This window comes from Thamnophis elegans, chromosome 11 (assembly GCF_009769535.1).
Source record: "Thamnophis elegans isolate rThaEle1 chromosome 11, rThaEle1.pri, whole genome shotgun sequence".
Classification (NCBI taxonomy): domain Eukaryota; kingdom Metazoa; phylum Chordata; class Lepidosauria; order Squamata; family Colubridae; genus Thamnophis; species Thamnophis elegans.
In genome coordinates, this window is record NC_045551.1 from 15,336,595 (window position 1) to 15,908,386 (window position 571,792).

A 571,792-nucleotide genomic window follows, 5' to 3' on the forward strand; every position below is an offset into this window, starting at 1 on the left:
CATAATTAAGGTAAGTTCTAAAGTAAAACTGCATGAAAATCATATTGAAAGCAAGCCCCAATGTCCAAAGCCTTCCCTCCAGAAGTATAGTCCAATCAGGTCCTGTTCCAGTGTTTTGGGATCCTGGTGCTGTGGTAAATTCTTTTTCCTGGGCCACCATCCTTGAAGGCAGGAAGATAGCTTGGTTTGGGACTTCTAATTCCTGTCAGTGTCCATACTCCCCAATTTCCCACAGCATTCTTTCACACCTCCAGCACTCTTCCCCTCCCAAATGCCCCTTCCCCTCTGGTTATGGCAGTTGCTAGCAAGCTTCAAAGAAAGCGAAGATAGGCAGCTGGTATTTAGCCTTCCTTTTCAAAGGTGTTAGCTCTGGGAAAGAAAGAGAAAATTTCAAGTAGGCAATTAAATGGCTTTGGACCCCTCTGAAGGGGGGCTTTGGGGGACTTCCTGCGGTGATGTCATCGTGCTGGGGTTGAGGAATGGCAGCTCCCATAACCTGTAACTCAAACATCTTCGATTGGGCTGATTTTTGAGCACTGTGGAACCTGAAGTGATCGGCAGATTCAGGGGGAAACTCTTAAGGCAAACCCCACCCCCATGGAGAGCTGCTGCCTCAACTAGCCCTGCCCCAAGGCAGGACCCTGTGAGACACCATTGGGCTGCAAGCCCACCTGCAGGGATGACTAAGTGGCTGCCACCCCAGCTGGGGTGGCCCAGTGTGCCCAGCCATGGCCCTACCTGCCTGGGCCTGACTAGTTTTCTGGATACTGAGGGCCTCCACCTGCGGATTCTCTGCCAATAAAGGCCACATTTGACGGGAGCCTGGACAAACTGTTGTTCTTTCTGGACCAGTTATGGGCCCAACCTGGGCTAGTATGCCTATCACAATGAGGTGACAATGGTGAATGCCGTGACTGCTAACCTCGAAGGGAAGTGACAGATGATGGTCCTCCATGATGAAGAGGCACCGGACCTGGGAAAATTGATGACTTCCTAGAGGAGTTTAAAGCCAATTTTGAAGATGACCGGAAGCCAAATCAAGAGATACAGGCTCTTAGACAAGGGAACTGACTGGTGGTGGAATACATCCAGGAGTTCTAAAGAGTCACAGGCAAGTTAAGGCTGGAGCAGCTACTGGTCTACCATTTCAGAGATGGCTTGAATCAAGAGCTATTCCATACCTGCCTGTCCCAGGGAATACCCAACCGGTTCCATGACTGTTACCAGATGGCAATGGTGGTGGATCTCAACATAAAGAGAACACAAGAAGCATAGTGCCCTTGGAACAAAATTGAAGAGGAACCAAGAAAGATCCCTACTGGGATGGAGGTCAGCATCTGCCAGGCAGCTACCTCCCCAGCCATCCCAGACTCAAGGCCATCCTGTCTTCCAGTGTGGCCAACAGGGCCATAGGATGGCTGAGTGCCTGACACCCACTCCCCAGCCAGTGGTAAGGGTCCCCACCAAGCCAAAGAAGCCACAGCAGAAAGGGTGAGACAAGTCAAATATGGCACACCAGGTTGTAGAGATCTCCTCCCTAGCAGCAAGGGGAGGGAACCCTGACTGAGGACAACCAGCAGCTGACTGTCTACGAGAGTGAGGATGAAGGGGAGAACAACCTGATGGTAAGTAGAGCCATCAGCCCGTTTTCAATCCTAGTGAAGATCATAGTGCCAAAGTTGGGAGCCCGGGGAGAGATAAGGGCACTCATAGACTCGGGCTGCATTCTGTGTTTAATGGAATATTCAAATGGTGCTGAAAAGGGATATGAGTGAAAAAGCTGTCCCAATCGATGAAATTCAAGCAGATGGATGGCTTGCTGATAGGGAGTTTCCCAGCAGCACACCCGACAGAATCCATGCAGCTAGAGATATGCTTGTGAGGCCTGCAGCCGGTTCCTTTCAGGGTCTGGCCTGCCACACACACACTTATTTTACTATGCTGTTTCATTACTGGGGAAATGGGAGGGGGAATAGTAAGGAGTAGAATGTGTTGTTGTCAAAATAAAAAAATTCCTTTCTAGAAACCAAGGTCATCTTTTGTTCTCTACACCTCTGAGCCTCACTGGAACTTGATGGATGGAACTGCCAGCGTGGCAGTAGAAGATTGGACCATGTGATGGACTTGTGGATGTGGGGGCAAGATCATGAACTTTCAACTGGGAGGGAAACCCCTGGAAGCTTTCAGATTCGGGTTTCCCCAGATGTGCCAACATGTCTCTCTTAATAAATTGGAACTTAGAGCAATACTTTGCCTTGGACTCTGATTTAATTTTGGATGATATTTGGAATGCTGACAATGCCAGCATTAAGAAGCCATCTGAAGATGATAGAAGCAGTAATACTAGGGTTCTCCTGGTTAGATAAGTAGGTCCTTACCATATGGTGGTGAAAGGGAGAGAGGTGCATGAAGCTGGGGAACACCCCCCTCTCAACAAGAAAACCTGGTGGAGAGACAGAGTGGCAAATAGTCAAGGGAGAGATTGAACACTTGAAAACTGTTTCTGAGCAGCCGCCAGGCACTTTGCCCATCCCTAAAGAACACAGAGACATGGGTGAGGTGTTCAGCAATAAGGAATGCGATGTCCTATCCCCCACCCCCACCCCACTGACTATGCTATTGAAATCCTGCCGGGAGCGAAACTCCCCAAGTCAAAGATGTATACTATGACCCCAAAGGAGATGGAGGAACTGAGGAGTTACATTGACAAAAATGTAGCTTGGGGTTTCATTCAACTGGCCAAATCCCATGTGATGGCCCCAGTACTGTTTAAGAAGGATGGGTCATTGTGACTCTGCGAGGACTTTAGGGGAATAAATGGGGGGGGGTGTTTAAAACATGGACCCACTTCCCCTAATGAACGACATGTTGGCCACTTCGTGAAGGGGATCTTCACAAAACTAGATTTGAGGGAGGCATATTACAGAGTAAGGATCAAAGAGGACAACGAATGGAAAACACACTTCAGCTGCCCATTAGGAAGTGATGTATTCATCATAGTATTCATGCAGCTAATTAACAAGGTGCTGCATGACCACCTGTTCAAAGAGGTCACAGTGTACCTGGATGACATCCTCATTTACAGAGAGACAATGGAGAAGCACATAAAATTAGTGCGCCCGGTCCTCAAAAAACTCTTGGAGGCAAACTTGTATGCCGAACTATCCAAATGTGAGTTCCACAAGACTTGCCTAGACTACCTTGGCTACCGAGTGCCATACAATCTGATAGAGCTGGACCTGGGAAAAGTAAAAGCCATATTAGAATAGCAAGCCCCTTGAACCTGCAAGCAGCAGCAGAGCTTCCTGAGGTTTGCAAACTTTTACAAGCAATTTATCCTTTCCTTCTTGAAAATCACCCTGCCATTCACCAAATTATTAAAAATGGGAGGAAAGGGAGGAAAACCCCAACTGAGTCAGCTACTAAACCAGATAAAGGAGTGCCAAGGGGCTTTCGAGGAATTGAAAAGACTGTTTGCAGAGGAGCTGGTCTTAAAACACCCCAACCATGAGGAATCCTTCATCATCCAAGCTGATGCCAATGACGTAGCTGTGGGGGCAGTGGTCCTCCAGAAAAAACAAGAGGGTAAATTGCAACCATGCACTTACACCTCCTGAAAACTTAACGAGACTGAGAGTTGCTTGGCAGTGTGAGAAAAGAAAGCTTTTGCTGTGAGATGGGCATCACTAACTTGGCACCAGTTCCATGAGAGGAGCAAAGTGCCTTTTAAAGTGTGGATTGATCATCAGAACTTGGAGGCACTGAGACCCCCCCTTGAAAACTCTCCCTGAAACAAGTTCAGTGGGCACAATACTTCAATTGATTCGACTTTGAGCTGAAATATATCCCGGTGAGGGAGAACTTTTTAACTGACATCTTGTCCCCCATGCCACAGTACAAGAGCAACTGAGAAGAAGTTATTCCCCCCATACAATGAGCAGCACAGGTGACCACAAGGCAGCAGGTGAGAAAGCAAGCATAGGACCCCAGTGGTGAGCTGACCCAGCAACTAAAAAGGAAGTCACAATTGATTCATGGTTCAGGGCCCATGCGGGGAAGCTGACGTCGAGAGAAGGACTGGCATGGAAGGGGGACAAACTGTATGTCCCTAGTGCCCTGTGAGTCCATATCTTGCAACAGAGTCACGACACCAAGCACTTCAGGTTTACCAGATATGAAATTACATTTTGATGCATGCTGCTTGACCTGGGCAAAAGAATGTCTGAGTCTCCAGAACAAGCGGTTACTTGAATTAGAGGACCATAAATTATGGTTTGGATGCATGGCTACTTATGGTATGACAAAAATAAAGTTAATGTTGATTTCAATAACCATTTTGTTAGACATGCCATACTAAGAGTTTGGAGTAAATATAAAACAAAGTTCTCTATCAAGTTTCCCCTTTGGGTGTAACCATAGGAAGCCTTTTTAGAAAGGAAATAATGGCAAAGTCAGATTGGCTGACGTATGGCAAAATTTTATTTTTCAATTCTGGTGACCCAATACTAAAGATGAGGGAAGAACTTGAATCCCAAGCTTACGTTTGCCATTGGTTTACTTATCAGCAGTTGTAAGAAAGGTTGAAATTGGATAAAAAGTGGTATGGATTTGTTAAAAATGAATTGGAAACTTTGCTATGTGGGAATGATGAACATATTATCGCTAAGATTTATAAAATGCTACTGAAATTGAATTTGGAAAATGAACATTATATGATTCAGTGGGCAAGGAACTATTTGGATGTAATGTGTTGCTTGAATGATGGGAAAACGTAGACAAGGGGTCTAAAATTTACATTAAATTATAATCTAAAATAGTTTTTACAAGATGATGTATCGTTGGTATTTAACATCAGATAATTTATCTAAGCTATATAAAGCAAATGTATGTTGGAAGTGTAAAAACAAGGGACCTTTTATCATCTATGGTGGGCATGCAATAAAGCCAAAACATTTTGGACTGATTCATATTTTAATAGAGAAAATCCTGAAAATGGAGATAAATACGAAACCAGAAATTTTCATCTTGGTTCTAATGGAAAAAGAATTGTAGAAAAAAATTGGAATTTTGTTACTATATATGTTGACAGCAGCAAGACTATTGTATGGGCAAAAATGGAAGGACACTTGGATTCCTACTATAGAAGAATGGTTGCAGAAGCTGATGGAGTTGGCTGAAATGGCAAAATTGACTACTCTGCTCAAAGAAAAGAACATAAATACTTTTGCTTCTACATGGATACCACTTTGGGTTTCACAGATTGATTGATAGACATTTGTAGAAATGACTGGTTCATACTATTATGGCAAAACACTTGTGATTTGTTGTTATTACCTTATTCTACTGTAAAAGATGGAGTCAGAAGTCAATGTTTCTTTTTCTTTCCCTACCCTTTCTCACTTTTCTTTCCCCTTTTCCCTCCCCCTTTACTGTCCTCCTATGTCCTTTTGTATTTTGTATGTTATAATACTTTATTACCTAATAAAAATGTATTTGAGAATATACAAGAGGTTTTAACCTAATGACCACATCGGTTGTCTTTATATGACACACCAAACCACTTGAGATTGGTGTAGTCAATCTCATTTTAGCTCTACCAGTCCCTGCAGTTACTTATAATGCATCACACAAATCTAACCAAACTGAGTAAACAATTATTAGGTCAACAAGAAGATCAGTGGTGGGATTCAATTTTTTTTACTACCAGTTCTGTGGGAGTGGCTTGGTGGGCATGGCATTGCTTAGTGGGTGTGACAGGGGAAGGATACTGTAAAATTTCCATTTCCACCCCACTCCAGAGGAAGGTTACTGCAAAATCCCTATTTCCTGCCAATCAGCCGGGACTTGGGAGGCAGAGAATAGATGGGGATGGGGCCAGTCAGGGATGATATTACCGGTTCTCCAAACTACTTAAGATTTCCACTACCAGTTCTCCAGAACTAGACAAAACCTGCTGAATACCATCTCTGCAGAAGATGTGTAGCCTGCTGATTATAACCACTGTATTCTGTCTAAAATATGAAACATGGCTTTTTCCATCCAATGGTCTAGTCCACTTTTAATGCAATGGAAATCTCAAGTGAAACTTAAAATACACCCACCACTTCTTGTAGTTAGTATGAATCCACTGAAACTGCACAAAAGTAGATTGATGAGTCTTCTTCACCAGCTTGTTATTTATGCAACTAACTATCAAGGTGATACTGCCCCAGGACCCAGGAACTATTCTGTCATCACATATCATCAGAACCCTGGGAGCCCATGTGTCTTGCCCACTTACTCATTCAAGTTTCCATAAGAATATTGTGGCAGGCTGTTAAAATCTAATTTCCTTTTGATTATCATCCAAAATCTATGAACAAAAGTAATTCAGTTAAATAGTTCATACAACTGCCCTTATGACGTGGGTACTGTACTGAATTTTTGGTATATGTAGAATTGTTAAAATTAAGCTGCATGTAAAGTTCCTTCTGGTCCTTTGTGTTACAAATCTCCCTACAATTGGCAACCTTACTCCACATAATTCTTGGAAGGCTCACAATAAGTAGAGTTATGAAAATTTGGTGGGACCAGATGAACAAAAAAATTATATTAAGTTTATTTTAGGGGTAATACCTCTTGAGGGTGGTTTTGAGGCAACTTCAAAGCACCTCCTTGTGCACGCGATTATCTAGCATCACAACGGTGGGCGGAAGCTGTGTGAGGTTTTCAGCAGTCAACCCCAAGTTTTTTCAGCTTTGGGTGCAGTTGCTGAGTGGAGATACAGTGCAGGAAGAGAGCATTCTGATGACATGGTATCTAAAATTATCTGAGCAGCAGTGAAAAAGGAATCCAGAGACTCAATTTATGCATCTTTCAGTCATGCAACACAATCAGTATTGTGGTTATCCCCAGATCTTCTGGACAAATAACAGCTCAGACTGTGCTCCTCAAACAGGACTGTACCATTCCAGTGGAATTGTGGCAGATCAGGACATTTGCTTACCATTGCCTGTACCAGCGAGGAAAAGGCATAGGCAGAATCACAGAGATGGTACACGCCTTTGTTTCCTGGTGGTATTTTTGCTGATTCTACTTGCCATCACGGGGATCGGGCTGGCAATGTTTCAGATCTTCCACCTGCAAAAGCAACTTCAAAAGGTAACATCTCAATTTCAAGTAGAGGGAAAATGCATAAGATATTTTTTCAAGTTGGGAGCATGGGTCTGGAAGTTATAGTAGCTTACCTAGGTATATAAATTTTGTAGGGTGGTTTTTCTTTATACCTGTATGTTTCTTACTTTCACAGTTTTCCAGCTCTGGCTGTGTCCCTCCATCTCCTGATATGCTGAAAGGTGAGAACTCCTGTGTTTCCTATTCAAAGATTGTATTTCCTGGTGATATTATACCTGAATTTCACTCCTTACTTTGCACATGTTATTATCAATCCATTATTTCCTTGAAATAATGGAGTGAGTCCTGGTTAGGAAATAAATAACTGATGCAGACTTGGAGTGTAGGCAAAATGGAGAATAAAACAATAAGTCAAGTCCAAAGACTTTAAGAAACAGTTTTATAAAGTACTACAGTACAGAACAGGGCTTTTCCTCTTTATGCAAACTCCTTGTTGCCTAATTTTCAGAGCCAATTTGTAACATAAAATCCCACTCTTAGTCCCACAAACTCAGCAATAAGAATCAGGGACATCTGTGGAGGGAATCATTAAAATGGCAGAGGTGATCAAAGCCCCACCCCTTTCAATAACTTTTGCATATTTAAAAGGGGAAGGTTTTAGTTGCTCTGTTATATCCATCATGCTTTTTGAAAAAAATAATATTTTTATTCATTAATTCACTCACTCATTTAGTATCTATAGCAATTTTATAACGTTGTTGATGTTCTTGACTCCTGCTGCACTTGTCCTTGATAGCAACTGCTCTTAAACCGCACAGTGTCTTTCTGCCATACTGTTATCCTCATGAGAATGGCTCCTGTTCCCTGCTCCTTAATACATCTACTGTATATACTCGAGTATAAGCCTAGTTTTTCAGCCCACTTTTTGGGCTGAAAAAAGCCGCCTCGGCTTATACTCGAGTCAGTGAAAAATTTGCCCGAAATGGAGGAGAAAAAGGGGCGGGGCCATGCCGCTGGGTGACACTCGTGAATGGCCCAGTGCCCCTGTGAGTTTCCCCTCCCTCTGTGTCAGTTTGCCGCACAGCGCGCACCGCACCATCCCCCCTCCTCATGTTCTAATGTAATGCAGGGCTGTCTTACGATTCCCCTTCCTCCCCCTCCTGCCGCTCTGCAACGATGTCCCACCTCCTCCTTGTTATGGCAAGCAGCCACATAGCGATGTCCCACCTCCTCTGGTACAGTGATCCAATGATAGGAATCACTGTGCCGTGTGTCATAGGAGGCGGGACATCGCTCCCGCGGCTGCACGGGACATCATCATCACAGCGGGACATCAGCATCATGAGGTGAGTGAAGTATTTCATTGAATACACCGCTAGTTTACTGTTTTTCTTTGAAATAAATATTCAAAAACATTATTGGTATCTATTTTATTTTTGAAATTTACCGGTAGCTGCTGCATTTCCCACCCTAGGCTTATACTCGAGTCAATAACTTTTCCAGTTTTTTGTGGTAAAATTAGGTGCCTCGGCTTATATTCGGGTCGGCCTATACTCGAGTATATACGGTAAAATCATTCTAAATGATTACTGTGTCTGGCTCGCCTTTTCCTGATGAGATAAGTCACCTGGATAAGTAAAGATAAAAAATACTACTCTGAATTTATATAAAACAACTTAAAGTCTTGGTACATCATCCTTCATTTCTTTTGGTCCAGGCAACAATTAACATTTGCAGTATTTTCTTTGAAAAAAATATTTCTTTTGTTCTAAATGAAATCCTTTGTTACTCATCCATCTGGAGCAGGTTTCTGTAAAAAGCATCCATACTAATGTCACAGATTTTCAGATGTGAATCTGAAAGTCTGGGATGACTTTTTAAAAATTCGTGTTTATTTGTCATTCTCTAAGGCAGTGTTTCTCAACCTTGGCAACTTGAAGATGTCCGGACTTCAACTCCCAGAATTCCCCAGCCAGCATTCGCTGGCTGGGGAATTCTGGGAGTTGAAGTCCAGACATCTTCAAGTTGCCAAGGTTGAGAAACACTGCTCTAAGGTAATGCAACCTTCTCTAAGTAGATATGATATGATATCTTAAAAATATAAATGTACATATTTTCATAACTAGAGGATGACTTGTTGGCAAATTTCACTGGCGTTTGTGCTGTTATGAAGTTGGTTTTGGCAGAACATGCCAATTTAATTTTACTGGAATGTATAACATTTCCTAGCCTAGACCAGAGGTTCCCAAACTTGGCAACTTTAAGACTTGTGGACTTCAACTCCCAGAATTCTCCAGGCAGCTCTGCTGGCTGGAGAATTCTGGGAGTTGGAGTCCACAAGTCTTAAAGTTGCCAAGTTTGGGAACCACTGCCCTAGACCAATCCAGATTTCCTTATACAGTATATCAAGTTATTTGAGGCAATCAGTGCTGCTTCTTTGGGAAATTGAGTTTTGGCTTCTTTAGGAGACTCCTTTGTGATGAGACAGAATCCAATTAGGTTCCATCTTGAGGTTTCTACTTTTCCTCTATTCGTATTCTGAATCACCCTCCTGATGGCACCAAACAGCCACAAACTACTTTTTTTCTCTTCTGCTGCAATGTAGGAGCTCTGAACAGAACAGAAGAAAAGAAAGTCAAGAGGAGTGCACATTTAACAGGTAAGCATCAAAAACACATATTGTTGATGCTTCTAATTATCTTCCCCTGCTTCCCCAACATACCCCCAGAGTGCTTTCTTCCCTTTGTTGGTTTGAAACCTTGCCCTTGGCTTGTGGTCAAATTGTTAGCTTGGCCATCAGGTCAGCAAAGCTCAAGAGGCAAAGACCTTTCAACATTATACAGCATAAACAGTTTCAGTTTCAGTTTCAGTTTATTAAACTTGTATGCCGCCCTATTCCCAAAGGGACTCAGGGCGGCTAACAAACCAATAGGGAATGGGGACAATACAAAGAAAACAGACAAAAAACAAAATACAGAAAACAGGTTAAAAAAACTCGACACTTTCGCCCACAGTCCGGTGGAGACTCTGGTTGCTGCGTGGCACTCGGCAGCATCGGAGACCCTCGACCGGATTGCGCCACTGCGGCCCCTCCGAGGCGGCGGATCCCGGAGACCTCCTTGGTTCACCGAGGAACTCCGGGAGATGAAGCGCCGGAGGAGATGCCTAGAGCACCGTTGGAGGTCCGATAAGTCCGAAGCGAACCGAGCAATGGTAACCACCTGCACCAAGGAATACACCAGGGCACTTAGGGCTGCAAAAAGATCCCATATAGCCACCTTGGTTGCGTCCGCTGAGTCCCGCCCGGCCGCCCTGTTTAGGATAACCCGCTCCCTACTGAACAAAAGGGAAGCGGGGGAACCCTTGCAGGGCAGAGCCGAAGAGTATGCCCAATTCTTAGCGGACAAAATTGCTCGGTTTCGGTCGGACTTGGACTCCACCCCTGCAGCTCCAGCCGAGGCACAGGAGGATCAATTTGAACAACTCTGGGTTGAGTTTCAAGACGTTACCCCCGGGGATGTGGACAAGGCCATGAGGGCTGTAAGTACCTCCACCTGTGTACTGGATCCGTGTCCCTCATGGTTAGTTACTAACTGCAGTGAGGTGACACGAGGCTGGATCCAGGCGGTTGTCACCGCCTCACTTCGGGAGGGGAACTTCCCCGCCGCACTGAAAGCGGCGGTGGTGAGACCCCTCCTGAAGAAGCCATCTTTGGATCCAGCTATCCTTAATAATTATCGTCCAGACTTCAGCTTGTCCAGAATGCAGCCGCGCAAGCTATTGTGGGTGCACCCCGGTACACCCACGTTACACCTATCCTCCGCGAGCTGCACTGGCTGCCTATTGGAGTCCGGACGCGCTTCAAGGTGCTAGTCGTTACTTTTAAAGCCCTACATGGTATCGGACCTGGGTACTTGAGAGACCGCCTCCTGCCAATTACCTCCCTACGACCAATTAGATCCCACAGATTAGGCCTCCTCCTCCATCAGCTAGCCAATGTCGACTGTCGACCACCCGGGGGAGGGCCTTCTCTGTGGCTGCTCCGGCCCTCTGGAACGATCTCCCCGTGGAGATTCGGACCCTCACCACCCTTCAGGCTTTCCGCACAGCCTTGAAGAACTGGCTCGCCCGTCAGGCCTGGGGACAAGGATAATTCCCCTCCCGAATGATGAATGTATGTTGTTTATTATTTTATTATATGTCTTATCTTAATGTCTGTATCTCCCCTTCCCCTATTTTATGTGAGCCGCCCTGAGTCCCCTCAGGGAAAAGGGCGGCCTACAAATATTAATAAATCTCTAAAATCTCTAAATCTCGTCAACAGCCACAACAATTCGAGTGGGGCTGGGAACTCATCAGCCCCAGGCCTGCCGGAACAGCCAGGTCTTGGCAGCTTTGCGGAAAGCCTGAAGGGTGGTGAGGGTCCGAATCTCCACGGGGAGATCGTTCCAGAGGGCCGGAGCAGCCACAGAGAAGGCCCTCCCCCGGGTGGTCGACAGTCGACATTGGCTAGCTGATGGAGGAGGAGGCCTAATCTGTGGGATCTAATTGGTCGTAGGGAGGTAATTGGCAGGAGGCGGTCTCTCAAGTACCCAGGTCCGATACCATGTAGGGCTTTAAAAGTAACGACTAGCACCTTGAAGCGCGTCCGGACTCCAATAGGCAGCCAGTGCAGCTCGCGGAGGATAGGTGTAACGTGGGTGTACCGGGGTGCACCCACAATAGCTTGCGCGGCTGCATTCTGGACAAGCTGAAGTCTCCGAATGCTCTTCAAGGGCTGCCCCATGTAGAGTGCATTACAGTAGTAAACAGTAGTAGTAAACATTGCCATTTTCCATGTTTAATTTTTAACATAATATAATTCACCAAGGAGCAATTCCAAACCTGGAGTAGTTTTCCTGGAAACAGATTTGACAAAAGTATGGGCTTTTTAAATCTGCAATCTTCTGCATGTTTGCCAAGGAAGGTGAGAAGCTTCCACCTCAGAGGAACAGGATGTTGCCTAACATTCTTATCTTGACCACACTTGGAATACTGCATCCAGTTCTGGTCACAATATAAAAACAAATTTGAGATTCTAGAAATAATACAGAGAAGAGCAATAATGATAATTGGGCGACTAGAGGTTAAACTGAATGATGAGTAGTTGCGGGAACTAGGCATGTCCAGTCTGATAAGGAGAAGGACTGGGGTGACATGAAACAGTCTTCCAGTATTTGAGAGGCTGCTACAAAAAGAGTGGGGGTCAACCTGTTTTCCAAAGTACCAGAAGGCAACACAAGAAGCAATGGATGGAAACTAATCAAGAAGGGAAGCAACCTAGGAGAAATTTCCTAACAGTGAGAACAATTAACCAGTGGGATGGGTTGCCTTCAGAAGTTGTGGATGTTCAATCACTAGACACTTTTAAGAAGAGACTGGACAGGTTGAGCAGGGATTGGACTAGAAGACCTCTAATGTCCCTGCCAACTCTGTTATTCTGTTATTAATTACTTGAAGGGCTGTCATAGAGATCAGGGGGGCAATGGATCAGTGGTTAAAGACTGAGCTTGTCAGCTGGAGAGCTGAAAGCCCAGGTTCGAGATCTCAGCTTCCATACAACAGGATGAGCTCCCATTACTTGTCTCAACTCCTACCCACCTAATACTTTGAAAACATGGAAATGCAAGTAGATTAATAGATACCATTTCAGTGGGAAGGTAACAGAATTCCATGTGCATTTGGCATATAGCCTTGCTGGCCATATGACCACAGAAAATGTCTTCAGACGATGCTGGCTCTCTTGGCCAAAAAAAGGATATGAGCACCGTACCCTAGAAGCAGGTACAACTGACAAGGAAACCTTTACCTTTACACAGAGAACATACTCTATTCTCTATTCTCCAAACATCTGAGGGCAGGACAACAGTGATCCAACCTGAGAATTAAGGAGAAATTTCCTAACAGTGAGAACAATTAATCATTGGAATGGCTTGCTTCCAGAACTTATGGGTGGTTCATGACTAGAGGTTTTTAAAAAGAGAACGGACAGTCATTTGCCCAGAATAGTGTAGGGTCTCCTGGTCGAGCAGGGAGTTGGACTAAAAGACCTCCAGGGTCCCTTTCAACTCTATTATTCTGTATTCTATTCTTACTATTACAGATAGCATTTGACAAGGTTAACTTGCACATGGGGTAGTACTAATTTATAAATAAGATGACCCATGCCAACCAATAGAAGAACAAACTATTTTTGTTGCCTTTTAACATTCCACGTCCTTTTAAAAAAGCTTGCAACAAATTGTCCTAGAAAGAAAGGACAAGGTTTAATGGTGGTGCAGTGGTTAGAGTGCAGTACAGCAGGCTACTTCTGCTGACTGTCAGCTGCCTGCAATTTGGCAGTTCGAATCTCACTAGGCTTAAGGTTGACTCAGCCTTCCATCCTTCCGAGGTGGGTAACTGAGGACCCAGATTGTTGGAGGGAATATGCTGATTCTGTAAACCGCTTAGAGAGGGCTGTAAAAAATAAGTCTAAGTGCTATTGCTAGTACTAAGTTCTATCAAAGCTATACGGACACTTTACTCCACATGCAGAAGATCAATCTTTGTACTCTATTGAAAAAAGGCAATTTGAGAGTGTTAACACCATATTTTCCTCCTCATCCTGTTCCCATCCCACAAATGGCCTGTACTGGGGTCAGCTGAATGTTGCAAGGACCCGAGGTGGCGCAGTGGTTAAATGCAGCACTGCAGGCTACTTCAGCTGACTGCAGTTCGGCTGTTCAAATCTCACCGGCTCAGGGTTGACTCACCCTTCCATCCTTCCGAGGTGGGTAAAATGAGGACCCGGATTGTTGTTGTGGGCAATATGCTGACTCTGTAAACCGCTTAGAGAGGGCTGAAAGCCCTATGAAGCGGTATATAAGTCTAACTGCTATTGCTATTGCTATTGCAATAAGCGACCCATTCTACATATGAAGATTCTATCAACTATGGGTAAGCAAAAGGATTCCTTTCTGAATATTGTCTAAGCGCTGGGGTACTAAATTGACAGCCACAGGCCACCCCCACTCACAAATGGGGAAAATGTCATGAAATGTCACATGATGGGGCGAGTTTGACACTCATGGTCTAAAGAATCATGGCATGGCAATAACCTAGTATGCAGTGGATTGCTATTTGCAGCATTTCAACTGAGGTCAGTTGAAATGCTACAGCAAGTTGCTGTGGAAGCTGTGAGATGCAGGTAATATGCTTATAACAAGAGTTAAGCATAATAACCAAAGTGAATGGCGACATCTGAAACAAGAAACAAAGCAGCCAGGAGAAGGCTCCACTTGGGAGTAACTGTGAAATTCCAGCCAGTTGGCTGGAATTACAAGATTTATTTGACCTGAAGAAAGGAAGAAACATGCAAATATTTTGGCAGCTAGGCTGGTAGGGGAATGGGGTCCCAGAGCAAATGCTACTGATTGCATGAAATCACTCCCATTTTCATCATGATATTTCATGTTTCTCTAGGCAAAGCAATTCAGCAATCTCATCCCCTGGAATGGGAGACTACCCATGGACATGCCTTCCTCTCTGGAATCCAGTACAAGAACAGAGGTCTAGTGATTAATGAAACTGGGCTCTATTTTATTTACTCCAAAGTGTTCTTCCGAGGCCACACCTGCACTTCCCAACCACTTGACCACATGGTTTTCAAGAGAAATCCATCTTATCCTGACAACCAAGTCCTGATGGAGAACAGAAAAATGAACTATTGTGTGACAAGGCACATGTGGGGCAAAAGTAGCTATTTGGGGGCCTTATTCAATCTTTCCAGGCAGGACAGTGTGTATGTGAGTGTCTCTGAACCCACACTTGTACATTATGAAGAGTCAAAAACCTTTTTTGGCTTATATATGCTTTAAAAAAACAGTCAGTAGCACTTTCATCAAGCTATTCATAGGGGTCTTCTGAGCAGCATGTGGAACAGCTGAATTGGAACTACTATGGACTTCCCATTTGTATCAATTTAAAGAAAATATGATTTTTCCCCTCCTGCTGGATTGCTTCAAAGCTATATACTGATTGGCAAGACCAACAGGAAATCTTCAACTCCAAATACTGTCCAAGACTGACATAGGAAGTTTTGCATGGATTGTGGAGCTAAGTTGTAAAATGAAAGATTTTCTTTGGGTCATTTGCACCCTGAATCAGTTACAATTCAGCAACTATTCTTTTCTAATGTTATTTTTTATGCTGCTTACTTTCTCGTGCATCATTTTTGATGTGAAAATATATTGTACTTAATTTCTTGAAGGGAAAGAAAGATTTGTTGACTTCCAGATTTTTTGAGGACTCACAATCCCAATACTAAATACAACTTTAAAAGTTATAATTATATTCTCAATATTTGTGTCAGCTTTTAACTTTCCCTCTCCCCTATCTCTGACAAGCATTAACCTGGTGCTTTAAAAGATTCCGTGCATAAGGTTTGCAATAGACAACGAATGGTAGTTTAAAAGAGCAACACCTTTTAAATCACCCTGCTTTCAGCCTACCTCTACCAAGCTCCTATGCACTTTCTTTTCTTCCCACAGATCTCTCAGTTAGGGCTACAAGCCTAGAACAGCAAAATTTCAGGTGATCACTAAGTAATAGGAAAAACCTAAGATTTTTTTTTTTGAATATCTTGCAGTCCAGATCTGGTGGCCTTACCTGCAAAGGCTATTCAGACATATCTTGTCTTTGCTTCTATGTCCACCAAGGAGAATTAAACATCCCATTTGTGTATATGGGAACATAGGTCCAGAAAATAGAGAAGCATTAACTCCCTCTTAAAAACCACTAACACACACACAACATAGTTGGAGCAGTTCAGACTGCTATGTTAATAGAATATAAGAGGAAGTGCTTTACAATTCAGTAGCAAGGAACATTGAGCATACATTGAGTTCCCATACATCTGTACATGTAAATTCCCATGTTTCTAAGTATGTGTAAATTTGTTTTAATTACTAAGGGATTAATGGTTGTGTTAAAACTTTGGTATATAAATATTATTATGGTACTTTGTTTGGATTTCAATAGTCTAACAGCTGCAGGTGGAGGATTAAGCATTCCCTTTTATTCAGATAATGCCAATTTCATATCACAAACTCTGCCCAACTTTTGACCAGGTGCATTTTGAAATGGGAAAGGGGCAATTAAGCCTTGGTTTTTGAATGACTAAATGTGAAATATGTCAATTTATCCATTTCTGGGATGTGGATTTCTTTGAAGGGCAGCATGAGGGCCAGTTTGAGGCCATGGCTTTACATTGTTTTCCATTGCTCTAGTTTTCAGGGCAGAAAACCTGAGCTTCATTTCTTAATAAAAGCAGGCTCCATTTGCAAAATTCTTCTCTCAAAAGTCTTCTCTTGCAAAATTGTTATCCATTTTACTGTATGTAGCAATAGTATCAGTGGTGGGTTTCAAAAATTGTCGGAACCAAGCAAGCAAGCATCTTGCTTGATAAAGAACGATGCCGGGAATGGGATCTGGGAAGTTGGAAGGGGGTCAGGGAGGGGGGTTCAGGGGGTGGGTGGGGGGGAGGGTGGAAATATAGACTCAATTTTCAGAACAATGAATGCACTTGGATACTGTTGCTTTTTTTTCCTTTTTTTTTCTTTTCTTCTTTCTTCTCCTTTTATTTTTCTTTTGTTTTAGTACAAAACAAATAGACCAATGAATACTAGAAATACACCGAAGCGAGGTGTAGAGGGAAAGAAGAGGGAGGAATTAAGAGGGAGTGAGAAGGGAATGTAAGGAGGGTGAGATGGTGGGAAGGGGAGAAAGGAATGGCTGAGGGGGAGGGGAAGTAGAAGAGGGGATTGTTGGAAGGGAGAAATGAAAGTTGGAGGGGTAGAAGGAAGGGTGTATGTAGGATAGAAGTGTTAGGAGTTGTTTATTGCTTCTTTTTTTTTAACTGCACAGTATTTAAGTGATTGTATAAAGGAAAATGAAAATGTAATAAAAGAAAATTAGATTGCCGGGAAAAAAAAATTGTCAGAACCTACACTGTGGGTGTGGCCTTCTTTGTGGAAGTGGCTTGCCACCCATGTGACCGGATGGGAGTGGCTTGCCGCCCATGTGACCAGATATGAAATTATCAATTAGTACTTAGGTCGGTCCAAGTAGCTATTCAGAAGTTAGTGGTTAGAAGCAATCGTGAAGCATGATATGGAATTACAACCAGAAATATTTTGTTGGCTATTTGAAAGGGAGTATAATATATATTTAATTTTACACATGGTAGCAGCTGCTGGAATTGTGTTTGCACAACAGTGGAAAAACAGAGACATGTAAATGAATAAATATTACAATGTGCAGGAATAAATAAATTGACAATTAAAATCAAGAAGGCTTTGAATACTTTTTCATGTGGGATTGGTTTTAGCAATTGCCAACTAACGGAAACAGAAATTAGAAATCCAAAAGTATGAAAGAAAACACCAATTATGTAAGGAAAGGTCCCTAAAATGTATAAGGAAATATTACTAGATCACTATTAATGCGTAGATAACTGCGGGACATTACACACCCACCAGTGGTGGGTTTCAAAATTTTTTGGAACCTCTTCTGTAGGTGTGGCCTGCTTTCCAGGTCCACTGGTGGAACCTCTTCTAACTGGTTCGGTAGATTTGACGAACCAGTACTACCAAATAGGTGCGAACTGGTCGGAACCCACCTCTGAATAGCACGTAGAATTATATACCACTTCACAGTGCTTTTACAGCCCTCTCTAAGCAGTTTACAGAGTAGTCAGCATACTGCCCCAAACAATTTGAGTCCTGATTTTATCAGCCTCGGAAGGCTGAGAAAACCTTAAACCTGGTGAGATTCGAACTGCCAAATTGCAATCAGCAGAAGTAGCCTGCAGTACTGCATTCTAACCATTGCATCACTGGAGCTCTTGCCATGTAGACATCTTAATATAGATTAAGCTATATAGCAAAAGGAAATCCAACTTAACCAGCTTTCTCAAAAAGAGCCATAGCAAGATTCCCTCCTTTACTCTAAGCTGGTTTTAAAACAGCATCTAATGTCTGAACTGCAAATTTTGATCATATGTGTATTAGGAGAAGTATTAGCTAGAAATATTACTGAAAATGGGGTATGTCCTTCCCAGATTGAACAGTTCTAAATTACTTTTTGATGTGGCATCTTTAGATGTGGCAAACTGACATAATATCAAGCCAGCCTCCCTCAGTAACCAAGAAAGGAAGGCTGACACATAATGCAAACTTTAAAAACTTAAGAATTAGGTGACAAAAGGATTTCCTGTTATCAAAGCTAGCTAAAATGACCCACTTGGAGAAGAGCAAAGAGCACTTTCAACTTGCATCACATGAAATTAAGTGTATCCAGTCTGTATGTGAACTCTTTTCCATCTCTGGACACTGTACATGCACACAGGTCATATGTTTAATGATCTTTTTGCTTGTGTTTAAGAGTAGACATTTTTCCGCCAGTTGGAATGTGAGCAGTGGAAAAACAAGTTGGCTAAAACTCACTTCCTAAAATAGCATTACTTTAATTTCCAGAAAAAAACAAATGCATATCACTTCATAAAGGATCAAGAACTTATGTAAATTTTAAAAATTTCTGAACTTTTTTTAAAAAATGTTTTTTTTTAATTTTCATTTCTTTAATTTTTTTTCAATTTTTAAACTTTTTTTTCAACTTTCAAATTTCTTTTTTCAATTTTAGGGTTTTTTTCCCCAATGTTTAAATCTCTTTCAATTTTCAAAGTCTAATACTAATACAACCCTTGATTATATAACCAAAAGCATAGAATCAAAATCATGTGAAGTATTATTTATAAAACCTTAGTAAGACCACAGCTGGAATACTGCATCCAGTTTTGGTCGCAATACAAAAAAGATGTTGAGAGTTTGGAAAAAATGCAGAGAAGAGCAACTAAGATGATTAAAGGCCTGAAGACTAAAACAGATGAAGAACAGTTTCAGAATTTGGGTATGTTTTTTCTCTAGACTTAGAGAAAAGAAGGGGTGGCATGATAGCAGGATTTTCTACTTGCATTTTTACATGCTTTCGAATTGCTAGGTTGGCAGAAGTTGGGACAAGTAACGGGAGCTCACTCCGTTACACGGTGCTAGGGATTCGAACCACCAAACTGCCGACCTTTCTGATCGACAAGCTCAGCATCTTAGCACCTGAGCCACCGCATCACCTTGATTTTACATTTAGTAACAATAAAAAAGAAAAACGTTTGTAATATCATTTCTCTTTTCCTCCCTCCCTCTCTCTCTCTCTCTCATTTTTTTTCTCTCTTTCCCTCTCCCCCTCTCTGTTTCTCTCTCTCTCTCCCCCACCTGTGGGGGGGAGAAGGAATCCCTGAACAGGTGCTGGGTGGTGGGAATGACATCTGAAGGCTGCCAAGCCCAGGAGCAATATGCCCATGCTCAGCTGTCTGACGGGAAGGCGGGGCATCCTAACACAGGCAGCTCTGCAGGAAAAGAAACTGCTTTTTTTTTGCCGAGCTGACACAGGGTTCACATTGTGGCTTTGTGTTGTAATGGGCTTCAGTAGGAAGGGACCCCATCTCCCCCATTGTGAAGCATGCAAGTGAAAAAGTTCATTCAATCAATTCCAACTTTGCCAGATCTTTTTTTGCGCAAGAAGTTGGATTTGAATGAATGAAACGCGATGGAGAAATGCAATTGGAGCTGTGTCTGTGCCCACAGAGAGGGTTTTGTGTGCCACATCTGGCACACATCCCATACGTTCACCATCACGGTTATCGGGTCATCTGCTTAAGCAGGGGGTGGGGGTTGAACTAGAAGATCTCCAAGGTAAATTCCAACTCTATTCTGAATTGAATTGAATTATGCAAAACAACCTGTGCCACAATGGGTCATTGTTTGAGAAACATTTTCTTACCTAAATAGAAATAGAATGACTATGAATGGGGGGGAAAAGTTGCTACCCCAGTCAGGGATGGTGCTGTTGTGGCCCATTGGCTGCCAGCAGTGATAGCTGCAGAGTCAGGCAAGATGGAAGGAGAGCCTGGGCTAGCTTCAGAGCCTTTAGAAGGCTCTGATAAGAATGAAAATTATAAATTGACAATGGCAGTAGCCTACAAGGAAAATATGTATAAAATGTTCTATAGATGGCACCTTCCACCAGCGAGACTGGCTAAAATGTACCCAAACACATCACCGGACTGTTAGAAATGTAGATAAAATCAGGGAACATATTACCACACGTGGTGGTTATGCCCAAAAGCTAAACAATATTGGAATAGAATAAGAAAATGGCTTGAAGAAATAACTAAACAGCAAATAAACATTATTTTTATTGGAAATACCTACAAGGAAATAGGATTTAAAAAATACAATATTTAATTGTACACATCATAATGGCAGCGAGAATAATATATGTACAAAACTGGAAGAACAATAATAATATACCAACAGAGGAAAATGTGATAAGGAAAGTTTTAGAGTGTGCAGAAATGGACAGTCTCACAAAAGAAATAAAAGATAAGGAGGAAACAGAATATTATATGGTATGGAACGAGTGGTACGAATGGTTAGAGGACAGGTTTAAAGCTTAAGGAAAGATGCAGAAGTTAGAAATTAGCAATGTATATGTAGAGATGAATAAACATGTATAAATGGAAATGATACACAATGAAGGATTGTAATTTACGGAATGTATATATTAGGGTTCCACCACAAAACCGCGGTAGACAAAAGCGCGCTCGACGAAAGCGCGTACGTGACGTCATCACAGCGCGACGAAAACATCATGCTGTGATCGATAAATGTAAAAATAAAGCGGAAACCTTACCCTAACCCCCCCAAACCTAACCCTAAACCTAACCCTTAACCTAACCCTAAATCTAACCCTAAACCTAACCGTTAACCTAACGCTAAACCTAACGCTAACCCTTAACCTAACGCTAAATGTAACCCTAACGCTCTAAACCTAACCCTAACCCTTAACCTAACCCTAACCCTAACCCTAAACCTAACCCTTACCTTTATGTGAATCGGCTTGCTTTAATTTTATTTTTATTTCAATTTTTAATTTTTTTCGTCGTGCTGTGATGACGTCAAATGCGCGCTTTTGTCGAGCGCACTTTTGTGGACCGCGGTTTTGACGGGCCACGATATATTAGTATCAAACAGTATGTATAGACAAAGAGAAATTGAAATAAGGGAGGAGAAATGCATACACAATGGATATATACCAATGTGAAAGTGTTGTACAGGAGGAAATTGTAAACAAAAATTATTTTTAAAATTTTTTAATAAAAATGTTTTTTTTTAAAAAAAGGCTCTGATAAGGAAACATCATCAGAGGCAGGGCCTTATGTCCTCCCCCAGGTGGAGAGGCAGCTGTCTTTGGGGCCTGAGCTGAGTGAGGGTAAGGAACAGATGGGGCCCATTCCAGATGCGCCTATGACCAGAGAAGAAAAGAGAGGAGAGCAAAAGAAAGCAGTAAGTTAGTTCTCAGGGAGGGGCAGACGTAGACAATAGTCAGCCCCGGTTCCACCACAAATCCGCGAAGCCCTTATCCACGGAGACATAAGCGCGAAGACTAATTCGCGCTGTTCGTCAGCCCCTCCCTGTCTGGGAAATAAATAGGAGGGGTTTGGGCGTGGCCAATTGACACAGACAACTCTTTGTTTCTAGTATACAGCAAGCCATGTGGATTTCTTGGATAAACCCAGGTTTGTTGGGACTAATTACATTTGATTTTTTTATTTATCCCTGTGACCAAAAAACTGTTACTGCCCTGTTATAAAAAGGGGGTTGTTTTACTCGCAAGTAAATGTCTTATCACTACTTGCGAAAGCTCGGTCAGAACAGGTGCATAGGGGTGGTGTGGGTTAGGAAGTTTGCCTGGAGATGCTTGGGAATGTGCAAAAAGTGCCTTGGAGGTAAGGGATAGTGCCCTTACTTGCAGTACTGTGCAGGTCAGGAAATTGGTAAAGATTATGGGAGCCTGATGGGTGTGGCATGGACTGGGAAGATCATGTGGGGGGGGGGTTCTTCCCTTTCCAACAAGCAGGTAAATGGCTGCTGCTGGGGAAGCAAGGGGTTACAAGATGGGCTAGGAAACTATCACAAAATGTTGAAAATAAAGATTATATAACTGTAGCAGCAGCCCAGCAATGCAGCAGTAACAAGTAGCACTGAAAAAGCCACATTTCCCCTAAACTTCATTCCCTTGGAGCCAGGTACCAGATTCATGAGGAAGACATTCTGTAAGTTAGCCTATGTGAGAGATCTTGTACTCAAAAATTGTTGCCTTGTGATGCACTGTTTCATCCAATTAAAGATCACGACAATGAGAGTTTTAGTACGTAGATGATATTATTTGCAGGCAATTTTATTGAGAAACACCAACAAAAGGTATCTCACTTCTACAGTATGAACTAGTATTCTTTTATTTCATTTGACCTTTTCAAACCAGATCAAGACGAAACCAAAGCATTTTGTTTCTACAAACAATAGACAAAATTCTCCCTCACTAGTTTTATACTGATGGAACTGTTTCCTAAATCTTCCATCAATATTGACAAAAGAAAACCAAATTCCACTAGTGGAGAATAGACGGTCATTTAGCCTGCCCAGTTCTGTCTTCTAATAGAGAAGAATATCCTGGGAACGATGAAGAAGGAATAGCAGACAGCTGCTCTTATCTCCTCACACATTCTTTCCTTGGCTATCATCCTCACACACAATATCTGAAGTAGACCTTAGGACAGTGTTTCTCAACCTTGGAGACTTGAAGTCCTATGGATTTCAACTCCCAGAATCCCCCAGCCAGCACCAATTATCAATTGCCTGAATGGTTCCTTAAATTGCAAGCACAATGGGCCAATTTGCATCCAGCCACTGTTAGGAGAAAGTGGGAGCTATGATTCCATCTCCTCTTGCTTCAGATTTGATATGGATTAAGAGCTTCCTCTGTAGCCATTTTACATGATGTTACAAACTTTTTGCACCATTTCACAACTATGTTCACACCATTGCTAATTGCACAGTCACCATCAAGATTTATTTTGTTCCTTCATTTCAGTGGGAAAGTCTTAAGACCGAAGCCCTCTAAGCAATTTGTCACACAAAAAACTCTTGGTGTCACAGTGCTTGCTCTGAGGAGATGTTTTAATCAGCCACAGGAGTGCTGTAATTCCCTTTATAGAAAATATGTCTCATAACTTGGAGAAATGAAATCATAGACTGTGCAGCAACAAGGGAAGCAAGAAGGCTTGTGGTTTGGTGACACATTTCACACTTATTGATAGGAAACTCTGCCACATCAAACAGATTCTGTTGTGCTCAACAATAAAGGAAAATGTCTCAGCTTGCTTTCATATCTGTGGTCTCAAAAAATTAGCAGAAAAGCTGTCAGAAATAGAATTAAGATATTATATATGTACTGAGACCAAGTTGTTTCTTTTTTATGTGACTGGATGATGACATTTCTTGCTCTGGGAGTCCAAATATCCTGATTTTGAGAAACATCTTAATGCACTCTTTAAGAAAAGAAGGCAGCAATATGAAAGTGTCCATTTCTCACATACTATTGATAGTTTGGGATACTCAGCAATATGAACTGATATTGTTCTTATAAGTACAGGTTTTGTATAAAGTGGCCAAATAGATAGCTAAAACCCACCTATAATGAAAACACTGAGTGTTACCTTCTATGGGTGATGTTCTAAGTGTCTCATTGTTAGTGACATTTTCAGATGTTAAAACCCCTGTTGCATCAGCCTGATGTTCTTAGTTAGTTCAGCCCATCTACATATTTTAAAAGCAATTATAGAATGCAGGAATACCTGATCCAGGTATTAAACTTGCAACTTTTAGGAAGAAAGCAATTGTATTTTTTCTATCAGAAGTTAGTTGAGGGAGGAAAACAAACTTGACAAAGTTGCTACATATACAATATCCTTGAAATCTAATGGAATTCCCAGTGACTACAGTATTTCAGTATTTAAATGCGGGGTGGGGGGAATGCAATCACAGTATGTAAGCCAATGCCATTTCTCCAATGTAAGCCAATGCCATTTCTCCAAATACCAATGCCATTTCTCCAATGATAAATTTCTTTAATTTAAAATCTAAAACAAAATAATTATATTTTAAAATCTAAGAAAACATATCAAGTAAAATAGCTCACCTTTTAATACTTTAGCCCAAGGGTAGTCAACCTTTTTATACCTACTGCCCACTTATGTATCTCTGTTAGTAGTAAAATTTTCTAACCGCCCACCGGTTCCACAATAATGGTGGTTTATAAAGTAGGGAAGTAACTTTATAAAATTTATAAAGCAGAGTTACAGCAAACCCCTACCGCCCACCATGAAAGCTGGAATGCCCACTAGTGGGCGGTAGGGAGCAGGTTGACGGCCACTGCTTTAGCCCCTCATTCCAACTTTTCTTCCTGAGAATTTTGTTTTTGTGTTGAACTACAACAGAACGTGTGTTTGTGTGTATATATGTTTATTAGGAGTTAACTTATCTTGCAGCTTAAGAGATGGTGCCAGTGACAGAACTTTGGATTTCTGGACCATGGTTTACATTATCTGCAGATTGGGCCTATGGCAAGAGATGGATTATACTTCTAAGGATTGGGAAGAATGTATTTGGAGAACATTTGGCTTGGTTCAAAGGGCTTTAAACTAAAACTAGAGGAGGAGGAAGGTCAATTTTTAGGACAAAACCCAAGCATAAATCCCAAGACAACAAATCAGACAACAAAGAAGGAAGTATGGAGAAGGACGAGGTACTCAAGTATACAACAGAAGATGGAGAAAACAAATGCAGGTTTAGTCATGAAAGGCTCAAATGCTTCTACAGTAATGCTCAAAGTATAAGGAACAAACAGGGAAGTCCTACTATACAATGGCAGGTATGATATCATTGCATTACTGAAACTTGGTGGGATGGAAACCAAGATCGGAACATATTACTAGAAGGATATAATTTGTTCAAAAGAAGCAAACCCAACAAAAGAGAGGAGGAATTGCATTGTATGTACAGAATTATTACACCGCTACTGAAATGTACAATGAAAGCCTTCTTGAAAGTATTTGTGTCAATGTTAGAGGAAAAACAAATAGCATTGCTATAACTATGTACTACAGGCGACCCAAAGAATAAATAGATGAACTTTTTGCAAATCAGTTAGCTGAGCTGTGCAGGAAACACACCATTGTAGTAATGGGGGATTTTAACTACCCTGACATCAATTGGGGGACAAATTGCAGCAACTGAGAGAATGAACAGGTCCCTGACCTGCCTAGCTGACAACTTTATTATCAAAAAGATGGAGGAGGAAACTAGAGGGTCAGCTATACTGGGCTTAATTTTTAGTAATAGCAATGAAATGATGGAGGAAGTGGAAGCTGTAGGAACTCCGGGGGACAGTGACCATGTCAAACTAGAATTCACCATAATGCAGGCCCAAATAACTGAATAAAATAAGACTGGTGTTTTAGATTTTAAAAGAGCTGACTTCAATAAACTAAGAGAGACAATAGGAAGGATTCCATGGATGAAAACGCTAAAGGGGAAAAACAATTCAGGATAGTTGGTAAACTCAAAAAATGAGATAATAAAGGCTCAAACAAAAAGAATATCACAGAGAAAGAAAAACAAGAGACCCAGATGAAACCAGCATGCACAAAGAGCTCTCTGGCGAACTGATGGCCAAAAAGGACAAGTATAAAAATAGAAAGAGAGGCATATAACTAGAACAGAATGCCAGCAAATAGCTCAGACCTGCAAGGAAGGAACTAGAACTAGCAACAAATGATAAAAATAACAAAAAAAAGTTTATTTAATAATTAAAGAATAAGAAGAAAGTGAAAGAAATGGCCAGTCAACTAATGAGAGAAGATGGCAAGTAAGGGACAGGCAGTAGGGAGAAAGCAGAACTACTTAATTCCTTCTCTGCATTTGTCTTTACACAAAAGGAAAAAAATAATCCAACCTTTCAAAAGCAGTACCATAAAAAAAAAGAATAGGAATGCATGGCAAAATAGGCAAGGAATACCAACTGTTTTGGACAAGTTCAAATCTCCATGATCAGATGGTTTATATCCCAGTGAAGGGGAACAGTAATAAGGATACAAACTTGTTGATTAGTAGAAATATTTGTTTTCTGTAACACACATATATTATGCCTTCCATTTGTGACATATATGCTTGCAAGCTTTTTGTTCCCTGCAACTGACTTCCTGTGGCACTGTTATTAGGGTCTGTAGAATATCTGGCAAATGTCAAAATGTGTGATCCTTGCCATTTGAACTCTTATCAATCTGCAATCAATGGGCATAGAACTTATCCCGGAATGAAGCTGTAAAGAGCTGTAAAACTGGCACCTTTGATATGTCCCCCTTCTGCCTGACATCTTTGATCTGTGCCTTTCACAACAGGGGGCCAAATGGCTAATCCTAGGAACAGAGGAAAGAGATAATGCTGATAAGGCTAGTGAGGAGTATCATAAAGCCAGGTTGTTATTCTATGATGTCTCTAACTGTATAAAATCATCTACACCTTCTCTGAAGGGTAGTTCTTCCCTGCATATCCTTGGGGTATGTTGGGAACAATTGACCACCATGTCTTTAAACTTTGATCAAAGATTAAATGCTGATTGTTATTCAAGCCTCCGTTTAAGTCTCGTGTTTGGCTCATTGTGTCTTGGATGTGTTCTCAAACTTCTATGGGTCTCAACGTATTCTCAAACCTTACATTTGGCGCCCAACGTGATGGAACTTGAAGGCTCCATTTTCCTTCAAGGTAGCCACATCTGGCTTCCCATAGAGCTGAACTCCTTTGAGGTTCAGCAGGCCTTCAACATGGTGGACTGGAGAAACTGGTGTGGGCCACAGACGATGTCGAAGAGCGCTCCCGGTGAGTTTGGACCGATGACATGGGCTTGGGTGGACACCAACAGATCCTGATTCTATCCGGACCTGAATGCCAAAGAGCTTGAATTAGGTAGTAGGGAAGATTGTACTCTGCAAGGTGAGTAGATATTTTATTTTCTTTTGTGGGGGAGGAGGGGAGTGTTGCCTCGTGTCTGCGTGTATGAGAGGAGGGAAATTCCTACTAGAGGCTTGCCCTCCAAGTGATTGTGGAGATCCAATTTGCATTTCTGATTATTCGCGAGAAGATCAGCCAGAAAGAATCATGTTGAAAGGTGTGTGACTGTTGGAATAAACATAAAGCTCTGAATTGCAAGGGAGGGATTTGACCAAACTCTGAGTCGGCAGGGGTGGCCCGAATAATCCTTTTGAAAAAAGGGGAGTTTGTCAGTTCCGAGCTTAGAGTAGCACGAGAAACCCCCCCAACTGATAAATCCCCAGAGAAACTCAGGGGAGGGTTTTAACCAACTCAAACCCTACTGACAAAGCCGGAGAAATTCTTTAGCAAAAAGAAGGGTCTTTGGCAAGCCTTGAGCTGACAAAGCCCAAGAAATTCTTTAGCAAAAAGAAGGGCCTTTTGTCATGCCTTGAGCTTGAGTGAGGAAAATCCCTCAGAAAAAACCTCTTTAAAAGAGTGGAGCCGTGTTCCTCTTTGGGCTGTGTGCCAGCCCACAGGGATACTCTAGAGGCTGCTGCAACAATGAGGAACCATAGTGGCAGCCTGTTTGCAACAAGTAACTTTGTAAGAAAATCAGAGCCGTATTCACCTCTGGACTGCATGCCCCCATTGGGACACAGTAAAAATGTAAGATTCTGAGATGGCAGGACCGAGGCTCGGACAGCTGAGGTAACAGGCAGAACGATTTATTAATATCAACAAGGTAAACGACAACTATATACAGATTCAGCACCTTGCCCTGCTTGACAGCTATTTATACAGGAGCTGTCAAGCAGGGCAGCCAATTGGAACACAGCAAACAGCCTGCGCTCAGCCAGGCATGCCTTAGCCAATAGGTGCACCTCAGCAGTTGCCGGTTGTCATTCATATGTTGAGGACTTGCGGCCAGTCACAAGTCAAGGACATAACACTCCTCCCCCCCCCTAGCAGAGATGCATGAGCAGTGGTGGTGCATGCATAATTGCTTAAGTAGGCGAGGTGGCACCGGACCTGCCCAGAATGTCTCAGTTGTGGCTCAGCGGCCAGCAAGGCAGGGAGTGGAGCTCTGGGTGACATCATCGTGGCCCACCCCTGCAGGCTGAAGAGAGGAGCCAGGTATGTTGAGAAGCGCTGGCATGGCATTTGAGTGGGGGTATGGTCAGGCTGCCGGAAGGCAGTGGCGGAGCAGGGAAGGCCTGACTGGGGGAAGGCCTCGGTCAGTAGGCGGTGCCTCAGTTGATCCATGTGGTGCCACCATTTGCTGCCATTTGGAAGTCCTATCCTGTAAGAACAGGGGCCGGTTTCTTTAGTGATGGTGGCAGGCACCCACCTAGGGTCCCTGGTGAAACTCCTGGAGTAAACCAGGTCCCCCTCCCCAAATTGGCACAGTGGAACCATCAGGTTGCAAGGCGGCGGAGTGTTGTAAGACAGGTGCAACCTGTTCAAAGTGGTCCGCAGGCGTTTGCCTATCAGCAGCTCTGCGGGGCTTTTATTAGACAGGGGAGAGGGGGTGGAGTGTTGGCCGAAGATGTAAGCCACCACCTTGTCCAGACAACCACCCCTGTCCAGCTGCCCCAAGGCTTCCTTGGCTGAGTGGACAGCACGCTCCACCCTGCCATTACAAGCGGGGTGGTAGGGGCAGTAGTGGCATGGCAGATTCCCAATCTGGCCAGAAATTCCTGAAAGGCAGTGGCAGCAAATTGGGACCTGTTGTCGGTCACTATGGTGTCCAACAGTCCATGGGGGTCAAACAGGCACCGCAATCCCCGGACAGTAGCAGGAACTCCACCCACCAAGAGTAGGTGTCCACCACCACCAGGAAAGTCTGTCCATGAAAGGGGCCCGCGAAGTCCATGTGGACCCTTGACCAAGGGCCCCGCAGTACTTCCCAGTCTCTACTGGGCACTGCCGGAAGAGCCGGCCGGGATTCTTGACAGGGGGCGCAGCAGCTGACCCAAGTCGCAATGGCCTCATCCATATTGGGCCACCAAGCTATGCCAGGGTGGCCCAGGTGGGGGCAGTCTAGGACATGGGTGTGAAGGGGGGGAGGAATGATCACCCTGTCCCCCCAGAGCAAACACCCACCATGAAGGGAGCGCTCCAGTTGGCGGGACTTGAAGGGGTGGAATTCTTCAGCCCCCTTGCCCAAAGGCCACCCCCTCTGTACCCGTGAAAACCTGGGATAGGATGGGGTCTGCCAAGGAATGGGCCACCACATCTAAGGACGAGAGAGGTAGGCCCAGGGAGGCAATTGAGAGGACCAAAGAAGAGTGGATGGGGTCAGGATCAATGACGGGCAGGGAGCAGCGGCTGAGGACATCAGCATGCCCCAGCTGCTTTCTTGGATGGTATTGCTGAGTATACTAATACTCTGCAAGGAACTCCATCCAGCGGGACATTCGAAGACAGAGAATGGGTGGGGCAGGACGATCACTGGCCAGAAGCCCAAGGAGAGGCTTGTGGTCAGTGAGCAATGAAAAATGCCATCCATATAGATAATCGTGGAACTTTTTAATCCTGGACACTGCAGCCAGAGCCTCCATGTCAATCTGGCAGTAGTTCCTCTCAGCGAAGGAGAGTAAAAAGCTATAGGGGCTTCAGAGCCATTGGGGAGGACATGGCTCAAGACAACCCCAACACCAAAGGGGGAGGCATCACATGCCAAAGTCAGCAGCAACCTGCCACTATACTGGACTAGGACAGCTGCTGATGTAAGCATGGCTTTGACAGCAGTGAACGCATGCGCTTCGTGGCTGCCTCAGTGCCAGACTGTCAATTGGTCGAGCAACCAATGGAATGGCTCGGCTAGTGATGCCTTGTGAGGTAAAAATGGCACGTAAAAATTCAAGAGGCCGAGGAATGCCTGCAGCTCCTCCTTGGAGGCAGGAGTGGGGGCATTCTTAACAGCTTCAAGTTTGAAAGGGGTGGAGTGGATGCCCTGGACATCCACAAGGAAGCCCAGGAATTCCACCTGTGGCACAGCAAAGGAGCATTTGCTGCTGTTTAATTTTAAGCCTACGTCCCTAAAATGGTGGAGAACCTTCCATAGGACTTCGATGAGCCCTGATCGACTGTGGACAGTGATCAGGATGTCATTGAAGTAGGGAACAATGCCAGGGACCCCATTGAGCAATCGCACCATGAGGCTCTAAAAGATCCCCGGGGCAACAGAAACTCCAAATTGCAAACGGCGGCAGCGGAAAGCCCTTTGGTAGGTGATGATGGTCTGGGCAGCCGCAGCCTCGTCATCCACTGGGAGCTGCTGGTGGGCCTGGGCCATATCCAGTTTCGCAAAGATACAGCCCTGCCTCAAAGAATCGAGCAGGTGCTACACCACTGGAACCGGATATGGGTTTGCCTGGAGGCCCCTATTGATTGTTGACTTATAGTCAGTGCAGATCCTGATGGACCCATTGGCCTTAATGGGGACCACTATGGGTGTGTCCCATTTGGAGTGGTAGATGGGATCCAGGACTCCCTGCACCAACAGTTTGTCAAGTTCGGCGTCAACCTTGGGCCTCAAGGCAAACGGCACTCTGCAGGCCTTGAACCGGATAGGAGCAACCTGGGGGGGTCTAAATTAAGGGAAATGGGGGAGCCCTTGTATTTACTGAACATGCCATCGAAAACATCAGCAAATTCAGCAATGACATCTTCGACAGAGGAAACCTCGGCAGAAGTCTGATGGACACCTTTGAGGGACAGCCCAAGCGGAGGAAACAAATCAAGGCCCGAGGGCTGGCAGGGGCTTCCCTATGACTAAAATGGGAAGCCTGCCATGAAAATGGCCATAGTCTACCCATACAGATAGGCTTCCCAGGGTAGGGATTTCAGTCCCCTGGTAGTCCTTGAGAGTGGTGTCCTCAGGGGCAAGCTGGTGTTGGGTCATGGTTGGGCAGAGGCGGATCAGGGTGCTCCAGGTGAGCAGGGATCTGAAGGATCCGGAGTCCACCTCCATTGAACAGGGAGCCCCTTCGATGTGGAGGGAGACAATAACCTTCTTGGCATCAGCCAAAGCTTTGCTGACCAAAGCCTAGGTAAGATGTTGCTTCCAAGTGACCGCGAAACATTCATCCCTGGCTTGTTGGGAGAAGTGTTGCGGGCAGCCCCCAGTAGTACAGTAGTCTGTGGGAGCTGGCAGTGGCACGTTGGCGTGGCAGACGTGGGCCAGATGCCCCTCCTTATTGCAGCGGTGGCAAACTGCTGCTTTGAAAGGGCAGGTTGTGCAGGTATGGTTGCCACCACAGCCCAGGCATTGTCCAGCAGGTTGTCTGGTAGGAGTTTGGGAAGTCATCTATCTGGGCTGTGCCCTGAGACAATCAACTTGGTCCTCCTCAAGGTCATCTAGAGGGGCCAGTTCATTGATAAGGCAGGTGCGCGTCTGAGGGGTGACCAACTGCTGACATCATTGTATTTTGGCAGTGGACCATTCAGAAAGCTCCAAAGCTCTGGCTTTGCCCACTGCTGACTGCAGAGTGATGTCCGACTGGACCAGCAACTTCCGCTTGAGGCAGATGTCTCGGACCCCACATACGAATTGTTCCACTAGCGAGTCATCCAGGTCATGGAACTCACATTAGATTGCCGCTGAATGTAAAGATTGCAAAAATTGGCTGATGTCTCTGTTTCTTTTTGTATGCATTGTCTGAATGCATAGCGGCAGGCAATGTGCGATGGGGCATAATGATTTTTAAGCTTTGCTATTAAGGTGTCCCACAACAAGGCATGAACTGCCAATGGGGAAGTGAGAGCTCTTGCAATGTTAAACATCTCTGGCCTGCAATAGCTGAGTAATAACCCACAGCTGGTGATAGTTGTTGGCTATCAGGAAACATTCAAAACATTCGAGAAAACCGACCCACAACTCAGTAACAGAGCCGAATGGCATGAAGTGAGGGGAAAAGAGCCGAGGTGGCGCAGTGGTTAGGGTGCAGTACTGCAGGCCACTTCAGCTGACTGTTATCTGCAGTTCAGCAGTTCAAATCTCACTGGCTCAAGGTTGACTCAGCCTTCCATCCTTCCGAGGTGGGTGAAATGAGGACCCAGACTGTGGGGGCTATATGCTGACTCTGTAAACCGCTTAGAGAGGGCTGAAAGCCCTATGAAGCGGTATATAAGTCTAACTGCTATTGCTATTGCTAAGTGCGGTAGAGAAGCCATAGCCAAACCAGCTGAGAAAAATTTACTTCAGAAAATGAGGGAAAGTTTTTTTCGCAACTGTCAAGCATGTCGCCTCTAAGATCCCACCCTCCTCGCCAGTGTAAGATTCTGAGATGGCAGGAGAGAGGCTCGGACAGCTGAGGTAACAGGCAGAACGATTTATTAACATCAACAAGGTAAACAACAACTATATACAGATTCAGCACCTTGCCCTGCTTGACTGCCCTTGACAGGGCAGCCAATTGGAACACAGCAAACAGCCGGTGCTCAGCCAGGCATGCCTTAGCCAATATGTGCACCTCAGCAGTTGCTGTAATTTGTATGTCAAAGACTTGCAGCTGGTCATAAGTCGAGGACTTAGGACCAGTCGCAAGTCGAGGACATAACAAAAACCTATTGCAGAACCTATTGTTCTTACAAAAAGGAAACTAAAAACCCTCTGCACATCTATCTGGCCAACCTACTCTATTGGTTCTAAGGTAGGAACCTGGCCTCCAGAGGGGCAGCTTTGATTTAGATTTTGTCAACAAATTTGCTGATTTTCTGGTCACCATTGGACAAACTGAAGAGGAGCTCTCCCTGAGTTTCCTCTCCAATCTTCTTTGTTGACCAGACAATCAGAACTACAGAATTAACTCCCAGACCCTCTTCTAAAATTTGCTACCTTGTCACTTTAAAAAAAAAAAAGGAAAAAGTCCCCCAAATTGACTGACTGAGGAGTCCACAGGGATACCTTAAAAAGCTGTTGCAGCAGTAATAATTGTCTTTAAAAAAGAAAAGTAGAGCTCAAGAGCCCCATCCAGATGCAAACGATGAAAGTCTCCATACATCTTGATCTTTAAAAATATGCCAGCGATTGCTGGGAGATCTAAGATAGATATAGAAAAGTTTGGATCTTTAAAAATGAGTCGGCACCTGCTGGGAGATCCAACCTAGAAAGGGAAAATGCAGAACACCCCAGGGCAGAGACAGGTATTAATAATCTAGTGCTTAAGGAGATAGAACAATGGCTGTAAACTTTGAGCAAAAGTAAGAAAATTTAGCAGATAATAAAAAGGTAAAGCCTGTCTGAATGGGAAGACCTATAAATTGGACTTGATTAATTTGATATGAAGATTTAGATAATTTGACCTGATTGAATTGATGTAATTTCTGTTAAAATTCTTAGGTGTGCATCTATACTAATAGCATGTAGAATTGTGTGCATCTATGCTAATAGCAGGTAGAATTGAATGGGATTGAATTGATTGTGATATGTTTGACCAGCTGGCAAAATAAGTAAGCTTCTCATCTTGGGCTTGAAGTTGTGGGGAACGGGAGAGTAGTTAGGATTTAAATTGCTCTCTGTTTTTTCCCACTGCTTCGAGAACAAGCTACAGGTTACTCAAGAAAAAAAAAATTGAAGATTTAAAGGGATTGAACCTCCCCCAGATCTGAAAATGTTGTTCCATGGTATGTGTGTGTATGTGTATGTGTGTTATCATTTCCAGACCTGGAGGGAAATTGGGATACTTTAATAATAGAAAATGGAGCTCATTGGCTTATGAACAGCTCCTTGAAATAATTGTAATAATTGCTTTGCATGAAGAAAGAATGAAATGGGATTTTTGTATGTGAAATTGGTTTACACAAGCAGTCTGATTGCATTGCAAATGTGAGTATGTTGATGGTAAAAATTGATGTGAATGTACTTTGATTCCCTTTCGTATAAAGAAACAATAAGTTGCAAGATTGTGTTGGAAAAAATCTCCTTCTGGGTTCAGTTCCAAGTGGGGAAAAAAACACTGGAAACATGGAGGCTGCTTAGAAAGATGGTTTAATGGTGGACAGGACCACATGGCTTGAGGTCCTGTGGAAAAAGGTGATCACATGCTTCCAGGTGTTGGGTAAAGAAGAAGAAGGGTCGAGGGAGGGGCTTGCAGAGCTTTTTATAATCTGTTCGGCCCCACCTATCTGTTTCCTGTTCCTGTGTAAGAAATGTATTCTGATTGGCCGTCAGACTCACATGGGGCCATACAGGGGCAACTCACTAGGCTGAGTCCAGGTTTGGTTGAATTCTCAGATACCATGTGGTCAGTTGGGTAAAGGGCTTATACTAGCATGCCTTGATTCCATCACCCTGGAGTTGATGGGGTGGAGTCTTTGTTATGTGAATAGACTGGCTTGGCATCTTAATGGCCCACTGACAAAAAGGGGGGGGGGTGTAGGTAGGAAGCTGCAGAAATTAAAACATGTTTCTCCCTTTTTACATCTAGGGAAGTATAATATACTGACTTTTCAATATTTCCTAGGATATTTCATTTTTCTAGGAGAGGGATTTTAACTTCCTACAATGGTTTTAGATATTTTATTTTCTACACCTTAATGAAGTCTGAGTGTGATGTCTTTCTTTCTGCCAAAGACAGAAGGAATATAGTTAAGATTAACTGCTGGATAGCAGATTCAAGGTAATGTAAATTTCATTTTGCATTTGAAACTGTATCTAAGTAGGAAAGGGGGCGTGCATCTTCTGTTCCTTTTCACTACATTTTTCTGCTTAACCCTTTTGCCTGTGAAAGGAGGGGCACAGCAGCATCCAATCTCTTGTTACACACACACACACACACACACACATATACACACTCACACAAGTGCTACAAGACAGAGCACTGAGCAATAGCTGGAAACTACTCAAGGAGAGAACTAACTTAGAACTAAGGAAGATTTCCCAATTGTGAGACTAATTCATCAATGGGATGATTATCTCCAGGAGCTGTAATGGCTCCTCTCCTAACTTGAGAAAGTAAAGACTCTTGAAATGGATTATTTCAAAAGGAACCTTTAATCAGTCAGGATGGAAGCTATTAAAAGCAAAGCAGCATCTGAAACCCTTTAGGCAATGCAAATGGGATTAAGCTGATAATGACCCCTCCCCTTTGTCCAAATGCAGATTCTAACCAATATAGAAGTGTGAAGATGTTTCCTTAACCTTTTTGCCCTGAGAGTCAATAAAACACAAGTTCCCATGGCTATCTCTAGTTAGACATTAAAGGAAGTTATCCCACATGGCTCTCATAAACATCCCTCCAGAGATGCTGAGACCTTCAGTCTTCCAGTGACAGGATACCAGTTGTAAAACTCCGTTGTTACAGATATGCTAGTGATTTTACTCCGAGGCTCCCCTCCTCCCACTTGAATGGCAGTATCAATTTTAGGGATCTGACAGGGTGCTTCATTACCTGGAAGTTTTAAAGAGGATATTGAACAACCTTTTTTACCGAAGGGGATTGAATTAAAAAAACAAAAACCCTGTAAGGTCCCATTCAACTCTGGTATTCTGTTTTTGGTATTGTATGTGAGTTTGTAAACTTTAAGTGATTTTCCTTTGCATTTTTGTTTGAATATATCCTACATAATGCATTGGAGGGCATTCTTGTCAAAGGAACAATCCTATGACATTTTATTTACAGCATTTATTTACTCCCTGCTACTGCAGATGGTTAATTACTGCATACTCTGTGTGCTTAATTTGTTTTCCTTTTCCTTGGAGTCAAGGGGGGGGAGGGAAACCTCTAAAGAGAACCAATTTGGTCTCATGTTTATGGCCATAAGCTACAGAGCTGGAGAACTGTGAATTCCAATCCTGCTTTAGCCATGTTAGCCGGCTGGATGATTTTGGGCTGGTTGTTTTTTTCCCTTTCCACCCAGGAGGGAGGCATTGGGAAACCATGTCTGTATCTGTTGCCAAAGAAAAACTGTTGGCCCCACCTAGGCCTGTGTTTGCACCATGCTTTCCCTAGTATAAGTTGCAACAGAGGAGTAACCCAACATTTAATTTTTCAGGAAAATGTTATTGCAATTTTCCTCCTGTTTTCTGCTTTGAACACTGTTCTAGTCCCCTACAACCAAATTTTTGTATGGGGAACTGGGGGTGGGGCAATCTTTTGTTTTCCTAGCTATCTTCTTGTTTTCTTGCTATGCTGCCCCCAAAGGTGATTTGTATATCATCTGCCTGAGACAACAGGCATTCAAAACATGGCTCACTGCTGGTCAGTAAAGCATGTGAGCTTTATCTCTTAAAATCCTGAAATGTGTCAAGTTTCTTGAGTTACATTTTCCCCTTCACATGGCATCTAATCAGAGTGAAAAGGGGGTGGAGGAAATAAAACTTTGACAATCGTTGATAGAGCCTCCATGGAAAAGTATAGATTATCTAACTCAGGACCAATGATCTTTTTCTTTCTTTCTTCAACCTTTAGCTATAGCAACAGCAGTTAGACTTATATACCGCTTCATAGGGCTTTCAGCCCTCTCTAAGCGGTTTACAGCATATTGCCCCTAACAACAATCCAGGTCCTCATTTTACCCACCTCGGAAGGATGGAAGGCTGAGTCAACCCTGAGCCAGTGAGATTTGAACAGCCGAACTGCAGTCAGTTGAAGTAGCCTGCAGTGCTGCATTTAACCACTGTGCCACCTCGGCCACCTAGCTGTGGAGGCAATCCAGAAAATGTTGAATACATTCTCATTTAGCTTTCCCATTTTGTAGGACCTTACTCTGGGTATTATCAAGAATATGGAAAGTATTAAATATTTTTGCTTAATATTTAATTTTAAATATTAAGTAATGTTGGGTCCCAGTCTTGCCTTTGGCTATAAGTTGATGCATATAGTCCTATCACTGTACAGGGCGGGGCATAACCTTTTCCTAGGGGGTCACAGCAACACTTGTAATAACAACACAAATAATTCATACACCATTCGAAAGCCCATCAAAAACTGAGTTTATTGACACGATTTAATAGTCAGTATGACCACCATTAGCCCTTCGAACAGCATTCAAACGAGGTGGATAAGAACACAACAAATCTTCAAACAGTTCCGTTTGATTTTCCAGATTTTTCAACACAGTTTCCAAATTCATTCTCAAAGTTTCAACCGAATATCGATTTTGACCTTGCTCCTGAATCATCAGAGCTTCCACTTCATCCTTAATTATGGCCCCAATGTTCTCTGCCGGATTGAGATCTGGCGAATTGAGATCTGGCTCCAGCATCGCGAGCCTCTCGAAAGGCAATGCATTTTATTCTGTCAATGATCCTTTGTTCTTCCGAATCGAATTTTCCAGCCATTCTTAAAGCAAATTTAACATTTAATAGCTCATTCAATTCAGTTTTTTATGGGCTTTAAAATGAGGTGTCGCGGAAGTTGTAAACTGCTGTCGATCTTGCTGTGACCCCCTAGGAAAAGGTTATGCCCCGCCCTGTATGGGAGCATGCTCTGTAGTTATGCTGATATGCTGGTCTCTTCTGATTTATCTTTCTAAGCAAAGAGGAAAAGTGTGCCTAACAGCTTTCTTTTACATTGCATGATTATATACTTACACCTATCAAGATTCAAGAGCCAACCATGGCTAGTTATATTCAACTAAGATTTCCCCCCCATCTTTAACATTGTGAATTAATCTGTTTGGACTTTGACATGGAACCATTTAAAGGTATTTTATCAAGAAGATCATCGGAGTCTGTGGAATTGTGCCAACATGATGGTGAACATTGATTCCTCTGGCACCTGTGGCAAAAGGCTGACGTTCAGGTGTCTTATCAGATTTCGAGGCTGGAAACAGCCCAAGCCAGTTATGGTATTTATGACTTTTATTGAGGTTTTCTACAGTTGATTTGTTTCCTGTCTGATCATGGGTCATGCAAGCAAGGGAAGCTGCACATCTCACCTAGTCTACACAAGTGAACCTCCAGTGGAGAAGCTTTGCATATCCCAAATGTGAAAAGAAGAACCTGTTTTCCTGCTGGTGGACATAACTGAGAGCTATAGCAACAGAACAGCAAATCCTTGATAACATCAATATGGAACCTGAGTGGAAATATTACTAGATGTGTGGTGAGTGCTAATAGAACCCTGGCTTCCTGGAACGAATGACTAGTGATTGTCTTTTAATCCGGTAGATTTTGGTAAGAACATGCGTAGAGACACTACAGCCATTTGGGGAAGAATTCTCCACATTACTGAGAACTGCACAACAACGAACTTGGTTACACCTTTCCTGCTCATCCCTACAGATGCTGCACGACCTGATCACCATCTAACATATTACACAACTGGCATTGCTGAACTGCCATGTGACTGATTGCTTTTGTCCTAGGACTGATGCTATATTAGCTTAATAGGACATTAGGATGGTGAACATTTGGACATTGGTTTGCATGTATGTAATTATTTGTATGCTTTTATTATGTGTATTTCTTGTTCATGTTCCATGTAAATGTATTTGTATGCTACCTATGCCTTGGAAAAAACCCATCTGGTGAGCCTTCAGGGAATACTTGTGGAAGGTGCGATGTAGCAGTTTGTGGGGATAGTAACTTATGGGGATATCTGACCTTGTATTTACATTTTCTTTTTATAAAAGGCTTTCATGCTCAATAACGCAGAGACGGCATAGCATGGAATATGCTAAAAAAGTTGGCCAGTATTACAACTAGGACTTTGAAGGGTATTTTTCTCTCTCTCTTCAAATGTCCTCTACCTTGCTGTAAGTTTAGAGCTAGCCGATTTCTGGGTATGTATACCACTATGGAGGGCATTCCTTTTTATTGGAAGCTCTTTAACTCTTCATTTTTTTTAATAGATGCATCTTATTTCTTAGTCTCTAGGATGATACAGGTTGATGTATACTTCCTGCATATTTGCGCATCCCTCCACACAAGGATCATTTTTGTTGGGAATATTACATACTGAATTTGGACTTTTAATGTCTCTGCTGCATTGCAACACCATGATACATCCAAAGGATGGTTATTCTTGGATATTTGGGTCTACTGTGCGTGATTGAGGCCACATTTGGAATACTGCAACCAGTTCTGGCTGCCATGATACAAAAAAATATAAAGTCCTAGAGCAGGGGTGTCAAACTCAAGACCTGTGGGCTGGATCCTGCCCACAATGTGGTCAGATCTGGCCTGCACCGCCGTCCTGGAAACTGCAAGGAGTCAGCCCACAATGCCTCAGCCCAGCCCAACCTGTCCTGGCAGGCATGTGCACAGGAGGTGGAAAGTACACGAAGACTGGCCGTGCTCATTGGCCTCACCCCGCTTGGCCTCTGCGTCCGGCATGGCCTCTTCGCTCAGCCTTGCCTGGCCTTGCCTCATCCTGCAGTAGCACCAGGAACAGCCTTGAGGAGGAGGTAAGTGTGGCCAGGCATCGCCTCAAAGAAGCGGGGCTAGGAAGGGTGCCTGGGGAGGTGGCAGGCAAAGTTTGCTTGTGCATGACTGTTTCTGATGCCTGGGGCGAGAGATGGAAGGACATTGGACCCACAGTTGACTTTTGACCACCAGCTGTCAGCTGTGACCAGGGGGGCATTTGCCCAGGTTCGCCTGGTCCGCCAGTTGCGGCCCTACCTAGACCGGGAGGCTCTCACAACAGTCACTCGAGCCCTTGTGATCTCTAGGCTGGAATACTGCAATGGGCTCTACATGGGGTTGCCCTTGAAGTGCATCCGGCGACTACAGTTAGTCCAGAATGCAGCCGCGCGAGTGATAGTGGGCGCACCGCGGTTCGCCCACGTTACACCCGTCCTCCGCGAGCTGCACTGGCTACCTGTTGGTCTCCGGGTGCGCTTCAGGGTACTGATGACCACCTTTAAAGCACTCCATGGTAGTGGATCTGGGTACTTGAGAGACCGCCTTCTGCCGATTACCTCCCTTCGACCAATTAGATCGCACAGACTGGGCCTCCTCCGAATCCCATCTGCCAGTCAATGCCGACTGGCGACCACACGGAGGAGAGCCTTTTCTGTTGCAGCTCCGACCCTGTGGAACGATCTCCCCGTTGAGATCCGTACCCTCACCACCATCCAGACCTTCCGCGCAGCCCTCAAGATCTGGCTCTCCCAGCAGGCCTGGGGATAGGTTCCCAATTCACCCGCCCGAGTGTTTGATTGCTGAACGAAAGTTGTGTTTTATTATTTTTCTTTGTTCACATTTTGTTTTGTTTTTTGATACTGCACCCCCCTCCCTTGTGATTGTAAGCCGCCCTGAGTCCCCTCAGGGAAAAGGGCGGCCTATAAATTTTAAAAATAAAATAAATAAAAAAAATTGGTGCTTGCGTGCAGCTGGGGAGGGTGAGCAGGAGGTTGAACATTGCTGGGGCATTGTGGGAGCGGCATGCAAACTGCATGAACTACAATGGGGAGAGGGAGTGGAAATAGGAAATTGCCACGGTCAATGGGCAGGCAGCAGTGGGCTAGTGCCCTCTATTTGACCTCTCCCCAATGTCATTGACTTTCTACCTGGATTCCAGCCTAATACCAAATGGACCCCCCCCCCCCTGCGATCAAATACTGTACAGGGGGAGTGCGGGATTCTGCAGACAAACAGCAAGGCTGGCACAACTTCTGGCATTTTTGGAGAGCTGGGTCATGCTGGTGAGCAGCAAGGCTGACGTGGCATCTGGCATTTTGGGGGGCTGGGTATATTTCCAACACGACTGGAACAGCTATTTACAGAAGGGTTGGCATAGCCATAGAAGAAATGGCTGAGAGGCAGGATGCAAGCTTGGTACTCTCTCTGATTTTTTTACTACCTTTCTCGAGGCATGTGATCTTTCCTTAAATCTGGATATCTTGTGTGGTGAGTGAAACCAGCTGATATGTTTAAGTGGTGCAAATGGATCTTATGATTGCTTTTCCTGGGTGGAAAACTCTGTCAGATCACTGAGCACAGGAGTCTCTTGTCTATGGGGATTTTTCAGTCATCATAGTTGTCCCAAAGGTGCTTTTTCAAGAGGCAATTGGACTTTCTTGGTTTCCAGAAAGTCCAGTTGCCTCTTGAAAAAGCACCTTTGGGACAAGAGTCTCTTGCATTGCTTCGGAGTGGGCAAGGCACATGATTGCTCACTGATAATAAGTGGATCCTCCTTCCAATTTGTTTTAGTTTTCTCTCATGATAATATGCCAGTAACATGGCACCAATTGTAGAAAGTTAACACCCATCCGTCTCCCAGAAGAATAAAATATTTTGAGAAATATTAAAAGGGAAGAAAATATTTTCCTGAATGAGAAATGGAGAGACGTGTTTTCTTAGAGGGAGAAAGCAGCCCCCACCTTCCTTAATAGCCCACACAAGATGTCAGCGCGTGCTTGGCGGCAGCTGAACTGCCTATTAGGTGTCAGGCCAGAATGGTAATGGTGAGGCTTCCCCAAGCCGCACACCACCTCCATTTGCCTGCTTGCGTAGTCCCCCAGGCATCCTGCTCGTAATGCCAGAAGCTGCAACAACCTTTTTGGTCAACTATGTGACCCCCCCCCCCCACCAATATGACAAGGCTCCTCTAATGGATGAGGCTTTGGCTCACCCTGGTATCTCCTTCCTCCGCTGGAGACCTTCGGAACCCCCCTCCTAACCTTGTCTGGCCCCTCAATGTGAGTGACATCAAGCCGGCCAAATTGGCCATCCCCCCCCCCAAGTCACCCAGACATTCCTATTCAGCCATGCCCACCTGGCCCTTTGAGGGCAATCATAATGCTGATCCGGCCATCAATGAAATTGAGTTTGACACCCCTGCCCTAGAAAGAACGCAGAGAAGAGCAACAAAGATGATAAGCGGTCTAGAGCAGTGGTGAAATTCAAATATTTTCCCTACTGGTTCTGTGGGTGTGGCTTGGTGGGGGTGGCTTGGTAGTCATATGACCAGGCAGAGGTGGCTTGGTGATCATGTGACCTGGTGGGCGTGGCTGCACAATTGACTCACACACAAAGTAAAAGCCACTGGACTTCACACAAAATGTCCCCTGCAACAAGCAGGAACCTCACAGATAATTGCACAGCTGATTGTCAGAACTTTTTAAAAACATTTTTAAGCATTTTTTTACTAATGTTTTGGGCAAATAGGTAGTAAAAATGCTTTAAAAGTAAAAAAAAAAAACCCAGTTCCGATGATTGTGTGGCACAGCTGATTGTTACACAGTTGATCCTTGGAACGTTTTTTAACTTTTTAAAGCATTTTTTTTATTACCGGTTTGAGTGAACGATAGCATTTTTTACTACTGGTTCAGGCGAACCAGGGCAAACCGGTAGCATTTCATCCCTGGTCTGGAGACTAAATTGTTTGATTAATAGTTAAGGGAATTAAGTATGTTTAGCCTAAGAAAAAGAAGACTTAGGGAAGTCACGAAAGCAATCTTCAGGTACTTGTGGGGCTGTCAGAGGGAATTGATTGTTTCTCCCTAGCAGTTGAGTGTAGGAGAAGAAGCAATGGGGAAAGCTTACGAGAGGGAGATCCAACCTGGAAATAGGGAGGAATTTACTTACAGTGAGAACGATTAATCAGTGGAATAGCTTTGTCTCCTGGAGTTGTGGGTGGTCTAATGCTGGAGATTTTCAGGAAATGTTTGGACAACCATTTGTGTGGGTTGGACTAGAAGATGACAAAAGACTTCCAGTCCTATGATTCTATGATTTGTACGCCAATCTCATCTAAGCCATTCTGAACCCCTCACAACAGCTACAAATAATGGAAAACAACTTATGAACTGATATACAAATGTATAAAATTATCTGTAATATTTTTTTTATAAACTTAAAATTGCACTTAGCAACGGAATTCATTCTCTATCAGGTCAATACAGCCATTCTAAGAGTTCCCCACCATTTCCAGATACTCCAGCTTGGTGGAAGAGCTGGTGGCAAATTCCACCTGTAAAACATTTTATAAAGATTTTCCTTATATGTAGTAGCCATTGTCGATTTGTAATTTCTATCCCAAAGTTTTTGCCATTTGTCTAGTTCTATAATATAGCAAAAGTTTTCTGCCCATACTATCACTGTTTCTTTTACTTGTTCATCTTCTATTTCAAAACTTAGTAGGTAATTATATATTTTTCTTATCAGTTTTTCAACTGTCCCTAATAATATCTTATCAAGTGCTGTTAGTTTTTATAGAAACCCCATGTTTTTGCATCTTTCTCATATCTTGATTGTATTTACAAGTGTGGTCACCATGCTTGGTTTTATAATTCCTGTCTGGTTTTAAGTTCCCCTTTCTGGTTTAAAATGTCTTTATAGGATACAATTTTTTTCAAGCTAGGGTTGAAATTGCCTTTTAGCCAGGTGAAGGGTTTTTACAAACCCTAAGTGTAAAGTTGGTTTTATGGCGAGGGCTCCTTTGTAAGATTTGGGTCCACTGGCTGGCTGGAACATAAAGCTTGCCTCCTTTCCATGCCAAGTCATCCCACCCAACAGTTGAAGGAGGAGAGGAGTGACCAAGCATCCTGCCAGCTACTTTCATTGGACAATGAAAGGGAAAATTTGCTCTTTTTAATTAGGGAAAATCCATGGGACCTTTTAGAGTAGGTTTTCACTAGCTGTGCCAATATGATGTATCCAATAAACATGATGTTTGAGGAATCTACCTGCCTCGAAGTTCTGCTTTTGGTTGACGTGTTACTCGGAATGTTGACATAAACAATGTGATCAGACAGGGGTGGGGTTTTTTTGGGTTCACTAATTGGACAGTTGACATTAAACCAACTCTCCTAACTCAACTCACACTATTCGGTTAACCCTAAGAAAGCTGTGACCTAATGATGTTTGGAATGGAATGAAAAGCTGATGCCACAGCAAAGCCTGCATTGCTCCCTCCTCAGGAAGAACCAGCAATGAGGTTGCTAGTTCTTCCTGAGGAGTGGGGAAGTGGGGAAGACAGCCGAGTTGGAGTTCCCCTTGGTTCTGCCTGGAGTTGACGTGTTCAAGAGAGCAAATGGAAATAGCAATAGCAATAGCAGTTAGACTTATATACCACTTCATAGGGCTTTCAGCCCTCTCTAAGCGGTTTACAGAGTCAGCATATTGCCCCCACAGTCTGGGTCCTCATTTCACCCACCTCGGAAGGATGGAAGGCTGAGTCAACCTTGAGCCGGTGAGATTTGAACCGCCGAACTGCAGATAGCAGTCAGCTGAAGTGGCCTGCAGTACTGCACTCTAACCACTGCACCATCTCGGCTCTTGGAAAGCTCAGAGAACTGGAGACTGGGAAGAGCCAGGGGAGTGGAAATTCTTGACAGGATGCCATAGTCCAGAGGTGTCAAGCTAAAGGCCCATGCACCAGGTCCGGCTCACAAGGTGGTTAGATCTGGTCCATGGAGCCACCCAAGAAACAGCAAAGGACTGGCCCTCAAAGCCTTGGCCAGGCCCAGGCTGACCGGGTGCTGATCTATAACCTAATGGCGGCCAAGAGGCAGAGATAGTGTGGGGGCCTGGTATCCCTGGTGACTGCATTGTGAGCATTTCCTTTTCACCCAGGATGCCAGCCCTCGTGCACTCTGTGCACACCCAGGGCCCGGGGCTGAGGTGCGGTGTGAATCTAAGGCTGGCTGCAGTCCAGCGCAAATGGCTGCCACCAGGTTGCAGATCAGCACTGTTCCTGCACCTGCATCTCCCTGCCCTGCTCGCCGGCCTTTCGCTGGGACCAACCTGGCCCCATTTGGGAAAGCCACGCTGCCAATCTCTCACCCTCCCCACATCTATTCCTGAGCATGGAGGAAGGAAGGAGATGGAATGGGAACTTTAGGCCATGGGGTTTCTGGTTGGCAGTGGTGGGTTTCAAAAATTGTTCGAACCTATTCTGTGGGTGTGGCCTACTTTGTGGGAGTGGCTTGCTGCCCATGTGACTGGATGGGAGTGGCTTGCCACCCATGTGACCGGATATGAAGATGCCGACGACACTTGTCAGAAGCACCTTAAATTACCTCACACACAGCACTGGCACTCATAAGAATATGATGTAAACTTGTTTTTTAAAAGGCATCTTTGGTTTGCGTTAAAACAACTTCAACACACGCAATGTTCTGATTGCACCACAAACGCAGTAGTCATCCTTACCTTTCACAGAGGCACTGAGTTTTATAAATATGAGCATGATAGTGTAGAATAATCATATCCAAGGAAAATTTTGGAACCTCTTCTGTAGGTGTGGCCTGCTTTCCGGGTCCACTGGTGGAACCTCTTCTAACCAGTTTGGTAGATTTGACGAACCGGTTCTACCGAATAGGTGCGAACTGGTAGGAACCCACCTCTGGCGATAGGTGATCACAGGGGCTGTGGGAGGGACATGACAGGTGAGCGGCAGTGGTGTGCAGCTTCTGGCATTGTGGGAGGAGGCTGTGGAAGCAGAACTGCACTATCAGCATTAGGTGTAGAGTCAGTCCAGGCGCAGAGGGGAAGGTGGACAAAAAGGGTAGCTGCTGCTCTGCAGGGTTTTTTTTAACCTGCCAGAGGCTCCAGACTGAGGCTTCCCATTTTGATCCCTCCCCCATCGTTGCCTCTGCATGGCTTTCTGCTCACATCTCCCAGACCCGCACAGGTGGTTGGTTGGTTGCGTGTGTGTGTGTGTGTGTATGCATACGTGCCCACTGCAACTACCAGGCTGGCCTTCCAAGTAGCAGGTGTGGTGTTGGTGGCTGCAGCAGGTAGAGTCAGGGAAGGAGGTACATGATGAGGACCCGCAGACACGCTTCCTCCATCCCAGCGCATCTAGCAGGCCGGATCACATGTGCCTCCCCTGCATCTCTTCCTCTGGCTACTGCAACCACTACAGACTAGCACCACAAGGTGAGGCAGGGAGTGGGGCAGTGCTGCCAGACACCATCAGCCCGCCTACTCTGTCCCATCTTTTTTTTGCTTTCGGTTGGAGAGCAGGTCATTGCTGGTCATCTCCTCAGCCCCTCACAAATCTTGCCCTTGGCCCACATGTAGCATGTTCCCCTCAGCATCGAATGCATCTCAGCACCACTATGGGCCACTGCTACCACCGAGGCCACCAGCAGCTCATGCAGGTCCATTACTGGCTGCTGTTGCCACCCGGAGCGCCAGGCCCACCCAGCATGAAGGAGGCAAAGTGCATAAACAACACATACCCACAGCAGTGGGGGGAAAAAATCAAAACAAAAAAGAACAAAAAACAAAACAGAGAGAAAAAAAACAAAAAAACACAACAAGTATATGTTATAAAAAAGTATATCAGCTGGTTACAACAAGTTTTTGTGCATCTCTTCCATTAATTCATATTAATTCAAATATCTTAACTCAAATGTTTACCATATTAACATCATCATACCTCCATTTTTAGTTGACTACAGTTGTTTAAACATCCTTCATCCTTAACTATACCAAAGATTTAATCCATAACCACATGCTGGCATTTCATTTACTTGTTTATAAAATCCTCCATTAACATCAAATCCTCATATCCTGTTTTAGCTAAACATCCATAATATTTAATACCAAAAATTCCATCCTCCATGTATATAATTTATTATCATTCTCCTTTCTTTATTTAATTATATCGTATATCATAGCATTTTCCCCATATTAGTTAAGATTTAACTGTATATAGTTTTATTTTATTTTTTATAATAATAATTATTGTGATTAATAACCTTTATATATAGTCCAAGGATATTTCTAACCTTCCCTTCTCATATCCAATTATTATTTGTCATAGCAACTCAACATTATATACATTACTATCATTATCAATTATTATTCAACTATATCTATTACAAATGAATTTAACTAGGTTTAGCTAGTTTTAAATTGTACTCTTCCATCTATCAGCCTGTGTCTCTCCAGTAACAGAACCGCCTTAATCCTGTTGCCATTCGTGGGTCAAATTCTCCAAACATCTTTATGAGCAAGTCCATACAAAAAAATCTTTGCACCTTTTTGCTTATGGTGCCTTTCATATAATGCTGCCGTCCTCCGTTTATTTCCTTTATCAGCTTGCCTTAAATTCTCAGTGGTGGTATCAAAAGTTTTGCAGATGATATTTCATAAAGTATAAATTCTTTAATGCTTCTCACTCCTCCTGCACCCTGTCTTTCGAAGTAAATCTTCTGTGTGGCTGCTCCCCCTTCAGACATTCCATCTTTTTCTCCCTCAGAGGTAAACCAGTTGCCCCGAATATCAGCAAGTTGAAAATCTTTATCTCTGACATCCTTAGTTTGTATTTGAAGAACATTCAAACGTTCAACGTTCTCATTTTTCCCCTCATATTTTGTTGCTAGAAACAGCAGATAATCCAGTTTCCTCTCAATTCTATCATGTGTGGCAGATAATTTTTGTAGTGCCAAAGAAATCATTTGAATAGAGGCTTGAATAGATGCCATATTTGTACGCAGTTAGTATTTTTCTTTCTTTGAGAACTCTGAGGTATTTGCAAGTAAAAACAAACTGGGAACTGTACAATCTTATCTGATCTTAGACCAATCCAGCCAAGCAATAAAAGTGTCAAGTTGTAAGGAGCCAAATTATAGTGAATTGGTTTACAGCCCACTTGCAGAGGATCAGAGGAGATGTTGGAGTAATCTATCCTTTGTCCGTGTAAATAGTATTTAAAACATTTAAAAAATAGGATAACCACTGTCCATAAAGCAATAAAGAGATCGAAATCGCTGCTAGATTCTTCTGTTCTTTAATTTAAATTAGCTTGAATTTTTAGGCGGACTGTCTTTCTCTGAGTAATAAAATCACCTTACCAGCTGAAAACACTTTCGCCATTCTTTGGAGCTATCTGCAGTTTCAGTTAGCCTTATGGCTAATCCGGAAGTCACTGGCAAAGGAGGTTAAATTCCAAGCCCCCAGAAACTTTGCGAATGTCTCTGGGGCCACTGGATCTCCTCCTACCTTTCATTGTCTCTCCGGGACAGCTTGGGTCCAAAAAGGGACCGTCCAAGTGCTTCGGAATAGGGGAATTTCAGGAATAGCCTGAAAATCTGTCTTCTCACTGCTAAGCCCCGCCTTCTTCCCCAAGTGGCCACCTCTGAGTAGAGGTGAGCCAGGATCATGTGCCTCCCCTCATGTCTCTGCTGGACCTGTGGAACAATGGAGCTGATGGGTATCTGGCTTTCTTCGCTCACAGTGGCTGCCTTTTACTTGCTGGTCCTGGGTGTGCTCTACCATCTCTTCTCAGCCTTTCTAGCTGCCTGCTTCACCTCCTTTGGGCTGAGCGGGTTTACCGAGGAGCAGCAGCACAGCCTGAGGTGGGACCGAGGTGCATTGGGTATGTGAGGGGAACATGCTCCACATGCAGGCCAAGGGCAAGACCCGTGAAAGGACCAAGGAGAAGATGACCAGTGGTGACTTGCTCTCCAAGCATAACAGACAGTGGGATGGAGTAAGTGGGTCCAGTGGTCTGCATCACATGCCTCCCCCCGCCTCTGCCTACTGCTGATGCTGCTGTGCAGCCTGTTTGGACGACCAGCCTGGTGGTGCAGCGGGTTCCGGAGCCACAGAGTGCACCAGCTGAGGGGCTGGCAGGCTGCTGCTGCTGCAGTAAACCATCAGCCAAAAGGGCAGTGAGTGCATGGTGGCCAATAGTTTCTGACAGCAGTCACTCCACCTCACGTCATGTCACAGCAGCAACACCTCCTGTCTTGCTGTTTTGATTTAATCTTGAATTCACATTGATAGTTCTTCTAGTAATCAACCATTTTCTTTGCCTGCCATTTCTCTTCTGTGTAATGCTTCTTTATTGAGGTCCATAGAAGTGGTTTTTTTTCAATTTTAACTTTATTGTATAATGTACCCATGCCATCCAAACTTCAGGTCATGATCTAACTCTAAAAGTCTCTTGCTTCTCAATAGGACCTGTTCTTTCATCCAGACCAAACAACAAGCTGCAAAATACCATTTCAAATCTTCTCTTTTCTTTGCATCTTATAACTTTTTGCCATTTTTAAATCAGTTTTTATTGTTAAATCATTGTTTAAATCAGTTGTCATAGCAGGTATCCTACGAAATAAAAATACCATACTAGGCAAAACTTATTACAAATCCATATTTGTCACAGTAATACCAACACATTTTACTTTTTTTCTCAATCTTAATGAATATTTTCCATTAGTTCTGTTTGAATGTCTACTCACTGCCTCAAGAACTAAAATGAACAAAAGTGGAGAGAGCAAACATCCTTATCTTTGTCATTTCTGGAATCTCCAGAGTGTTGTTAGTTCTCCTTTAACAATTATGTGTGCTCTCTGTGAAGTATAAATTCACATTTAATAAAATGTTATTTATCATTATTTGTTTATTATTCAGTTACAAAAAAGATGCTGAGGTCCTAGAAAGAGCAAGAGAAGAGAACTGAAATGGTAAAGCGTCTGGAGGCTAAATCATATGATGGGGGAGCTAGAGATGTCTGTGCCCATCAAAAAAAGTATTAGGGGAACAAGATAGTAGTCTTCCAGTACTTGAGGGGCTGCTATAGAGAAGAAAGGATTGTCTTCTTATCTAGGGCAAAAGAAGGCAGGACAAGGAAAGGGTGGAAGTTTGCTAACCACCCTTTCCAGGATCCCCTTTAACCCCATTTTGGCTCCCAGCAGGCTTCAGGCAAGCCTGCTAGGCGCAAAATAGAGTGTGGGGGGCCGCACCCATTTTGGTTCCCAGCAGGCTTCAGGCAGGCTTGCTAGGCCCAGAATAGGGCGTGGGGGGCCCGTACCCATTTTGGTTCCCAGCAGGTTTCAGGCAGGCCTGCTAGATGCAAAATAGAGTGTGGGGCCCCCGCACCCATTTTGGCTTCCAGCAGGCTTTAGGCAGGCCTGCTAGGCCCAAAATAGGACATGGAGGTGCCTAGTGTTACGTCCTGGCATAGTTGCTGGCAAGCTAAGAAGATCCCTATTGGCTGAGGTGTGCCTGCTGGCTGGCAGGAAAATAACAAGCACCTGATTGGCTGCCTGTCTGACAGCTAACAGTATAAATAGCTGTCAGACAGGGAGCGTTTTTCTTGTTGTGTGGTTAACTAGTTCTGTTAATAAAGCTTTGATCGTCACACAAGGCTCCTCTCATTCCTCAGTAGCTTCGAATAAAGCACTGGTGACGAGGATGGGATCGGGTTTCTAAAACACCCACCCACAGAGAGCTTAGATATACTGAGGAGTTTAACAAGGAAAAGGAAAAGAAAGAAAAAAGAAATTTTTTTTCCTCACAACGCCATCATGTCAGCGATTCCCCCTTTTGCCGCTTTTATTCCGGACAAGGAATCTTGGGAAGCATTTCTTGAGAGATTTGAATGCTTTCTCAAGGCAAACGATTTTACTGACATTTCCTCAGACAGGAAACAAGGCTATTTTTTAAGTTAGTGTGGCCCGGAGATGTTTTCCATGGCTAGGGCTCTCGCAGCGCCTGTTCCTGTGCACTCGCTACCATGGGAAGTCTTAATTAACAAGTTAAGAGCCCATTATGCTCCAGCCCCGTCTTGCAAACCCGGATGCATTCTTTCCGAAAATGTTTCCAGAGTGAAGGCGAGATTGTGAGTCAGTTCATGGCTACTGTGCGAAATTCAGCCATACATTGCGAATTCCAGAATCTTGATGAGGCTCTTTTAGAGCAATTAGTATGTGGAGTAAAGGACTTGCCTCTCTAAAGACGTTTATTACCCCGTTCTGAGCTTACTTTACAAATCGCTATGGATGAGGCTAGAGCGGCAGAACAGTCTGACAGATCTGCCGCTGGAATTCAGAGGTACCAGGCTGCCCGCAACCAAGCCTTTTCTTTGGAGGCAGTCAATCACCAGCATGATGGGGACGATGATATCAGTCGCCTCAGAGCAATCCAAGGGGATAAGTAGAAGGCAAAGCCGAGAGGTTCCCGGTCTGGCTGCCTAAGCTGTGGCGGTAATCACTTGCATTCAAATTGCAAATTCAAGACGGCCACCTGCAGACGCTGTGGGAAGACAGGTCACCTACCATACGTGTGCCGTGCCACACTACCCTCCACTGAGATGGCATCACTGCGATCTAGCAATCAACAGAATGGCAGACGACCCAGCAAACCCAGTGAGAAGTGTCATGTTATCAACCGTGCTGCTGACTCTGAGAAGCAATCGAGACTTAAAAAAATGTATCTTACAGTACTGCTTGAAGGCACCCCATGTAAAATGGAAACCGGGTCTGCTCGGTCCATTATATCATGGGGTAACCTCAAGCGGTTAATGCCTTCTATTAGCAGTCAGAATTTGAACTCGTGTCCCTGCAAATTAAGAGATTATCAGGGCAATTACATCCAAATATTGGGTTGTGGGGTTTTTGAAATTGAATATGGGTCTTTTAAAGGGCGCCTGCCACTTATTGTAGTGGCTGACCTCCTGGCTTCCTTATTGGGGCTTGACTGGTTTGATTCTTTAGGTCTTTCTGTTGCAGGGGTCCATGCCACGAATTCAGAGGATGACTACACCACCCTGACCAGGGAGTTCGAGGATGTGTTTAGTGACACACTTGGTAAATATACCGGGTCACCAATCTCCTTTAACTTAGACCTTACCATTGCCCCAATCCGATTAAAAGCTCGTTGTGTTCCTTTTGCCTTGAAAGCTAAGGTGGATGCTGAAATCGATAAATTGTTAGCTCAAGGGATATTAGAGCCTGTAGATTATGCCCGTTGGGAAACCCCCATTGTGATTCCTCTTAAGTCAGACGTATCCATTAGGATCTGCGCTGACTATAAGACGACCATAAATAGAGCCCTTCAGGCTAACCCCTACCCTGTTCCAGTAGTGCAGCATTTGCTGCACTCCTTGGGACAGGGTAAGCTGTTTACCAAACTTGACCTAGCCCAGGCATATCAACAACTGACAGTTGGTGATGTGATGGCTGATGCCCAAACTATAGTAACTCACCGTGGGGCTTTCCTGTGCAGACATCTCCAGTTTGGAGTATGTGTGGCTCTGGGCATTTTTCAGAGTATAATGGAGCGAGTGCTCCAAGATCTGTCGGGGGTAATACCCTACTTTGATGACGTTTTAATTGTGGCAGATAATCGTCAGGAATTATTATTTAAATTATGGAGTGTCCTTCAGCATTTTCGCATCACTGGCCTAAAATTGAAAAAAAAACACAAATGTTTCATTGGGGTAGAATCCATTGAATTCCTAGGGTTTCTGATTGGTGCCTGAGGAATTCACCCAACTCTGTCCAAAATTGAGGCCATAAAAAATGCCCCTATGAATAAGGCTGAACTGCAAGCCTTTTTAGCACTCTTAAATTTTTACGCAATGTTTCTGCCGCATAAGGCTACAGTTGCAGAGCCATTGCACAGGCTGCTTGACTGTTCAGCTGCCTGGAAATGGGGAAGCCACGAAGCGCATGCATTCTCGACTGTCAAATTGCAGCTTACGTCATCCACTGTCCTTATGCAGTACAATGATAAATTGCCCCTCATTCTGGCTTGCAATGCATCCCCTTATGGTATCTGGGCTGTTTTGAGCCACCGATGCCCTAATGGGACAGAGGCACCAATTCCTTATTTCTCTCGAACCTTGTCCAAGGCTGAGAGAAATTATAGTCACTTAGATAAAGAGGCTTTGGCAGCCGTATTTGGAATCAAGCAATTCCATAACTACCTCTATGGCCGCCACTTTTTGCTCCTTACTGACAACAAACCCTTGTTATGGATTCTCTACTCCGGCCATCCTTTCCCCACGCATGTCATGGTGGACTGTTTTTTGGGCGGCTAATTCTTACCAACTTGAATACAGTCCTGGTAAGAACATGGGGCATGCGGATGCCCTCATCATGTTCTTTCAAGTACTCTAGACCAGGGGTGTCAAACTCAAGTCCTGGGGGCTGGATTTGGCCTGCAGAGTTGATCTGGCCCATGGGGGTGCCTGAAAACAGTGAAGGATCGGCCCATGGTGCCTCTGCCAGTGAAAACGGAGCTCATTTTTTGCTGACAGAGGGTTTCAGGAGGCCATCACAGCCAGAAACAGAGCTTGGGAGCTGCTTTTTTGCTGGCAGAGTGCTTGGGTCAGCACAGGTGACCCCAACATGAGTGATGTCAAACTGGACATGCCCACCTTGGCCACGCCCCTCCCCCCAAGGTCATACACAACCCTGATGCGGCCCTCAATGAAATCGAGTTTGACACTCTTGCTCTAGACTACCCAAAACATTTCTAATATTATGCTGTAATTTTAGGTAAAAGCCTTCATTGATCTTGAAATTTGTAATTTAATAAAATTTGTATGCCGCCCACTCCCACGGGACTCTGGGCAGCTTACAGACAAGATAAAAAGCATTTAAAAATTAAAGTTAAAAAATACAGTTGTTAAAATTGCACACCATCCATTCTGTCTAAGTGGGGGATGGACATTGATCAACAGCCCCAGGCCTGCCACAACAGCCAGGTCTTGGTGGCTTTTTGGAAGGCCAGGAGAGTGATAAGGGTCCGGATCTCTACGGGTAGATCGTTCCACAGGGCCAGCGCAGCTACAGAGAAGGCTCTCCCCCGAGGGGCCGCCAGCCAGCATTGTCCGGCCAACGACACCCGGAGGAGGCCCAACCTGTGAGGTCTTGTTGGTCGTTGGGAGGTATGTGGCAAGAGGCAGTCTCTCAGGTAGCCAGGTCCTAAACCACATAGGGCTTTAAAAGTAATGACTAGCACCTTGAAGCACGTTCGGAGACCAATAGGGAGCCAGTGCAGCTCGCGGAGGATGGGTGCAACATGGGTGTATCTAGGTACACCCAGTATCGCTTGCGCAGCTGCATTCTGGACCAACTGTAGCCTTCGAACACTCTTCAGGGGCAGCCCCATGTAGAGCGCGTTACAGTAATCCAGTCTTGAGGTGACGAGGGCATGAGTGACCATGAGCGATCTTCATAAATAATGTAATGTAAAATTATCTTCCACCTTTCAGCCAAATTTGGCTAAATGACTATTATAGCAACAATTTATAGTCATTATACAATAAAGATATTGGCTGATAATTTCTTGTTAAATCTTGTGGCTTTTTCAGTATTAATGATATATTTTACTCGTTCCAGCTATCAGAATATTTCCATTCTGCAAAATAGTATTGTTTACTGTAAAGGTTGTAAAAACTCCTTCCAACATTTGTAACAAAAGGTGTGTAATCCCTCTGGTGGTTTTCCTGTTTTAGTCTTCATACAGTTCCATTGTTGTTAAAGGTCCATTCAATTTTTTTCTCTCTGATAGTCTGTAATTTGGTGTAAATTCTATTTATGTAAATATAGATCTTTTTTTTTTTCAAGAAAATTTCTTGATCTTTATATAATGTAGTATAATACAGGTAGTCCTCAACTTACAATCACGACTGAGCCCAAAATTTTTGTTCCTAAGTGAAACATTTGTTAAATGAATTTTATGACCTTTTGTGCCACAGTTGTTAAGTGAATCTGGCGTCCCCATTGACTTTGCTTGTAAGAAAGAGCCGAGGTGGCGCAGTGGTTAAATGCAGCACTGCAGGCTACTTCAGCTGACTGCAGTTCTGCAGTTCGGCTGTTCAAATCTCACCGGCTCAGGGTTGACTCAGCCTTCCATCCTTCCGAGGTGGGTAAAATGAGGACCCGGATTGTTGTTGGGGGCAATATGCTGACTCTGTAAACCGCTTAGAGAGGGCTGAAAGCCCTATGAAGCAGTATATAAGTCTAACTGCTATTGCTATTGCTATAAAGATACAAAAGATGATCATATGGCTCCAGGACACTGCAAAAATTATAAATATGAGTCAGTTGCCAAGCATCCAGATTTTGATTATGAGGATATTGCAACAGTCGTAGGTGTGAAAAACAGTCATGTCACTTTTTTCAGTGTCATCGTAACTTTGAACAATCGCTAAATTAACTGTTCTAAGTCAAGGACTACCTGTACTGATGAAAACTTTTCATGTATTTGCATTACCTATTATCACAGTATTTCCTTCTTGTAACTTTAATATCATGTTATTTCTTTTTCTTTTCACAACATATATGCCAATCATTTCCCCAGTTTATTTGCCAGTTCAAAATTTCTTTGTTCTGCACAGTCCATCTTTTCCCCATCTCTCTCATTGTTAACATAGTTAATTGCATCTATAAATGCTTAATTTGGTGAGTAATAGTTGTCATTCCAGGATCTAGTACATCTTCATATTCTTGCTTTAGAAGAATCAATTTTTCAGCCACGCATGGTGGGAAATTAGTAACTCTTAGGACACACCTCTTGCACTTATCTCTGTTCAAGATGCAATCTTTTAAAACTCCTACCTTCAATTGAGCATAGTCTATGACAGTGATGGCGAACCTATGACACGCGTGTCAGTGCTGACACGCGTAGCCATTTCGGGTGACACGCACATGCTCCCCAAACTTGTTTCAGCGGCAGCTCTCAGCCTGGGCGGCAGCGTCACACAGGCTGTGGAAGGAGGAGGAGGAGGAGGAGGAGGAGGAGGAGGGAACCAACCAAAGAGAGGCTTTTACTGGGTCTGCGCCCCACAGCCAGGATCGTCCTTGCGCCTCAAGCCGCGTTTCTTCCTGCAAAGCCCTTCGGGCATCCCGAGAGTTCCGCTTGACGCCAGAAGGGCTTTGCAGGAAGAAACGCGGCTTGAGGCGCCAGGACGGTCCTGGCTGTGGGGCGCAGACTCGGTAAAAGCCTCTCTTTGGTTGGTTCCCTCCTCCTCCTCCTCCTCCTCCTCCTTCCACAGCCTGTGTGATGCTGCCGCCCAGGCTGAGAGCTGCCGCTGCCGCTGCTGCACAACTGAGGGAGGGAGAGGGAAAGCAGAGGTAGCCTCAAATTCCACCGTTGGGACAGGGGAAAGGGCTTGTCCCTCAAGAGTGGGGGGGGATAGAGGTGGGAAGAAGGGGCCCGGCCTGTCCCCAGCGCCCCCCACAGACGGATTACGGATCGAACGCTTCTCTCTCTGCAGCCTTTTTCTGCAAGTCCCAGCTACTCAGCAGGGCGTAATCATTTCCGGGGGGTTGCAGTTTTCCAGCTCAGATATCAGGATCCGCCGGGATTAAGTGGGAGAAAACGCCGCTGGCCGAGCGGAACAAACACATCCAAAGGTTAATCTTATTTTACGAAAACACAACTTCCAAAAGTCGATCGTGGCCTCCGTCAAGAAGCTCTTCCCCCACCCCCCACCCATTCTGGGGTCTTGGTGTCCCTCGGCTAAGATCCACCCCGGAAAGCAGAACGGGGGCAGCCCTCCTGTAATTCTGGCTGGGTTAAAGAGCAGGGATGGAGGAGCCATATCACACCTTCATTCAAAGGGTGGGGAGGGGGAGGCCCGATAAAGTCCCTCCCTTGGGGTGTCTGAAGTCCCAGCTGAAGCAGCCGAAGGAAAAAGGATAAGCATCCGTCGCTGCCCAATGGCGCTTGGGGTAACCCCACTGGGCAGAGCCAGTCAAGGCTCATCCTGCAAATGAGGGTTTCCTTTGGGGAGGGCCAGGTGGTTTCAAGCACCCCAAACAGCCAATCTCTCTCTCTCCATCCCCCTTCCTTTGCTCCTGGGGCTGCAGAACTTTCCATGGGCTCAACAGTAATTGAATAAAATTCTAAGCCACTGCAGTAGCTGCTTTTTGGTTTTATTTTTTTTAATATTTATCAGTCTCTCTTTTAGTTGAAGAGTTGAAGTCCACAAGGCTTAAAGCTGTCAGGTTTGAAGACCCCTGGGGTTTTTTTCCTAAAGGGTTAGGGGTGCAAGGTTCTTGTAACTTGACAGCTTTAAGACTTGCACGCTTCAATGCCAGAGTTTCTGAGCCAACATTTTGGTTGCTAAGCAGGACCGTTGGTAAGTGATACTGATAATAATATCAAGGGCAACATACGAAATCGACTGATGAACAAAGAAGTTACTAAGCAGCTATGTTAATTTGTTTTTGGTTTATTAAATACAATTATATTGCAATTATATATTTTTGTAGTTTAAACTATAAATTGCGCAAAATTATGTTTTTGTCGAAGTGACACACAACGCGAGTTATGCTCGATTTTTTGCCGATTTTTGACACACCACGCCAAAAAGGTTGCCCATCACTGGTCTATGAGGACATACAACTTCATAGTGACTTCCCTTTTCCTTTCTCTTATTGTACACAAGTAATGAATTCCTTTTAACTTTATCTGTTTGCTAAAAACCCAGTAAGTTTGTGTTCAAAACATTTAAATAATTCTTGGGCTTCCCTCTTTGTTCATTTCACAGTCCTGATAAATAAATCAGACAGCCTTCCTGCGAGCATTTGAGTAATAACTTGAAGATGAAGGATCCAGATAAAACCATTCGCAAACTTGATGTGATGAAAGAGGCATGGGTAGGAGAATGGAATCCCCCACTCCTCTGAACTGAAGAAAACGTAGCCATACATGTGAAATAGAGTGGGAGGATAAGAGTTTAGGTTATCACTATCATCATCATTATACCACTTAAATATATATCATAACAATAGTTCTATAAGCCTCTATCAAATGAATCACATATTTTATTCTACCTACTCAAAAAGAGTTTGAGATCCTGTCACTTTCATGGGTGAACAATTTTCTCAGACATTATAGCAGAATGTTCGAAACTGTAGGAGGTTTTTTTTAATGTATGACGTTCTTTTCATTAATAGTCTGCAATCAAATACGTTTATAATGTGCATTTAAGCCTATAAACTGAGTATATTGTTAGAGTCAAAAAGTATGTAATTATCACACCAGCTTTAAACTATGTTTGCTTATTGTGGCACTCATGCTCTCGTGCTCATTCTGGAGTTCATCAGACTCAAGATTCAGAAGGACCTTGATGACTTGAGCATTGGGTCCTATCCAATAAGTTGAAGTTCAATGGTGAGAAAAGTAATGTCCTACATTTAGGCAGGAAAAACCAAATACACAAGTTTCTACTGTTTAGTACCTGGCTCAACAGTAGAAACTGGAGAGGAATCTAGGCGTCCTAGTGGATCACCACTTAAGAATGAGCCAGCAGTATTCTGCAGCTACCCAAAAAGTCAGTGCAATCTGAATAGAACAGAACAGGAAGGGACTTTGAAGGTTTTCTACTCCAGTTCCCTGCTCAAGCAGGAGAATCTATACCATTTCAGTTAAGTGACTAGCCTGGGTTTTGGCAACCCATGGCTCCAGAGCCGTATGCGGCTCTTTCATCACCTTACTGTGGCTCCCTGTTGGCTGAACCCACCACTGTCTGGCCCCTCCCCCTCCCCTCCCAGTCACTCTTCTCTTGACCTTAAGGAGGTAAGGGCAATGACGGGGATGGAGACTTGCTCCAATTCCAGAGCAGGAGCAAAGCACCTCTATACTTGCCTCATATCATGGGCAATGTTCCCTCTAATTTTTTTTCAGTGTGAGCGGAAAAGTGTACTGTTTGAGCAGCACATTTTCATGCCTGAGCACCTGAATTTTTTTCATAGATGTCACCCAAGACAACGAAATCAGTGTTATTTGAAACTCAATTCTACCATGTAAATATCCATTAAGTAAAGAAATCTCCCTATACAGGTAGTCCTCAATCTACGACCATAATTGAGCCCAAAGTTTCTATTGCTAAGTGAGACATTTGTTGAGTTTTGCCCCATTTTACAACCTTTCTTGTTACAGTTAAGTGAATCACTGCGGTTAAATCAGTAACCTGGTTGTTAAGTCAATCTGACTTTCCTGCTGACTTTGCTTGGCAGAAGGTGGCAAAAAGGTGAGTCCAGGAGTCCTGCAACCCTCATAAATATGAGGCAGTTGCCAAAGATCCAAATTTTGATCATGTGGCCATGGGGATGCTGCAATAATCATAAGTGTGAAGAACAGCTGTAATTCACTTTTTTCAGTGCTGATGTAGCTTTAGTCATTAAGTGAACTGTTGTAAGTTGAGGACTATACTTTCCCCCTTACTATCCCATAGTCTGCAGTGATATTAGCAAGTTATGAATAAATTACCAACTGATGTAGATTAGCAATTGGGGCACTTAAAGAAAAAACAAAGAGGGGAGAGGAGGGAAGGGAGGAAGGAAGGAAGGAAGGAAGGAAGGAAGGGAGGGAGGGAGGGAGGGAGGGAGGGAGAGGGAGAGAGAGACAGAGGCAGAGAGAGAAAAAAAGGAAAGAGGAGAAAGAGAAAAAGAAAGAAGAGGGCAGGAGGATAAGAAAAAGAGGCAGAAAAAAGAAAGAGAGAGAAAGAGAAAAGGAAGAAAGAAGGAAGGAAGGAAAGAAAAAGGAAAGAAAGAAAAGAGGAGGGAAGAGAAGGAATAGAGGCCAAAAAGCAAACAAGGAAAAGTAGGGAAAAAACTTTCACTGGAAAACACTATTTTTCCATCAGCGCAAAACTTTCCTAAACAAGGTTAATTTTCTGGATTTTGACTTTCCGGTCCAGGCAGACCAAGAAGCCTTTATTTTCTTTTTCTTTTCGAGAAATAAAATCAAATAAAATCTGCGGAGCACCAGCTCGACTCCCCCTTCCTGCGAAAAAAACCTCGAGCCCCAATGCTCCGAACGCAGAGGCTGGATTCAGACAACATGTGCACACCCAGCGTGGGTTTCCACTTGCTTGCGTGGTGAGCGCCTCCCAGACACCTGCATCTCGGAAGCGGAGCCAACTACGGGGAGCCCAGCCAGCCATGGGAGCTTAGCTGACAAACCGCGACGGAAGCCTGCTCTGCATGTCCCATGGAGAGTTGGCTGCTGCCGTTGCTGCTGCCACCGCTTCCCTCCTCAGTAACTTTGATCCAGGAGGGAATGGCCTCCCTGTCAATCAGCCACATGCTGGCGGAGGGAGCCCAATCGTAACCCTAGGCGGCCACATTTCTGTTGGCCAAAGGCCCGCCCTCCTCTGGGTGTGTCCAGGCACTATAATATCCCGGCCCAGTTGACAGAAGCCTCCTAGCCATCTGCAGATTAAAGTCCACCATGCTAAAGATCAATGCGCAGCAGTTGGAAACTGCTGCGCTGTGTTTTGTTGCCCCCTGCACGGCCGTGCACCCGCGCACCTTAGAGGGAACAGTGATCATGGGTGCTTCTTCCAGCCCTGGTTGGTGCTGCGCACACCTCAGTCACTCGGGGAGATGCACAACTTGCTCTCTGCCCCAAGACATTGGCCCAGCCTGGCTGTGGCCGACACTGCTGCTATTGCCACCTCCGTGGTCTGCTTGCAGCTCAGCACAGTTAAATTTAGCACACTTCGCATTGGGGAAATGGCATCCCCTCCTCCTCCTGGAGCCCATTATGATGCAGAGCATTGGCTGCAGCAAGTTGCAGACAAAGATCAAGTTGCATGTCTCCCTGAGCGATTGAGGTATGTGCAGCACCAACAAGGGCCAGAAGAAGCTTAACTTTATCATGCCATAAATAGACATACCACCCAAATCTCAAATCTCTCATGTTCATTCTAAATCAAATAACATTCTATTTTTCAGCCAAATTAAATAATAAACTGTCAAGTACAGTATCAAATGTTGCAACACTTTATATTTAACTCTTGTCTTTTTTTACCTTACCACACAAATTTGTTCTTTTCTTTTTTAAGGTTACCCACCCACCAATTTTTCTAGCAACTTGTAGAAAATTGAAAAACCATTAGTAATAATGTAATAAAAACAGTTAATAAAAAATAGCCACATCAAGGAAAAGTAAACTTCAATTTCAGTTTAATTATTTTGAATCCACTGTGAATTAATTTGAATCTGAAATTCATGCACTTTCACACATAGTGCCTGGGTGAAGGCCCAAGTCTTTAAGACTCTTTTAAATGGTAATTGAGTCCAGGACATGTGGACATCAGGAGGAAGATTGTTTCAAAGGCCAGTTTTGGCTAAAAAAACTGCCTCCAGCATACCATAAGGTGGCAATGTTTAACAGATGGGATCTGAAGCATGCCAACCCTGTCAGATCTTACAGGATCAGCTGAAACAATTGGAGAAGCATGATTTTGCAAATATCCAAGTCTTGTGCCTTCTAGGGATTTATCAATGACCATAAGCACTTTGGATTGCACTCAAAAGCCAACTCATAATCAGTATAGCTCAAGTACAAGAGTCTTTCCTTCCTTCCTTCTTTCTTCCTTTTCTCTTTCTCTCTCTTTCTTTTTTCTGCCTCTTTTTCTTATCCTCCTGCCCTCCTCTCTCCTTTCTTTTTCTCTTTCTCCTCTTTCCTTTTTTTCTCTCTCTGCCTCTGCCTCTCTCTCCCTCTCCCTCCCTTCCTTCCTTCCTTCCTTCCTTCCTTCCTTCCTTCCTTCCTTCCTTCCTCCCTTCCGTCCTCTCCCCTCTTTGTTTTTTCTTTAAGTGCCCCAATTGCTAATCTAATTACTATACCTTAGTACATTCCTGTAACCAGATGTAGCCTCTGAGTGATCTTTAAGGGGAACTCTATCAGTGACGTGCGGTGAGGATTACGGTTGGTGAGGCAAGAACCCGGCAGCGGCAAGAACGTCCCTGCCGCTGCCGCGCTCCCCCCTCGCCCCCCGCCTCCTCCTCTTTTCTTCAACTCCTGCCAACCTCCCTGCCTTCCTGCGTCTCCATTTGCATATGAATCGCGCCCGCATGAAGCGATCCCGCTGCTGACAAAGCCATAAAGAAGCTGGAAAACGGCAGCCTCCATTCAGGGCTCAGCCAGTTGCAGGAAAGCCCCCACCACACACCCTCTCCCCATGAAACCCGCTCAGGGCGCCCTCGGTGCCAACGAAGAGCCAACCCAATTAATTCCCCTTCGCCTCCATAGCCCATTAAAACCTCGGTCGGTCTGGCATTTCCCCCTGCCACGTCGCTCTCCGCTTGGCAATGCCATCCTTTATTTTAAAAAAAAAGTAAAAAGGGGGAAACCGGTTGGAAGTGGGAGGTTTTTTTTGGGGGGGGGGTTGGGAGGCGGAGAAGGGTGCCTCAAAAAGAAAAGCAGAGGTTGAATCATGCCATGGCTGGCGGGGGCCCGATTCTTCTTTAGCGGCCATTTATGAAATGGCTTGGGGGAGGGAACACCCGCAGCGGACGGGGATGGAGGAGGTGGGGGGTTGAGGGGGGGGAACACGGCAGTGGTGGGGACGTCCCCGCCTCTGTGTCCGCCAGGCGTCTCACGTTTATGCCCGCCATAAACGCGAGATGCCTAGTGGACACAGCAGTGCGGGTGCTGCTTCTCGCCGCTGCTGCGCTCTGCCGCCTCGCCCCCACCTCCTCTGTCCCCCCTCTGTGTCTGCCAGGTGTCTCGCATTTATGGCGGGCATAAACGCGAGATGCCTGGCGGACACAGTGGCGGGGGTGCTGCTTCTCGCCACTGCCGCACTCTGCCACCTTGCCCCCCGCCTCCTCCGTCCCCGCCTCTTACGCCAGGCGTCTCATGTTTATGCCCGCCATAAACGCGAGATGCCTAGAGGACACAGCGGCGGGGGTGCTGCTTCTCGCCGCTGCTGCACTCTGCCGCCTTGCCCCCCACCTCCTCTGTCCCCCCCTCTGTGTCTGCCAGGTGTCTCGCGTTTATGGCGGGCATAAACGCGAGATGCCTGGTGGACACAGCGGCAGGGGTGCTGCTTCTCACCACTGCCGCACTCTGCTGCCTTGCCCCCCGCCTCCTCCATCCCCGCCTCTGTGTCCACCAGGCATCTCGCATTTATGGCGGACATAAACACGAGATGCCTGTTGGACACAGCGGCAGGGATGGAGGAGGCGGGGCGAGGTGGCAGCCAGCGAAGAAAGGGGAGAAGGGAGCAGGATGGGGCTCCCGGTGGGGGGGGGAAGGGCTGCCCCTCTCTTCTCAAACAAGGCTGCCCTCCCTGCCTCTGCCCCTTCCTTCTCTTCTCAAACAAACTCTCTCTCAAATTGAGAGAGAGTTTGTTTGAGTGAAGGGAAGAAAGGAACACACACACACACACACACACACAAATTACTCACAATAAAACATTACTTACAAATTAAAATAAATTTGAATTCCTCTCCCCTGCCCCCTCCCTCTGCTCTGAACCACATACCTTCCAGCTGCATCAAAAATGCAAGATTTGGTCTAGCCAGGGCCAGGCAGGCTAGGATAGTTGCTGCTAGAGTCACCATGTGGATGACTCTGCTTAAATGTTTTAAAAAATCCTCTAAGCCCTCTGCAGGAGGAGGCGAGAGAATCATGTGCCTCATTTGCATAAGAAATTTTTTGCTTTTTAACCCTTGCTTAACTCTTAAAAGGCGAAAAATTCCTTATGCAAAGGAGGCCCATAGTTCTCTAGCCTCCCCCTACAGTTAACACTAAGCAGACTCAAAGTCACTGTGACTTGGAGTCTGGCAGCAACTACCTTGGCCTTTTTAATTATTTTAAAAAATTCTTTCCTTTTCTTCCTAAGACTGGTGAGACCCCGCCTCCCCTGCCTCCAGTGACTGCACGTCCCTGGTGGGGAGGGGAGTTATGTATTAAATGTATCTAATTATGCTAGAGGGGATTAACTTTTAGATGACCCTGACTGTTAGATTGTGCAACAGTGAAACTAACTTTTACATGACTCCAACTGTTGGAAGGAAGTTCAAAATAATTATATGGGGGTGGGTTTTTTTCTAGTTTATGATTGGTTAATGTGGGCCTAGAGCAGTGAATATAAATAACAGGCATTAGTCTGCAATTCCTCAGTTCCATTTTTGAGTCAATAAAAACAATTGCAGCTATGCTAGTCTTGTTCTTTCCGACTGAAGCCCACTACACCAGTGGTCCCCAACCTTTTTATCGCCGCGGACCAGTCAGCCTTTGATAATTTTACCGTGGCCCGCTGAGCGCGCGCAGGAGTGGGGGAGCATCTCTTCCCTGGAGCCTTTGCGCACGGCCCAGGAGCTACCATTATAACTTTCAGGCAGGCCTTCCATAAAAATAACATAGAGGTTAGTCTTTCTTCATCTTTTTTATGTCTATTAAATTTTAATAATTAAAACACTATCAGGATCTAAAGCAGGGGTGTCAAACTCGATATCATTGAGGACCATATCAGGATTGTGTTTGACCCTGTGGGGCTGGGTTGGGCGTGGTCAATTTGACATCACTCGTGTTGTGGCCTGAGTGCTCTGGTTCTCCAGGAAGAGGACGGACACCCTGAACGCCATCACCGCAAAGAGCTGCAATTTAGGCGGCAACATAATCCGGAGCAGCCCCATCGGTGGCTGCAGCAGCAGCAGCAGCAGCCGCCGTCACCGCCACCTCCCTGGTCCCACACGTCCGCCCGGAGATCACGACATGATGCGGGGCACTGACAGGGGAGGCCGGGTTGTTGGTGGTGGTGGTGGTGGTTCAGTGAACAGCCTCTGCGGGAGACAAAAACGGCAGCCGCAGACGAGCAGGGGAAAGCCCGGCGCCGGCGAGAGCTCGCGGGGAAGAGGGGGGGAGGAAACAACCACCTGGGCTTCTCACATTCCTCGCAGCGAAACCTCGTGATGGCACACCCCCACCAACCGCCTCTGAGAGAGGCTCAGTCCGGTGGCCCCACTCCGCACACCGTCCCAGGCACGCGCCCGGCCACCCCAGCCACCAATTTGCGTGCGCTGCTCAGCAACTGAACGCCCGGCCTTAATTCACGCCCCTTTAGCTTACCTCCCCTACCTCGCCGACCAGCCAGAATACTGATTGGACGACGTTGTCCCGTAGGCCTAGCGACTTTCCCTTAGGCCCCCGGCCGCTGCGCGGCCCGGTGCCAGGTACTCCACGGCCCGGCACCGGTCCGCGGACCGGGGGTTGGGGACCACTGCACTACACAATAAGGCAGGACTCCCAATTTAGTATATCATAGAATAGAAGCTGTGAATCCAAAAATCCCACAAACTGTTTACTTGTTCTATCCAAGCAAGCGTAATCCCATCCAAATCTAAAAAAGAGAAATCTCTAGAACTTGGATCATCCATGAATGTAAGGCTACTTTGTCTTGCTTGAATTGCATTTAAAGCCTATTCCTCTCTTGAGGCTCCTTTTACCTCTTCTAGCCACTGCAACAGAGTGTCAAAACTTGAAGAATTCTACAAACTAGAGATTTCAAGCTTGATCTCTTCCCCTCTACTAACCATGACATGAACTAATCACAGAGAAAGGAGGAAAACCATCCCATTGCTGTGTTTCCCCCCCAAAGTCCACAGGACGAATCCCAAAGTGTAAGCCATTCAAGGTAAATAAAGGAACCAAAGTCACGCATGCTAATATTACTTTAAAAATTATTAAAATATTTTACATATATATATATGTAATAAGAAATGAATCCAAATAAAAATATAGTAAATGGGAAAAAAGATAAAAGGAAGAAATAAAGAAAAAAGGAGATAGAAAAAGAAAAAGAAAAGAATGAAAAACATGAAAAAGTATGAAAAAGTGACCTGATCTTCCTCTCAACAGTTACACATGCAACTGTAATTGAACTTCTCTAAGAATACATATAATTCCATTCTTTCTATATAATACTATTTCTAATCATCAAAACTATTATAGTGAAAAGAATAGCAATAGCAATAGCAATAGCAGTTATACTTATGAGTTATGAAAGTTTATTTATATGCCGCCCTTTTCCCTGGGGGGACTCAGGGCGGCTTACAACTCAAGGGGGGGGGAACAGACATTTAACACGTGAGAACAATACATAATTAAAAAAACACAACATTCATACCATTCGGGTGGGTTACAGTCTTTAGCCCCAGGCCTGACGGGATAGCCAGATTTTAAGGGCTGTGCGGAAGGTCTGGAGGGTGGTGAGGGTACGAATCTCCATGGGGAGATCGTTCCAAAGGGTCGGAGCTACTACCGAGAAGGCTCTCCTCCGCGTGGTTGCCAGTCGACACTGACCGGCAGATGGAACCCAGAGGAGGCCTAATCTATGTGATCTAATTGGTCGCGTGGAGGTGATTGGCAGTAGGCGGTCTCTCAAGTACCCAGATCCACTACCATGAAGGGCTTTATGGGTGACAAGTAGCACCTTGAAGCGTACCCGGAGATCGACAGGTAGCCAGTGCAGCTCGTGGAGGATAGGTGTTATGTGGGTGAAGCGAGGTGCACCCACAATCGCTCGCGCGGCCGCATTCTGGACTAGCTGAAGTCGCCGGATACTCTTCAATATACCGCTTCATAGGGCTTTCAGCCCTCTCTAAGCAGTTTTACAGAGTCAGCATATTGCCCCAACAACAATCCGGGTCCTCATTTTACCCACCTCGGAAAGATGGAAGGCTGAGTCAACCCTGAGCCGGTGAGATTTGAACAGCCAAACTGCAGAACTGCAGTCAGCTGAAGTGGCCTGCAGTGCTGCATTTTAACCACTGCGCCACCTCGAAGGACTAGAGGTGACATGACAGCAGTGTTCCAATATTTGAGGGGCTGCCACAAAGAAGAGAAGAATCAACCTATTTTCCAAAGCCCCAGAAGGAAAGACAACAACCAATGGTTGGTAATTAATTGTACATCTAAGTAGGAAATACTCTATATGAACAGGATTTATGAAACCTATTTATTTATTAAATTTGTATAGCTGCCCATATCACAAGTCTGACTTTGGAGCTTGTAATAATGAAAAAACAACAAAATAGTAAAATATAAATAAACACAAGATCACACTGTACAATTATCTTTAAAGCAGTGTTTCTCAACCTTGGCAACTTGAAGATGTCCGGACTTCAACTCCCAGAATTCCCCAGCCAGCATTTGCTGGCTGGGGAATTCTGGGAGTTGCAGTCCGGACATCTTCAAGTTGCCAAGGTTGAGAAACACTGCTTTAAACCATGATTAATTTTTTTTAAAAAAAAAACAGCCAATCCAAGTTTCTGGGAAATATATTCCTTGCAGCAATGTTTCTGCCTACAACTAACTACTGGGAAGATTCAAAGAATAAAAAGAATTTAAAAAAAACAAAAGAAAAAAGCCTCTAGCATCCTGGTGGTGAACCTGTGGCAGATGTGCCAGAGATGGTATGCAGAGCCCACTCTGTGGGTACACGTCCTGTTGCCCCAACACAGACTGGGACCCCAGGAGAAGTGGAAGCTAGCACAGACAATTCTACAAGCCATCAGGAAATCTACAAGGAGTTTTCTAGCACTGTAGCAGTTGCAAAGGTAAATTTTAGTAACAGATTTTTACAGTTCCATAGGATGGAGACAACTCTTATTTTCTTGCTTCTCCAGATAAAGTCAAATTGAAGAACTTGATCTTCCCTGCTTATTATACTGGTTAGATTTAGGAAATCTGGAAATGGAATTATTGGAATTTCAAGAAAACTCTATCTGGGAAAATAAATTCTATGACCTGTGTGAAACACTTGAGAAGATAGAAGGGATGACAAAGGACAGCAGAGTTAATTCTGAAAAGGAAATCTTTAAACTGTGGAATTCTCTGCCAAATAATTTTAAGTCAATGAAAGCACTTAGGATTACTTTCCTTACTTTATTTGGATCGGCTTATGCTTGTGAGCAGCTGTTTTCAGCTTTGAATTATATCAAATCTGAAACCAGAAACAGACTAACAGATGACCTGAGTGCTACATGTGTTGCTCTCAAACTTATAAAGTATGAGCCAAAGTTAGACAAATTATCAGCAAGTATACAACAGCAAAAGTCACATTAATCAAAAGCATGCCAAGTGCAAACTTTTACCTGTCAGATCCCTAAAAGTGATACTGCCATTCAATTGGGAGGAGGGGGGCCTTGGGGCCGATTTATTAGCAGTGTGTCAGCATTCCAAATATCATCCAGAAATAAATCGGACTCCAAGGCAGAACTATCCTTAAACTTCCAATTTAATAAGAGAGACATGTTGGTACATCTGTGGCAATCCCGAATCTGAAAGCTTCCTGGGTTACCACCCAGTTTAAAGTTCAAAACCTTGCCCGCATTTCCCTCCTCCGAGGTCTCTCCCTTGGTAGGACTCTTCGTCACCTTAGATTGGGGATTCTCTTCCAGAGGTTGTTGGCCCAAATGACTCTTTTCTGGTGGCATCTGGGGCCTTCTCTTTACTGCCGTAGTGGTTGGTGTGCATGTTTGTGGCATTGGGGCTGGAGCCAAGCACTCTGATGCTCTGTGGCCAGGTTGACAGCAACGGTGGCATTTGTATTGGCCCCCATGAGGGAAGGAACCTAGTTACATCTCTAAACTTAGAAACCTCCTCATCACATTGTCCCGCTATCCATCCTGTAGCTTCCCCATCATTCATCCCTTCTATCATTGAGAACTCGTCTCTGTAGGAAGATGGGGTAAGAACCTGTTGGAGCATTGCAGGTGGGACTGGACTCAGTGGAGGGGTCAATCCCTGGGTTGGCCACTGTCCAGTTATCTGCCATGATGCCATCTGCTGAGGGAGAGCAGGTGCCCACTGGCATCTCTGACCTAGGAAGGAAACCCATTCTGGATTTGCTTGATTGACAGGTTGCAGGCCAACCATCAGTTGCTGGTTAGGGGAAGAAATGGCCCATGTTGATGGCCAAGCTGGTGCCCACTGGCATCTGTCCCATCCATGACCTGTGAAGAAAGCCCAACCTGGTGGTGTTTGATTCACAGGCTGCAGCCCAAACATCGTTTGCTGGCTAGGGGGAGATATTGGCCAAAATCCTTCCTGCTGGTTGGTTTGAATTCCCCATTTTCACTGGGAATCTGTCTTCAACTCAGTTGCAGGATAATGGGTCATTTCATTTATTGCTGTTTGGAAGGAGTCAAAATCTCCATTCCAGTTTTTTTCCCCGAGCCTTGGCTGGGGAAGGAGTGGGAGCATCACTCACGTTTAGCTGCTCAAGTTGATCTGGGACTTTCATTCTCCAGCTGTGCAGTGAATTCGTTTTCCCAGCCCCCTCCAGCTGCATCTTTCCAGATGTTATTTATCTGAAAATTTCCTCTCCCACAAATTCCTTTGCTGCTTGGGAGATATGTAGAGAAGGGTCTCATCTCAGCTTCTTATCTGAAAAGGCTTTCTCTTAATTGTTCACTGATATTTTACGCTGACCCGGCGTTGGGAGTCAGCACCCCTCACCAGCCCTGTGCCGGGGTTACTGGTGATTTATTTTTTTTAGGGAGATTCGGGATAATGTCAGTGTTCCAAATATGATCCAGAAATAAATCAGAGTCCAAAGCAGAACTATCCTTAAATTTCCAATTTAATAAGAAAGACATGTTGGTACATCTGTGGCAATCCCGAATCTGAAAGCTTCCTGGGTTACCACCCAGTTTAAAGTTCAAGACCTTGCCCCCACACTCACAAGTCCATCACATGGTCCAATCTTCTTCTGCCAAGCTGGCATTTCCACCCATCTAGTTCCGGTCAGGTGCAGAGGTGCAGAGACAAAAGATGACCTTGGGCTTCTAAAAAGGAATGACAACAACACATTCTACAATTCTACTCCTTACTATTCCCCCTCTCAATTACTACACTAATGAAACGGCATAGAAAAATAATAGAGAGTGTGGCAGGGTTATCAACCCAGTAACAGTAGAATTACTCCTTCCAAAGTCACTCAGGCAAGTCCACCCAGTATTTCACATTAGTTTACTCAAACGAGAAGTAATCTCACAACTCAGACCACCTGCACTTACACCACCTGTTCCTGTCATGATAGAAGGTGAACAACATTTTGAAATTAAGGAAATCCTGCACTCTAGGGCCCACAGGGGGAAAACCCAATACTTAATTGCTTGGAAGCATTTACCTTCATCCCAAAATGAATGGGTAGCTAAACACCATGTTATGGCCCCTATCCTATTGAAAAAATTTCACTCCCAATACCCTGACAAAACCTGTTAAAATACTATGATGGAATTTCTGTTTCTATCTTTTCACAGGTGGATCACTCCTTTTTCTAAAGAACAGCAGCATGTCAGATCCCTAAAAGTGATACTGCTATTCAATTGGGAGGAGGGGGGCCTTGGAGTCAATTTATTGGCAGTGCCTGTGACAACTGATATTTAGCAACTGGTTTCCTGGCACCAAAATGCCTGTGATCCCATCACCTCTTCGTGGGGGATGTTTATGATGGCCATGTAGGACATTTCACTTTAATGCCTAATGGAAGATAGCCATGGGAATGTATGTTTATTCGGCTCTCAGGGCACTTGATAAAGGAAACATCTTCACACTTGTGTATTGGTTAGAATTTGCATTCTAACAAATGGGAGGGGTCACTACTGCTTTAATTCTACTTGCATTGCCTAAGGGGATTCAGATGTCGCTTTGGATTTAATGGCTTCCATTCTTCTTAATAAAAGGTTTCTTTTGAAATACTCCATTTCAAGAGTCTTCACTTTCTTAATTTAGGAGAGGAGTCCTTACATTATCTTTCAATAAAAAGTTGTTTGCATCATTGCAAGATTTGTTTTTGTGGGTTTTTTTTTTAAGACAAAAGATGTTAATCACTTATGAGTTGTTTTTTCTAAACTAAAACCTCAGTATTCAGGTTAAATTGCTGTGTTGGCACTTTGCAATAAATAAGTGGGTTTTGGGTTCCAGTTTGGGCACTTGGTCTCTAAAAGATTCACCATCACTGCTCTAACAGTGATTCCTCTTCTATTTAATTTCAATGGGAAGAGTGAGAGATGCATTTTCTCAGAGATTTGAAGTAGATTGTTCCATCTATGTTTCCTACAGAAGAAAGTGGAATGCACTTCTGTATGCTTTCTCATCAGATAAATGTTTCTTAGAAGTTATCTTACTTTAGAAGTGTTCATAATATTTAAAGAATGGCTGGTGCCATTTATATCAGTCTTTCTGATTTTGAGAAGGTTCATTTTAATAACTTATTTTGAAATGATTTGTTCTGAAAGAGAACTTTTAGTCATAATGAAAATGAAACTTTCTCCCTTTTAATGCAGAGAGGATTGCTTGTTGTATCTGGGTTGAGGTTTTAAAAAACCATCAGTTTGAAATCTATTCTGTGAAATAATATGTCATTTTGAGGACAACAATATTTTTATCTCATAAAGTTAAATGCAGGAATCAGATAAGAATAATTATGTTAAAAGCAGATGCTAAAAGTCCCAAGACCGTAGAGCACCATGATTCTATGAGTGTAATATGCTTACTAAGTATTAAGTGTTAAGCACCAAATATTAACATCAACATTACACTTTATAAAATTATAATATTATAAATATTAATAGTAAGTAAACATTATCACTACAAGTATGAATGTTATTAAGATTATTAATAATATTACTGTGGTAGTAATCAGTGAAATAGAAACAGGGGGATTGATACAAGCTTTATGGTTGTTTCCAATAGTGACCTAAAATTGTAATATTTAACCTCATTATACCTGCTATAGCCTCATATAAGAGATAATTCTTTATATTTTATAATTGTCTATATATGACAACAAAATAGAATATTAATAGCCTATTACAGCTGGAGAGGTTGAGGTCTATATTGGTGGGAAGAAAAAGTGTGAGAACTTGATAAAAGGTGATTTTGTGAAGAGGTTGTTAAAAATGACGAGTGTTACAAACTTAACAAAGATAGAGACAGGAACAAGGTACTCAATTAACAGGGGCAGCCTTGAGTCCATCAGGCCAACAATATAGGGAAGAAATGGTTCAGAGGGAGAGGTCAAATTTGTTCAAAGATCTACAAGTCAAGTTACAAGGTATGCAAGAGACAATGAAATGAAATCATGAGGAGGAATGAGAAAAGAGATTGGAGATGTAAGAAATTATACAGGAGAACTAAAGGAGACAATACAGATGATGGATGAGAAATCCTTTTAACAACAAATCATGAAAAATGAGCAAAAATTACAAGAAATGGAAGTGAGGATGGAGAAAAAAGAAAAAAGAATGGATGAAATTAGCGAAAAATTAATTCAGGAAAACAGGGAGCTGGAAAATATGGTCATATTTCTAGAATCTGAAAAATCAGCTCATTATCTATGCTTCCAGAACGTAAGAGAGGAAAATTGCCAGAGTTTGCAAAGGTCATAGGGGGGGGGGGCGCTTAAGAGCCTCACATGAACCCTGACTGACAAACCATCTCTGAGATACTTTTTGGATCAGAAACCCCTGGAGGGGGGGCAAAGAAAGGCAGTGTCTCATCAGACCCAGAGGGAGGCAACAGGTCCCTCGCAGGTTGGAGATTTGCCCTATGAATCAGAGTCAGGGCAGCAGTCTGCAATATGGCTGACAAGATGCTGGCTTCTTGTCAAAGCAAATGTACAGGAGGGTGTGGAATAGATGAAAGACCAGTAAGAAAATTTATCTAACCCATAGCCATAAATCAAACCCGGAAAAAGACGAAAAAATCTTGAGAACATAAATAATATTGAATTTGCCTTTAATGGTTTTAATCTTTCTTAATTAAAGATTCCTTTTGAAATACTCCAAGAGTCTTCACTTTCTTAAGTTAGGAGAGGAGCCCTTACATAAAGCAACATCTCTGCAAATCAGTCAACCAGAAGAGACAACATTTGCTCTACCGAGGGGACCCTACAAACCATGTCCAAGCACAACAGCAAACAAGGGAAAGCTAAATGTTGGAGAGAGACATCAACACACACACACACCCGGCAAACCGGAGACTTGCTCCATGTACCCTGTCGGAGAGGATGAAGTGAACCTGGAGGACTCCAAAATGCCCTGCTGGTCAATTGGCATTGGGACGAAAGATGGCTGGAATGGGAGGACCAGAGGAGTCACTCTTACCCGTGGTAATCAAAAACCAGGGTGGAAATTGGAATTAGAATACAGGAGGAGCTAAATGACGCCTCCCTGAGATAGGATTGTCTGAAGAGACATGTAACCCAGTTGGTGATGGAGATTTTAGAAAATCTCAACAATGTCAACCTACGAAACCTGGCCAAAGTGGGAAGGAAACGGCCCTGAGGAGCAGGGAGATCATAGAATCTCCACCTCTCCCCTCTTTGAGGAGGAAACCCTGGCTTCTCAGCAGGAGGAACCATACTCATTAGGAAGCGATCCAGAGGTTGAACCACTGGTAAGCAAAGCAATTAAACCACTTACCCCCCCCCCAAGGCTGTTTATCCCCAACTGGGAGAGGAGGATAAAAATCTCTGCTTTAGTAGTCTCAGGGTGTCCCCTTTGTTTGATCAACCCAATCCTGGTAAGAAAGTTGAGAATTAATGTAAGGAAGCTGAAAAGCCCCATAGCTTTTTGCCAACTAGATGGATCAATAGCAGGGGGCGGGGTGGAGCCAGCTTCATTTGCCACTGAGCCTCTACAGATTGGCATCAGAAGCCACGAAGAAATACTTACATTTATAGTGGTGCCTGGCATGGAATTGCCAGTAGTTTTGGGTCTTGCATGGCTGAAAAAATGGAACCCCAAAATTAATTGGAAGCAAGGCACCATAAGAGTTCAGATGCACGTGACTTTTGCTGAGAATCCACACAAAGAAACTGAGGAGACAGAGCACCAAGAAACAGCAATGCCAGCTTACATTATGCCAACCCAGGGCATACCCAAAGAATACAAAGACTTGGCTGAGTCTGGGCGGTTCTGAACAAACTTCACTCTGCCAAACTTTATGCTAAACTCTCTAAATGTGAGTTCCACCAAGAAAAAATTGATTACTTAGGGTACCACATTTCACACCAGGGCATAGAAATGGATCCTTTAAAAGTGTAGGCCAGTGATGGGCAACCTTTTTGGCGTGGTGTGTCAAAAATCGGCAAAAAATCGAGCATAACTCGCGTTGTGTGTCACTTCGACAAAAACATAATTTTGCGCAATTTATAGTTTACACAACAAAAATGTATAATTGCAATATATAATTGTATTTAATAAACCAAAAACAAATTATTTAACATACCTGCTTAGTAACTTCTTTGTTCATCAGTCGATTTCGTATGTTGCCCTTGATATTATTGAACTTGTTTGGGGTGCCGTGAACCAGGGCTGTGGAGTCGGCTGCTTCCAGCTCCACGTCCTCATCAACATGCCGCTCCAGCCCGCCCCTGCTATGAATATTCCTAGTGACGCGAGGGCTGCTAATGGCGCTCACAGTTCCCGTTGGCACTCCGCTGTTCCATGCTGTGGTGCGGTCGTAACCGACAGTCCCAGTACAGGAGTAGACTCTCTGTGCCGGCCTGACTGGAGAGAGGCGCGCACTGTTCTAATCACTGTTCCCGCGCTCCTCTCCTGCGGGTCCTCCCTCGCCACGCTGATGACGTGTGTGCGCACGGCACGCACGCCTTACCAGCAGCCCCTGCGCTCAGAAAGGGGCGGCGGCGATACAGTAAGTGAGTGTGGGCGGGGGAGATCACACGTCTCGCCCCCCCCGTTCCTCCAGTACAGATTCTTTCATCCTCGGCGGCCGTGCAGGAGCCGAGGATGAATCGCATGAAATCCTGTGCGTGTCACCCCAAATGGCTACGCGTGTCAGCACTGACACGCGTGTCATAGGTTCGCCATCACTGGTGTAGGCAGTACTTGACTGGGAACCACCCAGAACACGTAAACAGTTACAAAGCTTCCTGGGATTTGCCAACTTTTACTGCCAATTTATCCCCACTTTCACCCAGATTGCTCTCCCCATCACCAAGCTTTTAAAAATGAAGGGGGAAGGTAACCTGAAACTGAAGCAGCCTTTGAAGTGGAAAATGGAGTGCCAAGCTGCATTTGAAAAACTTAAATGGCTGTTTTCAGCAGAGCCAATTCTAAAGCCCCCGAAACAGAGAAACCATTCGTCATACAAGCAGATTCAAGCAATGTCGCGATAGGAACGGTCCTACTTCAGAAAAATGAGCAAGACCAATTACAACCATGCGCTTACACATGAAAAAAATTGAATGAATCTGAGCAAAGGTGGGCCGTTTGGGAGAAAGAGGCTTATGCAGTTCGATGAGCTCTTTTAACCTGGAGGCATTTCCTAGAGGGGAGTGAGATCCCTTTTGAAGTCTGGATAGAGCATAAAAATTTAGAAGCCCTAAAGATCCCAAGGAAACTCTCCCCAAAACAAGTATGATGGGCTCAGTACTTTAAATGGTTTGAATTTATGCTCAGATATCTCATGGAGGGGGAAATTTCCTGGCAGATGCACTATCCAGAAAACTGCAATATATTAGTATGAAGCCAGACGTAATCAAACCCATGATACAAAACAATCAACTAGCCGCTAAAGTAACCACCAGATCCCAGGCAAAACAAGAAACTTTGATGGACAATGACACCGTCCAAACTTTTAAACAAACTTTAGCCACCAATGAATGGTTTTTGAGCCACAAATCCAGCTGCCTGATGAAAGATAACTTAGCTTAGGTGGGAGGGAAGTTGTATGTTCAAACTAGTCAAAGACTGCACTTAATGGAAAGATGCCACGACTCCAAACTAGAAGGACACTTTGGTTTTGTGAAAACTTTACACCTAATTAAAAGGCAATTTTGGTGGCCATCACTAAAAAAGGACATAGAGAGCTATGTAGTTAGCTGCCCTATTTGTGCGGCAACTAGATGACGCTAAGGGAAAACCCCAGGGCTGTTACAGACGGTAGCTGAACCTTCAGTACCCTGGAAAGAGATTGCTATGGACTTTATTGTTGAACTACCAGAAAGTGCAGGGAATACTGTTATTTGGGTCGTAACAGACCTGTTTTCAAAACAGGCACATTTTTTACCTTGCCAAACAATCCCAACTGCCAAAAGTCTAGCCAATTCCTGATACATCGCCTTCATGGAGCCCCGCAGAGAATCATCTCTGACAGAGGGGTCCAATTCAGCTCAAAATTTCGGAGGGCATTTTTAACTTTACTTGGCACTACCCAAGGATTGAGCTCGAGTCAGGCTTCCCTGAAGGCTCCGGAGGGCTAAAACCAGCCCTACGAGCAAACTGGAAGTCTGTTTCTGAACTTCCGGTTTGCCCATAGGACCATTTTTTCGCCTCCGGTGGGGCCTCCATCAAGGCAGGGGAGGCTGTTTTTGCCCTCCCCAGACTCCTGTAAAGCCTCTGGAACCTGGGGAGGGTGAAAAAAAGCACACCTAAAATGGGGGCAGCACTGGTCGTGCGCACATGCATACTGGGGTTGTGTGTATAGCATTATTGGTGTGGCACGCCCGTGCACAACCCCCACCCCCTGTGCTCCCCCCACTTTTGGCACATGAGCCACAAAACATTCACCATCACTGATATATAAATATTATATATAATTGTAACTTAATTGTTTAAATTCTATTTATCATAACCTACAAAATTTTCTCATGTATATCTTCCAATAAGTATTTCACTGAACTATTAACACAGTCAATTCATTCAACACCTTTTTTTTTACTTTTTTTAAGTTCTTGATTAAATTACTTTTCTGTTCAGTCTTTGAAAAATTGTCCATGCTCTTCTGCTCTAAGGAGCTCTAGGTAGTTTCGGCACAGCTGTTGCATCAGCCTCCTTTTCTTAAATTGATTAAAATTAGTTAATTTATGGCAGAGTTTAACCTTTTGGAGTTAATTCTGCAGTAATACTTACTTTCGTTTATCACATGGCCACTGTTGACATTTCTTAACTTTTTTTATACTGCTGCTATACTCAGTTGTTACTGTTGCCTGGATCAGTTGCTTCCTGTGTCTGCTGTTGCCTGGTCAACTGGGTCTGCCAGATTGCATTCAGCCTGCTTGCCCCTCCACTACTGTATGGTCATCTGGGGCTGCTGTTCCCTGGGCTTGCCACTGTGGCTAGGTCTGTTAGGTTGCACTGGATCTGCTGATGCCTGCTTTTGTCGTTGCACCACTATCCCGTTGCTCTGCGTGCTTTCCTGTCACCTGGGTTCTTGCTTACCCTCTGGTCACCTGGGTTCTCATTTGATTATTTCTCTGGTGACTTCTCTGGATGCTAGATCACAGAATCCCACCACTTGTCCCTATCCTCGCTCTACATGGGGCAGCCCTTGAAGAGCATTCGGAGACTTCAGCTCGTCCAGAATGCAGCCGCGCGAGCGATTGTGGGTGCACCTCGGTACACCCACGTTACACCTATCCTCCGCGAGCTGCACTGGTTACCGATTGGTCTCCGGATACGCTTCAAGGTGCTAGTTGTCACTTATAAAGCCCTTCATGGTATTGGACCTGGGTACTTGAGAGATCGCCTGCTGCCAATTACCTCCCTACGACCCATTAGATCACACAGAGTAGGCCTCCTCCGGGTTCCATCTACCAGCCAATGTCATCTGGCCACTACCCGGGGGAGGGCCTTCTCTGTGGTAGCTCCGGCCCTTTGGAACGAACTCCACGCAGAGATTCGGACCCTCTCTCCAGGCCTTCCAAAAAGCCGTTAAAACCTGGCTGTGTCGGCAGGCCTGGGGTCGATGAGTTCCCTTCCCCTCTCGAATCATGTGGCTGTTGGTTGTTTTTTAAATGCCCTGTACTTTGTAGTTTTGTGTTTTTCCCTTCCCCTCCTTCGGGTTTGTGCGCCGCCCTGAGTCCCGTAGGGAATAGGGCGGCATATAAATAAAATGAAACTCAAACTCAAACTCAAACTCCTTTGTCCTTACTCATCAGGCACTCAGTCTCTTGATTTTGCACTGCTCATCCCTCTCTTATCTTCTTCACTTCTGCCACTGCCTGTCTCCCTCTCCTTCTGCTCCCCCTTACTCTCTTCATCTCCTTCCCCTCCTTCTTTACTTAGTTGGATATCCTTTTCTCCCCATGATGCAGCTCTGCCTCCACCATTGTTACCATCATATGTAGACTTCCAAGTAAGCAACAAGTAGAAAAAAAGACCATTGCACCTGCTTCTGTTTATTAATAGCTAACATCACATTTTTTAGGCCTGGGAACCATGTTTCTGAAATGCATCAAATGAAAACCAATTTTGAATACAAGTAATACAAAACTGGCCAAGATCCTAATGAGCTTTTTATTACTTTCTACTTTTCAGGATAACAATATGAACGAGGAGTTAACATTATAAGATTTAATATTAGGTCATGTTTAGAGGTTCCAATGTCTTCATTAGGTCCATTGTATGTGTATGTCAAATACACTTCATCTTTAGAACGAAATTCATGCACAAAGATTTCTTGTACTTCAGTCTTCTGGTTGCTGCAATTTATCTTCAGAAAGGGCAGGCTAGGCTGATGATAAACTAGGAGACTTAATGGAACCTTATTTTTTTGCAAGGTGATTGTCCCTTTCAAGAAGAACAGATAAAGACCATCACAATGGATTGGAATTGAGTGATTCACAAGATTGACTTCCATTGTCCCATCTTTCTTCTTAATGCCAATTGGTTTCTGGTATGTAATGGAGAGATCTGCAAGAAATTTCAGAAAAAGTAATGTAGCGTAAGGGAACCACAAGAAGACTGGAAAAGAATTGATGTGATTCCAATTTACAAAAAATGGAACAAAATGGATCCAGGAAACTATAGTTCAATCAGCTTGCCATCAATGCTTGGAAAAATCCTGGAAAAGTTAACCAAGTAGTAGATTTGTGAGCATGTAAAAATGAATAAGACGATTACTAGAAGCCAGCATGGGTTTGTGAAAAAAAGATGACGCCAAAGAAACCTTACTGCCTTCTTAGATAAAGCGACAAAATTAGTGGATTAGGGAAATGCGGTGGATATCGTATACTTGGTCTTAAGACATTTGACAAAATAGACTAAAATCTACTGATTGATAAGACAGATGTGGGACAGAACCATACCACCAATAGATGGATTTGCAGTTGGCTGACTAATTGCACTGAGTGTATAACATTCAGAAGAACTACGTTAGAGAATAAAGCAAAGGTTCTATCTTGGGCTCTTCAACATTTTCATAAATGACCTAGATCAGGGGTGTCAAACTGGATTTCTTTGAGAGCCAGATCAGGATTATATTTCTCTGTGGGCCAGGGGGGAGTGGGGGGAGATGGGACGGATGCCTCCTGCAGCACCCTACCAGCCCAAATGGAGCGCGTGGGGCAACACACAGCCCCCTCTGCCCCATTTTTGTCTGAACAGTCTCCTGCAGCACTTTACCACCTGAAACTGAAGACGGAGGGGGGGGGGCATGTATTTCCCCCCTTGCCTCATTTTCGGCCTCCCCAACGTCCTCTAGCACTCTGCCTGCCAAAAATGGGCAGCATGGAGGTCTCAGGAGGCCTCCATGTGGCCTGTTTTTGGCCGGCAGAATACTAGAGGAAGCTGGGAAGGCCGAAAATGAGCCACCAGGGAGTCGCCTGCAGTCCATTTTGGCTGGCAGAGGCACCATAAGCTGATCCTTTGGTATTTTCAGGCTGTCTGCACAGGCCAGATTTAAGCATTTCTGATCTAGATGAAGGGATTAAAGGGGAACTTATCAAATTTGCAGACGATACCAAGCTGAGAAGAAATGCTAACACTTTGGATGATAGCAGGATCAAATCTAAGTTGGTCACTATCAAACTTTTATTCTTTCAAACTTTGGATGGTAGATTCAGACAGAATATAATGAAGGATCTTGACAGATGATCATAGACATTGGGTCCTATCCAGCAAGATGCAGTTCAGTGGTGAGAAAAGTAAGGTCCTTTACTTAGGCGAGAAAAATCAAATGCCTAGGTATAGACTAGGTGGCATCTGGCTCAACAGTAGTACTTATGAGAGGAATGTAGATGTCCTAGTGGACAATTACTTTGGTATGAGCCAGCAGTGTGCTGCATGCCAAAAAAAAAGCCAATACAGTCCTAGGCTGTATCAACAGAGGGATACTATCAAGGCCACAAGGACTTTGAAGTTTAGCTTGTTGCTGGGTTACCTGTTAACTGCTTTCTTAGATAGATGGTAGGTCAAATTCATTGATAGATAAATAGGGCTATGATAAATGGGCCACTTCGGTGATGAATGGGCTGTGGCAGCAGTGAACAGGCCGCAGAGGCAGAGGCAGATTTTTTTCTTGTTTTGCTCCTCTAAAGCTATTGTGTCTTATAGTCTGGAGCATCTTATAGTCTGAAAAATATGGTAGTTACACCATCCCCTGCTCCTCCACAGCTTTGGCACTTTAATACATACATTATGTTGTTGGTTTGTGCTCCGAGCTTGCCAATTTGGTTGCAAACATTTCATCCCCATTTGAGGAGACATCTTCAGTGCATTTTGGATTGTGCTTTTCTGGGGGAGCACAAGCTACAGATGGTACTTAAAAACAAGGGCTATGACTCAACAACTACAGCCAGCCAATCACACAACCTGAAATCAGACCAAGACTCAGAAAGTTATTTAAAGGCCAGTGCTCCCTAAAACAAGCACAATCCAAAGTGCACTGAAGATGTCTCCTCGAATGGAGATGAAATGTTTGCAACTAAATCGCCAAGCTCGGAGCATAACTGCCAACTTGAGCAACTAATATTCAAAGACATTTCATATATACATTATATCCAACAACCCATCCATTGGCACAGGCATGCTGAACCCCTTGGGGCTTTTGAATGTGCCCAATGGTATACAGTTTTAAGAAGTTAGTTAGTTAGTTAGTTAGTTTATTAGACTTGTATGCCACCCTATTCCCAGGGGGACTCAGGGCGGCTAACAAACTAAAGGGGATAGGGGTAGTACAAAAAAGACAAACAAGACAAAAAGCAAAATAAAGAAACAGATTAAAAACTACTCAACAGCCACAACAATTCAAGTGGGGTTGGGAACTCATCAGCCCCAGACCTGCCGGAACAGCCAGGTCTTAACGGCTTTGCGGAAAGCCTGAAGGGTGGTGAGGGTCCGAATCTCCACGGGGAGATCGTTCCAGAGGGCCGGAGCAGCCACAGAGAAAGCCCTCCCCCAGGTGGTCGACAGTCGACACTGGCTAGCTGATGGAACCCGGAGGAGGCCTAATCTGTGGGATCTAATTGGTTGCAGGGAGGTAATTGGCAGGAGGCGGTCTCTCAAGTACCCAGGTCCGATACCACGCAGGGCTTTAAAAGTAACAGCTAACACGTTGAAGCGCATCTGGAGTCCAATAGGCAACCAGTGCAGCTCGCGGAGGATAGGTGTAACGTGGGTGTACCGGGATGCACCCACAATCGCTCGCGCAGCTGCATTCTGGATAAGCTGAAGTCTCCGAATGCTCTTCAAGGGCTGCCCCATGTAGAGCGAGTTACAGGAACATACCACGCCTGCAGTATATTTGCTAAATTGCATGTAAGCAGTCCCCTGTGTCAACGTGTCTTGGGTGATGTACCTATTGACTACTGGACATCGGCATAAAGTCATCTCCTGTAAGGACTGCAGCAATTAAAGCCTGAAGCTGTAAGCCTGCTGTTAAAGCCTTTAAAGCCTGCTCAGCTGTACAAAGGGGACACACCTTCTTCAAATCACTCGGCTGTGACAGAGTGGGCCTTACATGGGAAAAAGAGGGTCCTGCTGCTCCTGCCCTACATGCAGAGCAGGAATTAAGGAAAGACGAAGCAGAGGTGAATGGGTTTTCTGATGCCAGAAGAATATTTGCTTCCTGTTTCTCTTTTCCCTGGCAAGAGGAAAGTTTTTTCAGTGGCAGAAGAACTGGCACTCAAAACTTCTGTAAAAGATAGCTAAGATGATCAGAGCACTCACACTGCAAGGAATTATGGACAGAGCTTGGCTCCTTTTGCAGTAGGTGATATTTATGTTTTTGCCCACAAAAACTCACTGTAGGGGTTACCTTCACATTGGAACAGGAACAGAGCAGAACAAAATAACAGAGTTGGAGAGGACTTAGGGGATCTTCTAGTCCAACCTCCTGTTCAAGTAGGAGACCATATACTATTCCAGACAAATGGAGCACCTATAACTTCTGAGGGCAAGCCATTCCATTGGTTAATTGTTCTCACTAGTATTTAGTATTTTAGTATTTATTGGGATTTATAGGCCGCCCTTTCCCCTGAGGGGACTCAGGGCGGCTTACATTCGTAGGGAAAGGGGAAGTGCAATATAAAACAAAAACAGTATGTGAGTAAAATAAACAGCTATTAGGAAGTTTTTCCTTAGTTTTAGGTTGCTTATCTCCTTGATTAGTTTCCATCTATTGTTTCTTGTCTTGATTTCTGGTGCTTTGGAAAACAGGTTGACTCCCTCATTTTTGTGGCAGCCCCTGAAATACTGGAACACTGCTAGAAGTGTTCCGATACACTTTTTAATGTGCATAAGCATTAAGGCTCTTTAATGCACAAAATACTGCAAGAAGACTGACCTATCTTCAGTCTTGTTTGAAATATAAGCAAAGGGCCAGGGTGCCAGTCATGGCTCCTGATTCCATGTTGAAGCTTTGCCTAAGTATAAGAATTTTTGTTTTAAACTAAGAGAGAGGAAGATCTTAGATCAAGCTGCTATGCAGAGGTGGGTTCCTGCCAGTTCTAACCTCTTCTATAGAAGAGGTTCCACAAATCTACCATGCCATTTAGAACCAGTTCCAGCTCCCTTCCTGTGCCCATCTGTACCACGCTTGCCCCGCCCACCACTCACTGATTGGCTGGCTCACCAATCGCCCCACCTGCCTCTGAGAGTCCTATCTAAACCTTAAAGTCTTAAAGCTGTCAAGTTTGAACATCCCTGGGTTTTTTTCCCACTGCGCCACCTCGGCTCTATTGTTTTGAAGACAGCAAAGTCCACATTCTGGAAAGAGAGAACTGCTGGTTTGAAAGAATGGTCAAAGAGGCCATCTACATTAAGATTGAACAGCCCTCTTTCAACAGAGGAGGAGGGATACGACACCACCTATCTTTTATTTTCAGCAGTTCCAAGGAAATCCCACCCCCCCACCCCCGTTGACTCTATTCAGGTGACCCTGAGGACACAGAAAAATCTCCAAGTGACCTCAACAATTCTCAGAGTGTTAACAACCAGATGATTATGAGGAATATAAATCCTTCCATCCTCCACCATTCAGTCAAAACTGAAGTAGTTTCTTGGATGAGAAGTGAAATGTCTTCAAATAAAAACGAAGTCCAATTGCCTTTTGAAAAAAAGTTCCTTTGGGACTCTCTAAACTGTTTCTGACCAATTTGGATTAGAGAAACATTATGGCTTGTGGTATCAAAATGTCAACTGGAGGAGTTAGAAGGCAGGCTATAATAGTTATGAGTAACTCAAAAATAATAGTTATGAGTAAAACAAGAGGGTCATGATTGGTGAAATCAAATCAGGACGATAGCTGGCATATAGACTGTAGAATGAAAGAGAAAAAAGGAAATGATATGAAACAAAAATGGGTTTGTGGAAATACCATCCCCAAGAAAACATAAACTGGGATTTGAAAGAGACACCTATAACAATAGAAAAAGAAAGGGAGGGAAGAAGGAAGGAAAGGAGGGGAGGAAGGAAGTAGAGAATGGAGGGACGAAGGAATGGAAAGGAGTGGAGGGTGGAAGAGAGAGAAAGAGAAGGAGAGATAGTAGGAAAGGAAGAAGTGTGGAGGAGAGGTAGGGGAAGAAGAAAGAGGTAAGGAGAGGTGGGTGGAAGGGAGAGAAAGAGAAGGAGAGGAGGGAGGAAGAGAGAGAAAGAGAAGGAGAGAGGGTAGGAAGGAGAAGAAAGAGGGTAGGAGTAGGGGAGAGGTAAGGGAAGGAAGAATGGGAAGGAGAGGAAGAAGGAAGGAAGTAGAGAAAGAAGAGAGGGAGAAAAGAAAAGAAAGAGAAAATAAGATGGTGTCACAGCAGGTGCTAAGGAACAAAGCAATCCAAACTATACCTTATAACCTTTTAAATGGAATAATAATAGTATAAGAATGACAAAGAAAAAGAATAACTATGTGAATGTATACCTATAACTGTATGTAAGAGAATAAATGACAGTAAAAATATAAAGCACAATATAGGTAAATAATATTTGGTCATAAATAGCTAAGTATAAATAAATAAAGAATTGTACATAAAAATGGATAATCAATAAGGAGATTATGAATGCAAGATAGAAATGTATAGAAGGGAAAACACTAACTGCAAAGAAACCCATACGGAACTGCTGTATGATATACGATGGAACTTATTGTTCCCATGTTGTTTTAAGTCATGTGTTTGTTTCTGTTGATGTGTTTATGTGTTTAAAATAAAAATTTATAAAAATTAGAAGGCAGGCTATCTGAAGCTCTGGCATGAACAGAACACAGATTTGAAAAGAGAAACAGGAAACAAATACCGCTAACTTACTGCTAGGCTTCACGTAGATCCACTGGGCCTGGGAACCCGGGCTCTAAAAACATAAAGGAACAAAACAGAACAAAAGAGTATAATATGAAAAATATGTACAAACTCAAGGTGAAAATATAGGTCACATACTCCATATAAATTAAAAAAGCATAGTAGGAATCATATGAAATCTTAATTATAATCACTGGATGCAGCTATTTTTTGCAAATCATATACGAACATAAGAACAGCTCTGCTGGATTAGGTCAAAGCTCATCTTAACCCAGCATTTACTCTCAGTAGCCAACATATTTAAGATTTAAGATTTAAGATTTAATTTATTTGTATGCCGCCCTTCTTCGGGAGGGACTCAGGGTGGCGAACAACTCAAAAGGGGAAAGGGGATACAAACACAATACACGTAATTAAAATACACAAGAGTCATACAGCCATACAAGTCGAGAGGGGAGGGGAACTCATCAACCCCAGGCCTGCCGGCACAGCCAGGTTTTGGTGGCTTTCCGGAAGGCCTGGAGAGGGGTGAGGGTCCGAATCTCCATGGGGAGCTTGTTCCAGAGGGCCGGAGCAGCCACAGAGAAGGGCCTCCTCTGGGTGGTAGCCAATCGGCATTGGCCAATGGATGGAATTCGGAGGAGGCCTAATCTGTGGGATCTAATCGGTCTGTTGGAGGTAATTGGCAGCAGGCGGTCTCTCAAGTACCCAGGTCCAATACCATGAAGGGCTTTATAAGTGACGACTAGCACCTTGAAGCGTATCCGAAGACCAATAGGCAGCCAGTGCAACTCGCGGAGGATAGGTGTGACGTGGGTGTACCGAGGTGCACCCACGATCGCTTGCGCGGCTGCATTCTGGACAAGCTGAAGTCTCCGAATGTTCTTCAAGGGCTGCCCCATGTAGAGCATGTTGCAGTAGTCCAGTCAAAATGGACTACTGTCCATTTGTGTGGAGGGATGCGCAAATATGCAGGAAGTAAAGATCAACCTGTATCATCCTAGAGATTAAGAAATAAGATGATCTAGAAAAAAAAATGAAGAGTTAAAGAGCTTCCAATAAAAAGGAATGCCCTCCACTGTTCCCTCTAAGGTGCGCACTTGCGCGGCCGCTCGCATGGCTGCAATACCCCGCGCAGTAGTTTCTAATTGCCGCGCAGAGGCACGTGAGGCACGTTAGGTATCTGAACACGAACTACAGAGCGATCACAATCAAAACCTCCTCCAGCTAAACCTTTTCTACTGCAGTACATTGCCGCCCGACTTCAGGATTCTCTAATCAGTGTAGGTTGAAAAGAAAAAAGGGAAAGGGGATTTTGAAAGCACTTTGAAGCGTATCCGGAGACCGATCGGTAACCAGTGCAGCTCGCGGAGGATAGGTGTAATGTGGGTGTACCGAGGTGCACCCACAATCGCTCGCGCGGCTGCATTCTGGACGAGTTGTAGTCTCCGAATACTCTTCAAAGGCTGCCCCATGTAGAGCGCACATATGCCTTTAGGATACTCACAAGCAGAAGTTGAGACATTCACCTTTCTCACCATTGTTTCCTGAAACTGGTACAGTATTTGGAGGCATGTTTCCTCCAGTTCAAGGATAATATAACTCTTCCAAAGAAATACTGTAACAATCAATGGACCTATCCTTCATGATTTACTCAGTTGGGTTTTAAAGCTGCCAAACTAAACCACAATCCAGAAAGTCTTACTAGCCTTATTGTACTTATTAATATTAATATATTGGTTGTTTGTTTGTTTGATTGTTATAAATGTTTTGAAAATGAACTTCTTCAGACACTAAAGGATATAAAGAATGATATATTGCAAGGAGAAAAGGTAACTCAAACGTGGAAAGAAGCCAATATTGTGTTGCTACCAAAGGAAGGTCAAGATGCTGTTGCAGAAAATGACAGGGCTTAGACGTCTCGGGATTCAAGGAGAAGTTTATTGGCAGCCAGGTTCAGAAAACTAGTCAAAGGCAAGTATTGCAAGGTCTGAACAACCTTCATCATTGAAGCACACATTCTTATACATTCGCAAAAGCAGCGCAACACGGAAAACACTTAACTCATTTCTTATTGGTTATCTTAAGGAAAGAAGCCTTATAAGTAGATATTGTCTTACTTCTCCTTTTGTCTTGGGCCATAGGTACTGACTATGCGTCTCTGTATGAACTTTAGCTGAACTCTCTGGTTTTGGGCTTTTGACATTTTCCTGGTTTTGTACATGTCTTACAAGCAGGCTTTTATCTCTCCCTTCTGCCACGTCTTACTCTTATATTTTAATTCACATTTTTATCCTGCTTTAATGCTACGAAGATAAAGAATTACAGACCAATCTAATTAACAATGACTATAAACTCTTTGCTGCTCGGCCAATCACCATTCAGTATTTTCCCGCCGGATTAGAAGACCTTGGTGGACCCTACCATACTGGCTGTCACTCCTCCCCTCTTAGATGAGCTGATCTTGCTGGTAATATAATCACACAGGTAGGCAGGTCTTTTAGAGACTCTCTCTGACCTGCGCAATTCAGTTGGTGCTGGTACTTCAATCAGGTCAGTTGGACCTGTTGCCTCTCTGGCTTTGTCTGGTGGAAGCTCCTGGAACTTCTCCCCGGGCATAGCTGGAGTTTCTTGAGCCGGTTCGCTCGGAACTTGCTGTGGATCCGCAACCTTTTCAGATAAGTACTCCAGTATCTTCAGGCTTGAGTGGTAGGGTTTTGGCTAACTCATGCAGGAGTTACCTCTGGTTGCCTAAGGTTGGAGTGGTCTAGGTGGCCTTGGAGTTGGTCAATGTGCTGCCTCCAAATTTTCCTGTTCTTGATCTCCAATTTGTAAGAGCGAGGTCCGGTGATCTCTGCAATCATGGCAGGAATCCAGAGGGTCCCCTCAGCATAGTTGTGGGCATAAACTCGATCCCCTATGCTAAATGTCCTTATGCTGCTGGTCGAATCAGAGGGTGGTTCGGCAGAATAATTGGGGTGCAGCCAGTCTAAGGGAGACCTTAGCTGGCAACCCATTAAAAGTTCTGCAGGGCTTCTGCCAGTGGTGGCACTTGTTGTGATGTGTTGGTAAGGGAGAAACTGATCTGCCTGGGTTTGCCAATCACCCAGCCCCATCCTGGATAGGGCTTCTTTTGCAGATCACACCATTCTCTCCACTCGGCCATTGCTAGCCAGATGGAAGGGTACAACCAAGGCATGCCTGATTCCCTGCTTTGCTAAATAAGTCTCAAATTGGATGGCCATGAATTGGGGCCTGTTGTCCTACTTCTAGCCACTTTGAGTAGGCATCCACAACTACCATAAATACTTGGCCATGCACAGGGCCAGCAAAGTCAATGTGCACCCTGGACCAGGGTGCCTGAACCTGTTCCCATTCGCGAGCAGGCGCGTCTGGAGGAGCTGGTCTGGATTCCTGGCACAGAGTAAAGGTTGCCACCCACTCTTCTATCTCCCCATCCATGCTAGGCCACCACACATTATCCTTGCCAAAGATTTCATCCAGACAATTCCCAGATGCCCTATGTGCAAGGCCTCTAATACTGCAACTCGCAGTTTGGGTGGAACAATTATCCACACACCCCCCACATACTTGCCAAGACCATTGCTGAAGACGTCCTCAAACTCTCTCAGCAGGTCTTTGGTGCTGTCATCATGTACAGCGTTGATGCTGGTCACCCCCATGCTCAAGCACTCAAACCAGTCCAAGCCAAGGAGGATTGGCAAGGACCCACTGACAACTGTCACCAGAAGCAGCCTGTCAAAAAATTTAAATTGGACATGGTTCCCGTGGTAGTCGCTGAAGTGCAGCTTGTGCCTCAGCTTGTGCTTCTGGATGCTTGCATTGGCCTTTTTCAATGTGGCCCAGGAAATGATGGTTAGAGATGACCATGTGTCAATCTCCATGCTGCACAGCGACCCTTCAATGAGGATGGTGACCCACAGCTTCTTGTTCCATGGAGTGCTGGCTTGCCCAATCTTTGTCTGGAATGCGTCATTGTAGCCTGACTTTTTGTTCCTTCGCTGGGGCTTCCATGCTTCTCATCTGGGTGGTTTTGGTCTCACATTCTGGCTGGCCAACAGTTTCAGTGGTGGTGAAGCCGGGAATTTGCTTCTGCAGACCCTGGTGATGTGTCCCCTCCGATCACAGCATTGGCATATAGTGTCTCGGAAATGGCAGACAGATCTCTGATGGTTACCCCCACAGCTGGCGCAAGGTGGGAAACGGCTTTCAAAATCTCACGCCATTTTTCCCTCTCCATGCACTTGCGAGAAACCTCGTCCTCGCTGTCAGATAGCTCTTGCTCGATAGTCTCGCGATGTATGTCAGCAGTTCTGGGTGCACTTTTCGGGCTGTCATTCCTTTGCAGTGCTTCCGTCGACTTGGTCGAGGACTGTAGCCCTGGTTTCATCCAACGTGATTTGCAAAGTGAGATTTGTTTTCACTAGCAATCTCCTTTGCAAGTTGATGTCTCGCACTCCGCAAATTATTCTGTCCAGTAATTCATCTAAATCACAAAGCTTTGCTGGGATAAGACGGGGGGCGGGGGATGCACTTCTTTCCTGGACTGTGATCTTCTTTCCCCCATTTGAACCTTTTAAAGAGCCATCGGCTCTGTTAAGAACAGGAGAAAGTGGCACGGAGGAGGGGCTTTCTTTTCAAGAGAAAGCACAATATGCTGCTGCTTTTAGAAGCACAGCAACGTATTGGTTTATGCTCTCCCCTTCTTTCTGGTTTCGGAGGTTGAATTCATGGCTCCACACAAATTTGGAAGGTTTGGTTGCATAGTGTGTTCTCAGTGTGTGTTGCAGCACTGAGCAGGTGACAGTCTGAACTATCATTGGCTTGGATAGGGCTTTGGTGGTGTCGAAGACCTCTGGCCCACAGTAGCTCAGTAATATGGCTCTCTTGCAGTTGTCGGAGAGCCCCAGGAGGTCTTTCACTTCTATGAAGCATTCAAACCTCATCATGTAAGAATTGAATTGAATTTGAATTGAATTGAATTTATTAGGTTTCTATGCCACCCAATCCCGAAGGACTCCGGGCGGCTTACAGAATAAAAAGAAATTAAAAGAACTTAAAAACAATAGGACACACAAAGTTTAAAAAGAATGCAACAAACACCAATCAGAAGGCCTGCCGGAAAAGCCAGGTTTTAATGGCTTTGTGAAAGGCCATGAGAGTGGGGATGGCCCGGATCTCTGGGGGCAGCTCATTCCATATGGCTGGAGCAGCAACAGAGAAGGCCCTACTCCTAGGCGCCGCCAGCCAGCATTGTCCTGCTGAAGACACCCGGAGAAGGCCCATCCTGTGTGATCTTATTGGTCTAAGGGAGGTATGTGGCAGGAGATGGTCTCGTAGGTACCCAGGTCCTAGGCCATGTAGGGCTTTAAAGGTAATAAAGATAATCCCAGTGCTCGGTTGCTGGGTCGAAACGAGTTGGTGGGGCTTGCATTGTCATCTTGTTCAGTCAAGGCGGAATTCAAATTTGCCACTTAAAGATGGCTGCTCGATGCCACGTTCGCTCCAGCTGGATTGTTTTTCTGGATTATCTTGTCAGCTCTTTTTGGTGCCTAGTTGCCTTCCGATCCCATCCTCATCACCAGTGTTAGATCGTGTGAATAGATGAGGCAGACTCAGGCATAGAAGCAAACAGCAGCTCTTTATTAGAATGAACTATGTACAATCCAGCGCTGCTCTGTTTGACAGCATCCCTTTTATAGGGAGCTGTCAAACGGCTCGGCCAATCACCAGTATTTTCCTGCCAGATCAGAGGATCTTGGTGGAACCTACCACACTGGCTGTCGGTATGTAACAATAACAATCATTCTCATAGTAATAAAGATGTAAAAAAAACTGATTTAGAATAAATGTGATAGGAAACTATCATATACTTTGTTAAAGTATAGCTTTCTTGTAAAAGGAGACGCTCTATTCTAGCTTGGCAAAGGCAAACAAAAAAGATGTTTCTCCCTTACTTGAAGTTATTTATTATTATTTACTTAGATTCAGTAGAGAAACCCAGCAGGTTTCTGAACAGCCTAGGCAAGATGTGTCTCACAAGAACTTCTATAAACTCTATTCCTTAAATACTATCTTACTAAGATTTATTTGTTTATCATATTTGTATAGCAAACCATCTCACAAAAAAGTGATTCTTTCATAACAGTTCTAATATTGGAGACACAAGCCAGTAATGACAGCCAAGTAATAGCCATGCTGATTTTAATCTTCCAGTTTATACCCAAATTAGCAGATATTTTGCTAGTTTGTTTCATTCTATATTCTTCATTATATATTCACTCCATCCTTTCCCCCCTAAAGTGAAATATGAAAAAAGATTGACTGATTATAATAATCCGTAATTTCATGATTCATGTCACTGAGGGTTTTGTTTATCTTAATGATGGAAATGGATTAAAGAATCTCCTTTAGTCTTTTCCCCCTGAACCCAGTAAGGGGAAATAAAAATAAGTCTATTCTTCTAGTATTTCTGTTTATTTTAAAATAATAGTTTATTTAAAATACTCCAGTGAAGCCATGAAAAGGAGCTTGTGAGTTCTAGAGTTCGAGGGGAAGATTCCTACAATCCATGAGCAAACTTTGCTTTTGCTCTTCACTGATATGGGAAGCCCCCCCAGCCACCAGAAGAATGAAATATTTTGGGAAATATTAAAAAAGGCAGAATATTATATTTCCCTAAAGGAGAAATGGAGAAACATATTTTTAGAGGCAGAAAGCAGCTCCCAATCTTTCTTAATAGCCCACAGCTGATGCCAGCACTTAAGGAGATAAAGAGCTTATTGAAAGAGAAAGCCAACTATCTTGATGGCTCTTTTCATAAGCAAAGCAAATACTGCAGGCAGAAATCCATTCAAACCAAGATATTTCAAAACTCCTTGCAGCAACATTTGACAGCTAACAAAAGCAGAATGGTAGGATTAGTACAGTAGCCCCTTACACAAGATCCAGTACAGAACAAAAGCCATTAGCCACAATAGGAATTCCCCAACACCCTTCCAGAACACAACCCCTTCATTGCCCAACCACCACCTCCCACGCCCAGAAGCATTTCAGGACCTGTATTAAAAACCTGGCACTCATGTAGCTAATTGTTCAGCTGACCCAGAACTGCATGTTGTCTTTATATGTGTCTGTTTATCAATAAACTTTCTTTCCAATCAGCCTCCGTGTTGTTTCCAGTATCTTTCTCCAAGCTTGGAACTGAACCAGATGGATTCTCCTTCCAACATTGAGCAATCCCCTCCCTCTCCTCCCTTTTCCTTTTCTTTTGTTTCCTTCTTCCTTTTCCTCTTCAGAAGTATCAAATGTTTCAACTGAATCCAAGCTAGCAGACAAGGCAATTCTTGTATCTTGCAAGATGGTAGCAAGATCTTTGCTATTTTTTAAAAATGGCATATCCTCAGAATGTCAATTTTGTTTCAACTTCAGTCTGACATATTGAATCAACAGACAAATAATGAATAAGCCTTTTCCAATATTCAAATCACAAAGTAGCCACCACCTGATTATGATTCCATCAGTAACCAATTACCTAAGAAGCACTATCCTGAATCTCTGAAATCTCTGGGTCTAATTAGGATATTCTAATTATTTCTACAACTTCTAATCAGCATCTCAGGAGTTGTGAATAATAAGGAATTATAAGGAATTTATAATCCTTGCCTCTTTAAGCAAGGAAAGGAAAAGAGAACCAGGTTGTCCTCAGCAGAGGAAAATATGTAAATGTAACAAAGGTTAGAGGGGAGGGAAGGAGGACAGTAGGGAAGTCAGGATGGAGAGGAGAAAGGAGAGGAACAGGAAAGGCAGAAGAAGGGGGGAAGGATAAAGAGGAGGAAGAGAAAGAAGAGAAGGGAAAGGAGGTGGGAAGAAAGAAGGAGAGAAGAAAGAGAAGAAACTGGGGGAGGAAGGAGGGAGGGAAGAGGAGAGGGTAGTAAAGAGGGAAAGAGGGAGGGAAAGAAAGAGAGAAGGAGAGTTGAAAGGAAGAGAAAAGGAAGGAGGAGGGAAAGAGGAAGGGAAGGAGGGAAGGTATGTGAGAAGGAGGGGGGGATCGAGGGAGGGAAAGGAGGGGGAAGGAGGAGAAAAGAAAGGAGGGAAGGCAGGGGAGAAGGAAGTAAGGGGGGAGGGAAGAAAAGGATATGGAAAAGAAGAAACGAGGGAAGAGAAGAGGGAGGGAAGGAATAAGATACCTAACCTTTGATGTTTATAATGATTTGATAGTATGGGAATATCTCGAAATGTAGTTGTATTGCTTTTTACAAGTTATGGATGTTGTATTTTCTTTTTACCAATAAAATCTTTTTTTTAAATTAAAAAAAAAAAAAAGGAAGATGATGGTGATGGAGGTAGGTAAGCTCCATTGTCAAAGCAACAAGGGATAAAACATTTGAAGTCCACAATGGCTAGATAACATTCAACAGTGACTCAGGCAGATACCTCCCTAATTCACTGAACTATAAGAAAAGAGAGGAGGAACAGCAGAATAAGACTTGCAACATTTGGTTATGATAGTCAATCCAATAAAAGTAGCATTAACCAGGGGTGGGATTCAATTTTTTTTACTACTGGTTTTGTGGGCTTGGTGGACATGGCTTGGCATGGGGTCATGTCAGTGAGTGGGTGTGGCCAACTCAATGTGAGTGATGTCAAGTTGGCCATGCCCACTCAGTCACATGACCCACACCCACAAAGCCACGCCCAGAGAAATGGCAACTCCTCCAGTCTGTCCCTTTATGGTCCCCCCTCCCCCTGCATTGAAGTACCTTAAAAGGACATCACAGTCCAGCTGCCTTCCAAGCAACTATGCTGCGATGCCATCCCTCTGGCACAGCAGGCCATTCTCCTGGACAGGTCTGGCAATGGAGTGCAACCATGCATATGAGCATGTGCCAGTGGTGGGTTTCAAAAAAGTTTGGAACCTACTCTGTGGGTGTGGCCTCCTTTGTGGGAGTGGCTTGCCGGCCATGTGACCTGGTGGGAGTGGCTTGCCGGCCATGTGTTTTCTCTCTCCCTCCCTCTCTCTCTCTCTCTCTCTCCTTCTGTCTCTCTGTCCCTTTTTTCTTTTTTTCTTTCATCTCTCTCTCACTCTTTTTCTTTTTCTCTTTCTTTCTTTCTTTCTTTCATTCTCTCTCTCCTTCCTTCTGTGTCTCTGTCCCTTTTTTCTTTCATCTCTCTCTCACTCTTTTTCTTTCTTTTTTCTTTCTTCCTTTCTTCCTTTCTTTCTCTTTCTCTCTCTCTGTGTGTCAGTGTGTGTGTGTGTGTGTGTGTGTGTGTGTGTGTGTGTGTGTGGCAGTGGTGGGTTTCAAAAATTTTTGGAACCTCTTCTGTAGGTGTGGCCTGCTTTCCGGGTCCACTGGTGGAACCTCTTCTAACCGGTTCGGTAGATTTTGACGAACTGGTTCTACCGAATAGGTGCGAACTGGTAGGAACCCACCTCTGGCATGTGCAGCCAGTGCGAAGAACAGGGAGGTGACAGGGCAATGAGACTTCAGGCCTATTTTTTGGGCTGTAGTTTTGGTAGTTTTCACTTTCGGTGCAAAAGGCCTGCAGCTGGCCCCTCTTTGCCAACCGGAATCGAGCTGGCAGCAGTGGCTGGCAGCTACTTGTGCTGAAAAAGAGGCAGTGGCTGCAGCCTTCTTGCGCTGAAAACTACCAAAAACTACATGCCAAAAAAGAGGCCTGAAGTCCTGTTGCTACCATTGCTGCCCTCTTCTTCGCATTGGCCACACACATGGACCCCATTGCCTGCCAGTGCTTGGCTGCACCCCAGTGTCAGACCTGGCCCGCTGCTCCAGAGGGACATCATCACAGCGGAGCTCCCCTGAAGGCAGCCAAAAACTACCGGTGGCTGGAGGCTTGTCATGAAAGGTGGCTGAGCCTCTCCATGGCCCTCCACTAAGGCGCAGACAAAAGTGAGCAAGGCAGAGCATGAGTGGACTGCATTCAGGTGGAGGCCCTGGGAAAGGCCAGAGCGGGGGAACAGTGTGTTCCCTGACCCAATCGAGGTGAATAGTGAGCAGGCGGAGGATTCGGGCCCTCAGGGAATGGCACCTCCCTGGGCCGAGTCTGACCCAAGGCAAAGGGCGAGCAGGTGGCATGCTTATCTTTGGTGAGCAGAGGAGGCAAAGCTTGGAGGCGAGGCAATTAGCTGGGCTGTGTGGCGAAGGGAACATATATAGGGTGGAGTTGGGCACAGCGAGCGTGTGGGCGGAGTAAGCAGCAAGTAGGCAGGTGGAGCGAGCAGGTGAGCAGGCGGCAATGGTGCGTTGCCAGCTGTATGCCCCGGTACGGGTGTATTAGCAGTAACTGTGAGAAGGATCTTGGAGTCTTAGTGGAAAAGCAGTTATATATTAGCCAATAGTGTGCAGTGGCAGCCAAAAAATGCAATGCAATCCTAAGAGGGATACAATCAAGATCAAGTGAGGTACTAATACCACTCTATAAAGCCTTAGTAAGACCACACCTAGAATACTGCATCAGTTTTGGTCACCACACTATAAAAAAAGATATTGAGACTCTAGAAAAAGAACAGAGGAGAGCAACCAGAATGATTAGGGGACTGGAGACTAAAACATATGAAGAATGGTTACAGCAGTGGTTCTCAATCTGTTAGTCAGGACCCCTTTGGGGGTCGAACGACCCTTTCACAGGGGACACCTAAGACCACCGGAAAACACATATTTTCAAAAAAATATGGAAAACATAAAATAATTTTATGTTTGGGGGTCACCACAACATGAGGAACTGTATTAAAGGGTCGCGGCATTAGGAAGATTGAGACCCACTGGGTTACAGGAACTGGGCATGGTTAGTTTAGTGAAGAAAAGGATCAACGTAAAAATTGATAGCAGTGTTCCAATATTTGAGGGACTGCCACAGAGGTGGGTTCCTACCAGTTTGCACCTGTTCGGTAGAACCGGTTTGTCAAATCTACCGAACCGGTTAGAAGAGGTTCCACCAATGGACCCGGAAAGCAGGCCACACCTACAGAAGAGGTTCCAAAAATTTTTGAAACTCACCACTGGTCCTTGGATATGATTATTCTACACTATCATGCTCATATTTATAAAACTCAGTGCCTCTGTGAAAGGTAAGGATGACTACTGCGTTTGTGGTGCAATCAGAACATTGTTTGTGTTGAAGTTGTTTTAACGCAAACCAAAGATGCCTTTTAAAAAACAAGTTTACATCATATTCTTATGCATGCCAGTGCTGTGTGTGAGGTAATTTAAGGTGGTTCTGACATATCTTCATATCTGGTCACATGGGCGGCAAGCCACTCCCATCCAGTCACATGGGCGGCAAGCCACTCCCACAAAGGAGGCCACACCCACAGAGTAGGATCGAACAATTTTTGAAACCCACCACTGGACTGCCACAAAGAAGGAGGGGTCAAGCTATTTTCCAAGGCCCCTGAGGGCCAGACAAGGAATAATGGATGGAAACTGATCAAGGAGAAATTCAACCTAGAAACAAGGAGAATTTTTCTGACAGTGAGAACAATCAACTAATGGAACAGCTTGCCTTCGGAAGTTGTGGGAGCTTCATCACCGGAGGCTTTCAAGAAGAGATTGGACGCCATTTGTCAGAAATGGTGTAGGGTTTCCTGCTTGGGCAGGAGGTTGGACTAGATGACCTACAAGGCCCCTTCCAACTCTGTTAATCTAATCTTATCTGATCATTCCATAATTGGCATCTCTGGGCCCAGTTTCCCAAGGTCATTCCTGCAGATCATCACATTACCATAATGTCATCCTTGTAAGAAAAAAATGTCTTTCTTCTTGATACCAGAATAGGTAATTATTTTAACAGTTTATCTAACAGCACTAATGTTGGAAAATAAGCTTCTAAGGGCTTTATTCACTAGTCCTTAAACTAAAACCTTAACTGCCAATTACAATCAATGGATTCAGTACCCAGTTATGCCTGCCTATGGCAATGCCATCTGGTGAGACCAAAGCCAGCTGGTGGGACCACGTTGATGTCCCAGATAAATATCAGAAATATAAAGCATATGAGTTACTCTCTTAATATCCCTTCCACTGGACTGCACTCTTGTAATCTATGGTCAGAACTGGAGTTTTCTATTCATTTTAGTCAGAAAACACTAGACATGTAGTAGATTGAAGAGTCTGACTGAAGTAAACGTGTGGAACCTGCAAGTCTAGAGATTCTGGCCTTGAGACAAGGCCTGAGACTTGGAGTAAAATCCTAGAGCAGTTTGTGAAAACATAGACCTCGCAACAAGAATGGCGAGCTTTCACAGGGCTCTGTGTTAAGCCGCTGTATTCTACCTTGGGTCCAATTGGACCCAAGCCATCTTGTAGAGGTGGCGGAGGCAGAGGGGGGAGTTTCGTCGATCCAGGGAGTCTGCAAACTCACTGTTTGATCCCAGAAAACCTCTCATCCTGACCGGGGGGGGGGGAGACCACCTACTGCCAATTACCTCAACTAGACCGATACGATCGCATAGATTAGGCCTCCTCCGAATTCCATCATCCAGCCAGTGTAGACTGGCAACTACCCGGAGGAGAGCCTTCTCGGTGGCTGCTCCGACCCTTTGGAACGAACTCCCCGTGGAGATCCGGATCCTCACCACCCTCCAGTCCTTCCACGCCGCTCTAAAGATCTGGCTGTCCCGGCTGGCCTGGGGTTAAGATTCTAACCCCACTCGAATTGTGTGACTGTTGTGTTTTCTTTTTAATATGTTGTATTGTCTTCATGTTGGAAAATTGTTTGTCCTCCCCCCCCTTTTTTTTGAACTGTGAGCTGCCCTGAGTCCCCCCAGGGAAAAGGGCGGCATACAAATAAAGGGAAAATGAAAAAAATGAATTAAGCTGGCCGGACCAAGCCTGTGACAGCTCTGATGAAAGAGCAACAAAGGAGACAAGCGGAAAACAGCATGTGTGATCTGGGTGAGCTACTCTTAATTTCCAACTCCTTTTGAGGAATTTACCCCAGAAGTTAACATCTTTCTGAGAATGAGACTTTAAAAGAGAGGAGGTGGTCTGTATTCGCCTCTCTGGAATGGCAGCGATTAAATACATGAGCTGCTGACAGACCCGAGCAAAGGAGAAGAAAGAGCTTGGTAAAAATAGATAATTAATGGGTTGGTGTTCCAGGTGGCTTGCTTGTGGATATCTTGCTAGTTTTTTGGATAATTAAGATACTTTTTGATACTTAGTATATATTGTAATTCAAAAGAACTTCATTGAAGTGATGTTTGAAGTAGATTCCGGTGCAAGTGGAGAAAGAGGGTAAGGATGCCATCTGCTGGTGGAACCAGTCAAGCACAGGGAGAAGATCTTGAACAGTCTGATGCGATACAAAAGGCTTTGGTTTCTTGGAACTGAAAAAACTAATTGAGTGTTGCCCTGTGAAATTAACATCTGCAAACTGCTTTCACTGGATATTTAGAAACAGATGGGAAAGACATAGAAACTTGTCCTCGAGATCATATGACTCTTTGTGGATTATAAACACATGTGGATTTAACTTGAACCTAACTGGAGACTTTTTGAGCTGCTGAACAGAGGAGATGTGCAACTACTGGGTTTTTTTTTTTCTTTTTTTGTGGGCCTTGCGGATTACAAATATCATTTCCTAAAACAAGAATAAGTGATTCAAGAGGGAGATTGAAGAGACTATTTGGACATTTTAGACATAATCTGTGTGGAATTTAGAGTTAAAACTAAAGTTAAAAGATAGTGAACAGTTGAGGATTGAAAGGGAGAGAAAAATTATGGGGGGAAGAGCATTACTAGTTAATATCAAAAAGGGCATGAAGGAAGAGTGGAGAATCTGGGTGAAATTTGAAGTGTGGTGGGGCACTTTATATAAAGTTGCTAATACATCGATAAAGTTCAAAATGTCAAATTCAAGCCTATCTAAATTAGGGGGGAAACTGGATCAGCAACATCATCTGCCCCATCATCAGCAACACCAAGCCCTTCTAGTGAAAGGTCAATAGAAAGCTTAATTCAACAGGAAAAAAAATGAATATGATTCAAAAAGAGAGGCAAACATTGTTCCAATCATTACAAGAAGTCATAACCAAGAAACGTACTGAAATAAGAACTGAGATAGGTGACGAGAAGTGAGATGGGAGAGATCAAGTGAAAAATGCAAAGTATGGATGAAAAACTGGGGACTTTTCAACAAATATTAACCAAAATGAAGAAAAGATTACAATAATTAAAGAAATATCAGAACAAGCAGAAAAAAAACCTGCAGGAAATGAATCAGAGACTAACACAGGCCAATAAAGAACTCGAAGGGACAGTAATCCAGTTGCAAATGGAAAAGGCGGAACATTTCTTGAGATTTCAAAATATTGAGGAAGGAAAAGAAGAAAACATAGCTGAGTTGGTGGTAGACCTCTTGGCTTATTTGGTTACAAATAACAATATATGAGATGAGGGTGGAGATAGACAAAGTGTTCAGAATCCCCACTAGCTATGCTAAAAAGAACAAACTCCCAAGGGAGGTACACGTAAGATTTATGAAAAAAAAGTGAGCAGAAATTCTTTAAAAAATAAAAGAGAAAACCATGAAATATAAAGGAAGAGAGATTGTGTTGCTAAAACAAGTACATAGAAGAGTTAGAGATCTGCAGAAGCAGTATCAGTTTCTGACAGGACAGTTGATCAAACACCAAGTAAATTTTAGATGGTTGATACCTGGGGGAATTTTGATTACCTGGAATTATAAAAGAGACAGACTGGACTCCCTAGTTAGTGCATATGAATTCTACAACTATTACTTTACACCATAGGAGCAACAAACAAGAAGAGAGGAAGTAGAAAATAGAGGACAAGAGGAATTAATGACAGATGAAACTATGACTAAGCAACAAGAAGGAAGAGAAATTGAACAAAAGAGATGAGCAGAATGAGAAGGAACAAGAATAAAGGAGCAGAGAGAAACAAGAGCAACTAGAATGGCAAAATTTATTTATGTTACACAATGAAAGAAGAAACAAAATTATTATCAATTAACAATGGACTAAATTCTCCCATGAAAAGAAGACTTTTTACAAAATTGCAAAAAGTGAACTTACAAGAAATATATATTAAAAGACAATACAATAAGCTCTTAGAGTACCCCAAACTGGGAAACTATACTTCTCTCTGGCACAACAAAAGAAAAGGGTTGGTGGTGTCCTTACACATCAAAGAAACAATAAAAGCCAAAACTATATACGCAAATGAAGAAGGGAGAATATTAATGATGGAAGTAACAATAAACCACAAACAGGTACTTTTGACAGTAATTTATGCACCAAACAACAACCAAGGAGATCTTTGCGGGAAACTCCAGGAGAAAATTGCAGAATTGGACTATGGAAACATTGGCTTAATAGGATACTTTAATGCAATCACAGATGTAAAGCTAGATTACAGAAGCAGTAAAATAAATAAAAAGCAAAGAAAATTTTACCAAAATCTTTCTTTAAACTGGTGGAAGAAATGGACATTAAAGATATATGGAGAGAAAGAAACCCGGAGAAAAATCAATATACATATTCGAATAGCCATCAATCCTGGTCAAGGATAGATATGACATGGATGACACCAGAACTAAGTACCAATATACAGGAAATAGAAATAGAGCCAAATATATGGGCAGACCACAATTCAGTCAGGATTACATGGAAATGATACAAGAAAAAGGTGAGGTGGATTTTGGATCAATTCAGATTAAAAGACAAGGAATTCATACAAACAATAGAAAAGGAAATGATATTCTTCACTACAAAATGTATGGGATACAGTGAAGGCATACTTCCGAGGGATAGCTATTTCTTATACAGGAAGGAAAAATAAAGAAAAGAAACAACATCAAAAAACACTGGAGGAGAATACAACAGATTGGAATTGCAATTGCAGGAAAAAACCACAGGAAAAGAAGTTCAAAAATCAAATGGAAATAATAAAACACAAATTGACCCTACTCGAATAAGAATTAGCTTGCAAAATTAAGAGTAAAAAACAAAACCTTTTCAAAAATGCCAGGAACATGGTTGGCATATAAATTTTAAAAAGGAAAAGGAAAAGGAAAATACAAAACTTGATAGACAACAAAGGTACATTGCAACATCAAAATGACAGCAAAAACATAATAATCCAAAGCTACTAGGAAAATCTGTATTGATGAAGAGGAACTATCAGAGGATAAAATAAAAATATCTAGAAGAGGCTGGGTTACTTAAAGTCCCTGAACAAATAAGATCTACACTAAATGAAACAATAATAATGTTTGAATTAACAGAGACAATTAAGAGATAGAAGAATAATAAAACTCCAGGACCTGCTGGCTTACTGGCAGAATTCTATAAATAATTACAAGACCCCCTAGAACTGGTACTACTAGAAGTTTACAATGAAGTCTTAGTAAAAGCCAAGATATCAAAATCCTGGATGAAAGCAAATATCATCCTCGTACCAAAAGAAGATGCAGATTTATCGCAGATTAAAAACTATAGATCCATCTCACTTTTAAATGTGGACTATAAAATTTATACATCAATAATAGTTGAAAGATTGATTCCTGAATGAATTTATACATTCAGACCAGAATGGTTTCCTGCCAAATAGACCAATCAAAAATAACATGAAAATAATTCTGAACACGTTGGACTATTATGAAGCACACCCAGAGAAACAAATGGTGCTGATGTTTCTTGATGTGCAGAAAGCATTCGATAATATAAACTGGCGACTCATGAGACTGCAGCTAAAATCTATGGAATTTGGGGGGAAGTTCACCAATATGATCAAGGCAATGTACACAAAACTGACTGCAAAAATGTTTGTGAATGGGGACATAACTGAGAATATTATTAAAAGAGGCACAAGATATGCCCATTATCTCCCTTATTATTTATTCTGACTCTGGAAGTATTAAATGGAAACACCCACCAAGATATAGAAATAAAAGGCATGGAAATTTTAAAAAGACCAATACAAACTACAAGCTTTTGCAGATGATTTAGTATTTATTATAGAAGAACTGCAAGAAATGGGACCCAAACTATTAAAGAAAATAGAAAACTATGGTGATGTTTCAGGATTGAACATAAACAAAGAAAAAACTAAAATCTTAGTTAAATTTTTTACAAAGGAACAGAAAAAAGATTTAATGGAAAAGATAGATATTCAAGTAGTTTAAAAGTAAAATATTTGGGAATACATCTATCAGGGTGATGTATAACTATGAAAGAAGAAAATTACTTAAAATTAACACAGCAAATTAAATTGGATCTGGAAAAGTGGGAAAACATGCAATTATCACTGTTAGGGAAAATAGTTACCATCAAAATGAATATCTTACTGAGACTGTTGTACCTGTTCCAAACAATTCCAATAAAGCTAGAAAGGAAATATTTCAAGGAATTAAATAGAATGGTAACCAAATTTATACGGCAAGGCAGAAAGGCAAGAATTAGGTTGAAATTAATGCAAGACTCTATCAATAGAGTTGATAGGTTTTGGGTTGCCAAACTGGGAACTATACTATCAAGCAGCTGCGCTTACCTGGCTAAAAGAATGGATAACCCTGAAACCAGGGGTGAAATCCTACTGGTTCGGGAGAACCAGTAGTGGACATTGGGTCTGGATCCCCAAACTGATTGCAGCTCACCCACCCCGCCCTGCCCAGTCTCTGCTTTCCACCATCCCAGCCAGCCTCCCCTACTCCCTTCCCCACAGCCTGCAGCCCTGCCATCCTTGCCTGGCTTCAACGTGGCCTTCCCTGTGGCCAGCTTGCAAAGGCAGGCAAGCATGTTGGGGCCAGCTGGCCATGGGGAAGGGAGCTAGCAGCCTACTCCCTTCCCCACAGTCCTGCCATGCTTGCCTGCCTTCCATGCAGCCTTCCCGGTAGTCCCCCATGCCTGCTTGCCTTCCAAGGTAGGTATCCAGCTTGGCTTGGCCAGCGGGTGGGTGGGCAGCTGTTGGTGGAGATGCAGCTACTGCTTTGGGGCAGCAGCAGTGGCAGTGGTGCTCGGGAGGGCAGGCACCCGGCGGATGTCTCGGGGCTGCTGTACATGTGCACCACCTGCCCTCCCATAGCACCGCCACCACCAGATGCAGGGAGGAGAGCTCCAGTTCTTCTCTGCTGTGCAGGGCCCTCCTTGTGCAGGGCTCTTCTGCGCTGCACAGGAGAGCTGGATCTCTCCTCTCTGCATCTGGTGGTGGCTGCTGCTGCTCCCCATTGCCCTCCTTCCTGAGACAACAAGAAGGGGACCAAGGAGACTGAGGAGTGTCTTGTGCAGCAGGGGTCTCCTGTGCTGCATAGTCAGCTAGTCACCGCACAGTGGCAGCAGTGGTAGGCGGAATTGCCACCTGCACTGCCATGATCCTGGCCCAGGAAGGTATTTTTCTGGCATGCACACATATGCGTGAAAGAGATGAGAGCATGAAGGGGGAAGAAAAAGAGAGAAAGATAGAGAAATGAGAAAATGATGGAGAGAGAATGAGAGAGAGGGAAAAGAGAGGGAAACAAAGCAGAGAGAAAAGGGAAGAGAGAGGGGGGAGAGAAATGAAAGAGAGCTGAAGGGAGAGAATGAGAGAGGGAAAAGAGAGGGAAACAAATCAGAGAGACAGAAGGGAGAGAGAAATGAAAGAGCTGGAGGGAGAGAATGAGAGAGGGGGAAATAGAGGGAAACAAATCAGAGAGAGAGAATGAGAGAGAAAGGAAGGAAGAGAAAGAAAGAAAAAGGGAGAAAGAAAAAGAAAGGAAGGAAAAAAGGGGGAGAGAGAAAAGAAAAGAGAGAGACAAAGAAAGAGACAAAGAAAGAAAGAGACAAAGAAAGAGAAAGAGAAAGAGAAAGAAAGAGAAAGCAAGCAAGAAAGAGGAATTTTGATTAGTATTACTAATTAATATGTAATAATGTTATGGGGAAAAGCACTGTTATTATGAAATTACCAGAAGAGGATACTATTATTGTGATTATGATGAATATTACTCCAACTGTAACCAGGCAACACATTGTATATATGGATTTTGAACACATTGCTCTTTTTTATCTATATTATTTGAAAAAAACATTAAAAAAGAGGAAAGAGCATGAGTTAAAGGCTTTCTTTGCCAGGAAAGTATTATATATAAAAGCATAAAAAATAAAAATAAAAATCAGACAAAATTACAATTAGTGGTATTGTCAGGGTTCCGGGTACCCCAAAGCAATCAAAACTTTGCAGCCTAGAGTTTCCTCAAAGCATAATTTTATTTGGAATATCATATCGGCACAGCTGTTGAAAACCCGACAGAAGGATCCAGGATTTTTCCTACCCAGAGGTCTTGCCCTCCAGGTCACATGTCCATCACATGGTCCAATCAGGTCGTAGTTCCAACTCCATCTGGCTTTGATCCATATCCTTCCAACTCCTGGTAGAGTGTCCTTGTTCCCACGAGACAGAATGTTATTTTAGCTACACATCAGTGGTGGGTTGTTCCTCGTTCGGTCTGGTTTAACCGGTAGTAACAGTGGCGGGAGGCCCCGCCCATCCGCCTGGATGCTTCTGCGTCCAGTAGTAAAAATATTTGCAGCCCACGAGTGCTACACATCCCCCAACTATCTCTACCTCCCCCCTTATGTTCCCATAGCTCCATCTGGCCTCACTGTGGCAGTCCTGAAGATGCTCTCAAAATGGTGGGCATGGCCATGGTGGGTGTTTGACACAGGATCAAGATGCATTATTTCTCCTTCTCTTCCTTCTTTCCACAGTTCTTTACTATAACCATTTTCCTAGCTCCTCTACCAGATATTACTGGTAAACATTTATTACTTATTTTTCATATTCCATTAAACTTTTTATTTCTAAATTTATACCCTATTGTTTAATAGTAAATTGCTTTTCCAGGCAGAAAAGCTATTTATGCTATTGTATTTTTTATTATTCAACTAATAATAAAAATACAATGGCATAAATAACATGATAATACAAGATTAAATAGCGGAGGTAAATTTCAAGGAGAGCAAATTGAAATGGCTGTCAATTATAGATTGTTGATTTTAGATTAAATGGACTTATAGTATGTAAAATCTGGCATTAAACTGTAGTATTAACAGAGGATGTTGCTTGTTTTCTATCCAGATCAGGCACTTACTTGAGGCCACATAATTGTAGTACAGTCCAATTCGGTCCTCCTGCAGTACTCTGCCGGCCGAAAACAGGTCACGTGGAGATCTGTTTTTGACCTCCCCGCCTCTTGCAGCATTCTGCCGGCCGAAAGGGGGCTGAACGAGGGCCTTGTGTTTTGACCAGCAGAGACTGCAGGCTGGTCTTTTGATATTTCCAGGCTGGCCCTATGGGCCAGATTTAAGCACCCCGTGGGCTAGAACCGGCACGTGGGCCTTGAGTTTGACACCCCAGCTGTAGACTCTTAAGTGTTCGATACTATTAGGTCAAAAATTGCATATACCTTAATTAAAAATACTTTCTTAATAAAAATATTAATAATTTGAGCTTTCAATGAGTTTTAATCTTTTTGCTCATGTTGTAAAAAAAAAACCACAAAATCTTTTTAGCACAATACAGTGCATTCTAAAACTGACATTGGAAAATGTGTTGATTGCAAACTAAGTACAGTAATCCTTGACTTACAACGTTTAACGAGCATTTGAAGTTACAACCGCACTGAAAAAAGTGACATGACTGTTTTTCACACTTACAACTGTTTTCACACTTACAATCATACAAATCCCTATGATCATGTGATCAAAATATGGATCCTTGGAAACCTGGTTGTATTTATGATGGGTTATAATGTCTTCGGGTTATGCGATCACCTTTTGAGACCTTCAGAAAATCAAAGTCAATGGGGAAGCCAGATTTACTTAACAACCATGCTACTAACTTAACAAATGCAATGATTCACTTAACAACTGTGGCAAGAAAGGTCATTAAATGGGGCAAAATTCACTTAACAATTATGTTGCTTAGCAATGGAAATTTGGGGCTTAAGTGTGGTTGTAAATCGAGGTCTACCTGTATGAACCTGTATGTCTATAAACAGACTAAATGCAACAGAAGCACAATTTTCAAATCACAGGAAATAATCATTCCATTCTATTATGTACTGATTCAACCCAATTTTGAGCATAGTGTCCGGTGCTCTGAGAAATTGGAACAAGCTCAGAAAAGAGAAGCAAAGATCATCAGGTAAATAAAAACTATAACTCAATGAAGAGAAGCTGAACCTTGATAAAAGTGCTAAGCATTTATTAAATACCTGAAAGGGCATCTTTCAGGTCCTATCTCTCATGTTCTATGGTGAAGGACATAATGATGAATTTAAATTACAGTGCAGTACAGGACAGTAGCATGTTAGAAAGAAAAACCCCATCAAAAGAATCAGTTCAATAGTGAAAGCAATAGTCAGTTTCGATTTTGAATCTGCAATTTATTTTATTTATTTATTTATCATATTTAGGGACCACCCATCTCTCTCATAGAGCAACTCTGGGCAATTTTATTTTAGACTTGAAGCCTTAAATGACTCCTTCCAACTCTATAGCAATATGTGATAATTTTAGAATATAATTAATATTTCTTAATGTTGCACATGCTATCACCACAGACTTAATACTCTACCTTCTTTGAGTCACTTAAGTAAATGTTCTTGCATTGTTGAACCTTCAGCAAACAGTGACAATCAACTCTAAATTCTGGCAAAGATTTCAAACATTATGATTGTTAGAAACTGTTAGAAATTATCTGAATCCAAACCAAAGAAATAGGGGCAGCCATGAAATGCCAGGGCAAAAATTGCATCCTCTGATGGTGCTTAAAGCCATGCAACATTGAATTAATTTTTTTTAAAGCAAAAATAATACACCACATTTCAGAGTTTCTGAGATGAGATTATCCGCATTGTCGGAAGACATTTCAGTGCTCAAATGGCCAGCATGACTATATGCCATGGTGCAGTGGTGGGATTCAATATTTTTTTACTACCGGTTCTGTGGGCGTGGCTTGGTGGGCGTGGTTTGGTGGGCATGGCAGCGGAAGGATACTGTAAAATCTTCATTCCCTCCCCACTCCAGGGGAAAGATACTGTAAAATGTCCATTTCCTCCCGATTAGCTGGGACTCAGGAGGCAGATAGATAGGGATGGGGCCAGTCAGAGGTGGTATTTACTGGTTCTCCGAACTACTCAAAATTTCCGCTACCAGTTCTCCAGAATTGGTCAGAACCTGCTGAATCCCACCTCTGCCAAGGTGCCACTTATTTATCTACTTGCATTTGCATGATTTTGAAATGCTAGGTTTGCAGGAACTGGGGCAAGTAACAGCAGCTCACCCTCAGCATCTTTAACCACTTTTAATTTGGCCAGAGCCAACACAATCTTTTTAGTTTTAAAAAAAAGGTAATTATATTGCTCTTGGGAGTAAAGTGCATAACCCATATTTTGGTTCACATTTAATGGTGAAAACCCCCATCTTAGATGGCTAATGAATTAAACCAACTTGTTTAATTTTTTGAATCATCCCACAACTAAGCATTAGATAAGCAGCTAAATTCCTCTTGAAAAGTGAAAAACAATACATGCCTGGGCCTGTAGATACAGAAATACTTTTAGAACATGCTATTTTATTTGTTTCTCATATCTCACCAGACATCAGTTAAAGGTGGGTGGATTTTACCACAAAGAAACTGAAGTGAGCAAATGTAGTTTATCTTTGGTTGTCTCCGAATATTTTTTCTGTGTATTCTTTGGTCCATAGCTGTCATTTTGAAACCATTTATATTACGCAGTGTGCTATTGTATCTACAATAGCTTCCACTTGGATGGATGACATTATAAAAGTACATAGGATATGAGAAAGAACTGTGGTGATTTGACTGTACATCTAATGTATTTCAATTTATGTTCACTGTTACAAAATAATATGTCTCATGTTGATACAATTGTAACAGTTTAATGGTATCTTGAGGTAAATGTCTTTTTTTGTTTATAAATCACCCGATTTTATTTTTATAGAATATAAGTAATTATATTGGTAAATGTTGCTTTATAAAGCCAATATATCTCTTGTGATTCTATGATCAGCAGATGATAAGATCTTTATATACTTCCTCCCTACCTACTCCTTTTTCTTTCTTTTCTTTTCTCATTAGTAAACTTCCAGTTATGGGATGTGCTGCATACATTAGCTCTTCTCCAATATAGAAAAGCTATATTCCAAATTTACCTTGCTTATAGAGTTTGTCAAAGTACAAATATGGGGATTAATTTTGTCACTTTGGCACCAGCTTACCTAGCTAAATATTTAGTGCTAACCTTAAAAATGAGGCTGACATTACATCTTTTTATTGAAAATAATAATTGTTATTTAAAGGTACATTGTAGAAGTATTTTTCCTTGTTTTAGAAATGCGTCAATATAACTCAATGAATCAGATCATTTTAAATAAATGTTAGCAAGAAGAATGAATTTACATTACGATGTCTCAAGATTAAAAAAATTGAGATTATCACTCGATCCAAACATTATTGTATCTTAAATGTTGTTTTTGACATTTACCAGTGGTCTTTGGCAAGATATATTTGTCAGTAAATAGGAAAAAACTAAAATTGAATTAACTGGTGATAGGTGGTTCTCGAGATATATGTAAAACTAAATGTTAGAGAGAGAGAGAGAGAGAGAGAGAGAGAGAGAGAGAGAGAGAGAGAGAGAGAGAAGAAAAAAACAAAGTTGTGAAAAGGCTGTAATATTTTTTTAAAACATGTCAAGAAACCCATCAAAATATTATTCATTGCTGAATAGTCTTGTAATAACTGAAGGAATATCACAGATTTGTTTTGTCTCAAGAGCTTACACTGCAAGTAAGATTCTAATAGCTGTTTAAAGATGTTTCATATAGCTAAACCACATAATAATCCATTGTTTTTTGTATACCTGTTGTTTCATGGCAATGTCCCTTTATCTCATATTGCACATATGGATACATGGATAAAGGGGCAATTTCTAGCCATTTTAAGAGCAAGCTTTGAAGCTTTCAAGAAACAGTGTGACTGAAGAATAGTTCTATAATTTGAAAAATATGTTAATTTACCTGCAGAGCATCATTCCTTAAAAAGACAAACAAAGTAAAACCAACTTGATTTCTGCCAGGAAAAACCTTAAGTCCTATATGAATCTATCGTGAGCCATAGCACTGGAAGGCTTTTGTGTAGACTTACCCCAAAATGGAACAAACCAAAGAGGATCAAGCAGACAAGTAAGACTATCCAATGTACAATCATGGTCCCAACATACACTGAGATTCGTTTCTTTTTCTTCCCACTCTCACTCTCTGCAGGTAATTTTTTCATTTTTATGTCCTCCATCTCCAGTTGTTCCTCCATATAACTGCTTTCAAATTGCTGACTTCCAATAGGAAATCAACCTCTGCCCAAGAAAAATAATCACTACTGAAGCCAAAAATCTGTGAAGACAGTTATTAAATACTATTAGGAGTGTTTAAACATAATATGTAGACAGAGATAGGGGACTTCTTGTGACTAATCTGAAATTTCCCTTTGTCTTTTCTTTCTTCCTGTGAGTGATTATGATAGCTGATATTCAATTTATCCGAACTCAATTTAATGAAGATATTTCAACTGACCCTTATTAAATTATCAAAAACAAAGTTATTAGAATTACCTAGGAATTTCCTTCACTTGGACTACCTCTGGGAAAATCCCTCATAAAGTAACATCAGGATTTAGAGGTTTCACTTTTTTTTCAATAGCCTGGAATCAAAAATATTGTAAGTTTCAGGCAGTACAAAATTTTATCCTGATGAATACTATACAAATGGTGGATTCTAAAATAATGCTTTCTAAATTCTGATTCATTCAAGTCACAGATTCCATTAGCAACATTATTCAACTAGTTGCATCTAATCAATAGTTTATGGGATTTGTCTACATAACTATAATCCATTTCCCAAAGCTATATACCAGTGTATATTCAAGCATTTTTATAACCATGCACAAGTATAACCAAAGCATTAGGATATCTCATCCCTAAGCACAGCAAGCCTCTCATAAAGCATATCATACCATCCATATCTATATATGTTGTATTTGTGCTGATAAATAAATAAAGGGAGATTAGTATAGATCTATTTCAAGCTATTTAACTCTCATCAGCTAGCCATACCCTTACTGGGATTAGAACCTGTGCTCTATTGCATCTTAGGCAGATGTGTTAACCATTAAGCTACAAGGTTCATCTCCTTATCAGCTGAGCCAGGGAAATAGGTATGTATTTAAAGTCACAACCCCTGATATGCCCAAATATGGGAGGAAGTTTACTGCTTCCATTCTATACACATATACACATATACACATATACACATATACACATATACACATATACACATATACACATATACACATATACACATATACACATATACACATATACACATATACACATATACACATATACACATATACACATATACACATATACATACATACATGCCAGGGGTGGGTTCCTCCCGGTTCGCACGAACCGGTTCGTCGGTGAACCCGGAAGCAATTAACTTCTGGGAACGCTGGTACCGGTCCTGGCCCCTGTCGCTGCAAAGAACCATTTTGCCGGCGCGTCGCAGCTCGCTCTTTGGATTGTTTGAAAAGAAAGCTCTTGTGTCTCTTCTCTATTCTGAAATGTTTTGGTTTGCAACAGTGCTTTGTAACTGCAGTTAGAGATTTATGATTGCAATAAATGCCCTGATTTGTATCAGAAGCCAGGCTGTGTGTGTGATTGGCAGCAGAGATTGGCAGCAGGGTCTTGTAGTTACTCTTTGAGAGCCTCAGTGGGAGGAACCCCAGCGAGACACACAACTGCATTCCATTCATCAAGGTGCCTTGATACCTTTGCTGCTGTCCTTGGGGATGCCAAGGCCGAGCAACCTCTGATGTAGGGGCTCCATGGCCTGGATCTTCTTGGATATGTTAGATGGGCCGTGAGGCCTGTGATCAGCTCAGGCCTCAGCTGTAGTTGGTGCATCAATTATACTCCTACCTAGAACAAGAGGGCTTTGTGTCCATTCCTTCTGTCATTATTGATCACCTGGACTATTTCGATGCACTCTGAATGGGTCTGTCTTTGAAGGTCCTTCAAAGGTCCGGAGTTTCTGGCCACAGTTCTTAAGTGAATAACTGCAGCTGATAAGTTAGTAACATAAGTGAATCTGGTTTCCCCATTTGACTTTGTCAAAAGGTCACAAAAGGCAATTACATGACCCCAGGACACTGAAACCATCATAAATACGAATCTGTTGCCAAACATCAAAATTTTGATCACGTGACCATGAGGATGCTGCAACGGTCGCTAAGTGTGAAAAATGGTCGTCACTGTTTTCAATGCCATTGTATGTATCCTAGAAAATCAGATTTAGTGTGTTTCACCCTCATTGTTTAGGTAATTCTGAGGTGGTTGATGGTTCTGTGAACGCCTGTCCTTTATAATTGCCCGCAATGCCTTGATGGTTTTTATTCCAGTGGCTTTGTCTTTGCTGTCCTTAGGCTTAGGGAAAAAAAACTGGTTTCATGGGGGGGGGGGGATTCTTATTTTTTGGTGTTTTCCATCATAGTTTGTGTGTGTGTGTGTGTGTGTGTGTGTGTGTGTGTGTGTGTGTGTGTGTGTAATGTCCCGCAGTTACCTACGCATTAATAATTATCTAGTAATATTTCCTTATACATTTTAGGGACCTTTCCTTACATAATTGGTGTTTTCTTTCATACTTTTGGCTTTCTAATTCCTGTTTCTGTTAGTTGGCAATAGCTAAAACCAATCCCACGTGAAAAAGTATTCAAAGCCTTCTTGATTTTAATTGTCAATTTATTATTTCCTGCACATTGTAATATTTATTCATTTACATCTCTCTGTTTTTCCACTGTTGTGCAAACACATCCCACGTAATCTTCCTTTATGATTGCTTCTAACCACTAACTTCTGAATAGCTTCTTGGACCGACCTAAGTACTAATTCATAATTTCATATGCATTCATATATTCCTGTCTTTTGGAACTGAAAACTAAATTTCAGAAAAAGGAAATCTGTATTGCTCTGGGAATATGACATTCATTCTTGAACTATCTTCTTGGATGAAAGACTATATCTTTCCTGTTTGTTTATATCTTTCCTGTTTCTCATCCTTCCTGAAAAGACTGTACATTGTTGGTTGAAAGCAGAGGTCCCTTCTTGTTACCTACAGAGTCCTCAACTTACAACCACAATTGAGTCCAATATTGTTTTATTTCTTTGGCAGCAGTTAGATCTACTTAGCACAATGAAGAAGAGGCAACAGAGTATGACCGCTTTCTTCTCCAAAAAAGCCAAGAGTTGAGGAATCAGCTGATCCAAAGCAGTCACCAGCACCACCAGCCGCACCAGCACCGCCAGCCGCACCAGCACCACCAGCCGCACCAGCACCGCCAGCCGCACCAGCACCACCAGCCGCACCAGCACCGCCAGCCGCACCAGCACCGCCAGCCGCACCAGCACCGCCAGCCGCACCAGCACCGCCAGCCGCACCAGCACCGCCAGCCGCACCAGCACCACCAGCACCTCCAGCACAACCACTACCACCAGTTGAGGTCGGAGAAAGCAGCCAGTCCATCGACTCCACTGCAGTTTCACAACTTCCTGACTGCTGGAATTTGCAGCAATACAAACACTTCAAGGACAGGTTTGATGGACTGGAAGTATCCAACAAGAAGGTGGGTTGTGGGTACTGTGCAAAACCCATGTTCGCGTTGGAGAAAGGTATTCATGTTTCCAAAGAGTGGAAACATTTCCAGGTGTCACCAGCAGGGAAAAGCAAGGATGTACAACAAGCATTGCTGAGAAAAAAATTAAGGGAACATTTTCAGTCAAAGGCACACCTTATTTGCGTGGAGACCAGTAAGCAACAGGAGCAGGAAACTTTCACCAAATCCCTGGATAAGTCAACTGAGAAACATTTATCCAGTACTTGCACAATATTTTCCACCGTTTACGATCTGGCGCAGAGATGTAATCCATTCTCAGACATCGAAGCGCAAGTAAATTTGCTGAATACGCTTGGAGTGGATGTTGGAGTTGGCTTGCATTCACGAAGATCTGCAGTAAAAATTGTTGACTTCATTGCAAAACATATCAAGAGCATGGTGTTTTCAACGATTATTGCAAATAATCGAAAGGTGTGCCTAATAATTGATGAAGCCTCAACACTTTCAATGAGAGCAGTGCTGATAGTTTTTGTTAGAGTTGAGGATCCAGAATGCCCAGCAACCATCTTCGTTGAGCTTCTGGAATTACAGAGACAAGATGCGGAGACCATATATTCCGCAGCAATGGAAAGCTTGCACAAAGTTGGATTCACCACCGAATATCTACGGAAGAACTTAATCGCTTTCTGCTCCGATGGCGCCAACGTTATGCTTGGAAGAAAATCTGGAGTCAGCGCTAGAATAACTCAAGAATTCCCAAACATCATCATCTGGCACTGCTTGAACCACCACCTGCAACTTGTGCTGGATGATGCAATAAGAGAAGTGAAGCAGGTCAACCACTTCAAGATCTTCCTGGATAAAGTGCACACCATCTTCCACAAATCCTGCAAGAGCCAGAATGACCTCTTCCAAATTTCTGCGCAATTGGGCATCGAAATAGTGAAGATTGGCAGAGTTTTGGGACCAAGATGGGCTGCCTGTAGTTTAAGGGCAACCATGGCTGTGTGGCGCGCTTATCCAGCGCTATATCAGTTTTTTCAAGGCAACGAAAGGTTCCCAGACATGGCTTCCCGCTTTCAAAATTTAAATTTTTTGCAGGATTTGGCCCTGATGATTGACATCCTACGTCAGATTGCTGCCCTGTCAGATGCCCTACAGGGGAGAGCGACAAATATCATCGTGGCCGAAAAGCTAGTGTTGCGAACAATCGGTGGTGTTGAAGTGCTACTACAGAGAAAGGGCACATATGAGAAAGAACTTGCGGAATTGCTAAAAACACAAGCCTTCCAAAACATGAATTTAGCTCCAAATCAACGGTTTGTTGCCCTTCCCTGTGAAAAACTTTTGGAAAGCATCATCACCAATTTAAAGAAAAGGCTGATGGATTGCAACCATCTAAGAACAGGTAGCCTATTGCCAGCAGCACAAAAGTTACACTTTATCACCTATTTGGAGCCAGATTGCTGGGACATGAAAGATGTAGTCGTTCCATGGGCTGATGGAGAGGAAGCATTGGTTGAATTTGGCCGTATTTTTAATTATGAAATTGATTTGAACGACTACAGGGATTTTTTGGAAAATGTGCTGAAAAATCCAAAGAACTACAAAATTCCTGACACTGTCAGAAAAGCTAGAGACATTGTCAGGACAATTGCTGTTAGTTCAGCAGAGGCGGAAAGGGGGTTCTCAAAAATGAACCTCATATGTTCAGAGCAAAGAACAAGCCTAATCATTCCAAACATCAGTAACCTGATGGTGATAAGTGTTGTTGGCATACCTGTTGAGAGATGGGACCCAATTCCTACAGTGAAAGTTTGGCTCAGAGCGCACCACCACACGGCTGATGATCCATGCATAAAGACGAAGAAAGCTGCAAGAGAGGAATCGGGAAGCCTAAGAACAGTATGGAGATATCAATCACCAGAAAAGCAATAAGTATTTGAGTGTATCTCTTTCATTGTGTTATTCTTATGTAAGGTGTAAGTGCCAGCAATTAAGGCATTTCTTTCTGTGTCTCTCCTTTGTGCAGGTTTTCTGAGCCAAGCAAAGCCAATCAACCTCAACCTAAATGTAATACGGTGGTGTGCAGAAGACCAGCAAGCCAGCGATGCTTTCCCTGTAAGTACCTGTCTTTATTGCTGGGTGTGGTGTGCTCTGTGTTGTGTTCCTCCTTGAGATAGTGAAGTGCCAGCAATTAAGGCGTTTCTTTCTGTGTCGCTCCTTTGTGCAGGTTTTTGGAGCAAGATGGTGAGGCGGTGGTGCAGAAGACGCAAAAAAGGAGAGTAATTTTCCTTTTCTATTATTTTGTGTGCTGGTTTCATCCCAATGCAATGGGATGCAATTAAAGTCTTGCTTTCTGTGTCTCTTCTTTGTGCAGCCCATTCATTGGAGTCCGTGATTCTGAAGACTGGCAAGAACAGGCATCTTCCATCTTAAGTAGCTCTTTTATTGTTTTTGTACTTATTTTAATCATATTGTAGTTCATTCATTAGGGGAAAGAATTCAGTGACATCGTCTTGGACACTCCCATCCGGTCACATGGGCGGCAAGCCACTCCCATCTGGTCACATGGGTGGCAAGCCACTCCCATCCGGTCACATGGGTGGCAAGCCACTCCCATCCGGTCACATGGGTAGCAAGCCACTCCCATCCGGTCACATGGGTGGCAAGCCACTCCCATCCAGTCACACGGGTAGCAAGCCACTCCCACAAAGGAGGCCACGCCCACAGAGTAGGTTCAAACAATTTTTGAAACCCACCCCTGATATTATGACATTTGAAACATCTGCCTCAAAATATGTAGTTTACTTAATAGCCTGCGGCTTGGCCTTTCACATCTGTTTGGGGTTCATCCACTAACAATTCTTATAGTGAGAAGTTCTTCTTGCTACTCCTGTTGATAAGGACATTGTTCTGGTAGCTTTGTCTCCCAGCAATTTGCTTCTTAGCTTTGAGCGCTGACAGCCTTACCCATGACATATATATAATCACCACAAAAAGTCAAGCTCTGAGCTGTTTGATCTTTTTGAGATTGATTGTCTGTTTCCAAGCAGGCTAATCTTGTCAAGTCTGTTTCAACTCCTGATGGGAATATGGACAAAGTGGACAGTCCACTTCAGACCTCAAACCTTACTTGCAGAGCTTTAATGTTACCTTTAAACTGTAGGAAATCCTGTTAATGACTTGGAATGAATGACACGAGAGGATAGATAATCTACAACTCCCTTGATGCATGTAGCTCCCGAGATCCCTTTTTGTAGCCCTGAAACCTGCCCATTTTCAATCTGTGACACAACAATCCTGATATATTTTATAGAGCTGCTCAAAACTGCCAACTTTATATATTTGATCATTCAAAACGTTTTGTGGCTTTTAAGTTTTTCTTTTCAAATGGCAAATTTTCTAACAGCCCAACATCCCCCATGAAGCTGATGGCCTTTTGAGAGCAATGTTCCATAAAATATGCTGTTTTATAAATATGGAAAATGTTTGTGTGTGCGTGTGTGTGTATGTATGTGTGTGTGTACTCAATATTTTATACCTGGACATTAATATAGAATGATTTTTAAATTACCTATTGTTCTACATAAGCACACCAGTAATTAAAAGATAGAAAAGTAAAGGAAGCTTAAAGAAGATTAATGCATACATCAATTTGTGTGTTTATCATAAAAAGGCAATGGATAAAGCAATTGTCATAAAACATGTCCACAAACAAAACATTAGTATTATATAGAACAGCAGTGAAATTATTTAAGAGTAAAAACATTCAACCAGAACACTTGATGAAATTAAGCTATATGTCAACTAGTTGAGTGTGAAGATAAGTTGTGAATATTGATTTTAAATATCTTCAATAGATATTTGCCTTCTATAGACATGGTTTTGTTCTATGAAATTGTTCATAAAGCCAATTGTTCCTGGCTTTGATAACATTGATTTGCCATATGCTAAATAAATAAATAACATTGATTAATAACTGCTATATAGTGATTTCCCCCCAGTTTCATAACATATCCAGCTTTCTAGTTAAAAAAAAGCAACACTTATTAGTTACTTTCTTTCACTCAAATAATCTTAACAAAATATACTTTTTAATAGTAAGATGTATCCATTTAAGATGCTAATTGCTCGTGATAAATGGATTTCAACTGTACATTCACATCCAACATACCTTTGGAATATATCAGCTGGTTTAAACTTTCAGCCTACTGTATATCAACATGCTTCTTTAAATTTGCTTTTTTAGCAAAATATATAAATATTTATTTTTATTTTTATGGAGCTAGTCTTCCTAGATTATCAGTTCTGTTACATCAGGTATTTTCTGGAAGGGAGAGGGATTTCCCTAATAATTGGAATAGGAAAGATTCAGATTGCTACCAAAATTTTCTCCTGATTAATTTATTGCTACTAAATTATTATTATTTTTTAGTTTATACTAATGAGTGAAAGAAAGCCTTGGAGTAAGAGATGTGAGGACAGGAGGATTGGGAAGCTAAATCATTGCTCATTCTGTAGAATCCCCATAGTATGGATTGTATCTATATTCACATGCTTAATTCTCCACTTTATTTACAGAACATCAAACTGGATATTCTCCTATTGTACAGATTGAATTCACTATTTATTTATTTGGATTATTCCAATCATTCACTGACATAAGATTGCTCAGAAGTACTTTTTCATTTTGCTTGTTCATATATCAAATTTCTATACCTCCCATCACACTTGTGTGCCTCTGGGAAGTTTCATAAATGTTAATCCAACTCAAGGTCAATCTTGTTTGCATGATTCACTCTGTGCCACATTAAGTGAGAATTTGCTTTCAGGAATAACCCTTCAGAGATCAAGTACCACAGAAGCACTTTTCACACCATTTCAGTTAAATTAAACAAAATTAGTTCAAACTCTCAGATTCAAAGCAAGCATTATCTAAATGTTAGCCATGTTTGTGTAAGACTTGAAATTTTGGGCTTAGACAACTTAGAACTATGCTGCTTTCAATCTGACCTAAGTGTAGTACATAAAATTATCTACTACAATGTCCTACCTGTCAATGACTACTTCAGCTTCAACTGCAACAATTCACGAGCGCACAATAGATACAAACTTAAGGCAAACTGTACCAAACTCAATTGCAGAAAATACGACTTCAGCAACATAATGGCCAATGCCTGGAATGCGTTACCTGACTCAGTGGTTTCTTCCCCAAACCCCCAAAACTTTAACCTTAGACTGTCTACTGTAAACCTCACCCCATTCCTAAGAGGTCTGTAATGATTTCAGCCTCCATCTTCCATTCTGATGGAAATTTTTCATCCACAATCTCAAACTATTTAGAGGTATCACAGTGAGCAGCAGCAGTTTACACCCTGGGGTGGTGTAGGGGCCGTTATAGTTGGGGTCAATAGTCAATAAGTAGGGCTGGGGCTCTTTTATGGAGCATGTTATGCTGCTAGTGGTTATTTGTATTGTAATCATACACTACTGATTTTTTTTCCAGTTTTTCTGGATTTTGCAGCGTTGAATCAAGTTTAGGTAATGAAATATGATCTCCTTTGTTGAATGGCAAGCAAGGTTAACTGCCTGAATAGCTTTCCATAGAGCCAAAGGGTTACAGGACATCCATTTTTAATGACTTTTTTGTTTTTTTAAAGGAGTTTTTAATATTATCTAAATATTTTATATATATATATATATATATATATATATATATATATGTATGTATGTATGTATGTATGTATGTATGTATGTATGTATGTATATGTATATGTATATGTATATGTATATGTATATGTATATGTATATGTATATGTATATGTATATGTATATGTATATGTGTATATATATATATATATATATATATATATATATATATATATATATATATATATATATATATATATATATGTTATATTTATGCTGATAAATAAATAAAGGGAGACTAGTATAGATCTATTTCAAGCTATTTAGCTCTCATCAGCTAGCCATACCCATGTTTGGGAATCGAACCTGTGCTCCATTGCCTCCCAGGCAGGGAGTTAACCATTTGAGCTACAGAGAACGACTCCTTATCAGCCAGCCAGGGTGGGAGGTATATACTTAAAGTCACAACCCCTGGTATGCCCAAGTATGGGAGGAAGGTCACACTTCCACTCTCTGTCATTAGGCTCGTCACAAGAGCCTAATGACAGAGAGTGGAAGTGTGACCTTCCTCCCATACTTGGGCATACCAGGGGTTGTGACTTTAAATATATATATATATATATATATATATATATATATATATATATATATATATATATATATATATATATATATATATATATATATATATATATATATATATATATATATATTTTCTGAGGTTTTCGCGGGTGTTAGTATGTAGGTCTCTAGTTGTTCGGGTTTTCTCCCGCGTAGAATTGGAGATGTCTTGGCGACGTTTCGACGAAGTCACATTCGTCATCTTCAGGCTGCTTCCGACTAGTAGTCGGAAGCAGCCTGAAGATGACGAATGTGACTTCGTCGAAACGTCGCCAAGACATCTCCAATTCTACGCGGGAGAAAACCCGAACAACTAGAGAGACACAGACACAGACACAGACACACACACACACACACACACACACACACACACACACACACACACACACACACACACACATATATATATATATATATATATATATATATATATATATATATATATATATATATATATATATATATAGTGTTACAACCCCTGGTAAGCCCCAATTATGGGAGGAAGCTAACTGCTTCCATCATCTGTCAATCGGCTCGTCACAAGAGTCCATCACGACAGAAACCCAATATTTTTACTGTTGCCTTTGTTATATTTGTGTTTTATTTGTGCTGATAAATAAATATATAAATATATATATATATATATATATATATATATATATATATATATATATGTGTGTGTGTGTGTGTGTGTGTGTGTGTGTGTGTGTGTGTGTATGATAAGGAGTCTCCCTTTATTTATTTATCAGCACAAATACAACATATGTGTATGTGTGTGTGTGTGTTTGTGTGTGTTGTATCTGTCATGATGGACTCTTATCTGTATATCTGTCGTGATATATATTTAAAGTCACAACCCCTGGTATGCCCCAATTATGGGAGGAAGCTAACTGCTTCCATTCTTTGTCAATCGGCTCGTCACAAGAGTCCATCATGACAGAAACTCAATATTTTTACTGTTGCCTTTGTTATATTTGTGTTTTATTTGTGCTGATAAATAAATAAAGGGAGACTAGTATAGATCTATTTCAAGCTATTTAGCTCTCATCAGCTAGCCATACCCAGGTTCGAATCCCAGTAAGGGTATGGCTAGCTGATGAGAGCTAAATAGCTTGAAATAGATCTATACTAGTCTCCCTTTATTTATTTATCAGCACAAATAAAACGTGCGCGCGCGCACACACACACATATAATTTTAAAGAGCGCAGAGAAGAGCAACAAAGATGATTAGGGGACTGGCGGCTAAAACAAATGAGGAACGGTTGCAGGAACTGGGTATGTCTAGTTTAATGAAAAGAAGGACCAAGGGAGACATGATAGCAGTGTTCCAATATCTCAGGGATTTCCACAAAGATGAAGAAATCAAGCTATTCTCCAAAGCACCTGAGAGTAGAACAAGAAGCAATGGGTGGAAACTAATCAAGGAGAGAAGCAACTTAGAACTGAGGAGAAATTTCCTGGCAGTTAGAACAATTAATCAGTGGAACAATTTGCCTCCAGACGTTGTGAGTGCTCCAACACTGGAAGTTTTTAAGAAGATGTTGGATAGCCATTTGTCTGAAACAGTATAGGATTTCCTGCCTAGGCAGGAGATTGGACTAAAAGACCTCCAAGGTCCCTTCCAACTCTGCTATTGTATTGTATTGTATTGTATTGTATTGTATTGTATTGTATTGTATTGTATTGTATTGCATTGCATTGTATTGTATTGTATTTATTCATCTTTTCTTGAATATACATAAGTGCTTAATATACAGTGTATTATCTGGGTCAATTTGCTTATAGTAAAATGGTACTATAGTAATCATAGTAAATCATACTAAAATGGTACTATAGTAATCATAATTAAATAGTATTAATCACAATAATATGATTAATAATTATAATTATTAATAATTATTTGTTACTAAAATTTACTATACTTTACTATAACAATCTTTCATCATTCATTTATACATCTGTAGTAATCTTTTCCCTTCTATTTTTAGCTAGCCATAATAGAACAAATCCCATGTTGAAAAGTATTATTTCTTCCTTGTCTTTTATTTTTCGTGTCAATCTGTCCATCTCCACAGTCTAATATTTTTTTATTATATGTTTCTTGATTGAAAAAAATGTTGATTATATTTTTCCAATATTGTGCAAATACAATTCAAATATATTTCTAAAGTGAGTGTATAATAGGATAGACTAAACCTTCCATACTCGTTCCTAGTATTCTGGTATCTTCCGTGGGATCTTAATAGCACTGGGTGGGTTTTTTCCTCTTAAATGATCACTTCTTTTATAAAGATCACCTGTTTATTACATTTTACTTCTCCATCTTGGTCAAGATTTTCAGTGTTTCTTTAAAAATGTATGACTTAAAAGCCAGTCTGTGTGTGTAAGGTCTGATGATATGGACATGTATTCATTTGTGTTCAGTTTTCCTAATTAAAAAAAAACCTATGTGGTTTTAGAGGAAGAAAGCTGAATGTGGGACTGAGGAATGTGTTGACTGGATGTTAAAAATGTTGTCTGCTATGTTTTTAGCAATCCCAATTAAATTTATTTTAATTCTCATAGTTCTTCTGATCAAAGGACCAAATGTGGATAGCTGTGTGATCCTTGGAAAATATACCACTGCTGTTGAAATATGTGTTTATTTATTAAAATTTTGTTCAAGAGCTCAAGACATTGTGCAAAATACTTCCTCCTTCCATTTTACCCTATAACAATAACTTCTTGATTCAGGTTAGGCTGATAGTCAATGACTGACCCAGGGTCCTATGCTAAACTTCTATGGTTGAGGGTGAATCTGAACCTGGGACTTCTAAGTAGTTTATACAGCTATGAAGAGATGATGCAGAAGTACTTCTGAGCATGCTGTAGCATCTTTGAATCTAAATGGCTACATGGTCCTATTATAAAGGGAAATCATTAATCATGTCTGCTTTAATATATTTCATTCTCTTTCAATATTAATGGGTGACATGTATACCTAGAGTGAGGGAAAGGAAAGTTATTACATCTCATGGCATTTCAATGGCAACCATGTTGTGACAGCAATCAAAACATATTCTCAAAATCCCAATGTTTTCTTTGTCTAGAAAGACAATTTCTGTATCTATGTCAATCAGTCTTTGAATCACCCATTAACTTTACAGATAGTGTGTGATTATTCTTTTGTTAAAATATTTTCTTTAAAAAAATCCAACATGTGTTGTTCCCTGAAGTTTCACAGAGTTTGTGAAGAAGAACCTGTTGGAATATGAGTATTTTTCAAAAAAGAAATATGTTAACATCTCAGATTTTAAATCTTTTAGAAGGCATCTAGGGACATGCTAGGGGAAAAAAGAGAGGGGAAAAAAGTGAAAGAAATCACTAAGGATATTATAAAAACATTTCAATTTAATGAGGCAAAACAATTCAATAATTCAATATAATGATATATACTGACACAACCAGGTATGATGTGTCACACATGAGGAACCTTTGTAAAGATGCATCATTTTACACAACTCCTAAAAATTCTTGGAATACATGAAAAGTCATACTAATTAATCATACTGATTTTGAATTATCTGGTGTGTTAACTGTAAAGTGGAGAATCAAGACTGCATGTCCAAACTCTCAATGGTTTACTTGCAATAATAATTAAACACTGTCTCACACACAAACCTGCCATAAAATGGCCCATGCACATTGATTGAACAATTTGAGAATGACTTTGAAATGAACTTAACTCTTCACTGATAGAAATATTATCTCAAATACACATACACACAAACAAACAGACCGACACACAAACAAACCCATTATATGTAAGAAAAGGTAATAAGGCAAGGGTAAAGGTTCTCCTCGCACATATGTGCTAGCCATTCCTGACTCTAGGGGGCAATGCTCATCTCCATTTCAAAGCTGTAGAGCCAGTGCTGTCCGAAAACATCTCCATGGTCATGTGGCCGGCATGAATAAACACCGAAGACACACAGAACACTGCTATCTTCCCATCAAAGGTGGTCCCTATTTTTCTACTTGCATTTTTACATGCTTTCGAACTGCTAGGTTGGCAGAAACTGGGACAAGTAACGGGAGCTCACTCTGTTACTTATACTTATAAAGATTGATATTATCCCTTTTTCATACTATATACCTGCATATGTCAAAGGTCTTGCAAACACAGTCCAGGTTATTGAACTGATAAATTAAATTCTTATGACTGATGGACCTATACAATAAACCAGGATTCACCATCCATACTTCTTGACTGTGACATAAAGTTCAGTATGATTTTGCTTGCTATGCTTCACTCTGAGGAAACTCAATCTAACTAGGGACCCAGATCAAATTTTCAGTTCCTCTGTGATTTAATAGCAAGGAATATAATACTTAATGGTAGTACATCTACATCGCGGGAAGTAAGCAGTGGGTTACCCCAAGGTTCTGTCTTAAGCCCAGTACTCTTCAATATCTTCATAAATGACTTAGATGAGGGAATAGAAGGGGAACTCATCAAATTTGCAGATGACATCAAGGTGGCAGGAATAGCCAACACCCCAGAAGTTAGGCTGAAAATCAGAAAGATATTGAGAGATGTGAACACTGAGCCTTATTTAGCAAAATGAAATTCAGTGGTGACAAAAATAAGGTTTTTGTCCACTTAGGCAAGAAAACCAAATATATATGTATAGAATTGGTGGGAACTGGCTCAATAGTAGCAACTGCGAGAGGGATCTAGGAGTCTTGGTAGACAATTATTTAACTATGAGCCAGCAGCATGCTGCAGCTATCAAAAAAGCCAATGCAACATCACCTTCAAATCCTTATGAAAACAGATTCTCAGAGGGGAAAAAAAACCCTGAATTTTACCTTTTCTGGAGATTATTACTACTAAATGTATCCATCATTTAAATTTATTTTCCAGTGGGGCTTTGGTCTGTAGGTGGCAGCAAGTTGCTACAATAGTAGCCTGTAGATTCCTTCTCAGAAAAGTGGGGAATTTTTAAGATTTGGATTAGAGCTGCCATGAATTATTCATAGTGATCCATTGATAGACTTTTGCAGAGCTAATTGTAAAATATTTCACCCTCCATTGGCCTGAAGGGACTAAAGAGAGCTATAATGTAGAGGTTAAAACAGAAATTTCACTATTAAGAATTACACAAATGCCCTGCAAACTAACGACTGAAGGCTCCAGAGCAGGATTTAGAAGCACACTTTAAAATAGCATATTTAAAAGCATAAAGTCAGATTATGAAATACCTGTGTACCACCTAGCCATTCCGCTTGTTCTATTTTATTCAAGGCTTCCATCATTTCTGACAATCGATTTTAAGGAAGTAAGCAACGTCCAAAGGTGTTTTTTTTTTTTCTTCAAAAGACAACCGGACTTTCTTTGTTTTTCCATGAAGATATTTTGCTTCTCATCCAAAGAGTTCTTGGATGAGAAGTGAAAACATCTTCAAGGAAAAATAAAGTCCAGTTGACTTTTGAAAAAGCACTTTTCGGGCAACCATGACCTGGATGACTGAGAATCTTCACACACAAGTAAGTAATTCCCCCCACCCCCCAAAAAAATTGATTGCAACCAATGGTGTCTTACATGCAGTTTGCTTGGCATGATAAAGTATACAGAAGTGGTTTGTCATTGCCTTCTGAGGTGTTTTTTTCCTTCTTCTTCTCATAGTCAGGCTTGGATTTCTCATGTATACCTCTCTGTGTATTAACCGGAGCTGATCCAGCTTAGCTTCTGATGTCAGTTACCAGGACTTAAACTTTCACCTGAAAGATATTTTATTTCTTAACACTGAGCTGGGTCTTAAGAAAGAATAAACATTTTCATGAGGTTTCTGTCCAAAGAGACATTTACAAGACTGCTTTAAAACATATAAGAATAATAAATAGAGACTAAAGTTCAATGACACGACCAAAAACATTTATCTTAATGCTGCAGAGATAAAACCTAATGGCAAATTGATGCAGCTTCATTCCTGCAAGCACAGAGCTGAGGCTTCTGAAACTGAAGGAATTATAATTATTATTTTTTAACTCTGAATGGTTTGTATTTCAGGAAGGGTTCTCCATATTCACAGTTCCTACTCCCAAATTATTCAAAAGCAGTTTGAAATGCATTTGCTAATCATCCAAATTCCTGCCAATCTCAATATGCTAAGGACACATGAGAATGTAAAGAGCCACTCAGTATTGTTCCTCCAACTGATTTCATAAAACTCTGCCAAACAAAATAAAAATCTAAATGAGTAATTAAATCAGTTTTATTGCTGGAGGAATGTATGTATGTATGTATGTATGTATGTATGTATGTATGTATGTGTATATGTGTGTATGTGTGTGTGTGTATACACACACACACACACACACACACACACCAGTGGTGGGTTTCAAAATTGTTCGAACCTACTCTATGGGTGTGGCCTCCTTTGTGGGAGTGGCTTGCTGCCCATGTGACTGGATGGGAGTGGCTTGCCACCCATGTGACCGGATATGAAGATGCCGATGACACTTGTCAAAACCACCTTAAATTACCTCACATACAGCACTGGAATGCATAAGAATATGATGTAAACTTGTTTTTTAAAAGGCATCTTTGGTTTGCGTTAAAACATCTTCAACACACGCAATGTTCTGATTGCACCACAAACGCAGTAGTCATCCTTACCTTTCACAGAGGCACTGAGTTTTATAAATATGACCATGCTAGTGTAGAATAATCATATCCAAGGACCGGTGGTGGGTTTCAAAAAATTTTGGAACCTCTTCTGTAGGTGTGGCCTGCTTTCCGGGTCCACTGGTGGAACCTCTACCGAAACCTCGGTAGATTTGACGAACCGGTTCTACCGAATAGGTGCGAACTGGTAGGAACCCATCTCTGACACACAAACACACAACACATATCTGTACATATTATATGATTATAGAGTTCTACATGAGTTGCTTTTCAACTGGTATGGCATCTTATGTAGTCTAACTTCCTACCAACAAGAAACATGAAAAGGAGTTAAGAAACTAAGGCAAATGCAAACTTGTCTCACTATTTTCTTATCACATTTTAGACTGAGAAGTTGAAGATGAAATGCAGTAGGAAAATGTAGTGAATAAGGAAAAAGAAAATGTTACCATTCTTGTCTTTGAACTTTCAACCACAAACTTGAATCTAGAAAATCTTCCAGAGGAATGTGAACATTTTAGTATGTTCACATGTAGTACCTAGATGATACTTTATTAATTACTTTGTATTTTACTATTATAACTAATGTCTCTGGATAAACAGTTACACTAGAAAATAACTACCGAAGGCAGTAGTATTGGTAAAATGATATTTTAAAAATTGATACGACTGAACTTCAAAAAAAAAAAAAAAGCTTATATGTAGGAAAAGTAACTTACAAGTATTCATATAGGTAGTATGCTTGTTAAAATGATTGAAAATGATTTATTTGAAATTCACCAGTATTTTTTAATAAAAAGAAAGAAATGATTACCTCTCTCATTACTACTGCCAATGAGAGAGATATAATGCAGACAATCTTATGTCCAGTCGTTCTCTACCATTGTATGGCACATTAAACAATTCTTTTTTAATAAAATATGATAATAATTTTGACCAGAGGATATCCTGCATTCAGAGAAATATGACCTTGGAAGAAACGTGGCTTGAATAGACAGTGTGAAAACTGCATTTCAGACCCAACCACTTCATCATTCTCCCTGAATTTATTTTTGCACCGTTGGTCTGTAAAGCCCCTGAAATAAATTTTACACAATTTGTACAGTGGAGTTGTTCTGATGTATTCACATCTTTCTGAAAATATTTTCCTTTTCCTATCTGAAAAAAAAAAATCTTCAACAGCTCTCTAACTTCTGAATTTAGATCACATTAGCATATCTGTTAAAAGCAAAACAACTGGCTAACTTTCAAATGTTGCTGCTATATGCAAGTGCTAACTTAAGCAGGTTTGTGTATGTGGTGTGTGTGTGTGTGTGTGTGTGTGTGTGTGTGTGTGTGTGTGTTTGATCCTTTTGGAAAGCCTGTGCTACAAATATTCTGTGGCGAGTTTAACCATCTTGTTAAATTAACATGAGTAACATGGGAGATTATAATAGAATCTTTAAATCTTAAAAGAGAGGGAGATAAATATTTCTGCATTATGGTTTGAAATATTTTGTATGGTGTAAAATCAACCTGTTAGAAGATGAGTCTCTCTAAATCTAAAGAAGGGGGAAACGCTGGAGGCAAATTTTAGTTTGTCATGAGACAGGATTAATCCATGTGATAGTTTCATGTGTTCAGATAATGGGCTTTTCAAAATTAGTTTTAGAAACTACATTCAAATTCCTGAGGCATTTGGCCTGCGAGATAAAGCCGAACCCTTAACATTGCTATAGTCTCAATAAATCATATTTCCCAAAACAATGCTTATTAGTATTGGAATGAAAGTGTTAGTTACCAGTGGAGTCTTCCTTCCTTCTGTAAAGAATGGCAGAAAGGAAGGAAAGTGGTGCTTATTGCCATGGCAACATTAACTTCCCACTGTTTGTGGCTCCCAGTTGATGCTGTGGCTTCTCCAGAAGTGTGTTGCATAATACAAATGTGCCTATCAAAACCTTTTATAGAAGCATGTACAGTATAACTGCAAACTACCAAGGTATATTATAATAACCCATATTCACTATGGGGCGTCTTGAAAAATTAGGCTTTCTACCTATTATGATTTTTAAAAAGGAAAAAAAGTCGGAGAAGCCCATAATTAGGAAAAAGTCATACTGAACCCAGTGGAAATAGTTTTCAGAAAGGAAGTAAAGAACTGAAGGCTAGATCAATAACAGTTGTTACACCAGTATGAAAATTGCCTTGTAGTCTTCCCAGTCTAAATGATATACAACTCCCAGATTTCTCAAGTTAATACAGCCACTGCTGAAAATTCTGGGAACTATACTTGATAGAACAAAGAACATGGAATAGTAGGGTTGGAAGGTCTTTTACCCCTACTCAAGCAGGAGACCCTATATGGCTGTTGAGGTCTCTTCTTGAAAACCTCCAGTGATGGAGCACCCATAATTTCCAGAGATAAGCTGTTCCACAGATTAATTTCTCAGTCTCAGGAAATTTGATCTCTTTTTAATCAATATCTACCCATTGCTTCTTGTCCTGCCTTCAGGTGCTTTGGAGAATAGGTTGACCCATTTCCATCAGGTATTGGAAGACCTGTCTCAGAACTTCCCTAAGCCTTTTCTGTTAATCTAAACATATCTATCACCCTTATCTCTCCATTGTGCAATTTACCGTATTTTTCGGAGTATAAGATGGACCTTTTCCCCTCAAAATACAGCATTTTTGGTCTCCTGAAACCCCGCTCCTTCACCAAAATGTCCGTGCATAGCCTTTAGGGGGCTTTCAGAATGCTCCTGGGGGCTGGGGAGGGCAGAAGAGCAAAAACAGGCCATTTTTCCTCAAGTTCCTTCCTCCCAACCCTCAGGAGCACTCTATAAGCCTCCTAAAGGCTATGAATGCCCATTTTTGATTTTTTTAAAAAGGGCCTGCTTTCATGAAAAACAGACCCGTTTTTGCTCATTTCGAGCCCCCCCCCCCCCGGAGCACTCTACAAGCCTCCTAAAGGCTATTCCTGTCCTTTAAAAAAGGGGTGGACTGTTTTTGCAAAAAACAGGCTATTTTTGGGAGGTCTGCAGAGTGCAAAACCTTTTTTTAAAAAAATTTGCCCCTTCAAAATCTTGGTGCATCTTACACTCCGGGGTGTCTTATACTGCAAAAAATATGGTAGCTACTAGACCCTTTATCATCTTTGTTCACTGGACTCTTTCTGGGGTCTCGGCATCTGTTTTGTATCATGGTGACCAGCACTGGGTGCATTTTTCCAAGTGTGGGATTCATATCTAGAAAGAGCTCAATCTTTGATAAACTTGGTTAATATAAGCTAACTGCAGCAGCAACAGAAGATAGGATTGCTGCCCTGATGGCCTTATAGTTTGATTTCTAGCATTGGGTTTAAAACAGGCCTTTTTTTAGCCATAGCCAAAATTTAAGAGCTTAAAAGTGTTTAGAAAATGGGGCTGATCATGATGTTCTTATTGCTAGCTGGGAAATTCTGGGAATTGCAGTCCAGTCATCTTAAAGTTGCTGCAGATAAGAAAATGCACTAATGTAATCAAAACTTTTTATATCCTGGGGTGAATTGGTTCTAGGGAGAAAAGGTAGTATTACATTAAAGCAGCTAAATTTACTTCCTAATCTTATAAATATTTCCTTCCCATAAACATATGAAGAATAGTTGCAGGAATAGGGTATGTCTAGTTTTATAAAAAGAAAGAATAGGGGTGATATGATAGGAGTGTTCCAATATCTAACGGGCTGCCAGAAAAAAAAGAGGGGGTCAATCTATTTTCCAAAGCACCGGAAGATAGGACAAGAAGCGATGGATGGAAACTAATCAAGGAAAGAAGCAAACTAGAGCTAAGGAGAAATTTCTTAACACTGAGAATAATCAGTGGAATGGCTTCCCTCCAGAAATTCTGGATACTCCATCGTTGGAGTTTTTTAAGGAGAGATTGAAAAGTCATTTTTTTGGAGTGGTATAGGGTCTCCTGCTTGTGCAGGAGGTTGGACTAGAAGATCTCCAAGGACACTTCCAGCTCTGTTATTCTGTTATTCTCTGTCAAAAGAATATCAGCTTTTCTATCAGATTCACTTTTGTATGCATCAAGGGTGGGTTTCAACCGGTTCGCGGCGGTCCCTGCGAACCGGTTGGTCGCCGAACACGGAAGTAAGTAACTTCCGGGAACGGCGAAGGGCGCGCCCACCCGCCCGCGGTCCTTACCCGGTTTTGACGAGTTCTGCACTTCCACACATGCGCAGGACGCATACAGCGCCTGCGCGATCGTCCAGGAGCAGCTGGAGCATCGCGCAGATGCTAGTACGCATGCGTGCACCGCGCGCGTGCACGAGGACGCCGCCGGCCCCGTTCCAACCGAACTGGTTGGAACGGGGCAAGAAACCCACCCCTGGTATGCATGTGTGCGTGCTTGCATTACTGGATGTGTATGCATTTCTTGAGTGATCTTATGGCACTTGTGACATGTTAACTTTATTGTGATTTTTATTTATTTATATTATAAAATTTATAAATAAACATTTTAAAGTAAATGAATTATCATACTTTATTCATTAAAGATGAAACTCAGCCAACTGAACATTCAAAAATGCATCAGAAATACCATTGACTGGTGCTAATGGTTGATACGGGTTGCTGCCAGCATCCTAGGTGTCAACAAAGTACTTTCTTAAAATATTCAATGTTCCTAGGAGCGCAGTTTTTTGCAGTTCCACTGGTGTTATTTCAGGAAGCTGCAATTTGTTGATGTATCTTATAAAATTCTTGGACATGGTACCAAGTGCCCCAATGACAATGGGTATCACATTATTATTATTATTATTATTATACAATTGTATCACAGCGGCCAGTTGTTTCGCCGGATTTGGCATTGGTTACTAGTCGGGCCCCACCCAGGGGCCTAGGACGTCGTAACGTATTTTCGCAATATGCGTGCAGATCCAAGCAGTGCGGCTTTTTGCATTTGACTGATGGTGATTTTGTCAATTTTTAACTGTTTTAAATGTAATTCCAGTGCTTTTGGAATAGCACCCAGTGTGCCAATTACCACTGGAATTACCACTGCTGGTTTGTGCCATAGTCGTTGAATTTCGATTTTTAAGTCCTGGTATCTTGCGATTTTTTCATGTTCCTTCTCGGCGACCCTGCTATCACCTGGTATTGCGATGTCTATGATTGTGACCCTATTTTTCTCAACCAGTGTGATGTCTGGTGTATTATGCGCCAGTATTTTGTCGGTTTGTATACGGAAATCCCACAAGATCTTGACCATCTGATTTTCTGTGACTCTTTCAGGCTGATGTTCCCACCAGTTTGTTGCTGTTTTAATATTATAATTTTTGCACAAATTCCAATGGATCATTTGTGCTACTGAATTGTGCCGCAATTTATAATCAGTCTGCGCGATTTTTTTACAGCAGCTGAGTATGTGATCAACAGTTTCGTCAGCTTCTTTGCAAAGTCTGCATTTGGCATCATCAGAGGATTTTTCGATTTTGGCCTTAATGGCATTTGTGCGGATAGCTTGTTCTTGCGCAGCCAGGATTAGTGACTCTGTTTCTTTCTTTAATGTACCTGTTTTTAACCATAACCAAGTTTGTTCCCTGTCCACTTTATCTTTTATTTTTTCCAGAAATTGACCATGCAGTGCTTTGTTCTGCCAACTCTCCATTCTTGATTTTATCACATCTTTTCTGTATTCTTGTTTTGTCTGTTGGGCCTTCAGTAGATTTTTGTTCTTTACTTCGATTAATAGATGTTCTTGACTTTCTTTTAAATAATCAGCCAGTGCATGTTTTTCTTCTTCAACTGTTTGCTTCACTTGTAATAATCCTCTGCCACCTGATTTTCGTGGCAGGTATAGTCTATCAGTATCACCACGTGGATGTAAACTGTAGTGCATTGTCATTAGTTTCCTGGTTTTTCGGTCCAAAAGGTCCAAATCAGCTTGTGTCCAGTTAACTATGCCAGCTGTGTATCTTATAACTGGTATTGCCCAGGTATTTATGGCCTTGATTGTATTTCCACCATTCAATTTAGATTTCAAAATTTTCCTAACTCTGTTGGTGTACTCTCGTCTGACAATAGTTTTTACTTCTCCATGCTTGATGTTATCCAACTGCAGAATGCCTAAGTATTTGTAGGCTTCATTTTCTTTGCATTTAATTAGTTGGCCATTGGGCATTTCAATTCCCTCAGATGCAGTGATTTTGCCCCTTTTTATGGATACAGTGGCGCATTTTTCCATGCCAAACTGCATTGAAATATCGGTGCTGAATACTCGGACTGTATTTGTCAATGATTGGATTTCTATTTCTGACTTTCCATAGAGTTTCAAATCATCCATATATAGTAAATGCGAAATTTTTTCAGCTTTTTTGGCTGTTTGGTAGCCTAATTTCATTTTTTTAAAGATTACTGATAGTGGGATCATTGCGATGATGAAGAGAAGAGGTGAAAGTGAATCACCCTGGAAAATTCCTCGCTTGATATTAACCATTCCGTAGCTCTCATTCCCTACTGCCAACTCAGTTCTCCATTGTTTCATTGCCTTTTCAGTAAAGGATGTAATATTTTTGCTAATGCCAGTTGTTTCTAAGCATTTTATGATCCAACTATGTGGCAGTGAGTCAAATGCCTTTTTGTAATCAATCCAGACCATATTCAAGTTCGTTTTTCTGTTCTTACAATTTTCTAATATCATTTTATCAATTAGAAGCTGATCTTTTGTGCCCCTGCTCCTTCTTTTGTTGCCTTTTTGCTCTACTGGCAAGATGTTGTTTGTTTCCAAATAATCCATCATGTTATCTGCAATAATGCCTGTGAGTAATTTGAAGGTTGTTGGTAAGCATGTTATTGGTCTATAGTTTTCAGGTGTTGTTCCTTTAGTTGGATCTTTCTGAATCAAGTATGTTTTTCCAGTTGTCAACCATTCATCAATTTGGCCCTTTTGTAAAATTTCATTCAGTTGCCTGGCCAATATTGCATGTAAACTGGTCAGATATTTGAGCCAGAAACCATGTAATTGGTCCTTTCCAGGTGATGTCCAATTCTTTACCTTTTTAACTCGATTTTTGACCATCTCAGTTGTTATTTCTAATACTTGCATTTGTTTGTTGCCAATGCTTTTCTCAAAGTCATGTATCCACTTTGCTTCCTTGTTGTAGTCCTTTGCATTTTCCCACAATTCTTTCCAGAATTCAACTGTGGCCTGTTTTTCTGGTTTTTCACTTTTGGTGTCACCATTTACATTAAGACTTTGATAAAAACGCCGTTGGTCTGATCGAAATTGCTGATTTTGTTTATATTGGATGATTCGTGCCTCATATCTTTCAATTTTTCTAGCTGTTGCTGTTATCTGCTGTTTTACAATCTCTACAGCTTCATTGATGTTTCTTATATCCAATCTATATCTCCTGATTAGCCGATCTATGATTTTGTTGTTTTTAAGCCGTTGCTCATGCATGTTCTTTAAGTTACTAGCATCTGCCCTTAATTTTTTTATTTTTTGTTCTAAACGGATTTTCCACTTTGGCTTTGATGCTTTTTCTGTTGTATGACTAGATACTTTAATTTTAATGCCTAGTTCATTAGTGACTATTACAGCTGCGCTGTACATTAACTGGTTTGTTTCCAAGATGGATCCTGGTTCAATTGTTGAAAACACTGCATTAACCATTTTCATGATAGGGGCCAAAATTTTCTTTGGCACAGTTTTTAGTGATGGTAAACGTTGCCTTTCCTCATTAAGCAGAAAATGCTCCATGATCTTATCCTTCAATTCTTTTTGTTTTTGAGTTAGTTCATCAGTTGGTTCAGTGATAACTGGTTCTAGTGGTGGTGATATTATTTCCTCCCCAAGAGCTTCTTCTGGGAGTTCTACTATAATGTCTTTAGTTGTGTCATTATTATTATTATTATTATTATTATTATTATTATTATTATTATTATTATTATTATTATTATACAATTGTATCACAGCGGCCAGTTGTTTCGCCGGATTTGGCATTGGTTACTAGTCGGGCCCCACCCAGGGGCCTAGGATGTCGTACCGTATTTTCGTAATATGCATGCAGATCCAAGCAGTGCGGCTTTTTGCATTTGACTGGTGGTGGTTTTGTCAATTTTTAACTGTTTTAAATGTAATTCCAGTGCTTTTGGAATAGCACCCAGTGTGCCAATTACCACTGGAATTACCACTGCTGGTTTGTGCCATTATTATTATTATTATCATCATTATCATCATCATCATCATCATCATCATCATCATCATCATCACCACCATCATCTCCATCTCTTTATTAGCCACCTTGGCTCCCTTTTTGCAATAGAAATAGCCATTTAAAATGTTCAGATAAACTAATATGGTTTAAGTCTGTGGGTGTGCCATAAGCTGTAAATGCAGACAAGATGGATTCTTCAGCTGGGAATCAGGTTCAGTGTATATGTGAACCAAGGGTGGGTTCCTGCCAGTTCTAATCTCTTCTATAGAAGAGGTTTCACAAATCTACAGTGCCATTTAGTACCGGTTCCAGCTCCCTTCCCCCGCCCGTCTGCACATCATCAGGATGAAGAGCGAGAGGAGGAATTCTGGAATTTGAAGTCCACAAGTCTTAAAGCTGTCAAGTTTGAACATCCCAGGGGGAGTGGGGTTTCTAAAGGGTTAGGGGTGCAAGAGTCTTGTAACTTGACAGCTTTAAGACTTGCGTGCTTCAAATGCCAGTGTTTCTGAGCCAACATTTTGGTTGCTAAGCAAGAGCATTGTTAAGTGAGTTTCACCACATTTTACAAGTTGGCCATGCCCACACAGTCACATGGCTGGTAAGACACGCCCACCTGGTCACATGGCCAGCAAGTCACTCCCACCCAGTCACATGGCCGACAAGCCACTCCCACAAAGCAGGCCACACCTACAGAAGCGGTTCTAAAAAAATTTGAAACCCATCACTGGTGTGAACCCCTCTGGGTAGTCAGTGATCTGGGGGTAGCTTGGTCTTCCCTGCCAATCACAGACCTGTCTGCCTCCTCCCCTCCCTCCATTATGACATCAAAGAAGAGATGACCTAACACAGCTCACTTGCATAAGCATGAGGGGGGGGCAGACTCCCTTTTCAGGGAGCTTGTTGATAGGTCATGCTGAGCTGCTTAGCCAGTTGCGAGAAATGGGCACACACAATCTCTCTAAATGGAAGACAATTTCATTTAAAGGTCAAGGTAGTAAGCTAGAGATAAGGAGTTCTAGTCCTGAAATAGGAAGAAGAGCCAAAGATTGAGAAATCCCAGCAACCACCTGCAACCCCAAAGGAGTGAATAAGGGATGTTCCATACCAGGGGGGTGGGAGAAGCAAACAGCTCCCAGAGGGGGAAAAGTGGATGCACCTCCAGCCAAAGGGTGCTACTTTTCCTGTGAAAAGGAGGGGCACTGAGCTGCCAAGGGTCTTGCATGGCAATCGATGATGGCTCTCCAGCCTCTGAATCAACCAAAGAAGAAAATATTTCCACTGAAATCAAGAGAGACAACTCATGCAGGGCAGCATGTTGTAGTGTTCTCCCCTCCATCCATGAGAGGGAGGGAACTCTGACCTTTGCCAAGATGGAACCAGTCTTCTATGAGGGTAACTGTGAAGGAGAAGATGACCTGATGGTAAGTGACATCATCATCATTCCTATGACTGCTAGGGTGGAGATTTTGGGGTCTTCCTCAAGGGTAAAGGGGACTCTTATGGCCCTGTAGGGATACACCAGATACCTTCCTTAGCCCCCAAGTGATAGCAAAGGTAGGGATGAGGCAAGAAAGCACATACAGCATTTTCCCAGCTAGAAGGTTTGATAACAGGTAGAGTGCCAGCAATCTGCCTAACCAAGCCTGCAATCTGCCTAACCAAGCCTGTGAACCTGAAAGCTGGGACCCACACAGAGACTATTTGATTTATTGTGGCCTTTGGAATGACAGAGGCCATGGTCCTAGGCCTGGCGTGATGGAAAAATTGGGGGCCATCTGTCAATTGGGATAGAGATAGGTGGTGGATGCGATGGAAAGTATCAAACTGGCAAGAGTTAGGGAAAGTGTTAAGAAGTCATCTTGCGCCTGTGGTTAAGAAAGCGAAAGTGGATTCCGCCAATAAACTAGAGAGAAGTGATGGCTCAGAGCCATTGATTCTTAAAGAGTATCATGACCTGGCATGGTTTTTAGCAAAAAGGAGTCCGACACACTTCCACCACACTGTCCACAGACTGTGCAATTGAGATCATGTCTGGGGTCAAGTTACCAAAGCTACATTCAGTGGCGCCCACAGAGATGGAGGTACTCCGCACTTCATAGGCAAACATTTGGCCAAGGGCTAAATTCAACTAGTCAAATCAAGGATGGCAGTCCCTGTGTTTTTTAAAGAAAATAAGGATGGGTTCCTTAGTCTGTGTGTCAACTACAGAGGGCTAAACTATACTGTATATGTGTGGAAAATATGTATCCATTCCCATTGATGAAAGACATGTTAGGGCACCTCACAGAGGGGAGAATTAAAGAAGGGGATGAATGGAAAGCAGCGTTCAACTGCCCTGGGTATTAGTGTACCAATATCTCAGGGGTTGCCACAAAGAAGAGGGAGTCAAACTATTCTCCAAAGCACCTGAGGGTAGAACAAGAAGCAATGGGTGGAAATTAATCAAGGAGAGAAGCAACTCAGAACTGAGGAGACATATCCTGACAGTTAGAACAATTAATCATTGGAACGGCTTGCCTCCAGTGAATGCCCCAAGACTGGAAGTCTTCAAGAAGATGTTAGATAGCCATTTGTCTGAAATGGTATAGGGTTTCCTGCCTAGACAGGGGGTTGGACTAGAAGACCTTTAGGTCCCTTCCAACTCTGTTATTGTATTGTATTGTATTGTATTGTATTGTATTGGGTTGCAACCAGTTCGGGTTGATGCCATTTAGACTACTGGGGGGCCCAGCCATGTTCATGTAGCTAATAAATGAAACCCTGCATAAATACCTGTACAAAGGAGTTCTGATCTATCTGGATGTTATATTAATCTATACCAAAACCAAGGAGGAGCATATGAAATTGGTCAGACTGGTGCTTGAGAAACTGCAGAAGGCTCAACTTTATGCAAAGTTATCCAAGTGTGATTTCCATAAGACCAGCATAGATTATCTAGAGTACAAGGTCTTGAAAGTTAGCATAGAGAAGAATCCAGGAATGTCTGAATAATATTAGAGTGACAGACCCCTTGAACGAGGAAATAGTTGTAATTTTTTCTAGGCTTTGCAAACTTCTATCACCACTTCATCTCCACATTCACTCAGAAAGCCCTAAAGGTAAATGTGAAGGTTCCCCTTGTACATATGTGCTAGTCGTTCCTAATTCTAGAGGGTAGTGCTCACCTCCATTTCAAATCCAAAAAGCTAATGCTCTCAAGATGTCTCCATGGTCATGTGGCTGGCATGACTAAATGCTGAAGACGCACAGAACGCTGTTACCTTCCCACCAAGGTGGTCCCTATTTTTCTACTTGCATTTTTACATGCTTTTGAAATGTCTGGTTGGCAGAAGCAGGGATAACTAATGGGAGCTCAATCTGTTATGCATCACTTGGGATTCGAACCACAAAACTGCTGACCTTTCTGATTAACAAGCTCAGCATTTTAACCACTGAGCCACTGCTCCCCCTTCAGAAAGCTGTACAGATCCCAAATTTGTTGAAGACAAGGGGAGAGACCAAACCCAAGCCCAGACAACTCCTGAACTGGTCACTCAAATGCCAAACTCTATTCAAGAAGCTAAAGCATCTTTTCATTGCTGAACTGGTCTTGAAGCACCTTGACCCAGACAAACCCGTTGTAATACAGACAGATGCCAGTGATGTGACCATGGAGTGCTGCTTCTCCAGAACAATGAAAAAGTTTAACCATCATGCCTACACATCCCTCAAGCTATCTGAGACTGAGAGGTCAGAGGTGGGTTTCTACCAGTTCAGACCAGTTTGGCTGAATTGGTAGTGGTTTGGCGCATGGGTTGCTGGAACCGGCAGCAACCCAGGCCTGCCATGCCCCCAAACCGGTTCTCCTGGCGGTACCATAAGCAGTGCCATCTTGGGATTTGTTTCTGTGAAATAGGCATGATGATTTCTATACCTAAGGTAAGCATGATTGGAGGAATTGTGACTAGGGAAATCAACAGGTAAGTTCTACAATACTCAGAAAAGATCTCATAATGACTTTATACAAATCACAAGGAAAAGATGAATTTTGCTCTTGGGGTACGGGACGGTACTTTTTTTCATTCTTTTCGCCAAATAAGCAATATATTTTTTATCTCTTCCTGGACTAGGCATGATGATGACTTTGTACAAATCACAAGGAAAAGTGAGTTTTGCTCTTGGGATATGGAGGGTAATTGGTTGAGTTCCTTTCGCCCAATAACCAATAGATATTTGTTCTCTTCCTCCAGTAGGTATGATGAGTTCTATCCATAAGGTAAGCATGAATGGAGAATTCGTGAAGAGGTAAATCACCAGGAGCAGGTATTCTAGAATGCACAGGACAGCTGCCTGAATGACTTTGTACACATCACAAGGAAAAGGTAAATTTCACTCCTGGGGTATGGACAGTAGTTGGTTTATTGACTTTGGACCTATAACCAAGAGAATTTTATTTCTAATTCTCAGGTAGGCATTATTATTGTATACTTACCGGTTAACCATGACTGGAGGATTCGTGAACAAGAGTGTATTAACAGGAGAACTTGAGTTATTTTCTACAATACTCAGGAAAGCCTGAATGATTTTGTCCAAATCACAAGGAAAAGGTGACTTTTGCTCCTGGGGTATGGACGGGAGTTGGTTGAGTTCCTTTTGCTCAATAACCAGTGGGTTTTTGTTCTCTTCCTGCAGTAGGCATGATGATTACTATACCTAAGTTAAGCATGACTGAAGGATAAAATGAAATCAAGAGGAAAAGGTGAGTTCTATTCTAAAATATTCAGAAAACATTTCATAATGACTTTGTAGAAATCACAAGGAAAAAGTGAGTTTAGCACCTGGGGTATGGACGATACTTGGTTGAGTTCCGTTGGCTCTATAACCAATTGATTTTTGTCATCATCCAGCAGGAGGTATGATGATTTCAATATCTACGATAAGCATGACAGGAGGCTTCGTGAATAGGGAAATCAAAAGGAGCAGGTAAGTTCTATTCAACAGTTTTACTCCGGGTTATGGACATTAGTTGGTTGAGTTCCTTTGGCCCAATAACCAATAAATTTTTGTTCTCTTTCTGGAGTAGGCATGATGATGGCTTGGTACAAATTACAAGGAAAAGGTGAGTTTCGCTCCTTTGGTACGGTTGTGAGTTGGTTGAGTTCCTTTGCCTCTATAACCAATTGATATTTGTTGTCTTCCTGCAGGAGGTATGATGATTTAAATTGCTAGGTCATGCATGAATGGAGGATTCATGAGCAGGGAAATCAACAGGAACAGGTAAGTTCTATTCTACAATACTCAGAATAGATGTCGTAATGACTATCTTAAAACACAAGAAAAAGGTGAGTTTTACTCCTCGGCTATGAATGTTAGTTGGTTGAGTTCCATTGGCCCAATCACCAATAAATTTTTGTTCTCTTCCTGGATTAGGCACGATGATGGCTTGGTACAAATTAGAAGGAAAATGTGAGTTTAGCACCTGGGTATGGACGGTACTTGTTTGAGTTCCGTTGGCTATATAACCAATTGATTTTTGTCATCTTCCTGCAGGAGGTATGATGATTTCAAAATCTATGGTAAGCGTGACTGGAGGATTCGTGAATAGGGAAATCAACAGGATAATGTAAGTTCGATTCTACAATACTCAGAAAAGATGTCATAATGACTATGTTCAAATCACAAGGAAAAGGTGAGTTTTGCTCCTGGGGTATGGTTGGGAGTTGGCTTGGCCAATTAATCAATATATATTTGTTTATTTCCTGCAGTAGGCATGATGACGACTTTGTACAAATCACAAGGAAAAGGTGAGTTTGGCTCCTGGGGTTCGAAAGTGACTTGTTTGAGTTCCGTTGGCTCAATAACCAATAAAGTTTTGTTGTCTTCCTGCATCTAGGCATGATGATTTCAATATCTACAGTAAGCATGACTGGAGGATTCGTGAATAGGGAAATCAACAGGAGGAGGTAAGTTCAATTCTACAATACTCAGAAAAGATGTTCTAATGACTATGTTCAAAACATAAGAAAAAGGTGAGTTTTACTCCTGGGCTAGGGACGTTAATTGGTTGAGTTCCATTGACCCAATCATCAATAAATTTTTGTTCTCTTCCTGGATTAGGCACGATGATGGCTTGGTACAAATTTGAAGGAAAACGTGAGTTTAGCACCTGGGTACAGACGATACTTGTTTGAGTTCCGTTGGCTCGATAACCAATTGATTTTTGTCATCTTCCTGCAGGAGGTATGATGATTTCAATGTCTACGTTAAGCATGATTGGAGGATTCGTGAATAGGGAAATCAACAGGAGCATGTAAGTTCTATTCTACAATACTTAGAAAAGATGTCATAATGACTATGTTCAAAACACAAGGAAAAGGTGAGTTTTGCTCCTGGGGTATAGTTGGGAGTTGGTTTATTTCCTTTGGCCCAATAACCAATATATTTTTTATCTCTTCCTGGACTAGGCATGATGATGACTTTGTAGAAATCACAAGGAAAAGTGAGTTTTGCTCTTGGGATATGGAGTGTAATTGATTGAGTTTCTTCCGCCCAATAACCAATAGATATTTGTTCTCTTCCTCCAGTAGGTATGATAAGTTCCATCCATAAGATATGCATGAATGGAGAATTCGTGAAGAGGTAAATCACCAGGAGCAGGTATTCTAGAATGCACAGGACAGCTGCCTGAATGACTTTGTACACATCACAAGGAAAAGGTAAATTTCACTCCTGGGGTATGGACAGTAGTTGGCTTATTGACTTGGGACCTATAACCAAGAGAATTGTATTTCTAATTCTCAGGTAGGCATTATTATTGTATACTTACCGATTAACCATGACTGGAGGATTCGTGAACAAGAGTGTATTAACAGGAGAAATTGAGTTATTTTCTACAATACTCAGGAAAGCCTGAATGATTTTGTCCAAATCACAAGGAAAAGGTGACTTTTGCTCCTGGGGTATGGACGGGAGTTGGTTGAGTTCCTTTTGCTCAATAACCAATGGATTTTTGTTCTCTTCCTGCAGTAGGCATGATGATTACTATACCTAAGTTAAGCATGACTGAAGGATAAAATGAAATCAAGAGGAAAAGGTGAGTTCTATTCTAAAATATTCAGAAAACATTTCATAATGACTTTGTAGAAATCACAAGGAAAAAGTGAGTTTAGCACCTGGAGTATGGACGATACTTGGTTGAGTTCCGTTGGCTCTATAACCAATTGATTTTTGTCATCTTCCTGCAGGAGGTATGATGATTTCAATAACTACCGTAAGCATGACTGGAGGATTCGTGAATAGGGAAATCAACAGGAGCAGGTAAGTTCTATTCAACAGTTTTACTCCTGGGTTATAGATGTTAGTTGGTTGAGTTCCTTTGGCCCAATAACCAATAAATTTTTGTTCTCTTTCTGGAGTAGGCATGATGATAGCTTGGTACAAATTACAAGGAAAAGGTGAGTTTCGCTCCTTTGGTACGGTTGTGAGTTGGTTGAGTTCCTTTGTCTCTATAACCAATTGATATTTGTTGTCTTCCTGCAGGAGGCATGATGATTTAAATTGCTAGGTCATGCATGAATGGAGGATTCATGAGCAGGGAAATCAACAGGAACAGGTAAGTTCTATTCTACAATACTCAGAAAATATGTCGGAATGACTTTGTAGAAATTTGCGTGGCTAATTAATCAATATTTTTTTTATTTCCTGCAGTAGGCATGATCACGACTTTGTACAAATCACAAGAAAAAGGTGAGTTTGGCTCCTGGGGTACGAAAGTGACTTCTTTGAGTTCTGTTGGCTCTATAACCAATTGATTTTTGTCATCTTCCTGCAGGAGTTATGATGATTTCAATAACTACGGTAAGCATGACTGGAGGATTCGTGAATAGGGAAATCAACAGGAGCAGGTAAGTTTTATTCTACAATAATCACAAAAGATGTCATAATAGAAGGTGAGTTTTGCTCCTGGGGTATGGTTGGGAGTTGGCTTGGCTAATTAATCAATATATATTTGTTTATTTCCTAGAGGAGGCATGATGATGACTTTGTACCGATCACAAGAAAAAGGTGAGTTTGGCTCCTGGGGTACGAAAGTGACTTGTTTGAGTTCCGTTGGCTCGATAACCAATTGATTTTTGTCATCTTCCTGCAGGAGGTATGATGATTTCAATAACTACGGTAAGCATGACTGGAGGATTCGTGAATAGGGAAATCAACAGGAGCAGGTAAGTTTTATTCTACAATAATCACAAAAGATGTCATAATAGAAGGTGAGTTTTGCTCCTGGGGTATGGTTGGGAGTTGGCTTGGCCAATTAATCAATATACATTTGTTTAATTCCTGCAGTAGGCATGATGATGACTTTGTACAGATCACAAGAAAAAGGTGAGTTTGGCTCCTGGGGTAAGAAAGTGACTTGTTTGAGTTCCGTTGGCTTTATAACCAATTGATTTTTGTCATCTTCCTGCAGGAGGTATGATGATTTCAATAACTACGGTAAGCATGACTGGAGGATTCGTGAATAGGGAAATCAACAGGAGCAGGTAAGTTTTATTCTACAATAATCACAAAAGATGTCATAATAGAAGGTGAGTTTTGCTCCTGGGGTATGGTTGGGAGTTGGCTTGGCCAATTAATCAATATACATTTGTTTAATTCCTGCAGTAGGCATGATGATGACTTTGTACAGATCACAAGAAAAAGGTGAGTTTGGCTCCTGGGGTAAGAAAGTGACTTGTTTGAGTTCCGTTGGCTCGATAACCAATTGATTTTTGTCATCTTCCTGCAGGAGGTATGATGATTTCAATAACTACGGTAAGCATGACTGGAGGATTCGTGAATAGGGAAATCAACAGGAGCAGGTAAGTTTTATTCTACAATAATCACAAAAGATGTCATAATAGAAGGTGAGTTTTGCTCCTGGGGTATGGTTGGGAGTTGGCTTGGCCAATTAATCAATATACATTTGTTTAATTCCTGCAGTAGGCATGATGATGACTTTGTACAGATTACAAGAAAAAGGTGAGTTTGGCTCCTGGGGTAAGAAAGTGACTTGTTTGAGTTCCGTTGGCTTTATAACCAATTGATTTTTGTCATCTTCCTGCAGGAGGTATGATGATTTCAATAACTACGGTAAGCATGACTGGAGGATTCGTGAATAGGGAAATCAACAGGAGCAGGTAAGTTCTATTCTACAATACTCAGAAAAGATGTCATAAAAAAAGGTGAGTTTTGCTCCAGGGGTATGGTTGGGAGTTGGCTTGGCCAATTAAGCAAGATGTATTTCTTTATTTCCTGCAGTAGGCATGATGATGACTTTGTACAGATCACAAGAAAAAGGTGCGTTTGGCTCCTGGGGTACGAAAGTGACTTGTTTGAGTTCCGTTGGCTCTATAACCAATTGATTTTTGTCATCTTCCTGCAGGAGGTATGATGATTTCAATAGCTACGATAAGCACGACAGGAGGCTTCGTGAATAGGGAAATCAAAAGGAGCAGGTAAGTTCTATTCAACAGTTTTACTCCTGGGTTATAGATGTTAGTTGGTTGAGTTCCTTTGGCCCAATAACCAATAAATTTTTGTTCTCTTCCTGGAGTAGGCATGATGATGGCTTGGTACAAATTACAAGGAAAAGGTGAGTTTCGCTCCTTTGGTACGGTTGTGAGTTGGTTGAGTTCCTTTGTCTCTATAACCAATTGATATTTGTTGTCTTCCTGCAGGAGGCATGATGATTTAAATTGCTAGGTCATGCATGAATGGAGGATTCATGAGCAGGGAAATCAACAGGAACAGGTAAGTTCTATTCTACAATACTCAGAAAATATGTCGGAATGACTTTGTAGAAATCACATGGAAAAGGTGAGTTTTGCTCGTGGGGTATGGTTGGGAGTTTGCTTGGCTAATTAATCAATTTTTTTTTTATTTCCTGCAGTAGGCATGATGATGACTTTGTACAGATCACAAGAAAAAGGTGAGTTTGGCTCCTGGGGTACGAAAGTGACTTGTTTGAGTTCCGTTGGCTCTATAACCAATTGATTTTTGTCATCTTCCTGCAGGAGGTATGATGATTTCAATAACTACGGTAAGCATGACAGGAGGATTCGTGAATAGGGAAATCAACAGGAGCAGGTAAGTTCTATTCTACAATACTCAGAAAAGATGTCATAACAGAAGGTGAGCTTTGCTCCTGGAATATGGTTGGGAGTTGGCTTGGCTAATTAATCAATATATATATTTTTATTTCGTGCAGTAGGCATGATCACGACTTTGTACAAATCACAAGGAAAAGGTGAGTTTGGCTCCTGGGGTACGAAAGTGACTTGTTTGAGTTCCGTTGGCTCTATAACCAATTGATTTTTGTCATCTTCCTGCAGGAGGTATGATGATTTCAATAACTACGGTAAGCATGACTGGCGGATTCATGAATAGGGAAATCAACAGGAGCAGGTAAGTTCTATTCTACAATAAGCAGAATAGATGTCATAACAAAAAGTGAGTTTTGCTCCTGGAGGATGGTTGGGAGTTGGCTTGGCCAATTAATCAATATATATTTGTTTATTTCCTGCAGTAGGCATGATGATGACTTTGTACAGATCACAAGAAAAAGGTGAGTTTGGCTACTGGGGTACGAAAGTGACTTGTTTGAGTTCCGTTGGCTCTATAACCAATTGATTTTTGTCATCTTCCTGCAGGAGGTATGATGATTTCAATAACTACGGTAAGGATGACTGGAGGATTCGTGAATAGGGAAATCAACAGGAGCAGGTAAGTTCTATTCTACAAGAATCAGAAAAGATGTCATAACAGAAGGTGAGTTTTGCTCCTGGGGTATGGTTGGGAGTTGGCTTGGCTAATTAATCAATATATATTTTTTTATTTCTTGCAGTAGGCATGGTCATGACTTTGTACAAATCACAAGGAAATGGTGAGTTTGGCTCCTGGGGTACGAAAGTGACTTTTTTGAGTTCCGTTGGCTCTATAACCAATTGATTTTTGTCATCTTCCTGCAGGAGGTATGATGATTTCAATAACTACGGTAAGCATGACTGGAGGATTCGTGAATAGGGAAATCAACAGGAGCAGGTAAGTTTTATTCTACAATAATCAGAAAAGATGTCATAACAGAAGGTGAGTTTTGCTCCTGGGGTATGGTTGGGAGTTGGCTTGGCTAATTAATCAATATATATTTTTTTATTTCTTGCAGTAGGCACGGTCATGACTTTGTACAAATCACAAGGAAATGGTGAGTTTGGCTCCTGGGGTACGAAAGTGACTTTTTTGAGTTCCGTTGGCTCTATAACCAATTGATTTTTGTCATCTTCCTGCAGGAGGTATGATGATTTCAATAACTACGGTAAGCATGACTGGAGGATTCGTGAATAGGGAAATCAACAGGAGCAGGTAAGTTCTATTCTACAATACTCAGAAAAGATGTCATAAAAAAAGGTGAGTTTTGCTCCAGGGGTATGGTTGGGAGTTGGCTTGGCCAATTAAGCAAGATGTATTTCTTTATTTCCTGCAGTAGGCATGATGATGACTTTGTACAGATCACAAGAAAAAGGTGCGTTTGGCTCCTGGGGTACGAAAGTGACTTGTTTGAGTTCCGTTGGCTCTATAACCAATTGATTTTTGTCATCTTCCTGCAGGAGGTATGATGATTTCAATAGCTACGATAAGCACGACAGGAGGCTTCGTGAATAGGGAAATCAAAAGGAGCAGGTAAGTTCTATTCAACAGTTTTACTCCTGGGTTATAGATGTTAGTTGGTTGAGTTCCTTTGGCCCAATAACCAATAAATTTTTGTTCTCTTCCTGGAGTAGGCATGATGATGGCTTGGTACAAATTACAAGGAAAAGGTGAGTTTCGCTCCTTTGGTACGGTTGTGAGTTGGTTGAGTTCCTTTGTCTCTATAACCAATTGATATTTGTTGTCTTCCTGCAGGAGGCATGATGATTTAAATTGCTAGGTCATGCATGAATGGAGGATTCATGAGCAGGGAAATCAACAGGAACAGGTAAGTTCTATTCTACAATACTCAGAAAATATGTCGGAATGACTTTGTAGAAATCACATGGAAAAGGTGAGTTTTGCTCGTGGGGTATGGTTGGGAGTTTGCTTGGCTAATTAATCAATTTTTTTTTTATTTCCTGCAGTAGGCATGATGATGACTTTGTACAGATCACAAGAAAAAGGTGAGTTTGGCTCCTGGGGTACGAAAGTGACTTGTTTGAGTTCCGTTGGCTCTATAACCAATTGATTTTTGTCATCTTCCTGCAGGAGGTATGATGATTTCAATAACTACGGTAAGCATGACTGGAGGATTCGTGAATAGGGAAATCAACAGGAGCAGGTAAGTTCTATTCTACAATACTCAGAAAAGATGTCATAACAAAAGGTGAGTTTTGCTCCTGGGGTATGGTTGGGAGTTGGCTTGGCCAATTAATCAATATATATTTGTTTATTTCCTGCAGTAGGCATGATGATGACTTTGTACAGATCACAAGAAAAAGGTGAGTTTGGCTCCTGGGGTACGAAAGTGACTTGTTTGAGTTCCGTTGGCTCTATAACCAATTGATTTTTGTCATCTTCCTGCAGGAGGTATGATGATTTCAATAACTACGGTAAGCATGACAGGAGGATTCGTGAATAGGGAAATCAACAGGAGCAGGTAAGTTCTATTCTACAATACTCAGAAAAGATGTCATAACAGAAGGTGAGCTTTGCTCCTGGAATATGGTTGGGAGTTGGCTTGGCTAATTAATCAATATATATTTTTTATTTCGTGCAGTAGGCATGATCACGACTTTGTACAAATCACAAGGAAAAGGTGAGTTTGGCTCCTGGGGTACGAAAGTGACTTGTTTGAGTTCCGTTGGCTCTATAACCAATTGATTTTTGTCATCTTCCTGCAGGAGGTATGATGATTTCAATAACTACGGTAAGCATGACTGGCGGATTCATGAATAGGGAAATCAACAGGAGCAGGTAAGTTCTATTCTACAATAAGCAGAATAGATGTCATAACAAAAGTGAGTTTTGCTCCTGGAGGATGGTTGGGAGTTGGCTTGGCCAATTAATCAATATATATTTGTTTATTTCCTGCAGTAGGCATGATGATGACTTTGTACAGATCACAAGAAAAAGGTGAGTTTGGCTACTGGGGTACGAAAGTGACTTGTTTGAGTTCCGTTGGCTCTATAACCAATTGATTTTTGTCATCTTCCTGCAGGAGGTATGATGATTTCAATAACTACGGTAAGGATGACTGGAGGATTCGTGAATAGGGAAATCAACAGGAGCAGGTAAGTTCTATTCTACAAGAATCAGAAAAGATGTCATAACAGAAGGTGAGTTTTGCTCCTGGGGTATGGTTGGGAGTTGGCTTGGCTAATTAATCAATATATATTTTTTTATTTCTTGCAGTAGGCATGGTCATGACTTTGTACAAATCACAAGGAAATGGTGAGTTTGGCTCCTGGGGTACGAAAGTGACTTTTTTGAGTTCCGTTGGCTCTATAACCAATTGATTTTTGTCATCTTCCTGCAGGAGGTATGATGATTTCAATAACTACGGTAAGCATGACTGGAGGATTCGTGAATAGGGAAATCAACAGGAGCAGGTAAGTTTTATTCTACAATAATCAGAAAAGATGTCATAACAGAAGGTGGGTTTTGCTCCTGGGGTATGTTTGGGAGTTGGCTTGGCTAATTAATCAATATTTATTTGTTTATTTCCTAGAGGAGGCATGATGATGACTTTGTACCGATCACAAGAAAAAGGTGAGTTTGGCTCCTGGGGTACGAAAGTGACTTGTTTGAGTTCCGTTGGCTCTATAACCAATTGATTTTTGTCATCTTCCTGCAGGAGGTATGATGATTTCAATAACTACGGTAAGCATTACTGGAGGATTCGTGAATAGGGAAATCAACAGGAGCAGGTAAGTTTTATTCTACAATACTCAGAAAAGATGTCATAACAGAAGGTGAGTTTTGCTCCTGGGGTATGGTTGGGAGTTGGCTTGGCTAATTAAGCAAGATATATTTCTTTATTTCCCGCATTAGGCATAATGATGACTTTGTACAGATCACAAGAAAAAGGTGAGTTTGGCTCCTGGGGTACGAAAGTGACTTGTTTGAGTTCTGTTGGCTCTATAACCAATTGATTTTTGTCATCTTCCTGCAGGAGGTATGATGATTTCAATAACTACGGTAAGCATGACTGGAGGATTCGTGAATAGGGAAATCAACAGGAGCAGGTAAGTTTTATTCTACAATAATCAGAAAAGATGTCATAACAGAAGGTGGGTTTTGCTCCTGGGGTATGTTTGGGAGTTGGCTTGGCTAATTAATCAATATTTATTTGTTTATTTCCTAGAGGAGGCATGATGATGACTTTGTACAGATCACAAGAAAAAGGTGAGTTTGGCTCCTGGGGTACGAAAGTGACTTGTTTGAGTTCCGTTGGCTCTATAACCAATTGATTTTTGTCATCTTCCTGCAGGAGGTATGATGATTTCAATAACTACGGTAAGCATGACTGGAGGATTCGTGAATAGGGAAATCAACAGGAGCAGGTAAGTTTTATTCTACAATAATCACAAAAGATGTCATAACAGAATGTGAGTTTTGCTCCTGGGGTATGGTTGGGAGTTGGCTTGGCTAATTAAGCAAGATATATTTCTTTATTTCCTGCAGTAGGCATAATGATGACTTTGTACAGATCACAAGAAAAAGGTGAGTTTGGCTCCTGGGGTACGAAAGTGACTTGTTTGAGTTCTGTTGGCTCTATAACCAATTGATTTTTGTAATCTTCCTGCAGGAGGTATCATGATTTCAATAACTACGGTAAGCATGACTGGAGGATTTGTGAATAGGGAAATCAACAGGAGCAGGTAAGTTTTATTCTACAATACTCAGAAAAGATGTCATAACACAAGGTGAGTTTTGCTCCTGGGGTATGGTTGGGAGTTGGCTTGGCTAATTAATCAATATATATTTTTTTATTTCTTGCAGTAGGCATGGTCATGACTTTGTACAAATCACAAGGAAATGGTGAGTTTGGCTCCTGGGGTACGAAAGTGACTTTTTTGAGTTCCGTTGGCTCTATAACCAATTGATTTTTGTCATCTTCCTGCAGGAGGTATGATGATTTCAATAACTACGGTAAGCATGACTGGAGGATTCGTGAATAGGGAAATCAACAGGAGCAGGTAAGTTTTATTCTACAATAATCAGAAAAGATGTCATAACAGAAGGTGGGTTTTGCTCCTGGGGTATGTTTGGGAGTTGGCTTGGCTAATTAAGCAAGATATATTTCTTTATTTCCCGCAGTAGGCATAATGATGACTTTGTACAGATCACAATAAAAAGGTGAGTTTGGCTCCTGGGGTACCAATGTGACTTGTTTGAGTTCTGTTGGCTCTATAACCAATTGATTTTTGTAATCTTCCTGCAGGAGGTATCATGATTTCAATAACTACGGTAAGCATGACTGGAGGATTTGTGAATAGGGAAATCAACAGGAGCAGGTAAGTTTTATTCTACAATACTCAGAAAAGATGTCATAACACAAGGTGAGTTTTGCTCCTGGGGTATGGTTGGGAGTTGGCTTGGCCAATTAATCAATATACATTTGTTTATTTCCTGCAGTAGGCATGATGATAACTTTGTACAGATCACAAGAAAAAGGTGAGTTTGGCTCCTGGGGCACGAAAGTGACTTGTTTGAGTTCCGTTGGCTCTATAACCAATTGATTTTTGTCATCTTCTTGCAGGAGGTATGATGATTTCAATAACTACGGTAAGCATGACTGGAGGATTCGTGAATAGGGAAATCAACAGGAGCAGGTAAGTTCTATTCTACAATATTCAGAAAAGATGTCATAACAGAAGGTGAGTTTTGCTCCTGGGGTATGGTTGGGAGTTGGCTTGGCTAATTAATCAATATATATTTGTTTATGTCCTAGAGGAGGCATGATGATGACTTTGTACCGATCACAAGAAAAAGGTGAGTTTGGCTCCTGGGGTACGAAAGTGACTTGTTTGAGTTCCGTTGGCTCGATAACCAATTGATTTTTGTCATCTTCCTGCAGGAGGTATGATGATTTCAATAACTACGGTAAGCATGACTGGAGGATTCGTGAATAGGGAAATCAACAGGAGCAGATAAGTTTTATTCTACAATACTCAGAAAAGATGTCATAACAGAAGGTGAGTTTTGCTCCTGGGGTATGGTTGGGAGTTGGCTTGGCTAATTAAGCAAGATATATTTCTTTATTTCCTGCAGTAGGCATAATGATGACTTTGTACAGATCACAAGAAAAAGGTGAGTTTGGCTCCTGGGGTACGAAAGTGACTTGTTTGAGTTCTGTTGGCTCTATAACCAATTGATTTTTGTAATCTTCCTGCAGGAGGTATCATGATTTCAATAACTACGGTAAGCATGACTGGAGGATTCGTGAATAGGGAAATCAACAGGAGCAGGTAAGTTTTATTCTACAATACTCAGAAAAGATGTCATAACAGAAGGTGAGTTTTGCTCCTGGGGTATGGTTGGGAGTTGGCTTGGCCAATTAATCAATATACATTTGTTTATTTCCTGCAGTAGGCATGATGATAACTTTGTACAGATCACAAGAAAAAGGTGAGTTTGGCTCCTGGGGTACGAAAGTGACTTGTTTGAGTTCTGTTGGCTCTATAACCAATTGATTTTTGTCATCTTCCTGCAGGAGGTATGATGATTTCAATAACTACGGTAAGCATGACTGGAGGATTCGTAAATAGGGAAATCAACAGGAGCAGGTAAGTTCTATTCTACAATATTCAGAAAAGATGTCATAACAGAAGGTGAGTTTTGCTCCTGGGGTATGGTTGGGAGTTGGCTTGGCTAATTAATCAATATATTTTTTTTTATTTCCTGCAGTAGGCATGGTCATGACTTTGTACAAATCACAAGGAAATGGTGCGTTTGGCTCCTGGGGTACGAAAGTGACTTGTTTGAGTTCTGTTGGCTCTATAACCAATTGATTTTTGTCATCTTCCTGCAGGAGTTATGATGATTTCAATAACTACGGTAAGCATGACTGGAGGATTCGTGAATAGGGAAATCAACAGGAGCAGGTAAGTTTTATTCTACAATACTCAGAAAAGATGTCATAACAGAAGGTGAGTTTTGCTCCTGGGGTATGGTTGGGAGTTGGCTTGGCTAATTAATCAATATATATTTTTTTATTTCTTGCAGTAGGCATGGTCATGACTTTGTACAAATCACAAGGAAATGGTGAGTTTGGCTCCTGGGGTACGAAAGTGACTTTTTTGAGTTCCGTTGGCTCTATAACCAATTGATTTTTGTCATCTTCCTGCAGGAGGTATGATGATTTCAATAACTACGGTAAGCATGACTGGAGGATTCGTGAATAGGGAAATCAACAGGAGCAGGTAAGTTTTATTCTACAATAATCAGAAAAGATGTCATAACAGAAGGTGGGTTTTGCTCCTGGGGTATGTTTGGGAGTTGGCTTGGCTAATTAATCAATATTTATTTGTTTATTTCCTAGAGGAGGCATGATGATGACTTTGTACCGATCACAAGAAAAAGGTGAGTTTGGCTCCTGGGGTACGAAAGTCACTTGTTTGAGTTCCGTTGGCTCTATAACCAATTGATTTTTGTCATCTTCCTGCAGGAGGTATGATGATTTCAATAACTACGGTAAGCATGACTGGAGGATTCGTGAATAGGGAAATCAACAGGAGCAGGTAAGTTTTATTCTACAATAATCACAAAAGATGTCATAACAGAAGGTGAGTTTTGCTCCTGGGGTATGGTTGGGAGTTGGCTTGGCTAATTAAGCAAGATATATTTCTTTATTTCCCGCAGTAGGCATAATGATGACTTTGTACAGATCACAACAAAAAGGTGAGTTTGGCTCCTGGGGTACCAATGTGACTTGTTTGAGTTCTGTTGGCTCTATAACCAATTGATTTTTGTAATCTTCCTGCAGGAGGTATCATGATTTCAATAACTACGGTAAGCATGACTGGAGGATTTGTGAATAGGGAAATCAACAGGAGCAGGTAAGTTTTATTCTACAATACTCAGAAAAGATGTCATAACACAAGGTGAGTTTTGCTCCTGGGGTATGGTTGGGAGTTGGCTTGGCCAATTAATCAATATACATTTGTTTATTTCCTGCAGTAGGCATGATGATAACTTTGTACAGATCACAAGAAAAAGGTGAGTTTGGCTCCTGGGGTACGAAAGTGACTTGTTTGAGTTCCGTTGGCTCTATAACCAATTGATTTTTGTCATCTTCCTGCAGGAGGTATGATGACTTCAATAACTACGGTAAGCATGACTGGAGGATTCGTGAATAGGGAAATCAACAGGAGCAGGTAAGTTCTATTCTACAATATTCAGAAAAGATGTCATAACAGAAGGTGAGTTTTGCTCCTGGGGTATGGTTGGGAGTTGGCTTGGCTAATTAATCAATATATATATATTTATTTCTTGCAGTAGGCATGGTCATGACTTTGTACAAATCACAAGGAAGTGGTGAGTTTGGCTCCTGGGGTACGAAAGTGACTTTTTTGAGTTCCGTTGGCTCTATAACCAATTGATTTTTGTCATCTTCCTGCAGGAGGTATGATGATTTCAATAACTACGGTAAGCATGACTGGAGGATTCGTGAATAGGGAAATCAACAGGAGGAGGTAAGTTCTATTCTACAATATTCAGAAAAGATGTCATAACAGAAGGTGAGTTTTGCTCCTGGGGTATGGTTGGGAGTTGGCTTGGCTAATTAATCAATATATATTTTTTTATTTCTTGCAGTAGGCATGGTCATGACTTTGTACAAATCACAAGGAAATGGTGAGTTTGGCTCCTGGGGTACGAAAGTGACTTGTTTGAGTTCCGTTGGCTCTATAACCAATTGATTTTTGTCATCTTCCTGCAGGAGGTATGATGATTTCAATAACTACGGTAAGCATGACTGGAGGATTCGTGAATAGGGAAATCAACAGGAGCAGGTAAGTTTTATTCTACAATAATCAGAAAAGATGTCATAACAGAAGGTGGGTTTTGCTCCTGGGGTATGTTTGGGTGTTGGCTTGGCTAATTAATCAATATTTATTTGTTTATTTCCTAGAGGAGGCATGATGATGACTTTGTACTGATCACAAGAAAAAGGTGAGTTTGGATCCTGGGGTACGAAAGTGACTTGTTTGAGTTCCGTTGGCTCTATAACCAATTGATTTTTGTCATCTTCCTGCAGGAGGTATCATGATTTCAATAACTACGGTAAGCATGACTGGAGGATTTGTGAATAGGGAAATCAACAGGAGCAGGTAAGTTTTATTCTACAATACTCAGAAAAGATGTCATAACAAAAGGTGAGTTTTGCTCCTGGGGTATGGTTGGGAGTTGGCTTGGCCAATTAATCAATATATATTTGTTTATTTCCTGCAGTAGGCATGATGATGACTTTGTACAGATCACAAGAAAAAGGTGAGTTTGGCTCCTGGGGTACGAAAGTGACTTGTTTGAGTTCCGTTGGCTCTATAACCAATTGATTTTTGTCATCTTCCTGCAGGAGGTATGATGATTTCAATAACTACGGTAAGCATGACAGGAGGATTCGTGAATAGGGAAATCAACAGGAGCAGGTAAGTTCTATTCTACAATACTCAGAAAAGATGTCATAACAGAAGGTGAGCTTTGCTCCTGGGATATGGTTGGGAGTTGGCTTGGCCAATTAATCAATATATATATTTTTATTTCGTGCAGTAGGCATGATCACGACTTTGTACAAATCACAAGGAAAAGGTGAGTTTGGCTCCTGGGGTACGAAAGTGACTTGTTTGAGTTCCGTTGGCTCTATAACCAATTGATTTTTGTCATCTTCCTGCAGGAGGTATGATGATTTCAATAACTACGGTAAGCATGACTGGCGGATTCATGAATAGGGAAATCAACAGGAGCAGGTAAGTTTTATTCTACAATAATCACAAAAGATGTCATAATAGAAGGTGAGTTTTGCTCCTGGGGTATGGTTGGGAGTTGGCTTGGCTAATTAATCAATATATATTTGTTTATGTCCTAGAGGAGGCATGATGATGACTTTGTACAGATCACAAGAAAAAGGTGAGTTTGGCTCCTGGGGTACGAAAGTGACTTGTTTGAGTTCCGTTGGCTCGATAACCAATTGATTTTTGTCATCTTCCTGCAGGAGGTATGATGATTTCAATAACTACGGTAAGCATGACTGGAGGATTCGTGAATAGGGAAATCAACAGGAGCAGATAAGTTCTATTCTACAATACTCAGAAAAGATGTCATAACAAAAGGTGAGTTTTGCTCCTGGGGTATGGTTGGGAGTTGGCTTGGCCAATTAATCAATATACATTTGTTTATTTCCTGCAGTAGGCATGATGATGACTTTGTACAGATCACAAGAAAAAGGTGAGTTTGGCTCCTGGGGTACGAAAGTGACTTTTTTGAGTTCCGTTGGCTCTATAACCAAATGATTTTTGTCATCTTCCTGCAGGAGGTATGATGATTTCAATAACTACGGTAAGCATGACTGGAGGATTCGTGAATAGGGAAATCAACAGGAGCAGGTAAGTTCTATTCTACAAGAATCAGAAAAGATGTCATAACAGAAGGTGAGTTTTGCTCCTAGGGTATGGTTGGGAGTTGGCTTGGCTAATTAAGCAAGATATATTTCTTTATTTCCTGCAGTAGGCATAATGATGACTTTGTACAGATCACAAGAAAAAGGTGAGTTTGGCTCCTGGGGTACGAAAGTGACTTGTTTGAGTTCTGTTGGCTCTATAACCAATTGATTTTTGTAATCTTCCTGCAGGAGGTATCATGATTTCAATAACTACGGTAAGCATGACTGGAGGATTCGTGAATAGGGAAATCAACAGGAGCAGGTAAGTTTTATTCTACAATACTCAGAAAAGATGTCATAACAGAAGGTGAGTTTTGCTCCTGGGGTATGGTTGGGAGTTGGCTTGGCCAATTAATCAATATACATTTGTTTATTTCCTGCAGTAGGCATGATGATAACTTTGTACAGATCACAAGAAAAAGGTGAGTTTGGCTCCTGGGGTACGAAAGTGACTTGTTTGAGTTCTGTTGGCTCTATAACCAATTGATTTTTGTCATCTTCCTGCAGGAGGTATGATGATTTCAATAACTACGGTAAGCATGACTGGAGGATTCGTAAATAGGGAAATCAACAGGAGCAGGTAAGTTCTATTCTACAATATTCAGAAAAGATGTCATAACAGAAGGTGAGTTTTGCTCCTGGGGTATGGTTGGGAGTTGGCTTGGCTAATTAATCAATATATATTTTTTTATTTCCTGCAGTAGGCATGGTCATGACTTTGTACAAATCACAAGGAAATGGTGCGTTTGGCTCCTGGGGTACGAAAGTGACTTGTTTGAGTTCTGTTGGCTCTATAACCAATTGATTTTTGTCATCTTCCTGCAGGAGTTATGATGATTTCAATAACTACGGTAAGCATGACTGGAGGATTCGTGAATAGGGAAATCAACAGGAGCAGGTAAGTTTTATTCTACAATAATCACAAAAGATGTCATAACAGAAGGTGAGTTTGCTCCTGGGGTATGGTTGAGAGTTGGCTTGGCTAATTAATCAATATATATTTGTTTATTTCCTAGAGGAGTCATGATGATGACTTTGTACCGATCACAAGAAAAAGGTGAGTTTGGCTCCTGGGGTACGAAAGTGACTTGTTTGAGTTCCGTTGGCTCTATAACCAATTGATTTTTGTCATCTTCCTGCAGGAGGTATGATGATTTCAATAACTACGGTAAGCATGACTGGAGGATTCGTGAATAGGGAAATCAACAGGAGCTGGTAAGTTTTATTCTACAAGAATCAGAAAAGATGTCATAACAGAAGGTGAGTTGTGCTCCTGGGGTATGGTTGGGAGTTGGCTTGGCTAATTAAGCAAGATATATTTCTTTATTTCCTGCAGTAGGCATAATGATGACTTTGTACAGATCACAAGAAAAAGGTGAGTTTGGCTCCTGGGGTACGAAAGTGACTTGTTTGAGTTCTGTTGGCTCTATAACCAATTGATTTTTGTCATCTTCCTGCAGGAGGTATGATGATTTCAATAACTACGGTAAGCATGAGTGGAGGATAGGTGAATAGGGAAATCAACAGGAGCAGGTAAGTTTTATTCTACAAGAATCAGAAAAGATGTCATAACAGAAGGTGAGTTTTGCTCCTGGGGTATGGTTGGGAGTTGGCTTGGCTAATTAAGCAAGATATATTTGTTTATTTCCTAGAGGAGGCATGATGATGACTTTGTACAGATCACAAGAAAAAGGTGAGTTTGGCTCCTGGGGTACGAAAGTGACTTGTTTGAGTTCCGTTGGCTCTATAACCAATTGATTTTTGTCATCTTCCTGCAGGAGGTATGATGATTTCAATAACTACGGTAAGCATGACTGGAGGATTCGTGAATAGGGAAATCAACAGGAGCAGGTAAGTTTTATTCTACAATAATCACAAAAGATGTCATAACAGAATGTGAGTTTTGCTCCTGGGGTATGGTTGGGAGTTGGCTTGGCTAATTAAGCAAGATATATTTCTTTATTTCCTGCAGTAGGCATAATGATGACTTTGTACAGATCACAAGAAAAAGGTGAGTTTGGCTCCTGGGGTACGAAAGTGACTTGTTTGAGTTCTGTTGGCTCTATAACCAATTGATTTTTGTAATCTTCCTGCAGGAGGTATCATGATTTCAATAACTACGGTAAGCATGACTGGAGGATTCGTGAATAGGGAAATCAACAGGAGCAGGTAAGTTTTATTCTACAATACTCAGAAAAGATGTCATAACAGAAGGTGAGTTTTGCTCCTGGGGTATGGTTGGGAGTTGGCTTGGCCAATTAATCAATATACATTTGTTTATTTCCTGCAGTAGCCATGATGATAACTTTGTACAGATCACAAGAAAAAGGTGAGTTTGGCTCCTGGGGTACGAAAGTGACTTTTTTGAGTTCCGTTGGCTCTATAACCAATTGATTTTTCTCATCTTCCTGCAGGAGGTATGATGATTTCAATAACTACGGTAAGCATGACTGGAGGATTCGTGAATAGGGAAATCAACAGGAGCAGGTAAGTTCTATTCTACAATATTCAGAAAAGATGTCATAACAGAAGGTGAGTTTTGCTCCTGGGGTATGGTTGGGAGTTGGCTTGGCTAATTAATCAATATATATTTTTTTATTTCTTGCAGTAGGCATGGTCATGACTTTGTACAAATCACAAGGAAATGGTGAGTTTGGCTCCTGGGGTACGAAAGTGACTTTTTTGAGTTCCGTTGGCTCTATAACCAATTGATTTTTGTCATCTTCCTGCAGGAGGTATGATGATTTCAATAACTACGGTAAGCATGACTGGAGGATTCGTGAATAGGGAAATCAACAGGAGCAGGTAAGTTTTATTCTACAATACTCAGAAAAGATGTCATAACACAAGGTGAGTTTTGCTCCTGGGGTATGGTTGGGAGTTGGCTTGGCCAATTAATCAATATACATTTGTTTATTTCCTGCAGTAGGCATGATGATAACTTTGTACAGATCACAAGAAAAAGGTGAGTTTGGCTCCTGGGGTACGAAAGTGACTTGTTTGAGTTCCGTTGGCTCTATAACCAATTGATTTTTGTCATCTTCCTGCAGGAGGTATGATGATTTCAATAACTACGGTAAGCATGACTGGAGGATTCGTAAATAGGGAAATCAACAGGAGCAGGTAAGTTCTATTCTACAATATTCAGAAAAGATGTCATAACAGAAGGTGAGTTTTGCTCCTGGGGTATGGTTGGGAGTTGGCTTGGCTAATTAATCAATATATATTTTTTTATTTCCTGCAGTAGGCATGGTCATGACTTTGTACAAATCACAAGGAAATGGTGCGTTTGGCTCCTGGGGTACGAAAGTGACTTGTTTGAGTTCTGTTGGCTCTATAACCAATTGATTTTTGTCATCTTCCTGCAGGAGTTATGATGATTTCAATAACTACGGTAAGCATGACTGGAGGATTCGTGAATAGGGAAATCAACAGGAGCAGGTAAGTTTTATTCTACAATAATCACAAAAGATGTCATAACAGAAGGTGAGTTTGCTCCTGGGGTATGGTTGAGAGTTGGCTTGGCTAATTAATCAATATATATTTGTTTATTTCCTAGAGGAGTCATGATGATGACTTTGTACCGATCACAAGAAAAAGGTGAGTTTGGCTCCTGGGGTACGAAAGTGACTTGTTTGAGTTCCGTTGGCTCTATAACCAATTGATTTTTGTCATCTTCCTGCAGGAGGTATGATGATTTCAATAACTACGGTAAGCATGACTGGAGGATTCGTGAATAGGGAAATCAACAGGAGCTGGTAAGTTTTATTCTACAAGAATCAGAAAAGATGTCATAACAGAAGGTGAGTTTTGCTCCTGGGGTATGGTTGGGAGTTGGCTTGGCTAATTAAGCAAGATATATTTCTTTATTTCCTGCAGTAGGCATAATGATGACTTTGTACAGATCACAAGAAAAAGGTGAGTTTGGCTCCTGGGGTACGAAAGTGACTTGTTTGAGTTCTGTTGGCTCTATAACCAATTGATTTTTGTCATCTTCCTGCAGGAGGTATGATGATTTCAATAACTACGGTAAGCATGAGTGGAGGATAGGTGAATAGGGAAATCAACAGGAGCAGGTAAGTTTTATTCTACAAGAATCAGAAAAGATGTCATAACAGAAGGTGAGTTTTGCTCCTGGGGTATGGTTGGGAGTTGGCTTGGCTAATTAAGCAAGATATATTTGTTTATTTCCTAGAGGAGGCATGATGATGACTTTGTACAGATCACAAGAAAAAGGTGAGTTTGGCTCCTGGGGTACGAAAGTGACTTGTTTGAGTTCCGTTGGCTCTATAACCAATTGATTTTTGTCATCTTCCTGCAGGAGGTATGATGATTTCAATAACTACGGTAAGCATGACTGGAGGATTCGTGAATAGGGAAATCAACAGGAGCAGGTAAGTTTTATTCTACAATACTCAGAAAAGATGTCATAACAGAAGGTGAGTTTTGCTCCTGGGGTATGGTTGGGAGTTGGCTTGGCCAATTAATCAATATACATTTGTTTATTTCCTGCAGTAGCCATGATGATAACTTTGTACAGATCACAAGAAAAAGGTGAGTTTGGCTCCTGGGGTACGAAAGTGACTTGTTTGAGTTCCGTTGGCTCTATAACCAATTGATTTTTCTCATCTTCCTGCAGGAGGTATGATGATTTCAATAACTACGGTAAGCATGACTGGAGGATTCGTGAATAGGGAAATCAACAGGAGCAGGTAAGTTCTATTCTACAATATTCAGAAAAGATGTCATAACAGAAGGTGAGTTTTGCTCCTGGGGTATGGTTGGGAGTTGGCTTGGCTAATTAATCAATATATATTTTTTATTTCTTGCAGTAGGCATGGTCATGACTTTGTACAAATCACAAGGAAATGGTGAGTTTGGCTCCTGGGGTACGAAAGTGACTTTTTTGAGTTCCGTTGGCTCTATAACCAATTGATTTTTGTCATCTTCCTGCAGGAGGTATGATGATTTCAATAACTACGGTAAGCATGACTGGAGGATTCGTGAATAGGGAAATCAACAGGAGCAGGTAAGTTCTATTCTACAATATTCAGAAAAGATGTCATAACAGAAGGTGAGTTTTGCTCCTGGGGTATGGTTGGGAGTTGGCTTGGCTAATTAATCAATATATATTTTTTATTTCTTGCAGTAGGCATGGTCATGACTTTGTACAAATCACAAGGAAATGGTGAGTTTGGCTCCTGGGGTACGAAAGTGACTTTTTTGAGTTCCGTTGGCTCTATAACCAATTGATTTTTGTCATCTTCCTGCAGGAGGTATGATGATTTCAATAACTACGGTAAGCATGACTGGAGGATTCGTGAATAGGGAAATCAACAGGAGCAGGTAAGTTTTATTCTACAATACTCAGAAAAGATGTCATAACAGAAGGTGAGTTTTGCTCCTGGGGTATGGTTGGGAGTTGGCTTGGCCAATTAATCAATATACATTTGTTTATTTCCTGCAGTAGGCATGATGATAACTTTGTACAGATCACAAGAAAAAGGTGAGTTTGGCTCCTGGGGTACGAAAGTGACTTGTTTGAGTTCCGTTGGCTCTATAACCAATTGATTTTTGTCATCTTCCTGCAGGAGGTATGATGATTTCAATAACTACGGTAAGCATGACTGGAGGATTCGTGAATAGGGAAATCAACAGGAGCAGGTAAGTTCTATTCTACAATATTCAGAAAAGATGTCATAACAGAAGGTGAGTTTTGCTCCTGGGGTATGGTTGGGAGTTGGCTTGGCTAATTAATCAATATATATTTTTTTATTTCTTGCAGTAGGCATGGTCATGACTTTGTACAAATCACAAGGAAGTGGTGAGTTTGGCTCCTGGGGTACGAAAGTGACTTTTTTGAGTTCCGTTGGCTCTATAACCAATTGATTTTTGTCATCTTCCTGCAGGAGGTATGATGATTTCAATAACTACGGTAAGCATGACTGGAGGATTCGTGAATAGGGAAATCAACAGGAGCAGGTAAGTTTTATTCTACAATAATCACAAAAGATGTAATAACAGAAGGTGAGTTTTGCTCCTGGGGTATGGTTGGGAGTTGGCTTGGCTAATTAATCAATATATATTTGTTTATTTCCTAGAGGAGGCATGATGATGACTTTGTACAGATCACAAGAAAAAGGTGAGTTTGGCTCCTGGGGTACGAAAGTGACTTGTTTGAGTTCCGTTGGCTCTATAACCAATTGATTTTTGTCATCTTCCTGCAGGAGGTATGATGATTTCAATAACTACGGTAAGCATGACTGGAGGATTCGTGAATAGGGAAATCAACAGGAGCAGGTAAGTTTTATTCTACAATAATCACAAAAGATGTCATAACAGAATGTGAGTTTTGCTCCTGGGGTATGGTTGGGAGTTGGCTTGGCTAATTAAGCAAGATATATTTCTTTATTTCCTGCAGTAGGCATAATGATGACTTTGTACAGATCACAAGAAAAAGGTGAGTTTGGCTCCTGGGGTACGAAAGTGACTTGTTTGAGTTCTGTTGGCTCTATAACCAATTGATTTTTGTAATCTTCCTGCAGGAGGTATCATGATTTCAATAACTACGGTAAGCATGACTGGAGGATTCGTGAATAGGGAAATCAACAGGAGCAGGTAAGTTTTATTCTACAATACTCAGAAAAGATGTCATAACAGAAGGTGAGTTTTGCTCCTGGGGTATGGTTGGGAGTTGGCTTGGCCAATTAATCAATATACATTTGTTTATTTCCTGCAGTAGCCATGATGATAACTTTGTACAGATCACAAGAAAAAGGTGAGTTTGGCTCCTGGGGTACGAAAGTGACTTGTTTGAGTTCCGTTGGCTCTATAACCAATTGATTTTTCTCATCTTCCTGCAGGAGGTATGATGATTTCAATAACTACGGTAAGCATGACTGGAGGATTCGTGAATAGGGAAATCAACAGGAGCAGGTAAGTTCTATTCTACAATATTCAGAAAAGATGTCATAACAGAAGGTGAGTTTTGCTCCTGGGGTATGGTTGGGAGTTGGCTTGGCTAATTAATCAATATATATTTTTTTATTTCTTGCAGTAGGCATGGTCATGACTTTGTACAAATCACAAGGAAATGGTGAGTTTGGCTCCTGGGGTACGAAAGTGACTTTTTTGAGTTCCGTTGGCTCTATAACCAATTGATTTTTGTCATCTTCCTGCAGGAGGTATGATGATTTCAATAACTACGGTAAGCATGACTGGAGGATTCGTGAATAGGGAAATCAACAGGAGCAGGTAAGTTCTATTCTACAATATTCAGAAAAGATGTCATAACAGAAGGTGAGTTTTGCTCCTGGGGTATGGTTGGGAGTTGGCTTGGCTAATTAATCAATATATATTTTTTTATTTCTTGCAGTAGGCATGGTCATGACTTTGTACAAATCACAAGGAAATGGTGAGTTTGGCTCCTGGGGTACGAAAGTGACTTTTTTGAGTTCCGTTGGCTCTATAACCAATTGATTTTTGTCATCTTCCTGCAGGAGGTATGATGATTTCAATAACTACGGTAAGCATGACTGGAGGATTCGTGAATAGGGAAATCAACAGGAGCAGGTAAGTTTTATTCTACAATAATCAGAAAAGATGTCATAACAGAAGGTGGGTTTTGCTCCTGGGGTATGTTTGGGAGTTGGCTTGGCTAATTAATCAATATTTATTTGTTTATTTCCTAGAGGAGGCATGATGATGACTTTGTACCGATCACAAGAAAAAGGTGAGTTTGGCTCCTGGGGTACGAAAGTCACTTGTTTGAGTTCCGTTGGCTCTATAACCAATTGATTTTTGTCATCTTCCTGCAGGAGGTATGATGATTTCAATAACTACGGTAAGCATGACTGGAGGATTCGTGAATAGGGAAATCAACAGGAGCAGGTAAGTTTTATTCTACAATACTCAGAAAAGATGTCATAACACAAGGTGAGTTTTGCTCCTGGGGTATGGTTGGGAGTTGGCTTGGCCAATTAATCAATATACATTTGTTTATTTCCTGCAGTAGGCATGATGATAACTTTGTACAGATCACAAGAAAAAGGTGAGTTTGGCTCCTGGGGTACGAAAGTGACTTGTTTGAGTTCCGTTGGCTCTATAACCAATTGATTTTTGTCATCTTCCTGCAGGAGGTATGATGATTTCAATAACTACGGTAAGCATGACTGGAGGATTCGTGAATAGGGAAATCAACAGGAGCAGGTAAGTTCTATTCTACAATATTCAGAAAAGATGTCATAACAGAAGGTGAGTTTTGCTCCTGGGGTATGGTTGGGAGTTGGCTTGGCTAATTAATCAATATATATTTTTTTATTTCTTGCAGTAGGCATGGTCATGACTTTGTACAAATCACAAGGAAGTGGTGAGTTTGGCTCCTGGGGTACGAAAGTGACTTTTTTGAGTTCCGTTGGCTCTATAACCAATTGATTTTTGTCATCTTCCTGCAGGAGGTATGATGATTTCAATAACTACGGTAAGCATGACTGGAGGATTCGTGAATAGGGAAATCAACAGGAGCAGGTAAGTTCTATTCTACAATATTCAGAAAAGATGTCATAACAGAAGGTGAGTTTTGCTCCTGGGGTATGGTTGGGAGTTGGCTTGGCTAATTAATCAATATATATTTGTTTATTTCCTAGAGGAGGCATGATGATGACTTTGTACAGATCACAAGAAAAAGGTGAGTTTGGCTCCTGGGGTACGAAAGTGACTTGTTTGAGTTCCGTTGGCTCTATAACCAATTGATTTTTGTCATCTTCCTGCAGGAGGTATGATGATTTCAATAACTACGGTAAGCATGACTGGAGGATTCGTGAATAGGGAAATCAACAGGAGCAGGTAAGTTTTATTCTACAATAATCACAAAAGATGTCATAACAGAATGTGAGTTTTGCTCCTGGGGTATGGTTGGGAGTTGGCTTGGCTAATTAAGCAAGATATATTTCTTTATTTCCTGCAGTAGGCATAATGATGACTTTGTACAGATCACAAGAAAAAGGTGAGTTTGGCTCCTGGGGTACGAAAGTGACTTGTTTGAGTTCTGTTGGCTCTATAACCAATTGATTTTTGTAATCTTCCTGCAGGAGGTATCATGATTTCAATAACTACGGTAAGCATGACTGGAGGATTCGTGAATAGGGAAATCAACAGGAGCAGGTAAGTTTTATTCTACAATACTCAGAAAAGATGTCATAACAGAGGGTGAGTTTTGCTCCTGGGGTATGGTTGGGAGTTGGCTTGGCCAATTAATCAATATACATTTGTTTATTTCCTGCAGTAGGCATGATGATAACTTTGTACAGATCACAAGAAAAAGGTGAGTTTGGCTCCTGGGGTACGAAAGTGACTTGTTTGAGTTCCGTTGGCTCTATAACCAATTGATTTTTCTCATCTTCCTGCAGGAGGTATGATGATTTCAATAACTACGGTAAGCATGACTGGAGGATTCGTGAATAGGGAAATCAACAGGAGCAGGTAAGTTCTATTCTACAATATTCAGAAAAGATGTCATAACAGAAGGTGAGTTTTGCTCCTGGGGTATGGTTGGGAGTTGGCTTGGCTAATTAATCAATATATATTTTTTATTTCTTGCAGTAGGCATGGTCATGACTTTGTACAAATCACAAGGAAATGGTGAGTTTGGCTCCTGGGGTACGAAAGTGACTTTTTTGAGTTCCGTTGGCTCTATAACCAATTGATTTTTGTCATCTTCCTGCAGGAGGTATGATGATTTCAATAACTACGGTAAGCATGACTGGAGGATTCGTGAATAGGGAAATCAACAGGAGCAGGTAAGTTCTATTCTACAATATTCAGAAAAGATGTCATAACAGAAGGTGAGTTTTGCTCCTGGGGTATGGTTGGGAGTTGGCTTGGCTAATTAATCAATATATATTTTTTTATTTCTTGCAGTAGGCATGGTCATGACTTTGTACAAATCACAAGGAAATGGTGAGTTTGGCTCCTGGGGTACGAAAGTGACTTTTTTGAGTTCCGTTGGCTCTATAACCAATTGATTTTTGTCATCTTCCTGCAGGAGGTATGATGATTTCAATAACTACGGTAAGCATGACTGGAGGATTCGTGAATAGGGAAATCAACAGGAGCAGGTAAGTTTTATTCTACAATAATCAGAAAAGATGTCATAACAGAAGGTGGGTTTTGCTCCTGGGGTATGTTTGGGAGTTGGCTTGGCTAATTAATCAATATTTATTTGTTTATTTCCTAGAGGAGGCATGATGATGACTTTGTACCGATCACAAGAAAAAGGTGAGTTTGGCTCCTGGGGTACGAAAGTCACTTGTTTGAGTTCCGTTGGCTCTATAACCAATTGATTTTTGTCATCTTCCTGCAGGAGGTATGATGATTTCAATAACTACGGTAAGCATGACTGGAGGATTCGTGAATAGGGAAATCAACAGGAGCAGGTAAGTTTTATTCTACAATAATCAGAAAAGATGTCATAACAGAAGGTGAGTTTTGCTCCTGGGGTATGGTTGGGAGTTGGCTTGGCTAATTAAGCAAGATATATTTCTTTATTTCCTGCAGTAGGCATAATGATGAGTTTGTATAGATCACAAGAAAAAGGTGAGTTTGGCTCCTGGGGTACGAAAGTGACTTGTTTGAGTTCGGTTGGCTCTATAACCAATTGATTTTTGTCATCTTCCTGCAGGAGGTATGATGATTTCAATAACTACGGTAAGCATGACTGGAGGATTCGTTAATAGGGAAATCAACAGGAGCAGGTAAGTTCTATTCTACAATACTCAGAAAAGATGTCATAACAAAAGGTGAGTTTTGCTCCTGGGGTATGGTTGGGAGTTGGCTTGGCCAATTAATCAATATATATTTGTTTATTTTCTAGAGGAGGCATGATGATGACTTTGTACCGATCACAAGAAAAAGGTGAGTTTGGCTCCTGGGGTACGAAAGTGACTTGTTTGAGTTCCGTTGGCTCTATAACCAATTGATTTTTGTCATCTTCCTGCAGGAGGTATGATGATTTCAATAACTACGGTAAGCATGACTGGAGGATTCGTGAATAGGGAAATCAACAGGAGCAGGTAAGTTTTATTCTACAATAATCAGAAAAGATGTCATAACAGAAGGTGAGTTTTGCTCCTGGGGTATGGTTGGGAGTTGGCTTGGCTAATTAATCAATATATATATTTTTATTTCCTGCAGTAGGCATGATCACGACTTTGTACAGATCACAAGAAAAAGGTGCGTTTGGCTCCTGGGGTACGAAAGTGACTTGTTTGAGTTCTGTTGGCTCTATAACCAATTGATTTTTGTCATCTTCCTGCAGGAGTTATGATGATTTCAATAACTACGGTAAGGATGACTGGAGGATTCGTGAATAGGGAAATCAACAGGAGCAGGTAAGTTTTATTCTACAATAATCACAAAAGATGTCATAACAGAAGGTGAGTTTTGCTCCTGGGGTATGGTTGGGAGATGGATTGGCTAATTAATCAATATATATTTGTTTATTTCCTAGAGGAGGCATGATGATGACTTTGTACCGATCACAAGAAAAAGGTGAGTTTGGCTCCTGGGGTACGAAAGTGACTTGTTTGAGTTCCGTTGGCTCGATAACCAATTGATTTTTGTCATCTTCCTGCAGGAGGTATGATGATTTCAATAACTACGGTAAGCATGACTGGAGGATTCGTGAATAGGGAAATCAACAGGAGCAGGTAAGTTCTATTCTACAATACTCAGAAAAGATGTCATAACAAAAGGTGAGTTTTGCTCCTGGGGTATGGTTGGGAGTTGGCTTGGCCAATTAATCAATATACATTTCTTTATTTCCTGCAGTAGGCATGATGATGACTTTGTACCGATCACAAGAAAAAGGTGAGTTTGGCTCCTGGGGTACGAAAGTGACTTGTTTGAGTTCTGTTGGCTCTATAACCAATTGATTTTTGTCATCTTCCTGCAGGAGGTATCATGATTTCAATAACTACGGTAAGCATGACTGGAGGATTCGTGAATAGGGAAATCAACAGGAGCAGGTAAGTTTTATTCTACAATAATCAGAAAAGATGTCATAACACAAGGTGAGTTTTGCTCCTGGGGTATGGTTGGGAGTTGGCTTGGCCAATTAATCAATATACATTTGTTTATTTCCTGCAGTAGGCATGATGATAACTTTGTACAGATCACAAGAAAAAGGTGAGTTTGGCTCCTGGGGTACGAAAGTGACTTGTTTGAGTTCCGTTGGCTCTATAACCAATTGATTTTTCTCATCTTCCTGCAGGAGGTATGATGATTTCAATAACTACGGTAAGCATGACTGGAGGATTCGTGAATAGGGAAATCAACAGGAGCTGGTAAGTTCTATTCTACAATATTCAGAAAAGATGTCATAACAGAAGGTGAGTTTTGCTCCTGGGGTATGGTTGGGAGTTGGCTTGGCTAATTAATCAATATATATTTTTTTATTTCTTGCAGTAGGCATGGTCATGACTTTGTACAAATCACAAGGAAGTGGTGAGTTTGGCTCCTGGGGTACGAAAGTGACTTTTTTGAGTTCCGTTGGCTCTATAACCAATTGATTTTTGTCATCTTCCTGCAGGAGGTATGATGATTTCAATAACTACGGTAAGCATGACTGGAGGATTCGTGAATAGGGAAATCAACAGGAGCAGGTAAGTTCTATTCTACAATATTCAGAAAAGATGTCATAACAGAAGGTGAGTTTTGCTCCTGGGGTGTGGTTGGGAGTTGGCTTGGCTAATTAATCAATATATATTTTTTTATTTCTTGCAGTAGGCATGGTCATGACTTTGTACAAATCACAAGGAAATGGTGAGTTTGGCTCCTGGGGTACGAAAGTGACTTTTTTGAGTTCCGTTGGCTCTATAACCAATTGATTTTTGTCATCTTCCTGCAGGAGGTATGATGATTTCAATAACTACGGTAAGCATGACTGGAGGATTCGTGAATAGGGAAATCAACAGGAGCAGGTAAGTTTTATTCTACAATAATCAGAAAAGATGTCATAACAGAAGGTGGGTTTTGCTCCTGGGGTATGTTTGGGAGTTGGCTTGGCTAATTAATCAATATTTATTTGTTTATTTCCTAGAGGAGGCATGATGATGACTTTGTACCGATCACAAGAAAAAGGTGAGTTTGGCTCCTGGGGTACGAAAGTGACTTGTTTGAGTTCCGTTGGCTCTATAACCAATTGATTTTTGTCATCTTCCTGCAGGAGGTATCATGATTTCAATAACTACGGTAAGCATGACTGGAGGATTCGTGAATAGGGAAATCAACAGGAGCAGGTAAGTTTTATTCTACAATAATCAGAAAAGATGTCATAACAGAAGGTGAGTTTTGCTCCTGGGGTATGGTTGGGAGTTGGCTTGGCTAATTAAGCAAGATATATTTCTTTATTTCCTGCAGTAGGCATAATGATGAGTTTGTACAGATCACAAGAAAAAGGTGAGTTTGGCTCCTGGGGTACGAAAGTGACTTGTTTGAGTTCGGTTGGCTCTATAACCAATTGATTTTTGTCATCTTCCTGCAGGAGGTATGATGATTTCAATAACTACGGTAAGCATGACTGGAGGATTCGTTAATAGGGAAATCAACAGGAGCAGGTAAGTTCTATTCTACAATACTCAGAAAAGATGTCATAACAAAAGGTGAGTTTTGCTCCTGGGGTATGGTTGGGAGTTGGCTTGGCCAATTAATCAATATATATTTGTTTATTTTCTAGAGGAGGCATGATGATGACTTTGTACCGATCACAAGAAAAAGGTGAGTTTGGCTCCTGGGGTACGAAAGTGACTTGTTTGAGTTCCGTTGGCTCTATAACCAATTGATTTTTGTCATCTTCCTGCAGGAGGTATGATGATTTCAATAACTACGGTAAGCATGACTGGAGGATTCGTGAATAGGGAAATCAACAGGAGCAGGTAAGTTTTATTCTACAATAATCAGAAAAGATGTCATAACAGAAGGTGAGTTTTGCTCCTGGGGTATGGTTGGGAGTTGGCTTGGCTAATTAATCAATATATATATTTTTATTTCCTGCAGTAGGCATGATCACGACTTTGTACAGATCACAAGAAAAAGGTGCGTTTGGCTCCTGGGGTACGAAAGTGACTTGTTTGAGTTCTGTTGGCTCTATAACCAATTGATTTTTGTCATCTTCCTGCAGGAGTTATGATGATTTCAATAACTACGGTAAGGATGACTGGAGGATTCGTGAATAGGGAAATCAACAGGAGCAGGTAAGTTTTATTCTACAATAATCACAAAAGATGTCATAACAGAAGGTGAGTTTTGCTCCTGGGGTATGGTTGGGAGATGGATTGGCTAATTAATCAATATATATTTGTTTATTTCCTAGAGGAGGCATGATGATGACTTTGTACCGATCACAAGAAAAAGGTGAGTTTGGCTCCTGGGGTACGAAAGTGACTTGTTTGAGTTCCGTTGGCTCGATAACCAATTGATTTTTGTCATCTTCCTGCAGGAGGTATGATGATTTCAATAACTACGGTAAGCATGACTGGAGGATTCGTGAATAGGGAAATCAACAGGAGCAGGTAAGTTCTATTCTACAATACTCAGAAAAGATGTCATAACAAAAGGTGAGTTTTGCTCCTGGGGTATGGTTGGGAGTTGGCTTGGCCAATTAATCAATATACATTTCTTTATTTCCTGCAGTAGGCATGATGATGACTTTGTACCGATCACAAGAAAAAGGTGAGTTTGGCTCCTGGGGTACGAAAGTGACTTGTTTGAGTTCTGTTGGCTCTATAACCAATTGATTTTTGTCATCTTCCTGCAGGAGGTATGATGATTTCAATAACTACGGTAAGCATGACTGGAGGATTCGTGAATAGGGAAATCAACAGGAGCAGGTAAGTTTTATTCTACAAGAATCAGAAAAGATGTCATAACAGAAGGTGAGTTTTGCTCCTGGGGTATGGTTGGGAGTTGGCTTGGCTAATTAATCAATTTTTATTTTTATTTCCTGCAGTAGGCATGATCACCACTTTGTACAAATCACAAGGAAAAGGTGAGTTTGGCTCCTGGGGTACGAAAGTGACTTGTTTGAGTTCCGTTGGCTCTATAACCAATTGATTTTTGTCATCTTCCTGCAGGAGGTATGATGATTTCAATAACTACGGTAAGCATGACTGGAGGATTCGTGAATAGGGAAATCAACAGGAGCAGGTAAGTTTTATTCTACAATACTCAGAAAAGATGTCATAACAGAAGGTGAGTTTTGCTCCTGGGGTATGGTTGGGAGTTGGCTTGGCTAATTAATATTTTTTTTTAATTTCCTGCAGTAGGCATGGTCATGACTTTGTACAAATCACAAGGAAATGGTGAGTTTGGCTCCTGGGGTACGAAAGTGACTTTTTTGAGTTCCGTTGGCTCTATAACCAATTGATTTTTGTCATCTTCCTGCAGGAGGTATGATGATTTCAATAACTACGGTAAGCATGACTGGAGGATTTGTGAATAGGGAAATCAACAGGAGCAGGTAAGTTCTATTCTACAATAATCTTAAAAGATGTCATAACAAAAGGTGAGTTTTGCTCCTGGGGTATGGTTGGGAGTTGGCTTGGCTAATTAAGCAAGATATATTTCTTTATTTCCTGCAGTAGGCATAATGATGACTTTGTACAGATCACAAGAAAAAGGTGAGTTTGGCTCCTGGGGTACGAAAGTGACTTGTTTGAGTTCCGTTGGCTCGATAACCAATTGATTTTTGTCATCTTCCTGCAGGAGGTATGATGATTTCAATAACTACGGTAAGCATGACTGGAGGATTCGTGAATAGGGAAATCAACAGGAGCAGGTAAGTTCTATTCTACAATAATCAGAAAAGATGTCATAACAGAAGGTGAGTTTTGCTCCTGGGGTATGGTTGGGAGTTGGCTGGCTAATTAATCAATATATATATTTTTATTTCCTGCAGTAGGCATGATCACGACTTTGTACAGATCACAAGAAAAAGGTGCGTTTGGCTCCTGGGGTACGAAAGTGACTTGTTTGAGTTCTGTTGGCTCTATAACCAATTGATTTTTGTCATCTTCCTGCAGGAGTTATGATGATTTCAATAACTACGGTAAGCATGACTGGAGGATTCGTGAATAGGGAATTCAACAGGAGCAGGTAAGTTTTATTCTACAATAATCACAAAAGATGTCATAACAGAAGGTGAGTTTTGCTCCTGGGGTATGGTTGGGAGTTGGCTTGGCTAATTAATCAATATATATTTGTTTATTTCCTAGAGGAGGCATGATGATGACTTTGTACCGATCACAAGAAAAAGGTGCGTTTGGCTCCTGGGGTACGAAAGTGACTTGTTTGAGTTCCGTTGGCTCTATAACCAATTGATTTTTGTCATCTTCTTGCAGTAGCTATGATGATTTCCATAACTACGGTAAGCATGACTGGAGGATTCGTGAATAGGGAAATCAACAAGAGCAGGTAAGTTCTATTCTACAATACTCAGAAAAGATCTCATAACAAAAGGTGAGTTTTGCTCCTGGGGTATGGATGGGAGTTGACGTGGCAAATTAATCAATATATATTTGTTTATTTCCTGCAGTAGGCATGATGATGACTTTGTACAGATCACAAGAAAAAGGTGCGTTTGGCTCCTGGGGTACGAAAGTGACTTGTTTGAGTTCCGTTGGCTCTATAACCAATTGATTTTTGTCATCTTCTTGCAGTAGCTATGATGATTTCCATAAGTACAGTAAGCATGACTGGAGGATTCGTGAATAGGGAAATCAACAAGAGCAGGTAAGTTCTATTCTACAATACTCAGAGAAGATGTCATAACAAAAGGTGAGTTTTGCTCCTGGGGTATGGATGGGAGTTGGCTTGGCCAATTAATCAATTTTTATTTTTATTTCCTGCAGTAGGCATGATCACCACTTTGTACAAATCACAAGGAAAAGGTGAGTTTGGCTCCTGGGGTACGAAAGTGACTTGTTTGAGTTCCGTTGGCTCTATAACCAATTGATTTTTGTCATCTTCCTGCAGGAGGTATGATGATTTCAATAACTACGGTAAGCATGACTGGAGGATTCGTGAATAGGGAAATCAACAGGAGCAGGTAAGTTCTATTCTACAATACTCAGAAAAGATGTCATAACAAAAGCTGAGTTTTGCTTCTGGGGTATGGTTGGGAGTTGGCTTGGCCAATTAATCAATATACATTTGTTTATTTCTTGCAGTAGGCATGATGATGACTTTGTACAGATCACAAGAAAAAGGTGAGTTTGGCTCCTGGCGTACGAAAGTGACTTGTTTGAGTTCTGTTGGCTCTATAACCAATTGATTTTTGTCATCTTCTTGCAGGAGGTATGATGATTTCAATAACTACGGTAAGCATGACTGGAGGATTCGTGAATAGGGAAATCAACAAGAGCAGGTAAGTTCTATTCTACAATACTCAGAAAAGATGTCATTACAAAAGGTGAGTTTTGCTCCTGGGGTATGGATGGGAGTTGGCTTGGCCAATTAATCAATATATATTTGTTTATTTCCTGCAGTAGGCATGATGATGACTTTGTACAGATCACAAGAAAAAGGTGAGTTTGGCTCCTGGAGTACGAAAGTGACTTGTTTGAGTTCTGTTGGCTCTATAACCAATTGATTTTTGTCATCTTCCTGCAGGAGGTATGATGATTTCGATGTCTACATTAAGCATGACTGGAGGATTCGTGAATAGGGAAATCAACAGGAGCAGGTAAGTTCGATTCTACAATACTCAGTAAAAGTGTCATAATGACTATGTTCAAATCACAAGGAAAAGGTGAGTTTTGTTCCTGGGTTATAGATGTTAGTTGGTTGAGTTCCTTTGGCCCAATAACCAATAAATTTTTGTTCTCTTCCTGCAGTAGGCATGATGATGACTTTGTAGAAATCACAAGGAAAAGGTGAGTTTGGCTCCTTGGGTACGAAAGTGACTTGGTTGAGTTCTTTTGCTCAATAACCAATAAATTTTTGTTGTCTTCCTGCATCTAGGCATGATGATTTCAATGTCTACGTTAAGCATGATTGGAGGATTCGTGAATAGGGAAATCAACAGGAGCAGGTAAGTTCTATTCTACAATACTCAGAAAAGATGTCGTAATGACTATGTTCAAAACACAAGAAAAAGGTGAGTTTTGCTCCTGGGGTATGGTTGGGAGTTGGTTTGGCCAAATAATCAATATATATTTGTTTTCTTCCTGCAGTAGGCATGATAATGACTTGTACGAATCACAAGGAAAAGGTGAGTTTGGCTCCTGGGGTATGGTTGGGAGTTGGTTTTGTTTTGTTTCATCCCTGTTGAGACATGGGACCCAATTCCTACATGAAAGTTTGGCTCAGAGCGCACCACCACATGGCTGATGATCCACGCGTAAAGACGAAGAAAGCTGCAACAGAGTAATCGGGAAGCCTAAGAACAGTATGGAGATATCAACAACCAGAAAAACAATAATACAAGTAAGTGCTTGAGTGTATCTCTTTTATTGTGTTATTCTTATGTAAGGTGTAAGTGCCAGCAATTAAGGCGTTTGTTTCTGTGTCTCTCCTTTGTGCAGGTTTTCTGAGCCAAGCAAGGCCAATCGACCTCAACCTAAATGTAATACGGTGGTGTGCAGAAGACTGACAAGCCAGCGATGCTTCCCCTGTAAGTACCTGTCTTTATTGCTGGGTGTGGTGTGTTGTGTGTTGTGTTCCTCCTTGAGATAGTGAAGTGGCAGTAATTAAGGCGTTTCTTTCTGTGTCTCTCCTTTGTGCAGGTTTTGGAGCAAGATGGTGAAGTGGTGGTGCAGAAGACGCAAAAAAGGAGAGTTATTTTCCTTTTCTATTATTTTGTGTGCTGGTTTCATCCCAATGCAGTGCATGCAATTAAAGTCTTGCTTTCTGTGTCTCCTTTGTGCAGGTTTTCGGAGCAAGATGGTGAAGCGGTGGTGCAGAAGACGCAAAAAAGGAGAGTAACTTTCCTTTTCTATTATTTTGTGTGCTGGTTTCATCCCAATGCAGTTCATGCAATTAAAGTCTTGCTTTCTGTGTCTCTCATTTGTGCAGGTTTTTGGAGCAAGATTGTGAAGCGGTGGTGCAAAAGACGCAAAAAAGGAGAGTAATTTTCCTTTTCTATTATTTTGTGTGCTGGTTTCATCCCAATGCAGTACATGCAATTAAAGTCTTGCTTTCTGTGTCTCTCCTTTGTGCAGGTTTTTGGAGCAAGATGGTGAAGCGGTGGTGCAAAAGACGCAAAAAAGGAGAGTAATTTTCCTTTTCCATTATTTTGTGTGCTGGTTTCATCCCAATGCAGTACATGCAATTAAAGTCTTGCTTACTGTGTCTCTTCTTTGTGCAGCCCATTCATTGGAGTCCGTGATTCTGAAGACTGGCAAGAACAGGCATCTTCCATCTGTAAGTAGCTCTTTTATTGTTTTTGTACTTATTTTAATCTTATTGTAGTTCATCCATTGGGGGAAAGAATTCAGTGACATCGTCTTGGCCACTCCCATCTGGTCACATGGGTGGCAAGCCACTCCGATCCAGTCACATGGGTGGCAAGCCACTCCTATCTGGTCACATGGGCAGCAAGCCACTCCCATCCAGTCACATGGGCGGCAAGCCACTCCCATCTGGTCACATGGGCAGCAAGCCACTCCCATCCGGTCACATGGGTGGCAAGCCACTCCCATCTGGTCACATGGGTGGCAAGCCACTCCCATCTGGTCACATGGATAGCAAGCCACTACCATAAAGGCGGCCACACCCACAGAGTAGGTTCGAACAATTTTTGGAACCCACTTTTGATACATACATACATACATACATACATACATACATACATACATACATACATTTTCACGGGTATAGGTATGCAGGTCTTGGCATATTTGGGTCTTTTCCCATGTAAGATTGACAGTATCTTGGTGACGTTTCAACAAGGTCACATTTGTCATCTTTAGGCTGGTGCCTTTGGCTTCGTCCTTGTGCGAGCAAAGTGTGATTGGAGCTGCCATTTTTCTATAAATATAGGTGGGGTGTGTGAATTGTATTTTGGGGTGTAGGCTATTGAGATGTGTGAGGAAGTTGTCCAGTTTTTCTTTCCCATGTGGCCAAATCACGAAAGTGTCATCAACGTATCTAAGCCAGAGTTTGGGTTTGTATTCAGATTTATCTAAGGCGTTGGTTTCAAAATGTTCCATGCATAATGATGACAGGTGAGAGGGTGATCCCATGGGTGCTCCTTCTATCTGTTTGTATCTTTGTCCATTATGGATGAAGTATGTGTTGGTTAGGCAGTGGTTGGTCAGGTCCAGGATGTGTTTAGGGGGGTTGTGTTTGTTCTGGATAGCTGTCGAGGCTTCTTTTATAGACACTTGGGTGAAGAGGGATATGACATCGAAACTCACGAGTAGGTCGCTGGGTTGTAGGTTTGTTTCTTTATTGTTTCTATGAAGTGGAGTGAGTTTTGTATGTGTGAGATGATGGATTCTGTGTAGGGTTGGAGTTTTTTGGCGAGGAATTTGGCAAGATTCTGTAGAGGTGAGCCTATGGAGTTAACTATGGGTCTGAGTGGTGTTCCTTCTTTGTGTATCTTGGGGAGGCCATAGAGTTTGGGGCATCAGGAAGATTTCTCTCTGGGAATGATTTGCTGGATCTCTTCACTGATGGGAGAGGCTTTTATTTTGGATTTGGTGATTTTTTCCAGGTAGGTAAAGGTTTGTAAGTGGGGTCTTGGAGTAGGTTGGATAGTTTAGCTTGGTAGTCAGACGTGTTCATCACCACTGTGGTGTTACCTTTGTCTGCTGGGAGAATGATTAATTTGTTGTCTTTCCTCAGGTTGGTGAGTGCTTTTTCTTCTTGTTGTTGTAAGTTGCTTCTGGGTGGATTACTGGAGCAAAGGATGTTGGTGACAGCAAGTCTGATTTTATTGGCTTCATCTGGGTTGATTTTGGTGAGTGTAGCTTCAACTCTGCATATGATATCATCAGTGGGGATGCGTTTAGGGGCAACTGCAAAGTTGAATCCTCTGGAAAGGACATTGATTTGAGCTGTGGTGAGGGTCCTGTCTGATATGTTGTGTACTGTTTAGTTCATGAGTTGCTGTGGAGAGGGGTTGGGCTTCTGTTATTTTCCTAGTCTGTGGAGTTTGTTGGTATGTTTGTCTGTCTTGTAGGAGGTTTCTGTTTTGGCTCTCCAGAGGGCTAGTTGTTTAGATTTGTCCCAGAGTGCTGGGTGGATTTTGTTGCTGAGTTTGAGGTGAAGAGTGAGTAGGTCTCAGTTGGTTTGATCTAGTAGGAATCTTTTCCTGTAAAGTTCGTTTCTGATTAGAGCTAATTCAGTTCTTTTTCAGGATCTTTTCAGTGGCTGAGGTTTTTGAATGGAATTTTAGTTGGAAGCAGGTGGGGATCAGGCTTTTGTCTCAGCAGTTGCGTAGGACTGTGAGGTCGCATAAAATGGTGGCTCTTTGGATTTCAAGTTTCTCATAGGATCTGGTGAGCAGGAAGGTTTCCTCCCCATAGAGGTAAGATATTTGTTTTCGTAGATTTTCACAGGTGTAGGTATGCTGGTCTTGTTGCATTCAGGTCTTTTCCCATGTAAGATTGAGATTGTCTTGGCAACATTTCAGCGAGGTCTCACTCGCCATCTTCAGGCTGGGTTTGGGGTTTAAAGTGTGATCGGAGCTGCCGTCTTTCTATAAATCTTGGTGGGGGTGTATGGAATGCTGGCCTTGTTTCAGTAAGTGGAACGATTGGTTGTGTCATGATTGGTAGCCCAAACCCCCGCCTGAAGATGGCGAGTGAGACCTCGCTGAAACGTTGCCAAGACTGTACATATGTGTGTGTGTGTGTATGTGTATGTATGTATGTATGTATGTATGTATGTATGTATGTATGTATATATATATATATATATATATATATATATATATACATATACACATACATACATACACATACATACACACATACACACATACACACATGTATACATATACATATACATATACATATACATATACATATACATATACATATACATATACATATAAATATACATATACATATACATATACATATACATATATGCGTGTGTGTATGTGTATGTATGTATGTGTATGTATGTATGTATGCATGTATGTGTGTATATATATACATACATACACATACACACACACACACACACATATACATGTATACATATACATGTGTGTGTGTGTGTTTGTAGATTTTCATGGGTGCAGGTATGCTGGTCTTGTTGCTGGTCTTGTTGTATGCTGGGTTTTGGGCTTAAAGAGTGGTCGGAGCTGCCGTCTTTCTATAAATCTTGGTGGGGTGTGTGTGGAGTGCTTGCTTTATTTCAGTAAGTGAAATGATTGGTCGTGTGGTTGTATCATGATTGGTTGATTGGTGCTGATTGGTGCTGGTGTGTGTCCGTTGTTGTTTCGTGTTGTAATCACCTGGATGGTGGGTGGGGCTCGTTTGTTGACTAGGGCTAGTTTCCAGATGTCTGGTAGGCAGGAGGGTAATTTTAATTTTAATTTTCAAAACAAACATCCTTCTTTACATGCTGTAGAAAGTGTATCAGTTGGTTACAAAAAGACTTTTGTGCATCTCTTCCACAGTCAACAAACATAATTCATATTAACTCAAGTATTTTAACTCAGATATTTATACATATTACCATCATCATATCTCCATTTTCATTTGACTATAATTATTTAAATGTCCTTCATCATAAAATATACCAAGATTTAATACATAACCATATACTGGCCTTTCATTTACTATTTCTAAAATCCTCCATTGACACTGAATCCTTATGTCCTATTCTAGCTAAACATCCATAATATTTAATAACAAAATTTTCTAATCCTCCTTTCCAAATCACTGTTTACAATTTACATCCAGTTTCTTTAGTTATACCCATATCTATATGTACTTTGATATCCCTATCCCTCCTTTATTTAACTATATCCTGTATCATAACATTTTCTCCCTAATAATCAAAACTTTAACTGTAACTAACTTTGTTCTTTTTTCATTAAACTTTATATATAATCCAAAGGGATTTCTAATCTTCTTTTCATGGGTACCATTCAATATTCATATCCAATTATTACTCATCATGCTTTATCTGATTCTGGGATACCCTCTTCTCCTCCAGGGGGCATGGCAGACCGAATGCGCAACCAACCATTTCTCCAATTTATGCATGGGTTCCATTTACGGAGCCAGGGGAGTCCCAATATAAGGGGCCGGTCCATTCCCGGGGCTACAATGAAACTTATCATTTCTTGCTGACTTCCTGGGTGGGACTTACTGATGGCAGCAGCTAAACACAGCTGCTCCAGTATTACCAGTGGCGTTATCTGTTAAGATGATCATCCATCAGACATCTGACAGACACCTTCCTCTTCGGGAAAAGAAGGGAAAGGAGAGAAGTTTTGTCAAGCAAATGCCTTTCTGATCTTTGCAGCTTTTGTGTCTGTGAAGAGAAGGGGGGGCCAGCTGAAGGCAGAACTGCTCCGCGCTGGAAATCTCCGGCTGCCTGGCAGCCCCAAGTAAGATTCCCTCCCACTCAGTTCAAAGATTGATTTATCTGATTCCAAAATGAGCAGAATTCGTATGCGAGATCATTAATTTTCTATTTAAATCTAGCTTCTTTGCTACAAAATCCTCTTCCGTTACTTTACCTACTTAAAGAAGTGTCTAAAATGGCGACGAGCCAGTTGAATTGCTGACTAATATTGTTTATCTAATTAAATGGAGTCTCAAAACTTCAAAGAAAGGGAGGGAATTTCGCTTCACAGTCGGCCAACAGATCTTTACTAATTAGTTTCACTTTCAAAGTTTTAAAAGACTCTTTGCTAATATAGAGACATTCCAAACAGAGGTGAATATGCTGAACTGTTTCGTTACAATGCTAACTTTTTGAAACCTTCTGCAAACTTTCTGCAAAAAGGGAGGAACAGTCGGCTAGCAGTATTTTATTAATTAGTTTCACTTCTCTGAAGAGTTTACAAGACTTTCCTCTTATCAACTTTGCTAATATATATTTCTGATATAGAGAAGTCCAAAATGGCGCTGAATATGCCAAGCTGCTTTGTTACAATGCCCTTTTCTGAAACCTTTTGAAAGATCCTCAAGAACAAACAAAGGGGTGACTTAATACTTTTTTTCTCGTAAGCTGCACAGCGGGCCAGTAGAGTTTGATTAATTGCTTGAAGATAAGACATAATGGCATCAAAATTAAATCCTGGGCCGAAACTTCCTCCTAGAAGCACATCCCCCATACCTGGCACAAAGTTGCAGCTTCCACCCTCTATGCCCCCCACTGGAGATTTGCTAACGAAAGAACTTTTTTTGGAAACTTTTAGAGAATTTAGAGAGAAGAATTTAGAAACTTTCAGAGAATTCAGAGAGGAGATAAAGAATGAGATAAAAGAGTTTAAGGCGGACTTATATGATAAGCTTGATACTAGGATTGCCAAAATAAATGATGATATGCTGGGACTTGTAACTGTATTGACAGAACATGTTTCTGGAATGGAAGATAATCTAGAGGTTCTTAATGAAGCTAACACCAATTTGACATCCAAAACTGAAGTGGTGCAACAAAAAGTTGAAAACGCTGAAAAACAAATTATTATGATACAGTACAGACAGATGGAGCTTGCATTAAGAGTCAGGGGGCTGCGCGAAGACAAACAGGAGAACTTGAAACAGATTTTTTTCAGAGGCTTTTGACCGTCTGGTGGGAAGACCTGGCTCCAACTTTGACTGGCAGATCGAAAAAATTTATCACGTTAATTCTTGGGCGGCAAAACAGAAGCAACTCCCCCGAGATGTAGTTATATACTTCGCCACAAGAGAGTTCAGAAACATGATACTACAAGAGTCCTATAACACCAGGCTTCAAATTGGCGGACAGGATTTGATTGTCTTGAAAGAAATACCACCTCAAATGCTAAGAGCCAGGAGAGATTATGCTTTTCTAGTGGAAGAACTCAGAAACCGTCAGATACAGTATAGATGGGATGTGCCATTTGATATTATAATTACATTTGAAAAGCAAAGATATCATCTCAACTCTGTATGGAAAGCTCGAGATTTCTATCACAATATTCTGAAGGCGGGACACCCTGCACCATCTGGATCCAGAGAAAGACCACATGAAGGACAAGATAGACAGCAAACTACACAACTACCAGACAAGATGCACCACCTTCCCTTCCTGGAAGGGCAAGGTGTCATGGAACAAAGACCTAGCCGTATGATTACCAGACGAATGGAAAAACAAGCCACAATGCAACAACCTCAACAATCACCGGCCATTGATCAAGGAGTCACAGCAACAAGCTCAGAAGCCATGGGAGGAGCTAGGCCAAAGGTTAAACAGGCCATGCAGGAGGCTCTAAAAAAGCTTCAGGCAACCAGAGATGACAACTAAGATTTTGACATGGAATGTCAATGGACTGAATTCTCCCAGAAGAGAAAGAAAATATTCCACTATCTTAAACAGTTCAAGAATGATATAATTTGTCTGCAAGAAATTCATATCATATCAACTGATCAAAAATATTTGTTTAACCCCAAACTTGGTCAACATTTTGTGACCTCTGCTACGGAAAAGAAAAATGGTATAGTTGTATACTTAAGAAAAGACATTAAGGCTGAACTAATTGAAGCAGATCCCTTTGGAAGATATATCGCGCTAGATCTAATCTTAGAAGGGAAAAAGACATTACTTTTGGGAATTTATGCTCCTAATCAACAGCAAGACGGATTCTATAGAAATCTTCATGCTAAATTACTACAGTGGGACTATAAGTCTTGTATACTATTGGGTGACTGGAACGGCGTGATTGACACTAAAAGAGATAAGAAGACCTCTCGCCCAAATACTAAAATGCGAGCTAAGTTACCCAAACCTTTTTTTGACATGATGGACGACTTTGAATTGAGAGATATTTGGCGAGAAAGAAACGCAGAGGAATATGATTTCACCTTTTCCGATAGACATCAATCCTTTTCGAAGATTGACTTTATATTAATCACTAATGATTTACTTTCTAGGGTGAAGAAGACAAAGATTGCGGCGAGGGTACTTTCGGATCATAACCCAGTTTGGATGGAATTGGGAAGGACAGTGCTGGCAAGAAGGTCTTGGAGGCTGAATGAAAACTTATTCAGATATGAAAAGTACATTAATGATTGTAAAAAATTGTTATCTGAATACTTTGTTTTGAATATGAATAAGGGTACACCTATGGAATTTGTATGGGATGCAAGCAAAGCGTATATGAGAGGAGTACTGATGAATATAAACAAAATGCATAGACATAAACAAGGGCTAAAATGAAAAGAATTGGAAGAGGAAATTAAAGGGAAAGAGTTGGAGTTAACATTAAATCCAGGCGATACAAAGGTTAAGGAAGCAATTACCATATTAAAATCCCAATTTGATATGCTGATCTCTGACCAGGTAGCCACTAGTTTATTATATGCAAAACACAACACTTTTTGTAACGCAAATAAACCAGGCAGATCGTTAGCTTATCAGATTAGGAAAAAAGGAAAATTCGAAATGTAACCAAATTGATTTATAGAGGGAAGGAGATGTTTCAAGAGGAGGAGATTCAAAAGGCATTTCGGGAATTTTTTACAGAATTGTATAAAGGGGATAAAATTAAGGGTTTAGATATAGACAAATAGATAAAGGGAAAATACCCCTAGTTAGAGAAGAGTACAGGCAAAAGTTGAACCAACCAATAACCTCAGGGGAAATCTTGCAGGTAATTAAGCAACTAAAGTTAGGGAAAGCGCCAGGCACAGATGGCTTGACAGCAGTTTACTATAAAAATTTACAGTTAGAAATGGTAGAACCTCTTAGAGAACTATTTAATAAAATTCAAACAGAAGGTAAAGTGCCCCCATCTTGGAAGACAGCATTTATATCTTTGATACCCAAAGAAGATCAAGATACTACCCAGCCAAAAAATTATAGACCTATCTCATTACTTAATGTAAATTATAAAATTTTTACTAAAATACTAGCAAATAGGTTAATGGTGGTTATTCAACAATTGATACATACCGACCAAACAGGTTTTATACAGGGGAGACAGATGAAGAGTAATGTTAGATTAATTATTAATGCTTTAGAATATTTGGGAAAGAATAATCAAATTCCTGCTGCGTTCATATTTCTGGATGCTGAGAAGGCCTTTGATCGAGTTAACTGGCAATATCTGTTGAAAATATTGCAAAAAATGCAGATAGGAGATAGCTTTTTACGGTCAATTAAAGCAATATATCAACAGCAAACAGCCCAAATCATAGTCAATGGAAGTTTAACAGACTCCTTTCAAATCGAAAAAGGTACAAGACAGGGCTGTCCTTTGTCGCCACTATTGTTCATTATAACTTTGGAAGTATTATTGAATAAAATACGGGGCTTGGATGGTTTAAAAGGGATCAAGATTAGACAGCAAGAATATAGAGTCTGCGCCTTTGCGGATGATTTGGTCATAATATTGGAACAACCGCAGGATTCCAGTACTGTCTTAATGAATACGATTAATCAATATGGTCAAGTCTCTGGCTTTAAAATAAATCTAGGAAAAACTAAAATATTAGCCATAAATATGAATACTAAACAAAAGGAAGAATTAGGAGTGATGCTAGGATGTGAGGTAGTTAAAAAAGTCAAATATCTTGGAGTTAATATTTTAACTTCAAATGGGAAATTATATAAGCATAATTATGAACCACTTTGGCATAGTATACAGACGGAGATGAATAAATGGGAGAAATTGCACTTATTTTTGCTGGGTAGGATAGCGGCAGTGAAAATGAACATCTTACCAAAATTTTTATTCCTTTTTCAAATGCTACCTATACTTAAAAAAGATGCGAATCTTTTAGAATGGCAGAAGGGTATCAACAAATTTGTATGGGCAGGAAAGAAGCCGAGGGTAAAGATGAAAATAATGCAAGATGTACGCGAGAGAGGAGGCTTGAAATTACCTAACCTAAAATTATATTATGATGCAGTGGTGCTATCCGCAGTTAGTGATTGGACCCATTTAACCAACGATAGAATACTGAATATCGAGGGACACGATCTGGTATATGGTTGGCATGCTTACTTGTTATTCAACAAAAAACTGGATAAGAATTTTAAAAGTCATATCTTAAGAAATGCTTTACTGCGGGTTTGGAAAAAATATCAATATAAACTAAATGACAAATTACCGATGTGGGCAATTCCTAGACATGCAATTGAAAATATGAATATAGCACAAAAGCAGGATAGAACCACCTACAGACAACTTCTCACTTTGGAAAGGGGGGTTTTACAACTAAAATCTTTAGAGGTATTGAAAGAGGAGAAGGTAGTTCAAACATGGTTCCAGTATGGCCAATTACAGGCCAGGTGGAAAATAGACCAAAAAACTGGTTTTATCCAAGTTGAGGATAATTTGTTTAAACAAATAAGAGATCAAAGTTTAATGCATATAAAGAGGATATATAATGTATTAATACAGATGGATTCGGAAACAGAACTAGTTAAAGATTGTATGATAAAGTGGGCTCAAAATATTGAAGAACCAATAATGTTGGATACATGGGAAAGAATATGGGTAAGAAATGTGAAGTTCACACAAGCACAAAATCTGAGAGAAAATTTTTATAAGATGTTTTATAGATGGCATTTAGATCCTAAAAAGCTGGCTTCTATGTACCCGAATGTACAGCCTAAATGTTGGAGATGTGGTTCTCTCGATGCTACATATTTTCATATATGGTGGACTTGTCAAAAGGTTAAGGCATTTTGGATAAAAATGTGGTGGATTATGCAAAATATTTTTAAAAGAAGGATAAAGTTTACTCCTCAGTTATTTTTATTAGGTATATGTACTGAATTTACAGTGGTAGAGACTAATTTGGTTCTGCACTTAATAACGGCAGCAAGACTGTTGGTGGTGCAATACTGGAAGAAGGAAGACTTGCCTACAACTCAAGAGTGGACATTGAAAGTCACAAACCTAGCCGAGATGGCTAAAATATCGGCATATCTTAAAGATCATTCAAATGAGAGATACAAACGAGACTGGAAAAAATGGATTGACTATATACAAAACAAATACGGGACTAAGAAATTACAGATAGCCTATGCTTAAGATTAGGAATAATCTAAACTGCTTAAAGTTAGTGCAACAGGAAGAAGCTGAGTTTAATGCAGGGATGTTATTAACTTCTTTTTTTTATTTTCTTTGTCTTAATATATTTTAGACTGTATTTGTTAAAAACCCATACCGTGTACGGGCTCTGGGAAGTCGAGGGGGGGAAGGGAGGTGGGGTGTTAGGGGGGAGGGGGGAGGGGGATATATAGTATGTGTTAGATTTTATAGTAACGCGATTGCACTTGTATACTGTTGCTCTTTAATTTCACTTAAAAATAGGACAAGCTGAATATATTAATAGATAGTAGAAATGCACCGAAGGGAGGAGTAGAGGGTTAGAAGAAAGAGGGGTAGAGAGGGTGGGAAAGAGGACGGGAGGGAGGGTGAGAAGGAAAGGAGGGAGTGTACTAGGAGAGAGGAGTGATAGAGGGGGAGGGGAAGTAGGGTAGAGGGGAATGTTGGAGGGAAGAAGGAAAGTTGGAGGGGGGCGAAATAAAGGGTGTATGGAGGGTTGAAGTGGTACATTGGGTTTGTATTTTGGGGGGTATTGTTGACAAGAGGAATGGCTGTGTTTATTGTTTAATGTTATATGGCCCCGGTTATGCACAGTATATATGTGACTGTACGAAATGAAAATGGAAAAATAAAAACACATTTACAGAAACTTATCATTTCTTGATGGGTCCCCATCCACATTTCAATAGGTACAATAGCAAAATGAGCAGGGCTTCCCCCCGCAATAGAGCCATCTAATTGGCAAAATGCAATTGGGATTTTCAAAGTTTTTAGTTTTAACCCCATTTTCTCAACTATTTCTGGGCTTATAATGCAACGTGAGCAACCGGAATCCAAAAGAGCAAGAAGTTTCTCTTGCGTGCCAGAAGAGGGCACTCTAAGTTCAACTCGGACAAGCATGGGCCCCGAACGGGAACTTACCCAGCGTTCAATCTCATCAGAATCACTGTCATAAGATGAGCTGGGGCTTCCCTTCCCTCCTTCCTCCGGGTTGATGCGTCGAGAAGTCTCCTCCCCCATCAAAGCTGGTTCCTTCCTTCTGCTGGGAGGTTTCTCTAGTTGTTTCTCCTTCTGAGGGGGTGGGGCGGTGTGGCTGATCTCGACTCGGCAGTTTACAGCACGGTGCCCCTCCTTCCCACAGTGGAAGCACACGGGAGGCTTGGGTTTGCCTGTAAATCCTCTCCTTCCCCCTTTTTGCAACTTTGGGAGGGGTTTTTTGGTGGGAGGTGGGGATTCCTCATTTTCTCCTTCTCCTTTGTAATAAAGCCTAGCTAAATCCATTTCGACATCCACGGCTGCCTCATACCAGGGCTGCAATCGGGGGGGGGGGGGTGTCTGTTCACACATTGCTGGTAAACCTCTTTGTTTAAGCCATCAGCAAAACGGTCTAGCAAGGCTTCTTCAGACCAACCCCTCATATAAGCGGACACTCCTGAAATTCTTGCACATACTCAGCCACAGATCTTTTCCCCTGTCTAAGGGTTGTAAATTTAATTCTAGTCCTGCGCTCGATGAGAGGGTCATCAAAGCACTTCCTCAAAGCTGCCATAAATCCGTTAAAGCTTCTTAAGAGAGGGGAATCATTATTATGTAGTCCGACCATCCAGTGAGCTGCTTTTTTTTGCAGGGTCATTAACACAATTCTTACTTTAGCTTCATCTGAACCCAGGTCTGGTCCATACATTTGCATATAATTCCAGACCTGAATTAAAAATAGCCCGAGTTCTTTAGGGTCTCCAGCGTATTTCACACTTAGAGGAGGAACCTTAGCCATCCGGCATCGGCGAGCCCCCCCCCCCCCGTTCTTGGAATGTCTCTAGCCGCAGGGAGTGGGGTCGGCGCTGAGTCATCTTGTGCGCATCCCCCTTCGCCCCCCCAGCCTCTCTCAAACTAGGCAATGTGTACCTTTTTGGGGGTTCCTCCTCAGGTCCCTTGTCCACTCCACTGTCTCGAGTCCGGTGCTTTTCCCAAGCTTCTTCGAGAAGTTTCATGGCTTGGGTCATCATGAAATCTTCCTCTTCAGGAATGATAGGGGAGAATTCTGTTGGGTAAGCCTGAGGCAAAGAAGGGGAGAGGAGAGGCCGATCGTAACTATTCATAAATTTTCAAGCTGCGTTGATTTATCAAGCCTGACCACATAATTTTGTAGCTGAGCACGGGTATTCAGCTAGTAAGTAACATAATACAATACAATAGCAGAGTTGGAAGGGACCTTGGAGGTCTTCTAGTCCAACCCTCTGCCTAGGCAGGAAACCCTATACCATTTCAGACAAATGGCTATCCAACATCTTCTTAAAGACTTCCAGTGTTGGGGCATTCACAACTTCTGGAGGCAAGCTGTTCCACTGATTAATTGTTCTGTAGTTTCCACCCATTGCTTCTTGTTCTACACTCAGGTGCCTTGGAGAATAGTTTGACTCCCTCTTCTTTGTGGCAACCCCTGAGATATTGGAACACTCCTATCATGTCTCCCATAATCCTTCTTTTCATTAAACTAGACATACCCAGTTCCTGCAAACGTTCTTTATATCTTTTAGTCTCCAGCCCCTAATCATCTTTGTTGCTCTTCTCTGCACTCTTTCTAGAATCTCCATATCTTTTCTACATCGTGGTGAACAAAACTGGATGCCGTATTCCAAGTGTGGTCTTACCAAAGCATTATAAAGTGGTATTAACACTTCATGTGATCTTGATTCTATCCCTCTGTTTATGTAGCCTAGAACTGTATTGGCTTTTTGGCAGCTGCTGCACACTCCTGGCTCATATTTAAATGGTTGTCCACTAGGATTCCAAGATTGCTCTCACAGTTACTACTGTTGAGCAAGGTATCACCTATACTGCACCTGTGCATTTTTTTTCTTGCCTAAATGTAGAACCTTACTCTTTTCACTATTGGATTACATTTTATTAGATAGTGCCCAATGTTCAAGTTTGTCAAGATCCTTCTGTATCTTAAGCCTATCTTCTGGAGTGTTGGCTATTCCTGCCAGCTTGGTGTCATCTGCAAATTTGATGAGTTCCTCATTTATTCCCTCATCCAAATCATTGATGAAGATGTTGAGGAGTACTGGGCCTAAAACAGAGCCTTGGGGTATTCCACTGCATACTTCCCTCCATGTAGATGCAGTTCCATTGAGGACTACACACTGAGTGCGGTTGGTCTGCCAGTTATGGATCCATCTGGTGGTGATGCTGTCCAACCCACATTCTTCTACTTTATCTAGTAGTAGGTTATGGTCTACCTTATCAAATGCCTTACTAAAGTCCAAGTAAACCATATTGACAGCATTCCTCTGGTCCACTAATTTTGTCACTTTGTCAAAGAATGCAATAAGATTAGTCTGGCATTATCTGTTTTTTTTTAATTAAAAGGTTTTTTTTATTTTAAATTTTCAAAACAAACACAACACAAAGAATCCTCCTTCTTTACATACTGTAGAAATTGTATCAGTTGGTTACAAAAAGCTTCTGTGCGTCTCTTCCACTGTTGTCACAAAATTCATATTAACTCAAGTATTTTAAATTATATATTTTTATATATATTACCATCCTCATACCTCCATTTTCATTTGACTATAATTGTTTAAATGTCCTTCATCATAAAATGTACCAAGATTTAAAACCTGACCTGACCACATACTGGCATTTCATTTGCTATTTCTAATATCCTCCAACTATATCCTTATGGCCTATTCTGGCTAAACATCAATAATATTTAGTAACAATAATTTCTAATCCTCCTTTCCAAACCACTGTTTCCAATTTGCATCAAATTTCCTTATCTTGTACCCATGCATATATATACATTGTTATAATTATCCCTCCTTCATTTAACTCTATCCATTATCATTTCCGCCCCCAAATAATCAAAATTTAGCTAAATTCAACTTAGTTCTTTTTTATTAACCTTTATATATAACCAAATAATTTCTAATCTTCCTTTCATAGGTACCATTCAATATTCATATCCAATTACAACTTGTCATACCAATGCATATGTATACATTATTATCATTATCAGTTGTTTAACCATATCCATTGTCACTAAATTGCACTAAATTTAACTAGTTTTAGATTATACACTTTCATCTATCAACCTGTATCTTTCCAGTAGCAAAACAATCTCATGTCTTCTGCCTTTGTGGTATCAGTCCTCTAATCATCTCCTTAATCAAATTTGCATGGACTCCTCTTTGCAACTCATTGCTTATTGAGTCTCTCATGTAATTTTGATGCCCTTCTTCTGTTTCCTTGATCAGCTTATCTTTAATTGTCAGTGGTGTTATCAATGATGTTGCTAATAAAATTTCTCTCTTTAAATTCATAAATTCTTTTGGTTTTTCTTCTTCTGTATCTTGCCATCTGGGGTTCCCTCCATTTAATTCCTCTTTCCGTATTCCACTCTTTCCATTTCCAGACACAAACCAATCACCATAGATATACTTTTTTATTTTCATTTTCATAACATACAATCACATGTATACTATTACATAGCCAGTATCCTATTGTATTAAATAGCAATTACATCAGTTCCTCTTGTCATCAACACCCAAAAATATAAAAACCCATTATTAGCTCTTCTGCTCTCCACGGTGGTTCTCCTCTTACCTCTCGGACAGGTCGCAGTCAGTGTTGGTTGGAGGACAGAGGTCGACCCCTACGCCCCTTAAATAAGGGGTGCCGCAGGGCTCGGTCCTGTCCCCCCTCCTATTTAACATCTACATGAAGCCGCTGGGTGAGATCATTCGCTGGCACGGGATCAAATACCACCAATATGCAGACGATACCCAGTTGTATCTGTCTGCCCCGTGCCAACTCAGCGAAGCGGTAGAAGTGATGTGCCAGTGCCTGGAGGCTGTCAGGGTCTGGATGGGAGTAAACAAGCTGGCACTCAATCCAGACAAGACCGAGTGGCTATTGATGTTGCCCCCCAAGGATAGTCCAGATATTCCATCCCTTAGCCTGGGGGGTGAAAATTTACACCCCTCAGAGAGGGTCTGCAACTTGGGCGTCCTCCTGGATTCGCAGCTGACATTAGAACATCATCTGTTGGCTGTGACCAGGGGGGCTTTTGCCCAGGTTTGCCTGGTGCACTAACTATGGCCCGACCTGGACTGGAAGGCACTTCAAACGGTCACTCATGCCCTCGTCACCTCAAGGCTCGATTACTGCAATGCGCTCTACATGAGATTGCCCCTGAAGAGTGTTCGGAGACTACAGTTGGTCCAGAATGCAGCCGCGTGAGCGATATCGGGTGTACCTAGATACACCCATGTTACACCTATCCTCCGCGAGCTGCACTGGCTTCCTATCGGTCTCCAGACGTGCTTCAAGGTGCTGGTTATTACCTTTAAAGCCCTACATGGCCTAGGACCTGGCTATCTGCGAGACAGCCTCCTACCACATACCTTCCAACGGCCGATAAGATCTTATAGGCTGGGCCTCCTCCGGGTACCATCGACCGGGCAATGCTGGCTGGCGACCCCCCGGGGGAGGACCTTCTCTGTAGCTGCTCCAGCCATGTGGAATAATCTACCCGCAGAGATCCGGACCCTTCCCACTCTCTCAGCCTTCCGAAAAGCCACTAATACCTGGCTGTTCCAGCAGGCCTGGGGCTGTTGACCCCATAAATGAGGTCCAGCCCCATCTAGGTTTGAGTGCATGGTGTGTTGTTTTTAAATCTGTTTTTCTCTTTTCCCTATATTTTAGTTTTTTATTTTATTCTTGTATTTGTAAGCTGCCCAGAGTCCTACGGGATTGGGCGGCATATAAATTTATTAAATTACAATTACAACCACCTACTGTCATACATTCGCAATCTCAGTTAATCTCCCATAACTTTACACCTTTATAAGATAATCTAAGACAAAGTCAATTAGTAGGATATCTAAGCATTCCCTCCCCTTCCCCCCACAACTCACAAATTAAAGCTTATGTCCAATTTGCTTTTACTGATACAACACACATGCATATATCATTAAGTATTATCCATTAACATTTCCTTGTTATTATTGTAATTAACTAAAAATTATTTGCTATTTATCTCACCTCTCCTCTCCTCAGGCCCAAAAGAGATTATACCCTTGTAACAAGCTCTAAACAAAAATTTGTTAATAAGATTTATAGGTCTTTTCCCTAGATCCCAAATTACAATTTATATCCATTTTTCTAATTAAGGTTGTCATTTCATTATTATTATCATAGTTAATTATATGTTAACAGAATAAACATTTAAAATCGAAAGCAATCTAAAAAAAGCTAACATTCCTACTTATTAATCACCAAAAGTATCAGTTAACATTTCCTTATTATTATTATAGTTAACAATAAATTGTTTACTATTTGTATCACATCTCCTCTCTTCTGACCCAAATTAATTATACCTTCATAACAAGATCTAAGCAAAAATTTATTAATCAGATTTATGGGTCTTTTCGCCAAATCCCAATTACAATTTATAGCCAGGTTATTTATCCTAATTAAGGTTATATCATAGTAAATTGTATGTTAATGAATAAACATTCAATGATAATCTAAAACAGTCTACAAAATACTAAAATCCCTACTTATTAATCACCAAAGGTTAGCTAGCTTTTTATCATCAACTATCATTATCAACCTGCATCTTTCCAGTAGCAAAACGGTCTTATCTCTCTTGCCAGTTGTTGTGTCAATTCTCTTTTCAGCTCCTTTTCAAAGTTAAAAACTTCTCTCCGCACTTTATTGCTTAGAAGATCTCTCATGTAGTCTCATTGCCCTTGAATTGTTATTAACATTGGCTTATCTTTGGTTGTCAAACTTATTTCTGAATAGATTTGTCTCGTTAACTCCATCCTTTTTTCTCTTTTTTTCTCTCCTGTATCTTGAAATTTGGGATAAAGCTCCAAATTGTCAAATTCATTTTTCCATCTTCCCTTCTCTCCGCTTTCACCCACATTTGCTCCATTAATAAGTTCATCTGTTGTCTTTTCTTTATTTTCTGTATTTTCATTCTCTTCTTTAATTTTGGGGGCTTCAACACCATCATCTTTTGTTGTGATACCCAATAGTCTGTCCAATTTCTTCTCAAATCTCTCAAATCTTTCTAAAATATTTTGTATTCCAACCAGGATGTTTTGAAATTTTAAGTTTTCCGCATCTGAATATTGATCCATTTTTCCAAAAAAAAAAAAAGAAAAAGAAAAAAAGGAGTCTAATAATCACTGCCACTCTAGCCTGCCAAAAATTTTTATGAATATATCTGTATTTATTTTGAGTCTTAAGCACAAGTTCTTTTGTACTTTTCAAAGTAGAAGGGTTCTTATCTTTTTGTTTCCTTTTCCTTCTCTTGACAAAATATTTTCCAAAAGCACCTGCAAAACACAAATCGTGCCCTTGAGTCTTTATCAGGTTTTATAAACAAGTTCCAAACCCTTCCATTGCAAAGTCAGTGAAATCAAATAAGAGTGAACAAAGGATACATTGTTTCAAAGGGGGAAAAAACTTCAGACTCAGGCTTCTGAATGGCAGATTCAACCTTTTTATAATTTCTCTCAATTTTATGGAAAACAAAAATCTTTAGGTATCTTTAATATAATTTTATAGCAAATAGAAGAAGGAATTTGTTAAAATAAAAAAAAAGTTTTAATTTAAGCCGAAAAAAATAAGGTGGTAAAAAATAGAAGAAACAATCAGTCCATTCACTTCAAGCGGAGAAACAGGAAACATTACAATCACTTCAATCAACAAAACATCATTGCAAACAAGAACGAAAATTTTCTAAGGCAGTCCAATAAGGATTAAATTTGCCACTTTATTCTTTATTTAGAGGGCTAATTTATCTTTTTTAAAAGGTTTCTTTGGGCAATCTTTCTCAAAGTAAAAAAAACCCTCACCCAATGGACTCACTTTCACTTCTTTCCTTTCTGAGCCATTTCCAATTTCATCAGCCTGGGGGATGCCTGTTTGCCGTCAGTTGGAAGCGCTTCCCTTGGGTCAATCAGGGACTTTGCAGTGTCCCTGAGACCAGCAAGGCTTTGACTTCCTGGTCACCATCTCTCCAGGATGGTTTAGGTCCTGCTGGACCGTCCAGGGGCAAAAGTGTCATCGGCGGACTCGGACAATCGAGCCCGCATGATGTATCGTTGCGACATTGGCTCCTCCTCCAGTCCAGTGGTTCTGAGATCTCAGCTGCCACTTCCTTCAGAACCCTGGGGTGTAATCCATCCGGTCCTGGTGATTTGAACTCGTCTAGGGAAGACAGGTGCTCACTTACCATTTTCTTCCCTAATCTGATTTTTGTGGTGCTGTTTTTGGTAGGTTGGACTGTTTTTTTCCCTTTGTGTAAAGAGAGATGCAAAAAATGAGTTAAATAGCTCTGCTTTCTCCCTCTTGCTTGTCACCTTCTTGCCACTTTCTCCCAGCAATGGACCAATTGTTTCCTTAACTTTTTTCTTGTTTTTAACATGTTGGAAGAAGCTTTTTTGTGATTTTTTACTTTTGTGGCAAGCCTTTCTTCATTGTGAGCCTTAGCTTTCCTCACTTCATCTTTACATGCTCGGGCTATTTGCTGATATTCTGCCTTAGTTATGTCCCCCTCTTTCTACTTTTTATACTTATCTTTTTTGTCTTTCAATTTGTCAGAGAGTTTTTTAGGCAGCCATGCTGGTTTCTTTGGGGAGCTGTTATTTTTTTTCTTCATTAGTCTTGTGCTAGACTGGGCTTTTGTAATCTCATTTTTCAAAATTTTCCAAGCTTCTTGAGTTATTTTCCCCTTGAGGATTCTCATCCATGGAATTCTTCCCAAGCTCTAAGTTTATTGAAATTAGCCCTCTTAAAATCCTAGACTCTAGTTTGATTTTGTTCTACTACTTGTGTTTGCATAATGTTGAATTCCAATATTGCATGGTCACTTGTCCCCAGCGTTCCTATGGCTTCAACACCCTCTATCATTTCCTCTTTGTTAGTGAGAATTAAGTCTAATATGGCCGATCCCCTTGTTCCCTTCTCTACTTTTTGGGAAACAAAGTTGTCTGCTAGGTTTGTTAGGAACCTGTTGGATCTTCCACTTGGTGCAGAGTTTGTTTCCCAGTTGATGTCAGGGTATTTAAAATCCCCCATTACTATTATGGTGTGCTTCCTACATACCTTAGTTAGCTGACTAGCAAAAAGTTCATCTACTTCCTCTGCTTGGTTGGGTGGTCTGTAGTATAGACGTATGGCAATGTCGTTTCCCCCCCAACCTTTAATATTGACCCAAATGCATTCAAGATAGTTCTCATCGTTGTTGTGCTCTAGTTCTGTAGAGATGTAGTTATTTCTTATATATAGTACAACTCCACCTCCTCTTTTATTTGGTCTATTTCTTTTAAATAATTTAAATCCTTCTAGCTGTATGTTCCATTTGTGGGTTTCATCCCACCAAGTTTCTGTAATGGCAACAATATCGTATCTGCCCTCATTTACTTGAATTTCTAATTCACCCTGTTTATTCCTCATACTCTGTGCATTGGTGTATAGACATTTGGGTCCATTTTGATTGACCCTATGTTTACTGTCTACATAACCTGTGTTATGCCTGACTGCCCCTATTTTCTTGCTACTTGCATGTGGTATGGCACTCACTATTAAATGCTTGGTTTTGCTTGACAGCAGGAGTGATAATCTTACCCGCACAAACATCTTAGGTTTAGATTAGGTTTAGGTTTATTGGATTTATATGCCGCCCTTCTCCCAAGGACTCAGGGCAGCGTACAACATAAAAGAAAACACATATTACAAAAATTAAAAGGGACATTAAATAAAGTATCCAAAAAACCCCAATTCATATTTACAATAAAAATTTAAAAATTAAATTAAAATTAACAACCAAATTAATCCTATATTTTATTCTAGTCAGGCCAGGCTGGCTTGCTGGAAAAGCCAACTTTTTAGGGCGCATTGGCAGGACCGGAGGTTGGGGATTATGCAAAGCTCCAGGGACAGCTCATTCCAGAGGGAACGTGCTCCCACAGAGAAGGCTCTCCCCCTGGGGATCGCTAGCCGACACTATCTGGCCGACGGCATCCTGAGGAGGCCAACTCTGTGGGATCGCACTGGATGGTTCAAGGCAGTCATGTGACTGGGTGGGAGTTGCTTGGCAATCATGTGACCGGGTAGGAGTGGCTGTCAATGTCACTGAATTCAATGCCCCAATGAATGACCTACAAAAGAAGATAAAAAAAGTAAATTTATTATTTTGTGCACTTACTACTTAAATAAGAATAAACACACAAACAGCTACTTACAGAGGAAATATGATTGTCTTGCCAGTCTTCAACACCACCAACTGACCCCCTTGCTCCAATGAATGGCCTGCACAAAGAAGAGACACAAAAAGGAACTCTTCAATTGCATGCATTACATTAGGATGAAACCAGCATACAAAACAATAAAACAGCTACTTACAGAGAAAAGATGATTGTCCTGTTGGACTTCAACACCACCAACTGACCACCTTGCTCCAATGACCTGAACAAAGAAGAGACATAGAAAGGAAGGCTTTAATTGCATGCACTTACACCTTACATAAGAATAACACAATGAAAGAGATACACTCAAGTACTTATTTGTGTTATTGGTTTTGTGGTGGAAGATGTTTCCACATTGTTCTTTTGTTTCCGGCCTTCTCAGTTGCACTTCCCTTGCGCTTCACTCGTGGATCATCAGCCATGTGATGATGTGCTCTGAGCCACTTTTTGACTGAAGTAATTGGGTCCCATCTTTTTACAGGCATGCCAATAACATTGTCAGGCCTGCAGTTATATTCCTTTTGGGATTTTTGGCCTGCCACACACTCTATTATTTTCCTATGCTGTTTCATTAGTGTAGTAATTAGGAGGGGGAATAGAAAGGAGTAGAATCGTGGAATGTGTTGTTGTCATTCCTTTCTAGAAGCCCAAGGTCATCTTTTGTCTCCGCACCTCTGCACCTGACCGGAACCAGCTGGGTGGAGATGCCAGCGTGGCCGAAGAAGATTGGACCATGTGATTGATTTATGGGTGTGGGGATAAAATCATGAACTTTCAACAGGGTGGAATCCCAGGAAGTTTTCAGAATTGGGATTTCCACAGATGTGCCAACATGTCTGTCTTATTAAATTGGAACTTTAAGGATAGCTCTGCCTTGGACTCTGATTTAATTCTGCATGATATTTGGAACCCTGACAAACACTTGTTGTCATCAAATTACTAATGTTTGGAACAGTTAGGTGGATTCTTTGTTCTGAACATATAAGGTTCATTTTTGAGAACCCCTTTTCTGCCTCTGCTAAACTAACAGCAGTTGTCCTGACAATATCTCTAGCTTTTTTGATACTGTTAGGAATTGTGTAGTTCTTTGGATCTTTGAGTACATTTTCCAAAAAATCTCTGTAGTCATTCAAATTAATTTCATAATTAAACATTTCACCAAATTCAATCAATCCTTCCTCTGCTTCTGCCCATGGAATGACTACATCCTCAATGTTCTGTAATCCAGCTCCAAATATGTGAGAAATTGTAATTTGTTTGTATCTGGCAATTGCTACCTGTTTTTAGATGTTCACAATCCATCAGCCTTTTCTTCAAATTGGTGATGATACTTTCCAAAAGATTTTCATGAGGAAGTGCAACAAATCATTTTATATTTTGGAAGGCTTCTGAAGCTATCATTCTGTCAATAGTTTTTTCATATGGACCGTTTCCCCGTCTAAGCATTTCAAATGCTTTAATTAATCACAATACCAATTTTTCGGCCTTGATGATATCTGTGTTTCTCCCCTGTAGGGCATTTGACAGAAGAGAATTCTCATTTATTATATCAATCATGAGTTGAAAAATAGATTTTCAAAATGGACAGCCATGCCTGGGAATTTTTCATTGCCCAGAAAAAACTGATGCAGCGCTGGATAAGCATGCCACACACTATGGTTGACCTTAAACTACAGGCAGCCTATCTTGGTCCCAAAACTCTGCCAATCTTCACAATTTCAATGCCCAGTTGTTCAGAGATTTGAAAAAGTTTCGTCTGGCTCTTGCAGATATATGGAAAATGGTGTGCATCTTGTCAAGGAATATTTTGAAGTGGTTAAGTTGTTTGTTGTCTTTTATGGAGTCATCCAGCACAAGTTGGAGGTGATGGTTCAAGCAGTGCCAGATTACAATGTTTGGGAACTCTTCAGCTATTTTGGTGCTGACTTCAGATTTTCTCCCAAGCATAACACTGGCACCATCAAAGAAGAATGCTATTAAATGCTTCCACAGATATTTGGTGGTAAACCCAACTTTATGTAAGCTTCCCATCACTGCAGAACATATGGTCTCCGCATCTTGTTTCTCCAATTCCACCAACTCAACGAAAATGGTTGTTGGGCCTTCTGAATCCTCATCTTTAACAAAAACTATCACAACTACTTTCATTGATAGCATTGAGGCTTCATCAATGATCAAACACTCTTTCAGATTCTTTGCAATAATGCTGGCAAACATGATTATTTTAATTTCATTTGCAATGAATTCAACTATTTTAACTGCGGATCTCCATGAATGCAAGCCTACTCCCAGATCACTCCAATTGAAGTTAGCAAATTTACCTGCTCTTCGATGTCTGAGAATGGTTTACATCTTTGTGCCAAATTGTAAACTGTAAAAAATATTGTGCTATTAGTGGATAAATGTTTTCCAGTTGACTTATCTACGATTTTTAAAGCATCCTGCTCCAATTGTTTAATGTTCTCTCTGCAAATGTGTGATTTTGATTTAAAATGTTCCTTCATTTTTTTCTGAGGGATGCTTGCTAATTCTCTTTATTTGTCCCTGCTGCCTCAGCCTCGAATTTTTTTCCATTATCTGGAAACATGAACATCTTTCTCTAATGAGAACCCGTGTTTCTCACAGTACTCACGATCTAACATTTTGTTGGACACTGCCAGTCCATCATACTTCTCCTTGAAGTTTCTGTATTGCTGCAAATTCCAGCAGTCAGGAAGTTTTGGAAGACTTTCAGTAGAAGAGATGGACTTGCTGCTTTCTCTGACTTCAAATGGTGGAAGTGGTGGTTCTTGTGGTGGTGCTGGTGGTGGTGCTGGTCCACTTGCTGGTGCTGGTGGTGCTGGTACTGGTGCTGCTGGTGCTGGTCCACCTGCTGGTGCTGGTGGATCAGCTGATTGCTCCTGTCTTGGTTTTTTGGTGAAGAAAGAGGTCATACTCTGTTGCCTCTTCTTCATCCTGTTAATACTAACTGCAAAAGAAATAAAACAATGTGCTTTGGACTCTATTGTGATTATAAGCTGACGACTACAGGTAACAGAAGGGATCTCTGTTTTCACCCATATTTTCAACAATATTTTGTTGGGTATTTCAAAGAGAATACAATACATATTTAATTTTACACATGTTCACAGCTGCTGGAATTGTGTTTGCACAACGGTGGAAAAACAAAGATATGAAAATGAATAAATATTAGAATGTGCAGGGATAAATAAATTAATTAAAATCAAGAAGGCTTCAAATACTTTTTCACATGGGATTTGTTTTATCAATGGCTAACTAACAGAAACAGAAGTTAGAAATCTAAAAGTATGAAAGAAAACACCAATTATGTAAGTAAAGTTCACTAAAATGTATAATCAAATATTATTAGTATTTGATCATTATTAACTGTGGGACATTACACCCCCTCCCCAAACTATGACAGCACCAGGAAAACACCAAAAGAATAACTGTTTCCCCCAAAAAGACTGCAGATGAAACCAGTTTTTCCCCTAACCCTAAGGACAGGAAAGACAAAGCCACTGGAATAAAAACCATTAAGGCATTGTGGGAAGCATTAGCATAAAGGACAGTGTCAGAAACCTCACAGAACCAGAAACCACAGAAAACAGTGCCAAGGAACTCAAGCCAGCCCTTCCCCCTTTAAGAAAATCCCAGGCAAAAACATCAGGTGAAAGGAAGATTTAAATTCTTAAGTACACCCATTAAGACAAAGGGAATCAGCAGGCTCAAAATAGCACGCCTGAAACTGCCCTTTTCCTGTTTCCTGGCAGAACTAACCCCCAGGATAGGAAAGACAAAAGACCTGGGACTAAGATTAACCCAGGAAAAGAGAAAAACAAAAGCAGGGCAATCAGAAACCATCAAAACCCATCAAGCTGCAGGAGCTCACAAAGCAGCACACAGTTCAACATATAAAAGCAGCCATGGAGGACATAAAAGGTGATTGCTGCAAGAAGCAACCACCTCAAAATTACCTCAAAAACCAGTTATCACACAGAAACACACAAAATCTCGCAAAGCTGCCTTGCACCAACCTGCACATATAAAAAGCAGCCATTTTGAGGCACATGAAATTTTATGTGCCTCAAAATGGCTGCTTTTATATGTGCAAGTTAGTGCAAGGCAGCTTTGCAAGATTTTGTGCGTTTATTTCTGTAGTGATTCACTCACTACAGAAACACACAAGATCTCACAAACCATGCACCAACCTGCACACTTAAAAACAACATATTGCATCACAAATAAAACATTCCTAAAGCAGTAAAATTTCTTTAATAAACATTTTCCGAAAACAATAAATTAAATAAACACATTTCCTGAAAACAATAAATTTCTGTAAAAAAATTCCTAAAAACAATAATTTAAAAAAATCCTCAAAACAATAAATTTCTTTTAATTTTTTTCCTCAAACAATAAAATTTCTGTAAAAAAATATTTCCTAAAAACAATATTTAAAAAAAACATTTCCTCAAAACAACCAAATTTCCTGAAAAAATTAACAATAAAATATTCTTTTAAAAAACCTTTAAAGCATAAAGAAAAAAGAAACCCAGCCACTTACCAGCAGGCAGAATCAGCTGCTCTCCAATGTGACCGATGCTGGAATGGATGTAGGCACCAGGCAACCAGCCAGATGCTCCGGCTGAAGGTAAGCTAGACTGGAGGCACACAGGGACAACCCAGTCAGCTAGGCCCGCCTGGCATGGAGCCAAGGTGGTTTAGCCAGTCAGGGAAGGCTGGGTACGGTAGCAACAAAGGCCTCAGCTGAGCACTGGTGGGCCTTGGCCTATGTGAGCCCGGGGACTGGCTGAGGCCTTCCTTGCTGCCTCTCCCCGGACTCATGTAGATCACGATGCCCACCTGTGCTCTTGGTAGTTTTTTGTTGCCTACAGGTGCACCCGCGAAGTCGCCTTACAAGCTGGCGGGCTTCATGGTCTACACGAGCCCGGAGAGTGCCGGCAAGGAAGGCCTCAGCCACTCTCTGGGCTCGCGTAGACCGCAAATCCCACCAGTGCTCTCAGTAGCTTCTCAACGTCCCTGGTGTGTCCCGCAAAGTCGCCCTCTGAGCATTGGCGGGCTTTGCTGTCTACCCAAGCCTTGGGAGTGGCAGAAAGGAAGGCCTCAGCCACTCCCTGGGCTCGCGTAGACCGCAAATCCCACCAGTGCTCTCAGTAGCTTCTCAACGTCCCTGGTGTGTCCCGCAAAGTCGCCCTCTGAGCATTGGCGGGCTTTGCTGTCTACCCAAGCCTGGGGAGTGGCAGAAAGGAAGGCCTCAGCCAGTCCCTGGGCTCGTGTAGACCGCAAAGCCGGTTGGCACTCTTGGTAGCTTTTTGTCGCCCCCTACCATCTGCGACCCGTGAAGTCGCAGCCGTAAGCTTACTTACATTTAGGCAGCCACAGGAGAAGGCAGCAGTAATGCAGCAGGGCAGGAAGGCAGGCAGGGAAGTCAGCGAGGATCAGGAACTCAGCGAGGATCAGGAAGTCAAGAAGGGATGTTGTGAGAGCCAGGCCAGTAAAGGAACCCACCTCTGGTATCCACTAGTATTCCTAGATCCATCTTGTAGTTACTGCTGTTGAGCTATTCTGTATCTGTGCATTTGGTTTGTCTTTCCTAAGTGGAAAATCTTATTCTTTTCAACACTGAATTTCATTTTCAGATTACTTTCAGATTAATAGAGTTGGAAGGAACTTTGTAGGTCATCTAGTCCAACCTCCCACCCAAGTAACAGACCCTACACCATTTCTGACAGATGCAATCCAGCCTCTTCTTGAAAGCTTCCAGTGATAAAGCTCCCATAGAGGGGTGGGTTCCTGCCAGTTCTAACCTCTTCTATAGAGGTTCCACAAATTTACAGTGCCGGTTTAGAACCGGTTCCAGCTCCCTCCCCCCCCCACCCTTCCGCACATCATTAAGATGAAGAGCGAGAGGAGGAATTCTGGGAGCTGAAGTCCACAACTCTTAAAGCTGTCAAGTTTGAACACCCCTGGGTTTTTCTTTCTAAAGGGTTAGGGGTTCAGGGTCTTGTAACTTGACAGCTTTAAGACTTGCGTGCTTCAAATGCCAGAATTTCTGAGCCAACATTTTGGTTGCTAAGCAAGAGCATTGTTAAGTGAGTTTCGCCACATTTTACAAGTTGGCTACGCCCACTCGGTCACATGGCTGGCAAGCCACTCCCACAAAGCAGGCCACACCTACAGAAGAGGTTCTAGAAAATTTTGAAACCCACCACTGGTTGATTGTTCTCACCGTCAAAAAATTTCTTATTTCTAGGTTAAATCTTTTCTTGAAACCTATGCTGACTTCTACTTATTACTTTACTCATTTCTAGATGTTGGTAGATCTGTTTTTTTTTTTAATTATCTTTTCCTATATCCTCCCAGGTGTTGATGGTAGGCTGATTCATCTGTAATTTCCTGGATCTATTTTCTTTCTTCCTTTTTTGAAGATGGGAATCACAACAGCATTTTTCCAGTCCTCTGGTGCTCCAGGATTTTTGAAAGACGTCGTACAGTGGTTCTGAAATGACATCTGCCAGGTCCTTTAGAACTCTGGAATGTAATCCATCAAGTCCTGGTGATTTGTATTCATCAAGATCAGACAGGTGTTCTCTTACCATTTTTTAAAATTATTTTAACTTGTATTTTTACTCTGTCTTTTACAGTTATGTTTTTTATAGGTTGGACTATAGTTCCTTTTGGATGAAGACCGATGCAAAGAATGAGTTAAGCAACTCTGCCTTCCCTGCTGTCTTCTCTCTTTAGTGGACCCACTTTTTCCTTGATTTTTTTATTGTTATTTATATGTTGGAAGAAGTTTTTTAAAAATGATCTTTGACTTTTGTTGCAAGTCTTTGTTCACTCTGAGCCTTTTCTTTCCTGACTTCATCTTTGCAAATTCTGGCTATGGTAATATTCTGCCTTAGTTATGTGTCCTTCTTTCCATTTTTTGTACTTGTCCTTTTTGGTAGATAGGACCAAGCATTCTAATCTATTGAAATCCTTCCAGATCTTCACCCTATTTTCTGGGGTGTTGGCTATTCCCGTCAGCTTGTTATTGTCTGAAAATTTGATGAGTTGTTCTTCTACCCCCCTCATCTAAATTGTTTATGAAGATATTGCAAAGTACTACAGCAACAAAGATGATTAGGGGACTGGAAGCTAAAACATATAAAGAACGGTTGCAGGAACTGGGTATGTCTAGTTTAATGAAAAGAAGGACATGATAGTAGTGTTCCAATATCTCAGGGGTTGCCACAAACAAGAGTGAGTCAAGCTATTCTCCAAAGCACCTGAGGGCAGGACAAGATGCAATGGGTGGAAACTAATCAAGGAGAGAAGCAACATAGAAATAAGGAGAAATTTCCTGACAGAACAATTAAACAGTGAATCAATTTGCCTTCAGAAGTTGTGAATGCTCCAACACTGGAAGTTTTTAAGAAAGTATTAGACAACTATTTGTCTGAAATGGTATAGGGTTTCCTGCCTAAGTAGAGGTTTGGATTGGAAAGATCTCCAAGGTCCCTTTCACTCTGCTATGCTATTGAGATTAAAAACCCAATTATTAAATCCTCACAACACAGAGACAAGTCTGGTTCACATTCAAAAAGGTTTATTTACAGAAAAATAAAAAGCGTTTGCAAAGGCGGCCTCCAAGTCTCCTCCCAAGTGGATCGAGTACAAGGAGAGCAACGAATAGCATTCAAACATACATTTTATAGACTCTCCTCGTAAGAAACTATGGCGGATGAAACGCCAGGACGGGTCCACACCGTCCGTGTTTGATATACTTATTTGTTAAATAATAATAATATATTTACAAAATGAAAAAACCACACGTAATTGATTAGAGTTGTATTAGGAGTAAAATACTACTGAACTCTGAGCTTCTGTCTAACCAAATATGCCTTTGATTCAGCAGCATGTCTCCCACTCGCAACTAAATTAAAACCACATAATTTGGGTTTCAATGGAAACTACTGTAAATTTTAGTCAGCTTAGAAACTGAATTAGTAATTGAGTCAGAGAACTCATCATCTTTAACTTTGCTCTTAACTTATTTATTTAAATACGTATGCCCTTGGCGTCAATCTCGATTTTTCTCGCCATTTGGTTCAACCACATCGTGCTTTATCAATGTATAGATGTGTTTTTCGACTTCCCCGGGAAATCGGCTACAAACCGCAAAACAATTTCAAGAGCTTAAGTAAACCGAAGCTGTTCAGACCCGTGGTAGGTGGCGAGGACATTGTCTGAAAATGGAGCACTATGTTGCTATTTTACTCCCCATCTGCTACTATTGATCGTGTCCTGTAGTGAAAAACAGACGGCCGAAGAAGAAAGTACCAAACGAGAACTCTACAGTTTAGATCGACCGGCTTTCATGAGAAACTATGCATCCCTTGCATTCCTCATTAAATAAAAGCCATCCCGAGATGCATTGCGTGCGGAAGTGACGTGAGGTCAGAACGTGTTCTGGGATATCGGGTCGGTGATGGACACGGCAGTGGTTACTGAAGGGGGCCACCGCGTGGGATCGCGAGCTCGGCGGAAACTTTCTTACGGCGGAAGAAGCGGACACTGTTTGAACTTGTGCAGGCTGCAGGTAGCGGCATTGACCCGGAAGTGTTTAAGTGAGTGATCGGAAGCTGAGGACTTGGAAGTTTGTGGCCATTGCATTATTAGGAACTATAGGGGTATTATTTCACCCACTTTTCTTCCCCTCCAGAAGGAGGTTAGAGGGAAGATAGCAACGGGAGACCTTTTCGTCCAATTAATTTGTAGTTACTAAAGCATTTAATTTGTGGTGTTCTCGATAGATAACATTCTATCGAATCCTCCTGAAGAGGTGTGTCAACCGGTCACTCTGACCATTTTAAGTTTTGCCTGCAATTATAACCCTAGCCTGTATAATAAAATGCCTTGGAATTCCTATTTCTTAGACTACAATTTAATATATAGTTTGGGGATAATAAAAACTGATGAAGAGTTGTATAGGGCCCAGCCAGTAATATGATGGTGTTATCAGTGAACTGAAGGTGAAGATCAATTAGGTTAACAGAATAACAGAATTTGAAGGGACTTTGGAAGTCGACTAGTCCAACCTGCTCAAGTAGGAGACCCTATAGTATAGGGTCTGTACCATTGCAGACAAATGGTTGTCCAGTCTATTTATTTTTTTAAAATATTTTTTTATTTAAAACAAATACAGCATCCTTCTTTACATGCTATAGAAAGTATCAGTTGGTTACAAAAAGACTTTTGTGCATCTCTTCCACAGTCAACAAACACAATTCATATTAACTTAAGTATTTTAACTCAAATATTTATACATGTCACCATCATCATATCTCCATTTTAATTTGACTATAATTGTTTAAGCATCCTTCATCATAAAATATACCAACATTTAATACATAACCACATACTGGCCTTTCAATTATTATTTCTAAAATCCTCCACTAACACTAAATCCTTATGTCTTATTCTAGCTAAACATCCATAATTAATAACAAAGTTTTCTAATCCTCCTTTCCAAATCACTGTTTAAAATTTACATCGTTTCCTTATGTATACCCATATCTCTATATATGTTGTTATTCTTATCCTCCTTTATTTGATCATATCCTGTATCAACAATTTCCCCCTAATAATCAAAACTTTAATTGTATCTAACATAGTTAGTGACCTCTGATTTAGTATGTAGCAGGAAATATATAGGAAGTGATTGTGAAGAGTGGAACCTCATAGTACCTCAGCCAATGGGGAGTTAGGAGGGATATGGCGGCCGGGACAGGGTTGTATAGAGAAGAAAATATTTTGTGTTGGAACTTTGGAAAGAACCAACCTTTGATAAGCTTCTCTCCCCGTTTATTGCAATAAATGAAACAAAAGGCCTTCACTGTGTCTTGGCTCTAGTTATTGGTCAGGCGAGCTTGCCTCTGATTACAAAGGAATGTAGCCAGAAGTACATAACAGCTTCTATCCAGTATTTCTTATCCAGCCTTCAGCTGCTTCGGAAAATAGGTTGAGTCTCTCTTCTTTGTAGCAGTCCCTCAAATATTGGAACACTGCTATCATGTCACCCCTTAGTCCTTCTTTTCAATGGACTGGACTGCACTAGAATTGAATTCTTTATTGGCCAAGTGTGATTGGACACACAAGAAATTCGTCGTTGGTGCATAAGCTCTCAGTGTAAAAAAACATTCATCAAGAATCATAAGATACAACACTTAGGATACTAAATGAACAACCAAATCATATTAGGAAACTTAATAATATAAATAGTAAAGATACAAGCAGCAAGTAGGAGGAGATAGGTAATGAGAAGGATATGAAGAATAAAGTAATACAGTGTTAGTAAATAGTTTGACCTTATTGTGGAATTTAGCAGAGTGTTAATCCAGCCTGGGATTACAGAGGGAGACGTTGCTGCTGCCGAGATTGGCTACCCCTCCTCACCAGCCACCCATCTGACTGCCCCCCGGCAGACCAAATCTGGGCCTTCTACCCCAGCCAGGGATGGGTGCAATGCCTGTGGATGCCAGCCTTGGTCCCGCTTGCCCGGCTCCGCAGCCAGCACCATCAGCTGCCCCCTCCCCGCGGTTCAGGGTGACTTTCAATGGGACCCCAGGAAGCTGGCTTATTTCCTGAACCGGATGTGGTCCCATCTTGACCACTATGGGGGATCAATACCAAACAGATCGAGGACATTGTCTCAGCAGATTGCTGCCAGTATGATGGAAGGAGAAGCAGCAGAATGGATAGTCCAATTACACGAGAAGGGAGCCCGAGAACTAGAGGACGCAGATGAATTCGTGCAACTACTTCGGGTCCGATTCAAAGATACAGCCCACAGAGGAAGAAGCAGAGGTAGAAACCTGAAGCAATGGGCAGACCCCCAAAGGAATTCATCTGGGAATTCCGAAGATTGGCCGGAAAGTTGAGAGACTGGCCAGAATGCCTCTTCGTTCACGACTTCAAAGAGTCTCTAGATCAGGACCTCAGGCAAGCTTGTGTCTTCCGAGTGGTCTCTGACCACATACCACACTGGTACCGAATGGCAGTGGCCATGGACCTGGAGATCTATCCTAACTGGAAGCCCACCCCGGAAAAACCTATTAAGAGAGTCCTAGGCCGCTGAGCCCTTGCAAAACCGGTTGAAGCACCAAAACCAACACCCACAACCACAATCAAGTACTTCAGGTGCGGCCAACTTCTGAGTGCCTTGTACCAGCTCCCATCCCTCAACTCCATATGGCAGCAACCTCTCAGGGTGAAGAAAACCCCACGGAGACTGCTAGACAAAGGGAAGCTCTCCCGGCAAGCTGTTGAGGTTCCTTCCCCACCACTAAGCAGGGGAGAAACTCCAGCTCCGGAACCCTTTCCAGGCATCAGCAATGAGAGCAGTGATGCCATTGAAGGGGATCCGATGGTAAGTGAAACCATCTACTCCTTCTCCATTAAGTCCCGAATATTGGTGCCCAGGACTTGGGCCTAAGGGGACATAGATGCCATCATAGGCACCTGGTGCCTAATTAGCTTTCCAGCAGTCCAGAAGCTAGGGAAAGACATGAAACCCCTGGGTTCCCCATACACTTTGAGCAAGTTGGTGGGACACTAGTGGGTGAAGCCCCAAGCACTCTAGTCATGGAGCTCATTAGACTGGAGATGGGGAGCCACTGGAACTCATATGCTTCATGGTAGTCCTAAAGATGACCGAGTCACTCATTCTGGGGCTTGCTTGACTAGACAAATGGGGTCCAGCCATTACATGGGAAGATGGCTACCAAAAGCTAAAAATAGGCATCACCCCACTGTGGCACCCCCTCAGGCCGAAGCTCAACAGGTTCCACCCCCTAGCAAATCTGGCAGGGAGAGGACACCGCTACCATTGTGGAGGGCCCGCCAGGATGCCCCCACATGCCCAAAGTGTATAGAGATCTGGCAGACGTGAGCACAAATGTAATTTCTTCCCCCCCACACACCCCAATTGACTACGCAATATAATTCATGCCAGGAGCCAAGCTGCCAAAGCCCAACATGTATTTCATGACCCCTAAAAGAGATGGACGAATTAAGGAAGTACATTGAGGCTTCATCCAACCCGCCAATCCAAAGTAGTAGCCCTGGTGTTATTCAAAGAAAAGAAAGATGGGGGGGGGATGAGGCCTTGCATGGATTTCCGTGGAATTAATTTTGTGTACATTGAGACCACCTACCCCTAATGAAGGACATGCTAAACCACCTTGCCAAGGGTAAAGTATTCACCAAACTAGACCTAAGAGAAGAGTATTTGTAAGGTCTTGCCTCTCCAATCTTCCCAAGAAAGCAGGGCTCTTGAAACTGCATTGGTTCCAAAAGGAGCTTTTATTGGAAGGTTTGTGATAACAAGAGATCTCATTTTTAAATGAGAAAAGTTTCTCATTTAAAACCAGCTATTTAAAGCAATGCTAACCAAATCCCTCCCACACTACATCATTGCAGGGAAACAGAGACTTCATATAGAGATTAACACAGTAACTCAATAAACAGAAACAGAAACTTTATAAACAGACCACTCCATTCCTTCCCCCCCCCCTCCTCCCACCAAAATGCCAAAATGCTCTGTTGAAATATCTGGGACTTGACAGTATTACTGGGTATGGATCAAAGTGGGAGATGATTGGAAGTCTGCATTTAACTGCCCGTTAAGCAGCTTCCAGTTTAAAGTCATGCTGTTTGGGCTGCAGGGCGCCCCTGCCATGTTCATACAGCTAATCAATGAAGTGCTACATGAGCACCTGTACAAGGGTGTCCTAGTTTACCTGAATGACATTCTTATAGTTAGTGAGACACTAGAACAGTGGTTCTCAACCTATGGGTCGGGACCCCTTTGAGGGTTGAATGACCCTTTCACAGGGATTGCCTAAGACCATTGGAAAACACATATTTTCTATGGTCTTAGGAAACATTCGGATGCATTATGGGTGTGGATATGCACTATCGCACACACACACGCCATTTTGGCACCCAAGAAGAAAAATGTCTGTCATCACTGTTGTATGTGAAGCTGTCAAAATGCAAATGGTGTTAACATACAAACATCATCATTATATGATGTTTATAATATTATATAGTATATATATATAATACAAATATGTTAATGTATAAACAAATGTGTGATAATCATCACAATTATGACAAATCACGGCTTGAACTATCTTGCTTTGCATGTAATGAGTCTTATCTCATATATTAGTTTCACCTTTTAAGTTGCATTTCTGAAACTTTTGCCAAAAGCACCAAAAACTGGTTCAATGGCCGTGGGATTACTGTGCTTAATTGGCCTCTCCATTCTTCCTCCATACTCTGGGTTCTTGGTTTCCAAATGAGATGCAAAAGTTGCTCTTATCAGAAAAGAGGACTTTGGACCACTGAGCAACAGAACTTTGGACCACTGTGCTTCATTAAGACCAGGGTCAATGCAGCAGTCTACCAGGAGATTTTGGAGCACTTCATGCCTCCTTCTGCAGACAAAATTTATGGGGATGCTGACTTCATTTTCCAGCTGCCCACACTGCCAAAAGCACCAAAACCTGGTTCAATGACAGTTGGATTACTATGCTTGATTAGCCAGCAAACTCGCCTGACCTGAACCCCATAGAGAATCTATGGGGCATTGCCAAGAAAAAGATGAGAGACATGAGACCGAACAATGCAGAAGAGCTGAAGACCGCTATTGAAGCATCCTGGTCTTCCATAACACCTCAGCAGTGCCACAGGCTGATAGCTTCCATGCCACACCGCATTGAGGCAGTAATTGCTGCAAAAGAGGCCCAAACTAAGTACTGAGTACATATGCATGCTTATATTTTTCAGAGGTCCGATATTGTTCTATGTACAAACCTTGTTTTATTGTAATATTCTAATTGTGAATATTGTAATATTCTAATTTTCTGAGATGGTGGATTTGGGGTTTTCATGAGCTGTACGCCATAATCATCACAATTATGACAAATCATGGCTTGAACTATCTTGCTTTGCATGTAATGAGTCTTATCTCATATATTAGTTTCACCTTTTTAATTTGCATTACTGAAATAAATGAACTTTTGCATGATATTCTAATTTTTCGAGTTTCATCTGTATATAGGAAAGAAGGGTAAAAAGGTCTAAAGGAGTATACCCTCCCCCCCCTTTCCCTGAAGAATGGCAGATTCATGGATCTGACACTCTTGTTTCTATATTCTTGGGGTAGGATTACCAAACGTGTATATATTTGAATTGTGTCCATCATTTCTTTTAGACACTTTTTAATTTTACTTGACAAGCGAGAAACAATTGGTTTCAAATACTGTAATCAAGAAAGTATTACATTTTTATTTTCTCTCCTTAGGATTCTGCTGGACCTTCTACGCATGAATGTGTCACCTTTGGCTGTCTTTCAGATGTTGCGTTCCATGTGTGCTGGGCAGAGATTAATTAGTACTGAGGCTCCTTCTGATGCAGCACGAGGTCAGTGGTGCCCCCCATTTGTTGAGAGGCATGTATTAGGATGCCTCAGTCAGGGTTTGGTCTAAGGGAAGGAACAGCAGCAGTGACATGAGTACTTTGGATCATTGGAAGATTATCTATATAATAGTTTGGTAATTTTCTATGTGACGAACCATTCTGAAGACACAACAGAGTTATACTAATTTTTAATGTCCTCATATTCTTGATCCGAGACAACATTCTAGCATTAATAAGTGTTGTACTGTTAATGTCTGTGTTTTTCAAACAATCCACTTTATTTGTATTTAAAATTTCCAAAAAATGTTGCTTTTCTTTTCTTTTCTTTTTCAATCTCTTCTGTTATCTACCCACAATATAAGTTGCATTCATTTCTTGAAAAATCATACATCAAAATTTATGTTTTTTAAAACAGGTTAAACCCCAGTCTCAGTTTATTGCATTTCTAAGTTCCAGATAGTATTCTTTTTCCAGGTAGCTTATCATTATAAACATGTAGAACAGCCATATGTTGTATCAGATCATAAAACTATCCATCTGATTGCTTCAATTCTGGCAGAATTTGGACCTAATATTTTATGGGCCAAATCTGGGATTGTTCCTTCTAACTATGTACAAAGTACCATATTTTTCAGAGTACAAGAAGCACCTTTTTTCCTCAAAAAAGAGGCTGAAAATCTGGGTGCGTCTTATACACCGAATACAGCATTTTTTGCCCCCCGAAGCTTTCCTTTTGGAAAGCTCTTTAACTGATTGATAAGAATTAGATTGCTCAAGTACTGTGCGAATAGAAACACCTACCTATCTACTGTATTTCTCTCTATCTCAATTTCTCTCTCTCTCTCTCTATATATATATATATATCCCTTTATCTACCTACCTACCTATTCTCTCTCTCTCCTACCTATCTACTGTATTTCTCTCTCTCTCTCTCTCTCTCTCTCTCTACCTACCTACCTACTTACCTATACACACTCACTCCCTACTTACCTACTGCATTTCTCTCTATTTCTCTCTTTCTCTCTATCCCTTTATTTACCTACCTACTTACCCTCTCTCTTCCTACATTTCTACTGTATTTCTCTCTCTATTTCTCTCTCTCTATCCCTCTACCTACCAACCTACCTACTCTCTCTCTTTCTCCCCCCTACCCATCTATTGTATTTCTCTCTATCTCTATTTCTTTCTCTCTATCCCTCTACCTACCTTCTCTCTCTCTCTCTCTCCCTCTCTCTCTCTCTCCCCCTTTATCTACCTACCTACCTAACTACTCTGTCTCTCTACCTACCTACCTACCTACCAACCTACCTACTATATTTCTCTCTATTTTTCTCCCTGTCTATCCCTCTATCTACCTACCTACTTTTTTTTAAATTTGCCTCTTCAAAACCTTGGTGCGTCTTATACTCCAGTGCGTCTTATACTCTGAAAAATATGGTATATATTACTAAGCAATCATTGACTGCATGTTTTCAATTAAATATAACAATAGAAGTAGTGCAATGTTATAGTTTTAGGTTACTTTCACTTTACAAATTGATCGGGCTTTCTGGAGTAAGCCTTTCCAATGTAATAGTTATTTCATTAATATGCAGCCACAAACCTCTGTTGCATTATAGACTGTTCTTTGTGAGTATAACTCAGGGCAACATCTTAAATGATTGTAACAAGCACATATTTATTCTTCTTGAAACTTAAATCAAATCTTTATTGCATAATCCTCATTGTTACAAAGCATGAAAAGTAACAACATAATCCTGCTACTGTTTCTTTGCAGTTCACTCTGTTCTGTTCAGCAATGAAAATGCATGTTTCATTTTAGAATGATAGTTGCTAACTATCATGAGTGTAAATAAAAAAGCACATTTGAATATTTAATTAATATCAAGGTTATCTTGATTGTTAACCTAAGCTCCTTCAGAGTATTTATTTATTTATTTATTTATTTATTTATTTATTTTTATTTAATTGCTCTTGACACTGCATAATATCACCAATACTTTTGTAGTTTCTGACTTAGTGTCATTCACTAGAAGAGCAGTAATGCAACGTGATCAAATGTGAGGTTTTAAACAGCAAAACCCTAACTTAATGCTAGAAACTGTATGGCTCTAGGGTGAATTTTTCATACATTAAACCTAAACTGGAGAAAGTATGAACATCAATTTGATCAATGGGGAATTAGCTTGCAAGAATGAAAGTCGATGAAAAAATAGGCTATATTGTGTGTTGTGTTCTCTTTCAATGGCTCTTCTCAGTTACATTATGAACATTTGTGTTAGTCCTTATGTGGAATTCTAGATGGTCCAGGACCTTTTTTTTTATTGCTTGCGGTAGTTTCATTATTCAACAAGCATTAGTTGACTAATGAAATATTTGCAAGCAAAGAACCAAGCTCAGAGAGCACTGCGAATTCCCCTGAGCTACAAATATTATAGCAATAGCACAGGTTTACAGCCCTCTCTAAGCAGTTTACAGAGTCAGCATATTGCCCCCAACAATTTGGCTCCTTGTTTTACCCGCCTCAGAAGGATGGAAGGCTGAGTCAACCTTGAGTCTGGTAAGATTCAATCAGCCAAACTGCTGGCAGCCAGTGATCTGCAGAAGTAGCCTGCAGTATTGTACTCTAACCACTGCACCATCGTGGCTCTTATCTATTATCTTCCATTAGTCTTTGTATCTTAACTTTTCTGGCATTTATCGCTATAAACTGCAACATGAAATTATCTCCCTGAGTGTCATAATTCTCAGTAAAGTTTTACATAAGACTGTTGAATTTATTTACTTAGGGGAATTTATTTTCCTCTAATACCATGAAATATCTGATGTCACAAATATGAGACTAACTATATAATATTAAATACTAATATTAATTCAATATTAAAATTGAATTTTAACCATATGTCATACTGATCACCTCATTCCTATATAACCCTCCTCACTTCCCACTCCAGTCCTATTTTTTTCAAGTTAGCAATAGCAATAGCAGTTAGACTTATATACCGCTTCATAGGGCTTTAAGCCCTCTCTAAGCGGTTTACAGAGTCAGCATATCGCCCCCACAGTCTGGGCCCACATTTCACCCACCTCGGAAGGATGGAAGACCTTGAAGGTCTTCTAGTCCAACCCCCTGCTCAAGCAGGAGATCCTGTACCATTTTGGATAAATGGCTGCTAGTCTCTTCATGAAAACCTCCAGTGATGGAGCATCCAGAACTTCTGGAGGCAAGCTGTACCAGTGATTAATTGTTCTCTGTCAGGAAATTTCTGTTTAGGTCTAAGTTAGATCTCTCTTTAATATCTTCAACTCATTACTTCTTGTCCTTCCCCCAGATGCTTTGGAGAATAGGTCAAGACTGCTATCATATCATCCCTAGTCCTCTTCATAAGACTAGACATACCTAGTTTCCTCAACCAATAATCATATGATTTAGCCTCCAGACCTCTTATCATCTTTGTTGCTCTTCTCTGTCCTCTTTCTAGAATCTCAACATCTTTTTTGTATCATGGTAACCAGATGCAGCATTCCAAGTAAGGTCTCACCAGTGCACTATAAAGTGGTACTAAAACTTCAAGTGATCTTCTATCCCTCTGTTGATGTAACTAGGGCTGCATTAGTGTATTAGCTGTTTTGGCAGTAGCAGCAGACTGCTGGCTCATACTTATGTGTGTTGACTAGGACACCTAGATCTCTCTTACAATTGCTACTATTGAGCCAGGTACCACCTACTATATTTGTGCATTCGGTTTTCCTTACCTATGTGTAGGAACTTACTTTTCTCACCACTGAATTGCATTTTGTTGGATAGAACCCAATGTTCAAGTCTGCCAAGATCCTTCTGAATCCTGAGTCCATCATCTAAAGTATTAGCTATTCCCCACAGCTTGGTATTGTCTGTAAATTTGATGAGTTCCCCTTCTATCTTTTCATCATTTATGAAGATGTTGAAGAGTACAGCCCTAAGACAGTACCTTATAGTACCCCCCCCCCCCAGTCATACTTCCCTTCATGTAGCTGTAGTTCCATTGAAGACTATCTGCTGAGTGCTACATGGAAGTATTGTAAGACAATGCATTAGATTTCATTCAGTCTTAGAAAATTCTGGAAAAACTGGATTGCTATCAGAAAGTGGAAACAACTGCTAATAAATATATGGATTTTTGAAATTACACTTGAAAGATAGTTAAGCTAGTGGATATTGTCACATCTTACGATAATAAAGTTCATTACCGTAATTAGTTATGTGTATTAAAATATAAAATAATAGGGTTGGCCGCGATCTGGAGGTCTTCAAGTCCAACTCTTTGCTCGAGCAAGAGAGCGTATACCCAGGATGGCAAACCTATGGCATGCGCGCCACAGGTGGCATGCGGAGCCATTTGTCAGGGCACGCGAGGCGTTGCCCTGTCAGCTGGCCAGCGTGCATGCGCGCACTGGCCAGCTGAGTTCAGCCTTGTTTAAAGCCATTTTTCGCCCTCCCCAGACTCCAGAGGCTTTATAGGAGCCTGGGGAGGATGAAAAGAGCCTCCCCCACAGAGGCCCTCCGGAGGCTTCAGGAGCTTCCCTGAAGCCTCTGGAGCACAAAAAACTATGGGCAAATCAGAAATTTGGGAATGGAGTTCCAATTTGCTCGTATGGTCAGTTTAAGCCCTCTGGAGGCTTCAGGAACCTTCAGGAGGCTTCCCTGAAGCCTCCGGAGGACTAAAAACAGCCCTATGAGCAAACCGGAAGCCACTTAGTTTAAGCTCTCCGGAGGCTTCAGGGAAGCCTCCTGAAGGTCCCTGAAGCGTCCGGGGGGGGGGGGGGAGGCTGTTTTCGCCCTCCCCAGGCTCCTATAAAGCCTCTGGAGCCTGGGGAGGGCAAAAAAAGCATGCAAAAAATGTGGGGGAGTGCCTCTCATGTGCGCATACGCACTGGGGGGGCGCACGTTGCATTATGGGTGCGGCATGCCCACGCATGACCCCTCTGCACTCCCCCCACTTATGGCATGCGAACCAAAAAAGGTTTGCCATCGCTGGCCTATACCATATTGGAGAAATGATTGTCCAATTTCTTTAAAGCCTCCAGTGATGGAATAAGCTGGTTGCATTTGAACAAAACACTTTCTTAGAGTTTATTGTATTACAGTTGTAAGTTTAGTTCTGCAACCTATAACATCAATTGAGTTTTTAATCATGTAGGATACTAATTAAACCCAGTTTGGCATAGTGGTTCAGGCATCAGTCTGCAATTCAGGGAACCATGGAGTTCTAATCCCATTTTAGCCATAAAGCCAGCTGGGTGACCTTGGGCCACACTGAACAAGTGCAATTCTTGTTTGCTTGCTTGCTTATTTCAGTAGATGTAGCAATAGCAATAGCAATAGCAGTTAGACTTATATACCGCTTCATAGGGCTTTCAGCCCTCTCTAAGCGGTTTACAGAGTCAGCATATTGCCCCCAACAACAATCCGTGTCCTCATTTTACCCACCTCGGAAGGATGGAAGGCTGAGTCAACCCTGAGCCGGTGAGATTTGAACAGCCGAACTGCAGAACTGCAGTCAGCTGAAGTAGCCTGCAGTGCTGCATTTAACCACTGCGCCACCTCTTCTGATAGGTATTTCAGAAGAACAGAATCAAGAAGAAAAGTATAAAAGATAAATAAGAGGAAAAATTAAAAGCAATCTAAAATAGAGTTTTTTTTTTTTAAAAAAAGAACATTTATTTAGTGCTGCAGACTTCAGAAAAATATTGAAATGCTTCATATAAACCAAGAGTTTGGGATTGTGGCAGCATTGAAATATAGTAAATAAATTCAAGCAAATATTGAATAATTAAAAATAATAGGCAGTATAATATGAATCATGTAAGAATAAAAAATAGCAAATGTTTATTTGCATTCTAAATTCTATCCTTATTGAACAAATCAAATAAAAGCTATTATTATAAAGCCTCCTGCTAAGAGAAACCTCATATCTGTATGTAGAACTGTAATCTGTGAATGGTTTCTAAACTGAATTAAATTCCACATCAGACTTGATTCTCAAATGTAAGATTATTTTTGACATTGAAGTATACTTCCATCTTTTAGGTTGCACCCTTCATAGAGGCATTCATATATAATTTTGCAAGGACACTTTCTGTTGCTTTCTTTTTTGCAACTGGTTATATCCAAATATATAAGAGAGAAGTTTTCAAGTTATGCATGCAAGTGTTAGTATAAGAATCTTTTCCACTGATCAGAACCAGTAAAATAAAATAATTGGTTGCAACTGTTGCTGCTACAAAAGACTAATAGTTCCATTCAGAACACGTGTGTTCCAAAGCTTTTTGGAATTTCATTAATTCATTTATTAATTTTATTGTACAGCATGTACTGTGAATTTATCTAAGAAGTAAATGAGCTAGTTTGAAGGGATAAGTTTTAATTAAGCTTTCGTTACTTTCATGTTATAATTATTAAAATATCTTTTTGCAGGGGGAATGTTATTTTACACTACTGCATTGAGTACAAAGTATAGAGATACCTAAATTGCTGTACTACTTAGAGTTGTAATGTGTTCTTTTTTTTAAAGTTAGCACTAAGTGTTCTGAGGCTCTGTTAGATTTGGAATGGATTAGACTGTACTAAAATTGCAGAAACGGAATCAGGGCCTTTCCTTTCCCTGAGCTGTAGCCTAAATTCTAGCTTCCTTGCATATATTATAGAGTAGAGCTTTACAGATAATGCTCTTATTGTATAATATATCATTAAAGATAACTGAAATACATACATTGCAGATATGTTTTACAAAAATTAATATCACGCAGTGTCTTATTTGTGGCATTCCAAAATTATTTTGAAAATGAAACAAATAAACCTGAGAGAGCAGCTAGCTAGCTCCTATTTTTTTCCTAAATACTTCAAATTGTTTAGAACATCATATTCTTGTATATGGATGCTTAGCTTTTGACTGTAGGAACTGTATGTATGTAAAACAACAAACCCCAAAAAACAGTAGTACTACTGATGTAACAGCATTTAAAATATGTAAATATATTGGTTAGTTTGTTTTTGTGTCTATAGCTATGCGGTGTTTCTAATTTGTTTCTGTGTCTCTCTTTGAATTAGAGCCCCCAATTGTGTCTGCCAAGGCCAGTAAAATCCCTGCACCACTCTCATTTTCCTCTGTCCTTCGACCTCCACGAATAAGGGTCCCTAAGGCTGTGGGCTACAGTCCTGCTGCAGGTCGCTCGCCTCTCTCTCAAGGTCCCCCTGGCTCTTTCCAGTTTTCTTGCTGCCTGTTCTCTCCTTTTGCAGGTTGTTATCTACTGGGTTTTAGGGCAGTGTTGAGAAAGGAAAGTGATCCTCTTGCCTTCAGATTTGAAAAAATTCTTACTTGGACTAAGAACTCTTGATTACAGTAGAATTTGCTTCCAAATAAATGTTCTCATTGTTTTAAGTTACACATTCTGAACACTCTGCAAATAATACTCATTTCATGTTAGTGATTTTTTTTTTAATGCTGGATATTATGGTTGAATGAAAAGGTTTGGGAACCCATTATATTTTTATGAAGTGTATAGTGAATATGCATAAAGTTTCAAATTGAAAATAGCTTTTTAGAGTTTAAAGCAGGTTATTTTGAATTTATGAATTCAGAATAGTACCAAAGTTCTGGTAAGGTTGGAACAGTCTTGGAATGCTTTTGATAAGTTGGAAATAGCTGTTGAGAATTTCAGCTCCAAGATGGGGATTCTTTTAGCTCAAAACATTTTAAATTTAAAATGTTTGTACATCATTAGCACATGCCTCTAAATGTAGCATATTTGCAGCACTGCAACCTTGAGAATTATGACTGAATTTCCTTGTGTTTTCTGAAAGGAGTTTTACAACCACTCATATCTGTAGCACCAAGTAGGAAATGGCATACAGATTGAGCATTGCTAATTCGAATCATGCTGTTGCCATTGCATCCTATAGGTCAAGTACAGAATATTTTTATCTATCTGGCACTGTAAATCCCTCCAGTCATTTGAAAATGTTTAAATACATGTTGTATTACACTTTTTGTTGAAGAATGTATTTCACCTAGTAAATTAGATTGCAAGATATGATGTTTTTGTGGCTGATTGATTTTTCTGAGATATTTGTACTTTGTCTCTTCTATCAACGTTGAACCTTCATAAAGTTTTTTGCATTAAGATTATGTTGATACTTGGCATTCAGAATTCTGACTTGTAAGCTTTGTGATCCCTGAATGGGATGCTCTTGATCCATTTCCATTTCCATTTTCATTTATTGAATTTATAGGCCGCCCAATCCCGGAGGACTCCGGGCGACTTACAGAAATAAGAAATATTAAGAAAAAATTAAAACAAATAAGACACAGCAAATTAAAAGAAACACAATCAATTGATTGTCTCAATTGATCAATTGAGACACATTTTGCAACACACATTTTGTGAAATACCATATTTTAAGTATAAATATATGGTGTTGGCTTTTTATTCCCAAAATATTAGTTTATACTTTTCTGAGAAACATTCTCTACGCTATCTCATTCTGTCATTGTTCCACCAACTACTACAGTTAGCAAATTGTGGGAGCTTCTAAGTTTCTTCTGCATGCAGAAGACAATGTAGCAACTTTTACAAATGATAAATATCTGGGACAGAAAATGCTTTTTGAGGAATCAGACCAGTATGGACTATTCTTTCCAAAACTCCATGGAGAATACGGATTTAAATATGATTATGATCATTATGCTATGATAATTATATTTGAGGAAAGTTTTGTTTGCATCTGAGGACAGTGCAAAGTTTCTTTGAGCTTTTACTTCATTCGTTTTTGGTAAGGTATGTGGCAATTTTGTATGTGTACGGAAGAGAATGGTGATAAAGAGGCCTGAATCCAGTGAATGATTATGTAATTTCTCTGATTTAGTGGATCATATGAAAGGTGTGAGATATCTGGAAGAAGTCTGAAAAGAAATTATTTTTTCAAAATGTTGATTCTTGCTTGGAAAGGATCAGTCCTTATTGTGAGAGTTAGATTTGTCGGACTAGATTTTAACAAATTTAACAGAAGAGGTTCAAATAACATGTCCAAGATTATTAAAATTCTTGGTGAAATTGAACATTTTTCTCTCATACATGACAGAAATGATCTCAAAAGCTCTAACTTACATTAGAGAGAGTGTGTGAAAAAAGGTATTATTTCTGTCCATAACCTGACTTTCAAAGCTGGAAGCCAGAATTGGCTTGTAAAACTCTGCTATTTTCTGTTACATTCTTCCATTTCTTGGTGTTAGTGCCGCTAACCATCTATGGTCCTAGTTCCATAGCTACATTAGATATATATCAAGGACAGATACTTACAAAGATGCATTGAACAATATTAATCTGGCTTAAAATTAATTAATGGAATAATTCAAATATATTTGGATGCCAGAAAGCTCTGTTATACTATTTAAGAATATCATTTTTGTTAGAGTGCTTTGAGTACAGATTCATTAAATATTATAAAAGCTAAGGGCTTTGAACATCTCTATGTCACTGACAGAAAGAAACACCATCTTTTTTCTTTTACTCTTAATTCTTACTTTGGAAATCAGGAGTCTAAACCATGAACTATTGCAAGTGTGAACAATCCAAACCATTACTAGAACACCATTTAAGCTTAACAAAATATTAGTTTTGTGACTTGTATGGAAAAACATCAATTAAAGTTGGATCTACAAGGAGAAATTGGCACATTTATCAAAAGGGTACTTGTACTCATTAATAATTAAAATGTACCTTAAAGTCTTTGACTAAAGATGTTCTGATTATAAACTTATTTAAATGGGTTAAAGCTAGAGTCTTCTTTACATCAACTAGAAGATTTTGGAATTTGGGTAGCAGAATTATTTTACAAAGTTGAAAAAAGAACCTCTGTTGTATAATTGTACTACATGCTGCTCTTAGCAAAATAGTTTGGTTATGGAGCAGTCATGTGATGTTACTCTGCTGAAATACATAATTCATTTTTATTTCAAGAATGAAAAGCAAATTTTATGAGTGGTGAAAAATTCATTAGAGGTCTTCAAAGAGAGAGTGAGATGCTTTAGTGGAGCCTGCCCTGAGTAGGTTATTGGACTGCAGTAATGATTTCTGTGCTCTCTTCCAATTCCGTGATTCTGCAGATTTATAAGAGAAGAATAGAATTTGGAAAAGGCTGAAAGAACTTCTGTTCATTTTCATATTGCTCAACAGTTGCAGGGAATATTGATGATCTAAGAGTACAGAAGAATATATTTGATTATATTAGCTATTTCTTATTTTCAGCAGTGAGTCTGAGGAAGACAGATCAGACAATCAGTGATTTGGATAATTCAGTTACTGTTTTCTGGTTTAGCATGTTTTTAGTGTTATATATTGTGATCTTATAGCTTGTTAGATTTATATCCCAGATACATTTCAAAATTGTTTAAAATACTCCAGCAATCCTAACAATTGATAGGTTGGTCATAATAAACATCTTTCTTTTCTTCCAGGGAGAGCAAGAACCATTTCTACAGCAGCTGGCAATCAACCTGTGTCAGATCATAGCAACCGAGAAGGATCTGGTCAACGAGTACCACGGCAGCCAAGTGCCAGCAGGCTGCCGAAGACTGGGTGTCCTGTGAAAAATCCATAGATATTTAGAAAATGGCTAAACATTATTCTCATGTTCCAGGAAAGCCAATGACTAGAATGCTATGTAAAGTTTTAACTATTAAATAACATAATGAACTTGTTCAAATTAATTTGTTGTTCAGTTTAAATATCAGGCAGTACAGAATATGTTGTTTCTGTATTTCTTGTATTACTGTTTACGATTACATGTAGCTTTGTTACCTGTTGATTTCTATTGGGGGACATTTCTTTTTTGAAATTAAGTTATACAAATCTTTTAACTTGTCTCCTATGGAATCCATGTGCTTATTCACAGAACATTTTGACAGTGCATCCTTGACTTGCAACCACAATTAAGCCCATAATTTCTGTTGCTAAGAAAAACATTTGTTAAGTGAATTTTGCCTTCTTCATAAATGAACAAATGAAAATCTTTCTTTCTGCAGTCAAGCCTATGGCTCTGTGATTCTCCGATGGTCTTTCATGAAAATGCTAATCAGATCTGATCTTGCATGATCTTGTTTTTCCAAGACCAGCCAAAGCTGGGTGGATACTCCTACTCAACTTCGTTGTAAAACATGCATGGCAGCCAACCCTAAATCCTGAATTCTATGCAAATGTTTTCGGGAATAAATTCAGTAAGAATTAGGGTTATTTCAGCCTGCTACTGCATTCCTGAAACAAATTTATTAACAAAGAACAAAGATGCAAATGATATTCCAAGCTGATTTAGCCTCTTAAACATGCTTAAGGATCATTTTTGAAGCACTAATTAGAGAGAAAATAATTTTGTAGTTTAAGTATTCTTCAAGAAATGTAGTGATTGCAGGTTCAGAACAAAATATGACTGGCAATGAGTTTATGCTATCCTTAATATAGACCTGCATGAATTCGAACTGCATTTGCTGAGGAACAACAGCAGGAGTGTCCTATACTGTAGATGTTTATCATAATTGTATAACTGGTGTGATTTCTCTAGTATTATGTCTGTCCCTCACATAGCTCACCAACTATTAGTTTTCCATTTTTGATCTAAGTGTGCAGTTCTTACGTAATTTTTCTATTCCACGAAAAATCTTTCCCTTCAGTCCTTGCCTCTGATGTTTATGTGACCAGGGAAAGTTTAAGTTTGGCTACATTATGATAGGCATTTGGAGAACTAAGATGATTATGAATCCTTCATAAGGATTGCAGAAAAAAGTATAAGAGATAGTGTAACAAAAAAAATCAATTTATGGCATATTTTGAACTATTGCCTACATTCCTTACCATCATCTGTGGGAAGAACTGCTTCCCTGTATTTTTCAGTAATGTGTAACCCTATTTTTAATACAGATAGTCCTTGACTTATGATATTAATGGAGCCTGCCCATTCATGTCAGAAGTAGAGGACCACATTAAATGAAGCATCTAACAACATCCCTGTCCCTGTTTTCCCCAATGCATTTGTTAAACTAATGCACAGGTGATTAGGTAGAGCATGGGTGACTCAGGGATGGGAGAAACCAAAGGAGGCCTAGTGCAGGTGTAGGCACTTCCAGGAGGCCTCTCCCACCCTCTATGGTATTCCATGCTCTGCCTCCTGCCCCTTGGTTTCCCCAAAGCCCTATGGTCCTCCTCCATACCCCACCATTTGTTTACTTACATTTTGATGAGCTCAGAAAGTCAGAGTAGAGAAGGCCGCTCTCTCACTGGGCCACGTGGCACAATCAAAAATATGAAATTAGGTCACTTTTGCTTCCATGCCGCCAGCTCTAGCTTTACACTAGTCTTACACAGGTGGCGCTAAGAAATCATAGTGATTTAGGCTAATTGGAGAGGAACCAGAATAGGCATAATTTATTCATAGCACTGCCAGTGCTACCTTTACGCTAGTCTTATGGTGGTAGAGCAAAGAAGAAATATTATCTCTTGCTTCCATGGCAATTCTTTTCTCCCCAGCCAGGGTAAATCACTACCGATTTATACTGGCTGGCGGGAAAGGATTGCCAAGGAAACAAGAGAGATCAGATTTCTTCTTGATTATGCCACGTGGCCCAGCAAAGGAGCAGCCTTCTCTACGTAAGATAGTTGGTAAGTACTTACTCTCTACTTAAGTAATTAGGTAAGTAGGTAGGTAAGTGACAGGGAAGTGGGGGGTGGGGACGAATGCATAGAACTCAGTATCTTGGCAAAGCAGACCAATATACTGGATTCTAGGGGCATTTGAGGACCTGGCCAGGCAAAATGGGAGGGAAATTGGGTGGGTGGGTGTGCTGCAGTGTCTCTGCAGTCAGTCATAAGGGCGAATGATCATGGGGGTGCTGCAGAATTTGTAACTTTGAAACATTTGTATTTAGCTTTTGGGGTATGCATTGTAACTTCAAGCATTTGTTGAATGGCCTGTCATACCTCAAAGATTACCTGTATCTTGAACCATCTTGTTTCCCCAGCAGCTTCAGCTGTATTTTATCTGCTGCTCTGACCTCTCCCCTGCATTTCCTCTGTAACCTTTCACCTAAATTTAAAGTAGTATCTGTTGGCACATTAAATCTGGGAGGCAGTTCCTTACCGCAATTGTCCCCTCTTGGACTACTATTTTGTAAGTTTATGTTATACACTTAAAGTAATAAAATGAACTATTTTTTTTACTTTGAATGCCTCTTTACACTAGCTGACAGCGGTACTAAATCAGTGTTCTTTGTCTGGAGATATAAGCATTTTAAATAAAAATAACTCTTTGCTCATAGAAATAACATAAATAATTTGATGTTAGACTTTTACATGCATACAGGGCAGTATTTCAGTTCACTTTGTGGCAGCCTTAGATATTATTTTGGTGCCCAGAATTTTGTTTGTCATTTTATCAACATAAATGATTATCAACTAAAGTTGAAGGTAGTTGATTGAGAAATGTACAACTTGCTTATTTAATTATGACAAAATAGATCAGTGGTTCCCAAAGTGGGTGGTACAACCCCCTGGGGGGGGTGATGTAGGGGGGCGCTAAGAGGCAGGGGGGGTGCTAAGAGGCAACGGGGGCAGCAGGGGGGCGCTAAGAGGCAAGGGAGGTGGTAGAGAAGTGCTGGAGGTGGCCCCCCGCAGGGCGCAATTCTGCCTGGGGCTCTGTTGATCATGTAGGTAGGACAAATTATGGGCAGTTCGGAGAACCGATAAAATGCACCACTGACTGGGTCCGCCCTCACCTCCCGACCCTCCTACTCTTCGTATCTCACCTGCTTAGAGGCACAGGTGCTGCTGCTGCTGCTGCTCCCTGGTTCCCTAGCTTATCTCAACCACACAACCCACCAGATCTCTGCTGGTGAGTCTTCCTTTGCTTCTATTCTAGCTACCTCCCCCACGCCCCAGCCAAGGTACCTTCTTTTCCCAAGATATTTCCTTCTGTCTAGGCTCTCCCTTGCAGAGCTGAGCCTAGCATTCAGTTTAAAATACAGGACAGGGGAGGGGGGCAACAGAGTAGCCAGGAGGAGAGAAAAGGTTTTTTTCTTTTTTGCCAAGCTATTTCTTTTTTCAGAAGGAGGGAGGGAGGGAGGGGGGAGGGAGGAAGGAAGGAAGGCAGAGGGGGAGGGAGAGAAAGAGAAGGAGAGAGGGAGGAACTCAGAGAGAGAGGAAGAAAAGGAAGGAAGTGAGAGGAAAAGAGGAAAGAAATGAGAGAAGGGAGGAGGGAGAAAGAAAGTGAGAAGGAGAAAGATGGAGAGAGGAGAGTAAGGAGAGTGAGAAGGAGATAGGAAGAGAAAGGGGGAAGGAGGGAAGAAGAGGAGAGGAAGAGAAGAAAGGAGAAAGGGAGAGAGAAGGGGAAGAGAGGAGGAAGAGGTGAGAGAGACAACTGAACTTTACTTATGAAAAGGTGTTAATTATGTCAATAGAAGAGATAGGAAACTGCATTAGATATATACAGGTGAAACTTGTAAAATTAGAATATTGTGCAAAAGTTCATTTATTTCAGTAATGCAACTTAAAAGGTGAAACTAATATATGAGATAGACTCATTACATGCAAAACAAGATAGTTCAAGCTGTGATTTGTCATAATTGTGATGATTATGGCGTACAGCTCATGAAAACCCCAAATCCACCATCTTTTCCTCTTTTCTGATGAGAGCAACTTTTGCCAAAAGCACCAAAAAGTGGTTCATGGACCGTGAGATTACTGTGCTTGTGGCCTCTCCATTCTTCCTCCATACTCTGGGTCCTTGGTTTCCAAATGAGATGCAAAAGTTGCTCTCATCAGAAAAGAGGACTTTGGACCACTGTGCTTTATTAAGACCAGGGTCAACACAGCCGTCTACCAGGAGCACTTCATGCTTCCTTCTGCAGACGAGATTTATGGGGATGCTGACTTCATTTTCCAGCTGCCCACACTGCCAAAAGCACCAAAACCTGGTTCAATGACTGTTGGATTACTGTTCTTGATTCGCCAGCAAACTTGCCTGACTTGAACCCCATAGAGAATCTATGGGGCATTGCCAAGAGAAAGATGAGAGACATGAGAGCGAACAATGCAGAAGAGCTAAAGGCCGCTATTGAAGCATCCTGGTCTTCCATAACACCTCAGTAGTGCCACAGCTGATAGTTTCCATGCCACGCCGCATTGAGGCAGTAATTGCTGCAAAAGGGGCCCAAACCAAGTACTGAGTACATATGCATGCTTATACTTTTCAGAGGTCCGATATTGCTCTATGTACAATCCTTGTTCTATTGATTGCATGTAATATTCTAATTTTCTGAGATGGTGCATTTGGGGTTTTCATGAGCTGTACGCCATAATCATCACAATTATGACAAATCATGGCTTGAACTATCTTGCTTTGCATGTAATGAGTCTATCTCATATATTAGTTTCACCTTTTAAGTTGCATTACTGAAATAAATGAATTTTTGCACGATATTCTAATTTAAGAGTTTCACCTGAATATGTCAATGCGTTGATTTGTACTAAAAATGTTTAGCTTAAAAGTGTGGAAAATGTAATGTATGTGTGGATGACTCTTTGCATGAGTTGTATTGAGGGAAAAATAAGAAAATGATTCCCCAAAGAGGTAAAAGGCTACATTTTGCTAGAGTTATTCTTTGCTTCCAATCTGTTGAGGAAGGGGATTGGACTTCATTGTCTATATTTCCCTTTCCATCCCCATGGTTCTTTAGTGAAAATTATCCCTGGGGCTAAAGAATCGTTGCCCCTATCTCGAATGGTATGATTGTTGCGCTTTTTAACTACGTATTGTTTTGTGTTGTTGTTAAACTGTCTGTATCCCCCTTCCCTTGTTTGAGTTGTGAGCCGCCCTGAGTCCCCTTAGGGAAAAGGGCGGCATACAAATGAAATAAAACTCTAAACTCTAAACTCTAACCCAAGAGCATATAGATCTGTTAAAATGTTCCCATTCTCACTTTCCATATTGGGAATCCCAATAATCTCATCAAATTCAAGCAAATGTTGGTGCTTTCTTAATTACACCAATGCAAACAATGTGCCCACAATGACTTTGTAAAATGAAACTTTATTTAATTGGTCATCTCATCATGCTTCAGAATCCCAAAGGTGCTTTTTCAAGAGGCAAGTGGACTTTCTGGTTTTTCTTTGAAGACACTTCTTGGATGAGAAGCGAAACATCTTCAAAGAAAAACTAGAAAGTCCAGTTGCCTCTTGAAAAGGCACCTTTGGGACAACCATGACCTAGATGACTGAGAATCTCCCTATAGACATCAAACTCTAGAATCCTTGCTTTGCTGCAAAATAAAGAGCAACATCCTGGTTTATTTGCACAGAGAAGGCAGGCAGGGAGTTGGTAGGGTTTATTTATTCACTTAGCAAAGCCTTAAGCCAGATGTGAACACACACATATTGTAAGTATTCTGATTTTCAGAGCAGAAATGGCAGAAGCAGAAAAATCAAAGAAGAAATGTAGACAATATAATCCAGATTACTGAACGTGGTGATTTAAGACTCCTGCTAAGTGACTTAAAACCAGACATTGGGAAACTGGTATCACTTCATAAAGCCCATCCATCACATTAAGAATTTACTGAGCAGTGAAGTAGTTACTAAATTTTACTGAGTTTACTAAGTTACTAGTTACTAAGGTTCTTGATCAATGACTATCAGAATTTGAAAACCTGGTATCACTGGATCATGTTCAACAATTTTATTGAATTAACATTAACTAAAAAGGTTTTTAAATTGGATTTTGAATAAATGTGCAATTAATTGTTACAGTTTTGAATTTTACTGTTACTATCTTCCTTCCATCGTGCAAACCGCCCAGTCACATGACCCCCCCAGCCACGCCCACAGAACCAGTAGTAAAAAAAATTGAATTCCACCACTGGGTGGGGGGCACGGAGGATCAGTTTGTAGCACCAAAGGGGTGGTGGACTGAAAAAGTTTGGGAACCACTGGTATAGATAGTCCTCAACTTACAACCATTTGTTTAGTGCTTTCAATGTTACAACAGCACTGAAGATGACTTATGACCAGTTTTCATAGGTCCGTCCATTGGAGCATCCCCATGGTCACATCATCAAAATTTAGACACTTGGCAACAACTGGCATATATTCATGACAGTTGCAGAGTCTTGGAGTCGTGTAATATTCCCAATTGGCTTCCAGCAAACAAAGTCAATGTAGGAAGCCAGATTCACTAAACAATTGCAATGATTTGCTTAACTGTGGCAAAAATAAAATGGTGCATAACTCACTTAACAACTGTCTTGCTTAGAAACAGAATTGTTGGCGTCAATTGTGGCCATAAATTGAGGACTATCTGTAGTTTCTAAATACATAGTTGAGAGGCTGATGGCAGTATTACTGTTATGGTTATTATTTTTTCCTCCTTCAAGGTAGACATAAATAATAATTTAGTGTTACTGCAGTAGGTGGTTATCCACAAATCTTGTGGTGGAACATACAGAAAATACAATATTAAGATGATCAGCATTAGAAGAGGAAATACTAGAGTTTAATTTAATTTGGATGTTTTATAAACTGATTTAGGAAGATTTGACTTTAAAGGATGGCATGTTGTTTCAAAAATAAAATATTAAGCACATTAAATAAAAGGAAGAACATTATAATTTTGTATATATATATGCTTATATGAATGCCAAAACTATACTAAATCCCAAATACTAAACATGGGAAATTTGTTTATTTTTCAGTTCAAGCCACTTTTGTGAAAGAGGAAGGTTTTTTTCCAGATTATATACTACCTCTTGGTACTCTTTGTTTTACAGGGCAATACAGGAAAATACAGACTTAATATTAGAACTTGGATGTGGAAGAGGAGACGGACCGAAAAAACCCCTACCATTCATGGAGAGAAATGTTTAGAGTGATTCTAGTCAGGACAAAATATGATTTTGATTAAAGGTGGCCAGGAATTTAGGAACCCCCAGAACTGAAGGTTGATGCCACAAAAAATTACAAAACCCTAGTTAGATCAGCTTGTGTACTATGAATATACTATTGGCTGTCATGATAAGAACAGGGAGGGACTTACCTGAGCTCTGTGTACCCTTGGTGTATCTTTTAAAAAGCTGGGGAGGCAGTTAGTTTGAAACTTAGTTGGACTGTTCGACCAAACTGGAAAATGTTTCGGCTTTTCAAACACACTAAGCAGCTGTGCTGCTTTCAGATGAAACGAGCATTGCAGAAACCACTTTGGCCTCTCACTTCTTCATCACTGGTGAAGCAGAACAGGTAAGTGAAGAAAAAATAGCACTAAAAATGTTGACATCTTCAGGCTCTGTAATCAGAGTTTTACTTTTACACAAACTTTTCCAGCGGTAATCTATTAGAAAATTTGATAAGAAAATTCTGCTTTAATCCTAATGAGTATTAGAAAAATAGATTAATAAAAGTCAGGGTGTTTTAAAATATTAGGATCACCAGCTACAAATCTGCAAATGAAAAAAAAATACTTTTGAAACTCTTTTCTCTATGAAAAGCATGCACAAGTGTTTTCAACTTTCAACTTCTATCTTGTCTTTAATTTCAATATAACTGGATATTTCTTACAATCTCTTCTCTTTGTGAAAGATCATTTGTGAATGTTTATGTTAAATGTTAAATTTTCTAAAGGAACCCAGAGAATCTGATCCATGAGAATGCACGTGAGAAAAACCTTTTTCCAAATTATGCAGATTTTGAATAGTAAGCCCTTTAATTAATTGGTAATGCAGAAGGAGTTCGGGCCAATATGAACATTGATGGCAAAAAGGGCCACAATTAGCTCAGGCATCTTATAATTTATAAAACAAATATGAGAAAGTCTGTGGTTATCTATTTCCCAGTTTTCACAGCAAGCATAGTTTCTATTCCAGTTCATTAAACGTATATTTTTACTTTCTTCCTACTTAACAAATATTTTCACTGTGTTGTACTTTCCATTTTTCAGATCTCAGTTAGATAGTTCCAACGGTCTCACATATTTTCCATGAATACACAATGAAATAATAAGCCCAAAAGTCAACTGTCAATGCAAAATTCAAAGCTGGGACACTTATTAGTATACTGATGTAGACTTAGTTGCTTGTAGCCTGATAAACTATTCCTTTAAATAAGAAAATACTCTTTATTTACTTTGATATTCCACCTTTATTTTAATAAAAGAGCTAATTTTATATTTATAATAATCTAATCCAAATTAAAATTAGCAATACAGGGAGTCCTTCACTTACAACAGTTCATTTAGTGATCATTTAAAATTACAACAGCACTGAAAAAAGTGACATGACCATTTTTCACAACTACAACATTTGAAACATCTCCATGATCATCTGATCAAAATTGAGATACTTGGATACTGGTTCATACTATGAGGAAGCCAGATTCATTTAACAATCAGGTCACTAACTTCACAACTGCAGTGATTCACATAACAACTGTGGCAAGAAAGGTCGTAAAATAGGACAAAACTCACTTAACAAATATCTCACTTAGCAAGAGAAATTTTGGTTTCAATTGTGGTTGTAAGTTGAGGACTACCTGTATCTCTATGACAATAGGAAGAAAAACTCAAATAAAAGCAAGGAGACTGAATTTTTAGAATACGCTTTTTGTAGGGTCTTTAAGGAGCAATAACTTAAGTAATATATGCACATACCCTTTGGACCTGACCTCTAATGCTGTCCAGCAGTGTTGATCTTGTGCAAATGTAACCAAAGGTCTTTGTATTAAACATTAACCTCTTTGATAACAATATGTTATGGTTAGGATGAGCAAGTATCATTTAGGCTATTGGAATGCATCTTTTTTTAAGATGCTGTAGATCTAAACACAGTAAAAGTCTTGATTCCACAATTCACCCAAATGCTAAAAGTGCAAAGAAAACTTAGATACTATTCAAATAATATATCTCAAGTCTTTATCCATATTTAAAATAAATGTTTCTATTTTGCTCTTCATACGAACTTGCAAAAAACTAAAATCTATAAAGCCAAATTTATAAAAGTATTGCTACAACAATACAATCAGTGACAATATAACAAAACAGAAATTATAGAAATCATTCTCACCAGTTCCCAAAGCTTTTTTTAAAAGGATGAAAATATAACGCTAGAAAATAAAAAGAGGCTATTTCAAGAAGAGTACCATAGTGAATACAAAATATTTGGTTTTTGGCAGAGACTTACCTAATTTCTTTCAGTGACAGAAAAATTGAAATAATTTTTCAATAAAAATTGAAAAATTGGAACTCAAAATTTAGAAGCAAATCCTCACTTCCATAAATAGGACTTTTTTTATTTATTTGTTTATACAAATCACATTTGTTTATACAGATCTCAAAGAACTGGGGATGTCTGTAATACATCTATCATTGAATGAGCCCCCTCTAGCACTAGGAATGTCCACATTCATTTAAAAAGCATTCATTCATTTCATTTCATTTCATTTATTGAGCTTGTATGCCGCCCACTCCCGAAGGACTCCGGGCGGCTTACAATAAAACAAGGGAGGGGGATAATACACAAGACAACATATTAAAATGTACAACAGTCACAATTTCCGAGGGGCTGGATATTTCGAAAGCCCCCCGACCTGGTGGAACAGCCAGGACTTAACGGCTTTGCGGAAGGCCGGGAGGGTAGTGAGGGTACGTATCTCCACGGGGAGATCGTTCCAGAGGGCTGGAGCTGCAACAGAGAAGGCTCTCCCCCAGGGGGTCGCCAGCCGACACTGGCTGGCAGATGGGATCCGGAGAAGGCCTAACCTGTGTGATCTAATCGGTCTATGGGAGGTAATCGGCAGGAGGCGGTCTCTCAGGTACCCAGGTCCGATGCCATGAAGAGCTTTATGGGTAACGACCAGCGCCTTGAAGCGGATCCGGAGACTAATGGGTAACCAGTGCAGCTCGCGGAGGATAGGTGTGAAGTGGGTGTACCTGGGTGCACCCACGATCGCTCGCGCGGCTGCGTTCTGGACCAGCTGGAGTCTTCGAACACTCTTCAAGGGCAGCCCCATGTAGAGCGCGTTACAATAAGCAGTAAGCCTTGAATGCAGCAGTAGTCTTATCTGAAGGCTGCCATTGCAACTCCAAGCACCTTTGTGTCATTGTTGATTGTAAGGTACTTCTCTTTTCCATAATCTTCACATGAATATTGGAGATGGAGTGAGAAAATGAGCACTGCATTAATTTGCGCCTCAGATTGTACGGCAATGCCTAAATGTGGAGCAACAGTTATTTACACAGTGCGGTTTAATTATAGTAAATTTACCTAGTAAACAAGATTGTGAATATTCCTTTTCTTTAATCCCGGAGCATAAATACACCTGCTCTTGTTATTTGCTTGTGGGATATTCATGAGGCAAGATCCTTGGCTGCATCAGTCCGAGACATGTTTGTATTGTAAGGTATTCTTCGTAATAATGTATAAGTCAGAATTATATCTAAGTGTGTATTGTGAAAAACCTTCCCTCTTTACTTGTCTTGCAGTTTCTCCACAGATTCTGTACAATCACCCCATACAATCTCTCCATGGCCTAAGGATGTGGGTATCCTTGCTCTGGAGGTTTATTTCCCATTCCAATATGTAGACCAAAGTGAGCTAGAGAAATATGACGGCGTAGATTCAGGGAAATACACCACAGGCCTAGGCCAGAAGCAGATGGGTTTCTGTGCTGCACATGAAGACATCAATTCCTTGTGCTTGACCGTTGTACAACATTTGGTAGAGCGAAACAATCTCGGCTGGGATTCTATTGGCCGCCTGGAAGTTGGAACAGAAACTATTATTGACAAATCCAAAGCTGTTAAGACTGTTCTGATGCAGCTCTTTCAGGATTCAGGAAACACAGACATTGAGGGCATTGACACAACCAATGCCTGCTATGGAGGTACAGCTTCTCTATTCAACTCTGCTAATTGGGTGGAATCCAGCTCCTGGGATGGTAAGTGTTCACAGACTTTAGTTTAGTTCTTTTAGTGGTAGAACCAGTGGTGGGATTCAGCCGATTTGGGCTGGTTTGGGCAAACTGGTTGTTAAAATTCTGCCCCACCCCGCCCAGTCACTCCTCATCTTGTCTGCTCCCCTGGCATAGCTGCTGCTGCTGCTCCCCATCTGGCTCCCTCACTTGCCTCAACCACACAGTCTCTGAGGGTCAGGCAGCTTGCCTGCCTTCAGCTGCATCCCATGTGGCACTCTGCATGGCTGAGTTGCTCTGCCGTGATTTGCCTGGCAGTCTGGGTGAGCCTGCAAGTAGCAAGGCCCAAATCCCAGCCTAGCTGGCTCCCATGTGGCCCAGCCAGCTTGCCTGCCTCTGCGCCTCAACTGCTTGCCTGCCTTCATCGTGGCCTACCATGCTGGCCATGCAGCCCCGCTGATCTTTGTGCCTTACCCACTCTGCTCACAATGGCTGCCCACAAAGATAAGATACTTGGCCAAAGGACCACTTTGGGGTGGACATGGCGAGGCTTGGCTGCCTTTTGTGCCTGGCTCTCACCATCCTTTCACCCTCATGCCGCCCGCTCGCCCTTCGCCTCAGGTCAGGGGACATGCCAGATCCTGGCTCTGGCCATTCCTGGGGCCTCCGTCCGCATGCTGCCCGCTTGCCCTTTGCCTCGGATCGGTGGATGTGCCAGCCCTTGGCTCTGGCCTTTCCTGGGGCCTCTACCCGCATGCCACCCACTCATCCTACACCATCCCCTCCCAGCGCCCCGCTTGCTCCTGCAAGTATCACCCTTTGCCAAATTGGCTTGCTTACCTCTGCCCCGTTTCCTCTCCTTCAGAGGCCCCTTACTCATTCTCCCTGCTTCTTTCCCTTGACTGCCTCTTTCTTTGCCCTGTGACCTTACCTTCCTCCTGCAGCTGGTGGCAGAGAGGAAGGTGAACCGGGGCTGAGCTGTCACTGCTTGGGTCCCCACCAGCCTGCATGTCACCCCTGACCTGGATTCTCCACAGCTGCTAAGAGCCAAGGTGGCGCAGTGGTTAGGGTACAGTACTGCAGGCCACTTCAGCTGACTGTTATCTGCAGTTCAGCGGTTCTAATCTCACCAGCTCAAGGTTGACTCCGCCTTCCATCCTTCCAAGGTGGGTGAAATGAGGATCCAGACTGTGAGGGCGATATGCTGACTCTGTAAACCGCTTAGAGAGGGCTGAAAGCCCTATGAAGCGGTATATAAGTCTAACTGCTATTGCTATTGCTATTGCTGGGCCTTGCCTGCCGGGAGGGCGGGGGTGACCAGAGAGCATGATGCTACACTGCCCGCATTGCCCCTCTGCCTGCCGCCACTCCCTCTCTCACCCACCAGCCTGTGCGCTTTGGTTAAGTGTGGGCCACCACTGTGGGAATGGTGCAAGCCCCAAGGTAATGCTGATGGCGGGAAAGGAAGATCCGCTCTGGGCTTGCACTCAGCTAAAGGGCTGCCTCAGGGGACAGAACATTCTTTTTAAAAAGCCTGGACTTTAGTCTCTGTGAGACACTAATTTTGTGGCCTTTGGAAAACCAGGATCTCTCCATTTCAACCAAGCTGGGAAGAATAGTTCTAACACTGCTGCGATAGAGTTCAGAGAGTAAGCTTGGGAGGTTTGGGACTCTCCAGTGACTTTAAAGTAGTCATTTTGTCCTTGCTTAGACACTTGGCCTCCACCCAGAGTTCTGTGGTGGAACCATTGGACTGTAGATAGAGAGAGGGAAATAAAGGATATGGCTACCTCCTTCCACAGGGCTGCCAGGAATATTACTAGGAGATGGCTACTTTTTGTTAAAGGAGCCACAATTTCAGAATGTGTCATTTTGTGCCACCCTAATATTGAGTTGGGGGATGTTCCTTGAGGTCTTAAGCACAAACTGTAGCCATACAAGCTATATCTACCTTAAAAGAACTATATGATTTTTCTTCTTTCCACCCTTGTTATGAGTTTTATGACTGATGTTGCTGCTATGACTTCCCTCATAGCTCTTTCCACCAACAGAGAGTGGTTGAAAAGTCTTCCTTCCCCACCAAGGTTTCTCAAATCAGACAATTTTGAGGGGGAGAAAACCCTAACATATTATCACATGCATTTTTTATCTAGGTCCTTTCTTTCAAACGTCTCTACTGTGCATCTATTCATTAAAGCTTAATTCTTACCATATGTAAACTAAATAAAGCTATGTTTCATCTGTCTTGAAACATTTTGCTTACCTTTTCTGTGCTTCTATTGGCTCTTTGATGTCAAAAGAGAAGTCCTTGGGATAGGGGCCTCTCTTTTTTTGGCTTAGGCCAGTGTTTCAGCAAATTTAAGATGGGTGGACTTCAATTCCCAGAATCCCAGAGCTGAACACATCTTAAAGTGAGTACTATTCAAAAACATTGGCTTAGGTAAAGTGTTATGGTCTTGAATAGATAACAGCTACTGGATCAGGAGTTGAAGTTACAAAAGAACCTTAGTCCATTTTATGATTGTTTTTCTCTTCATCAGTGTTGACACTTTGGTGATGCTCTTGTCATGCTAGGACGCTATGCCTTGGTGGTTTGTGGTGATATTGCTGTGTATGCTACTGGAAATGCAAGACCAACAGGTGGAGCTGGAGCTGTAGCTATGCTGGTTGGACCAAATGCTCCTCTGACTTTAGAGAGAGGTCAGTAAAAACATTTCTCACACACAAAACGTCTGCAGTGAGCTGTTTCTGATTTCTCTGTAATGCACCCTCATCCTCTGAGAATCCACTTCCTTAGTACATTCTATCACAATCTCACTGAGACCATTATTTATTCCAGATGGTGGAATTATCTGATTCAATACAAGACAGGTTTATATGGAAGAAATAGCAGCAGATATTCTGTATTTGTCAGTTTGTAAAAATGGATAAAGTTTCCTGGGAACCTGGACCTTGGAAAGGGAAGCATCTGGGAAATGATACAGCCAAAGGTGGGTTTCTACCTATTCAGTCCGGTTTGGCCGAATAGGTAGTAACTCCAGTGGACAGGTGACCATACCCGTTCTATCCTACATGGCACCATCTTGGTTTTTGGTTTTGCACATGAACAGAAACAATCTTCATTGAAAAAATGTATTTCTCCCCTTTTTAATGCTGTGTGCATGTGCAGACCGTTTTAAGTGCAAATACCCCATCCACCCACCCCACCCAGTCACTCCTCACCTCCCTGGTGGCTTCCCTGCCTAAGCTGCCACGTGGTGCCTACCCTGCGCCCCAACTGAGAGGCCTCCTCCTCCTGCCTACAGGTAAGTCTCACTACCCCCCCCCTGGAGTTTTCTGTGCCATCCCCACCTGGCTTGCAACTTTCCTTCACTCGCCTCTTCCAGGATCCTCATGAGCCCCATTTTGGCTCCCAGCAAGCTTCAGGCAGGCCTGCTAGGCCCAAAATAGGGTGGGGGCAGCCTTCTGCACCCATTTTAGCTCCCAGCAGGCTTTAGGCAGGCCTGCTAGGCCCAAAATAGGACATGGAGGTGCCTAGCAAGCCTCCCACCAGCCCCTTGGGAGCAAAAAAACGAGATAGAAAGAAATCGTCACCGTTTTGGGATCCCAACTGCATGGAGCAGAGGTATGCAAACTTGGCAACCTTAAGACTTGTGGACTTCAACTCCCAGAATTCAGCTCTGCTGGCTGGAGAATTCTGGAAATGCAAGTCCACAAGTCTTAAAGTTGCTAAGTTTGAAGACCTCTGCTAGCTGCTATCCTTAGGCTCAGGCTAAGCTAATCAATAGTGAAGCTCTAAGAATGCCAGATGATCAATGGGCATGTTCTCAGTTAGGGGCCCTAAAATGGTGTTTAGCTACCCATTCATTTTGGGACAAAGATATATGCTTCCAACCAACTAAGTATTGGGTTTTCCCCCTGTGGATTCTAGAGTCAAGGATTTCCTTAATTTCAAAGTATTGTTCACCTTCTATCATGATAGGAACAGGTGGTGTGGGTGCAGTGGTAAGATTACTTCTCGTTTGAATAAACTAATGTGAAATGTGGGTGGATGTCCCTGAGTGTATTTGGAAGGAGTAGTTCTACTGTTACTGGGTTGACGACTCTAGTGATAGGGAAAGGTCCAATGAAATTTGGCCCTAATTTCTTTGATGGCTGCAATGATTTCAGGAATTTTGTAGATAAGTATACCCTATCTACAACATAGAAAGGTTTGGGTTCCACCCTTTTCTTGTCAGCTTGAATTTTAAAAGCCGCTTTAACTTCCTCTAAAGCTAATCTAACTACTGGCCATGTTTTTATAACGTGTCTATCCACTCCTTAAGTGAAAGGATAGTGGGTTCTTCTGTGGGTAGTTCAGGCATAGGGCTGAAATCTTGGCCTGTTGCTACTCTAAAAGGGTGGAACCAGTGCTTGAGTGTACAGCATTATTGAATGCTACTTCCACAAAAGGTAAAAGTTCAGTTATCCTGTTGAAAATGAATAAAACATCTTAGATATTGTTCTAGGACTGAGTTAAGTTTTTCAGTTTGCCCATTAGTTTGGGCGTGATGTGATGAGCTCAATCCAAGTAAAGTTAAAAATGCCCTCCAAAATTTTGAGGTGAATTGGACCCCTCTGTTGGAGAGGATTCTCTGTAGAGCACCATGAAGACAACAAATGTGTATCAGGAATAACTTGGCTAGACTTGTGGCAGTTGGGGTTGTTTGGCAAGGTATAAAATGTGCCTGTTTTGAAAACAGGTCTGTTACAACCCAAATGGCAGTATTCCCTGCACTTTCTGGTAGTTCTACAAACAAGTCCATAGCAATTTCTTTCCAGAGTGCTGAAGGTTCAGCTACCTTCTGTAATATTCCTGGGATTTTCCCTTGATGTCTTTTAGCTTCTGGCGCATCAGCATTATGTAGGGTCACCATCCATCTGGCAGTGGCTCCTTCCAGGGCTAGTGTAACGACTCCCACTCTGGATTCTTGGGTTTGAAAATTCTGTATTCTTGCATGTAGGTGAGCACATGTGCCACAAAGAATCCCAATTTTTTTTGGGTTCCCATCAAACTTCACCCCAAGGGAAGGAGTTTTTCTTTCTAATTGCAGGTTTCGGGGTTGGTTGGGAGTGGGCCACAATCCACGTACCAACTGGGAGGAGGGTTTGCTGGTCCCCTGCTGTTGCTGTTGTGCCATCTGCTTGATCAGCAAAGCCTAGAGAGGGGTTAGCACCCGTGGCATCATCTGTGGCTGCTGCCCTTCCAATGCTTCTTGGTTGCCATTCTGGCTCCCCCCGGATGTTGAGATTTTCCAAAATCTCCATCACCAACTGGGTTACATGCCTCTTCAGACGATCCTCTCTCAGTGATGCTTCATTTAGCTCCTCCTGGTCAGAGGGGGCTTCTAACTCTAATTTCCACCCAGTTTTCAGTTACCATGGGTGAGGGTGACTCCTCTGGTCCTCCCATCCCAGCCTCTTTCATCCCTATGCTGATTGACCAGCAGAAGTTTTTGGGGTCCTCCAGGTTCACTTCATCCTCTCCGACAGGGTGCATGGAGCAGGCCTCTGGTTGGGGGGGGAAGGTTGACATCTCCCTCCAGCATTCAGCTTCCCCTTGTTCATTGTTGTGCTCAGACATGGTTTGCAGGGTCCCCTTGGTAGAGCAAATATTGCTTCTCCGGGTTGACCGTTTTGCAGGTGTTGCTTTATGTAAGGGCTCCTCTCCTAACTTAAGAAAGTGGAGTATTTGAAATGGAGTATTTCAAAAGGAACCTTTTATTAAGTAGAATGGCAGCCATTGAATTCAAAGCAACATCTGAATCCCCTTAGGCAATGCAAGTAGAATTAAAAGCAGTAAAGACCCCACCCATTAGTTAGAACGCAGATTTTAGCCAATACACAAGTGTGAAGATGTTTCCTTTATCAACTGCCTTGAGAGCTGAATAAGCATACATTCCCATGGCTATCTTCTGTTAGACATTAAAGTAGTAGTAGTTGGGAAGTAGTTTGGTTTATTTGTATGCCGCCCTTCTCCAGGAGGGACTCAGGGCGGCGAACAACTCAAAGGGGAAAGGGAACATAAACAACAGTACACATAATTAAAAAACACGAAAATCACACAGCCATACCAGTCGAGAGGGGAGGGGAACTCATCAACCCCAGGCCTGCCGGCACAGCCAGGTTTTGACGGCTTTCCAGAAGGCCTGGAGAGAGGTGAGGGTCCGGATCTCCGTGGGGAGTTCATTCCAAAGGGCCGGAGCTGCTACAGAGAAGGCCCTCCCCCGGGTAGTAGCCAGATGGCATTGGCTGGTGGACAGAACCCGGAGGAGTTCATCCTCCCACATTCACCCAAAAGATGAGGGGATCTCAAGGCACTTTGGCACCAGGAAACTAGTTGTAAAATATCAGTTGTCACAGGCACTGCTAATAAATTGACTCCAAGCCCCCCCTCCTTCCAACTGAATGGCAGTATCACTTTTAGGAATCTGACAGTCTGGCTTTTCTTCCTCCTACCGAAGACCACCTGGTGTTCTTCAAAGGAAGGAAGGAAGGAAGGAAGGAAGGAGAGGGAGGGAGGGAGGGAAAAAGGAGAGGAAGGAAGGACCACAAACCTGGCACTTCAGAGGATGCTTTGAAACAGCACAGCAATCCTGGGCTGGAAGGGACCACAGAGGTCATCTAGTCCAACCCCCTGCTCTAGCAGGAGACCTTATATCATCTTTGTTACTTTAGTGCCTCTAATACAGAGGAGAAATCCCCAGAAATCCCCAGGCATTACCAATCTCTCCCCCCAGTAAATAAAAACCTAGAGCAAAAACTTCATGCAGTATTAAAAAGAATAGAAATGGGGGCTGCTGTGTATTGCTTAATGGACTGCTAAAGTGGCAAAATCGATAGCTAAATTGGCCATGCCCACCCAGTCACATGACCACCAAGCCACTCCCACGTGGTCACATGACTTCCAACCCACGCCCACAAAATAACCACGCTCACAGAACCGGTAGTAAAAAAAAATTTGAAACTCACCACTGGATACAACACATTCCTCATGAGGACCTTAGGGAAGGAGGCATCTGAAATTAAGTAAGATTGAGATATAAAACAGTGTGGTCCATTTATTGCATTAATTGTTATAAATATTCACATTGAATACGTCATTCATATTGGAGGGACTCTCCAATTTTATAAGCAAGAGAAATCAGAATCTCCTTGGCAGAATCATATGCTTAGTGGAAATTGCTCGGTGAGATGACTGGCCATATAAATCACTCAATAAATTACTGAATGTCTGTCACAACTTCAATTGTCATAGTGCAGGGGTGTCAAACTCAGGGCCTGCAGAGTGCTTAAATCTGGCCCACAGAGGCAGCCTGGAAATATCAAAGGACCAGCCTGCAGTGCCTCTGACAGCCAAAACCAGGCCTCCACGTGGCCCATTTTCAGGCAGCAGAGTGCTGCAGGACGACTAGATTGAACTGGATTACAATTATGTGGCCTCAAGTAAGTGCCTGATCTGGATAGAAAACAAGCAACATGCTATGTTAATACTACAGTTTAATGCCAGGTTTACATACTATAAATCCATTTAATCTACAATCAACAATCTATAATTGACAGCCATTTCAATTTGCTATCCTGGAAGTTTACCTCTGCTATTATATCTTGTATTACCATGTTATTTATGCTATTGTATTTTTAGTATTAATTGTGAAGGAAATTAGCACCCACCCCTCTCCTAGAAGAATGAAGTATCCTAGGAAATATTAAAAAGACAGAATATTATATTTCCCTGGATAAGAAAAGGGAGAAACATGTTTTTAAAGAGAAAGTAGCTCCCTGCAGCTTCCTGTCCCCCACCCCCCACTCTGTCAATGGGCAATTAAGGCCTGAGCCAGTCTATTCTACATAACAAAGGTGGGATTAGCCATCTATCCATTTCACCGCATGGCACTTGGGAAGGTTACATCAGCAGCAAGGCAAACAAGCTTGGGTCTCGGGACAGCCTACAAAGTTAACTAAAAAAACCCGCCCCTGGGAGTCTGATAACCAATCAGATTACATTTCTTACACAGGGATAGGAACAGGAAGTGGGGCCCAGGAGAGGGCATAAAACCCAGGGACTCTCAGCATCTCGGCCCTTTTTTCTTCTTCAACATCTTCAAGGCATGTGATCCCGCTTTCCCCTAGGACCTCAAACCATGTGGTCCATTAAAACCTTCTTTCCAAGCAACTTCCACGAATCCAATCTTTTTCCCCACTTGGAACTGAAATGCCCCAGAAGGACATTTGTTCCAACAGTTGAATAATAAAAATACAATAGTATAAATAGCTTTTCTACCTGGAAAAGCAATTTACTGTTAAACAATGGAGTATAAATTTAGAAATAAAAAGTTTAGTGGAGTATGAAGAATAAATAATAAATGTTTGCCAGTAATATCTGATAAGAGGAGATAGAAAAATGGTTATAGTAAAGATCTGTGGAAAATGGCCATTATGGCCATGCCCACCCCTGGCCACACACCACCACACACACACACCAGCCCTCCAAAGTCAAACACAACCCTGATGTGACTGTCAATGAAATTGAGTTTGGCAGCCCTGTCATAGTGTAAAGAAAATCATGTTTCTTATGACAGATTGTTAAGTCTATGGCATTATCTTCCTATTCAGGTCTCCGAGGAACCCACATGGAACATGTCTATGACTTCTATAAGCCGGACCTGGCTTCAGAGTATCCTATGGTAGATGGACCACTTTCCATTGAGTGCTATTTCCATGCTCTTGATCAGTGCTATGCCACATATCGAAAGAAAATTGAAAGCCAGTGGCAGAAAGGTCTGTATGTTTGGAAAGCTAAGTTTTCCTCTGTTTTTTTTTCTCATCCTCTTATATGCTGATCTCTTTATGCAAGTATGGTTTGGTATAGAGCGCCACCCATGGAAAGTTGTACTTAAGATGTGAAAAGGAAATAGGAAATAAAGTAATAGGAAATAAAAGAGAAATAGTCCACATCTTGTGGAGCCCTATTGAAAAGGGCCATGATCTTAAAACTAACTAATCTGTGTTTTAGATTAATGTTTTGGGCAGTGGAAAAGGAGAAGGCAGAATCTTGAACACATAGCTCTGCTCAGCAATGGAATCTATTTTTTTCTTTTTTCTTTTCTTTTTGCATATTAAGTTTTTTATTTTTCCATTTTCATAACATATAATCACATGTATACTATTACATCATCAACATCATATTGTATTATTAAATGTTTACATCAATTCACCTTACCATCAACTCCCAAAAACAATTATTGGCTCTTCTGCTCTCCATACACCATATTTGTACTTTATCCATCACTTTCTTCTCCCTCTCTCCTCCCCCTCCTTACCTCCTTTCTTCCCTCTGTCATCCTTCTCTTCTCTACTTCCCCTTCCTCTCTCCTTCTCCTCTCTCCCCTTTCCATTCCTCCTTTCTCTCCTCTTCTTCCCCCCACCCTCTCTCCTATCACTCTCTTCTTCCCTTACCTCTCTCCTCTACTTCACACTCTTCATCTCATTTACTTGGTGTTTTTCAGCTTTTGAGCAAGCTCCATTATGTTGATGGCATTTATAATTCCTTTTCAGTATACATTTTTAATTTGACATGTAGCTTCTTCCTTCTTTTTTTTAAAAAAAAATGTTTGTGTGTGTGTGTGTGTATGTATACATACATACATACATACATACATACATACATACAGTCATTGTGCTTTTAAACCCCCTCCCCCTCCCCAGCTATTTTTGGCCGAGATGTAGACCTGGTTACAATTCCGAACGATTCTCATCATTATATTTATATAATTATACATCGTTACATGTCCCCAATTTGTGATTCTGTCTTTAAATCTCAACAGTTTCCCATTGCAAGTATATTTCATGTTCCCTCTCCATTTTTCCATATCTTGGATTAGATTACCCTTAATTGTCTATAAATAGCAACCTTTGCTATTCAATGTTCATTACAATTCCCTTAGTCTACTGTTTAGAATAACAAATGGTACACATCTCACTTTATTCATCATCTTAAAGGTTCTATATATATATCCATGTTTCATATATTTTAACACATGCTTAATTGTTCTTCTATTGTCATATTCAATCAATTAGCAACTCAGTTTAGTTATCATGTAAAAAAGTGAATCATAAACCTCTGCTTTACAATCTCCCCATATCAGTTTCATATTTATCCATATTCCATGTCTTTTGACCTTTATTTAATTATCTTTCCATTATCATAATCAATCTGTTAGCAACTCCATTTTATTGTCATATTTAGGAATAAACCCCTTATCTTAACTTTATCTGAAGTAAGGAATATACTCCTTCTCCTTATTTCAGAGCCTTTCCTCTGACTGAATTACTGAATATTGCCTTGACTTGGGAGAAAGCAATATTTACGTGAACATTCACTGTCCCAGTTGTCAATTCTTTTCTGACCTCAGTTGTCTCTGTTTCAAGCTGATTTCCATTATAAGATAATACAAGTGATACAGCCAGAGATTTTACTTATCTTAATAAGGGCATAGATTTAGAATAACGGAGTTGGAAGGGATGTTGTAGTACAACCCCCTGCTCAAGCAGGAGACCCTATACCTGTGATGGTGAACCTCTGGCACACCTGCCACAGGTGGCACTCAGAGCCATTTGTCAGGGCGGGTCTAGGACTGTTCTCCTCGTACCCTTCACCACCCCATTTTTGCCCCCAGGTTTCCGCTCCCAGCCATTAACCTCTACCATTTCGCTGTTAGGACCCTAGCTGTTCGTGGCAGCCAATGGGACCCAGCATCTTTAGTCCCAGGCCCTTACTCATGGGCTTTTGGGAGAAACACTGTTCACCCTGGGTTTTTGGGCTCAGGTGACATTTCACCACCAGCCAATCAGAGGAAGGGAAGGGAGAAAGAGAGAGGGGGGGGGGAGAAAGTGTTCCATGTGGAGTTTCCTCTCCGGGGGGCTTGTTTCTCCACCCAGTTGCCTTGGGTCCGAGCTAGAAATCCTTTACATCCCCCCCTCCAAGTACACAATGGCACAGGAAAGTTAAAATCTACTTGTCACAATTCCTCGGACTCCTTCTCTTACTTTTATGCCAAAGCTCTTAATATTATAATTACTTTAGTCATATAATCTAACTACATTGTAAAACTCAGTCATATACCCTAACATAGACAGATTCTTTTCTGGCAGCGTTTATCTTTTGTTATTCCTGATTGGCCTATTAACAGCACAAAAGGTGTGAGGATTTCTCTGATAGTTTGCCAATTCCTGGAGGGAATGGGGTTGGCATTTAAAAGGACCCATGAAGGATCCAGATCCCAATGCAGGAAGGATACAACTGACTGCAGGCACATGCTTTCACAGAGGCACATGTGCCACAAATGCCCATCAACCAAATGCTCAAAAGGAAAACACATTTATTATTTGTTTGTTTGTTTGTTTATTTAAAGCTTGTATATGCCGCCCAATCCCAAAGGACTCCGACCTTTACAGCAGCACAACACATATACATATTACAATAGAACAAATTCCTATAACATAGCAAGTTTCTACTTCATGTGATAATACTTATTACTTTTTATTTATTACCATTTCCTTCATTTTTCTCCTTTTTTCTCAAACAATAGAATTCTTTCTATCATTATGAATGAGGAGTGCATATTTAGCAGGGTTTGGAGGACCATGATATTTGCAGGCTTATTATGAGGGGTGGCAGGCACGGAGGATGCAATGACTGCCATCCCAAAAGGCCAGCAACTTATGTTGCAAACAAAGAAACAAACAAACAAAGTATCAGTGGGGCACCTTAACTCATAAGCATTTAAAAATGCACTCAGGTGTAGAGGAGGGAGGGAAGAAGAACAGTTTCAAAAAATAAAACAAGCAATCCAAAAAGAGGCACTTTGAGTCAACATTCCAAAATATCAGATTCCATTCAGATGGAAGCAAATTCTCCAAAGGCAGCTATCAGAGACAAAGAAACAAACAGTGACATAGGATGGAGCACTTTGACTCCAACATCAAAGAGGTAGGTAGGAAGGAAATGGTAATAAATAAAAAGTGACTTCCGGTTTGTCCATAGGGACAATTTTCTATCTCCAGAGGCTTCAGGGGCCTTCAAAAGGCTTCCCTGGAGGCTCTGGAGGGCAAAAACCGGCCCTATGAGCGAACTGGAAGTCCGTTCCCGAACTTCCGGTTTGCCTGTACGGGTGGTTTTTCATGCTTTGAAGGTTTCAGGGACACCTACAGAGGGCAAAAAACGGCCTCAAAAGAAGGCTGAAGTCACCTACGGGGAACCCGGAAGTTTGGGAATAGTGACGTTCGGTTTGTCCATAGGGCCGATTTTTGACCTCCGGGCCTTCAGGAGGCTTCCCTGAAGGCTCCAGAGGGTAAAAACCAGTCCTACGCGCAAACTGGAAGTGACTTCCGGTTTGACTGTAGGTCCGTTTTTCGATCTCCAGAGCCCCAGGGAAGCCTCCTGAAGGCTCCGGAGGTCGGAAATCGGCCCTATGGACAAACTGGAAGTCACCATTCTGAAATTCCAGGTTCCCTGTAGGTCCATTTTTTGCCCTCCGGAGACTTCAGGGAAGCTCCTGAGGCCTCCGGAGGGCATCTGGGGGTTGGTGGGTCAGGGGAGGCTGTTTTTGCCCTCCTCAGACTCCTAGAATGGAGCCTGGGGAAGGCAAAAAAAAGTGGCAAAAGTGGAGTGGAGGATGTTGCTGATTGTACTCATGCGCGCGTGCTGGAGGGTTGCACACATAGCATTATGGGTGTGGCACACCAGTGCACGACCCCCTGTGCTCCCCCCGCTTTTGGCACGGCAGCCAAAAAAGGTTTGCCATCAGTGCCCTATACCATTTCTGACAAGTAGCTGTCTGGTGTCTTCTTGAAAGCCTCCAGTGATGAAGCACCCACAACCTTTGAAGACAAACTGTTCCATTGGTTAATTGTTCTCACTGTCATAAAAAAATTCCTTATTTCTAGGTTAAATCACTCCTTGATCAGTTTCCATCCATTATTCCTTGTCTGGTCTTTGGATGCTTCGGAAAATAGGTTGTCTTCTCTGTGACAGCCCCTCAAATATTGGAACACTGCTGTCATGTCACCCCAGGTCCTTCTCTTCACTAGACTAGCCATGGCCAGTTCTTCTAACTGTTCTTCATGTTTTAGCCTTCAGGCCTCTAATCATCTTTGTTGTTCTTCTCTGCATCCTTTCTAGTGTCTTAACATCTTTTTTATAGCATGGTCATCAAACCTGGATGCAGTATTCTAGGTGTGGCTTTGCTAAGGCTTTACTACTTACTAGTATCTCACGTGATCTTGATTCAATCCCTCTGTTAATGCAATTTAGGATTGCATTGGCTTTTTTTTGTCTGCTGCTGCATACTGCTGGCTCATATTTCCTTGATTATCCGGTAGAAATCCAAGATTCATCTCACAGTTAGTGCTATTAAGCCAGGTTCTACCTAATCTGTACATGTGCTTTTGGTTTATCTTGCCTAAGTGCAAGACTTTACTTTTCTCTACATTGAATTTCATTTTGTTAGATAGGGCCCAATGTTCAAGTCTGTTGAGATCCAACTGGATCTTGGTGTTTATCATCTAGGATGTTGGCTATTCCTGCCAGCTTAGTGTCATCTGAAAATTTGATGAGTTCCCCTTCTAAGTCATATATAAAGATATTGAACAGTACTGGGCCCAAGACAGAGCCGAGGTGGCGCAGTGGTTAAATGCAGCACTGCAGGCTACTTCAGCTGACTGCAGTTCAGCAGTTCGGCTGTTCAAATCTCACCGGTTCAGGGTTGACTCAGCCTTCCATCCTTCCGAGGTGGGTAAAATGAGGACCCGGATTGTTGTTGGAGGCAATATGCTGACTCTGTAAACTGCTTAGAGAAGGCTGAAAGCCCTATGAAGCAGTATATAAGTCTAACTGCTATTAAGACAGAACCTTGTGGTACCCCACTGCCTACTTCCCTCAGGTAGATGTTGCACCATTAAGGACTACTTCTTGAGTATAGTTTGTCAGCCAGTTACAAATCCATCTACATGGGGCTGCCCTTGAAGAGCATCCGGCGACTTTAGCTAGTCCAGAACGCAGCCGCGCGAGCGATCGTGGGTACACCTCGGTTCACCCACATAACACCTATCCTCCGCGAGCTGCGCTGGCTACCTGTCGATCTCCGGGTGTGCTTCAAGGTGCTACTTGTCACCCATAAAGCCCTCCATGGTAGTGGATCTGCGTACTTGAGAGACCGCCTTCTGCCAATTACCTCCCTGCGACCAATTAGATCTCATAGATTAGGCCTCCTCCGAGTTCCATCTGCCAGCCAGTGCCGGCTGGCAACTACAAAGAGGAGAGCCTTCTCAGTAGTAGCTCCGACCCTTTGGAACGATCTCCCCGTGGAGATTCGTACCCTCACCACCGTCCAGGCCTTCCGCACAGCCCTTAAGACCTGGCTAGCCCGTCAGGCCTGGGGACAAAGATAATTGCCCCCACCCGAATGATGTATGAATGTTGCTCATTATTTTATTCTATGTTGTCTGTGTTATTGTTTGTATATCCCTCCCTTGATTTTATGTAAGCCGCCCTGAGTCCCCTCAGGGAAAAGGGCGGCCTATAAGTGTTAATAAAACCTCTAAAAAACCTCTAAAAACCATCTGGTGGTGATGCGATCTATCCCACATTTTCTACCTTACTAAGAAGTAGATTATAGTCTACTTTGTTGAATGCCTTACAGAAGACTAAGTATACTATTTCTACAACATTTCACTGGTCTACTAATTTAGTCACTTTGTCAAAGTATGAAATAAGATTAGTTTGACATGATCTGTTTTTAACCAACCCACACTGGCTTCTAGTTATAACTCTATTTGTTTCTAGATGTTTGCAGATCTATCTTTTCTAGTATCTTCCCAAGTATACACGTTAGGCTGATTGGTTTGCAGTTTCCTGGTCTTTATTCTCCCCACCCCTTTTTCAAAATGGGACCCACATAACATCTTTTCCAATCCTCAGATAGTTCCCCAGTGCACCAGGATTTTTGAAAGATAGGGTACAATTGTTCTGAGATAACATCTGCCAACTCCTTCAGAACTCTGGGATGTAATCTGTCAGCTCCTATGATTTATATTCATCAAGGTCAGACAGGTGTTCTCATAATATTTTCTTGCTTATTTTAATTTAAATTTTTAGTCTGTCTTTTAGAGGTATGTTTTTGGTAGGTTGGGCAATAATTTTTGCATGAAAACTGATGTATAGAATGGGTAAACAGTTCTGCTTTCTCTGTACTGTCTGTTACTTGCTTGCCATCTTCTCTCTTTAGTGGACCAATTGTTTCCTTGACTTTTTTGTTATTTATATGTTGAAAGTAACTTTTTAAAATTATATTTGACTTTTGTTGCAAGCCTTCGTTCATTTTGAGCCTTTGCTTTCCTGACTTCATCTTTGCATGTTCTGGCTATCTGCTGATAATCAGACTTAGTTGTGTGTCCCTCTTTCCATTTTTTATACCTGTCCTTTTTGTCTTTCAGTGTGTCAGAGACATCTTTGTGCAGCTATGCTGCTTTCATCTTGAATTTATTGTTTTCCTTTTTCAGTGGTATTGTGCTGGACAGGGCTTTTATGATCATATTTTTCAGTGTCTCCCAGACACTGCAAAATTTCTCAAGCTTCTTGAGTTGTATTGCCCTTTAGGATTTTCATCCAAGGAACTTTCCCAAGCTCTGAGTTTATTAAAATCAGCTCTTTTATAATCTAATATAATTATGTTCTATTATGTATATTATGTTCTGGTATGATTATGTTCCATTGCTTGTGTTTACATTGTTGAATTCCAATATGACATGGTCCCTCTCATCCAAGGTTCCTGTAATTTCAACTCATTCGATCATTTCTTCTGTGTTAGTAATAATTATGGCTGTCTCTCTAGTTTCTTCCTTTACCTTTTGGACAACAAAGGTTAGGTTGGACAGGAACCTGTGCAATCTCTTAGTTGGTGCAGAATTAGTCTTCCAGTTGATGTCAGGGTAATTAAAGAGCCCCATTACTACATATATTTGTTAGTGGGTTAGCAAAAAGTAATCTATTTTTTCTGCTTGGTTGGGTGGCAGAAGGATTAATTTATTTGTTACAAAAAAATGAAGTAAGCCTGCCTTATGAAATGAGAGCTATCACAGAATTACAGAACTATACAATTGGTGGAGATCCCAAGTACAATTGTCTTAGTTAGAATAGAGATGCTAAGTTGCCATATGACTCAGCTGCTTTACTGCAATAAATTGACCTTTCCAGAATTAAGATTGTTTGGCCTTACTTATACTTTACTCATGTTTTCTTTTAAAAGCAATTCTCTCTCTCCATTTCTTTTATCTTCTCTTATGACTCTCATTTTTCCCCCTCTTCCTCAAACTCTAAATACTTTGCACATAAGTTTCAGCTCTCAGAAATAAAACCCAAAATGCTAGTGAAGTGGTTTGGATTTATGTAATAATGAATTTGCTACTGTCTTATGTCTAGAAAATTTAAATATTCTAGAAGTGAGAAGGAGTCAATTTGGAGAATTGTCTCAAAGCTGCAGGCCCTAACACCCCTTCTTAATTAGTGGCTCCAGAGGAAGGATGAAGGATTTATTTATGCTAAATAAATCAATTTTTGTATTATACATAATGTCAGGAAACTGTGGTTGTGCAGCAGAGAATGAGCTATAGAAGTACAGGCTTCTTACAGAGTGGAACATGGGTTACTGAAATTTGAAGACCTGATGGGGAGGATCCAGAAAACAGAGATTATCTGTCTTATAAAACACCCTTCTCTTTGGGTGAATTTGCCAAGTTATTTCTATTATTATTATTATTATTATTATTATTATTATTATTATTATTATTGTACAATTGTATCACAGCGGCCAGTTGTTTCGCCGGATTTGGCATTGGTTACTAGTCGGGCCCCACCCAGGGGCCTAGGACGTCGTAACGTATTTTCGTAATATGCGTGCAGATCCAAGCAGTGCGGCTTTTTGCATTTGACTGATGGTGATTTTGTCAATTTTTAACTGTTTTAAATGTAATTCCAGTGCTTTTGGAATAGCACCCAGTGTGCCAATTACCACTGGAATTACCACTGCTGGTTTGTGCCATAGTCGTTGAATTTCGATTTTTAAGTCCTGGTATCTTGCGATTTTTTCATGTTCCTTCTCGGCGACCCTGCTATCACCTGGTATTGCGATGTCTATGATTGTGACCTTATTTTTCTCAACCAGTGTGATGTCTGGTGTATTATGCGCCAGTATTTTGTCGGTTTGTATACGGAAATCCCACAAGATCTTGAGCATCTCATTTTCGGTGACTTTTTCAGGCTGATGTTCCCACCAGTTTGTTGCTGTTTTAATATTATAATTTTTGCACAAATTCCAATGGATCATTTGTGCTACTGAATTGTGCCGCAATTTATAATCAGTCTGCGTGATTTTTTTACAGCAGCTGAGTATGTGATCAACAGTTTCATCAGCTTCTTTGCAAAGTCTGCATTTGGCATCATCAGAGGATTTTTCGATTTTGGCCTTAATGGCATTTGTGCGGATAGCTTGTTCTTGCGCAGCCAGGATTAGTGACTGTGTTTCTTTCTTTAATGTACCTGTTTTTAACCATAACCAAGTTTGTTCACTGTCCACTTTATCTTTTATTTTTTCCAGAAATTGACCATGCAGTGCTTTGTTCTGCCAACTCTCCATTCTTGATTTTATCACGTCTTTTCTGTATTCTTGTTTTGTCTGTTGGGCCTTCAGTAGATTTTTGTTCTTTACTTCGATTAATAGATTATTATTATTATTATTATTATTATTATTATTATTATTATTATTTTACTTGAGCAGCTGGGATAAGCAAACTCTGTACTCTGGAAGATTTCCAGTTCATGATCTTCCACACACCATTCTGTAAGCTGGTGCAGAAGTCTTTTGCACGGATCTTGTTGAATGACTTCCTTGCATCCCGCAAACCAGACACAGACAGTGGAATCTACAAAGGGCTCAAGGATTTCAGGTCAGTGAAAGCTATAAGAATTACTTCTCCAATTCTATATATTAAAAAAAGAAATCCCCAAGCCTTTTAATGAAAGGTGCTTTTTAATGGGAGGTTTTTTTTGTTATTTTGGTGGTGGTGGTGGTGGTGGGGAGAGACAGTGAATTACAACTGAGAATTTAATAGCTACTTTAGGATTCAGACAGCAGATTTATGGGAAAGGATCACTACCTGGGTGATTACTACAGAGAAATAGATTATTAGATAAGCGTAAATTTGGGAATCTTAAAATAATCAACTATACTTATTCCTTTGTAATTCCCCTTAAATTCATAGAGTTGGTTGCCCATTTAAGTTTCCTGTAGCAGAGCTATTTAGTATGAACAAATCCAGTCTGTCTATAAGCTGGGCCATTCAGAAGCCTGTCCTATTACAGTGTTTAGACCAGTGATGGCTAACTTTTTCTGGACTGAGTGCCCAAAGCATGTGCGTGCACAAATGCTCACACTGAACCGCCAATGCAATGCATGCACAAACACCCTGTGCATGTGCCCCAGGCCCTGTGCATGTGTCCCCTGAACACCCCTGCCTGTGCATGCACAGCAGAGCCCTGATGACCAGCTGGCCAGCAGGAGGCAAGCGCAAATGCACGGTGGAACTAAGGCAATGGCTCGCAGAGAGAATACTGTGTGCCACCTGCAGCCACAGGTTCGCCATCACAGGTTTAGACTGTCCACTGTCTAAAGCAGAGATCCCCAACTTTTAGTATGGAGACCACTATCAGTCTGCGGCCTGTTGGAAACTAGGCCACGCAAGTAGTGGTTGAGCACACAAAGCTCCATTTGTGCTCTAAAGGACAGATTACTTCATTTGAGAGGATAGGGAAAAGAATAAATAGAATAAATAATATTTTTTTAAATATTTATTTGGTGAGAGGTTATTTTTTCAAAACATTGACATATTATCTAATACTCATGACAATCCAAAAATCAGAAAGTGGGATATCAGTGTACAAGTCCTTAATTTTCTCTCATGACACATTGAACATATGAGGGATCACAGTTGTACTGCCCTGTTGACATTTATCATCTACAGATTTAAAAACATTATTAAGAAAATCATAGACTAGGAGTTCCAATTAAATTCTAATGCTTACATTTGTAGAAACAACAATGAAATAAGTTAGTAACAAAAATTATACTATCGAGCAACTTCACAAGTAGCTGAGGAGTTCATTGCAGTTTTGGAAGAACCTGATATTAACATTCACTATTATGGTTTAAATATAAACCTCTCAACACAACTGAAAGAAGAACGTTGAGGAAAAAAGACAAAATTGGGACTTTTTCTTTAAGGGTATTAACAAGGTTGAGGATTTCATGATAAAAAGAAAGGCCTATAACTCCTTGATAAAACTTCCAGAGAAGAAAAAGAATTTACTCCATGAAGATAAACTGAAAGGAGTCACTTAAACTTAATGAATTAACTAAAATTAGGACGGATTTTCCTTTGTTTGATATGTGTAACTTAAAGAAAGGTTTAATCCAAAACTTGAAAACGTAATACACACATGCACGCGTGCACGCACACACACACACACCATTTATTTATTTATTTATTTATTTATTTATTTATTCCCCCCAAATAAGACCCACCCCAAAAACAAGCCCTAGCAAATCGCTCCATTCGAAAGTACCCCATAAGCAACCAAACACTTTTCACCCGGATGGAAAAATGACAGAGACTCAAAGCTTCATGTGCTTGCAAAGGGGATGGTTTGAAATGGAGCAATTAGCTGGACCAGCAAGCAGGGCAGGTGGAGGCCAGGGCATATCCATTGCTGCTGCAGGCAAGTAGACAGTGGGACAGAGGGTGGGGCCAACGGTAGCTGCGCTCCCACTCCTGTAGGACTCTGCGCTCACCGCCTCCTGCACTTTAAAAAAATAAGCCTAAATACTTATATGCACTCAAGCTTGCATGGTAGCTTGTATGGTAAGAAGTCAAAGATGCATTAGAAAATTTTGACCTAAAAAAAGGGTTTAAAAAAGTTTAGCACTTTTTTAAAAAGGGTGAAAAAAAGGGGGTTTTCTTTCTTCTCTAAGGTCGAAGAATTTGAAAGAATACAATGAATTTTGTTAACAAAAATGGTGACAGTTCACAAAGATTTTAGGTGCAAATAGAAATACATATTTCTGAAGAAGAAAAGCTGTCGGTGCTGCTGAAGCACCAATTAACAGATCATTAACATCATGCTCTGAAGCTAGGTGAGACTACTTTCTTCTCTATCTCCTTGATCTATATTTCCTGGAACAGATAAACCCCTTTTAAAAGAAAAATCCCCCGACATGACTGGAGGAAGGGGGAACTAACTAACCAGAACTAACAAAAAAAAATTATATGGCAAGTATTGATGACTGCTAAAGCTTTTGAGGCACAGATGGGTCAGAATAACTAATTAAAGAACTTTATTTGTGTTACTGATCTTTAAAGATTTGATTGAGGGAAAGTGACACCCAGTGGCAAAGAGGAGAAAGTTTTTGACTATATGTAAACAGAATATGTGGCTTGAAGCCTAGACATAAATATCTGACTGGAACTTCTGGTGTCCTTGAAGCTGGGCAAGGTATAACTGGCAAAAGAGAAAGCAAGATACTTTGCTGTTTATTATTTGGTGAGATTTATTGTTGAGACTAGTTAAAACTGACAGGTTATTGTGGATTATAAATACCAATGGACTTGGATTTATTAATTGGACAAGACAAGCTGGCAATTGTGGACTTGGATTTTGGATTACAAACATTAGTTGAACTGCAGCTCTGACAGAGACAGTTGGATTATAAATTTTATTTTGCTCTAGTGGATTTAATCATTGGAACTTGCTGGATTATAAAGTTTATAGATACATGAAAGATTATAAAAGCTGTAAATCTTAAGGTGTAATTTAAATTGTCTATTGATAAGTTGAATAAGTTTGGCTAATAGACAACGCTAATAATTACTCGTTTGAGAATTGAATATTCGATAGGTGGGAATAAAAATTAGTGCTCCAAACCTTACCAAAATTGGTAAAAAGCCTTCCTCTTCAGCACCCTCTTCTGTAGCTCCTAGTCTTGTACACCAAAGATCTATAGACTTAATGCTCCAATAAAAAAAAATCTAACAACTTCCACAAAGAAATGCAGGCAACGTTACAGATTATTCAAGCAACAATTTTGTCACGGAAAGAAGATACAAATAAGAATCATGATGAGATAAAAGGTAACTGCAAGTTGATCGTGGGGAACAGATGAGGAGCCAGATTCCAGCAATACTGTTTATTCAAGATAAGAACACACTATAAACCAACATGCAGCTTCTGGCTGACAGCCCCTTTTATGGGAAGCTGTCAGCCATTAACCAATAACGTTAAAATATGCCCCACGCTTGTGCAGCAGTAGGAAAAGCCTCTGCTCGTGCCTGCGAGATAACACTCATGGGATGTTCCATTAACTTTGTACTACACAAACATAATTGTCCAGATACATTGGTCTACGATGGCTTTCTGTCAATTTGCGGCTCTCCTGTATTTCCATTGGGCTCCCACCCATCGACTGCATCCTCAATGTTTCTTCAACTACACCAGATGGATTGCTAATGCTCTTTGGGGCCTCCAAATGGCCATATCCCTCAGCCGGAGACAAAGAAGAGTGAGATGGATTCTGCGGCAGTGGACCATCAATAACAGGTGTTTCATTCTGCACTGGACGCGGCCCTTTCAGTACCATTTCACTTTTTCCAGCTCCCTAGTAATCGTCCATCCTCAAGCTCCACCCGATACAAACGGTGACCCATGACTTCTGTGACATGTGTTGGCACCCATAGGAGTTGACCAGTATAATTTCGAGCATATACTCGGAGACCTTGCTCAAATGTTCTGACTATATTTTCCCAGTTTGAAAGGGTTAGGACACTGTCAGAGGAAATTAACTTCTTCACCCCCCCACAAATGCAACCACTTCTCTGTGCCCCCAAACCCACAGTGCCTTTTTCTAACAGCCAGTGTAGTGGTTTGGTGACATATGCCTTCTGTCACAAAAACATACTATAGAAATTGAGGAGTCCCAAGAAAGCCTGGGGTTCCATCTTATTCTTTGGTGTTGGCACAGCATGTATTGCTTGTACTTTCTCTTTGGTGGGGGGCAATCCAGATGTATCATATAGGTACCCCAGAAACTCAACTTGATTTACTGCTACTTTACACTTTTCTTCCTTCACCTTTAGCCCGGCCTCTTGGAATCTGTGTAATGCTAATCGTAGTCGTTCAAATAGTTTGCTGGCAGCAGATATGAACACATCATCAAAACAGGGGACAACCCCAGGGGTGTCGTGTAACAAACATTCCATCAGGCTCTGGAACAAACCTGGGGCCACACGTACCTCAAACTGTAGGTGACAACAATGGAATGCCTCCCGATGCTTTATAATGGTTTGGGCTTTGGCAGTGGCATCATTCACAGGAAGCTGTTGGTAAGCTTGGGCAACAACCTCCCCCTCTCTCAAGAAAAAGGTGCTGCCATTGGTAACAGGTTTGCATTCTGTTGAAGAGCTCTATTCAGAGTACATTTATAATCTGCAAAAATCCGGCCCGGCCCCTCTGGTTTCATTGGCATCACAATAGGGGTTTCCCACTTGGCGTGGTCCACCGGTCCACTGGTTCCAGTACACTTTGTGGAATCAATTTATCTAGTTGTTCGTCAACCTTGGGCTTCAATGTAGATGATTTCATTCTTATTGGTGCCACTTAAAGGTCCAAACTGAAGGATACCAGGGTACCCCTATATTCTCCCAACTTCAGGTCAAACACATCAGCAAACTCTTTAGTCAACTCTCTGATGGTCTCCCCCAGGATTTTGTGAACCTCAGTAATCCCTAACCCCAAAGCCACAAACCAATCCAGTCCCAGGAGGTTAGGCAACCAATGACAACCAATTTAAGTGGCCTGAGGAAGCCTTTATATTCTACATGGAACATTCCACTTCCCTTGAAGGGGATGTAATTTCCCTGATAATCTCTCAAAGGGATACCTTCGCATAAGCTTCCACTTGGCTCCTTGTGGCACCAAACTCTGTAGGGTCTGCCAGGATACATTTTTTGCCAATCCCATATCCACTTCCATCTGACAGGGCGATCCTGTAGTACAGATGGTAATGTAAATTTTACTACTTCCCAGAATCCCAGTTTGATTGTTCACCCTCTCTAAACAACGAGTGTCTGTATTAATAGTAAAAGACACATCCTCTGAGGTTCTCAGTTTTGGCAGGCCCCACTTCCCCCCAACGTTACGAATTGGAGTCTGTCCTGTTGGGGTGGCAGAAAATGCAGCACGGCAAACTTGTGCTAGATGACCCTTCTTCCCACACTATCTGCAAATGGTATTTTTATGGTGGCACATAACTTTCGGGTGGTTTCTGCCGCAACTTATGCACAAGGAGGACAGCTTCCGCTCCTCAGTCAATCTGCGATCCTTGTTGTCTGCCATCAACCGTTGGATGTCATCATGATTATCTTCCTCATCTTCAGTGTCCCCCTGCAATTCTGCCTCTCCCTGATGGACAGTTGTTTCCCTTCTAGCCTCCTGGGGGCTGCCTGACTTCTGCATTTCTTTCATTGATCTATTTGATGATTCAGCGGCTTGTGTCTCTTTTACTGCTGTCTATAGCATTAATGTTGGTTTTGCCAGTAATCGTCTCTGTAACCCCAAACCCCACAGATCAATCTGTCTTGAAGGAGATCATCTAGGTTGCTAAATTCGCAGTAGATAGCTGCCTTCTGGGGGCCACTATATAACAGCTAATAGAGTCACTCTCCGCCTGGTCTCTATGGTAAAAAGCATGTCTTCTAGCAATGCAAGATGGTCAGGGAGCATAGTGTTCCCACAATTTACCCAACGATATCTCCCAAGGAACCATCTGAAGGGGTTGGGGGCGCAATGAGGGCCCTCACCATCTCAAACACTTCTTTTCCACAAATTATCCAGAAAAGCGCTCTTACATTGTCTGTGATATTTGTATAGTCATTAGCTCCCAATATACAGTCAGAAAGGATTAAGTATGAATCCCATGTCTGTGTTTCAGGATCAAATGGTGCAAACTGTGGTGAGTTAGCCATTGTATTTCCAAAACAACACAGTTTCCACTCAAACCTGCCTCTTAATCTCTGCAACCTCTAAATTAGAAGTTCTCAGCATTGGCTCCGAGTCCAGGAATTCCACCTTTGTTGCCAATGCAATGTTGAGCATGGGGAACAGATGAGAAGCCAATAGCAATAATAGCAATAGCAGTAGACTTATATACCGCTTCATAGGCCTTTCAGGCCTCTCTAAGCGGTTTACAGAGAGTCAGCATATTGCCCCCAACAATCTGGGTCCTCATTTTACCCACCTCGGAAGGATGGAAGGCTGAGTCAACCCTGAGCCGGTGAGATTTGAACCGCTGACCTGCTGATCTAGCAGTAGCCTGCAGTGCTGCATTTAACCACTGCGCCACCTTGGCTCAGATTCCAGCAATACTGTTTATTCAAGATAAGGACACACTATAAATCAACATGCAGCTTCTGGCTGACAGCACCTTTTATGGGAAGCTGTCAGCCGTTAACCAATTAAATACGTCCCGCACTTGTGCGGCAGAAGAAAAAACCTCTGCTCATACCTGCGCAGACATAACAGTAACCAACACAAAATGGAAGAAAAAATGGACAAGTTAAATGAGCAGGTTCTTAATATAAATTCCCAGCTAGAAAATTTAGAAAACAAAGGATTACAAAGAATGAACAAAGAATTCACAAAACAGAAGATAAAAGAGAAGAAATGTGTCAGCCGGATCTCTAGCATGGATTCTTCCCTTTGATGTTTGCTTGCTATCTGCTGCCATAGTAACGAGGAGGGGGGACATGGCATTGGGGTTTGAGGAGAGAGCTGGTGTGAAGATGGCCCATGTAAATAAAAAAGGAGGTTTGCTCTCACAAATTACTGTGCTGCTGAATGGAGTTGTGTACATCCAGTCGAGGCCAAGTGTTGTGGCCAGCAGGAGCCATTGGAGCTGCAAACAGACTCCAACAGCGAGGGGCCTTATGAGTCGTCTCTGGAAGATGTGGAGGACCCTGGACAGGGTTCTGATTCCAAGCAGGGATCAGAGAGGCTGGTTGGCCACCAGGAGGCGCCTGAGGCATGGAGCAACAGTGAAAGCCAAAGGGAGCTGGTCCCTGAGGTCAGGGCTTGGAGCAGTGGTGAGGACGTCAGGCCCTTGAGCGGTGAGGAGATGCAGAGGGATAAACGCCGAGAGCAACTACGCAGATACAGAAGATAATTGGACCCAAGTGGTTGTAATTAGGCTCCTCCCAAGAGAGTACATAAGGAGGCTGTTTGCAGGATTCAACTGATATACCAACGCTGGAGAAGCTCTCGGGTGTATTTCTTATCTTGGAAGTCTGGATTGCTGCCCAGGTCTTGTCAGTGTGTTAATTTATTGTGAATAAATTGTCTAGCAGTAATCTTGTCTTGGAGTGCCTCGGCGTACGGAGGGGGGCGGGTCAGAACAGCCAACCATCCTGGAACTCCAGATGGACGAAAACACCTGAAGATGTGCCCCAGATGGCACTATGTGGGACGAGGGTTGGACATTGAGCCTGGGTCCCTGGAGAGGGATTTGAGGAAACCTTCAATATGTAACTTTCATACCTTTTGGCTCAGATCTTGCTTTTCTTTCGCTGCTATCATTTCAAACTCAGTAAAAATATCTCTTCTGTACTTCAATGGAGTTGGGGGTGTAAGCAAGATCTGCTTTATCAGCCAACCCGGAGACCTAGTCTACCGCAGGGGCTGAGCACACAATGTCAACCCACAGGAGTAACCAGGAAGACTGTGGAGCTGTGGGGTTGACCTCCCCCCAGCCACACGGCTGCAGGGAGGAGACAGAGTGGCTGGAGGAGCTGCAGCTCGAGCAGAAACTGGTCCAAGCTGGGTCACTGAACGTAGGACGTATGGAGGTCCTGGAGGAGCACCCCCCCCAGGGGTAACTGTCACCAGATGCAAGCGGGGAGATCATGCCTTGCAACAAGCCGACAAAGAGGACCTCCTGCTGACACATGCCCTGCAACTTCTGCACGAAGCTCTCAAGAGTCGGTGAGTTCAGGGGCCCCTTGCAGAGAAACATGCCCTGCCTGAGTGTGAAGAAGATGGAGAGGCAGCAGGGGGAGCTCTCTACCACACCAGTTGTGATTCCTGCAGCTCAGCAGGGGCTGTTCCGGCCAAGGCTTCCTGAGAAAGTACAAATCACAATCTTAGTCCCAAAAAACCTATTTTATTTATATGGCTGTGAGTTATAGCATTCACAGCCCACAAGGCTTTACAAACAGTCTGTGAAGATTCTGCTCGAGTTGCCACAGTCTTTCAGGAGAATGTTGATAAGCATCCACATTATCTCCCTTGAAATGCTGTCAGAGACTTAATTGTCAAACTTAGTGCAGAGTCAAACAGAACTTCTCAAAGCTTGAACTGACCAGATGAACTAATTGCTTCCTGCAAAGGCTCATGTCCTATTCGCTCCCCTTTCATGCCTTATGGGAGGGGCCAGTCATCTCCAAGCCTTACTGCCAAGTCGACCCTGTTTTCTTAATTGTTCTTGCCTTCTGGCAGCTCTGAGCATGTGCATGCGCACACTGGGAACAGGCTCCCACTGTTTTTCTGCTTCACTGATGTCAGACTCCAGAGGCAGCACATAACTACCAGATGGCCTTGGCCACCTCTCTGCCTCTGATGCAGAGCCCTTGTCCGAGCCTTCCCCAGACTTCAGGACCAACCTTCTCACTGTCCAACTCTGCTGCTAGCTCTGTAGCTGCAACAAGGACCCCCATTTCTGGCACTACTATCCAGGCCTTGATAGTGAAAGAGTGGATGGCTTCACTTACCATTGGGTTGCCATCACTACTACTCCCTTCAGCAGAGCCTAGAGGGATTCTCTGGCTGGGGTTCTCCACTTCAATTGGAAGGAGCAGAAATTCAACAGCCCGTCTGGCAATCTTCTCTTTGTCTGGTGGCTTCTGCGGGGTCCTTCTTACCTGGGGTGTCACTAGAGTCCAGGTTTGGGGGACCGGGGCTGGAGCCAGACATTCAGATGCTCTGTGCCTGTGTTGACCACACTGGTAATATTTGATAGTCCCAGAGAGTGTGGGCTGCGGCTTCTTGGGCAGTTTGGCAGAGGTTCAGCTACCCAGGGGCTTTCTTGTTGGTATTTCCACATTCAGTTTCCTATAGGGGTGGATCTCCAGATCCATGGCCACTGCTATGCTATACCAAGCTTGTAATGTGTTCTGATGTCACATGCTTGTCATAGGTCTGGATCAAGGTCCTCCTTGAAATGATGGACAAGGAGCCGCTCCAGCCAGTCCCTCAGTTTCCTGGCCAGTCTTTGGAACTCCCATACTAACTCCTTGGGAGGTTGACCTGCTTGCTTCAACGCCTTGATCTGGCCCTCAGCTTCAACTCGATATTCAAACCAACCTTGGAGCATGTTGGAGAAATTCATCTGCATTGTCTAGCTCAGGGGCTTCCTCATCATGTAGTTCAGCTATCCACTCCGTTGTCTCTCCCTCATTCATGCTATCCTCAATCGCTGAAATTAAGTCCTGATTAGTTGGGTATTGATGCCCATAGTGATTGATGTGGGCCCAGACTCAGTTGAGGAAGTAAGCCAGTTTCCCTGGGCTCCCATTAAACATTGCTCTGAATTGCGGAGGACGAGGCTTGTTACACACCCACCTGTTGGCCTGGCGCGGGCTGCTGGGCCGGCACTTGTGGCGGAGCCACAGCTGGGGGTTTCACTTGAATTAGTTGCTGGACTGGCACTGGTGGTGGAGCCATGGCTGGTGGCTAGACTTGCACCGGTGGCTGGACTGGTACCAGCTGTGGGGCCATGACCGGTGGCTGGAACTGCATTGGTTACAAGGGTAGCAAGGATTGTAGAATTGGAGCTGGCATCCATTGGTATTGCACCCACCCCTGAACAGCGAAGAATGCCCATCCAGGTGGGATCTGGTTGGCTGGAGGCAGCATGAGGACTGGCTTCTGGGGAAATGTTCTAGGACCTAGCAACCCTATTTGTGGTCCCTGTAGCATCAAGCTGGGTTATTGTGCCAACCTGATGGCAGTAAAGACTGCCCCCTTGTTGGATCGGGCCTGGCGTGAGGCTGTGGCACAATTGGTTTTGTGCTGAGTAGGTAGACTTTCCACCCAGTGGTGGTGCTGCTGCCATGCCCAGGAAGGTGAATGTGGGCTGAGTCAGAGTCCATCTGGGTTGCCCAGTTCCCAGGGGCTGAGCCCATGTTGAGTTGGTTGAACTGTTCCAGGAAGCCCGCCAATGACTGGCTGCATGACGATGGCAGGAAACCCCATTCTTGGAAGTGCCTGTGGACTGCTGGTCCCAATGCCCCCCATTCCAGGGCTTGGGTCTGCTCTACTCTGCTCTGTTCAATCTCATCCACTGATTCGACAGCATCACCCTGTCCATCATCTCCTGGGATAGCATGGCTCTCATGGCTTCGCCCCTTAAATCGAGATGTCGCTGTGCAGCTTGCTTGGGCACCGGGCACCCAGCTTTAAGCTGGGCATCCAGCTGGCATTCTGCTTCTGTGGCTATCTCTGCTTCCACCGTGGCTTGGGAAGGGGAGTAGATGGTCTTGACATAAATCACTGAGCCAGCTCCTGTGGCTCCTCCATGGGGCTGCCCCTGAAGAGTGTTTGAAGACTTCAGTTAGTCCAGAACGCAGCCGCGCGAGCGATTGTGGGTGCACCTAGGTACACCCACGTTACACCTATCCTCCACGAGCTGCACTGGCTGCCCATTGGTCTCCGGACACGCTTCAAGGTGCTAGTCGTTACTTTTAAAGCCCTGCATGGCATCGGATCTGGTTACCTGAGAGACCGCCTCCTGCCAATTACCTCCCAAAGACCGACTCGATCGCACAGACTAGGCCTTCTCCGGATTCCATCTGCCAGCCAATGCCGGCTGGCGACCCACCGGGGGAGGGCCTTCTCTGTTGCAGCTCTGGCCCTCTGGAACGACCTCCCCGTTGAGATCCGGACCCTTACTACCCTCCCGGCCTTCCGTAAAGCTACTAAGTCCTGGCTGTTCCGGCAGGCCTGGGGCTGTTGAAGTATCCAGCCCCACTTTAATTGTGAATGTTGTTGTATTTTAAATTGTTGTATTGTCTTATTTATCCCCCTTCCCTTTTTATTGTAAGCCGCCCGGAGTCCTTCGGGAGTGGGCGGCATACAAAACTAATAAACTAAACTAAACTAAACTTTGTCTTCCTCCATCTTCCCTGAATCTTCACGCCGCCCAGTGCCAGGTCAATTTTCGGGGCCCAGGACCCCAGACAGTATCCCAATGCTTCGGGGTGCTAGTTGGAGTTTTAAAGGAGATTCAGATTAATGTCAGGGTTCCAAGTAACATCCCCAATGAAATAAGAATCTGAGGCTTGAAGTTCCTCAAATTTCCATTTTATTAGAGGTGTCATATTGGCACACCTGGAAAAACCTGAATCTGAAAGCTTCCAGGTTTTCCCCACCCAAATGAAAGTCCAAGTCCCTGTCCAGCACCCACATGTCTGTCCCATGTCCCAATCAGGCACTAGCCCAACTGGAGAGGCCTCCTAGTCATACCCCTCTAGGTGCAGGGCAAGATGTCCTTGGCTCTCTAAGAAAGGAATGTTATTATGACTATTTATCTACCATAGTCCATACAACTCCCCCTCCCATTTTCCCACAGCACTAAATGTGGTAGGCCTGAAGGCCCAATGCAAAATATGGCTTCCAGGCCTGACAGGAGATGTAGATGGGGATCACCGAGAGACATTGAGTTTCATCATAGCGCCTGGAATGGAACAATCCCTCTTGCTTGGATTACCTTGGCTCCCAAAATGGAAACCCCATGTGAATTGCAGGAAGGGGCTTTTACAAATCTGTTCCATCCAGACAGGAAGATGGGGAGGGGAAACCCAGAGCCAATGCCACGAGGAAGCTAGGAGCTGTAGCAAGCAAGCGCCTAGACGGTGAGGAGAAAATCCCAAAAGAATACTGGGACCTCAAGGATGCATTCAACGAGAGGGGCTTGGATGTGCTCCCACCCCATCGCCTCATGGACTGCAGCATAGAAATCCTCCCTGGGGTGAAACTCATTAAGCAAAAGATCTACTCGATGACCCCACAAGCTGGGGGAACTGTGGGCCTTTATTGACAAAAAAGGCTTCATCTAATCAGCTAGGGATTCATCCAATCAGCTAGGCTGTGGATGGCTGCCCCAGTGTTGTTTCATGAGGAAAGCGATGGCTCTCTTCACTTATGCATTCATTATAAAAGTCTCAATGCAGTGTGTGTGGAAAATGTTTACCCGCTATCCTTAATGTTACCTCATCTAGCCAAAGGAAAAATCTTTACTAAGGTGGACTTGAGTGATGCTTATTACAGAGTCTGCATTAAGGAGGGAGATGAGTGGAAAACCTCTTTCAATTGCCCTTGCTTCCAGTTCAAGATGCTCCCGTTTGGATTAAAAGGGGCACCTGCTGTGTTCATGTAATTGATCAATGAGGTGGTGCATGACCATTTGTGCAAGGGAATCCTGGTTTACCTAGATGACATTCTTTTTTAAAAAAAGTTTCTTTATTGTTTTAATTGAACAAAATACCTAGATGACATTCTTAATTACACTGAAACTATGGAGGAACATGTAAAGTTAGTGTGCTCAAGTCCTGAAAAAACTCAGGGCTACTGAAATGTATGCCAAATTGTCAAACTGCGAATTTCATCAGGATAAAATTGACTATTTGGGTTACCGCATATCCCATTTGGGCATAGAAATGGCCCTGAGAAGGTGCAGGCGGTCATGGAGTGGGTGCCCATTGTACCAGAAAGCATTTGCAAAGCTTTCTGGGTTTTGCAAAATGTTATCGACTATTCATCCCCACCTTTGCTAAATCTATGTTACCCATTATCAACCTCCTAAAGACAAAGGGAGAAGTTAAGCCAAAGCCTAGCTGTCCCCTCAAATAGACAATGGAATGCCAAGCAGCCTTTGATAAACTTAAGCAGCTATTTGCAGCTGAACCCGTCCTTAAACATCCTGACATGGATGTCCCCTTTGTAGTCCGGGGCCATGTTATTGCAGGCAAATGCTGCTGGGGCCTTACAACCCTGTGCTTACACACTAACTGAAACTGAAAGGAGATGGGCAATATGGGAGAAGGAAGCATTTGCTGTCCAATGGGCCCTATTAACTTGAAGACATTTCATTGAACGGGCAAAACACCCTTTTGAGTGTGGACGGACCATTAAAAATGCCCTGAAAACTGTTACCCAAGCAAATTCGTTGTGTGCAACACTTTAACTGTTTTAATTTGTCCTTGCCCTACCTTCCTGGGGGGAAGAACTTTATGGCAGCTGCTTTATCTAGATTGCCCGAGTACAATAGTGCTCGGCCACAAGTAATCCACCAGTTATCCCCTCCTCACAACTGGCTGCCCTGGTGGTCACCAGAGCCCAGTAGAAAGCAGACCTCAGCCTTCCCAGTGACTTAAGCGAGGAGCTGAAAGGAGCACTGAAAAGTGATGACTGGTTCCTGTCCCACTCAAACGAGTGCACTATGTGAGGTGGCCTAGCATGGATGGTGCTAAACTGTATATTCCCGCCAGTCATAGGGGAACTGTGCTGCAATGGGCCCATGATTCGAAAGCTTCACTTTGGCTTTGTAAAAACTTCACACCTAGTCAAATGGCAGTTCTGGTAGCGCTCGTTGAAAAAGGACATAGAAATGTATGTGGCCAGTTGTCCTGTGTGTGCTTCTGCTATGAGGCCCCCTGGGAAGTCTGCTGGTCTCCTCCAGAGTGTTGCCAGTCCTAGTACCCAATGGAAGGAAATATCCATGGACCAGGGGTGAAATGCTACAGGTTTGGGCCAGTTTGCCCGAACCAGTAGTAAAACTGCTATGGGTTTGCCTGAACCGGTAGTAAAAAAAATGCTTTAAAAAGTGGGGGAAAAAACGTTCCGACGATCGCGAGGCACAGTTGATCATCAGAACATTGTAAAAACCTTTTAAAGAATTTTTTGCTACCTATTTGCTCAAACCAGTAGTAAAAAATGCTTTAAAAAGTAAAAAGGTTTCTGCAATCATGTGGCACAGCTGATTGTCACAGCTGATCATGTGTGAAATTGTGTGTGAATCAATTGTGTAGCTTTTGTGTTATTTTTGTGTAAAGTGTGATAGTTTGTTTTTGAGCTCTCTGTTGCAGGGGCCATTTTGTGTGAAGTCCAGCTGCTTTTGCATTGTGTGCGAATCAGTTGTATAGCTTTTGTGTTATTTTTATATATTTTTATATAAAGTAATTTGGGTGATCCCAGACCTATTTTCCAAGCAGGTGCACTTTGTACTATTCCACAAAAACACTCACCAAACTATTTATTCAACATGTGTGTAGGTTGAACAGGGTTCCTGACCGCATCATTTCGCATAGTGGGTACAATTTACCTCCCACTTCTGGAGGGAGTTCCTGAAGTTGTTAGGCTCCACCCAGAGTCTAAGCTCCACCCATCACCCTCAAACTAATGGGGCCTGTGAATGTATGAACTTGGTTCTGGAACAGAACCTCAGGTGCTGTGTAAACTACCAGCAGGACAATTGGGCCGACTTGCTGCCTTTTGCAGAGGTCGCTTACAATAACTCAATCCACAGTAGCACCAACCTGTTTAAAGTAGCTTCTGGTCAGGATTTTGTACCCATTCCAGAACTGCCCCAGGGGAAACCCCAGATCCCATCCTAAGTGGACTGGAATGAACAGCTTCAATGTATTTGGCCCATCACCTGTAAGGTGCTGGATGGAAAAAAGATGGAAGAAATAAAAGAAGAAAACCAAATATTGGCACAAGCAAATAAAAATCTGGAAGCTGCAGTGGCAACATTGGACATGGAGAAAGCCTCATATATATTAAGACTTCAGAATATACCCAAAGACAATGAGGAAGATTTAATGGAACTGGTTTCAAACCTGCTGGCGGAAGCACTGCAAACTGAGGAAGACATAATAGAAGAAGAGATTAGTCAAATTTACAGACTCAACTCAAACTATACAAGAAGACACAAAGAGCTCAGGGGGATTAGATTTGTGAAGAGAACAATAAGTAATAAAATATTGAAAAAAGTGAGAGAACAACCACTGCAATACAGAAACAAGGAGATCATGGTGCTGAAACAGATTCCTTGGAAGATAAGATATCTAAGAACACGATATCAATTCTTGACTACGAAACTAAATGAAAAAGGAATACATTTAAGATGGCTGGTTCCAGGGAGATCCTAATTAATTGGAACTCCAGAAGATACAGATTGGACGCTACCTTTAAGGCAGCAGATTTTTATGAGACATGCAAGCATTTTTAGAGGGAAAACACAAGGCCCACAAGAACATAAGGAATTTTAAAAAGAATATGGAGAAATAATGACAGAAGAGATAGTGATACAAAGTGAAGAAGAAGAAAAAGAGAAATAAAATACAAACCAAGAAGAAGAGGGACCAGTAAAAGAACAAAGACAGAAAAGAACCACTAGGAAACCAAACCCTAAATATAAGCAAGTTGGAGAAAGGAAACGGGATCCTCTCAATGAATATAAATGGACTAAACTATTCTTCTAAAATAAGTTTTTTTTACACAATTATGAAAATTGGACACAGAAATAATTTGCCTGAAAAAAAGATGCATAAACAAACAACACTATAAACTCATAGAATGCCCCAAAATTGGGAAACTATATTAAGGAACAAGACAAAGATGCTCGCTATCGCTTTTACTATTTATATTGACTTTGGAAGTCTTGAACAGGAATATTAGACAAAATCCAGAAATTAAAGGAATGCAGATTGGAGAGGAAAGATATAAATTACAAGTGTTTTCAGATTATTTTTCATTATAGAAGAACCATTAGAGACAATTCCTAAACTATTAAAAAAAGACAGAAGAGTTTGGAGAATTAGCAGGGCTGAAAATAAACAGAGAAAAAACTAAAGTTATAGTAAAAAACCTTATATATAACTATTTAAGCAAATAAAAGTAGATTTGGAAAAATGGAAAAATCTCCATCTATCAATGTTGGGAATGATTACTATTGTAAAAATGAATATCCTACCAAAATTGCTTTTCATGTTCCAAACAGTTCCTATAAAAATTGAAAAGAAATTCGTTGATGGTTTGAATAAACTGATCTTGAAATTTATCTGGCAAGGGAAAAAAGCGAGAATTAAATAGAATACATTACAAGAATCTAAAGAAAATGGAGGGTTTGAGTTACCAGACTGGTGCTTATACTACCAAGCATGTGTGATAACATGGATAAAAGAATGGATAACCCTCAGGCACAAGAGACTGCTATATTTAGAAGGATATGATTTAAAACTGGGATGGCGCACTCTCTTATGGTATGAGAAGAATAAAATTCACAGATACTTTCAAAATCACTACATAAGAAACTCACTATTATCTGTATGGAAAAAAATAAAACCTAAGATATATTTGAAAATACCAGAATGGCTCTCAACGATGGAAGACTTTACATACCCAAATCTGGTGAAGTTAGAAAAAATTGTGACATTTAAAGACATCTTGGACATTGAAGGGGAATTAAAATATAAGCAAGAGCTTGGAGATCAGGGTATTATACCAGTGGTGGGTTCCTACTGGTTCAGACCGGTTCTCCTGAAATGGTAATGCTGCCTTCAAACAGAGAGCAAACTGGTTCTCTGTTCCCTTGAAAGTGGGCTTGCCCACCCACCCCTGCGTTATACTTACCTTTATTTCAGCTTCTGAAGCCCAGCTGATCTGGGGCGGCAGCTTGAATTGCCACTCCTCAGCTGTTTTCCTTTTTTTCTCAGTATTTTTCATTCAATTGCACATCCGTGCACAGTGTGTGTCTGGCATGCGCGCGAGCGAAGCATGCACTCACAGAACCAGTAGTAACACCAATAGGAACCCACCACTTTTTTATACTATCATGGTGGTCTCAATTGCAAATACAATATAGTTATGATAAAGATATGAAAAAGTATAGCTTCTATAAAGGACAAACACCCTTTGATCAGATACTCTTGAACTCTGATGAAAAATTAATTAAGGAAATCTATAAGTTCTTACTAAACTGGAAAATAGAGGATGGACAAGTAAAAGACACAATGGTCTAATGGGAAAAAAAACTTTGGCTTTAACATAGAATTAGAGAAATGGCAAAACTTATGGGAAAGGAACTATAAATTAACAATGGCAATTTCTGATAAAGAAAATTTCTATAAAATGTTTTATAGATGGCATTTGCCACCTGCTAGGTTAGCTAAAATGTTTAAAAATATGTCCAGCAAATGTTGGAAATGTAACCAAAAAAGGAGGGCATTTTAGCATATGTGGTGGACTTACCGTATTTTTCGGAGTATAAGACGCACCAGAATATAAGATGCACTAAGGTTTTGAAGAGGCAATTTTTTTTAAAAAAGTAGGTAGGTAGATAGAGGGATAGACAGGGAGAGAAAGAGAGAGAAATACAGTAGGTAGGTAGGGAGAGAGAGAGTAGTTAGGTAGGTAGATAAAGGGATGGAGAGAAATAGAGATAGAGAGAGTGTAGGTAGGTAGGTAGGTAGGTAGAGGGATAGAGAGAGAGAAATAGAAAGAGAGAGAAACACAGTAGATAGATAGGGAGAGAGAGAGAGTAGTTAGGTAGATAAAGGAATAGAGAGAAAGAGAGAGAGAGTGAAATACAGTAGGTAGGGAGAGAGAGAGTGTGTGTGTAGGTAGGTAGGTAGGTAGAAAGATAGAGGGAAATAGAGAGAGAGAAATAGAGAGAGAGAAAGAGAGAGAGAGAAAGAGAGAAAGAGAGAGAGAAATACAGTAGATAGGTAGGTGTTTCTGTTGGCACAGCACTTGATCAATGTAATTCTCATCAATCATTTAAAGAGCTTTCCAAAGGGCAAAGGGGGGGGAGTTTTTGCACTCTGCAAACCTCCCAAAAACGGCCCGTTTTTCAGGAAAATGGCCCCATTTTTGTCAAAATTTTTTTTGCATGCATAGCCTTATGGAGTTTATAGATTGTTGCTGGGGGCTGGGGGCCAAAAAACAGCCAATTTTTTGCTCATTTCTGCCCTCCCCAGCCCCCAGGAATTCTCTGAAAGCCTCCATAAGAGTATGCACAGCCATTTTGCTGAAGGGGTGGGGCTTCGGGAGGCAAAAAATGCTGTATTCGGTGTATAGCAATAGCAATAGCAGTAGACTTATATACCGCTTCATAGGCCTTTCAGGCCTCTCTAAGCGGTTTTACAGAGAGTCAGCATATTGCCCCCAACAATCTGGGTCCTCATTTTACCCACCTCGGAAGGATGGAAGGCTGAGTCAACCCTGAGCCGGTGAGATTTGAACCGCTGACCTGCTGATCTAGCAGTAGCCTGCAGTGCTGCATTTAACCACTGCATTTAACCACTGCGCCACCTTGGCAGCCAGATTTTCAGCCTCTTTTTTGAGGGAAAAAGGTGCATCTTATACTCCAAAAAATACGGTATGTAAAAGCAAAAAACAATTGGGCACAAATACATAGGTGGATAGAAAATATGATAGGGAAACATACAGATTTTAAACCTTAACTGTTTTTATTAGGCATAATACCAGAAAAAAATGATAAGCAAAGTATATATTTAATATTGCATATTTTAACAGCAGCAAAGATTATATTTGCACAATATTGGAAAAATGAAGAAACACCGTGAGATGAAGAGATAATTAGGTAGATACTAGATTGTGCAAAATTGGGTGGACTTACATTGAAAATTAAACAGAAAGAAGATACAGAATATTATCAAACATAGAACTTATTTTACCAGTGTTTGGAAAAAAGAGGTGGAGATTAAAGGTGTTATCTGTATTGTTAAGCAAATTATATATTAAGAAAACACTATGTTTATTAAGCACTAATAAATGTAAACAATAGAAAAGTAATAAAATTAATAAAAAAGATAAAGCAGGAATGGTTAAACTGATTATTTTATTCAAAGAGGAAAAATATTCTCATTTGGATTTTGTGCTTGTGATGAAACTTTGACTTTGGTTTTGTTTATCAGAAATATTTTTCCTTATAGAATATTAATGTGTAAAAACAGAAAATTGAGGTTGGAGTGTTTTTATCTTGTACTCTGCTAAGAAGAGTCAGAAGTCAATGCCTTTTTTCTTTTCCCCCCTTGTATCTCCCTCCCCATTTTTTCCACTCTTTTTTCTTCCTTTAATTTCCTTTTTTTTGTATTTTATATAATAGAACAAATAAAAAATTATAAAAAACAATAATCATGGCACATAATTCTTTATTGGGATAAAATATTTTTCCTTTTTAACAAAAAATATCCGTATCTGATATAATGGGAAATTTTGTTCATTGTTGTAACTTATGTTAGAACTGTATATCTATCTATATAGTCCAACTTACCTGTAAGGAACTCGATGTCCTTTCTCTCTTTCAGTAATGTGAAATTGGAAGAAACCTATTCCAGTAGGGAGGTGGACAAAGCTTTTCAGAAGGCCAGCCAGGAGCTGTTCAAGCAGAAAACGCAGCCCTCGCTTTTCCTTTCTGCCCACAATGGCAACATGTATACTCCATCAGTCTATGGTTGCCTGGCATCTCTTTTGGCACAGTAAGTTATAGGCCTGATCTCACACTCCAAGAGTCAATGAAAACATATGATTCCCTTCTATTCTTCAAAATGCTGTATTAAGGGTAGTATATTAAATTTTTATAAAAGTTAGGTAACAATTCAATGGCTTTCTTGCTTCTTAAAATATGTAGAAATGAATTCTTCTAAATAAGTATTAGGGCTAATGCATCCAGATATGTTGGTGGTCCCCAATATTCTTACAATATGAAGTAATTTTTATCTAAACAATACATTTATATTTTTATAGATTTATATCCAACTTTTATTTTTTCCTTTTTAACAAAAATCACAGCAATGTCAGATATTTAGATTTAGCTGTTCATTGCTCTCTGTTTAGAAATGGGTAGCTTAATGTTTTGCTTGAAATTGAGTTATAGTAGCCATTTATCCTTTCCATATTGACATTCTATATGTATTTTATGCATTATTTTGTTCTTTCTAGAGAACCAAATACATTTAAGTGTAATTAGAAGGTCAATAACCGGATCATGGCCTCAAGATTTCCAGACATTTTTGCATCCCATCTATATCAGCATGAATTAGCACAATTTATATTTTTCATCTTCAGAAAAGAATAGTTTTATAGGGACACAATATGCAGATTAAACAAGTTACTGGAGAAAAAATATGGTCTTTCCCCTGGGATTTTATTTACTCTACATTTTTGCAGGTATTCTGCCAAGCAGCTGGCTGGATCCAGAATTGGAGTTTTCTCCTATGGCTCAGGATTGTCTGCAAGCATGTTTTCCCTGAAAGTATCTCAGAACTCTGCTCCAGGTAAATCTTTCAGGGTGTATAAGGAAATCTTTTTCATGTCTTCCCAAACATTTGGTCTACTGGAATGGGCTTCTGAACTAAGCTATTTAAAGATTGTGTTTCAAGATAATATTTTATGTACATTATTATCTTATTTTCTTTGTTCTTATGACAATGGAATAAAAACTACTGTATTTTTTGGACTAAGCACTTTCCCCCTCCCTTAAAAGAAGGTGAAAATTTGAGTCATCTTATACACCGAATGTAGCCCCACCCACCTGCCGGCCCCCACCCTTCAGTCATTTTCAACCTCTGCGCATTGTGTTTTAGACCTGGCCCAGTTTGCAGGGTTTGCTACAGACTATCACTGCATCCATGCCTCACGTTTTTGGCCTCTGTGCCTCATGTTTTCAGCCTCCAAATGCTCCATTTTAGACCCGTTGAAGGCTGCGGGAATCACCAGAGCACATCATCGCTGTCTGGAACCACCTGAAAATGCAACTTAGTTGCTATGCCTATTCATTGGCTGACCCTGTTACCACGTCTCTGCCAGTCAGGAACTCTCACACACACACTGACAGGACACTAGCCAGATGAAGATGGATGCTGGTAGGCAGAGGCAGATTTTTAATTTTTTTTCCTCACCTAAAACTAAGGTGGGTCTTATACTCCAGAGCATCTTATACTCTGAAAAATATGATATATAAAGTTCATATTTGGATTTAGGGTTACTAACTAAAGTGAGAGAATTACCATATTTTCTGGAGTATAAGACACACCTTTTTCCCTCATAAAAGAGGATGAAAATCTGGGTGCATCTTATACACTGAATACAGCATTTTTGGCCTCCCAAAACCCCGCCCCTGCTCATTTTTGCTCGCCCCCAGGAGCACTCTATAAGCCTCCTAAAGGCTATGCATGCCCTTTCCTTTGACAAAAAACAGGCCTGTTTTCGTGAAAAAATTTCAGAGTATAAGATGCTCCGGCGTATAAGACACACTGTCTCTGCCTACCAGCATCCATCCATCCATATTCATCTGACTAGTGTCTTGTCAGTGTGTGAGAGAGTTCCTGAGTGGCAGAGATGTGGTAAGAAGGTCAGCCAATGAATAGGCAGAGCAATTAAGTCAGCCAATTAGGGTTGTTTGGAAACTGAAACAGTATTTACTGTATGAGTAACAAGGAGACAACAAGGAGCCTTGGTGTGACTTAGGTTAACTTCTGTACAAAAGCTGCAAACTAGTCTGCAGCTCTGAAACTGAAACTAAAATTCCTCTCCTCTGCTTGTGTTTTGCTTGTATTTACTACCACATTAAAAAACCTCCTTTTGGTATTGTACTTTATGTGTTATATTATATATAAAGACACGTTATTGAATCCTGCTGAATCAGTTACTTATGTGTTCTTTCTGGATGTGATCTCTGCTGCAAACTCTGACCTGTCCTTGCAGCAAATAGTGAATAGCTAGGTCAGCTTCAGCATATTATTGCAGCTTGATTCAGCATGAGCAGCTGATTGGCAGGTGAATCGGCCTCCTGGAACACCCCCAAATCAATTGTTCCAGTTGTAGGGATTGCCACAGACCATCGCTGCCTCCGTGCCTCGCATTTGTGGCCTCTGCAAGTTGCATTTTCGTGTGGTTCCAGGCAGCAGCTATGTGCTCTGGTGATTCTCGCCGCGCTGGTCTAAAATGGAGCATTTGCAGGCTGAAAACACGAGGCACAGAGGCCAAAAAACGTGAGGCATAGAAGCAGCGATGGTCTGTGGCAATCCCTACAGCTGGAACATTTGATTTGGGGGTATTCCAGGAGGCCGATCCACCTGCCAATCAGCTGCTCATGCTGAATCAAGCTGCAATAATATGCTGAAGCTAACCTGGCTGTTCACTATTTGCTGCAAGGACGGGTTAGAGTTTGCAGGAGCAATCACATCCAGAAAGAACACACAAGTAACCCCTAGTAGCCTTCTAGCCCTAAATTGCTGTGCTGTTTTTCTTTCTTTCTGCTAACAAAGAAACCTGCCTGAGGCTCATTCCACATGCCTGCCAGACAGAGATAATGAGATAATGACCCTAGAGAAAGTTTGGCTCATATTAACACAAACTTGTCAATTCACACTCTGTGCATCAGCATTTCTCAACCTCAGCAATTTTAAGATGAGTGAACTTCAACTCCAGCTGAGGAATTCTGGGTCCCGAAATTCAACCATCTTAAAGTTGACGAAGTTGAAAAACACTGAGTTAGAGGGTGTAACACTGTCCTACCAGAGCATGAAGCTATTGTGTCTCAAGATAGCACCAGCTTTCTGACTTAAAGGTATATGACTTTTTATTTCAGGCTCTCCTCTGGAGAAACTGGTATCCAGTCTTTCAGATTTAGAGACTCGTTTAAGCTCCCGGAAATGTGTTTCTCCTGAAAAGTTCAATGAGATCCTGAAAGTCAGGGAGGATACTCATAATTCAGGTGAGCTCAAGAAAATATAGTCTTTAGTTTTACCTTGTGTATACCAATGTCATCTGTCCACTCTCAAAATATTTATGAAAAAAGTGGCAATCTGTGGAGACTGCCTCCCTCCCCTAATGGTTGGCTTTCAAAATTTGGGGGCATTTTTGAAAGTGAGGAGAGTGAAGGGCAAAATGGTACCTTAATACTTAAAGATGCTTAAGGAATTCATTCAATCATTATTATTCTTGTAATAGCATCACAAAAATGGTTCTTGACCTTCCTACTTTCATTAACTATTGACCATTTGAGGTAGACCAGTCCTGAAAGAAACTAAAACTCAGTTGAATCTTGAAAGCCTGAGGGAGATTCTTTCTGCCCTTCATATACTAAAGGAAATCCAGGTCAGGGTGGAGGAATCTTGGAGATTTTTTTTCTTATATCCTCATGTCTATTAAAGTGGATGCTGATATAATAGTTACTGAAATTATTTTTCGAGGACATCGGTGCCTCAGTGATGAAATTCAAAAATTTTCCCTACCGGTTCTGTGGGCATGGCTTGGGGTGTGTGTGTGTCATATGACTGGGTAGGTGTGGCTTGGTGGTCATGTGACCAGGTGGGCGTGGCTGCACAACTGACTCATACACAATGCAAAAACAGCTGGATTTCATACAAAAAGACCCCCTGCAACTAGCAGGAACCTCTCAGAGTCACAGAGAGCTCAAAAACAAACATCACACTTTACACAAAAACAACACAAAAGCTGCACAACGGGCTCACACACAATGCAAAAGCAGCTGGACTTCACACAAAATGGCCACTGCAACAAGCAGGAACCTCACAGACAATCAGACACAGCTGATTGTCGCACAGCTGAGGTAGTCAAAAAATGCTTAAAAACTTTTTAAAAAGTTTCCATGATCACCCGGCACAGCTGATTGTCACACAGTTGATTGTCAGAACTTTAAAAAACTTTTTAAAGCATTTTTTACTACTAGTTTGGGTGAACGGTAGCATTTCACCCCTGCTCTGCCTGTACAAGAACCCTACACTGCATGATCATTTGGGGATTGCCCTGATCTTGTTGATTTCCCATGTCATAACATCCTATGCCCATGCCATGAGGTGCAAACACTTCTACTCTTCCTTGTTTCTTAGCCACTGACCCTACTATTGCTAAGTGGGCCCAGAATAAAGACTACACATCCCTGAGCTGAATACATAGGAATCTCTTCTGGACGTTTGAAGTGAAATAATAATTTTGATAATGTTTTCCTGTCTCCTGAATGCATTGTAAATGCACATAGGAAGACAAGTGAGCATTGCTTTGAGAAAAAGTGTAGGTATCAATGCTAACTCTTTATATTGATTCTTACTGATTCATATTGGCTCATGTTGCTCTATCTTCCCATAGTTGACCACATTCCCCATGGATCCGAGGATGACCTGTTCCCAGGAACCTGGTACTTGGAGCAAGTGGATGAGAAAAACCGCAGGAAATATGCACGGAAACTAGTTTAGGAGTATAGAGTTGTCATTAATGAGATTTCTTTCTGGTAAATCAGAACCCTAGGTCTAAGAACTCTTAAGAGAAAGGAGATATGCAGATTGAAGGCTCAGTTGCCATTTATTAGGCAAAAAGGAAAAATGAAAATACTTACGAAAATGAGAATTTTGTTATAGTTTGGTAACTGCCTGTCTACCTATCCTGCTGTGCAGAAACATTTAAAATAAAGCACATAATTGTTAGACTTTTGTAGCTGGAAGAGAAATATGCCAATATTGTTCTTTCAAGCTGGTGTGTGCGTGTGTGTGTGTGTGTGTGTTGTTCAGTTGGGCAGCAAAATACAGCAGGCTGATAAACAAAGGTTGAATGGTTCATTATTCATAGACATGTGCAATAAAGAATAATATCAAATCAGAAAATTCCCACATGGCCTGTATAAAATTCCCTTCTATCCTGCCTGATATCAAAACAAAAGATGAAGAAAAATATTGTAAATACAGGTAGTCCTCAACTTATGTCCACAATTGAGTCCAAATTTCTGTGGCTAAGCAGGACATTTATTAAGTGAGTTTCCCCCCATTTTACAACATTTCTTGGCACAGTTAAGTGAATCACTGCAGTTGTTAAGTTAGTAGTTAAGTGAATCTGGCTTCCTCAGTGATCAGGTTGCAAAAGGTGATCACATGATCTTGGGACTCTGTAATTGTCATAAATGCATGCCAATTGCCAAGCATTTGATCACATGACCATGGGGATGCTGCAATGATGATGTGAAAAATGGTCATAAGTTACTGTTTTCAGGGTTGTTATAACTTTGAAGTCACTAAATGAATGGTTGTAAGTTAAGGACTAGCTGTAGTTGAGTATCTTTGAAAGTGTTTCTACAAATAGCTTCATTATAGACAAAAATTGCCATTATAGGGGAGGGGGGAATTAAATATTGAGAAAAATAGATTGCATCAGCTATCGCAAGAACTTAAGAATGACTCCCTAACTCGATTTAATTCAAACTCTTTTTAATTGAGGGCCGCATCAGTGTTGTGTTTGTCCTTGCAGGGAGGGGGTGTGGCAAGGGGAATGGCTAGCTTGATGTCACTCATGTCGGGGGCACCTGAGGTTGGGGGGGGGAATCCATTGTCTCCAGCAGAAGGCGGGCCAAACCTTGAACTCTAGAGGAGCCTCACCATCCCACATAGGCCACATGGAGGATCCCCCTAGACAGTGGCACAGGCTGTCCAGAGCCCTAGGCAATGGAGGGCAAGCATCCAGCCTGGTCCTCGAGCTCACAGGGCACCGGGGCCCCACAGCCCAGCCCAGCCCAGCCCAACCCCCGCTTCCCTAAGGGTATGGTATGCCCAACTGCACTTACCTCAAGGCTGCTGATGCTGCTCTCGCTATCTTTGGCTAGGTTGCTCATGGTGTGCAAGAGGGCAAAGTGTGTGAGTCAGAGAGAAGCCCACTCACTCTCCATGCAAGGTGACCTGGCTTTGTAATCAAAGCATCCTCAGTGATAGAATGGGAGACCGTCAGGAGACCAAGGGGATGGCAATGCACATTACTACTGCAATGCGCTCTACATGGGGCAGCCCTTGAAGAGTATTCGGAGACTTCAACTCATCCAGAACGCAGCCGCGCAAGCGATTGTGGGTGCACCTCGGTACACCCACGTTACACCTATCCTCCGCGAGCTGCACTGGTTACCGATCAGTCTCCGGATACGCTTCAAGGTGCTAGTCGTAACTTATAAAGCCCTTCATGGTATTGGATCTGGGTACTTGAGAGACCGCCTGCTGCCAATTACCTCCCACAGACCCATTAGATCTCACAGGGTTGGCCTCCTCCGGGTGCCATCTACCAGCCAATGCCATCTGGCTATTACCCGGGGGAGGGCCTTCTCTGCGGCAGCTCCGGCCCTCTGGAATGAACTCCCCGCAGGGATTCGGACCCTCACCTCTCTCCAGGCCTTCCGAAAAGCCGTCAAAACCTGGCTTTGTCGGCAGGCCTGGGGGTGATGAGTTCCCTCCCCTCTCGACATGTATGGTTGTGCGACTGTTGTCTACTTTTATTATTTGTATTTTGTCTTTTTATGTTCCCCCTTTTTTCCCCCCTTGGATTGTTCGCCGCCCTGAGTCCTCCCGGAGAAGGGCGGCATACAAATAATAAAATACAAATACAAATGGCGAAAGGCAGCAAAGTTGCGGGTAGTCAACTGCTAAGGCAGGATTTCCCTCAGACCCACCCTCCCTCCCATTATAATGCTCCTTCCTTCCCTTTTTTCCTTCCCTCTTCATTGTCCTTTCTTCTTCCTTCCCATTTCCTTCTTTTTCCTTCCTTGCTCTCTTCGCGTGGCTCCCCGAGCTCCATTTTTGCTGGCAGAGGGGTGCTGCACTTTCATTGTTTCCAGGGTGGTCTCACAAGCTAGATTTAAGCACCCATGGGCCGAATCCAGACTGCAGGCCTTGAGTTTGACACTTCTGCCTTAACATATTTGCAGGCATCTTTGATTCTAAGCCTACTCTCCAGCTCATTCATACCAATAGAAAATATATTGTACACGTTGTTTTAAAGAAAATGTATAATAAATAGGCTTGAAATAGAAATGGTGTGAATATGGAATCAAAGTAGGTAATTGCAAAGGAAAATATGACAGATATCTTGCTTGTATCACATATTAAGAACAAACTGCCCTTTCTATAAGCAGATATTCATCATTTCCAATTCTGATTCGCTAATCTCTGAATGGTCCACTTTTTTTTTTCTATACTTTCATGTTGGTCATATCCATTATCCAGCAGAATAGATCACATTCATTCAGGAAATTACATTTTTCTCAAATTCATTTTTGCTTCTTTCATTTTTACCAATGACTGGAACAAACCTATCATCACCCTAAAGTTTCCAATTTTCAAATACACCTCCAACAACCTAGATGGTACCAATTTATATTTTGTGGTACACATTTTAATTCATTAGTAATTTTTACTTTCATTTCCCTGCATATATTTTATCAAATTTACTTCAAAAATTAAATGTTCTTCATTTAGGTTTATTACATAGTTCCCACTTTCATTTAACATTTATGATTTATTTTATTCATTAGCTTATATTATTTACTCTATTTACATTTCAATATTTTGTATATTCCAGTCTTTAACGAAGAACCTCTGGTATCCATTGCTTGGTCAATATAGGCTTTCATATATTTCTATTAAGCCTTAATCCTACCTGTGCCAAATTCAGTATTCCCACTTACAATACTAATATGCATTTAGGATAGATGAAAGCATGGTAACAACAACAAAAAAATCCTTGCTTTTATTTCTATTTAGAATCTTTCATCCCCCATGGTCAAATTGCTTAACAGGAAAGAAGGGTAATCCAAGCTTTTGAGGACTGCTGGATTTCTATTGTACTGTAGAGTCTCATTGCTTATTCATGCTTGCTGTCAATATTCCAATTTACCCCTGTATTTGTATCCTTAGGCTATATGTGGGGCAGATTTCAACTCTTATATTTTGTGATTGTTGAGTTGCCATCGTTGCCTGACACATCTTAATACCGTATCTGCCTCAATTGTCATTTAATGCTGAGTTTTGAGATGGGGAAGAACAATAGTACATATATAACAATATCATGAAGCATCTGTCATGCCATATATTTCCATCAGATTGTGGGTCACAAGTAGGTAATAATGCCTTGGCTCGGTGGTACTATAGCAGATGCATTGGTTTGGCATCCCCACAATTTGTTGTGGATACTTCTGAATTTATGACTGATTTAAAGGGAGTATTTTTATTTTGTTAGGAATCAAAGTAGAGGAAACACAATATACTTTTGTATGCTGAAATGATTACTTTATCTGCAACCTGGGTTTAATTCAGCACCCAGATTTTCCAATGTATCAATTTGATACCAAGGCCCATGCCTCAGTTTTACAGTTTTATTCTTTTAATTTTTTTGAAATATTGGAAAATTAGCATGCTTCAAAGGAAAGCATCAGTCTCAAACTATCATACTTATTACTGGGTAGCTCTCACAAAAATATTTTTACACTGTGTTGATCAGCCGAGAGTTGCTCTTGCTTGAGGTACAAATGACCAGGCTCAAATTATCCTACTCTGGACACATTATGTGAAGAAGGCAGCTTTGGAGAAGGCTGGGAAAGACAGAAGGAAAGAGAAGAATAGGAAGAGCAGAAGTGAGGTGGGTGGATTCAGTTACAGTGGCAATGAATGCATCATTGGGAGACCTGAAAGAATAAGTTAGGAATAGATCGTCATGGAAGGTTCCACCACAAAACCGCGGACAACAAAATCGTACTCGACGAAAGCACGTATGTGACGTCATCACAGCGTGACGAAAACATCGCGCTGTGATCGATAAATGTAAAAATAAAGCGAAAACCTTACCCTAACCCCCCCAAACCTAACCCTAAACCTAACCCTAACCCTAAATCTAACCCTTAACCTAACGCTAAACCTAACGCTAAGCCTTAACCTAACGCTAAACGTAACCCTAACGCTCATAACCTAACCCTAACCCTTAACCTAACCCTAACCCTAACCCTTACCTTTATGTGAATCGGCTTGCTTTAATTTTATTTTTATTTCAATTTTTAATTTTTTTCGTCGTGCTGTGATGACGTCAAATGCGCGCTTTCGTCGAGCGCGCTTTTGTGGACCGCGGTTTTGACGGGTCACGGTCATGGAACACATGTATCTATGTGACTAGGAGTCAAAAATGACTTGATGGACATAAATCAAATCAATGTGCTAAATGCCATTGTTACCTTAAAAATTGTCTATATTAAAACTTTCAGAATTACACATTAGCTTTTCAAAAGGATCACCCAGCTCTAAAAGGCATTACTATAAGAAATTCAAGCATTTAATTATTTTTTAAAAAATGCAATTTTAAAAAACTATTGAAGAATAATGTATTTTAAGCAACTAGTCCCTGATTTAAAGAGGTGGATGTTGGGGATTTATTGACATTATAACCAGATACTTGAGGCAGGACTGTGGGGGAACTTAAGGGATTAGGGAAGCGGCATGTATGTAATAGGACTGAGATGGGAAATTCTGAATCTCCAATTAATCTTAGAATTGCTGTTTAAGGGAGCCGATATTAGTTGCAAGAATTCAGGAACCAGGATAGAATTCAAAAGTATTAGATGATTACCTATGCACAAGAATCTGATCTACTAACAGTCAAGGCAAATTGGCACCAGATAAGAGTCAATGGACTTCAAGAGGGACTGGACTTAGGTCATAAGGGCATAGAGACTGCAAACTGATTGATGCATCTGACCCTACCATCAGGCTCAGCCTGGCCATCTCCTACATCGGAATTAGATAGACAATGGTTACATTATAGAAAACATTGTTTGACAGCACTCAATATACCAATGCATTTTTCCATTTCTAAAAATATTTAGGTCCTTGGCTGTAAAAAGATTCAGAGGAGTGAGCATTTTTATGTACTAATAAATAAATTAGTGAAAAAGAGAGGGAGTGAGTTAAAAACAAAGAAAAGAAAATGGAAGTTCCATATAAGAGCTCCAAGTCTGCAGAGGATGTTGGTTTCCTGAAAAAATTGTTTCAGATATTGAAGGTGGTAACTGGATCACCTAAGACACAGATCCTCTGAAGAATTGAGGTACAATTTTCCCAAGTGTGAAATGTGCTGTGTCCTTTGTAAAGTTCTGTCCTTCAAACTAATATCTGAAAAAGCACTGTAGAAATAATACTAAAATAAATGTTATTTGCAAACAAAAGTAAGAAATGTATGATTTCTGAATAATAAAGCTACATCTTCTGTTTTCTTCAGAACTAAGAGCCATCTTGAATGATTTATATCAGTAAGTAGTCAAAAAAACCATTTCAGTTCTCACACCGAAATACGTTTTTATCTGAGAGCTCTCAAGGACAACAACTGTATTATACACAAAGCGATGATGCATAATATCATTTTTGCATTATTTTTAATTAGATATATAAGATTCACATTACAGAAACTGGTGGGCCCTGTCAGGTTCTTCACCAGAATTTAAAGTACCACCTGGAACACTTCTGTCAGATGTGGCTTCAGTTCCTGCAGGTTTTGTAGAGCAGAAGATAGACTCAGGACATTCCACTCCTGTCCACTATCATCGGTACTGGAATGATGGTAGCACAGCATCTCTATTTTGGTCTTCCTTAGCAGATCTGAAATCAGAACAATGCTCATTCCAGAAATCTGACTATGCATTTGCAGACCAGTAATCTTATATGACTACACTGCTAATTTTTGGTGCCAAATTGTGGTGAAATTTGTTAAAAAATAAAATGCACAAAATAGATCTATATTTTAATTTTGAAACATTTCCTACACCCCCTTAATAAAGGAAAAAGATCAAAAGTTATGTCACTCTCCACACTGTTGTCACACTGTTTATCTCTCTCCCTTATACACATCCTTATAAAAGGATTGGGGTTTTTTTTTTAAAAAAAAAAACTACTTCATAATGACTGCCTGTCATATAGCACATATTGTGAGTTCATTACAAATTGTAATTTGTAATAAACTCATGTCTGGAACTTCCAGAATAATTTTTCAATTTTCTCTTCATTAACCATGTCATTTATTTCCATATATCACAGAAGTGCTTTCCCTACAGGTAATCCTTGCTTAGCAATTCTAATCAGGGCAAGAATTTCTGTTACAAAGCAGTCATTACATGAAACGTGATCATACCACTTAACAACAGCAGTTCTGGTAGAGACCCAGCTGCAGTTGTTAGAGCCAATAGCTTCCACAGCTTACCACACATCATCAACAGCATGAGGGGGAAGATGCAGGAGGATGGCAAAACACAGCTGGAGGTGGTGAAGGATGGCAAAAATAGGTGATGGCAGTGAAGTGCAGGATGACTAAAAGGGCAGATATGGGGGGGGGGAGTTGAAGCACACACTGCGAAAGTAAATGTGGCTGGGCTTCTTGGTGCCTGAAATTTGATCACATAACTACAGGACTGCAGTAACCATAATTTTGAGAACCAGTTATAACTACAGTTTGTTCAGTGCTGCTCTAACTTCAAATAGTCAATGAATGAATAGCCATTAAGTAAGGACAACCCATATTTCCCTCCACCCCAAATCCCATAAGCAGATGGTTATAGCAATTATATACCAATACAGATCATATTATTCATTAGATCATGGTTTAAAGCATCTTTATAGAACTATTAAATTTTTCACCTGTTCTTTATCATGCCTTGGAGCACTTACCATAAATGTTCTTCTAAAATCCAATGTTATTCATAGATACACCAAAGGTAGTTATATTCATGACTCATCCTTGTCTATGGTTTTAGTCTTTGGAGCACAAATTGGAGGGAACTTGATTCTAAACAAAATTCTTACTAAAAATCAGTGAAGGGGATGAGAAATGCTTTGTCTTACCAATAATTGTTGGTAACACACTGACACTGGAGGTCTTGGATTTGTAGAACAGTAGAGGACCATTGAGGGGAACCAGCTGCTTGAACTTTGCTCCGTTGAGTTCTAGCAAGCATGGAATGGTGCCTTGCACAGAGCCAACAAGCACATGAGGGCTATTGGGTGCAGTTAGTTTCAATTGTCCATTATTGCCCAGTGCTCCGTCAGTATGAGTAGTGGTGATCTAGGAATCAGAAAGAGGGAAATTAGTACACTGCTTTCCCTGAAAGAAGAATTTTGTTCCAGATATGCATAGCTGCAGAAAGGTGAGTTCTTGTCTATCACGAAAACAGAAGTGTAGGGTTATTATATACAGCCATAACTGTCCTGGGAAAGATGCATACCTTGAATTTCAACCTGTTTTATAATTATGGAAATATTCAGAAAGAAATAGCAGCATTTCTTAAGGGATAATAACTTTGCACATCTCCTTAATGATCCTGCAGTTGTCTCAAAGGCCTGCAATAAACTAGCCCTTGGATCAGAGGATAAAGGGAGTTATGTACCTTCAACCCAGCCTCTTGAGCCAGAAGCAGTCCATTCACAAGGTTCACATTCTTCTGTGTAGTTTCTTGAAGAAGCCCCATTGCCACTGCAGGAATCAAGTAGTTGCTGGACTTCTGCAAGGCTGAACCTAGTGAAAATTACAGGCATGATTGAATCATCAGAAGGCACTTAATATTATCTCTCCTCAGAAGATGTAACTGAGGAGCAAAGTCCAGGGTTTCAAACAGAAGCCATCCCTGTACGCAAAATTGCAAGTTTCCATTTGTCTCTTGTTAGAGACTACAACAGGTACGGTAAGTCTTTTCCTGATAGATGATCCTCTCACCAGCTTCACTCCTTCAGAGAAGGAAAAGGCCCTTTGTCTCTCACCCTAGCCAGGAGCAACCCAGCATCCATACATTTAATAGACAGATTGGTTCTGATATGGAAAATAAACAAAATATTGATAAGGAAGCTAACTAAAGACTCCCCCCTCCCCCATAAACATCGTATTTGCTGAGAATACCATATTATAGAAAACAACAGAGCAAAAGCTAATGGAGCAAGATGCTTTTGAAAGTGAACATGTGTAAATAAAGTAGAGGCTAGGAAAGATAATGGTGGTGATAGATAGGATAGGTAAAAAGAGAGAGAGATGATAGAGTTTGAAAAATCAAGGTGAGTGGAGAATCTTGATGGATAGAACAGTTCTCAGTTGCAAACACTGATACTCTCCATCTGGTGGAGTATGAGAGCAGAATGTGATTCACTTATTGAATATATAGAATTGAAAGAGCCACTGCACTCTTGGCTCTTTCAAAGCTTTGGGACTTTGAAGGAAGAATAAGTTGCCTAGCTTTCTGTAGCTTTGCAGCTCAGAACAAAAGCTTCTATGGCATATTTTTATATTTCAAGTAGGAAGGGGTCAAGCTCAACAGCTTAAGAATCATCTTACATGGATTAAACTGGGAAAAATAGATCCACCCCAGCACTTACTTGCAAATAAGAATCATTACTCAAATTGGAATACAAAGTCGACATGCACAGAATTAATTTTATTAAATGATCATTAATTCAGATGGAGAGTGTTGTCTTCCCCTAACCCATTTTGGAAAGGTAGCCTTCTGGCTATTATATAGATGTGTATATCTACATACATACACATACACACACACACACCCCACACACAAACACATATGGATCTCATGCATCCTTTTGTTGCAGAAGAAATTCCCACAATTAGTTTAAGTGAGAATAAGCAATCCTAGAGAAGGACATGATTAATCTAATCTAATCTAACATCTAACAATTTCTGAAACATGTTTTCTTAAAACTTTGAGAAGAAAGCAGAAGTCAAAACAAAGAAGGAAACATAAGACATCCCAGAGAGGGTGAAAGCTATTGACTCTCTTTAAAAAGATGAAATCTCACACAAGAGAAATTATCTAGGCTGAAAACTAAAGCTTTTCGGTTTAGTTAAGTAGGAAGATGAGAGAACAAAAGCAAAGGAGTGAAAAGATTTTGGTAAAAAGCCAATATTTGAAGGCCAAGTACTATGCCTGGCTCTCTCATCTCACCCTCGGTAATAAGCTGCACACTTCCATTCAATTGGTGGCTCAGTGCATGTAGCACACTTCCTAAAGCTCTAGCCAGTGCAATCCATGGCTTGGTATGGGATGCATATGCACTGCTAAGAGCCTGTCCATTTACCTGAGAGAGGGAAGAACAGAAATGTAAAACTGCCTATTGGACTAGACTTCCAACCCACAACCCTTTCCCCAGTTATACAGGGACAATATTTTCACATCAAAATGCATTAAGTACCAAATTTGATGAGTTTCATAGCAGCTGAATACCAACATATCTTATTATCTTCTTTGAGAATCTATCCCCTTGGGGTATTTAGCCTGAGGTCTGCTTTCAATTTTAGAACTGAATATCTTTCCACTGTGTCAACCAGTTCTATTTTTATTATCATTTGTAAAAAGTAATACTGGCAGTCACACAATGAAAGTTAGCACTTTTAAGCTCGATAGGTCAGTACAAGCACTGGCTGAACTTTAGGTTTAATTTAATACTGTGTGTTTTAGCCTGTATTCAAGTCAGTTATGTTTATCACATCTCAAATGGGTTGTGTGATGCTGTGATTTTGCTTACAATTCAACTCTTTCTGAAAAAAAAATGAAATGTGCTAGAATATGTGCTGGTCTTTGACCATAATAAATATTTGATGATGATAAGTTTAAAATTAAAATTAGTTACATGAATTTTAAAAATGATATGCAAATCGTGACTAGCTGAGGATTGAATGTGGGACTCACAGTGCCAACCAGTGCCTTGCCCTGGGCCAAGTCTACAAGCTGCATGGCAATATCTCTTCCACAGCGGCTCTGCGCTTCTCTGGTACTGGCACCCAGGTGGGGACAGCTGATTACATTGGGATGGTTAACCAAGGCTTTATTCTTGGGTGGCTCCTAAAAAGGAAAAATGATTTGTTTAGTTATAAAAGGCTAAGCCCAGGCTTAGCTGATTTAGAAACAAATTATTATCCTTAATAATGCAGACACTGTAAGACTCCAACTACTTTTGCAGTGAAACAATAAGGAGCAGCATTTTCACATATTTAGCTCTAGAACATTAGTAGATAACTATGTATTTTTCATCCTAAAGTGCACAATTCAATTCAATTCAATTTATTGAACTTGTATGCCGCCCTATTCCCGGAGGGACTCAGGGCCATACAAAACACACAGGACAAAAACAGAAAACAGAGACAATTTAAAACTACTCAACAGACGCAGCAATTCAAGTGGGACCGGGAACTCATCAGCCCCAGACCTGCCGGAACAGCCAGGTCTTGGCGGCTTTGCGGAAAGCCTGAAGGGTGGTGAGGGTCCGAATCTCCACGGGGAGATCGTTCCAGAGGGCCGGAGCAGCCACAGAAAAGGCCCTCCCCCAGGGGGTCGCCAGTCGACACTGGCTAGTTGATGGCATCCGGAGGAGGCCTAATCTGTGGGATCTAATTGGTCGTAGGGAGGTAATTGGCAGGAGGCGGTCTCTCAAGTAAGAAAGAACACTTTCCCCAATCACAGTACATGACCAAAAATATGGCCTTTTACTTCCAGAGTTCCTCAGCCAGTTTGGCTGTCACAGGAAATGGCTGTAGAACAAGTAGTTCCACCTGCATCAAAACTTTGCCCAGCAGAACTGAACTGCTAAAAGCAAAGCAAGATGTCACAAAGCCTCACCTCTGTGAAAACATCTAAAGCTGCGCCTCCACAGCGGCCAGACTGCAGAGCCCGCAAAAGGGCACCTTCATCCACAATACCTCCTCGAGCACAGTTGATCACCTGGACCCCATGGCGGCACTGACCAAATGTAACGTCATTGAGAAGCCCTAGAAAAAAAGCAGCAGCAAAAGCAGAGAACTTGAGTGAAAGCCCAATGTATTATTCTTCTTGTATTTCCCCTTGTTAGAAATTTGCAACACAATTATATCACATGCCAAGTGAACTGACTGCCTTTCCATTTAGCTTGAATACTATCTTTTCCTGTAGGAAAATTCAAAGCTGTGAACAAAGCAATAAACCAGTTTAGAAAGAATTATTCAAGCAAGTTACCATAGTAAAACATGGGCTTCTCTCATGGTTTCCACAATTACAGCTGCAGAATTTTAATACAAAGACACATAACAGCTCCTCCCCCATTATCCAGAATTCTTCACCGTTTACAATGTAGTAATCCTTGTCTGCACCATTAGGGTTTTCTAACATACATCCATATTCTGACTTCTCCATTCCTTATCCCCAAAGAATTCCTTTTCCTCATTCAAGATGCCTGCTTACCACATATAACTTCTCATGGTCAATCATTCCAATTTTCCATCCTTACTGTCAGCTCACTAGCTAGAACAGACCAGGAAATCAACTCCAGATAGGCTAAAACTACTTTTATTGAGATTGGTTATATTAAAAGAATCATGCAAGTCTGATTGTACAATACTACCTCCTCCTCCTCCTCCTCCTCCTCCTCCTCCTCCTCCTCCTCCTCCTCCTCCTCCTATTTCAATGAATTATGGAAGTGTCTGCTTCAGCCACTTTCTTATTTTATTTAAAAATGCTTCAGCTCCTTTTGCTTAGGCAATGAATCCTGCATATCTCTGTCAAAATTTCTTCCTTACTCCTTACGTTGCCTCCTTTCTCACTCAGTTTTATTTGCATAAATTGTGGTTATATAATCTGTTCCTAATAAGCAGCAAATGTGAGCATGCATAACTCAGTTCTACACATGGATCCCCCCAAAACAAGGGGCCTCAAACCTAGCACTTTACCTGTGGTGGAAGGCAGGAGTGGGGTGTGCACTGTGATGAAGTCACACAATGGCCAGATCTGTTCCAATGACAATTGTTCAACACCAAAGGTAGCTGACTCCTCAGGTGTGATTATGGGGTCATAGCCTATGGTCTACACAAATAGAGAAGAAAGAAAAGTTTTCTGAATGGCTGAGATTTCCATATATCACCACCACTAGGAAATAGGAGCACTGGCTATAGCAATAGCAATAGCAGTTAGACTTATATACTGCTTCATAGGGCTTTCAGCCCTCTCTAAGCGGTTTACAGAGTCAGCATATTGCCCCCAACAATCTGGGTCCTCACTTTACCCACCTCGGAAGGATGGAAGGCTGAGTCAACCTTGAGCCGGTGAGATTTGAACAGCCAAACTGCAGAACTGCAGTCAGCTGAAGTAGCCTGCAGTGCTGCATTTAACCACTGCGCCACCTCGGCTCTCCGCAGCCTTTTTGAGAAGAGGAGGTCCAAGGCAGCTGAGGGGGAGATCACTCTTACCTTCATGCCAAAGGACTGCATCCGAATGGCTACCTCTCGGCCAATCCTGCCAAGGCCTAGAATGCCTAGGGTCTTCCCTTGAAGTTCCATCCCCATAAACTGCAGCAGAAAGACACATTGGTTTGAAACAATTTCTAATCTTTCTATAAATATATGAATGTCCTATCTGACATTCCCACAGAATCAGCTTACCTTTTTACGGTCCCACTTTCCCTCTTTCATTGAGGCTGCAGCTTGTGGAATTTGCCTGAAATAACAATTTGTTGCAAACAGTCTCTAATAATAACTTTTAAAAATCCCCAGGCTTTTTTAATCAGGGTGGCACTGTTATTCCTTATTATTCTGTTTTTATTTGATGAGTTCTGAATTGCTGAATTTTGATTTCAAGCTGTTTGGTTACTACCAATTATATGCATACCATGCACCTTCATATTAAGACTTACTTTACTTAAATTGATATCCCATATTTAGGAATACAAAATACAAACATAAGTCAGTCAGTTAGTCTAACGAAATAACTAGAACTAGTACAATACCAGAGGTGGGTTCCTACCAGTTCGCACCTATTCGGTAGAACCGGTTCATCAAATCTACCAAACCGGTTAGAAAAGGTTCCACCAGTGGACCCGGAAAGCAGGCCACACCTACAGAAGAGGTTCCAAAAAATTTTGAAACCCACCACTGCTACACAGAGAGAGAGAGAGAGAGAGAGAGAGAGACAGACAGACAGACAGACTGACACAGAGAGAGAAAGAGAAAGAAAGGAAGAAATAAATAAAGAAAAAAGAAAGAAAAAGAGGGAGATGAAAGAAAAAAAGAAAAAAGGGACAGAGAGACAAAAGGAAGGAAAGAAAGAGAGAGAGAAAGAAAGAAAACACATGGCCGGCAAGCCACTCCCACAAAGGAGGCCACACCCACAGAGTAGGTTCCAAAAAATTTTGAAACCCACCACTGTACAATATCCTCTCAACTCCTTATGAGATTTTAACTCTTTTCTTTGTTTGTTTAATATTTAATTTCTTGCAAGATACAGAAGTCCATTCTTTCCCAGAAATGATATTACTTACCTGGCCAGACTCATGATCATACCACATGTTAGCTCTGCTGCACTGAGACTATTGCCAGTGGGAGTACTATGGGACAAAGCAATAAATAAGAAATATAGTGTTAACAGTTCCTAGTCACTTGGGAGAGCAATCAACATAGGCTTCTATGCACTCATTTCATAGACATTGTTTTCCCAGAACTAAAGTAGCATTCCAAATAGACACTACACACAGGCTGTTGAATGAAAAAGACACAAATGATGTTTAGGAAGTTCTAAAAGATAGTGCCCCATAATTGAAATTGTGTTTTCAATTCTTTGTAGCTGAAAAGAAGAATCTTGGGAAGAAAAGACCTTTCATGCCGTGTCTCAAAACTTCAAAAAGTATCCACCAGCAATTAATCTGTTCTCTTCAACTAAAAAAGACTAAATGAAATCCTACTACCATAGTTAGTTCATGTCTGAATTAAACAATTAAAATTCATCTGTGTATCTGAGAGGTATTTCCAATGATCAGAGTGCATTTAAATGAACTATGAAAAAATAAGCAATAAATGAAGAATCAACACAGCACATAAGTGACTTATAGATGAAGGCAAAAAGACACCATATAAACTTAAAAGCAACCTGAAATATTTTCAAAGGCAAAAAACAAGTAGATTTTCTCCTGTAGAGTTAATAGGAATTACTATTCTTAAGGAGTTGTAATTTTGGCAATAATGGGGAATATTTTTTTTTAATTCCACTTGCTTGGTTTTTTTTCCTTCAAGCTGAGCTGCATGGATTGAGTTGAATACAGGTAGTCATCGGCAACAGGTAGTTATGACAATTCAGTACAAAATTTATGTTAAGTGAAACTTTTGTAAAGCGAGTCTTGCCCTATTTAACACCTTTTCTTACCACAGATGCTAAGTGAATCATTGCAGTTAACAAGTTAGTAACTTGGTTATTAAGTGAATCTGGCTTCCCCATTGACTTTGCTTGTCAGAAAGTTTCAAAAAGTAGTCACATGACCTTGGGACACAGCAACGATCATATAAGTATGAACCAGTTGCCAAGCATCTGAATTTTGGTCACATGAGCATGGAGACGCTTCAAAGGTCATAACTGAAAAATGGTTATAAGTCACTTTCTCAGTGCCATTGTAACTGAACGGTCACTAAATGAACTGTTGTTACGTCGAGGACTACCTGTAGTTGTCCCTAGGATGAGTAGGAAGACAGTGTTTATTCAATTTCTCTTTTCCTGAGCCTATGCAGGGATGATTGTAAAAGGGAGATGATTCTCTTCCTATGAGAAAAAAAGAGGCTAAAGATCTTAAGAAGTTTACCACAGGCAAGGAAATAGCATGCTCAGTTTCGCAGTTAAGGAAAGTCTTCAGAAGATATAAAGTTATGCTAAGCATTCACTTCTCCAACAAGGGTCACCCAGAAACTCAGAGCTGAGAAAGGGATTGTTGCAGGGACGTGCAGTCAGGAGGGGCAGAGCCTCACCACCGTCATCATGAAAAGAAAAAAAATGTAAAAGGCAAAAGGCAAGAGCTGAGGTCAGGCTGAGCTAGTTGCTGCCAGTCACCATGGATGACTCTGCTTAGTGCTTAACTGTTTAAAAAGGCCTCTAAAAAAGCGCCCTCTACAGGAGGAGGCAGGAGAACATCGTGCCTCATCTAGTCTGACTTTAGGCGTTTTATGATCACTCGAGCAGAGCTAAGCAAGGATTAAAAGCCTAAAATTTCCTGACGTAGGTGAGGCACGTCGTTCTCAAACTTCATCCTCAAGTGTAGATCCCTCCCCAAGTGTAGTTTGATTGCAGGCAGAGCCATGTTGCCTTTTCACACACACACACACACACACACACGGATAAAACTATATAAGCCCAGCTTCACTGATTACAAGTTTGAAAAGGCAATGTTGCTCTGCTTGCAATCAAAGGCTTGGATCGGCTCCCCTCCAGCTTCTCTACCTCTTCTCTCACCCCAGCCTGAAAGCAGGAGGTGAGTGGGTGGGTGGGCTTTCTTGCATTTCAGGCATTTCCCACCCAGACAGCAGGCTGCATTTGCAATGGTGGAGGAAGGCAGCAGGGGAATGGGAGAGGGGGTATGGCAGAGCAGCTGCTTTCAAGCCATTGGAAAATATATCCAATCCAACTTCTGTGTTTGTGTCTGTTTGAGAGAGGGAGGAAGGAGCGGGAGGGAGAAGAAAAAGAATGAAGGAAACTTTTTCGCAAAGGAGAAAAACAAATGCAGTCGCTTTAAATCGGAACTAAGCATGCTTGGCTGTGGAATTCTGGGAGTTGAAGTCCACAAGTCTAAAAAAATATGAAACCCACCACTGTGTCAGTGCCTCACCAGTCATAAACCTCACCGCACGTCACTGGATTGTTGCTACCGAATCCTAGTATCATATGTGCTCATCCTTTCAGCAAATGTCTTTCAGAAAGAAGCCTGCCGATTCATTGCTCCTAAACTTTTGCTCCTCTGCTTTATTAACAAATCCAGGAGTTGAAGATCAGACAAGATAAGCCTGCTTTGGAATTAGGTGCCTGGTGATCTCTGCATTCCCTTCCATGTAAAAGCAGAGAATGCTTTTGCTCTCTGGCAATCTCTTGCTGACTTACTTCATGACTAGGATTCCTTTCCTTGTAGCAGCCTCCACATCTACATTGTCAACTCCGGTTCCGGCTCTTCCAATGATCTGCAACTTTTCCGCTGCATTGATGATCTCTGCAGTCACTTTGGTTGCTGAGCGTACAATGAGCCCATCAACATCCTGAAGAAATCAAAATCCAATCAGCAATTGGATAAGGGAACACAAAGCTGCCCAGAGAACTACAATCAAAGCTTAGAAATGTGCCCTCTATTCCTGTTCCTAGACCAGACAGGTATCAGGAAACTATAAGGAGGGCTGAAAGCTGCATCAGTTATAGATAACACACCAATTCATAGATCACCTCTACAGACACTCTGCAGAAAAGAAGTAATTTTAAACAAAGAACCTGAGAAAGGCTAAAATGCCTAACCCACCTCCTCCATCCCTAGCTCTGTTCCTCTTGTAAGAGAACAGGGGTGTCAAACTCAAGGCCTATGGGCCAGATCCGGCCCTGGATGTGCTTGGCTCCGGCCTGCACTGCGGTTCTAGAAATTGTAAGAGGCTGGCCCCCGTCACTTCAACCCAGTACATACTATCCTGGCATGTGTGCTTGTTTGGAGGTGGTGGGTGCATGCATGCACAGGCCCAGCTCATCCCATTCCGGCATGCGCACAGGTGGCGGGCCAGCATTATCTTGTCCATCGCTCGCCCCTCTGTCACCACCGCTGCCTCCTCTGGACACTGCCGCAACTGCCATTCACAGTCTGCTCCCCCCTGGAGGAGGCCTGGCAGCCGCCCCCTCCTCATCACCCCTCACTGTGCCAGCCCTCCACCTGGGTGGCCAGCCTGCCTCTCTGGCTGTTTCCCTGTGATTCTCGTGCTCCCCAGCCTGCTCTGCGGCCAGCGGCATTCCCCCCACTTGGGGAGAGGGTGAGGTGGGAAGTACTGCGGTAGCACTGAGGCAGGGGAGTGTGAGGAGGAGGGCTGGCACGATGTGGGTGATGAAAAGGGGGTAGCTGCTGGGGTTTTCCTTTCTCTCAGTAAAAGTTCTTTTGAAAATGGATTCAGGAGTCTTGCTTTCTTGAGGGGGCCAACTGGGGCAGGTCTGACACATTCTTCCAAAACCAATTCTCTATTCCCTTGTCCATTTCATTGAAGGCAAAAGGGGGAGAGGTAGAAATTCCATATATGTGTATTGCCTTTGCATGAAAAAAACCTAACATATAGTATATGGTTGTTGAAAGAAATGTCCTTTTGGGTTCAGCTCCAAGTGGGGAAGAAGACACTGGAGACATGGAGGCTGCTAGGAAAGATGGTTTATTGTTGGACAGGGCCACATGGCTTGAGCCCTGTACAGAAAAGGGGATCACGTGTTTCAATGTTGATGGAGAAGAAGAGAAGGGCCGAGGAAGGGGCTTGCTAGGCTTTTTATACCCTGTTTAGTCCCACCTCTCTGTTTCCTGTTCCTGTGTAAGAAATGTATTCTGACTGGTTGTCAGACTCCCATGGTGCCATGCAGGGGCTACTCTTTAGGCTGTGATGAGTTCTCAGTTGCCTTGTGGTCAGTTGAGTAATATCCCTTCCCCCTACAGCTGCAGTGAGGAGAAGTCTTTATTATGTAAAGTGGGCTAGCCTGGCCATCTTAATGGCCCATTAGCTGAGGATGGGCAGAAAGCTATAGGCAACTATTCTGTCTTTTAAAACATGTTTCTTTTCACATCCAGAGAAATATTCTGCCTTTTCAATATTTCCTAGGATATTTCATTTTTCTGGGAGAGGGCTGGATGATAACTTCCCACATGGTGATGTATCACAAAGGAGGAAAAAATAAGATATTACCCACATGAAATATAGGCCCTGCACTCATCACTTTATCCCCAGGATCCTCCCTGGACCCACAGAGTGTCCCCCAGTTGATTTTTCTGGACCAGGTTCAAACTGCAGCAACCAAGAATTCCCTTTTTAAAGAATCTATTTGTAGAAACGCATACTGTATACAGGCCACCTTCCTTTTTTAAAGCTCTCAGTCTAGAAATATATTGTGTACTGTACAAAGTTTAACATAACTTCCTCGTTAGAAGGGGGGGAGGTTTTTCTGGCTATTATTATTGATCACTGGAAAGCAGCACATGATCAGTTTCACCCTGCATAGGACTCATCGGGATGCAAATCTTTTTACTCCCTTATGTCTAATAGGCACAGCATGAGGAACATTAAGTCAATTGTCTACTTTTAGCTTTCTTTGGTGGTTAGACAGGTGCAGGCAAGTTCCTTTCCAGTTCCAGAAGCTTAATATGTAGCCAAGCAAATTTTATCTCTCCCCCTCCTTTCCTCCAAACAGGGGTGTGTGGAAACAAGGACATAATTTTTTTCAACAGAATCCCACCAACTTCCTCTTTGTAATTGGCAAAATGTTCCTGGGATTGGCAACAGCCATTGGAAACAACCCAATTTCTCAGGACTAGAGCCAAGGATAAATTGGGCCAGTTCACAACCAGCTTTTAGTTCTACAATCTTCCAACATAATTGGAGGCAAGGAATGAGGCGGTGTTATGCAAATTATTGCGGACTCGGGTTACCGCTGGAGCTGTGTCTCCCACTGAGTTTAAAGGAAAAATTGTTCTCCAAGAAACAAATCAATGGAGTGAGGTTGAATCTAATCACCCCAATTCTTCAGATTCATTCTTCAATTTTCCCATCATCCGCAAATATAGCTTTTAAAGAAAAACTGGAAAGTTAAGACTTGGGCCATTAGCACGTTCGATTTACAAATTCAGCAACCTTTATTCGAGCAAACTATTCTGGAACCTCTTATTTTCTCCACTACCAAGCCAGAGGAACAGTTGCACTTTATGCACCCGCTTTCTATCCTGCAATACTTGTATTATTTTTTTCATTCTATTTATTGTAATCACCCGCTCCAGCGGACTCTTGGCGGCTTACAAAATATAACACATTAAAACAAGTGAAAACTAAAAAGAGCCATTAAAGAAAAGTATGACGGGGGGGGGGGGGAGGGATTGAATTAGGAACTCTCGAGCTTGAACATGCGATCTATCTCGCATTGCTTGTTACACAAGTTTCCACTATTGAATCACGAGAGTCTATAGAGCAGTGTTTTTCAACCTTGGCAACTTGAAGATGTCTGGACTTCAACTCCCAGAATTCCCCAGCCAGCTGGCTGGGGAATTCTGGGAGTTGAAGTCCAGACATCTTCAAGTTGCCAAGGTTGAAAAACACTGCTATAGAGGGATGGGAAGACTAAAATAGCGAAGTTCTCCTTATCCCCAATCGTTAAAACGAATATTCTAACTTTAGTCCCTGCATTCTTTACAATACAGATATGAATTCATGAACACAGCTGGAAGTGGAGGGAGAAAGTGGGACACAGCTCATCACCTTATCTTGCCTAGCTTAACGTTTTGTCCCCTGTCCGTCCCCCCCCCCTTCCGGCATGGAAACTTATCCGGGGGATTATTTGACGCCTTAGAGGGGTGAAGCGAAGTAACCTCAGGTTCTTTTGGTCTTACCTTGATCTCGGCCTGCAACTGTTCTTTGCTGAGATTAGATTTCTCTAGGACTTGGATTCCGGCCGCCTCCAGGATCTGCTTACAGCAGGGATCCAGGCTATCACTGATCAACACTTTAGCCAGGGGGAGCGTTCCTGCAGCTGCTGCCGGGGCCATTCTAGCTTCGCGGTAGGGCTGTAAGCTACTCGTTTCCTAAGCTCTTGAAGGCGAAAAGAGGGAGACGGCTGGTTCGCAGCGCGTGATAAAGACTCGCTCGCCCTTCGCTCGATTGGAGCGGAGTGTCAAGGTCCCACCTCCCTCCCCTTTTTCCTCAGCCACCATAACCTCCGCCCCTGGAATTTTCCCTTGCACCAGCACAAATACCTTGGCTTCGGTCTGCCACTGTTGAATTACTTGTTGACAAAAGCGAAGCGGGCCCAAAGGTTCTCTCTCGCCTCGCTTCTCTCTCGCCACTCTTCAGTTTGCCTCTTCCTTGCCTTGAGCTGACCTGAGTGCATTTGCGGAGACACTTCGGTTGCCCCGAGGCGTGCTTGGAGTGGAAAGTAATGCAGCTGGAAAAAAAGGGCACAAGGCGGACTCTGTTACGAAGGGCCCGTACTTGGCGCTCATTCTCGGGTTTAAGGCACACTGAACCACACAAACGAGACTTGGCATCCATCCGAAGGGAACAGCACAAATCTGCGTTGCACCAGCAAAAATCAGTAACTACCACGTCAGCAAAAAAAATCCGCCGATGCTTTTTGCTGCCTGGAAGTCTATCAGGTTCAAACCACTCACGCCTCTGCACGCTACACGTGTGATCTTCGCTCGTACCTCTGAAATTGTACAAAAGCTGTGGCTGTACGAATTTCTCCGGCAGATATATGCTTCAACTGGTGATATAAAAATACAAAACGGATCAGGAACGTTGCCAAAGTCGTTAGCCTGAAGCAGAATATAAATGCAGACATCACTAACCACAAATATTACTTTGAGTAGGAATCTACTCAGCCAATATTCACTTGCTTGCGCTCTCTATCTCTCACACACATGTACAGAACTTTACAAGGAGCAATACAATATCTGATTTCTTAAAAGTGAAGTTTAAAACAGTTATGGACTGCTTACTTTAAAATCTAGTTAAAATGCCCAAGTTCTTTTAAAGATTCTCCTAACATATTGACTAGGTTTGTACCAGATACTAAGTTCAGACAAGTACTTGTAAATATGCTGTGTAAATCAATTGGTGGGTAAATTTAGATTAAGCTACATGCATTTGGGGTGTCTGTTCCAGTGAGCAGAAAAATCAGGACTTTGGGTCTCTGTCATTTACAGCCATCCAGGTAAATAATGGTAATGCTGGAAATAACCACACTAGAATAGCATATCAATTAGCAATAGCAATATAGCAATAGCAGTGGACTTATATACCGCTTCATAGGCCTTTCAGGCCTCTCTAAGCGGTTTACAGAGAGTCAGCATATTGCCCCCAACAATCTGGGTCCTCATTTTACCCACCTCGGAAGGATGGAAGGCTGAGTCAACCCTGAGCCGGTGAGATTTGAACCGCTGACCTGCTGATCTAGCAGTAGCCTGCAGTGCTGCATTTAACCACTGCGCCACCTTGATGCAACATCAAGATTATTCACCCAAATGTTCCCCTAACAGACTTGATTTCCTGACAGTTTCCTTTGTGAATGAGAAGTACTGGTACATATAATTGTTATAATTAAGCCAAACAACTTGTAGGAAGTTAACACCCACTCGTCTCCTAGAAAAATGAAATATTTTAGGAAATATTAAAAGGGCAGAATATTTCCCCTAAAAGGGAGGCAGAAACTCATCCCCCCACAATCTTTGTCAATGGACCATTAAGGCCTGGGCCAGTCTATTCTACATAACGAAGATCTACCTCCTTCAGGCAGAACCATTATAGGAATCCCAAAGCCCTTTCGTTACATCATCGCCAGTGGTGGGTTGCCAATTTTTTACTATTGGTTTGGGCGTACTCGCACACATGCGTGACGCTTCTGCGGAATAATCTGGGTGGGTGGGCAGAGCTGCCCACTGCCGCCACTACTGGTTCGCCTGATTCGGGACCGGGCTTCCAAACTAGGAGCAACCAGTGCCGGATTTTCCTATAGGCTAACTAGGCTTCAGCCTAGGGCCTCAAGATCAAGAGGGGCCTACATTCAAATTGTTAGCAAAATTAAAATTACACTATTCTAAAAACAGTGAACACTAAAACACTGAACTGAAAATAAGGAGAAATTCTACGCATATGACTAATAAACAAACATAAAAATGTATTGGTTAAGATCGTTCCAGCACCGCGGCAGTTGGGGAGCCCGCCCACGTTCCCGGCACCGGCGGTCGGGCGAGAGGCGCGGCCGCTCCCAGTAGCCGCCCCGTCGACGCGGAGCCCACCAGTGGCCAGCAGGTGAGGGCGAGGGGGCCGAGCCGGGCAGCTGAGCGCAGCAGGGGAGGCAGCTGGCCTCGCTGCCTTTGCCGCAGAGCAGAGTCGCCCTCCGTCGGGAGGCCAGCTATATATATTGATATATATTGATATATATCACAGTAATGATGGAGGTGAAAGGGCCTCATAAGTGGAATAGCCTAGGGCCTCTTTTCATCTAAATCCGGCCCTGGGAGCAACCCATCTCTGATCATCCCTCAGCAAGGCTCAATCAACCTTAGGACTAAGGACAGTCTACAGAGTGCCCCTGCATGGCCCCATTGGAGTCTGACAACCAATCAGAATACAAGCTCAAATTCAAAAGCCCAGAGAGGGTATAAAACCCAGGCATTCCCAGCATCTCCTCCGTTTTTTCCCAGCATCTCAAGCCATGTGAACCTATTCATCAATAAACCTTCTTTCCAAGCAACTTCCATGAATCCAGTATCTTTTCCCCACTTGGAACCAGAGGTGGTATTCAGCCGGTTCGCACTGGTTCGCCTGAATCAGTGGCAGAAATTTTGTCCGGTTCGGCAAACTGGTAGTGATGGCTGGCTGGCCATGCCCCTAAACCAGTCCCCTGGTTGATGGTTGCTCACTCCACCCACCCGGTCGCCACTCACTCACCCTGACCCTTTGCTGAAGGATGACCTAGGAAAATCAATTTGGCTAAATAAAGGTACTTAAAAGAAAGGGGGAAAGGAAAGGAAAGGGAAAGGTAAGGAAGATGGAAGGGAGAGAAAAGGAAGGAGAGAGGGTAGGAAGGGAAAGAGGAGAGGTAAGGGAAGAAGGAAGGGGAAGGAGAGGAGGAAGGAAGAAAGTAGAGAAGGGAGAGAGGGTGAAAAGAAAGAGGTAAGGAGAGGAGGATGGAAAGGAGAGAAAGAGGAGGAGAGAGGGTAGGATGGGGAAGAGGAAGAGCAGGAGTAGGAGAAAGGTACAGGAAGAAGGAAGGGAAAGGAGAGGAGGAAGGAAGGAAGTAGAGGAGGGAGAAAAGAAAGGGAAAATAAGGTGGTGTTATAACAGGAGGAAGGGATGGTAAACAAAGCAACCCAAACTGTATATTATAACCTATTAAATGAAATAATAAATGTATAAGAATGATAAATGTTAAAACACTTGTAACCAAATGACGTGCTGTATGTGATGAGGGGTGGTGGTGGTTGTGTGTTTTTTTCTGTTTTTTTTTATTGTTGTGGGTATGTGTTGTCTATGTAACAAAAATAAAAAAAATATTTAAAAAAAAGAAAGAAAGGGGGAAATGGTGGGGTTTTTTCTTCTTCTTATCTGTCTCTTTTTCTATCTTCTATGAAACCACGTGGTTTGTTTGTTAAGATTTGTGCCTTCCCTAATTTAACACAGATTCATGGTGGGAATGATTATGTGTTTCTGAAACTCAAGAGTTTTGTTATCCCCTCTTTGTCTGTCTGTCTGTCTGTCCAAGTCTTTGTTTGCCCTCAAGGTAATTGAAACTGTAAAATGTCTCTCACCCTCCACCCCACTCACCCCCCAAAAAGAGCCTTTAGTCTGTATGTTTGGCCAACACAGAGAGTAAAGAGAAATATATATGCTTTCTTCCTTCTCTCTCTCAGTACCTTAAAGTAACAAACCAGGGAATCTTTTAAGTTCATTTACAAGAAAAGTTTTCATCCTTGGATTTATTGTGTGTTTAAATGATTTTACCTGTTCATCTCTTTCCTGAAGCATGTGAGTCTAGCTCCCTTTTCTCATCTGTGATATCCCCATATTGTTACCAGTTTATCTGTTTAGTAACTGCAATACTCATATTTTTTCCCCTCAAACTCTGCCTGCAAGCTATCTACCCCCCTCACCCCCCTCCTTGCCTCCAATCTTCCAAGGATGCAAAAGAGGATCACATGACCCTGGAACACTGCAACCATCATAAATATGAATCTGTGACCAAGCTGCTGAATTTTGATCATGGGACCAAGGGAATGCTGCAATGGTCATGTGAAAAATAGTCATAAATCACTCTTTTCAGTGCCGTTGTAACTTCGAATGGTCACTAAATGAAGTTGAGGACTACCTGTATAGCATATATGAATTGGAATTATTATCAGCTGACTTATCATCTAGTGCAGTGTTTTTCAACCTTGGCAACTTGAAGATGTCCGGACTTCAACTCCCAGAATTCCCCAGCCAGCGAATGCTGGCTGGGGAATTCTGGGAGTTGAAGTCCAGACATCTTCAAGTTGCCAAGGTTGAAAAACACTGATCTAGTGATTTGGAAAGGGTTTTTTTTTAGTCATTGACCAGCACAAGAGAATTGATATTCAAACATTTTAAAAAACCCTAAAATTAAATTAACATTAGGATAGTTAAGAAATGTACGTACAGACAAAAAAATAAAATGACTAAAAGACATTAAATCAAATAAGTCAAAGAACTTGGTCAGTCTACATATATGCAACAAGGAGAAAAGAAATTAAAAATAGCAATTTGGATAATATAAACTTTGAAACAGTATAAAATGCATATCAGGCCTACAGTTATATTTCTTTTAGGATCTTTGGCCTGCCACACACTCTATTATTTTACTATGCTGTTTCATTCGTGTAGTAATTTGGAGAGGGGATAGTAAGGAGTAGAATTGTAGAATGTGGTGTTGTCATAATAGAACATTCCTTTCTAGAAGCCCACGATCATTCTTTGTCTCCGCACCTCTGCACCTGACCGGAACTAGATGGATGGAAATGCCAGTGTGGCAGAGGAAGATTGGACCATGTGATGGACTTGTGGGTGTGGGGACAGGGTCACGAACTTTCAACTGGGTGGAAACCAGATTTGGTTTCCACCCAGTTTCAGATTCGGGATTGCCACAGATGTACCAACATGTCTCTCTTATTAAATTGGAAGTTTAAGGAGAGTTCTGCCTTGGACTCTGATTTATTTCTGGGTGATATTTGGAACACTGTCATTATCCTGAATCTCCCTAAAAAATAAATCACCAGAAACCCCGGCACGGGGGTGGTGAGGTGTGCTGACTCCCAACGATGACCGGGTCAGTGTAAAATATCAGTGAACAATTAAGAGAAAGCCTTTTGAGATAAGAAGCTGAGATGAGACCCTTCTCTACATATCTCCCAAGCAGGAATTTGTAGGAGAGGAAATTTTCAGATAAATAGCATCTGGAAATATGCAGCTGGAGGGGGCTGGGAAAACTAATTCACTGCACGGCTGGAGCCCAAATCAACTTGAGCAGCTAAACGTGAGTGATGCTCCCACTCCTTCCCCAGCCAAGGCTCGGAGAGATTTTGACTCCTTCCAAACAGCAATAAATGAAATGACCCATTACCCTGCAACTGAGTTGAAGCCAGATTCCCAGTTAAAATGGGGAATTCAAACCAGCCAGCAGGAAGGATTTTGGCCAACATCTTCCTCTAGCCAGCAAACAATATTTGGGCTGCAGCCTGTGAATCAAGCACCACCAGGTTAGGCTTTCTTCCCAGATCATGGATGGGACAGATGACAGTGGGCACCAGCTTGGCCATCAACATGGGCCATTTCTTCCCCTAACCTGTCAATCAAGCAACCCCAAAATGGATTTCCTTCCCAGGTCATGAATGGGAGAGATGACAGTGGGGACCTGCTCTCCCTCAGCAGATGGGACCATGGCAGATAACAGGGCAGTGGCCAACCCAGGGATTCACACCACCACCCCTGAGTCCAGTCTCACTTGCAATGCCCCAACAGGTTCTTACCCCACCTTCCTACAGAGAAGAGGTCTCGACAATGGAAGAAGGGATGAATGAGGGGGAAGCTGCAGGATGGATAGCGGAACAATGTGATAAGGTGGTTCCTAAATTTAGAGATGTAACTAGGTTCCTTCCCTCGTGGGGGCCAATAAAATTCCACCATTGCTGTCAACTTGGCCACAGAGCATCAGAGTGCTTGGCTCCAGCCCCAATGCCACAAACATGCATACCAACTGCCACAGCGGTAAAGAGAAGGCCCCAGATGCCACCAGAAAAGAGTCATCTGGGCCAACAACCTCTGGAAGAGGATCCCCAACCTAAGGTGATGAAGATTCCTACCAATGGGGAGGCCTCGGAGGAGGAAAATGCCGAAGATGACCCAATGGTGAGTGCACCCATCCGTCCCTTCGCCTTCCAAGCCAACCTCCAATTACCTGAGACGGGGGTGGAAGGGGAAGTTGAAGCAGTTGTGGACACCGGTTGCACTCGATGCTTAATCAGCATGTCGATTGTAAAGCAACTGGGCATACGCACAAGGCCTCTAGCCTGTCCCATTCGGGTTGAGCAGGTAGATGGAATGCTAATTGGAGGGGCCTCAGCCACGCTAATAACTGAACTGGTGAAGTTACAAGTGGGCCGCCACTATGAGCTTCTCAGATGCATTGTGGCTCCAGAGATGCCGGAATCAATTATCTTGGAGTTTGCATGGCTTGACAAGTGGAAGCCTATGATAAAATGGGAAGATGGTGGTAGGAAACTGATGATAGTGTTTGGGCCGCTACCATCAGTGGAGGAAAAGGGCAACCCAGGGATGATTGAACCCAAGAGCCCAGAACCCGCAGCACCTGCAGCAGAGACAAAAAAACCCAGAGGTCCAACAAGTACCAAAATACGTATTGGGCAGTGGTGGGTTTCAAATTTTTTTGGAACCTACTCTGTGGGTGTGGCCTCTTTTGTGGGAGTGGCTTGTTGGCCATGTGACCTGGTGGGAGTGGCTTGCCAGCCATGTGTTTTCTTTCTTTCTTTCTTTCTTTCTTTCTTTCTTTCTTTCTTTCTTTCTTTCTCTCTCTCTCTCTTTTCTTCCTTTTGTGTCTCTTTTTCTTTCTATTTTCTTTTTTCTTTTTTTCTTTTTTTCTTTATTTATTTCTTCCTTTCTTCTCTCTCTCTCTCTCTCTCTCAGTCTGTCTCTCTCTCTGTGTGTGGGGGCAGTGATGGGTTTCAAAAAATTTTGGAACCTCTTCTGTAGGTGTGGCCTGCTTTCCGGGTCCACTGGTGGAACCTCTTCTAACCGGTTCGGTAGATTTGATGAACCGGTTCTACCGAATAGGTGCGAACTGGTAGGAGCCCACTTCTGGTATTGGGGGATGTTTTGTCGAGAAAACTGCAGTATGACAGTAAGAAGGGAGAAGTTGTTCACCCCATCATTTCTTCCTCCCACCAAAAGACAGCCCAAGTAACTAACCAAAACCAGGATAAGCTGATGACAGCTATGAAATTGGCACTCCCAACAGACCCGTGGCTCAACAATAATCAGGATATCCTAACAATGGAAGATGGATTAGCCTGGAAGGGGTCAAAACTGTATGTCCCCGCGGGGTTGAGGCTGGAAGTTCTACAGAGAAGCCATGAGGCGGAACTAGGAGGCCACTTTGAATTCCTAAAAACGTTCCACCTCACCAGGCATCAATTTTGGTGGCCAAAGGTGAAATCGGAGGTGGAAAATTATGTAAAAAGCTGTCCTACGTGCGCAACAATGAAACCACTGCCGGAGAAGTCACCTGGACTACTACAATGAGTGGCCAGCCCTAACCAACCATGGGAAGAGGTCGCAATGGACTTCATCGTCGAACTCCCAGACGGAAGTGGGAACAGAGTAATTTGGACAGTTATTGATTTGTTTTCCAAGCAGGTGCACTTCATCGCTTGCTATGGGTTGCTGTCTGCAAAGAAATTAGTGAAAATGTTTGTGAAACACATTTATCCCCTGCACGGAGTGCCCAAGAGGATCATTTCAGTCCAGTTCACAGCCAAGTTCTGGAGAGAGGTTTTGAGGTCCATTGAGTCCACACAAGAACTGAGCTCAGAGGTTCATCCCAGCATAAACTGCGCAGCAGAGAGGGCCAATGCGGTGGTGGAACAATACATCCAGTGTTATGTGGACTATCAGCAAGACAACTGTTCGGACTTGCTACCCTTTGCCAAAGTGGCGTACAGTGACGCGGTCCACAGCAGCACTGAATTAACTCCTTTCCAGATTACCAGTGGCATGGAATTTGTTGCCATGCCTGAGTTGCTGAGAATATCATTTGAGAGAAAGACTTATTTACTGATTCATGAACGAAGCACTAATAGAGCTCAGTTGCATTCCTTAACTAGCTTCCATCTTACCCAGCCTCTTTGGAAAGAAGATAGTCCAGGATTATTATTAGAGTGAGCAAATAGAAAAACAAATAGGAACAAAGAAATTTAGGGGGGGGGGTGTCTGTTAAAGAGCTCCAATAATGTCAATCTCTCTAGAAAATGGAAGAGATTCTCAATTATCCAGAAATTAATAAAATCAAGTTATTCTTTGAGGAGGAGGGAAAGACTGTAATTGTGCAAGACTGATTGTCACAAGAGCCAGGAGCAGTACAATGGTGTATGGCCTGGATAAGCTATCACAATGAAGCCTTCTGTCTTCCTGATGCACATCTAGGATGTGGTACAAAATGTATCCTGACACATCACCCGAAAGCAAGAGTTGAGCCAAAGCTAATTCCTTTCCATCCAAACCATTCCATTGGGACAGCATCACTTGGATGGTCAGAGGTAGAGATATATAACTGGGATTGTGTCACACCCTGTAGGAGTCTGACTCTGAAGCTGAAGACGAGCTGGAACAAGAACTGACAGCGAGTGAGAGGGCAGCTTCATTGGCCTTGGAGGAAACTGGGGAAGGGAAGAGTCAGTCCAGGCAAGGCTGTTCAGAAGGGAAGGTTTAAGATTGGATGAAAGTTATCTAACACTATTGGGTGCAAGGACAGCCTTTTAAAGAAAGGTCCATACCACTGCCTCTTTCAGTGAAGGCAGCACCATCCCCTTCATCAAAGAGACATTAATTATCTCTTGGATCTAATCACATGCCATCTCCTATGAAGCCTTAGCCAACCAGGTGGGGGACAGATGATAGAGCACCAAGGACCTTGTCCATTTCCTTGGAAGTAATTGTGTCAAATTCTTTCTGTCATTTCTTCAGTGACTTCCATAATCATTTCCATAGGATCTGACCATCTGGCATCCATGTCCAAATGAAATCAAACAATTTTATCTAACAGATGCTGAGAATATTCCTTGAAGCATCCCTGCAAAGGTTCCCCTGGTTGTAATCATCCTGAGCATCTGGTTATCTCTGGATACAATAAGAGCAGAGAAGTAAGTATGCTCTTATCACCACAATTTAAGCCCTAGATTTTATCTTTGCTCAGTTGGCTTCACCGCCCCCCATCTCATCCTCCCTCTGTGTATGTTTGTGCTAAAGTGAGTGAGTGAGTGACAGCAGAAAACCAAATCAAAGTTGAAGGATGAGGGAGAAAATATATTAAAGCTTTTCTGCAGAAATAAATGATGTGTGATATAGAATTATATAGGATTATATAGTGATGTGATATAGGATCATGCAAACTCTGTAAATTTGTTATTTTATGGGGGCATTAAGAACAGTGGTGGGATTCAGCCAGCCTGCATCACTTTGGGAGAACCAGTTGTTAACTTTCTGAGCAGTTTGGGGAACTGGTTGTTGGAAGAAATCATTAGGGCAGAGAACCCGTTGCTAAATTATTTGAATCCCATCACTGATCCATTAAATTAAATCATTAAATTATTCAATATGAAATGATAATTTGTTAAATTATGTAATCATTAAAGGTGATGGCATGTTTCATGATTTGGGAGAGGGGCAGATAGAATCTGTTAATCAGCAAACATTTATATTGGTACACACGAGTGCAGTGACATCATAGGAGAAAGTTCAAGGCACACTGCAAACAGACAAAGGAACAGATTACAAGACTTATCTCAAACAGATTTGCTTCAATTTGACTTTATTTCTATGTAGGCATATACAGTATATACATGAGCGTACAGTACATAGATATGAACAATTCTTCACTATAATCTCCAGCCTCTCTTCACAAACTGCAGGAGCAATCTGGCTGGCTGTAATTCTTCACAATGTTTTTCCCTCCAGCTGACCAACGAGAAGCACTAAGAAAGGCAGCTAGCAGTGTCCTGCTACCTTCTCTGTACTTTAAAACTGCTTTCTAGAATGCTGAAAAAAATAAATCATAATCATAAATATAATTATGGTGTACCATGCAGGTGTATAGTAAAACCACCTTTCAAAAGAACCAGAAAGCAGCAATATTAGTATTAGTATTTATTTGGTTTGTATGCCGCCCAATCTCGGAAGACTCAGGGCGGCTTACAGGTAAAAAGGGAAAGGGAGGACATACAGAAAATATAAACAACATTAAAATTCGACAACATTCATGATTTAAGATGGGGCTGGAAAAATCAACAGCCCCAGGCCTGCCGGAACAGCCAGGTCTTTGTCGCTTTGCGGAAGGCCGGAAGGGTAGTGAGGGTCCGGATCTCAACGGGGAGATCGTTCCATAGGGCCGGAGCAGCCACAGAGAAGGCCCTCCCCCAGGGGGGGGGTTGCCAGCCGACATTGACCAACAGATGGAATCCGGAGGAGGCCTAATCTGTGGGATCTAATAGGTCTCTGGGAGGTAACTGGCAGGAGGCAGTCTCTCAAGTAACCAGGTCCGATACCATGTAGGGCTTTAAAAGTAACTACTAGCACCTTGAAGCGTGTCCGGAGACCAATAGGAAGCCAGTGCAGCTCACGGAGAATAGGTGTAACGTGGGTGTACCTAGGCACACCCACAATTGCTCGCGCAGCTGCATTCTGGACTAACTGAAGTCTTTGAGCAGAGGAACAGTGGCAAAACATCAGAGTGCCTTGACTCTGCAGGGTGAGCAGGAAGTTCTTGATGAAGACTGCATCATCTCTTTCCTAATCTTTGCCTATATTGATCGCTAAGGGAATGGTGAAAAACCTGGCGCTAACCTTTTCTTGCTTAAATGGATCTCTGGTTTTAAGGGAAGGTTCTCCCTCACTCCAAGTTGTAATTTGGATAGAACTGATGATTTCCCATTCCCATATACAGGTAGTCCTCAACTTACAATCACAATTGAGCCCAAAATTTCTGAGCTAAGACAAGGGTTAACTAAATTTTGCCCCATTTTATGACCTTTTTTGCTGCAGTTGTTAAGTTAGCGACATGGTTGTTCCCCATTAACTTTGCTTGTCAAGTCAAAAATGTGATCACATGACACCAAGACATTGCAACCATTATAAATATGACTCAGTTCCCAAGTGTCCAAATTTTGATCATGTGATTATAGGGATGCTGCAATGGTTGTAAGTGTGAAGAACGATCATAAGTCACTTTTTTTAGTGCCGTTGTACCTTGGAGCAATCACTGAACAAATTGTTGTAAGTCAAGGATTACCTGTATTTTTGAATAAATCGACCCCCAAAACATAATGAAGGTCTGTTACAGAGGTGGGTTCCTACCAGTTCGCATCTATTTGGTAGAACCGGTTCGTCAAATATACCGAACTGGTTAGAAGAGGTTCCACCAGTGGACCCGGAAAGCAGGCCACAGCTACAGAAGAGGTTCCAAAAATTTTTGAAACCCACCACTGGTCCTTGGATATGATTATTCTACATTATGTTGCTCATATTTATAAAACTCAGTGCCTCTGTGAAAGGTAAGGATGACTACTGCGTTTGTGGTGCAATCAGAACATTGCGTGTGTTGAAGTTGTTTTAACGCAAACCAAAGATGCCTTTTAAAAAACAAGTTTACATCATATTCTTATGCATGCCAGTCCTGTGTGTGAGGTAATTTAAGGTGGTTCTGACAAGTGTCATTGGCATCTTCATATCCGGTCACATGGGCAGCAAGCCACTCCCATCCGGTCACATGGGCAGCAAGCCACTCCCACAAAGGAGGCCACACCCACAGAGTAGGTTCAAACAGTTTTTGAAACCCACCACTGGTCTGTTAGTATTCATTACTAGGCTAAGCCAATATCTGCATCCAGGACAACCATATTGTATCTATCTATAAATAAATGCTGAGTCTGCTACTTAATTACTCTGGTAAAAGGATTTACTGTTGCAGTATTCAAAATGAAAAATTCTGTGTTGTTGCTTAAAACCTACCTGCAGATTGGCAAGAGAAAAAGTAACAATTCCAACATTTTTTTCGATAACTTCATTACTACTGGGATATTCAAGTTACATTAAAATATTATCTTCTCTGCCAATGATCTGAATATGCATAATAATGGGAGAAAACTCTTGAAAAGGTGGTTCTTAAGGATCCTTTCCTCTTGTTTTATCTTTAGATGGTTCCTTGTTTTATCAAGAAGCTAAAGGTTTCCAAGTTGCAAAATAAAGGTTTATGAAAGGTGATGGAAAGTCTAAGTCCTAATGAACAACTTGAAACTCTTTTTGCTCTGCCATCCTGACGTGCTCTGATTGCATCACAAAAGCCAAGTTGCAAGATGCTGTAAGAATTTATGAAATCTATATATTATTGTGAAATACAGATTACCTATTGCAATGAAATGTCATCAGTTCAATGATGACATGCAACTGTTTCCCAAACCTCCAACGTTTTAAGCAGTGGTGTCTTAATGCGAGCTGATCTCTTAGAATGGTCTACATGAGGCAAAGAGGGTCAGTCATTGTGAAGTGATTATTTGTTCTTAAAGAAACAAGTCAATCACCTGGAAATTTTTCAGATTTTTCTGGATTGGGATATGATACTTTCTTCACTGTTACTTCCAAAACTGGATCACGTTTACTACCTCTAAAGACTAACACTGCTGGAAACCAGAGGCCAGCGAACCTGGCCCAAAACAGTAATTGTGAGAGGGACCTTGGAGCAGAGTTGGTATTCAGCCGGTTTGGACTAGTTTGCGCATATCGGTAGTGGACATTTTAACTGGTTCGCTGAACTGGTAAATATGACCTCTGGATGGTCCCACCCCCACCTACCCGCTCGCCTGCTTGTCACTCACCACATCCACCTGGTCACCACTCTCTCCACCCTCTCACTCACTCCACCCCACCCAGTCACTCCTCACCTCCGGGGGCAGCATAGCACACTGTGTGGCACTCGCTTGCACATGTGCACAGTCTCTACTCTGCGGCCTGCCTGCCTAAGCTGCCTTCCCATGCGGTGCCTGCCCTGCACCCCAACTGAGCTGCCTCCTCCTGCCTACAGATAAGCCTGTGAGTCGTGCTAGCCCCCTGTCCCCGGAGCTTGCTGTGTCATCCCCCCCCCCCAAAATCCCCACTGGGCTTGCGTGGCTGGCTAAGCTGCCATGGCCCAGTGTGCCTCCATTCCAGGTCATGCTACCTGCAGACTAGCTTGCTGCAGGCCCCCCACCTTCCCCATCAGGCTCACGACCTGACCGTCCTCCTGCAGCTGGTGGCAGTGGGGTAGGTAAGTGCCCATGAGGAACTGAGGCTTGGAGCAATTTTGGACCTTGTTAAGGAGGACCGCTCCTCAGCCCAAGCCATGTGTTTTCAAGCCCGGGCAATTGCAATAGCTTTTCACATCAAGCAGCCTGGGCTTGCAAATGCATGGCTGGGGTGGAGAAGCGGTCTTCCTTAACAAGCTCCAAAACTGCTCCAAGCCTGGGCTCCTCGTGGACACTGAAAGTACTGGCCTTCTACCTGGATGTTTCTGTGTGCCTGGCTTTCCAGATGGGTCCCTAAAGCTCTATGCTGTTAAAGATGCTTTGTCAGTTGCTGCTTCACTTAGTAATCAAGAAAGAAACCACCCAACTCCATTTTGCAGAATTAAGAGTACTTTTACTTTACAACCTAACATCTATAAGAGATGTCCATGATGCAGCCTATATTAAATTGTAAATACCAAAATTATATTAGATATAATAACATCTAAATTACAACAAAATGTTAATATCTAAAATTTAAATGAATTATAGCTGCATAGAATGCTCTGTAGAAGATTAGCTCATCAGCGTCCAATAGATCTTCTGTGCTGCTGCAGAAAACCTAGCAATATGCACTGTAACAAGGGGTATTTTATCTATGAGCACCAATTTGAGCATAGACTGAATCTGGGCGATCAGGATATCAACTAATCAAAGACAGTATGGATCTGGTTCTGATGTCTCCATAAAAGGGGCAATGAAGAGCAGTTATATAGTTTCCACTTCTCCAGAATCACAGGGGAAGAGCATTTCAACCAAATGTACTTTTTTAATATTTACCATCCAATACTGCAGAGGGCAGCACAAGGCAGAGAAAGAGAACAATCAACCAATGGAACAGAAGTTGCCTTCAGAAGTTGTGGGAGCTGTCAAATATGGGGTCTGCTGGCAGAAAACCTTTCTTTCCTCATCATTGTATTTTATTTTGTTAGATAGGACCAGGGGTGGGTTTCAACCGGTTCGCGGCGGTCCCTGCGAACCGGTTGGTCGGCGAACACGTCAAAGGGCGCGCCCGCGCGCCCGTGGTCCTTACCCGGTTTTGACGAGTTCTGCGCTTCTATGCATGCGCAGGACACATACAGCGCCTGTGCGATCCTCCAGGAGCAGCTGGAGCGTCGCGCAGACGCTAGTATGCATGCGTGCACCGCGCACGTGCACAAGGACGCCGCCGGCCCCGTTCCAACCAAACCGGTTGGAACGGGACGAGAAACCCACCCCTGGATAGGACCCAGTGTTCGAGATTCTTCAGGGTCTTGAGCCTATACAGGTAGTCCTTGGCTTACAACAGTTCATTTAGTGACCATTTGAAGTAACAACAACACTGAAAAAAGTGACTTATGACTGTTTTTCACATGACTGTTGCAGCATCCCCATGGTCATGTGATCAAAATTCGGATGTTCAATAACTGGTTCATATTTATGACCGTTGCTGCGTCCCAAGGTGATGTGATAAACAAGAAATGTCAGTGGGGACACCAGATTCGCTTAACAATCAGGTTACTAACGTATCAACTACAGCGATTCACATAACAATTGAGGCAAGAAAAGTGATAAAATGGGGCAAAATTCACTTAACAAATGTCTGACTTAAGTGGTCGTAAGTTGAGGACTACCTGTATTCTGGAGTTTTGGCTATTCCTGCCAGCTTGGTGTCTCTGCAAATTTGATGAGTTCCCCTTCCATTCTCTTAATAGTTTATGAAGGGATTGAAGAGTACTGGGCCTAAGACAGAACCTTGGGGTACTCGTTTATGTATATGTGCCTAATTTCTTTTAATGAATTTTTGGGGCAGCAAAATCCCTTGCTTCAAGCCTCCCATCAGCTTGTAAACGCTCCTCACGCCAAGACTGGAATGGTGCGAAAGTCATTTGCAAGCCGATGGGAGGTTTCAAACAAGGTAATTTCACTGCCCCAAAGTCTCGTTGATTTGTAAGTGCTATTTGCGCCAAGACTGGGATGGCACAAAAAACATTTGCAAGCCGATGAGACTTGGGGCAGTGAAACCCCTTCCTTCAAGCCTCCCATTGGCTTGCATACATCTTGTGCACCATCCCAATCTTGGCGTGAAGCGTATTTACAAGACAACGAGCAGATCCAGCTGAAGAGCGCATTGACAAGACTTTGGGGCAGCGAAATTGCCTTGCTTCAAGGCTCCCATCAGCTTGTAAATGCTCTTTGCACCGAGACTGGAATGGTGTGAAAGGCATTTGCAAGTCAATGGGAGGCTTGAAGGAAGAGAATTCCGCTGCCCCAAAGCCTTGTCAATGCGCTCTTCAGCTGGATCTGCTACAGGCCTTGGTTCACAGAGAACAGAGGCTTAAACTACTGTAGTGTGAGAGTAGTGCAAGATCTGACGCTGCTGATCTCGTGTGATCTTACACTACAGTACTTTAGGCCTCTGTTCTCTACAAACTGAGGCCTCCACAAGATCAGCTGCAAAACATTTTGCAAATGAAGAGGCCTTCCTTCTGTTTGCAAAGCCTTAGATCTCATGCAGGCCTCAGTTTGCAAACACATGCCTAAAGTACTGTAAGATCACACAAAATTAGTAGTGTCAGATTTCGTGCTAGTGATCTCATGCGATCTCTCACTACTTCAGGCCTTTTCTGCAAATGCACCGAAGCAGACAAAGGAACTGACGCCTCACTAGATCATGGCAAGGTAAGTGAGTCTCCACAAGCCGAATAACTGTAGACCCTGGGCATCACAGTCAGAAGGATTCCAAATAATGTAAAGTTGGTTCAGTGGAAGGCTACAACGATGTTCAGGAGATTAGACAGATAAAATAAATTGAATGAATGTTTAGCATTGAGAAAAGATGACTGAGTAAAGTTATGATTACATTTGTCAGGCACTTAAGGAGGAGCATATGGTCCTTGAATAAAATTGAATAAATTTTAGTGATAAGAAGGCAGATTCCAACTGAGTATTCTAAGTCAGTAAGAATAATTTAATAGGAAAACAGATTATGCAGTGAAGTTGTGGATTTAACTGGAAGTGTTTAGGTAGAATCCAGCTATCTGAAATACTTCAATTTGGCTACTTCCATTTAGTAGGGCAGGAATGTCAAATTCAATTTCACTGAGGGCCAGATCAGCATTATGGTCATCCTCAAAGGGTCTGGTGGGTGTGGTTAGGGAGTTACGTGGCATGGCCAACTCGACCTTGCCTCAATGTTGCTCATGTTGAGGGGCACCTGTGATGGACCAGACAAGGCTGGGAGGTGTGATCCAGCGCCAAAAGCTGGGGGGGGAGGGGAAGCTGAGCATCGATGCTTGAGCATAGCTGGGGAAGATGCCTGGTAGGGATCAAAAGGTGCTGGTGCATGGCAGCAGCCAAACTGCCCATTTGGTTTTAGGCTGGAGTCCAGGTGCAGAAGCAAGAGCAGTAGGGAAAGGTGAAAATTGAATTGAATTGAATTTATTATATTTCTATGCCGCCCTTTTCCCCGAGGGGACTCAGGGCGGCTCACAACCCAAGTCAAGCGGGGCGGGGGGGTACAAGTAAGAAAAAGAACGCAAACAAAACAATACCACAATTTAAAACACTCAACAACCATACCATTCGAGGGGGGACAAAAAAACTCATTAGCCCCAGGCCTGTCGGAACAGTCAGGTTTTAAGGGCTTTGAGGAAGGCCTGGAGGGTGGTGAGGGTCCGAATCTCCACGGGGAGCTCGTTCCAAAGGGCTGGAGCAGCCACAGAGAAGGCCCTCCTCCAGGTGGTCACCAGTCGGCATTGGCCAGTGGATGGAATTCGGAGGAGGCCTAATCTGTGGGATCTAATCGGTCTATTGGAGGTAATTGGCAGCAGGCGGTCTCTCAAGTACCCAGGTCCAATACCATGAAGGGCTTTATAAGTGACGACTAGCGCCTTGAAGCGTATCCGAAGACCAATAGGCAGCCAGTGCAGCTCGCGGAGGATAGGTGTAACGTGGGTGTACCGAGGTGCACCCACAATTGCTCGCGCGGCTGCATTCTGGACAAGCTGAAGTCTCCGAATGCTCTTCAAGGGCTGCCCCATGTAGAGCACATTGCAGTAGTCCAGTCTTGAGGTCACAAGGGCACGAGTGACTGTTGTGAGGGCCTCCCGGTTCAGGTAGGGACGCAACTGGGAAGCCCCTGCCACTGCTGCCTGCCCTTTGCCCATGGTGCTCCCATTTTCACACACCCCCATTGCAGTCTGTGCCCAAGACTGTTTCGTTTGAGCCCTAGGCACCCTCCTCAGTTGCGTACAAGCACTGATGTCCTGTAGTTCATATAGTACTGTAGTGCAAGATCACAGGAGATCAGTAGCGTGGCATCTCGCACTACTGATCTCCCACTACAGTAGTTTATGCCTCTGTTCTCTGCGAACTGAGGCTTGTACCAGATCCAGCCAAAAGAGCTTTTGCAAGATGATGAGATTTTGGGGTGGTCAAATAGTCTTGCTTGAAGGCTCCCATCAACTTGAAAACACCTTTCGTACCATTCCAATCTCAGCATGAAGAGTATTTACAAGCCTACTGTATGGAAGGTTTTAAGCAAGGCGATTTCTTTGCCACAAAGTCTTTCTCATAGGTCTGAGGCTGGACCTGGGCCAAACCAAGCAAGGCTAAGCAAACATGCTCAGAAACCATCAACCCAGCAATTGATTTATTCAGGCCAGAGCATCGGTACACAATTAGTCCAGAATTGGTGTAAAGTCAGTGCTGGGAGCGTCCGTCTCCCAGCCCGCTTTATTGGTGTCGGCCCATGCCCTCCAGCTGGCTGTGCACACCCACTTCGGAGAAAGGTAACCTGTATTGGAACAATATTTAAGATGTTTTATTAATTATCAACAGGATAGACCTGCCTTTTCTTATTTCATTTCATTTCAGTTCTTATTTCCTATTTCTATCATCTAAGTGTTATAGCCTCGTAAGTCCGAGGACTTACGAATGACAGCTCGGCAGCAGCCAGGCTCACCTTAGCCAATCAGGTGTGCCTGCGAGTTGCCGGGCTGTCATATGCGAGGCTATTGGCTCATCCGTCTGACAGCTCCATATAAAAAGCTGTCAGACGGAGGAGAGGTGCCGGTCTACCATCTGTATTCGTTCTTGCCTGTAATAAAGAGTTGGTTAAGGTTACCTCAGACGCCTCTGCTTTTTCCTTCCGCAGATCTATCACTAACCACTTATACCATTTTCCCCAAATTAAATAGTACTCTCTTTCCTCCTTTCCTTGAATTTCCTTGGTCAATTTATCCATCTCAGTGCATTCTAAGATCTTCTGTATCATCTCATCTTAACTCAGTATTGTGTTGTTCTTCCATTTCTGCGCATATACTATTCTGGCCGCTGTAGTAATATGCAGAATTAGATATAAAATCTCTTTATTATATTTTGTTGTGGTTAAGCCTAATAAAAATGTCTCTGGTTTCCAGTCTATGTGATCTTCTGTTATGGTTTCCAACCAGTTTTTGATTTTAACCCAGAATTTTTTGGCCGCCTCTCATGTGTGATAGTACATCCCATATGATTTCTCACCTTTCCAACACATTGGGGATAAGTTTGAAGATATTTTTGCAAGTCTCACTGGCGGCAGGTGTCATCTATAAAACATTTTATAATGGTTTTCCTTGTATGTCACAGATGTGGTCAATTTCAAATTTATTCCCCAGAATTTTTCCCATCTTTCTAATTCAATGTTATAGCCAAAATTTGGTGCCCATCTTACCGTAGTTTCCTTGACATCCTCCTCCTCCATTTTGTATTTCAGCAGAAATTTGTATACTCTCCCAATCATTTTCTTCTCCATATTTTGAATTATCTTACCTAGTCCCTGTTGTTCCAGTTGTAGTTCGTATGTTACTATTGTATCTGGATTTGATTTGCATGTATGTAAGCGAATCTACCTTTATGCCTTGATCTGTCAATTCTTGTATTGTTTTCAAATTCCCCTGCTCACTTATTAGATCTTTATATCTTATTAATTTATCTATGTCAGTAAAGTTTGGGTGCTTTATTGTTTCTATCGGAGAGAACCAATTTGGGATTTTAATATAGTGGGCTTTTAAAATTTATTGCCAATTTTGTAGCAGCACATTAAGTATCTTTGAAAATACTTGTGCGTTTTATTTTTCCCATCCCACAAGAATGTGTGCCATCCCGCGGGCAGGTCATGCCCTTCTAATACCAGAATTCTCTTGTTTCTCAGTTCAATCCACTCCCTCAACCATGTTAGTGATGCTGCCTGGAAATATAATTCCCAATTTGGGAGCGCTAGGCCTCCCCTTTCCTTTCTATCCTACAATGGTTTCAATTTAATCCTTGGCTTTTTTTCTTTGCCATATAAATTTGGACGTTAATTTATTTAATTCTTGAAAGAATAATTTGCCTGGATTTATTGGTGTTACTTGGAATAAAAATAAAATTCTTGGGAGTATATTCATTTTTATCATAGCAATGCGCCCCATGAGCAACAATTGTATGTTTTTGCAGTTCTCTAAATCCTTTTTTATTTGTATTATTAATTTATTATAATTGTCCTCCTTAATTAAAGAGCACTTTGCCGATACCCAGATCCCCAAATATTTAACTTTCTTAGTTATTTGCATTTTAGTCGCACTCTTTTCTTTTTTCATCATGTTTTTGTTATTATTTTTGTTTTGTTTTTGTTGATTTTTAAACCTGCCACCTCTCCAAATTCCTCTAATTTTTTAATTAATTTAGGGCCAGATTCCAGAGGGTCTTCCAAAATGAACACTAAGTCATCATCAAAGCCTTGATTTTTGTATTCTTCCTTTTCAATTTTTAGTCCTGGTATCTCCTGATCCTTTCTGACTTTATTTAGGAGTGTTTTTAATGTTAGTATGAACAGGAATGGAGAAAGGGGGCATCCTTGTCTTACTCCTTTCATTATCTCATTTTTTCCTGTTAGATCCCTATTTAAGAGAACTTTGGGTGTTATATACTTTCCTATCATTTTTACAAATTTGTCTCCAAATTTCATATTTTCTAATTGTAGTATAAATTTCCAAATTACATTGTCAAAAGCTTTCTGGGCATCAAGGAAAACCAGTACAGACTGTTTCCCCAGGTATGTTTCATAGTATTCTAAAATGTCCAATATAATTCTCGTATTATTTTTAATTTGTCTATTAATTAATTTGTCTGGAAACCATTTTGGTCTGAGTGAGTTTGTTCAATTAGTATCTGTTTAATCCTTTCTGACATAATTGTGGCGAATACTTTATAATCCAAATTCAATAACAAAATGGGCCTGTAATTTTGGATTTTTTGAGGGTCGGATTCATCTTTTGGGATAAGAGATATTATTGCTTCTGTCCAAGAGGCTGGTATTTTGGCTTCTTCTAGCACTTCGTTAAAAACTTCTAAGATCAGTTCTTTCTGTGTTTCTTGGGTATTTTTATATAATTCCACTGGGATTCCATCTGGGCCTGGAGTTTTGTTATTTTTCTGTTTCTTCAAAACCATTCCTAATTCTGATATTGTAATTTATCTATTTATCATTTCTCTCTGTTCATCTAAATTGGGTTCATGGTTTCTGAGTTCAGATGTTGTTTGATTTTATCTTCTGGGATATTATCATGTGAATAAAGTTTTGTAAAATATCTTTGTATTATTTTCCTTTTCTGGCCTATGTTGCATGACCCAGTCTTCGTCCTGTAACTGATATATCATCCTTTTTTCTTTTTCATTTTTCAATTTGTATGCTAGCCAACGTCCTGGTTTGTTAGCATGTTCAAAATAGCTTTGTTTGGCCAATCTGATTTTCTGGGCTCATTCTTTCTGCACTATTAAATTGTGCTTGTGTTTTATTATTTCCCTTTTTTCTTTTTTAGACCTATTTTGTGGGTCTTTCTGCAATTCTGCTTTTGCTTCCCTTCTGCAGTGTTTCTTGCTGTGCCCTTTGTTTCTTATTTTTCCTTGCTATATAGGCAATTATTAACCCCCTAATATATGCTTTTGTGGTGTCCCAAAGATTTTGTAATGATGTATCTTCTTTTTTGTTCATCATAAAGAACTGTTTCAATTCTTTAACTAATATTTGTACGTATTCTTTCTCTTTTACCAAATTTTGGTTCATCATCTATCTTTTTTTCTTTTTCTGGCCTTTCCACCTTAATTTAATTGGATTATGATCGACCCAGTCATTAGTCGCTATTTCTACTTCATCTAATTCATTTCGTAGACCAGGTGTCACCCATGCCATGTCAATTCTTGACCAAGATTGATGGGGATTCAAATAATATGTGTATTGACTATATGTCTCATGTGTTTCTCCATATATCATATAATTTAAGCTCTGCTGTCATTTCAAAAAAAGATTTCAGTAAGATATTTTTCTTGGTTTTGTTCTTTCTAATGCTTTTATAATCTCCCTTATTGTTCACAATTGCATTATAATTGCCAATTATACAGATGTCTTCATAGTCCATTTCTGTTATTTTATTGTGTATTTTTGTAGAATTCATATTGGTTATGGTTTGGAGCATATATTACTATCAGAAGGGCTGGTTATTGTGCTATTTCTTAGTCAATCGTTAAAATTCGGTTCCACCACAAATCCGCGAAGCCCTTCTGCGCGGAGACATAAGTGCGAAGACAAATTCGCGCTGTTCTAAGCGCTAAGGAAAAACGCGACCCTACCGCGATGACATAATCACGGAGGGCAAAATCACGCATTCCCAAGCACTTACTACCCTAACCCTAACCCTAAACCTAAACCTAACCCTAAACCTAACCCTAAACCTAACCCTAAACCTAACCCTAAACCTAACCCTAATGCTAAACCTAAGCCTAAACCTAACCTTAACCTTAACCCTAAACCTAACCCTAACCCTAAAACAAACCCCTAAACCTAATCCTAACGCTTACCTTAAATGAAGTCGGCTTTCTGCCGCGGCGCTGTTTTAAAGCGCCCTTATGTTGCCACGCTGTTGTCGTGGCGGTGATGACGCGTGGTGATGACATCGCGGCTTTAGCGCCGCGATTTTATCACCGCGATTTTGACCAGCGCGGTTTTGTCATGCCACGTAAAATTCTACCATCCTCATTGGCAAAGATTAGTTTAGATCTTATTCTTTCTTTAATGTATGTTGCAATTCCTCTTTTTTTAATTTGCTAAGGATGTATATAGTTTTCCCAATTTGGGATTTTTGAGTAGATTGTTGTGATCCTTCTTAATATGCACTTCCTGTAGGCATATTACATCTGTATCCAATTTCCAGAGTTTTGCAAAGGTTTGCATTCTTTTTCTTGGTGCATTCAGTCTGTTTATGTTTATTGAAATAATTGTTGTTTCCTGTTCCATTTTTAGATGTGTTGTTTCCTAGAGCTTCTAGTTTGTATTTGGACTTTTCCTCTTGCACCTTCCCATTCCACTTGTTCCCTTTCTTGTTTCCTTTTCTCTGGTTTTTGCTCTTTCTTCTATTGTCTCTTGACTTCTGCTTTCTGCTTCTTCCTTGCTTTCTTGTTGTTCTTCTGTCACAAAGTATCGTTCAAAAAATTCTTGAGCTTTTTCTACAGTGTCTATTTTGTATTTCTTTTCTTGCCATGTTACAAGTATGCCTTCTGGTATTAGCCATCTATACATCACAAACTTCCAGCTTCTCCACTTTCTTCTCCATCTTCTTTCATGTATCTCCTCCGCATTTCACTTTCTCTTATATGCTCATGCGCTGTCACTCTCCTCCATTCGCTTCCACTCTTTCTATTATCATCGCCACCAGCTTTAGACTGCAAGAAGTCTTCTCACAGGAGACTCTCTCCTTCCACTTCACCGTGGAACTACTCCTACCCAAAACACTTAGGCAGGTTCACCCCGTTTTTTCATTGTAGCCTATTGAAACTGGAGGTGACTTTCACCCTCAGACCACCAGCACCCACACCCCCAATCTCCATTATAATAGAAGGCGAACAACACTTTAAAATCAAAGAAATTCTTGATTCATGTATACACCATGGGTCCACCCTGTACCTAGTGGCATGGAAACACCTCCCACCCTCCCAAAATGAATGGATTCAGATTCAGATTCAGATTTAGTTTATTTGTATGCCGCCCTTCTCCGGGAGGGACTCAGGGCGGCGAACAACTCAAAAGGGGGAAGGGAACATAGAACACAATACACAATACACAAGATTAAAATAAACAAGAATCATACAGCAATACAGGTCGAGAGGGGAGGGGAACTCATCAACCCCAGGCCTGCCAGCACAGCCAGGTTTTGACGGCTTTCCAGAAGGCCTGGAGAGAGGTGAGGGTCCGAATCTCTGTGGGGAGTTCGTTCCAAAGGGCCGGAGCTGCCACAGAGAAGGCCCTCCCCCGGGTGGTAGCCAGGTGGCATTGGCTGGTGGACGGAACCCGGAGGAGGCCGATCCTATGTGATCTAACGGGTCTTTGGGAGGTAATTGGCAGCAGGCGGTCTCTCAAGTACCCAGGTCCAATGGGTGGCTAAAAGACATGTTAAGGCCCCTACACTGTTAAGGAAATTCCACCTGAAATACCCATCTAAACCCTCCTAATTATTCATTGTGTTTTCTATTTTCCAGGTGGATTATCTCCTTTTCTAAGGAGAGGGATAGATCAGATCTGTGAATCTGCCATTCTTCAAGAGAAGAGGAGGGGCTCTATACTTCCTCTAGACTTTTCTATCCTTCTTTCCTATATATCCTGTACCATGTAATTAATTGCTTTATAACTTCTACCATGGTGCATAGAGGACTGGCACTTTCTCACTTTTTGGGGAATGGGTGGGGAGGGCGGGGCACATGAACAGCATTGCTCAGGAAGCACATCTGAGAAAATCTTCTTATCACTTTCCCAGAGCATCCCTTACAAAAAACATCTTCACACGTGTGGATCGGCCAAATCCACATTGGACGATTGGGAGGGGATTCTAACTTCTTTTATTCCTATTGTATTGCCTTAAGGACCACAGATCCTGCTTTGCTTTCACTCAGTTATCACTTCTTTTTCAATAAAAGAACCCTTTTGAAATGCAAAGTTTCAAGAGTCTTTATTTCCTTGATTAAGAGGGAGAGGGGAGATTAAGGGGGAGCCTTACACCCAAGGTCATTGGTAAAGGACTGTACTCTCATTGATAATGTTTATGACAGATTAGAGTGAAAGTTGAATGATAAAGAAAATGTTTTTACTCTATACTGGATGCTTAACTCTTCAGAAACATAACTTGAAATCAATTATGTTAAGGGAGGAATTTTTACTTTAGATCATATTAATGTCAAAGCCAGAAAGCTGTTCAATGACCATAATTTCACTTGAGTTGAGAATTATGTTTCCCTCAAAATAGTGTCTCTATTCTTTTTTTCTACTTTTATTTTGAATTAGTAGCCTTGTCCATTAACTTAATTTTGGGGGGAAATGCTGTCTCCTTCCTAGCAATCCAAGCAGACAATTCAGAAGAGAGAATGGAGCCTCAGAGCTGTATCATATTCTGGGTTTTGCTTCTATTATTTGTCGACCACCACTTGTAGGGTTGCCAACCCAAATCACAGGCTTATTTGGAAATAAGTTTTTTCTGTTTTCTATAATGCTTATTAGTCCACAGAAATGAATTTTTAGGACTTCTTCCTATTCTTCCTGTCCTCTGTCATGGTGCTGTACTTTGTCTTACCCTCCTAACACCTGCTGCAGTCATTATCTGCCTATAGTCCTGAATGGAAAGATTAATTGCCAAATTAACTATTTCTCTCAGACTTATTAATCTCCTGCAGTTGGTGTGGGATGGATATGAAGTATCAGCAGAGTTACAGAGCAATCCTTATCTCAAATTACACCACTTGAACATGTGTCTGTTTGTCCATGCGAGTCTCTGCCAGGAATTTCTTAAATACTTCCCCGAGATAAAAAAAGCAAATGATTCTTAGGCTCCTTGTGTGTTGAGCAGGGCTTTTAGTTCCACAGTGCAGCTGATTTTGAAAGGTTGAGTTCACTTTTGTGATAAACTTCCACTACACAAGTATAGCCATTTTCTTGCTTCACAATATTATTGGAGTGAAAAGGATGTGAGAAGACTTTCACCCCATGGATTCCCAAACATGTCTAATGGATATCGTACACTGTCTCAGCACCTCAATGACTTGAAGAAGGAGAACTTCAGCCTTAAGTTGCGCATCTACTTCTTGGAGGAGCGCATACAGCAAAAGTATGAAGACAATAGAGAGGATGTCTACAGACAGGTGAGTTGGTAGTTGGTTATTTATTTATTTATTCATCAAACAAAAATTACAAATTTGAATGAACAAAAGGAAATAACTAAAATATGATAGGGATGATAGTGCAGGTCTCATGCCCACTTAGAGACCTCTTAAATATGGGATGAACTCCACAGAAGTTACGTTGGAATTAAAAGCGTGAAAGTTAATATCTGAGACAACAGAATAGGGTAAGATATTTCAGACTTTGACAACTCTGTTACAAAACTAATTTTTTTTTACAATTAAGATTAAACTGGTTTATATTACATTTAAAGTGATAGTTCGCATGCATTACATTATGATTAAAACAAGAGAAATCATTTATAGGTGAGATGTTACGATGTACAATTTTGTATGCAATATCTAAATCTGATTTCAAGCATCACAGTTCTAAACTATGCAAACCAAGAATTTCAAGTTTAGTAGCATTAAGGTATTCTATTATGGGCAGAAGAGTGAAAGACTTCTTGTAAAGTACTTCTGAACTTGCTCAGAAGTATTAACATCTGATACATGGTAAGGTTTCCAAACAGTTGAACCATATTCTACGATTAGCCTAAAGTATGTTTTGTAAGCTCTAGTGAGCAGTACAGTGTTTCCAGGAAAAAAAACTTTGTAGAATTAAATTCACAAGTTTTAGTGCTTTTTTAGCAATGCTGTTAAAATGAATTTTAGAACATAAATTGTAATGAGTACACCCAGGTCCTATTGGGACTGGAGGATGGGGTGATGATGCCACAGTTGAACTTTTATGAATCTTTAGGAAGGGTTTAGATTTATTTTTATACTATGTTAAAACAAGTCATTGTAGGAAACTAACAATATTTCAACATGCTTAAAAAATGGTTTTGTCACTGAAAGTTAGACTCCTGGTAAACTTGGCTTTCAGTCAGGACCAAACAACTATTTCACTAAAGAAGGAAACAGGATCTGATCTGACTACTTCTGCTTTTATCAACTTTTATGCATAATTTCTTAAGGAAAATTATTGATGTCTAATCTCCAAAAATTCTGAAAGAATATTATGATATATCAAATGCCTATATGAATTTATGTTCAGAGAACTGGGCACAAACCTAAGGTGAAAAGTTTCAATATCTGGGTCTATGTATGATTTTAGTTGTAAAAAATAAAGTTGGGACATAATTTTAATAAATAAATGTAATGGCATGTGGCTAAAGATACAAACCCTCTCATTATTAAATATGCCTAAAACTACTTTCACCTATAGCATGAAAATCATCAGTATAATCTGCCTAGCTGGTCATTAAATCAAGCAACATGAATAATTTATGTTAACTTTGAATCTGGAAAGTGATATCATTTAATAGTGTGTCAACAGTAAAATATAAAATACAATATCATATTTGGGCAAATAAAACATTTTTGAAGATGACTTCTTAATTACCCTGCTTCCCTGAAAATAAGACCTCCCTGGATAATTAGCCTAATCGGTCTTAGAGTTCATATGCTAAAATAAGCTGTCTCCTGAAACTAAGCCCTCCCCCAAAATATTGCAACACAACAGCAGCCATGAGATGACCACAATCACCGCCACCTGCACCTGAAAAATAATAAGACGCCCCTGAAAATAAAGCCAAGTGCTTTTTTCGTGAGTGAAAAGAAAATAAGACTCTGTCTTATTTTTGGGGAAACACGGTAGCAGTTTACTGATGGAAAGTGACGCTTTAATGTACAGCTGATGAATACACCTGGGTGCTCACTGAAAGAAACTGTTAGGTAGTTCAGATGTATTACTTGGCAGACAATATTTCTGCATTAATAGATTTCATAGCATTTTTGCTCTTCTACCTTTTTTCAACAAATTAACTATAAAAGGATGCATCTAAAACACTCTACTGCTTAAAATACTTGAGATTCCACCTCAGTATTTCAAATGCTGAAATAATACCTTTTAAGCTGTGGTAAGAAATCCTGATGTTCCTTAGATGATTATCTGGTAGTTTCTACATAAAGGTCAGAAATGGAAGAAAAGCTTTCTTGAAAGACAGCTTGTCTGTCACTGTTGATTTTCTTGGCAATGTGCAGCTGTTACAAGTGATCAGACTTGTTTGGGGGCACATTCTCTATTCATTCGGTGGTAGAATGAAGGACAGACAGACTTCAAGTTTGTGTGGTCTATTTTGATCATTTACTAGAATACTGACTGCCAACTAGAGCTAAAAACTATATACGGCAATTCAGCAGTTTGAATCCCTAATGCCGCATAACGGAGTGAGCTCCCGTTACTTGTCCCAGCTTCTGCCAACCTAGCAGTTTGGAAGCAGAAAAAAAATGCAAGTAGAAAAATAGGGATCACTTTGGTGGGAAGGTAACAGTGTTCCGTGAGCCTTTGGCATTTAGTCATGCCGGCCACGTGACCACGGAGATCTCTTCGGACAATGCTGGCTCTTCGTCTTGGAAACGGAGATGAGCACTGCCCCTTAGAGTCGGAAACAACTAGCACATATGTGCAAGGGAAACCTTTGCACACACACACACGCACACACACACACACACACACACACACACACACCTTTTTCTGAAAGACTAATGTAGTCTAATGTAGCTGTCGGACTCAGTTTGCATAATACAGATACCCATTGTCGACCATAATATAACAGTGTACCACAAACCCAACACAGAGGTGTGTTCTCACCAAAACGAATTAAAACAAAGTTGGCTCATTTGGAATTCAATATGCCATGAAAAGCAAACGTTAAAACTATATACAAAGCTGAAAAAAGTCTAAAATATACAATTAATACTTATTTTACAAATGAGGAACACTTAGAGATAATGCATTGCCTCAAGATCAGTTATCCTACTCTTAAAATATCTAAAATCAAAAACTGTTAGAGATCTATTACAAATTACAAAGAAATCTATGTAAGTGTGCGTGTGCATGTGTGTGTGTGTGTGTATGTATGCATGTATGTATAGCATACATACATGAAGGAAGTTAGCACCCACCCCTCTCTTAGAAAAATGAAATATCCTAGGAAAGAAGTGGAGAAACATGTTTTTTTAGGCAGGAAGCAAACTCATTCTTATAGCCCCTACCTTCCTGAATAGCCCACAGCAGATGTCCTTAAGAGGTAAAGAGATAGCTAGGTCTATTCATAGGGAAATGCCTTCACCCAAGATTCAACAAAGGTAGGGTTAGCCTTCTTTCCATCTCACCATGTGGCACCTGGGAAGATTACATCAGCCAGCAATGGCTGAAGCAAACCTGGGACACAGACAGCCTACAAAGTTAGCTAAGACCCCCGCATCCTGGGAGTCAGACAACCAATCAGAATAAATTTCTTACACAGGAACAGGAAACTCTTAAGGTAGGGCCCAACAACAGAGGGCATAAAATCCAGGGACTCTCAGCACTCCCTTCCCTTCCCTTTTCAGCCAGGAGCTTCAAGGCATTAAACCATCTTTCCAAGCAGTCTCCATGTTTCCAGTGTCTTTCTTCCCATTTGGAACTGAACCCAGATGGACATTTCTTACACACACACACACACACACACACACACACACACACACACAAGTTTGTGTGTGTATGTGTGTGTGTATACACACACACACACACACACACACACACACAGGGATTTGAACTTGGGCTGTTTTTACATGTTAGGCAGTTATAATAGCCTCTAAGCCACAAGCTCTCCTTACCTTATCAGCTGAACCAGAGGAATGCTTAAGTGTTTTGTCAAAGCACCTGGTATGTCCAAATATGGGAGGGAGCATACTGCTTCCCTTTTGCCTTTCAGCCACACTCCGGGGGTCTTCCAGGCAGAAAAACCATTTTGTGTTGCATTTTTGCTGATAAATAGCTGATGAGAGCTAAATAGCTTGAAATAGATCTATACTAGTCTCCCTTCATTTATTTATCGGCAAAAATGCAACACAAAATGGTTTTTTTTGCCTGGAAGACTCCTGGAGTGGGGCTGAAAGGCAAAAGGGAAGCAGTATGCTCTCTCCCATATTAGGGCATAACAGGTGCTTTGAGAAAACATGCATGCATGCATGCATGCATGCATGCATGTATGTATCCAAGCTTAAATGACATGGTGGGGTAGTTTTTAAAAAGAAAATAGGGAAGAAAGGATTAATGTTCTTTCCTTTTGATCCCTCCTTAGTATTGCCTATTACTATATCAATATTAGGTTTTGGGCACTTCCACGCAGCATTTTCATTTCCTCCACAGAATTTTGCAGCAAACTATATTATTACCTTTATCCTTTTCAGACCTTAAAAGGCTGTTTCCCCAGATTATTAATAAAAGAGTGCAAATATAACATTTAGTCAATACTCTGTCCTCTGAGATATAAACGTTCCTGGAGTGATAAATGTTCTTTTTCCAAAGAGAAAAGGGGAAGTTCCCCAGATATTCAACAGTGTTCCTAGTACATGAAAATTTTCCTGACATTTTTATGACCAATGACCAATCTGATTATGGAGAGCAGAAACAAAACAAATGGTTAACATGAACTGGATTTCATGTTTTTCTGAGGAAATCTAGGCAGAAAACGAGGCTAGACTGCAAATGTTGAAAGATTGCTTTGAAATTCATTGCTTTGAAATGTGTGGTTTCTACCACTCCCTCAATTCATTATGAAAACAAACTTTTAAGAGTGGTCAAGAATGTATTGCCTTCTGTTCTTTTGGGGGGCATGGTGGTTCAGAAAGTAGTATTTGTGTACTTGCAGGCATTCTGGAAGGAGGTTATTTCAGTGCTCTTGTGAGGCCTGCAGCTGGTTCCTTTTAGGATCTTTGGCCTGCCACACTCTCTATTATTTTACTATGCTTTTTCATTAGTGGGGAATTGGGAGGGGGAATAGTAAGGAGTAGAATGTGTTGTTGTCAAAATAAAAAATTCCTTTCTAAAAGCCCAAGGTCGTCTTTTGTCTCTACACCTCTGAGCCTGACCGGAACTAGATGGGTGGAACTGCCAGCGTGGCAGTGGAAGATTGGACCATGTGATGGACTTGCGAGTGTGAGGGCAAGATCATGAACTTTCAACTGGGTGGGAAACCCAGGAAGTTTTCAGATTCAGGTTTTCCACAGATGTGCCAAAATAAATTGGAAGTTTGAGGGAAGTTTTGCCTTGGACTCTGATTTAATTTTGGATGATATTTGGAATGCTGACAGCTCTTTAGTCTGAGCTACATTTTGTTCTTGGATGGGGGAAAATACTGGTAGCAATGTTTCACTTTATCCTTTGGGAGCATGGCACAAAGAATTTTACTACTACTGCTACTACCTATCTCATCAGACATTTTTGATACAGTTGGTAAATGTGACCCTGTGGCAAACACAGTTGTGTACTCCTTTTATAGAGAATAAAATTTGGAGTATCAACTAGGACAATACCTGTCTTGCTATATATTTTTGAATTTTTAAAAAGTATCAACAGCTATAGAAATGTGCGATCTAACACGATCAACCTTCTCAACCTGATTTCTTCATAATATATTTAAAAGTAACTTTTGTAATCCCTGGTCTCCTTGATATTGACTAATGGTAATTTGAGACAGCAGAAATTATAATTGGACACACTAGGAAGGCACCAAGTTTAGAAAAAGGCCAAGGTCATACAATATATAAATAACTAAAAAGTTTGGACAAATGTCTCCATAAACATTTTCTGAGAAAGTGTGTTTATCAAGGTTAAGTGATAAATTAGGACATAGCAGGGAGCAATATATGGAGAATTTTTACAGTATAAAAATTAATACCAGTGGGGAAGGATGAAAAGTCTTTTACTATCCAAGAACGCGGAAGACCAAAATCATAAGACAGCCACCACCCATCAAAACAGACTCTTGTTGATTCAATAGATAAGTAGTAACTAGGTATCATACAGCTTCACATCTTGATAACAAGAGCTTATACCAAGAGTTTGTAATCATATTTTGCTAGAGAAAGGTTACCATGGTGTTGACAGTTGCTGTTGAGAAAGCAAGAGCAGCTGCTATGGTACTGAGCTGCCAGCCAATGGCTTGTTGTTCTCAAATAGAGAAATTATAAATAACTGGGTTACTTAATCAGATGTTTATGATGGAGGCATGGGACTTATCAGTTTTTAGGAAAAGCAGTATCACATATAGTGGCTATGTCTCAGGAAAATAGTGACGCTGCTGCTTTTAGCAATATTTGCTAATTATTTACTAAGAGCTCTAACACATTATGGATACATAAACAGCTCAAAGAAAAAGGGGAAAAAGAAAAAAAAATGAAGGAGATGAATTTTTTGATTCTCTTTTTTTCTGATTTCTCATCAGCTGTTGGGAGCATAAACCAAAATATCCTTTTGGAAGGGCTATTTGAATATTGGACAAACAATTTTTCAATGATTTTAGAGAGCAGTGCAAAGATGTCGCTTGATCTTCTATGGTAGTAGTTCTACTTTGTTGTCAGGCAAATGTGCTGTTTAGCATTTCCATGATACCATTAAAGTTGGCTAGAAATGTGATGTTTGTCATCAATGTTACATGATATCAGATTTCTCTCTCACACTTTGTCCTTCTAAGTTTCTTAAATTTAGACAAGACTGCAGATATTCCATATCAGTACTTGAAAGTGACAGCGAACTGGATTAGAACTAATAAACTGAGGATACTTTCATACATCCGTGATCTTATGGCATTAACCCTTATAGAAAGTCAGTTTATTTTCTTCTTACTTAGCTGCAGTGATTTCTACGCAGAGATGTCTTAAGTTTGTGTATACGTCATCTCTTAAAATGTTTTCATTGGTACCAAGAAATACTTGATGCTACACTTAATACCAAGTGATTAATTAAAGGGATGGAAATGAAGAAAGGGTTTATAATCCTTCTTCATTCTCTGTAATCTATAGAAAATCACTACCTCTCAAGTCGATTGTTAAATTTAAAAGAAAAGTTTTTCTTTAATTATAGATTGGATCTATTTAATCTTCCACCTATTGTTTCTTGTCCTGCCCTCAGGTGCTTTGGACAATAAGTCAACCCCCTCCTCTCTATGACAGCCCCTGAAAGACTGCTATGAGGTCATCTCTAATCATTCTCTTTTTAAAGTAGATATACCTAATTCTCTTAACAGTTCAACATCTGGTTTGGCTTCTTATCATTATTGTTGCTCTTCTCTGCAACTTTCTGTGTCTCAGCATTTATTTATCTTTTGTAACATGGTGACTAGAACTGGAAGAAGTATTCTAATTGTGGCCTCACTAATGCATATACAGTGGTACTATCCAGTGGTGCGATTCAAATAATTTAACAACTGGTTCTCTGCCCTAATGACCAGCTGGGTAGGCATGGCTGGTTGATCATGCGACTGGGTGGGTGTGGCCAATTCAACGTCACCTACATCGAGGAGTGCTTCTCCTTGTCTGGCTCGTGACTGTGGGGATACTGCAATGGTCATAAGTATGAAAAATGGTCATAGCTCACTTTTTTCAGTGCCATTGTAACTTTGAATGGTCACTAAATGAACTGTTGTAAATCAAGGATTACCTGTACAAAAATACAAAAAGCTTCTTTGCTTGCAAAAAGCTGCCCTAAATACCAACCATTAGATTAAAAAAAACCTGCAAGCCAGAGTTACAAATCAGGCAGGGTGCCAGAGCACCTTGAGGAATTAAAATAGTTAAAATGCAATGATAACTATCAGCAACCAACTCTTGCTCATAAAGTGAAACCCTTTAGCAGAGAGGTCATTTAAGCTCTCCAGAAAGAGTACACCCAGGAGAAGCAATACTTAGATCCATTTGCACCACTTAAAGATACTATCTGGTCTCACTCACCACACAAGATATCCTAAGGAAATTATCCAGATTTAAGGAACGATCACAAGAAAGGCAGTAAAAATATCAGTGCCAAGCTTGCATCCTGCCTCTTGGAAGTATACCCCAAAAGGACAGTGCCAGGAACCACTAAAGCAGTGAAGGAAAACTCCCTCCCCAGATAGAAAAAGAAACCATGAGGCAGGAAAAAATTCAAACACAATACAAATAATTAAATCACAACAGTTTAAATCCTTTTAAAACTAAAACACAAGCCTTGTCTGGGTCATTGCCAGAGCTCACACCCCAGGCAAGCTCAATTGTAAACAAAGAAAACAACTAGGGCTAGAATGTAGCAAAAGAGTAAACATAGTAGCTGTTGCTTGTTAAACCAATTACCGGAACAAATAGACACAGGAACTAGCCAGATTTCTCAACCCAGTTTCTTTTCAGGGACAGAGACTAACTTTTTTCCTTCCAAACAAAGCTGAATAGACAAAATTATCCCATCAATAAACACAGGATTAAATGTCACCAAGCATAGAATTAAACTTCACCAAAAACCAGCTTTAGACCAAAACTCAGAAAGGGTATGTAAACTCACATTTGAATGTCAGTCTTTCTAGCTAGCCAAGAAGACTTGCTAAATGTCACTCATCTTGGTTCCTTGTCATTAAAAGCTTCTTTCCGGCAGCTCTGCTTCATTATTCAATTATTTCTTCAAAGTGCTGATCATTGCATCCCGGCTGGAAAGAACTCCAACAGAGGAGCATTTCCACCCAAAAGCAGTGTAAAAAGCTTAAAACACTTTCCCCTTTAAGAAAGTCAAGCCCCAGCAAAGTACCAGCAAAGAAAAAAAAAACCCCGGAGAAGCTCTGGAGGCAACAGTAAGTCTAGCATACTGCCAAGAATGTAATAAGGGTTAACAGGAGAGTCGGTTTCTGTCAGGGCAATAAAGATTAGGCTAGAAACAACACCAGAATGTTTCCTTCTTGCCTTCTTTACAGGATTAGTCCTGTAAAGTGGAAAAAAACAAAAGGAGATTTCCTCCAACCACCAGTTCTTTGAACTGCTTAGAAAGTTAACAACAAGTTCTAGTGAATAGATGCGAACAGGTAGAATCCAACCCCTGGTACTATCATTTCTCATGATCTTTATATTATTTGTCTGTAGATGCAGCCTAGGATTGGATTGGTTTTTTTGGCAGCTGCAGCACTTTTTACACAAGTGCATGTGTTTGCATAGTGCACATGCACACACATATACAGTATATATGATGAATGTTTTGCTAATCAGTTAGCTAAAGTACACAGGAAACACAGCACTGTAATAATGGGGGATTTTATTTACACTGACATCTACTGGGAGACAAACTTTGCAGCAACTGGGATATCAAACAGGTTCCTGACTAACCTAGCAAACAACTTGGTCTCCCAAAAGGTAGTGGAGAGAACTAGAGAGACATAATTCTTACTAACAGAGATGAAATGATAGAGGGGGGGGGTGAGTTGCAGAAACTTTGGGGGAGAGTGACCATTTCACATTCCATTCAATATAATGAAGACAGAAGCAATAGAACCAAATAAAACTCATGTCTTATATTTTACCATGTTTTCCCAAAAATATGACATGTCCTGAAAATAAGGCCATGGCAGATTTATGAGGTGGGCAAAAATATACACCCTCCCCTGAAAATAAGCTCCCCCTCTCTCACACAGACAGGTCCCTCACACCCCCCAAACCTCCCAAGGCAATCACATCCCTGTGAACTCCTGTGCCCCCCGCCTCTTCCGCCCCCCCATTGGCGCAGCACCAACAGTAAACCTTGAGCACCCATTCCTGCGCTAAGGCATTGGCTCACCTGCTCTTGCCCCCCCACCCAGGCCCTGGGACTTTCTGGCCTGGTCTCTGTCTCATCTGGTGACTCCCAAGGCAGAGGCGATTCCTGGGCTTGCCAGCGGGCATTCCGGTTGGTCAGCGCTTGTGTGTGGGGACCATGGGGCGATCGGAGAGGAGTAGGGGAGGAATGAGAGGCCTCTGGTGGCTGTCACTATAGAGTGGCTGCTGCCCTGGCTGGCAGCTGCAGAGGAGGAGTTTGGGGAGAAAAAGAAAGACTTCTGTTGCTTCCGCCTTTGGCTGCATGCAAGGAAAGCAGCCGAAGCAGCATATATCGACATGGTGAGGCCTGGGAGGTGTGCAAGCATGGTGTGTGTGTGTGGGGAAAACAGGTGCTCACACGGCTTGGTGCCTTTGGGCCACTCGCATTACACACACACACACCCTGAAGGAGGGGAGGGGCTTGATGGCAGCGCATGGATTTGGATTTGGATTTAGTGCATTTATATGCCGCCCTATTCCCTGAGGGACTCAGGGCGGCTCACAAATCAAAGGAAGGGAATACAGACAGGGGGGAAACAACAAGCAAGCAGCTACAAAAGAATTTAAAAGCAATCAACAACCACACAGTTCGAGCGGCAACGGGAACCCCAGGGAGGGAGCTTCTCTCTACCAAACTCCCAGCTCCCAGCTGTAAGTGCGCAGGCCGCCCAGCTTCTCTCTACCAAACTCCCAAACTCCCAGCTGTAAGTGCGCAGGCTGCCCAGGGCTTCCTGCACTCCCAAAATAATAAGACCTCCCCGATAATAAGGACAAGGCCATATTTTGGTGTTCAAAAGAAAATAAAACCCTTTCTTGTTTTCAGGGAAACACAGTAAGTGAACTAATTCCAATAGATTTAGAGAGACCTTGGGAAGGATTCTATGGATGAAAAACTTAGAAGAAAAGAATTTAATCAGTTTGGAAAACTCTGAAAAGGTTATTATAAAAGCCTAGTACAGCACAATACCATGGGGGGCGGAGAGAAACTAGCATGGTTGCATAAAGAATTATCTGATAAAATGAAAGACAAAAAGTATTAAAAAAATGGAACGAGGGACACATAACTAAGACACATAACTAAGACACATAACTAAGACGATTCCAGCCGAGGAAGCGAGAGGCCTGGATGCCCCCCTTTTTTTCCCAACTTCTGGCCTCCGTGTCATCATAGCCTCCTCCAGGCATTACTCCTTTGTCTCCCTCCCCAGCCATCAGGAAGCCTTTACCATCTCCCTAGCCGCTCTGTCTCTTCTCTACCTGGCCTGTGTCCAATGTCCTGCCTGTAACATCTGCTTTCCCCCGCCCGTCTGCCCCCTGCCACTGCTCTGTTTAGTTAGATAGGTTTAGATAAGAGATAGATATAGTTTGTTATAGGCATAGGTATAGTTAGATAGTTAGATATAGTTTAGAAATAGTTACGAGGGCAACGGCTGGTTGCACCCGGGGGTGCGGGAGGGACTGAATGGCAGGGATTAGGGCTAGGGTCAGGGCTTGAGATGGAGTTAGGGCTGGGCTAGGGCTGGGTTAATGTAGGATTAGTATTAGATTAGGCTGGTGTTGAGCTAAGATTGGGTGGGGTTAGGGTGTAGGTTAGTGTTAGGTTAGTGTTAGATTAGTTTAGATTAGTGATTAGGTTTAGGAGTAGGGTTGGGGGTGGGTTGAGATTAGGAGCGATAGAGGATGGCGGCTGCAAGGGCGAGGACTTGGTTTCGGAAAGATCAGCGCTCTCTCCCCCCCCCCCTGCCTAGAGCGGCTCAGGCCAGTTTCAGACTTTGGCCCCCCAGACTTAATATCAGGAAAGAAACTTTTGTGCATACGGTGCGCTGACCTTCTTTTGGACTCTAAGAGGGGTGAGACTGACCGGTTGCTACTTGTGAACATCAGACTTTCATGCCTTACCCTTTCCCACGTACGGCTACCCTGTACACTATCGACTTTTAGTCTGGTAGCCGTGGACGTCTTTCCGGGACATAGATGAGAGAGAAGAGCGGAGCAGTTCTCTCTCCACTTTTACATCATTGTTTGCTATCGCACTATCGCAGTGCTCCGTGCATTTTAACGTATGGTGAGTGCGTGAGGTGTGACTATGATGTATGTATGTACCCACTTTTATCATATAGCTGTATTTGTGTTTTTTAAATTGTCGTGGGGGAGTGTTTGTTGGATGAGTGAGTACGTTTGAGAAGGCTGGGACTACAACCGGGTATCTCCTACACTGAGTGCTTTGCAGAAGTGTTAGGGGGGCCTGGTTTAATCCCCAGCCTTAGAATGTATGGTTCGAAGGGCTTGCCAGGGATGTCGATAGCCCTGGGGGAGGGTGGGGGGGCCTATGGACACGGGAGTGGGCCGGAGCATTACGGTCTTAACTGGGAGGGGCAGATATGGCGGGGACTTTAGGGCTGGCCATTACTGGGGAAGGAGGGTTCGCTATATTACAGAGATCCCTCCTTCCAGCCCTATTAGTCCCACTCCAAGGCCAGATGGCGCGAGTAGTCAGGGCCCTGATCTCAGGCTGCTGTTGCCAGGTCTGTGGTTCACAAGGCTCCCCTCGTCCGGGACTTAATTTTAGACGAGGGGGCAGACCTGGCATGTATTACTGAAACCTGGCTGGACCCGGAGGGAGGAGTCCCCCTCACCGAGATGTGCCCAGAGGGTTTTCAGGTGCTTCACCAGCCGTGACCCCAGTAAAGGGGTGGGGGAGTGGCCGTGGTTATCTGAGAGTCTTTAGTTACTCGTAGGATCCCTACTCCGGAGCTTGTCGGGTGTGAGTCCTTGCTGGTGAGGTTGGACCCTGGGGGTCAAGTGGGCTTGCTGCTAACGTACCTGCCTCCCAACAGCGTTGCAGCAGCTCTCCCCTCGCTTCTCAAGTCAGTAGCCGAGCTGGCAGTTGAGTTCCCCAGGCTTATGGTGCTGGGGGATTTCAACTTGCCTTCGCTCGGCGAGCACTCTGATGGGGCGCAGGAGTTCATGGCTTCCATGACAGCCATGGGCTTGACCCAAGTAATTCAGGATCCAACTCACTCGGCGGGTCACACACTTGACCTCGTATTCCTCTCGGAGCAGTGGAATTGCGATCTTGGTCTGAAGGGTATTGAGATCTTGCCCCTGTCGTGGTCGGACCACTGCCTACTGAGGCTTGACTTTTGGAGGCCGATCCCCTACTGTAGGGAGGAGGAACCGATTAGGTGGTTCCACCCCAGGTGTCTTATGGACCCTATGGGCTTTCAGATGGTGCTTGGTGTTATACCTGATACTCTCACCCGCAATTCGGTTGGGACGCTGGTCGCTGCTTGGAACTCAGCGGCGGCAGGGGCCCTTAACCAGATTGCGCCTTTACGGCCAATCCGAGGCAGTGGATCCAGGAGGGCTCCTTGGTTTACTGAGGAACTCCAGGAGATGAAGCGCCAAAAGAGATGCCTAGAGTGCCACTGGAGATCCAGTAAGTCCAAGTCAGACTGAGCACTATTAAAATCCTGCATCAGAGCCTACCTCCAGGCAATTCGGACGTCAAAAAGAACTCATATTACCGCTCTGATAGCTTCCGCTGAGTCACGCCCAGCCGCCTTGTTTAGGATAGCCCGTTCCCTTCTTAAAGGGAGGGATTCAGGCACTCCTTTACAAGGTAAGGCTGAGGAGTTCGTCCAATTTCTCGCGGATAAAGTGGCTCGGCTTCAGGCAAACCTGGACTCCAATTGCGCAGAGCCAGCTGAGGTACCGGGGGAGGGTCTTGAGCGACATCGTTGGATTGATTTCCAGTCTGTTACTCCTGAGGAAGTGGACAAGGCCATAGGAGCATTGAGTGCCTCCACATGTGTACTGGACCCGTGTCCCTCCTGGCTGGTCGCGAACAGCAGGGAGGTGACACGGGGCTGGATCCAGGCGATAGTGACCGTGTCTCTCTGGGAAGGGTCCTTTCCCCCCCGGTTAAAGGAGGCGGTGGTGAGACCCCTACTGAAGAGACCGTCCTTGGATCCAGCCGTTTTAAATAACTACCGTCCAGTCTCCAACCTCCCCTTTGTTGGGAAGGTTGTTGAGAAAGTGGTGGCCTCTCAGCTCCGGCGGTCCTTGGAAGAAGCCGATTATCTAGACGCCTTCCAATCTGGTTTCAGGCCTGGCTACAGCACGGAAACTGCTTTGGTCGCACTGACCGATGATCTCTGGAGAGCCAGAGACGGGGGCCAGGCCTCCATTCTGGTGCTCCTGGACCTCTCAGTGGCCTTCGATACCATCGACCATGGTATCCTTCTGCAGCAGTTGTGAGAGTTGGGGGTGGGAGGCACCATTTTTCAGTGGTTCTCCTCCTACCTCTCGGGCAGGTTGCAGTCTGTGTTGGTTGGAGGACAGAGCTCGACCCCTAGGCCCCTTAACTATGGGGTGCCGCAGGGGTTGGTCCTGTTCCCCCTCCTCTTCAACATTTACATGAAGCCGCTGGGAGAGATCATCCGACGGCACGGGATAAAATACCACCAGTATGTGGACGATACTCAATTGTATCTGTCTGCCCCGTGCCAGCTCAGTGATGTGTCAGTGCCTGGAGGATGTGAGGGTCTGGATGGGAGTTAACAAGCTGGCTCTCAATCCTGACAAGACCAAGTGGCTTGTTTTTTTTTCCTCCCACAAATTGGCAAGGTATTCCATCTCTCAGGCTGGGGGGTGAAATTATACGCCCCTCAGACAGGATTCGCAATTTGGGAGTCCTCCTGGACCCACAGCTGACCTTAGATCACCATTTGTCAGCTGTGACCAGGGGGGCATTTGCCCAGGTTCGCCTGGTGCACCAATTGCGTCCCTACCTGAACCAGGAGGATCTTACAACAGTCACTCATGCCCTTGTGACCTCAAGACTGGACTACTGCAATGCGCTCTACATGGGGCAGCCCTTGAAGAGTGTTCGGAGACTTCAGCTGGTCCAGAATGCAGCCGCGCGAGCGATTGTGGGTGCGCCATGGTACACCCACGTCACATCTATCCTCCGCGAGCTGCACTGGTTGCCTATTGGTCTCCGGATATGCTTCAAGGTGCTAGTTATTACTTATAAAGCCCTACATGATATTCGACCTGGGTACTTGAGAGACCGCCTCCTGCCAATTATCTCCCATAGACGCATTAGATCCCACAGATTAGGCCTCCTCCGAATTCCATCTGCCGGCCAATGCCGGCTGTCGACCACCCGGAGGAGGGCCGTCTCTGTAGCTGCTCCGGCCCTTTGGAATGAGCTCCCCGTGGAGATTTGGACCCTCGCCACCCTTTAGGTCTTCCGGACAGCCGTTAAGGCCTGGCTGTCCCAGCAAGCCTGGGGTTGAGTCCCCCCACCCTACTCGAATTTGCTGTGCTTGCTGTGCTTTTTTAAACTGTTGTATCACTGTCCTGTTTGTCTTACTTTCTGTATTTGTTTTTCCCCTTCCCCTGGTTTTAGTTTAGCCGCCCTGAGTACCTTCGGGGAATAGGGCGGCTTAGAAATCGAATAAATACCAATACCAATACCAATACAAAATACTAGCATATAGCCCAAATCTGCAAAGATGAAGTCAGGAAGGCTAAGGCTCAGAATGAACCAATGTTGCAATAAATGTCAAAAATAATTTTATTATAAAAAGTTTCTTTCAACATGTAAAAAACAAGAAAAAAAGTCAAAGAAACAATCAGTCCACTAATGGAAGACAATGGCAAGGAAATGAAAGGTGGCAAAGAGAAAGCAGTGCTCCTTAATTCATTTTTTGCATATGTTTCACACAAAAGGAAAAAGTCAAGCCTACCAAAAGCAGAAGTGAAAAAGACAGGCTAGGAATACCAATTAAAATAGGCAAGAAAATGGTGAGAGAACATCTCTCCACCTTAGATGAGTTCAGATCACCAGATGAATTGCGTGCTAGAGTTCTCAAGGACCTGGCAGATGTGATCTCAGAACTACTGAACCACATCTTTCAAAGATCCTGGAGCACAGAATGGGACAATTAACAATGGGCACATGTCTTTGCCTACTCTACTGTAGCTGACCCATCCTGGGCATTTATTGTAGCCGGCCCTCTGCCAGCACTTCTCCCCTGCCAGTGGTCCACTGACATTCCTCCAACACACCCACCTCCTACGCAATTTGCTGAAAGATACTTGTCCCTGGCCAATCCATAGCGCAGGACAAGTAATCTCTGCCTTTCCATTGGATGCAGTCTCTTTTCAACTCAGTTTCTGAAGTGGAAACTGGAAAGGTTGGGGAGGCAAACCTGCTGTGCCTTGTGTGCCTGCAGGGAACTGGGATGGTGAAGCTGCTTTCTTACTGTTACAGGAAGTGCCTTAGCTGAATACTACAGATTCATGGCAAAGCAGCAAAAGAAACAAACTGTAAGGACCTGCCTCACCCCACCTTCAAAAAAGTGGAAGCCTTGTATTTCAAAAGGAATCTTTTTTATTTGAAAGGAGGTGGAAGCAAATCAACATTTGAAACAGACTCTAAGACTCTCAGGCTATACAATCCATGATAAAGGAAATTAGGAACACCTCCTAACGTGGATTCCCACCAATCTGCAGGTGTGAAATGTTTTTGTACCGGCCTCTCTGAGAATCAGATAAGCAGGGATTCTCAGATCATCTTCCGGAGTTGCAATCTACATGGCTCCCCCACTGCAACCCCTAAGAGGTGAGGATTTTCCAAACCTCTGAAGCCTCAGACAATGGTTATAAGCTGGGCTTGTGGCTCAAAAACCATTAATCAGTTGCCAATGCTTGTTTAAAAGTTTGGGTGGTGTCATCGTCTGTCAATCTGTCTTGTTTTTCCTGGGATCTGGTGATTACTTTAGCGGCCAATTGATTGTTTTGTACTATGGGTTTTATTACATCGGCTTCGTACTATTGTATTGCAGTTTTCTGGATAGTGCATCTGACAGAAACCCTCCCCCCGTGGGGAGATATTTGACAAAAAATCAAATCATTTAAAGTACTGAGCCCATCATACTTGTTTTGGGGAGAGTTTCCTTGAGGTCTTCAGGGCTTCTAATTTTTTGTGATCAGTCCAGACTTTGAAAGGGATCTTACTCCCCTCTAGGAAATGGCTCCAGGTTAAAAGCACCCACCGAACTTCATATGCCTGTCTCCCAAATGGCCTACCTTTGCTCAGTTTCATTCAACTTTTTGGATGTGTAAGTGCATGGTTGTAGTTGATCTTGCTCATTTTTCTGAAGCAGGACTGCCCCTACTGTCACATCGCAAGCATCTGCTTGTATGATGAATGGTTTCTCTGTGTCCAGGTGCTTTAGAATTGGCTCTGTTGAGAACAGCTGTTTAAGTTTTTCAAATGCAGCTTGGCATTCTAGTTCAAAGGCTGCTTTGGTTTTGGGTTGCCCTTTCCCCTTCATTTTTAAGAGGTTGGTAATGAGAAGGACAATCTGAGTGAAAGCTGGAATAAACTGGTGGTAACAATTGGTGAATCCCAGAAAGTTTTGTAACTGTTTACGTGCACAGGGTGTTTCCCAATCGAGTACAATCTGCACTTTTTGAGAGTCCATTTGTATGTCCTGGTGTGAAATGCAGAAATAGTCAAATTTTTCTTGGTGGAATTCACATTTAGAGAGTTTAACATAAAGTTTGGCAGAGTGGAGTTTGTTTAACACAGCCCAGACTAGTTTTACATGTTCTGCTTTGGTATCGGAATATAATGAAATGTCATCCAAATAAACCAGGACTCCCTTATACAAATGCTCATGTAGTACTTCATTTATTAATTTCATAAACACTGTGGGGGCTCCTTATAGACCAAATGGGAGTACTTTGAATTGGTAGCATCCAAGGACGGTGTTAAATGTCATTTTCCACTTGTCCTCCTCCTTAATTCTGATGCAGTAGTAAGCCTCCGTTAAGTCCAGCTTTGAGAAAATTTCCCTTTAGCGAAGTGGGCTAGTATATCTTTCATAAGGGGGAGAGGGTACATGTTCTCCACACTGTAGAAGCTCAGTGGCAAAATAAACTGTCTCCCCTCCCTGTCCTAGTTGGGGATAAACAGTCTTAAGGGGAGGGTAAGTGGTTTAATTGGTTTGCTTACCAGTGGTTCATCCTTTGGATTGCTCCCAAATGATTTTGGTTCCTTCTGCTGAGATGCCAGAGTTTTTTCCCCAAAGAGGGAAGGAGATGGAAACCTTACAGTCTCCCTGCTCCTCAGGGCAGTCTCCTTCCCACACTGGCCAGGTTTCACAGGTTCCCCCCTTGACGGGTCTTCTGGTTTCCAAGTGGGTGTTTGAGAATGACATTCTACAGCTCGGTGCCCAGCCTTTCCACACTTGAAACAGTCTAAGGGTTTTAGAGAAAAGGCAATTTGTGGTTTGAGGGGCTCTTGCTTCCATTGGGGTGGGGATTTCTTCCACGCTCATCCCGCTCGGTACTGGTTTCTGGCCATATCAATCTCAGCTTCTTCGGCAGTGAGATACCACTCATGTTGGTGCACCTTGGACCACACAGGCATTGTAGAGGTCATCACTCAGCCCATCCTTGAAATAGTTTACCAGGATATCTGCTGGCCAGTTCACACAACATGCAAGATCTTGGAATTCTTCAATATACTCTACCACTGACTGCTGTCCCTGATTTACAACTTTAATGCGGTCATGTGCCTTGCGATTTGTGAGGGGGACCTCGAAATATCATCACAAGGCCATCATGAAATGGTTGAAGTCCCGCAGTTGAGGCATTGGCGTTATGTAGGGTCACCATCCATCTGGCAGCAGCTCCCTCCAGGGCTAGGGTAACAACTCATACTTGGGATCCTTGGGTTTGGAACTCATGCCCTTGCTCTTGCATGTAGGTGAGCACATGTGCCACAAAAAAAATCCAATTCGAAGTAAAACAACCCAGATGGCCATCCCTCCTATACATACCCCAAGAGGTGAGAAGATCCCAGGGCACTCAGTGCCAGGATAGAAGTTATAAAATACCAGTTGTCACAGACAATACTAATGAATCGAATCCAAGGCTTCCCTTCTCTCAATTGAATGGCAGTATCACTTTTAGGGATTTGACACTGAGTGCATGTAAGAAGTGTGTGAGAATGTGAAAGGGATGAACCTTCTCTATTACAGCTGGATCCCACCTTCTCTGTGCCTTTCTTAGCTGCACCCAGATTCACTGCGAGTCCCACCAGGCTGTGAACAGTGAATTCTGGAAAGCAAAAGGGTTTGGCCAGAGTATGGACCTTCTGTCAGGGGAAGGAAAAATCATGTGAAAGAAGGACAAGGTGTATATGTCAGTTTGCATTTGGGCAACTGATCAAAATCTCTGACCAATGTTCCACTCTTCTAGGAGGAACCCCCATCCTCTGCAAAAAAAAGTCAGAGTCCTCCCACACCCCTTTGTGATCTGAAACTGGGGCACAAGGCCAAGGGTGGCTTAAAAGGGTTGCCTTACCAAAGACAAAGGCTGAAAGACTGCCTTACCAGGGACAATGGTTGAAAGATTTGCCTTGTGAAGGGCAGAGGACTCCAGAGAGTCCTGGAGTTTGAAGACTCGGGAGAGTCACGGAAGGAATCTTACTGCATATAACAGGAACAAGGGTCAGAGTCAGAGTCTTGTCTGAAAATATGTGTAGCTTTTATTCCAAGGTCCTGCCGATGTCTCCTTTACGGAGACTGCTAAAAGCCTGGGATCAAAAGAAGTTACCTGTCCAGGCAGGAATGAAAAGTAAGCGCATGCACAAATTGTGTGAAGAGTGGTCTTTGCTCAAAATTGAGGCAGGGAGGGAGAGACTGGAAGTATCTCAGTGAGACAGACAGAAAAAACATGGGCTCTGAAGAGCCTCATGTAAATTCTGGCTGACAAACCAATGCTGGGGATCTTTGAATCAGAACCTTCCTGAAGGTAAGTGAAGAAGGAGCTGCATCTCATCAGACCTAGAGGAATGCAACTGGTTCCTTGCAGGTCAGAGATTAGCTCTCTGAATTGGCATCGGGGGAGGCGGCATTGTAAAATGGCCACTACAAAGCTGAAGCTTCTGGACTAAGCATTGGGCAGGAGCAGTGTTTGGAAGGAATGTTGCGACCTGGCGAAAAGATTTAAATAACCAACTGACACAAATCAGAATTTGGAAAAGGCAAAGAATCTTGTGAGTACAGAATAACATTGATGGACAGATTGGGATTTGGGCAGAAAGGAAAGAAAGAAGAGGGGGAAATTGCAGTTTAAATTGTTAAGCCCAAAGAGAACTGCTTCCTCTAAACAACTTGGAGACAGAAATGAGAATTGGCTAACCCATTGAAATACAAACTTTGAATTAGGATCTGAAAAGATTGTGTCTTTAAAAGAGATTAATTGACAATTGGGAAACTCACGGGAAAAGAAGGAGGGGGAACGAAAGCTAAAATACTGATACTAAGGAGACTTGCTTTGTTGTAGCTTGTTCTAATTTACACATCTTAAGCAACCCTAATTAATGAGAGGTGGAAAATAGCAAGAGGAAAAATCAAGAAAAAGTGTTGTTTCTTCATAATTTTATCTTTCCTGGATTTAAAACTACTAAGCTGTATCACTGAAAATCATCGAGTTGAAAGAATACGGAGCCATTTGCCAGAGGGAAGAACAAAGAAAGTGAAGCGTTTAAGGAGGTCATATAGTTTTCATGTTAACATAAAATATTTTAACCAACCTTTAAAATAAATCCATAAATAAATAAAATAAATAAATATTTTAAACAAAATAAAATAAAATTTATGACACTCCTGCTTTTCCTTTCAACCAAAGATTTGTAGAGTATATTGTTTTTGCTTGTGTGTTTGAATGTTTCTGATTGCTACGATGAACAAGAGAAAACACTTGTAGGTTTTGCAATGTACTTTTGTATTGTCTATTTCCATCGTGCCAAGAAAAATCAGAGGAAGGCTTTCTGTAGCCTGTCAATAAATGAATATTTGCATTTAGGAAGCATCTCTCTCTGTGTTAGTAATGCTTTGATGAATAGCATTAGAAAGATATTTTTACTTACACAGTAAACTATAATATAAATTAAGTTGCACCAGTATGGGTTTGGATGAATTCTTCATAAATATGTTTGAAATAAAAAGCACTCACTTTGGAATTTGAATTTCTAGAGCAGAAAACCCAGCAGTACAGTTGATTATGTTGATTCTTCACTGTTTTTTTTTTTTTTAGAACATTGAGCTAAAAGTGGAAGTGGAGAGCCTGAAGCAAGAGCTCCAGGAGAAGCAGCAAAGTTTAGAAAAAGCATGGTAAGCAAAATATATCATGTAGATTAACATTTTAATCTACATGAAGCCGCTGGGTGAGATCATTCGACGGCACGGGATAAAATACCATCAGTATGCGGACGATACACAGTTGTATCTGTCCGCCCCGTGCCAACTCAGTGAAGCGGTGGACGTGATGTGTCAGTGCCTCGAGGCTGTTAGGGTCTGGATGGGGGTTAACAAGCTTGCACTCAATCCGGATAAGACCGAGTGGCTGGTGTGTTTCTCTCTCACTAATTGGCCAAGTTTTCCATCTCTCAGGCTGGGGGGGGTCAAACAGTACGCCCCTCAGACAGGGTTCACAATTTGGGAGTCCTCCTGGACCCACAGCTGACTTTTGAACACCACTTGTCGGCTGTGACCAGGGGGGCATTTGTCCAGGTTCGCCTGGTGCACCAGTTGCGTTCCTACCTGAACTGGGAGGCCCTCACAACAGTCACTCGTGCCCTTGTGACCTCAAGACTGGACTACTGCAACGTGCTCTACATGGGGCAGCCCTTGAAGAGCATTCGGAGACTTCAGCTTGTCCAGAATGCAGCCGCGCGAGCGATTGTGGGTGCACCTCGGTACACCCACGTTACACCTATCCTCCGTGAGCTGCACTGGCTGCCTATTGGTCTTCGGATACGCTTCAAGGCGCTAGTCGTCACTTATAAAGCCCTTCATGGTATTGGACCTGGGTACTTGAGAGACCGCCTGCTGCCAATTACCTACAATAGACCGATTAGATCCCACAGATTAGGCCTCCTCCGAATTCCATCCACTGGCCAATGCCGATTGGCGACCACCCGGAGGAGGGCCTTCTCTTTGGCTGCTCCAGCCCTCTGGAACGAGCTCCCCGTGGAGATTCGAACCCTCACCACCCTCCAGGCCTTCCGCAAAGCCCTTAAAACCTGGCTGTTCCGACAGGCCTGGGGCTAATGAGCTTTTGTCCCCTCTCGAATGGTATGATTGCTGTGTGCTTTTAAATTGTGGTACTGTTTTGTTTTGTGCTTTTTTCTTTCCCTTATTTGTACCCCCCCCCCTTGATTTGGATTGTAAGCCACCCTGAGTCCCCTCCGGGGAAAAGGGCGGCATAGAAATATAATCAATCAATCAATCAATCAATCAATTTTATGAACATGGACCATGATCAATAGGAGTCATAAATGTAAAATGCTACATCAAGGAGCACACAACTTTTTCTATAAAATATCAAACCCTGCCTCTCCTCCACCTCTGTGTCACTGAAGTTCTGAAGGCCAAGGAGTGTGGCAGCCATTGAATAGCACTGGTCTGCTGGCAAGGAGGCATATTTTTCATTCTTTGACCATCATCTGAAACTATGAATTTCAGGACAGAAGCCGAGAATCAGAGCAATAAAGATGAAGCTGAGATCTGTCGTCTACCAAAGAATAAGCATGTCTATGAGACCCTGGGGAAAAAAATCCAGGCACTACATGAGGTAAGAAAAATACTGACTATTTTGCTTGACTCCATCAAACCATACTATTGTATAATTCACTGATGTGGCTATAGACAAGTTCGGGAAGCCTCACAGAAAAAAATCCTTCAAACTAAAGCAAATCTTATTTTAAAGCACAAAAATGAACATTTGTTGTTGCATTATTCCAGTATCCTAGTTTTGTGGATATTCTGTGGATATTCTGGATTCCATTATTCTATTGCAGCTGAAAGTGGTGTTTCCACTCAGGTGAATTATTATTTTTTATTTCATTGAAAGAAAACATTAGGGAGCCACATGGTTGCAAAGGCTAGTAACGGGCATGATTTGGAAGCGTGTCTAAAAGGACTGAAGTGCATTTAGAAATTATTTTAGAGAATTTGGAAGAAATGTTCATGTTTCATTGCCCCATCGGAGCCAAGTTCTGAGGGGGAGGGGTGGGTGGGGCTGGGGCTGATGGAGGAAAAGGCTGCAGCCTCTCTGGCCCAGGAGGAACAACTGGAAGAGCAGGACAAGGTAGTTCCAGATCCCTTGGGTCTCAAAAGGGTCACCAGAGGGGAAGAAAGGGCACAGGATGACCGAGTAAGGGGAGAGGAGATGGAAAGGGGAGGCAGCAGAGCAGAAGAGCAGAGGAGGTCTGGAGATGAGCAACTGCCTCCCTTGCCCAATCTATGAGCACGGAGAATGGAGAGGAGGTAGAGTCAGAGCAGGGTAACCCAACTACACAGGAGGAAGGCATCCTAACCCTCTGCACAAGGCTCACCTGGAGAATGGGATTTAAGGAGATGCTGGGAGGTGGGGCTTTTGTCAGGAATAAGTGTTGTACTTGCCAGCAACACTTGCCATTATTCAAGAAGCCTTGTTATTGATGACTTGCTGCTTTGTTTTGCTTTGCCTTGCTCGGCCTTGTTCGCCTTGCCTTGCCTCACCTTGTCCAGCCTTGCCATGTGTGGGATGCAGCAACCCAGCTCACCTCTGGTTTGTGCCACAGCTCTGGCAAACTCTCTGTGTGATGACAATGCACATAACCAAGTGTCCTGAACTGTTTTTCTTCTCAGAACTGTGCTGCTCTCTCTCACTACTCACTTCAAGGAACTGCTTGAGGTGTGTGCACATAGAGCCTTGTTCTCGGGCTTACAGTGAGCTGTGGGAATTTTGGGGATGGTTGGTTCAATAAAAGGGGATTCCATCCTTTGCATTACCAGTGTTGCTTTCATGCCCCACCCGGGTCATAACAGACTGTTAATGTTAAATATTCTTGCATTTATTTAGTTACAAGAAAATGATCAATTGGTGCATGTGAATAGCCACCCGACTTCACCAAACAATCATTTTCCAGGAGCCCACAGCCATTAACTTTAATCTTTAACATATAAATATGAATTAACATGATTTTCAACCCCCCTGGTCTTTGATTTAGATATAGTAACAGCCACCATGATAAGTTATGCATCTTCCTATTCCAGTGCAATACAGTACAATATTCAATTGTCTAAGTCTTCTGGGATGTAAATATTATGTCTGATGTCATCCTGGGTTCTCTCTCCAGGAGGTGCAATCTGCAAAGACCAAAGCAGAGAAGATGGCAACCTTAGCTGAAATTGAAAAGAAACACAGTCTGGAACTCAACAAGCAGCTGATGGATCTTTCTAAGAAGCAAGATGAAATTAAAAAAAGCCAGACACTTCTTATAGCAAAGAAGGACAAGTGCGTATATGTGGCTTTTGTATTATTACATCTATGTATTCCACCCATGAGAAGAAAATATTTTGTGATGTTCAAGAAAAGTGTTTTGCTTTTCATTTTAAATCCTTCTGAATAGAGGCCTACAAACTTAGTTTTCTCTTTCTGATGTGTGTTATATGTTTAATTTTGAGTCCTACTGATATATGATGGAACGAAGCTTGAATTGCAGCTTCAGAGTTCTTTCAAAAGTTGCACTAATAATTTTATATTAATTTCATAGTAGAAAAATATCCATATAGTAAATAATATTAGCTAAACAATTTAATTTTTAATTCAATTTAAATCAAATCAAATTTAGTTCTTTTTTGCCTCGTCCCTTACCAAAAAATAAATATTTATATCAGTCGTAATATTGATTGTAATAGCAGTTCTTGTTGTGGTGTTATCATCATCATCAATTTTACTCTCAAAAACATTAAATGGTTGATTATAAATGCTTGGTATGGACCAACTCCCATTCAAAAAGCAGTCATGTCCAAGAACCAACTATCAAGTGTTTCTCTTCTAAATTAATCAATCCATTTCTCCTCTATAGGAAGATTAATGAGCTGATAAAGAATATGAAAGGGAAGGAACAACTCCTTGCATTACAATCCACAAAGGAACTGAATCTGTCACTAAGTCTGGAGAAACCTGAACAAACTAAAGTGCAGGTAATAATACAACTTTTCTACATGTGGTTTTACAGAACTAGGTTAATGGATCTATGAGATGATTTTAGAAAGAAAGTTAACTAGGATGTTTGAATAGATAACAGAACTGGTTAGTCCCGTCCCCCCCAAACTAGTGCAGCTGGTGCTTGGGAGGAAAGGATTATGAGGGAAGCAAAACCAGCAGGATTTCTTCCCCTTGATTGTGCCACATGGCTCAGTAATGGCTCAGCAAGGGAGCTACCTTTCCTACCCTGACCTCCTGAGCTTTGGATATCTTTGAAAGGTAAGTAACTGGATGATCACAGGGGAGGTGGGGAGGAGTGAATGGAACTTGGTGGGGGTTAGGTAGCAAAGCAGGCCCAGTGCCTCTGGGGACCTGGCAAGACAGGATGGGAGGGAAATAGGTGGGTAAATACTGCAGCATCTCTGTAGTCAGTCATAAAGGTGAATGGGTGTGGGGATGCTGTAGGTTGTAACTTTGAAATTGATATTTACCTTTTGGGTGGGGGCGTAACTTCAAATGTTTATTAAATGGCCTGTCATTCTTCAAGGACTACTTGTATAAAAGGAAAAAATGAATGACATTGACATAGGCATAGACTACAGATCTTCCAAACAATCAGGGGAAATAAATACAAACTGTATCATACAAATAATGAATAACACAATCTGTCAGCTCCAGCTGCATTCGTGAGGGCCAGCTGGGCCAGCTGCCAAGACTTGTGCTTACCAAATGGAGATTTCCCTCCTCCACAAGCAGTCCAGCTGAGAACACTACAAAGCTCTTCATGATTGACTGCCAGGAGGTTTCCACTGAGAACATTCCAGAACTGATAACTGACTGTGAACAAGCCATGATTGATTGCTGGGTGGTTTTCACTCTGGGTCACAAGTGATGGGTGTGTGCAGGGGGGCGGGGTTAGCCTAATTACCAAGTAACTATAAAAGGTGGTGGGGAGCACTGGGTGTCAGCTCTGACAATTTATTCATTGCCTTAGTGCTTTGCTGGTCAGTTCATGCTGGAGGAAGAAGATAAACTGCATTTTCAAACCATCTCCATGTTTGGCTGTTTTCATTACCCTTTGGAACCTGACACAATCTATATCAAGGGGGCAACATCAACATTAGCCACAGGAAGGACCAAAAAGGAGAAGTTAGAAGTCTTAGAACTAAGGTGAAATTTCCTGACAGTGTAAACCAGGCATCTTCAAACAATGGCCCATAGGCCAGATATGGCCCACTAATGCAAAATATTTGGTCCATGGAGTGGTGGGATGAAAAGCAGCTGCCAGCTTAAAGTAATGCTTTAAAAGTCTTTAAAATGCTTTTAAAAACAGCCTTCCAGATGTTTTTCACAGCCATGTGATCCAGGGTCGGTGGGTGAGTAGGAGAGGGGCTGATTTTAAAATAGCACTTTAAAAGTGGGTGGGTGGGGGACATGTCTCCATGTCTCCTAGCTTTTTCAAAGTCAGCTGAAGTTGGCTAACACTAATTCAAATGCAACCAATGTCAGCGTTCCAGATAGCATCCAAAATTAAATCAGAGTCCAAGGCAAAGTGCTGCTCAAAGTTCCAATTTATTAAGAGAGCCATGCTAGCACATCTGGGAAAACCCGAATCTGAAGCTTCTCAGTTTTCCCCATCCAAGTTAAAGTTCATGATCTTGCCCTCACACCCACAAATCCATCACATGGTCCAATCTTCCATTGCCATGCTGGCAGTTCCACCCATCCAGTTCCAGTCAGGTACAGATGTACCAAGACAAAGAATGACCTTGGCAATCTAGAAAGGAATTTTATTTTGGCTACATAACATTATATTCCATACTATCCCTCCTCCCTATTCCCCACTATAGAAAACAACATAATAGAATAGAAGTGTGGCAGGCCAAAGATCCAAAAGGAACATGGCTGCAGGCCTGACAGGTGGCCTCTCCTCAGATGAAAACAGTTTCCTGAAAAGAGAATAATGTAGGGGTTAACAGAAAAGAACTATTCACCTCCCCCCCCCCCCCCCCGGGACCTTTTGACTTATTGGGAAACTTATCATGGAATTGTTTTACTACCTAATCAGCTTTTAGGTTCCAACTTTTCACCCAAGTAGCTTCGGACAAAGAGTACCCTTTCCAATGCCCTAAATATTGTAAGCGACCTCTATACAGCCTGGAGTCTAATATTTTATTCACCTCATAATGTGTTTCCCTTTCTATCACTACAAGAGGAGGGGGAAGCTGGGTGGATGGTCTTATGCTAGACCCAATTACTGGCTTTAATAAGCTACAATGAGTTGCACTGTAACTGGGTTAATTATCTTCACTATTGGGAATGGACCTTGAAATTTTGAGCCATATTTCTTGCTAGGCATTCTTAATCCTATGTATTTGGTAGATAAGAAAATGTTGTCCCCCACATGAAAGGGGGGTTGGAGCAAACAGTGTTTATCAGCTTGCTTCTGCTGCTTCCACTAGATATTTTTTTCATATTTTTCCACCCTTTCTTTAGTGTGTCCACCATTCAGCCAGAGACATGGAAGAGGGAGGTTCCCTGGGCAGTTCAGGCATGGGAACAAATTGCATGCCACTGGTAATTTTAAAAGGAGTTAATTCAGTGCTGCTGTGGACTGTGTTGTTGTATGTCACTTCGGTGAATTGTAGCAAGTCTGACCAGTTGTCTTGTTGATAGTCCACATAATACTGGATGTATTGCTCCACCATCGCATTTGTCCTTTCCGCTGCTCTGTTTGTGCTTGGATGAAATGCTGACCATTGGTACCTTGTGTGGAACCAATGGACCTCAGGAACTCTCTCCAGAACTTGGCAATGAACTGAACTCCATGGTCTGAAATGATCCTCTGAGGCATTCCGTGCAGGCAGTAAATATGCTTAACAAACATTTTTGCTAACTTCTTTGCGAATGGTAATCCTGAGCAAGCAATGAAATCGGCCTGCTTGGAAAACAGATCAATAAGTGTCCAGATTACACTATTCCCTCTGCTGTCTGGGAGCTCGACAATGAAGTCCATTGCTGTCTTTTCCCATGATCAGCTAGAGCTGGCCACCCATTGTAGTAGTCCAGAGGACTTCCCTGGCCGTATTTTCATGATTGCACAAGTGGCACAGCTTTTTACCTAATCTTAAACTTCCGTTTTCATTTTTGGCCACAAAAATTGATGCCTGGTGAGATGGAGCATTGTTAGGAATCCAAAGTGGCCTCCTAGTTTCACATCATGGCTTTGCTGTAGAACTTCCAGCCTCAAACATGCAGGAATGTACAGTGTGGATCCCTTCCAGGCTAAGCCATCTTTCATCATCAGTATGTCCTTGTTGTTGTTGAGCTATGGGTCTGCTGACAGCATGGATTTCATCACTGTCGTCAGCTTATCCTGGCTTCTGGTGGTGACTTGAGCCACCTTTTGGTGGGAAGAAGAAAGGATGGGGTGAACCACTTCTTCCTTCTTACTGTCGCACTGCAGTTTTCTTGACAAGGCATTTGCCAACAAGTTCTTCTCTGCAGGGATGTGTTTTAGTTCAAATTTGAACCTTCAGAAGTATTGTGCCCAGCGAACTTGTTTTGGGGACAGTCTTCGGGGGCTTTTGAGAGCTTCGAGCTTTTTATGGTTGGTCCAGACCTCGAACAGCACACGTTCCCTTCCAGAAAATGTCTCTAAGTGAGCAGGGCCCACCTGACTGCATACACTTCTTTCTCCTAAATGACGCATCTCCTTTCAGTAGCGTTGAGTTTTTTAGAGATGTAAGTGCATGGCAAGAGGTGCCCTTCTTTATTCTTTTGCAGTAGCACTGCCACTACAGTTACATTGCTGGTATCTGTCTGGATTATGAATTGCTGTTCTGGGTCGGAGTGTTGCAGTATGGGCTCTTGGGCAAAGAGCTGCTTTAATTTCTCGAATGCTTTCTGACAGTCCATTGTCCACTTAAGGGGTTGGTTTGCTTCTGGCTTTGTCAGGGAAGGCCCCGTTTTTAACAGTTCCGTAAATGGGAAGGCAATCTCCACAAAAGCTGAAATGAATTACCTGTAGAAATTGGCAAATCCAAGAAAGCTTTGTAGCTGTCTGCGAGTACTTGGAGGTTTCCAGTCTAACACAGCTTTCACTTTTCCTGGATTCATCTCTATCCCTGCATTGGAGATGTGATAGCCAAGGTAATCTAGTGAGGTTTTGTGGAACTCGCACTTCAACAACTTTGTGTACAGCTTGGCAGCTAGAGGTTTTTCCAGGATGTGTCATACCAGCTTCACGTGCTCTTCTCTTTCAGAAAAACCAAGGTGTCATCAAGGTAAACAAGCACAGGTGCTCATGTAGCACCTCATTTATGTATTGCATAAAGACTGCAGGGACCCCTTGTAGTCCAAATGGCATAACTTTGAATTGAAAACTGCCAAGGGGGCAGTTAAAAGCGGTCTTCCATTCATCTCCCTCTCTGATGCGTATGCGGTAATACATATGCCTTTCTCAAGTCCAGTTTGGTGAACACCTTGCCTTTAGCCAAGTGGTTCAACATATCTTTCATGAGGGGTAAAGGATAGGTGTTCTTTACATATACAGCATTCAAACCCCACAGATCAATACAGAGATGAACTCCACCATCTTTCTTCTCTTTGAAGAGTACTGGGGCCGCTACTTCTGACATAGCTGGTACAATAAAGTTCCACTTCAAATTTATGTCAATGTACTTCCTCAATTCTACCATCTCTTTGGGAGTCATGGAGTACATTTTCGGCTTCAGTAGGGTAGCCCCAGGTATGAATTCTATTGTGCAATCGGTGGGCCAATGACGGGGAAGATAGTTGCAATCGTCCTCACTGAAAACCCTGCCAGGTCCCAGTACTTTTTTGGCACTTGTTGGATCCCTGAAGTTTTGCATCTGCGGCAGGGGCTGCAGGCTCTGGGTGGTCTGCTTTATTGGATTTGATTGTCCCAGGGTGGCCCCCTGGCTTCACCGGTGATAGCAGCCCAAAGCTGATCATCAATTTCCAAATGCTGTCCTCCCACTTTATAGTAGGTGTCCACTTGTCCAGCCAGGCAAGCCCCAAGATAATTGATTCATGCATTTTTGGTGCTACAATGAATCTGAGGAACTGATTGTGGCGGCTTATCTGCAACTTTACCAATTCAGTAATTAGCTTGCCTGCGGCCCCACCAATTAGTGTTCCATCTACCAGTTCAAACTGAATGGAGGGGTTAAGGGTCTTGTGCATATGCCTAGCTGTTCCATGATAAGACATGCTGATTAAGCATTGGGTACAGCCGGTGTACACTACTACCCCAACTTACCCTTCTACCCCCGTCTCAGGCACTGTTAGCGTGGCTTTGATGGCAAAGGGGTGGATGGGTACATTTATCATTGGGTCATCTTCACTGGTTTTCTCCTCCCCATTGGTTTCCACATCTGTTAGATTCTCCATATCTTCCGGTGGGGGGTCAGGGTTTTTGTGTTGTTGGGCCAGATGACTTTTTGAGCGTAGCTTTGGGGCCCTTCTTTTTGTCCCACTGGCGGTTGATGTGCATGCTTGTGGGATTGGGGCTGGAGCCAGGCACTCCGAGGCTGTGTGCCCAGGTTGACCACATTGGTAGCATCTTATTAACATCCACCCCGAGGGAAGTGGGGAGGTTTCTCAGCTTGTAACATCAGCGGTCGGTGACCCAAAGGACTTCTAGCAGGGTTTTCTGCCATGAGCTTTTGAGGTTGGCCAAGGGCCTGGGAGGGGCATTACAGCTGGGAGCGGCCCCTGTGGCATTGGTGGGGGGGTCAGGCTCTAGTGCCTAGTTATCTGAAATGGTGGCATCTGCTGCGGAGGGGTAAGTGTCCATTGGTATTGCACCCATCTATGGCCCGGGAAGAAAGCGCACCCCGGGAGTGCTTGATTCACAGGCTGCAGCCCAAACCTAGATGGTGAATTCCCCCAGCCCTCTTGCTGCTGGCTGGCTGGCCTTCCCCATCCTGGTTGAGGGTCCATCTGTGCCACAGGGAGGAGGGACGCTGACCTGCTTGTTGCTGTGTGGAAGAAGCAAAGATCTCCACTCCAGCGCGTTGCAGAGTTTTTACTAGGGAAGGAGAACATGGGCTGGGCCAGGGTCCACCTAGATGGTCCTGAGCTAAATCGGGGTTGATTCCACTCACGTTTAGCTGTCCAATTTTGTTCTGGGAGGCTCCAATCATTGGATCGGCTAGTCAGCATTTGCTTTGGTCTCCTCCAGTTGTGTGTCAAAGCTCACACAACCCTCACACCCCCCTGCGGCTCCGACTGAAACTCTGTAGATGCCATAAATCTTGAGGCTTTATCTGGCAGAGCTAGTTCTGATTACAAGGGAGGCCTAGGCCTTGCTCCCAGCTGGTGTTCTCCCTCTGCAGCCTCCCCTGTGGCTTTGGAAGGCATGCAGATGGTCTCAGCATAGAGAGGCGATCCATCATCCGCTGATTTCCCTGTGGCTTTCTTTTCCTCCTCCATCTTCACTGAGATTTTGCACTGCCCAAGGTTGGGTCAGTGCTGGAACCCCGCACAGTGCCCCAATTCTGGGGTAGCTGGTGAAGTATTTTAATGGAGATTCAGGTTAATGTCAGTGTTCCAGATTGCAAAATTAAATCAGAGTCCGAGGCAAAGTACTGCTCAAAGTTCCTCTTATTCATTTAAGAGTCTCTTCATTCTTTCTGCCATTATCGATGCAAAAATTTTGTAATCCATATTTAATAGTGAAATGGTAATTCTTTACTTGTTATAGGCAGTGACATGCAGTGAGGTTCATGGCTGGTGAGGCAAAAAGAAAAAAAGGGGCTTGACAGCAGGCAAAAAGAGATTTAAAGGAGGAGAAGCTACCAGGAGGGGGAGGGCTGGTGCGGGGAGAAGGAAGGTGCCCGGCCAGGCTATATTCTTAGGGAACTGACGGAACGAGAATAAAGAAAACTTAAGAGGAAGAAAGGTTCACGGGGATGTTTCGGGCGGCTTGAAGCAAGAGGAGGGTGCCCAACCGTACAGATGAAGGAGCCAACAGAGTCCGCCTGAAGAATGCGGGAGGGAGGAACTCCGATGAGACCGTGACCCTGAAGCCCTGGGACGGGAAGCAAAGCAGGGCATGGAGGAGGAAAGCGGGGAGAGAGAAACGATGGCATCACCCTCCCGTCACTGCTTCCACCCACCGGAGCCCGAATGCAGATCTCTCACTCGCTGCGGGGGAAGGACCAGTAGACAATGCAATGCTGCACAGGCTCCAGGATGAGCTCGAACCGCTCCTCCACCCGCTGGAAGGGCCACTTCTCTGCCATGCGCCACGATGTCCAGCAGGGACTCTGGGCTCCGCGTCTTGCCCAAGGGCAGCACTCTGAACGTGGCATAAGCCACAGCCAGGGCAGAGGGGAAAGCGGCAGCAGCGGAGGAAGTGGCAGTGGGGGCCGATGAAGTTCCCGTGACGCAAAGTGCATGCCGCCGCCCCGGCCATATAGCGGGGCGGCAGCATGCACTTTAAAGTGCCAGCGTGCCTCCTGGCCACAAACCAGGACATGTTTCGCTCTATGGTGGGCCGAGGTGGTATGGCTTTAAAAAATAAAAAATAAAAATAAATGTTCCAGCCTGCATGCCAGCAGAAGCGGGTAAACACATACACACATGCGCACGCGCGCGCGCATACACACAATAAAAACAAATTACAATTACTTATATTACAAATAATTTTGAATTCCTCCCTCCTGCCCTCTCCCTCTGACCCACATACCTTCCAGCTGCATCAAAAATGCAAGATTTGGTCTAGCCAGGTCAAGGCCAGGCAGGCTAGGATAGTTGCTGCTAGAGTCACCACATGAATGACTCTGCTTAACTGTTTAAAAAAAGCCTCTAAACAAAGTGCCCTCTGCAGGAGGAGGCGAGAGAATCACGTGCCTCTTTTGCATAATGAATTTTTCGCCTTTTAACCCTTGGTTAACTCTGAGCAACGGTTAAAAGGCGAAACATTCCTTATGCAAAGGAGGCCCATAGTTCTCTTGCCTCCCACTACAGTTAGCACTAAGCAGACTCAGACTCACTGTGACTTGGAGTCTGGCAGCAACTACCTTGGCCTTTTTAATTATTTTAAAAATTCTTTTCTTTTCCTCATGAGACTGGTGAGGCCCCGCTTCCCCTGACTGCATGTCCCTGGTTATAGGTCTGATTCTTCTTTTGGTATAAGGGTTATGTATGCCTCTGTCCATGTTTCTGGCATCCTTGCCTCTCTTAGTAATTCATTAATTAGTTCTAACATTACATTACTTAATTCTTCTTGTAATGTTTTACACAGTTCTGCCGATAGTCCATCTGGCCCTGGTGTTTTCCCCTTCTTTTGCCTTTTGATGCCCTCCATTACCTCTATCATTGTTATTCTTTCTTCTAGTGCCTTCTTAAATTTTTCTGGGATCTTGGTTATTCTGGTTTTTTTCCTAGATATTGTCTTATTTTTTCTTCCAGAATCCGCTCGTGTTGGTACAACCTGTTGTAGTAATTCTCAATTATCTCTTTTTTTCATTTAAATGTTGTAGGTTCCCTTCTTCATCCATCAATTGGTGTATCAGTATTTTTTTCTTTCCTTTTTCATCTTGTATGCCAGCCAACATCCTGGTTTGTTTGCATTTTCAAAAAAAAATTGTTTTGCCGATTTTATTTTGTTTGCCAAGTCTTAATTTTCTATCAAGTTCAATTTGTGTTTTTGTAGCTCCATCTTTTTTTTTCCTTTTTTGTTTTGTGGGTTTTTCTGCAGTTCCATTTCCAGCCTTATACTCTAATTCCAGCTTCTTTTGAATCTGTCTCTTCTGTCTATTCTTTTTCCCTAAATATGTCATTGCAAGGTCTTTAATATATGCTTTGCAAGTGTCCCATACGTTATGTAATGATGTATCTTCCTTTCTATTTTTCTGGAAAAATATGTCAGTTCTTTTTCCATGTATTGCTGGAAACTTTTTTCATTCAATATTTTTGAGTTAAAAGTCCATCTCCCCTTTTCCTCTGTCCCTTCCAAGTCATTGTAATTGGATTATGGTCAACCCATGTGCTTATTTCAATAAATCTTACATGTACCTCTCTAGGCAAGTTATTTCTAGCTGCATATCTTATATGTACTCTAAATATTTCGTCACTCCCATCTGATATCTTTTCTTTACTCTTCTGTGGCCTCTGATAAAATCTCTATGATTTTCTCTGCTAAGTTCTCTCCTTTCTCCTCTTTGATGTTCTGAAATCTTAAATAATAGTCAGCTTGGTCCATCTCCCATACTAGGCTTGATCTCTCTTGGGTTTTATCAATTGTTATCGATCTATAATCCTCTACTTTTTTCTCTGTTATTTCCTCCTTTTCTTCCACCTTCTGCAATCTCTGCTCGTTTTTCCCCATCATTTCCTTGACTTTTTTCAATTCATCTTTCACCTTGCCCACTTTCTCTTCTACTTTATTTATTTGCTCCTTGAAATGCTCATGAATGGCTTGCAACATGCTTTTTAACTCCAATGTGGTTTTATCTTGTTGCGTTGCCGTGTTTGTTGCTTTCTGTATTGCCAAACCGGGAGAGGTCACTGTTGAGGACATATATGATGTTCTTTTTTTCATCTTGGTACTTGGTTCTTGTATTGTTGTATTTGAGTTGTATTTTAGTTTTATAATCCAAATATCAAATTAATTGTAATCCTGGGGTCCCTGCATCAGCCCAAGCTGAAGCCTTCAGTAGACAAAACTCTGCTTCTGGACCCAGTCTTCAGGTACTTTCTACCTTAATCTATTCACTTTGTAATGCCAAAAAAAAGGAGGAAAAAGGAAAAACCCAAGGGGGGGGGAAAGAGAGAGAGAGGGGGGGGGGGAGAGAAGACACAAAATTAATTCCACAATGATAATCCATGCCCTGTTGCAAAAGAGGCAAAAAAAGGAAAAAATGAAGAAGGCAAAAAATGACAAAACACAAAAATAGAATAAGGGGAAAAAAACTTTAATATAGATTATCCGGATTATCCAAATTTCTTCTAGTAGAAAAAAACAGGAAAAAAAAAGAAAGAAAAAAAAAGCAATCTCAGCAGCTCATATAAGGTAACAGGAGAAAACAGTACAATGTTTACACAGCTGGTCTTATTTTCTTTCCTTCTTTTCTTTTAGAGAGACTTTTTATCATATTTTTAACAACAGTTCAAGGTCAATTCCCTCTGTATCAGCTTCCTTTATTCACCAACAATTCAAAGTTTTTAAATTCCCATCTAGTTACCACTAGATGGCAGTGCAGAAAGTTAGTTTGCACTCTTTAAATTCAGGCTTCCAAAAGCAAATCTTAAGAGTTTACAAAAAGGCTCAGAGTAAAAGTCTCTCCTTCCAATTTGCTCTCTAATCCTTAAGCAGTTCTCAGAATCTATTATTCCCTTTAATCTCACCCACCACGCTGATCTTCTTGCTTTGTTGCAGCCATCCCAGCTTTGACAGCTCACAATGGCTGCCTTCCCTGCTTTTGGGTCCGAAGGCAATTGCGGGTGTTTTAGGGGAATTGCATATCTGCCAACCACATCTGCTTGCACCTCCTCTCTTCACCATCACTACAAGATGGCTATGGCCCTTGGTGGACCCCAAAACAGAGGGAATTTCTATGGTCCTACAGGACACCCGGAGAACATGTCTTAATTTTAACTATTTAGCTAGTATTTTGTTAATAGTTTTCATATCTCAACCTGTGTCTTTCTAGCAGTAGTACAGTCACTGGCCACACCCCTCTCCAGCAGTGTTCCAATATTTGAGGGGCTGCCACTGAGAGGAGGGGGTCAAGCTTCTTTTCCAAAGCACCTGAATGCCAGACAAGGAATAATGGATGGAAACTGACCAAGGAGACATTCAATCTAGAAACAAGGAGGAATTTTCTGACAGTGAGAACAATCAACCGATGGAACAGCTTGCCTTTGGAAGTTTTGGGGGCTTCATCACAAGATTGGACTGCCATTTGTCAGAAATGGTGTAGGGTCTCCTGCTTGAGCATGGGGTTGGACTAGATGACTAGCAAGGTCCCTTCCAACTCTGTTAATCTATTAAATCTGTTAAATCCTCCCCAGTTTAGTAGTACCCATCTTACCGCAAAAGCTCACCCTGCCCACCATCTTTCTCTGTCAGTGAGTTTATGGGAGGTATAGGCACAAGGCTGTAGTTTTCACTGGCAATTTCTTTGGAGTAAAGTGGCTCCTACTGCCATGTTGCTGGCATTAGCTTGGATAATGAAGGTTTTTTCAAGGTTAGGATGTTCATTACAGGTTCTTTTGCAAACAGCTTTTTTAATGTTTTTTTTTTAATAAATGTTTTTTAATTTTAATTTAAAACAGGTACAGCATCTTTCTTTACATCTGTAGAAAATGTATCAATCAATTACAGATAAGTTTTGGTACATCTCCTCCACAGTCAACCAACATAACTCATATTAACTCAAGCATTATTATATATCCATTTTCATTTAACTGTAATTATTATTTAGAAATATTAATAAAAGTAATAATCTTGAACAATACCTGCCCACACCGGTGGGAAAAAAAAAAAAAGGGCAAATAAAAAATAAAAATTAAAATAAAAAATAAGAAATAAAAATAACACAAAAAAAGACAAAAACGACAAGAGACAAGGCAGGAAAACAAAACAAAACACAGGTGTCTATTATGAAGAAAAAAAAGAAGTATATCAACTGGTTACAACATGCTTTTGGTGCTTCTCTTCCATTAGCTCATATTAATTCAAATATCTTAACTCGGATATTTACCATATCAACATCATTATACCTCCAGTTTTAATTACCTATGGTTATTTAAATATCCTTCATCCTTAGCTATGCTAAAGAATTAATCCATAACACATGCTGACAATTCATTTACTTATTTGTAAAATCCTCTATTATCATCAAATCCTCATGTCCTATTTTAGCTGGACATCCATAATATTTAATTATATCATATATCATAACATTTTCCCAGTATTGATTAACATTTGATTGTATGTATTTTATTTAGTTTTTTTAATAGTGACAATTATTGTAGTTAATACTCTTTATGTATAATCTAAAGATGTTTTCTCATATCCAATTGTTAGTTATCATATCAGCTCCACATTATATACATTACTATCAATATCAATTATTATTCAACTATATCTGTTACAAAAAAAAGCAATTAGGTTTAGCTAGTTTTCAATTGTATTCTTCAATCTATCAGCCAGTTCCAAATTATATATATTACTATCCATATCAGTCATTATTCAGCTATATCTATTACACATTAAGGTAATCAGATTTAGCTAATTTTAAATTACGTTGTTCCATCTGTCAGCCAGTGTCTCTCCAATAGCAAAATCTTCTCAAACCAATTGCCACGCGTTGGATAAATTTGCCAAATGTTTTCATAAGCAAATCCAGACAAAGATATTTTCGCACCTTTGGACTCTGAATGTCAGTGATGAAATAATAATGTTGTCCTGGGCTTGTAAAATTTTCCAAATTAACTTTAATTCTCAAGGGTGGATTTTCCATTCCTCCTGCACTCTGTCTCTTTAAATGAGTCTTCTTTATAGCTCCCCCCCCTCCTTTCTTCCTCTGAGATAGACCAGACACCATTTCTCACATTTTCCATTTGTATTTCAGGAACATTTAAACATTCAACGATCTCAGTTTTTACTTCATATTTTAAAATCAGATGATCCAATTTTCTTTCCAGCCTTTGATAAGAGTCAAAAAGTCCTCTACATGCGGAAAAAAGAATCTGAAATGAAATCTTAGAGGTATTTTGAGACGCCATGATGTGTCGCAGTTAAAAATTGCAAGCTCTTTTTTTTTTCCACAGACTTCGAAGCACTTTTCTTATTCTCTTGCAGGCTGTGCAATCTTATCTGATCGTAAACAGAGCCAAGTAATAAAGTAATAAAAATGTCGAATCGTGACGGGCTAATTAGTAGAAAATAAATTTTACGATCCACTTAGGGAGAGTCAGAGGGGGGAGGATGTCGAGGAGTTTCTTGAAGCATTTAAGAAGTAAAGTAACCACCAGCCATAAATCCATTAAAAAAAGCCAATTCGCCGCTAAATTTTCCTATTCTTTGGTTTCAGTTAGCTTAAGTTTTTAACGCGAACAGTCTCTCTTGGATAATAAAATCAGCTTACCAGATGACATCACTTCTACCATTCTTAGGGGCAACCTGCAGTTTCAGTTAGCATGCAGCTAATCCAGAAAGGAATTGGCACGAGGAGTTAATACCCCCCCCCCCCGAGACTTGCGGGTGTCTCTGAGGTCCTGGGTCTCTCCTCACCTTCACTGTCGTCTCCGGGACAGCTAGAGTTCAAAGAACCCGTCCAAAAATCCTTCGGTATAGAGGAATTTCAGGAGTAGCCTGAAACTCCATCTTCTCACTGCTAAGCCCCGCCTTCTTCTCAGCTTTTTTAATGTTTTGAATGCCTCTTGGCAAGTGAGGTTCCACTATAGGGGTTGCCCAGGGCGGTGCTTCGTCTATGGATTCCCTGTTTTTAGAAGATCTGTAATGGATTTAGCAATTTTTGCGAAAGAGTGGATGAATCACCTGTAGAAGTTTGCAAATCCCAGGAAACTTTGTTGTTGTCTGAGGGTGCGATTAGAAGAATAAGTGCACGCATTGAAGAGCACAAAAACGCAATCAGAAAAGAGGAACTAACTTCTTCCCTGGTCCAACACCTTAAAGCCACAAGACATAAAATTGACTTCAAAAAGACCAGAACTATTGCCAAGGCTGAACATTTTAACAACAGAATAATCAGAGAAGCCATCGAGATAGAAAAACGCCCACACAGCATGAACAGGCAGGATGATACCTCCCGCCTGCCAGCCATTTGGAAGCCTGCCCTTATTGATAAACGAGTCCCTAACATGATGAATGACACCAGGCCCACACTCACAAGAGCAACACAGGATGTCACCACCAAACATCCACAAAGAAAGCAGACAAAAACCCACATTGATCTATTAGCCACTTTAAACCTCTCCTATCCTTACATGAAACACAAATCCCCAACCAATCAGAACACCCACCCACCCAATCAGAACACAGCCAAGCTCCCACCCAATTTATTTATTTATTTATTATTTATAGGGTTTGTATGCTGCCCACTCTCGAGAGACTCAGGGCGGCTTACAGATAAAAGGGAGGGGTGAACATACAAAAAATTAAAAAAAAAACATTAAAATTCCACAACATTCATAGTTTAGGATGGGGCTGGATAAATCAACAGCCCCAGGCCTGCCGAAACAGCCAGGTCTTGGTCGCTTTGCGGAAGGCCGGAAGGGTAGTAAGGATCCGGATCTCCACAGGAAGATCGTTCCATAGGGTCGGAGCAGCTACAGAGAAGGCCCTCCCCCGGCGAGTCGCCAGCCGACATTGACCGGCAGATAGAGTCTGGAGGAGGCCTAGTCTGTGTGATCTTATGGGTCTCTGGGAAGTAAATGGCAGGAGGCGGTCTCTCAGGTAGCCAGTCCTATACCATGTAGGGCTTTAAAAGTAATGACTAGCACCTTGAAGCGTGTCCGGAGACCAATGGGAAGCCACTGCAGCTCGCGGAGAATAGGTGTAACGTGGGCGTACCTAGGTACACCCACTATCGCTCGCGCGGCTGCATTCTGGACTAACTGAAGTCTTCGAATACTCTTCAAGGGCATGTAGAGCGCGTTACAGTAATCCAGTCTTGAGGTGACTAGGGCGTGAGTGACTATCCGAAGGGCCTCCCGGTCCAGATAGGGTCGCAACTGGTGCACCAAGCGAACCTGGACAAAGGCCCCCCTGGTCACAGCTGACAAGTGATGTTCTAGTGTCAGCTGCGGATCCAGGAGGACTCCCAAATTGTGAGCCCTCTCTGAAGGGCGTATAATTTCACCCCCCAGGCTAAGAGATGGAATAGCTGGACCATCCTTGGGAGGGAGCATCAATAGCCACTCAGTCTTGTCGGGCTCAATCAGCTCAAAACCCCACTGGCAGTTAAAAGGAAGAAACAGCCGAGATCTCACATTGCTCCTGGAAGCACGAAGCCTGAAGAAGACGAATGAGACTTCATCGAAACACCGCCAAGACACTTCCAATTTTATGCGGGAGAAAACCCGAACAACCAAAGACCCCCCCCCCCCACACACACACACACACACCAGATTAAAAAAAGAATTGATGAAGATAGACATTCAGATAGCTAAAAAAGTAAAGTACTTAGGAATTCAATTAACAGCAAGATGTGCCACCATCTCTCTCCACCCTTTGTTTTTAGAGTCTTGTAGCATTTTCAATCTTATTCTTGCTCCTTTCCCTTGCCAAATTTATTTTAACATCATTTTATTTAGGTCTTCAAAGTATTTTTTTTTCTAAATTTATGAGGATAGTTTGGAACAAAAATAATGATCTCGGCATGATGTTCATTTTTATTGTCGCTATTCTCCCTGTCAGTGATAATTTCAAGTTTTTCCATTTCTCCAGATCTAGTTTAATTTGTTGCAACAGCTTAGTATAATCATCTTCTTTGATGGTTGCACATCTTGCTGTTAATTGGATCTTTGTCTCTGTCAACATCTATATCTTCATTCTTCCATCTAAGTATTTCTCCCATCTCTATCCTCCTAAGCTGCCCAATCTCCAGAGTATCCACCCATACGCCCCTTTCAAAAACATCTTCCAGGTTATCCAATTCCAATCCCATTTTTATAACTCTCAAAACATTTTTTATCATCCTCTTGTTTTATTTGGTGATAAATACGGTATTTATGTTTTTAGTTTATACAGTTTTTTATGATTGTAAGTCACCCAGAGTTACCCTGAGGTAAGATGTGCAGCCTATAAATTTAATAAACAAACAAATAAAAACCAAATCCTTATTTTGAGTTTGGATCTCCCTCTGCTTTCACTGATTGGTTCTTGTCCTACCCGTGCAAAAATAAGTCCACCCATTCTTCCCTTTGATAACCCTTCAACTATTGGAAATTTGCTATCATATCACCCCTTAGTCTTCTCTTCTCTAACCTAGCATCCTCACTTCTTCATAGAATTTAGTGTCCAAGTCCCTCACCATTTTTGTTACTTTTTTTCTGCACTCTTCCCAAATCAGCATCCTTCTTTTATTATGGTGAACAGAACCAAGAGATAGGAGGCATATAAATTTAATAACTATAATAAATAAATTTATTTTAAGCCTCATACATTCTTCTTATAGTCAAACCATCTCAGCCCTTTTTTAACTTGATCAATTTTGTATTCAGTTCACCTATTCATGTTTGACCCTTTATCTCGGACTGATAGGATTTATTCAACACAGAAATTAAATTGAAACGAGGTTATAGAGCTTTGCTTATCTTTAATCAGCAAATCAGTTTCGGAGTCAGTAAGGAAATTTCTATACGAAAGTACGTTTAATACATTCCTTCAGTGCCTTGATTTCGGGGAAACCACGCGTTTTTACATAAAAGGAAGGTGCGGTTCGAGGCCGGTGGGAAGAGAGTGGATGATATGGCATCTTTAGCATTTATTTGCTTGGCAGGCTGGTAAACTACATTTCCCAAGAATCTTTGCGCGAAATGTGTGCTGACATTGTCACGGCCATCTTGAAATTCGAACTGCTATTAAAAATATTTGAGGGTTGCAGCATCTTCCACTCTTGCAGCGGCCTGGGAACAAAGTAGGGGAGACTCAGTAGCTTTTTGGAAGGAGGCGCTTTCGGGTACTGGTCAGCTATCCGATTCGGCTGGAGAGGTGTATGAGATTGAAAGGAGGGGCATTTTTGAGCTAGGCAGATCTGTGGGGAAGGAATTTTTTTTGCTCCACCCATCTGAGTTAGTGCTCTTTCGGTCAGCTGAAGCTAACTCAGCTTGGAAATAGCAACCGGGAGAGACAAAAGAGAAAGGAGGCCCCCCGAAGAAATGAGGGAATCCTGTCGAATTTGTGGTCGGGAACTTTGTGGCAATCAGAGGCGCTGGATCTTCCATACCGCAACTAAATTGAATTTCCAGGTTTTGCTCTCGCATGTTCTGGGCAAGGAGATCTCACGGGATGGCAAAAACGAGTTTATCTGCAGCAAGTGTGCCTTTATGTTGGAGCGCATCTATCGCTTTGATACTGTTATTGCGCGCATCGAAGCGCTGTCAATTGAGCGGTTGCAGAAGCTGATGCTAGAAAAGGACCGCCTCAAGCTGTGCATCGCTGGAATATACAGGAAGAACAATGTCGAGGCCACCGACGAGACGACGGACGTCTCCAGCCTGCCAGATCTGCGCTACTCGACTCTCCTCCAGGAAGACTTCGCTTATTCGGGGTTTGAATGTTGGACAGAGCCGGAGGAACGGACTGGAGACCCACAAGCGTGCCCCGCTGCAGAAAGCCGTCCTAGGCGGTGTCGGAGTTGTGCTATGCTGCGCGTTACTGATGCTGATTATGAGGCAATTTGCAAAATCCCACGAAAGGTGGTAAGAAATCTCTCCTGTGGATCATCCAGGAGTTCTGGCAACGTTTGTAGTGAAGAGTTAATTCTATGTGAGCCAGTAATTACTGACTTGCTAAGCGTCAAGGCGCCTTTGGATGAAGAAAGAGTGGAAGGGGAAAGTCCCGAATTGTCCCTTGGGTCGTTGGATGCAACTGCGATCGCTGATACATTACATCCAAAAGAGGAGGAAACGGACACAGAGGCAAAGAGAAACGCAATGTGTAACTGTGGAGCCCAGAGCTTTTCATTTCAGGGCAACAGGTTAGAAGTAGCCCTTAATTTGGTGAAAGCTTTTGACTGCAAGCCAGTCCAGAGTCCCAGAGGGAGCAAGTTACCTATTCCTGTAAAATCAAGTTCTCATTGGCAGAACTTCGATAAAAACTTTTCTTCTGGCTTCTCAGATGTGGTGCTAAAATCTCAACCTGGCTTTGCCTTAGAGATGTCTGATCTGCAGGAATTGTGGGAAGACTTATGTATGGATTATATTCCACTTCGAACTAAGGTAGAAGATTATTTCTTCCAATTCTGCCTTTCATATTGTCATCCTGCACTTTTGATGCACTTTTGGTTTGAGATGCAACCTGTAGTTTACAGGTGGCTTTCTTCAGCCCATTATTGTTGGATTCTGAAAATTGCATGTTCATTTTCTGCTCTCTTTTTTTTGCTTGAAGTTTTTTTTCTTTTAGCTTTCAGTTATGTTTGCTTTGCAAAGGATTACAATGAATATTATTTTTCTGCCTTACATGTGAAATAAGAGTTATCTTTTTAAAAGTCCTTGTAGAGTTGAATTTATCAGTCAAGATTTGTGCTAGCTGTGACCTGATTAGGATATTCACATAAAAATTGGCATGTCTTCTGTGGGTTTTTTTAAAAGGGAATTGTTATTGTCATAAAAATATATCACTTCAGATTGTCCTCACTGGCATGCTAGATATCATGTGCAAGGAGACTGCATTATGAATTTCATGGACTTTGTTAACAAAATTTTATAAATTTTACTGATACGTTCAGTGGCTATACTTAACAAATAGTACCTCTAACAGCATTATTTAAAGATTTTTTATCCTGATTATTATTACTATAAATAAATCAAGGTGGTGAGCATACATAATATTTTTTCCTCCTCCTACTTTCCCTTCAAAAGCAACTGCCCTATGAAGCAAGTTGGGCTGAGAGAGACTGATTGGTCAAAAGTCACCCAGCCAGCTTTCATGCCTATGGTGAGACTGGATCTCACTGTTTCTAGTTTCTAACCCAATGTCTTAACCATTAGACCAAACTGGCTTTACATTTATATATCTATTATATCTATGTTTGCATAGCAATAAATGCTAATTTCAGTTAGCAATAGCAATAGCACTTAGACTTATACTGTGTTTCCCTGAAAATATGACGTGTCCTGAAAATAAGGCCATGCCATATTTTTGGAGTGGACAAAAATATACGCCCTCCCCTAAAAATAAGCCCCCCTCTCATACACACACACAGGTCCCTCACCCCCCCAACCCTCCCATGGCAACCACATCCCTGCGAACTCCTGCACTCGCTGCCCCTTCTGCCCGTCCACTGCCCGTGGCACCGACTGTAGACCTTGAGTGCCTGTTCCTGCTCCTGCACCATGTCGATGGCCTGCCTGCTCTTGCCCAGGCGCCATGTCTGCATAGGCCGCAGTACATGCCACAGCAGCCACAGCGTCAGCATTGTCACCCGGGGGCTATCAGCAGGGCGGCCAGCAGCAGCAGAGAGGACTCCGTGCATGGCGGGCGGACATTGGTGTGCATGCTTCCAGTGGGGGTGGCTGCTGCATGGTGGGCAGTTGCAGCTGGCGCTGGTCTCTTGAGGATGGCTGAGGCATTGCAGGTTTTGCTGCTGCTGCCGTTGCCACCTGCGGAGGCCCAGGCTAGCCCCTTGCGGCCAAGCTCAGCCGTGGGCGAGGAGTACTGGCCGTGGCTGGGCCAGCTGAGCTGCATCTGTCAGGGCTGCCCTCGGCGCGACTGTTTGATGTCTCACTGCTGGGTGCCTGGGAAGAGTAAGCGTGAGGAAGGGGGGCAGGCAAGGGTACTGCGAGGCTCCCCTCCCCAAGAAGAGTCTGGCCACATCACCGTCCCATCCATGACTCCCAAGGAAGAGAGGCTTCCTGGGCTTGCCAGGGGGCATTCCACACTTGGGTGAGGAGATTGTGGGGTGATTGGAGAGGAGCAAAGGGGAATGGGAGGCCTCTGGTGACCGTCACTATAGAGTGGCTGCTGCCCTGGCTGGTGGTTTGCAAGCTGCAGAGGAGGAGTTTGGGGGAGAGAAAGAAAGACTTCTGCTACTTTTGCTTTTGTCTGCATGCAAGGAAAGTAGCAGAAGCAGAACACATTGATGTGGTGAGGCCTGGGAGGCACGCAAGCAGGGGGGTAGGTGCTTGCGCGGCTTGGTGCCTTTGGGCTGCTCACATTCCACACACACACTGAGGGAGGGGAGGGGCTTGATGGCGGCACATGGAGGGAGCCTCTGCCAGACTCCCGGATGTGAGTGCATACGCTGCCCGAGGTTTCCTGCACCCCCAAAATAATAAGACCCCCTGATAATAAGGCCAAGGCCATTTTCGGGGGTCAAAAGAAAATAAGACCCTGTCTTATTTTCGGGGAAATACAGTAGTGCTTTACAGCACTTTCTGAGTAGTTTGCAGTGTCAGCATATTGTCCCAAATATTCTGGGAACTCATTTTAACCAACCTTGGAAGGGTGAGTCAACCTTGAGCCTGTCAGAATTGAATTCCAGACTGTGGGCAGAGTTAGCCTGCAATACTCCATTCTAATCACTGTGCCACCAGGGCTCGTTACCTTAGAAAGTAGAAGAATGCCTGTATAGTAGCTGCCTGTATTTCAGCTACAGCTGATTTTACAGCAGCTGATTTTCGAATGACAATTGTATTTTCTTTCAGCAATTTTGTTTTCTCCTAGTTTTTTCACATTACAAAACTCAGTTAAATTAAGTTAACTGCGTGGTGGAAATCCAGAGATACAGACAGAATTGAGCTTTGCTGAAGATTATCTTCTTGAAAAATCTCCAGGAATTGATTCTATTAAAATGATAAAGTTACAATTAATTCTGGAATTTGTTAAAGAGAAACTGCTTTCTATAATTTTAATATTATGTATGCACAATGTTAAGCATGTATACAAAAATCCTACTGAACTCAGTAAGTAAGATTGGAGTCTTGCTTAAAATCATAAAATGTTACAAAGATATACTGGACTTAAACTCGTACTATTTAGGATAAAACAGATTGAAGAAAATACAGTAATAAATACATATATACTAAATACAAAGAATCAACAATCAAATAAATGCTTTATGTAATATTCTGATCTGTTCAATATAACAGAGTTTTAGTGAACTGTCTCATCTATAGGATTAGGAATTCTAATAACAATTTAGCTAAAATGTTAGAGAAGAAAAGCTGCATTCCATTAAAAAACTAATTTTACTTCTCTCTTATAGAGATATATTGCAGCTATCTTAATGAAAGATGTCTCTTGGGGTGTATACTTTATATTTTGAAATTATTTGCAAAAACTGCCTTCAAACTTGTGTAATTTCAGCACCTTCTCTGCTATTTATTAAAGAAACTGAATGTTTCAGCTTCATGAACCAGAAAAGGAAGATAACGATGCTTTAAATAATTCCCTCAAGTTCAGCAGCTTAAAAAATATGGAGCGGCCATCAGGCAGCCATCTTCCTTCGCACATGCTGCTTGGAATTCAGCAGCGACAGAGGCTCTTAACCGGATTGCGCCTTTACGGCCGATCCGAGGCAGTGGATCCAGGAGGGCCCCTTGGTTTACTGAGGAACTCCGGGAGATGAAGCGCCGAAAGAGACGCCTAGAGCATCGATGGAGATCCAGTCAGTCTGAGTCAGACCGAGCACTTTTAACATCCAGCATCAGAGTTTACATCCGGGCAATTAGGACGACAAAAAGAACATACATTGCCTCTCTGATTGCTTCCGCTGAGTCGCGCCCAGCCGCCTTGTTCAGGATAACCCGTTCCCTCCTAAATAGGAGGGATATGAGCGATCCTTTGCAAGGCAGAGCTGAGGACTACGTCCAATTCCTCGCGGATAAAGTTGCTCGGCTTCGGGCGGACCTGGACTCCAATTCTGCAGAACCAGCTGAGGCACCAAGGGATAATCTGGTAGGACAGCACTGGATTGATTTTCAAACTGTTACCCCTGAGGACGTGGACAAGGCCATGAGAGCTGTAAGTGCCTCCACATGTGTACTGGACCCGTGCCCCTCCTGGCTGGTTGTTAACAGCAGGGAGGTGACACGGGGCTGGATCCAGGCGGTTGTTGCCGCCTCCCTTCGGGAGGGGATCTTTTCCCCCGCATTAAAGGCGGCGCTGGTAAGACCCCTCCTGAAGAAACCATCTTTGGATCCAGCCGTTCTAAACAACTATTGTCCAGTCTCCAACCTCCCCTTTGTGGGGAAGGTTGTTGAGAAGGTGGTAGCCTTTCAGCTCCAGCGGTCCTTGGAGGAAACCAATTATCTAGATCCCTTCCAGTCTGGTTTCAGGCCTGGCTACAGCACGGAAACCGCTTTGGTCGCATTGATCGATGATCTTTGGAGAGCCAGGGATGGAGGTCATGCCTCCATCCTGGTACTCCTTGACCTCTCTGCGGCTTTCGATACCATCGACCATGGTATCCTTCTGCGACGACTGCGGGAGGTGGGGGTGGGAGGCACTGTCTTACGGTGGTTCTCCTCTTACCTCTCGGACAGGTCGCAGTCGTCGGAGGGCAGAGATCGACCCCTAGGCCCCTAATGTATGGGGTGCCGCAGGGTTCGGTTCTGTCCCCCCTCCTCTTTAATATCTACATGAAACCACTGGGTGAGATCATTCGACGGCACGGGATAAAATACCACCAGTATGCGGACGATACACAGCTGTATCTGTCCGCCCCGTGCCAACTCAATGAAGCGATTGACGTGATGTGCCAGGGCCTCGAGGCTGTTAGGGACTGGATGGGGGTTAACAAGCTTGTACTCAATCCAGATAAGACCGAGTGGCTGCTGTGCTTCCCTCCTACTAATTGGCCAGGTGTTCCACCTCTCAGGCTGGGGGGTCAAATGGTACGCCCCTCAGACAGGGTCCGCAACTTGGGAGTCCTCCTGGACCCACAGCTGACTTTTGAACATCACTTGTCAGCTGTGACCAGGGGGGCATTTGCCCAGGTTCGCCTGGTGCACCAGTTGCGTCCCTACCTGAACCGGGAGGCTCTCACAACAGTCACTCGTGCCCTTGTGACCTCTAGACTGGATTACTGCAACGTGCTCTACATGGGGCAGCCCTTGAAGAGTATTCGGCGACTTCAGCTTGTCCAGAATGCGGCCGCGCGAGTGATCGTGGGTGCGCCTCGGTTCACCCACGTAACACCTATCCTCCGCGAGCTGCACTGGCTGCCTGTTGATCTCCGGGTACGCTTCAAGGTGCTAGTCATCACCTACAAAGCCCTTCATGGTATCGGACCTGGGTACTTGAGAGACCGCCTACTGCCAATTACCTCCACTAGACCAATTAGATCCCACAGACTAGGCCTCCTCCGAATTCCATCAGCCGGCCAGTGTCGACTGGCGACTACCCGGAGGAGAGCCTTCTCTGTGGCTGCTCTGACCCTCTGGAACGAACTCCCCGTGGAGATTCGTACCCTCACCACCCTCCAGGCCTTCCGCATAGCCCTTAAAACCTGGCTGTTCCGACAGGCCTGGGGCTAAAGACTCGCTGCCCCACTTGGAATGGTATGATTGTTGTGCTTTTAACTATGTATGGTTTCTACGTTTTTGTTATTCTGTTTGTATTTCCCCTCCTTTTTTGAGTTGTGAGCTGCCCTGAGTCCCTTCAGGGAAAAGGGCGGCATACAAATAAAATTAAACCAAACCAAACCAAACCAAACCAAGCTTTGTTAATGAATATATAAATGTTGCACTTTGCCTCTTCCAAGCAGTTTTAGTGAAATGATATAACAATAAAAGGTAAACAATATCTCAGCAAATAATATTTTTCTTATTCTCTTTGTCTCTTCAGAATATGTTTGAGGCTAACCAGCAGCTAACATACTGCGACATGTTAAAATGACACAGAACATATGGAAAAAACCAGCTCTTTAAATGCTATGAATAAGGTATTATTTAATTTCAAAAATGTTCAAAATTATCTTGGGAACAATACAATTGTTTCTAAATGTAACATCTTAAGTCAGCGTGCTGTCTAGAATACACCTTAATGTAATTTTGGCTTTCAAGGTTGGAAACAAGTAAATATATTACATGGAGGAAGGTCTTAACAAGCTGAAATATTGTGCAACACTATGAAATTTAATAGGATCAAATCAAAGATATGAGTACAGAATGGTGGACACAACATGAAAAGAAAAATTGGAGGTACCTTTGTAGCTGATAGAACTGTTCAATTGTTTTATGGGAACAGGTAAACTGTACATTTAAATTACAAGAAATTGATTTTAATTGAACATGAGGAAAAAATCCTACTGGAGATGCTAAAACAAAGGCTGGATGACTATTTCCGGGGTGGGGGGGGGGGATGCTATAGCAGTAGCTTTCAGCATTGAGAATGTGTTCAAATATATTATCTTCCAAGATCCAACTCATACATTCATATAGCAGTAATACCAAAGTAATACAAATACTTTTTGACTGTTAATGCATACAGTAATATTTTGTGCCTGCTAAAAAGGCATATTGATAATGCCTTAAATAAATGTGATTCAAAATTATCTGAAAGTCAGCTATAGATCTGGGGTTTATGGTGAAAATTTAGCTATTCTAAGTTTTTGGTTAAATATCAACAGTCTGACTAACAAACCCAAGAAAGGTGGACACTCTCAGGAACTTTGTAATCCCAAAACTAAAACTTTATTGGATACACCATTTCAGCACTGAAGAAATAAAACCAGCTCTGGAGTTTTTTCTCCGCAATGTTACATAGTTAAACATTAGTCTCCCCTCCTTCCCACCGATAAGGTCATGCTGTCCAATTATGAATCAGTCTTTTTTGGGGAGGGAGAAAAGTTCATTTCTTTGTTGTAGTGACCTTGGTGAGTTCTTGGCTCACACATTCTATTCTTGGATCGTCTGCATTCCTTCTCACACGTCCCTCTCCCCAGTTCTTTGGCAAGTTGAATAGCAATAAGTTTTCAAATGGTTCAGAAGTGGTTCAAATTTGACATAAAATAAAATTTAGCTAAGTTTATTTTTGACTCAGTTACAAAGAAGTTGAGTTTCCCCCTAGTTGAAAGCATCTTCAGCCATTCATTTTCCTTCTTTTGTTCTTGCTGTCTGAAAGTTAATACATTATTTGTTTAAATCAAGATGAAAGCCTTGTTTGTATTGAATATATCTTTCTAAATTAGCAAATCTTTATGTGCAAACATGCCTGGAAATCTGAAAAGCTGCTGTAAGCTAATGTGCCATCTGGTATGCACATCATCTTCTATAAGTATTTCCATGACTCGTGTACTGTAAATATATATTTATACCTGTAACTGTGCAGATTGAAAGCAATATAGAAATTATCTAGTAAGCTTAACAAAAACTAGTGTCTAAGTTCAGGCCAGAGAAACATTGACATCAAGTATGTGAAGAAATTACATAAAACTGCATTTTTCTTACCTCTTTGTCAAGACTGACTCACATTTTCGCCTACATTTTTGCTTCACTCACAGCTTGACAATAAAAGGGGTGGTGGTGGTAGATGGAGTGCTAGGGTGGGAGAATAATTTCCAAGCATCCATTGGCTACTGTGAAACATTGCTGACATCTCAAGGACACATCAAGCTGATGTAGCAACCGTTGCAGGGGTGGGTTGCTAATCCCGTTCCAACCGGTTTGGTTGGAACGGGGCCGGCGGCGTCTTCGTGCACGCACACATGCATGCGTCTTAGCGCCTGCGCGATGCTCCAGCTGCTCGTGGAGACTCACGCAGGCGCTGTATGTGCCATCCAGCTACTCGCAGAGACTCGCGCAGGTGCTGTATGTGCCATGCGCCTGCGTGGAAGCGCAGAAGCCTTCAAAGACCGGTAAGGAGTGCGGGCGGACGGGCCCTTCGCCGTTCCCGGAAGTTACTTACTTCCGGGTTCGCCAACCAACCGGTTCGCGGGGACCGCTGTGAACCGGTTGAAACCCACCCCTGAACCGTTGGTTCCCATAACAAAATGAACAGAAATGATTGGTGGATGTATTGGACTATGGATGTCCTGTGGAGAAAAGGGGAAATTAACAATGCTTGCTATTGCATGGGAAACCCAGTGCTGGTTTCGCTTCTTCTCTGTCAATGAGGTTTATTCAGTAATGTTTTAGATTCTTGGTAAAATAATGTTCCATGAGTTTCTTTTTCTGGACTCACCAACTGGACAGTTGATACTCTGATTTGGAGCACTTCTCCATAATTTTTTGTGACTGACAAATAATCAGTTGAGGGATGAAGTATTTATTGGGTGATATAGATAGAGAATTGAACAGAAAAATAAATTCTTGTTTATAATACAGACAACCATTTGTCATTTTTTTACATTCTTGAATTTAAATCTGTTGTGAGCTCTCAAAAGAAAAACATACTTCTGTTTTTGACGCCAGAGTAGAATATAATGATTACCTAGTTACATGAATCTGTTAATATTTTCCTTTATTCAATTATTTATTCCCTTAATAAAAAATGTAGAAGAAAATGTATACTGTACTTGCAAGGCTATTGAAATGAGAGAAACGGTGCACTCAAATCAGGCAACAGAGCAAGCTGGATATTCTTGTAGATTGCTTCCTACTTTCTCTTGAATTTCCATCCAGCCATCCAGCCATCCAGCCATCCATCTATCTATCACCTGTGTCTGCAGAAGGCAATAGCTTCCCGGTGAATCATTTACATTGTCAGACCTGAAAGCCATCTTTTACATTGGGCCTGCCACACTTTCTGCTATGGGAAAATGGAGGGGGGATTATATGGGTGTATGGTGTATGGTGATATATAGTCAAAATAACCTTCCTTTCTTAGAGAGTCAAGAACACCTTGGCCTGCAGCAGCGATGGTATGACTGGAAGGCATCTCCAGTTTTGGATGGTGCCTGATTGGGCCTTGTGATGGACATGTGGATGCTGGGCAGGGACCTGAACTTTCATTTGAGTGGGGAAAACTTGGAAACTTTCAGATTCGGGTTTTCCCAGATGTGCCAATATGACATCTCTAATAAAATGGAACTTTGAGGAAAGCCTTGGTGTGTTATTTGGAACCCTGGCAATAAACCCTAATCCTCTTTAAAAATTCTACCAGTTCCTCCGAACTTCGGGGTGCTCTCCAGAGTCCAGAGCCCCAAGCATCGATCTGAACCCAGTGGTGAAAAGACTCAGGAAGATGGAGGAAGATGAAAACCACAGAGGGAGCCACAGAGATGCTTCAGTGATTTATATTGAGACCATCTACTCCCCTTCCCAAGCTGTGGTGGAAGTTGAAGAAGCCATAGAAAGAGTGTGCCAGCTGGGTGCCTGGCAAAAAGAACCGGCGCTTAAGTGGAGCCTGCAGCTGGACCTGACCCTGCAAGGTGAAGTTGTGGAAAGCACCCCACTTCAGGAGATGCTATTGGAACCACAAATGGGTGCGGTACAGGCCCAGACCCTTGAATGGAGAATACCAAAGCAGACGCACCGCAAATGTTCCAGAGAATGGGGATTCCCACCACCATTGCATAGCCAGTCGCTAGCTGGTCTCTTGGAGCAATTTGACCAACTCGGCATGAGCAGCACTACTCAACCCCTTGGCACCGAACAGCCCAGATAGACCTTGGCACAGTCTACATTCACCTTCCTGGGCCAGAAGTTACAGCGCAATTGAGTGAGCATCAGCTTCCTTCCACTTGGCGCAGAGTGGTTCAGTCTATAGTCTCATGGAACGGACCAGCTGCAGCCACGGTCACCACAGGAATGCAAATTGACCCAACAACCAAACTTGCTGAACCAGCCCAGCCAGGGAATGATGGGCCTGCAACAAGGCTTCTGGGGTCTCACTACTCCACCGCAACAACCAGTCTTTGGCCAGTGGGCCAGATTCCTCTTGGATGGGCATTCTACCCCAACCAGGGATGGGTGCAATATCAGTGGAGCCGGCCCTGGTTCTGCAGCCGATGCCTTTCCAACAGCTCAGGCCTTTCCAGATACCAGTCATTGCTCCACAACAAGCACAGGCACAGCTGCAGCTGCAGTTTCAACCCCAGTCCGTGATCCCTCAACAGGTCCCAGCCTAGCAGCAGTTGCTGGACTAACAACCTGCACAAGCTCAGCAACAGGCCGACCAGCCGTTCCCCCTCCATGTTCCGGGCAGTGTTTGACGGGACTCCAGAGAGAGTAGCCTACTTTCTCAATCAAGTCTGGGCTCACATTGACCAGTATGGGGATCAATACCCATTCGATTGGGAATTGATTTCTGCCATCAATGATGGCATGAATGAAGGAGAAGTGGCAAAAATGGATAGCTGAGCTTCACGACAAAGAGACCCTTGAGCTAGAAGATGCAATGAGTTCGTCCAGCTGATGTGGACACGATTTGAGGACATGGCCCATCGAGTGGAAGCCGAGTCTCAGATTAAGGTGCTGGATCAAGCCTGCTGACACCTGAAAGAATTAATTTGGGAGTTTCAGAGACTGGCCAGAATGCCTCCTTGTACATACTTTTAAGGAGACTCTCAACCCAGACCTCAGACAAGCCTGTGGAATCAGGAGAGTACCAGAATGTATATAGGCTTGGTACAACACCACTGTCGCCTTGGACCTGGAACATCACTCCCATAGGAAGCCTGCCATAGACAAGAATGCCACTGGGGTGCCAAGCCCAAGTGAAGAAAGCCAACGTGCATGCCTCCTACACTGTCTGGGACTGTCCGAATGCTATTGGTGTGGTCAGCACGGGCACCCGCTTCCAAATGCTTGGCCCCAGCCCTGGTTTCCCAAGCCCAGCCTCCAGTCATGGCCAGGACAAGGCAAACCCTGCGGAAGACGCCCCGACAAAGGACGACTCACCAAGCAGGCTGTAAAGGTTCCACTCCTTCCCAATGAAGTTGAGGGAACTCCAGCCAGTGAAACCCCACAAAGCCCATGGGGAAAACAGCTGTGATGACAATCCGATGGTAAGTACAGCCATCTGCCCATTTACTAAGATAGCAGTACCAGAAACGGGTCCAAGGGAAGTAGAGGCTATCATAGACACGGGCTGCACTTGATGCCTATCATACTCCCCATATTTGAACAGTTAGGCATATGTACAAGACCCCGAGGGCACCCCATCCATTTCAAGCAGGTTTGATGGAAGGCTAATTGGCAGGGGCCCTGCCCATTAGTCATTGAGCTCATCAGACTGGAGATGGGTCACCACCAAGACCTCATCTGGTTTGTCATAACCCCAAAAATGACTGTGTCGGTTTAAACTAGGGCTTGCATGGCTGGACAAGTGGGGACCAACCATCACCTGGGAGGACGGTTTATAAAAAAAATATCAGCATTGGGCCACTGCACCCATAAAACCAAGCCATTACCAAGAAACCACTAGCAGGGTCAGTGACCCCGAAGCCACAGCCCCCGCCACTGATGGACTATCTGGCAGCCAACAAATGCCAAAGAGTACTGAGTCCTATCCTTAGTGAAGAAGACGCAACTTCCTCCCCCCTCATTGTGCATCCCATTGCATGATAGAGTTTTTGCCAGGGGCTAAACTACCCAAACCTAAAGAAATGAAGGAATTGAGAAAATCCATTGATGCCAACCTAGTGCCGGGCTTCAGCGCTGCACTGCCAACAAAAGGATAACATCTGGTAAGAGAACAAAGAATTATAGAAGTGAACCAATGGCTACAGGGTTGGTGTCGTCAGAAAAACTTTGGATTCCTGGACCATGGTCTGCACTATCTCCAAGATGGGCTTTTGGCAAGGGATGGATTGCACCTCACAAAGACTGGGAAGCATGTTTTCGGGAAAACGACTGGCTCAAATTATCAGAGAGCTTTAAACTAAAATGGGGGGGGAGGGTGACTTGTCTTTGGGATCTCCAGGACCTAATTCCAAGTAAAAACCCCTAGAAAGCAAGGCAAATAATGAAGTAAGGAAGGATGGGAAGGAAGACAAACCCAAACACCAAATAGGAGACATAGAAAGCAAACCCAGAGTCAGACATAAAGATCTCAAGTCTGGGGAACAAACAGGATGAACTTGAACTATTAATACATGAAGGTAGATATGACATAATTGAAATAACAGAAACTGGTGGGATGAACCCATAACTGGAACATACTGATAGAAGGATACAAACTCTTCAAAAAAGAAACAACAGACCCTATAAAAGAGGAGGTGGAGTTGTTGCACTATATGTAAGGACCACTACATCGCTACAGAATTGCATGAAACCAAAGAAGAAAACCTCATAGAATGCATATAGGCCACATAAAAGAAAAAAGAATGGCATGGCCATAGGTGTATACTATAGGCCACCCAATCAAGCAGGAAGCAGTTTCGTCAACCACTAACAAACATATGTAGGAAACACTACAATAGTAATGGGGGACTTCAATTACCCTGATATCAATTTGAAAACTAATTCTGCACCAAGTGAGAATTTGAATAGGTTCCTAACCAACCTAGCTGACAACTTTGTCATCCAAAGCTAGAGGAGAGAACTAGAGGGACAGCCATACTGGACTTAATATTTACAAACAGAGAAGAAGTGATAGAGGCAGTTGAAACTGCAGGAACCTTGTGAGAGAGTGAACATGTCATACTAGAATTCAACATGATGCAAACACAAGCCAATAGTACATAATGATACCAGAATCTTAGATTTTAAAAGAGCTGATTTTAATAAACTCAGAGAGAACTTGGAAAGATTCCTTGGATGAAAATCCTAAAGGGGAAAACAATTCAAGAATCTTGGGAAACTCTGAAAAATATGATCATAAAAGCCCATACCAGCACAATACCAATGAGACAGAAAAACAAGAAATCCAAGAAGAAACCAGCATGGCTGCACAAAGCTTTCCTCTGACAAATTGAAAGAGAAATGGACAAGTACAAAAAACAGAAAGAGGGACACATAACTAAGGCAGGATATCAGCAGATAGCCATAATCTGCAAAGAAAGCAAAGGCAGAATGAACCAAGACTTGCAACAAAAGTCAAAGATTAAAAAAACAGTTTCTTCCAACATATAAACAAGAAAAAATCAAGGAAAGAGTTAGTGCACTAAAGAAAGAAGATAGCAAGGGAAGTAACAGGCAACAGAGAGAAAGCAGAGTTACTTAACTCCTTTGCATCGGTCTTCACGCAAAAAGAAATTATAGCCCAACTTACCAGAAATATAACTAAATAACAGATTGGATATGGGTGATATATAGTCAAAATAACCTTCCTTTCTCAGAGAGTCAAGGACACCTTGTCCTGCAGCTACAATGGTGTGACTGGGAGGCATCTCCAGTTTTTGATAGGGCCTTATTGGATCATGTGATGGACATATGGATGCTGGGCAGAGACCTGAACTTTCATTTGGGTGGGAAAACCTGGAAACTTTTAGATTCAGGTTTTCCCAGATGTGCCAATATGACATTTCTAATAAATGGAACTTTGAGGAAACTCAGGCCTTGGTTTCTTTTTTCGTTGGGAGTGTTACTTGGAAACCTGACATTCATGCTTTATTGTATCTAGCTATTTTAATGATACTTCACAGTTGTAAGACAATTTGCTGCTAGTTTGCCTTTTCTTAAATATAAGGAATAAATATAAAATTTAATTAGTGACATAATTTATTTTTGGTATTCAGCAGCTCCAAGACAAAGTGAATGAAATGGATTTTGAACTGAAATCTGTCCAGCATGCATCCAAGAAACAGGATCACATATCCAGAAATTGAAAGAGACGTTAGAGAGCAAGGAAAATGAGGTTTGTAATTCTTTGAAGAATGAATACTGATATAGATCAAATGACTGAAATATAATTAGAATAGAATAGAGCTGGAAAAGATCTTGGACATCTTTTAGTCCAACTGCATGCTCAAGCAGGAGAAACCTATATCATTTCAGACAGTTGGCTGTCCAGTCTTTTATTAAAAACCACCAGTGGTGAAATACCCACATCATCTGAAGGCAAGCTGTTCCACTGGTTAATTGTTCTTACTGTTAGGAAGTTTCTCCTTAAATTCCAGGTTGCTTGTCTCCTTGATAAGTTTCCACCCATTGTTCCTTGTCTTGCCTTCTGGTGTTTTGGAAAATAAGTTGACCCCCGCCACTTCAGCTGACTGTTATCTGCAGTCAGCGGTTCTAATCTCACCGGCTCAAGTTGACTCAGCCTTCCATCCTTCCGAGGTGGGTGAAATGAGGACCCAGACTGTTGGGGGTGATATGCTGACTCTGTAAACCACTTAGAGAGGGCTGAAAGCCCTATGAAGTGGTATATAAGTCTAACTGCTATTGCTATAACCCCCAGTCCTTTTTTTCTCTAGCCTAGCCCAAACTCAAATCCTACAACTGTCCTTCATATGTTTTAGTCTCCAGGCTTCTGATCATCTTGGTTGATCTTCTTGCACTTTTTCCAAAGCCTCAACATCTCTGGTAATATGGTGGCCAAAACTGAATGCAGTATCCCAGGTGTGGTCTTACTAAGGTCTCATAAAGCAATACTAATACTTCAAATGATTTTGATTCTATGCCTCTGTTTATACGATCAAGATTGCATTAGCTTTTTTGGCTGCTGCTGCACACTTCTGGCTCACGTTTTAGTGATCGTCCACTAGTATTGCAAGGTCCATCTCACAGTTAGTTTTGACCCAGGTTTCGCCTAATCTATACTTGTTCCTTTGTTTTTTTTCCTACCTAAGTGTCAAAGCTTGCTTTTCTCCACATTAAATTTCATTTTGTTAGATAGGGCCCATTTTTCAAGTCTGTCAAGATCTTGAGCCTACAACTAGCGTGTTGGCTATTCTTGCCAGCTTTCTGTCAATCTGCAACTTTGGTAATTTTCCCTTCTCCATAGTGAGGGGAGGAGTATCCAGGATGGGTTGACCTTGTCCTCTCTTGAATTGGACTGAGTCAGATAAGCTCTTTAGCCACACCTTGGTCATCAGGCTCCACCCAGTTATCAACTCAGTCCATCTGAAATCAGGTGCCAGGAGTTCCCCCACCCCCTCTTGGAGCAAAGAGGAACATCCCGTTTCAATGAGAAAGGCTGATTATCTCTCCTGAGATGAAGGACAGTGTTGTGATTAAGAAGAGGTGTTAAAAGGGGCCAAGAGTTGCATGAGAAATGCAGCGTCTAACACCTAGCTGAGTCAATCTGCTCTGAAAAAGCCTGTTTTTGTTTTTCTCTGATACACTGAGAAAGCAGATCCTGCAAAGTTAGAAAAGCAGGTTTCCTCTTCTCTCCTTGTTTGAAAGCAAGATCGACTTTGTTTCCATCTAATTCAGCTCTAGGGGAAGGGATCCAGGAATCGCCATGATAAGCAACCCCACCCTTTCCCAACCTATGTAATCGGATCTGCTGTTGTTAAGGCCAAACACATGTGCCTAACAAGAAGAGAAACATATATATATTTCCAGATCTGTAAAGCTTACAAACTTGACATTTGACACATATGTTCCTCTTGGCACCTATGTGCCGCCTAAGAAAGGATTTTTCGAAATGAACCATCAGATCATCAGTATTCCGTATACAATATTATATTAACATGCGTCGGTGCTAAGGAGTTAGACTTTCCCCCTTATATGGGTTGTGGCCCAGAGTGTGATTCATCCACCCTGTGGGCTGGCCCGATCACATGGTTTTGTAGCGAAACACAGATATCCAGCTAGTTGACAATAAATAGAAAAAAAATATTGCAATAACATTTTTCTTTCACTAGATTTCCAATCTTTAAAAATGCAATGATTGTTGACACTCAATAGGTATTCCATAATTAATCATGTGGTTTTAAGATGTCCTCTTATAAATAATTGTTTTTTATCTTCAAAAGGACATGTGGATTGAAATTCGATAAACTCTTTAAACAGTTAACCTGTTCCTAGGTCAATTAAGTATGCAAATGTTATTTGCAGATTTCTTAATTTAGTTGTTGAGCCTTATTAGCCATTTACAGTTTCTACTATCAGTGAAGTAGCATTTGTTCCACTTTGGCCCTATGCAACAAGATGTAGTTCAGTGATGAGAAAAGTAAGGTCCTACATATAGGCAAGAAAAACCAAATGCATAAGTATATAATAGTGCTACCTGGCTCAACAGTAGCATTTGTGAGAGGATCTAGTGGACCACCACTTAAGTATGAGGCAGCAATGTGTAGAAGCTGCCAAAAAGGCTGATGCAATTGTAGGCTACATCAACAGAAGGATAGTATCAAGACAAAGAGTACCAGAGGGCACCCAGAGTGCAGGACAAAAAGTAATGGGTGAAAGCTTGTCAAAGAGAGATCCAACCAAGAAGTAAAGAGAATTTCTGACAGCGAGAACAATTAATTATGGAATGGCTTACCTCCTGGTGTTGTGGATGCTCCCATCACTAGAGGTTTTCAAAAAATAGATTAGACAGTTATTTGATTGGGATGGTATAAGGCTCCTTCCTTTCGATTAACATTTTTATTGCTATAAAATATTGTAAAATAAAAAAGTAAATAGAAAAGCAGGGGGGAGGGGAAAGGGAAGTGAGGAAAGGTAAGAAAAAGAAAAGAAAAAGGAGCATTAACTTCCGACTCTCTCTGTTACAGTAAAATAAGGCATTAACATCAAATCACACTTTTTGCTTTTTCATCATAATATGAACAGCCATTTCTGTAAAGATCTATCAATCTACTCAATAAAACCCAAATCAAAGTTTCATTCTTTTCCACATCTAACGTGAAGTTCAGAAGTGGTCTCCAGGTGGAAACAAAGTACTTATGTTCTTTTCTTTAGCCAAAATAGTCAATTTTGGCATTTCAACCAACTCCATCTTTGCAACCATTTGTCCATAGTAGGAATCGAAGTGTCCTTCCATTTTGTGCATACAATAGTCTCGCTGCTGTCAATATATATAACAAAGTTCCATTTTTTTTCTCCAGTTCTTTTTTCATTAGGAAAAAAATGAACAAAGAAAAAGAAAAGTTCTGATTTCATTTTAATCTCCATTTTCAAATTTTTCTGTATTAAAATATGAATCATACTCCAAATTTTGTTTTGCTTTATCACATGTCCATTATAGATGATAAAAAGTCCCTTCTTTACTTTTACCTTGAGCTGTTTGGGTTTTTCTCTGGTTTCTGATTTACTTTCTGATTTCAAATTGCTCGGTCCTGTTTGCTGTAGTGTGAAGAACTAATTCAAGTAATTCATAATCAGAATGAGAAAATAGTCGAACTGCAAGACATGCTACATAAGAAACAGCTTGGACAATTACAGGTATGGCTTTTACTTGATTTTTTTTTTTTTTTACAAATAGTGTTTTTTGTTCATATCTCTCCAAAATGGTAGTTTATATATTTTTTTTGAGGTTTTACAAGATGATTATCCTAATAATGAATGCTAAAGATATAATGTATACTAAAAATGTTTCCCATTAAATTCAAATATGCCTGCTAAAACATTTCTAGTATTAACACAGACGATACAGTAGTATATTATAAGATGCAAAGTTCTTACTGTTCCCAATGAAGAAGTTTAAATAATTGAGTACTTTAGAGTAAATCTTACCTGCTTATAGCTAATAATTAAGATGAGGAGGTAGAACAGTGCAATAGTGATCTGCTGTCTACAGTTGAAAATCTGCAGCAGAAAGAAATTGATAGATTTTCTAGTTCAAGAATACTTCGGGACTTCAGAATGTTGAATTCAGAGGTGGTATTCTGACCACTTCTGGAGAACCGGTAGCAGAAATTTGAGTAGTTCTGAGAACCGGTAAATACCATCTCTGACTGGCCCCACCCCCATCTAGTCTCTGCCTCCCGAGTCCCAGCTGTTCAGGAAGGAATGAGGATTTTGCAGTAACCTTCCCTAGAGTGAGGTGGGAATGGAGATTTTACTGTATCCTTTCCCTGCCACGCCCACCAAACCACACCCACAGAACCAGTAGTAAAAAAAATTGAATTGTACCACTGGTTGAATTGTGTTTGAAAATGAAACAATTGCTAAGAGATATTGTAAGCCACCTGGAGTAACCAATGTGTGAGTTGGGAAGCTAAAAAGTATAAACAAACACAAGCAAATAAACAGGCAATCCTAGTTATGACCTAATTCATCAATATAAGGCTTTGAGGTATATATGGGTTGCATCATACGAGGGTAGGGAGAAGTGTGTTCGGATAGAGCCTTGAAAATCTTAGCAGAATGACTTTAAAGAAGGGGACAGAAAAAAAAGTCATAGACACAGGAACATAACTGCATATGATAATAGAAGAGTCATGAGCCAGGAAATACTAACTATAAATCTCCAGTTTTCAGTGATAGAGAAATGACTCAACAATGACATCCGTAGGTTCCAATGTTTTATACAATTGTACTCAGAGGAATCGATAACAAACAGAAAGAAATAGAATCCTAAAATGGGAAAGCAATGATTACATAAATATTAAAAAATGCAAGTGAGATGAGAATCATGATTAGAAAGTAGAAATCAGAGAATATTATTATTCAAAAAAATAGACCCAATATTATCACAGTACAGGTTTCTCGACATACAACCATTCATTTAACAACCATTCAAAGTTATGACAGCACTGAAAAAAAACTTACTTATGGCTGGTCCTCACACATGATTATTGAAGCATCCCTTGATTATGTGAGCAAAATTTGTGTGCTTGGCAACCAGCATAAATTTATGATGGTTGCAGCATCCCCAGATTCACTTGGGGACTTCTCATAAGCAATCAGTGTGAGTAATTTGCTTAATGACTACAGCAGCAAAAGTCAAAAATCATGCATGACTCACTTTATGATCACAATTTATAGCAATTTAATGATCGCATCATGTAGCAACAGAAGTTCCAGTGCCATTTATCATCTTAGGTCAATGAATACAATGATTTCTGATGTCCTCTGCTATAACTCAGAATGCATAAAACCTATGATCATGTCAGCATTTTAATGACCAGTGATTGCCTAAACTGCCTCTGTTCTGTTTCCTATTTTTGAATCTTTTTAGAACTTAGAGGGCTGTTCTTCATTACAACAGAAACAAACAATAGCATTTCTTGATGCGCAGAATGAACCTTTTCTTCACTCAGTTGGAAATGCAAAAATTGAAATATGCCCAGCAGCAAAAGGATCGACAGTTAGCTGAGGCTAAAAGGACCAGCCACTTTCTAGAGACAGCATTGCAAGAAGAACAGCTACAAAAGAAGCAGCTTGGGAACATAATAAGGTATGATTTTTGAACAATTAACTTTAGCATAAAAGTGGAGATACCTTTTCTGAATCTCCAAATCACAATCAGAGGAGAGAAACAAACCATATTGTCAGTGCATAATCCTCCCAATTAGAGAAAGTGAAGGAAAGAATCCCTGTAGATTTTACTCCACTGGTTGTTGCCAACTATAGGGGGCAACGCTGACCTCCATTTGAAAGCCATGAGCCAGCACTGTCTGGAGGTGTTTCTGAACTGGATGCAGTATTCTAAATATGGTCTCACCAGTACACTGTAAAGCAGTACTATCACTTCACTTGGTTCCACCACAAAAGCGCAGAGGACAAAATCGCGCTCGACGAAAGCGCGCATTCGACGTCATCACAGCGCGACGAAAACATCGCGCTGTGATCGAAAAATGTAAAAAAAAAGCAAAAACCTTACCCTAAACCCCCCCAAACCTAACCCTAACCTAACCCTTAACCTAACCCTAAATCTAACCCTAAACCTAACCGTTAATGTAACGCTAAACCTAACGCTTAACCCTTAACCTAACGCTAAACGTAACCCTAACGCTCTAAACCTAACCCTAACCCTTAACCTAACCCTAACCCTAACCCTAAACCTAACCCTTACCTTTATGTGAATCGGCTTGCTTTAATTTTAATTTATTTCAATTTTTAATTTTTTTCGTCGCGCTGTGATGACGTCACATGCGCGCTTTCGTCGAGCGCGATTTTGTCCTCCGCGGTTTTGACGGTCACGCTTCACTTATCATAATACTATCCCTCTATTGATGGAGCCTAGGACTGCATTGACTTTTTTTGGCAGCAGCAGCACACTACTGGCTCATACTTAAGTGGTAGATCACTAGGATACCTAGATTGGTCTCACAGTTACTACTGTTGATCTAGGTACTATCTATTCTATATGTCTGTATTTGGTTTTTTTCTTCTTAAGGATCTTGTTTTTCTCTCCACAGAACTGTATCTTGTTACTTAGGGCCCAGAGTTCAAGTCTTTGAAGGTCCTTCTGGACCTTTTTTTTATAAAGTTTTTAATTTTTTTTCCTTTTCATAACATATAATCACATGTGTACTATTACATAGCCAACATCATACTATATTATTAAATGTTTACATCAATTCATCTTACCATCAACTCCCAAAAACACTCTCTTCATTTTTCCCAGGCCACCATCAAAAGGACATTTTATATTTCTCTTTGTTGGGGCATAATCTCCTACTTCAATTTTCCTTATGCCACTAACAGCCTCCAAAACCTCTTTTGTCTGCTTTTTATTCCCTTTTGTTGGGACACCTCCACTTTTTACAGTTTTCCCTATACCACTGCCAAGACCAATGGAGTTTTTTGTCTTCTTTTTATTTCCCTCTATTTCTACCCCTTGGTTGTCTTGCCCCTCTTCTTCTTTGAATTCTTCTTTAGATATCTGCTTCTCTAGGTTCAGAATTCTGTTTAGGCTTGATTTTAATGGTTTATGCATATTTTTATAATTTCACGTAGTTCTTCAAATCCACAGTTCTCCATGATGTCCAGTTCCAAAGTTACAATTAGTTATACAGTTCTTATTTCAGAGTTCTGATCCACCTTAATTTATCTACTTCAGCTGCTGTGGGGGAGAGCAATGGAGCCATCTTGATCTTCCTTAATGTCCAGTTCCAAATTATACAAGTCCTTATTTCAAGGTTCTGATCCACCTTAAATTTAGTTAATTCAACCACTGTGAAACTGGAAGAGAAGCTGCAGCCATCTTAATCTTTTGCAGAGAAAAAAAAGGAAGAAAGAGGGGGAAAACCCCGTATTCCCAGTTCTTGATTCTGTTATTATTCTTTCCCTTGCCACCTTCCACCTCCGGTCGACTACAGCCACTCAAAATATATCAATTGGAACAAACTTGCAAGCAATCAAATTTGGGTACGCTTCTCTTTTGCCTCCTGCTTTCCCAAATTCTGATTTATGGCAGTTGGTTAATTAAAACTTCCCGCACAGTCAAGGTTAGGTTACAGTTATCAATGAGAAGAAGTGCTTTTTTCTTGATTTTTTTGGAGTTGCTTAAGATATATTAAGTTGAAGTTTGAAGAAGTTCAAATGAAGTAAATCCTTTGGAATGTTTGGTTTCTATTTCAAATCCAAAACCAAATTTAGAGTTTATATTTGAGTGGATTTGTCACTTCTCTGCTTTTTTTCTGTCCGAATTTGTTTCAAACAAATAACTTGGGGGGGGGGGTAGTGTTTCAACCCTCCATTTTCCTTTTCTTTCTTTCTTTTTGAAAAAATCCCAATCTGACCATCATATTATTTATGCTCTCAAGATTTCTTTGCCTTTTCCAGGTTTGATTTATGCTGGAGTTTTCCTAGTCTCACAGTATTCTGCATCACTCCATCATCTCCTTATGATTCCTTGTTATATCTTCCTTAATACATTGAAACATCAATAACATTTATTTATAAACTGCATTTGTTTTCCCCTGTTGAAACATTTTGTACTGGTATACTAAACTAATCACTGCTCAATAGTCCACCAAAATTTCAATATCCCAATTGTCCAGAAACACCAAAAACACCAGTATTATTAAATTATACAGTCCTGTAATTATTCCTCAAACATCCCCTAAATTTATAGTCCTTAAAATAGTCCTTACAATTTTCCAGTTTGCACCTTCTAAGCTTTCCAAATGTTTAAATCTTGTTTAATTTTTCTTCTTTCTTCTTTCACCTCGTAGAATGTTCTGTCAGATTATCTTAATAATCCAAATTGGGCCACCTAATTTCCCCAAATGTCAGATATTCAGTTTCAAAGATGTTTCTTGTTAATTGTAATCCACCTTGCCTAAAAAATCTTCAACCTGCTCACTAATACTTCCAAGTAGCCAAAACTCCAGTAGATATGAAACCAAAATAAAAAGGCCATCCAGGTGTTCTTTGCCTTTTACTATTTTCTTTTCTTCTCCTCTTTGTTATTCTTGTATTATCAAATAATATCAAATAATTCTTACTTTCCCAGGTTATTCTTCCACAGTTGTTTTACTTGTAGGTGTTGTTGTTTGTTGTTGTTGTTATACAATTGTATCACAGCGGCCAGTTGTTTCGCCGGATTGGCATTGGTTACTAGTCGGGCCCCACCCAGGGGCCTAGGACGTTGTAACGTATTTTCGTAATATGCATGCAGATCCAAGCAGTGCGGCTTTTTGCATTTGACTGATGGTGATTTTGTCAATTTTTAACTGTTTTAAATGTAATTCCAGTGCTTTTGGAATAGCACCCAGTGTGCCAATTACCACTGAATTACCACTGCTGGTTTGTGCCATAGTCGTTGAATTTCAATTTTTAAGTCCTGGTATTTTGTGATTTTTCATGTTCCTTCTCAGCGACCCTGCTATCACCTGGTATTGCGATGTCTATGATTGTGACCTCATTTTTCTCAACCAGTGTGATGTCTGGTGTATTATGCGCCAGTATTTTGTCTGTTTGTATGCGAAAATCCCACAAGATCTTGACCATCTGATTTTCGGTGACTTTTTCAGGCTGATGTTCCCACCAGTTTGTTGCTGTTTTAATATTATAATTTTTGCACAAATTCCAATGGATCATTTGTGCTACTGAATTGTGCCGCAATTTATAATCAGTCTGCGTGATTTTTTTACAGCAGCTGAGTATGTGATCAACAGTTTCATCAGCTTCTTTGCAAAGTCTGCATTTGGCATCATCAGAGGATTTTTCGATTTTGGCCTTAATGGCATTTGTGTGGATAGCTTGTTCTTGGTGGTGGTTGTTGTTGTTGTTATTATTATCTTTTCTGGTATCTTCCCAGGTATTAATGTTATGCTGATTGGTCTAGTTTCCTGGGTCTATTTTTATCCCCCTTTTTTGAAGATGGGAACCACTTCAGCTCTTTTCCAGTCCTCTGGTAGTTCCCCGGTGCTCCTGGATTTGTGAAGATGTGGTAGTGGTTTTTAGATAACATCTGCCAGCTCCTTTAGAACTCGGGGATGTAATCTGTCAGGTCCCAGTGATTTCTATCCATCAAGATCAGATAGGTGTCCCCTTACCATTGTTTTGTTTATTTTAACTTTTATTTCTAGTCTGTCATTTACAGTTATGTTTTTGGTAGGTTGGGCTATAGTTTCTTTTTTGTGAAGATCAACGCAAAGAATGAGTTAAGTAGCTCTGCTTTCTCTCTGCAGCCTGTTATTTTCTTGCCATTTATTTCTATTAGTGGACCAATAATTTCCTTGACTCTCTTCTTGTTTCTTACATATTGAAAGAAACTTTTTATTATTATTATAGTAGCTATTATTATAAAGGGATGCGGTAGCTCAGTGGCTAAGATGTGAGCTTGTTGATCAGAAGGTCAGCAGTACAGCAGTTTGAAACTCTAGCACCGCATAACGGAGTGAGCTCCCATTATTTGTCCCAGCTTCTGCCAACCTAGCAGTTCGAAAGCACATAAAAATGCAAGTGGAAAAATAGGGACTACTTTGGTGGGAAGGTAACAGTGTTCTGTGTGCCTTCGCCGTTAGTCATGCTGACCACATGACAACCAAGATATCTTCGGACAGCACTGGCTCCTCAGCTTAGAAATGGAGATGAGCATCACCCCTAGAGCCGGAAATGACTAGCATGCATGTACCTTTACCTAACTATTGTGATTAGTTACTAGTTTTACTTAGCTTTTCTGATCCCCTTCTTGCAGATTTGATGGGGTGAGCTAGGGGTCTGGTTGCGAATGCCTAGTTGTTCAAACTATGGGGAGGCCGAGTGCAGCACATGTCAATGACTGCCTCTACTTCCCCTTGGACCCCCGTCTCAGACACCACAATTTTGGCTTTGATAGCAAAGGAGCAGATGGCTATACGTATCATTGGGTCATCTTCCCCACGACTCCCCTCAATTCAATTCATTCGCTGGCTGGGGAGTTGAAGTCCAGACATCTTCAAGTTGCCTAGGTGAGAAACACTGCTTTAGGAGAAGATAAAGGGCATGACTTTCAGAAGGCTAGCTTAAACTAGTGTGAGAAATTTTTCTTCAGGTGATGGCAAGGCAGCCTACATTTAGGAAAACATTATTATCGCATCAACTGTGTTTCAGTGCTTTCTTGCTCAGGTCATTTATTCAGCTATAATTTAACCAAGTTTAAATTATTGGTTGAAACTAATATTATCCAACGGGTTTGGGGCATTTCTGACTCTCAAGGATGGTAAAATGGCCACTGTGTGCATGATGTGTACAAGTTTGAATTCCTTTCTCAGGAATTAATTTCTCTTATGACTAGAATAAGAAACAGGCAAGTAAGTACCCTGTTTCCCTGAAAATAACACCTCCCCAGATAATAAGCTCAATCAGACTTTTGAGCAAATGCTCTAAAATAAAACCTCTCCCAAAAATAAGCCGTCCCTGAAAATATTGCAAAACATATTTTTCTGTGGGAAACTGGGAGCATGGGTGATGTGTAGCCATTATAACATTCTTTCTTGGAAAGTCAAGGTCACTTTGACCCTGCACCTGGATGGATGTGGATGGGAGGAAACTTTCTCATGGCAATGAAGGATTGGACCATGTTATAAACAGCAGCAGCCATGAGGTTACCCAGGCTCACCGCCTCCTGCACCTCAAAAATAATAAGAACTCCCTAAGAATAAGGCCAAGCGCTTATTTCAGAGGTCAAAAGAAAATAATACCCTGTCTTATTTTCGGGGAAACACAGTACGATTTTCTGTTTCTCCCTTATTTTGATTTAAGTATTTCTGTCTTATCTTGGGTTATAATTGAGTGTATCATTCCCTAATATAACTCATTTTTTCTGTTATTTGTCATGTGAAAGTCTTTCTTTTCCTAATTTGCTTCAAAACTAATGGGACTTGTTTCTTTCAGGAATTCTTTGCTACTCTTCAGCGCTTAAAAACAAATCTACAGAACAAGAGTATGCAATGTTGTACTTTAGAAAAGGAAACATTTTTGAGGATGCAGAGACAAAGAGCAGAAAATTAAGGATTTGACATCCAGTCTAGCCTGCAAAGAATGGCTTCTACAGGTAAGGAGAAGACAGAGATGGGCTTTTAAAGCCATCCTAGGAGCTTAGAGTGGCAGGAGAAAAGAGGCCAAAAAAGTTTGAATAATTAAAAACTATAATCAATAAATGCCCAAGAGCATATTTTGTGGATCTCATTCTACTGAAGAATAATCTTCCTAAATCCCTTTTAAAGCTTTTTTTTTGCTATAAGGGAAAATCTTTCCAGCGATATATATGTGTGTGTGTGTGTGTGTATGTGTGTATGTATGTATGTATGTATGTATGTGTGTATATATATATATATATATATATATATATATATATATATATATATATATATATATACACACACACACACATACACACATACATACACACACACACACACACACATATACACATATACATATACATATACATACATACTTGTGTTTTTTTTTATTTGTGCTGATAAATAAATCAAGGGAGATTAGTATAGATCTATTTCAAGCTATTTAGCTCTCATCAGCTAGCCATACCCTTACTGGGATTCGAACCTGTGCTGTATTGCATCTTAGGCAAACGTCTTAGCCATTAAACCACAGGTCTCCTCCTTATCAGCTGAAGCCAGGGAAGAAGGTATATATTTAGAGTCACAACCCCTGGTAAGCCCCAATTATGGGAGGAAGCTAACTGCTTCCATCATCTGTCAATCGGCTCATCACAAGAGTCCATCACGACAGAAACCCAATATTTTTACTGTTGCCTTTTTGTTATATTTGTGTTTTTTATATATATTATATGTTATATTTGTGTAAAATATTGGGTTTCTGTCGTGATGGACTCTTGTGACGAGCCGATTGACAGATGATGGAAGCAGTAGTGTAGATGGGCGGGGCAAGAGACCAGGGAACCAGTTCAGGGGTATGGTAGGTCTAGGGCACTGCTGGTTCCAGCAGCCCAGGCCACCAAATCACTACCAGTTCAGCCGAACTAGTTGGAATTGGTAGGAACCCACCACTGGTACTGTAGTTTGTATCTGGTATTGGAATATGATAAACAGCAATGTAGTTCTAAAAAGAGAATTGAGTGTCAGAGTTTAGCTACAGACTGTCAAATAAAATGGTGAGAAGCATTATTAAAACAATATATTTTATTTATTACTTTATTAAAACAATTATTTGGCTTCTATAAAGTTAGTACTCTTTTCTTACAGTGTTAAGAATTTTTTGAAGTGGTCAGGTATATGCATAAATAGAAATTAAAATAGAAATTATCTAATTATCCACAGAAATATGTAAAGTTAGTAAAACAATTCAATCAATTATAAATTGAAACTGTTAACAGTAAAAATAATCTCTGTTTATTTTATTTTACTTTTACTTTATAGTGAAAATACAAATTATGTATTACATCTTGGGGGAAGTGTGTTAGGTCCTGAAAAGACTATATGGAAATCAGTAGATACTTTCTAATAGAAAAAATGTATACATTTTCTTATAGATTATTGATGATTCTGACATGCCTTCTGTTTTCTTAGGAATCTAAGGATCTTTTAGAGTATCATCAGAATTTGGACAAAAATACTACAACTGCTGATAAAATGGTACAGAAATTGCAGCAACTAATTAAAGACAAAAATGCTGCCCTGGAGGTACTTGCAGAAACTTCTAGGAAAATCTCTTGATTATTAATTTTTGTTTATGTTTGGGATAGACTTTGAGGCAGTATGCTACTTTCCTTTCTATGTAGGATATAAGAATGTCAACTTATTTTTTTTTTTAATTAAGTGAGTCCTGGGTTTCTCTAATTTAGAGATGTGCAAGTCAGATTCAAAATGGAAAAAATACTGTTGAGACATGATCAGTGGTGGGATTCAGAAAAGTTTACTATTGGTTCTGTGGTAGGCGTGGCAGGGAAAAGATAAAATCTCCATTGCAACCACATTCCAGGGGAAGGTTAATGCAAAATCCCCATTCCTCCCGATCAGCTGGGACTTGGGAGGCAGAGAATAGATGGGGGCACGACCAGTCAGAGGTGGTATTTCCGGTTCTCCGAACTACTCAAAATTTCTGCTACCGGTTCTCCAGAACTGATCAGAACCTGCTGAATACCATCTCTGATTAACATATTTACTGCAACTGCCAATGACGCCTTAAAGAAATTGCAGCTTGAATGGTACTGGTAGCTGCTTGATCCCAAGAAATATGTATTTGCAACCTTCTCATATCAGTGTCCCCTTAAGCTGAATACATATTTCCTTGAGCAGCCCTGCTATTATGGAAACCCAAGAAAAATGAAAGCTTATTTAAGAATGCCATAACAGTTGCAGCAAGACCACAGTTTGAGTATTTAACTTTTTGCCTCTCTTATAGCAAGCTATACGGCAGAATAGCTCTGCACTTGAAGATAAAGAACAGGAAGTGAACCAACTTTATTTGTCCATAAAAGATCAAGATCATGATCTGAAAGGTCTACACCAAGTTATTTCTGGCAACCAAGTTACTATCCAGGTAAATTGCCACCATAAGGGTAGTTGCTCTTGTTATTTTATAGGCCGAGTTTTCTAATAATTAGTGAGATTGAAAGTAAAATGCAGTTGTTTTTGACAACCATGTCTTCAGGGTGAATCAAAATTTCACACCTAATACTTAATTTTTAGATCAGTTCTATATAGGTAAGTTGGCAGACCAGTAGTTTATCTATCCTGGCATGCCTATCCTGACTGTGACATTTTGTAAGATCTCAGTACTACCTAAAATTCCTTTTTACTACATATAAGTTATCTAAGATTGAATAAAACTTTGTAAGTTAGGGAAGACAATCCAGTGTTTCTAGTTATTTTGGACTGAACTGCCATGAATGCCAGACAATATAGCCAGCAGTTAGGGATAGCAGAAGTCACAGTCCAAAATAGTTGGGGGCGTTAAATCCCTTCTTCTGCTGTAAGAAATAGAATTGGGTGGGTATAGCATGTTGCTTCATGGATAATTTATCCTTATCCTAATATGATTGGCTTTAAAACTATTAAAAAATGGATGGAATTAATAGTGTTTTGGACCTCAGGAAATTCAGAAACAGATTTGATTTGTCTTACCTTGAGCTAATTGTTATTCATGTTTACCTTAATAGTGTTTACAGAGCTTGCTAAAAGCCAAGGACCTGGAACTGGAGAAACTGTTAAAAGCCAACCAGAATTTGCAGTGGCTGATCAAGAATATAGAAGCAAAATCTCAGAAGTGGCAATCTGAACAAGAAAGGATTATCCAGAAGCTCCATGACAGAAATGAAGAAGTAGAGGTAAGACTACTTGTGATTCAGCTTGTGAGGAAAGAAGTTGAAGAGACAGGAATCAACAATTCAAGACTTGTGGAACAATTATGTTATCTTAAGATTTAGACCACAGTGGCTGGGATGTGTAGGATATATTATCCCATTTTGTTAAGTATATTTTGCAGTGGTGCAGATATAGTTTAGGCATTTTGTTATCTTTTTTTAGTATGCTGCTGATGGAACATATTTATTTTATTTATTTATTAGTTTGTTAAACATTGATTTGATTGATTTGATTTGATTTGTCTTGTATGCCGCCCACTCCCGAAGGACTCGGGCAGCTCACAATAGACAAGGGAAAGGGGGAAAACTAGACAAAGACAACACTTTAAAAACAAAACCACAACATTCACAATTTCCGTGGGGCTGGATATTTCACAGGCCCCCCGGCCAGCTGGAGCAGCCAGGACTTGGTGGCTTTGCGGAAGGCCGGGAGGGTAGTAAGGGTCCGGATCTCGACAGGGAGAGGGCTGGAGCTGCAACAGAGAAGGCTCTCCCCCTGGGGGTCGCCAGCCGACATTGGCTGGCAGATGGAATCCGGAGGAGACCTAACCTGTGAGATCTAATCGGTCTGAGGGAGGTAATCGGCAGGAGGCAGTCTCTCAGGTACCCAGGTCCGATGCCATGTAGGGCTTTATAGGTAGCGACCAGCACCTGTACAGGATAGCAGGTATAAGTATAAACATGCATGTGGACAAAGGAAATGAATACAAGTAAATGGGGACAGTAGGACAGGGATGGTAGGCACGCTGGTGCGCTTATGCATGCCCCCTTTACGGACCTCTTAGGAATGGGGTGAGGTCCATAGTAGACAGTTTAAGGATGAAGATATGAGGGTTTGCAAATGTAACAACGGAATTGGGTAGAGCATTCCAGGCAGTGACCACTCTGTTGCTGAAGTTGTATTTTCTGCCACTGAGTTTGGAGTGGTTTACCTCGAGTTTGTATCAATTGTTTGCGTGTGTATTATGTATTACGATTGTTTGCCCATGTATTAATGTTTTCCAGCTAGGGCAGCAGCTAACTGTAGGGGATAGAAGGCTGATCTCCTCTAGGCTTGTCTTTCTGTTATCTCAGAACCTTTCAGCAACACTGCTATGCAATCTGGAGCCTGGACAGAGGGACACCGTAGAAGCCCTGCACCTCCACCTTCAGCAAAAGGATCAGATCATAAAAGAATTCCTAAGGGACAAGAGCCAGCAAGTTGTAGACCCAGTAGCTGAGCTTGAGGAGTTACTTCAAGCATGGAACACTAGAGAGCAACAAAGTTATGTAAGTGGGACACTATGAATGAGAATATCAGTCTGATCATAGAATCACAGAAGGAAAGGAGGAAAGGGTTCTTGCACATCTAGATTAGCTTCCTGCCTAGTGCTACATCTTCCTCTATAGATGGCCATCCAGACATCTTTGAACAAGATGGCCATTCTTGTTTGGATCTTAAGATCTTCTTCATTGGTTGAGGAGCCTGATACAATGAAATCACAATAAAACCCAAGAATCTTGTTGATGAAATTTCACCATTATTTTATTCCTGGAATATTCAGCAGCGGTTTCTCAAGTAATCTTCTGGTGGAATGTCCACAGGTCCAAAATCTGGCTGTCATTCTAATATAATCTGTTCTCGCTAAAAGGAATTTGATGTTATTTTATTTACTTTTTATAAAAATGCTGTTTTGTGAACTGAAGATTAGTTAAAAAAAAACTTGGAAAAACAAGGGCTATGAAATATTGCTTTTCTTCGTTCTGTCTGCCTGAATGAAGAAGGTGGTAAATGCATGTGATAGTGTATTTTCATCACATCTCAAGAAAGATGCTGTGACTATGGTAGCCATTCTAAATAAATTCTTTTATGTTGCTCATTTAATCATGAGGCATAGGTTCACGGCCTTTTCTGTGATGTAATCAAAATATATACTGATATTAAAATAAACATTTTTGGACTTTTTGCAGCTTCTCTTTCATTTTTTGTAAGTGTTTAAATTTTGGTTTTGATTGCTGGTTTTGAGTTTCTTAATCATTTTGATTTCTTTTAAAGTAGTGGTGCTCAAAAATATTTATATATTTTTCTGTAAAATTGGGAACAAATAGTCTGGCCAATAAAGATAGGTATGTATGTAAATATACTATTGAATATTTTTATTGTGTGATCTATTTATTAATGCTTGCCTTTCTCTCTCCTGGCTTTGTTGTATAATTAGAAATATTCCAAGAAGATTTCACAGGTTCTTATAGAGAAGAATTCTGAGCTGCAAATCCTGAATCAGCAACTGATTAGCCAAATTCTTCATCAGAAAATGGAGTCGTCTATTGTTCAGTTTGTACAACAAGAGGAGTCTATTGATGTAAGAGTATTTGGGTTTATGAGACAGCACAGACAGATGAATATTCGGCAAGCCACAGATAGCAAGAGGCAAAAGCAGCAGTTTTGTTATATAGAGGTGAAGCTTGAATTGGAAGGAAAGAGTAGCAAGGGCTAAACAAATGGTAATTAAAAATAGAGATCTATATCTAACCAAACATTTTGGGTACGAGTCAACATTGTTGCCCTTAAGAATGTATGTAGAATAGACGATTTGAGTAGAAATAGGTCCATCTTTGAAAAGGGGGAAATGCTATGTAGGTCTGTCAACTTCAATCAATAAAGGAAGCCTTTCTAGAATAGACTAATAACGGGTGGGTTTCAAATTTTTTTTACTACCTAGCGGGTGTGACCGCATGGGCATGGCCAACTTTTAAAATGTGGTGAAACTTACTTAACAATGCTCTTGCTTAGCAATCAAAATTTTGGGCTCAATTGTGGTCATAGTTTCTGTTTCTTTTTCTTTCTTTCTTTTTTTCTTCCTTCCTTCCTTCCTTCCTTCCTTCCTTCCTTTCTTTCTTTCTTTCTTTCTTTCTTTCTGGGTCTTTTTCTCCCACTTTCTTTCCTTCACTTTCTTTTTTATCTTTGTCTCTCTCTTTTTTTCTCTCTCCCTCCCTCCCTCCCTTTCTCTATCTTTCTTTCTCTTTCTATCTTTGTCTCTCTGTTTTCTCTCTCCCTTCCTTCCTTCCTTTCTCTTTTTTTCTCTTTCTCTTTCTATCTTTCTCTCTCTTTTTTTTCTCTCTCCCCCTTTTTTCCTTCCTCTTCCTTTCTTTCTTTCTTTCTTTCTTTCTTTCTTCCCTTCTCTTTCTTTCTTTCTTTCTTTCTTTCTTTCTTTCTCTATCTTTGTCTCTCCCTCCATCACTTCCTTCCTCTTCCTTTCTTTCTCTCTTTTTCTCTTTCTATCTTTGTCTCTCTCTCTTTTTAATATCTCTCTCTCCCTTCCTTCTTTCTCTATCTTTCTTTCTTTCTCTTTCTATCTTTGACTCTCTCTTTTTTCTCTCTCTCTTCCTTTCTTTCTCTTTCTTTCTCTCTTACTCTTTCTTTCTCTCTGTCTCGCCTCCCTCTCTCTCTCACACACACATCCCTTCAAGTTGGCGAAAATTTCTCTGCAAAGCCTCCCTGCCATCCCACCAACCTGGGGACATTCCCAGCTCTGCTGGATGGCCACTCCTGTGCGTCCCATTGCCGGCTGCAGTTGGCTTTCTCCTGGCAATCCTTCCTGGCTGGGAGAGACCTTCCGGGGCAGCCCCACTGCTCCAGCCATGTCTGGGCAGGCGCTGTACCCCCAGAGTGGTCACATGGCGTCGGTGTGTAGGCTGCTGACAGTCCCAGGGCTCGCCCGGACATGGCCAGAGCGATAGGGCTGCCCTGGAGAGGAAGGATCACCAGGAGAAAGCCAATTGCAGCCAGCAACGGGGCACAAAGGAGTGGCCACCTAGCAGGCACCGCATCCTGTTGTAGGCACCCAGGGTGGCCTCAACGCCACACCTCCCTGCCTCCGCCATCCCCACGCAACCTCCTCACCACCCCACTGACGTTGGGACACTCCCAGCTCTGTTGGCGTTCTGTTGCCAGCTGCAGTTGGCTTTCTCCTGGCAATCCTTCCTGGCCAAGAGAGCCCTGCCGCTCCGGCTGCATCTGGGTGGGCGCTGCGCCCCCAGAGCAGTCGCATGGTGATGATGCACGGGTTGCTGACCGTCCCAGAGCCTGCCCAGCCACAGCCAGAGCGATGGAGCTTCCCCGGAGAGGAAGGATTGCCAGGAGAAAGCCAACTGCAGCTGGCAACAAAATCTGAAAAGAAATTGCAAACGGTGTTCATGAGCTCAGCCAGCCAACCTCGCAGGTTTTCAAGCTCGTCTGGAGATGCATTTTTTTTTAAAAGAAAACCCCAAAAAAGCAGCAAGATGTAGAGAGACAGGTAGTCGGTGTTTTTTGGGGGGGATCCCCAGAACCAGGTTGCCCAGCATCCCGTCACCGGATCGTATGGCTTTTTCAGAGTTTTTTTTAAAGCTTTCCAGATGAGCTTGAAAACATCTGAGGTTGCTTCTGGAGGGCTCAGGCAGACATGCAGCATTCCCCTTCTCTCTGAGCGCTTGCAGCCTCACAGCCTGCAGCAACTTGCACAGTAAAGGCAATTAAGAACTTCTCACACTTGTGAGAAGATTTTCTTTACTGGGCAAAGGCTTACTCCAAGGCTGCAGGCTCTGAGGCTGCAGGCGCCCAGGGAGGGCGGGGAAATGCTGCCCGTCTGCCCCCTCCCAAAGCAACCTCGCAGGTTTTCAAGCCGCAAGATCCAGAGCCACGAGTCTCCGGTAAGATGTGCATCTCATGGCCCGGCTCACCCCATCCCCTGCCCCACCTGCCCCTCCCCCCCAATTGCATCCCACTGTGAGTGTCCCTCAGCCGTTGTGTGCAGGGAAAACTCTTGCAGAGAAAAGAAAAACTTCCCAAGAATGCAAGAAGCTGTTAATTGCCTCGCACTCATGAGAAGTTTTTCTTTATTGTGTAAGATTTATCCCTGCACACAACGGCTGAGAGATGCTCACAGTGGGGCGCAATTTGGGCTCACCCCCCCACCCCAAGCCCCTCCTACCTTCTTGCCCAGCGCCCGCTCAGCCGCCCCCTCCAATCCCCTGGCTGGATGCAGCCATTTGCCGGTGCCTGGAAAGCGAGGTCGTCCACCGTCTGTTTGTCCAGCGCTCACTCAGAGACCTCCTAGCTCCTACCCACCCACCCACCCCCAACATCCCCCCCACCTGGGCGCAGCCACTCACCGGTTCTTTCTTCTTCTGGTTCCAAACTAAGCCCCAGTTTGGTTGGTTAAAGTGCAGGTTGGATCCTAATGCTCCATCACTGGAGGCTTTTTAAAGGGAAAACTTTTCGGTGGCTGGCTGGCAAAGAAAGCTCTCAGCTATGTCCGGGCAAACTGCCACTCCTGGCGGCTGGGCCAGCAAAAGAAGAGAGTGGACGGGGCAAGCATGGTGTGGCTGGGCCGAGAGAGAGAGAGAGTGGTGACCGGGTGGGTGGGTGGAGCGAACGAGGACAGACCAGGGGACCCTATCGGTATGGGATGTGGCCAGGCCACCACTGCTACAGGTCCGCAAACGTACGGCCGATTTCTGCTACACGTATGCCCGTACCGGGAGCAACCCACCCCCGTGGCACGACAAAACCATGCTCGACTAAGCCGCGCCCGATTAAACCGCGTCGCTGACGTCATCAACAGGGCGAGCGCGGAGAAAGAAAGGTGCTTTAAATAGCACTTTGAAAGCAAGCCGATTCAACTTAAGGTAAGGGTTAGGTTTAGGGTTAGGTTTAGGGTTAGGTTAAGGGTTAGGGTTAGGTTTAGGGTTAGGTTAAGGGTTAGGTTTAGGGTTAGGTTTAGGGTTAGGTTAAGGGTTAGGGTTAGGATTAGGTTTAGGGTTAGGGTTAGGAGTAGGTTTAGGGGGTTAGGGTTAGGTTTAGGGGTTAATTTTAGGTTTAGCATTTACAGGGTCCTGTCTCCGCGCTGTTGTTGCCCTGTTGATGACGTCAGCTATGCGGTTTAGTCGAGCGCGGTTTAGTCGAACGCGGTTTTGTGGTGGAACCACCCACCCCTGGCTAATAAGTGGTTGAGTTATGGACAGTTGAAACAGTACATTAATTCTTTGGAAATGGCATGAGCTTATCAAAAATAACATATACAAAACCAACTTTACAGGTAGTCCTGATTGTCAGTTCATTGATCAAAGTTACGATTAGGTTGGAAAAAATTAGCTTACAACTGGTTCTTGATATTAGCAGCACCCCTAGGGTCAAGTGATCAAAATTTGGCTAGGCCACAGTTACAGCTACTGCCAACCACGAGCCCTTAGTAAAACAAGTATGTACATTTTTATTCTAAGGCACCAAAGCAAGAAGATTCTATCATGAATATCCCAGCCATGATTTCTAACATAGACGACAGTAAAGTCAGGAGGGATAAAGGTTAGTCTATAAACAATTTCTGAACAGTCTGATCCATCTGTTATATAATGTTTGTCTAAGACTACTTTACTGTCTCTTCAGATGATTTGCAAACAACTGCTAGACTTGAGAAGGAGCTTACTAAAGCAAAAGAGGAGCTTGAATTGTTGACACAAAAAGAAAGAGAAAGCACAGTAAGTTTGAGGAATCCTGAGTTATCTACAGACAACTTTTAACACATAAAAGCAATTTACTAGTTGTACAGGTAATCCTCAAGAAATGACTGTAATTACAGCCACAAGTGGTGATTGCTATTAAGAGAAATGATATCACTTAATGATACTCACATCCTGCTCTCCCTGAAGCAGCTGTTAAATGAATACATGGGTCTTTAAGCAAAGCACAGGTGCCTTAGGAGGTAAGGGAGTCCCTGGGAGGCTCAGTGCAGGCCCCATGCAAGTTATACGGGTGCTGCAGCATGAGTCCAGGAAGACCAGGGAAAGAAGCTGTAGCTACCCCAGTCTGGCCCAGAAGCACAATTAAAAGGCTCCTTGCCCAGGAAGCACAAAACACCTGGGAAGGTTCCACAGGGGGGCATGAAGCAGCCATCCCCCCAGAGCAAAACACAGGGAAATCTCAGAAATGTTTGACTTTATGTGGGTGAAGGGGCTGTTTCTCACTCTTGAGTGTCAATGACTTTGGGGGCATTGCAGAGGCCATACATTTGAAACTGGGTCAACTTTCAACTTTATTGGGTTCCTCACTTCTAGGAAGTGGCTTTATTCCACACTTTGGCTTTAATGTTCCATAGACATAAATGGTTTTGTTTTTTATGGAGCACTTTCTCCATGACGGTTTGTCCTACTTTTATGAGACCCATAGAACAATGGAATTTGCAGCTCAATTTTTAGCTTGGTTAAAATAGTGTTTACTGCCTAACACCCATTCTTCCAATCAAAGGACGATAGCGCTGGACTCTTAGACCAAATTGTGCCAAATGGTTGGTCTATCACTATCAAAGGATTTAGGGATTTTAGGATACAAAATTATCTTCATTTGTTTTCTCCCATAGCTGAAACTCTCTGCTCTTAAGTCTGTGGTGGCTTCCCAAGAGGAGGAGCTTCAAGTTCAATCCTCTGATATTGAAGCTCTTACTAGAAGTACCCAGATCAAAGAAGAACTAATTAAGGTTAGATTGCTTACAAAAATATTTTCAGTTTTGTCTTTCTGCTGATTTTACGGTGTTGGTAGTAGTGAGCAAATTGTATTGCTTTCTTGTTTCTTTGTTTTTGTTCCAGAAAGTAGAAAATTTACATTTTAATATCAATATATTATATATAGTTATAAGCAGTAGGAATTTTAATATAAAACAGACCTGTTCATTTTGTCTTTATTCCCAGACCTGTGCTAGACTTTTAATTTGAAAGCTTCTTTGAAAATTAATCATATCATTAAAGTTTTGTTGCTGTTTTCCTCTGTCATGATGCGAACACCGAGTTTCTTTCTTTAATTCTCCAGGACATATTCTTGTTCTTTTTCAGGACTTGCAGATGCAATTGATTGATCCTGAAGAAATACCAGCAATTGAAAGACTTACTCAAGAAGTTTTGATGCTTCAGGAAAAGGTAGCAAAAATGGAAGCACAGGGACAGGAAGCCATAGGAAACAAAAGGCAACAGGTATGATTTAAAAGGTTCCACCACAAAACTGCAAAGCCCTTATCCGCGCCGACATAAGTGCGGAGGGCAAATCAGCGCCGTTCGAAGCGCTAAGGAAAAACACGACCCTACCTCGATGACATAATCGCGGAGGGCAAATCCGTGCCTTCCGAAGCACTCAGCACCCTATCCCTAAACCTAACCCTAAACCTAAACCTAAACCTAACCCCTAAACCGAATCCTAACCCTTACCTTAATTTAAATCGGCTTTCTGCCGCTGCGCTGTTTTAAAGCGCCCTTCTGTCGCCGCACTGTTGTCGCAGCGGTGATGACGCGCGGTGATGACGTCGCGGTTTTATCACCACTATTTTGATGAGCGCGGTTTTGTCGTGCCACGGATTTAAAAGGTGTCATATGATGAATTCAAACTAGCGTGACTTAAGCTTCTGTCCTGCCTTTGTTCAAAGGAAATGGGATTCTGTATATAGTGTTATTATTTTTATGGTATTGCTGAGATACACTGAGAGCCACTTTGGTATAGCAAGTAAAGTATCAGGCTAGAGATTGTGAGTGATTCCTACCTTAAGCACAAAGTCAGCTGGGTGACTCTGAGCCAGTCCCCCTCTCATTCCCAGGAGGAACAACATGGCATACGACTTTCAAAAACCTGACAAGAAAACTGCAGGAGTTCAGGCAGTCACCAAAAGCCAATAGGGGACTTGTAGCAAACTTAAATGTAAGCAATGAAACCTACATTTATTGCCAATTGAAGTGGACTGTTCATGTTGCAGCTGCTGGAGATGTTGGAGGGCTTAGTAGCAGAGAAGAAGCAGCTGAATGAAACTCTGAAAGTAGAAAAACAACTCTATTGCGATTTGGTGAAGTGTCATAATCACCCTGACAGGTGAGGAAGATTATTCCCCTTTTTTAGTTGCAAGAAAAGATTGGTATATATTACTCATTGCCTATCTAAAAAAAGATTGTTGCTTCACAGTGTTGAAAAGGATTGGATGGGGGGGATGTCTGTTTGTATGCCTATAATTTTCCACTCTTTTCTTCATGTCAGTACGGTAGTGGCATTATGTTACAATTTGTAGGATCTATATTGTGTTCAGAACAAGTTGATACACCTTGTCATAATCTCCTTCCTTTTGTGCTTGGCCTCATCAACTCCAGACAAGAACAGATCCTTCAAGTAGAACTGGAGAAGATCCAGGCACTCCGTGGACAGCTAGAAAAGGTCCTTGGAAGAAGTGAGGAGCACCTGAGCAGGCTGGAATCATTGGACAGCATAGGAGGTGGGGAACAGGAGTGTGTGACAATCCTACCCAAGCATGCCTGCTGAGCTCTGGCCTTCCCACTACCCCTGGTGCAGAACAGAAGCTGAACTAACATAGCAAGCTTGTGTTGACATTGAAGAGGTTGATTAGTATTTGCTGGAAGTGGCATTTTTTTACAAGCTATGTGGGCATAATTCACATTCCTAATATGGGCGTGTCAGGAGAATGTAAATACATTTCAGTTTCTTATTCCTTTCTAGTTGCACCCACTTTCATTTTCCCCTCCCTTCAATTTGGCTAAATAAAGATTATTCCTATCCCCATTTGGTGTTAATTGTTATGTGCCATATTTTATGTGCATACATTATAGAGACGTGGAGAGTAGGATTTTTTTTTATTTGCTGCATTTGTTTAATTGTTTTGTTTTTATTCTCCCCATGCTTTTGTGCAAAAAAATTCCTAAAGGTCTAGAATCAGCATAATCTTATTTTAGGTCATCTTAAAATTATGATGACAGTATTGTGAAGAAATTCCACACAAATTTGGCCTCAGCAGAAACAGAATATGTCATGTTTTTAGTTGTATTTTGTGAAAACATGCAAAAGAACAATATGTGTTTTACTTTATTGGTTCTCCTTGCATAAAGAGAAAGTCATAAAGAGAAAGGTTTTCTTGCCAGAAAAAAGTCTGCTCTCAAATAGCAAAGTTACTGGGGTTACCTAAGTTGATGTGGCTCCACATTCATGCCAACCACTTTCAGAAATTTTCTGTTAGGTGAATATAAATTCAATTTTTTTTTGTTGATTTATATAATCTTCCCCTTTTTCCTGAAGTCCCTTATGAAAAAAATACATTTATAGACCATCATTGAAATTTTAAATGATAGTACATATTCTATATTGTATTATATTCAGATAGTACAGGTTTAATGTTGATAACTTATGCTGGAAAGGAAAGCTACCACATACACATCTTCTCCAGGAAACAATAAGGTAAAATCTCCAAAATCATTTGAAATTTCTCATAATTTTGAATATTGTCACATACAGGTTTCAAAAATCACATTAGTGTTTCAATATTTTGTTTTGAATAAGAGCATTTTTCAGTCATGTATTAGTTTATATTAGATTATGTTGTTTAAAAATATGTTATTTTAGATGAAATTTATTTGCTACTGAGTATCATTAAAACTTTGTATATGTTCTGGTATATAAAGGATGTCAGAGTAAACAAATAACATAAATGTTTGCTCCCTGTTTCATTCACTTCATAAACAGACATCCAACATTAGATGTGTCAGTATAATTATTCCCTCATTCCCCATTCAATCAATTCAAGTAAAGGAATATTAGGATTAGAAAGATATTCATTAAACCATCAGGATTGATTTAGCTGATGAAAATCTCTTTCCTTCAAAAACTTTAGAATACCGAAGTCTGATAACAAGAAAAATATGCAAGGACAATCAATAAACTACCATCACTTTTCACAGGTATATAAAATGAAAAGTGGTTTTTCTGGGCATAGATTGGTAGTCTCAATTAGAAAGATCTGTTCTCTCCTAGCTCTCCAAGGAATTTATGAGTGCACTTACTCATGGGATAACGGGGACATTTGTTACTAACTTTGAAATGGCAGAAGATATTTTAAGTATGCACTATCTCTTCCACAGTGACATTACATTCTCTGAAAGACTCTGCTTTGAGGCATGCAATCTAAATGTCAGTTGATTGATTTGGCCAGACTTGTGACAAGTCTGTCCTTTGTTGCTCGTTGTTATAATTTTTTAACATGAAATTCACTAATGTGCGATGGGGAAGATCAGTGATTTTGGCTTTGAAAGAGGACAATGCCTACAACTTTAAAGGTGATCATTAGAAAGTCCATAGGTAATGTGCCTGAGGAACATGTGATAATGGCCTCTAATTTGCTCTGCTTATGAAAGCATCTGGTTGGCCAACGCCCAGGACAGACATTTCGATGTAATCCTGTAAAAGACAATTATTTTATTAGTATTATTCAGGAAGGCATACCAGCTCACTAACATGTCTTTATGCATACCAAAATACTCCAAATCCTTTAAAGTGCTGTAACAAGAATATTCACTGATAAATTACTGAAGGCTAATGAAAGACCAGAGAAAAATAGTCATTTTTTCAAACCAGAAGACCTACTTAGATTAAAAGATTTTTGCCATTCTGTTGTTTCAGTTATTTATGCAGCCATGCATGCTCATCTCTGACCAGCTTCTATCTGCAAACATATTTGCTTGGAAATTAGGTCAAATACCACTTTTTTCTATCCAATTTATCTTCTGGCATGCTATTAGAACTGGAAGGGAAATTTTCATTGCCCTTTTTCTGTGAAACGAAACAGGCATTGGGTGAAGGATGAGGGTTATTGGCTCCAGAGTACAGAATGAAATCTGGACTCTTTAACTGAACTCACAAGAGATGTTATATGTGTGCTAAAGTGCTTGCTCTTTTATATAGGCATTTATGTGATTCCTAGCAATATAAACTTAAGAGTCAAAACTATACAGGCATAAATTGCATTATAAATTTAGCCAGATTCTGTGGTTGGGTGTCTGGTGTCTTATTGTACATGTCCAAATAATTAACTCTGAATGCAGGGAGGTGGGTTTTTTTTCATTTTCAAATTTCCTTTTATTTATTTCTACTTGATTTCTACTTGATTTCTATCCATCCACTCCAAATCCCTTCATGGATTATTGCCTCCCCTTCATGGATTACTGCCTTGTTGTGGCGAAGGGGGTTTGCATAGCTCAATGAAGCTATGAGCTATGCCATGCAGGGCCACCCAAGATAGACAGGTCATAGTAGAGAGCTCTGACAAAACATGATCCACTGGAGAAGGAAATGGCAACCCACTCCAGTATCCTTGCCATGAAAACCCCATGGACAGTACCAAAAGGCAAAAAGATATGATGCTGGAAGATGAGCCCCTCAGATCAGAAGGTGTCCAATATGCTACTGGGGAAGAGCAGAGGGCTAGTACTAGTAGTACCAGAAAGAGTGAAGTGGCTGGGCCAAAGCCGAAAGGATGCTCAGCTGTGGATGTATCTGATGGTGAAAGGAAAATCCAATGCTGTAAAGATCTATGCTCCTGGAATGTAAGATCCATGAATCAAGGCAAGCTGGACGTGGTCAAACAAGAGATGACAAGATTGAACATCGACATGTTAGGAATCAGCAAACTAAAATGGACATGAATGGGTGAATTTAATTCAGATGACCATCAGGTATACTAATACAAGGAAGAATCCCTCAGAAGAAATAGACTAGCCTTCACAGTCAATAAAAGAATAGGAAAAGCAATACTGGGATACGCTCCCCAAACTGACAGAATGATCTCAGTTTTAATCCAAGGCAAACCATTCAACATAATAGCAGTCCAAGTCTACGCCCCAACCATTCGTGCTGAAGATGATGAAATTGACCAGTTCTATGAAGCCCTGTAGCACCTTATAGAATGAACACCAAGAAATGATGTCCTTATCATCATAAGGGATTGGAATGCTAAAGTAAGAAGCCAAACGATAACCAGAATAACAGGCAAGTTTGGCCTTGGAGTACAAAATAAAGCAGGGCACAGGCTGATAGTATTTTGTCAAGAAAACATGATGGTCATAGCAAACACTCTTTTCCAACAACCCAAGAGAGAACTCTACACATCACCAGATGGTCAACACAGAAATCAGATTGACTATGTGCTCTGCAGCCAAAGATCTCCATTTCTGGAGCTCTATACAGTCAGTAAAGCTCTATACAGTCAGTAAAGACAAGACCAGGAGCTAACTGTGGCTCAGATCATGAGCTTCTCATTGCAAAATTTAGGCTTAAATTGAAGAAAGTAGGGCAAAGCACTAGGCTACTGAGGTATGAACTAAATCATATCCCTGGTGAATATACAGTAGAGGTGACACAGATTTAAGGAATTAGAACTGATAGACAGAGTGCCTGAAGTACTATGGATGGAGGTTCGCAACATTATACAAGAGGTAGCAACTAAAGCCATCCCAAGGAAAAACAAATGCAAGAAGGCAAAATGGCTGTCTGAAGAAGCTTTGCAAATATCTGAGGAAAGAAGGGAACTAAAAGGCAAGGGAAAAAGAGAAAGATACACCCAATTGAGTGCAGAATTCCAGAGAATAGCTAGAAGAGATAATAATGCCTTCTTAGATGAACAGTTCAAAGAAATAGAAGAAAACAATAGAATAGTTAGGACCAGAGATCTCTTCAAGAAAATTGGAGATATGAAGGGAACGTTTCATGCAAAAGAGGGCATAATAAAGGGCCGAAATGGCAGGGACCTAACAGAAGCAGAAGAGATTAAGAAGAGGTGGCAAAATTATACAGAAGATCTATACAAGAATGAGCGTAACATCCCTGAAAACCAAGATAGGATGGTCACTGACCTTGAGCCAACCATCCTAGAGTGTGAAGTCAAATGGGCCTTAGAAAATCTGAGAAACAACGAAGCTAGTGGAGGTGACAGTATTCCAGCTGAGCTGTTCAGAATCTTAAAAGACAATGCAGTGCTACACTCAATTTATCAGCAAATTTGGAAAACTCAATAGTGGCCACAGGATTGGAAAAGGTCAGTTTACACTCCAAAGAAGGGCAATGCCAAAGAATGTTCAAACTACTACATCACGGCAATCATTTCACATGCTAGTAAAGTTATGTTCAAAATCCTACAGCTAGGCTCCAGCAGTATGTGGATTGAGAACTATCAGAAGTACAGGCAGGATTTCGAAGAGGCAGAGGAACCAGAGATCAAATTGCCAACATGCAGATTGCCAACATGACTGCAGCCAAGAAAATAAAAGACACTTGCTCCTGAAAATGAAAGCTATTGTAAACCTAGGCAACTCTTAATAAAAAGCAGAGACACCACCCTGCCAACAAAAGTGCGTATAGTCAAGGCTATGGTTTTTTCCAGTTGCAATGTATAGCTGTGAAAGTTAGACCATAAGAAAAGCTGAGCGTCAAAGAATTGAGGCCTTGGAACTATGGTGCTGGAGAAGACTCCTGCGAGTCCCTTGGACTTCGAGGTGATCAAACCGGTCAGTCCTAGAGGAGATCAACCCTGACTGCTCTTTGGAAGGCCAGATCCTGAAAATGAAACTCAAATACTTTGGCCACCTAATGAGAAGGAAGGACTCACTGGATGCAGTAGGCGTGAGCTTAAATGGACTCCAGAAGATGGTAGAGGACAAGAAGGCCTGGAGGAACATTGTCCATGGAGTCGCGATGGGTCAGACATGACTTCGCAACTAACTAACAACAACATACTACTGGGGAAGTACAATAAAGGAATTATATATTTAATGTTACATATAATAACAGCAGCTAGAATTACCTATGCACAAAATTGGAAAAACGGAGTATACCTATAAATGAGATGGTAAAAAAAAAAAATTAGAACATGCCAAAATGGGACATGTTAACAATGGAATTTAAAGCTTAAGGAGAAACAGAATACCACTCAATATGGGACAATGCATAAATGGTTGGATAATAGGTGTAGAAAGTAGAAAAACTTAATAGTGAAAGAGGATTAACAGATTAGAAATAAATACAGATACAAAGATATATATAAAAATATACATAGCCAGCAATAGTTCTATTGGATTGTACAACTGTAAATCAACACGCATAGAGTAACAAATGCATAGATTGTAATGGTACAACCTTAGGAATAATGGATACTATTATGACATACAATACTATGTACCATAATTTTCGGAGTATAAGATGCACCTTTTCCACCCCAAAAGAGGGTGAAAATCTGGTCTTATACACTGAATACAGCATTTTTGGCCTCCCGAAACCCCGCCCCCGTGCATCCCATTTTTTGCAAAAATGAATGTGCAGAGGGTTTGGGAGGCTTGCAAAGTGCTCCTGTGGGCTGAGGACGGCAAAAGGAACAAAAAACGGGCCATTTTTGCCCTCTCACAATCCCCAGGAGCACTCTATAAGCCTCCCAAAGTCTATGCATGTCCTGTTTTTTTGCAAAAAGCAGGCCCATTTTTTGCCCATTTTGTCACCCCCCCAGCCCCCAGGAGCACTTTGCAGGCATCTCAAACGGGTCTAGGACTATTCACTTCATACCCTTCACCGCCCCTTTTTTGTCCCCAGGATTCCGCCCCTAGCCATTCACCTCTACCATTTCTCCTCTACTGAAAGGACTCTAGGTGTTTGCACCGGCCAATGGAACCCAGCCTCTTCAGTCCCAGACCTTTCATCAGGGGCCGTTTGACGAAATACTGTTCACCCCAGCCTTTTGTGCTCAGGAGACAGTTCACTGCCAGCCAATCAGAGGAAGGGAAGGGAGAGGGGGGAGGAGAAAGTGTTCAGCGGGGCACCTTGACTCATAAACATTTTAAAATGCACTCAGGCGTAAAGGAGGGAGGGAAGAAGAACAGCTTCAAAAAATAAAACAAGCAATCCAAAAAGTGGCACTTTGAGTCAACACTCCAAAATATCAGATTCCATTCAGATGGAAGCAAATTCTCCAAAGGCAGCTGTCAGAGACTCAGAGACAAATAAACGAACAAACAGTGACATAGGATGGAGCACTTTGATTTCAACATCAAAGAGGGAGGTAGGAAGAACAGCTTCAAAAATAACAAGCTAAACAGCTTCAAAATAAAATAAACTTAATGAGGTATGTTGAGTCAAATCCAGATTCCATTCAGATGGAAGCAAATTCTCATTATGTTAAAACATTTACAAATGTAAGCAAAATATCTCAAAATCATTTCTTTTTATAGGTTTAATTAACCATTTTAAACCTCAAAAGAAAAATCAAAATTGTATTCAGAGCAGAAAAGGAAATATAACTGCATAGCTTTTATATGCAGATGAAAGAGCTCAAACGAGTGAAAGGTAAAGGTGCATGAGCATGTCACCCATTTGTCCCAAATTTCTCAGAAGAGGGGGGAAAAGTGAGTAGAAAAACTGCAGCTCCCCCTTAATGACCCAGAAGGAGGGCGAAGGGGGGGGAATACACAGAGGCATTCACAGGTCTCGTTTGGGGCATCACACACACACATACTCATGGTTAAAATGAGCAGATACCCACACTCCCCCCCCCTTGCCTGCTTCCCTCCAAAGAATGATCCAGAAGGAAGGGGGGAGAAACAAACCCCCAGAGAGGAAACTCCACAGGGAACACTCTCTCCCTCCATCCCTCCCTCCCTCCCTCCCTCTCTCTCTCTCTCTCTCTCTCTCTCTCTGCCTCCGATTGGCTGGCAGTGAACTGTCTCTTGAGCGCAAAAGGCCAGGGTAAACAGTATTTTGCCAAATGGCCCCTGACAAAGGGTCTGGGACTGAAGAGGCTGGGTCCCATTGGCCGGCGCGAACGGCTAGGGTTCTTTCAGCAGAGGAGAAACGGTAGAGGTGAGTGGCTGGGGGGGAACCCTGGGGATGCAAAAGGGGTGGTGAAGGGTACGAGAAGACCAGTTGCATTCCATCTCAAACTCTCTACATCCTGTTTTTCACAAAAAATGAGATATGCAGAGGGTTTGGGAGGCCTACACAGTGCAAAAACGTTTTTTTAAATTTACCTTTTCAAAATTTTGGTGTGTCTTATAGTCTGAAAAATACGGTATGTAAAAAAAGAGATCATATTAAGTGTGTTTTCCTTAAATGTAAGTCCAAGAAAATGTATGATATTATTTGAAAGAGACGGTACCCGGAAAATACATTTTACCTCTCAGGGAAATGGAAGTTTATATATAATAAAGAAAGGAGAAACATGAAAGAAAAGGAAAGTGGAGAGATGAAGGGAGAGAGGGAAGTGGAGTAGAGCGGGGCAGGGGAGAGGAGGAGAGAAAAGTCAAGGGAAGAGGAGAAGGAAGAAGAGGGAAGTAGAAAGGGGAAAGGAGAGAAGGAAATGGACGAGGAGAGAGGAATAGGAGACAGGGAAGGAGGGGCAAGTGGGGAAGAGAGAAGAGAGAAGAGGGGAGAAGAGAAGAGGAGAAGGGAGGAGAAAGGAAAAGGAAGTAGAGAGCGGAAAGGAGAGAGATAAATATATAGAATGTTATGGTACAATTATGAAAATAATGTCTATAACTATGACATGCAACATTATGTATTTAAAAGACATTATAAATGTATGATTAAGAGAATATTGGTTATAATCAGGATGTATCAACTATGCATAAGAAATTAAAAGACGCTTGCTCCTGGGGAGGAAAGCTATGGCAAATCTAGAAAGCATACAAAAAGCAGAGGCATCACCTTGCCAACAAAAGTGCATATAGTCAAGGTTGTCCACGACTTCGCAACTAACAACAACAACCTAAAACTATGTATACTCAAAAAGGACTAGATACAGCCAGTACACTGCTGCTACAAAACTGCAAATGTGATGTATTATAAAGAAAATGTAACATGATTACTGTAACGCGCTCTAATGGGGCTGCCCCTGAAGAGTGTTCGAAGACTTCAGTTAGTCCAGAACGCCGCCGCGCGAGCAATAGTGGGTGTACCTAGGTACACCCATGGTATACCCACGTTATACCTATCCTCCGTGAGCTGCACTGGCTTCCCATTGGTCTCTGGACATGCTTCAAGGTGCTAGTCGTTACTTTTAAAGCCCTACATGGTATCGGACCTGGCTACCTGAGAGACCGCCTCCTGCCAGTTACCTCCCAGAGACCCATAAGATCGCACAGACTAGGCCTCCTCCGGATTCCATCTGCCAGTCAATGTCGGCTGGCGACTCCCCGGGAGAGGGCCTTCTCTGTAGCTGCTCTGGCCCTATGGAACGATCTCCCCGTTGAGATCCGGACCCTTACTACCCTTCCAGCCTTCCGCAAAGCGACCAAGACCTGGCTGTTCCGGCAGGCCTGGGGCTGTTGATTTATCCAGCCCCATCCTAAGTTATGAATGTTGTGGAATTTGTAATGTTTTTATTTTTTGTATGTCCCCCCCCTTCCTTTTTTTACTTGTAAGCCGCCCTGAGTCTCTCGAGAGTGGGCAGCATACAAACCAATTAAATAAATAAATAAATAAATATGTACAATAAAAATATTTATTAAAAAACTAAACTATTTCAATTATTCATGTAGACTGGCAGAAAGAAATGTTTCATCTCACAAGACACCTGTTCTCTCAGTAAAGGATTTGATTATTACAACTTTGTATCAGGTTTTATGAATAATTAGGCTTTAGTTTTGCAGAATAACAGAAAGTTAGAATATTATTTAGTGTGATTGAGCAATGTCAGTATCTCACCCTAAAGATACTGCTTGTGTATCCTTTACTTGGAAGATTAGGATTAATTTGCTTTTTTTTAGATGTTTCAAATGATGAACTTGGGAATTGATTCAATTCAAGTGTTTCCTTCATAGAACTAGTTATGTTTTGATGACCCCTACTCAGATGAGAGGGTGAGCCGACCCAACTTGGTCAGTTAGAAAAGAAAGACTTTCAAATCCATTGTTAACAAAAGTACACTTTACGAAAGCCAAGTGGTTACAGATTAGCAAAGCTGGATCTGAAGTTTTGCACCCAAAATATCTGATGTCAAGGTTCTGACTGACAAACCCAAACAAGTCAGCACTCTGAGAGACAATCAGATCTCTTTAAGAACTGCTTTATTTCATGAAAGCAAAACCAATTCTATTTTCTGTGGATTTCAATAATTAAAGAATAGACATTCTCCTCCCTCCTTATCACAGGTCACATTGCCCAATTAGGTATTCTGGTGTCTCTCAGGTAACTCCTTCAAGTCTCTGGCCAGCACCTGTTGAGATGAGTTTCCACAAGAAAATCTATTATCGTCTGCTCTGATTTCAAACTTCTCCCTCCCCACATTACAGTGTGGCAAGCTGAGATATGAAAAGACGGCTGTGGCAGCACAGGTCCATTTCATAGTTGATAGTCTTAGATGGGTCCATTTCGAAGTTGACCCTTAGAAAGTGAGAAGCATCTGGAAAACATTAAGTACACATACATTAATAGAGTTCATGGGTTTCTTAAGTCCCTAGGGAGGACTTTTTGGTCCCTGGGGTTATTTCTTATGAAATTTCTTTATCAATCTATCTGCCTTCATATTTTGCACTTTTAACCATCTTGCTTCTGATATTGGGTATCCCTTCCACTGGACTAGGTATTGGATAATCTAGTACAGTCTGGAATCCTTGTAGAGTCTAGAATCCAGGATCCTTTTAACCTCATAGTGTTTCCACCTCCCACTATGATTGGACCTGCAGCTAATCTTGCTACTGGCCTTAGTTCTGGCCCCACCATTGGCTTAAGCAGACTGCAGTGGAACATCAAGTACAATTTTTTCCAGTAGATGAGGTTTACAGTAGACTGTGACTGGGTTTATGGTTTTCACTATGGGGAAATGTCCTATATATTTTGGACCCAAATTTCAGCAGGATAACTTTAATTTCAGATACTTTGTAGACAAATACACTTTCCCCCCTATATGGAACAGTTTCTGGGGTGACTACCTCTTATCTGCCTGCAATTTCTGAGTCTCTGTTACCTTAGCTAGTGCTCATTTTACATTCCCCCATGCATTTTTTAAAGAACCCAGCCATTCAGCTAAGCTCACTGAGGAAGGGGGTTCCTGAGGGTATTCTGGCATGGGGACAAAACTCCACCTCTTTGGCTACTTCGAACATGGTGAGCCCCATGCTGCTATGTACTGCATTATTGTACGCAACTTCAACAAACGGCAAGTGGTCTGCCCAGTTACACTGCTGATAGTTGACATAGCATCTTAATTATTGTTCTATCATTACGTTCTCTTGTTCCATTCTGTTCATGCTCAGATGAAATGCTGAACTAAACCCTTGGGAGGATCCTATCAACTTTATGAACTCTTGTCCAAAACCTAGCAATGAATTGGACCCCCTGGTCCGAGAGGTTTCTCTTTGGCACCCCATGCAGCCAGTAGATATGCTGAAGGAAAATTTTGGCCAGTGTCTGGGCAGATGAGAGGCTTGAGCAGGCTACAAAGTGGACTTGTTTGGAAAATAAGTCTATCACCATCCAAATCACAGTATTAACCCCGCATTCTGGAAGTTCAACTATAAAGTCCATTGCTATCTCCTTCCAGGGTTGTGTTGGCTCTGCCACTTGTTGCAACAATCCTGGACTGTTCCCTGGTCTTATTTTCATTGCTGCACACACTGCAAAGTTTCACATAGCTTTCCATGTTCTTCTTCATCCCTGGCCACCAGAACGGAGTCCTTCGGGATTGGGCGGCCTATAAATTTAATAAATAGAATAGAATAGAACTGTCTTTTAAATAAATGTACAGTTTTTAAAAGGTGGCTCAGTGGCTAAGACGCTAAGCTTGTTGATCAGAAAGGTTGGCAGTTCAGCAGTTCAAATCCCTAATGATTCCATAATGGAGTGAGCTACCGTTACTTGTACCAGCTTCTGCCAACCTCGCAGTTTGAAAGCACATAAAAATGCAAGTACAAAAATAGGGACCACCTTTGGTGGGAAGGTAACAGCATTCCGAGTGCCGAATGATCACAGAGATGTCTCTGGACAGCGTTGGCTCTTCGGCTTTGAAATGAAGATGGGCACTGCCCCCTAGAGTTGGGAATAACTAGCACATGTGTGTGAGGGGAACCTTCACCTTTACCTTACAGTTTTTAAGAACCCAAAGTGGCCAGCTTACTTGGTGTCATAACTCTGCTGCAGGATGTGGATTCGCAGGGTACTAGTGACATACAGTTTGTCCCACTTCCACGCCAGTCCTTCTCTCAACATCAGCTTCCCCCCATGGGCCTTGAACCATGAATCAAATTGTAACTTCCTTTTTAGTTACTGGGTCAGCTTGCCGCTTGGATGCTATGCTTACTTTCTCACCTGCTGCCTCATGTTGCCTATGCTGGTCATTGTTTGGGGAGGGTGATGACATTTACCACTTCTTCTCAGTTGCTCTTGTACCGTGGCATGCGGGACAAGGTGTCAGTTAAAAGGTTCTCTCCTTCCTCGGGATATATTTCAGCTCAAAGTTGAATCAATTGAAGTATTGTGCCCACCACACTTTCAGGGAGAGCTTTCAGGGGGTCTCAGCACCTTAAATTTCTGATGATCAATCCACACTTCAAAAGGCACTCTCTTGAGGAACTGGCATCAAGTTAGTAATGCCCATCTCACAGCAAAAGCTGCTTTTTTCTCACATTGCCCAGCACCTCTAAGTCTTGGTAAGTTTTCAGGAGGTGTAAATGCATGGTTGCAATTTCCTCTCTTGGTTTTTCTGGAGGAGCACTGCCCCCACAGCTACAGCACTGACATCAACTTGGATGGTGAAGGGTTCCTTGGGGTTGGGGGTGTTTTAGGATCAGCTCCTCTGCCAACAGTCTTTTCAATTCCTTGAAAGCGTCTTGGCACTCCATCACCCAGTTTAGTGGTTGACTAGGTCAATGTTTTCATCCCCCTCCCATTTTTAATAATTTGGTGATTGGCAGGATGATTTTCGTGAAGGAAAGGATAAATAAATTGGTTCAAGGAGCTTGCCATTCTAATATGGCTTTTACTTTCCCTGGTTCCATCTCTATCCTATTGTATGACACTCAGTAGCCAAGGTTATCTAGGCAAGTCTTGTGGGACTCACCATGACCCGTCAAAACCGCGGTCCACAAAAGCACGCTCGACGAAAGTGCGCATTTGACGTCATCACAGCACGACGACAAAAATTAAAAATTGAAATAAAAATAAAATTAAAGCAAGCTGATTCACATAAAGGTAAGGGTTAGGTTTAGGGTTAGGGTTAGGGTTAGGTTAAGGGTTAGGGTTAGGTTTAGAGCGTTAGGGTTACGTTTAGCGTTAGGTTAAGGGTTAGCGTTACGTTTAGCATTAGGTTAAGGGTTCCGTTTAGGGTTAGGTTAAGGGTTAGGTTTAGGGTTAGGTTTAGGTTTGGGGGGGTTAGGGTAAGGTTTTCGCTTTATTTTTACATTTATCGATCACAGCGCAATGTTTTCGTCGCGCTGTGATGATGTCACGTACACGCTTTCGTCGAGCGTGATTTTGTCGTCCGCGGTTTTGTGGTGGAACCGGGACTCACATTTGGATAGTTTGGCATATAGGTTTGCCTCCAAGAGTCTCTTGAGGACCTGGTTCACTCATTTTATGTCCTCCTCCATTGTCTCTGTGTAAATGAGGATGTCACCCAGGTACACTGTGACCTCTTTGTACAGGTGGTCATGCACCTTGTTAATCAGCTGCATGAATACTATGGGGACTCCTTGGAGCCCAAATGGCATCACTTCCTAATGGACAGTTGAAGACAGTTTTCCATTTGTTGCCCTTTTTGATCCATACTCTGTAGTATGCTTCCCTCAAATCTAGTTTTGTGAAGATCTCCCCCTTGGCCAAGTGGCCAACGTGTCCTTCATTAAGGGAAGGGGGTATATTTTTTATACACACACTCCATTGATGCACAGCCTCAATGACCCATCCTTCTCCTTAAACAGCACTGGGACCACCACATGGGATTTGGCCAGTAGAATGAACCCCCAGGCTAGATTTTTGTCAATATAACTCCTTAGTTTCTCCATCTCCTTTGGGGTCATGGAGTACATCTTTGGCTTGGGGAGTTTCGCTCCTGGCAGGATTTCTATAGCATTGTCAGTGGGGTGGGGATGGGGGGGGGGGGGTAGGATGTCACATTCTTTCTCACTGAACACCTACCCCATGTCTTCTTTAGGGATGTGAGGAATCCCTGCTGGCTGCAGAGAGGTGGCTTTCAAGTGTTTATCATCCCCCCTTGACTCTCTACCTCTCCGCCTCTCCACCTGGTTTTCTTGTTGAGGATGGGTGTTCCCCATCTTCACTCATCTCTCTCCTTTTCACCACTATATGGTAGGGGGTCAAATATCTAACCGGGACAACCCTAGTATTACTGCCTCCATCATCTTTAGTGCTACCATGAATTGGATGGCTTCTTGGTGCTGGCCTATCTCTAGTTGCATGAGCTCTGTCAGGTGTGTCGCTGGGGAGCTCCCTATAAGCGAGCCATCTACCTGCTTGAATTTCATGGATTAGGACAGCTTTTTACTCATATCCCCAGCTTCAGCACCATTTGAATGCTTATTAAATACCGGTGCAGCCTGAGTCTATGAGTGCCTTCATCTCTCCCTGGGTTCCCAACTTTGGCACTATGATCTTCGCAGGGATTGCAAAAGGACTCCACTTACCATGGGGTTGTTCTCCCCTTCGTCTTCACTCTCATAGAGGATCAGCTGCTGGTTCTCCTTGGTCAAGGTTGCCTTCCCCCTTGCTGCTAGCAGCGGAGACCTCTGTGACCTGGTGCACCACATTTGACTTATCTCACCTCTTCTGCTGTGGCTTCTTCAGCTTGGGGGGGAGGGGCCTTTGCTGCTGGCTGGGGAGTGAGTGCCAGGCACTGAGCCACTTTAAGAACCTGCCTCTCCCCCCTTCAAAAAAGCATAGACTCTTGAAAACCTGGTATTTTAAAAAAAAATCTTTTTATTAGAAAGGAGTGAATGCAAGCCAACATTCAAGGCAGGTTCTGGGAGCCTCAGGCTATACAATCCATGATAAAGGCACTTAGGAACCCCTCCCACCCGACCAATATGGATTCTCACCAATCCGCAGGTGTGAAGATGTTTTTGTACTGGCCTCTCTGAGAAGCAGATAAGCAGGGATTCTCAGGATCATATTCCGGAGTTGCAACCCACATGTCTCCCCCCCCTTTTGAATCCTCCAAGAGGTGAGGATTTTCCAGACCTTTGAGGTGCCTGGCCACAGTTATAAATCAGGCAAAAAGTTATACAAACAGGCAAGGCAAGAAATAGAATACTTAGGATACATAGAAAAAAGAGAAAGAACAAAATGTATCAAATCCAACCCCCCATCTTTGTCCACTGAAGAATGGCAGATACATGGATCTGACAGCCACCCTATGGTCCTGCTGGCCACACCGAAAGCACAGGACAGCCTGGTCAGATGCTGACCTCCATCCCAGTAGGCATCTTTCTTGGTTCCTCTTCAGTTTGGTTCCAGGGGCACCATGCTTCTTGTGTTCTCTTATGTCGAGATCCACCACTGTCGCCATCCAGTACCAGTCGTGGATCTGGTTGAGTATTCCCTGGGACAGGGAGGTGTGGAATAGCCTTTTATTCAAGCATCTCTGAAGTAGTAGATCAGTAGCTGCTCCAGCCAGTACCTTAACTTGTCTGCAACTCTTCAGAACTCCTGGATGTATTCTGCCATCAATCGGTTCCCTTGTCTAAGAGCCCGTATCTCTGGTATGGGTTTCATCTTCAAACCTGGCTCTAAATTCCTCTAGGAAGTCATTGGTTTTCCCCAGGTCCAGTGTCTCTTCATCATGGAGGCCCATCATCCACTCCATCACTTCCCCTTCGAGGGCACAGCATTCACCTGTGGTGAAGCCTGGCAAGGGTCCAATGAAGGAATTTCAGGGAGCGGTCCAAGCAGATTTTGGAGACTAAGTTATGATGGCCCAACCAAAAACTTGAGCAGAGAAGACAAAGTGACAAGTGGTGCAGGAAGAATAGTGACCAGGGACCTCTACCAGGTGGAAAAGGACATCTGGAAAAGGTGACCACCAGAGGCAGTCAAAGCCAGGTTTCCCCTGATCTCCCCTTGGACTTTGTTTGCCCAGGTACTAAAGCAGGAGGCAAAGAGGGCAGTGGAGTGGGATGATCAGGCAGAGTGGAGATACCTGACTGTCTGCTACAGCCCATTGGCGGAGCAGCTGAGGTTTCTTCTGGATGTGAACAGAGTGGAACTGGTGTGGCGAATAGAACCATTGACCAAGGTTGGTGTCCAGCTGGCCCCATTGCCCCTACCCAGTTGGAACCTGAGCTTGCCTTCTACAGCAGGGGCAGCCAGTCCCCCATGGAGAGCTGCTGCCTCAACTAGCCCTGCCAAGGCAGGGCTGCTTGTGGCACCACCAGGCTGCAAGCCCACCTGCAGGCACTGATGATTGGCTGTCACCCCAGTTGGGGTGGCCTGATGCCCAGCTGTGATCCTACCCTCCTAGGCATGGCAAGTTTCCTGGACACTGGGGGCCTCCACCTGCAGATCCTCTGCCAATAAAAGCCACATTTGATGGGAGCCTGGAGAAACTGTTGTTCTTTCTGGACCAATATACGCCCCAGACTATCCCAACAAGGTGGCAATGGTGAATGCTGTGCCCTCGAAGGGGAAGTGATGGAGTGGATGATGGGCCTCCATGATGAAGAGACACTGGACCTGGGGAAAACCAATGACTTCCTAGAGGAATTTAGAGCCAGGTTTGAAGATGAAACCCATACCAGAGATACGGGCTCTTAGACAAGGGAACCGATTGATGGCAGAATACATCCAGGAGTTCTGAAGAGTTGCAGACAAGTTAAGGTACTGGCTGGAGCAGCTACTGATCTACTACTTCAGAGATGCTTGAATAGAAGGCTATTCCACACCTCCCTTATCGAGTCAAGTTTTTAATACAAAACCAGTGATTTATTAGGTGCTCCATTAGGCAATATGTGTTCGCAGTCAAGCCTGTGCTTTGTTTGATTTTCTTCTGAACTTTATCCCTGTTTAAGGCTACGTCCTCCCCCCAGGCTTGTTTGGATTTTTTTAATGGAATCATTTTATAAGGTGATCAGCCTGGATATTTCTACTTTTTACCCAAGATGCCTCTGACAAGGGGTAGCCATTCCACTTGATTAAGTACTGGAGTTGCCTCCTGTGCCACCTTGAATCAAGGATGTGTTGCACCGCATAATGGGTTTGGCCCTCTATGACCACAGGGCCTGGTAGTGGTCTCAGAGTGGATCCAACCACAGGTTTTAAGAGGCTACTATGGGATACTGGATGTATACTGGCAGTTTCAATTGCACTGTGACTGGGTTGATTATCTTTACTATAGGGAATTGGTCCCAGTTTCTTGCTAGGGAGTCTTAACCTCAAATATTTTGTGGAGAGGGAAACCTTCTCCCCCCACCCAGAATGGTCGTTGTGGAGATTGGTGTTTATCTGCCTGTTTCTTATAGGTTTGTGCCGCTTTAGCCAGCGCTTTTTTGTCATTTTCCCAGGTTGCTTTTAGCATTGACATCCAGTCAGTCAAGCTGACTGAGGAAGGGGGATCCCTTGGATACTCAGGCATTGGAACAAAGTCCATGCCACTCACTACTTTGAACAGTGTTAGTCATGTGCTGCTGGGAACAGCATTATTGTATGCAACCTCAGCAAAAGACAGAAGGTCTGCCCAATTGGACTGCTGATAGTTCACATAGCACCTCAAGTACTGCTCTACTATAACATTTAGTCTCTGTCCCCCCATTGGTGCTCAGGTGAAAAGCCAAACTAAGGCCCTGGGATGACCCAATGGACTGCAGGAACTCCCTCCAAAACGTAGCCATGAACTGGACCCCTCTGTCTGAGATAATTCTTTGAGGTACTCCATGAGGTGGTAGATGTGCTTCAGGAACAGTTTGGCCAGCTTGTGAGATGAGGGTAGTCCGCTGCAGGGTATGAAGTGGACCTGTTTGGAGAACAGGTCTATTACAGTCCAAATCATCGTGTTTCCCCCACTTTTTGGCAACTCTACTATAAAATCCATTGCGATCTCTTCCCACGGCCTCGTTGGTTCTGCTACTGGTTGCAGCAGTCCAGAAGGTTTTCCTGGTCATCTCTTCATTGTGGCACAGATTGTGCAACTTTTCAGATAACTGTTCACATCTTTCTTTATACCAGGCCACCAGAACTGCCTCCGGGCTAAGTGTAAAGTCCTTAGGAACCCAAAGTGGCCTGCTGGTTTGGCGTCGTAGCTCCTCTGGAGAATTAGTTTGCATGGGGATTCTGGGACATAGAATTTCATCCCCTTCCATGCAAGGCCATCTCTTTTTGTCAAGATATGTTGGTTGTTTTGGATCCAGGGGTCTGCTAGCAGTTTAGTTTTGAGTCTCGTAGTTAGGTCACTTGTTGGTTGGTCTTGCCGGTCACGGCGTTGTCATCTGGTGGTCACTTGGGCAGCTATTTGAGTAGAGGGAATGATGGTGTCCACCACCTGCTTCTGTTCGCATTTGCACTGGGGCATGCAGAAGAGGGCATCATCTAGAAAGTTCCTCCCCCCTGAATGTGCTTTAGTACGAAGTCAAAATGGTTGAAATATTCAGCCCATTGGGCGTGTTTGGGTGATAGTTTCCACTGAGTTCTGAGCGCCTCAAGATTTTTGTGGTAAGTCCAGATTTCAAACGGTTTCTGCCCCCCTTCCAACAGGTGTCTCCAGGTTAGCAATGCCCATCTCACTGCAAAAGCCTCCTTTCCCCATGCGGCCCATCATCTCTCTATGTCTGTGAGCTTGCGGGAGGTTGTAGGCGTAGAGTTATAAGTTTCCTTGGTTGTTTCTTTGGAGTAGCACTGCTCCCAGTGCTGTCAGGGTTCCAAATAACATCCAAAATTAAATCAGAGTCCAAGGCAAAGTATTGCTCAAAGTTCCAATTTATTAAGAGAGTCATGTTGGCACATCTGGGAAAACCCAAATCTGAAAGCTTCCCAATTCCCCACCCCCAAGTTGAAAGTTCAAGATCCTGCCCCCATACCCACAAGTCCATCACATGGCCCAATCTTCCACTGCCACGCTGGCATTTCCACCCATCCCGTTCTGGTCAGGTGCAGAGGTGTGGAGACAAAGGATGACCTTGGATTCCAGAAAGGAATTTTATTTTGACAACATCACATTCTACTCCTTACTATTCCCCCTCCCAATTCCCCACTAATGAAACAGCTTAGTAGAATAGAATATTAGTGTGGCAGGCCAAAGATCCCAAAAGGAACTGGCTGCATGCCTGACACTGCCATGTTGCTGGCATCTGCTGGATCACAAAGAGTTGCTCTGCTTCCCTGATCCATACTCGGTAGTATGCTTTTCTGAGGTTAGTTTGGTGAAGACTTTTCCCTTGGCCAGGTGAGATAGCATGTCCTTCATGAGGGGGAGAGGGTATAGGTGGTGCGCGCGCGCGCGCACACACACACACACACACACACACTGCATTGATTCCTCTAAAGTCCATACACAGTCTCATAGTTCCCTCTATTTTTTTCTTTGAAGAGGACTGGTGCCACAACCTGTGGCTTGGCTGGTTCGATGAACCCTCATGCTAGGTTTTTGTCTATGTATTTGCACATTTCTTGCATTTCCCAGGGCATCATGGCATATAATGTGGGTTTTGGTAGTTTTGCCCCAGGGATGATTTCGATGGCGCAATCTGCCTCACGGTGGGGGCCCAGAATGTTGCACTCAGTGTCACTGAATACTTCTGCGAGGTCCTGCTATTCCCTTGCGATCTGTTCAGTCTCTGAGGTTTTGTCAGATGTGACTGCCAGATGTTCTGGTGGACTCTTGGGGAGTTCCCTGTTTGGGTGGTGTTTGTGCTTGCTGGTATGGAAGGGGTTGGGGCCCCTTTTCTATCCTAAGTCTGTGGTTACCCCCTTGCCACCATATGGTCAGTCCCCACTTGTCTAGCCAGGAAAGCCCCAGTATGACTGCATCTGTCATTTTGGGGCTATTATGAATCAAATTACTTCCCAGCGATGTGCTAGCTCTAGTCTCACTGGTTTAGTCAGGTGGGTTGCATAGGCTCCCCCCATTTGGGCCCTGTCAACCTGTTCGAACCAGATTGGGTGGGCCAGTCTTTTTGCTCTGATCCCCAGTTTCAGGACTGTGGTCAGGTTGATCAAGCTTCTAGTGCAGCCTGAATGTATTAAGACTTTAAAATCACCCTGACTTCCTGTTTTTGGGGCTGTGAGGCATATTGGAAAAAGGAAAGGGTGAATTGTCCTCTTACCATTTGATCGTTTTTGCCCTCATTGTCACTGTCATAAGATTCTGGTGACTGGTCATTGTTGCCTGTTGCCATCTTCATCTGGATGGGGATGGACCTCTGCAGCATGGATAGCCTTCCGGGATGCATGGGTGGCCCATTTGTGGCCCCATTCCAGTCGTGCCATAGGTGGTGGCTCGGGCCTTGGCAATGAGGTTGGGTCATGTATGCAGATGCCATGTGCCCCCCACATCTGTAGCATTTCAGTGGACTTTGATGGGGGGCTGGTTTCGGGGCCTGCTGTGTTGCTGTGAGTACCTGTCGGCCGTGCAATTTCAGGTCGAGTTGACCTCTCTCTTTCATGTCCAGTGGATTTCTCATGTTATTAGCAGGAAATCGACCATAAACTTTTATTGCTACTGGGAATCATTCAGAGAGTCAGTTTGGGATGTCGTGGTAGGCAGTTACTTGGGCAATCTGCTGGTCCAGACTTGTACTTAAAAAATACACTAACAGACACTCTGGTAAAGGGGGTAGCCTTCCAATGACTCTCCTAAATTTGCAGATGTGATCTTTGATGGGGCATCCCCTCTCCCATGTATGCACGGCTGGGACCCAAAGACCAGCTACCTGGCAGGAGGCACATGCGCATGCGTGGTGGCCTGGGTGGGGCGATGTCTGCCTTGACTGCAGAGAGGGTTCTGGGTGCCATCTGTCACATGGGTGCCATAGATTCGTCATCATGGGAATCCCCTCTCGCTTCTTCTTGCATCTCCATTTGGTGCTCTTGGACTTTTGGAGAGGGCCCCCCCCCCAACCTAGAAGGAAGTTGAATGAAAACCAGATGTGTTCTGGAAAACACAGATTTATCATAACTGGCTCTCCAAACTCAACAAAAAATTAGGTATTGGTTATGCCAAATTGATATGAACCATCTGAATCCCACCACTTTGGAGATCCCTTCTAAACACTGCTTATCAAAGATGTCTGGATCAGGATACACAAACCCAGATAATGCATGCACTGAATCCAGGAGCCAGAATTCTGCCAATGAGAACATCGCCATCCACAAACTTTATACAACTGCAATATTACAAAAGGAAAAACAAAAATCACTTTGTTTTGGTTTCAAATAAACTGGTACAGAGCTGGAAATAAGTGGATTCAGTAACCAGCTGCTGCTGTAAATTTCAACTTCTAAATTGAAAAACATTCAGATAGAGCGATGATTAATCTCTTTAATTATTTTTCTACTTAGCTTGTTATTCATTTCCTTGCTATCTTTTTTGCAAGTTATGCCCTTTGTGCTTTTAATTTGTTTTCCTTTTTAAATCTTATTTTAATGTTTCCATTAGATTAAGTCAAATTAGGTTAATTATTGCTAGATTCCTCACCACTTGGAGACTTGAAAGGTTTTCTTTTGTCCTCTTTTGATTTATTTCTTGGCTGATCATAAATACATTAAACAAATTAACAGATTTAGAAATGATTAGTAAATACTTGGATGGAGATGCCCAAGAGAGAATAGACTTTAGATTAGACTGGGAATTAGAGAAAGAAAATCTCAGAGGGCAATGACAAACTATTTCTGTATGGTTACCAAGACAATCCAGAAGGGCAGCTCTTTTTCAGGTTAAACTTGGGTTCAGACACAAAGTTATAGTATTTTATTGGTAAATATTCAAAGCCCAGCTTGCTGATGAATGTACTGGAGATCTAGCATAAAATCTGCAAAACCTGATTTCAGGTGGTGCTTAGAAATTAAAGTACCTGAGACTCAAAATGATGATTCTCATTTTATCACATCATATCTAGATCTAACTGCAGCTGATGACATTAAAGATACCAGCACTGAGTTTACAGATAGCATTGAAGAGGAGGTACAGCATGGCGCTCATGTACAGGTAAATCCTCAAAGCATTCAAAGTGGAATATCTGCACTGTTGATAAATACATTGATGGTGTGAATTATGCAAATGCTGAAAGTTTGGGGAACAGGGTGAACTTGAATTATTAGTACATAAGGGTAGATATGATATAGTTGCAATTACCAAAACCTGATGGGATGAAACCCATGACTGGAACGTACTGATAGAAGGATACTGTCAGATCCCACAGATCCCTATCAGATGCTGCTCTTCTTGTAGGAAGGGGGCATGGGTGCATTCCTTAGTTTATAGCTTTTTTCCTGATGCCTATGTATCCTGTGCTTTGATTTACCTTCTGGAGAATGTAAGGGGGGAGGGCCATCTCTTTTGTCTCAGCTCTGAAGCCTTCAGCAAGAGTCGCCTGGAAACAGCTTCTTATCACCTTCTCAGCCTGCGCTTCTCACAACAACTTTGCACCTGTGGATTGGCTCATTCAACATCGGACTGAGGGGGAAGACTTTATCCTAACTGAATTGCCCAGGAACTTTAGATCCTGCTTTCTTTTGTCCTGCAGTCTCTTTCCTTCAATAAAAGGTTCCTTTTGAAATGCTGATGTTTCAAGATTCTTTACTTTCTTGAGTAGAGAGGAGAGGTAGACCCTTACATAAAGCAGGATCTGCAAAAGTTCTCCACCCGAAGAAGAACTCACTCTACCAAGGGGCCCTACAAGCCATGTCCAAACAAAGTGGCAAGCAAGGAGAGGGAAAATGCTGGGGTGAAACCTCTACCACCACCCAGCCAGATGCAAGCTCTGTGTGCCCCATCAAAGACATTGAGACAGTTTTGTGGGAGTCCACAAAGTCAAGATGGTCAATTAAATTGGAGAAGAAAGACAGCTGGGATGGGAGAACCAAAGATGTCACCCTCATCTGCGGCTGCCAGCAACCAGGCTGGAAACATGAGCTGGAAGCCTTGTCAGATCAGGAAGAACTGACCGAGAAACCGGCTGGAGATAATCAGCTCAAAAGACATATCATGTGATTTATGATGGAGGCTTTGAGACTCTAAGAGCCACGGGGGAACTGGACCATCATGAGAGAGGAGGCAAGATGGCAGCAGCAGCCGATGGAGCCAGAGCCACCACCCCAGATCTGAAAGCTACAGATCAAGTGGACAGCATAATGGGAGCCATCCCAGCAAACCCACCCTGAGTTTGGAACAATGGATGGAAACTGATCAAGAAGAAATTCAACCTAGAAATAAGGAGTAATTTTCTAACAGTGAGAGCCCATCAACCAATGGAACAGCTTGCCTTCACAAGTTATGGATGATTCATCACTGGAGGCTTTCAAGAAGAGACTGGACAGACTTCTGGTTTGGCTCCATGGCAAGATAGTTTAAAATAGCGGGGCTCTGTGAATCTCAGCCCATTCTTCTTCACTAGTAGGCCCTAAGGGGCCAAAGTCACTCTGGAGGGGTGATGAAGAAAGGAGGGATTCCTTGTTTTTTTTTTAAAGTTTATTTTATTTTAATTCAACAAAAACACAAAAAAAATCATCCTTCATTACATCTTGTAGAAAGTGTGTCGATTGGTTACAGATAACTTTCGTGCATTTCTTCCACAGTCATTACTTATAGTTCATATTAGATTCTACACTTTAAATCAGAAATATTTATATATCTTACTATCAATGTACCAGAATTCTCATTTGACTACAATTATTTGAACGTGCTTTTACCTCAAATAATTCATACTTAAAGACACAACCACATAATGGCGTTCGTTAGCTATTTCAAAAATCCTCCAATAACATTATACCTGTGATATGTTCTAAGTAAAAGTCAATTAATAAAGTTTCTAAACCTTTTTTTCTGGGTTTTTTTCAATTTGCTGTTTAGAGTTTGTATCCAAGTTTCTTTTGCCAAAACCAGAGCGCATATATATATTATATATTCAATCTAAAACAATCTAAAAATTACTAAATTCCTACTTATTGATCACCAAAATTAACTAATTTTTTATTATCAACTTTCATTGTCAATCTGTATCTTTCCAGTAACAAAGCAGTCTTATCTTTCTTACCAATTGTGGTGTCAGTCTTCTTTTTATCTCCTTTATAAGGTTTTTATAGACTTCTCTCCACACTTTGTTGCTTGAAGGATCTCTCAGGTAATCTTGTTGCCCTCCATCTGCTATTAAAACTAGTTTGTCTTTGGTTGTTAATCATGCTTCTGAAAAAAATTTCTCTTCTTAACTCTATCATCATTTCTCTTTTTTCTTCTTCTATATCTTGGAATCTGAGTTGGAGCTCCAGTTCGTCGAATTTTCTTTTCCATATTCCCTTTTTTCCACTTTCACCCACATTGTCTATCTTCTATGTCTTCATTCTCCCCTTTAATTTTCGGGGCTCCAACCCCTTCATCTTTTGCTGTGAGGAATACTAGTTTTTCCAACTTCTTCTCAATTCTCCCATATCCTTCCAGTAGATTTTGAATTCCAGCCAAGATATTTTGGAATTTTAAAGTTTCCTTCTCTGAGTATTGATCCGTGTTTCCAAAAAAGAAGTGGGGGGACTAATAATCACTGCCACTCTAGCCTTCCAGGCCTCTTTTATTTTTTTATTTTAGATTGACTTAAACACAAGTTCTTTTATGCTCTTCAAAGGAGAAGGGTTCTGGTTTTTTTTCCTTTCTCTCCCCTGCCAAAATAGTTCTCAAAGGGCATCTGTGAAAACAATTCGTGTTCTTGGCTCTTTATCAGTTTCTGTAAACAAATTGCAAACCCTTCAGCTACAAAGTCAGTAAGATCAAAGAGAAAAAGAGAAGAAATACATTGTTTCAAAAACTCCAGTCTCTGACCTCCGAGTGGCAGTGTTGCTACCTTTCACTGTCTAATATTTATCTCTGGCTTATAGGAAACAAAGTTCTTTAATGAAATTTAATAACAAGTAATAAGAAGAATTGTTAAAATAAAAAGGAAGGTTTTAATCCAAAAGTCAAAAAATAAAGTAACAAAAAACAGAAGAAAAATTAATCTGTTCACTTTAAGAGTAGAAACAAAAACATTGCGAGCACTTCAACCCACAAAATATAGTTACAAAGAAAAAAAAGCTTTCCAGAGCAATCCAATATAGGTTAATTTCGCCGCTTAATTCTTTTGCTTAAGGATTTCATTTGGCTTTTAAAAAGTTGCTTTGGACAGTCTTTCTCAAAATAGAAAAAATACCTCACCAGATGGACTCACTCTCTCTTTTCACTTCCTTCCTTTTGGAACCATCCCAACTTCATCAGCCTCGGGCTGCCTGTTTACCGCCAGCTTGAAGAGCTTCCCTTGGGTCAATCAGGGACTTTGCGGTGTCCCTGAGCCCAGCAAGGCTTCATCTTCCTGATCACCATCTCTGTGGGACAGTTTAGGTCCAAATGGACTGTCCAGTGGCAAAAGTATCAACGGTGGTCTCGGAGTGTCGAGACCGCACATTGTATCATTGCAACGTTAGCTCCTCCTTCGGACAGGAGGGATTCCTTGTTGATTGTGGGAGAGTGGCAGCTCCCCATTGGATCTGAGCCACCCTCCTAACCAATGAAGAAGAGAAGGCCATAATGCCCAGACTGAAGCTGGGGCAACTGAAAAAGAACCACTAATGATCTATTCATAAATAGAGTTCTGGAACTGGATGAGACTACTTTCAACTTCTACACTAGAGACCTATCCTCAAATAAAAGAGGTTTTTATTATAAAGACAGACTCTCCAAAATGTAGAGAAAGCAGTGATTTAGTATGCGGAAATTGACTACAAAACCAAAAGAGAAATGAAATTTTAATGGGAGACTATTAAGCCTTGAAATACAGAAAGAATGGACTGGAATTTATAATATTATGGAAAGTGACTTTAACCTTTAGATAATATATTTTCATTACTGGGAGAATTTTATAAAGCAAAATGAATTTTTTCACCACTTAATCAGCTGTTATATCTTTTGCTTCAATGCTGGAAGTTAAAACTGGGGTGACACCTACCGGTAAAAAAAAGATATACTATTACATAGCTGGGAAAGACCTTGAAGGAACCCAGGATTGATAAGCAGAAGGTAAATAACACCTAGAAGATTGTTTTATTGTTGCTTGGGACTAGGAACTTGCTGAACTTGGTGGATTATAAATACTGCTGGCTTTGCAAAACGTCTTGGAGACAGAGAACTGTCCACTTCTATAACATCTAGGCACCTCCTTTGGTTGTGCAATTGGCAGGTGGACAATAAGAACAAATGGAATCTGGCGGTGGCGCCTTACTCAGGCACCTTCTTGTTCGGGGAGGCCCTGGATCCTGAATCAAGAAGAACGCCAAATGGTTGAAGACCTGTCCGGCCCCGTATTACCACAGACCCTCTTATAGGGGGCCCAAGCCAGATTATCAGAGCCACAGGTATTTTTCACCCAGGTCAGATAGGCAGAACCCTCAGCCTTAGTACCAGGGCAGGAACCGGTTTCAGAGCCAGGCCAAGTGGCCCTTTCACAGTGTGGCGGGGGGCGTCCATCCCTTCCACAAAGGGAAATGACTCAAATCCGAGTGTTCCCATAGGCGGCAGCCTGGCGCTCTTTGAGAATCAATGGGCCGAGATCACCATAGATGCCTGGGTTCTTTCCACGGTGAAGGACAGTCTGAGGCTGGAGTTCCTCTCCTCTCCCTTGAACTTGTTCAGAACCTTTCTCCCATCAAGGGACCCAGAATGGCTCTCCTGATGGATCTCGCCATTCACCATTTATTGGAGATCCAGGCAATAGAGCGGTTCCGTTGGCAGAATGGGGGTTGAAGTTCTACTCCAACCTCTGTTGTTCTGAAGAGCTCAGATAGGGTGGGGTGGTGGAGGGCAATAATTGACCTCAAGCAGCTGAAAGCCTACCTAGTTTACAGGCACTTCAAGATGGCCTCCCTAAGATCTATCTTGCAAGGGATCAGGCGAGAGATCATTTAGCATCAGTGGACCTCACAGAGGGCTATTTACACATCCAGATTCTCCCATATCACTGCAGGTATCTCAGGTTCTCAGGTTCTCGGGGTCCCACTATCAGTACAGGACTCTCCCGTTCAGGTTGACTTGGGCCCTGTGCACCTTCATGAATGTCCTGGCGGCATTGGCAGCTCACCTACGGTCTATTCCGGTGAGGTTTCAATGCTGTCTCGATGACATCCTGGTTCAGGCCCAGTCCAATTCGTAGGTGCCTCACGATCTACAACTCATGATCCAAACACTGCAGACACTGGGTTTTTCTGTGAACTTCGCAAAAAGTCATCTGTCACCTTCAACAAGAATTCTCCATCTTGGGACGATCATAGGCTCTACAGCAGGACTGGTGCTGCTTTCTCCAAAACATCGATCCAGCCTATGAGCCTTGGTTTGGCAGGTGCGCACAAAACGTTCCATTTCCATATTGGACCAATCACAGCTCCTGGGCAATATGATCTCTTGCATCAGCGTCATACTGTGAGCGCACCTGCATGCCAGGCCCCTTCAATGGGCGCTCATTCCATATCAACGACAACTGCTCAGCAATTCTGCAGTTCTCATCAAGTTGCCAGCAGGCGTGAGGCTTTCCCTCTAATGGTGGCTCTCCCCAGTGCTGAATCGAGGAGCTGAGTTCAGGGAACCAGCCCACATCACGGCCACGACAGATGCGAGCCTTTTCATCTGGGCACTCACAGGCTCCCAGCTGGCACAGGGTCAGTGGACTTTGACGGGCCTGTGCCACAATATAAATTGGTTGGAACTGAAGGTGGCTTGTCTGGTGCTTTGCCAATTTCAGGACCCTCTGGCTAGCCAGCATGTACTTCTTCTGATGGACAATGTCGCCACAAAAGCACACGTGAATCACCAGGAGGGCACACACTCAAGGAGCCTATGGCTCAAAGCCCTGAAGCTCGGGTCATGAGACATTTTTCAATGATAGTGGCAGAGCACATATTGGGGATGGCCAACCAGCAGGCCAACTGGTTCAGCCATGCAACTGTGGACCACAGGGGGAGGCAGCTCCACCCCGATCTGTAATGGAGGATTTGCCAGAGATTTAGCACCCCCCTAGTGGGCCTCTTTGCAACCCCAGGGAAAACACAGCTCCCACGCTTCTCACAGTTTCCAGCATGAGGAGCGGAGGGGACGCCCTGTGGAGCAGTTGGCCGAGCAGAGTACATTACTCATTTCCACCCCTTCCTCTGATTCCGGGGACCCTGAGGAAAGTAGAGGCAGGGAGGTCAGTCATTATTCTTCTGGCCCCGCACTGGCCCAGACGGCCATGGTTCACGGATCTGGTCCAGATTTCAATCTCGCCCCCATGGAAGATTCCTCAGGTGGAGATCTCTTTGTGCCAGGGGGTCCTGGTCCATCCAGAACCCCACTGGCTCCACTTGACCACCTGGAACTTGAGCAGAGCTTCCTGAGGAATGCCAACCTCTCTTTGAGAGTCATTGCGATGATTGAGGCCTCGAGGCATCCGTCAACTACTAGAATCTATGATTCTACCTGGGCGGCATTCGTAAAATGAGTGCTTCCTCGAATGTCTTGGCGGCTTCTGCATCCCCTCCTCAGGTCCTGGATTTCTTACAGGATGGGTTAGACAAAGAGTTGTCTCATAGCACTCTCCGCTGCCAGGTGATGGCACTGTCTACAGTGCTCACTGGAGAGGGTCTTGTTCCTCTCTCAAAACTCCCAACTGTCAAATGGTTCCTTCGGGGGGCAGTGAATATTTGGCCTCCCATGATTCACAGGTTTCCCACTTGGGATCTGCCATTGATTCTTCGGGCTCTGACACGGTCGCCCTTCGAGCCCTTGAGAATAGTCCATCCTCGGCTCCTGACCTTGAAGGTTGCGTTCCTGGTAGCAATAACATCGGCCAGACGCATCTCAGAGCTGGGGGCACTTTCATCCAGATGGGAACTATGTGTTTTTCATCAGGACAGGGTGGTCCTCAGGTTGGACCCGTCCTTCATTCCTAAGGTGAACACTCCCTTTCATAGGGTGGTTCTCCTGAACTTTTGTCCTGCCCCTTCACATGATAGGGAGCACCTTTGGCACAGGTTGGATGTCTGGCAGGCCCTTTGGATGTAACTCTGGCGCAAGGCCTTGACCCGCAGGTCTGAGGCGTTGTTTGTGTTTTTCCTACCCAGTATCTTGAGGGCTAGAGTTACCCCTTCAACAATCAGGAGGTGGGTTAGACAGGCCATTGCCACAAAGTCTCGGGTCAGGCCCCTCCTCTAGGGAATACTGCCCACTCCACTTGGACCATGGCGGTGTGGTTGACCAGGGCTCTGTTTGAGGACATTTGCAGGGCGACCATGTGGTCTACCCTGTCGCCATTTATTTGCCATTACCAGCTGGATGCCTTCGCATCAGCTGAGGCGTCTTGTGGTCGCAGGGTTCTCTAACAGGTAGTAGCCACCCCAGCTTCTACATCCTAGATTTCCCTCCCTCGGGATGATAGCTTGGGTACTTCCCATGTGTAGCCCCTCCCACATCACACACTGGAAAAAGAACATTGGTCCTTACTTGAATGTTAATTTTCTGTGTGGATATGGGAGGGGCTACATCCCTCCCTAGCAAGACGTAGTTAGTTAGGTAAAGGGCTGGGGATGGCCTGGTTGTCTTGTTGTGTCTTTCAGGTGGAGCCAAGGGAAGGAGGAGGCATGGTGAAAAAATTCCCTCAGTCTCTTGACCAATCAGACTGTGTTGATATCCCATGCATGGCCCCTCCCACATCCACACAGAAAATTAACATTCAGGTAAGGACCAACGTTCTTTTACGGTAAATTTCCAGGAGTCTAGGAGTCACTCTTCCTTTTGTCAATAGATGGCGCTCTCAACTTACTTTTCAGCATAGATCTCTTTATCAAAAAAAATAGTTTTTTCACTGCTTAAACGGTTATATTTTTTGAATCTCTTTCCTAGGAATTTTTTTTCCTTTTCCTTAGAGTAATTTTTAAGAAAAGAAAAATCATTTCACCCAGAAACAATCTCTGTTCACTGTTCTCTTCGCTCCTGCACTTTCTTAGGTGTTCTGGCTGTCCCCAGCATCATGGCAGCCATGTTGACTACTGCTGCTCCATGTTTTTGGCAAAGGGGGATTTTCCAAATCAGGAAGGAGAGATGCAGCTTTCCTCCAACTGCAAGGTGCACCCCCTTGCTTCACCACCCCTACAGGTGCCTTCAGCCACCTTCCATTGCAGCCCAGACCAGCTGCCCTCCACCCAGCCATAAAAAGCTTCCTGGCTCAGAGGGTGCTCCCGAGTCAAAGCTGGGAGACGGAGCAAGACATGGACTCTCCCCGCCTGCTCATTTGTGCCCAATCCCCAAAGCCCCAGTCACGAGTCCTGGCAGTGGCTGCTTTTGCTCCCTCATGACCCACCTGAAAGCCTAGGGCAAAGCCAGAAGTCACAGGTTCTAAGGGCCTGATGAAGGGTGGGCATTAGAGGAGACTCCCTCCTTTTCTCTCCAACCCTGGACAAGCCAGATTTGCCCTTTCTATTGTTGATTAAGTAGTGATGGCGCAAGAGGAACATCGGTCCCCACGCCTGCCCTTAATGAACCCAGTTCCCCTCCAGGCTGAAGGCGCCCTTCCCCTCCATTGAGCAGAAATGTTCAGAAGGAGCCCCTACTGTCCTCTCCACCACTTCGTAGGCAGAAAGAGAAAATTCCATGCTAGAATCTGTGAAACCTCGGAGGAGGTGAGCGTGGAAAAGGCTCGAGATGCTTTGGCAATCTTTCTATCCAGCAGACTCCTTGCAATCACCATTTTCAGCATTTGGAAATATCTTTTCCTAGCAAATTAAAATAAACAAAAAAAGCTTGAAAATTTCCGAGGTTGCTCCTGGAGTGGGCAGGCAGATGGGCAGCATTCCCGTCGCCCCATTAATTGTAAAGGCAATTAACAACTCACCCTCATGAGAAGATTTTCTTTACTGTGCAAGCACCAGGAGCTGCTCCAAGGCTGCAGGCACCCAGGGAGGGGGGAAATGCTGCCCATCTTCCCCCTCCTAAAGCAACCTCAGAGGTTTTCAAGCTCATCTGGAGAGGCAGTTTTTTTTAAAAGAAAACCCTGAAAAAGCCGCAAGATCTGGAGCTGCCAGAGACACGCGGGCCTAGGTGGAAAGCAGCCTTTCCTGCAACATCCCCCTCCCCACTTTGGATCGCCCTGCAGTGGGGCCTCTGCCTTTGTAGAATGGGGCGGGTGCATGGGCAGCAGCCCAGGGATGTCTGTTTGCCCCCCCCCCCCGAATACCATCACCCCTCTCAGCCCCAGCTCACCATCTGCATTTCTACCAAGGGCTGCTGGGCCAGGCTGGACACCGATCTTGGAAAGCAAATGGGCATGGGAGACTGCTGGGAAGGCAGTGTGGAAGGCAGGGAACGATGGCAAGGCTGCGGGGAAGGGAGCCTCCATGCTTCCCTGCCTTTCACACAGCCTTCCACTTGCCTGCCTTCACAAGCTGGCCATGGGAACGCCAGGAAGGCTGCATGGAAGGCAGGGAAGTATGGCAGGGCTGCGGGCCGTGGGGAAGTGGGCAGGAGCAGCTAGATAAGCCACAACTCACAGGCTTACCTGGAAGGCAGATCAGGGGTGCAGCACTTCAGGCAGGCAAGAAACGTGGCACGACATAACCGCGGTAGACTAAAGCGCGCCGACAACAACGCGGCGCTAAAACCGCGATGTCAAAAGCGCGCCCACAACAGCGCGCCGACAGAAGCGCGATTTAACTTAAGGTAAGGTTTAGGGTTAGGTTTTGGGTTAGGTTTAGGGTTAGGTTTAGGGTAGGTTTAGGGTAGGTTTAGCGTTAGGTTTAGGTTTAGGTTTAGGGTTATTTTTAGGGTTATGTTACAGCGCGCTTCTGTCAGCGCGCTGTTGTCGGCGCGCTGTTGTCGCGCGGTTTTGACGGTGCGGTTTTGTCACCGCGCTTTAGTCACACGTGCTTTAGTCTACCGTGGTTTTGTGGTGGAACCGGCAAGAAATACTTGGGGGAAGTGAGGGCCTGGGTGATGGTAGGTGGGGCAGGCTCCATAGTGTGGCGCTGAAATAGAGAAAAGGGTAAAAGAGCAGCCACCTTGAGGGGAAAAACCCACTTATTTTGCTTGCCTGCTGCTTGTCTTTCCCTTGTGCCGGCAGCTGCCTTCCTCATTTCCCTTTGGATTGCAATGACCAGGCAGGGTCCTCTTTGATAGTGCGAAGGAGAGCGGAAAACAGGGCAGCCAGCACGAGGGCAGGAAGCTGCCTTTTCTCCTTGCCTGCTGCTTGTCTTTCCCTTGTGCCGGCAGCTCCCTTCCTCGTTTTTGGTGTGTGCATTGGGCTGTTTTTTGCTCTTTGGAAGCCTCTGGAGGGCAAAAAACGGCTGAAAATCAGCTGGCCAGCACACGCATGCGTGCTGGAGCTGACAGGGCAATGCCTCATATGCCCTCAGAAATGGCTCCGCGTGCTACCCGTGGCACGCGTACCATAGGTTCGCCATCATAGCTCTAGACTGACTGTGACAAAACCAATAACTAAACCTACTGAGATGTGCTACATGAAATTATCATATCTTCATTAACTCAATAGCCAGGGCATAATGACTCTTTTTATTTCAATTATTGTGTAATTGTTCAGAGAAATTCAGTCTCTTATCAAGTCACCAGGTGTTGTTTAATAGCAAGATTTGATAGAAGTTCAATTGGAACAGTTTGACGTGATTAAACTTGCTTTAATGTGTAATAGTAACAATAACTGATAATTCTCTTGTTTATTTGTTTTTTCCTATGCTTCCTATGGTCTCCACACAGGGGTCATAGCACTAGTCTCAATCTTTGACATGATTTATCTAAACTAACAAAATTTCACCTGGGTTTGCTGTGTTTAACTTATCTTTTAATCCATTTTGTTTTATTTACTTTAGCTTTTATTTTATTTCTTTGGGGTTTTTTTATTATATAAAGCTAGTTAATAACTGAAATAAAACTGACTGACTACAGTTTGTCTCTTAGGCCAATAATGTAGATTACAAAATATTGTTCTAGTCTTTGCTATTTCTTTTAATATTAATTGATGTTTCTCCTCACTATTAAATTATATAGAGTTTTTGTTATTGCATTGAAGACATTTTTACTGCGAGCACTGTGTATTCATATATTTATTTAATACAAAAACAGGGAGCTGGTGGCACTCCCAGATATTTCTGACATACAATATCCAACAACCTCAGATGACAATAGCCAGTAGCTGTAGTTTAGCAAAAACATGGATACCCCCAAATTCCCTATGCCTGATTTACCCATTTGTTTTCAGAAGATTTAAATTATGTCATTAGGAATAACTTTTTTATTATATCTGCACATTCTAGAATTTTAAGGGGGATATCGATGACAATCTGATGAGCCATTCCAGTTATCCTGCTCTACTGACTTTGAAGAGCGAAGGCAACCAGCAAGCGATGCTTCAGTCTCCGAAATCGATGGTTCAGCACGTTTTAGAACAGAAAAAGAAACTGGAAGAAGAGCTACAGGAGTTTAAAGAACAGATTGAGGAAGCTGGGTTCTCTTCCATTTCTCAGCTAAAGTAAGTCAGACTGACCCCAGAAAATATCTGGGCATCCAGCAGACTAAGTTCTTATCAGAGGGCTCAGTATAGAAGTATAAAAACTATTAGGCTTGCCCCAGCTTGGGAAAGAAAGACCCTCAACTCCGTTTAGTTGGAATGATAGGTTCTTTAAGTTAAGGGGTTGCATCAAAAGGAAGGGTAGATATGAATATTCCTATGCAAAAGTTATACTTTCCCCCTTTCCTTGGCCCTCCCTCTTGACCAGTTCATCAATGTCCAATAGCATGCCATTCAGATGTTTTGAGAATGGCTTGGCTGTTTGGTGCAACTCAATGCAGTTTCACATTCCGTTCTGAGGCCAGGTGTCCTTAAAGAAGACTGGTGTATTCTGGGTTTGGCACCTCTGGATTCCATTAAGGCTGTCACCTTCCCTCTTCCCCCTTTTATCTTTACGTTCCCATCACTACTACTCGACATTCCCTTGCCCCTCCCTTGCATTTTATGACAGGATGCCAGCAAAGCATAGAAGCTGCAGATGACACCTGACATTCTGCCTCCCTTTTCAGAGACGTTAATCCTGTGTAGAGAAAAAAACTGGGAAGGGAGAGAAAAGAGAGAGAAAGAGAGAGTAGGCTTAGTTTGTTGGCATTCAATGAGGTTTATATGGGTATCTATCATGGAACTTTCAAAGAAGGTTTGAGGCACTTATGTGCTGAGTGTCTACCCTTCTGTCTCCAAAGAGGGAAGTCTTTCCAAGCTACTAGATACTAGATTTTTTCCTCTGTGTGTGCAAAAATCTAAAATGTCTTTGACTTCAAAGTGTTGCTCTTCTTCAATCAGGGTAGGATCAGGAGGTGGTTTCATGATAGGGCATAAAGGAGAGGGGGTTGATTGTTTTAGTAACCTGCAATGGAATACTGGATGAATGCATCTAAGCATTTTAAGCAGTTCAAGTTGCACTGTTACTGGATTAATAATTTTGCTGACGGGGAAAGAGCCAGTGTACTTTGGACCTAACATCTTTGAAGATTGTCTGAATTGTAGGTACTTAGCAGACAGGTAAACTTGTTACCATCTTTGAATTCTTTTGGCTGGCTGAGAGTGTTTCTTGTTGGCTTGTATTTTATATGACTCTTGTGCTTCTTCAAGTGCTTTCTGAACTACTGACCAGTGTTTTGCAATTGCAAAGGCCATTCCACAAGAGTTGTGCTTTGGGGTGTAACTTGGGGAAATTCAGGGATTCAGGAAAGTCCTGCCCAGAAGCCACTTTAAAAGAGATAAATCCCATGCTGTCGTGTACAGTGTTATTATATGCAGCCTCAGCAAAAGGAAGAAGGTATGTCCAATTATCTTCTTGATATTTTTTTGTATAAAGTTTTTTATTTTTTGTTACAAATTTTAAAACCTCTTTATACAAACAAAGTGTTGTAAAGTGGGTCCTAGAGTCAAGGATTTCCTTAATCTCAAAGTGTTGTTCGTCTTCTATCATGATAGGGAGAGGTGGTGTAGGCGCAGGTGGTCTGAGTTGTGAGATGAATAAACTAATGTGAAATATTGGGTGGACTTGCCTGAGTGTCTTTGGAAGGAGTAATTCTACTTTTACTGGGTTGATAACTCTAGTGATAGGGAAAGGTCCAAGGAAATTTGGCCCTAATTTCTTTGATGGCTGCTATGACTTCAGGAATTTTGTTGATAGGTATACTCTATCTCCAACATGGAAAGGTTTGGGTTCCACTCTTTTCTTGTCAGCTTGAATTTTAAAAGCCTCTCTAGCTTCCTGTAAGGCTAATCTAACTACTGACCATGTGTTTTGTAGCGTGTCTATCCATTCTTTAAGTGAGGGGATAGTGGGTTCTTCTGTAGGTAGTTCAGTCATGGGGCTGAAATCCTGGCCTGTTGCTACTCTAAAAGGGGTGAAACCAGCGCTTGAGTGGACAGCGTTGTTGAAGGCCACTTCCACAAAAGGTAAAAGATCAGTCCTATTGAAAATTAATAAAATATCTTAGATATTGTTCTAGAACTGAGTTCAATTTTTCAGTTTGCCCGTTAGTTTCCACGTGATGACTGGAGCTCAATCTTTGGGTGGTGCCAAGTAAAGTCAAAAATGCCCTCCAAAATTTTGAGGGGAGTTGGACCCCTCTGTCGGAGATGATTTTCTGTGGGGCTCCATGAAGGTGATAAATGTGTATCAGGAATAATTTGGTTAGACTTTTGGCAGTTGGGATCGTTTGACAAGGTACAAAATGTGCCTGTTTTGAAAATAGGTCTGTTACAACCCAAATGACAGTATTCCCTGCACTTTCTGGTAGTTCGACAATAAAGTCCATAGCAACGTCCTTCCAGGGTGCTGAAGGTTCAGTTACCTTCTGTAACAGTCCTGGGATTTTCCCTTGGCGTCGTTTAGCTGCCGCACAAATAGGGCAGCTAACTACATAGCTCTCTATGTCATTTTTATTGATGGCCACCAAAATTGCCTTTTAATTAGGTGTAAAGTTTTCACAAAACCAAAGTGTCCTGCTAGTTTGGAGTCGTGGCACCTTTCCATTAAGTGCAGTCTTTGGCTAGCTGGAACATACAACTTCCCTCCCACCCAAGCTAGGTTATCTTTAATCAGGCAGCTGGATTTATTGCTCAAAAACTATTCATCGGTGGCTAAAGCTTTTTTAAAAGTTTGGGTGGTGTCATTGTCTGTCAGAGTGTCTTGTTTTGCCTGGGATCTGGTGGTTACTTTAGCGGCTAGTTGATTGTCTTGTATCATGGGTTTTTATTACGTCTGGCTTCATACTGTTGTATTGTGGTTTTCTGGATAGTGCATCTGCCAGAAAATCCCCCCCCCCAGGAGATATCTGAGCATAAATTCAAGTAAAAAGTACTGAGCCAATCGTACTTGTTTTTGGGAGAGTTTCCTTGGGGTCTTTAGGGCTTCTAAATTTTTATGCTCTGTCCAGACTTCAAAAGGGATCTCACTCCCCTCTAGGAAATGCCTCCAGGTTAAAAGAGTCCACCGAACTGCATAAGCCTCTTTCTCCCAAATGGCCCAACTTTGCTCGGATTCATTCAATTTTTGGGATGTGTAAAGCGCATGGTTGTAATTGGTCTTGCTCATTTTTCTGAAGCAGGACCATTCCTATTTGCCACATTGCTTGCATCTGCTTGTATGACGAATGGTTTCTCCGTGTCTGGGTGCTTTAGAATTGGCTCTACTGAAAACAGCCGTTTAAGTTTTTCAAATGTAGCTTGGCATTCCATTGTCCAGTTCAAAGGCTGCTTCAGTTTCGGGTTGCCCTCTGCATTCATTTTTAAAAGCTTGGTGATGGGGAGAGCAATCTGGGCGAAAGTGGAGATAAACTGGTGGTAAAAGTTGGCGAATCCCAGGAAGCTTTGCAACTGTTTGCATGTTCTGGGTGGTTCCCAGTCAAGTACCGATTGCACTTTCGAAGGATCCATTTCTATGCCCTGGTGTGAAATGCGGTATCATAAGTAATCAATTTTTTCTTGGTGGAACTCACATTTGGAGAATTTAGCATAATGTTTGGCAAAGCGAAGTTTGTTCAGAACCGCCTGGGCTAGTTTTACATGTTCTGCCTTGGTCTCAGAATATAACAAGATGCCATCTAAATAAACCAAGTAGCCCTTATATAAAGAAGATAGCCATGGGAATGCATGTTTATTCCTGGAGGTGAAATTCCTGAGATCCCACCACCTTGTGGAGGGATGTTTATGATGGCCATGTGGGACGCTTCACTTTAATGCCTAATGGAAGATAGCCATAGGAATGTATGCTTATTCGGCTCTCAGGGCAGTTGATAAAGGAAACATCTTCACACTTGTGTATTGGTTAGAATTTGCATGGGAGGGGGTCACTACTGCTTTAATTCTACCTCCATTGCCTAAGGGGATTCAGATGTTGCTTTGCCTCTAATGGCTTCCATTCTTCTTAATTAAAGATTCCTTTTGAAATAATTTGTTTCAAGAGTCTTCATTTTCTTAAGTTAGGAGAGGAGCCCTTACAGCTTGATAGTAACATTATAAAAAGACTTTTCTATGAAATATTTAAACATTCAGAATTTTTAAATCTGGCAACCTTATGTCAAAAATGGCTAAAATGATATGAATATCTTTGAAACTGATTTTTTTGACATGGATTTCAAGAACTACAAGACAAAACTACATTAATTGTTCAGTGTAGTCTCACTCTAACACTAGCAAAAGGTTTCTCACAGATTCTCAAGCAAATATAAAAACTTGCTGGATTTATGATTATTCCCCCTTATATTGGAAGCTGCTCTGCTAGTGGAAGCAGCTATCTGTTAACATAGGTGCCTTCTAAAATTTTAGCAGGTACTGGTATATATTTTGGAAACAGTAATAGCTGTATTTTAAAGTCATTGTACTAGCTCAGGGGTCCTCAAACTACAGGCCGCAGGCTGGATATTTCCTACTGACCCAATGTATCCAGCCCACAGAGTGGTGGGATTAAGCCCCACACCTTGCCCTACCCATTGCCCCTCCTCTCCAAGCCACTTCCTGCATGGCTGGCTTTTCCCAGTTGATGGGAGGAGGTAGCTCACCTACCGTAAGGCTGTGCCGCCCATATCACCCCTCCTCCAGCCATCACCATTATCTTCCACCATCCAGTCACACTTCCCAGTTTTGCTCATTTCAATGGTTCAACGCTCACTGTACCACTGTTGCCACAAAGGTAAAGCTGAAGAGCACAGGTGGGTAGGGGAGGGGTGATACGCTGGTGCAGCAACATGCTCCCGGGCTAGAGGGTGGGCAGGTGAGAAGCTGCAGCTGGCTCCCTTCATCCCAGAAGCACCAACTTCACAATCTCCCTTCTCTGCTAGTGGCCACCACCTCCTTCACATGGGATTGCCCTGCATCGAGGAGGGAGAGGGAGAAGAGAGCAGTCACTAGCAGAGACGGGAGAGTGTGAGGTTGATGCTTCTGGGATGAGGGGAACCGGAACGCATCTGGGTCTCACCTGGCCTCTCTTCCTCTCGAAGCCACATGTGCTGCCACTGCCATTCCAGAAGCCTGCCTTGGGAGCGAGGGGGAATAAAGAGGCGAGCCAGCAGGCCAAAGGTTCACTTGCTTGCTTTGCTGTCCTTTCTTTGCTCTTGCAAGTTTCACTGCTTTTTCTCTTCCCACTCGGCCCTTCCGATCTTTGAGATTGTGGCCAGGGTGGTGGCGGGTGGACTGACGTACACAGGAGCAAAGCACCTCTGAAATTGCCTTTGCGCAGCACAGCATTCTGCCTTTGTGGTGGTACATTTGCTCTTGCAGCGCCTTGCACAGCACAGTAAAATTTAGCACACTTCAAAATGGGGGAGATGATGGCCAACTCACCCCTGGCAACAGCGGCATCAGTTTGGCATCTTACTCTCGCCTCCTGGATGTCAGTCACTTTTCCTGCAGAGCTTGCAGGCCCTAAGTATTGTGATGTCCCACTGGCCAGCTGGTCTTCAGCTCACCCACCCACCAGCTGGACTAACCCGGAAGCAGTGTGTCCCTGGTTGTGGGCTGGATGTGGGGCCCAAGGTGAAGGGGAGGGTAAGTGGGCAGCCCATGGAAGAGTGCTGTGCTGGAGTGCTCTAGGGCCTCCCAGCCATCTCTGCTTCTGTGAGGCATAAAGAAAGCCATAAAAATCTTCACCCACCTCCTCCTGGGGCTCTGGTCTCAGCACTGATTTGAGCACATCCTCCACAGACCACTAAGAACCCAAGGCTGATGGCACCAAGGCAACCCTTGCTTCATACTGCTTTGGGCTTGGAGCTGTAAGCCACATCCAGGAAGTACTGCAGCAGAGAGGAGCTGCCAAGGTCAACCCTAGCTTTGCTGTCCATTGCAGCTTGGAATCTCAAATACAGCTGAGAATGAACATTGTGTTGTAGCCAGCCCAGATGCTAGATCAGCCCCCTGTGAACTCATCTCTCAAAGAGCCCATCCACTTGCTAATCGCAGAGTTGCCTGGACTCCCAGTGACAGGATGGGGTCCTTCAGACAGTTAGCTTGGCTGCCTATTTAGTAGCTCCAGCCAGTGGCTACAACACAAACATTCATTCTCAGCTGTATTTGAGATTCCTACCTTCCTTACTCGTGAGCACTGTTGGCCAGGAGAGGCAGGGGGAAAGGTGAGGGGGCAGCATAGTCGAGGGCGCAGGAACCAGGCATGAGCAGGCAGATTAGAGGCAGTCAGCAGATTGCTGGCTTGCTCGCTTGGCTAATCACTGCCCTGAGTGTGCAGGCAGCGAATGAAAACAGTGTTGTGACCGCTGCTGCAGCTGCCTACCTCTGTGAATCTAGGAGGCCAAGAATGTGGACCTCCTGAGCCACAGGAAGCAGCTGCCAGCGATGCCGTCAGATGAAGTTGTTGCAAAAGGGGAGGTTCGATCCCCCTCAGGAGCTGCAAAGGATTCGCCGCCACTCTGACACCCGCCAAGCCTCCTCTCACCACAAGTGCTCTCTTCCTCCTCCTTGCCAGAAGCGCTCACATGCCCAGCGGGAAGGGGGAGGCTGGCGACTTTCTGCACCAGCTTTAATAGAGAGGCATCCTTCCCAATCTGGTGTGGCACAGAGGTCCACCTGGCCGATTCCTAGCTGCAATGGACAGCAAAGCTACAGTTGACCGCAGCAGCTTCTCTCCATCACAGTGCTTTCCAGATGCAGCTTACAGCTCTGAGCCTAAGTGGCAGGAGGCAAAAGCTGCCTTGAGTCTTCAAGTTTCAAGTGACAAGAGATGTGTTACTTTTGGGGAGACTGTGGGATTGCCCCGCCACCCTGCTTGCCAGCTGGTCTTCAGCATGTGGCTTGTCAGCCTCCGGATGTCAGATTCTTAGCACCCAGCTCAGGAGTTCCTCCCCCAGGGGACAGACAGAGAGGGGAGGAGGAGGGAAAGAGACAAAACACAAGCACACACAAATACACACACAGAGAGAGACTTGTTGATTGTAAGCTCCTTAGGGCTGAGAATTGCTGCAAAACTCAGTTTCCTGAGGTGGACCACTTAACTCCTAAACAACTTTAAAAAATATCTAGTAAAAAGAAAAGTCAACCAAAAGAGCACCATGCAAGCAAAAGCAAATAAAACACCCCCAGGAGCACACTTTGTTTATTAATTGCATAAATACTGCAGGGGCCCCTTGTATCCCAAATGGTAGCACTTTGAATTGATAGCATCCAAGAGGGGTGTTAAATGCCGTTTTCCATTCATCTCCCTCCCTAATTCTGATACGGGAGTAAGCCTCCCTTAAATCCAGCTTTGAAAAAATTCTCCCTTTCGCGAGGTGTGCTAGCATGTCCTTCATGAGGGGAGAGAGGATACATGTTCTCCATACTGATCGAATTCAAATTTCTACATTCCTATGGCTATCTTCCATTAGACATTAAAGTGAAGTGTCCCACATGGCCATCATAAACATCCCTCCACAAGGTGATGGGATCTCAGGAATCTCAGCTCTAGGAAACCAGTTGTAAAATATCAGTTGTCGCAGGCACTGCCAGTAAATTAACTCCAAGGCCCCCCTTCTCCAAATTGAATGGCAGTATCACTTTTTAGGGATCCGACACAAGCATTGTACATTAGGTTTGTCAAATTTCGTGTTTCTGATCAGATTGCATTTCACAATGCTTCAAGTGTATAATGACTTATTTAGTTATATTAACAGAATAGATATCAGTAAAAATTATACCTTTATAGCAAAAAAAAAGAGTAAGTAATGGGAAATGGAGTGGAGAGGAGTAAGTGGAATCTGAGAAGCTAGCAAAGCAGGCCCAGTCTGTGAAGACCCAGCGGGGCAGGATGGGGTGAGGGAAGCAATTGTGAAGACCTCAGGTGAGCATGAGGTATCTCTGTAGATTGTGGGAGGCCTTGGATGGTTTGCTCCAGCACTAGGCCCCACATACTGTTCCCCAGCCTGAGATACCTCATGTGCATTTAAAGATAAAGACCTGTGCATTTGATTAACAAACGCATTAGGGAAAGCAGGGAGTTTATTTAAGGTGATTCAATCAAACGTATCCCCAGGTTACAAATGTAATTGGCAGGCTCTAGTACATTTGTAACTGGAGGATTATCTGTATAATGAGAGTGAGTGAGGGTATCAGGGAAGTACTGCCTTAGCACCACACAAGTCCTGTGTCATGCCCACCCTGGCCATGACCACCCAGTCACATGACCACCCAGCCATGCCTCCTCAGTCAGTCAGTAAGGCAGAGAACCAATTGTTAAATTATTTGAATCCCACCACTGCACATGACCATCAGGATGCTGCAATGGTCATGTGAAAAATGATTATTAGTAACTTTTTTCAGTGATGTTGTAATTTTGAACAGTCACTAAATGAACTATTATAAAGTTGAGGACTACCTGTATTAGGACATAGGAATTTCAATAGCACAGTGCATATAATAGTTGCCTTATAGGAAATTTACTTGTTTGCAGTCTGGTAGAAATGAATTTTCTTTTTGTTGTTTATTTATTATTTTTCTTTTCCCAACTTATCCACTTTTCAGCGGAGCTTTTCTTTTTAAGTAACTCTTCTCCTTTTTTAAGAAGCATGTAAAGTACATTGCTCAAGGAGATAAAAATAATAATTAAGAACAATAAGCTTATTTCTGCCAGGTTTCTAACTGGTGACATTCTACATGCAGGCAAGGTGTTACTGAACCTTCATTCTTTTTAACTTAAAGCAATCTTCAAACTGATGGAGTCTCAGAATACTTTTTCTGTCATTAGTGGGGGAGCGATAACTGAAGAAGTGTGTATAGGCTGAATAACCACCAGGTGGGTGTTAAATAATGTTTCATTCTGAATGTTAATCTCTGTGTTTCAACAGGAAGGCCCTGCTTAGTCTATGTCTAGAGAATGCAGAACTCAAGGAACAAATTGGAGAAGCAAAGTTGTCAGAAGTTTGGGAGAAAGAGGATGAAAATGAAGATAAAGAGGATTTGAGGTGGGGTATCAAGAAACTGCAAGAGAAACTGCACACTTCAGAGAATGTGATTGGCCTCCGTAAAGAACAATTGACTCTAAAAAACCAAGGATGCAAAGGCGCCATCATTCACCAGATGACAGCTAACACAGCTCTGATAAATGAGCAAGAGCAGTGCACTTGCCAAGCTGTCTGTGACCATTCACCATTGTTGCACTGCCTACCCAATAAAATTATGGGCAACCCAGAAGAAATCAAGGTATGATCGGAGTTTGAAGAAATTGATTAAACCAACACCTGCCACTATTAATTAGTAATGCCTATTCACCTATGAGTCATACTACCCTTTGGTCATCTATACATAGGGCTAAAAGTAATAAGCAAAAATAATAGTTCTATACTAAAGGAGCCTTTCTCAGAATGCTGCATTGTCTATTTAATGCAACCACATGGGATGGTCATAGAACACAAATTTATAAATTTGTAACTAGGGCTGTATTTTTCAGCCCTAGACATAGTATTTGCAGAGTCCTTGGGGGAAATATTTTGGAGGGGGAAGCATATTTCCTTATTGGAACCACTCATCAAACAAAGAAGCAGGACAAAAAAGCTACCTGGTCCCCTTACAGTGGATTCAAAGCATCCCTAACCTTGTCTTTTCCTGCAAGAGATGGATCATGTACCAATAGCTTTGCCCTCCCCAATTTCTTGTTTTGAATTTCCTGTCCATATGTAATTGGATTTATTTTTTTTGCTTGGAACCAAAGGTATCCAGGCTCAGATTTCCCCTTCTTCTGTCCTGGACAGGACAGTTTTCTTCCAGATAAATAATTGATGGATAATTAGTTACGAATAAGGAGATGTCTCTTTCAATAATAGAAATTAAAACTATTTTATTTTAACAAGAAAAGAAGTAAAAATATACAGATAAAATTGGGATAAGAAAATGAAGAGGGAAAACCAAGAAATGATATTACAAAAGTTTTTCTTTTGTATTGTTGCTGAACGTATTTCAAAAGAAGGAAAAAATGAAGGGGCATAAAAGTGCATTTCTCACATTTTTCTTAGAACAATTAGCTGAACTCTGCCTTGTTTATCATTATTTTAGGTAGTAATTTATCAAATCCAAAACACAATAAGCAAAATTTGCAATCTTTATATTTTGGTCTGTAAGTTCAAAAAACAGAGGTGAATTTCTCAAATGAAGCTACCCAGGGAAACAGAACCTTTATAACTGGCGTTATATTTTGGAAAATATAGCTGATGTGAAAATGCTACATTTATATAATGTATGTTTAGTTTAGTTTAGTTTAGTTTATTGGTTTTGTATGCCGCCCACTCCCGGAGGACTCCGGGCGGCTTACAATAAGAAGGGGAGGGGGGATAAATAAGACAAAACAACAATTTAAAATACAACAACATACACAATTAAAGTGGGGCTGGATACTTCAACAGCCCCAGGCCTGCCGGAGCAGCCAGGACTTAGTAGCTTTACGGAAGGCCGGTAGGGTGGTAAGGGTCTGGATCTCAACGGGGAGGTCATTCCAGAGGGCCGGAGCCGCAACAGAGAAGGCCCTCCCCCGGGGGGTCGCCAGCCGGCATTGGCTGGCGGATGGAATCCGGAGAAGGCCAAGTCTGTGCGATCGAATCGGTCTTTGGGAGGTAATTGGCAGGAGGCGGTCTCTCAGGTAACCAGGTCCAATGCCATGCAGGGCTTTAAAAGTAACGACTAGCACCTTGAAGCGTGTCCGGAGACCAATAGAAAGCCAGTGCAGCTCGCAGAGGATAGGTGTAACGTGGCTGTACCTAGGTGCACCCACAATCGCTCGCGCGGCTGCATTCTGGACTAACTGAAGTCTTCTGAAGTATGTCTGTATGTATGATGTTTGCAATTCATAGCACTTGTTTCTTAATCAAACTAATAATATTTCATAACTGGAAATAGTTCTTGAAATCCACTGTATTAATGAACCCTTATTATTTTTATTAATCAATGTGCTCATTCAATAATAGGGGGTTATAAAAATTAACCCATATCTACAAACCATTTGAAAGAAAAATCTGTTTTTTGTTTAAGTAATGGTTAAATAACTATAAACAGGCAGGTGCAAAAGTAATCCTCAGGGGAAGACAAAGAATATTTCACAAGTTTTAGATCTATGACGTAAAAGGTACATGAGACAGAAATTATGCTTGCGGAATGGCTGGGAATGGGATTGTTCAAGTACTTTATATAAATATAAATAGTCCTTGACTTACAACCATTTGCTTAGCAACTGTTCAAAGTTATAGTGGTGCTGAAAAAAGTGATTTAAGATTGGTCTTTGCATTTATGACCATTGCAGAATCCCTCCAGTCGTGTGCTCAAAATTCAGGCACTTGGCAAGCAGCATGTATTTACGATGATTGCAGTGTCCTGGGGTCAAATGATTGCCATTTGCGACCTCTTCAACTGGCTTCTAACAAGCAAAGTTAGTGTAGGAAACTGGTTCACTTAACAACCATAACAGTTTGCTTAACAACTGTGACAAAACTGATCATAAAATTGGGTACAACTCATTTAATGACTGCCTCACTTAGCAACAGAAGTTCTGATCCTAATTGTGGTTGTTAGTTGAGGAATACCTGTTCAATTTTAATAGGTTGTAGTAATGGGATATGGTTGGTACAAGTAAAGAAAGATGTGTAGATCTTTGATAACTGACTCAAGGAGGTGGATTAAGTTAGTTTAAATCAGATTTAAGCCCAACCAACTTGGAGTCAGAGGTTCTCAAGCAATTTCATTTTGCATAAAAATGTTGGAGGTGAGGCGAACAGCCGGGAGACCAGGTGAGCGGCTGGGCAAGGTGAGGGGCTGCGCAAGGCTAGGCCCCTTTGATGTGAGTGACTTGAGTTGGCCATGCCCACCCAGTCACATGACCACTCAACCATGCCTACTCAGCCGGTCATTAGGGCAGAGAACAGGTTGTTAAATTATTTGAATCCCACCACTGGTTATAACCAGCGCCTTGAATCAGACCCAGAAGCAAAGTGGCACCCAATGGAGGTCAGGCAGCTGATGTGTTACATTTGAATTCTTGGTTGCTCAAGATTTGTAGAGGCTGAAGTTTCCAAGTACTTTTTAAGCATAGCTCCATGTAAACTTTTTAACACATAGTACAAATCTTGATAGAATAAAATATCAGGCATATACAGAAGTTGGCCTGGCATCAGGATTATAAATCAACATTTTGATCTTCTCGAAGCTCTTTGCTGTTGTGATCTCATAGGAAAGTACATGGCCAACATTTTTCACACTACTGGGGCTTTTAAATGGGGATTTAGGGTTAAGATGAGTGTATGACTTTAATGGAGATTTCTTTTGATTTAATATGGATGGGGCTGGGAATTGGAGGCTTCCCCAAAGCAATCTCCTCCCAATCCCCTACCCCTTAAAACTATCCCTAAAATCAAAGTACCAGCTGTATCTTTGCTAGTCAAATTCTAGACAGGGGATTCCAACTGTACAGCATACATTATCCATCTGTCAGGCTCGTCCCAACTCAGATGTGTAGGATAAAAAGACCCTCAACTCCATTTCTTGAAGTGAAACATTCATTTACTAAAATCAAGTGGTTGCAGAGAAAGCAAAGCTGGGTCTAAGTATTCCTGCTCAAAGGTTGCAATTTTCCCTTTCCACCTGGGCCTCCTCTCTTGACCAGTCCATTCATGTCCAATAGCATCTGTTTTTGATGTTTTGGGAAAAGCTTTCCAGGTTGGCACCTCTGATGTAGTTTTGCATACCATTCTCAGACTTCCTCCTTGATCAGCTGGTTTAGTCCAGATTGACATCTCTGGTTCCTGTCACTCTGTCACCCCCTTCCCCTTTTCCTGCTCATTCCCATACCCATTCCTTACTTCCCCAATTGCCTACCCCCCTCCCTTGCCTTTTATGGTAGGATGCCAGTGAAGCAAAAGATGCTAAATATGGCAGGCCTGACACCAGTGGTGTGTTGCAGGCGGTACGAACCAGTATGGGCATACTAGTGCCTGCCGTGAGCACCAGGTACCATTCTGGTACGGTGCTCCGGAGGGCCCACCCACCTGCCGAGCTCCTTACCTGTATTTGAGCTCTTCGGCGTTTCCGCTTCCGTGCACGGATAGCAGAGGGCCTGCGCAACGCTCCCCCGAGCAGCTGGAGCATTGCGGAGGCATCCTGGAGGCATCCTGGAGGTAAGGACATATGTGCCTGCTGCGCATGTGTGCATGCGTGCTACGTGCGTGCATGTGGGGAACACTGGGCCCCGTTGCACCATACGAGTTGTAACGGGATCCGGAACCCACCACTGCCTGACATCATCTATCTTCTGGGTCAAGTAATATAAATCCCACCCTCATCTATCATGCCATTTCTTCTAATGGTTGAAGCGCTCATGTTTCTTCTTGCAGGCTGAAGGAGGCAGAGTATCAAGTAGTTTTGGCCAGAAGTCTGAACAATCCCAATGGAGTCAACAGTGTCACAAAATACAAGACACACACTTGGTGTCAGAAGCCACCATCCAGCCACAGATAGCCCAGCTCAAACAATACAAAGCCCTACTCGGTGAGTAATATTACCATCTAAAGTGATAAGCTGCATAGTTCTTCAATATTTTAATTACTTGGATGAAAATATGAAGGGAATGTGTACTCACTTGTACAGTATGTATACATGACATAAATTTGGGCTAAATAGTTAATACCTGGAAGAGACAAATGCAAATAAAAACAATCTTGAGAACTGGGCCAAAAATAACAGAATGAATGACATTTAACAGAGACAAACTGCAAAGTATTTGTACTGTTTTGCTGGATTTTGGAGAGGGGTGTTATTTATTTTTTAATATTTTAATTTTGTTTTTGTTTTAGCTGGTAAGTCCCTCCTTAAACCAAAGGAATTTGTTGTTGAGTTGAAGGACTTTCAAAGTGGGTGTCCATGAAAAAGCCTCCTTGACAGCTTCACATCCAGATATTCCACATTTTTAGTAAAGGTTAAAAGAAACCTAGAAAATGCAGGATTGTGACAGAAATAAAATCTTGTGTTGAAATAGATAAAAAAGCTTTACAAAAGAAGCTCCAGAAGAGTGAATGAAATTAAAAATAAAACCAGTGAAATTATTTGAGAGAGAAATCAAAATAAGAGAATGCTGAAAGGCATAGTTTAGCAATTTGTATGGAAATAATACCAATATATTAGAGAAAATTGAAATCAATATTAGTTAATTGTGTCCAAATAATAATAATTAATGCCATGAGAGAGGTTTTTTTTTTTTTAACATTCTATTGTGACTGATAAATGAATGAGCTATTTTCCTGTTTGGGAGTAGACAGAACATGATATTCCAGTTAGGAATGTCTGAAAATTATCAAAAATTATATAATTAGATTCAATCCAAGTTTTAAAAAATGATGAGTCTGGATGAGATAAATGTGAAATGTACTTGTTTCATTTTAAACATAATGTGCAATGTAGCCAAATAATTTCTAAACTTCAAAAAACCCAGTGCTTGCACAGCAATGTTTCAAGATAACATTCCTCCTTTCTGTAGAACTTTCTGGAATGGCAATTGATTACATAACAGTGTGCCTTCATAATAGTTTAAACAAAGCTGAAAAAAATAGATCAACCACTCATACATATAAACATTTCCCATAAAAAGTCCATCTGTGCAGTTTCTTTGTTGAACAGGCAGATACCGTGTTAGCTAATGGTTCTATCACGGATATCTTTTTGGATAATCTCACCAAATTTGTTATGATATTTTTAGTGGATTTTTAATGTACTTAATCATAAGTATATGCACATGGAGTCCTCCAAACCTCATTGAACAACTACTGGCTTTTCCTGGAGTTTCCTACTACAGTAAGTTTTAAACCAAACTATTAGTGTGCATGCCATATAATTTGCAGTATCTTGTGAAGATCTGGATTTCTGGCAGAAGATCAATGGAAAGTAACTGAAACATTTCTTGTGACAGGTGAATCTATGGTACAGCAGAATAACAAGCAGATGCAGGTGGATATTCAAGACTTGGGCTACGAAACCTGTGGGAGAAGTGAAAATGAGGCTGAAAGGGATGAGGCTACAAGCCCTGGTACTGTAAGATGTTATTCTGGCTGCCATCTTTTTTAAAAAATTTTTTTTTGTTTATAGAAACATAACATCTTCTTACACGGGAAAAGACCCGAATACAACAAGCCCCGAATACATATACATATACATATACATATACATATACATATACATATACATATACATATACATATACATATACATATACATATACATATACATATACATATACATATACATATAATATACATATACATATACATATACATATACATATACATACATACATACATACATACATACATACATACATACATATATATATATATATATATATATATATATATATATATATTCTATAAATATTGGTGGGGGTGTGTGGAGTGCTGGCTTTGTTGCTGTAAGCGGGTTGGTTGGCTGTGTTGTTATATCTTGATCAGTTGATGGAGTTGATGTATGCAGATTAGTCGGCTGTTTCGTAACATCATGAGCTCTAGTGTAGTGATATCCTGAGTTCTGTGCTGCAACATCCTGGGAAGTTGGCTGCGTTGTAACATCCTGAGCCTTTGCGTTGAGTTCTATGATGTAATGTCCTGAGCAGATGGCTGTGATATAACTTCCCGGGCTTTGGTTTGGCTCCGAGTTTGCGGTCTGGCCATGTGTTCATGCCATGTCAGTTTGCCTTGTGTGGTGGTCACACAAGGCACCCCCCTTGTGGGGGGTGCAGCAAACCAAAGCCCGGGATGTTACATCACAGCCATCTGCTCAGGATATTACATCACAGAACTCAGAAGGTTACAACGCAAAGGCTCAGGATGTTACAATGCAACTCAGGATGTCATCACACAGCCCATTACCCAGGTCGTTACAACACAAAAGACTAATGGGCACACAGCTAGTACCTAAGCCACACAGGATGTTATGAAACAGCTGACTAATCTGCATACATCAACTCCATCAACTAATCAAGATGTAACAACACAGCCAACCAACCCGCTTACAGCAACATAGCCAATATTTATAGAAAGACGGCAGTTCCAATCACACTTTGCTCGCACAAGCACGAAGCCGAAGGCACCAGCCTGACTATGGCAAGTGGGAGCTCGTTGAAACGTCACCAAGATACTCTCAATCTCGATTTAATTAACCAATTAAGATGATTGACAGTATTTCAGAGACCCGAATACTCCAAGACCTGCATACCTGTACCCGTGAAAATCTACAAACACACACACACACACACACTCACACACACACACACATATATTTCATATATCTTTTCTATCAGTTCTATATATAACATCCTTTATATACGTTTAAATCATCTTATATCATTTTATTTCCTATCATTATTGACTACAGTCTATTTTGTATTTCCACTTTTTATTCATTTTCTGGTTTCATAATTGTTTTTTAATTTCTTGATCTTTCTTCTTTTCCTTATTGCTTTCCTACTTTTTTCCCTCTTTCCTCTAGCCAATTATACCATAAGTCCCATATTGAATAATATTCGAATTCTTCTTTATCTTTTAATTCTTTCGCAAGCCTATCCATCTTGGCGCATTCCAGTATTTTTTTTATTACATTTTCTTCCATTGGTGTGTATTTATTTTTCCAATTCTGCGCAAATGAAATTCTTGCTGCCGTGATTATGTAGAATTAGATATTTGATACTTTTCTCATAATTTCCCTTTATAATTCCTAGGAGAAATAATTCCGTTTTTGGTTCTATTTGGTGTGCAGTGATCTCTTCCAGCCAGTATTTTATTTTTATCCAATTTTTTTTTTTTGCCGATGTGCACATCCGCCACATAGGATTATACGTTCTGTGTTGTTGATTGCATTTCCAACAAGTTGGTGAGCATTCCGGGAACATTCTCGCAATTCTCGCCGGTGGAAGATGCCATCTGTAAAACATCTTATATACGTTCTCTCTGTATGCTGTTGCCATCGTTAATTTATAGATTGTTTCCAAAGTTTTTCCCATTCTGTCAATTTTATAGTATATCTGAAATTTGTCACCCATGTTATCATAGTTTCTTTCATGACTTCTTCTTTCATTTTTAATCTTAATAAGTAATGATACTTTTTTTTTTCAATTTCTCTTCGATTCCCTGTAGAATTTTACCTAGTTCTTGTGGCTCCTTATAAAATCCATCTCTTTCTCTATCTTTTTTGTACCTCGCCTGTATTTGTAGGTATGGCCACCAGTCTATATCTATTCCCTCATCTTTCACTTCTTGTCTGGCTGCCATCCTTAATGCTTTCAATTGTTTGACTTATAAAGGACTCCTAAACAATTTTGAGCAAAGATTTCTTAACATAAGAAGGTATAGAAAACAGAATATTTCAAAGTTCCATTTTGGTCATCATTGTACATGCAAATTGTAGATATTTATAAGCAAAAAAAAAAGATGTATTCCAAAATTGGAATTTGCAATTTACCTGGAAGAAAAGCTTGTTTATTTATTTAGTCCTAATTCTTAGTCTTTTTGTTGCTGTTGTTTTGTTTTGTTTTACTCAGGATGCAGAGTTCATGATGAGCAACTAAAGTTTTGGAAGAAATCAGTGGAAGCCCCTCAAAACAGACTGATGAAACAGGAAACATTCCTGGGTGTCAGTCAAAATGATGAGGCCGCAGTTCTCCGCCAGCATATTCAGGTTCTCCAGATGCAGTTGCAAAGTTCCCACAAAGTTATCCAAAACTTACAAAATTGTGTGCGCTCTATATCCACTACCAGTGACTATGGTTCTATGGGAGATCAGCCACTCAAATTGAGGCAAGGCTATACTCTGGGCAATTCTTCTTCCCACAGTATGACTGATGAAGATGAAGGCTGGCAATCTGATAGCGTTGGAACTTTCTGCCCACCAAGTCTCCAGTCCAATAAAGATTTGGCCAGCCTTATACAGAGAGTAACCCTGCTGGAAGCTCATATGAATGAGACCAAGCCAAAGGAATTTTTGACAGAGGAATTGAAATGTACAGCCTCCTTGGGGTAGGACATTACAAGATGCAGGGATAAATATTATCAGTTAAGTCTGACAAAGGGTTGGTATCGCTTTCTGCAACATCACAATGGGCAATAAAGTATCTACTTCAAGAGGTTGGCTTTTACCTATTCAAGCGGATGGTATAATCACACTAAACTTCACTGGGCAGTTTATGCCTCTACAGCACAACTCTAACTTCCTTTCTTCTGGTAACACCAAATAACCATGAGCCGAGGTGGCGCAGTGGTTAAATGCAGCACTGCAGGCTATTTCAGCTGACTGCAGTTCTGCAGTTCGGCTGTTCAAATCTCACCGGCTCAGGGTTGACTCAGCCTTCCATCCTTCCGAGGTGGGTAAAATGAGGACCCGGATTGTTGTTGGGGGCAATATGCTGACTCTGTAAACCGCTTAGAGAGGGCTGAAAGCCCTATGAAGCGGTATATAAATCTAACTGCTATTGCTATTGCTAAGAATAGTTCTCTGCATGAGAACTACTGCAAGATAAATACTAGATAAAATTAATTTAAAACACTATGTTCTGTAATATATGAATCATTTCTGAATTACCCCCTCTCCTGTTAAGATTTTGTAAACTCACTCCAGAATGTGAAAGTGGATTCAGCTCTTTATGATGAATGTATAAGATACTTCAAGTATGGATGTCCTTCTGGTGAATGGGGCAAAGTGCACAGAAAAAAACCTTGTTTCTTACTTGTCCTTAAGTTGGATCTCTTAATAACTTTTGCTAATTGTTTGTTCTCTTTTCCCTAAGGAAATATGACTCGTTAGTCCAAGCTCAAGCTCGAGAGCTCTCCCATCTGCGCCAGCTAATACGAGAGGGACAAAGGGTGTGTCATATGCTAAAGAAATACTTCAAGGACACCATCAAATCCTTCGAAGAGCTTCTACGAAGCACTGATATTGATTACTATTTGGGACAGAGCTTTCGTGAGCAACTTGCAGAAGGGAACCAGTTAGCAGACCAGCTGGCCAGAAAACTGAATCAAGGTGAGTTCAATAGGCACTTGCAAAGTTTAAATTAGAAGCTTTATTATGGGGTATTCAAAATAGATTTCCTATAGCTTTCTTTCACCAGTACTTCTGCATTATAGCATAAAGGGGCTGTTCCAAAAAGATGTACATCTTTTTTTTTTTTGAGTAATATTTTTTATTTTTTCATTTTCATACACTCACATGTAGACTGTGCATAGCCAACACCATACAGTATTAAACAATAATTGCAGCAATTCCTCTTGTCAACAATACCCCAGAAAATAGAAACCCAATATACTTCTTCCACTCTCCATACACCTCTTTCTTCCACCACCCTCCAACTTTCTATCTTCCCTCCATCATCCCCCTCTACCCTACTTACCCTCCCACTCTACCACTCCTCTCTCCAGATCCACTCCCCCCTTCTTTCTCCCCTTCCCTCCCACCCTCTCTCCCATCCCTCTCTGCCCATCTTTCTTCTTTCCCACTCCTCCTCCCCTTGGTGTATTTCCACTATATGTCAATGTACTTGGCTTATCCTATTTTTAAAGAGAGATTAAAGAAAAACAGTATACATGTGAAGTCACATTACATTGAGATCTAACACATCGTGTCTAACCTAATATATATCCCTCCCTCCCCCCACCCGACCCCCGACCTCCTCCCCCCCCCCCAGCTTCCCAGAACCCGTACAGGGTATAGATTTTTAACAAACACAGTCTAAAATATATTGAGGGGAAAAAAAGAAATAAAAAAAAGTTAATAACATCTTATACAAGGGTTGGTTGCTGCCGGCACTGCTGCCGGTTCAATGCCTCAAATTTTTTTGCAACCTAACAATGTGGGAGAGGGTTGCTACCCTATTATTTCATTAGGTTAAGCCTACCAAGTGCATGTCCATAGCAGCTAATGGAACCAGAGTCAAAGCAGACCTACAGTTAGGCTTTACAAGGCCATAGTATGTCCAACATAGATTATGGAGAAATCTATAGAATCATGGGCACAATATATGAGTAGCTTAAAATTTAACAAGGAAGCTAGTTGGAAACATTGGAATGGGATCTTTTTAATTCCGTAAGCTCCATGCTTCTCTATTTTTAATTTTTCACTAAAAAAAAGGATATGCCGTTATGAATACCTGCATAGAATTAGTAATCTAGCTTCATACTGTTTCTTTTTTTCCCCTTTTTTCTTCCCTCTTTTCTTTTCCTTTTCCTTTACTTTCTTACCTTAGGTAGATATGTAGATAGGCAAGGTGAGATGAACTATGTATATATATCAGGGGTGGGTTTCTCACCCCGTTCCAACCGGTTCGGTTGGAACGGGGCTGGCGGCGTCCTCGTGCACGCGCGCGGTGCACGCATGCGTACTAGCATCTGTGCGATGCTCCAGCTGCTCCTGGAGGATCGCGCAGGCGCTGTATGCGTCCTGCGCATGCGTGGAAGCACAGAACTCGTCAAAACCGGGTAAGGAGCGCGGGCGGGCGGATGGGCCCTTTGCCGTTCCCGGAAGTTACTTACTTCCGGGTTCGCCGACCAACCGGTTCGCAGGGACCGCTGCGAACCGGTTGAAACCCACCCCTGATATATATGTATGAATTTTTGTCATTTGCGTTGTAAACATGCAATGAGTTCTATTTCGTTTTTTGTATTTTGTAAACCTTGCCTTTTTTACAACCTTTAATAAAAAAAATTATTTTTTTTTAAAAAAAAAGGATATGGGGAGGCTGAGTTGCATTTCAAGTGATGGATACTGTAGGTCCTGTGATGGGAAGCTACACAATCACTAACTTTTAAAAAATTCTGGTTTTAGGGAATGATCTAAACATGGAGGACAAAGCAAATCATGAATTGTTAATGAGGTAATTATTATGGATTGCTAGATACAGGCTTATTTTGGAATTATCCACATTACTTTGTCTTTCATTTTACTGTATAGTTTGCACGTAGCCCATGGGACTATATAGCTTGCCACTTGATAAATGCTCATTTGTGTTTTTTTTTTTATCCTTTTGGCCAAATTGCTCAAGAAAAGCTCCCTTTTCAAATTGTCAAGAAACAATTGTCTTTCTTCATAAAATACGGGGCACCTCAATTGAATACCTCGTGCTGGAATCTATTCCATACCAGTATGAAATCCTTTATAGCAATAACAAAATTAATAATTGTATTGTATTTATTTGTCTTGTATGCCGCCCACTCCCGAAGGACTCCGGGCGGCTCACAATAGACAAGGGAAGGGGGAAGACTAGACAAAGACAAAACCACAACATTCACAATTTTAAAAACAAAACCACAACATTCACAATTTCCGCAGGGCTGGATGTTTCACAGGCCCCCTGGCCTGCTGGAGCAGCCAGGACTTGGTGGCTTTGCGGAAAGCCGGGAGGGTCGTAAGGGTCCGGATCTCGACAGGGAGATCATTCCAGAGGGCTGGAGCTGCAACAGACAAGGCTCTCCCCCGGGGGGTCGCCAGCCGACATTGCCCACATCCTGTGACAATATCTGTAACACTATCCAAATCCACATTTGCCTGTTCCAGTTCCTTGGAAAGAATTTGATAGGTGGGCAAAAATGTCAAATCCAGTCTGAATATCTGTGCAAAGAACCATAATATTCTTCATGGGATTACTTAGATCACTTGCAGCCTGTGGAAGTTTACTGGCTGACTAATAGTACAAAGATCACAAGGCTCAAGGTTGACTTAGCCTCCCAGCCTTCTGAGGTGGGTAAAATGAGGACCCAAATTGTTGGGGGCAATATGCTGACACTGTAAACTGCTTAGAGAGGACTGTAAAGACTGTAAAGTGATATAAAAGTGCTATTGCTATCAGAGAGTTATCTATACTGAAACTGAGGGAAAGAATGGGCTGTATCAATATCTTTGGTAATCTTCAAGGTTTGCCTTTCCTCAGGATGAACAAGGAGCTGCAGAAGGAACAATCCAGCAAGACACTCCAAGAAAAACTACAAGAGTGCTCAGTGCCCCCTTTCAATAGCCATATTATATCTGAGTCACCCTGCTCTCATAGCAACATCTCCTTCCTCTCTGATGGTCCAGACGTCTGTTCTGATGTGGATGACTTTAGTGAAAATAATATAAGTGAAGGCCAAGTCTACAATGTTCCAAACAAAGGTATAGAACTTAAGATCTGGAGGGATATAATCAGGTTTGGCAAGTAAGAGAAACTGTAACCATGGCTGGAGGTTTTCAATAAAAAATTTGTCCAGGATAGTATGAAGTATCTTGCCTTGGGCAGGGGATTGGACTAGAAGACCTCCAAGGTTTCTTCCAGTCCTATGATTCTATAAATTAATAATTCTTTTTATCTTCGCTAATTGTATGCAAGTCTCATTAAGTGCACATGAGATATTTCAGGGTGGGGAAAGCCATGGGGAGCCTACTGATGGAACAAGTCACCTGCCTAAGACCAACTAAGGCCTCCCTGATCCACTGAAATACCTCCCGCTCCCCACAATTGCTTCCCCACCCCAAAGTGCCATGCCGGGTCACCTACCTTGTAAAGATCTAGCAAGCATTCCCATCTCCAGACTTGGGTACCCCTCTGCAGTTCCTGTTGTTGGAAGTACAGATGAAAACACCACCTGTGCTCCTAGCTCCTTAACTTTTTTGCCTATCCACTCGTAATCTCTTGATAATGATAATGTTTCTAGGTTCATTGTAGTGTCAGTCTCTACTGACACTACAACAATTTCTTCAACTTGTAAGACAAGCACAAGTGATAGCAGGCTTTCTCAGGATGCCCATACATCATCATTGCTATACAAGCTGTATTTGTTACCAGTCAACTTCCTTCAGCAGTCTAAAATTTTGGTCACCATCTTTTTAAACACTTTTAACAGGTTTTGGGGGTTTTTTATTGTTAGATTTGGGGTTTTTTCCAAAGTAGATGGGTATAACAAATTTAACTGATATTCCTGTGCCTTGAATGAGGAGGGAAGAAACAATATAGCTACTAGATACATGTCTTGAAATTTCATCTTGCTGACTGAGGTTCTTCATTTCAACCAGTAAAAATAACTCAAACTTTGTCCTATTTTCCACAGAATTAGCTATTCCTCCAGGGCTTGTATCATCTCCAAAAATATCTTCTCTACATGTATATGCAAGTCATTAATTAATCTTGAATAGCTCTGAGCCCAGAAAAGGGTTCTCATTTGAGATCTAGACTGATACAAATAGTTCATTAGCATGAACTGACCAGTTATTTAACTTCCTAACAAGGCATTGGTCAGTATAAAATATATCAAATATAAAATAATATCATCACAAGTGCTATTGAGAGGGAGATGAGCCTGGTTGTGTGGCTTACTATACTTTCACAATTGTGTCATTTTCAGAGTTATTTCACTTTAATGTTTGCCTGGATACTTTTAGCACTTTAAAAAAGGCAAAGCTAAGCAGCAGGCAGAATTAGCCAGTAAATGGCCTGCCTGCAGCCATACTACTGCCAATTTCATTTTTGGAAGTGCTGCTGGGCTCCACTAACTGTCTGGCTTGCAGGAACTGTGCTAAATAAGCTTGCTATCACCACATCATTGTTTTAAAGAGAAAAATAAAAACACTTCCTGCTGAATGGTGATGTGTGTAGAAATAGCTGTTATCTAGTAGGCATCTCTGAGAAGTTGCTTCTTTTGTTTCTTCTTGCTTTATCTTAAACAATCTGTTATGAAATAAGAATGCCTTCTTAGCTCCTCATCCAAATTTTGGCTCAGCGGCATTCATAATTAAAAGAGGAAGATAAAAGTTATTCTGTTTAACAATCTGTATCTTTTGGGAATAATCTATTTCCTCAGGATGTCCTAATTTAACTTGCCACTCTCTTTGTTTCTCCTCTCTTTTCCATCTCTAGGCTTTTATGATGACTCCTTGTCCAAGCCAACAGGTTTGCTTTTGGATTCACTGGACTCAGAACCATCATCCTGCGCGTCTTTGGGACCCCCATCTTCATGCTCAAGGCCCCTGCTTGGCTGCTGCATAACACCAGCCTTCTCCCTGACTGAGGCACAGCAGGAGTTGAAGATGCTGCAGCAGCAGCTTGGAGAAAGTGAGCCTTCCTGGCCCAGTACCCCATGTGGCATGTAGCTTTGCATGACATGCCTAAGCCTTCCTGCATGATGCCTTTATCACTGCCAAGCATAGCAGAGATCATAGTGCTGATGTAGAAACCAGCAGACTGTGAGTGTGTAAAGGTTGCCTCTCCTTTTAGCTTAAGAAACTGAAGACTCTTGAAACAAAGTATTTCAAAAGGAAGATTTTACTAAGTAGAAGTGAAAACAATCAGTTCAAAGCAACATCTGAATCCCCACAGGCAAGGCAAGTAGAATTACAGCAGTAGAGACCCCTCCCATTAGTCAGAATGCAGATTTTAGTTAATACACAAGTGTGAAGGTGGTTTCTTTACCAGCTGCCCTGAGAACCAAATAAACTTACATTCCTATGGCTATCTTCCATTGGATATTAAAGTGAACCGTCCCACATGGCCATCATAAACATTCCCCAAGGTGCTTCAGTGCCAAGAAACCAGTTGTAAAATATCAGTTGTCATTGGCATAGCTAATAAATCAACTCCAAGCCCCCCCTCCCCCCCAATTGAGTGGCAGTATCTCTTTTAGGGATCTGACATGCTGCCTTTCTTAGAAAAAGGAGAGATCCACCTGTGAAAAGATAGAAACAAAAATTCTATCATAGTATTTTAACAAGGTTTGTTAGGATATTGGGAATGGAATTATTTCAGTAAGGTAGGGGCCCTAATATAGTGTTCAGTTACCCATTCATTTTGAGATGAGGGTAGATGCTTCCAAGCAACTAAGTATTAAGTTTTTCCCCTGTGGATCCTAGAGTCAAGGATTTCCTTGATTTCAAAGTGTTGTTCACTTTCTATCATGATGAGAACAGGTGGTATAGGTGCAGGTGGTCTGAGTGATGAGATTATCTCTCGTTTGAGTAAACTAATGTGAAATACTGAGTGGACCTGCCTGAGTGTCTTTGGAAGGAGGAGTTTTACTGTTACTGGATTTGATGACCCTAGTGATAGGGAAAGATCTAATGAAATTTGGCCCTATTTTCTTTGATGGTTGTAATGATTTCAGGGATTTTGTAGATTTTGCTGCGAATGTGTTGATCAAGGATTCTCTGAAATATCTTCATAGTGTGAGACAGAAGGCAGATTAGGCCTTAGTTGGCACAGTTAGCTGGGTCACCCTTGTTCTTGAAGAACTGTTATGCTAGTTGACCAATCCGTTGGTTCATGGCCAGTATTCATTACAGCATTGAAGAACTCAGTCAGCCAATGTATCCTTGTGTCTCGCACTTCCTTTAGTTTCCAGAAATTTGTGGGAAGATTGTCAGGACCAGAAGCCTTCAAGTTCTTCATTCTTTCCACAGCTTTGTTGACTTCTTCCTCAGTTATGAGTGGAATGGGCCCATGGGTTGGCATGCCTTCTACAATTGGTTGATGTGGGGATTCAGTATTGGAGGTCTCATTGAAATGATCTTGCCATCGTTGTAGGATCTCCTATTTGTCTTGGGAGTAGTTTGCCATTCTTGTCTTTCATGCACATGTAATAGTTGAAGTCTTGTGCAGTCTTCTTTCATATTTTGGCCAATCGGTAAATGTCTTTTCCCCCTTCCCTCATCTCCAGATGGCCATATAAGTCTTGGCAGTGTTCTGCCCTGACTTCAGCTACCGCTCTCTTGTATGCTCTTTTGGCGGTTACATAGTTCTGTCAATTCTAAGAGCCTAGGTAGTGCAGTGGTTAGGGTGCAGTACTGCAGGCCACTTCAGCTGACTGTTATCTGCAGTTCAGCAGTTCTAATCTCACCGGCTCAAGGTTGACTCAGCCTTCCATCCTTCCGAGGTGGGTAAAATGAGGACCCAGACTGTGGGGGCGATATGCTGACTCTGTAAACCGCTTAGAGAGGGCTGAAAGCCCTATGAAGCGGTATATAAGTCTAACTCTTATTGCTATTGCTAATTCTCTTCGGTCTTATCTGCCTGCCATTTCTTGAAAGTTTGCTTCTTTTCCTCTTTCTCTTGTATTTGGTCAGTCCACAGACATGCTAGTTTGGCAATATATCAGTGACCTGATTTTGTGACACAGAGGGTTTCTCTGGCAATGCTGATGACAGAATCACAGATGGTTGACAAGGTGATGTTACTTGTAGCAGCACTGATAGGTGGGAATACAATTTTTTGGACACTGCTTCTTTGTGGTCCTGCAACTTCCACCATTTGATCCTCTCGGGGCCGGTGGTGCTATTCATTCTCTTATAGCCTTTTATTTTTAGAACTGTGACACATAATTTGTGTTGTGGGGCAAGAACATCAGAGGGGATAACCTTGGTGTTGCATACCATGGGAAACTCACATCTTCTCAAGAGAATAAAATAGATCTGACTGCTATTTCTGCCACTGGTGAAAGTAATGAGATCGTCTGGATATTTTTTGAAAAATGTGTTGCAGATCATGAGATCATTTGCTTCTGCAAAGTCCAGGATTCAAAATCCATCTTCATTGCAGTTTCCATAACCTTTGTTCCCATGGCATTGGTAGCCATCCCAACTGTTTCCCACGTGACCATTCAAGTCATCGCAGAGGAGCAGTAGATCTTCAGGGCAGACACAGTTTTTAGTCTGCAGTTCATTTTAGAATTGATCCTTGGTGTCTTCATCGAGTCCTGTTTGTGGAGCATAAGCAGAAAACACCCAGAGTTGATGGGCGAGTGTATCAATGGTGACAGACATGAGACAGCCTGAGTATCTCTGGACCTCAAGCACCTCTCATTAATATCTCTAGAGAAAAAATCCTGAAGGCTATTGACATTCATGATGAGGGTGGAGGTCAAAAAGTAATAATTATTTATTAAACTGTACACTGCCCAACTCTCAAGGACTCTGAAGGCTGTAATCTCTGCTTGAAGAATGAAAAATATGTCCTTATTTAGCAGGTTAGTGAAAATGAGAAAATTAAGACTTTAGAAACCAATTTCAGGTATATAGAATGTATGGAATTTTATAATGTACTTATTATAATTATAATAAAAATTATTTCCAAAGTGTATTATTTTTTAAAAGCAAAGTTATTCTGGAAACAGTCCTACTCCCATAACTGAATTACTCATTCTTCTGCAGAAAGAACTTATACTAATGTTTTCTAATTGTATCTAATTTCTTTTACCTACCAATACCATTGTTGATCATTTGATTTCATCTCCTGGTAAAAAGTCTGTGAGGCATTTAAATTAGTGAAACTTGACAAGTATCATTTGAACCCTGAGATGGGTGGCAAATAAATTTAATAATGCTCTACTTACCAAGGAAAATAGGCATATTAAAGTAGCAACAATGGTGCGCTGGAAGATCTGCAAGAAATACCATTTGCCTGCAAGTAAGAACTGGTGGAACCATAAAATAATAGAAAATGAAGAAACTAAAGTGTCTATGGCTTTAGAATTCAAACAGACAGGCATTGCCACATACACTTCAGATTTAACAATTGGGGATAAAAAAAGACAAAAAGTCTGGATAGTGGACATGGAGATACATGAAGACCAAAGAATAGGACTTCCGGTTTGGCATTGCTGCATTACAGTCATCGAAAGCAGGGCTCCACGAACCTAGGCTGAACTCTCCTCATTGGGCGGGGAGGGGGGTGTTAAAGGGCTAAAGCATTGATGAAATTCAATTTTTTTTACTACTGGTTCTGTGCGTGTGGCTTGGTGGGCATGGTGTGGCTTGGTGGGCATGGCTTGGTGAGCGTGACAGGGGAAGGATACTGCAATATCTCCATTCCCACCCCATTCCAGACGAAGGATACTGCAAAATCTCCATTCCCACCCCACTCCAGTGGAAGGATACTGCAAAATCTCCATTCCCACCCCAATTCTCTGAACTACTCAAAATTTTCGCTACCGGTTCTCCAGAACCTGTCAGAACCTGCTGGATTTTACCCCTGGGCTAAAGTTACCCTGTAGGAATGACAAAGAAAGGAGGGATGCCTTACAGATTGCGGAGAGCCACAACTCTCCTGCTTGATCCGAGGCTTACTCTACTGTCCAGCAATGAAGAAGGAGGGGCGTCATTATGGCTGCCATGAAGCTGGGACAACCAAAGAAAAAATGTGCTGAAGCAGGGTTTGAATAGTAGTCTGAAGCTGGCTGAGATGATTTTCAACTTTTTTTATTAGAGATTAGACCCCAAAGAAATGAAACCTCAGGAAGATATCTCTTCTAAATGCTATAAGTGACTTGGGAAAAAAAAGAAATTTAAGAAAGGATAAAAATGTTAAAATACAGGAAGACTGGATTTGAATATTTGAGAAATCCTTGGGATTAATTAGGAATACAGAGTGGAGATAAACAACATCTGGAACACTGTGTTTTCTGCTGCATATTGTTTGATAATTATTCTTTTCAAGACTGAGGAGGGAAATTTTCTGAGACTTTTAAAGATTGCTAAATAGAGTGGTTCACAAACACTGGGAATTATCACTGAAGTCAAAGATTTGGTTATGTGACTGATGAAGACAAGGGAAAATGTGGAAGGAGTAAATTGACTGGTGGAGAACTGTAAAGAACTGTAAATATTGGGCATTTGAGAAATGATTTTGGGACAGTGAAAAGCTGTAATATTGGCTTATTGATACTACAGACAACTAAGAGTTTGGGATTTTGATAGATTTATGTGTATTTCTTAGAACTATTAAAGTAAGACAAAATGCTTCAATAGGGAAACACAAGCATAATGCAAGAAGAAATATTATTGGTCCTTCGAAGCATGTATGAATGACAAAGAACCACGGGGTGATAAAGGATTTGATGCATAATATAGATGTTAGATTAGAAAATGTGCAGCAAATGGCAATGGAAAATAAACAGGAAACTCAGGTAATAGAGGAGAGAATAGAAACAGTAGAGGAAAGAGAAGAACAGACAAAACAACAAACGAAGCCAAAAGATAAGGAGAAGGTAGAGATAATTACAAGGGAGGAAATAGACCAAGCTGACAATATATTTAGAGACTCAAAAATAGAATTAGATAGGCAAAAATACATCCCTGAAGTGAGGCTAGGATGCTGATAGACATAGTGAAGATCTGGCAGTGAGGGATAGAGACAGAGATAGAGGGAATATTTAGACCAGGGGTCTCCAACCTTTTGGAGTTCAGGGACCACCAAATCCATAATTTTAAATCCTGCAGATCGCTGGGGGGAGGGAGGCTTAACTACCTTTCAGGCCTACCTGTCTACTTCTGCGAGGCCTCCAGGTGGGATGCTCGAGAGAAAGCACCTGGTCTAGGCACATGCCTAGAAACCTCTTTTTTGTTGGTTACAAAAGACTTTCGTGCATCTCTTCCACAGTCATCAAGCATAATTCATATTAACTCAAGTATTTTAACTCAGATATTTATACATGTTATCATCATCATATCTCCATTTTCATTTGACTATAGTTATTTAAACATCCTCCATCATATAATATACCAAGATTTAATAAATAACCACATACTGGCATTTCATTTACTATTCTAAAATCCTCCAATGACACTAAATCCTTATATCCTATTCTAGCTAAACATCCATAATATTTAATAACAAAGTTTTCTATTCTTCTTTCCAAATCATTGTTTACAATTTGCATTTCATTTCCTTATATTCTACCCATACATATATATACGTTATTATCATTATCCCTCCTTTATTTGACTATATCCTGCATCATATCAATTTCCCCCTAGTAATCAAGACTTAACTGAATCTAACTTAATTCTTTTTTAATTATTATTATTAACCTTTATATATAATGTAAAAGGGTTTCTAATCTTCCTTTCATGGGTGCCATTCAATATTCATATCCAGTTATTACTTATCATAACACTACACATTGTATACATTATTATCATTATCAATTATTTATTTAACTATATCTATTATCATTAAATTTCGCTGAGTTTAGCTAGTTTTAAATTATACTCTTCCATCTATCAACCAATAGCTTTCCAATAACAACACCCTGTCATATCTTCTGCCATTTGTGGCATCAGTTCTCTAATCATTTCCTTAATCAGCTTTGTATGGACTCCTCTTAGCAACTTTTTGCTTATAAGATCTCTCATGTAATTTCGATGCCCTTCTTCTGTTTCCTTAATCTGCTTATCTTTGATTGTCGGTGGTGTTATCAAAACTATTGCTAATAAGGTTTCTCTCTTTAAGTCCATAAATTCTTTCATTTTTTTTCCTCTTCTGTATCTTCTGATCTGGAGAAAGTTTCCCCTCCATTTAATTCCTCTTTCAGTATTCCACTCTTTCCATTTTTCAGAAATAAACCAATCACCATAAGTATCAGCAATTTTAATTTCTTTATATTCATTTTCCTCTTCGATTTTTTGGATTTTAATCACCACTTTTTCCATTTGATGAACATCTTCAACTTCTCCATCATATTTTACTGTTAGATGCACTAAGTATTCCAACTTCTTCTCTATCCTCTCATTTGTATTTGATATTTCTGCATTTCTGAGAATATATTTTGCAGATTTAAAACTTCTTTCTGGTGTTGAAATTGTTCCATGATTTCCAGCTGACAAACACTGCTACTCTAGCTTAGAAGGTTTTAGCAGAATTAAGCACCACAATAACATTTCACCTTTCTCTGGTTAAGAATCTACTTCAAAGGAACAGTCTCTGTGTTTTTCTTCTTCTTCTTATAACTCTATATAAACAAGCTGTGAATCCTTGAAGTGCCAAGCCAGGATAATCAGTGAAAGAAGTATTTTGTTTCCAATACACAAACATCTAGCTTCCAAGTAGCAGTGTTACAATGTTAGAATGTTACCACTTCTTTGTTTCATTTTGTTTCTTTTTGTATTTCAATTTTTTTAAAAAAGGTCCGATTCTTAAATGAGTTAGAAAAACACCCACAGTAATGAAAGAGGAAAGTTTTAGTCCGTAGATTACGAAGAATAGTCAAAGAAAAAAAAATAGAAGAAGGAAAGTTAATCTGTTTGTTTTAAAAGGCTTGCATAAATTCCATCCGTAAAGATAGCATTTAAAAAGTAAGATAACCCACTGTTCAAAACCAGTCCACATTTAATTCCACCGCTTATTTCTTCTGTTCACCAATTTAAATTAATTTTAAGTTTTTTTTATAGGCAGTCACTTTTAAAACAGTAAAAATTCCTCACCAGCTGCAAACACTTTCTCTTTCCGTATCCTTCCATTTTGGAGCCGCCCTGACCTCATCAGCCACTTGGCTGGATTTTTTGTTACCAGCTTGAAGAACTTCTCTTGGATCAATCAGGGACTTTGCAATGTCCCTGTGATCAGCAAGATGTATTCTTCCTGTTCACCGTCTGTACAGGACAGTTTAGGTCCGTTTAGACCACCCAGAGACAAAAGTGTTGACTGTGATCTCAGAGCATTGAGATAGCACGTTGTGTCATCGTGACTTCGGCTCCTCCCCACTTAGAAACCTATTTTGTGTTCCTTCTCTCAAGAAGCTTGGTCAATCTGAGTGAAGTAAATTAAGATGGGTAGCCTGACAGTGGCTTGCTGACATTGGTGGGAAAGTCTGTCGCATATTCCAAAGCTGTGGTAGTCACAGGACTGACCCTTTGGTCATCCAAAGCAGCTCCTCCACCCAGGTGCACTGGCATGTAGGCATTATAAAATGTTTTAACATTAGTAGGTAGAGGAAAGGATTCAAAGATGAAAGATTATTGTATTATACACATTTAAATAACTTCACTAAGGTTTCCATGGCTATTGAATAATAAAACATTGACTAACTAAACATTGAGGGATTATATATATGGTGGAGTAAATATTATAATGTTAACAACCTTGATTATAATACATTGTTATGACAATGATGTGAGTATGCTAATATAGTTTAAAAATGTACAATAATGGAAATATTAAAAGGGATAAGAGAGGAAAGATAAAAATAGAACTTATTTACATAAGATTTGTATTATTAAGATATGAAACAGAGGCAGAAACTGGAATGGGGGGAAATAGCACAATATTACTATGAATATTTTTATGTGAGATATTAAAATTAGTTTACAGATGAAAGGATTAGAAGTTAAAAATAGTTGTATTATGTACAATGTTGTAAACATATACAACATTGTAAGGTTATTGTCAAAAATTGTCAATTTTAATAAGTCTGCTTGGACTTGCAAGGCAATGGGATGTGCATGGGCAAAGACAACGGTGATGACGGCAGCCACTTTTTCGTCAACCAGAGGACTTTTCAGCAGCCTGCAGCCAGCCACCAGTCTCTTTGAGAGCTGGTATGCAAAGAGGTGGTGGCTGGAAGGCTTCTTTGCCAGCCATCTGCTTCCCAGCAGTGGCAGGTGGCTGGGGGCCACCAAAAACTCCTGTTAGCTTGCCTTCCAGACTGGACCAGCCACCATGGAAAGTAAGCAACTAAAGAGGTGGGGGGGGTGAGGAAGCAAGGAAACAGGGGCAACTAGCGAAGGGAGGGCAGGGGTAGATAGGAAAAAATCCTTTAAAAATTCCTACCTTTTCCTGTGGGTGTGGCTAGGTGAGGGAGCATTTGACTGAGTGGGCATGGGTGTGAGTGATGTCAAGTTGGCCACACCCACTCAGTCACATGCCCCTCACCTAGCCACCCCACCGAACCGGTAGCAAAAATTTTTGAATCCCACCACTGCCCTCAAGATATGTCTGCTGTGATAAAAGATTTGTCCATAGGAACTTTCCTAATCTTCTTCGTTCCAAGTCTGTTTGTTTGTTTGTTAATTTGTTTATTAAATTTATATGAACATCCATGTCACAGAAAATAACTTTAGGCAGTGTACAACAATGTAAAAGTTTGCTATATTTGTACTGCTATAGACTATATTCCTTTATCTGTCATAGTGGGCATGATACATAGCTCTCCTATGGTAATTTATCTCTGCACCTTGGCCATCAATAAAAGGATCATTTACTGGCATTTTTCCTGCAGGTGGCCAAATTATCTCCTCCAAAAACAGCTCTCATGCTTGTCACCATGTTCCTCACTTATTGCATGTGGAAAATACTGCTGATTGGAAGATTAAATCCAAGGAACAATTGGAGAAGAGCTGCATCCCTCCAAGTACTCATCCATTCAGGCAGCTTCAGGAGGGATTTTTCTCTGCATCATGTTGCCCACCAGCCCATCCTACCCAGAAACCTTCAGGTACAATCTGTGATTCTACCCTATGGTGAATGAATATGGGAATTGATTTCAGTATCACAAATGTATTGGTCATTTGAGTTATTTAGGATGCTATATGTAAGAGCTAAATAAACACATAAGAAATCAGTTTCAAGTGTAGTTTTATAGCATCTTTGGGTATTTTTTCCTTTCTTAGGGATAGAATGCATGATATTATCATGTCGAGTGAACATCTTAATGAAACTACTATTAACTTACATATATGTGCATTTCATCTGATCACTTTCTTATCCATACATTTCTTAAGGTGTCAAAGCTAGTTCTTAACTTCTGAATGCTATCATGATTCTCTTTTTCATTTTGTTTGCACCCTTTGTTTTTTAAATAAATCTTGGTGCTGATTTTCTAGAAGAACACATGTTTCAGATTCAAACTCTCTGCCAGCATCTAGAGAAATCCATCTATACCAATTACCTTTTGTGGGAACAACTGGAAATGCCATATTTTTCAGAGTATAAGATGCATCTTCCCCCCCCCCTAAAATTGGGTGAAAATTTGGGTGCGTCTTATACACTGAATGTAGCCCCAGCCACCACCCACCGGCCCCAACCCTTTGGCATCCGCCTCCCAGCAATTTACCTCTTTGCAGCAAACGGAGACTTGGGGAGGCTTCAATAAGCTATAGCAATCCCTGCTGCCTGAAACAGCTGATGATTGGGACAAATTGAAAGTGAAACTTGCTGTTTGCTCCAAGAGGCAAATTCCTCAGAGGCAGAGGCAGATTTTTTTTTCTTGTGCTAATCAGGCTGTTTGCTGCAAGGAGGTAAGTCAACAACTATAAATGCCTATAAAATGTTCAAATTATTAGACTTATTTTTTAAAGACTGCTTTATTATTATTCTAGACAACTTAACAAAATGAAAAATGAAGACGCTTTTTAAAATAAATGCTTGATCTGAAGAGATGCAGTGCTATTGTTTTAAACAGTGCTATTCTTTTAAATAGCAGAGAATAACTATACTTCCAGAAAGCACATCAATTTTAACAGCATCTGTACAAGTATAGTCTGAAATATAACACTACAAACAGTGTATATTGTCTGTACTGTTTGTTGCAAGGAGGCAAATTCCTGGGAGGCAGAGGCAGATATTTTCCCCTTGTTTTCCTCCCCAAAATCTTAGTGCCTCTGGCCAATGAAGAACAATATTATTTGATGAAGTGTGGGATTGCCACTTTAACTTCATTTTCATTAAGAAGCAGTGCCTTTGCTGCAAAGGTTTAAGTATGGAAACATGCCCAGTCTTTAATATTTTGAGTTATATAATTGAGTACAAAAATGCAGTAAAGAAAAAGCATTATATTTTGCTCCTACAAGTAAAGTTTTATTACACCCAACCATTAGGAGGGCAAGTGACTTCTGAATTCTAAGCTCTTTTAATGATTGCCTTCTATTCATTAATTTTGTTACTTACTAGCATATCAACTTAGAGTACTTGTAAAATTCAGCTTTTGGAGAGACTGAACATCTAGAAAGCAATATTCTTATAACAGCAATGCTTTCAGGCAGACAGAGCCTGACGTTAGCAAATGAAGACATCATCCAGCTGTTTTGTATTTTCTTTCCTAATTGAGGCTTTTTTTAATTATGAAGGAGAAAAATGGTGAGAAAATGGAATAGAAGATAGTATTTGAATACTTCCATTCTCCTTCTCCTTCCTCCTCCTTTCCTGAATAGCCTGTTATTCCTTTTAAAAATGTTTCTGTTGAATCATGGGGGATCAGTACAGAACTCTTTGGGAGCTCTTTAATGCATCGTATGTTATAAGACTTCCTTAATAAATTCATGTATTATAAGAATATCTCAGATACCTCTCTCAATTCCCAGAATTGGAGAACCCACAGAAGGCTCTGCTTGAGTTACATTCAAAACTCCTAGATGGCAAGGTGAAGCTGGAATGGCAGCGGATTGAGTGGCAGCAAATACAGGAAGACATTCAGAGAAAGCAGCAAGATCTTGTGCTGCTTCAAAAGGAGGCCATGGCTTTAGAGATGAACAATTCCAGGTGAGCTAAAGCTGTGGGAATCTGCTGAAAAGGGGTATAAAAAAGAAGGGTGGACTTTGTTTCTTGACCTGGCTCTTATGGAATTCCATACTAATTTTTGGGTCTTGAGATTGAAGGGGCTGTATTTCATACGTTAAGGGATTGATACTTCAGATGGGCTAGGAAGCACTAATGGAGATTCCCAGGGGTGTCTTAGGTTATCTTTAAAATATCACAAGAATTCTACAGAATTAGGCCATCTGGTTTACCATTTGGTATCACAGTTAGATGCACTTACGAAACTCATTAGGTTGGATGGCCAGAGTTCTTTTCCATTGCTACTTTTAGTGATGTGCATCTTTAGAACAAGAACTGGACTGGCAATTAAATGACTTAAAAATTTACTGTGGCAGAGGTTTGTTGATGATAGTAATAGCAATAGCATTTAGACATATACTGCTTCATAGTGCTTTTATAGCCCTCTCTAAGCAGTTTACAGAGTCAGCATATTGCTCCCAACAATCTGGGTCCTTATTTTATCCACCCCTGATGGATGGAAGGCTGAGTCAACCTTGAGCCGATGAGATTTGAACTGCTGAACTGCAGCTAGTAGTCAGCTGAAGTAGCCTGCAGTACCGCACTTTAACCACTGTGCCACCTCAGCTCTTCATCACTGTTCACTCAATCATAGCATTTAATCCATAAAATCTTTTGAACAATAATGTTATTTCTACAGTGTCATTAAATTCTTTGAGAATCCAGACAAATTTATAACTGGCTGACAAACCACACTCAATGTGTAGCCCTTACTGGAACGGCATTTACAAGGAGAGAAGAAAGCAGTGGTACACCCCAAAGTTCTGTTTTAGGCTCAGTACTATTCAATTGTCTTCAGCAATGATTTAGATGAGGAAATAGAAATATTAAATTATCAAATTTGCTGATCACCATCAGTATGAGGGTTTGATCCCTATTCATATACAGTACAGCTAGTTCTTGACTTATAACCATTTGTTTAATGACCATTCAAAGTTACAACAGCACAGGGAAAAGTGATTTATAATCAATACACTGACAACCATTGCATGATTCCCATGGTCGTGTGATCAAAATTTGGGTGCTTGGCAATAGACATGTATTTTTAGTGGTTGGAGCTCCCCAGATCATATGATCTCCATTTGCAACTTATTCTTCCAGCTTCTAACAAGCAAAGTCAATGGGGGAAGCAATATTCACTTGTTAACAACATTGTTATCAATTACGAACCATGGCAAAAAAAAGTCATAAAATTGGATTTGAATCACCTAACAACTGTCTTTCTTAACAGTAGAAATTCTAGTCTGAATTATGGTAATAAATTGAGGGCTACTTGTAATTTGCCATGTCAGGGTTGCGGGTATAATTTTCTCCTTGCTTAGGATATTCTCTTCTGTTTGGTTGTTTGGTATTAATCCTTGCTTATAAGGGTGTAGACTACTGGAGAGGATTCATTCTAGTCTTTTTGTTTCCTTCTTAGCCTATTTTATTGTCTCTTTTAGCAGTCAAAGTCATCACAATCAGCGTTTCATGACACAGACTTAATGTTTTATCTAGCTGTGGATAGGTGCTAGGGGTGAACCTCACATGGCTCACAAGAACTGGGCATCTTTGAATATGAAGGGGGACAAGGGGTGCCCTCATGCCACCAATATAAGGATATCATAGTTCTAATAGCAAAAGTGAATGGCAAACCTTTGCCCTAAATTCCCCATGGTTCCTCATATACGTGGTGGTCTCATTTGCTTCTTGGCTGAGAGTCCTACCCCAGAAATGGTTTTAGTGGTTTTGAATTTGATGGGGGATCTGAATTCAGCCTATTTCAGAAATTCCAAGTCAATTAATCAGTGGAACGCCTTGTCTCCAGAAGTCGTGGCTGCACCATCACTGGTGGTTTTTAAGAAGAGATTGGACAGCCAGTTATGGTGTCGGGTCTTCTTCTTGAGCAGGGTGGGTTGGAGTAGAAGTCATCCAATGTCTCTTCCAGCTCTATTGTTCTGTTAATCAAAGAAAACTTTATTGGATGCCTTAGGATATTTACAACATAAAAAACAAGGCATGTTTTGCAGAGAAAGCTTTTGAATGGAATTGGTCTTTTTTGTTTAAAGTTCTGGAAATTATGCAGTTTGACAACAATTTTATTCAAGGAATTAAGTCAATATGTACATCTCAGAAGATTCAAATTATGATCAATGGTGATCTAACTAAACCATGTTATATCCAGAAGGGGGCAAGATTAGGTTATGCTTTCTCCCTTTGGCTGTTTTATTTTGGCTCCTGAAGCATTGACCAGTCATGGCCCATGAAAGGAGAGAGGAGAACATATGGAAAGTTCCATTCGGTTAGTTGCCTAACAACAGAGTAAAGAATCAGACAGTGGCAGTTTGCTGCAACAACATTCTGAGGAGTGGCGGCCTACAGAACAGATTTGGTTGCCTCTCTGCTCTTAGCAGGAAAGGAAGGTTAGCTCAAATGTGATCCCTGTGTATTAATTTCACATTTGAACCTTCGATCCTTGGACTGGCTGACAACCCTGACTCTGCTCTTAAGCTTTGGACTGACTGTTGCATGCTCGTCTTTGGAAAACACGCTTTGTAGAATGAAATTCACCCCGAACATCCAGTTTCAGGAAGGATTGGCAGAAATTCTGAAAGAGTTAGCAGAAACCGAGGATCCGGACCCAATTCAACAATTCAGCTGTGCTTGCGGGTACTTATAACAGCAAAATGTCAGTCTGAAGTCACAAACCTGTTGTCATGGAGATACGTTCTGGCAAACCAAGCCCAAACATTATGTCCTCCTTTTTCAAAACACCTAGAGGTTTCAATGTCACGGCAGATACAGTAGAACCTCTGGTCATGAACGCTTCTGATCATGACCAAATCGGGTTCTGACCAAGAAATTCACAAAAGTTTTGAATCTGGTCACAAACACATACTTCGGTGGTGATCAACCATGGACACTGCCAATTTCTCCTTACAGGCCATTTTTTTGTAAGCACCGAGCAACAACGTCCTCATGTGGCCGTTGCATTAATTTTGCTTTAATTTTGGTTAGGTTTGGGTCATGACCTAATCAGGTTGCAACCAAAATTATGGAACATATTATGGTCATGACCAGAGGTTCTTCTGTACCATACACACCCTCCAATCCTCTCTAGTGCACAAATCAACCAATGGCTGTCCACTATGATGTGATACTGGAGCTTGGTCTAGAACACCATTGAAACATTATTTTATTTTATTATTTATTTTAACTGCAGCTAATCTTCCTGTAAGTGAAAGTTGCAGTTTTTTCCAATTTTCCAAATCTTTTTTTATTCATTGCATAGTCTTATTATAGTTGTCTTCTTTGATTGTTGGACATTTTCCTGTTAACCAAATTCCTAAATATTTCACTTTTTTTTTTTTTTGCTATCTGCATGCCCATTATTTCTTCCGATTCTCTTCCTTGTTTTTTAGTAAGATTTTTTGGGTGTGATCTTTGTTTTGCTCTTGCTGATTTTAAGTCCTGCCACTTTGCTGAATTCCTCTATATTTTCCTATTAATTTGGATCCCATTTCTAATGGTTCTTCTAAAATGAATACTAAGTTATTCGCAACGCCTGGACTTTATATTCTTCTTTTTCAATTTTTAGTCCTTTTATTTCTTGTCCCTGCTTAATTTCCGTTAGTTGCCCTTCTAATGTTAAAATAAATAATAAGGGTGATAGGGGGCATCCTTGTCTTAAGCCTTTCAAAATATTATATTTCTCTGTAACATCTGCATTATTAGTACTTTTGCCATTTGAATTGAATATATTGATTCTACCATCTTCATAAATTTCCTTCCAAATTGCCTGTTTTTTAATTGTGTAGTAATGAATTGTCAATTCAAGTTGTCAAAGGTCATTTGGACGTCCAAAAAAAATCAGTGCAACTTGTTTCCTGGGCTCTGCTTCATAATATTCTAGTGTGTTTATAATTATTCTCATATTATTTTTCAATTGTTGTTTCGGTAGAAATCCATTTTGATCTGCGTGAATAGTTTCATTTAGTATTTTTTTTAAATCATTCTACAATTACAGATGTAAACATTTTTTAGTCTGTATTCAATAATGAAATGGGTCTGTAATTTTTTTATTTCTTGATGGTCCGAATCTTCTTTGGGTATAAGTGCTATGTATGCTTCCGTCCATGTTTTTGGTAATTTAGTCTCTGTAAGTGCTTCATTATACAAATCCAGGATTACTGTTTCTATTAGTTCCTGTAAGTTCTTATAGAATTCAACAGGTATTCCATCTGGGCTCAGTGTCTTGTTATTTTTTTGGGATCTTCACTGCCTGTGATAATTCCATCATTGTAATTTTTCCATTTAACATTTCTCTTTTGGTCTCCCCATTTTTTAAAAAAATTCATGTTATTTAAGTATTGTTCAATGTTATTTTGTGGGTATGTTTTCATGGCTGTATAATATTAAAATAAATTTTGTATTCAGTTTTTTTTTCTTCCCTCCAGTGTTGTATGTTTCCCTTTTCATCTTCTAATTAATTCATTATTCTCTTCTCTTTTTCTTTTTTTAGTTTGTGGGCTAACCACACTTGTTTGGGTTATCAAAAAAAAAGTTGTTTAGCTATTTTAATTTTCTGAACCATTTCTTCTTCAAAACTTCAAATTAAGTTTATGTTTTCTCAAATCTCTCTTTCCCTTTATGTTGGTTTTTTATAGATCTTTTTGCAGATCCGCTTCCAATTTTTAAAGTTCTTCCTCTAATAGTTCTTGTTTTTCTTTCTTTCCTTTTTTTCCTTGCCAAATATGCTATTGTCAGTCCTCGAACATATTCCATTGGCTTGAGATTTCTTGATAGGCTATCATTGAGGACTCTAACTTTGTTGGTTATCTTCCTGAATCATCCAGTTCTCACTGGCATAATTCCTAGTTGCCAAGGATCTCTTTGATTCAGTGAGCTGCTCTCTAGGTTAGGTGTATGTCATATACAATCTTAGTCATCCCTTTTTGTCTTTGGTCTACCATTGTCACTTAATCACCATGGCAAAAAAAGTCATAAAATTGGGTTTGAATCACCTAACAACTGCCTTCCTTAACAGTAGAAATTCTAGTCTGAATTATGGCCATAAATTGAGGACTACTTGTAATTTGCCATGTCAGTGTTGGGGGTACGATTTTCTCCTTGGTTAGGATATTCTTTTCGGTTTGGTTGTTTGATGTTAATCCCTGCTTAAAAGGGTGTAGACTACTGGAGAGGATTCATTCTAGTCTTTTTGTTTCCATCTTAGCCTTTTTATTGTCTCTTTTGAATGATGTGTAAATGTGATTTATCTCTATGTGTCCATTGCTGGATGGCTCAATGTCTAGTGAAGAGAAGGACCAAGGGAGACATGATAACAGTGTTCCAATATTTGAGGGGCTGCCACAGAGACAAGGGGGTCAAGCTGTTTTCCAAAGCACCTGAAGGCCAGACAACAAATAATGGATGGAAACTGAACAAGGAGAGATTCAACCTGGAAATAAGGAGACATTTTCTGACAGTGAGAGCAATCAACCAATCAACCTGCGAAACCATTTCCCGCCCTCCACCACCACACCTTCTTTACTGTAGTCTCAACCTACCCCATGTATTGGGGAAAGAACCAGCTGTTTGCGGTCTCCTTACCACCCAGTAAGGGGATGGAGATAGGTTGCTGGATCTCATAATCCTCTTTCACAGGGCAGGGCAGCTATGGGAAAGATGCGCTAACTAGGTTTCACTGGGTGACAACATCTAAGCGAGCGGGCCAAGAGGGACCCACCCTATCTGACATAGTCAGATGAGCATGTACCCTCAGAGAGAGGCACGTATCCTGGATCTGAGGATTTGTGGCTTGAAAAGTGATGCCCAGGACTTTGTATTGTGCCTAAGAAACAACCAGAAAGTTTGTGCAGCATGACTAGCTGTACCACCCATTGCGTGACTCCAACTGTGAAAGGACCAATTTGTGACAGACTGTGAGCATTCCTCTCGGTCCAAGAATGGCTGCAGGAGATAGCTCTGTGCAAAGGCAGTTACCAGCCACTCCTGGAACAATAGTTGTGAGTCCAGAGAAAACCCAAACTGCCTAGCGGCTGTCTCTTGGGGAGCGCTTACCCCACTGAGAGCCAGGGTTGAGGTGGGTGGATCCCGTTCCTCCCTATGGTGAAATTCAAAGCCTCCAAGCACTGCGCAAGCATATGAATAGCATGGTCTGAGTGTCCAGAGTTTGTTGCTGCTCCTTTTTAATCCCAACAGTAGATGAAACCATTAGGTGAGATCATTTGGCAGGAGTGGGTGTAGTACAGTATTATGTGGCCCTTTGCGAGATCTTTTCTTTCAGCTTAACCTAGAATGAAAGGAATGGAAGGCTTTCTTTTCTGGGGCCCAAATACTAGCTATCTTTGCTGTGGAATCAGCAAGCCAGCCCAGAACTCTGGTTTCTAGAAAAACGTCTTGGGAGGAAGGCTGCTCCTGGCATGGAGATGATGCACTCCGTTTCACGTGGGGAGAGCAGAGCCTGGGTTCTTCCCTCACAGACCAAGGGGCAAGGGGCTTGTGCTCCTCTCCAGCATCTTTCCTCAGACAGGGAGGTCACTGGGCAGAAAAGCAAACAACCATTCCTATCCTAGGTTCCTATTCCAACCATAGTGTGAGTTGATGGTGTGGTAGTGCTGCAGCCTGCTTCGGGCTACCCACGCAAGGCCAGACCCATTCTGGTGGATCACCCCAGGTACCTTATGGATACCGTTGATTTCTGGTGAAAGACTAATTTACCAGAGATCCTGGTCTCTTGCCACGATTGCTTCTGAAAGTTTGTAAGGTCTCCTTTGTTTGATTATAAATTTACTTTGTTATTGAAAGAAAATACATTTGATATGATAAATCAGATATTTTTATATTTCTGTCTGTGTGTGCTTTGTTTGCCAAGTATCAGGCAATGGCCCAGGGGCCGGAAAAATGGTTCCTTGAGTATCCAAACACAATGAACACACCAGTTAATGAGGAGATTTCAGGCTTTATTAAGTACCTGCAGAAGGCAAATTAAATAGAAGAATCCATCAAGTCTTAGAAGATGTTTCCCTTCTCATTCAAGAAGCTTCTTCAGCTCTGATTGGATGGTGGGAAGGAGAGGATTGATATTCCTTGCAGACAGCTGGTCATTTGCATTCTTTTAGAGAGTTGTTGAGACCACTTGGATGTTTGCCTGATCCTCAGGATCACCTGAGTAGTGCAAACGGCTTCCCCCATGTTTAAATTTGCAAGATGAGATCTAATGGAAGAGAATCTTTGTAGCTCAGGCTTGAAATGTAGAGTCCTTGGTGCTCTCTGAGCTTGGTTTATTGCTTGCAGACATTTCATTACCCAACATCATCATCACAGGGACGTGCAGTCAGGGGAGGCGGGGCCTCACCAGCGTCATGAGGAAAAGAAAAGAATAATTAAAAGGAAAAAGGCTGAGGTAGTTGCTGCCAGAGTCGTAGTGGATTAGTGCTTAACTGCAGTGGGAGGCGAGAGAACTACGGGCCTCCTTTACTCTAGCTTTATGATCACTTGAGCAGAGTTAATTAAGCAAGGGTTAAAAGATGAAAAATTTCTTATGCAAAGGGGGCATGTGTTCTCTCGCCTCCTGTAGAGGGCATTTTAGAGGCTTTTTTTCCTTTTCATGAGGGCAGGCAAAAGCAGAGTTGAAATCCTCTCTGAAACAGCTGGAAAAGGTGCGTGTGTGGGGAGGGGGGAGGAATTCAAAAAGTTAGATTGCATACAAAACCATGTTGCCTTTTCAAACACACACACACACACACACACACACACACACACACACACACACAGCTGGATAAAAATATATAAGCCCAGCTTCACTGATTACAAGTTTGAAAAGGCAACATGATTCACCTGCACTCAAAGGCTCTGATTGGAAGGCAGCAGGGGAAGGGGGGGGTATTGCAGAGGAGCTGCTTTCAAGCCTTTGGAAAATATATGCAATCCAACTTCTGTGTTTGTGTTTGTTTGAGAGTGAGTGAGTCAGAGAGGGATGCAACTTCTCTGTGTGCGTGTGTCTGTTTGAGAGGGGGAGGAGGGAGGGAGAGAGGGAGGAAGGAGGGGGAGGGAGAAGAAAAAGAATGGGAAAACTTATTTTGCAAGGGGGGAAAATGCTGTCGCTTTAAATCGGAACTGAGCATGCCTGGCTATGGAATTCTGGGAGTTGAAGTCCACAAGTCTAAAAAGTGCCTCACCAGGCTTAAAGCTGACTGCACGTCACTGTTGCTGACAATACTAAACTGGCAGGAATAGTCCCATAAGATAGGCTCAAGATCCAGAGGACCTCAACAGATCTGAACATTGGGCCCTATCTTAAAAAATGAAATTCAATGTAGAAAAAAGTAAGGTTTTACATTTACGCAAAAAAAAACAACCCACCAAATGCACAGGTACAGATTAGGTGAAACCTGGCTCAACAACAGTAACTGGGAGAAGGATCCTGGGGCTTTAGTGGATAATCACTTAAATATGAGCCAGCAATGTGTGGCAGCAGCTAAAAGAGCCAATGTAATCCTAGGCTGCATTAACAGAGGGATAGAATCAAGAATACATGAAGTATTAGTGCCACTTTATAAAGCCTTAGTAAGATCTCACTTAGAATATTGTGTCTAACTTTACTCATATATTATAGAAAAGAGTACAGAAAAGAACAACAAAGATGTATAGGGGCCTGGAGGATATGAAGAACGGTTGCAGAAATTGGTTATATCTAGTCTAATGAAAAGAAATACTAGGGGTGACATGATAACAGTGCTTCAATATTTGAGGGGCTGCTACAAAAAGAGGTGGGTCAACCTATTTTCCAAAGCACCAGAAAGCAAGACAAGAAACACTAGTTGGATAATCAAGGAGAGAAGCAACCTAGAACTAAGGAGAAATTTCCTAACAATGAGAACAATTAACCAGTGGAACGGCTTGCCTTCAGAAGTTGTGAGTGCTCCATCATGCTTTTAAGAAGAGACTGGAGAACCACTTGTCTGAAATGCTATAGAGCGGGGGTGTCAAATTTGATTTCATTGAGGGCTGATTCGGGGACATGTTTGACCTTGGGGGTGGGGCTTGGCCAGTTCAACGTCACTTGTGTTGGGGGTGTCTGTAAATCCAAGCACTCTGCCAGCGAAAATGGGCTCCCAAGCTCTGTTTTTGGTTGCGGCAGCCTTCTGCAACCCTCTGCCATCTAAAATGGAGCGAGAGAGCCGAGATGGTGCAGTGGTTAGAGTTCAGTACTGCACGCTACTTCAGCTGACTGCTAGTTCGGCAGTTCGGCTGTTCAAATCTCACCGGCTCAGGGTTGACTCAGCCTTCCATCCTTCCGAGGTGGGTAAAATGAGGATCCGGATTGTTGGGGGCGATATGCTGACTCTGTAAACCGCTTAGAGAGGGCAGAAAGCCCTATGAAGCGGTATATAAGTCTAACTGCTATTGCTATAACGGAGCTCAGGAGGGGCCGCCCTCCCAAGCTCCATTTTTGCTGGCAGAAGCATCGCGGGCTGATCCTTTGCGGTTTCCAGGGTGGGCCCCCCAGGTCAGATCTAAGCACCCCATGGGCAAGATCTGGGCCCCGGGCCTTGGGTTTGATACCCTTATAGTCCCTTTTGAGCAAGGGGTTAGATTAGAAGACCTCCAATTTCCCTTCCAACTCAGAGGTGGGTTGCTCCTGGTTCAGACTGGTTCGGGCGAACCAGTAGTGGTAATTGGGCCTGGGCTGTCGAACTGATAGATACGGCTAGCTGGCCATGCCCCCAAACTGGCCCACTCCAATGCTTGCCCTACCTCACCTTCACCACGTACATCCACAAAACTGCCTCCTCCTGTCTACACACAGGTAAGCATTTGTGCTAGCATAGCCCCCCCTCCCCACAGGCCAGCATCTCCTGAAGCCACCACCATTGCAGCCGTAGCGGGAGCAGCATGCTGGAGAGGGCAGCAGCAGCGGCAAGAGAGGGCAGTGGTGGTGGCAGGAAAGGGTGCCATCCCAAGTCCTGAAGTGAGAAACTGAAAGAGATGCCTTCCTTGTGCTCCGCTCGCTCCCCGCTGGAAATGTCTGGGTTTAGTTTGGCTCTGGGGCCCGTCAAGGAATCACTCGGCTTCATCAAATTCCTGCAATGGGTAAGTTGAGCAGTGGTGACAGGACACACCCAACCAAGCAGGGCCCTGGCAGGCTGCAGAGCACAGAGCCAGAAGCCATAAGTTTCCTAGAAGGAATCATAAAGCATTCAACTTTGCAGCCCGGAGGCCACGCCTGTGTTTATAAATCCAGCGGGCGAGTGGAGGAGGAAGAGAACAACGGGAAGGGTGGGAGATAGGAAAAATTGCAGGGGGAGGCGCTGGTCTGGGAGGGAGGCAGTGACGTGCAGTGAGCTTTATGGCTGGTGAGGCAGCAATTGTTTTAGACTTGTGGACTTCAACTCCCAGAATTCCACAGCCAGGCATGCTCAGTTCTGATTTAAAGTGACAGCATTTCCCCCCCTTGCAAAATAAGTTTTCCTTCATTCTTTTTATTCTCCCTCTCCCTCCTTCCTCCCTCTCTCCCTCCCTCCCCCCTCTCTCAAACAGACACACGCACACAGAGAAGTTGGATTCCTCTCTCACTCACTCACTCTCAAACAAACACAAACACAGAAGTTGGATTGGATATATTTTCCAAAGGCTTGAAAGCAGCTCCTCTGCCATACCCCCCCATTCCCCTGCTGCCTTTCAATTGGAGCCTTTGATTGCAGGTGAATCACGTTGCCTTTTCAAACTTGTAATCAGTGAAGCTGGGCTTATATACTTTTATCCAGCTGTGTGTGTGTGTGTTTGTGTTTGAAAAGGCAACGTGGTTTTGTATGCAATCAAACTTTTTGAATTCTTCCCCCCTCCCCACACACGCACCTTTTCCACCTGTTTCAAAGACGATTTCAACTCTGCTTCTCCCTGCCTTGCCCTCCCCTCCCCTCATGAAAGGCCAGAGCTCTGTCGGACTGAGCTAGTTGCTCCCAGAGAACTCTAAAAAGCCTCTAAAAATGCCCTTTACAGGAGGCGAGAGAATACATGCCTCATTTGCATAAGGAATTTTTTGCTTGTTAACCCTTGTCTATCTCTTAAAAGGCAAAAAATTCCTTATGCACAGGAGGCCCCTAGTTCTCTGGCCTCCTCCTATGGTTAATACAAAGCACTGTTCCAAGACACTGTGAATCTGGCAGCAACTACCTTGGCTTTAATTATTAAAAAAAAATCTTTAAAATTATTTTTCTTTTCCTCATGACTGGTGAGGCCATGCCTCCCTTGCCTCTAGTGACTGCACGTCCCTGGAGGGAGGAAAGTTCACCCGATCCTGGCTCAGGACAAAGGGGCAGGAATGGGAAATCACAGAGCCCGGATTGCACACAAGCGCTTGTGCCCTGCAGTCATGTGAGCTGCCCCCACCCCAGCTTGGGTTCCTTCTTTTGTGTTCCATTTTCATGCTTTCAGGTAGAGGGAAGTGGGTCCTGCGCAGCATCTTGGCTCTGTGCTCCGCAGCCTGCTTAGCTGGTTGGCTCCTGTCGCCACCGCTCAACTTACCCATTGCAGGAATTTGATGAAGCCGAGCGGCTCCTCTGCTCCACCCGAAGGCTTTTATCTGAATCATTTTGATATAGCATTGCTCTCTTTCCACAAGCATCTGAAAGTGGAATGAAGAATATATTACTATAGGACATTCCTGCAGAAATTCTACAGTTGCTTAGTGAGCTTCTTCTTGGCTGTTTGGACTTTATCCATCTTTCTGGCTATATGAACTTCCTAGACCAAAGTGCAAGAACGCGGAACTTCAAAGGCCAGAAACTATATGAGATAAGGGATACTCAAATTATTCTTTGGGTGATGTCATCCAATCTGTCCACAGTTTTGTTGTTAAAAGAAATCCACTGATAACATTATTCCGATATGAATGATTTGAGTCAGGTTTGCAGTCTGTCAGCCTCTGCTTCGCTTACTTGCTATCGGCTGCCACAGAAATGGGGAGGATGGGGGCATGTTATTTGGGATGGGAATAAATGGTACAAGAGTGATATGAAAAAGGGAGTTTTCTTCTTACCATCTTTTTTTTTTTTTTTTTTTTTCAAAATATTTTATTCAATTTTCACATTCCATTTGCAATCATTTATATACAGGGTATTTACTATAAGAAAAGAAAAAAAAAGAAAAAAAAAAGAAAAAGGGAAAACGAACAAGTAAAAAGGAAACACAACTCATCATTCACAACCCCACCTCCTCCATACACCCCATCTACCCCCTCCAACTTTCCTTTCTCCCTCTAACACTCCCCTCCTACTTCCCTTTCCCCTCAAACCTTCCTTCTCCCCTTACTCCCCAGACACCCTCCTTACATTCCCCTTACTCCTTACATTCCCCTTACTCCTTCCTTACTCCTCCCTCTTCCTTCCCTCTACCTCCCTCCTTGGTGTATGCCTTTATTCGAGTGTTGTTTGATCTGATAAAAGTAAAATGAACCAAGGAAAAAAAAATAATAATAATAATAAAAAAAAAAGAACCACCGTATATAAATACATTCTTGTTCTTGTTAAAACTATGTTAACACCCCCCCACCCCACCCCCCACAATCCCCATCCCTAATCCTCCCGACTTCCCAGGGCCCACACCTGGCACTACCTTCTATCTAAAATATCTTGTATACATATGGATTAAAAAATAAAAGTAATATATCAAAAAAAAAAAGAAAAGCAGAGAAAGAAAAAAAAAAGGAAAAAAAAAGAAAAGAGGAAAAGAGAAAAAAGAAAAAAAAAGAAACCACTCTTTGTGTTGATCTCAGCCCCCCATCTTTATCTATGCTTAAATAGTATAAATCATTCTATCTATGTTTTATTCTCATCTCTTACTTCTTTGCTATTTACCCCGACCTTCTGTAGGCTCTCCCGTTCCCTTCCTAAACCTCATGATCCCTTCCAATAAGATTTAAGCAGCGTGGATCATGCCATATATTCAAATATAACTTTACAGACAAGTAATCAAACTTTCCCTTCTAGTAAAATTTAAACAACGTAAATGATCTTTCTTTACCCCTTTTTCAAACAATAATTCAAAATAATCTAACCAGATTTCCCCTTCTTAGTAAGGTTAAGCAGCGTAGATCAGATATTACCTTACACAGGAATCAATTTCTATCTTAAGATAATTCCAACCGACTTCCCCTTCTAATAGGATTTAAATAACTTAGTTCATTCCACATGTATTTTACCCTCATCCCCCACTTGTCTGATATTTACCACTATCAAATTTATACTACCATTTGTTTAAGATATAACTCAGAGCGATTTGTAGCATGAATCATTCCACATATTCCAATAATACTTTCAGCAAGAGTCAGTTAACCTTCTATTTTAAGGTAGTCGCTTCTAACAAAGTTTAAACAACATAAATCATTCCACATTCTTTTTACAGTTATCTTAAGATAATCCCAAGCGGCTTCCTGTTCTAATAAGCTTTAAACAACGTAAATTTTGCCCTCTTCCCTTGCTTGTCTGGTATTTACCTCAAAGAACGTAGTTCATTTCACATGCATTTTACCCTCATCTCTTGCTTGTCTAATATTAACCACTATCAAATTTATACTAGCGTTTATTTGAAAAATAACTCAGAACTATTACAACCAACTTTCCCTTCAAATAAAAGTTAAATAGCATGGATCATATTCAAATAATACTTTCGGCAAGAGTCAGTTAACCTTCTATTTTAAAATAGTCCCATCTAACAAAGTTTAAACAACATAAATCATTCCGCATTCTTTTAACCACTATCAAATTTATGCTAACGTTACTTTAGAATCTAGCTCAAAGTAGTTTCACCCAGCTTTCCCTTCTGATAAAAATTAGTCCACTTTTTCTACCGGAGAGAGGTCTCAAACCCCCATTCAGTCCTCAACTTTAGGAAGTCTTTTGAAGTATCTAAATTCTCGATCTGCGTTCTTCTGCTTCTCCGAGGGAGGAGGGGCTACCCCCTCCATCTTGCAGCCGCATGGCCAGCCGTTTGCTTTCTCCTTCCGCTTGTCTCTCCTCTCTTCCAAGCGCGTCAGGAAGTCCCGCCTTCAGAATCCTACAATAGAAATCTTGAGCCTCCGAAACAGAATTAAGACGAAATCTTTGATTCTCAAATGTAACCGTGATGCCGGCAGGGGCCTCCCATCTGTATCGAATCTGTTGACTCCTAAGCTCTTTAGTTAAAAAAGTGTAATCCCTTCTTGCTTTCAACATCTGGAAAGGTATATCTTTGAAGACAATCACGTCCTGGTCATCAACTCGGAGACTGTTATTATGAAACTTTTGCACAATCGCGTTTCTAGATTCTTTTGTAGAGAAATGTATAATTATGTCCCTCGGGAGCTGTCGCTGTTCCGCTATCAATGAGTTCTGGCGATAGATTTTCCGAATCTGCCCATCAAAGTTAAATCCCGGGCTTCCCAGCGCATGGCTGAAGGCTTCAGCAAAGGTCTGTTTCAAATTCTCTTGCTCCTTTTCACGGAATCCTCTGACTCTTATTGAAAATGCCTTCCTATCAAAATTTAGCATCATAAGCTGTTCTTCGTTATTTTTAATTTTTTCTTGTAAAATTTGAATATTGGTGGTCAAGTTAAAATTAGCCTTCTCCAGACTTTCCAATTTGTTCTCTATTTCAGCAGAGTAATCTGACAGGGCAGACACGGCTGCAAACGTATTCACCTTCATTTGATTAACTTTAGATTTTAAATCATCATAAAGTTGCAATACAAATTCCTTAATTTCTTGCTTAAAGGTATTAAGTATTTTAAAGAGATATTCCTGTGTTAAAACTTCTCCAGTAGAGGGCGTAGGAGACAAAGGCTGTGTTTCCAAAAAAGATTCTTTAAATTCTTTAGACACATTTGTAGCAAGACGCTTCTTTGATCTGGGTGCCATAATAAATAAACAAGTAAGCAGCGCTTCGCTCCCCTCTATTTCCAAAGAAAAAGAGTTTGTTTTGTTAAGGAGCGGTCTGCAGGAAGATAAACCCGGCTAAGTACATCCAGTAATCATCCACGGAGAGAAATCGCCATTTTGAAGTCTATTTAAACAAAGAAGTCTTTAAGACGAATGGTGCTGGTATTTAAGATAGTAATAAAAGCATAAATCTCACAGGGGTGGTACCCTCCCGTATCAAATCTAGCTTGAGAAAACTTTGTTTTGTCCTGGGGGGGGCTAGCCTGTCTGGGGCTGCCAAAAAAAAAAAAAGGCAGCTGAGAAGAACTGGCCGGAGATAAAAGCTCCGCTTCGGCTGGATCTAATCTCTTCCACAGCCAAAAAAAAAAGAAAAAGGCTGTGGCTTACGAATAGACCCTAGTCTACGGAGCTATCCTCCCTGCCCCTTTCTTAGCCAAAAAGGGGTGCTATCTATGATCTTATTTAGATATACAGACCAGATCTCTGAGGAGCTCGGTGGAGCCCTCCTCGGCAACAGGCCACGCCCCCAGGAAGTCCTCTTCTTACCATCTTGTCTGCATGTTGGTAGCTGGTGTTTGGACTTGGTCAAGGCCAACTATCCTGCATACCAACATGATGATGCCTTTTGGAGATGCACCCCACATGACACCTAAGGAGTTGCAGATTGGACACTAGGGTGGGGTCATTGGAGGGAGGGGGCTGGGTTATCATTTGATATGTATTTGTTCGCGCCTTTTTGGCTCAGATCTTGCTTTACTTTCTCTGCTATCTTTTCATAACCAGTAAATGTATTTTAATTCCACAAACAATGGAGTTAGGAGTTTTCTTTCTTGGTTATTGATGGAGGCATGCCTTTAGTAATTTATTGCAAGATTTAATAGAATATCCCATTTGTCTGGGATAGTTTGAGGATTCCTGCCCAGGAAAGAGGGTTGATTAGAAGACCAAATTCTCTTCTAATCCAATGACTCTATTTGTGAGGGATTGCAGTCTCTTTCCACGAGACTTCAGTAATATCTTCAGTATGCAGGTATTGGCAGAACATTAGAATGAGCAATGCAAGAACATGTGACAGTTCATCCAATAACAGAAACCTCAATTATGAATCTTGTTTGTGGGTGGGGGGATTTTTGCAGGCTTCAACACAGAATGATAATGCTTCAGCAGCAGTGTGAAGAAAACAGAGTGCTCCTCCAGACCCGGCAGGCTGAATTATGTGTCTATGAAGCACAGCATGGACCACTGCAAAAGGCAATCTCTGGTATGTCCTTACTCCTCCCCACTTTGTTACCATACTACAGGATGTTACGTTAAAATATTTTAAGATTTCAGAAAGCACCAGGTCCAATTGAGTCTTCCTGCACAAATACTATACTACTTCTTTCTGTGGTTGTAGGAAACAGCAACTGAGTCACTGTTCAGGAGCTATAGTTGCTGATGCCAGAGCAGTCCAGAACTGCAACTGCCAACCTAGGCTGACAGTATTCCTTTTTTTTTTTTGTAGGGAGGCATACGTTGATGCTGACAGAAGATGCAAAGAACCAAGGAATTCATGTCATAGGATACCTTCGGGACTATAATACTCTTAAGAAACTGATTTTGGATGCCAAGACTTGGATCCACCAAATGGCATCCCTTCTGCAGTCTGACCTGAAACTACAAGACAACATGGTAACTGGGAAGGCTTGGTTGCTGAGGACAGAGTAGTCTTTCACTGAGTTTTAAATTCCCTAAGGATTCCTTCTTTCGCCACTGGAAACAGTTCTGGCCAAGAGTCTGATAATCCAGGATAAGTGATAATTTATAATCCATCTCCATGTTACTGGGAATGGTGCACTGTTGAGCTATTTCAAGCAAGGAATGGTAAGCTTCTAACCCAAGATTGAGATAGAATAGCATTTATGAAAAGATACTTTATGGAGATGAGAGATGTCACAAGAGAGATGAGAAATCTATAGTCCCTTGCCAGAGGAAGAAAGGAAACATCAAATGCTACCAAGGAAATCAGTGAGGAAAATAGTGTAAGATATTTTCATTAACCAACCTCTCTATTTCCACAGATTTTCTGCCAAGAAAACATCAGGAAATTACTTGTCCATACCAGTACTTTGCATCAGATCTTGGAGAGGTCAACTTCCCTCCTTGCAATGTTTTGGAGAGCATCACCTCCCATGTCTCTCAGCTCAGCTCAAATAAGACAACATACAAAGGGAAGTATCTTGCTATTACTGCAGAGCAGTTTCTCTCCACTGGAAAATGTGAGGTGACAATTTGATTGGCCTGGATAAATAATAACCGAAAATCCATGTCAATATTATAGAATTCTACAAACCTTTCCCAGTTCAGTTCAAATAGTGCTGATTGGGCTTTTCCATCTATGACAGTATATTGCAACCCTCCCCCCTCCCCCCCCCCCACGTTAGGGTGTTTGGAAGCCAACCATTTTTCCAGCTTGTGACCTGTGTACTAATCCTAGAGCTGTGTCCTTTGATAAGAACATGCCCCTTCACCTCTATACTCTTCAAGATGGTTTATCTCCCTTCCTCTTTTACTTGGAACACTTTAGCTTTTTAGATTATTTCCAAGTGCCCCTTATTTGCATTCCATTCCATGTTAAAATACCAAAAATTCATAAAGTTTGTTAGGGAGAATTAGTAAGGGAATATAAGGGGGACAAGAAAGTATCATTATTAAGATGATATTATTTCCCCTATTCTTCAATTTGTAGGGGTGTGGCAGAGATGGCCTTATTTTCCCAATCCATTGCAGCTGACCAGATGTTCCATATTGTTCTATCTAGAGTCTCCTGTGATCATTTTGAATGGTTTAGAATTGCTGGGGCTGAGAATCCCTTCTCATTATTGTTGGCAAGCTCTATGACAAGAATAGGGAGGCAAGTAGCATGGCAGATGGATGTATGAGGAAACAAGAAAAAGAGGATACAGAAGTCAACAGTAAGACAAGAATACAAGATAAAATGGGGATATTGATGGAGATGCAAAAACCAGTGAGAATAGTACATAGAGATATAGATTAGCAATGACAAAACAGAGAAATTAAAATGGAGAGGTAAAAGAACAGGGGATAGCTCTATGCATTTTGGCTCTAGATGTGCCCATCCTTAACTCCTCACTACCACCATAAATATACTTTTGCATTGGCGCTGTGACTTCTACATAGCTTACAAAAACAGTATTTTAGAAGACTGGGAAGAATTTTAAAATGCGTTCTCTTCATATATGAAATGTTACAGTCCATCTAATCTTCCAAGGGACTCTACACATCTAGGTTACTTGATAAAATATAAGCCCCTTCCTTTTTTAAATAATATGCAATTATTGTAGTCATCCTAAGAGATAAAATACTTGTTTTCACAGGATCAAACAGCAGCTGAAGAAATCCAAATACTTAGAGCCAAGTTGGCTGAGCAAGAGAATTGGGTGCAGAGTGCTAATCATATTAAAGGAAGTATGGAGAACTTCATTCTCACTCACTGTAAGTGTCCTCTTTCCTGGAATGGATTGGATAGGACCAATGTCCTGTTTTTGGTAGTCAAGCATCCCATGTGCATAACTCTAGAGTATTAATGGGTCTGACTGTATGTCACAATCTTTCCCCGCTACATTTTATTCTCTGCATCTCAAACCATTCTTGAATGAGTTTGAGGCACTGAATATGTAGATGAGGGGGAAGAGTGACATATTTAACTTGCAAGTTTACAGTCGGTGCTCCTGCAGGATCTTGGGAATTTTGTGTTGGAAGGAGTGATATTCTCCTAGAATTTTTCAAGTGTCAAATGCCCAAACAAGCTTTGGAAATCTTTTCCACATGCCACTGGAAATACCTGTCTCAATCTACTCCTTGATGAAAAGGAAGAAAGTTAAATCTGCTAATGAAAGTTACAGTTATAAATTAGACAAAAGGGCTAAAGATTCCTTATGAAACCCTCCTTCCAAAATGACAATGGCTACATTTTTTGAAGACAAAATTACTCATTCATTTCATTTCATTTATTATATTTATATGCCGCCCTTTTCCCCCGAAGGGGACTCAGGGTGGCTAACAAATCAAATCAGGGAAGGGGGGGGTACAGACAAAAAAATAAAAATAAACGATACATAACAATACATAATTTAAAAACACACAACAGTCATACCATTCCAGATGGGGGCAACAGCTCTTTAGCCCCAGGCCTGTGGGAACAGCCAGGTTTTAACGGCTTTGCGGAAGGCCTGGAGGGTGGTGAGGGTTCGAATCTCCACGGGGAGTTCATTCCAAAGGGTCGGAGCAGCCATAGAGAAGGCTCTCCTCCGGGTAGTCGCCAGTCAACACTGGCCGGCGGATGGAATTCGGAGGAGGCCTAATCTGTGGGATCTAATCGGTCTAGCGGAGGTGATTGGCAGCAGGCGGTCTCTCAAGTACCCAGGTCCAATACCATGAAGGGCTTTATAAGTGACGACTAGCGCCTTGAAGCGTATCCGGAGACCAATAGGCAGCCAGTGCAGCTCACGGAGGATAGGTGTTACGTGGGTGAACCGAGGTGCACCCACGATCGCTCGCGCGGCTGCATTCTGGACAAGCTGAAGTCTCCGAATGCTCTTCAAGGGCTGCCCCATGTAGAGCACTCATCTTCACTTGCTAAATCTATAGCAAGAAAGAAACATTTCACAATGGACTTGCCAAGTTAGGCAATTAACACAGAGATGAGTCAGGGACAAACGAAACTAATTCATGTTATGGTTGACACTTTCTTTGCTACAGTGACTGGAACATACAATGTGCTGAAGAAAGCAAGAATCAACCTGGAGGTATGTTCATTTTCATCTCTCCTTCATAAAATGCTGGTATTCCAAGACTGAAGATGGAGAGAAGGAAAGCTGTTAGTTTCTCAATCCAGAAAGAGGACTCCAAGTTATAGAGCAAATTGTCCCACTAAAATGTATTGCCTGGGCAACAAAGGTCTTAATTAAGACACATATGAATAATAGCTAATCAGTTTTGTGCTTCCCGTTCTTGTTTTTTACCTAGTTTTTTTTTTTTTTACTTTTTATCTAACAAAATATGGGCTTTTACAATCCTAAGGTTGAGCTTAATATGCTAATATTGATGTCAAGGTGAATATCTTCAGCAATTGATGCTGTTAAACAAATGCCTCAATCTTGATGCAATAAATAGGCATCCTGCTTTTCTGTTCATAGGGCCATCTTTTGGTCTATATTTTTGTGGTCAGAACATTAAATTATAACCAAAGGTCCTAGCATGTGTTAAAATAACTGCTGTGAATGCTTCAGGGTGGGAGGGGGTGTTAGAAAACAAAGCCTAGTAGAAATGCTTGAATCTCTTCTTTATATCATTTAATTACAGGGGATATCTCAGCAGCCTAAATCCATTTCTTCCATTGGCCATTGAAGAAACAGATTCATCCACACAGTCAGAAATATGGAGAAAGAAAAATAGATCCAATATTCACTCCTAATCCACCTAAGCTTTTTCAAATCATCTCTTCATATGCTCTGCTGCTAGACTCGGTGGAAAATTTATTTGGAAATGCTCCAGACATTTCTGCAATGCAATAACTGAACTAATGTTATGTATATGGAGTGTGCAAATACACACAGAGACTAGACTATAGCCAAAATGCTATTGCAAGAGAAAAGGATGCTGTACGGATGGCACCCTCAGAGAGGTGTCCTTGTCTTAGTATTTGATTCTTTAGAGTATGGTGCAAGAGGCTGGTTATGTTATAGGATTAATGATCATCCATTATCATTACTATGGTTGATTGTACAATCAGCCTGATGTTTAGAATTTGGCAGTTTCTTCCACCTATCGAGCCCTGCCCAAGGACAAGGAAATCAGATGTCATTGTTTCATGGTGTTAAAAGGTATCATTGCAAGATGGATATAAGCTCTTCCCAGTAAAGTTGTCTTTTGCAATTGAGTAATGGTGATTTTGTCAGTGCTGATGGTATACAAGTGGTGCATCCAATTATTGTAACTACCTTGCTTCAAAGGAATATGACCTTGATGTATTCTTGGCAAGGGAGACCTTGTCAGCCTGACAAGATGCATTTATTTGATGCATTCTTTTGGATTATCTGAATTCCCACATTAAAAAAAACCTATCTGCAATTTGCAAATGATGGAAATTGGCTCATTAATGGGATCTTTTTTTCCTTTTTCTCTGTATAAACAGGCTCGTACTGCCTTCTAAATATAGCAGCTTTTCATATTATTGCAAACATTGCTATTCTCTTGCCATTTTAAGAGACTTTCAATGTGAGTTATAGGCCTGAAATTAGCTTGGAGGCCTTAAGACAGGGGTGTCAAACTCACGTGGTCACAGCGGTGTCACCTGACATATCGTGACTTTTTTTTCCTTCACTAAACTGGGTGTGAGCAGCGCATGACACATCCACCCTGTAGGCCACAAGTTTGACAGCCCTGCCTTAAAATACAACCTAGAAGAGGGAAACCCTGTGAAAAGCAGCTTTTAAAGCCGTCAATGAATGTATCTTTCTTCTAAGTTATTTAAATTAAGAACTAAGGATTTTTTTTTGGACAATAGCTTTATTTGGATGATCAGCATAGAAAATCTGGAGAACTATGATTTACTCCTCATATTTATGTTATGGACTTTATTCCATATGTTTGTTCAACAATAAACCTGAGATGTGACCTAGAGTGGAGTTTTATCTTTAATTTTCAATTGATCTAAAATGATTGACTGGATCTATTTAATGATGTTCAAGATGTCTTAAAGAAGCAAATTCATAGATTAGGACTGCTTCTTCCACCTGGTTTATCTAAACAAGGACGAAAGACCTTTTGGCACAAAGCAAAGTTTAACAGCTACAGTTCCTCTGAGATGGAGTAAACATATTACAATGGATTTGACAAAGGAGCAATGCGCTTGGAGGCACAGATGTGCAGGAAGAGTTTTGTCATTATTTATCTTCATCAACTCATGACTATTGCTTTTCTGATTGTAGTCCTACATATTTTAAACTTATGAAGTACTTGCCCAGGTAAGTTTTTTGCCAGGTGTTTTATTGTTGGGTTGGTCTGGTTCTTTTTTTCCTTTGCATTTTAACCACCTGGTATCTGAGTATTTCTCTTCTGAGTATTTCTCTTTTAAGTATTTCTCTTATTAAGAGAATACTCTTAATAGTTGCTGGTACTAAATAACTGTTACAATTTTGTAAAAAACTGTCCTAAAATGTTTTTGAAGTCATGGCATTACTATATTACAAAAGCCTTATTTTCCTATTTTTCTCTCAATATCAGATAAGAAACTAAACAAGAAGACAAGTTCAGGCTGAGAACAAAATATCTTACTTCCCAAGTTGGTCTGTGCTGTTCTCAGAGACTCCAACCACTAGAAATAAAAACTTCCTACTAATCACCCCAAGGAAGGGCTCTAAACTAACTCAAAGTTCAACAGGAACTTAGAATTGTTTGTTCTTGTTTCATATTTTTATTACTTTGACCTAAATTTTATGAATCACATTGCTATGGATTTTTTTTTTAAAAAAATGATACATATTAAAAGTGGATCTAGACCTCTAAATTACCTCTGGAAGATTATTCAGAGAGAATATTTGAATAGCATCAATTAAATGACTGAGTCAAAAGAGCTACTCCCCAATAGAAATGTTAGGATACATTAACAAAATAATACAAGTACCAGTTGCTACCCTATCTGTGTACTCCAATAGGACAAGAGTAGGGATTAGACTTTTTCCCTGTCACTGTAAGCAGGTACAGTGTTTCATATCTGAACTAGGGAAGACTCAGCTTATAAGTTAGGCATGGCCATTTTGGTGAAGGGGCGGGGTTTCAGGAGGCAAAAAAGTGCTTTATTCAGTGTATAAGACGCACCCAGATTTTCAGCCTTTTTTTTTTTAGGGAAAAAGGTGAGTCTTATACTCCAAAAAATACGGAGACTACATGCAAAGAAAAAAAACTAAAAATCAAGAGGCAAAAGAAGCCCAAGGGAAGCTTTAAACAAAAGCTTAAACAATTTGAAAGGTGATTTTTGGGGACTGTCTTGTTTATTTCTTTCTAAAATCCCTGAATTTATCAGATAATCAGCTGTTTTTGACAGATTGTTTAAGGTTGGATTTGGAAATAAGACAGCCATCTAGTGGAAGAAGAGAAATACTACAGCACTATAGCTGCAGTATATCCCATGAAAGTGAATACACATAAAGTCTAATACCACAGAATAGAAGTTACAACATCTGGAAGACACCTGACCTTGGCTTTATGTTAGAAGATGATTTGGATAATTTAAGAATACTTAATGAGGTTTTTTTCTCCTTCTGAAAATTTATAAAAGGGAACTAACATGCAAATAACTAAATTTTATTAAAATTGGCTATTAGATTATGGATCTGAAAGATTGGAGAAATCTAGTGGATTAATTTGGATTTGGACTATTAATGTTATTTAACAGAACATTCTATGAGACAAAAGAAGAAAGGTGATAAAAGAAAAGAGAAAAGAAGGAAAGTTAAATACTTTAAAATTTGGACAATTGGGAAGATATATAATTGGAAAACTATAAAGCTGTAAATTACTAAAGAATTTTAAAGCTTATAAATTTAGGGGGTTTGGAGGTATAATTACAGGATTGACAAAATTTTATTAAGCAGGAGTTTTTAAATATCAAGACGTTGGAGCCATAGAAATATAATAGATATTTTATTAAATTGTTATAAAATGGATCTACAGGGGAAAATAGAGGCATATGAAGAAATACTCTTGATTTTAAAAAGTGTGTGTGAATTTATAAAGAACAATAAGGAGGCAAGGGGATTGTTTAAAGACACAGAAATGAATGTATAAGTCACTCAACAATTGGAGGGAAAGAGCAACATGATATTCAGGAAATAGATAAGAAATTAGAAGAAGCAGTAAAAGGGAAAAATCAAAGTCTTGTTGATGGGTGTTCAAATAACACAGCAGAAAGAGACAAAGGGCACCCAGAAGGGAATGTTCAATAGGCACAAATATATCAAAAACACCTGCAAGATTCCAAGAGAGAGAGATAAAAGGCTGACTAAAAAGTCAATAAATGATGTAATTTTTAAAAAGGTTAAGAGATGATGTGGATAATGAAAAAATATATTAATAAAATGGAAAAATACAAATAGGGAAAATAGTAGTGTATATATTAACAGATAACACAACTTATAATTAAAGTAAATTAAGCTTAGTAGATGAAAATTTAGAATTAATTAATCTAATTGTATTATCAACATTAATAATGTGTTAAAGTATATTGTGAATTTAAAATATTAAGGATTAGAAATAGTGCGGATTTTGAGATACACTCCCGGGATTGATTAAATATTGTTAATATTTGGCTTTACCTTACACATTTGGAATATTGAAGTTATGGTGGAATAATGTAATTCTTAAAATATTAAATAACAGTAATTTAGTAAAGGTAAAGATTCTCCTCGCGCATATGTGCTAGTCGTTCCCGACTCTAGGGGGTAGAGGTCATCTCCATTACAAAGCAGAAGAGCCAGTGCTGTCCTAAGACGTCTCCGTAGTCATGTGACCAGTATGACTAAATGCTGAAGGCGCACGGAACGCTTTTACCTTCCCACCAAAGGTGGTGCCTATTTTTCTACTTGCATTTTTACATGCTTTCGAACTGCTAGGTTGGCAGAAGCTGGGACAAGTAATGGGAGCTCACTCCATTATGCAGCGCTAGGGATTTGTACCGCTAAACTGCTGACCTTTCTGATCGACAAGCTCAGCATCTTAGCCACTGAGCTACTACGTCCTTAGTAATTTAGTAGGGGATAACAAATAACATGGCACAAAGAAATGTTACCTATGTTTAAATGAATTAATGGGAAAAATGATAAAGAATTATAAAGAGAGAATAGTATTGTTGAAGTTGGAAGAGTAGGATTACACATACTTATTTGTATTATTCTTGTTAGCACTGTTTAAAAAAGATTTGACCCAGTCAATACACTGTTCACAAAATATATATGGTGTGAAAAGACAACTGCAAATAAAACATTTTTTTAGCAACAATTACTAATGGATTTTGGATTAGACTCAAAGATCAATACTTGGTTCTGCACCAGTTCAAAACCAATCAAGCTATGCATAATCACAGAATTGCAGGGCTGTAAGAAAGCTTGGAAGGTCTTCTAGACCTTTGAAAACCAATTTTATTTTTTAAAAATGTTTTCTTTAATTCTATCTGTTTATCAGCTGTATCTCAAAGTACATGGCTTATAAGATAGGTTAAACTTACAAGATGTTACCAGATACTTTCTGACTTTGGGCTACCACAAAAACATGGCTGCCCTATCCTGTGAAGGGTTTTTTGGGGGGGAGCGGGGAGGTGATGTATAAGTGAATTCAAAACATTATAATTTCTAAGCATTTCCTTCAAAATCCTTAAAGAAAATATTTCCTGCCAGCACAGGTCAACGCAGTGATTATACGTGTTCAACCACAGCTATCAATATTCTCTTCTATCGGTACAATGATGCGCGCACTGGGTATAGGTAAAAGGTTTCCCTGTCCAGTCTGTCGTGCTCCAGGGGACGATCCTCATCTTCGTTTCTTAGCCGAGGGAGCCAGTGTTGTTTTTAAAACGTGCAGCATTTTTTTTACTGTGATTACAAATTCTGTTTTTGAAATCTTCGCATATCCGCCGCTTTGAAGAAAGCCAAAATCAAATGATCAAACACTTAAAAACACCCATGTTCACACAGCACAAGGAAGTAGTTGGATATGCATGCCTTCTCACGTCTCCTACGCGTCCTATTCCGTCATCCCAGCTCCCCGTCCGGGCGTGGCTTGTTCTGGTGCACAAGTGGAAGAGGAGGCGACTGCGCCGAGTTAAAGGCCGCTCGGTAATGTGGGGCAAAAACGGCTGGAGGGGGCCGATAATGGGCGGGCGTTGGCAGCAGTCACATGGCGGCGGCGGCGGCGCCTTAGCAGGGCGGTGGGTTTGGAAGATGTTGCATGGCGAGTTCCTACAGGGCGACCGCTGAGCCACGAGAGACATGCGGGCCCTGCAGACCTTGGTCAGGCGAGAAAAGGAGCCGTGGGAAATGCGATCTGATGCTTTCTTCCCCCTTGTTATCCACGGGATGTGCGTGGTGCTAACCCTAAATCGACCATACTCGAAGACTCCCAAGTTCTCTGTTCCCTAGAGGCCGAGCTGTTTCCTATAATATGCATTAATTGTAATTAAGCTGTTAAATAAAGATCTTTGCGTTAGTAATTGACATTTAATATTAATTAATATTAATTAATTAGAAATTAATAATTAGCAAAAATGTTTTCATAGTATCATGTAACGTATTTAGGGATCAATTCAAACATGCAAAAAAACGGGTGTACATGTGATTGCGTATGGCCATCTGGGTTCAATTCCAAGTGGGGGAAAAGGCACTGGAAACATCCAGACTGCTTGGAAGGATGGTTTAATGTAAACAGGAGCACATGGGGTTTTTGCAGCCTGGGCACAATGAGCATATATATGAGAGGGGGAGAGAGAGAGGGAGGTATATCATCTCTTGGGCCCAACCTTGGAGCTTCCTGTTCCTGTGAAAGAAATGTATTCTGATTGGTTGTTGGACTCCCATGTGAGTCAGCCAGGGGTAACTAGGTTGTCTTGAGTCCCAGGCTTGGTCAATCTTGTTGGGTGATGTAATCTCCCCAGGTGGTGAGATGGGTAGAGGGCTAATCCTATTATGTCCCGAGGGTCATGTCTTAATCCCATCACCCTGGAGCTGAAGGGGAGCAGCTTTGTCTTTAAAACATGTTTCTCCTTTTCTCATCCAGGGAAATATAATATTCTGCCCTTTTAATATTTCCTAAAATATTTCATTCTTCTAGGAGAGGGGTGGGTGCTAACTATCTTCATTACCAATAAATACTAGTCTGAACCATGTGGCAATTTAAATACACGCACACAGCCAGTGAGAGTTTAAATATATTATCCCCTAAAAATATGAATCAGTATCTCCCCCCCCCCTTGCCTGTCATCTCTTTCTGAGCTGTCACCAGGCACTACATATAGTTTGAAACGATATGCTGCCTTAGGGTTGTGAAGTGGGTTGGGCTGAGATAGAATGACTGGCCCAAAGTCACCCAGCTGGCTTTCATGCAGTCTCCACTAAACCAAACTAGCTCTTAATTACCCCAACTTCTGTTGGATGATAAATTCTGTCAAACAAGATGTTATAAAACCTAATTGGTCTTGCTGATAACTTTCCTTTAAATGTGAAGGAAGGAAGAAGAGGATCAGTTCTCTTTGACTCAATAGCAATCTAGGAACAACTTTGCGAAGCAAGTGGAAATAGCAGAAACACTGTGCCAATATGATAGCATTTTTAATTTTAAGGAAAAACAAAAATGTATAATTATCAAACACATTTTAAGGACTTGTTAAAATAGAAGATTTTAATATATTTAGAGCAATGACGAGTAGGATTCTATAGCACAAAAATCTAATGGGCAAACAAGTTCAAATTTTCTGAGAATTTTGAATATTGAAGCATAATTGTGAACTACTTCATTGGGAAAAAATAATGGAGGACAGCAGAAATAGACCATGTAAAAAACTTAGTAAACATCTAAAAACAAAAAAGGACAAATAAAACAAAGAGAAAAGTCACAAATAGGAATACAAATGAGCAGCCTGTAACTATTGGAGTGATGCCAAGAAGGTAATGGCCAGAATCATAATATTAGCAAAGAATGCATGCAATGACAAAATAGTATATTTAGATAAATTCCGAATAAAATGGGGAAAAAAATCAATATGCTCTTCAGTGGGTTTTTTTGTTAGTGGCTTGTATAAATAGATGGTATAAATGTCTATCAAATGTGCAGTTGACATACATTTGGATGAAATAAATAGAGTTATACAGAAAAAGGCAGAAATAAAACAGTAATGAAATGAATATAAGGCAGAGTGTAATGTGGCTTCAAAACAAATACAATTTTGAGCTGCATCAATTGAAATATAATTATCAAAACAGGGGAAGCAGTTCTTTTCCCTTTGTTAGAGTTTATCTCAAGTGTTGTGTCCAGTTTTGGGTAACACGTTAAAGAAAGATTCAGAGGCAGTTTCAGAAAAAAGCAGTGAGAATGATGTAGAGATTGGAAACTACAGTATATCCTATGTAGATAAATTAAAGGAGCTTGGTATTTGATCATGAGAAAAAGTCACAAAAGTGTATGTACAGGTAGTCCTTCCTAAATAATTGTAATTCGGACCCGAATTCCATCACTAAGTGAGATGATCATAAAGTGTGAAGTCATTTGACCATGCTGCCTAGCAATGACTTTTCTAGCAGTCCCCAATTGCAGAGACCATGAAAGTCATCAAACAAGGACCTCATATGACTGCAGCAGGGGTGGGTTTCAACCGGTTCACGGCGGTCCCTGCGAACCGGTTGGTCGGCGAACCCGGAAGTAAGTAACTTCCGGGAACGGCGAAGGGTCCACCCGCCCCGCCCGCGCTCCTTACCCGTTTTGACGAGTTCTGCGCTTCCACGCATGCGCAGGACGCATACAGCGCCTGCGCGATCCTCCAGGAGCAGCTGGAGCATCGCACAGACGCTAGTACGCATGCGTGCACCGCGCACGTGCACAAGGACACCGCCGGCCCCGTTCCAACCAAACCGGTTGGAACGGGGTGAGAAACCCACCCCTGGACTGCAGCTTCTGACTTCCTGCTGGTTTCCCAATTGACTTTGCTTGTCAGAAGCTAAAAGGAAAGGTTGCAAATTGTCATCATGTGACTGTGGGACATTGCAACAATCAGAAATCTAGGCTGGCTACTAGGCTGAGCGAGGGACAGGAGGCGCCAATAGAGGTGTTAACACACCCAATTGGCCACGAGACTGCGATGAAGATGAAGCCACGCCTCTGTGCTCCACCCTTGATTTCCAGTTCATCTCAGTCTGGCCAAAAAACAAGACATAAATAATTTTTCTCCTGATTATATCCTCTACTGGTACCTCTACTGTACACTTTTCCTCCCCTCCCCCTCATTCCCGGGGTCGTTCAGAAGCTAGTTAGGGAACAGACAGAGCCTGATCCTGGTGGCATCATATGGCTGCAGAGGGCCTAGTTTGCAGATCTCATGATCCTGTTGGTCCAGCCTCCTTGGCAGATTATGGAGAGGGAGATAGAGTTGCACCAGGGGAGGTTAGTTCACTCCGGAGCCACACTGGCTGCGGGAGCACCTGAGAGGGGTTCATTTGTCAGCACGCGTGATTAGGACCATAGAGGCCTCACACAGACAATCCACCACAAGGATCTATACTCCACATGGCTTTCCTTCGTGACCTGGTACCAGGCTGCCCAGGTGGTGCCCACAAGGGCCTCAGTTCTACAGGTACTAGACTTCGTCCAAGATGGGTTGGATAGGGGGCTTTCCCTAAGCACAGTGTGTTGGCAGCTGGCTGCCCTGGCTACTGTTCTTCCAGGCGAAGGTTCTGTTTCCCTCACCCAATTACCCAATGTTAAGAGGTTTATTTGGGGGGTCTCCAACTTATGCCTTCCCATGCTCCATAGGTTTCCCACATGGAACCTCCCTACTGTGTTGCGGGCCCTCATGGCTGAACCCTTTGAGCCAGTGAGGACAGTTAGCCTGAAGCTCCTAACTCTTAAGGTGGTGTTTTTACTGGCTATCACATCGGCTAGACGAGTGTCAGAATTGGGGGCACTTTCCTCCAGGGACAATTTGTGCGTGTTCCACAGCAACAGGGTTGTATTGAGGTTATATCCGATTTTTATGCCAAAGATGAGTTCCATCGTTCCCAGGAGGTTATACTTCCGGACTTCTGTCTGGATCCGGTTAGGGAATGGGAACAGCAGTGACACCGGTTGGATGTTCGGCGGGCCCCTGCATATATATTTGAAGCAGACGGCCTCCTTCCAGAGGTCACAGGTGCTATTTCTATCCTTCCAACCTTCATTGCTGGGTAAGAGGGTTACGTCTACCACCATTAGTCGGTGGATCTACTTGGCTATTGCCCTGGCATAAGAGGCCCAGAAGTTGCCTGTGCCAGCCGGTATTATGGCACATTCAACGAGCATGGCCACTTCGGCAGCTTGGGCCTCGCACGTTCCAATAGGCGAATTTGCAGAGCAGCAACGTGGGCCTCACCATCGCTGTTTATTCGGCAGTACAGGTTGGATGCGTTCGCATCGGCTTGATGCTGCATTCAGGAGTTGGGTACTACAGCAAGTCATTGCAGATCAGTAGTTTTCCCGCCCATGGGAACTTAGCTTTGGCAGGTCCCTCTACTGGAGCCTTCTGTCCCTCGCTCCGGAAAATGGCAGTTGCTTACCTGAACTGCTATTTTGGGGCTGGGGCAGGAGGCTCTAGTTCCCACCCTAGGTTAGTTAGTCTAGCTGTGGTGGAGGGAGTTCTCCTTTGTGCCTTGTTTTCAGGTCTTGGGGGAGCTCACTTCGATAAACTGGAAATCAAGGGTGGAGCACAGAGGCGTGGCTTCAGCTTCATCCCAGTCTCATGGCCAATTGGTTGTGTTAATACCTCTACTGGAGCCTCCTGTCCCAGCCCCAAAAATAGCAATTCAGGTAAGACCAACTGCCATTTCATGATCATATGATTGTGGAGGTGCTGAAATGGCCAGAACATTGAGGACCATTCTCAGATACTATTTGTTCAGCTCCTTTGCAAATTTGAATGGTTGCTGAATGAGTGATCATTAATTGAGGACCACCTGTAATGGAGCTGTCCATATACTTGAAAGGATGTCATTTTCATTTCTATAGGTCACAGAATAATGAATTTAAATTATAAGAAGGCAGATACCAATTGCACTGAATGTCAAATACCCTTTGCTAATAGTAAGAACAGTTCAACGATTACAGTGTGTGGGCTTTGGGTGAATTCAAGAGGATGCATAGTTTGGATTCCTATATGGAGCACATGGCTGGGCTTGATGGCCTACATAGCCTCTTCCATCTGTATGATTCTAGGTATAGAAACATGTGGTTTGATGCAACAAACTTTTTCTTTTTCTTCCACAGATAAGCTGTATCAGCATCATCATGCCAAGTCCTAGGAACAGTCCAAAGAGCATACGTGAGAGACGGGCTTATGACAGTAGGCTAGAGTTCTTGTCATTGACAAATCAGAAAGGCCCAATATCCCAGAAAATGCGTCTCATCATAAAGACTCTCCTACTAGTACTGGCACTCAACAGGCTTTACCTGAAGAGGACTGTATGAAGCTCAACCCTTCTTTCTGGAGTATTGCCCTGCATTCTCTTTTGGCTGTTGATTTGTGGGCTTCTAACTACTGGGTGTAGGTGCTGGAGAGAATTCCCCATGGGGCAGTGTCCCGTCCTCTCATGATGGTCATAGAGGTGTCAGGACATGAATTCCTTGGCTAACTGGTACACTGTATGGGCTTTACAGAAGTGGCAGCTCAGCAGGTCGTGAGGTGCTGCTCAATCTACTCTTTGGTAAGAGTCTTCTTTGCCTTACCCAGTGGAGGTTTTGTTCCTTATACCGTATTTTTTTGGAGTATAAGATGCACCGGAGTATAAGACGCACCAAGAGGTAAATAAAAAATAGGTTTTTTGCCCTCCCTGGCTCCCAGGAGCACTCTGCAGGCATCCCAAACCACCTACATGCCCTGTTTTTTGTGAAAAATGGGGCATGCAGAGAGTTTGGGAGGCCTGCAAAGTGCTTCTGGGGGCCGGGGGAGGACAAAAATGCAACTCGCTTACTCAAAGAGTAAGGCTTTATCAATCTGAAATCCATCTACCCCTCTCACAGCAGGGCAGGACCAAACATTTCTCTCCATGCTTTATTTTTTCTCCTTCCCTCGGACTGGCGGTGACGGTGAGCTGCTTGGCCCAAGGAGCAGCAATCAGCTCACTTCTTCTCTTCAGCGAGGAGGAAAAGACATGTGGGAGCTGTTGAATGGCTGCTGCTGTGCTTGGCTGGGAACAGCCCATTGGATGAGGAGGGGTGGGGATCCCTTCCATTTGGATTAATGGTTCCTCGCAGCGACCATTATCTCTTTGCTGCATGACAGGTCCGAGAGATTGGGGGGGGGGGGAGGAATTTTGGCTACTGAAAGAAGCACGGGATGGAAAGGAAACTTCGAATATAGGAGCGCTGTATTCCTGGAGCCTGGCAGCTGCCACATTCCGAGTTTCCTTTCCATCCCGTGCTTCTTTCACTAGCCAAAATCCCAACGAAGCCAATAGCTTTTTCTGGAGAGAAAGTGGAGATCTAGGGTCCTGAGAAAAGTCTTCATGCAGAGGAAATTGATCCTCTCCACCCCCACCCCCCAGTCTCTCCGCATCTGTCTGCAGCAAAACATACGGTAGATGGGCACAGTAGCAGCAGTAGCAATAAGCACTGCATGACAGATTGGGGGGATTGCAGCGCCCACTTCACCAGCCCTTTCTCGGGCGGTTCCGGATGGCAGAGCGCACAATAACAGTGTTTTCAGGTGGCAGCATGGTGTTCTCACTGCCTGGAACCTTCTTAGAAGGGACAGGTTGAAACGGGAGCTGTGTGAGACATGTAAGGCAAGGTTGCTCACTGCTCAGCCTCCCCCTTCTCCAGACAATCCAGTTAGAGGGCGGTCAGCTTCTGCTCCTGGCCAGGGAGATGGATCTGGCCAGGAGGAATGCAAGGCCTATTTTTTCAATCAGGGAGGAAAATGAGCATTTCAGGCGGCGAGCAGGTTCCAGGCTGCAGGGATCACCCGGTGCCTGAAATGCTCTTTTTCCTCCCCAATTGCAAAAATGGGGCTTGTATTCCTCCTGGCCAGATCCATCTCCCAGGCGAGGAACAGAAGCTGAAGACTGGGTTGTCTGGAAAAGCGGGAGTCTAAAAAAAGCAAGTCACCTTGTCTTATGCCACGCTTCCTGTGCAGTGCCCACTTCACCTCCCCCTTTCCAGATGACCCAGGCGGCTACATTTGTAGTATAGGCGCACCCAGATTTTCACCCTCTCTTTGGGGGGGGTTTGCGTCTTACACTCCGAAAAATATGGTATTTGTGTTTCTTTCTCTTGTGATGATTGGCCCGAAATGTGAATAATATCACAGAGAACTGATAGAGATAAGAATAATATTTTCACCTTTCTATCCTTTGATTTTCTTTGTAGATAGTTTCCATAATAGTGGAAATTCTTTTATATGGACATGATACAGTGCTGTTCTCCCAGATTCAAATTGGTTTAAAAACAGCATTGTGTGCTTTGGCTGAACTCTGTAATGGAGAAGCCTTAGGAATTAATTAAAATAAAACTAAAGTACTGCTGTTTACAAAATGTCCTAAAACGCATATAATCATTCAATATAGCAGGTCAAGTAATTTAAGTACCTTAAAATTGTATTTTGTGTCATAATATGCAAGTTACACATGGAATATGTGATACACAAAGCTCAAAGAATTATCACAGCCCTCCAAATATTCTTCTTTGCCAAAGGGCCATTGTATGCTCTGTGAGTACATTCAACCCAAATAATACAATTATTATTTGGTGCATATATAGGCCCTAACAAGTACTTTACAAAGATACATATTAAGTTCCCCAGATCCTGTTCCAAATCCTGTGTTGTTTTTCAATTGTGATCTTCCATCATGGTACCAACAATAAAGTTGAATGTAGTTGCCTGGATATATATTTTCAGATATTGAACTAAACCGCTTTACCTCCTCTAAATCCTCAGGTCCTTAGTGATAAGTTTGTTTACTTCTGGGCCATGGTATAAAAAACCTGGAACTTTGGAGTTTTCCCTTAACCTGTGTGCATATGCTAGGGCAAGAATATACAGTAAAGATAGCAATAGCACCTCTTCACACTTGAAGACATCCTTAACTACTGTGGAAATGTATGCCATTAATAAAATCTTTGCTATTTTATTCTGACCTTTTTAACTTTTGAAAGGCCATTAAAAGATTGGAATGTGTTTCAAATACACGTTCATTCAGTGGGAAATGGTGGCTGAGGGGCCCAACCACAAAGTTAGCAGGGACTATGCAGGCGTCTGGGTTTTGATAAGACCCAGCACATTCTCTGTCTAGACATAATGACAATCCAGAAGTACCTGGACAAATGAGCATTGTGGTGAAGTGGACCAGAGGTGGGTTCCTACCAGTTTGCACCTATTCAGTAGAACCAGTTCGTCAAATCTACTGAACCAGTTAGAAGAGGTTCCACCAGTGGACCCGGAAAGCAGGCCACACCTACAGAAGAGGTTCCAAAAAAATTTTGAAACCATCACTGGTCCTTGGATATGATTATTCTACACTATCATGCTCATATTTATAAAACTCAGTGCCTCTGTGAAAGGTAAGGATGACTACTATGTTTGTGGTGCAATCAGAACATTCCGTGTGTTGAAGTTGTTTTAACACAAACCAAAGATGCCTTTTAAAAAACAAGTTTACATCATATTCTTATGCAGGCCAGTGCTGTGTGTGAGGTAATTTAAGGTGGTTCTGACAAGTGTCGTTGGCATCTTCATATCCGGTCATATGGGCGGCAAGCCACTCCCACAAAGGAGGCCACACCCACATAGTAGGTTCGAACAGTTTTTGAAACCCACCACTGAAGTGGACCTAGATGTGGAAATATGCATAAAGTTCCTGGGTCAGAATATTGAGAAGTATAATTTCTCAGGTATGGAAATCCATCGTTATTTTATGATTGTAAGCCTACAGCGCTGCTGCAAAAGTCACACCGAATCTTGTTAATTGAATAGACTTCCCTTAAACCTAAAATAATGTAATTTGAACATTTCTACATCTGAAAAGTGAATTCACGGGCAGCATTGTTATTTGTTAGGTTTAAAGCTTTGTCATTTGTAGTGTTTCTCTTTTAAAATATCTGAAAGTTGTTTCTCTGCCTTATCTCACAGCTCTGATTCTTGATCTAGTTTTGGTGGCAGCAGTAAAAGGACTGGTGAAACGAAGACGCCCAGTCCACAACAAGATGGATATGTTTGCCACTCTCTCTGTGGATAAATATTCCTTTCCTTCAGGCCATGCAACCAGAGCCGCCATGGTGTGCAGATTTATACTACATCATCTTGTACTTGCAATCCCTCTGAGAGTGCTGGTTATACTTTGGACCTTCATAGTGGGAATCTCTAGGGTGATTCTCGGCAGACATAATGTAACAGATGTGGTCTTTGGGCTAAGCATGGGCTACATGCAATATAATTTGGTGGAATATTTCTGGTTGTCACCTGTAAATGCTCCTGTCCTCTTTGTCTTGTGGAACTGATGGTTCTTGAGGGAAGAGGAACATTTGTCTTAGTGTAAACATTTGTGATACTTCATCTGATCATCAAAATTAAATGAATAGAGCCAAGATTTTCACAATATGTGCGATCTAACATAAAGTTTGCTCTGGAAGGCTTAATTCAGAAAAATAAAGGCTTGCCAGGCAGCAGACTCTCTTGCATGATTTTATGCAGTATTGAGGACATTGATACATAAAATGTATTTAAAAAATGGACCAATAAATGTAAGTTGGAGCATGCCATTTAGGCGGATTATTTATTGTCGAATCTTCTCACTTATGCTACACGTTGTTTAATCGTGATTTGTGGGTTTATTCCTTGGCTGGACTATGAATCAACACATAAAAACAACACAAACCTATACTTTGGGATGACAGAACATTGAAACTGCTTTTGAACAGATCAGCCACTCGTGTCCCCTTATTTTTACAGGATTTGTGATTAGGCTAGAAATAATTGTGCGAATTAGTAAAATGAGTCTGCTTGTAGCACAATAAGACACAAAAATAATGACATAAAATTATAAACGCTATTGTCAAACTGATTCCATAAATGGTATGTATTCCAATTAGCACTGATAGTTTTTGATATTCAAATAATAGCATTTGTTGTAATTTTAGCTATTCTGACATATAAGTTGATTAGTTCTTTTCTGCAGAGTTTAAAATTTGCTTTATAAATCATATCAATTTTGTAATATATAGTCATGTGAAAAGAAAGTGAGTTTTGAGTTCTATGGTTTTACCTATCAGGACACTGTAAAAATCATGTAAACACAGTAAACATCACAGTAAAACACCATGTCATCATTTTTTTACAAAGAGAAAGCCAACATGGAGAAGCCATGTGTGAAACACTAAGTACACCTTGTAAATCAGTGGTTCCCCAACTTGGCAACTTTAAGACTTGTGGACTTCAACTCCCAGACTTCTCTGAGTTCAGAGCCAGCTCTGCTGTTGTAAATGAATAGCATGTAGCACCAATAACTTGAAGTAATTGTTTTCTGCATGACTTTATCAGTGTCTCACATCATTGTGGAGGAATTTTGGCCCATTCTTCTTTACAACATTGCTTCAGTTCATTGAGGTTCTTGGCATTTGTTTATGCACAGATCTCTTCAGGTCTTGCCACAGCATTTCAATTGGATTGAGTCTGGACTTTGGCTGGACCATTGCTACAGCTTGATTCTTTTCTTTTTTTAGCCATTCTGTTGTACATTTGCTTGTGTATTTGGGATCTGTTGTGACCCGCCAGCAGATCTGGCAGCAGATTTGGACAGTGAGGAGGTTGGGGAGGAACATGGGCCAGTCCTGGAGTCTGGGGAAGGCTCGGATGAGTGCTATGCATTGGAGACAGAGATAGGGACAGGGCTGTCTGACAGTTATCAGCTGCCTTCGGAGTCGGACATTAGTGGGGCAGAAGAACAGCTGGAGCCTGTTTCCAGTGTGCACATGGGCAGATCTGCCAGGAGAAGGAAACAGCTAAGGAACAAGAGGCGACTCGGGAGTATAGCCACAGGTGGTGGCTATACTGAATGGCCCCTCCCATAGGGAATAAAGAGGAGCGAAATGAGAGACAATTAGTTCAATTCATTAGAGTGGTGACCTGTTTCTGATTTCTTGCCAAGTATTGTATGCTACAGAGTGGTGTTTGGAATATATCGTCCTAGCAGCTCTCCAAGCCTGATAAAAGTCTGTAGTTGTGAAATCTCTTGAAAGACTGTTGGCCAGGACTTTTTGGAGAGGAATTCACTTTAGGCTAAATGAAAGGGGGTTTATCGGTACGAGGAGTAGGCTTCGTGTTTTTGGGAAGCCTAGGTCAGAACAGGATCATTGTCCTGTTGCATGGCCCAATACCAGCCAAGCTTTAGCTATTTGACATTTGACTCTAGAACAGTCAAATCTTTGTGGCTCGGCGGCTGGCTGAGGGGGGAAGAGGGGAATGGGGCTGTGCAAGTGGTGAGCTAGCATGTGTACTTGCAGCTCCATCCACGTGAGAGAGAAGCCTTTGGGGTGTGGTTTCACACTCCTTCAAGCTTCTCCGTGCGGAAAACTTTTGCAAAAGGATGGAAGGCCTGAAGCAATGTGAGATTGCTCCCCTGAAGCCTTTGGTCCATTTATAAAAGCTTTTGGTGCAGAGAAGAGAAGCTTTTCGGTCTGTTGTCTCGTGCTCCTTCAGACTCACTGAGGCTGTCAGACGTTCCAAAAGTGGATTGAGTATCCTGCACAGGCAGCCTTGGTGCCACACAGTCTCTGCTCTTACCCCTCTGGTTTTGGAGCATCGGAAGCAGGTGGCTTGGCTGGGGGGTGATGGGGGAGAGGGGAAATGGGTCACATGAGCAGCAGGCCAAAGCTCACACATGTGTGCACAGCTCCACTCATGCAAGAGAGAAGAGAATCGGTTGGGGCACCACATGCGTAAGTGGAGCTGCATGTATGCACCACCCTGCCTCTCACACAGCCCAGTTCTGAATAGGTCATGGCCTGATGTGCTGCAGCCTGGGGGTTGGGAACCCCTACTTTGTGATATTTCGGTATACAGAAGAGTTCAGGGTGGATTCAATGACTGCAAGGTGGCCAGGTCTTGTGGTTGCGAAACAAGCCCAATAACACACACTGCCAATAACCGTGCTTGACAGTTGATATGAGATATTTCTGCTGATTTGTGTATTTGGTTTTTGCCAAATGTGGTACTGTGCATTATGGCCAATTTTCTTCACTTAGGTCTCATCTGTCCAAGCAATGTTCCAGAAATCTCTTTTTTTTTAAGTTTTAAAAAGTTTTTATTAAAAATTCAATATCTACATAAACAGTGTGTTGTCTGATGGCTGAGGAACAAGCATGAGCCATGATGGAGGCTTCCCTCCTCCTCCTCTTTCTCCTCCCCCTCCCCCTCATTCTCCTCTTGGAATCCACTGACTGGCTGTGGTGGGGCTGGCAGGGTGCGCACAAGCAGGGAGACCCTTCTCAAGTGAGCAGCCACCCATCTCGCATGCACCTTTGCTGCACTTTGGCCGAGCCCACCTGCTTGCTTGAGGGTATGCCTGCTCATATGCACCCTCCCAGCCCCACCACAGCTGGCCAGGAGGTCGCAAGAGGAGGAGGAGGGGAGGGGAGGTCACCCAAAGGGAAACCTCCACTGCAGCTCACACTTGTTCCTCAGTTAGCCCAGATTTCCAAAAAGTTGCCAAGAAGAGCTTGCCCAGCCTTAGCTTTCTGAGAGAGGGAGAAGAGAGAGAGGGGGAGATATATACAGAGAGAGAGAGAGAGACAAAGAGGCATACAGACAGAGAGAGACAGACACATAGAGAGGGGGAGAGAGATACAGAGAGAGGGAGTGATAGAGGGGGTGAGAGACACAGAGATACAGGGGGGAGAGAGCAGTGTTGTGGTTCCCAGTATTTTTTTAACAACCAGTTCTCTGCTCTAATGACCGGCTGGGTAGGCATGAGTGACATCGAATTGGCCACTCCCACCAGGTTTTGTGGCTCCCATGTTTTTTTTTCCTGTGGGAAATGGATCCAAATAGCTCTTTGAATGTTTAAGGTTGCAGATCCATGTTCTACCTGAACATTTGTACAAACGGGTCCTGGTTTACGTGGATGACATTTTGATATACACAGAAACAAAAGCAGAGCATGGTCCAAGTGGTCCTAAACAAACTCCACTCTGCAAAACTGTACGCAAAATTTTCCAAATGTGAAGTTCACCAGGAAAAAATTTACTATCTAGGATACTGCATTTCTCATGAGGGCATAGAAATAGACCCACAAAAAGTACAGGCTGTCATCAATTGGGAAACACCCTGCATCTGCAAACAGCTGCAAAGTTTTTTAGGTTTTGCCAATTTCTATCGACAATCCATCCCAGCTTTTGCAAAGCTCTAGGAGCACTCTCTATGGTGGGCCAGCTGCCGATAGAGAGTCTTCTGGACAGCGAATCTTCCAGCAGCCGGCCCACCATAGAGAGCACTCCTAGAGCGGCCGATACTGAAAGACTTGGCCCCCAATTTTGGAGTTTGGAAGCTCAGAGCGTGGCGGCGGCCAGTGGTGGTGCCCTGGGAGAGCTGAGCAAGGGCTTGGTGAGGCTGGGGGTGGAACAGGCGCTCACGCAACCCCCCTCTCCAGCCGGGCAGAGCTCCATTCACTGACCTAGGGGGTATCCTGAATGTGCCAAGCTGCGGGAGCTGGGGGGCAGGCAGAGCGCCACGTGGCTTGGCACCTTAGTGATACCCTCTAGGTCACTGAATGGTGCTCTGCCCGGCTGGAGAGGGGATTTGGCGGGTCACTGCTCGTGAGCGTGGTCACCTCATGGCTGCTTCGCCCCTGAAGCTGTGCCCGGCTCTTCAGGAGCCCACTCGCAAGGGAGCAGCTGTCCCAGCAACTACCCCCTCCGGCCAGGCAGAATGCCACTCCCCAACCTAGTGGTATCCCAAAAGCAACAAGCAACGTGAGTGCTTTTCCCCCCTTTCCGGCTCCCACGGCTTGGCGCCTTCGGGATACCGCTAGGTCGGTGAGAGGTGCTCTGTGTGGCCGGAGGGGGGGTTGTCCAGGGGGTTTATTTTTGGGAGTGGGCTTATATTTTTGCCCACATGAAAAATGTGGCAAGGTTTTAGTTTCAGGACAGGTCGTATTTTTGGGGAAACACGGTATCACACAACAGGCCCTTTGCCAATAACACCAAAGTCACAAAAAATCTCATAATTGTCCTTTACACAAAACCTATCCAAACACAATTCTCTTAATCTACAAAATCACCAAGAAGGTTAGGGTTATATGTGACTTGGGAAAGGGCAATTTCAGTCTTAGGTGTTCCACAAAACCACCTCTTGTTTGCAACATATAATGTCCACAATCCCAGGACCAATACAGCACTACAGAGAGCTCACTCACAGGTTTTCTCAAACGTGTGTCTCCAGGGATTTCGGAATGCTCTCTGTCACAATCAATGATTTTTGACTCAGCACCTGCTTTTCTGGGGAGGAAGCAATTCCAGAAAAATGAATATCCAATTCAGCAATTCACAATAAGGGCAAGCACACTCACTAAAGCAACAGATAATGCAGCTATGGCTATGTATGCTCAACTATCCATCCTCTGACAGGTGCCCAGACTTCCTAATACATCTTATATCGAATAAATAGAACGTTGTCTTCCTCCTCCAAATCTTCGGCCATACATAAAGACGTCAGCTTCCGGGGGTGATACCAGTAAGGCCTCTTTTGTCCCATATTAGTTTAGTTTTAGTTTTAACTTTATTTATATGCCACCCTTTTCCCTGAGGGGACTCAGGGCGGCTCACAATCCAGGGGGAGGGAAGTACAAGACAAAGTACAAACATGAAAACAATACATCGTTAAAAAACGCAACAGTCATACTATTCGGGTGGGGTTGAAGTCTTTAGCCCCAGGCTTGTCGGGACAGCCAGGTTTTAAGGGCTATGCGGAAGGTCTGGAGGGTGGTGAGGGTACGAATCTCCACGGGGAGTTCGTTCCATAGGGTCGGAGCAGCCACCGAGAAGGCTCTCCTCCGGGTAGTTGCCAGTCGACATTGACCGGCTGATGGAATTCGGAGGAGGCCTAATCTATGGGATCTTATTGGCCTAGTGGAGGTAATTGGCAGTAGGCGGTCTCTCAAGTACCCAGATCCAATACCATGAAGGGCTTTGTAGGTGACAACAAGCACCTTGAAGCGCACCCAGAGATCAACAGGCAGCCAGTGCAGCTCGCGGAGGATAGGTGTTACGTGGGTGAAACGAGGTGCACCCACGATCGCTCGCGCGGCTGCATTCTGGACCAACTGAAGTCGCCGAATACTCTTCAAGGGCAGCCCCATGTAGAGTCCCATATGTAGTCTGCTGCCCATTGCCAGTAGGACAGTTATAGGAGGTACTTTCTAAAGTGTACCACTAAAAGACGGGCTTCATCCTCATCTGTCTCCCAATACATATCAGCAGCTGGCTTAACTCGAGTCCGGTGAATCCAAAACTTGGATTCCAATACTCTTACTGCAAGTGGAGAATACCTAACCACAGTATACAGGCCCTTCCACATGGGTTTCAAGTTCTTCTCCTTTCCAGTGTTTTACCTATACTTTCTCCCACCTGAATATTATGACTAGAGGTGCTTAGAAACAGTGGGCTAAGGGACGCACAATATTGTTGGATTTCTTTTGTCTGTTTGTTTAATTCTCCCACCATTTGACTCACCCATGAGGCCCCTAGTTAGGCAAGAGGGTGGCCAGATTTAGGGCATTTGTCTTTGTTTCAAACACTTGTTTCTGTTCCCGCTCCCAAACAAAGGGTTCTTTTTCACCCTCCTTTGTAAATTCATAGGGTAGTTTGGCTAGCTGGGCAAAATTTGGCATCCATTCCATCCTGTCTTTAAGTTGTTTTGTACATAACAGAGACAGGCACTTTCTTTCCAAAAAGCCCCATGGGCATGTAGAACTCTAAATGCATATTTTATGTCTAAGAGCCTCAACGAGGAAAAAATTTGTTTCCACTTGTCTTTTAAAGTTCCTTATCTGAAATTTGAGCTGCATTAATATATGCTTTGTATGCTAATTCCACAAGTTCAGAGATGCCTTTCCTGGGGGCTCCTTGGTCTTCTGTAGTTTGGCTCTAATGTCATCTGCAAACTGACCAATGAAGATCATATTGACCATTTCTTATTTTCTTCAGCCTCAGGATCTAATTTGGTATATTAGACCGCCTCCTGCCGATTACCTCTCTCAGACCAATTAGATCTCACAGGTTAGGTCTCCTCTGGATTCCATCTGCCAGCCAATGTTGGCTGGCAACTCCCCGGGGGAGAGCCTTCTCTGTTGCAGCTCCGGCCCTCTGGAACGAGCTCCCTGTCGAGATCCGGACCCTTACTACCCTCCCAGCCTTCCGCAAAGCCACCAAGTTCTAGCTGTTCCAGCAGGCTGGGGGGGGGGGGGCTGAGTAGCATCTACCTCCACGGAAATTGTGAATGTTGGCTTTGTTTTTAATATGTTGTCTTTGTCTAGTTTCCCCCTTTCCCTTGTCTTTTGTGAGCCGCCCGGAGTCCTCCGGGAGTGGGCGGCATACAAGACAAATAAAATAAATGAATGAATGAATGAATGAATGAATGAATGAATGAATGAATGAATGAATGAATGAATGACTGACTGAATGAATGAATGAATGAATGAATAAATAAATAAATAAATAAATAAATAAGTAAGTAAATTGCCTAAAGGTTTGATAAATGCATTCTAGGATTTCCCCTGGATTTTCATCCTGTTTCTGTTGAATTTAATAGACCCTCCCTAAGTTCTTAACTTTTGTTTGAGTCCTAACAAAACTAAGGTCCAATAGTTTTGCAGCTGAATGGACTAAGGTTTCCAATCTGGTTCCTTTAGTAACCATGTCCAGTTTAGATCTTTTGCATGATCCTTCTGCAAAAGCTTATTCATGGTTCCCTTCACCAGCCTTCTTTTCTCTGGGGGTTAATAAAATTTCCATCAGACTTTGTATGTCTGCCCAAGTAGACTGGTGAGTTCAGAAAAATGGATGCAAAAAGGACGTGCATCTCATCTGGATTTTCTCTATAATTAGGAATTTGATTTTTCCAATTATATAAATTAGCCATTGAGAATGGAGCATATATCCACACCTTACGTAGCTCCCCCTCAACTCCTGGCAATAAAATTCCCTTAGGAACAATTTGAGTTTTTGTCTCAATTGCTCCCTTGGACCTGGTTTGTGGTCCACCTGATCTGTCCCTTTGGTAACCTTTTTGGTTTTCTTCCTGGGTCTTCTACTTCTTCAGTGCCAACCATTTCATATCAAAGATACACAGGTGGAGGGCACTGATGTCAGAGACTCTCTTTTCTTTTTTGTAAAACAAAAACAAAAAAACACACATATCAAGAAAGACAAACAAACAAGTTAAAACATCACAGGAACTAAATGTTTCATTGAGACTCTCTTTTTCTTTTTTCTTTTCTTTCCTCTTTGAGGCTTGTTACTCATCCTGGTAACTGACTATATCTCAGGTTTTTTCTTTCTTTCTAAGAGTGTTGTATCCTGTCCACCCAGGACTACACACCTTACAACTCTTTTTCCTCTTCTTCTTTGTTCTGGGGTGTTCAGTGTCTTCTCTTTTCTAATTTTTTTTTATCTCCCAGCAAGTGCTGGCCTATTTTTAAAGATCAAGATGTATAGAGTAACATGTATTGAAGAGGCGTTCTATTTCTAAGACACCGTCACCGACCTGAGGTGCCGGAGTATCACGGTTGCCTTTAGGAACTGGGGTGACTTAACCACCCACACAACTATAGAGCCTCATTAGGATACGCCGGTTCCGTTAGGAAGGGATGCTATCCCGGGCTCAGGGGGGTGATCGGGTCCCTTCTTCCACTCTCAACCGAGTGGGTCTACAATTCCCACAATACTTGCCTGCAGGTGTCTTCTTTTCTCAGCTGGCGTTATTTATGAGCTTGTCTTGATCTCGTGGTAGTTCTTGGATCAGTCCGGTGACCACCAAGTGCCAGAGTGGGGGCCGTGAGTCTCCTTCCAGAGAAACACTCTCTGAGGCGCCTGAAGGTATGGCTAGATGGCCCCAATTGGGCACTGGTCAGTCCGTGCCGTCCTCAGCAAAATATTGCTCCTCAATCTCCTGCCACAAATGTTGCAGAAAATCAGGAGATTTGGACTGCGAGATCAAGAAATAGCTTTATTTGGCCAAATGGTTCAGATAGAGATAACAATTTTCTAACATCTGAACAGTGTTCTAATCCAAACACACATTTTTATATTGTATTCAAAGCATCAAAAACACGGAAATATTTTAAAGCATTCTTATTGGCTAAATTCCTTAATTCTAAGCAAAGAAGCGAATTTTACCGTATTTCCCTTTCATGTCTAGGCTGCAGTATGCAAGCAGGAAGCACTGAATACATACTGGCTTTTGTGGTTAAGCTATATGCCTGACTCATAGGCAAAACCTCTAATTGACTTGGCCTCCTTAGAACAGATGTTGTGGTCTGACATTTGTATTTCCAGAGTTAAGTTTCCAGTTCAAGACTCAGTAAATGTATAATAAAATAGAAGGGATAGATGGGGTCCCCAGGAGGTCTTATAGTCTGACCCTGTTTCATGTTATGTCCAAATTTCGCTTTATGTCCTGCCTTAACATGGTTCCCTTTTTCCTCGTATTTATTTATTTATTAAATAGGTTTATATAGTTGCCCAACTCACACACTAATGTACGCTGGCGTACATTACAAATCAACAATATAAAAACCCCTTAAACACACACACACACACACACACACACACAATCTGTGATAGTAACAAACACAAGCCACATGACTGGCTCCAAATCAAATGAGTACCCAGTCCCAATGATAGAATTATGTTTTCATGGCCTTCAACAACAAGGGTCAGCCTTTACTTCTGCAGGAAAAATGTTCCAAAGGGAGGGAGTCATACAGAGAAGGACCTCTTTTAGGTATATTCAATCCCTTTTAATCTAAAATCCAAAATCACAATTTTCCTTTTTTAAATTTTTAACAGAAAGTCCATAAAAGCTTCCCAGTTTTTAAAATAAAAGTCCATATTGTTTTATCTCTAATCAAACAGATCAATTTTGCATTTCTGGAAAATCTGCCATCTTCACTATCCACACCTCCATTGTGGGTATTTCACTATTACTCCATTTTGGTGCATATAAATCTGCTGCAGTTACCAGCACTGTTCCCTCTAAGCTGCACGGGTGCGCGGCTGTGCACGTGGCAACAAAACACCGCGCAGCAGTTTCCAACTGCCGCCCAGTGGTTTTTGTGAGACGCCTTCCACAATAATAGGAGAGGAGAGCCAGCCTTGAGACAGCAATCACAAGACAGAAAGCAGCTGAGAGAAGGGGTGTGGGGGTTGGGAGAAGGCATGGGACGGGCTCCCAGCAGCGGCTGCTCGGATTTGCCATTTGAGAGAGAGAGAGAGAGGAAGGGAGGGAGGAGAAGGAGGGGGAGGGAGGGAGGGAGAGGGAGAGCGCGAGTGTGTGTATCCCTACTTCCTTCTGTGTGTTGTGTATATATACATGTCTCAATGGGTGCAATTGTGCAAGCATTTTTTTTCCTCTTTAAAAGAACTTTTGGATTTCTCCTCACCAAACCTTTAAGACTGAAAGAGTTAGAGTTGAAATATAAAGAGATTGTCAATCGCCATACTGTTAGATTGATAGGCAATTATGGACTATCTTGATTATATCCTCCTTAGAAAGAATATGCTACTGTATGGTTGAAAAAAAGATCAAACTTCATTCCATGGAAACCCAACAAAGTTCATAGGGAGGGTTTCTTTCTACGATGGGCTTCTTGGGTCAACAGTGAATATCAGTTATCAAAAATGTAGGTAGAAAATTAAGCAGGAAGTAGGCAATTACAAAAAGGGAAGCCAACTTTCTGAATCTGTTTCTTTGCACTTAGTGGCTTATATACTAATGTTCTGAAAACCTGGCCTAAATTACTATATATTTTAAATAGCCGTAAAGCTATGCTGAAAAAGTTGTTCTCACAGTATTGTGATAAATTCAATAAAAAGAATGGAATTCTTAATGAACTTAAGGAGAAATGAGAGTATTGGATAGTAAATGGACAAATAAAATTACCAATCAAAGAGAATATTTGCACCTCAGGGTTGAAATGAGATGTTCTCTCTTACTCTTTCCTCTTCCTCTCTTCTCTCTCTGTCTCTCTCATCCTCTTTCTCTTTGTCTCTCTCCTTCTTTTCCATTCTTCTGTCACTTTCTCTCTCTTTCTCCCTTCTCTCTCTTTGTCTCTTTCTGTCTCTCTTACCCTCTTTCTCTTTGTCTCTCTTTCTCTCTCCTTCTTTCCCACTCTTCTGTCACTTTCTCTGTCCTTCTCTGTCTCTTTCTGTCTCCCTTCCCTCTTTTTTTCTTCCTCTCTCCCACTCTTTTATCACTTTCTTTCTACTGCCCAACCTGTCCCCATACTTATCTTCGATTGATCATGTTTGCAATATTTTACCTTATTTCCTAAATAGGCACAATTCCCTTACCGGATCCCTCACTCACTCAAACACACACACACACACACACACACACACACACACACACACACACAAGCACAAAACCATTTTTCTCCATTCCAATTCGGATCCTATAAATCAATTGCTCTGTGAAACATCTGTGAAAAAATTTCAGGTGCTCAGGCATGAAAACGTGCTGCTCAAATACTATACTTTTCCGCACTGAAAAAATTAGAGAGAACATTGGTTACCAGGTACAAAACCAATTTTCTGGCCTGGCCTGATAAGGAGGTTTGCAAAAATCTGACCAACCAGTGGACAACAAGAGAGAGTTTGCACTTCACATTCTATCTTTAAAGAGCAACAGAACTGAGATTCCTATATTCATCGCCAGCCACCTTTTCTTCTCATGCTTTTGTGTTTGAATGTTTGTTTCCCCTGACGTTAGTTTTTGCTGCTAGGAGGGTTTTCTGTTTCGTGTTCTACGCGTTAGGCAAAAAAAGAGGGTCAACTGGTTGCTTTACTGTATCGTTCAGTTTCGTTCAGTTGTGCCTGCTTACAAAGAATTTCCATGCCAGAATTCGCTACCGAAAGATGCTTCTTACCCTGAGCTTTGTATTCCCAATCTTTAACCTTACACCATACTTATCTTTTGCCCAGGTCTACCCGATTGTAGCTGAAAAAATCAGGACATCAAACCTTCCTTCTTCCTGGGCTATTTTTCTCAGAGAGATTTCTGTTCAATAAGAGGCAGCACGATGGTTCCCAACACACTTTTCATTGTCCTCATCACCCTTTGAGCGTGCTTTGTCCGGCGCATAGTGCAGAAAAAAGACTAGTGCTCTGCGCATGCGCCGCCCTTAGATTTCTATTTCTGGCCATTTTGATATCAGGTGGCTTTGAATAAGCTGGAGTCGGTGGGAATAATTCTCCAGGTGAGCTCTTTGCCTTGCATAGCGCTCTCCTGTGGAAGGAACCAGCGAGAACAAGGAAGAAACAAGGGTAAAAATTCTACAAATTCTCAGTTTCATGGGTATAAGTCAAGTCTGAGGCCCTTGTTTCAGTGTAAGGAAAGGCAATTCTCCACGACAAGCTCGAAAAAGCGGCTGCTGCCTGTTCTCCTAGCGTCGCGATGTCAATCTGGGAATCTAGTGCCAATTGCCCATCGTTCACTTGAATGAGTGGGCGTGCTGGTGTGTGTATGATAAAACACGGGAGCACGTCTGAGCTCTATATTGAATCCCTGAGGGATAAAAGGGGTGTGCCTTAAATCTCATGAATTTAGTGGGAATTGAGGCTAGCGACTTCATCTTCTTCCCAAAATTGTCATGGTGGGATTCTTCTTGCCTGCCCTCTTGCTTTCTTCGGAAGGTTGCAGGACTGTGCGGGAATTGATACACTTTGCTCTCATTCTTTAAAAATCGTTTTAGAGAAATATTCTGCAGTTAAAGAAAGATGCATCCTGGTTTTCTTCCACAAATAGAGTTAGGACAAGAAAAGCCCAGCTTTGCCTGATCAAGGACAGATTCCCAGGAATTTTGTCCAAGGTAATAAATAGAAATCGAGATCACATGATTCAGCTGTCTCAGATGGCAGTATAGAAATCCTTATTTATTCCATTTATTTCTTAGCATTTCCATATCACATTTATTGATGTATCTATAGAAAACAATAGTTTTTTTATTGTCAAAAGATTTAACTTGTTCTAGTATCTCAGCTGTCTCAGAATCTAAGAATAATGCTAATCCAAACAATATTATTAACAAATATTATAACTACCAGTATATATGTTGTCATAGACAATAACTGTTTCTTAACATGTTAGAAATTCATCTTCATTATTTATCAATTGATCCAAAGTCAGTATCTCCACTTCTGACCAATATTTCCATATCATATTTTTCCCAATTTTTAAATTTTAGTTTCCCCATAAAGTTAATTAGCATAGGGAAAAGGATCAAATCTTTTTTTAGACATTTTGCCCCATATGTTGCTGATATAATTGTTTCCAGAGATACTAGAGGCTTAGTATAATTACATGCTATTAACTAAGTGATATCTTTCAGTATATGCATACCTGGATATATAATGGATTCCATACAAATACAGAACTGATACTCCTTAAATGGAAGTTCAGTTATAGGCATCAATTCCAATTTGCACAAAAGGCACTAAGATATCCCTAGGAATAGAAACAGAATGCAAACAGAAAATTCTGAAGGACCTGGCAGATGAGATTGTCATGATCCCGATTAATGAATCCAAGCAAATCAGAACTCTGAGGCTGAGGTCTTCCTCTAAGAACTACTTTATTGGGTACATCACATTGGCACGATCAAATGGAAAGACACCTCTAAATGTTTTCTGTTGGGAGTATACTCCTAGTGTTGGGTAGGCAATATAGATTCATATATAATAACAAATGGTCGATGTTGCTTTAACTGGGTAAATGTACTTATCAGCTGTAATTAACTTTGCAATAAGAGGGGAGCCAGAAAGATCACTCTCTCTCTCTGCTTGCCCTATGCTTGATGACTACTTGCTTGCTTGATGACTGGAATGTGAACTGCAACTGTAAGCAATTGTTTGTTCTTTGAATTGTGTTTGGACACACATCTACTATCACTGCTTGTGAAGCTATCGTTAGTAGTAAAGCTACTTGTTTTTACTAGCAGTTTCTGAGACTCTATTTGTGTGTTTCTTCTACTAGCAACATTCCTTCTCTCTAGCTGTACATTCCACTGCGCTACTTACTGTCTCCCAACGGAGATACCGCTAACGTTTTCCATTGTTTCAGTATAATTAAAATAGGAAATAACACCCTTCCAAAAGTCACAGGTCACATTGGCAATTAGGTTTATTGGCAGGCTCTCCAGCCACTCCCCTCTCTCTCTATCAACCACCTGTAGAGACTTGGTTCCCATGAGAAAGTTCTGTGTTTTGTCTAGCAATGTATTTCATCCCTCTCGCCCCTCTGCGTGGCAACTGAGGAATAGAAAAATGGCTTTTGTCAAGTTCGATTTGAAGTTGACGGTGATCTTGGAACCACTGAACAAAATATTTCAGATCCCCTGGAGCACGGGTAAGGTGGCAGAGGATTGAAAAAGAGGTGATGTTCCAATTTTCAAAAAAGGGAAAAATTGCAACCAGAAAACTATAAACTAATTAGCTTGACATCAATACGTGGCAAAATCCTAGAAAGAAAATAAGCAGCAGATTTGCAAGTAGCTAGAAATGAACAAGGTGATTAATAGAAGCCAACATGGGTCAAGGAAATGTTGTTGATTTACAGTAGTATATTCATTAAGGCATTTGACAAAGTGGATTATAGCCTACTTCTAGATAATATGGGATAAACAGATGGATTCATAGTTGGCTGACCAACTGCACTCAGTGTGGGGTCTTTGATGGAACTATTTACATGGAGGGAACATGCAGGGCACCTCAAAGTTCTGACTTGAGTCAAGTGTTCTTCAACATCTTCATAAATGATCTAGATGAGGGGATAGTGCTCATCAAATTAGCAGATGACAGAAAGTTAGGGGGAGTTGCTACCACTTTGGAAAATAGACTCAAGAATCAGACTTGAGCATTGGCCCCTAGCTAACAAGATGTGGCTTGGTGGTGAGAAAAGTAAGATTCTGCACTTAAGCAGGAAAAACCAATTGCAAAGGTATAGAATAGTCAGTACCTCAACAGTAATAACTTTGAGAGGGATCGAGGGATCCTTGTGATATTGTTGCAGCAGATTGAGGTTTGTATCTACTTACGAAAGACCAGGACTCGATACCATGAAGGTGAGAGAAACAGGTTTATTTGATGCATCGAGTTCAGCGTGTTCACACACCAAAATCTGAACTGCCTGGACTCTGCCCAGGATCCTACTTTTATGCCGTGTTCCACACTGTGCATTCTCAAGGCGTTTCCATACACGAGACAAGCATGACATTTCGAAAAGGAGAAGTTCATTTGGAATGTTACAGAGAAGTACATAGGAAAAATACAAAAAAGAGAAGTTCCTATAATGTCTTAAGCTGTCAGCAGTTTTTACCTCTGTTCTATCTCTCACCCACGCCTGGCTTCCTGTGCCCCTCCTTTACAGGGTCTTGCCACACTGTTCAGCCCTATTTTTAATACTTATGAGGAAGTTGGAGAGAAAGTTCACTCCAGCTAAAAGTCAACTTTGGAACTCCAGGGCACTAGAATGAAAAGCCAAGCTAATATGAATTTATAAGGTCCATTCTATTAAGACCACCTAACCTGGCCAGCCATTGGTGGGTTTACCTGTGCACCCCCTCCTGCATCAGTATAAGCCAGTAGTGTGCTGTAGCTGCTAAAAATGTTGATGCAAAATGTTGATCAATAGAGGGCTAGCATCAAGATCATGAGAAGTGGTAGTACCTGTCAGATCTATGTATCTGCCGTTCTTTGGTGGAAGAAGGGCGGGAGGGTTTTGGATTTGATACATTTAATTTCTCTTTCTTTTCTTTGTATCCTAAGTAGCCTATTTCTTGCCTTGTCCTTTTATATAACCTTTCACCTGATTTATAACTGTTGCCTGGTGCCTCAGATGCCTGGAAAGTTCCCATCTCTTGGGGAAAGCAAGGGGATGGAGAGCCATGTGGATTGTGACGTTGGAAGATGGCCTTGAGAAACTTCGAATCTGTTTCTCAGAGAGGCTGGTACAATAATATCTTTACACCTGTGGATTGGCAGAATCAACATCAGGCTGTGGGGTGGGGTTCCTAATTTCCTTTATCCTTGTTGTATACCCTGAGGGACCTCACAGCCTGCTTTGAATTTTGACTTGCTTTCACCTCTTTTCAATAAAAGATTCCTTTTGAAATATAAAGTTTTCAAGAGTCTATGCTTTCTTGAAGGGGGAGGCGGAGGCCAGTCCTTACGGTACCTCTTTATACTGCACTAGTAAGGCCACATTTGGAATACTATATTGAATTCTGGTCAATACATAAAAAATGCTGAGATCCTAGAAAGTGCAGAAAAGACCAATAAAAATGAGAAAGTGTCTGGAAGCTAAATGAATGGTTAAGGAAACTAGCTATGTCTAGCCTAATGAAGAGGATGATTAGAGGTTTCAGGATAGCTCTCTTCCAGTACTTGAAGTGCTGACACACAGAAGATGGGGTGGACCTATTCTCCAAAAAGCCTGAGGGTAGGAGTGAGGAGAAGAAATCAAAGGGAAACAAAACCTAGGAGAGGAATAGCAATAGCAATAGCAGTTAGGCTTATATACCGCTTCATAGGGCTTTCAGCCCTCTCTAAGCGGTTTACAGAGTCAGCATATTGCCCCTAACAACAATCCGGGTCCTCATTTTACCCACCTCGGAAGGATGGAAGGCTGAGTCAACCCTGAGCCGGTGAGATTTGAACAGCCGAACTGCAGAACTGCAGTCAGCTGAAGTAGCCTGCAGTGCTGCATTTAACCACTGCGCCACTGCGAATAAGGGTGACAAACAAGTAATAGAATGGAGGAAGACATGAAATTAATATTGGTCAATATAAATGGACTAAATTCACCTATAAAAAGAAAACAAACAATTTCTAAACTCCAAAAGCAAAACATGGATATCACATGCCTGCAGGAGGTTCATATTAAAAAAGGACATGGTAGTATCCTGGAATCACTGAAGTTAGGGGAAATTACATCTGGTCTTGGCCGAAACAAAGAAAAGGGGAATTGCAGTATATATAAAGGATTGGCTAAAACCTAAATAGGTATACATGGATGAAGAGGGAAGAACACTATTAATTGAAATATCAATAAAAAAGTACTCATTGCAGTCATATGTGCACCAAACATGAACCAGAAAGAATATTACAGTAAATTACATAAGCAGATTGCAGAATTGGAACTGGACAAAATATGTTTACTAGGGGACTTTAATGCAGTGGTAGACCAAAGAAAGACTATAAAACAAATAATAATAAAAAAATAAGCAAGGAGAACACTACCAAAGGCATTCTTTGAAATGGCCCGAGAATTAATTTAAAAGATGTCTGGAGAGAAATCAACCCACAGAAGAGTCAATACACATTCTTTTCAAACCCCCATAATTCATGATCCCAGATTGACATGGCATGGATGGACCGGGAAATGGACAAGAGTGTAGAGGAAGTAGAAATAACACCGAACATAGGGGTGGACCATAAGCCATTAACAATCAAATGGAAAGGAGAGGCAAAAAGGAAAAAGAGATAGACCATGAATCAGAGGGTTGTGAAAGAACTATGTTCAATATGTGTAAAAAAAATTAGCGTTTTTCCTAAAGGAAAACTGGAATGAACAGACAACCATTGAAAACCTATGGAATATAACCAAAGCCTATGTGTGGGGCATTATGATAGCATATACAATGTCCGAGCCGGAGTTGGCTGCATTGCGGGACTTTCTGGACAAGAACCTCACCCAGGATTTTATCCGGTCCTCGTCTTCATCACTGTGTGCCCCGGTCTTGTTCATCAAAAAGAAGACAGGGGATCTGAGACTCTGTTGCTATTACCGTCGCCTGAATACCATCACGGTGCACAACCGTTACCCGCTGCCCCCGATTCCTGATTTGTTGGAGCAGCTCCGGGAGGTGATGGTGTTCACGAAACTGGACTTGCGTGGGGCTTATAACCGGGTCCGAGTCCGGGCGGCGGACGAATGGAAGATGGCCTTCAGCACTCGGTACGGACATTTCAAATACACGGTTATGCTGTTTGGGTTGGCCAATGCCCCAGCAGTCTTCCAGCACTTCATGAACGATATCTTCTGGGACCTCTTGGATCAGTTTGTCGTCATTTACCTGGATGACATCTTGATCTACTCGATGTCTTGGAAGGATCATCAGCAACATCTACGCCTGGTCCTGCAACGACTCCAGGAGCATCATTTGTTTGCAAAGCTGGAGAAGTGTCAGTTCTGGAAGACTACCATCGAGGTCCTGGAGCACTGTACCTCCCCTGAAGAAATTGCGATGGAGCCAGGCAAGGTAGAGGCGTTGCGCAGTTGGCAACATCTTCGGTGTATGAAGGATGTTCAGAGACTGCTCGGATTTGCCAACTATTACTGGACCTTCATCCCCAGCTTTGCTTTCTTGACCACGCTCCTCACTCGGCTCCTGCAGAAGAAAGTTGAATTGAATTGAATTGAATTTTATTATTTGTATGCCGCCTTTCTCCGGGAGGGACTTAGGGCGGCAAACAACTCAAGAGGGGAAAAGGGGAACATAGAACAGAATACAAGTAATTAAAATAGGCAAGAATCACACAACCACACAAGTCGAGAGGGGAGGGGAACTCATCAACCCCAGGCCTGCCGGCAAAGCCAGGTTTTGACGGCTTTTCGGAAGGCCTGGAGAGAGGTGAGGGTTCGAATCCCTGCGGAGAGTTCGTTCCAGAGGGCCGGAGCTGCCACAGAGAAGGCCCTCCCCCGGGTAGTAGCCAGGTGGCATTGGCTGGTAGATGGAACCCGGAGGAGGCCAACCCTGTGTGATCTAATGGGTCTTTGGGAGGTAATTGGCAGCAGGCGGTCTCTCAAGTGCCATTTCGCTGGCGGCCCACAGAGCAACATGCGTTCGAGGCTCTGAAGCACGCCTTCACGAAGGAGCTGATCCTGAAGCACCCTGATCCCCATCATCCGTTTGTGGTGGAGGTGGACGCGTCTGACATCACGGTGGGTGCGGTGTTACTGCAGGCTCATGCCCCTGGTGGTACCCTTTTCCCTTGTGCTTATTACTCACGGAAACTCAATCCTTCCTAGTGCAATTACACCATCTGGGAGAAGGAGTTGCTGGCTATAAAGGTGGTATTTGAGGCCTGGAGGCATCACCTGGAGAGGGCCAGGCATCAAGTCGAGGTCTGGACAGACCATAGGAATGTAGAGTTCCTGACAACAGTGCACAAGTTGAACCAGCGCCAGATCTGGTGGTCTCTGTTCTTTGCCCAGTTCAACTTTAGAGTGACCTAAATTCCAAGTGCGCAAAACCAAAGGGCAGATGCCCTGTCCCGGAAACCAGAGTACTCTGACACTGCAGACTTGCTTCCACCATGGACAGTTCTACCCATCAAATCCTTTGCTGCAGTTCGTGAGCCTGTGGACTTATGAGATACGCAGCGATGCGACAAATGGGTGGAGCAACGGAGGGCAGAGGTAGGGTCAGCTTCCCCATGGACCTTCGATGATGACCTCTTGAGGTACTGGGACTGGCTCTATGTGCCCGCAGGGCCCCTCCGTGGACTTATTCTCTCCCAGTGTCATGACAATCCGGTGGTGGGACATTTTGGCCTTTTCAAGACTTTGAACCTGGTCTCCCGTACTTTCTGGTGGCCACACTTACGACACAATGTGCAGATGTACATCATATCGTGTGTACAGTGTCAACAGGCCAAGTCAGCAACGGGAGCTCCTCAAGGCCTGCTTTAGCCATTGCCAACCCTGGAAAGACTCTGGGGAGCTGTGTCCATGGACTTTCTTTTTTTTTTAGGTTCAAAAGTTTTATTTCTTTTAAAACAAACATTTCATCATTCCTCAATCAATAAGACATCGGAGTACAATTTTTTGTGTGTCAAAATAGTTCTAGTTTACCACCAAATTCTTGTCTAGCCTGATGTATACCCCTCCCTCCCTCCACCCTCCCCCCCAACCCCCCTCCTCCTTCCCCCCCGACTTCCCAGAACCCTGGGAATGGATTTTTAACAAACACAGTCTAAAATCTATTGAGAAAAAAGAAATAAAGAAATTAATGACATCTCTACATTGATCTTAGCTTCTTCTTGCTGAGCTAACTTTAAACAATTTAAATCATTTCTGATCTTAAGCATAGGCTAACTGGAATTTCTTGGTCCCGTATTTATTTTGTATATAGTCAATCCATTTTTTCCAGTCTCGTTTATATCTCTCATTTGAGTGATCTTTAAGATATGCCGATATTTTAGCCATCTCGGCTAAGTTTGTAACTTTCAATGTCCATTCTTGAGTTGCAGGCGGGTCTTCCTTCTTCCAGTATTGCGCCACCAACAGTCTTGCTGCCGTTATTATGCCGTTACTCTACCACTGTAAAGTCAGTACATATACCTAGTAAGAATAACTGAGGAGTAAACTTTATCCTTCTTTTAAAGATATTTTGCATAATCCACCATATTTTTATCCAGAATGCCTTAACCTTTTGGCAGGTCCACCATATATGATAATATGTAGCATCGAGAGAACCACACCTCCAACATTTAGGCTGTACATTCAGATACATAGAAGCCAGCTTTTTAGGATCTAAATGCCATCTATAGAACATCTTATAAAAAAAATTTCTCAGGTTTTGAGCTTGTGTGAATTTCACATTTGTTACCCATATTCTTTCCCATGTATCCAACATTATTGGTTCTTCAATATTTTGAGCCCACTTTATCATACAATCTTTAACTAATTCTGTTTCCGAATCCATCTGTCTAATATTTTGGTTTTTCCTAAATTTATTTTAAAACCAGATACTTGACCATATTGATTAATCGTATTCATTAAAACCATACTGGATTCCTGCGGTTCTTCCAATATTATGACCAAATCATCCGCAAAAGCGCACACTCTGTATTCTTGCTGCCTAATCTTGATCCCTTTTAGACCATCCAAGCCCCGTATTTTATTCAACAATACTTCCAAAGTTATAATAAACAATAGCGTGGACAAAGGACAGCCCTGTCTTGTACCTTTTCCAATTTGAAAAGAGTCTGTTAAACTTCCATTGACTATAATTTGTGCTGTTTGCTGTTGGAATATTGCTTTAATTGACTGTAAAAAATTATCTCCTATCTGCATTTTTTGCAATATCTTCAACAGAAATTGCCAATTAACTCGATCAAAGGCCTTCTCAGCATCCAAGAATATAAACGCAGCAGGGATCTGGTTGTTCTTTCCCAAATATTCTAATGCATTAATAATTAATCTGACATTACTTTTCATCTGTCTCCCCTGTATAAAACCTGTTTGGTCAGTGTGTATCAATTGTTGAATAACCAGCATTAACCTATTTGCTAGTATTTTAGTAAAAATTTTATAATCTACATTAAGTAATGAGATAGGTCTATAATTTTTTGGTTGGGTAGTATCTTGATCTTCTTTGGGTATCAAAGATATAAACGCTGTCTTCCAAGATGGAGGCACTTTACCTTCCGTTTGAATCTTATTAAATAATTCTCTAAGAGGTTCTACCATTTCTAACTGTAAATTTTTATAGTAAACCGCTGTCAAACCGTCTGTACCTGGTGCTTTCCCTAACTTTAATTGCTTAATTACCTGCAAAATTTCCCCCGAGGTTATTGGTTGATTCAATTTTTGCCTGTGCTCTTCTCTAACTGAGGGTATTTTCTCTTTATCTAAATATTTGTCTATATCTAGACCATTAATTTTATCCCCTTTATACAATTCTGTAAAAAATTCCTGAAATGCCTTTTGAATCTCTTCCTGTTGAAACACCTCCTTCCCTCTGTAAATCAGTTTAGATATATTTCGAGTTTTCCTTTTTTTCCTAATCTGATAAGCTAACCATCTGCCAGGTTTGTTTGCTTAACAAAAGGTATTGTGTTTTGCATATAATAAATTAGTGGCTACCTGGTCAGAGATCAACATGTCAAATTGAGATTTTAATATGGTGATAGCTTCCTTAACCTTTGTATCGCCTGGATTCATTGTTAACTCCAGCTCTTTTCTCTTAATTTCCTCTTCCAATTCTGTTCATTTTAGCCCTTGTTTATATCTATGTGTTTTATTTATATTCATCAGCACTCCTCTCATATACGCTTTGCTTGCATCCCATACGAATTCCATAGATGTACCCTTATTCATATTCAAAATGAAATATTCAGATAACAATTTTTTACAATCATTAATATACTTTTCATATCTAAATAAGTTTTCATTCAATCTCCAAGACCTTCTTGCCTGCACTACCCTTCCCAACTCCATCCAAACTGGGTTATGATCCGAAAGGACCCTAGCTGCAATCTTTGTCTTCTTGACCCTAGAAAGCAAATCATTAGTGATTAGTATAAAATCAATCCTTGAAAGGGATTGATGTCTATCAGAGAAGAAAGTGAAATAATATTCCTCTGCATTTCTTTCTCGCCAAATATCTCTCAATTCAACGTCGTCCATCATGTCAAAAAAAGGTTTGGGTAGCTTTGCTCGCATCTTAGTATTTGGGCGAGAAGTTTTCTTATCTCTCTTAGTGTCTATCACACCATTCCAATCACCCAATAGTATACAGGACCTATAGTCCCACTGTACTAATTTGGCATGAAGATTTCTATAGAATCCATCTTGCTGTTGATTAGGAGCATAAATTCCCAAAAGTAATGTCTTTTTCCCTTCTAGGATTAGGTCTAACGCGATATATCTTCCGAAGGGATCTGCTTCAATTAATTCAGCTTTCATGTCTTTTCTTAAGTATACAACCATACCATTCTTCTTTTCCCTAGCAGAAGCTACAAAATGTTGACCAAGTTTTGAGTTAATCAGATATTTTTGATCAGTTGATTTGATATGAGTTTCTTGCAAACAAATTATGTCATTCTTAAACTGTTTGAGATAGTGAAGTATTTTCTTTCTCTTCTGTGGGGAATTCAATCCATTGACATTCCATGTTAAGATCTTAGTTGTCATCTTTGGTTGGGTAAAGCATTTTTAGAGCTTCCTGCATAGCCTGTTTAACCTTAGGCCTAGCTCCTCCCACTGCTTCCAGACTTGTTATTGTAGCTCCTTGATCGATGGCCGGTGATTGTTGAGGTTGTTGCCTTTTAGCTTGTTTCTCCATTCGTCTAGTAATCATACCACCTTGCGCTTCTAGAAGAGAGAGATGCTCCATCTTATCTGATAGTTGTGTAGTTTGCTGTCTGTCCTGTCCTTCTTGTGGTCTTTCTCCAGATCCAGATGATGCAGGATATCCAGCCTTCAAAATATTATGGTAAAAATCTCGGGCTTTCCATACAGAGTTGAGGCGATATCTTTGCCTATCAAATGTAAGTATAATGCCAAATGGTGCGTCCCATCTATACTGTATCTGACGGTTTCTGAGTTCTTCGACTAAAAAAGCGTAGTCTCTCCTGGCTCTTAACATTTGAGGTGGTATCTCTTTCAAAACAATCAGGTCTTGACCGCCAATTTGGAGCTTAGTGTTATAAGACTCTTGTAGTACCATGTTTCTGAGCTCTCTTGTAGTGAAGTATATAACGATGTCTCGAGGAAGCTGTTTCTGGGGTCTGGGAAAAGATGAGGAAAAAATACTATCTTAGGGTTCCGTGCTGGTTGGCACCGTTAGAGGCCTTAACGCATCTCAGTGTATTTAATTGGACAAGAAACATAACATATAAAGACATCATGACAGAAGATGGCAACATGAAAACAAAGATGGAATTAGAGCAACAGGGCAGGAATATGGAATGGTGGGAATATTTACAGGTTAGAAACAGGTTTAAGGCGATAAGGTATGGTTTGGGATCTACCCAAACCCTCAGGGGCTAGATAAGATTTTGTTTGGCAGAGACAAGAAAATGTTATCGAAGATTTATCAATTTTTGACCTGCCAAGATGCTAATGAAGAGATGGATAAAAGCCTTCTAATAGCATGGGAGAGAAACTTTGGCTATGAGATTGAAATGGGCAAATGGTGGGATCTATGGAGTAAGACCATTAAACTTACAATATCTACAGCATTCAAAGAAAACATATACAAGATGGTTTGTAGGTGGCACTTCCCCCCAACGAGGTTAGCCAAAATGTTTCCTGGGTTATCTCCACTGTGTTGGAAATGTGGAAGAAAGGATGGCACATTCTACCATATTTGGTGGTCCTGTACTGAGGCCACGAAATACTGGAAAAGGATTAAAAAATGGCTAAAAGAGGTTACCGGGGCAAGCATGGAATGGAGACCCGAGAACCTTCTACTAAGCATTAAACCAGAAAACATGAGCATTTGAGCCTACATATAATTGTGGCCGCAAGAATAACTTATGCACAATTTTGGAAATCCACTACCATATCGTCGGAAGATGCTATAATTAAAAAGATCTATGAATGTGCAGAAATGGACAGAATGACGGGTTGGCTGAGGGGCAAAGGAGAAACGGAACATTACCTTAGCTGGAACTTATGGTATATGTGGGCGACAAGGAGAACAGCAGGGACTTAAAATGGGGAAAGTTAAAAGTGAACATGGGTATTGTAATAGATCCCTGAATTTTGTAATGAGAAGATGTGGCTTAGAGACCTAACAATGAGGAAGGAAAAAAAAAGTTGGGCTGTGAATGACTGTCACCGCGGGGGGGAGGGGGGGTTGTATGTTTAAAATTGTATTTGTATTTGTATGTTTTACTCTTAAAAAATGTATAACTAATAAAGATTACTTTAAAAAAAAAAGAAGAGCTGGCGCCTGCCAGGGAGGTGAGGCGCCTGCCAGGGAGGCACGGCGGAGAGTGGAGCTGCCAGGCTGACTATGATTGCCATGGGCCTCGGCAGGGGAGTGCTGAGTGCTGGGGCAGCTGCCAAGGAGGCAGCTGGGGCAAAGAGCCTCCTCCTCTGGGCGCAGACTACCTGGGTGGCCTCTAAGGCTGGACAGCTCTGGTTGGCGGGGTGTCCAGGAAGGTCTTCCCGCGCCTGTCAGCCCCCACCCCACTCCTGGTCTAGCATCTCCTGAAGCCGCCGGCGTTGCAGCCACCCCCTCCCTGCTGCTTGGAGCTCACCCACCTGGAGCAAAAGCTCATCTTTCACCCAACACTACTGCTGCAGCCACCCCACCATGTGGAGCTCACCGCTGCCGCCCCCTGCTGCTTGGAGCTACCTGCTGTCCAACTGCTTGGAGTTGTGGGGGTGAGCTCTCAGCACTTTTTTCCAACAGACCAGGGCGATTTATACAAACGACGGGAAAAGTTTGGGGGATCCTCGTTCACCTTTTGCCTGCTGCCACCTGCAACCTGGAGCTCACCGCCATGGTGAGCTCCAGGCAGTGAGCAAAAGGTGAGCAAGGATTCCCCGAGCTTTTCCCACCACTTGTCTGCTATAAACCACACAGGTCTGTTAGGAAAAAATGCTGAGAGCGCACCCCTGCCACCACTGCCTGAAGCAATCATGTATACTAATACTTCAAAGAGCCGAGGTAGCACAGGGGTTAGAGTGCAGTATTGCAGCCACTTCAGCTGACTGCTAAGCTGCAGTTCGGCGGTTCAAATCTCACTGGCTCAGGGTTGACTCAGCCTTCCATCCTTCCGAGGTGGGTAAAATGAGGACCCAGACTGTGGGGGCGATATGCTGACTCTGTAAACCGCTTAGAGAGGGCTGAAAGCCCTATGAAGCGGTATATAAGTTGAACTGCTATTGCTATTCAAGAGAGCCGAGGTGGCGCAGTGGTTAAATGCAGCACTGCAGGCTACTTCAGCTGACTGCAGTTCTGCAGTTTGGCTGTTCAAATCTCACCGGCTCAGGGTTGACTCAGCCTTCCATCCTTCCGAGGTGGGTAAAATGAGGACCCGGATTGTTGTTGGGGGCAATATGCTGACTCTGTAAACCGCTTAGAGAGGGCTGAAAGCCCTATGAAGCGGTATATAAGTCTAACTGCTATTGCTATTGCTATTCAAGTTCACCCTCTTTGTTCCCTAAACTTTGAGTGTTAGTGTGTAGGCATTTTAGCCCTTTATGGGTCTTGGGCAGAGGTAGGCTGCACTTTCTTTAACAAAGGTTAAAGACTGGTTGTGAGCGTGCACGCACACACTTCAGTCACATGGGCCCCTTTGGGAGAGAAACGGAGCTTCGAACAGGCTCCCAATCAACTCAGGCAGCTCCAATGAGAAGAGCAGGGGTGGCGCAGAATGCAGCTGGGCCAGCCAATGAGCCAGAAAGTTATAAATGGATAGCATAGAAAATGGGCGGGTGGGCGGGCCCAGCCAGCGATCAGAGCTAAAGGTTCACCAGAACTCTTGTGACTATGCAGCAGCCCCTTTGGGTATGTTTCTTGTATCTCCTACTTTGTAACTGGGATTTCCATGCTTTCCCTCACTCTCTTTCATTGTTTTCCTTTATTTCTTTTTTCTCTTTACTCTCTTGCTCCTTAAACTAAACAATTTTTATTTTAAAACCCTTTTGATAAGATGAGCCAGTTGTTTTCCAAATACATTGTTTCCAGTTCTTGTGAGGTACAGTCCATCCCTTGCCAGTAGCCTAAGGACTAAATAATGCAGACTATGGTGTAGGAAGCGCAAAGTTGTTTATGACACCAGTTTTTAAACCAGTGGTTCATTTCTAAAATCCTTTGCTCCCTCATTGGATGTTGGCCTGTCAAGATTCCTTCGATCCTGACTGGCTCAAGGTTGACTCATCCTTCTTCTTTTTTTTTTTTTTGAGTTTAGTATATTTTATTTTCATTTTCATTTTCATACACTCACATGTATACACCATACAGTATTAAACAATAATTGCATCAATTCCTCTTGTCAACAATGCCCCAGAAAATAAAAGCCCAATATACCTCTTCCATTCTCCATACACCTCTTTCTTCCACCACCCTCCAACTTTCTATCTTCCCTCCATCATCCCCCTCTACCCTACTTCCCCTCGCCCTCTACCACTCCTCTCTCCAGATCCGCTCCCCCCCTTCCTTTTCACCTTCCCCCCCACCCTCTCTCCCATCCCTCTCTACCCATCTTTCTTCTTTCCTACTCTTCCTCCCCTTGGTGTATTTCCACTATATGTTAATGTACTTGGCTTATCCTATTTTTAAAGAAAAATTAAAGAAAAACAGTATACATGTGAAGTCACATTGCATTGAGATCTAACACATCGTGTCTGGCCTAAGATATATCCCTCCCTCCCCCCACCCTCCCCCCCAACCCCTCACCTCCTTCCCCCCCGCCCGACTTCCCAGAACCCGTACATGGTATAGATTTTTAACAAACACAGTCTAAAATCTATTGAGAAAAAAAAAAGAAATTAATAACATCTCTACATTGATCTTAGCTTCTTCTTGCTAAGCTAACTTTAAACAATTTAAATCATTCCTGATCTTAAGCATAGGCTAACTGGAATTTCTTGGTCCCGTATTTATTTTGTATATAGTCAATCCATTTTTTCCAGTCTCGTTTATATCTCTCATTTGAGTGATCTTTAAGATATGCCGATATTTTAGCCATCTCGGCTAAATTTGTAACTTTCAATGTCCATTCTTGAGTTGTAGGCGGGTCTTCCTTCTTCCAGTATTGCGCCACCAACAGTCTTGCTGCAGTTATTAGGTGCAGAATCAAGTTAGTCTCTACCACTGTAAAGTCAGTACTTATACCTAGCAAAAATAACTGAGGAGTAAACTTTATCCTTCTTTTGAAGATATTTTGCATAATCCACCATATTTTTATCCAAAATGCCTTAACCTTTTGGCAAGTCCACCATATATGGAAATAGGTAGCATCGAGAGAACCACATCTCCAACATTTGGGTTGTAAATTCGGATACATAGAAGCCAGCTTTTTAGGATCTAAATGCCATCTATAGAACATCTTGTAAAAATTTTCTCTCAGGTTTTGAGCTTGTGTAAATTTCATGTTTCTTACCCAAATTTTTCCCCATGTATCCAACATTATTGGTTCTTCAATATTTTGAGCCCACTTTACCATACAATCTTTAACTAACTCTGTTTCCGAATCTATCTGCATTAATACATTATATATCCTCTTTATATGCATTAAACTTTGATCTCTTATTTGTTTAAATAAGTTGTCCTCAATTTGGACAAAACCAATTTTTTGATCTATTTTCCACCTGGCCTGTAATTGCCCATAATGGAACCATGTTTGAACTGCCTTCTCCTCTTTTAATACCTCTAAGGATTTTAATTGTAGTGCCCCTCCTTCCAAAATAAGAAGCTGTCTATAAGTAATTCTATCCTGTTTTTGTGCTATATTTATATTCTCATCTGCATGTCTAGGAATTGCCCACATAGGTATCTTATCATTTAATTTATGTTGATATTTTTTCCAAACCCGCAGTAAAGCATTTCTTAAAAATATGACTTTTAAAGTTTTTGTCCAGTTTTTTGTTAAATAACAAGTAAGCATGCCAACTATATACCAGATCATATCCCTCAAGGTTCAGTATCCTATCATTATCCTATTATCCTATTATCAGTATCAGCATCCTTCTGAGGTCAGTAAAATGAGGACCCAGATTGTTGGGGGCAATATGCTGACGCTGTAAAACACTTAAGAGTGCTGTAAAGCACTGTGAAGTGGTATATAAGTTTAAGTGCTATTGTTGCTATCAGTTGGTGAGGAACAAGAATAGAAAAATGCTATTGTATTCATGTCATCCATTGCTCCTAGAAGAATTGACTAGCCAACGTGGGAAAGGAATGCTGGACTAGCTAGATTTTGGCTCTGTGCTTTATATTCTTAAAACTCTTTGCTTAGTAAAGTCTGAGATACCAGAATACTTATCCTTGTCTGTTAGCTATGAACATCAGTAGATATATTAGTCTGGTGTGCCTTGCTAAAACAGAATGCAAACCAGAAAGATAGATTAAAATCTCCTTATTTATGTACATAAGTAAGGAGACAAACCTCACCTAAGAGAGTAGAGGAGCAGCCTAAATAGGTGGAGAATTATTTGTGACCCGACAAAAGGGCGAATGACAAAATCACGCCCAACTAAACCACGTCGCTAAAACAGCGACATCATCAATGCGGCAACAACAGTGCGGTGACAACAGCACAGAGACAGAAGGGCAATTTCAGTCGACAGAGGGGCGATTTAAGTTAAGGTAAGGGTTAGGTTTAGGGTTAGGTTTAGGTTTAGGGTTAGGGTTAGGTTTAGGGTTAGGTTTAGGGTTAGGTGTAGGATTAGGGTTAGGGTTAAATTTAGGTTTAGGGTTAGGTTTAGTTTTACAGCGTGCTTCTGTCACTGCGCTGTTGTCGCCGCGATTCAGCGCTCATTCGTCGGAGCGCTTTAGAACACACGGTTTTGTCACCGCGGTTTAGTCGGGCGGGGTTTTGTCGTTCGCCCTTTTGTCGGTGAACCGAATTATTTTATTTACAATTCAAAAATATTGGGTTTGAAATGAGTTCTTTCATTGCTTGACATCATTTGACACATCTCTAATGTAGCACACATGCTCAGTAACTTTAGTATGTAAAGTTCTAGTCAATGTCCATAATAGGTTTGAACCAGTTCTCTTATCAGGCATTACATAGCTTTCTTTGTTTACCTAGAAGAACTAGAAACATTAATCAAAAGGATTCCCAATTACTGAAACCATTAATCGAAAAGAGTCCATCCTGAACCCTATCATCCTTCTTCCTTTTTTTTTCTTAAGTTTTTAAAAATCATGTTACATAGAAGAGAATATTTGTAGTTCATGGTTGAACTGTGGGGTCCTTGGTGCTTTCTGAGCTTGGTTGTTTTCTGGTAATGTTACCTAGTTTGGTAATGAAATAGCAATAGCAATAGCAATAGCAATAACAGTTAGACTTATATACCGCTTCATAGGGCTTTCAGCCCTCTCTAAGCGGTTTCTCTAAGCGGTTTACAGAGTCGGCATATTGTCCCCACAGTCTGGGTCCTCATTTTACCCACCTCGGAAGGATGGAAGGCTGAGTCAACCCTCAGCCGGTGAGATTTGAACCGCCGAACTGCAGAACTAGCAGCCAGCTGAAGTGGCTGCAGTACTGCACACCCTAACCACTGCGCCACCTCACCCCAATGTATGGACAAGCATGTCCAGAGAGCACCAAAGACTCCTCAGTTGTGTTAGTTTAGGAAATTAGTTAAGACTTTGGGGGCTCTATTCATGTTGTCATAATTTTTCCTTCTTATGACCAAATAGCTACTTCTGTCTTTTCTATATGTAAAAGTATTTCCTTACCCTTGATGTCTATGGCAAGGGAATCTGATAATGGTAACTGTTCATACAAGAAAAGTACTGAAAAAAGGACAGGTAGCCCTCTTGATATTATCATCACGTCCAAGGGACCAATCGAAAATTTTTGAAAGGAACCCTCCATTTGACGTTAGTTGTTCCTCAAGGACACGCTGACGGGAAGCACTGATTAACCGCTAGCAAATTGCCTCGGAAAACCAGAATCCATGAAATTAAAAAGCATCAACCTTTTTGCCCATTTTTCGGACACGATGGAGGCATTTGAGAGTTAACCGCGCGTCCTAATTTAAATCTGCACGCTTTAAATTCAGTATTTGGGAGAAGTGTACCCTTCAAAAAACAAAATGCTTCCCGCTAATCCGTGAATGCGCTATCCGCGCAAAACAAGTCACTGCCGCGACGCAAAATCAAGATTGAGCAATTCAAGGTGATTTCCTGCGGGCTACGTTACGTTTGCCGTGGAGACTCCTTTTTTTCGCCTGCCCTTCACGTCATTCTCTCCCCGGCACGTGTCCTCGTATCCACTCTGCTGCTAAGGATTTGATGGGTGAGCCAACCCCTTTCCTTCCAGACACGCGCGCGGGCCCGCAATTCCCTCGGCGCTGCCCCAGCCTGCACTGCTCATACAGGAGCTTCGAGGAAGGTGGGAGAGTGCAACTCGGGGGGAGCTGTGCGATCCCGGCCTAGGAACAGGTAGAGTCCTCCGACAGCCAGGCGCGCTTTGCATTGGAGCTTCGCCTCCGGGACTTGATGTGTGCTAGCCTCCGGATGCTGAAATGATCCCGAGCCGGAGGGGTGCTCGGGCGCTGGCTGATCCTGAGGCCGGCCGGATGCGGGGCCCCGGCTGGGGAGGCTAGGGGGCAGGCCTCGCCTGGCTATGGGCTGCTTGCAGAGCGTGGCGTGCAAGGCGCGAGTGCGCAGGGAGAACATCGTGGTATACGACGTGTCGGCCTCCATCGAGCCGGGAACCACCGCCATCGAAGAGACATCGCCCATCGTGCTGCGCTACCGAACACCCTATTTCCGCGCCGCCGCTCGCGTCCTTATGCCGCCTATCCCGCGCCGTCACACCTGGGTGGTGGGTTGGATCCAGGCCTGCAACCACATGGAGTTCTACAACACCTACAGCAACCTGGGCATGTAAGTGGAGCGTGGGGGAGAGCAGAGCAGCCACGGGAGCGAGCAAAGGGCGACGCCTTCGCTACGGTTGCCAGTCCACCCCTAACGACCAGAGTCGTTCAGAGGGTATCATTTTGTCTCCCTAGTAACCGATTCGCTACCAAAAAGAAGCGCTTCCGCGACAGAAAGCATGGACTTGGCGCTAGCGATGCCCTTTATCTAGGCAGATGGTCTCCTTAGCAAAGGATATCTGCAGACTCTGCCTGCGCAAATAATGCCTGTGCCCTCTAGCAAATATGGCTGCTCCCCCCCCCCCCTTTAAGTCAGAAGGAAGACACTCCTTTATGTGGCAGACAACAGACTTCCTTTGGGCACCAGTGCCCTTGGCTGCTTTTTGCCTGGCTAATAAGTGTGGTGGAGGAGATATTCTCCTAGGCATTGCCCTGCCTGCCAATCACAGCTTCAGCCCTCATTGAAGTTTGTGCATTAAATAGTAGAGCACATTTTCTATGCACCATCTTCAGTGAGCTTTTGTCACTGCCATTTGTTGAGGAAGTGAATGAGATTATAGAAAGTTGCTCTTTGTATTTTTCCTTATATTTTATGTGCCATTGCCAAATTACACAAGGCACAATTGATCCATGAATAAAATCATTCATCCTGTAGAAATGCTACTTTAGTCAAGAGCTTCCTGGGTATTTCAGCTAAATAAAAAGAAATACAGAAAGGAAGATTTATGTAAAAAGTGGGTTGGCCCTTTGTTGTTTAGTTATGTTAATATTTTGCTCTCTTCTTGATGTTTCAACATCTATAGCAATAGGAACATGGCTCCACAATGGTGCCAATTTAAAGAAGTCAAACAGGTGACTGATTTATCATCATGGCACTGGCCTTCATTTCTCCTTTCCTAAAGAAAGAATCCTGGACAGAATGCTTGCCAAAATTACCAATTTACATTTGAAAGTATGAAAACCGCAATGCACACATTTAATCTGAATTTGATTTTTGTGTATTTAGATTGCTTGGACTTTTGAGGCAACCATACAATATTCCGCTGTGCACCCAGAACCTTTTCTGTTCTTGACAATAATAGTTGACACTTCAATACCACTTTATTTCAGAAGATACGAAGATAATTTTAAGATATCTCTGTAAAAACCATGTTACTGAGAGAATTCCTGCACATGAGTCACTCAGCTTTACAACAAGCTTGTTAATTGTGGAATGTGTGTGTGTGTGTGTGTGTGTGTGTGTTGTGTGTGCGTGCGTCCGTGCATGCATGCATGCATGCACTCACGTACACACACACACCTAACATGTGCATCTTAACATCTGTCTAGGAATTCAGTAACATATTTCTGTCAGAAAGCTCATTTAGCCTTCATATTAAGATACATGTATGGATATTGATACATGTATGGATATTGATACATGTATATTAATGATATATACATGCTAAAATTATTTCAATGTTCTCTCTAATAATTACCAAACTATCAATTTATTGAAATACTAGAACACATCAGCAGCATAGAAAAATAAATATATATTTTCTTTAATTAATTCCGCAAAAGATAAAATGAAATTATATTTGTCCTTGTGATAGCAAAGACTGAGTTCGTCTGAAAGGTCTTGTAGAAGAATTAACCATAGTTTTTCTCAGAAAAAAAGCTTATTTGTTGTTACTTTGGGAATCAATTATCAGGGAAAGCTTTGTTCCAAAATGTAACCAAGGCATTTTGTGGCTTTTAAATTTAATATTAAATTGCCTTCTGAATTGATCCTCATGCTTCCTAATGGTATTTTTTTCTTAATGATTTCTCTGCCTGGCCTTCATTGATATCCTGTAAAAAAGTTATAAAGCAAATACCAAGATAATTGTTGTTATTTCATTGTTAGAATTAAAGAACTCATTTGTCTCCAGTTTTTCACAATTAGTGTATCTGCTATTTATAAAGATACAAATATGATGGATAGATACGATTACTTCAGCTTTGATCATCAAAGAGAAGAGTTTTTTCTTGGTGGATGCAAAAATAAACTTCTGGGCATCTGTATTTTTACACATTGCTGTGCTTCATCCTGTATGCCCTCTCATATCTGTGCTAATTCAAAACGTCTATATTGTATTCCCCAGTTGCCAAATGAAATTCCTCTTACACTATTTCTATTTATTCTTTAGTATTACTGACTTAAGGCATTTTCACAGAGATAACAATTTCATCCCCAAACCATCAGAAACATTTTTGAACTGCCAATGAGTATTTTTTCTCTTACAATCCTCACTTCATATATTAACCTACCAGGACTTCCTCCCTCCACCATTCTTCCCTTACCCAAATCTTTGTTTTTCTAGTGAGGAAAAAGAAAAAGGGAAGTGATAGAGGAGACTGGCAAGACACAGCTGGATATGCATAGTTTCATGGGATTAGCGGTCTCTTTTCCAAAGAAACCTCATACCTTGAATTAAAGACCTGGCTGGACTTGGGCGGAATAGCAACTTGAGTCCCAGAATTTCCCAAGAGTGGTTCCTTGCTAGGAATGTTTAGGACCATAAGCCGAGGACAGGACAGAAACAACAAGAAGTTATGGAGGATCTGAAGTAGTGGCAGAGATGATAGACATTCTGGCTGACAGGAATTGCTTCTGCTCATTCCAAGTTGTTGCTGCATAAATTATTCTATATGTGCTGCAGTTTATCACCATTCTTTATAATCTGCACCCATGATTTACTCCCTGTTCAAACTTAAACCCCATCAGGTTCATGTCTACTTGGTATTTTTCGGAGTATAAGACACCAAGGTTTTGAACAGGCAAATTTTTTAAAAAGTAGGTAGGTAGATAGAGGGATAGAGAGGGAGAGAAAGAGAGAGAAATATGGTAGGTAGGCAGGCAGGCAGGCAGGCAGGCAGGCAGGTAGGTAGGTAGGTAGGTCGAGAAAGGGACAGAGAGAGAGAATTAGAGAAATACAATAGGTAGGTGGGGAGAGAGAGAGTGTAGATAGGTAGGTAGAGGGATAGAGAAATAGAAAGAGAGAGAGAGAAATACAGTAGGTAGGGAGAGAGAGAGTAGGTAGGTACGTAGGTAGAGGAGGAGAGAGAAATACCATAGATAAGTAGGGAGAGAGAGAGAAATACAGTAGGTAGGTAGGAAGAGAGAGAGAGTAGGTAGGTAGGTAAATATTTCCAGATGTATTTATCCATGTGCTGGAGAAGGAAATCACTGACAATCTGCAGCACCTGACTTTTTTCTGCTAGCACAGCACTTGATCAATGTAATTCTCATCAATCAGTTAAAGAGCTTTCCAAAAGGAAAAAAAAAAATTTGCACTCTGCAAGCCTCCCAAAATTGGCCATGTATAAGGTGTACCCAGATTTTCAGTCTCTTTTTTGAGAAAAAAAGGTTCATCTTATACTCCGAAAAATACGGTAATGTTATCTTTGTTTACTTAATTCATAGTTGTATTGTTTGAACAGAAGTTGAGGGAAGCTGGATATAAATATAAAGCAAACCAGCTTATGAGAGTGTTCAACTCGTAGCCGGTTTAAGTGGCGACCCATGAGAAGCTCAGAGGGGATTCTCCCCGTAGTAGTGCTTGGCGTGATGTGTTGAATTAGAAGATAATGGTCAACCCATGTTTGCCAATCTCCCAGGCCCATCCTGGATAGGGCCTCTTTTGCAGATCTCACCATTCTCTCTGCCTGACCATTGGAGGTCGGATGGAATGGCGCGACCAGGGCATGCCTGATTCCCTGTGCTGCTAAGTAGGTCTAGAATTGCATGGCCATGAATCTCATTGTCAAAGACCAGGACATCGGGCAGGCCGTGTGTGGAGAAAAGTCTCTGTAGTACCTTGATGACCGCTTCTGCTGTAGTGGGGGTCATGAGGACTACCTCTAGCCATTTCGAGTAGACATCAACAACTACTAAGAATGTCTGGCCATGATCTGGGCCAGCAAAACCTATGTGCACCCTAGACCAGTGTTTCCCAAACTTTTGACATATGTGTACCCCTTCTATAATTTTCGTAACGCTGAGTACCCCTCATAAAAAACGTATGCTTTAATAAAAATCAAAATATATTTATTTCTTCTTTTTTTGTTACATACGCAAAATAAACGAAAGTTATATTATAAAGAACATTTATTTGATTCAATGAGAAGGATGAAATTGTTTAGGTTGAGATGACAGATCATCATAATTTGGTTCCCTGGTTGTTAATTTTAATCTGAGATGCGGTTCCACGTCCAATAGTCTGTTCCTTTTTGTACGATGGCCCCAGTTCCCATGTAAAAACTGCAATACGCGCCTATTTCTTTCCTTGTTCTGTGGGCGCAGCTAAGCACGGTGCAGTGGATATTCCCATGTGATCCCCACCAAACTCCGGTGCAACATGTACCCCCACCAAACTCTTCCCGTACCCCTGGGGGTACGCATACCACATTTTGGGAAACACTGCCCTAGACCATGGTGCTTGAGGTCGCTCCCACTCCTTAGCGGGAGCCTCTGAGGGAGCTGGTCTGCACTCCTGGCACAGTGAGCAGGTAGCCACCCATTCTTTGATCTCCCTGTCCATGTTAGGCCACCACGCGTAACTCTTAGCCAAAGACTTCATCCTGACAATTCCAGGATGCCCTACATGTAAAGCCTCTAATACTGCAACTAGGAGTTTGGGTGGAACAACGACCCGGTCCCCGCACAGCAAACAGCCATTAATAACAGACAATTCATCTCTTTTACAATAATACATTTTGAAATCAGACCCAACTGGCCTCTTGGGCCACCCCCTCCACACCCAGTTCAAAACTTGTTTGATGGTGGAGTCTCTTGCAGAGTGGCGGGCAATGTCACTATATGATACAGGACCAGTCTCTAAGCAGTCAATAAGAAGGACTGGCGTCTCGGGGGTAGGGTCTGCAAGAAGTTCTGGCAGCGGGCAGCGACTCAAAGCATCGGTATGCCCCAAGTTTGAGCCTAGACGATGGACGAGGCGATAGGTGTAGGCTGCTAGGAAAATAGTCCATCTGGTCATTCACGGCGATAATGATACAGGAGTGGGACGGTCCCCAACCAGCAAGCCCAGTAGCAGTTTGTGGTCTGCGATGAGTTTGAAATCACAGCCGTAGAGGTACTCATGGAACCTTTTTACACCGGCCACTGCAGCCAAAGCCTCACGGTCCAGCTGGCTGTACCGCTCGGCAGCGGACAATGTCCTTGAGTAATAGGCTATGGATGCCTCGGTTCCATTGGGCATGCGGTGGCTGAGGAGCTTGCAGCACTGGAAGTAGTGGAAATGGCAAGTAGTGGAAATGGCAAGACAATATGGCATGGTCTCCTCTGTAGCTTGCGCAAGGCGGGAAATGCGGTTTGAATTTGTGCGCTGCCTTGGCGCGGCTACTGCGCATGCGGCAGCTGTCATCTTCATTTTCTGAGCTCTTAGCCTCTGCAGACTCGCAATGTACGTGTGCGCTCTTTCGTGCGTCTTGTGGAGTGCTTTGGCACTGCAGGGTTTCTGTAGTCATAACAGCAGATTCGGATGCCCTTACTTTGTCCAAGGCAATTTGTAGAGTGGGATTAAATTTGGCAAGTAACCTCCTCTGTAAATTAATGTCCCGCACACCGCATATGAGGCGGTCAAGTATAAGTTCGTCTAGGTCTCGGAACTCGTAGTACGCTGCGGCCTTTCTTAGAACTGCAACATACTTGTTGATCGATTTGCCTTCCTTATGATTGCGAATATTAAATTTGCCGGCGGACGTGCTTAGACTGCTTGGGAGTGTAGTATATTCTCAGCATCTGTTGGAGCACTGACCAAGCGGCTGATTGGAGCAGTATTGGTTCTGATAGGTCTTTGGCTGTTTATAACACTTCCCGTCCACAGTAGTTCAGGAACATGTTCTTCTTGCGGCCTTCAGAAAGGCCCATGAGGTCGTTCGCTTCGAGAAAGCAGTCGAACCTCAGCATATACGAGACCCAGTGCTCAGTGACTGGGTTGTACGGTGGGGTGTGCATGGCCATTTTGTGTTCTGAGGGCGTTTTGAGTTGGCCGCTCAAAAATGGCTGCTCAAAGCCATGCTGAGCTCCAGGCTGGATTTACTTGGTGGATTGCTACGCTCTTTTGGGTTCGCCTAGTTGCCTTCCAATCCCACCTTCGTCGCCAGTGTTAGATTGGGTAATGGAAAGGCACACTCAGGCTTAGACAACAAGAGCTCTTTATTGTAACAGAACAAGTATGTACAATCCAGCGAAGGTTCAGTCTGATCTTGGACCCCAGTTACCCTGTGCCTGGTGCCGTGCTCTAAAGTGGCAGGATGAGAGTCCTGGGATGTGCTGCAGTGGCAGTAAAGTCCACCTCTCTCCCCTTCAGCCCTGTCTTGAACCCTTACACAGCCTTCTCACCTACCAGCATCCAATGGCAAAGCACTTTCTGCTGTCCAGAAGTACAATGGATGCTTCCAAATGACATCTTTTGGAGCCAGAGAGGTGAAGGAGGGAAATTTTATGCCAACATTTAAAGTGCAGGGCCAGGTTTACAACAGGATAGGGAGTATTATGGCGGGGCCTCAGCAGCAGTGTTCATTTCTCCAGATGTACTTTGTTGGTGATGATGACAATGAGAGGGACATCCATTGTGGAATCTACTCAGGTGTTAATCCACAACTGGTTAACCAACTGCAAAAGTTGTGCGTGAACGCAACAAGTATATTCTGGAACTTAAGGCTGCTGTTGATTCTGTTCCTAAGGGCCACAAGGACTTCCAGGTGGTGATTAACACCAATAGGAAGCCTTCTGGAGAACACCGAGATCATTTCAATGCCCCCACGACTACGGAAGTGGCTATTATTATTATCGGTCAGGAGTTTGAGAAGAGAGATATTGTTCTCCACAGCAGAGACAACAGATCGTTACGAATCAGACGCAGCGTGCCTATGACACCCTCCAGTACTCTCTGATGTTCTGCCATGGAGAAGATGGCTATTACATCAATATACCTCAGTGTGACCCAAACACCAAGGTTCCTCTCAAGAAGACCATCTCTGCTGCTGCTGCCTTTACAACTACAGGATAATGGAGTGTGATGGTGACGAATGCTACCTACTGCTGTTCCAGTTCCATAGCGAAGCACGTCTGTTCCTCTTGGCTTCTAGGTCCTCGCTAAGAAATGATTTTTCGAAATGACCATCAGAGCATTAGTATTTCCTATATTATTATTAACACACTCTCATGCTAAGGAGTTCTACTCCCCCTCCCAACCCAAAAAGAAATATCTTCCAAATGCAAAATACAAGCAGAGGAGAGGAGATTCATGCTACATACTGCTGTTCCAGTTCCGTAGTGAAGCACAGGTATCCAACCAACTAGTAAATTATAATAGTAATATCAATAAAATAGAGGTGTAACAACAGAGATGTATATTATCTGTAATGTCAACACAGTGATAGAGAAAATCCTCCCTCATAATATTAAATCCAGAAATTTCCAATAAAGTAGCATGTTAGAAAATTCAAGAAAAGAAAAGGAAAAATAGTGAGGCTTTGAAAAGCAATTTAATCAATTCACAAATAATTAAGATTTTTAGGAATACTAGCTTTGATGGCTATATGTTATTTTTAATGTGATAGTGCCTTTGTACTAATTTTTTCTCTACTCACTTTTTTCTTTAAAAGCCTAAATAACAGATAGCAAGTTGTGACTGTGTTGTGATCATTTTATAAAGCACAGGAATTTACAGTAATTGTTTAGTAATTGTTGCTACATCTTTCTTAGTGTATATTTTTCTTCTGCTCTTTCTAGGTCAAGCTGGGAACTTCCAGACTTGAGAGAAGGACGTGTAAAAGCCATCAGTGACTCTGATGGAGTGAGCTATCCCTGGTATGGGAACACCACAGAAACTGTTACCCTGATTGGCCCTACCAATAAAGTTTCCAGGTTTTCAGTCAGTATGAATGACAATTTTTATCCTAGTGTGACATGGGCTGTCCCTGTGAGCGATAGCAATGTGCCACTATTGACTAGGATCAAACGGGACCAAAGTTTTACTACATGGTTAGTGGCCATGAATATGACTACTAAGGAAAAAATAATTTTGCAGACTATAAAATGGAGGATGAGAGTAGACATTGAAGTTGATCCCATGCAGCTCTTGGGCAAGCGAGCCCGCCTCGTGGGGAAAGCTCAACAGGAACAGCCTAAGATTTTGAGCCGAATGGAACCCATCCCACCAAATGCACTAGTGAAACCCAATGCCAATGATGCCCAGGTCCTCATGTGGAGGCCTAAGAGAGGTCTGCCTTTGGTAGTGATACCACCAAAATAAAAAATAAAAATGCATTTAAATGAGAACTTTTGCCACTCTAGAATGGATATCTGAGCCAAAGAAGACCTTTCAGATTCACCTGCCTTTTGTTACTGCAAGTGTGAAGAGGGCTTCTTCAATATAGTGTTAGATGGCAATGGCCAAGTATGTGCCATTGCAGAATAGTTGAATTCCTGGACTTTGGAAGAAGAAATGTTATTCTACACTTTCAGGGGCATTCTCATGAAGAAGAAAGTTTCTATTCTTAATCTTGAAATATAATGAATATGAATATAATTTTCAGTGCCTGTGGCTAATGCTGCTTCCCAACCAATTAAATGTGATTATAAAGACTGTTCTTATGAGATATTTATGGACTCCTATTGTCTTGCTTGATTTCTGCTGGTTTAGGACAGGAAGGGATGGCAAATTACCACATTATAGCTATGCATTTTAATTGATAATCAAAATGATCAGTCTGCTCATTGGAATGAAGAGAATGTTTACAAAAAGCAAATACTGTCAGTTTAATCTCATCAGTATAAAAAGAGCAGTTCTATTCACGAGGAACTATCCATAGTGCTGAATTTTGAAAATCAGGACCTTCATCTAATCAACTTCTTTCTGGGGCTAATTATTTGAAATAATGAAATTAAGACTTTTTGCATGTTTTTCAATGTGTTCGAGTAATTGTAACTCTAGGAACTTTGCCATAGAGTTTTACCAAGCTATAGGTGAAATCCAAGATAAATAACTGGCAACAGCCTAAGTATTTAAGGAATGTTTTTGTTTTCATATACTAACTCTGTTTTTTATACAAACGTAAGGGATATCTGCACATAGCATGTTTTGGGGGGAGAAATAATTAATTACATTTGGGATGGAAGGTGTTCAGATGTTCAGAAAGTTAGGTGCAATCCAGCTCTATCAGCATTGTAAAAAAATTGATATGAACTGTTACTAAATATGGATAAAAAGGGAGACTTTAAAAATTCAGTATGAGTCAAGTCTCTTTGCTCATGGGGCGGGGAGGGCATTCAGCGCAGGGGAACACCTGTGGAACAAAAGCATTACTTGTAATATGGGCGAAAAATCCAGATACCATTTTGCAAGAGTAGATATTACTCAAGGGCTACCATTTGAATAATGGGAAACTTCCCAAAATACTTTCCCCCCAACCTAAATGTAGCTAGGAAAGGTATTTTATCTTCTCATATTTGAGAAGAAATACATAGTTTTAGATTAATAATGAAAATGAAAAGTTAATGGGTATTTTACCTTCTCTTGCATTTTTTTGAGAACTCATTAGGGTCATTGATTTGTCCCAACTCTATTTAATGTGATGATCATATCTAAACAAGAAAATAAATGTAGTTATTAATTTTAGCTTATAAGATCTTCAGAGATGTGTTTTAGCTTATTTCACTTTTGATATAATTGTTCTGGGAATCTTTGAGAAAGAGAATAAATAACTACAGTTCATCCCATAGTAAGAGCCTTAACAACAAAGATGGTCCTATAGCAGTGTTGGTGAACCTTTTCAACATTGAGTGCTGCCCAGCATACCTGGTCTTCCAGTTTCTGGCACACATGCGCGCCTGAACACCAGCTGGCTGGCGCACATGCACACCAGAAACCAGAAGAGAAAGCGCCCCCCCCCAGCCCGCCACAGAGAACAAGCCTGCACAGCCCTCCTTCCGTCACTTCTGCCAAGGAAGCTTCCCAGTTGGTACACCTCTTACCATATTTCCCTGAAAATAAGACCTCCCTGGATAATAAGCCCAATTGGGCTTTTGAGCCAATGTGCTGAAATCAGCCCTCCCCCTAAAATAAGACCTCCCTGAAAATATTGCAACACAGCAGCAGTCATGAGGTGACAGCACTCGGCGCATCCTGCACTTCAAAAATAATAAAACCTCCCCCAAAATAAGGCCAAGCACTTATTTCGGGGGTTAAAAGAAAATAAGGCCCTGTCTTATTTTCAGGGAAACATGGTATCCTGGTGCCGGACAGACATTTGTCCCATGCAGACTCAGCTCCTGTGCATCCCCACAGCATCAGAAGAGCAGCAGTGGTAGCGGCAGCCCCAGGGCGAGGGGCAGGAGTGACTGGCTGGCCCCCCGCAGCTCCTCCCCCACTGGCGAATTGAGCCCTCAATGGCATCTCTATGCAACAGGAGCTGCTCTCTCCTCTGGCCCTCCTGGGGCAGCTCGCCTCCCCAATGGTGGATCCTCCTCCTCCTGGCTGCGCCAGCATCCTGGACAGAAGCAACAGCATGAAAACCGCCCCCTTGCCCCTCACCCTCGATGATGGCAGGAGCATCGGGCAGGGTGGCTGGCCAGCCAGCCAGCAAATGTCCCATGTGCCCAAGCCAGCCAGGGGCTCCAGACCGTAGATGCGCATCGTGGCGCAGGCTGGCGGGTTGAGGCCGTGCAAGAAGGCTGCTCAGGTGGGGAGGGTGGGAAGCCCTGTCCTGCCCGTCCTGGCCAGCAGCTCTGCTCCCCTTGCTGATTTTTGGTCTTTGCAGAGACCAAGAATCAGAGGACCAGAAACCAGAGGACCAGGTGGCCAACACACATCCATACACCCAAAACCAGAAGATCATCTTCCCAGTGCGCACATGCGCCCCAGGCCGTTGGTCTTCCGGTTTCCAGCGCTCCCACACGCATAAAGACCAGCCAGCCAGCGCACTGGAACCCAGGAGAACAAGGGGTGACGGCTCATGTGCCCAGAGAGATGGGTCTGCTTGCCACTTCCAGCATGCATGCCATAGGTTCACCATCACAGTCCTATAGAAAGCTCCAAAATTTAAAGTCCCCCCCCCCAAAAAAAACCCTATTGTGGTGTTACCTTCTATTTACTTTCATATATGTATAGCTAAGAAATAGTGGATAAAGTTTTATACAATGAATATCAGTTCAGAAATGTTTGAGGAATATATACGTAAGAATGAGCAAATAGTATTGAAAAGTATTTTTCAAGTATATATGGATTATGTTTCGCAAAGAGAACATAGTCTTATGGGTCATTTTATATATCTGAGTGTACAATGCTCTAAATCAGTGGTTCTCAACCTTCCTAATGCCACGACCCTTTAATACAGTTCCTCATGTTGTGGTGACCCCCCAACCATAAGATTATTTTATGTTTTCCATATTTTTTCAAAAATATGTGCTTTCCAATGGTCTTAGGCGACCCCTGTGAAAGGGTCGTTCGACCCCCAAAGGGATCCCGACCCACATGTTGAGAACCACTGCTCTAAATATTGGACATTTATACATCTATCTATCTATCTATCTATCTATCTATCTATCTATCTATCTATCTATCAATCAATCAATCATCTATCCACCTACCTACCTATCCATCCATTCAGCCAGCCATCTTTCCATCCATCCATCCACTATCTATCTAGATTGGATATGAAAGATTTGGATTTTCTTCTAAACCTCAGCAATTTTCTTGGCAATTGACTCTTTTCTTTTGCAATAATTCTATCCTAAATTCTATCTTTTGGGGAGAACACCTTCCAAGTGAATTAGGATTACATTTTGGCTGCCCTTCTTAAAAGCTTAAATGCAATTCCTTCTTCCTTACATTAGCACTGGTTTTGACCTCATTTTGATGTTGATCTGCCTCACTATAAAATGCATGTCACAGAATGATCCCATTGTTGCCATGCTTCCTTATAGAATTTTATTACCCCTATATCAGAGGTGGGTTCCTACCAGTTCACACCAGTTCAGTAGAACCGGTTCGTCAAATCTACCGAACCGGTTAGAAGTGGTTCCACCAGTGGACCCGGAAAGCAGGCCACACCTACAGAAGAAGTTCCAAAATTTTTGGAAACCCACCACTGCCCTATATCTACATTTACATGAGTCCTGTTGTACTAGCAGAATATAAGAACTCTGAACATCAATAATATACGTATTATTCAAGATTTATGAGAAATTACATTGAATATTTTTGAAATAACTTCCATAAATTCTTTAAGCATTTGGGAGTTTAATTCATATTACCTCAGAGGCATTCACTCATTCATAGTTCATACATAGATTTAAACATCTTGCTTATTCTGGTCTGCATGATCTTCCTTACACCATTTGTTTTCCTTGTTTCAGGTTGAACAACTTGTGGAAGAGGACAGAGGCAAAATAGGAACAAGTAGTTTTTAGGCACAAGAATTTAGGAAGCAAGTCAGTTCAAATGATTAGAGGTGTATTACATGCTAACACTCTCTACAAGTTCTGCATTCTCTAGAGGCTCACAGAAGCAAAAAGGGTTATATAGGATATTAGATCCAACTCCCTGACCAGTGTAAATTAAATAATCCTCAAATGGTAGCAGACCAGCCTCTGTTGAACACATCAGGTGAGTGGAAATAAATACATCTGTAATTTTTTTGTGATACTAATAACTTAAGCCCCTTTTAATTTCTTGTCTCTAATTTAGCAGGAGAAAATTCAAATCGTTTTTAGCAACGCTTACAAATATGGCTTTTTTGGATTGCATGTTTGATATTCTATTGCTCTTTTCACCAATTATAAGATTAATTTTTTATACTTTCCTCCTTAAGTCTTATCTACCATATTTTTGGAGTATAAGATGCACCTTAGTTTTGGGGGAGGAAAACAAAAAATTTTCTGCCTCTGCCTACCCGCATCCATTGGTATTCAACTGGCTAGCGTCCTTGCAGCAAACAGCCTGGTCAGTTTCAGCATATTATCACAGCCTGATTCAGCACGAGCAGCTGATTGGCGTGTGGATCGGCCTCCCAGAATACCCCCAATCAGATATTCCAGACCATTGCTGCCTCTGTGCCTTGCATTTTCAGCCTCCAAATGCTTTGTTTCAGACCCATTCAAGGCTGCAGGCATCACCATAGCACATCGTTGCCAATTGCCGCTTCCCTGCATCCTGTTTTTGGCCTCCGCGTGCCCCATTTTTGACCTCTGTGTGTCACATTTTGGGTAGTTCCAGACAGCGGGGATTGCTGCCACCAATCCCTGCTCCCTGAAACCACCTGAAAATGTGATGCGCGGAGGCCAAAAACGGGGCATGAGGAGGCCAAAAACATGACATGCGGAGGCAGAAAATGCAACATGCGGAAGTGGTAGTGTGCTATGGTGATCTCCGGAGCCTGGAACGGGTCTAAAACAGAGTGTTCAAAGGCTAAAAAAATGACACGTGGAAGCCAAAAACTTGAGACACAAAGCCAACAATGGTCTCTGGCAATTCCCATAGCCTGGAACAGGTCTAAAACACAATGTGCAGAGGCTGAAAATGGCCGAAGAATGGGGGCTGGTGGATGGGTGGGGCTATATTCAGTGTATAACATGCACCCAAATTTTCACACACTTTTAGGGGGGAAAGTGAATCTTATACTCCGAAAAATACGTTAACTTCCTATGTAGCCTGACTAGATCCGTTAGATTAGGAATGTCAAACTCAAGCCCCAGGAGCTGGAGCCAGCCTGTAGGGTGCTTAGATCTGGAAACAGGACTGGCCTCTGCCAGCGAAAACGGAGCTCAGAATGGCAGCATGCAGCCCTCCCAAGCTCCATTTTCCCTGGCAGAGGGTTGCAGGAGGCTATCGCAGCTGAAAACTGAGCTCGCGAGGGCCACAGGTGGCACTCCTGAGCTCCATTTGCCCTGGCAGAGGTGGCTGGCAGGCAAAAAAGTCTTTGAACCACCTCTTTGGTGCCAGAGGATCGGAGGCTTCTTTTCTACCCAGCTGCTGGCTGCAGGGTGCCAAAAAGTCCTCCAGCCAGTGAGAAGAAAGCTGCGTATGTGCGAAGATGGTGGCAGTGACCGGAGGTCTTTTCAGTGCCCTGTGCCAGCAGCTGGGTGGAAAAGAAGCCTCTTGGCTTCAAAGTTCAGCAGGAGGCTCGGTTCTTTCACAGGGTCACCTTTCTCCGCGCCTGAGAAAGATCAAAAGGTGTGGAGAAGCCTTTAATGACAAAATCAGTGTAGCTGCCTAGAGGTAAGAAAATAAACAATAGCAATAGCAGTTAGACTTATATACCGCTTCATAGGGCTTTCAGCCCTCTCTAAGCGGTTTACAGAGTCAGCATATCGCCCCCACAGTCTGGGTCCTCATTTTACCCACCTCGGAAGGATGGAAGGCTGAGTCAACCTTCAGCCGGTGAGATTTGAACCGCTGAACTGCAGATAACAGTCAGCTGAAGTGGCCTGCAGTACTGCACCCTAACCACTGCGCCACCTCAGCTCTTCTAAACCAGTGAGGGAAGGAGCCCACTGAAGCTGCTGGTGTTGCAGCCGCACCCCCTCCCCACAGCTTGGAGCTCCAAGTGGAAGAGGTACTAGGCTGTTGTGAAAAGGCGGCTCTGTGTGCTCCACGCCCGCTTCATTCTCTTTGAGAGCCACTATGAAAACAAGGTGCAAAGCGACTCTCAAAGAGAATGAAGCAGGTGTCGTGCAACCAGAGTCACCGCATCTTCACAACAGTCGAGGATGGAAAAGTTCGCTCAGAAGCAAGAAGACAGCCGGATTGGAGGCAGATGTAGCCCGAGCTCTCTGGGACAGTTAAACAAGTGTGGGGAGGTGGAGGGGAGAGAGAAGAGAGAGCCACAGGAGTAGGAGGGCAGCGGCTCTTCTTCACCCCTGCCTGGAGAAGGATGCTCCCAGCGCAAGGAGACCAAGAGAGGGAGGCTCAAGATGGCTGTCCACCCTAACTCAGAGACTGCTGGGGGTTGCTCTCACCCTCGGGCAACAGCTCACCTCATGCCCAGAGGGGAAGCCCGCTCCTCTCGCTGCCTCTGCTATCACGGACCTCCTTTCCCAAGATTGGCAGGCACCTTTACAGGTGCTGCAGAGGTGCACAACTTTCTGTCGGCTTTTCCCTCAATGGCCCATTGTATCTCACCCTGCTCGCTGAGATCCTGTGGGCAGCCACTTTGCCAAGCCAACCTGGGATCACCCTGAAAAAAAATCCCACCGGCAGCAGCAAAGCAATGCAGCAAAGGCTGCTCCTGAGGCTGGTGCCGTTGGTAAGGACGTGCTTCCCTCCCTCATTCTAAGCAGCCTCCACCCCAGGCTTGAGAGATGCCAGCCGAGGCAACCCATATGCCACTGAGATCCAGATCCACCACCATCAATGGAAAAGAGACAGAAAGTTGTGCGCCTCTGCAGCGCCTTTAAAGGCAGCAACAGAAGCTTCCTCTTGGGCTGGCAGGAGGATTGGCAATTCTAGGTGGGCGAGCTTCTCCCGGGATCCTAGGCTAGGAAATATCTTGCGGGGTGTAGCAGCCTCTTAGAGTGGGGAATGAGGAGAAGTGTCCTGCCAATCTTGGGAAAGGAGGCACGCGATAGCAGAGGGAAAAGGTGCTCCCCTTCACCCTTGGTAGTGGGGGTTGCTTTATCGTGTGTCTCCTTCCCTTGCTCAGCTGCTACTGCTGGGGTGACACCAGGGCAAGCAAGAGGGGCCATACCGCGCCTTTCTTTCTCCGGCCCCTCCTTCCCTTGCTTGCCCTGGCAGCACCCCAGTAGTAGCAGTCGAGTGAGGGAAAGAGGCGTGTAATAAAGTAGCCCTCGCCATCAAGGGTGAAGGGGAGCTCCTTTGCCCACTGCTATTGTGGCTCAGGGCAGCGGACTCAGCTGTAGCCCAGATGAGCCGTGGCTATGGGGAGTCCCCCACGTGTTGCATACTACTCCCAGTCTTCGTCTGCGCCTCTGTGTCGTGATGGGGAAAGGGGCAGGCCAGCAAGCTGGGCACCCGAAAAGGGCAAGGAGGTGTGGACGAAGGCTGGGAGGGGGTGCAACACATGGGGGGCTCCTTGCAGCCTCAGCTCATCTGGGCTGCAACTGACTCCGCTGCCCTGAGCCGGTGGAGGCACCACAGGATGCACCTGGGAGCGCGCTAACCTTGCCCTCACCAAGCGCTGGACTCCACGTTGCCATCGCTTCAAGAGCAGGCTGCTCAGCTTCCCACCACCACCGTCTGGGAGACAGTGAAGAGCCCCGGCCTGGTGCGCCCCCCCCCCTTTGTCAAAATTTCATGCCACCGTTTCAGTGGGCGTGGCTTGGGGGGTCATGTGACTTAGTGTGCGTGAGTGATGTCAAGTTGGCCACGCCCGCTCAGTCACATCCCCACCACCAAACCAGTAGTAAAAAATTTTGAAACCCACCTCTGGTTGAGTGTGAGAGAATAGCTGCTCCAAAATCACCCAGCTGGCTTTCATGGCTAAGAGGATTTGAATTAATTGTCTTCCACTTTCTAGCCTGGTTTCTTAACCACTAGACCAAACTGACTCTCTTTCCCTTTTATCCCTTTATTCTTTCAGTTTTCAGAATCATTCATCTTGTTTGAACTACTTTCCCCCTTCCCTCAAAATGTCTAATTATGACATTTAAGTTATGTCTAACCGTTTTTCCTGAAATTTTGATAGCAATTTTCCTAAATTTCAGGAAGTTTACATTAATTTCAGTTTTCTGACTATAACAGCTTTCAAAATCTGACAGTTACCTTCCTTCAACATTACTATTACATCAGCATGTAGTTCTTTCCTATTAATCAAAATTAATCCCAGAAGAACCAGTCCCTTTGTCCTTTCTTCCATCTTAGAAATTAAATCATACATTTAACATACAATGACAAATATATTCCTTTTACCCACATTTCTAACTTTATTTACCTGCCTAGCAGGATCCTGTAAATAGAGAATCATAGAACTGAAAGGTTCATTGTAGTCAATTGCAGACATCCAAATTTGATTTCCAGACTCTCTGGCCTCTGCCTAAACACATCCTTATTTAAATTGTTTCCACTTGTTTTCTGAATAATTGGACCCATTCTTGAACTGCTCTTTTAGGATTTATTTTCTAGTACTCAATTAGAATTTGCCATCCTTTTAATTAAACTCACCACTTTGTGTTCTGCATTATAGGATCAGTAAGACTTAAGATTCATCTATGTAAAATTCTTTCAGAGTATTTGAAGATTGCTGGTAATATCAATTCTGGAAATCATATTTTGATAGATGCAGTTTAAGTGGCTTGCCACTTATCCCCAAAGTTACCACCAACTTCCCCACCAACACCTACAGAAGAGCTTCCAAACATTTTTGAAACCCACCACTGCCACACACACACACACACACACACACACACACACAAACACAAACGAAAGAAAGGAAGAAATAAATAAATAAGAAAAAAGAAAGAAAAAGAGTGAGAGAGAGATGAAAGAAAAAAAGAAAAAAGGGACAGAGACACAAAAGGAAGGAAAGAGAGAGAGAAAGAAAGAAAACACATGGCCAGCAAGCCACTCCCACCAGGTCACATGGCCAGCAAGCCACTCCCACAAAGGAGGCCACACCCACAGAGTAGTTTCCAAAAAAATTTGAAACCCACAACTGGACCACATGATTTGCTTAATAACTTTGATAATTGGCTTAATGCCTGTGTTAAAAACCATACATTTGGATCCAGTCACATGATGACTTCTTTAATAACTGCATGTAACAATTGAAATTCTTGTCCCAACTGTGGTTTTAAATCAATGTCTAAACCCCAGTAACTTTTTTTTTCATATTGTTAGAAAGGGGGGTGGGGGTTGTATAGCTACACTGAGTCAAGATTGACTCAGTTTTCCATCCTTCCATGGTTGGTAAAATGAGGATCCAGATTGTTGGGGACAATATTCTGACTCCGTAAACCACTTAGAGAGTGATAAAGCAATGTGAAGAGGTATATAAGTCTAAATGCTATTGCTATTTTATCCCCCCCTCCCAATTTTTTTTGGAGTTCTCATTTTTAGGAGAAATATCTTGTGCTTCATTTCCCATTAATTTCCTCAGCTGTGGGAACCTGCTCATAATTACATCATGTTTATTCATATGTACTTTCTTGAAATTCAAGATGCCTGCTTGACTACACTCAACTTTAGTTTCCCTTATAGTTTAGTTTCCCTTCATTTACTCCTGCTTTTCTTACTTCATTACTTAAAGCTTCTGTACTGATTAATGTTGCATAGCATAGGGTCAGGTTATTTGCTGGATCACTTTTCTCCCATTGTTTCGACTCATGCAGATTTGGAGAGATCTAGAGAGAGGGCATACTGTAGGCCTCTTCTATTAAATTGTAGCCATGAATTATGTCTTTTCTGTGCCATTGCCTGCCTTGTGGAACATCATTCCCCTGAAAATCTGTTGATCCACAACATTACTTTGTTAAGGTACAATACCAAATTCCTGCTCTCTTTTTGTCATCCTAATTTAGGTATAGCCAAATGAGCTGAAGTTTCAAGTGACCATATCCTCAGAAAAATATATTGCACAAGAGTACAGAATAAAAATCCATAATTTTGTTCCATATGTGGAATTGGGTTTAAAGTTCTTCCAAAGCTTGATTCCCTTTTACACATGCCTATCACATCTATGCCTCTACAGCAGAAGTTCTAGCTTCGAGCAGAGAAGTTTTTTGTGGTTTTCTTTCCAAATATTTCCCTTGTAGGAGAAAAATAAGTAAGTGGTTTCTGAGCAGCTTTATATATGGGGTCAGTGGATAAGCACCTCTGGAGTTTGACTTTCAAATTAAAACCTATATCCAATCAAGAGCCGAGGTGGCACAGTGGTTAAATGCAGCACTGCAGGCTACTTCAGCTGATTGCAGTTCTGCAGTTTGGCTGTTCAAATCTCACTGGCTCAGGGTTGACTTAGCCTTCCATCCTTCCGAGGTGGGTAAAATGAGGACCCGGATTGTTGTTGGGGGCAATATGCTGACTCTGTAAACCGCTTAGAGAGGGCTGAAAGCCCTATGAAGCGGTATATAAGTCTAACTGCTATTGCTATTGCTAAGTTCAGTGGCATTCTAGTGGGAGAATCATTCACACTTCTGTACTCTCTGTATTTACATAGAAAAACAGCCCTGCTGAGCCATAATTTGTGTAATTTCATATCCAATTCTGTATTTGTTTTATATCAAGGAAATGAACACTCATTGTGCTCTGGATTGTAACATTAACCAATTTAAATTGAGGTTGCATTTATTCTACTTATTTTTTTACATTTAATCTTTTTCATTTGCACTGAACTAGTTTCTTTATACAATGTATGCTGGGTATTTGTACTGAATAAAACAGTTATGGGGGGGGAAGTGATTTCCACATGCTTTATTTACTTTAAGTGTCTACCTTGTATATTCTCTCTTTGAGATATGGCTTAAGAATAGAAAAGAACTCTGCTAAAGGGGGGAAATCAACATTTTTTCCCATAGAATTTCTTGACACTTTATTTTGAGCTTTCTTTATGGTATTTTTCTTTTGGCAATTATTGTCAGATACATTAATGGGTACAGAGACCCTTGCAAGTCATTCTGCAGAGAAAAATAGGCAGTCTGCTATTTGGGAAGACAGGGAAAAAATTATGAGAACTGTTTTTGCAGAGTGCCTTAAAATAATAGAAACTAATCTGGAAAGGGGGAAATTTTGTCTTTATCTCTGGCTTTTACAAAAGCTTTAATATTGCATTCCAATTCTCTGTTGTTGTTGTTTTAAAAAAAAACTGTTAAACACATTTCCAAAACAAAAGACCATTTCCTTTGTTTTAGAAAACGGGATAGTTTTAAACATCTGCCTTGATGAACCTTTGATATATTTTTAATCGGATAAACTAGAAAAGATCAAAGGTTTGGTGCAATCAGATGAAAATCTGACCACATAAACAAAACTTCTGATACTTGCCTTTTCCAATTCTTCACAAAAAAATTATTTGATCCTTTGCAATTCTTGCTTCTAAAGTTTTAATTCAAAAACATGTAGCACGATGTCCACTGTACTGAAATATGGAAAAAAGTGAAAACACTATTGCCTTTTAATTATTGTTGTCTCTTTAATTTCAGGTTTATCAGTAAATTGTAGGTGCACAAAGTGCTGGGTAACATTCTGAGTTTAAACTTGAGAAACTTTCTATCTGTAAAATCTTTTTAAAAGGCAGACAATCAAGTTTTTATAAAACACAATATTTGGGTGGAATGAGGAGGGATTGTTAAGGAGGTGGCAAAACACATTGTGATATAATATCAGTATTTCTTTATTCTTTTTAAATTCTAGATAAGCATCCTTACAGAATTCTACCCCACACTTTCTCCTTTTCCCCCTTTTTTCTCCTAGCTTCCCATTATTTTCTTTTTCTTTGTACTTTATATTGTGACAAACTAAAAAAAAATTAAACCAAAAAGAGACAGTCATCAAACAAAAAGGATACTTTTATATACCCTAACACTTGTATAAATGCACAAGCACATACACACCCCTGGCCTCTAGAAATGGCTCATGGATGCAGTCATCTGGAGGATCAGAGTGTATGGAACAGAGGAAAAAAAGGGAGAGAAAACCCTATGCAAGTGCAATTCATGAGACACTTAATTAGAGACACTTAATTACTTGAGAGACCGCCTGCTGCCAATTACCTCCAATAGACCGATTAGATCCCACAGATTAGGCCTCCTCTGAATTCCATCCGCCGGCCAATGCCAACTGGCGACTACCCGGAGGAGAGCCTTCTCTGTGGCTGCTCCGACCCTCTGGAACGAACTCCCCGTGGAGATTCGAACCTCACCACCCTCCAGGCCTTCCGCAAAGCCCTTAAAACCTGGCTTTTCCGGCAGGCCTGGGGCTAAAGAGCTTCTGCCCCCCCCCTTCTCGAATGGTATGGTTGTTGTGTTTTAAATTGTGTATTGTTTGTTTGTCTTTTTATCCCCTGTTTGTACCTCCTTTCCCTTGACTGAGTTGTGAGCCTCCCTGAGTCCCCCTCGGGGAAAAGGGCGGCATATAAATGAAATAAATCCTAATCCTAATCCTAGATTATTGAAATGACTGGTATGGATAATAAAAAGGGATTATATGATTCAGTAACATATAAGTGGTAGGACAGCTGATAACATCAACAGAAACAAAAAGGCTAAGAGGTATAATATGAGGAAGAGCAGGAAGCATATTATGTGATAAAAGGGAAATGAGACAGGAGAGAGATTGTTGTGGTTCCACCTGCATCATCTAATTTATAAATTTTAGTTTACTTGAATATTAGTAGACATAAATTGCCTGCCCCTTCACTTCTTTCCATCTCCTGAATGCTTAAATAGTACTGTACTAGTATGGGTGTTATAAGCCATTCTGCAGGACTGCAGAATACTGCAAATACTGCCATATCAAGAACCCAAACAATTAATATCCATCATCTTCTTATAAGTTCAGAGAATACTAACATGTTATTTTGGAACTTCAGAATCCTTATGAACTGCTTATATTGTGTAAGAGTGTAATTCAACTTTTCATTTCTTAGATGTGGAGTACACAGAATCATAGGACTGGAAGGGATCTTGGAGGTTTTTTAGTCCAACACTAAGGCAGGAGTCCTTATACCATCCCAAACAAATGGTTGTCCAAAGAACAATTTAAGACAAATTGCATTTTCATAGCTTTCAACTTTGTAACCACAGATTCCTTCCCATTGTTTTTCAGCTTGTTCTTAATTCTTTTCAGTTCCTAAAAACCAGAAACTCACAATCACATTATGAATTTTTAAATATTGTTCTATACATATTATATGAATGTGCAAATAAATACATATGTACAGTTAAGTTCAACATGCATTATTTATTCCAAGATAATTAGTTTTATAAATATGGAATTCTGAGGTTTCTACATAATGCCTGATAAAGACTAAGCTCACAAGTCAGTCCGTCTGATTTGATTCCTACGTACACACTTCCACATTTCTTTTATGATTCCTTTATTCAGGCCTGAAAGGAAATTTATTACATATTCATATCATGGTTATAACAGCACAAAACTCCAAGAAATTCCCCAGCTAGCCTTTTGGCATAGGACCCACTGCTGCTGAAGAAAGTCCAATGTTTGTTGCCAAGGAGCAAGATTTCTTCTCCCATTAGTGGACACAGTTCTGTAGTGATAAGGATAGTTTGGCTGATATCAGTTCCTCCTCCTGTTTTAATTTACTGGAAGGCTGCAAAACTGTTGCTTCTGTTCAAAGTAGCTTGTTTGTATGTGCATGGTAAGAACTGAGTCATTTCCAATTTAGAGAATCATATTTTAGATCAGATAGAAACCCCTTATTACCCCACCATTTCTGCCCCTTCTCAAGCTTATCAAATTAAAAAGTGATATCTTTCTTGATCCACGTTTTATGTGTATTTTTTAAGTTGGGGAAAATACAAACCTGAGCAATTCAGACACCACTTCTAGCTAGTGGCACAGTCTTTTAGTTATCTAAATTAATATCAATTTTACCTTCTTAATCTTATACATCTTATACACTGAATACAGAATTTTGGGCCTCCTGAAACCCCGCCCCCCGCATATCCCGTTTGTCACCAAAATGGATGTGCAGTGCAGAGGGTTTGGGAGGCCTGCAAAGTGCTCCTGGGGGACTGGGAAGGGCAAAAGCAAGTGGAAAATGGGCCATTTTTGCTCATTTTGGGGGGGGGGCAATCCCCAGGAGCACTCTACAAGCCTCCCAAAGCCTATGCATGCTCTGTGTTTTGCAAACATCAGGCCCGTTTTTTGGACATTTTTGCCCCCCAGTCCCCAAGTGCACTCTACAAGACTTCTGTACATATTCACCAGTCTCTTCGATGAACTATAATAAGCCACAAAGCACTGCAATTATGGGAAGGGGCAAAGACTCAGAGAATGCAACACATAGGGTAGAGCAGTGCAAGCCTTTCTCTGAGGTCAATGTGGGCGGCGGCTGGATTCTGGGCTGTTCTTTGCAGAGAGGAATATAAACATACAGGTACCCACTGAGCTGGTATTTGTTGAGGCTTCCATTCAGGATGTCTTGGATGTGCTGGACAATCAAATTGATGGCCACTAGGTAGAGAGAGAAAAAGGTGATTTGAAGGCTGAAATTGATAAAAGAAGCAAAGTCTTCAAACTCTGAGATTGATATGTAGAGTAATCTGGATTGCTGCAAAGACTGCTTCATGTATCTTGTATTTTGAGTATCTGCAATAAAAACCTTTTTTTTTCAAGTCTTGTCTCTGACACTTCCATTGTTAGTCCTGAGTGCTAATTGTGGTACTAGATCAGTGTTTCTCAACCTTGGCCACTTGAAGATGTCCGGACTTCAACTCCCAGAATTCCCCAGATAGCATTCGCTCCAGAGGATCGCGAACACCTCTCTGCAGGAGGGATCTTTCCCGCAACCTTTGAAGGAAGCGGTAGTAAGACCCCTCCTTTATTTATTTATTTTATTTAATTTATTTATTTGTCTGGTATGCCGCCCACTCCCGGAGGACTCCGGGCGGCTCACAAAAGACAAGGGAAAGGGGGAAACTAGACAAAGACAACATATTAAAACAAAGCCAACATTCACAATTTCCGTGGAGGTAGATGTTTCTCAGACCCCCCGGCCTGCTGGAACAGCCAGGACTTGGTGGCTTTGCGGAAGGCCAGGAGGGTAAGTGAGGGTCCGGATCTCGACAGGGAGCTCATTCCAGAGGGCCGGAGCTGCAACAGAGAAGGCTCTCCCCCGGGGAGTCGCCAGCCGACATTGGCTGGCAGATGGAATCCGGAGGAGACCTAACCTGTGAGATCTAATTGGTCTGAGAGAGGTAATCGGCAGGAGGCGGTCTCTCAGGTTCTCTCCTTAAGAAGCCTTCTCTGGACCCAGCTATTTTTAAAAACTATCGTCCAGTCTCCAACCTCCCTTTTTTAGGGAAGGTTGTTGAGAAGGCGACAGACCTTGGATGAAGCAGATTATCTGGATCCCTTTCAGTCTGGTTTCAGGCCAGGTTATTGCACCGAAACCGCTTTGGTCGCGCTGACCGATGATCTCTGGCGGGCCAGGGATAGAGGACATTCCTCTATCCTGGTGCTCCTTGACCTCTCAGCGGCCTTCGATACCATCGACCATGGTATCCTTCTGCGACGGCTGGAAGAGGTGGGAGTGGGAGGCACCGTCTTACGGTGGTTCTCCTCTTACCTCTCGGGCAGGTCGCAGTCGGTGTTGGTTGGAGGACAGAGGTCGACCCCTAGGCCCTTTAAATATGGGGTGCTGCAGGGCTCGGTCTTGTCCCCCCTCCTATTTAACATCTACATGAAGCCACTGGATGAGATCATTCGCCTGCACGGGATTAAATACCACCAATATGCAGATGATACCCAGCTGTATCTCTCCGCCCCGTGCCAACTCAGTGTAGCAGTGGAAGTGATGTGCCAGTGCCTGGAAGCTGTCAGGGCCTGGATGGGAGTGAACAAGCTGGCACTCAATCCTGACAAGACCGAGTGGCTATGGATGTTGCCCCCCAAGGACAGTCCAGATATTCCTTCTCTAAGCCTGGGGGGTGAAACCTTACACCCCTCAGAGAAGGTCTGCAACTTGGGTGTCCTCCTGGACCCACAGCTGACATTAGAACATCACTTGTCAGCTGTGACCAGGGGGGCTTTTGCCCAGTTATCTGACACATTCAACAGATTTGAGAGGAAGCTGGATTATTTACTGTTTCTAACAACAAAATATGAAGAAAAAAATGAGAATGTTGAATGTTTGAATGTTCCTGAAATACAAACGAAGGATGTCAGAGATGAAGATTTTCAATTTGCTGACATTCCGGGCATCTGGTTTACCTCTGAGGGAGAAAAAGATGGAATGTTTGAAGGGGGGGCAGCCACACAGAAGATTTACTTTGAAAGACAGAGCGTAGGAGGAATGAGAAGCATTAAAGAATTTATACTTTATGAAATATCATTTGCAAAACTTTTGATACCACCATTGAGAATTAAAGACAAGCTGAAAAGGGGAATAAGCGGAGGACGACAACATTATATGAGAGGCACATTAAGCAAAAAGGTGCAAAGATCTTCTTGTTTGGACTTGCTCATAAAGACGTTTGGAAAACTTGATCCATGAATGGCAACAGGATTAAGGAGGTTTTGTTATTGGAGAGACTCAGGCTGATAGATGGAAGAATACAATTCAAAATTAGCTAAACCTAATTAATTGTATTTGTAATAGACATAGTTGAATAATAATTGATAATGATAGATAAATATGATAAATAATAATTGGATATGAGAAGGGAAGGTTAGAAATATTTTTGGACCATATATAAAGGTTATTAACCACAATAATTATCACTATTAAAAAATAAAATAAAACTATATACAGTTAAATCTTAACTAATATGGGGAAAATGCTATGATATACGATATAATTATATAAAGAAAGGAGAATGATAGTAAACTATATACATGGAGGATGGAATTTTTGGTATTAAATATTATGGATGTTTAGCTAAAACAGGATATGAGGATTGGATGTTAATGGAGGATTTTATAAATAAGTAAATGAAATGCTAGCATGTGGTTATGGATTAAATCTTTGGCATAGTTAAGGATGAAGGATGTTTAAACAACTGTAGTCAACTAAAAGTGGAGGTATGATGTCAATGTGGTAAACATTTGAGTTAAGATATTTGAATTAATATGAACTAATGGAAGAGATGCACAAAAACATGTTGTAACCAGCTGATATACTTTTTTATAATATATACTTGTGTTTTTTATTTTTTATTTTGTTTTTGTTTTTTTGTTTTCTTTTTTCCCTGCCTTGTTTTCTGTTTTTTGTTTTTTTGTGTGTTTTGATTTTTTCCTTTCCCACTGGTGTGGGCATGTGTTGTTTATGTAACAAAAAAATAAAAATTTAATAATAAAAAAATAGAAGGTCCGCAACTTGGGTGTCCTCCTGGACCCGCAGCTGACATTAGAACATCACTTGTCAGCTGTGACCAGGGGGGCTTTTGCCCAGGTTCTCCTGGTGCACCAGTTGTGGCCCTACCTGGACCCGGAGGCACTGCAAATGGTCACTCACACCCTCGTCACCTCAAGATTTGGCTACTATGTACCCGCTCTACATGGGGCTGCCCGTGAAAAGTGTTCGGAGACTACAACTGGTCCAGAATGCAGCCGCGCGAGTGATATTGGGTGTACCGAGATACACCCATGTTACACCTATCCTCCGCGAGCTGCACTGGTTCCCTATTGGTCTCCGAACGCGCTTCAAGGTGCTGGTTATCACCTTTAAAGCCCTACATGGCCTAGGACCCGGATATCTACGAGACCATCTTCTGCCACATACCTCCCAACGGCCTATAAGATCACACAGGATGGGCCTTCTCCAGGTGCCGTCGACCAGACAATGTCGTCTGGTGACTCCTCGGGAGAGGGCCTTCTCTGTAGCTGCTCTGTCCCTATGGAACGATCTACCTCCAGAGATCCGGACCCTTCCCACTCTCTCGGCTTTCCGAAGGGCTACTAAAACCTGGCTATTCCAGCAGGCCTGGGGCTGTTGACCTCAGGAATGAGGTCCAGCCCCGCCTAGACTGAGTGCATGAAGTATTTTTTTAAATCTGCTTTTCTTCTCTCTTTCTTTAATTTTTATCTTTGATGTATTTCTGTAAGCCGCCCGGAGTCCTTCGGGATTAGGCGGCATATAAATTCATTAAATTTGAATTTGAATTCAAGCAACAAAGTGCGGAGAGAAGCCTATAAAAACCTTATAAAGGAGATAAAAAGAAGACTGACTCCACAATTGGCAAGAGAGATAAGATTGTTTTCTTACTGGAAAGATACAGGTTGACAATGAAAGTTGGTAATAAAAAAATATTTTTTTTAAATTGGTGATTAATAAGTAGGAATTTTGTAACTCCTAGATTGTTTTAGATTGTTATTAAATGTTTACTCGTAACAATTAATTAATCATTAATAATAATAATAATAATAATAATAATAATAATAATAATAATAATAATCGCAAGAACAAGCTATCCGCACAAATGCCATTAAGGCCAAAATCGAAAAATCCTCTGATGATGCCAAATGCAGACTTTGCAAAGAAGCTGATGAAACTGTTGATCACATACTCAGCTGCTGTAAAAAAATTGCGCAGACTGATTATAAATCGCGGCACAATTCACTAGCACAAATGATCCATTGGAATTTGTGCAAAAATTATAATATTAAAACAGCAACAAACTGGTGGGAACATCAGCCTGAAAAAGTCACCGAAAATCAGATGGTCAAGATCTTGTGGGATTTCCGTATACAAACGGACAAAATACTGGTGCATAATACACCAGACATCACACTGGTTGAGAAAAATAAGGTCACAATCATAGACATTGCAATACCAGGTGATAGCAGGGTCGCTGAGAAGGAACATGAAAAAATCGCAAAATACCAGGACTTAAAAATCGAAATTCAACGACTATGGCACAAACCAGCAGTGGTAATTCCAGTGGTAATTGGCACACTGGGTGCTATTCCAAAAGCACTGGAATTATTTTTAAAACAGTTAAAAATTGACAAAATCACCATCAGTCAAATGCAAAAAGCCGCACTGCTTGGATCTGCACGCATATTACGAAAATACGTTATGACATCCTAGGCCCCTGGGTGGGGCCCGACTAGTAACCAATGCCAAATCCGGCGAAACAACTGGCCTCTGTGATACAATTGTATAATAATAATGAAATGATAATGGATACAGCGTAATGATATATACATGTATTGACAATTTAGTAAAAGAAATTTGGATATAAATTGTAAATTGTGACTTGGGAAAAAGACCTATAAATTTTATTAACAAATTTTCATTTAGATCTTGTTATAAAGGTGTAAGGTTTTTTGGGGGGTGGGGGTGGGGGCCATGATGAGAGGAGATGGGGCATAAATAGTAAATGATTTTTAGCCAATTATAATAACAACAAGGAAATGTTAATGGACATTGTTTAACAATATATACATGCTATGGTATTGGCTAAAGTAACTTGAATATAAATTTTAGTTAGTGAGTTGGGAAAAAAGGGGGAAAGGCTTAGAAACTTTATTAATTGACTTTTACTTAAAAGATGCTATAAAGGTATAATGTTATTGGAGGATTTTTTGAAATAGCTAATGAATGCCATTATGTGATTGTGTCTTTAAGTATGAATGATTTGAGGTAAAAGCATGTTCAAATAATTGTAGTCAAATGAGAATTGTGGTACATTGATAGTAAGATATACAAAGATTTTTGACTTAAAGTGTATAATCTAATATGAACTATAAGTAATGACTGTGGAAGGAATGCATGAAAGTTATCTGTAACCAATCAACACACTTTCTACAAGATGTAATGAAGGATGATTCTTTTTTTGTATTTCTATTCAATTAAAATAAAAAAAATTGTCAAAAAAAAAAAGAATGCATGGGAGTTATGGGGGACTTCGGTTGCACATCCAGTGCTTTCGAAAGCCTAATCCATGAGCTCTGAGATCGGCTCCAACCTCTTCTCATTGGAGGGTCCAAATTTGGACCATAGCCACCCTGAAGGGATGGTGAAGAAAAGGGGGACTCCCTGGCAAGTAGAGGAGAGCCACATCATGCCTCCCTAACTTGGAAAGCCCTCTCATCTGAAGATGAGCAGCAGCAGCCAAAATGGCCACCATGAAGCCGGGGACAGCCTGAATACCCAAGACTGCTCAAGTAGAGAAAGTGAGTGGAGTATGAACTGGGTGAGAAAATATGTTTTTAGTTGGAAGTTGACCTCAGAAATCCAAAGTGGAAGCATATTTAAAGCTATTTGTTGAAGCAACAAATGGGCACACAAGAAAAATATCAAGGATTGAAGAAGGGGAAAAAATGCTTTTTAAATAATAAATAAAAACTTGGTTCCTCAAAGCTAAAAGACGTCCTATTGAGAGCATTTTAAAATGCTGGAATTAAGCCCCAAATTCCTTTCTAAAAATATTGCCCAATTATTGGATTTATAATTTAAAATACCATATATTTTGGACTATAAGACACACCTGAGTATAAGACGCACCAAGATTTTGAAGAGGTAATTTTTTTAAAAAGGGTTTTGCCCCCCTTGGCCCCCAGGAGCACTCTGCAGGCCTCCCAGACCCTCTGCATGCCCTATTTTTGGGGGGAAACAGGGCATGCAGAGGGTTTAGAAGGCCTGTAGAGTGCTCCTGGGGGCTTGGGAGAACAAAAACACCAACATTTGTGAGAAAAGCAGGCCTGTTTTCACTCATTTTTCCTTCCCCAGCCCCCAGGAGCATTTTGCAGATCTCCCAAACCCTTTTCATGTCCATTTTTGTGAAAAACGGGGTGCACAGGGAAGGGTTTCAGGAGGCCAAAAATGCTGTATTCAGTGTATAAGACACACCCAGATTTTCACCCTCTTTTTTGCGGGAGGGGGGAGGTGTGTCTTATAGTCCAAAAAATATGGTAATTTAAATTGGAACTATCAGCAATATTGCAGAGAGGTTGAAGCAGACAGAAATGAGAGCACCATCTGCTGATGAAAAGGGAAATATGCAAGCTTGAAAATAACTATTCAAAAAGACTGAAAATATTTGTTGGACCCGGATCTACTCTAAGATGACTAGAGATTTGATTATTAACTAAGGACTTCAGTTAAGAGTCCCTAAACATCACTGAATATTATTCACATGAAGTAATTTGTAGAGGCGTGGATAACCTTCTGGTGAATTTAAATTATTTGGACTGACTATTGATGAGATATTTAAAATTGTGACTTGGAAGTTTGGCTTTTTGAATAAACTCTGGACAGTGGGCTAAAAAAGAGATTGATTAAACACGGATGCAATACAAGACGTAAGTGAGGGGAATCTAAATGGAATGAAGCCTTTTGAAAGCATTGAGGAATATTTGATTGTATAGACCAAAAATTGGAAAATTTAATACAGAGAATAATGGACAATGATCAGGACAATGAAAAAAGAATTGAGCCACTAGAAGAAACAGAGGGGAAAGTGAAAAGAAATCAGCAAGAAGAAGATAACAAGAGGAGATGTTACCCAAACTAATAGTGATTAAGGAACTAAAAAAGGAGGAAATAATATAAAACAACTAAAAAGTGAATGAGAGAAACAGGAAGAGAACTGGGGAAAGAGATAGGAGGTAGAATAGATAGTTCTGGAATTAGAGATGGGAGAAAAAATTAGATTGCATAGGAAAATAGAGAGAATAAAAGACTTAAGGGACAAATATAGAAGAAAAACTAAAAAGAAAATAAGATTAAAGGTTCAGATGCGGGTAAGAGATGATAGATAAGGGGAAATAGAGTAAAAGAATATTTTTATGAATATATTTCAAATTATTGAAATATTAATATGTTAAAATATGTGTATCAATATTAGAATTATACAGGTTGGATTGTTATTTTAGCAGAGTGATAGATATCAGGATAATAGCTTAATTAAATAGATATGAAGAATTGGAAAATTAGATTTTGAATGACTTTATTACTAAATATAAAATATGAATAGCAGTGGAAGGCTAGAATTAAACAATGAGCGATTAGGTAAATATATGTAAATATATATTAATCTAAATGTGTATTAATAGTAGAATTACATGGATTGAAGAAATGGAAAGAACATGGATAGAAGTACTCTAAATGTATAAATGATTGTGATTGGTACTAAAACTGTATAAGGAGTTATTGAATAATGAAAAAATGAAGGATGAAATTTTAATTAAGGAAATATGAATAATAAAATAGGTGAAAAACACGTCTTTGAATATTATAGCAATATGAAAGGGCGGAGTTTAAATAAGGATAGAAAATAGTGGGGGGAAATAGTAATTATATATTAATATGTTAAAATACACAAAAGGACAGAAACACGGTTTAGAAATGAAAGGTGATAATAAAAGGCATGTATAAATAATATGAAATAATGAAAATGAAATGCAATATTTAGGAGCAATAAGATTATGTTTATGTGCATGAAATGTATAATACCCAGACACCACACTATTCACGTATTGATATATATAAAGAATATAAAAAATAAAAATGTGATTTAAAAAAAATGCATGGTGATGGTCTGGTGATGTTGCAGTTGGGAATAACCTTGAGGGATAAGGGGAAGAGATGCTGCCTAGGAAACAAGCAGATAATGGGGGAGAACCCCCAATGGCTTAACAATCAGAGGAAAAAACTTAAGAAAGACCCACCCTAATTGATCAGGCAATTAAAAGTAGCAATAGGAGATTTGTACCTTCAGACTTGCAAGATTCTCTTAATGTAGCCTTACAATAAAGTACAATTAATCCATCTACGTAGTTGTATTTCTATCTGGTTTACTGGGACAGCTGACAGTGTTTGGTGCATGAGTGGCTCATCAGGGCATGAACATAGTCACCCTGGGGGAGACTTCAGAGTGGAGGAAACTTACTCCAGCAACTTGCAATCTTCTCTGCTGGTTCCCCCATTGACTTTCTGGGAAAGCTGGCTGGAGAGATTGCAAATGGTGATCATGCAACTATAATGTACTGCAACCAGTTGTAAGTGTAAGTGGATTGCCAAGCATCCAGACTGTGATCACATGACCCCAGAAGTGTTGGGACAGCCTGAACTCCAAGAACCAATTGTAGCCATCATTTATTCAGCATCATCATAACTTTGAACAGTTGCTGAAGTCAAAGGCTACTTATATTAACTTTTCAAAAAGGTTTCTGTGTTATTTACATGACACATTAAAGTATCATGCCTACTCAGTTCTTTTCATTTTTTAATATCTAGAGGTTTATTAACTTAGAATGACATAGACAGATGCTTTTCTTAAAGAATGCCTCCAATTTTCCATTATCTAACTCTCTAGTCAATTTATCCCATACTCACCAAGATTATCCATATCTTTAGGGATAATTACATCATGGTCTGTCAGAAAAGAGAAAACCACGTTAGAGGAAGTGTAGAGAGGATATTTCTCTGGGAGAAGATGGGTTGGTGGGTTTATCCCCTTAAACTGCAAGTGGAGTTAGAAATCCCCATTCTTGCAATTTCCTTTCTATTAGTGTCCATGCTAGCCATCATAAGAGCAGATGAAGATGTGTTTTCCATAAGAGGATTTCCAGAAATACTGCTACTTCTATCTACCAAGTGTTCCACCAGGGTTCTTCTTCTTCTAAACCAGTGGTAGTCAACCTGGTCCCTATCGCCCACTTGTGGGCATTCCAGCATTCATGGTGGGCGGTAGGGGTTTTGTCCGATACTGAAGTGCTTTCCTTTTTTTAATGTAATTGACTTCCCTACTTTATAAATCACCATTACTGTGGAACTGGTGGGCGGTTAGAAAATTTTACTACTAACAGAGATATAAAAGTGGGTGGTAGGTATAAAAAGGTTGACTACCCCTGTTCTAAACCTTCAATTCCCATGCCAGGAAAGGGAAAAACCTTTTACTCACTGGTAGGCAGAATTCTTCAAAAGCTGCCTTGACAAATGTAATATACTGTGGTAAGATCTGCCTTAAATCCCTGCCTTCTTTACTGATATCTCAGAGAACTGCAGACAGTAAAGAAATATGACATAGGTGAAAGATGACAGAAAAAAACCAGTATACAACTATAGTATATTCACAGTACAGCCCAAGCACACGAAGATTAAGCCCTCAAATGGAAGTGAACTACTATGATGTAATGGTTATAGACTTAGGCTAGGATTAAACAGATAAGATTGAGGTTCAGAACAACTGCAGGCTAGATAAAAATAAATCCTTCTGTTCCCTTACTTTTTAAACTAGTCTCTTTGGTTTTCAATAACCACTTTCACTCACCCATCCAAAGCTCTTTCAGTAAGATCTGCTTCTTCATTATTACTTCTACCAATTAGCATATTTGCATTGCTGTTTGCTGTTTACATTGCTTTTGCAATGCAAAATCATATTAATTAAAGACCTTTTTGTTTTTTAAAAATGGCTCGCATTTCAGAATTCTCCTTACTATACCATTCCAATATTTATAGCAAGGAGATTAAGGTCCTGGTGAAAGGAAAGGCAGTGCCAATATTTGGCAGTCAAGGGTGGGGAGGAACAATTGAAGGAAGCTTGATTTTAGTACTTCAACTGTTTTTTCTGATGAAACAATGGTGCCATTAGCTAGTAACGTGATAAGAGAAGCTAAGAAAGGATCCAATGCTGGGAAAGGAGCTCTTCTGACTGCACAAACTGAGGAAGTGTTGGTGTTGAGCAGTTAGTTTACTCTCCTCCAGTGGTAATTTGGGACTGAAGACAAAGGTCTAGAGGAGAAAAAGTTGTTACTTTCTGAATATGGATTCCCAGCACATGGGGCTGGAGGTGGTGGCTAACAAATCAATGTGTAGTTCTCAATGGAATTACATGTACTTGGAAGGAAAGAAGCAGTGGTGTACCCCAAGGTTCTGTTTTAGGCCCACTACTCTTCAACATCTTCATAAATGATTTAGATATAGGGAATAGAAGGGAACCCATCAAATTTGCAGGCGACACTAAACTGGCAAGAATAGCACACACCCCAGAAGATAGCCTCAAGATCCAGATGGATCTCGACAGACTTGAACACTGGGCCCTATCTAACAAAATGAAATTCAATAAAGAGAAAAGTAAGATGTTATATCTAGGTAAGAAAAACCAAATGTCCAGGTACTGATTAGGTGGAACCTGGTTCAACAGCAGTAACTGTGAGAGAGATGTCAAGGATGGGTTAAATGAGCTACACCAAAAGTGCCTGCCCCAAGGAATTCCAGACAACCTCGGGGCATGGGACTAGCTGGCAGTCACAATGGAGTTAGATCTATTGGAATACCGGTAGTACGTAGCACCCAAGGGTCACCCCCGATAAAGTGAGGATGCCTGCCAATGTGCAAGGTAGCAACAGCCCCTCCTGCCACCCCTAGAGAGAGTTGCAGCACCTGCCTGAAGCCTGCTTCCAATGTGGAAAAGAGAGCCAACAAGCACCCATCTGCCCGACCCCACAACCCATGTCAGCAGCAAGAGGCCCAGGTCAGCCAAGAACAAAGAAGGTGCCAAAGAATGGAAAAGAGAAGGTGCAGGTGGCACAGCAGGTCACGGAGGTCTCTTCTTCCTCTAGCCGTGCAAGAGGGAGAGAACTCTGATCCAAAGCAAACCCCAACTTGGTCTTCTACAAGAGTGACAGCAAGGGGGAGTACAGTGATGGTAAGTGGAACCACTGCTCCTTCCTCTACCCAAGTGGAGATACTAGTGCCCCCCTCAGGGGTGAGAGGGGTCATTACAACCCTGGTAGACGCAGGCTGCATCTGCTGCTTAGTCAGCCTGCAAACTGTGGAAAAGATGGGACTGAGACTTAAAAAATTGAGGCAACCTATGAAGTTTGAGCAAGCCCCTTACTGGGGGGGGGGGGGACAGGAACCACCAGTCACATGCCTAATCAAACCAGTAACCCTGAGTTCAGGAAGCCATGAGGAAACTACATTTCATAGTAGCCCCAAAAATGGCAGAGGCAATGATATTGGGATTGGCATGGAACTTGATAGTTGACTGGAAAAGCAACAAGTGGCATTGGAGGAGTAGAGCAGGCAGGCTTCAATGCGTAGGAGTAAAGCGTAGAGACAGCAAAAGCCTGCTGGTGAGGAGGGGAAAGATAGAACCTGTCACTCATTAACCGAAGGCAGTCAAGAAGAGCCTAAGGAATACCAAGACATAGCAGAAGCATTCAGTAAGTGAGAGTCAGATGTCCTCCCTCATCATCATCCCACTGACTGTGCAATTGAGATACTGCCAAAATTAACTAAGCCAAAGATGTACTCAATGATGCCCCCCAAAAATGGAGAAGCTCAGGAATTTCATGGATAAAAATCTAGCTAGGGGTTTCATCCAACCAACACAATCTAGGATGGCAGCCCTGGTGCTTTTTAAAGAGAAGAGATTATGCATGGATTTTCATGGGATCAATGGTGTCTGTGTAGAAAACATGTTCCTCTCCTTCTCATAAAGGACATGCTGAGATACCTGGCCATGAGAAAGGTGTTCACCAAGCTGGACCTGAGAGAAGTGTTTTACCAAATAAGAATAAAAGAAGACAATGAGTGGAAAACCATTTCAATTGTCCCTTAGAGTGATTCTAATTCCAAGTAATGCCTTTTGGGCTGCAGTGAGCACTCACGGTGTTCGTGCAACTAATCAACGAAGTGCTGCAGGAGCACCTCTATAAGGGGATGTTGGTGTACCTAGACAATATCCTTATTTATTCTGAGACAATGGAAGACCATGTGAAACTAGTAAGGGAGGTGCTAAGAAAACTAACCTCTATGCTAAACTATCCAAGTACAACTTCCACAAAACCAGTTTAGACTACTTGGGGTATTGCATGTTCAGTGAGGGGTGGAGATGGATGCTGGAAAGGTGAAGGCCATTCTGGAGTGGGAAGCCCTTCACACCAGAAAGCAACTGCAGAGTTTCCTGGGTTTTACCAAGTTCTACCACCAATTCATTCCCTCATTCGCACAGATAGCCCTGCCTATCACTGAACTATTAAAAATAGGCAAAGGGGGAGTGAAGCCTAAACAAAGCCAGCCACTCTCTTGAACTATGGAGCGCCAAGCGGCTTTAAAAGGCTTTTTGAAGCAGAGCCAACCCTGGAGCCACATGGGGGAGCCATAGATTAGGCCTCCTCCGAATTCCATCAGCCGGTCAATGTCGACTGGCAACTACCCGGAGGAGAGCCTTCTCGGTGGCTGCTCCGACCCTATGGAACGAACTCCCCATGGAGATTCGTACCCTCACCACCCTTCAGACCTTCCGCGTAGCCCTTAAAACCTGGCTGTCCCAACAGGCCTGGGGCTAAAGACTTCAACCCCACCCGAATAGTATGACTGTTGTCCTTTTTAACGATGTATTGTCTTCATGTGTATAACTTGTTTTGTCCTTCCCTCCCCCTGAATTGTGAGCCGCCGTGAGTCCCCCCAGGGAAAAGGGCGGCATACAAATAAAGTTAAATCCAAATCCAAATTTGTAATATAAGTCGATGCCAGTGAAAATGCAAAGGGGACGCTGCAACCTTGCACCTATACTTCCGGGAAGCTGACCAACACTGAAAGGTATTGGGAAGTGTGGGAGAAGGAAGTGTACACCATTTGATGGGCACTGCTGAGTTGGAGACAATTCCTAGAAGGCAGTAAGATTCTGTTCAAAGTGTGGACTGACCATAAGAACCTGGAAGCCTTATGAATCCTGAGGAAGCTGTCCCCCAAGCAAGTGAGATGGGCACAGTACTTTAATTGGTTCAACTTCACTCTTCGATACTTGCCAGTGGGGAAGAATTTCCTTGCCAATGCACACTCTCAGATGCCTCAATACAAAAGCACCTGAGAGGAAATAGTTAACTCCATCACTCCCTCCAGGCAACTGGCAGCACAGCTCTCAGCAAGATGGTGGAGGCCAGCCACTCCTCAGCCAGCTGATGGCACGTTGCTCCAACAATTAAAAGAGGCCCTGAAGGAAGATGAATAGCTCAGAGATCACAAAGCCAACCTGACGATGAGAGAGGGCCCGGAGTGGAAGGGAGAGAAGCTGTATGTTCCAGCCAGCCACAGGACCCAAATCCTACAAAGAAGCTATGACGTAAAGCCGGTTGGACACTTTAGGTTTGTAAAAGACAATTCTGGTGGCCCAAAATGAAGGACATACAGAACTATATAACCAGCTGCCAACTGGGTGCATCTATATAATGATTGTCAGGGAAGACCCCTGGGTTGCTACAGCTGGTAGCTAACCCTAGCAGACCATGGGAGGAAATCACCATAGATTTCATAGTGGAACTGCCAGAGAGTAATGGGAGCTCAGTAATCTGGACTGTGTTTTCAAACAAGTGCACTTTTATTACATGCCTGAAGCTTTCCAACTGGAAGTTGGCCAAGACGTTCATGCAGCACATCTACTGGCTGCATGAGGTCCCAAGGTGCATCGTTTCAGACTGGGGGTGGGAGTGCAATTTACAGCAAAGTTTTGGCAGGAGTTGCTAAAGCAAATAGGGTTAGCTCAGGGACTTAGTTCATGGTTCCATCTGTGCACCAATAGGGTGTCAGAAAAAAATAACAGAATGGTGGAGCAATAGCAGAGGTGGGTTCCTACCAGTTCGCACCTATTCGGTAGAACCGGTTCGTCAAATCTATCGAACCGGTTAGAAGAGGTTCCACCAGTAGACTCGAAAAGCAGACCACACCTACAGAAGAGATTCCAAAAATTTTTGAAACCCACCACTGAGCAATAGCTATGTAAGCTATCAGCAAACCATCTGGATGGAGCTCCTACATTTTGCAGAAGTGGGTTATAATAACTTCTGTACATATCAATACTGGATTCACCCCTTTTAAAGTAACCATGGAGGTTGAATTTGTACCAGTGCCAGTGTTTCTGACGGAACCCCTTCCCTCAGTAACAGTAGCTGAATGGATGGATACCTTGAAAGCTACTTGGGAAAACATGAATAAAACCAGGGAATCACAAAAGAGACAGACAGATTGGAAGAGAGCCCTTCAGAAGAAGTTCAGAATCAGGGGGAAGAGTGTACTTGTTGTCAGCATTCCAAATATCATCCAGAATTAAATCAGAATTCAAGGCATAGCTTTCATCAAAGTTCTAATTTAATAAGAGAGACATGTTGGTACAAACTGTGGAAACCCAAATCTCAAAGCTTCCTGGGTTTCCACCCAGTTGAAAGTTCAAAACCTTGCCCCCACACCCACAAGTCCATCACATAGTCCAATGTTCCTCTGCCACGCTTGCATTTCCACCCATCTAGTTCCAGTCAGGTGCAGAGGTGCGGAGACAAAAGATGACCTTGGGCTTCTGGAAAGGAATGTTTTATTATGACAATAACACATTCTGCTCCTTACTACTCCCCCTCCCTATTCTCCACTAATGAAACAGCATAGAAAAAATAATAGAAAGTGTGGCAGGCCAAAGATCCTAAAAGGAATATGATTGCAGGCCTGACAGGCGGACTCTCCTGTTTCCTGAAAACTGCATGAAGATGTTTCCTGAAAAGAGAATAACGTAAAAGTTAACATAACACAATTAACCACCTCTTCCCCCCCCCCCCACCCAGGGGACCCTTTGACTTATCGGGAAACTTCTCATGGAATTGTTTTACTAACTTATCTGCTTTTAGGTCCCAACTTTTCGCCCAAGTAGCTTCGGACAAAGGGTAACCCTTCCAATGCACTAAATACTGTAAGCGATCCCTATACAGCCTGGAATCTAAGATTTTTTTTTCACCTCATAATGTATTTCCCCTTCTATCACTACAGGAGGAGGGGGAGGCTGGGTGGACGGTCTTATGCTGGATCCTATTACTGGTTTCAACAAGCTACAATGAAATACTGGGTAAATTTTCCCTAGAATTCTGGGCAGACTGAGTCGAACTGTAACTGGGTTAATTATCTTCTCTATTGGGAATTGACCAAGAAATTTTCGCCCCAATTTCTTACTAGGCATTCTTAATCTTATGTATTTGGTACATACAAAAAATTTGTCCCCCACACGAAAGGGGGGGTTGGAGCGAGTGGTGTTTATTAGCTTGCTTCTTGTAGACTTCTGCCACATCTGCTAGAGCCTTCTTCGTATTCTCCCATCCTTTCTTTAGAATGTCCATCCGTTCATTCAGAGACATGGAGGAGGGAGGTTCTCTAGGCAGTTCAGACATGGCAACAAATTCCATGCCACTGGTAATCTGGAAAGGAGTTAATTCAGTGCTGCTATGGACCGCATCGTTGTACGCCACTTTGGCGAAGGGTAGCAAGTCTGACCAGTTGTCTTGTTGATAGTCCACATAACACCGGATGTATTGTTCCACCAT

At 42.0% G+C, this 571,792-nt stretch overlaps 8 protein-coding genes across 8 annotated transcripts; 7 read left to right on the top strand and 1 right to left on the bottom strand.

The window, feature by feature from the left end:
• The first annotated feature begins 6,758 nt into the window (after positions 1-6,758).
• On the top strand, positions 6,759-15,971 carry FASLG (Fas ligand). The gene is made up of 4 exons (XM_032226838.1): positions 6,759-7,140; positions 7,289-7,334; positions 9,719-9,772; positions 14,614-15,971. Exons 1-4 carry the CDS (start codon positions 6,847-6,849, stop codon positions 15,006-15,008), a joined length of 789 nt encoding a protein of 262 aa, XP_032082729.1. The 5' UTR covers positions 6,759-6,846; the 3' UTR covers positions 15,009-15,971.
• A 185,515-nt stretch (positions 15,972-201,486) lies between these two features.
• On the top strand, positions 201,487-220,769 carry LOC116514704 (mitotic-spindle organizing protein 2A-like). Its single transcript, XM_032226362.1, is given in 4 exon segments — positions 201,487-201,595; positions 201,598-201,662; positions 207,407-207,525; positions 218,019-220,769. Coding segments are annotated over 4 exon segments (399 nt in total). The 5' UTR covers positions 201,487-201,523; the 3' UTR covers positions 218,162-220,769.
• Positions 220,770-225,661: 4,892 nt separating this feature from the next.
• Positions 225,662-272,230, top strand: HMGCS2 (3-hydroxy-3-methylglutaryl-CoA synthase 2). Its single transcript, XM_032226361.1, has 9 exons — positions 225,662-225,834; positions 229,070-229,524; positions 232,072-232,197; positions 238,153-238,317; positions 247,371-247,539; positions 267,082-267,252; positions 267,944-268,050; positions 270,366-270,491; positions 271,886-272,230. Exons 1-9 carry the CDS (start codon positions 225,725-225,727, stop codon positions 271,990-271,992), a joined length of 1,536 nt encoding a protein of 511 aa, XP_032082252.1. The 5' UTR covers positions 225,662-225,724; the 3' UTR covers positions 271,993-272,230.
• A 5,714-nt stretch (positions 272,231-277,944) lies between these two features.
• PHGDH (phosphoglycerate dehydrogenase) lies at positions 277,945-292,173 on the bottom strand. The gene is made up of 12 exons (XM_032226670.1): positions 291,952-292,173; positions 288,450-288,601; positions 285,856-285,921; positions 284,981-285,035; positions 284,789-284,887; positions 284,273-284,405; positions 283,191-283,339; positions 282,264-282,416; positions 281,520-281,652; positions 279,963-280,090; positions 279,421-279,640; positions 277,945-278,184 (listed from the first exon to the last, which is right to left on the bottom strand). The coding sequence occupies exons 1-12, from the start codon at positions 292,105-292,107 to the stop codon at positions 278,027-278,029; spliced, it is 1,602 nt and encodes a 533-aa protein (XP_032082561.1). The 5' UTR covers positions 292,108-292,173; the 3' UTR covers positions 277,945-278,026.
• Positions 292,174-317,721: 25,548 nt separating this feature from the next.
• LOC116514970 (myomegalin-like) lies at positions 317,722-347,225 on the top strand. The gene is made up of 6 exons (XM_032226829.1): positions 317,722-317,862; positions 338,647-338,723; positions 340,077-340,185; positions 341,735-341,892; positions 342,467-342,584; positions 347,160-347,225. Exons 1-6 carry the CDS (start codon positions 317,722-317,724, stop codon positions 347,223-347,225), a joined length of 669 nt encoding a protein of 222 aa, XP_032082720.1.
• Positions 347,226-359,138: 11,913 nt separating this feature from the next.
• On the top strand, positions 359,139-486,935 carry LOC116514971 (myomegalin-like). The gene is given in 43 exon segments (XM_032226830.1): positions 359,139-360,534; positions 366,104-366,163; positions 366,165-366,200; positions 373,881-373,950; positions 373,953-373,999; positions 377,386-377,478; positions 379,217-379,282; positions 379,284-379,435; positions 385,309-385,333; positions 385,397-385,468; positions 386,967-387,080; positions 387,802-387,939; positions 388,559-388,726; positions 389,837-390,031; positions 390,961-391,104; positions 395,006-395,087; positions 395,169-395,260; positions 396,139-396,255; positions 396,608-396,745; positions 397,516-397,628; positions 397,901-398,022; positions 419,624-419,712; positions 423,926-424,025; positions 424,709-424,837; positions 424,934-425,080; positions 427,291-427,448; positions 431,034-431,248; positions 440,071-440,425; positions 444,595-444,748; positions 446,163-446,279; positions 448,782-449,256; positions 450,024-450,259; positions 452,057-452,105; positions 453,159-453,379; positions 455,118-455,312; positions 464,242-464,457; positions 466,322-466,499; positions 482,632-482,756; positions 483,000-483,166; positions 483,556-483,705; positions 484,873-484,990; positions 486,257-486,303; positions 486,860-486,935. Coding segments are annotated over 43 exon segments (6,792 nt in total). The 5' UTR covers positions 359,139-359,472; the 3' UTR covers positions 486,905-486,935.
• A 5,389-nt stretch (positions 486,936-492,324) lies between these two features.
• On the top strand, positions 492,325-502,517 carry PLPP6 (phospholipid phosphatase 6). Its single transcript, XM_032226111.1, is given in 7 exon segments — positions 492,325-492,387; positions 497,555-497,663; positions 497,666-497,821; positions 497,824-497,867; positions 497,869-497,902; positions 497,905-497,991; positions 501,414-502,517. Coding segments are annotated over 6 exon segments (777 nt in total). The 5' UTR covers positions 492,325-492,387; positions 497,555-497,575; the 3' UTR covers positions 501,782-502,517.
• Positions 502,518-532,542: 30,025 nt separating this feature from the next.
• On the top strand, positions 532,543-541,156 carry FAM78B (family with sequence similarity 78 member B). Its single transcript, XM_032226071.1, has 2 exons — positions 532,543-532,860; positions 540,634-541,156. The coding sequence occupies exons 1-2, from the start codon at positions 532,598-532,600 to the stop codon at positions 541,154-541,156; spliced, it is 786 nt and encodes a 261-aa protein (XP_032081962.1). The 5' UTR covers positions 532,543-532,597.
• Positions 541,157-571,792: the final 30,636 nt, after the last annotated feature.

Coding starts and splice junctions, on each gene's coding strand:
- LOC116514970 (XM_032226829.1), top strand. CDS start 317,722: ATGTCTAATGGATATCGTACACTGTCTCAGCACCTCAATGACTTGAAG. Junction 338,724..340,076: donor CAAAGTTTAGAAAAAGCATG/GTAAGCAAAATA, acceptor TATGAATTTCAG/GACAGAAGCCGAGAATCAGA. Junction 340,186..341,734: donor AAATCCAGGCACTACATGAG/GTAAGAAAAATA, acceptor TTCTCTCTCCAG/GAGGTGCAATCTGCAAAGAC.
- HMGCS2 (XM_032226361.1), top strand. CDS start 225,725: ATGTTTCGGCTTTTCAAACACACTAAGCAGCTGTGCTGCTTTCAGATG. Junction 229,525..232,071: donor GGAATCCAGCTCCTGGGATG/GTAAGTGTTCAC, acceptor TTGTCATGCTAG/GACGCTATGCCTTGGTGGTT. Junction 270,492..271,885: donor GGAGGATACTCATAATTCAG/GTGAGCTCAAGA, acceptor ATCTTCCCATAG/TTGACCACATTCCCCATGGA.
- FASLG (XM_032226838.1), top strand. CDS start 6,847: ATGCATCTTTCAGTCATGCAACACAATCAGTATTGTGGTTATCCCCAG. Junction 7,141..7,288: donor TGCAAAAGCAACTTCAAAAG/GTAACATCTCAA, acceptor TTACTTTCACAG/TTTTCCAGCTCTGGCTGTGT. Junction 7,335..9,718: donor ATCTCCTGATATGCTGAAAG/GTGAGAACTCCT, acceptor GCTGCAATGTAG/GAGCTCTGAACAGAACAGAA.
- FAM78B (XM_032226071.1), top strand. CDS start 532,598: ATGGGCTGCTTGCAGAGCGTGGCGTGCAAGGCGCGAGTGCGCAGGGAG. Junction 532,861..540,633: donor ACCTACAGCAACCTGGGCAT/GTAAGTGGAGCG, acceptor TGCTCTTTCTAG/GTCAAGCTGGGAACTTCCAG.
- PHGDH (XM_032226670.1), bottom strand. CDS start 292,107: ATGGCCCCGGCAGCAGCTGCAGGAACGCTCCCCCTGGCTAAAGTGTTG. Junction 280,091..281,519: donor TGTGCAGCTTATTACCGAGG/GTGAGATGAGAG, acceptor AATTTTCACTAG/GTTCAGCCTTGCAGAAGTCC. Junction 279,641..279,962: donor CTCAAGAGGCTGGGTTGAAG/GTACATAACTCC, acceptor TCTGATTCCTAG/ATCACCACTACTCATACTGA.